This window comes from Dermacentor silvarum, chromosome 8 (genome assembly GCF_013339745.2).
Source record: "Dermacentor silvarum isolate Dsil-2018 chromosome 8, BIME_Dsil_1.4, whole genome shotgun sequence".
Taxonomy (NCBI): domain Eukaryota; kingdom Metazoa; phylum Arthropoda; class Arachnida; order Ixodida; family Ixodidae; genus Dermacentor; species Dermacentor silvarum.
In genome coordinates, this window is record NC_051161.1 from 10,564,293 (window position 1) to 11,141,008 (window position 576,716).

General features: G+C 45.7%; 10 protein-coding genes and 1 long non-coding RNA gene across 34 annotated transcripts in view; 9 read left to right on the top strand and 2 right to left on the bottom strand.

Annotated features, from left to right (window-relative positions):
* The window catches only part of LOC119460615 (MFS-type transporter SLC18B1), a 138,972-nt gene extending 109,466 nt beyond the window's left edge, over positions 1-29,506 (top strand). For all 7 annotated transcript variants that reach the window (XM_049673097.1, XM_049673096.1, XM_037723388.2 and 4 more), the window contains 9 exons: positions 423-491; positions 2,568-2,667; positions 7,082-7,236; positions 12,661-12,759; positions 14,174-14,262; positions 15,043-15,138; positions 15,347-15,421; positions 15,502-15,595; positions 29,375-29,506. In XM_049673097.1, coding sequence (XP_049529054.1) covers positions 423-491; positions 2,568-2,667; positions 7,082-7,236; positions 12,661-12,759; positions 14,174-14,262; positions 15,043-15,138; positions 15,347-15,421; positions 15,502-15,595; positions 29,375-29,458 — 861 coding nt within the window. In that variant the 3' untranslated portion in view covers positions 29,459-29,506. The remainder of the gene's footprint in view (positions 1-422; positions 492-2,567; positions 2,668-7,081; positions 7,237-12,660; positions 12,760-14,173; positions 14,263-15,042; positions 15,139-15,346; positions 15,422-15,501; positions 15,596-29,374) is intronic.
* A 13,625-nt stretch (positions 29,507-43,131) lies between these two features.
* Positions 43,132-69,159, top strand: LOC119460616 (uncharacterized). 2 transcript variants are annotated; one of them, XM_037721638.2, is made up of 13 exons: positions 43,132-43,541; positions 54,717-54,812; positions 55,171-55,244; positions 56,302-56,449; positions 58,570-58,638; positions 59,178-59,271; positions 59,620-59,774; positions 61,666-61,764; positions 62,343-62,431; positions 63,979-64,074; positions 64,688-64,762; positions 65,293-65,387; positions 69,030-69,159. In XM_037721638.2, exons 1-13 carry the CDS (start codon positions 43,353-43,355, stop codon positions 69,077-69,079), a joined length of 1,329 nt encoding a protein of 442 aa, XP_037577566.1. In that variant the 5' UTR covers positions 43,132-43,352; the 3' UTR covers positions 69,080-69,159. The 2 variants fall into 2 exon arrangements, with proteins under 2 accessions (XP_037577566.1, XP_049529063.1); XM_049673106.1 differs by lacking the exon at positions 56,302-56,449 and having other exon boundaries at positions 43,365-43,541.
* A 5,626-nt stretch (positions 69,160-74,785) lies between these two features.
* On the top strand, positions 74,786-116,680 carry LOC119460618 (multidrug resistance protein MdtG). Of its 7 annotated transcripts, XM_037721642.2 has the most exons (15): positions 74,811-74,936; positions 77,866-77,937; positions 85,917-86,330; positions 94,021-94,116; positions 94,207-94,280; positions 99,733-99,880; positions 100,968-101,036; positions 102,635-102,734; positions 103,156-103,316; positions 103,706-103,804; positions 108,644-108,732; positions 109,310-109,405; positions 110,651-110,725; positions 112,748-112,841; positions 116,027-116,680. In XM_037721642.2, the coding sequence occupies exons 3-15, from the start codon at positions 85,989-85,991 to the stop codon at positions 116,237-116,239; spliced, it is 1,656 nt and encodes a 551-aa protein (XP_037577570.1). In that variant the 5' UTR covers positions 74,811-74,936; positions 77,866-77,937; positions 85,917-85,988; the 3' UTR covers positions 116,240-116,680. The 7 variants fall into 7 exon arrangements, with proteins under 7 accessions (XP_037577571.1, XP_037577570.1, XP_049529043.1 ...); XM_037721643.2 differs by lacking the exon at positions 77,866-77,937 and having other exon boundaries at positions 74,786-74,936; XM_049673086.1 differs by lacking the exon at positions 74,811-74,936 and having other exon boundaries at positions 77,581-77,937.
* Positions 116,681-126,308: 9,628 nt separating this feature from the next.
* On the top strand, positions 126,309-140,841 carry LOC119460619 (multidrug resistance protein MdtG-like). Of its 2 annotated transcripts, XM_037721646.2 has the most exons (13): positions 126,314-127,323; positions 128,791-128,886; positions 129,201-129,274; positions 132,114-132,261; positions 132,347-132,415; positions 133,389-133,488; positions 135,332-135,501; positions 135,595-135,693; positions 136,216-136,304; positions 137,097-137,192; positions 138,191-138,265; positions 139,087-139,180; positions 139,505-140,841. In XM_037721646.2, exons 1-13 carry the CDS (start codon positions 127,030-127,032, stop codon positions 139,643-139,645), a joined length of 1,545 nt encoding a protein of 514 aa, XP_037577574.1. In that variant the 5' UTR covers positions 126,314-127,029; the 3' UTR covers positions 139,646-140,841. The 2 variants fall into 2 exon arrangements, with proteins under 2 accessions (XP_049529049.1, XP_037577574.1); XM_049673092.1 differs by lacking the exon at positions 132,347-132,415 and having other exon boundaries at positions 126,309-127,323.
* A 12,975-nt stretch (positions 140,842-153,816) lies between these two features.
* LOC119460620 (uncharacterized) lies at positions 153,817-199,880 on the top strand. Of its 3 annotated transcripts, XM_049673089.1 has the most exons (14): positions 155,017-156,231; positions 156,710-156,981; positions 159,403-159,498; positions 159,610-159,683; positions 161,430-161,577; positions 164,465-164,533; positions 164,736-164,826; positions 165,897-166,084; positions 166,493-166,591; positions 169,638-169,726; positions 183,111-183,206; positions 185,738-185,815; positions 195,665-195,758; positions 199,260-199,879. In XM_049673089.1, the coding sequence occupies exons 1-14, from the start codon at positions 156,198-156,200 to the stop codon at positions 199,395-199,397; spliced, it is 1,566 nt and encodes a 521-aa protein (XP_049529046.1). In that variant the 5' UTR covers positions 155,017-156,197; the 3' UTR covers positions 199,398-199,879. The 3 variants fall into 3 exon arrangements, with proteins under 3 accessions (XP_049529048.1, XP_037577578.2, XP_049529046.1); XM_049673091.1 differs by lacking the exon at positions 164,465-164,533 and having other exon boundaries at positions 153,817-156,231; positions 199,260-199,880; XM_037721650.2 differs by lacking the exon at positions 195,665-195,758 and having other exon boundaries at positions 155,014-156,231; positions 199,260-199,388.
* Positions 199,881-206,019: 6,139 nt separating this feature from the next.
* On the top strand, positions 206,020-255,163 carry LOC119460621 (MFS-type transporter SLC18B1). 4 transcript variants are annotated; one of them, XM_037721652.2, is made up of 14 exons: positions 206,020-206,255; positions 227,557-227,864; positions 232,405-232,500; positions 234,725-234,798; positions 235,819-235,966; positions 240,241-240,309; positions 240,981-241,077; positions 242,132-242,292; positions 246,283-246,381; positions 248,374-248,462; positions 249,791-249,886; positions 253,009-253,086; positions 253,167-253,260; positions 254,400-255,163. In XM_037721652.2, the coding sequence occupies exons 2-14, from the start codon at positions 227,613-227,615 to the stop codon at positions 254,529-254,531; spliced, it is 1,485 nt and encodes a 494-aa protein (XP_037577580.1). In that variant the 5' UTR covers positions 206,020-206,255; positions 227,557-227,612; the 3' UTR covers positions 254,532-255,163. The 4 variants fall into 4 exon arrangements, with proteins under 4 accessions (XP_037577580.1, XP_049529058.1, XP_049529059.1 ...); XM_049673101.1 differs by lacking the exon at positions 206,020-206,255 and adding an exon at positions 221,503-221,603; XM_049673102.1 differs by lacking the exon at positions 206,020-206,255 and adding an exon at positions 227,328-227,493.
* On the top strand, positions 246,437-247,246 carry LOC125947786 (uncharacterized). The gene is made up of 2 exons (XR_007468480.1): positions 246,437-247,128; positions 247,162-247,246. It is a non-coding gene; the product is annotated as an uncharacterized LOC125947786 (long non-coding RNA).
* A 3,745-nt stretch (positions 255,164-258,908) lies between the features above and the next one.
* Positions 258,909-309,532, top strand: LOC119460623 (kynureninase-like). 2 transcript variants are annotated; one of them, XM_049673105.1, is made up of 13 exons: positions 258,909-259,060; positions 276,980-277,137; positions 288,782-288,905; positions 292,383-292,465; positions 295,675-295,736; positions 298,863-298,934; positions 299,032-299,106; positions 299,663-299,809; positions 301,674-301,772; positions 303,618-303,750; positions 305,015-305,100; positions 307,057-307,290; positions 309,330-309,532. In XM_049673105.1, the coding sequence occupies exons 2-13, from the start codon at positions 276,981-276,983 to the stop codon at positions 309,459-309,461; spliced, it is 1,404 nt and encodes a 467-aa protein (XP_049529062.1). In that variant the 5' UTR covers positions 258,909-259,060; position 276,980; the 3' UTR covers positions 309,462-309,532. The 2 variants fall into 2 exon arrangements, with proteins under 2 accessions (XP_049529062.1, XP_049529061.1); XM_049673104.1 differs by lacking the exon at positions 258,909-259,060 and adding an exon at positions 274,515-275,021.
* Positions 309,533-311,888: 2,356 nt separating this feature from the next.
* On the top strand, positions 311,889-384,307 carry LOC119460625 (SR-related and CTD-associated factor 8-like). Of its 4 annotated transcripts, XM_049673085.1 has the most exons (18): positions 311,889-312,045; positions 313,063-313,191; positions 314,439-314,600; positions 315,054-315,159; positions 320,590-320,738; positions 320,837-320,881; positions 324,274-324,456; positions 324,873-325,015; positions 333,445-333,838; positions 335,964-336,238; positions 344,024-344,244; positions 348,032-348,132; positions 350,765-350,872; positions 359,562-359,733; positions 361,644-361,844; positions 367,852-367,899; positions 380,448-381,884; positions 381,945-384,307. In XM_049673085.1, exons 1-18 carry the CDS (start codon positions 312,016-312,018, stop codon positions 383,483-383,485), a joined length of 5,445 nt encoding a protein of 1,814 aa, XP_049529042.1. In that variant the 5' UTR covers positions 311,889-312,015; the 3' UTR covers positions 383,486-384,307. The 4 variants fall into 4 exon arrangements, with proteins under 4 accessions (XP_049529042.1, XP_049529038.1, XP_049529040.1 ...); XM_049673081.1 differs by having other exon boundaries at positions 380,448-384,307; XM_049673083.1 differs by lacking the exon at positions 367,852-367,899 and having other exon boundaries at positions 380,448-384,307.
* Positions 384,308-394,729: 10,422 nt separating this feature from the next.
* LOC119460626 (superoxide dismutase [Cu-Zn]) lies at positions 394,730-413,300 on the bottom strand. The gene is made up of 5 exons (XM_037721659.2): positions 412,861-413,300; positions 397,501-397,597; positions 396,642-396,711; positions 395,722-395,839; positions 394,730-395,012 (listed from the first exon to the last, which is right to left on the bottom strand). Exons 1-5 carry the CDS (start codon positions 413,008-413,010, stop codon positions 394,824-394,826), a joined length of 624 nt encoding a protein of 207 aa, XP_037577587.1. The 5' UTR covers positions 413,011-413,300; the 3' UTR covers positions 394,730-394,823.
* Positions 413,301-525,354: 112,054 nt separating this feature from the next.
* LOC119460628 (superoxide dismutase [Cu-Zn]) lies at positions 525,355-554,199 on the bottom strand. Its single transcript, XM_037721660.2, has 5 exons — positions 553,785-554,199; positions 539,176-539,272; positions 537,184-537,253; positions 535,274-535,391; positions 525,355-525,626 (listed from the first exon to the last, which is right to left on the bottom strand). The coding sequence occupies exons 1-5, from the start codon at positions 553,938-553,940 to the stop codon at positions 525,516-525,518; spliced, it is 552 nt and encodes a 183-aa protein (XP_037577588.1). The 5' UTR covers positions 553,941-554,199; the 3' UTR covers positions 525,355-525,515.
* Between the last annotated feature and the right edge of the window lie 22,517 nt (positions 554,200-576,716).

A 576,716-nucleotide genomic window follows, 5' to 3' on the forward strand; every position in this document is an offset into this window, starting at 1 on the left:
GTCCGACTTGCTGCCCTACACTGGGGGTAAGGGAAAGGGAGAATAGAAAGGGGAAGAGAGTGAAGGCTGTGTGTGCAGCGAAGTGTCGTGACACCAAAGTGAAGTCTCATAGCTGGTGTTGTGCGTTGAAGACATCTCAGATGACCCAAGGGCCAGGGGCCATTGTGCGAATGGCTTCGGGTGAGCCCTTGGGCTTCCTTGAGACTTGCAAATACTGGATTAAGGGCACCCAGCACTTGTGCTGTCCTTCGCGCTGACGAAGTATGCAGCTTGCTTAAGAGCGCTTAAGGAACTGCAGGATATGGTGCAGGTAAAGCTGCTGCGCCTAGAAAAATGCTCGACACGGTCTCGGACTATATACTAGCTAAATCAGGAGATACAATGAACGAACACGAACATTTATCATCACGTTTTCTTTTCAGGGTTTCTTGGAGTTTCTATGGGGTGCAGGAAACATGGCAGGAAGCTACTTGGGAGGATGCCTTATAGACGTAAGCAAGAAAAAAAAAGTTTATATAAGAACTGTTTCATTATGTGGTAGTCACGCTTTCTAGCAGTTCAAATCCAAGTCCTGCATCAACACAATCTAAATATTTTATCCTGCGTTAGTGGGGCCCTGTAACACACTTCGGCATTGCCGGTTGTGCCGCTTAACATAGCTAGCCATATTATGTCCATTTCAAAACAAAATTCGCTCCCAAAGGTCTAGAATCATCCATCTTTTACGTCTCCAGAACTTATACTGTACAAGCTTTCTAAAACTTGCCAATCCGTTAACTGTCTTCCACCCTCGTCTGAGCTTCTGGGCCCTTGAGATTTAATATGTTATTCTGATAGATTATTATGAAAGGTAGAGTTGAATACGTTAGGCGACCGTCTATGCGGCAGTTCAGCCTTTTGTAACTTGTCCGCTCTGTCGTTGAAGGCCCAGAGAGGTGCACCAATAGCATGAAAAAGAAAAGAACATAATCGGGTTTAATTGAATTGCAGAATATGGCATGTTAAGCAAGCACACTACCGAAACTGAACTATAAGGCCAAGCTCCTCGGGCATTGCATACACTACTTCGGTAAGCCTCATGGGCTGTATATTTAGCAGCGACTAGAAGAACAAAATGTTATAATGAAATACAAAATTTACCGCAGCTTTGACGATGGGTGCTACAAGGGCCTATAGCATCGCCAGTATAAACTTTAAATAAAGGCGACCCTTTGATTTTGTCATGATTCTGTCATAGCAAGCATACATAAGAATGTTCAACACTGACACGCGTGTGGATCTGCTGTACACATCACTGTATCTTGATTACAGCTAGGGACATTGAGTTTCAGTGGTTTTAGTTATATATGTAATGAATGAGAGCGACTGACACGAGTAGACAATGAGCCATGAAATTGCGCTTAATTCCGACTGCTGTAGCTGGTGGTACCATGTGACTGATAAACTCGTACGTGTCAGGGTGATTGGGCACGCAGTATTTTCTGTCAGTCTACCTAATATGTAGTTTCAGTAATCAATAAGACAGAGAGGCATGAACTCTTTTCTGTGCCCTCAAAGCCTCAATAACCATTCAGCCGCCACGCCAGAGAAGGATCAGCTACAGTCATGGGCAGAGGGCGGCCAGATCAGTCGTCAGTCGACTAGCAGACTCACTCAAACTCAGAGCCAGTCACGAGTGAGCTTGAGTCTGAGTGAGCCCCAATGAGCAGAAATGTGTGTGCCTCTACGTACGAGTGAGCTAGAATGAGTCGCACGGCACGTGATTCCGACTCTGGGTCAAAGTTACCTCAAGTCTGCGTGAGTCTTAGTGGGAGTGGGCCTCAGGCTCAGTGAGACCATCTCCGTGTGACTGGTAAAATCTCTGCGAGTTCGGCATGAGCTAAAAGACATTTTGTGAGTGAGTCGTATCGACTTGAGTTCATTTTGCTGACCGACGCCAATGGGTGAGCTACGTCATTACTCTCTTCCCCTTTGTTCTTTCAAAGAGGGGATAGGGAAGAAGAGTACAAGCCGACTCAGCTCAGGAAAAAGTTGTTCGAATCAGGCTTCTCGTGTGTAAGATTTCCCACCGGGTTCCCTTAAACACTGGCGGGTATGTCTAGACGACAGTCAGGCCAGCCCGCCTGTGTGATAGAGCTAATTCGCTCAGCCCCAACTGCTCTGCAGGGTACATGCAAAAGGAGCTTTGTACGGCGGGCGCGGTAAGGAGCCAGAAACGAACTGAACATTCTGCTCGTGTGTTCGCTTGTCTCGAGAGAGACAGAAAAATCGACGCAGCTCGCCGCCGGGATCTCTACTTGCCGTAAACTAATTCACATAAATTCCGTTAATGCTCTCGATAAAAACAAATTTTCGCAGCTTTAAATCAACAAACATTTAGCTGTAGTTATTCGTATATGCCGGAAAAGTCACTTGCAAAATTTCGCATGACACTTACTTTAAGAGATTCCGGCAGTCCTAATAGGAAATTGTTACTAGTTTACACATGAGCGAGGTTATTCGTGTGATGTTGTTCTCAGTTTTAATACACAATTACTAATGGTAAAGTGTTTTTTTTTTCTGCTCAGGTTTGGGCTTATCCACTCCCATTCTTCATCCTCGGCGTCATTGCTGTGGCTACCTTTCCAGTCATTGCGAAGCTGCGACGCCAGCTTGAAAAAAATTGTGGTGAATTTGTTTCTTTTCTAAACTTTATGTCATTGTCTTGAGCTGCACAGTGGAGTTTTAGAAGCAAGAAATAACGTAGTCGTCTCATCAGTCCGAGTTCGACACGGCTACTGTCGCATGACCGTGCCTCCGACATGGGAAATTTTCCCGACGTGCTATGTTGCGCCTACATAACCGATGCAACAAGTGTTCTGCTTGTTCCGGCCATCATTCTGCTGCGTCTGTCTTGCGAGACACACGGTTGTTATCACTCGTATTTTTTTTTTTACAGCGTAAGCTTTTATGCGATCATTCCAATAACCGTTTCGGGTCTCGATGATGCCACCGCCGGCGTCCGCCGCGTAACTGCTATCGCCAGAAACGCGAAAGAAGTACCCGATTCGCGCCGGGATCGAAGCCGCGCCCGCTGCGTGGGAGCCGGACACTCTACCACTGAGCCACGCAAGCGCTTGCTATCGGGCCGCGGAAAATACCCTAAACCAAACGCAGGGTGAGACGACTCGAGCCTCCGCTAGTATGGTGGCGTCATCTATAGGTAAGATGCTTGTCTGCTGGTCTGATCGAAGAGGCGGGCATTATTTGCACAAAAAATGGAAATGCGCAATCGACTAATTAACAAACATGTACTAATTAGGTTTTTAACTAATTACCTTATGGCCCATATTGCAATTTGCAAATTCTAGCCTGGAAGTTCGCAAGGTGGATCCACTTGAAATGAATTCTCAGATGACACCAGCTCGTCCTGTGTTCTCGTCCTGTGTGTCCAGTTCGTGCTTTTTAACGTTCTTATGAATTACCAACGTGTCCAAACTGCCACTCTGGTGAAGGGATAAACATATCCCCATTTGACTAAAATGTCACGCAAGGCAAATTATGCAAGTAGGTTTTTCTAACCAACCGCGCAGTGACCTAGTTGTTTCTATATTTTAAAAATGATATTCTGGGTTATTACTTGATCTGATGAAACCATGATCTGATTATGAGGCACGACGTAACGATTCGAGGTTCAGCTGTCTTTTTTTTTTTAAGCGATAGTCTTTCTTGGGCTACCTAAACGCGAAAAACTTAATCTGTTATCTGTCACTTGACTCAACCGCCCGGCCAAAACCAACCAAGCTACTATAGCAATGGTGGTACACACGTCAACATTATACAATGCGAAGGAAACCTCAGGCCTACTTGAGGCAAAATATATACATAATCGTGATCCGCAGCGTTCATTTAATTAATACACATTGGACTGGTTTTTACGTTAGTAAACGAAAAATCAGCGCGTTATAAATGGTGTCGAAGAGACGCTACGCGTTAAAAACAAGCCGACTGAAGCCGCAGCTCTGTAGCTGGCTTTAAGTCAACAGTAATAAAAGGTTCCAACAGTTTTCCTAATAATGCGACCAAAATTAAGCAATATTTAGAATACTGGTCCTACTTTTGCCCACTTTCGCGGGCACCGCGAAAGTGGGCAAAAGTAGGCCCAGTATTCTAAATATTGCTTAATTTCGGTCGCATTATTAGGAAAACCGTGAAAGTGGGCAAAAGTAGGACCAGAATTTTTTCTCGTGCCACCGGAGTGCGACCCGGTTCCCTGGCCCATGCGCGTGGTTATAGTGCGCTTCTTCTTCCTCTGTTCACAACACACTGCCACCCGCGAGAAACGGACGAGATGATTGATGATGACAGGGGCGTCACGTCGTCTTTTAAACTTCTTCGAAGTTGCACCGTTCTTGTTCGCGAAGTTCTCCAGCTGGCGACTGTTGAATTGGCTCACCTCATTGCCACTCGCGTAGTAGCACCCGGGTCAACACCCGGCGGCGGCGGTTGCTGCTCGCGTCCCACCAGGCTGGAACAGAAGCCCAGATTTCACGTGACGGAGGAGTTTCTTTCATTGTCTTCTTGGACCTGCATATGAAGAGCAGGTTGTCCATGACCATCTCGTTCTTGATGTAGGTGCCACGATGGTGTCCGTTGGTATATCGGCGCGGTGGTATAAGGTAGGTCACGACAGTACCGGTGGAGTTGCACACGTTTCGTCGTTTTTGGATGTTGTCAAGCTTGTAGTCGTCAGGCATATCTGGTGGACTCTGCTGTGTAGTTGGCAGGAAATAGCGCGGTCGGTCGATGAATGTGAGCCCTCTGGTGGAAGACGTCGACGCTGTCACGGTGCTGTCACGTAGGATCGGGTCGTTGACGCTGTGCATATGCTGGTCTCGGGGCTACGGTTTCGAACACTGCTTTGCTGTGGTGGTCGGTCTCCACGCTGCGGTGGCGGTCGTGCGAGGAGCAAAAGCGATGGCGATTCGGTTCGATGTTTTGTATTTGATCTACTTTGTCGAAGCTCAACGGCTCCACGTTTCAGTTTTGGGCAGCTTTTCGGGCTGCGTTTCTTTTTAGGGCAGATCGAACTTGTCGGTTCTGGTCGTGATCTGAGGGCTCGTGTAGGCGCTCGCCTTCTCGTTGTTCAGGATGAGCTGGCGCTGTACCCTCCCCTCTGTTGGGAGCTTCGGTTGCTGTATACACAATGTCGGTGGTCTGGCGTTTGCGCTGACGTTCGCTTGCTCACCGGTTGTACAGACTGGATGCACTGTCTGCGGTCTTGGAAAAGGGTTGGCGGCAGTCGGTAGTGATCGGGAATGAAGGCGAAAACGAACCCTGCTGATGGCGTGACGAATCATCTCGTGGTATTCGAGGGACTTAGTGAATTCCGATTCGTATTCGTCATCATCAATCATGAGCTCTTCGATTCTGGCGTTGATTTCAGCGAGGCCATAGTCTTTGTCAGCAAGCTCGTTCAGGAGCCCTTGCAAGACGGTATGCGTCGTTCGGTTTCTTGCAAGGCTTCAGTTGCGGCGGCGATGACCCGGGTAGCGGCGCTTCGAATGGCGTCGCGCTGACGGCGTAGTCGGTCCATGGTCGGTTGTGCGGACGGCAGCCTCCTTCCTGGGTTTCACGGAACCATAATGGAAGGAACGCAACGACTGCGCGTCTGCCAGTTACGTTTGTTCGGTGCGACTACTTTAATGAATCCCGTTTCCCTGGCATGTGCGCTTGGTTATAGTGCGCTTCTTCTTCCTCTGCTCACAACAGGGTGCTACTTATCAGGGCAAGGTAGTGTTGACCAGGGGCGGCAGAAGACTATCGTCCTTCGACGTCATTTGCAGCGAAGCAAGCAATTATGCGTCCATATTTTTTTAAGAGCGAAGCTACTAAGGCCTAGTTCCCCCAGGAACATGTCCGCGTGTAGAAAAGATATCATCATCAGCATTCGCTCGAGCTTCGTCTTCTTCCGCAGCTGGCACGTTGACGCCCATCGCTTTGGTCTCGTGCCGTCAGATGCCGTGCCAAGCGCGAGCGCGTGCTCAAAGAATATGAGGTAATTATAAAGTTAATCATACGAATCTCATCAAAAATAACATTTAATTACCAAATTGGTTAATAGATATGCAGACTATACTTAAAAATTACCTTGAGCAAGTACTGAGGATTTTCAAGGTAGCTTTCAAGCCAATGTTCCCGCGTTCGTCAGCGTCGTCTTCTTCTACAGTTGGCTGCGTTGCCGCTAATCATTCCAGCGTAGAATTTGACTTCTGTCCTCGTAATGGGGAGGCCGCGTTTACGGCGGTATGAGCCATTCATGAGCAACTGACAACGTGTCCTAACGCGTTTGAGCAACGCTGCCGCGAACGCGCTCGGAAAAGGGATCGTCGTTGACGTGCCGATTTTATCGTGAGGGCTTCCGAAGCCCCGGCGAAATGTCAGCGAAGAGCCGCGGACCCCGAGTTGAGGGAGCGCGATGTTGAGGCCAACGTCAGCGTCGTCTTGCCCTCTAGGAACCCGACTATGGTGGTGCACGCCTCGACAACGATAGCGTCAACTTTTCCGGTGCGACAGCCAGGTTTCAACGCGAGTTTCTCAACCGGAACGTTCATGATAGACATGTTCGGTTGGGTGATGCCTAACGACAATACGCCCATTCTCATCGTGGGGGCAATATTCACTACAGCAGACTCACCATAGTCACAGCTTCGCTGACTTCCATCTTCACAGTAGTGGAAGGGCTCTGAATTGTTTAACGGGCATTCTGAATCTAAATACTGAAGAGTTTCTGAATTTCACCGCCATCGAAATGTGGCCGGCGCGGCCGGGACATAACACATGATCTCGACATGAGTGGCCAAACACCATAGCCCCTGAGCTACGCGATGGGTCCCCCTAGTTGATCCTAATGCCATCACACGAGATTTAGAAGGCAATGGCACCTGGTTTTCTGGTTCGACTGAATTGGCATATATTGAGGAACAGACACGTGACATGCGTCATTTATGTATTCATCGACTCTGTCTGTTTAAACAAAGGCATGACATTAGCAGGCGACTTCCCCGCTAGGCGAGTAACTTCATGTAATTCTTTTATTCAGAGAACAAACAACAGGCCCTGAGCGAAGAGGAAGCAAACATCAATTACTTGTGGCTGATCGCCGATCCCGTTTTCTTCTCCGATATGGTCACGCTCACCATGGTGTGGATTATTCTCGGGTTTAACGAGCCCACATTGGAGCCGAGCCTCACAAAGGTACTGATGCGCTTCCGTTCTAATTTTTATTTATTTATTTATTTATTTATTTATTTATTTATTTATTTATTTATTTATTTATTTATTTATTTATTAATACCTCAAGAAAAGGGGAATTCCTCAGCTAATGTCTGGTCTGCTACCCTACAAGGGGGTGAACGGGGGGCGGGTTATCGGGGACTTCACATGAAGGGTATAAGGACATTATATTTTTAAACTGACCACAAAAGCACTGGCAAGGTCACAATAATTAGAGGGACACTCCGCAATGCCTTGGAATATTTAATTACCTGCTCATTTCAAACACTTTGTTACGGTGCAATACAACGCGGAGCAACATGAAATAAGGAAAGAACAGGAAAGATTGCCACTCGCCACTAAGAGCGAGTGACACTCTTTCTTGTCAAATTGCTACTTCATATTGTTTCCGGTCCTATTACATCCTAACCGGTATGAGCCAACTTGTTCAACAAGTAGTGATGCGTTACATTTTAAATATACGCAACCCGCAGACCCTCCCCGATAACGCTGACTGAAATGGCTCACCTGAGGTTAAAACCTAGCGAGAAAGAAAGAAAGAAGAGGAAAGGGGTATTGCTTCAGCTAATGTCTGGTCTGCTACCCTACAAGGGGTGAACGGGGGGCGGGTTTAAGAAAAAATGTTATGGAAAAAGGGAGATAGTGTACACTGCGCAAGCACAGGAAAATGCAGAGCACGATTATACAGGCTGGTCCCTCAAGCAAATGCACTTTAAAAACTGCCATAAGGTGTGAGCGAATTGCTTTTGCACAAACGACAAAAGCTGACCACGATATCATAATCTCCGTGTGAGATATCGTGCACAGATTTAGCACGATGAACATTTTTAAGTTGTACGATTCTCGTGAAAGAATTACATGAATGTATTTTTTTTTCAGCGCGTACAGTTTGTCCTCTAGTAGTGAGGATCCGTAGTTGCAACTTAATTCACGAATAAGGATTCGTGGTTGTGTTGTTGCAATTTCAGGTGGTGGGAATGGCCAAGAGCGTTTTGGAGTAGGTTTTGTAGCAGGAAAAATGACGAATTGGAGCAGGTTTTGTAGCAATAAACAATACGATGATTATGAATGGTTATTGGCAGGACACCATTCCTATGTATCGAAAACTGTTCCAGAGTACCGGCGCATATCATAACAAATATTCTCGAGAAGATAATCCACATACACGGCGACTCACGAACAAATTGCAGCTATATCACGCAGCCACAATGAGTCAACCTGCGCGCTCTAAAATGGAAATACCTCGCGTACCCAGCGGTAAAAGAAGTCACACAAAGGCAGAAAAAACACACACGGCAATACAGTCACGTGGTATGCAGGATGGCCATTGGAGATATTTATTTTAGACTTAAAGTCGTCTAGCTAATAAAATGACCGAGCTACAAGTGCGCTGCGTTACGAGCGCACATAGGTACACGAGACACAGCAAAGCAGCTAACACCATGCAATGGGTAAGTTTCAAGAAATGGTTTTAGGCGCAAAAAATTCGACACAGATGACAGAATAAAAGACACGGACAGGCGCACTTATTCTGTCGTCGGTTTCTAATTTTTTGCTCCTAAAACCGTTTCTAGTCATGTAGCGACTAGCCCGATGAATTCTACAGCATTAATGAAAGGGTAGCAGTCGTCGTAATACAGCTTAATAGGAGGTATAGAATGAAGGTAGTACAAGCCTACGCCCCAACCTCCAGTCACAATGATGAAGAAATAGAACAGTTTTATGAAGGTGTTGAATTAACAATGAGGAAGGTGCAAATTCAGTATACTGTAGTAATGGGCGACTTCAATGCAAAAGTGGAGAAAAAGCAGGCTGGTGAGCAAGCAATTGGCAAATACGGCATCGATTCCGGGAACACCAGGGGAAAGATGTTGGTAGAACTCGCGGAAAGGAATAGGCCCAGAATAATGAATACTTTATTCAGGAAGCGCAGCAACAGGAAGTGGACCTGGAAAAGCCCTAACGGAGAGACAAGGAATGAAATACATTTAATACTCTCTGCCGATCCCAGCATAGTGCATGATGTAGAAGTGTTAGGTAGGATAAAATGCAGTGACCATAGGTTAGTGAGGCCTAACATTTCTCTCGATTTGAAGAGAGAAAGAATAAAATTAGTCAACAAGAAACAGGCTAACCTAGACGCAGTAAGGTTAAAAGCTGACCAATTCAGGCGGGTCCTCTCAAACAAATATACAGCTTAAGAATAGAAAGATGAATACAACATAGAGGTAATGAATGAAACCGTAACTAGGCTGATCTCAGCCTAGTTACGCAACAATTGAAGCAACAATTGAAGTGGGAGGTAAGGCACCAAGGCAACCAGTAGGTAAGCTCTCCCAAGTAACAAAGGACCTAATAAAGAAACGGCAAAACATGAAAGTGCCAAACTCAAAAGATCAGATAGAATTCGCTGAACTTTCGAAACTGATCAAGAAGAAAGTAGGGGATATCCAAAATTATAACATGGAAAAGATTGAGGAAGCGGTAAAATATGGACGCTGCATGAAATCAGTCAGAAGAAAACTTGGCATAGGACAAGGCAAAATGTATGCACTCAAAGATAAGCAGTCTGATATCATCATCAATTTAGATGACACAGTAAAAGCAGCGGAAGAATTCTATACTGGCCTGTACAGTTCCCAGAGCAGCCAAGCTACTTTCATTCGAAGTAGTGATGAACAGGATACAGAGGCCCCTTCTATAACTAGCGATGAAGTTAGAAGGGCCTTGAAAGACATGACCAGGAGAAAAGCTGCTGGAGAAAATACAATAACAGTCGATTTAATCAAAGGTGGAGGAGATACCATGCTTGAAAAGCTTGCGGCCCTTTATACGCAATGCCTCCCGACTTCAAGTGTACCAGAGAGCTGGAAGAACGCCAACAATATACTCATCCATTAGAAAGGAGACGTTAAAGAATTGAAGAATTATAGACCCATTAGCTTGCTTTCTGCAGTATTGTATAAAATATTCACCAAGATAATTTCGAATAGAATAATGGCAACACTTGACTTCAGCCAACTAACAGAACAGGCTGGCTTCAGCAAGGTATATTCTACGATGGATAATATCCATGTCATCAACCAGGTAATAGAGAAATCTGCGGAGTACGATCAACCTCTCTATATGGATTTCATAGATTATGAAAAAGCATTTGATTTAGTAGAGATACCACCTGTCATAGAGGCACTGTGAAATCAAGAAGTACAGGAGGCATACGTGAATATCTTAGCAAACATCTACAAGGATTCCACAGCTACCTTGGTTCCCCACAAGAAAAGTAAAAAGTTACCTATCAAGAAAGGGGTCAGGCAAGGAGACACAATTTCTCCAATGCTATTCACTGCATGCTTAGAAGAATTACTTAACTCTTAGACTGGGAAGGCTTAAGAGTGAGGATCAACGGCGAATATCTCAACAACCTTCGGTTTGCAGATGACATTGTCCTATTCAGCAACAATGGGTACGAATTACAGCTAATGATTGAGGGCCTGAACCGAGAAAGTGTAAGCGTGGGTTTGAAGAGTGTGGTTGAAGATTAACATGCAGAAGACAAAGATAATGTTCAATTGCCTGGCAATGAAACAACAATTCAGGATCGCGAGTCAGCCTCTAGAGTCTGTAAATGAGTACGTTTATCTAGGTCGATTAATCACAGGGGACCCTGATCATAAGAAGGAAATTTACAGAAGAATAAAATTGGGTTAGAGTGCATACGGCAGGCATTGCCAAATCCTGACTGGGAGCTTACCTTTGTCGTTGAAAAGAAAAGTGTACAATCATTGCATTCTACCGGTACTGACATATGAGGCAGAAACTTGGAGGTTGACAAAGAAGCTCGAGACCAAGTTAAGGACCACACAAAGAGCTATGGACCGAAAATGTTAGGCCTAACGTTAAGAGACAGGAAGAGAGCGGTGTGGATCAGAGAACAAGCGGGGATAACCGATATTCTAGTTGACATTAAACGGAAAAATGGAGCTGGGCAGGCCATGTAATGCGTAGGATGGATAACCAGTGGACCATTAGTGTTACAGAATGGATACAAAGAGAAGGGAAGCACAGTAGAGGACAGCAGAAAACTAGGTGTGGTGATGAAGTTAGGAAATTTGCAGGCGCAAGCTGGAATCAGCTAGTGCAAGACTTGGAGTTTACAGGGCCTTCGTCCTGCAGTGGATATATATATATAGGCTGATGATGATGATGATGATGATGATGACCAAGTAGCCCGACAGCATACGTTACTAAGGGTAAGTTCCAGTTTGCTGAGTGCCACGACACAGCCGCCGTGCTGAACACGCACAGTGCGCATCGTTGGTTGAGGAACACCTCTCCCACTAAAGCCACGCCGCCGGTATGAGACATGAATGCGGGACACAGCAATGACGAGGAATGGGCCTAGCGCGCACTACTAGGCCCGAGAGAACTTTCACCCTAAACTACGCGCAATTAACCAGCGAATGTGGCGCATAGAGTTTCCTAATGGCGGACTGCGAACATGCGCTGAGGGCGCACTAGATTGAACTAGCAGTGACCCTTTAGCTCGTTGAGCTTCATGAATGGCAGGAAATGCGACGGCACACTTTGCATTAGGTAGTGGGATCTATCATAAGATTTAAGGTACCTCGACACCGCGTTTCGGCGGGAGGCGGCGCTGGTATTGAGGCGCCATTAGGGACTTTAGGCGCCATAGCATTACGCGGTGGCAACCGTCGCTTGGCGTTTACCACAACTCATCTTCGCCGTGGCCTTCGAGATAGCGCAGCGTGCCTCGTCCTGAAGCAGCTTTGGAGAAGTTTATCTGCTCCAAATGCAGTTTCCTGCTCGGATGGCGACTCGTGTTACGTGACGCCATCGGGCAAAAAAGTATTTTCCACATCTGCCCGCCATGGTCTTGAGTGGCGCTGGCTAACACTCTCAGGGCTAGATCTATAGAACACATAAATACCCAAGATAGTGGATGGATTGATGGCTGTCGCCGTAGCACAATTGGTAGTGCAACGCACGCATAATGCGGAGGTTGTGGGTTCGTCTCCCCCCGACGCGATGTTATCTTTTCTTGCACTTTCATTTTTCGTTTTCCTCATTATTTTCTTCATTTGTATTTCAAGCACAACTAAATACCCCTACGCTTTCCTTGGCTTCACTGCCTATTACCTTTATATGCTCGTGAATAACAAAAAAAAATTTAGCCCGTCTGTATCCCCTCATCTCGTTCATTTGTAGCATGTATGTAGCAGCTTTAACGGAATGTAGCAGATTCGAGTAATTGTAGTCGCATTGCCACCACTGATAAGTTTGTGACATTTAATTGCAGGTGATGATCTCAAGCCAGAAGCGGTCTTCAAATTAGCGAAAACCTGTTTTTACTGCTTTTTTTTTCAGTTTGACCTAAGCTCGTCTGAGACCGGTATTGTTTACACAGTTCAGTATGCCTGCTACGCCTGTGGGTGCATCGTCGCTGGAGTCCTTTCCCATTTTAAGGTAGCTTATATCTTCTTTAAATAAATCTTTTTGACAATGATTTATATTCCTCGTGTCTAAAGAACTGAAGCGCTCCTACATTTCGTTTGCTTTCTTCGTCTTGAACTTGAATGTATAGAGTTCATTGATTTATTTAATTATCATGGAAGTGTTGGGAAACCTTGGTGCTATACCATAAAGTCATTTCATTCTGACTTTGTTCCACTCTCCTGACGTCAAATTTACGAAACCGCCGACGCAAGCACGCGCGAGGGCACGCAATGTTGTTTCAACAGCCTAATCACTTTTCTTTGGTTTCAAAGCGAATACCATTTCCTACCGCGACAGCTCTTCCTTGTACAATTGGCTGATGATAGGCGAGGAGCGCGCAGAAGAGGAGAGAGGTTCGATAAGGCCCAGCTTGCGCAGTGAAAGTAGATAACTGGGCGAGAAGAGTCGTACCGGCGTCTCCGATTGGTCCCCTTCCCCTCGCGTAGATCGCGCTGGCTCGTCGACAATTGCGGCAGCGTGCAACGGGACGTTAGAAAAGCCGCCAAAACGGATACTCACTGAAGAATATTTGGCAGAGCGATGCCGTATACATGTCGAATGGGCTCGGCAACGTTTTACTACCACGCAAAACATTAATGATACGTAACGAAATCAATCCTCGCCGGCAACTCCGAGTACACGTTGATGGAACGGGGCCTCCCGAGTGTCCGGCTATAGCAAAAAAAAAAAAAAAAAAAGTTCAGGGGCCAGATTCACAAAGCTTTTCTTTCGTAAGTTCGTTTTGCCATTGGCTGGCCGTCTTCGCTAATGATATGTCTGGCATCCGCATTGGCTAAAATTGTTTCTTACGAAAACTTCTTGCGTACGAAGTTTTTGTGAATTCGGGCCCAGTTTTGTTCGGCATGAAATGCATCTTAAGTGTGCATACTTAACTTGGAAGAGGTGAGTTTCTATGGTTCTGTGAGGTCACGTGACAGACAGGTGAACTAGGCGGGGCCCGAAACATTTTTTACCAATCGTGGACGGCTAACGGTGACAAAGGCGTAGAATGCGAAAGAAATTATTTTCTTTTGTTCAGCCTAATTATGCATAATCAGTGTGCACGTCATCTTGAGATTGGGAGTTACAGATAGGCGAAGTGGGTGTGGCCCCCAAAATGTTTGACCAATTGTGGAGAGCTAACGAAGGAAATGTAATAGAAACAGGTTGGAATATCTTCATGGTAGAATATCTTCTTAGCGCCGCTAGTTACAAAGTACGGAACCCATAACTTAGAAGCAATGTACCGTCGCAGGCACATCATAAAATATTGTGATTAAAACAGCTGCAGCGAGAATAGCTATCAAAACAGTTCATCCACGAAGTAGTATTTTACGTCGTTAGCAGTGAAAACCCGGTCCAAGAGTTCCTCTTTCTGTTGCAGTGTGACGCTTGGTGCATGGTGCTAGGTCAGTGCATCTGCACCGTTGGATTTCTTGTCATGGCGCCACTGCCATTCATTTCCACAGAAAGGTGCCTGTTTTTTCTATTTTTAAACTTTCCTTCCTTGTGCCGCTCGAAATTCCGCGTTACGTTATATCTAAACGGATGGCAAACAACGCGCATTACAGGGTGCAGGCTGTTTGCACTTGTTGCTTGGCGTTTGTGTTATAATTCTCGACCGCATGTGTACTACGTACTAACTCTGATAAAGCAACCTTTTTGGTAACGATTTTGGTAAAGTTAGGCGCCGGCTTACAATAATTTTGCAACAGTAATTCGTCATAGCATCCTTTCTTCTATGCATTTGTATTTGGCACAGATTAAAGAAAATACATAATCACTCAGTGAAATTATTTTGCTTGCTAAAACTGCATGTTTCTTATAGTGACATTCTTCGTTCTGTATGAACAGGCACGCGAAAAAACTAATTTTGCCTAGGCACATTTTGGAGTCAGTTTTGTTCTCTGCCTTCTCGTTTTCTATATCTTCACCGTGAACACCTGTCTCAGGAGTATCGCATAAACAAAGAACACTCTGAAAAGTCTTTGGTGAGTAATTATTTGCACACAAGTCGGGGCTAACATACAAAACCTAGGAAGATATGCGGACACACATGAACACATGCACTTGGTATAATACGCTAGAAGAAAAACCTGTCACGCCAATAAATATCCGGCCATCGGCATTTTCCTCTGTGTGTCCACGAGCATGCGTGCAGCAAGAACCAACCGAGGTCATGATGTTACAATAAAAATTGTAAATGCAATGTAAGACAACAATCTTGTTTCTCTCTTCATGTGCATATTCCAGAGAGCTTTGGAATGTGTACGCATGCCAAATCCTTGTTGGCATAGGGACATCCTTATTGTTCATCTGTGCTTACAGCCACGTCCTCAGCCACGTTATGTAAGTACATTTCCTGAACTAGTCCAAATGTAAAGCACAAACAGCAACTTGTTGTTGTTGTTGTTGTTGTTGTTGTTGTTGTTGTTGTTGTTGTTGTTGTTGTTGTTGTTGTTGTTGTTGTTGTTGTTGTTGTTGTTGTTGTTGTTGTTGTTGTTGTTGTTGTTGTTGTTGGAAATAATTAAGCCCCGATTATCGTATACATTTCCAGGCACCGCGGATACCCAAACAACTTCCGCACCAATAGCTTTGTGTCCAGCTGTGTATTCTCCTTCCTAGTCATCGGGTGGGTGGCGAAGCGCTGCAACGTACGCTTCTCAGTGTGCGCGACGCTAATTCATCTTCGGCCTTTCTCTTCCTGCGCAGAGCCATTGTTACACCACCTGTTGCCGGATACATTTATGACACGTTTGGTTACGAGAAAGCTTGCCTCTCTCTGAGTTGCTTCCTAGGAGCATGGGTAAGTAAGGCCGCCAGCTTCAACTAACTTTGAATAAATAGCAGTGGCGCTTTATTTTTTTATTCACATGTTTTAGCAAATGCTCAAGAAGAGGCAAAATGAGACTGTCTCCTGACTGGGCCTACTATACAGGGTGTTCATTTTTAAGTGGTACGGAATTTCAGAAATCGCCTGTGGCAGGTAGCATAATTCCTATCATTGAGCTGGTTTATTCGATAAGGCGGACATCCGTAGCACGAGAAATCGAAACACATATTAGACTAATTACCAAAAATTCACTAAATAACTTCTTAGTTGATTGCATTACGACACATATTGAAATTTACGCCGGTGAGCTTTTCAGGCGTTTCCACTTGGAATGAACTTCCATAACGACACCAGTTTGCAGATATGCACCATCAAACTCGCCGTAAAAATGCACCGTTGTTCCACTTTTTTACCAAAATGCTGTTTTACACATTGAAGCGCAAAAGTAACTGGAACGCCCATGTATTTTGTCCCACACTTTGAGAAATAATATCTCAAAACTGGTGTCATCCTGGAAATTCATTTAAAGTGGATGCGTCCTTGCCAACTCACCCACTACAATTCGTAAATTGCAATATCTGTCGTTAAGTATTTAACTAAGAAGTGAATTAGTGAAGTTCTGTTAATTAGCTTAATATGTGTTTCGATGTCTCGAGCTACTAATGTCCGCCTCTTCGAATAACCCAGCTCAACGATAAGAATTATGCTACCTGCCCCAGGTAATTTTTTTTAAATCCGTAAAGCTAAATTTTGAACACCCGGTATAACAGGTGTTTCTGTTAAGACGGTAAACAATTTTTAAAAGATCGCCTGTGGCAGGTAGCACAATTCTAGTGCTTGAGCTGGTCCACTCGAAGAGGCGGACATTACTCGCCCGAAAAATTGAAATATATAACCAACTAATTAACAACAATCGCTAATTATCCTTCTGACTTAATTAATTTGCGGTATATATAGTAATTTGCTCATTGTAGCTAGTGAATCTACAAAGCATATCCACTTGGAGCGCATACTAAGAATGGCACCGGTTTCGAGATCATCATCAGCCTATCTTTATGTCAACTGCGGGACGAAGGCCTCTACCCTGCGACCTCCTATCACCCCTGGCCTGCGCTAGCAGATTCCGACCTTGCGCCTGCAAATTTCCTAACTTCATCACCTCACCTAGTTTTCTGCCATCCTCGACTGCGCTTCCCTTCTCTTTGCACGCATTCTGTAACTCTAATGATCCGCAGGTTATCCATCCTACGCAATACATAGCCTGCCCAGCTCCATTTTTTTTCTCTTAATGTCCATTAGAATATCGGCTATCCACGTTCGTTCTCTGATCCACACCGCTCTCTTCCTGTCTCTAATTGTTAGGCATAACATTTTTCGTTCCGTCGCTCTTTGTGCGGTACTTAACTTGTTCTCGGGCTTCTTCGTTAACCTCCAAGTTTCTGCCTCATATGTTAGTTACGGTAGAATGCGATGATTGTACACTTATCTTTTCAACGACAGTGGTAAGCTCCCAGTCAAGTTCTGGCACAGCCTGCCGTGTGCCCTCCAACCCAATTTGACTCTTCTGTAAATTTTCTTCTAATGATCAGGGTTCCCTATGATTAATTGACCTAGATAAACGTACTCATTTACAGACTCTAGAGGCTGACTGGCGATCATTGAATTCTTGTTCCCTTGCCAGGCAATTGAACATTACCTTTGTCTTCTGGGTGTTAATCTTCAACCCCACTCTTACACTTTCTCGGTTAAGGTCCTCAATCATTTGTTTAGAGATATGCGCAGTCAGACGAAATAAAAATGCACTGTTGTTCCACTTACTCATCATACCGTATTGGTGAAGCAGCGCGCTGACCAGGACAAAGGGGAGAGACGCAAGAATACACGACACTCGCTGCACTCGCAACTATTTTATTTCAGAACGGACACTTCATCTTTATATACCCGCACAGCCTCAGACGCCAAAGAAGTGCAAATCAAGATTAAAAGCACTTTTAAAAAACATATACCCGCCCACCCTCGGGCGTCAAAGATAGCAAACATATCTTACACGCTGTGCAATCCTATACTAATCGTTGTACCCCTAACGCATCGATTTTTAGAAATATTCTAGTGACTTTCCAAAAAGGCGACCTCACCATGGCTCAGAAAAACAGATTGTTGACTTATACAACCCTCTTTTCTCTTGTAAATGTTAAAGGTTTCCACTAATTCCTTGGACAGCTGATCCTTATGGTGCGAAAGAATTGTAGTGTAATCGTAAAGCGGTGAGCACCCATGCTGTACACAATACACAACATCGGTGCTTTGTAGATCAACTTTCACATTTAGTAGAAACCTTTCACATTTATACGAGAAAAGACGGTTGTATAAGTCAACCATCTGTTCTTCTGAGCCATAGTGAGGTCGCCTTTTTTGGAAAGTCACTAGAATAAGTTTGTAAAAATGAATGTGTTGGGTGTACAACGATTAGGATAGGATTGCACAGCGTGTAAGATATGTTGCCTATCTTTGACGCCCGAGGGTGCGCGGGTATATGTTTATTTAAAAGAGCTGTTAATCTTGCCTTGGACATCTTTGACGTCTCAGGCTGCGCGGGTATATAAAGATGAAGTGTCCGTTCTGAAATAAAATAGTTGCGAGTGCAGCGAGTGTCGTGTATTCTTGTGTCTCTCCACTTTGTCCTTGTCAGTGCGCTGCTTCACCAATACGGTATGATGACTAATCACCAACTAGCCCAACTTTCTACATTACTGTTCCACTTACGCTTTATGAAAATGTCATTTTATGCACTGGAGCTCAAAAGTAACTGGGACGCCCATGTATTTCCTCGCCAACTTCGAGAAGAAAGGGAACCGAGGGGCCCGATCTTTATTAATCATATCATAAGAATCCAACAAACAATGACACCAAGGACAGCATAGGGGAAATTACTTGTACTTACTAATTGAATTAAAGAAATGATAAATTAATGTAAATGAAAATGGATGAAAAAACAACTGTCCGCAGGTGGGGAACGAACCCACGTCTTCGCAATACGCGTGCGATGCTCTCACCATTGAGCTACCGCGGTGCCGTTTTCCCGTCCACTTTCTGGGGTATTTATGTTTTACAACTAGAACTAACCCTGGGAGTGTTAGCCAGCGCCACCACTCACAATCCTGGCTAACACTCCCAGGGTTAGGTCTAGTTGTAAAACATAAATTCCCCAGAAAGTGGATGGGAAAACGGCACCGCGGTAGCTCAATGGTGAGAGCATCGCACGCGTATTGCGAAGACGTGGGTTCGTTCCCCACCTGCGGACAGTTGTTTTTTCATCCATTTTCATTTACATTAATTTATCATTTCTTTAAGTCAATTAGTAAGTACAAGTAATTTCCCCTATGTTGTCCTTGGTGTCATTGTTTGTTGGATTCTTATGATATGTCGCCAACTTCGGGAATTCTATAGTCTAAAATCAGGGTGTCATTCTGAAAATTTGTGTCAAGTGGATATGCCTTGCGAACTCACCGTCTACAATTCGTAATTTGCAATATGTGCATGAAGAAATTTCTTTAAAATGTTCATTAATGATTTTTGTAATTTGTCGAATATACATTTAGATTCCTCATGCAAGTAACGTCCGCCTGCTTGAGCAATCCAGCTCAAGAATTAGAAATGTGCTATCGGCCACAGTTTATTTTGAAAAATTGGTGAGTCCGAACACACGGTATATAATTATATACAGGATTTCCTAGTTAACTTGGACCAAGATTTTAAAAAATACCAAGAGCTATAGAGAAATCGTACCGACTGCATAGTAGCGACAGTCGTGTGTAATTACAGGCAGTATTTTTTCATCACGAAGTATTATTTATTTGCTTTTAATTAGTGAACGTTTTAATTATTGCTTGAATCGCAAACATGTAAATTACAAAGTTGTAGGGCACCTCAAAAAACCTCTGAATCAAGCATTTATTTCGTGCTGAAGTGTGCCTGGTTGTTTTTTCGAAGAAAAAACGCCGGCAGATCCCACACCCTGTAGGAATTGATGTTATGCGAAGCAGTGTGCGGGGAGCCTAGAAAGTTAATGAAACGACCCTGAGAGCCCCAAGACGTAGGCGGCTGTTTCATGACCTACAGGACACGCATGTCATAACCTATCATTTATGTCCGAACCCATTTCAGTGGTTTTTGTGTGTTAATGTTTTTTCGCTGAGTCATTGTAATTTTTGCGTAGTCATGCTCATGACTATGACTTCTACCATCGTCCTTTAGTGTTTCCTTCACTTAGTACCCACGTCCGAACCAATCCCAGTTGTTTTTGAGTGTTAATCATTTTCTTTGAGTCATTGTCATTTTGGCGGAGTCATGCTCATGACTATGACTTCTACCATCATCCTTTATTCTTTCCTTCACTTAGTACCCACGTACGCCCCCATTTCAGTGGTTTTTGAGTGTAAATCTTTTTTCGCTGAGTCATCGTCATTTTTTGCTGAGTAATGGTCATCATTGAATCATTATTGTATTCTATCATTATCGTTACTATCTCAACCATACTTGCACCCGTTACCATAATTAATTCTCGATTCTTTGCCACTATGCTTTTTTTACCCATGACAGCACCAAGACGTAGGTGGCTGTTTCATGACCTACATGACACACATGTAATGATATTCATGTCATGACCTATTATGTTCGTCATACACTCTTGTCATACTACGCCAATTTTGGTAAATACCAAGTTAACGATGCGACCATGAGAGCACCTAGACGTAGGCGGCTCTTTCATGACCTACATGACACGCATTCCATGACATGCATGTCATGAGTCTTCAGGATTCCTTTTAACTACACCTAAGAGACCTTAAGGCGAAAGCCTTAGTCATGCTCGTGACTGACTTTTCCTTCACTTAGTACCACGTCCGAACCCATTTCAGTGGTTTTTTAGTGTTAATCTTTTTTCGCTGAGTCATTGTCATTTTTGCTGAGTCATGCTCATGACTATGCCCTACCACCATCCTTTAGTGTTTCCTTCACTTAGTGCCCACGTCCACACCCATTTCAGTGGTTTTTAAGTGTTAATCTTTTTTGCTAGGTCATTGTCATTTTTGCTGAGTCATGCTCATGGCTATGACTTCTACCATCACCCTTTAGTGTCTCCTTCACCTAGTACCCACGTCCGAACCCATTTCAGATGCTTTTGAGTGTTAATTTTTTTTTGCTGAATCATTGACGTTTTTGCTGAGTCATGCTCATGACTATGATTTCTACCATCGTCCTTTAGTGTTTCCTTCATTTAGTACTCACGTCAGAACCCATCTCAGTGGTTTTTGAGTGGTAATCCTTTTTCGCTGAGTCATTGTCCTTTTTGCCGACTCATGGTCAAGACTATGACTTCTACCAGAATTCTTTAGTGCTTCCTCCACTTAGCACCCATGTCCGAATCCAGTTCAGTGGTTTTTGAGTGTAAATCTTTTTTCGCTGAGTCATTGTCATGACCTATCATTTATGTTAGTCATACACTCCTGTCATAATATGTCAAATTTGGTACCTACCAAGTTAACGAAACGACCATGAGAGCACCAAGATGTAGGCGGTTGTTTCATGACCTACATGACATGCATGTCACGACATTCATGTTATGACATATCATTTATGTTCGTCATATACTGTTATCATAGTATGCCAATTTTAGTGCATACGAAGTTAACGAAACGACCATGAGAGCACCAAGTCGTAGGCGGGTAGATAGATAGATAGATAGATAGATAGATAGATAGATAGATAGATAGATAGATAGATAGATAGATAGATAGATAGATAGATAGATAGATAGATAGATTCAAAGTATCAAATGTTCCCCAAGAAATTATTCCCATTTAAAAACAAAAGGCTCGCGAAATACGCGAAATATGAAATAGATGCGCGCTCGCGCGCTGCTACTCAAGCGCCTCTACGCAACATTTGAAAGATATACGGATGCATTCGTTTATCGCCGCATCGTACAAGGCTTCGTCATGTAGGATGGCTCGTGAGGTATCGCGACCTAACTAGCGTGGTGCGATAAGCGTGAGATCTGCGCCGTCCCGGCTTCAAAATCCCCCCCTACGGCTCCGCTGAGCTTATCAATGCATCAACGGCGCGCTCTCATGATGCGGCGAGCATCAAATAGCGTGAAGCCCTGTATCAAGCTGCCGCCGCTAGTAAAGCCGTGTATCCGTGGCTATTCGCTTGGAGGCGCTTGAATAGCGGGGCGTGAGCGCGCATCTATTTCATATTTCGCGGACTTGTGTTTTTTTTTCTTTCAAAAAACAACCACACTTCAGCACAAAATAAATGCTTGATTCGGAGGTTTTTTGACCTGCCCTACGACTTTGTAATTTACATGTTTGTGATTCAAGTAATAATTAAAAAGTTCACTAATTAAAAGCAATCTTTTATTTAATACTTCGTGATGGAAAAAATACTGGCTGTAAGTACACACGACTGTACCTACTATGCAGTCGGTACAATTTCTCTAGAGCTCTTGGTCTTTTTTTTTTTTTTTTTTTAATCTTGGTCCAAGTTAACTGGGACACCCTGTATATCCCTATGACCTTAAGTTTTCAGTTGACGCATGAAATATTCGTCGGTTTTATTCGTTGCATAGCCAATCATGACATTTGAAGCACATTAGCCTTAACGCGCCGGTAATGAGTGCACAAAGCATTTTAATTAGCCAAAGAAAGGCTATTAGCTTAATACGAGAAGGGAGGGTGGAGTAGGGAGTGAATGAATCGGGTTACACTGGGCACAGAGTTGCTTTCAGCTTAGTCGTCTTCACTTTCAAAGCCAGCATGACATGGTGCCCGATTGAAATTGAGAGAAACGAATGGCAGAAATTGCTGTTAACCGCGCTTTCTAAACCAAGAGAATAGTACGGTGGGCTGAAAAACAGTTAATTTTTTACATAGAAAAACTGGAAGGTAGGCCTATTTGAAGTCAATTATCCTTAATACACTAAGCCGTTGAAATTGGTGAGCGCGATGGTTATAGCTCCGCTACAAATCGAACATTGTGGGCCGGCAGTCGCGGTGGTTTTAAAGCGGACAGATAGAGCGTGCAACAATAGTGCGACGATGCCACTCGAAATCAATCGCGTACGAAGAGTTGAACTAAGTGCGTACTCACAGACCCACTCGTGGACGAAGTAAGGACAAGATGCACAGGCCAGAACGGAAAAATCGCTCTCTTCTTAAACGCATTCCAACCGACGAGGGGGACTCAAAAAGAAAGCCTTCTCCGCCTCGTGCAGTCCTTTGTCATATGTCACATTACCTACGTTGATGCGTACCTCAACTGGTACCGGGCTGAGAAAAACAAGCTCGACACCCTTATACGAGGGGTCTACAAGCAAGCACTTGGCCTCCCGCATTACACCAGTACTCAACTCTTCAACCAACTAGGAGTTCACAACACCCTTGCCGAACTCATTGAAGCACAACAACGCTCTCAGCTTGAACGGCTCACCCTTACTGAAACGGGACGCTTTATTCTATCTACGCTTGGCTTCACTTACCATCAGCAGCAGGGCCCCAAACAATCGATCCCGACTGATATCCGTAGCTGGATCCACACAGACCCTATCCCTAGAAATATGCACCCTGAATATAACAGGGCCCGGCGCCAAGCTCGGGCCTGAGCTATCATAAAAACCCTTGCTCATGTACCTGTCGTTACATTTGTTGATGCAGCCCAATATTCTCATGGCACACGATTTGTGGCCGTCGCCACACGCGATGGAGTCCTACACCACGCCTCCAGCGTCACTACCTCCACTGCCGAAACGGCTGAAGAAGTGGCCATCGCCCTGGCCACTCTAGATCCCACCTGTCACACCATCGTGTGTGACTCTCACTCAGCCGTCACTAACTTCAGCAAAGGCCGTATTTCTCCTGAAGCTCTTCGTATCCTCCTCCACTCTAAAGAAAGCATGACCTCCCTGACATGGATCCCGGCCCACGCGGGCCCTGTCCACCCACACCTCCCCAACCTCAACGAGGTCACCCACTCCATTGCGCGAGGCCTAGTCAACCGCGCCGGAGACACTGGAGACGAGTTGGACACCAGGGACAATCTGACTACTTATAACGATCTCGTTAAGGCATTTTACCTTAGTCGCCGAACCTACCCCCCACCTCACCCCAAGTTCAGCCGGGCGCAGGCTACCACCCTGCGTCTGCTAAAAACAAATACGTCCTCTTCACCCGCCCGCCTCCACCTTATATTCCCTGAAGTTTACAGTACCCCCAACTGCCGGTGCTGTGGCACTCACCCGGCTACGCTTCCGCATATGCTGTGGGAGTTTCCAGCACAGTACACACAAATTAACACCACGACCCTGTCGTCGAGGTTGCGTGAGGCTCTGCGGAGCTCCGCCCTCGACGACCAAACCTGGGCGACCCAGCACGCCCGTGAGGCGGCGGCGAGGCAAGCCCTCGACGTCCCCTCATGGGACGCTTCGGCCCGGCCATCTTAAAGTGCTGGTTCCACAATAAAAGTTTATTCCTCCTCCTCCTCGCGAACCGGCAACGCGAGCGCGCGCGCCCACTACGCAAAATAAATACCGCAACAAAAAAATGTTTTCAAAATTGGAGAACGCTTAACCTTCGCCTTTAAGAGTAGAACGCGATAGCATTCAAAGATCTCTGGATACTTGTCAGGCTTCCAAGCATCTGCAGCTTTCTTTTTCTCCACCTTTGCCTCTGCGCGCCGCTGCCGTTTTACGCTGCCGAGGAGGCGAGTGCCATCGGGATGGTGTTTTTGCAAGTAACCTACCCGGGCGCGCCACTGCATGAATGGTAGAAATGCTGGGGGTTTGTGTTTGAGCTTCCTCGTCACATAATTATGTTTTCTCGTATCTTCAAATTACAATCAGACACCCTTATGTCTGTAGGTTGTAGTTAAGTCGAACTTTACGATTTTTCTGACGAATTTTACTTTGATAAATTCAATTAGTTCACCAGCGCTTCGGCGCCACGAGGAGGGCCTGCGTGATCGGGGTGGTTTGGCATGATTTTCTCAGCCGCGGACGCCGACGCCGGATTTTCTGTGACACGGGGCCTTTAACGCTATCGCGTTAAAAACTACAGTTGAGCAGAGTAACCTGTTGGGCTAGTTGGCTGTACATCGTAGAAGGCTACAACGCGGAACCGACGAAGACGAAGACAGGAGAGGCAGAAAAAAAAAAGTGCTGTGTCTGTGGTTTTTTGTGTGCCTCTCCTGTCTTCGTCTTCGTCGGTTCCACGCTGTTGCCTTCTACGATAAAAAGTAAAGCTGACACACGGCGTCAAAACTGCACTCGGAATGGTCAGGTCGCTTCCCGCCACTGTGGCTCAATCACTATGGCATTCTGCTGCAGAGCATGAGGTCGAGGGTTCGATTCCCTGCCGCGGCGGCCTCATTGTTATTGGGGGCGGAATGCAAAACCACTCGTGTACCCTGCTTTGGGTGCACTTTAAAGAACCCCATAAGGTGAAAACTAACACGGAGACTTTGGCTACGGAGTCCCTCACTTCGCAGCTTCGGTATACGTTATACCCCTCATTTGTATATTTACTTAAATTGGGTGCCTGAGACGTAGGCGGCTCTCCTACGATCCCGCGAAGCGGCAGACAGGCGAAGCTGGAGTGGAAGGACCCAATGCCATAGCAGGCGCGCAATAACATGGACACGATGCAAGCGTACTCGCACAGCGGTTTTAACTAGGCAGCGAAAGAAAAATAAGCAGCTGCGCAGAGGCCAGCCGGATATTCCCTCGTGTCGCAGCGACACGAAAATGAACCAAAGTGCTGACATAATCACTTATTTCGAGGGGACAGCTATGATAGGAAATTTCCCGCTGCGTACAGGCAACGCGGATACACCACAAAGATCGCTATGACAACTGGCCTTTTTGCATGTGAATCGTGTTACCGGAAGTGAACCACAAAAGTACAACGGTGAAAGAGAATGGCTGCGCCACAAATTCAGTTGGAAATTTACTATAATAGCTAACGGTACAAAATAAGCGTCACGAAAAGCGTTGCATTGCACGCGGCACCTAAGCGTCGCAATACAATTGTACTAAAACTTTAGAAAAGAGCATTGTTTTGTTTGTTTTTTCGTCCGGAACAACAACGGCGCACGGGTTGCTGTCAGCTCCTGAGCCGCCTTCTGCACACGAGATACCGTTTCGCCAGCCGGCCTGTTCACGATGTTCTAGATTGCAGTGCCCTACACATTTTTTAAGCTTTATAGGCCCACAAGTGTTGGCGGTGATGGTTGGTGGTGGTGTCACGCTGAAAAGTGGGCCGATCCTGGTGATAGTGCAGAAAGGGTCCAAGCTCAATGGCACATACCCCTGTGGGCTCCGGGACCTGTAACGCGCCCTTGAACTACCATTGTCACACGTGGGACCAAGGGACAAAATCGCCAGCCCTTCTCCTGTCGAGAAAATGGGGGTAAGCGAAGCTTGTCGTCCGATTCAAGCGTGAAGGCTTCCGAAGCCCAGGCGAAACGTCAGCGAAGAGCCGCCGACCTCGAGTTTAGGGCAAACGAAGCGGAACGCCTGCGACAGTGTCGTCTTGCCACAAGCTTCGCTTACCCCCATTTTTTCGGCAAGGGAAGGGCTCTGAATTTTTTTAATATGAAGTAAGGCATAAGATACTGACGTATTTTCAACTATTACGCCATTGGTTGATTCGGAACTCACGTCAGTTAAGCATAAAAAGAAATATAAATCAATAAATCATTGTTCACATGTTCAGATGGCATAGGATAATATAACCATCTTTATTTGGAGGAGGTATCAGAGCTGCGCTGAATTTTTCAATAAACAAAATTAGGGGCTCATGATGCAAGCGATCATGACAGTTAACCGATAATTTCTCCCCAGCGATAGCTGTTTACCTCTAGCCTTGTGGTACAAAAATAAGGGTTTCCTAATTAGCATTGGCTGTCATTTATTCGCCCCGAATGAATGAATCATTTCTGTAACATACAAGAAGTTTTATTAATATGTAACACAATTGTATCATAACTGATTACAATGAACGTAAAATATATTCAGCGGCTTTGTTGGAGTGCGTAGTTATGTGCGCAGTAACAAAGAGCAGGGTGCTTAGGCTACGACGATGAATTTTTGCAGAGACAATAAATTTTGCCAATAAATTTTACAGCGAAGCTTTATACGGCTAGGCGAAACAAAAAAGCGTGTGTCCGTCGCCTGTTCACAGAAAACTATCATCATCAGCATTGGCTCGAGCGTAATCGTATTCCGCAGCTGGCTCGTTGGCGCCCCTCAGGTTGCACTCTGACTCGTGCTCGACACGCGCTCGTGCCACTGCTCCCGCGTTCGTCGTCGTCGTCACTTTCGTCCACAGCTGGCTGCGTTGCCGCTAATCATTCCAGTGTAGAATTTCACTTCTCTTCTGTCGTCGTAATGGGGAGGCCGCGTTTACGGCGGTATGAAGCATTGCTTAAGGGGCTATGAGCCATTCATTGTCTTACGTAACGGACAGATTTAATTAGCGGCCCGTAGCGGTCCTCTGCACCAAGAAGGTAAGAATGATACGGCAAAGAAAACCGGCGACACAACAGGCAAGCATGGAGATGGAGATAATGAGAAAGAAAACGTTCAGAAAACGCTGAAGCACCTGGTACCGTAAATGCGCGCGATTCTCTGCGGTGTCGAGAATCCGGCCGCTAAAAGTGCCCTGCAGGTTCTCGCCGTACTGGAGGCACTTATCGCAGCTGTTAACATTTTGTAAAGCTTTTGCTTGGCACCTGTGCTTCTGCCTTAGGAGAAGCCCACACACCAGCTTCGTCTTGACGCCTTTATCTGAAGGTTCGTTTGAACTAGCGAACACAGACAAGGTCTGGAACCCGGTGGTGGCTTCATGAATGACATGTCTGAATGTTTGTCAACAGAACCTTCTTTCTTTCTTCTTCTTTCTGGGGTTTTACGTGCCAAAACCAGTCCTGATTATGAGGCACGCCGTACTGAAGGACTCCGGATTAATTTTGACCACCTGGCGTTCTTTAGCGTGCACTTCTTGTCAACAGAACCTACTTTCACCGTTGTGCATCCCTCTTTCTATGACATCACACCTTTATGTCCTTCCGTTCCCCCTCCCCCTGTGCAGAGCAGTAGGCTAGAGCCTGCTAGCTCAGGCCGACCTCTCAGCCTTGATTCAAATAAATTATTCATTTATTTTTATTTTAGTTATGTACATACTGCAGACCATGGTTAGGTCCAGGCAGGAAGGGCACAGTTATACAAGGGCAAAATCACAGCAAAATAAGATAATATAGTAACAATATAACAACATAGATATATAGCAGTACAGTAATATAACAGATAAGTATACAATATAGTATCATGGAAAGATTGTAACACAAAGGTATGTTACAAAGATTCAATGGGGTAGGCTAGATACGGTTAATGAATTCCAGTCATTTATAATGCGTGGAAAAAAGGAAAATTTGTACGGATCGGACCATGCAAAAAGCGGTGATAGTAAATCTTTGTGATAGAATCGTGTATATTTTGCTGGCATTGGGGAAAGGTACGGTGAAGGGTCCAGTCTGAGTTTATTCTTGCGAAGTAATGAAAGAAAATCTAAACGAGAATTTCGCCTTCTCAACTGAAGATGATGGATGCCATGGGCGCGCATCAAATCTGACGGGGAGTCAGTAGTTAGACATTTCGAATATATAAATCGGACTGCTTTTCTTTGTATGCTTTCGAGCTTCTTTATATTAGATTTGGTATATGGGTCGCAAATTATGCAAGCGTATTCGAGCTTCGGCCTAATTAGAATATTATAGCTTAATAGCTTAACGTTAGCGGGGGCGTTACGAAGCTTATACCTGAGATACCGCAGCTTACGGAACGCGAGTGAACAGATGTTGTCTATGCGAGTGTCCCAAGTGAGGTTATTAGAAATTGTTACACCTAAGTACTTTACGGATGTTCCTTGTTGTAATAGTGATGAGTCGAGTTTGTACGTATACTCTAGTGGGTTTTTCTTGTTAGTTACTCAAAGAAAAACGCCTTTCTCCGTATTCAAAGTCATGTCCCACTGCTTGCACCATTGTCCAATATTGGTAAGGCTGTTTTGTAAGTCACAATGGTCGTTAGCATTAATAATTTCATGGAATATAACACAATCCTCTGCATAGAATCGGATAATTCGTACAATCGCAATTTTGTACAATCGGAAAATTATCTATCTTGAAGCAATTTAATTTGGAAGAATCGCAAGTGGCAATGGCGGGCGAATGCTGCTAACCACGCCGCCGAGCAAACTCGAGACATCGAACGCAAGCGACAACGGCGGACTGCAGGCATACCGTCAGTGACGTCGTTCTCTCCATCGCAGCCGAACGTGTGTGCAACGTCATAATTGAGAAATGCTTTAATGAACCATCGGGATTAACCCAGTGATAAACACCGGGGCCGCACGTTTCAGCTTCGCTGGTTAACCATCTGTACGGAGTGCTTGGACGGTGGTTTTTTCCCAGTAATTTGGTAAACAAAAAAATTATGCAAAAGAATAAAATAGTAGTGACGTGATTATGGGGAAGGACATGTTCACGACGAATCATAAGACAGCGCAAAGTCATGAATCTATTTTCCTCCAATCTGTATCAACTACACCTTGAAAAATGCGCCTTCGTTCGAGGATTAGGCTCAGATCCACTGTACGTTTCGCTCACTGACTTCTTTCTTTTGTCCAAACTCGCGCACAGATTCCCGTCACGCTAGCAGTATGGATTCAGACGGCCTGCAAAGCTTCGGGTTCCACGGCTATCACCACCGCGAAGCAGAGTTGAAAAATAAAAAATAAAAGGTTGTTTTTTTTAAGCGTAAATTTATTATGCTAATAAAGATCACAATAGAAAAGTACCGAGACATTAAATATTCTTCCCAACAGCCTCTCCCTGTATAGGCGTCTTACTCTGCTCTGCCAAAGGGATGCCTATAATGTGTTACATAAAATTTAGTAAACCATAGTGGTTTCTCACGTGCTCTGGATAATTAAAAGCAACAGGATGGATACCTCTGTTAGTTGGTATTTCAGTACTGAAAAGCGAGAACGCAGGAAAGACGAGACACGAAGAATACAACACCAAAGGCCGTTCTTTGACATCTAGTTCGTGTCCCGTCCTTCCTGTGCTCATTTTGTTTTTTATTTTACCCTCAGGGCCAATTGGCATTACAGAGGGGAATGGGCCGGTTGTTATACAAAAAATAGTTGAACAAAATAGCAGTCAGTGCAGTTAATTGATACAAATGAAGCTTGTAATTATAGAATGTACACCGAAATAATAGAACAAGAAAAACAAAAAAGCCGTTAGTACAGTTCGTACAAATAAAGCTCGCAGTTATACAATGTTAGCTAATGCATCATGTAACATGTGACTATCATTAATTGTAACAAGGTCAACGTGAAGTTCGTTCCACTCCTTTGACGTACAAGGCAAAAATGAGTTCAAGAAGGTCTTTGTGTTGCATAACGGAATACCTACTTTGTGAGGATGATCGATGCGGTGGGATATGTACTGTGGGCGAAGGGTCCCATACGGCTGTAGCATATTTCAGTTTAGGGCGTATTAGTGTCTCATAAAGCTGCAACTTTAAGCCACATGGAGCAGTGGAAAAGTTATGACGTAAATAGCCAAGCATACGGTTAGCATTGTTAATAATGTACTCAGTATGTAGCGACCAAGTTAGATTAGTCGTGATGTGAACTCCTAGGTACTTGTAATAGTTAACAGAATCCAAAGGAATGTTATTAAGATAACAAAGAGGTGAGCTAGTGGAAGTTCTAGATACACGCATGACTTTGCACTTTTTAAAATTTAGGTCCATTAACTATTTTGCCCACCAGTTAGGTATGGCGTGAAGGTCAGATTACGATACCTTAATTTCGTCATCGTTAGTAATTTCTCGAAAATTAAGAGTCGTCGGCAAAGAGGTGAATGTTAGATGATATAACTGATGAGAGGTCATTAATATGAAGTCGAGGAAAATGCAGTCGGCAAGCGATGCTTGATCAAGGATCTGATGTAAGTGATTAGTAAAGAATATTGATTGATTAGTAAAGACCGATAGAGAGGCCCCTTCATGTACCCGGTCAGCTAGTGCAGCGAGGCGGTCGAGGAGCATATCTTCCGCAGCAGCCAGGACGACTCGGACGGACAAACTCTGCAGAACAATTGACCTAAATGCGAGTGAACGTTAGTCGCGCCCAAGAGGGGCGCATATTCTGAAGCAAATGCGACGGCCGCCAGTCGCCGAGCTCCTGGCTGGTGAACAGCTGCTGAAGGTGCACACACTCGGACGCCAAGGTGCGGTAAAGAACCTTCTGCTTGAGATACTGGTATGGCATGTCGCCCAGAGGCTCAGCAATGGTATCGATCTAGTCTTCAGCTATCATGTAGTTTCAGATGTGACAGGAAGAAAAAAAAAGTTGTCGCAGTTTCACCTGAAAGGCGAAGCATCAATTGCGATAGCAAATTTGTAGAGAGCTATACGGAGTAAATGATATTAGCTTTATCAGCTGTATAAACTTGGACATGCAGCAGCACCGGCAACACGCAGAACTGTTGTCGACGCCGTCGGCGTTTTGCCCGCGTTCGCTCAAGATGCGTGCGGCGTTGGTGTCTGTTGCCGGAGCCTCTGATATAAATAGGCACTTGGTGCCGCAGCTAAACGTTGCCTCCCTTCCCTCCCCCTGCCCCCCCTCCCTCTCCCCCACGGCCTCTCGCGCGTAGGAGGAAGGCGCGTTTGCTCTACATATATGGTGATTGTAAAGGAGGAAAGAGACGCCAACTTCTGCAGCCCTTAAGCGAGCACGGCGCAGAACGCGCGTTTGTTCTCCGCCGTGCGTTCACTCCCCGTGAAAGCGCGCGCCCCTCGCGCCCTTTCACTCGCACATACAGCGTTCGGCATTGGCGCTGACTTGGCGCTGAGCCGTGCTCCCTCAAGGGCTGCAGAAGATAGCGCCAACCTTTCCCTTTCCCTCAAGAACCACTTATCATATGGCGCTGAGCCGTGCTCCCTCAAGGGCTGCAGAAGATAGCGCCAACCTTTCCCTTTCCCTCAAGAACAACTTATCATCGGCGACGATTTCATCTCCATTGACGTCATACGGAACCTCACGGCGACGGCGACGGCGACGGCGACGCCGACGGCAGAAATCTGCTTTTGAGTGTCCATATAATTGCTATCGCAATAAAAAGTCACAGGCCTGCGCGGCACACGCAGCACAGTCACAGTGTAAGCTGGTGGAGCGGCTCAAGAGTAGCTTCAATTTGGGCACCACGCACAACAGGGTCTTCGCGGCAGTCTGTTCGCCTCGTTTTGACGAGAACGATCCGAACACCACCAACGCTGTGCTTGGTCGAAAACCCGAAACCTTCTTGAATGGGGGTAACATCCTAGTGACGCACACTTTCTGGGGTACATGCATGAATTCATCTTCAAAATTATTTTTTGAAGCGACAAATATCTACAGCATTAAAATAGAACACACGAACCTGAACATAACTTCCGAATAAAGGCAAAATAATACTAAAGCCAGAAGGTCGCAATCCTGCCAGAAGCCGAGCCAGTTCGGAGTTGTAAGTTAGAGGGCTGCAGAGGCCGATCGAGGATGTGCCGCTCTGCCTGACAAAAGACCACGACTGCTTTAGCTTCTTGTTTCCCACTTTTTCCCAATGAATTTCAATGAGCCCTACTTATGCGGCTTATTGTGAAAATTATTTTTTTTCTCTCTAGAAACGGAGAGTGGCGTCTGAAAGGGTTAATAGTTGTACATAAGCGGTAGCAAGAAAAAAGATAGGAGAAAGGGAATTTTCAGGAACAGGAAACAGAAAAAGATTTTCTAGAACATGTGAAATGCCAGATTTCTTGCACTTGCAACGGTGGCTCAATGGTTATGACATTCTGCTGCTACCAGCGTGTGCTTACCTGTCGTCTTTGGAGAACCGAAAGAACCTGGCGGTGCTGCTTTTCCCGAAGACACCACAGAACTGCACAACGAATGTTAGGGCCCGACTTCAACATCGACGTCTGATGCAACGTTTCCTGCCTTTGTGCTTTCAGAGGCATTTCTCGAGTTCTCGTTTGCGCATCTTCAAGCTTTGCAGTGGCTAGTTCCGCATCAACCACGATATCCCACGACGCGCCACGAAACTGACGATCGAGCGCGGCGATCTGATGAGCGGAGATATAAACGATAACCGCTGCGGAAACCGGCAACCATTTGAAGCCGCGGATATAGTCCAGCGTAATGCGGACGCTCGTCACGCGCGGCGCAGTTACGCTACGCCTGCACAAGTGGACATATTAAAGGCCCGTTTACAGTCCTACGTTATCGGCGCGCGGGCGAGCGTCGTTTGCGGCCAGTCACGCTACGCCAGTTGCGCTGCGCCAGCCGAAATGCCATGCGCACGCCAGCAGCAGCTATCTTCGGAGCATGTGCAGAACGATCCCCAACCCGTGCGTCAATTTGAACGGCTGTCTGCGACCATCGGACGAAGTGGGCGCCTTTCTTTGCGCGCAATGGGCATTGTGGGTCGGCGCAGTCGGCGCGACCAATGCGCGGATGGAGCAAGAGTCATCTCGACGTCGGGCACATTGTAGCGCGTTGGCCGCGTCTCGCCAACGTGACGTAGCTTGTGCGGAGTCGCGCGCGCGCGCTTACGCTACATCGCACTATAGACGATTTCGTTCGCGCGATAACAGCAGCGATAGTGCGCTCCCAAGAAACTTCCGGTCACGGGCGTTATCAGTCTACTGTGCCGGATCACAAAGCGCACTCCTGCTTATCTATATCACCGCCACTGCCTTTCTTGCTCGCTATAGTTAAGTCTTAAAGGGCCGTTTATAGTCCGACGTAACGTGAGCTAGCGCGCGCGCGCGCACGCTACGTTACGTTGGCGAAAACGACCCCGTCGGGCGCACTGGCGCAGCCAACGTAACCGGCAGGCTTCCGCGCGCTCGAATGTACCCGGCGCCGAAATGGCTCCTGACCCATTCGCGCGTTGGTCGCGTCGACTGCGCCGACCCACAATGCATTTCGCGCGAAGAAATAAAGGCGCCCACGCCGCTTCGCCCTTGCTTCGCCGACGCTCGCAAACAGCCGTTCAAAGCGGCGCGCGGGCTTCCCATCGTTGTGCGCATGCTCCGAAGATAACAGCCAACGGCGCGCGCGTCGGAGTATAGAGGAGATGGCATTTCGGCTGGCGCAGAGCAACCGGCGTAGCGTGACTGGCCGCAAACGACGCTGGCCCACGCGTCCATAACGTCGGACTATAAACGGGCCTTAGGTTATAGTAGTTATAGCGAAGTTATAGTTAAGTGGACCTGGAAAAGCCCTAATGGAGAAACAAGGAATGAAGTAGATTTCATACCCTCTGCCGATCCCAGCATAGTGCAAGATGTAGAAGTGTTAGGTAGGATAAAGTGCAGTGACCATAGGTTAGTGAGGTCTAGGATTTCTCTCAATTGGAAGAGAGAAAGGGTAAAATTAGTCAAGACGAAACAGGCCAACCTAGACGCAGTAAGGGTAAAAACAGACCAATTCAGGCTGGTGCTCGCAAACAAATATGCAGCTTTAGAACAGGAAGATGAAGATAACATAGAGGTAATGAATGAAACCGTAGCAAGGCTCATTTCTGAAGCAGCAATTGAAGTGGGAAATAAGGCACCAAGGCAACCAGTAGGTAAGCTTTCCCAAGTAAGAAAGGACCTAATAAAAAAAACGACAAAGAATGAAGTAGCAAACTCAAGAGATCAGACAGAATTGGCTGAACTGTCGAAACTGATCAATAAGAAGAAAGTAAGGGAAATCCGAAATTATAACGTGGAAAAGATTGAGGAGGCCGCTAAATAAGGACCCAACATGAAATCAGTGAGAAGAAAACTTGGCATTGGAAAAAGCAAGATGCATGCACTAAAAGATAAGCAGGGTAATATGATCAGCAATTTCGATGACATAGTAAAAGCAGCGCGAGAATTCCATAGTGACCTGTACCCAGAGCAGCCAATCTACTTTCATTCGAAGTAGTGATGAACAGGATACAGAGTTTCCTTCTATAACTAGCGATGAAGTTAGAATTATACTTATCGATAAGAAGGGAGACGTTAAAGATTAGAAGAATTATAGACCCATCAGATTGCTCTCAGTATTGTATAAAATAATCACCAAGATAATTTCCAATAGAATCAGGATAACATTTCACTTCAGTAAACCAAGAAAACAGGGTGTATTCAGGAAGGGATATTCTACGATGAATCATATCCACGTCATTAACCAGGTAATGGAGAAATCTGCGGAGTACAATCAACCTCTCTATATGGCTTTCATAGATTATGAAAATGCATTTGATTCAGTGGAGATAACCAACAGTCATAGAGAAATTGCGGAATCAAGGAGTACAGGAGGCATATACGTTAATATCTTGGCAAATTTCTACAAATATTCCACAGCTACATTTGTTCCCCACAAGAAAAGTAGAAAGTTACCTACTAAGAAAGGGGTGAGGCAAGGATACACAATATCTCCAATGCATGCTTAGAAGAAGTATTCAAGCTCTTAGACTGGGAAGACTTAGGAGTGAGGATGAACGCGACTATCTCAGGAACCTTCGGTTTGCAGATGACATTGTCCTATTTAGCAACAATGGGGATGAATTACAAGAAATGATTGATGACCTTAACCGAGAAAGTGTAAAAGTGGAGTTGAAGATTAATTTGCAGAAGACAAAGATATATTCAATAGTCTGACAAGGGAACAAGAATTCAGGATCGCCAATCAGCCTCTAGAGTCTGTAAAGGAGTATGTTCATCTAGGTCAACTACTCTTAGGGGACCCTGATCATGAGAAGGAAACTTACAGAAGAATAAAATTGGGTAGGAGTGCATACGGCACGCACCGCCATTATTGGTGATATTGGATTGGGAGATTACCACTGTCGTTGAAAAGAAAAGTGTACAAGCATTGCATTCTACCGGTGCTAACATATGGGGCAGAAACTTGGAGGTTAACAAAGAAGCTCGAGAACAAGGACCGCACAAAGAGAAATGGAACGAAAAATGTTGGGCCTAACGTTAAGAGACAGGAAGAGAGCGGCGTGGGTCAGAGAGCAAACGGGGATAGCCGATAACCCGTGTCAACGAGAGCAGCTACGAGTACACCGTCCACTTGAACGTCAATTAAGTTGCGTCTAGTCGGCAAAGTGGTCAGAAGATTTTGCGGGCGAGTTGTCAATGCAGCTTCACCTCCGGGAGCTGCAGCGTCTAGTTTTCCGGAGGCAGGCATGCAGTCGGTGATTGAGGGCAGCGGAATTGTGGGGAGCGAGACGATGGGCGACGAGACAACAGTGAACGGGACTGGTGACCACGCGGAGATGGTGAACGATGGCACGACATGGTTGGAGCGTCATCACCGTTGTCCTGAGAGGACTCGCGATAAGGCTGGAAGTGGTCAAGATCGGTCTGAGGGCGACGGTTAAGAGCATAAGGCGCATGAGGCCACGACCACCGGTTACTGCAATAGCGGACGACATGACCAATCCGACGGCAATTAAAGCAAATGGGCCAGTCGTCAGCAGTCCTCCACTCAGCTGGATTGCGGGGACGCAGCCTCTGGCCTTGGGCATACGAAACTAGAAAACGGTCAGTCAGGCGGGAGGAAGCTACAGCGCACACCGAGTCCAAACCAGCATTCGATAGCACGTGACGAACGATGGCTTGGACAAGTGGTACCATGGTAGAGCTAGACTACAGGGAATGAAGCGTGAACACACAAGGCAGAAAAAAAAAAAAGCTCGGGTTTGAGTAAATGTTGACCGCAGAACTGATTAATCGGGAAGGAAAATGCAATAGGTGACCCGTAAAAGAGCGAGGAATTCTGGGATGCGCCATTTGCTCGCTGTTTCCGGTTCGAGGAAGTGCAGCCGCCGCCACCGCGTCGCCGTTGAAGCCTATTGTTGAGCTTGCAAATACCGCCTCGTAACAGGTGCCTAGAAAAACCATGGTCGGCTGTTCATCCATTGGCTGCTCAAATTCAAGCGTTAAAGGTAAACGCATGTAACTACTGCCTTGCCACGTACAGTGCGACTTATCAGGCGGCGATGAGGTGTGTAAGGGCCGATAAGGAATGATTCCCTAAGATATTTCTTTCTCTAACGTTGCCTCAAGCAACCAGAACTATTTCAGTACTCGCATGCACATATCGAGGGATAAAACATGCTTTTACGGGGCAAACTTAAACGGGACACAGCGAGATACGTACATAATACTCGTAACCAACTAGGCCACCTTAGTTCCTTGAGCACACAAAAAGGTAATGCGCAGCCGTAATTTGTCGGCGATACGGCTATTCCCCCATCTTGTTCACAAAAAAGCGAAAACTTCTAACGTACCACTTCAAATGAACCTCGAGTTCCGACCGAGAAATGCCATTGGCAGTGCGCAAAGGTTTCAAAAATTTTCAGCACTTCGTTTTCTAATTAAGCTAGCAGCGCCGTTACCGACGATTTCGGTTGCAGCGACGATCACAGAGCAGCATTTACCAGACCACTGTAGCCATCGCCTCAGCACCCGATTTTCAAAGTAATGCTTAGATACGCTTGATAAATTATCGGATAAAAATAAATTTCTCGTCTGCCTGACTGACTCGCAGGCAGAGCAGTCAGCGACGGTGCGTCCAAGCAGCGGCAAATGTCGTAGGAGATCAACCTGTCAGAAACAAAAAAGGCTGCCGAACCGAAAACCAAAGTTCGTTTATGAATGAAAGCATATCCTTACCTTTCTTGGCTTGTCATTGTCGTGCCCAGAGTGAGCTGAAATCTAGAAATGAGCTTCATGAATGGTACTACATTGCTGGTCGACAAAGCGAACGGAAAGCTTCGCACGACTGACAGTTGAAACCGCGCCGAAAAACAGGCGCGCCGGGCATGTCGCCCCGTCGGCCGCGTCATCCGTCGAACCAGAAGCTGCTAGCAGACAGCGCGCCCCACAATTCCCTGCGATTGCTCGTTTTACCTGCTGCCTGTTGTCATGTTCTTCTATTCGTTCGCGATCATATCTTACTAGCGAGAGTTGCTGGCGCGTACCTTGCGGCCACCGGAAACCGCAAGCCCGTCCCGCAACCGCAGTAGATTTAAGCGGATTTCGTTTCTTGATCGGTCGTCTGGGAGTGCTGTAATAGTGGCGCTGTCACACACTTGTTTTCGTATTTCTCGGGCTTTCTTTAAAGGCAATTACAAGAAGCTCCATCAATGGTACTTAGTTGCAAACGCTTCAGTCAGCCATCTTTAAATGTGATCTAGAACTTTCGTATTGACACTTTCTTGGTGAAGCCAATATTTAATGAGTTATGCAATTAGTTATACTAATTAACTGACGTTGCAAAACGAAGGAAAAAAATACCGCAGATTAGTACACGCGATCCTGAGCACCACTTAGTTGGTTTGAGCCTTCTAGCACACTCCGTCGTTTTTAAAGCATTGGCTACCTTTAGCTGGGACACCCTGTAAATAGGCAGTGCCCAGTGTTACAGGATTTTAACCAAGAAGAAGACTGGACGAAGGCCATCACAGACCCCAGAGAAGACGTCCAGCTGCGGGCTGTCCAGAGGGCCCGTGAACGAGCGGAGAGGCACGGCCTCTCTGTCCCGACATGAGACTAGCTAATGGCTAGCAGGCCCCCTGCCTAGCTTCTCAGGACCTCAATAAAGTTGTTTACTACTAACCTGTATATAGTCATAATCATAAATCTCAGTAGTAATACGTAGTCATAAGGCATTCCCATACCCCATGTGTACATATACATCATGTCATGCGTTGCAGACAGACGGACGAACAGATTTCTGAGGGAAGCAGTCCTAGAAAGCTTACGCATTTATGGCCTCGCAAGGTTGCCGGTGCATTCAAAAGATTGCTTGGTTCGTGGTAGCGTTTATGCGAGTCATCGTCCTGCACTGTTTCGTCCTATAGTTCCCAACAGATGCTTGTATTTGCTTTAGATTTGAGTAATGAGGCTTCATACACTACAAATTTCCGTTCACCGCTTGAGAGGAAATATACGGAATTACACCTCATACACAAGTTTAGATGCCTGCAACCGGCGGGAATGAATAAGGCACGTGGCAACTTATGATCGCTAAAAGCTGTAACTTGGCTCCTGAAATTTTCTTATGAATAATAAGAAGACAAAAAAATGTCACAGTTTCGCCCTAAGGGCGAAGCAATGAATGCGATAGCAACACAGCAATGTCATACCAAGTAAGGTGAGCGGCTTTGGTAGCAATATGAATTGTAGTAAACATGAGCTGATTAAGTAAGCAGGTGTGCTGCGGCGTAAGTAGACCGACATGAAGAGAGACTCGATGACCACGAGAAGGCGCGTGTGAAACGGTGGTGTTGATGAGAAGCGCTTCCCGTGGGCAGCGCGCGTGCGAAGGGACACACCTGTAGCGCTTCACTGCCGATCCGGGCAGCATTACATGTGTAGCGTGCGTTGGAAAATGTGGCCCGACTATCACTAACTGAATGAACAAGCGTGGTGTGAGCGCGCACAAACAAACATGAATAGATCACACTGAATGACTGCAGACAACGACTGTCAAAATGCTGGCAGCAAGCCCATACGCTGCAGCGGGCGAAGGTACGTGCGGTCTATCGCTTCAACAGAAACTGAGCGGCGAATGCACAGTGCATAAAGGTCAGAGCCGTGTGGAGATAAGAGACGGTGCGGCGAGCGACGAGCGCGGTTGTTGGCAGAGTAGAAATGCGCCCCCCCCCCCCCCCACTCCCTACGGCGCTGGCTTCCCGCTTCCTTGCCTGCGCGTGGGAGAGATAAGAGACGGTGCGGTCGAGCGACGAGCGCGGTTGTTGGCAAAGTGGAAGTGCCCCCCCCCCCCCCACCCCCCCCCCCCCCGCTCCCTCCGGCGCTGGCTTCCCGCTTCGTTGCTTGCGCGTGGGAGATTGAGTGCGTTCGCTCTCCGTGATAGCGCGCGTCCCCGCACGATTCCGCTCGGGCATACGGCGCGCGGTGAAGATTTTATCAATACGGAACCTCACGGCGACGGCGACGCCGACGGCAGAAATCCGGTTGAAGTGTCCATATAATTGCTATCGTAATAAAACCCATTATGCCACCTGCTAACCCTGATTCTAAAGCTCACCTATTCCTCCTTTTCCAGCTCTTACTTTCCCACCCCCTACCATTCAGTATAACATTTTATTCCGAAGCTTCTACGCAGGTTGATATAAAATTTTCAGGAGCTAACTTTCAAAAACTTCCCGGCGCTTTTCCGGTTAGGCCACTAAGCCATTCAATCATATCCTTTAGGTGGCTCCCGCGCTGACCGGCTGACGGGATCATTGTTCTAAAGCCACTAACACGCCGCCTACGACATTTACGGTTTCTATCCAGTGATCTGAATGTTTCCCATTCTCTTCCTCCCCCAACAACACCCTCGCCTCTCTCTCTATCCAATAACTCCTACCGCCTCCTCCCTCCCCCGTTCTCTTCCATCGTCTTCCAACCCCATCCTTCCCGCCACGATGCTTAGAAACACCAAACGACAGCGTTCATTTTATTTTCAGTCTCTTCATTTCCAGCCAGCCGCTACCGACAATGACCTCCCGTGATATGCACCCTACTAACCCGTTAAATCTAACCCCCCCGAGGATGACAAGGACACGTTTGAAAAAGGTACGTCCACCTATCGAAACTTTGGCCGGCCTTTCTGAGGCACGTTATCCCTGTTTATGTAACTTCTATACCACAGTGCGTTAATGAGGAGGCGCACCTGCACAGGTTTATTTTAAAAGAATCGAATTAATTTGTTCAGTCGTTCGTCGAATACTGAGAAACGCGACTTATGCATACCGTGGACACTTTGTTAGATACTTCACTGCAGCAGTGATCATCATGAAGACCTTTATGTCTTTTTATTGTTTCTTTGCCCCTGAAAGGGTTTTTTTATGGGTCGAAAAATTATGAAGAGAAACTGCTGACATTCCTACTCTGCAAATCCCGCAAATTTTCCGTTGTACGACGAAGAGCGTTCACTTGCGACAGCAACAGCAGACGAAAATGTTATGTATGCCTTATAATAGCCCCGTGCAAACCGCGTTACGTGCTTTTGTAGCGGTGTGCGTCGATGGACGTACCAGTCAACAGCCTTCCATTGCTCAGAAACAATTTTGCGCTCAATGGCCCCCCCTCTGAAAGACATTGGATCGCATCGGTCATATTGTCAGTGATAATTTGCCCCAAGTACAAGGCGAACACTTGATCGCTGGTCACAATGCAATCTGTCTCCACTTTTATTGCGATAGCAATTATATGGACACTCCAAGCGTATTTCTGTCGTCGTCGTCGCCGCCGTCGCTGCCGTCGCCGTGTTATTCAGTATAAAGTCCAAGGGCGATAACACCGTCGCCGCGCGCCGTATTCTGTATGTGCGAGTGAAAGCGCGCAAGAGGGAGCCGACGATCACGGCTCAATCTGGTGCGCGCAAAAGAGGGAAGCTGACCGAAAACGCGCCGTCCGCCGTCGCGCGAAAGGCCATGGGGCGATGGGGGGGGGGGGGGGGGGAGAGAGACAGGGGGGGGGGGGCGGCGTTGTTCTCCCACAGCAACTGTGTGTTTCGCGACCGCACGCATGGGGAACCGACGATCGCGGCTCAATCTCGCGCGCGCAGGCAGGGAAGCGGGAGGGAGAGAGGGGGGGCGGCGTTCTACTCCGGTATCAACTGTGTACTCTGCACGGCAGCGCGCGGTCGCACGCGCCTTATCTAGAAAGTGACCTGCAGGTGACTCATACCTTTGTGCGTGGGGTGTTCTCATCGCTCAGTTTACAGCGATACACAGTACGCAGATCACTCCGCTCGCTGCTGCTACCGCGCTTCCTGACGCCAGCGTTTCGACAGCGAGTGTCCGCGATCATCGAGTGTGATGTGCTCATGTCTGCCTGTGCGCGCTGACACCATGGTTGTTATTAACGCGATTGCGTTTAGGGCTCCATGTCGCAGAAAATCTGGCGTCGGCAACCGGCGTATGATCGTGGGTGGCGGAGAAAATAATCCAACCACATCGACAGCGCAGGCCCTCCACGTGGTGTAAGGTTTTAGTGAACAAAAATTGAATTTGTCACAGTGAAATACGTCAGAAAAATGGTAAAGTACGACCTTACCATCCGGCGTCGGATTCGCCATCGGATTGTTTACTAATCGGCGTCGGATTGTAATTTGAATGTACGAGAAAACCTCATTCTGCTTCGAGGAAACTCAAACACAAACCCCTTTTCCAGCATTTCTACCAGACCTGCGCGCGTCCGGACAATAGCACACAATTAATAAAATAATAAATAAAGGTGCTAGGGCCTTCACATTTTAATATGACTACTTATATTGCCCCTGAAAAAACGTCTTTCCAGCAATGCATTTCAGTTTAAAAGTGGTACAGCCGAAGCGGTAGCGGTGTGTGTGTGTGTGTGTGTGTGTGTGTGTGTGTGTGTGTGTGTGTGTGTGTGTGTGTGTGTGTGTGTGTGTGTGTAAGCAGCTCAGGGGCGCGCCGCCATGCGTGCATAACAACACGCACGCACACGCACACACACACACACACACACACACACACACACACACACACACACACACACACACACACGCAACGCACGCACGCACGCACGAACGCACGCACACACACACACACACACACACACACACACACGCACGCACGCACGCACGCCTTCATTACAAAGCCTTCATTATAAAACGCATGTGAATGTTCCGCATATGCGTAGTAACAAGGACTAGGGCTTCCACTGGCTATTTTAGAAATACAGCTTGAGTCAGCAACACACGCAGCGATCACTCTCAGCATGCAGGCTGCCAGCTACAAGTGTGTGTGTGTGTGTGTGTGTGTGTGTGTGTGTGTGTGTGTGTGTGTGTGTGTGTGTGTGTGTGTGTGTGTGTTCGTGTGTGTGTGTGTGTGTGTGTGTGCGTGCGTGCGTGCGTTCGTGCGTGTGTGTGCGTGCGTTCGTGCGTATGTGCGTGCGTGCGTGCGTGTGTGTGTGCGTGTGCGTGTGCGTGTGCGTGTGCGTGCGTGTTGTTATTCAAGCATGGCAGCGCGCCCCTGAGCTACTTATTCAAAATAAAGTAGAAAATATTCTTGCATTGCAAGCTAGTTGCCCTTAACACTACTGCTTGGTTACATCTAATCTCTTGGCATGCATTATTTTCAGCAGTATTTCCATGAAACCAAACGCAGCCTTCATTATAAAACGCATGTGAATGTTCCGCATATGCGTAGTAACAAGGACTAGGGCTTCCACTGGCTATTTTAGAAATACAGCTTGAGTCAGCAACACACGCAGCGATCACTCTCAGCATGCAGGCTGCCAGCTACAAGGTTGACATATTGAAGCGTGTTGGGTACTATTTTTACCTACACTGTAAGCAAGAGCTCAGTGGTACGAACAATTCTCTGCGGAAAGGAACAGGAGAACAGCACGACATGAGCGGTCATTATAAGCTGGTCTTTAACTCGACATACAAGTAATGCCTTCCGTATGTTAGGTTAGAGGGCCCCTCGGCTCTATAAATAGCGTGCGCATCCTGCTACTCATCCGTTATCGTTGTTTTTTTTTTTTTTCGTCCATCCGACGGCACTTTAGTGTCAATGAGACCAGGGCGCTCCACCAATGACAGCTGACAGTGGACCACCGGTGTATTACGGGGCAGTTGAGCCGAAGAAGAAGCCTGAGGTTGAGAAAACCACCAAGGACTCTGAATCAGCCTGGAAACGCTACAATTGGATCGTACCCCTCCTTCACACGGAGATATGGATGTCAGCTCTCCTAGGTGTAATGCAGACGTTCTTTCCGTTGCTGGTAAGTATATATATCAGGAGGAAGCGATCTATCTCCATTATTCACTCACTAGACCAAGTAAACTAGCGATGGGAAGAATTGCAGCTGCATTGCGGCTGCAAGAGCCTTGCACCTAACATACAAAAAAAAAATACAAATACTTACGCGGATGAAGGTGATGCAATACTGTTCGCAGTCACTTTCGCAATACGGCATAATCTTATACTTATTAGGGTTGTGCGAATATTAGACGCTTTCGAATAACGAATCGGACAGGACACTATGCGTAAATGCGAATATTTTTCGAATACTTTTCGAATATTTCAAAACATCAACTGCCCCTATTTAAACATAAAGTTAGAGCAAAAGTACAGTTAATTTTCACCCCCGCGGTTATTGTATAGACACAGAACATAAGAACTTCCGTTATGGAGCAGGCTACGTCGCTTAGGTAGCCATATTTCACTGGCTATACTGCGATCATTCGCACTCTCTGAAGAATCCTGCGCATGCGAATAAACTACCTGTTTGCTCCTAATGCTCCATTTGTGCTTTTATAACGTACTATAACGTACTTTATAGTGTTATAATGTACTTTATAACGCTTCCATCGTAACGTATCATGTAATGACAGCCGGAAGCCCACTTTAAGAATACTAGGATGTGAACATCGTTTTATAATATATCTGATAACGGCTGTCCATTATCATCATCATTTTTGATAATGATGATGATAAACTATTCGAAAACTATTCGATATTCGATGCAATTCACTTCGCTTGTGGTACTAAGGTCCAAAAATCACTGTTCACACATCCCTATTATTTAAAATCAAAGCACCTTGCTAAAATTAATTACCCTTCGTAAATATTGCCTTATTTAGCTTAAATGACAATGGCGTAAAACTTCGTCACGATGAAAAGACCGTGCGCAAAAGTGACAACTTATCCTGTGACCGTATACTAGTCGTACGGCCTTACGTCGCAACGCTAAAGTACTACGTCCTTGCTGCTACCGCACCCTCCTCAATAACGCTGAAAACAAATTCGATCATGTCTTACCTAGCAGATCCATCAATACTACAACAGCTTCGATGATGTTGGCATGTTGGCATTCAAAGAATTTTTCGCAGTCACACTTTCAGCGTGAGGCTGTTAAGTTGAAACAGCGCAGGTTCTCACGATAAACTGACAAGCGACCGCAGTTCTCATGTAGGACCGTTTGATGACGAAAAAATCACAGCATATCCACAGGGTGAATGATGATGAGTGGGCGAAGCTCCGGAGGGAATCATCGGATCTCCCGCTTAAGGGGACGCTAGCACAAACGCGTTAGAGACGTGCAGTACTCTCTAGTAAGGGGGAGCGGCCACAGCGTCTTACGCAGCCATTTACACATGCCGGAACGTGCACCGCGTTTGCCGACGCCATCACATGACTGCTGAGAGAGTATACCCCCCGTATTCATAAACGCTCCTCGACTTGAACTTGACTTGCCACCGCCTTGGGCAGCGCGTTCGAAACGCGTTGAAGGTAAGGCGGAGAGGCCACAGCGTCTTACACCAGCTTCTTACACGGGCCGTAACGCGCTAGCACAAACGCGTAAGAAACGCGCTAGAAACGCAGCCTTTCGTTAATGTTGGGTATTTATTACCATCGTGGTGCTTGTGTCTATGTGTGCTTCGTGGCGTAGTGGGCTAACGCCGCGCGCTCGGAAGCGAGGGGTCCCTGGTTCGATTCCGTGCTACGGACACAACTTCGGAATTTTTTTCTCAGACTGGTTACACACTACTACTACGACGAGGGACGAACGGGTGCCGCCTTAAGGAGCTTCGCCCCTAAAAAGTATCAGGCCTGCGCGGCACACGCAGCACAATCGCAGTGTAAGCTGGTGGAGCGGCTCAAGAGTAGCTCCAATTTCGGCACCACGCACAACAGCGTCTTCGCGGCAGTCTGTTCGCCTCGTTTTGACGAGAACTATCTGAACTGTCCGCAGGCGTCGATGGCAAGCTGCGGCTTGTAATGCTCTCTGCACAGCAGTCTGCTGAGCCCCATGATGCCTGGTTGTAGCCGCGCACGTACGTAGCTCTACGATTCGTTTCTTCAGCAGCGGTTTGTACGTTGCGAGGAGACGCCATAACGTGTACCGAAGAGGTATCCAGAATACGTGGCGTACATTTCACATCCCTTGACCCGTGGCACGGTACGTTGTTGTTGTTCTTGTTGTTGCTGTTGTTGATTATGATGATGATGATTCTTTATTGCAATCTTCAAAATGGGCTAGTGATAAATAGTCGCCTAGCATGTTTGAGTTAACCAGGTCCAGTTACATGCAGCATGCTGCTGCTATATGCAACTTACATGTCGGGCACGCTGCGCTTGCAGGCATCTTAACTAGATGGCGCCACCATACTGGCGGAGGCTCGGGATCGCGTTGATTGCGCGCCTTGTCTGAATCGCATGTCGTCGTCTGAGCCTGCGCGCCTGCCTATACTCCATCTCACCAGCTGTCGAGGCGTACACAGGCAATATCCTTGCACAGCGTTTTATATATATGTGTGTTCGACGGAAGCCCGTCTGGTCGGGATGAAACAAGCTCGCGCCTCTTGTTCATCCTCCTGTTCACAATGGGGTGAAGGAAAATTTGTTGCAGCTTATGTACTCTTGAGCACGTGACGCAAACAGCGCGTGTACGACTGGGGGAGGGTTCCCTCACTTCGATTGACCGTGTGACGTGTTTTTTGTATCTCCAACGACTCTAGATAGAGACGTGATTTCAAGTTTCTTTCTTGGCCGATGATTCTTGACTTTTCCTGTATTATAAGCTTCTCTGTCATAACGGTGCTGCACCTGCGCTTTATGGCTTGCCGAAAGTTCACAAGCCTAATGTCCCCATACGTCCAATCGTTGACTACACCCGCTCCCCTCTCTACAAGTTATCCGGCTACCTGCACCAGATCCTGTCGCCACTCGTCGGAAAGGGCTCCACGCATGTGAGCAACTCCTGCGACTTTATTGAAAAAGTTCGTGACGTGACACTAGACGACGACGAGGTGATGGTTTCTTTCGACGTGGTGTCGCTGTTTACCTCAATTCCGACTGACATGGCTGTGGAAGCATGCACTTCTGCTTTAGAATCTGACAGGACTTTGCCAGACAGGTCACCCGTTGACGTGCCTGACCTCAAGAGGCTCCTCTGCTTTTGCCTTGGAAACACGTACTTCTGCTTCGACAAGGTCTTCTACAGGCAAGTCCACGGTACGGCAATGGGTACCTCCGTCTCAGTGACTGCGGCCAATCTGACGATGGAATGGCTGGAAAATCGTGCGCTCGCTTCCTTCAGTCTCAGGCCAAGAGTTTTTCTGCGCTATGTGGACGACTGTTTCTGCGTGATTCGGCGCAGCGCTTTGACTTCGTTCACTGCGCACCTAAACAGTCAGGAAAAGGCCATCCAATTCACAGTAGAAACGGAGGTCGACAATAGTCTCCCATTTTTGGACGTGCTTGTCAGCAGATGCGATGGAGCGCTTTCGTTTAGCGTATACCGAAAGGAAACTCACACTGGCCGCTACCTAAACTTTCATTCCGTTCATCCGGACGCTCACAAAAGGTCGGTTGTTGCCTCCCTGTTCAACCGTGCGAACCGCATTTGCACCGAAGCAGAGGGCGGTACCACAGACTTGGACCGCGTGCGTGGCAATCTCTCGGCTAGCGGCTATCCCACTTCGTTTTTGAATGCTGTGGAACACCGCCTATCTGATTCCGTCCGACCGGCTAATCCCCGACCAAGAAAACGTGCTGCCATACCCTACGTTCCTGGGATAAGCGAGGCCTTGTCTCGTGTGCTGCGCACTTATGACGTTGAGGTTGCACACGTGCCTGTGTGTAAGCTGAGGCACGCACTCCTGGGCGGTAAGGAGAAGCTTCCGAGAGAATCGTTTCCTGGCTGTGGTCTACAAGATACCCTGCGCATATAGCGACTACGCGTACATCGGTGAATCGGGCAACTTCAAACAGAGACTGCGGCAGCATCAGAACAATGTCGAAAAGAAACGAATAGTTTCGAATGCCCTTGCCGAACATACGGATGCAACAGGCCACAAGATTGACTGGGAAAAGTCAAGAATTATCGGCCAAGAAAGAAACTTGAAATCACGTCTCTATCTAGAGTCGTTGGAGATACAAAAAAACACGTCACACGCTCAATCGAAGTGAGGGAACCCTCCCTCAGTCGTACACGCGCTGTTTGCGTCACGTGCTCAAGAGTACATAAGCTGCAACAAATTTTCCTTCACCCCATTGTGAACAAGGCTTCCGTAGCGAAGCCGAAACGTCTTTTACTCAGTTTTTATTGGTTGTTTAGCTTTTATTTTGGTCGGTGTCCGTCGTTTTGATGCTTCATATATATATAAAACGCTGCGCAAGGATATTGCCTGTGTACGCCTCGACAGTTATATATATATATATATATATATAATATATACATATATATATAGTTCCTGGCGTAACTGGCTTATTATTTTCTACACTAGAGTTTTATTTTTCCTCGCTACATGATCCGGTACAGCGATGCATGACATCTTAGGACCTTTGCGCATGCGCGTCCTATACTGAGAATTACTATGGCAGTTACCACTGGTAACCGTAATATCCACCCTATCCGTGATCACCTAGCGCAACATGACAGCACCCATACAGCGCCGACCACCCGCTTCGATCCGAATTAGCTCTTGTTACTGGCTCTCCACCCTGTCAGCAGGAAACAAGTGGCATCATCCGTCATCGCTAAGTCTCATCTCAAGCTCAGGTCAAAGCATTAGGTATGTTTTGTCGTAATTATTGAGATCGGATATTCAGAGCGCTGCTAGGACTACATACACGGCGCCGACCCTTAAAACTAGTTTGACTTCCAGTCAGCAGATGGCGCCACAGTATCAGCACTGGTGATGCCCTGACGATGCGGAACGCTATCAAGGCCTAATTGTTCACTGCATAGTTAATTTACTAGCCCGCTCTAGCATGGAACTGGATGACAGTAGCTAGCAAATGACAAGTATAGACGCCGAGCAGACACTGTGCCGCAGGTGAGCGTTAATGAGGGCGTTCGTCCTTATTACTTGCAATGGAGGCTGCGAGGTAACTGCAGGGAAAGCGTACAGGTAAAGCGAAGCCCTGCAGGCGCATGCATGTAAACGCAGCTTATGGTAAAGGCGTGAAAACATTTTTTTGCGTTACTCAACCAACCATGGAGCATGCAACTGGATGGCAAGCCGACGCTGAGCAGACGACGCGGCGCGAATGAGCACATCTCGAGGGGCATTCGGCCTTCCTATTGGCTAAGAATTCATGTAGCTTCCGCAGTGCTGACAGCAGCTTGTGAGATGGAGTATAGGGTGCGTTTATAGGGCATTTGTCAGCTGCCTGACAGCAAGCTCTTGCGTGGCTCAGATGTATGAAAGTTATGCACAATGATAAGCAAGATATGGTACGGTATGCAAGTTTTCTGTTGTTCTCGTATAAATGTGCAAAGGATTCACACAGTTTTTGCTGTGTTCATTTGGGCATCAGAATGGGATAGATGTAGCCGTATGAGCTTTTTTAAGCGAGTCAAAGACGTAGGGCCTGTCACATCTTTTTGTGAAACAGCTAGTGAGCAGGTTTACTTTCTTTCGAGAGGTGCGTGACCCCTTTCTGCGAAAAATGTGCCAGTTGCGACTGAGCAAGCATCTGCTGGCTTATGTGGTAAGAAATTTAAGTATGCCTGGTGCTCTTCGAGGGTACCTAAGAGAAGTAGTTGACAGCGTCGTTTATCTGGCCGTACGTTTTTCTAATGATTACCTTTTTCGGTGTTACAGAAGAAATTATACAGGGATACACTTGACATGATCACACCGGTTCCTATGTACAGAGCCATAAAAAGTGGGGGACATGGACCTGAAGTTTTAAAGCGTGTTAAAAAAAATGCAGGTGCAGCCAGGTACAAAATCTGTTTTCTTTAAGTTACATACCGAGACTTTGCCGGTACGGGCCTTAATTTCTACAAGAGAAGGGTTTTTATTTACCTTGGGGAGCAATGTGCCGTATATGTAAACAACTGGAAACAATCTACCACGTTTTTTTTTTTCTTGCATTGTTGGGAAGGGGCTTATTTTTGGGACGTTCTTCAAAGAACACTACAGAAAGAATTGCTCTTAAATTCATTAGGTATTAGATTTTTTAACTATAGAACATGAGGACGGACTGCCTTTGGACCTCATTATGCTAATGGTTTTCCACTGTTTGCGGCGGGCTCGAATGGCAGGTTTTTTTTTTTTTTTTTTTTTTTGGGGGGGGGGGGGGAGCTCGACCGAAGTCCTGCACGACTACTTTTCCGGGAGGGTGTTTCCAAATTCATCGACGTAATTAAAGATCAAGAATGCCCCCCGGATTGGCTGACGACGATTGAGCTCCTCGCAACTTTAAAAGGATTTTAAACATCACATGACAATGCCAGCCAAAATGTGGCTGACCGCAGAACATGTATGCATGCAAGTTTGAAAGTATGTGTATATGCATAATTATGTATTGCTTTATTTGGCAAAAATTGATGCAACTGGTGTTTGAAAAGTGAAAGTTCCGGCAATAAAGAAAAAAATATTGCGTGGCTCAGTGGTAGAGTAACTGACTCCCACGCAGCGGGCGCAGGTTTGATCCCGGCGGGAACTTGGTACTTTTTTTCGCATTTCCGGCGATAGCGGTTACCGACACCGGCGACGGACACCATCGCGAACCGAAACGGCTATTGGAATGAGCCCATAACAGCTTACGTTGCAAAAGAAACATCTCTAGATATTCTTGACGAAGACGCCGGACTATCATGAGAGTCAGGTTAGTTCAGCTGCAGGCTATGACAGCCTGCAGCTGAACTAACCTGACTCGCATGATAGTCCGGCAGAGCACTCTGCAGAGTGCTCTGCTGTCGCGGCGCACAAGCTGGTCGCGGAGCGTCATTTCTTTACTTTCACGCGCTTTTTAATCAGCGCGAAAGACAATAAAAATTAATGGCTGTGCGAAATGTTGAGCCGGAACTAGAACTAAATTTGAGAGGTGTACGGCGACGTTTAGAAACGTTCTCATTTGGACAACCGAAAACATCTGTATTAAAGAAATTTCTTAATTATCATTATCTAACCACCTTGAATACGCAGAATGTAGAAGATATCCTGATATGCGCGCTGTCACTGTGAACAACAATTCTCAAATTTTGCTTCTGTAGAATGCATTGTAAGTTTTCGAAAGTCTGCCTAACGTTAAGTAAGACAAGAGGAGAGAAGAGAAAAAGAAAATTCGGCCGATCCCATGTATATGCAGAAATTCACTTTCTTTAATTCCTACGAAAATGTTAAAGGAAGTCTTATGTAAGCCTAACAGTAATGAAGCAGATGTTTATGCAATATGTTCAACACGCTCCTCGGGACGCATGCCCGCCAAGAAGCATTATTATTCCGCTTCCCGCTTCTGGGTGCAATATTCACCACGTTCTTTGCTGCGCATGGCCGTCAGGCGTCGTAGTTCCTCTTTACAGCCAGCACACGCTCGCGTTCGGCACCACGCTTTGCAGCGTAGCGAATGCGTTCTTGGTCTGATCGACGCTTCTTTCGGGCCTGTGTCTCTTCCGCACTCAATGTACCCTAGGCCTAATTTAATTATTGACAAGCTTTGAAGTGTTGCAAGCGACCTCCACACTCGGATACTTTTGTTGTAGACTTCTTGTTCATTTCTTGCCTGTAATTTCCCCATGCCGCAAGGACCCTAAAGCTGCGACAGTCTTAGGCGCCATCTATGGGGTCATAGTGTCGCCTAAAGCCAGGACTAGAGTAGGCCTAGTGGGTAGTGTGTAGTGGATATAGTGCGGTGGTAGTGCGATAAAGGGTAAGGATCTTGTGTCTACTCGGCCAGGCAGCAGACAGCAGGCAGCAACCAGAACCCCCAATGTCGAGGGAAAATGCTATGAAAGCTTTGCTTTAGAATGAAACATGACGACGCGAGAATCAACCAATCACAAGTCCACCTCATCGTCAGTTCGCCTAATATCCGCAGAAGCAATAACCGCACAGTCATTGCATACATGTAGTTGAAGCTGGCAGGTTTGTATCCTTAACCCTGCCGAATTTCGCAAAAGAGAAAAAAAATACTTTTATTTCTGTACTAAGGCAGGCCACCGCAGAAGCGGTGCCCGCTGAGCGCTTTATGAGCAGGTAATTAAATTAAATTAAATTCTGAAGTTATATACGTGCCCTAACCTCGATATGATTATGAGGCATGCCGTAATGAGGGACCCCGGATTAATTCCGACCACCCGGGGTGATTTAACGTGCACCGAATGCACGGTACACGGGTGTTCTTGCATTTCGCCCCCATCTTAATGTGGCCGCCGCGGCCGGGATTCGATCCCGCGCCCTAGCAGCGCAAGGCCAAATTCACTACGCCACCACGGCTTGTTTGTAGGAACAGTGCAAGTGATCACAAATATGTTGGCAATTGTATGGTATTGAAGTGTGTATTACCCAAATGGGAGACAGACCCAGGCCCGTAAGCCAGTATGTATTTGATCTTTAGAATAAAGACGCTTTCCCCTCCACCCCCATTGAAGATTACTACATTTCGGAGCATCCCGACAAGAGACGCACATCGGACAAATGCCGCCTGGAACCGCAAGCACAGGCGGCGGTAAAACGCGACACAGCGGTACCACCGACTACGTCACTTCAGACACCACAAGGATTTCGCGCAACAACACGTGCGTCTGAAAGCGTTATTATACTTGGCATTCGGGCGACGAACGTGACCGCAACTCAGTAACGTAGGGAGCTCCGTACAGTAACGGGAAAGAAAGCGCGCTTAGCGGAGCAATTCGCAGTACAAAAATAGGGGAAAAGCCAAAGAAATCTAGTCGCTTTTAAATGAAAGAAATAGTCAAAGAACTCTATTCTGTATATACAGGGATGCGCTTGGCATTGTATATTTGTTGCGGTGAATATATTTAGGTAGCTTTTGATGTTTCGTTGTGCGATTCCATAGAGAACACAGCCACTGACTTGCGCATCTGTAGCGATGGTACAGATGACAGACGCGATATGTGTGCGCTTATTGCTGCTGGTGCGTTAGAGGACAATTGCAGTGCTGTAACCACCCTTTCTCGTACATCGAAGTAAATTGGTGCTGATTCAGAGAACACAGCTTCTGACTTGCGCATCTGTAGCGATGGTACAAATGGCAGACGCGATATGTTTGCAAGCGGTTACTTGCTGATTTTGCGTTAAAGGACAATTGCAGTGATGCAGCCACCCTTACTCGTACATCGAAGTAAATTGGGTTGAAATGATTGAGAACACTTGGTGAGCAATGGCACTCACTTTTCGGTGAAGAAATATTATGCAGATCCTGTGGGAATCAGTGTTATGTTACGCGAAGCATTTTGCAGGCAGCTCGCTATCCAGCGCCGTTTCAGGTGCTACAAACCCTTACCAGATGAACCAAAGTTTTTGTAGCGTTAGCTACACTGGCCTAGCCAAGCCCGTTTCGCGCGGCACATCTAGAGCCGTGCTGCGCATGCGCAAGGATCAGTGATGTCACACAGCTTGCGCACCGGAGCCACCGGAGCCGGCACCTCTCGCGCGCTCCGCCGCCGCCGCGCGCGACTCACCGCCGCCGGTCTGCGCATTCCAGAGGAGTGACGTCGTAGCTGTGGTAGACGCACCGGCGCCGGGCGCGCGCTCGCTGCGCAGTCGCCGTCTGACACTGCGCTGGAGCCGCTGCGCTTCTGACTGGCGTTTGCCAGTGTGGTATAGCCAAGCAGAAGGAGAGCGCAAATGCTGCTCAACAGCGCAGAAGAACGGAGAAGCTTGACTCATCGGAGCCCGAAGTAGTTGCCTGGCAATTAGCGGTTGAGCGTAGGAGGAATGAATACATGTGCCACATAATACGTATACCGCGTGTGTGTCATTGGAGCAGCAGTAAGCATGACAATCAAGCTAATCCTTGACAATCTAGACAACCAGGAAAGCTAAGAATAATCAGCTGAACCTTTGCTAACGCTACGTATATCCTGGCATAGCCGAGCTAAGCCACTGCAACTTTTTTTGTGAACGTTAAGCAAGTTTGGCTGTGCAGGGGTCCGCGAAGAATGATTTTTGAGACCGAATCGACTACGAATCGAATAGTGCCAAAAGAGAATTGAATCGAACCGAATATGAATACTTTTCGGATAGTTTTCGAATAATAAATAGCCGTTATCACAATTAATACACTACGATATTGACATTCCAGTACACTGAAAATTAGCAAGTTTCTGTCATTACACAGTGTGCTATGAGCGCTGTGTATTAAATGCACAAATGGAGCATTAGGAGCAAACAAATAGTTTCTTCGCATGCACAGGGCTCTTCAGAGAGAGTGCGAATGATCACCGTACAGCGTGTAAAGTATGGCCAGCTAAGTGGCGTTCCCTGCCACACTACGCAAATTGTCATGTTTTACCTCTATACTATATGCCCTCGGGGGTGAAAATTTACCATACTTCTGCTACAATTTTAGGTTAATTGGGCGCAGCTGACGTTTTGTAATATTCGAAGAATATTCGAGATATATTCGAAAGATATTGGCATTTACGAATAGTGGCTATTCGATTCGAAGACCGAATAGAGTAGGGCACCATTCGATTTTTTATTAGAAATTTTCGAATATTCACACATCCCTATGTGCGTGCGTGCGTGCGTGTGTTTGCGCGCGCGCGTGTGTGTGTGTGTGTGTGTGTGCGTGTGTGTGTGTGTGTGTGTGTGCGTGTGCGTGTGCGTGTGTGTGTGTGTGTGTGTGTGTGTGTGTGTGTGTGTGTGTGTGTGTGTGTGTGTGTGTGTGTGCTTTTCCATCTGATTTGTGTTTCCCTCTGATAAGTACGCCCAATTCAGTCAACTATTAGGAGGTTTCGTTAGTTATCGCACACTAATGCATCAATTTTAGTGAACCGGAGTTGTTTACCCTTGAGAAGTTCTTTACTAAAGTAAGAATACCAATAAATACGGTTTGGCCAGTCGCTTGCCAAGCAGTGAGTACAAATTCAGATGAAAGTCTCGGCACCCGCAAGGTACAGGTGCCGGCTACACATGTAATGCGATGAAAGCAGAATAAGCACTGTTCAGTTCTGTTTTCAACCCGACAGGCAACAGAAAGAGACATACCGGCTTGGAAATGTGGACTGGTCTTTTCAACTTTCAAAGCGGCAATGTTCCTCGCTTCGGTCCTGGGAGACAGAATGGTACGACATCCTTCTTTTTTCCAAGTCACCTCAGATATTGAATAATGATAAAAACGTGATACATTTGATACACGCGATGTGTAATAGTGATACACGTTTACACTGTAAGTTATCCCAGTTTCTGATAGTATAATTCTAAGTTTCTAATTATACTCGAAAACGGACTACCACATTACATTTCTTAAGGGAGACAGACGCAGATCAAACTTAAAAGGTATTAAAAACTATGTGAATTATTGATTGTTAACTACCAACAAGGCCATCTTGCAAGTCTTGAATTGATATGCAAATCACGTAATTATCCAGTTTGTTCCACTTTCGGAAAGTACGTAGACTATGCCATTTTTTTTTTTCACAGCTTCAATGGACGTCTCCACAGACGTGCTATCTAATCGGACAGGCAGGAGCCTTTATTTTTTCCGTTTCAGAAGGGTAAGTCTTCCTTGTCTGATTAACAAAAGGTGTTAACTTCTTCACTACACAAAAATTCGCTGTACGGATGGCCATACCGTTCCCGTGATTTAGATTTGTGAGGAAGTATTTCTTTAACTATCTTGCAGTTTTCAATACACACGTAATACGTATACGCCGATCTCTTTTTTAGCAGACAAACATGTAGTATTGTGTAGGGTTCTTTTTTTTCTTTTTTTGACAGAGCCATACATACAAGCCATTACAGAAACCAGAGCGGGTGTCTCAGGAGCAACATTGAGTCGACTGGGATATTTAGTTCATGAAACATTATTTAGTTCATGAGCATTTTTTTTCATATTGTTCCAACAACGATGCAATGGCTGTGGCCAGTATTCAAATCCTAGGCCTTCGCAGCCGCAGAACGACGTAGCCGTGGAGACACTATGAATGGTAATACTCCAGAAGTATAAGTCCGTGACGTCACTTCCTATCTTCATCTCTCCCCGGGAAAGAACCCAGGAGATATTTTCGGAGCACTGCGAACGGAATAGCATTCGTAGTGAGTAGTGGGAGCAGTCAGCTTTAGTCAGGGATGGTGTGGGGCGTGTGCATTTATGACGCATTTATGATGAATGCGGACATTCAAGAATGTCCGCATTCGACTACAAATCAGCCTGATTGTAAAATAAATAAAATTCCCTCATACGACATCAAATGCAGCGTTGTGGTGGATTAGTCGCCGGCAGTATATGCTGGGCTATATCCAGCTGCAAATATCAACACCCCTCCTCTCTCCTCATATTTTAGCGTACGCGTAAAAGATTGTTTTCGGGATTTAAACTCCAGGATTACGAGTTGATGTTGATCTTGTATATGACAAAAATATACTTCCATTTATACTTTGTTTTGAGCTATAGTCTGCATTGACATTCGTTTCCCAGTCGACCATGTCTTCAAAATGTTGCATTTGATCAACCCTGCTGGTGGTGGTGTTTAAGGACTCCCTGTAGATGGTGGTGTTTAAGGACTCCCTGTAACAATTACCACAAGTAACGTTGTGCGTATATTTGCGCAGCTCTCTATATTGGTCGTCGGGAAGTCAGTCGCTGTTCTTGCTTTCGCTTGCCACGGTCCTTCTGGGAGGCTTCGCTGTCGGACTGTACTTCGTCAGCCTCTTCTCGGTAGTGACACACAAGTTTAGCAAAAATCCTGGACTCATAATCGTAAGTCTTTATGTGTCACCGCCATGTTGCGTGCTGTTGCTTTTGTATATTAGGTGCACTTGAAAAACAAAACTATATGAGGCTGATATGTTTATATCTATAAGTTATAGCCAATTTTATTCGTGGATATGTCTTTATGGACCTGTTTCAAGAAAACAAAGCAAGTATAATAAAAGTTATTTATGACACTGTAGTTGAATAAAGCACTAATGCTAAAGAGTACCGCTGTTAATCGAATGCCTCTAAATAACGATAGTATGTTAAGAGGAACGTTTAACTAGGCAGCTCCTATCTAAACACATGGCAACGGAGAAATAGTTTTTCTTGGCATCCACTGCCCAATCGATATTCATTGGTATTGTTGTATTTAAAAAAAAGGTAAAAATTCAGCAAGTGCAAGATGTTAATTTTTAATTCATGCCATCAAAATCTTAGAAAAACATTTGAAAAATTGCAAAATATCGAGAACGTCACGTATCAAGTTTACAACTCTGTGACTCAGCAATAAATAACAAGTGAAGAATTCTGTAAACTACACCTAATAAAACATTATTACTCTAAAGCTTACAAAATTGGTTTATCATGCACCGCTCTGAAATGTATCACTAATTCGTGAGTAGGACTTTTCGAAACCCTCGTAAACATTTTATCAACTTCAAGTGAACTATAAATTTATATATCACATTTATCCGCTTGAGATCCTCTAAGAGGTCAGCTAATAGCAGTGCGATATCTGTTTTTTGGCGCAAAGTTACGAATTTGTAAACTTCATTTCTGAGGTTAACGTGCCAAAACCAGTCCCGATTATGAGCCACGCCGTAGTGGAGGGCTTCGCATTAATTTTGGCCACCTGGAGTTCTTGAACGTGCACTGCAACGCAAGCACATGGGTGTTCGCGGCTTTATTAAGCATGAAATGCTTTTAGCTTCTGTTGTCGGCGACCATCAAGTGACCTTGAGCCAAAAGCCAGAGCCATTATCCGGGCACTTAAACGAGGTCACCCGCGCATTGTTGCGAGAACATCTGGGCAACCAGTCAAAAGTTAAGGAAATGCGGTCTCTGGCCCCCAACCCTGTGTACAGGATCACATTACATACGCTAGATACTTCCCAAAGAAGTTACAAAAAAAAATATTGCTTACGATTTCTTCCTAATGTTTGTTGACAATATTACTCAAGCTGTAACTTCTAGTACGCTGAAGTTTGATTTGTCATTTCCAACAGCGACGTTCAAAAGGCAGATAGAGAGGTTTCCTGCGCTCTTTTGAACGCCAGCGGTCCGCGAGTCGTGAGCAGTCCGCGACAAGAAGAAAAAGTAGCGACAGACGCTGAGCGCGCTGCACTGTTGGAAGAAGAAAAGCGGTTGGAGGCGGCGGCACCACAGGCAGCAAAAGACGCCATAGGGTATACTCATTTCACGCTTACATCCACTCTCGATTACGGGATGAGCCCGCTTTTCTTTTTAAGCTTACCAATTTCTCGCAATTTTTATAGAAAGTTCAATATTATAAGTCAAAATTCAACTTTCAGAGTTGCTAGAACTTTCACTCTCAACCCGCCGTGGTTGCTCAGTGGCTATGGTGTTGGGCTGCTGAGCACGAGGACGCGGGATCGAATGCCGGTCACGGCGGTCGCATTTCAATGGGGGCGAAATGCGAAAACACCCGTGTACTTAGATTTAGTTGCGCGTTAAAAAACCCCAGGTGGTCCATATTATTCCGGAGTGCCCACTACGGCGTGCCTCATTATCAGATCGTGGTTTTGGCACGCAAAACCCCATTATTTATTTTTTTTATTTTCACTCTGAACTGATACAAATTTTATTCGAATGGGTTTAGCGGTTGTCTCACAAAATTATTTCTGCATTTTACCTGTATTTGCACAGGAATATGCGAGTTGGCCCTGAGCTAAAGCTTCCTCTTAAAGCTGATGTCGGGTACAGTATTCTTGAATAGTCAAGGCAAGGGAAAGCGCTTGTAAATATTACTCGCACTGAATGTGTGATCAAACTTCTACGGTTAAGAAAACCAACAAATGATATGCTTGTCCTTAACAGTGAAGTCGTGTTCAATGTTATCATGACAGCAAACATGTAAGTGCTGATGGATGAAAACCTCGCAGGCGGCGTTAGAAATTTCTTGGGGAACAGGCAACATGATTGGATCCGCCCTTGGAGGAAAGATGATTGACGTAAGTGCTCTTACTTCGGAGCAGAAGGCTTTTCTTTATATCCATCTTGTCTTCTTTTCTTGATATGATGATGATTGATGGAGCCAGCACATATCAAAACGCAGGCATAGCAACAAAAGCTATTTAAACACACTTGGCAAAATGTAAACATGAGAGTACCGACTTGAATGATTTCAAGAACTCGATGCAGGTCTTCAGTGAAACTAAGTATTTCATTAGCGACAAGCAGTTGTTTAAGTTAATTCGATATGCAATGTATTTAGGATCGTCACATGATACGAAATTGCCCCCATTTTGCATTATTTTAGAGTACATTTGTGAACGTGAGGTGAAAATCGCTGCCAGATGCCGCTCGTTGGCGAACGAAAGCAAGGTGAAAATAGAAGAGCTGAAAAAGAATAGGTAAAGTGCATCGGGGGCAAAAAAGTTGAGTTAGTGCATCGATAACATACACTCACTCCTGAAGCATTAAGAAAATATCATCGCAAAAAGCAATTTGATTAATTTCTGTGGTCCTTTCTTTATCACTCCATCTTTAGATCTGGGCCTACCCACTGCCATTTTTCGTCATGTCAGCGATCCTTATGCTTTCTTTTCCCTGGAATACAAAGCTTGCATTAAAAATTAACAGCAGTAAGTATGCTTATGTCTCTTATCTTAATAATCCAGACCGAGTACGCAATACACCGCACAGAAATAAAGTATATTTCTCCGAGTTAAGCGTATTCCAGCTCGCTGTCTGGTAGAAAATAGAGACACGTGTACCCATGCGCATTCGTGGCATTGACGTGCTCACCACTGTAATTTGCGCAACAGATGGGAACTTCCGCAAAGTCTAGTGACAGAGCAGTTTCTATCCAAGCATCATGTCCTGTTTACATTTCGTGCGCAGTATTCGGCATGATAGTATTTCTGTGAGTGTGTGGGTGTGTGTGTGTGTGTTTCAAAGCTTTTTGTGTCTGGTTTTGCTTTGTCCTTTAGTGCCATCTCCAATCGACCAAAAGGTAGAATCTGTGAAACCGAAGTACTCGAATCTAATGCGCGACCCGCTGTATTTAGCTCACATGGTTACGCTCACAACAGTGTGGGTCATATCAGCCTTTAATGAGCCGACATTGCAGCCGAGCCTCGAAGAGGTGAGCGAACGTTCTGCTCTTGATCTCTTGGATGACCGATTCGTCATTCTTCAACACGAACATAGATGGCACTCGTGTTGTAAATTGCAATGTTATGATAATGCGATTTTAGGAAGTGTCTCGCGTTCGTTGTTGATGTCTAGTCTTTCTTTTTCCTCCTGTGTGTATCAGTGTTTGCGCATGCTAAAGTGTGCTTTCATCCTCATACTTTTTCATGTTTTTATGTAAGTAATATTTTTATGTAATTAAAACGAAGTAGCCGAAATCGTACAGGTGATTGATTGATTGATTATTAATTGATTGATTGATTGATTGATTGATTGATTGATTGATTGATTGATTGATTGATTGATTGATTGATTGATTGATTGATTGATTGATAATGCAGACAACAGAAAGGGGGTAGAGAAAGATATATAGTTGACGTGTAGAAGAGGAAAGTGTGTGGCCACGGGCACCGTAACTGCCTCACGACCTTGCGGGCACCTGAACTATACCGCGGCCAAAGTACGGTAAACAGAATAAGTGGCTAGGAATGGGAGTGAAGGTAATTAGGTATGAAAAAAAGAGAGGAGCTTGGACTGTAGACAGGAAAAGAGAGAGTGAGTTCTGGGGATCCGGTGGCCTTGCTTCGTTGGTGGACATTCTGTGCTGTCGCGTGGTCAGGCACAGTATAACGTGAGGCCCTAAGTGATCCCGGCGACATCTAAAGATGTCACTAGACTTTCATGCGCCCGAGCCCAGCATCTGGATGTGCCTGCGGCGAGAAACGGGCTGCAGTTTTGTCAGCCGCGAGCCACAAATTTCAAATAAGCGGTCAGTACTTCTCTGCGCCTCGGTGTGCGATCAGCTGAGGAGCAGATGATCTAATGTCTCCCCCTCACCGCATTCGAAACCTCCTCTTCCAATCTCGCCAGTTAAGCCCGATTTAACCCTACCTACCCTGTGTGTTGTAACATGAACCAACAATCTCCATTGGCGTTCCTTGATTGCTATTCTTATGACTGGTGGTGAGCCTATAGCACGAACTTCAATCACAGAAATTCTTTATTGGACGGACTTATGCCCACAATATGCATGTGCAAATTAACCACAATAGCGGCCACATTGACAGCGCGATCGGTAGTAAGTCGATCAAACGAATCCGTGAACAATCGGGACCAATAGGGCGTGATCGTCACTTTTTCAACAGGCGGTGATCATGGCGACAAATAGAGAACGCGCTACATGTATCTGTAGGTGTGATAATGACGGTGCTATCGCGCTAGTTACAACATCCGTGGCCTGACAGTGATCTCATACGGCTTGCGCGTCTAGTCGGGGGAGAGAATGTGCTTACAAATATGTATATTACATGTAGAAGCAAACAAGAACAAGAGCATCACAACCAAGGTAAATATGGCATTATTCAGTCTGCATGTGTTTTGTGGTCGTGTTTTAGGGAGCAATAATCAGCTGACTATGCGTAATCAGAACATAAGAGAGACAAACAGCGAATTAATGGAAAATGAGCCACATGGATTTGTTTTTCTAACGTGCGCTATTTTGTTTATATGCCGTCTAATGATTGCCATTTTGTGAATGGATTAACAGCTACATGCTGAAATCTAAGTTTTAGTCATCTCCGTGTGTGTGCTTGGAATTGCCCAAATTTTCTTAGTCACAGAACTACAGCGTTGCCGCTGAAGCCTCCGCATCAACGACTACGATTACATGCAACCGGAGTGCCACATTACTACACTAGCATCATAATGGTCGCCTCGGTATAAGGGTAGTTTATTTCTCATGTTAATTCCTTACAGCAACATCCATTATTAAGCGTGCAAGATAAGAACCTATAAATATTTCTTCTCCCTTTTGTGATATTTTTGTACTTACTTTTTTGTTCCAGTTTCAAACAAGTGTGACTGTTAGGGGAACAGTGTTTGCAGTTCAGTTCGCGAGTTACGTCTTTGGCTGCGCACTCGCTGCTACTTTTTGTCACTTACAGGTAAATAACTTCAGTATTCTACGCCTTAGATCAGCGACCCAAATATCTTGTCACGGTCGACAGACATCCATTGGTATATAAATGACATATGTAGAAAGCATATTCACTGTAAGAAATCCTGTTCATACTCAAGAATAAAGCACCTAGTTATGTAAATCATGAATGGAATTTTCAAGCATAGCAGTGGCTGCACATACGAAACCGCGTATGTCAACGAAAAGCAGCCTTTTCATAACACAGTCGACTCAGAAATGCTACCGGCGGCCCACATAGGGTCCGTAATCTTGGCACACAAGATGGCGAGCACAAGAACCTAGAGGAAGCAGCACCGTTCAAAAAACGAAGTGTTTTAGTCACCTACCTGCAGCTTTCAATGTCTTTATTTTTGTTCTATATTTTGTCCCGATGAGAGACTTGAATAATTTGTTTGTCAATGAGAATGTTGTTTACAGCTGACAACCTACGTGAATGGAGATTAACATTTCAGAAAAGACGTCTTAGGAACAGAAGTTTATGAAGGCATCTTTACAGCTTCCTTATTACGTTTTCTTTGTGTTGCTTAATTTTTCTACATTTAGGTCACGGCATTATATGCCTTCCTCGGACACCTACTTACGCTGACTGGATATCTCATCATAGGACCGGTAATATTAATACAGCTGGAACGGTATGGCTTTCTTTAAACCTTTCTTTCTACGAGTCCAGCAGGTCTGCGCTCGACTGAGAATGACATTGAGCGCTTTCGACCGAAGCTCTTAAATAGATAATGAGTTTGAAAGGGTGACCAATGGCTGCCGTCGATAAATATGTCCTGCTTTTGTTATCCATTTTTAGTAAAGAAAAAAATGAATGAATTTTAAACGCGGCCTTAGTGGTAAAAAAGGACAATAGCCTGAATCAATGGAAGGTTTTCAAGCTTGTGTCAGCTTCAAACGTGTTCAAGGAAATATGAACGTTCACTTTTAAAATGAGAGTCAGGCAGACGCTGCCGCTAACAGACCTTTTCAGCATGGTCGGGGGTGATTTCTCCAAGTCGCGAACACTATGATTACCACAAACGGATAACAATTCAATCGATAACACTCTGGGTGCCGGTGACTTAACCCCTCTCTTGGCATACTTTTGTACACAACTGAAATGTGTGCTAACTTTGATGCAAGCTGCTTCATTGATATTTAACAGAAGGCTTCCAAAACCATGGTCATATCATCTTATTGAGTGGTAGCTTATTCATCGTATTGAATACCTGAAACAGTGCGACGAAAACAAGCAAAATGAGAAATAATGGCACAACTTAGGCCAAGCGCTATTAACTGGATATTATCTCAAATAACGATAGCCTGTATTAGTTTCTGTTTAAGGATCACCAAAACAGACCAAGCATTCGAACAAGGTCACACGTGGTGGCACAAAAATGTCATTTTAGAATTTGACGTGCCAAAACCACGATATGATTATGAGGCACACCGCAGTGGTTAACTCTGTATTGATTTCCGCCGCCTGGGTTCTGTATCATGCACCCAATGCAGAGAACTTAAGCGCATTCCGCCCCCATTGGAATGCGGCCGCCGGGATCAAGCCCGCGACGCAACGCCGTAGCCGTTGAGCTACCGCGGCGATTTACTTTCCGAATCGGACACTGCAGAAGATGGTGCACTGCCTTACTTATCACTAGCTTTGCTTAACAAAAGCCCTTCCATGATTTCCTGCTTAGGTTTTGCTTTCCCCAAGAACGCTGAGCCCGTATAGACGAAACTTCTCTTACTCTCTAACGTAAGAGCGCTTTCTCACTAACAGATCACTGGTGCGCCCGCCAGTTGTTATACTATAATAAAACGATTGCCGTGGGGATGGCAAATCGTAGATGGTACTTACGTAAGGGCAATTTTGTGAATGCGGAAGCTGGTCTTTTCAAGCATTTCAATTGGTAAAAACTTCTTTTCACGATGGACAGCAAACTAATTGCCGTACTTGCTCAGGATATCATGGCATGCTGTTGCTATACTGTTTTGCTGACTTGCTGAAGCACTGTCCCGTTTCTCTCTTTATATAAAATTTTCTTTGGCTGAATGGTTCTTCATGAATAACTTATGGCGCACGGGTCATGCATATTTTTGCCTTCTGAAGCAACGTTGCACGCGCCAAGCTTTCAAGAAACTTTGTTGACTCGTTCTACCTTTGTCGTGCAAAACTCACAATTTCTGTTTTACATAGGAACTTAGGACTTGTTTATGCGTCACAAGTGCTGCTAGGAGTGGGCATGTCATCGTTATTTGTGTGCGCATACCACCAAGCCCTCCGGCGAGCCACGTACGTCTTTTAATGTTCACTTATTTGATTATGATTGAAAATCGTGGCATCTATAGTCGCGAGCATCTCAACAACTACAAACGTTTTCTTTTCCTTTAGAAAAAAAGAGGTGAAATAAACGCATCACTGAAATAGAACTTCGAACACACAATATCTAGTACCTTCCGTAAGCCAAAGTGATCAGGAAAACAGAGTGCATTGCACAACACATTCGGGACAGGACACAGAAAATTTGGAACCAACAACTTCAAGTAAACATAAACAGTGGTGCGAGAATCGAATATCTCTAGTGGCGAGTTTCATATACGCTACCAACTTGGCTACCAGGATGACATGACCATATTCAGGTGTTGCGGCTTACACAAACGCTACCTTTTGATTTCCAATTTCATGGCACGTGTTTTATTGAGACACAGTATAAACAAATTATTCACTTTTCACATCCTTTCATGCAGTCTTAAACATTACGAAAGGAACGTTATTCTATATATTACATGTATGCCTTGTAACATGTGGTGTCCGCTAATCTTATGCAACACGTCCTAATGAAATTACCTAACAATATTTTGTTGGTCTACTGTATCATTGAAAACCGTGCCTCTGACGTTTACAGGGAAATGTACTACCCGGATGACATTACTACCCATGGATTTGTGTCAAGCACGGTGTTCACATTCATGGTTTCGGGGTGAGGGAACATTTTCTCCTATAAAAAAACTTGTATCCTTACTTATATTCAAACAAAAAGATTGTTTCTCCCACGAACGTAATGATTATAATAAGACTGCTTCGACCAAACTTAAACACACGTATTTCTTTGAAATAGCAAGTCTGTTAGCTACTCTAATCAAAACTGCCACTCATATAAGCCCTCTGCTATGGCTGATCATCGCTGAATCAACTTCAGTTAGTTCTCATTTTTCTTTCACGCTTAGTTACAGTATCAAACATGTGCCGGCGAACTGTAATTTCTTTCGTATCCTTTAAAGTAGACTACTCCCAATTATTTCTAATAAAGAAGTCGACTATTATTTTCACCAGGATATAATCAAAACATTGTCCAAAGCGATCAGAACTCTTACCAAAGGTCTACTTGAACGTGCGCGAGTGGCTTTTACCACACTAACATACACATATCAGCCCCATTTCGAGTCAACTCTTGAATGCAGCAATGCACCTTCATCAGTTACTACAATGCTATTGCACGTTCATCCACAGCTCCATAGTCACAGATCCCATAGCTGGGAAAGCTAATGGACACCTACGGCTACAGGAAGGCCACGACTTTCATGTTTTTCCTGCTACTCATGTTGGTAAGTCATCAAATTTCATATTGATGAACTAGATACAAACGTTCCGTCTAAAATATCATAAGAAGAAAAAAATGTCGTACTTTCGCCCGAAAGGCAAAGCATCGATACCGATAGCAAATTAGTAGACAGCTATACCAACTAAGAAAATAAAGCTGCTGGAGAAGATGGAATAACAGTCGATTTAATCAAAGATGGAGGAGATATCATGCTTGAAAAGCTTTGGACCCTTTATACGCAATGTCTCACGACTTCGTATGTATATATACCAGATAACTGGAAAAATGCCAACATTATATTATTCCATAAGAACGGAGACGTTAAATAATTGAAGAATTATAGGCCCATGAGCTTGCTTTCAGTATTGTATAAAATATTCAAAAAGATAACTTCCAATAGAATTATGGCAACACTTGACTTCAGTCAACCAAGAGAACAGGCTGGCTTCAGGAAGGGATATTTTATATGCGATGGATCATATCAATGTCATCAACCAGGTAATCGAGAAATCTGCTGAGTACAATCAACCTCTCTATAGTATGGCTTTCACAGATTATGAATAGGCATTTGATTCAGTAGATATACCAGCAGCCATAGAGGCATTGCGCAATCAAGGAGTACAGGAGGTATACGTGAATATTTTGACAAATATCTACAAAGATTCCACAGCTACCTTGGTCCTCCACAATAAAAGTAGAACGTTACCTATCACGAAAGGGGTCAGGCAAAGAGACACAATCTCTTCAATGCTATTCACTGCATGCTTAGAAGAAGTAATCAAGCTCTTAGACTGGGAAGGCTTAGGAATGAGTATCAACACGAATATCTCGGGAACCTTCGGTTTGCAGATGACATTGTTCTATTCAGCAACAATGGAGACGAATTACAACAAATGATTGAGGACCTTAACCAAGAAAATGTAAGAGTGGGGTTGAAGATTATTATGCAGAACACAAAGATAATGTTCAATAGTCTAGTAAGAGAACAAGAATTCAGGATTGCCAGTTAACCTCTAGAGTCTGTAAAGGAGCATGTTTATCTAGGTCAATTACTCAGAGGGTACCCTGATCATGAGAAGGAAGTTTACAGAAGAATAAAATTGGGTTGTAGTGCATACGGCAGGCATTGCCAAATCCTGACTGCGAGCTTACCACTGTCGTTGAAAAGGAAAGGGCGCAATCATTGCATTCTATCATATGGGGCATAAACTTGGAGGTTAGCAAAGACGCTCGGGAACAAGTTAAGGACCACACAAACAGCGATGGAACGAAAAATATTAGGTGTGACGTTAAGAGACAGGAAGAGAGCGGTGTGGATCAGAGAGCAAACGGGAATAGCCGATATTCTAATTGACATAAGGAAAGAAAATGGAATGGGGCAGCTCATGTAATACGTAGGATGGATAACCGGCGGGCTGTTAGAGTTACAAAATGGATACTAAGAGAAGGTAAGCGCAGTCGAGGACGGCAGAAAGCTAGGTGGTGTGATGAAGTTAGGAAATTTGCAGGCGCAAGTTGTAATCAGGTAGCACAAGACAGCGGTAATTAGAGATCGCAGGGAGAGGCCTTCGTCCTGCAGTGGACATAAATATAGGATGATGATGATGATGATGATGATGATGATGATGATGATGATGATGATGATGATACGAACTAAGTACAGTAGTTTTATCGGCCATAGAAACTTGTAAAAATTCGCTTACCAACTCGCTCGATGACTAACCCGCTTACTAACACATCTCGCGCGATGACCGCGAGACACGCTGTCAAAACGCGGCAGTCAGGAAGCGCGGCAGCAGCAGCAAACGAATTGACCTTCGTGCTGTCTCTCACTTCAACGCGAACTAAACTTCGAAAGCACAGCGCATACGAAGCTACCGGCACTAGTGACACTTTGTCCTCATCGCAGATCGCATTGAAGATGAGGTCGGCGCGGCCGCGCCGTACGCAGCAGCCGCCGGAGTGTGCACGGAAGAGTAAAACACATATCTAGCTACATTTAGTCATTTTAAACCTATTTTGTCACAGTGGTACATACCCACCATGGATGACTAGCCCAGGCGGAATACTTATATCAAAGAATATCGAGTAAATCAAACTATCCGTTCAATATAATGCGCTGTTTCATTAGCAGGTTGGGGTGCTTGAGAGATACCTGTAAGTGTACTTTATATGCGTTATGTAGCAATTTATTTATTTTTATTTTTTGTTGTTACGCGTAGCAGAAGTGCGCTTACTGGCACTACCTCGTCGGGCAGCCCCACCCTCCAAACAAGGGTTATATAAACCGGTTCACTGGTATTTGCATTCGGCGCACATGTCAACTTCGTACATCATCATCATCATCAGCCTATATTTATGTCCACTGCAGGACGAAGGCCTCTCCCTGCGATCTCCAATTTCCCCGGTCTTGCGCTAGCTGATTCCAATTTGCGCCTGCAAATTTTCTAACTTCATCACCCCACCTAGTTTTCTGCCGTCCTCGATTGCGCTTCCCTTCTCTTGGTATCCATTCTGTAACTCTAATGGTCCACCGGTTATCCATCCTACGCATTACATGACCTGCCCAGCTCCATTTTTTTTTTCACTTAATGTGAACTAGAATATCGGCTATCCCCGTTTGCTCTCTGATCCACACCACTCTCTTCCTGTCGCTTAACGTTATGGCCTAACATTTTTCATTCCATCGCTCTTTGTGCGGTCCTTAACTTGTTCTCAAGTTTCTTTGTTAATAACCTCTAATACCCCTGTCACACGGGCACTCGAAAGTCTTTTGAGCAAAAAGACTTCTCCCGAAAAAGAGTTTCGCCCGCAGACACACGACAGGGAGCGATCTCTTTTTCAGAAGCGGTCTTTTCTTGAAGAGGAGTTCGCCGATCTCCTTTACGGCCGAAAAGGAGTATCCTCGAAACCAGTGGGCACCAGCAATTATCATATAATAAAGAAAATAATCGAACGCGTAATTTTCTGTCGCCTAGACTCATCAAAAAAAATAAATTTATGTCTCGCAGAAGGTGTAGTAAACCCAGTAATGCTCATTTTCTTCTGTACTCTCGTAAGCAGGTCAAACGGGCTGGGGATGTCACGGATGAAGCTCTTTAAACTACTAAAATAAGTCTTTATATTACCGTTTCTTATGTTAAATTTATTTGAAAAACGTGTAAACGATAAGTTTTCACTTTATATTTCGAGATACATATTTTTTTTGGTCGATATTGGTTCGAATGCTAGCGCCACGCTTTCGGTAGCGTGTCCAGAAGGAAACACTAAAAGGAGATCGTCGGCGCAGTGTGTCTGCTGCGCAACACCTCTTCATTCAAAAGTCTTTCAACGTGGTAAAGTACCGCTTGCGTAAAAGAGTTTTTGCGTGCTCGTGTGGCAGAGGTATAAGCTTCTGCCCATATGTTAGCACCGGTAGAATGCAATGATTGTACACTTTACTTTTCAACGACAGTGGTAATCTCGCAGTCAGGATTTGGTAATGCCTGCCGTATGCACCCCAACCCAATTTCACTCTTCGTACATATATACAAGTGCGCCAAACACAGGAGGATTAGGCAAAGAAGTCTTTGCTTGAGCAGTTATCAACTGCTCAAAGCGGAATAACGTCATAGTGAGACATTTTTTCCTTTTCGTTTTCTTACAGACTCCTGTGACATTCGCCGTGTGGGTCTCCACATTGAAGTCTCATTATGAAAGAAGAAAAGCATGCAAGCACTGAATAAATATTTCCACTTCCCAGCCCGCATTACAGTATTAAATAAACGTAGGGGGACAAGGCGGCAAACCGACAAGGAAGGTGGCAAAAACGTTTGCCTTCTTTCTTATCACATTTTGGTACACTAGTTTTATGCGTTCAAAAACGATAATCGCATGCCACGGAAAAAGCGCATTTGACAATGAACCTCTTTCGAAATCTTCAATATTTGTACACCAGAGACAAAGAAAAGAGAGTAGGTGATGCAGGTAGGTTAACCAGACGTACGTCTGGTTTGCTACCCTGTACTAGGAGGAAAGGGTAACGGATTGAAAAATGAGACAATTGATGCGTTTTCTTCTTCTTTAGCATAGGGCCGCAGACCTAGTCCTACTTATAATACATTTACTGGTAACATGCCCTCATTGCCGACTCAGTGTGGAGAAAACGATTCGGTAATAACATTACATGCAAGGACAAAAGCGCAACTTATGGCTGTATGTTGCAATGTTCATAGAAAATGAATTAAAAAAAAGTGCACTAAGGAAAGAAAATCAGCACACGCAGTGCACCGCCCATAAAATAACAACATTCAGCTAGTAAATTGGTGACTGTGCGCAGTTCCCGGGCGCTATGACTCTTAAAGCTATTTCCAACTTTTCTATTCCATTTCTGCAATCAGTCCTCCGCGATTGGTCATAACGTTTTCCCGACATTGATACCTGACGAAAACCTTACGTTTCTACTGACGACATTGATACGTGACGATCACCTTACTAGTCTTCTTCTTTCTGGGGTTTTACATGCGAAAACCAGTTCTGATTATGAGGCACGCCGTAGTGGAGGGCTCCGGATTAATGTTGACCACCTATGGTTCTTTAACATGCGCTACAACGCAAGCACACAGGAGTTTTTGCATTTCGCCTACATCTAAATGCAGCCGCCGCGGTCTGTCGATGTAGTGGGTAACAGCGACTACAGCTGTCAGTGTAGTCGCTGTTACCCATGCTTTGGCGCATTGATTCCTAGTGCGCGCCGACTGACATATTCTTAATACGTTGGCGACAGAGTGTGCGTAAGTTTGCGTGGCGAGTTGGGGTTGATGTGTAGAGATAACATGCGTGAAACTTACTATGCCACGAAGCGGCGCTACTCCATTTATTATTGTTTAACGAGCGGTACTCACTCTTGCCGACGTTCCGGAGTTGAAGTCTTTGTAGGTTAGCGATACAATGCTGACATGAATTTTAGTGAATTTTTGTTAAAGTGATTTTTTTATCCACCAGGAAAGTCGTACATTGTAAAGGACCGGCAACAGAGGCTGTCCGTATGTAGCAACGGTCCGTGCACTAGGGCACACATATTCATTTCATTCCTTAATATGCCCGTCACTATTTTTGCAGCCAAATACTGCAGACGTCTTCAATCCCCCGCTCCGACATTTTGCAGCATGAATGGAGCACAGTGCGTGAGCGAAAACCCAGTTGCATATCTGACAGCCGATCGCACGGAAACAGGGCAGAAGCGGTAATGGTTTCGTATTCGTGCGCTTTCGCTGAGGCAACGTATGGCGTGCCGCCCAAAGAGCCTATCTCGTTTGTCGAGAAACAAACTGCTCCGCGATAAGGGTCAGTACAGCGTCGCTGTAAAAGACAGGGTAAATGTAGCAGTTTCCTATATAAAGGCCCAGCCACAAGGGAGAAATTTTCTACGGATTTTCGGCGTCGGCGCCAACTGGCGTCACACGGCGGCCGCCGGCGGCATAGAGAACATGCGCCGCCGGTTCACGCTCAATCGGCGCCCCAAGACCGAGCATGCCAGACTGCAGCGCCGACGGCGGAAGTGGCGGTAGAAGCAAGAGGCAAACAAACGATGGCCTCCGAGACGGCCTGACGTGCCATGTGAGCGAGCTCGGAGGCCATTCACGAAGCGAGCTTCCGGCGTTGCCGTCTGCCAGTGCCTCGTCCACGTCCTAAGCAGCCGATCGCTCGGACGTGCTCCTGCCATTGCAACTGATGCAGCTTTGTACAGTATCATAGATAATGATGTTCTCTTTCCAGGCAGGAACATGCAGGGAATGCCGAAGTGCTCACTTATAGCTAGCACGGCAACCGCTGGTGATGCTAATATGTCACATGGTGCTACGTGTTTCAGTACAGACAACAGCAAAATACTGTATATGTTTGCGGTAGAGCTACGGACAAGTTTAAAATCTACAAGAAGTCCTTATGAAGTAAAAACAATTCTTCTGTTAGCGTAACATTTTGCAAAACTGGCCGGCTAAATTCGGGACCATTAAGAAGGGATGGATGGATGTAAAACTTTAATGAACGTCCTGAGGTACGCGACTCAGCGCGCAGCGGGCCGCTCCCACATTGGGACAGTCAGGCCATGCCCGACCGCCGCATCGTGGGCCCTCTGGACAGCCCATAGTTGCGCCCCGGCATCGGGGCTCTTGATAGCGGAGAGCCACTTGTCCTCATTTATTTGTTCCGTGCCTCGTAACGAGGGGCAACGCCAGAGCATATGGTCTAAGCTAGCGAAGTCATTGCAGCGCCTGCAAGAACTACTGGCATAAGTGTCGGGATAAAGCTTGTGTAATAAAGCCGGGCTGATTAAGAAGGGAGGAACTGGCCACATTGCGCCACGCTTGAAAAACGTCGAAGCCGAGAGTCTCTTGTGGTTAAGAGCCGTCAATAAACCTCGTTAAGCGTCGACACCGCGTGCCGCCGGCCGGTGCCGACGCCGAAAATCTGTCGAAAATTGGTTCCTTGTGGTTAGGCCTTAAGTCCATGGCGCGTAGGCGCAGGTTGGTGAAATCTGGTGTTTCTTCGCTTCCTCGGTGTGATGGATCAGCCGCACAACGACATTCCCAATTTGCGAATATGTTCGAGATGAAATCGACTAGAGAGACAAAATTAGTGTTTTGATAGGGCGGTGACAAGGCTCCGTATACTTCGTATAATGATCGTATGCTGTGTGAATTTAAGCCCTCTGACCTAAAGTCTCGATATGATATTTAACACGGGAAACATAGCTTTACTACCAAGTAAGTTTGCCAAGGATTTCGCATATCGCACTCTCAAACTGGGCAAACCACTGTTTTTAAATATTGCTCATTCCGTGACTTTAAACAAGCTGGGGACATGCACTGATGCGCACTTCGTAGTCACGTGGCCATATGTAGCGTCACGACTGAAGGGAAAAACAACCACAGTTTCCAGTTCTTTAAAACGCGACGGGTGTTGTCAGTTCGGAGACAAGGAGATAGAGCACCTGTATCCACGATCCATCACTCAGAACCGCTAGACAATGCCCTCGGGTCAAACGCAGCGGACTGGCTTGACATCGTTACACTGTTACGCATTCCCGAATAATCAGTAAAATTTGCCCTCACAGTACGCCGAGACATTTCTCACTGATACAACCTAACGTGTTATTTTCTGTCAATCACTGGATTACTGTGAAATGAAGTGTCGGCAGCTGCATTTCGATGCGGCGAAATGAAAAAAAAAATCTCGTTTCTTAGACTTAGGCAGCTGGTAAAACTATTTTGGAGCCTTCCACTACGGTTTCCCTCATATACCTATAATTAAACACAATGGATCGCTCAATCAATCAATCAATAAAATGAAGTGTCCCTTACTCTGTACTGCATGCTGCGTGCGGTCGATTTCACAGTGCATTTCTAACTACGTTGCAGTAAAAGAAAGCAAACCCTCGCCAACACGTATAAGTAAAGGACAAAAACCCATTCCGGGGCCCGTACGTACGAGTCCCTTGTTTGCGAAGTGCAACAAAAGCAAATTATGTGCCTAAACTGCAGTCATTTCCAACGCTATTAAAATGGTCGACAAAAAATGTCACGTGAGGTCAGGGCACAGGCTGGAAGCAGAGACAAGGCTTTGATGATGAAAATGCTGCACGCTAACAGACCGTACGCAGTCCACGTTGACCCTTCCGGCTTCGGGTGAACGCTGTAGAGCACACGTGCGCTGATTGTGACGCCGAGCGATGACAAGGGCTTGGCATCACCGTAAGCGTTTTTCCGTTATCTGCGCCATGGCTGCAAAACCTCCCGACGCCCTTAAGCCGCGGCACAAACAGGGTGTATAGTCAAACGTGGTCAACGGCCAACCTTACTATACTGCGGCCAAAGAAAACAGCCATTTGTCAATCTGTTTATCGGTAAACAAGGTAGCGTTTCATGCTTTTGTTTTTGCAAAGAAGCTGACGCAGGCGACTGTGCTCGGTAAACAAGACAAAGTTGACAGCTTTCAGGGGGTCTTACCCGTGACCCCAATCACAAAGGCGGCTAAATTATTGCCAGGCGTATCTGAGCTGGATTCGTGCAAATGGGCTACACGTACACTGCACAGGAGATTACTGTTGGGGCATCTTGCCACTTGCAGCAAGAACAGATAAGTACGTATTCACGGAACAAGCAATATGCCTCATGAGCCTTCATCTCAGTCAGTGTACCCACAGAAGTAGGAGTAATATAGCACATAACAGTGCTGTAACATTGGCTAGCTGAATAAAAATGATGGCTGCTTCAAAACAGACACGGAAGACAAATAAGCGAAATAAAAAAGGGGGTCCCCTTAAGTTCTTTGCCTTCTGCAGGTTTCTTCGTGCCACAAATTACTTACAAATTACAATTACAAATTACTTACAAATTCAAAGTGTTAAAAGTGCGACAATTTGTAAATTCAAATTTGCTGAGCAAAATTGCCGCAGCGGGAAAGCAAGATATACTTAAGCCAGGAACCCATACGTTGCACTGGCGCACAAATCAAAACGTCTATGTTTACTTAACCAATCGCTTGACAAGCGACTGTATGCTGCAAGTCGTCACACCTAATTGGACAAAGGCCTAGATATGGCGACCTCAACTGGCCATTCCAGAATCCAAATGAACGTCGGTGTGACGTTGATAATGATCGGGAAACTTCTATCAGAAAATTACAATAAGGCAAAACAAGTCTGTTTTGCTTGACAGACAACAAGCAAGACCCGAAGTACCTGCCTACCCTTTTCTTTCTAACCTAAGTATACAAAGCTGAAAAAGAAAGAGCTTTACATAGCCTGGGTCAAAGAATAAAAACGTCAAGCTGTGTCAAACTGTTTCAATCAGGTAATCAAGCTATCACCTGGCTTTGTATTCGTCACCAAATAATCAACCGTGATATCTTTCTGAAAACAGTGAAGTCAAGTTCTCCGCAAGCAATCGTTATAAAAAAATTATACCAGCCAACAATAGTGGCTGGTCATTTGCAACAGTGGGAGGCCTAGGCCCAGCCAACTAAACTGCTGGTTTAAATAAAAGTTTGTTCCTCCTCCTCCTACCAGCCAACACATTGCTCCAATGGAAATCTGTTTGTACCCCGTGCGTCATTGAAGCTTACGTACATTTCTTTCCACCATTCTTAACAAACAAAAGAAATAGCAGTTCAGCCGTTGCACATATAATCGTCATTTGAACATGCGTCAGACGCTATCCTTTCTGCCAGAAGGCAACGCGAGAAATTTTCAGAAATGTTCATCAATTCGTGGATTCATTCCCAGCAATCGTGTTGCATACTCAGGCGTCTATATTGCCTACCACGGGCACATATATAAGAGATCCTTTCCACTTCTGTCACCAGGCTGCGCTGTCGGGGCAGACCGTTCATCAGGGCACGAACGCGTGCCAAAATTTGGCCCCCTCTTTCGCTTCGGAAGCGTTGCTATTCAGAGACTCCCGCAGCCTGTACCGCAGCGCTCTCTGCCTGTTCTGCTGCAGCACTGCTTTCCCTCGGTGCTACTACGAACGTCAGGCACGACGCCTCTGAGAGAGCAATGGCGTCACCGCAGGTAAATGTGAAACGATAGCTGATGGCTTATAGGAAGTCGTTGTTAGCCTGTAGTTTTTCAAAAGGACATATTTGCTGCTGGACAGGCGAGCTCGAAAGCAAGAACGCTCATGCCCTTGCTTTTGATTTTGTCTGTCCAGTGGCAATGTAAGAGCTCTTGGCTTTCGTTCGCTCTTTTGGGCTGATTCCCGCGTGCAGTTGATTATTCTGTCCACTGCGCTAACGGGCATAGTGGAAGCAATAAGTGCCGCATGTTTGTCGAAGCTGAGCTATAAGGCTCAATAATTGTGACATTCCGTAAGATGCACCGATCTAAGACCTTAGCGAGCAGTGCTGACGTTTTCATTGTCGTGGAAGACTGCAGCAAGAAATAACTACGAACATAAGGCAGGTTTGGTACTACAGAGGCTCCGATTGGCTTGCTCTTTTACCTTATTGTTTCCGCCGGTAAATGCTGGCGTAACAACTATTTACATTCAATCAATTTAAATGTTCAATTGCTGTTTTTTGTCTATTCCTACCTTAATTTGCCCAACCAAACACTAAATCACCTTTTCCTTTTACTGACATCAAGATCTAGCTGCTTTCTGTGCGTAGCTCGTCTGGGCTTTTCGTTTATATTTCGAGGTAATAACAATAATAACCCCTCTTTGTTTCATAATTTGTTTACTTCAATTAGTGAGTACAAGTAATTTTCTCTATGTTGTCCTTGGTGTCTTTGTTTGGTGGCTTCTTATGATCTGATGTATATATATATATATATATATATATATATATATATATATATATATATATATATATATATATATATATATATATATATATATGTAATCGTCCACGCCCAATCCCAAGTTGTGTACCAGCTTGGACCACTAGGCTCGTGGTCGCGATGCCGTCGTTTCGTTCCATCGTAAACATTCCAGCTTCGCGATCTGACTCTCGTCTTGCCATCGTCGTCACGTCTTACCGACCGAGTGGCATGCGTTGTCTAGTAGCTTGAGTCACTAGGTTCGTGCTCGCAATGGTAATGCCGTCGTGGTCCTTGCATTGTCGTCATTCCAGCTTTGTCATTCGACTCTCGTCCTGCCGTCATCGTCACGGTAGCGTCGTCATACATGCTACGTGATACATTGTGATATGTCATCGTCATTCCAACTTCGTCATTCCGCTCTCGCTATGCCGTCACGCCATCGACGTCAAACAGTCGTCGTAGCGTTCTAGTCATGCCGTCGTCCTCATGCTGTCATTTTACTCATCCCTTCAATACAGTCATCCTATTGTGGCCATGTCGTCGTCATGCCGCCTTCATCGTTCCATCGATGTATATGCTACTTCGTCATTTTACCTTAACCTGTTACCGTCATTGAATTGTGATTATTCCGTCGTTGTCATCATTATGCCATCTTTGTGATTGTGTCGTCATCAAACAGTTGTATTATATAACCGTTGTCATGCCATCGTCGTCATGCCGTCCTGATCGTTACATCGTTTGGTCATCCAACTCTCGTTATGGCTGCGGCGTCTCGCCATCGTCGTCGTACAGGCTTCGTGATGTAGCCGTCATTGCGTCGTCGTCATGAATTCATTATCTTACCTTCGTCGTGATCTGACATCACGTACGTTCCATCGTCCTCATTCCAACTTCTTCATCCGGCTCTCGTCATACCATCGCCGTCACACTGTCCTTTTACCGTCGTCATCGCTTCACTAACATCATCCCGTTGTCATCATGCCTTCGTTGATCCATCGACGTCACTCCTTCTTCGTCATTTTATCTTAATCACGCTGTCGTCCTTCAGTCGACATTATGCGCTGTTGTCATGACATCGTCGTCATCGTCGGACAGTCGCTATTGTGCATCCGTTGTCATCTTCACGCCGTCGTCGTCGCACCATTGGTCGTCATTCCAGCATCGTCATCCGGTTTCCGTTATACAGTCATCGTCCCACACCATCGTCCTCGTACGCTCGTCGAAACCCCGTTATTACCAGGAAGTTGTCGCTCCGCTGTTCTCGTTATACCATCATACCGCCTATGTCGTTCCATTGACGTCATTCTTTCTTCGGCATTCCATCATTGCCATTGCGTCGGCGTCATGCCACCATGCTCATGGGCGACCATGGTGAGTGCTGCAATAGCAAACTTCGACAATACTGGAGTATGTCGCGTATAGCCGAAGGGCCAGAAGTCTCAGAATCACCACTACAAATGTTAAATAAACTTGACCACAAGAAAAAGGTGTGTCCCTCCATTGCTCGAATGCTAATTGTATTTACGTCGATCGACAGCTGCAGTGAAATTTTTGTCATGCACCTCACCAAAAAAAGAACAAGAAGCGCTCCCCTCCGGCAAATCTATAAATTTACCAGGATGATGCACTTCTAGTTTCATTCCTGGTATGGCAACGACTGTTTCTAAGGATGGAATTTTCCTGTCCTGTGAATATTGCAATAAGCGGACAAACTGAAAATAAGGAGGACAGCTCTTTTTTCTCTTTTCTCTGTGTCCACTGTCAGCACACAGCTTGAAGGGAATCCTTTTTGTAAGCCTTTTTTTTTATTTAAGCTTCAACGCACACCTTAGAGCACCATGCCACCGAGCTTAGAAAAAGCCTGACCGTAATTATAGCAGAAAAGCAACACCAAAGCCTGTAAGAATTATCTTTTTCCTTGCGCGTTTGCCCGTCGGCTTAGGTGACCCGGCCTAGCCACAATGTTCTCTTATTTAGCGTTTCGAGGTCACCGGGCAAAGACTCGCGCGAGATGGTGAGGGCTGCGAAAATCGATCCCCTCGCCGCTCAAAACACGTTCTCTAGTTTACGAGGCCGCCTTTAGGTGGAGCTGTGCTCAATGTTGTGACTGCTCTGCGCTTGGCTTGGCGACCGAACCGAAACTCTGTGGTAAATCAAACTGACCAGCGGGTGGTTGCAGGTCTCGACGAGGCGAAGCAAGTCTTACCGGGAAAACTGTACAAGAGAGGAGTGAAGACGATGCATCCTTCAGGTAAGGCAGCGAGCAGAAACGCATGCCGTGTTGCGGCGATATACTGACAGCGTCTGCATGGGCTTTCGGTTTTGAAATACTATATGCGCTTGCTCGCTGGTGGTTTCATCGCACAGACCACCGATGTTTGATTTGCAAGAACTGAAACTAACAAAACAACTTTCCTCAAAGAAACACCTGCTATGTTGTATCTACTATGGTAGCTGGCCGAGTGATATATATCGTATCTTGCGGGGCGCGTCTTGCTCGATAAAACGAATACGTGAGGCATTGGCGGACAACCACTTCGCCCAGCAGAGGCGTGTTCGTGTGGAACGCAAGGTATCTGCCGGCGCTGTCAAAAACTTCCAAGGTATCAAGTCCTGTCGAAACTTCAAAATCTGGTCTTCTTAAGAAATGTCACGCAAAATCCGCCTGTCATGCGCACTAATAACGTTAGTCATAAGAACAAAAATATGCAAGAAATACTAAAGAAGACGGTTTCTAAAAATGAGCCTTCTTGAACCTCAACATGCAAACTGGACAACGTGGAAAGAAAAAACACACTACATTGCTCGACTTTAATTGGATATATATTGATGGCCATGAGATATAGATGTAGCCCAAACAGTGTCAGTCCAGCCCACAACTCTGTGCAACACTAGTCATAAAGCAGTAACAAAGCGGTACGGCCAATATTGGAATTATTTGCCACCGAACAAAAAAAGGGAGAAGTGTGTCAGTGCCGCGTCCATCCCTCTGATAAAGCAAGGAAGATATTTTTATAGCAGGGTTGATGAAGATCGACCACTGAAATATGTATAAGCTTTTCAAATGTCTCAGAGTTTCCTGATGCATAACTCCGGATTATCACTAAATAAATATTCATTTGGCAGTTAGCAATGATGCCCTGCTCTTTTCCTACGTGTTGTCCAATTTATGAGCCAATTCTAGCAAAGCAGAAAGTACTACTTCTACAGCCCACCCACTTTATCAATTTCCCAGGAGCAAAACAGGTACTTATATACGACGCCTGTGTGTTTGTAATGAAGTATTTTGCACCCAATACTTCACAATGCGAACAGCAACGAGAGAGCTAAGGATATGGGTAAACGGGAAAATACTAGGGACTTGTGGCAGTCACAGCCGCAGTATCCAAGCACAAACAGTGGTGCAGCAAGAGGGAGTGTCCGTCTACTTCTAAATGGACAGAATAGGCACAAAGTAGTCAAGTAATCCCTATTATAGACAGCGATTCCCAAAGAAGTTGGACACCACGGCGGTAATAAGGTCAGCGGCATAGCACAACTCCCGGGAAGTCTCCATGTAGCAGATAGTATTTCCAGGAGACGTAATATTCACTAACTAATTGGCCATTGCGCTGCCGTGCACATGGTGTCACCGAGATTAGCCAGACCACCCCGGTATTTGGTCGAAGCGGCTGAGCGAAGGTGTCCATGGTGCAAGCGCCATTCTAACACACTCCTTCGACCTGAAGCTGAATTGCCCTTGAACTGCTTTCAAATGCTGTGATTCTAGGAAGCATGCCCCCCCCCCCCCCCTCCCCCGCCATCGGGGAAGCTTCGAAGCGACTAGGTGAAGACCTTGCACGCATGGGTACGTCTGGCCTAAGAGCGCGCATCTCTGTTTCCCAAGCCTTCTTGCAGATAGATGTAACCCTGCTATGCAGCGGCTCATGTCCAGCTCTCGCGGATTGGCTAACAGCAGGATAGATCAATATAAAATAAGAAATTCAAGAGGAGTCTCCTACGATCCAACTGGCTTGCTGTGGTTTTCCCTCTACCTCACACGTGTCGTCTTTCTTTTTTCTCTTGTCTTCTTTTTTTTTTCTTCAGTCATAGTGTTGCCTCATCGCATAATCGTTTCCCTTTTATTTGCTGTTGGCACTGGAATCTCCGGCACGTTCCCGGCGTCTTCGTCACCTTCGCGCCGATCGGCAGACGCCGCTAACTCTCGCGGATAACACTGTGTCAAAGTTCTTGTTTATAGTGACGGCATCAGGATGAAGCAAGCGGTGAGTCTAGATTGGAACTGCAACACTTTTCAATTGTACGCTTATAGCACAACTCTGTCATAACTACGCCCACTGCCACCAGCATTTAGTTAGCACCGTTTCGCGTCTTTTACGGGTTTATCGTTCACGACTTAAAAACTACAAGGTAGAGTTCACAAAAGAAAAAGAAGCTCGCAAATAGCTTCAAGCAAAAACAGGTAGGGCAACTTTGTAAATGCATCTGCTAGACTGTCTAAAGCAGGACGACATTGTAATATTGCGCCAGTTCTATTTTGTGAATAGATTTTTCAAAAGACACGTAAAGAAATTAAGAACCTATGGGTAAACTACAATTTCTTACAGTAAGTTCATTCGCTCTTTTAGTTCTTTGCACAATTGCAATATCTATTTTTGATCCTAAGTTACAAATTTTTGAACAAGATGCTTGAATTTCTTTTTCGCACATTTCGCGAATGCTTTAAAACCTCTTAGCATAAATAACAATCTGCTCCTAGGACTTTTCATATCATTTATATTTACTTTCCTCAAATGAAACAATTATCTCATTGATCGTTCGAGCATCAACCTAACGAGAGCATTTCTGCGTCTCACGTTTACTTGAAGTGGGACGGCAAGGTTAAATGTCTTCTTTTACGCTAACACCACCTCATTCTTGGCCAACCCACCACGGTGGCCATGTAGCACGCATACCAAGGACCAGATGAGGGAAAAGTGGGTGAAATCAATACAAAAAGGAAAGGCTGTGCTGTCGAAAGGTGGTGCAGGACATTTTCATTTTGCGGCTCTTACCTCGTCTCACTCCATTGCAGACGCCGTTGTATTCACGCGGCGCCTCTGCTGTCCATTGAGTGGGAATGCGGAGGAAATGGGAGACGGGGAGGAATGCAGAAAGACACCTCACATTGGTCTTTAATCAAGAGCTTCATTGGAATGCCTGTATTTCTACGCTACACGTGACGCGCAAACGGTCACAGGCCCCAACACTGTTTACACACTGTACAGACGTCATCAGCGGTAGTAACTTCGTTTCGGTGAGTGGCCTTTGACAACATTTACAGCGCTTTCTCGTGATAACCACGGGCGCTATCGGTGAATGACGTGCATGCGCAATGAAGGCTGAGCTTGGCTAATCACATGCGCAAATTTTCACGCTACTAACGTCATATATGCTAACTTTCGCCAAAGCTTACTCTCGCAAGTAACATCCTCGAGCGCTGCTACTACGCGTAGCAGCTGGGAGAAGCGTGTAGCCGTGCGGGAAACGCATTATGCCAGATGCGCTAGCGATGACTAAAGCGGGCCGCCAAAGTCAACAGAAAGCGAACGAGCCATCAGGACCTAAGATGACCATTCCTTCGAAGCGTTTACAAGCCGCTTATCTGCCTCGTGCCAAGTGCGGCGTCGTTTCACGATGACGTTTGTGCGAGTAAGAAAAGCGCACCGTCAAGGTGCTCCGCACTGAGAAGTACAAACGTCGAGCTATAGCGAGAACGCGTGCGAAAACGATCCTCTGACGAGGCACCACCTGGCCGCACTTGGATGGCAGCGCAGCTTTCAACCAACCAGTGAAAATCCCCGCCAGCGTGATTCATCTGAGCAAGGTTCGTAGAAAACATTGTGCGCCATCATATAAAAATAACTCGTTACCCCCGGAAGTCGTATGCATGCGTAAAGCTTACAGTGCAAAATATGAAAAATAAACAAGAGGAAGAGATATTAAGAGAAAGCGCACGTAAAAACAACCTGACAGCAAGATTGCTGGTGCTTGTTTTTGCCTCGTGAGTTCCGCATTTTCCTTCCTGCAGACGTTGAGGCATTCGTGCCGGCCTGAGCAAGGCTGGAGTGATGACGTATCCTTAGTGGGACTATAACCTGCAGCCGGTGGAATTACAATTCAAAACAAAGACACCAGGAGATCAAAAACAGTAAATAAGGAATCGACAAATTTGCCTTATCTGATTCCGCACGTTAAACGGCCAATCCCAAGGGATCCCATAATTTTGCATTTTATTCTTTCGTAGAAAGTATGTGATCACGTCTCATCGATCTGATACAATATCACACCCCCCTAACCAGGATGGTGTTTTTCTTTTTTTTTTCCATCATCTTCGAAGCTTTCTTTTCTTTCTGAGGCATCCTTATGCGCATTCCTTTGTAGCTTCGTGGTACTTTCGGGTTTCTGCAAGCTTTTCTTATCACCTTCTCATCTTGCACTTTACTCTGCCCCTTCCCCAGTACAGGATAACCAGCCAGGCTCAGCCTGAGTAACCTCCTTTGCTTTCACTTATCACTCTTTCTCTCTATCAATTGACTAGCCATTTCCCTTTAATAAAACTACTCCCACCCTGCGGATTTCTGCAGAACCAAATTGCTTAAGACGGCATTTCTCGCCTTTGCCTTTTCAGTCGGTCTTTCCGGATCTATCGGCAAAGTTGTACTATGTCAACTTTTCCCACATTTTTTAGATTTCTGTAGATGGCACAGATGAACAGAGCCGGTGACGCTGCGCACTCTCTTTGTCAGCAAAATATATCGATGCGCTGGTCTGCAAACACGAACCTTTCAGTAAGTGCGCGAATCAGAAGCCAGAGCCCTCCGCACTGTGTCACGCCATTTTAGTCCACTGCTGCTAGATTGTCGCGCATACTTTCACTTTATTACCTTAAAAGCCCCACTATGGGGTCATTATATAAAGGGTGGATGTACAAAAAAGGATGACACGTGGACCACTCAAGATGAGTTGTGAGTTTACACAGCGTCAATGAAGGCGTGTGGGTTGGTGATGGCCACGATGACGTGGGAAAGGCCGTTTCAGTCTACAGTGGTGCGTTGAAAAAAAGAAGACGAAAAGGTGAGAGTACGGGTTCGGGGGCGAGCAATACTTAGGGAATGTCCTGTCCGAAGTGATGCTCGAGCTGATGGTAAGATGTGAGGTGCCTAATTGAGAAATAGAAACTATGATATATTTTGTGGATTAGGGATAGGCTAGCGGTACGACGTCGACAGGCACCTGACGTATAACTGACGGTCGGGCACTAGTACACGCTACGTCTGTCGATGGTTTCCAGAATATTTCAAAGAAAGTTACTTAGAAATATGAAAAATATTACCCAGGATTTCCACGACCTAAAAAATATTGTTTATATTTTGCGCGCATACTGGAAAGGGGGATCTCTTCATGCGCTTTAAACTGCGGATCAAATTGAATCAAGTTTGGACATAAAGCCCTTAACTGCTGAAAGAAGCCTTCCGAGGCCAGCACGCAATGCAACAGAACCATGCAGTTGATATCGCTTTTGTTTTACATTTGTTAGGCGAAGTCTGTCGGATGCTCCTGCGCTACAACGTTGAATTCGTAAATCCAGATGTAGATGGTCGTTATGCTTAAAACCAAATACGGCCACAAATTGCGCCTGTACGTGACGGCTGACTGCAAAGCGCCGGCAGTTCAGCCATCTGAGTAGGAATTGTCTCGGTTGTCTTGAGTCGTAATTTTTCGGACAGTGAATCCTGTCGATAATTTTCACTCACTGTTTCAATCACACCCGTGTCCACAAAAAAAAAATTACGCTAGAAGGAAACTTACAACGCTGTAACATGACATATGTGCCTCTTCTCTCTCTCTCTCTTTCGCTCTCTCTCTCGCACGTGCGCGCCTGCTTGCTTGCGAGAGCTCTGCCACCTGTCCTGAAAACGGGTAAACAAACAATGACTAGAAAATGGTGGCAATTCTGTTTATCTCATTAAAAAAACGGACTAGCAGTGTAGTACTAGGTAAACAGCCTTCAACGCAATTATGCACGCAGCTGCAATCACGGCGCATAAACTAAACGAACGTTTAACGCGGCACCATTAAGTACCACATTGCATTCATTTTATCCTTATTTTCATTTTTTTTCCCGGTAGGGGCACTCATATGCGGTTGATTTAAATGCTATTAAGCCAGCCAGCGAGTGCAGCGGCAATATCTCTTCGTTCAGCGTGTTCACCGCTCTCATGCGACTGGATCGTGTCTAAATTGGTGAGTTTCTGAGCAATTATATCTGGTTTCTGGCTGGCCTTGAAACTGCAAACGGCGCATGCGTGAAGGCAAGGCGTGAGGTGGAACGCAGCAAGCCACCACAACAGGCGGGCCTTGCGGAAAGGAAAAGTTATCTCGGGAAGTTCCGCCAGTGATATAATTCTCCCTTATTTCGTGCTTCTCAATATATGGCGCCCCATGGACGTTTCACTGGCCATCTGTCGTTATATTATGCTGAGTTTGATGGCCTGTTTCTGCTCTGCAATACAATCAGCCTGAAAATTATTTTGCAGCAACAGAAGAAAGTAATAAATGCGCACCAGTGCAGCAAAAAGAGAAACCAAATACAAGAAAGAGAAGCCATTTAGTTTCATAGTTTGTACATAGCTCTAGTTCCTTGGTGTCAAATGACGCCTTACCACTTCGCCGTTTTTTATATAGTCATCATAAAGCCGGAGTTTCGCTCATGCTGTAAGTAAAACAAGCTCAACCATGCGAATCACTAGTCCTTAAAAAAAGCTGGATGTGAAATTATTTATGGGTTTATGCTTTCCATAGTGATTCCTTCTTCATTAAGCGTCCCTTATGCCGTTGTGTTCTACCAGATGTTGTGGACGCAAAGTAATCATGCCGATTTGACTGGTTTCATTTTTCGTGCGGATCAAACCACTTACAAGATGTTTTGGAAGAAACAATTCAGCCTTGACGTCAAGGCTTGGTGTTTGTTTTTGTAAAGGAAAATAGAAGCACTAAATCTTTTTAACAAGGTAACTTGGTCTTCCACTACGCCTGCTTTCATTTATGATGCTTCTTACGTGCATAAATTGGTGATCTCCAGGCTTGCCTGGCTGAACAAAAAAAAATGGAATTAGTTCCTCAAGAGCAATGAAATAGAACTTTCGAGAGAATAAAAAAAATATTTTTCCCGACTTATAGATTAAAAATAATTTGGTTTCATTAAATCGTACCCGCTATGGGGGCTCAGTGGCTCGCGTTTACTTCCAACCGCTATAAAGCGGCTCCAATTCGCGACGATGGTAGCCGTGCACATTCCGATGAACGTAGAACAAAAATATAACTTTCTAATGGCTTTCCTATGGTGCTTAAAATTGAAGATCTTAAAATTCAGCCTCAAAACTAATCCCGAGAATTCTGCCAAAGCATCTCTCGTAACCCCTGTATTGGTTTAGATACTAAGTCCAATCGATAAATCAACAATTGCCGATAACGAACCGCGGTAGCATAGTTGCTAGGGCGTTGCGCCGTTGAGCTCGAGGTCCCGGGTTCAATCCCTAACTCGGTGGCTATATTTCGTTGGGGACGAAGAGCAAAAACGCCAGTGTACTGACATAGACGCACGTTAAGACACACAAACAGGTGGCCCAGGTTAGTCCGGCGTCCCCGGCTACCGAATATAACATTTTGAACTGTAGTCAACTACTCTAATGCGCTGGGACCTCTGTCGCCTCTGGGGCAGGGACCTCTGCCAAGCCGTACTCACATCGCTTAGTCCCGCCTCCTCCTCTCTCAAAACTCTCTCAAAAGGAAATAAAGCTTGACTTCATTTGATTTGAAATAAATATTGTTATCGGAGGAAAAAGAACAAGCAAGGCCATTTATTCGCAGTGACCAATATTGACAAATTTGAGTAGCACGGTAGATCGACGCCTTTACAAAAGCAGCGCGAAAACAAGGGGTTACTTGCAGAAGTGATTGACCGAGCAACTCGAGTTGTATCAGTCAGAATGCGTGTTCTCGCTTTTCGAAGCTCGGAAGCGACGCTCGGCAGCCCAAGCGGCGCTCAAGCGGTGTGGAAATTTGTCGCGATAATTACCCGCTTATCGCGGAAGTCTATCGGGCCAGGGGCGCGAGTTGATTAGCCCTCGTGTTATTCTTTCTTGCTTTTGGCCAATTTCGCAACCACTGCCCCACCACTGCACGCAGACGGTGACCTCCTCGCAGACCACAGATCGGCAGATACCGACCTGGTTGTGACGCGCTGACCAGAAAGGGGAGATGGCGGCGTCGCTAACGACGAGGAACGGTTTTTCCGGCAGCTTCAGCGGAAATGGCGCCGGCGACGCCTCTACCAACGGAACTGCCTTCGTCAACAGGGCGTTCGAATCGTACGAGCGCTCTGCTAACGGCGGCACCGATGTCGCCAAGACGGTGCACCCCAGCTACGGGTCGGCCATCTGGAAAGATGACTCCGAGGCCGCGAAATCGAACAGCAAGGAGAAAGCGCCGGTGGGCTGCTGGGAAAAGTGCAAGCGGGACGCCTGGTTACTGCCTCTGGTGCACAGCGAGTTCTGGATCTCAGCCGCCTTCTCGCTCATTCAGCCCTTCTACCCAATTCTGGTGAGTGCTCGAAAAGGGGACCATGAGTGTGGTATTTAATTCTCGTAAGAAACTTAGAGCGCAGGAAAGACGAGAGACGAAGAAAGTGAGACACACTCTCTCGTCTTTCGTGTGCCTTAAGTTTCTCACTAGAATGAAGTACCAATTAGCCCACATTTCCATCCTGTATTTACTATCTCAAAAATACAGGCTGCGCTCTGAAGAACCCCTTAATATATAGAAAGCTTCATTTCGTTTCGTGTTCCACAAAAAGCTGAAGGCTATTCGTGGATCGGATACCAACGCGCCACGTGAGCATTGGCCATTTGCAGCTCGTAAAACGAAGGGAAAACTAAATGCAGTGGTACAAACAAAATACCGGCTGCAGATTAATTTAGAATGCCTAGAACGCTTTAACGTGCAAACTATCCTCACTTATGAGGAAGGTTTACTTTCCGTTCTTATCATAAAAAATTTGCCTCCGCCGGGCAATCCAACACAAAACATAGGGCTCGGAAAGAATTAGGCTGGCCTTGTTTTCAAAAATAATACATCCTGGAGTTCATCCTCCAGGACCTAAGCTTCGCATTTCAGTTATTGCTTATAGGACTGCACTAAAAAAAAAAAAAAAAAAAAAAAAAAAAAAAAAAAAAAACAAGTCTATATCTAGCCTCTTCTACATTCGGTAAATTTCCTGTACTTCATTTCGAAACTCTGCAGGGCATATTTGTCACTAGTTCATTTTTCGGCAAGGCGAAGCTGGATCGAGACAATATTTTTAAAACACGTGTTCCAGCATATTACTTGACAAACACTTCGAGACTTTCTCAGATTCAAAACATTCATGTTCACTGTAGCAGCTGATAATCCAATCTTATCTAACTGCTGTTTTATTGGCTTCAACTTGCTATTTGTATTTAGAGTGTAAAACAATGGGAAAAGATCTGGTAACTTCATGCATAACTGGTCTGAAAGAAAATAATCATGACCATATGTAACGAGTAAAAGCTGCTATACACGAGCTTAAAATAGCTATTTCTTGTAGATTTCACTTCATGTAAATGTAATTTCGGAGTGCTTTTGTACAGCTGCCTTTCTATTGGCGCTATGGAATGAAAAACTGCAGTCATAATACAGCTGCTTCATTTCCTCTTAAGTAATGTCAGCTACGTTCACGGCCTAGATGCTCCCTTGCACAAATCAGTCAACGTGCCCAGAGTTTCCATCTTTTGAGCCCCCTGCGTACTTTTCTTCCGGCCACCCGAGCTCTTTATGCTTTGTGAAAATCAATTATCTAGCCCTTCGTAATTTTCAGGAACAACTGCAGACGCGACATGCCATTATGTGAAGAAGCCTTCACCTGCTGACTTGCCATAGGAAGCAATTTCATTAGTATATTGCATATGTATTGATCAATCTACTCATTTTCAACACTCATTTTCTATCACAGCAGCCAGCGGCCTTGCCACAAAGGTTGGCGGGTGCCGTAATAATATCGTTCTTTCCTTGCCTGCTAGTATCTTTGCTTCATTATACAGTTATCACCATTCACTATCACAGAGAAACACTCGAATGAGCGGCCAATGACAGATGTCAGCCTCCCAGGAGATGTCAGTATCATCCCAGATATCCCAGATATCTCAGTATAACCAGGATTGGCCCACAATTTAGAAAGGGTCCAAGCTCAATGGCACATATCCCTGTCATGTGGGTCGATCCTGGTGATAGTGCAGAAAGGGTCCAAGCTCAATGGCACATAACCCTGTGGGCTCGGGGACCTGTAACGCGACCTTGGAACTACCATTGTCATACGTGGGACCCAAAGAGAAAAAATCACATCATCTCACCTTACGGGCAATCATAGTGGGATGCGAAAGCATCGCAGGTGGGTGCGCATCGAGTTTCCGTTTCGTTTCACTTGGCAACACAACCCAATGAAAGTTAGAGTGAGAGAATGTATTGAGAAGAGAGGAGACGTTTGTACGGAGTTGTTGCGTCTTTATTTAGAGATCGTACGTGATTCTTAGCGTCGGTGCGCGCGGTATCTTGAAGACGATGGCTTTGTGGTCGGTGAAGTGTAGCGTCAATTGGTCTTGCTGCAGAGGGTCGAGTTTTAAATTTGTGAAGACGAGGTTTATGCACGTTCCCCTGATGGTGGTGGGTTGCTTGGGATCTTGGGAAATGCATCGCAAAGAGTAGACGTCCTTCATGTGCTGCAGCAGCCAATCGGTTGACAGTATGTCTACGTTGAAGTCCCCTGCGAGTATGAAGGGCGCGTGTCTGTAGGTCTTGGTGTACTCTACCATGCTCCTTGCGAGGTAAAGTTTGACGCTTTCTCTTGAGATGTTGGGTTTGAGATACAGCGTCATGATGACGATGTTGTTGTCATCGTGGAAGGATAGTCGGACGACCGATGTTTACGTTCGGCTTCCCGAGCCTTTCTCTGCTCCGCGGCGGTGGCGCTGCCGCTGCAACCAGCGCCGACGTTGACGTTGCTCATGGCGTTTCGCACATCGTTGCACAGAGAGAGAATGACGGAAGGACAGCGAACGCGCGCTTTGTAATGCGCCGCGACACTTGCGCCGCCAACCGGCGTACTCTTAGAGAGAGAGGGAGAAAGTGAGAGAGAGATAGTTATATGCAATGATTTGCTGCGTCGCACCTGTATCGGAGAGGAGGAGAGGGGAGGAGAGCGCACACCTGCGTAGGAGCGGAGATTGAGGGAGAATTGCGCATGCGCAGTATGGGTGCTGACGCCGCAGAGCGGACACTGCCCCGAGCATAAGATGCTCTCGCATCTAAAAAACAATGCGCCGGAGCGATGAATGCTGTTGCCAAAAGGCTACTCTATGAGGATGCGTGTCGAAACGCCAGTGATGAAACGTAATAGTCTCCCAACCAAAAGTTGGCCGCATATCTGCTTGCTTCGCTGCAAATGACATCGAAAGACGATAGTCTTCTGCCACCCCTGATAAGTAACACCCTCTCTTGTCCACCCTCCCAACCCTCACGCTCTTCCCCTCCCCTCTCACTCCTCCCATGATGGATGCAATGGAGATTTTGCTGAATTCAATTCAAATTTACCGCGTTCGCCCTGCTCTCGGGCCATCTGTTGGAACCTTTTATTACCGTTGACTTAAAGCCGGCTGCAGAGCCGCGGCTTCAGTCGGCTTCTTTTAACGCGTAGCGTTTCCTACACCATTTCTAACGCATTCGACGCCATTTCTAACGAATTTATTTTTCATTTACTAACGCAAAAACCAGTACAATATGTATTCCTAATTAAATGAACGCTACGGATTACGGTTATGTGCCTCAAAACTCTGTACTGCTAAATTAGCCATCCTATACTCCGTTTCATACATCAGCCAGGTGCAACGCTGTAAAAGCTGCGCAAGAAGTACGGCCATTAAAATGTATTACTCCGCGCGTTCCGTCTATGCAGCGGTCTATGCTTCGCTGGGCGCCAGCGGCGTTTGCTCGCGCGAGCTTGCACGTGAGGCTGCAGCGACGGGCTGCAAATAAAACGCGCATAGCATGGCATTTTCAGCGCAGCTCAAGAAACTAGGGTCTTTAGAGTTACGTATCTATGTATTTTCTATTAAAGGAACACACCTCCTAATACTTACCTAGTGATGTTGCGCCTCAGATATGCGTAATATTTACTTTGTGATCGATAACGTTCACAAGTATGAACAGCCGTACCAGTTTAAGTAGTGTGGGCGGTAAGCAAGTGGTCCAATTTTGGCCGGGTGGCTGAATCGGGTGACAGACAGACAGACACCAAATTTTCAGTGTTTTAAGTTCCCCAAGAAAGACTATCGTCTTTAATAGCTGTGTTTCATTCACTCTTGGCATAACCATTTCCCTAGCGCCGTCATCAGTTGCCGCTTGGACTCTGTATGGGTAAGACCAGTGTCGCTCGCTCCGAAGAGGAAGAGCGCGCCTTCAAGGAGCGCTGGCGCGCTCAACAGCGCGAATGGATGCGAAAGCGACGAGAAGCCGAACGCACAGTGACCCAACATTCTGCGGCCTATGGTGCAAGGGCGTGTGAATTAAGTCGACTAAACTCGCTTTCACTTCCACATACAGCATACGGCGCGCAGCGACGCAACGAAGTTTTGTGTTGTCTTTTCAACCATTTAACATAACCACTAAATTAAAAAAAAATTAAATATAATTAAGCAAAACCAACAGCTTCGATGCCACCTAGGCGGGACAATTTGCCCGTCCCACAAACTCGCAGGGCCTTTCAATAAAGTTCTTTGACTGACTGAACAGCTTCAGTGGTCCTTCACATAGTGGATGCTCTCTGCATTTTCTTTCTTTTTGCGCGAGCTATTTCTTTGCTTTTATTAACACGTGCAATAAGTTCGATACCGGAATGCAGATTTTTCTTCTTCCCGAAAACAAACGCCAGTCTGACACGGAACAGGTTATAAATCAACAAACTTGCTGGCTATTACAGACGTGTAGGGAGGAACACTTCAACAAGCTCAGCTCAAAAGAAGAAAAAATATCCCTTATATCCATGATAGACAAACTGAACTTGGTAATTCGATGAGATTTGTTAGCTATTTATCTCAGTCGAGTAAACAAACAGCATGGACATTCTGCGCTGCACTCATTGACGTATCGATATCATTTCGCCTGTCTTATTTTTTCTTAAATTGCAAAAATACAGTGAAAGGTGCAATACAGCTGCTTTCTTCACCGCTTTTTCTTTGTCCAAAATACTCCGCACACGTATTTTTGGCATCAATCTTAACCAAAGTATGTACAAAACTTTCCGGAATTACCCGCAAATATTCTAGCTCTCCAGAAAGAAATTACGGAGCAGGTGTTCCTGCAAAAGTGACTACTAACTGTAGGCTGAATACGCTAGTTTTCTCCACACAGCTACGTTGGCTCTAATCGGCACTGAGTCACAGAATGCAAACGAGACATGTCGCAATGTCTACGTAGCACTCGTCTCCTCACCTTGATAGCGGGCAACGCCCCTCGCATTCGTGCTCGCGCTCAGTGAGATAAACGACTTGCAGCCTATCTCAGGCTCATGCATACCACTCCTGCGCGTGTCCTAAAACCTTAAAACGAAAACCTTTTGTCACGTAGACGGAAGTAAGGAATCCTCAGGAGGTTCTGTATGGTTCGCCCACGATGAGAACCATGATATATTTGGTTTTTGTGTTGTTGCAGACATTCTTTTTATTTGTACTTTTTTTTTCGGAATAAAACCTATAGTGGTGAGTCAGCGTTTGCGCCGTCTTCGATTTCGTTGTCCGCGTCTATTGCGTCTTTTGCGCTTTTTTTTCCCACATCATGAATTAATACCAACTGGCCTATCCTCAGTCTTGATGTAGAAAAATATGCATGTCCTGCCGATCAGGTTACTGTCAACACAGTCCGAACTTTGTGCTTCGAGCGGCTCCTACGTAGAGACGACCACGCCTGCTTTCGCCAGCCCTACGACTGGTTTAAAGCCGTCTTTAGTTTTACTTCATTTATTCGTTAATGTTGCTTACTTTAACAATTCTCTTTCTGTACTGCACTACAACAATAACTGGTGTGGCCGCACACTAGCAGAACCTTTGTGAGCTTTCCAGGGTCACAAAGCGTAAATGAATGGCCCTGCCAAACTTTGCGTTGCCAGTTACCCATTCGTGCATCCGTGGTACGTGTTGTAAAGTTGAAGCTTTTCCTCGACAACTTTATAGCAACAATTACGCTTCGACATGTACGCTCCAAATGGTTCATCTCATTATAAACACAGGATGAGGTTAAGGCGAATAATACGTATAATTAAAAGGAATACGCATAATCAGAAGAACAACTGCAGTAAGGAAAATATATTCCAGCTTGCTGGCCTGCTAGGTCCATGCATGCACCAGATTGAACAAGCAAAATTAAGTACCAGCTAATCAGTCATTTTAGGAGTGTAATAAATTAGGAAGTAGTGCACTTAAGTATTACACAACTTATTATCATCATGGGTGTTCCATAAGTGATCATTGCCTGGGTCGGTATTTTTTAGCGATGCCTTTCCGATGCTAATGCTTTTTCGCGCTTTTCGCGCTCGGTCATTCGTCATAGCGACGGTCCGCTCACGTTATGAACGGTATCAGCCGGGCGTGAGCAGTGAATGATAAACTAGCATAGAATAAAGCATAACGCATCGCTACAAAATACCGGCCCTGAACCATCACTTTTTTTCTCAAAAGCGCAGTCGTTCAGGCCTTTGAGAAAGATCCAGTAGTTTGATCAATATCACTTTCTCTTTCACCATTGCCGATCCAACGCAAGTTATTATTCTACCGCCTCTCGTATATCTCATTTTAATCGTTCAATGTTAGAGACGCGGTGCATGTGTCCGAACCAAGGTGATATGCACGACCGCGATTCTGCGGCTATGTCTACATGTTGGTTGTGTTCCGGCTTGTCTTATCGGTGTTATTATGCTGGCCGTAAAACGCGATCCCTTGCTTGCATGGCTACTGCCTTGTCATCCGCGTTCTTGGTGGTGGGGGTCGTGATGTTGTAAAGTGTCTGTGTGACTACGCTATCTTACGGGTGGTAACGCACACATTCCGCGATATGCTCTCGCTTTCTGACCGTTTCGTGTTGACAGCTTCATTCATTCGCGGCATTTCGAAAGCCTCCAGTTTGTGGAGGACGGAAACACGCCAAAAAAATGCTATGATGTGAAGAACCATTCGGGAACATATAGGCCACTGCAGTGTAAATACATGCGCTTTACCGCCCTGTGATGGTGTTCCTAACGCTCGGCTGGAAATGATAAAAACTTCACTTTGTTGCGAAGAGCGACGTAAGCTGAATGCGCAAGCGACATAGTGACATTTGTAGTAGCTTTCCAGTGCTACCTTACACTTTGTAGACATACTTCCCAAATTGTTCACGATTTCGCGCTCCACTGGGCAATGCATCGATAAGCGGCAAAGCAACATATGTTCCACTAAGAAGCCTACATACACGCGCGACTCCTGGAGTCACGAGCTTATATGCGATCCATTCCATATGCCATATCTTCGTGCTCAACATCGAAAAATTGCAAGTCTCACCTAAACTAACAACGCCTAACGTATCGTTTTATACTCATTTATATACCTCGAAATTCCTATTTTAGCGTGGTAAACATAACGCAAAGCCCATAGCTAGTGTTTTCTTTCTTTTTTTCTTTTCTAGAGCGAGTCATCAGTTGTGGGTAGTTGAGGATACCAATAACTAATTAATTGCTTCCAGTAATAATTATTTGCTAAATTGAAAGTAGCAATTAGAAAGTAGAAATCAGAAGAAATTAATTTTTATACTAATGCATTCCCCATATCCAGGCATAAATGGGAAGAAGTCGTTGTAATATTCCTTGATATAGAATGGTGTTTGAGCTTTCCGGGGTTGAATAAGATCTCTTACACGTGTACTTCATGTACATGCGCTGCATAAGTAGAACATATTGTGACAACGATCCTCTTAGCAAAAGATGTATCAAGCTCAAAAAGAAGAAAACGCACAAGCAGTATATGTGGCTCATCATCATCAGAGCCCGCTAAGGTGGTATGCAGATGAACCCCTTGGTGTCTTATTCGCTAAAGTAGAGTGGTGATCTCTAGCATAGTGATTTCTTTTCAAGTATCCAGCGTAGTTATGGGTTGCATGAAACGCGCTTTACTCGCTCACATTTTATTCCTTGCAGGCTTCTTCAAGAGGCATAGAAGCGTGGAAGTATGGATTTGTGTTTTCCCTTTTCAAAGTATTTATGTTAATTGGATCCATCACCGCAGAAAAAATGGTAAGTGCTGATGGAATGATCATTCCTGTGCGCGTTCCATTTAAGAGTGTATGACGTAATAAAACCTTCATTTCTCGTGGTGTTCTTCAGATTACCAGAATCACACCCACAGCCTGTTATCTGTTCGGGCAAGGAGGGTTCTTCATTTTCACCATACTATTCGGGTGAGTCGGACTTCCTGAGGCCAGTTCAATATATTATTTCTCAAGCCCGGCTTCTGCTTTTGTTTGTGAACAACGGGTGAAATTTTAGGAAACCACGTGACTACAGCAAGAAAATAAGCCAATTGAAAATATCGCACCACTCAGTCAACAACACTTCTGCATGTTTAGCAAAGCCTACTGCAACTGATACAAGTTATTGCTTAGATACTGCTATAATGCAGTTAGTTGCATTACATGTTCTACAAGAGCTTTAACAGAACACACAAGTAAAAATAAAAATAAAACAAATAAAAAAATTATCAACAAAATATACGAGGTGTCAGAAGCAATTTACAATTATACAAACAAGCAATATAATTACACACTGCGAAGTACAATTGGGCGCTAAAGAGAGAAAAGAAAGCACTGGCTATTATTTGAATGAAAACACTGTCTAAAAATCACTATAGGAAACAAAAAACGTGCTGATTGTCTGATATGATGCGACATCAAAAACTATGACAATAAGACATGGCCAATAACATAACATATGTAATACGTAAATAAATAATACAGGGAAGTGATAAGTGAGTGAATTCATTGTACACGTGAACACAACTGTAGATGCATTGGCATGATGTCAAGCGAAACTTCGAGATGAATTGCTAAACATTTTAGTCTTCGTTAAACGTGCATACTTATTCTTGGAATAGTGTGACGTCAGGCTGAGTGGCGATGTGTGGTGGCAGACCATTCAATTCAATGATAGTGTAAGGAATAAATAGCATAGAAACGTGAGATGTATTGTACCTTACGCGTTTGACTTTATAAGGGTGATCTCGACATGGAAACATGGCTGTTGGTTTCTGGAAGAAATCGTGATGCATAATTGGATGGTGATAAAGCTTTTGAAAGAGTGAAAGGCGAGCAATATTGCGGCGACACGATAGTTGAGGCAAGGCAGCGCGTGTTTTAAGAGCAGTGACGCTATTTAAACTTCTGTATTCAGAATAAATAAATCGTACAGCATGGTTTTGTAAGAATTCTATGTTAGCAATACTGTAAGCCTGCTCTAGGTCCCTGATGGCAGATGCGTATTCTACTTTTGGATGGATTAATGAAATATTAGAAAGTTTACGAATGTGTGCAGGAGCGTGTTGGAGGTTGCACTTGAGCAGCCCTAATGAGCGGTTGGCGGATGAAACATATGATCAATGTGGTACTGCCACGATAAGTCGGGCTGCAAGTCCAATCCAAGGTATTTATTCGTCATAGTAAGTTCGCCTGGCTGATTTTTAAGCATGAAATGCTTTTAGCGCAATTGTCAGCAACCTTCAAGTGACCTTGAGCCAAAAGCCATAACTCAAACGAGAACATCCGGGCAGCATTGCGAGAACAAAACGAGATCATCCGGGCAACCAGTCAAAAGTTAAGAAAATGCTGTCTCTGGCCCAAACCCTTTGTGTCTCTTTGTGTCGGTTTCTGGCCCCAACCCCAAATCAAGCCTGCCTCAAGTCGACAGAAGCTGCGCAGTAAATTTTCTGTATATTACAAGATAACAGAAGTGTCACTTACTCACTAATCGCCCGTTTCCTTTATGTAAAATAGTTCTAAAAGCTCACGGGCTATTTTGTTCTTGCTCCTGCCTTGAACAGTGGCTCACATCCGTTGCATACAATGCAATGAGCGGGCAAGTGCTTTCTTTCTTTCCGTCTACTTCATTTTTTTCCCTTCGTTCGTCCTTTCGTTTGCACAACGCTTCCTAACATACGCGTATTGAGGTAACGAAGTCTTGAATGAATCCAGCGAGCTGGTGTTTCGCACGAATATCCTTTGCGAAAGCCGTGCTGATACTTATGGATGACTCCGGGATATTCGAGGTGATTTATTACTTGAGAGTGGATTATATGTTCCATGAGCTTGCAAATGGGACCAGTTAAATAAATTGGCCTATGTTAAGTGTTAAACAACGATCACCAGACTTAAAAACGGGTATTACTTTGGCAGCACCCCGGTCATGAGGAAAGGCGTTAGTTGATAATGATTGTGAAATAAGAGCGGATAGTAATGAGGCAAGGCTGGACGATTAACTTTTTAGTGTCTTCTTATCAAATTCAATATAATCGGAAACAGTAGAAACTCAGTTTATTCAGCATAGAAAGGATACGACTCTGATTAATAACTACCTATCGCGTAGAAGTTTCTGTAAAACATCAAATATCAGAACATGAAGTAGTGCCTTCACTCATGAAGAGAGATATGAAAGCAATATTCACGTGATTTGCGCAGTCTGACTCCGGGATTATATCGCTGCTGTTATTTTTGAGAATGGCATGGGTTTGAGAATGACACGGGTTTATTGCCCACCAGAAAACTTGTGAGTTTAATTTGAGCATGGACGACAAATCATGGCTTAAAATTTACGGCGCGTAGAGCTTAACAATGATTGGTATTCATTATGTGACTTTTAACAGCGGAGCTGTTTAAGCTCTTGGTTGCGCCCGCGTAGTGCTAACAAAAACTGCTCCTGGCAGTGACGTCACCGCGCGTTGCCTAGCAACCACTTCGCGGAGCGGCGTGTGCTTTGCCTCCTCTCCGTGCCCTGCACATGTTGACTTGACACGGGACGTTAAGGAGAGGGAACGAGAGCATGCGCGCGGCGGCCGCTATGCTCTGGAGATAGAAAGAGAAAATCAGAGCGATAGAGGGAAATTGTAGCAGCACCAACGAGGCAACGCGCAGAGCTGTTGCCAACGCCGTCCGCGTTTCCCCGTTTCCCTCCGTTCGCGCCGAACGCGCGCGGTATCCGTGACTGCAGCCGGCGCCTCCGGTGGCTGCTCGGCAGGTTTCGGCCAGCCACGCCCCGGCAAGTGTGGAGGGGCAGCTTGACCGTGACGTCTCCGGGAAGATAAAGCTCGGAGCCGCCGCGATGGCGGCGGAACACTCCTTGACTCACTGGCGAGTACATGCAGCCTTGACATGGGAAGACCAAAGAAGATCCAGACACCCGAAGAAGAAGCCGCTCATCTTGAAGCGCGTCGCGCGGCCAAGCAAGTGTCTGCGCGTCGGCGGCGAGCCGATTCGCAATACCGTGCCTAGCAGCGCTTAGCATTTCCTAGCAAAACTTAGCCAAGCCTAGTAAAACCTGGAAGAAGCTAGGTCGATCACCAGCTCCACTGTTTACTCCAGCCTTGCACCACTAGTGCAAGCTGCCCACGTTTTTTTATACTTGAGCCAGTTCTCCTCAATGGTATTTGAGGGAAAACAATCCTAGAAAGTGCTCATCAAAAATAACGACCTCAGAGTTTAAGGCATCATAGTGCCCTTGCTGTGACATCTTACTGTTGGCAAAAATTAGCCGAGATTGGGGTCTTTGCCGCTCATGCGCTTTGAAAACTCCCTTGCACTAAAAACTTACTCTGTCATGCTGGAGTAAAATGCGCTACATTACATCGTTCTACTACCGCCTCCAAGAAACGTTGTAAAAGGTTGTCATTAGCCGACTTTACGACGTACGGCGTTTTAGATCACGTGTATAGAAATCATCCATAAGGAGTTTAAAGCCACGTGACCTAGCACATTGCTCAAGATGACGTGATAAAATACTACCGTTATACTCTGTAAGCTGTCACAAGATCCGTCCTTTCCAGTTAAGCCTATACTCGGCGAAAGGTACGGCCACGCTATCAAAAAACATGCCGTGGTGGCGCATCGGCTAAAAAATTGCTGTGTTGACTTTACTAGGGGTCGAAGAGAAGTACGTACGGCAGAGCGGATCCCCTACGTGCTTGCTTGGGCACACAACTGAACCATTTATAATTGTCAGTTGGCTGAGTAGTGAAAGCTGTGTACGTAGCATGGCCGTATTTGTTTGTTTACGCGTGCGTGCAAACAGTACGCCTGTTTCACTTCCACCGACTCGAGTTGCCATAGCAAGCTAGCCATCGCAACGTTTTGTCGTCTTAGTTTCCTACGCTACAAGGAAATATGGTTCCAACGATTCAAGATGAGGCGACATATTCTCGAAAACACGACACCTGGCGCCATAACTGGTAATCTCTCAGGAATAACACTCAGGAATAGCCACAAAAACTTCATGAATGGACTAAAAAAATATACCGACTATATCCTCCCCAACAACCTTCACACGGCTGACAAAAACACTCCCGTATTTAAATGCAAAAATACGATCAGCATGGGAGCAAATTTTTAACCCGACTGGTACGTACTATAAAAAAAAAGCTTGCGCTAGGACGCGCAAGGGTTAAGAACAGGGAAGGGATGAACATGTAGTTCTAGTAGTTTTACTAAGTTTGGTATGTTTTGCTAGGTTTTGCTAGGTTTCGTTCCCTTTTTCGATCGGTGTATTCGGGATCTTCGACTCTGCGCCGTCGCTTGGCTAAGGCTTCCTCGGCTCTCTGTGCAGGATCAGCTCGACGCCGGCGATTGTATTCTTGTTTGGCCAAGCGGCGTGATTCCCGGAAAGCGGCCTCTTCCTCGGGAGTGCGGTTCTTCTTCGGTATCCATGGCTGCTACTACTTCCCGCACACTAGCAACCCCGCCTTCGAACCTACTACACGGAACGTTTATGGCAAGCGGAGCAGACGCGCTGCGCGCAGTGTCTAGGCGCGGAGTCTTGCGAACCTATCGCGCAGCTGGTATGGGGTTGCTAGGCAACGCAGTGACGTCATAGCTCGGCGAGGTTTTGCGGCTCGCGGCACAAATTACGGCTGAGTTGTGTTTAGGAAAAATCAAGGCATGCGTGTAGGGACGCGTGTGGTTCAGCGTGAGTAGCTGAAACTAAGAGTGTGGACCGCACTATTTCAGGAAAGTTAAAATCTCCGAAAATTACCATCAATGCATTGGGAAACCTTGAGCATACCATGCTCATTACGCGATTTGTTTATTTGTTTGTTTGCTTGCTTGTTTCTTTTATATACTGCTACACATTTTGCTAAATTTAGACAGGGATTGTACATATAACGGCAAATGATGCGAAGTTTATAAATGCATGTGAAAATGCAGAATTGAAATATGAACGCCAAATATACTAATGCTCTGAAGTATTTGAAAGAAAACAATAATTCTTGGCTGAAATATGACACACAAAAATCAACGTAGTCTCTAAAATCTCTTTATTGACCTTCCAATAATATTAGTAACGTTACTTTATTATCATATACTCTCCTATAGAAAATCAAAAGCATTATAAGAGCACCAAAACATCAAGAGAAGCCTTAAGCTGCTATCGTCGCGTTTAGAGGAATAACGATCATTATTCTGAGCAACAGCATGGCGCATCATGTACAGAAGATCGTCAAATTTTTCTGTTTTGTGTGTGTGTGTATACATATACATTGCGAGCGACGTCGGCGTCGGCCATGAAGTCATAAAAAGACTCATCGCCCATCTTCATCATGGGTTGTATGTGGCAGTACTTAACGCTTTTTGTGCAATTTTACGACATGTGCAGTTGCCTCTACTGGTCCCCCGGAGGCAACGTCCTGCTGGGCCTGTCCATGGCATGCGTCGTTCTCGGAGGCATCACCAACACATTCTACCTTGTCAGCATGTTCGCTGTCTTCACGACGCGCTTCCCGAAATACAGAGGAGCTATAATTGTAAGTGCTTGTAGAGATTCGCGGTATCTTGTCTAAAAAGGGCCTCGAAACTGCAGCCAGGAAGTTCACAGATAATGACGTCATGTTAGCAGCATACGGCGAGCGAAGTGTAGACGGTTTTTACCTACTATCTCTTCGCACGCAAAGAAAACACGAGAGAGAGAGAGAGAGAAAGCAAGCAGAAGAAAAGCAGGGAGGTCAACCAGATGAGCGTCCGGTTTTGCTATCCTACACTGGGGGAACACAAACAAAACGAGCGACACATCTAAGTTCTACACCAGCATTCATTCTGTCCACAGAAGTTGTAAGCACCAAGAGCATCTAGGTGACAAATGAGATCACTGCTTCCACAATGAAGGCAGACCTGGAACTTGCTGTAAAGCATTGCACTTTACTAGGCGCATATCACCGACGACACCAAAGACAGCCACGTTCGCAGTCATTGCAGTAATTCCCAGCATCGCTGCAGCATATTGCCCGCGCTATAATTTAACATTCGAGGCTGTACAGGAATACAACTTGAAAGCAGTGATCATTATAATGATGGGGATGAGGAGGAACTTCAGACTCCTCAACATTTCCGGCAGTCCTACAGGCGTGGAAAAAGGAAAAAAAACTGCCTATTTTTGCCAACATTTTGTATTTCCCTTCTTGCCACCATCTCCAAGTGTAGCGGATTATATGTCATTCATTGCATGGCCTGAGGCCAGACGTAACACTTACTTTTTCAACGCAAACACCCATAAAACCCTACTCTTTTTATCTTGTCGCGGTTATGAAAGCTTCAACCAATGTAATCATTTCAAGACGCATGATGTCCTCAATGAACTGAAAGAGCCGTTTGCCAAGCAAGCATGGTCTCGGCACACAATCCGTAGGCAAAAACATTCACACAGTTTGTTTTTTATGAACACAATTTTCATTTGACATTGAACCGACCAAATAATTTACACGCAAATACTTGAATAGCGTTCGTCCTTTATCTGAGATAATGACTTGTATATTTTGACAAATATTGAATCTGGTACAAAAGTATTCGTGAATTCTTGGAATCGCATAAATCTCAAGCTGCATTTTACTCTTTCAGGCGTTCCTAGAATTCCTCTGGGGATCTGGCAATATGGTGGGATCGGCTATTGGTGGCGCTCTGATTGACGTGAGTCCGCCATTGTTTTGCTTTCAATCGCCTCATACAACAGCTACAAAAACCGCAGCTCGTCAACAAAAGCTAGATAATTATACATTATTTTAATTTTTTTATTGCGTACAGCGCAAATTAAAATCCTGAAGTACATTGAGCATGCTATGTCATTTGCTAGTTTTCTGAACAAGATTTGTCCCCGTACATAATGAAAAGCAAATATGCGCCTTTGGTGAAAACGGTGTGCGAAAGCTTCCTGATTTGCAGTGAGAACCATCTCCAAGAAATTTCAGCGAGACATGGAAGCATAAAAATTATACTGATGGGAATAAAACATCAGTGCAAGCAATGGCGACAAAGCATTTTTTGTTTTTTTATTCATGCTTAACCTGTGTTCATTTTTTAAGAAGCGGAAGTACTAACGTACGTGAAATGTTTTTCACACTAAAACTTGGTGACCTATTGAACGTTTGCATGGTCATCAGTTCCTCAATTAGTTACTTTGTCCTGTTGATTATACTTTATCTCCTCACCTAACCTGTATCTTCTATAATATAACGTGAAATTCGGCAAGTTAATCGTATTATTTCACCATCATTGGCACACTCTCCCTGTGACCGTCAAATGCGACGCCCTTTTAACTCGCATCTGTGTTACTGCATCATGGTGTGGCGTAAAACTACAGCGGTCAATCTAGGCAAGCTGAGCATGCTACGAAAAACGTGATTCGCGTGACCTCGCTCTTTCTTTCTGGAATGCACCACCGCTGTTTTCAACAATTAAGAATATGAATACATCAGACTTATGAACTTACAGGATGCCTTGCGGAGCTGCCGTGGGGGTCGTAGTGGCCTTCGCGTTGCGCTGCTAAGTCCGAGGATGCAGGATCAAATCCCGCCGTGACTGGCCACATTTCGATGGGGGCGAAATGCAATAACGCCCGTGTACCATGCAGTGGGTGCACTTTAATGAACCCCAGGTGGTCAAAATTAATACGGAGTCCCCCACTACGGCCTGCCTCAATATCATACCGAGGTTTTGGCACGTAAAAGGTCATAATTAAATGAATTAATGCTAATGCGGCTATAAGGAGTCAACGCTGAGCACGTCTCCAAATTTTAGCAAATTAGCACAACGATATTTCCTATCATTTCCGACACCAACAGCACTGGCATGTTTCGTTCATTTTCACACGCACAATACGCAAGCTGCGCAAGGAACACATCTTGTCAAAGACGTTAACCTGCAATGACTCATGATGGACAAAAAAAGTGAGAAAGACAGAGATGAGCACTTTTCTTTTGAGAATTTAAACACACTTCGGTCTGTTTTACTCTTCCGCCGCACTCTGCGTTTTGTCAAGTTTGCTAATGTCGTTTCGCACAAAATGTCTACCCTCCGCCGCGCTTAAGACACTTGCAAGCAATACGAATCGCATCGCATTTGTCGTATCACTGACACACATGGGCTTGCAGTGCGTCCAATGCGACAAGAATTTGAGGGGGTATGTACATTTGTTACACGTACCACGTACAACACAGTTGAATGTAGTGTTTATTCTCTCTGTATATGTTATGTTAATTATTGCTGACAATGTGTACTCTCCACTGCAGGCATGGGCCTACCCGCTTCCGTTCTTCGTGTTGGGAGCCATTACAATGCTGTCATTTCCAGTAATCGTCAAATTTAGTTCAAAACTCAACCAGTACTCAGGTAAACCCAATGAAATCACTTATAGAAAACCGCTTCGGAAAGCAAACTGAATAAACGTTCCAGTCAACTGAATAAGCGTTCCTTCCACAACCTTCGTTAAATATACTGTACTGCATGCTCAAAGCTCACAACAAAAATCGCCATTGAAATCCCTAGTGACAGGGGATGACTTGCAGGCTTTTGCCTACCACATACGTTATAACTAGTATTAATGCGCAAGTCTGTTGACCAATTTGCGCTTATTAACAAACCACGTTTAGTGAGGGTGCAATACACGCCGAACGGGAAGGTAAACGCCAAAGCAGCAATCAAGAATATCAAGTATCGTGTGCCGCGAAGCTGCGTACAGTACTGTGTACACGTGAAAACTTTTTTTTCTTTGTTTTCTGTGACCCAATGTAGCGATCGTTATGTTTTTCAGGAGATGAAGAGAGCGATGACGTACCAGGAAAATGCGGCCAGAATAGGAGCTACTACTGGCTTCTCATCGACCCCGTGTTTCTCATCGACATGGTGACACTCATGATGAGCTGGGTCATTCTAGGATTCAACGAGCCTACACTGGAACCCAGCCTAGAGGATGTCAGTATCTAAGAAAGGAGAATAACTAAATCTCTTTTTAAGCGCAGCCGACATAGAGTATTGTGTCGGGCTATATTAAATATACTTATTCTAGTACCTTAGAAGCTCAGGTCGGTTTTTACATGAGGGGGTAAAACACTAAAACAATAAAAAAGGCACAACGAGCAACAACATATTTCAAAGTATGCATATAGTTAAGATATATTACCCGTCACACGAAATTAGCTTTCTCGAAGTTCATGCGTGTGTTCACGTTATCTTTCATTGCACACCGACTGCTAGTCTTACCGCCTTATTATTCAAATACTGCAATGGCGTTCTCCCGGACGCCCATTTAACAGCCTGAAAATCAAAGAAGCTTGCTTTTTTTTGCTTTTTTTATTTTTCAGTTCAACCTCACTGGTACAATCTTGGGCAGTGTGTACACGGTCCAGTTTGCCAGTTATTCTTTGGGAGGCTTCATTGCCGGCGCCTTCTCTCACTATAAGGTAGGTAAACCATAAAACGAAGCGCATACAACATGACGAAGGCGGCAGAGATTACAGAGAGAGTCAGGTGGCACAGCTCAAGTCTAACCAACACATGCAAAAATTGGGTCAAAGGCATTGGTGTGAGTTCTGCCCCTCACTCACTTCTTTTACTCCGCTCCCGAAAGGCCGGCAAATAATCAATGCTTTTGGATTATCTGAACGGGACGTTGCTAATAAATTTTGTGCAATCCTGACGAAAATCGGACAACCTGGCCTGCTTCTGAATACGCTTGCTACTTCTGTTGAGAAGGAGGTCCAAGGTACTTGTGAGCTACCTCATTTTCAACTACACAGTACGCATTCCGTACTATAATTACGTATCGCTATATCGCAAACCCGCGTGATAACAGTGACTGGCCCAGATATGTAGACTGCTACGTCAGATATCTAGACACATTCAATCATATGTGGATGGCAGCATACGTTTCCTTTTGATGGAAGATCGCAAGGCGTCGTTCCACTATTAAATCCAGATAAATCGCCCCTATCCGTGGACTCATTTCACTAGTCAGTATCACTATGGTGCATATCTAGAGTTGCTGTAAAAATTAATTGACATTAGGTTGCAGTGGTGGATTGAGTTCAGTAATAGTCTTCCAGAACAAATGCTGTCTTTTGGAGGCACCTGTTGCTCTATGGACTGAATCCTTGACTTGGTGACGTTTGTGGAAAAACGAGATGAACCATGGAAACATTGCTGCCGCTGTGTTCATAAATATTAGGAAGTCATTCGACTCGGTCACCAACCTGTCTGTTTAGCATAGGCTTGCCTTGCTTGGAGTGCATGGCCGTACTATAAAATGGATAGCAAGCTTTTTGCGAGACAGACAAATCTACATTACAACCAATGATGGTGAAAGCGATACATACAAAGGGAACAAAAAGGTACCCCAAGGAAGCATTACAATGCTTCCTTGCGTTTTCAATGGTGCAATCGCCGGCCTTGGAGAGGTGCTGCCTTATTCATTAGATATATCTATGTACGCAGACGATATATATGCATATGGACATCTCACAAATCGCTTGATAACACCATCTCCAACAAGGGTTAAATGCAGTAAGCGATTACCTCAAGGAGGAAGCATGCGGATTTCTCATGCTAAGTCAGTGGTTCTGCCGTTCACAAGAAATAAAGCGAAGAACTTGAAACTCTTCGTGAACGGCCAAAGCACTGAAGTCGTACGCAAGCATCCTTTTCTTGGTGTGGCTCTTGACTGCCAGGTAAGATGGACCCAACACGTATCTACTCTTGAAGGGCAAATCAACGCCAACATAAATGTTCCCTGTCGTATTACGGGCACGGAAGTGGAGTGGAACATCAGCGTGACTACTCCACGCCCATTGCACCCTCGTTCGCCAGAAGATTGGCTTCTCTGCGCCACTTCTTCACAATATATCGCAGACTTCTCTCCACCAACTTCAGCTGCTATAAACACGCAGCCTGCGTGTATGTCGTGGAGTTCCAAAAGCACAAGAACCACCCTTTAATGTGATCCGGAACGTGGCGACATATCGCCATCTCTTCCAACTAGTCACTCAACGTGTTTCACGCTCAATCGTTTCACGTATTGAGAGTCAAACCGGAACACAGATACATGGTGTGTTCGAACACTAGGTTCCGCTGCTTCGAACGTCGGCTTCCTGGCATCCAGATTTAAACTACCCTCCCTGGCTTTCGGAACTTCCGACAACTGAGACATCAATGGGAGGCCTTCGGAGTAAAAATTAACTACCGAAATACAACCGAAAGTTGATCATCAGCATTTATCATTCTAGAGCTGCGCGAAGAATATGCCTGTCGATTGGGTCATGCTTCCTCTTCAGTGACGTCTGAGCTTGTAGCCATTTATTAGCCATCGGCTTTATAAAAATATCAAAGACAACAAGAAATTGAGTCATCATCATTAATTCCTTGGCGGCTCTTATATGCATTGAAAATGCCACTCCAGGACAAATAGACGCACGTGTAACGGATACGCTCTACTAACAGAACTTGTTCAAGCTACAGCGCTAAAACATGTGGTGTTCCAGTAGGTTCCAAGTCACTGTGGAATCAAAGGAAATGAAATGACGGGTGCGTTGGCAACAGCGGCTCATGAAAATTTGGAAACGCACCTAATTCCGATTGCGCTTGGTGTGTGTTCTTCTTCTCTCACGTCCGTGTCTTCATGTTGCGCAATAATACTGGAGTAATGGATTATCAACTTACCCGGAATGCTGCTCTCATTAAATTCCGATATCCCAGTCCGACACCCGGTGCATCTTACGATGCCTCAAGCGAGCACTGTGCACAAAAGAATCACTCTTATATGCAGTTGACGCACATCTTCAGTACTATCCAGACATTCAGCTTGCACAATGCATCGATACCCTCTTACATCGTCTCCGCCTCGGAATTGCTTACACCAAGAACTCCTTATTCCGAATTAAACGTGCGAGCTCTCCGACTTGTTCGTGCGGTCACGGCGACGAACATGTATACCGCCTACTACTCTACCGTCCCAAGCACACCACCCAGAGACAGCACTTTTAATAAGGATTGCTTTTAATTGACTCGCATCGGCATTTCTCGCTTGCCAAGGTGTTAGGCCGATGGCCTTCAAAAGTTAATCACATAGCTATGAAAACATTTCAATGGTCCTTTGAAGACGCTGGCATTTGTGACAATTATTGACTCTACTGCATTGCAAGTGTCAGATTCGTGCATCAAAATAAGTGCACACGGGCTTACATTGACTTCGCTGCAAATAAAAACTTCTCGAAACAGACATTCCCTCTTTCTGTGTTAAACGTCTCTCTATTTGTAAGCATTACTTAAAATACAAGCATTTATATTTACTTTCATTTTATATCCTATATTATCAATCAAGCGAAATGGGGTAGCCATCGCCAGCAAACGGTGGCAGCAACTTATCTGTTTAATTTTAACTCAAAAAAGAACTGTGGCTCCAATCCACGCTGTGAAGGTGGTTGGACAGCGAAGCTGTAAACGACACCCACAACGATTAGCCATTGTGACGTCACTTGAATTAACACACGTGGCTCTACAAAGAGTGAAACCAGAGACAAGTGAAATGTACTTAACGACACTCTTCATTACTTCACAGCGACATCACATTCACGCTGTTCTTCCGGAGTCTTTACTTTCCGTGGTCTACCCATGGTAGCCTGGAATGAACTGAATGAGTTGCTAGACCGTGGTAACGTCACTACGTGATTTCTATGCTGTTGGGTACTTCTGCATTCGGAGTAGCATACGCAACCGTAATCTTTACCAGGAAAGACACGCGGGAGAAGGAACGTGCGTCGCATTATTCGCAGACGTCATTAGCATACAGTATACGGTTTGCACTTCACACGAGGGTTTTGAATGACGTCAACCCCTTTCGAAGCAGCTGCAAACCTAATCTTTACCGGAACGCATCGGAGGGTGTTCCCATTGTTCACACGCGCCTTATCCATCAGGTGGTTTTGATGCCTGTTTTGTGGTTTTTCTTTTGAAAACGAGTGCTGAGCTGATGCTGTGAAACCATCATTTTTTTCTTTAACTCCCTCAGCCATTTGGTCATTATGGACGCCTTTCTTACTGTTTTAGTTTTTATTGGTTATTACAGTTAGCACGAGTCAAATTGTAGGCCCGGTTTGAGCGGGGAATTAAATTTTATGCGTAAGTGTCAAATGACCCATTGGCTGTATACTAGTCCTGGTGCAACCAAATTAGGCATGCCCACTAAACTTCAACAAAGGCACTCCCTCACCATAACATGAAGTGGCCTCCCTGGGGCAGTATTCGGCCACTACCTTACTCATAAGTGCATTTGTATAAATAATGATAAAGACAACAGTGGATCCCAAGTCACATTGGCATAACGGGAAATGAAGTAGCAGACAGAATAGCTGCTGCGGCGTATGATTCGAACGAACTCACAGGAATACCATTTTCTGTATCCGACGCCAAAACACCGCTTCAGGGACTGAGGCCCAAATTATCACAGACGATGTGGTTCGACGAGTGGACAAAATCATCTCTTGCGTACAAGAGACTCTTAAGCATCTCACCGATCCTCAAGTTATGAAATGTGCTTTGGTCCCACTTTTACATCGTCAAAGTCGCGTACAAACTCCGTTTTCTATGTCGTAAACGGAAATAACCTTTTCAGATCGCGCGCATTGCGCCATCAAGGAAGGTTCCGTAGAACATATCAAATTATAATATATAATTTAATCAACATCGGGAAACACGTTGTAATCGTCTTGGCGCCTTAGATGAACGTCCTTTATTTGTAAGAAGGTTGCTGGGTCCCCTGGCCCAGTCCCTATAGAAAAATACAAGTTGTGGAAGCCTTGCGCGATTCTTATTATCATGACATTTCTTACGTGTTAGTGACTTCTCATGTGCTTTGCTTTCAAATGATCTGTTTCAGCATGAGTAGATGCTGCTCGTGCTTTTCTCGGTTCACGTGCTGGTTCTGCATTACACATTTGTGTAAATTTGCAACTTTATATCGAGTTCTTTGTATATTTGGAGAGTACATGTTACTTACACTCTAAGCAACTGTGGAATCTTCGACTCTTTATCTATATATTTTTTTCTTTTTTACTGTTTTCTTGTGTAATGTTTTTTTTTTTATGTGTGTATGCTTGTTCAGCTACGATGTTGGGATAACAGGCTATTCAGTAGCCGAACTTTCTACACTGTCGCAGTTAACGAACAACACATACATTGCTACGCTGTTATTGCTGTCTGTCTTGTCTTATTTATTTTTATTTGTTTTCTTTTGTTTTTGTTTTTTGCAGTTGGAGGCTTTCTACGCCATGGTGGGCCAGCTGTTTACCATAGTGGCATATCTTGTAATAGGACCTGCACCATTCCTGCCTGTTTCTCGGTAATCAGGGCAAATTATTCGCATACCTTTACGCATTTCATTCGGAATAGAAGACACTCAGTTCTACAGGCTACAATTCAAACAGAAAGATCGCCCGCTTGTCACGCTGAATTTCAAACCAAACATGTACGCATTAGCGTAATGTGACGAGGTGACTAATCGTTGCACAAATGGCAAAGAAAGAAATAGCGGTTCACCCACCAACGGTAAAAGCAAAAAAGACTGATGTCTCTGATTTAGGCACGTATGCACTGACGTATACGTTCAAGCTAATAAAGGTTTCGAGCTAACAAATATCTGGCGCATTGCTTTATATACTGCCTATGCCATGGCCGATATGCCTCATCAAGGTTTTATGAAAACCTAGATAGCTCGTTAAGGCTCCTACTTGTGTTTATCAATAAAACCAAGCTCTATTTACTACATTTTAGGCCAAAATGCCAAACACGCAATGTATTAGCTTTGTTTTCTTTTCTATTAGCTCTGCGTTCCCCGTAACTATAAACCTATCAGCAATGACTTGCTTGTCGATTCGCTTTCCTTAGAAGCCTATTTCTCTCTTCTTTTTTTTTTTCAGGACGCTAGCACTCGTTTATATTTCGCAAGTTTTCACCGGCCTGGGAATGTCAGCGCAGTTTGTCTGCGGATACTGCCATGGACTGAGACGTGCTGTGTAAGTCTCCTCTCGCTAGCAAACAACGCTGGCCTGGAATTACGTTTACCGTTCTTATTAAAAATGCATAAATCAATACTGAGTTCATTAGAGCACCTCCTTGCTTTCAAGTTCAGGGACATTCGCACTTGTTATCAGAAAATATGCAGTCCAACAGGTCACCGTGCAATAACACTGCCTGCTAACGCACGCAGCTTGAGTTTGATGCATGTAGGCATCAGTGGCGCATCGACGGGGGGCGGGGGGGGGGGGGGGGTCTCACCCCCCCCCCCTTCCTGAGGCCGAACTATTTTGTTTTCAACCCCATTTTCCGCTCCACTGTGCCTGTTTAAATACGGAACGACCAAACCCTGCTGTCATTCCACGTCGCCGCCTTCGCGCTGACGACGCGTGAGTGACAGCTTGCAACATACATAATATTATTTTGGTGCTCTATCCACGCTATTACTGACATTCCTGAGTTCCCCCACTCCATCAGTCATAAGTGACCTCCTGAGACACTGCCACCACTCACTGCTGCCCCGACCGTTTAGGTAAGCGCTTCAACGCATGACCACGTGCACTGCTCTGCAGACCGGCTTCGTGGCCCTATCGAGCTCTTTCAAGACTTTGAGTAAAACGCTGAAGAAATAAACATGACATCATTCTTGGTGTCATTATTATAATTATTGGCATTTTATTTGCTGTTGGATTCATCTGGCTAACGCAAGGAAATTGCATATTATGCAAAGTGCTTGCTTACCCCCCCCCCCCCCCCCCACACACACACACACACGAGAATTTAGTCCCCCCCCTCTTTGGCAGAGATACTGGGTGAGCTACTGGTAGGCATCTTCTGTACATAGACTTCCAGCATGCTGGATGTGTGAATGTGTGCAACGCAGATGCTTGGAGGGCTTCGCACAAGCATGGGATCCTATCAATTGTACATACTCAACGACAACTGTGTAGCTTTCGCGTCACCTAGGGCTCACTTAGGTGTGCCTTCGTGCTTTTGTGTGTATTTGGCTTTGATGATATCTCAGGTTTCTGTGTATCATTATAAAACTGTGCGAAAAGTCTTTTTTTTTTCATTTTATCTTCAGTTGTTCAAAGTAATTATCTGTGATGTTATTGTGAACACTCGAATACAGTTTTCAACACACTATACGCCCGACTATGAGGAATCTTATATATATATATATATATATATATATATATATATATATATATATGCTTTGATGTATATATTGAGCTTTTTTTCAGACAACGTGGATACCCCGACAATCTACGCACAAACGGTTTTCTTTCAAGTACAGTGCTCACATTTGCAGTATTCGGGTGAGTATAGGCACATAATTCTGGCTCATTATGCACCAATTGTCCGAACCAGTTGGCTCGACCACCCCTGATTTTCGATGAAAAATAAGATAATTTGTATGACAGGGAAGGCCTTTCAACAAAATATGTAATGTAAGCGAAAATTATACAGTTGAGGGTCGTTTGAATTTTCTCTAATGGCACCAAACCAAGTAGGATAAAAACAAATTGTTGAAAATCGCGTGTTTTTTTATTGTTGTCATTATCACAAAACTTACATTGATTTAAGTTGTTACATTTTATTTTAAAACAATTTAGGCACTGTTTCCTTTCTCTGTAATTTGCCCTTAGAAATGACAATAAGCAATTTACAATAAATGGTCAGATACGAAAGCCCAAAAATACTACTATTTAAATCTTCATAGAACATGAGAAGCATTCTTGAATGGTTACAACATACCAAAATGTACAACCAGGGGTTTAGAATTCATGCGCTCACGAGAAAAGGCTGTCATGTTACTTTTATTGCGATAGCAATTATATGGACAGTCCAAGCGCCTTTCTGTCGTCGCCGTCGTCGTCGCCGTGAGTTTCCGTATAAAGTCCAAGGGTGATGCAATCATCGCCGCGAGCCGTATACTGTGTGTGCGAGTGAAAGCGTGCAAGGGTGTGCCGGCGATCGCGGCTCAATCTCGCGCGCGCCAGGGAGGAAAGTGGAAAGGAAGCACGCCGTCCTCCGTCGAGCGCAACGCTCCGGGGGATGGGTATGGAGTGGGGAGGCGTTCCACTCCGCGTGGCCCGGGCGGCCGCGCGCTGTGTCTTGAAAGCCATTCGGGGACACAGTCCGCCGTGCCGTGTTTCCGCGGCTTCGTTCGCGTTGATGCGAGACGCCGCACGGAGGTCGCTTCGCTCGCTGCTGCTGCCACGCTTCCTCATTCCAGCGTTTCGACAGCCAGTTTCCGCGGTCATCGAGTGAGATGTGTTCATGTTTGCTTGTGAGCGCGTGACACCACGCTTGTTAATTTAGTTAGTATGCCTATGTTTACAAGTTTATACGGCCGATAAAACTACTATCCTTACGTGGTATAGCTGTCTACTAACTTGCTATTGCAATCGATGCTTCGCCTTTCGGCGAAACTGCGGCTTTTCTTTCATTATTTGTTCCAATGTCATAGTCTCTAAATGCGTACGTTGCCAACCTCTGGAGTGAATATCAGCCATGTTCGTGTATTTTAACACTCGTTAGACCTGTTTTCAAGATTATGCAGCATCTTGATGCCTCGTGCACCTATAGGATGCATGTTGATTTTCACTTGTTAACTTTCCCCATAAGAGCCCTCATTAGACGGTTGACAGTGCGAATAAGTTCAATAAATCAATAAATACAAAATAGTAACGAACAAAAGTGGGCCCACACACTTTTCATCAGACATCATTGTTGATCAGTCGAGTGGCCAAATAAGTGTTCAGAATTACTTCATTTTACGTGCCTAATCATTATTCTATATACCATTGTTCAATCACTCGTTTGGTTATTCTGACTGACAATACCTACTGGGGATCCCAGTACTACAACAAACCTGAGAAGAATGCAGCGAAATAACATGCGCTGTATTTTCCGTTTGCATTGTTGATGCAAACAATTAAAACAATAACGCTCAATACCAGGCGTGGCTGAGATTTTAAAAATGATATAAATAATTTCGCATTGGCCAGACGATTGTAACTGCACGCGTTGCGACTAGCATTCATCTTGCACTACACCTTATAGGGCTGTGCATAATGACATCGCCGACGACCACTACACATTATCTCATTCAAACTCGTCAAGGTATAGTTTTGGTACACAACGCTTCAATGAATGAGCCATACTTCTACATCATAGTTACGTAATGACTGCCCTTAGGAGTGATGCGAAACTGTACGAAACTGTCCCCATCAACAGTCACGACCATGTTGCATGTTTCCTTATATACATTGATTGCCGTAAAAAGGAATGCCTCAATTTTTTTATGCTTTTCTTACCAAACACGCCAACACTAGGGCAATGGTGACGCCCCCAATCGCCGGCTACGTCGTCGAGTTGTACGGCTACAGGAAAGGCACCATGCTCATGTTCGGAATTCTGCTTACATGGGTAAGTCTATATGTACTCAATGCGTTTAGGTGGACTCCTCGGCCGGCCACCACTTCGGGCTTGCACTTATTTCCATTCAGAGGCAAGATATGTTTGTTTAAGCACACAGCCGAAAGTTGTACTGATGTATTGGAACTTATAGCTTCGGAGGTCAGTCCAGAACACATCGGGCGTCTCCACTACACCAATGCAGGAATGCTTAGCTCAGGTATGGCATGCCGGCTTCAGGGGTTCTATGCACCCGCCAGGTTAGTCTGCGTACTCGGGCAGCAGCGCAACAAGCTGAAGAAAGATGGCATTGAGGCAACAAATAAGCTGGCAGAAGTAGTAGAAGTGAAGAAAGAGAAGCACGAGACCGCAAAAGGTCATTGTCGATGATCTGTGTCCGTAGGCCATCCTTCATCCTGCTTGATAGCCAATTTTCGCCAAGATCTCAACTCACCTATGCAATCATTAACTGATAATAGAACTTCAACCGTGCTGAACTGCTCGAAAGGCACCAGGAAAGCAGCCATGATTGTGAGTGGCTCCCCATGCGCACTTCTCGCATCATTGCCCGCGCTCTGTCAGACAGCCCACGTGGTCAGGCAAGCGCGCGAACTGCATTCTGCATTCTATAATGCCCGAGAGCGGTGGAGCGAGGTAGTGTGTCTCTGTGCGTTCTATCGCATCGTCAGATCGACACGAACGTTTCACTTCATATCGCACAGGATTCGTTTCGGTTATGCCATACTCGCGTTATGTCGGTGTACATTAGAAGCCTTACAGATTGAATCAGAGGGGGTCATAGCGATAGAAGACATGGACAAGAACGAGACAACAGGACGAGCTCTAACTTTCAACGGCGTATTTATTTCCAGAAACAACCGTATTTAGAGGCCCGCACACCAAAAAAAAAAAAAAATCACCGCACATGAAACCTCTGAAAAAGAACGAAGCGCATACTAACGTATCACACGCTCTAAAGAACTTGCACGAAAGGTTAAAGTAGATGTAGTATTTTCTGCTCCGCAGAAATTGCTCAGCTTATGCAGTGCCACGGATCCGTTTACCAAAAAACGCACAGGATGTAAAAAGAATCATCAGTCCCCTCTTGTGTCATGCGTGAAGAATGTTGTGTATCGCGTTCCGTTATCGTGCGGGAAGGTTTACAGTGGGCAATCTGGGAGTTGCCTGAATGACAGGTTAAGAGAACATAAACAAAAATTTAATCGATACCGGGGTGGTCTGTTTCTGTGGATTGCAGTAATTGTGGGTACAAACCCTTGTTTAAGAAGTGCTCTCTTTTGTATAGAAATGTAGATAAAGTTACGCGAGAAGTTGTTGAAGCCACTTTGATAGCGAGGGTCGCTAATAGCTGCATAAGTTCTCCTTCAGTTGATCTGACTACAAGTGAATTTGCATTCCTGGCCGCAGCCGGTTTTCGTGTGCGATGATTGGGCCTTTTCGGTGTGCGGGCCTACAAATATGGTTGTTTCTGGAAATAAACACACAGTTGAATGTTAGCGCACAGCCTGTTGTCTCGTTCTTGTCCGTGTCATCTGGCGCTATGACGCCCTCTGATGTATCTAACCAACTAGCCCGAAAAGCCATACATTTAAATTGCAGATTAAGTTTTCTTACAAACGCGTGAAATTATCACGTTCACTCGGCAGGATTCATGGGTGCAAAGTCGACGCCCATGCATTCGAAGGTCACTATACTTCACTCTTGTTATAAAATATGTTCCTGAAATGAGAAAGCGTGGTGCGCCTGGACTCGACCTCCGTGTATTTCATTGCAAAACAGCGCGCACCAGAGGCACAGGACATTGAGACGCATATGAAGCGCCTGTTGCGTGCGTCTTTCTTTTCTCTTACCATGTGCGACAGCTGTTTCTGTCTTCGCCATTTGTCAGCCAGTTTTCGCGAATGTTCCCCTACGCAACAGTTCAGCACCAGCTGTGGGCACCAACCGAGACATTGTCGATCGACGCCCTGTGACGCAGCTGCACGCTTCGCGACATTCATTCGTCTGCTTCCGTGTCGTTCGACTGAGGTATTCCCGGATGATCTTGGCTATCAAAATTTGTTTCGCGCCTGGGCGCATTCAAAAGCAGTGCGCGAGCAAGTCGAATGCGTTCTTTTATTAGCTTTACTCGGCTTTACAATTTTGGAAATCGAGTAAACCTAACTCAAGCTGGAAATGTTTGTCATGCGCACGTGCGAAGCTATAATGCACATCCGATCTAATGCAAATTAGAAGCGATAAAATGTTTTCATACTAACTATATATGAATGTGCCTATTATCTACTATTATTATTGTTACATAATGGCTGAGCACTTACATCATTTTCTGTGTTTTAGAAAATCTAGATTTTAATACACCGAGTGCTTTATTTCCTGTCTTCTTTTTTTTTCTTCGAATAGCATGGAACAGGCAGCGCGATTTTGCCTGTGTCTGTGCATAACGTGAAAAGGCGGACATTACTGTGCAACATATATACCGCATTGTCCAGATGCCTAATTAAAAAAAAACACTAGTCAACCTTTTAATCATTCCCATTAAGGTGCATGTCGCAGTCACGAGATTGAAGATGAGCTGTACTGAAGTCACATCCGCTTGGTAGAGATCCCAAGACTAGCGATACTTTCTGGATTAACTAAGCAAACAGGACTTCACAGTGTTCGCGTCGATTTCGCATGTGGAACGTGCACCCTAAAGTGAATAACTAAAAAGACAAATAGTCAATCTTTTTGATTGCCCACGATTACATTGCAATTTTCATTCGGCTCGCCATGGTGGCATAGTGGCTACGGCGTTGCGCTGCTAAGCACGAGATCGCAGAATCAAATCCCGGCCCCGGCGGCCGCATGTCGATGGGGGCGAAATGCAGAAACGTCCCGTGAACCGCCCATTGCGTGCACGTTAAAGAAACCCGGGTGGTCAAAATTAATCCGGAGTCCCCCACTACAGCGAACCTCATAATCAGATCGTGGTTTTGGCACGTAAAACCCCAGAATTTAATTTTTAATTTGCATTGAAGATAACGTTTGCCTATTCCTGAAATTCACCGGAAATGGCGGAATAGCGCTTTCACAGGCGAATGAAAAAACAGTTCGAAACAAAGTTTGTAAAAAATTAGTTGGTACAGGTGGTCCATTGTCTGTGCTGAAATAGTATTTCTTCTTACCTTATCTTGCAGGCGCCTGCCACCGTAGCTCTCTGGCTACACTCCGTCTTCGGTGCGAAGGAAGCAATCATAACGTCGAAAACTCCCTCGGGTCCACTTGAATCAAGCAGGAACGTCGACGACTGGCATATGAGTTGCCTCATAGTTCCATTCGTTGTACACATTTTATTCATTTGTTTCATCTGTATTAATAAATTACTCTTGCATCAACAGACTAGTTCATAAAATACTGCGCCAAAAAGCAATCAATAAAGCTTTTTGTATATATACTACTTGATAATCATTATACTAGAAAAATGGTGACTTTAACGCTACAGTGTCGTCACTGGTCTCGAAAAGTGAGTGTTTGCTCTTACTCGGAGAAGCCTTGAGACATTTCGGATGTTATGTTGGATTGTGAATGCGCACGTAAGAGGAGTGAAGTTATAGCTTTATAGCGTTTTTATATATTTGCTTTCACTGGCCTTTGTTTCAATTATAACTCATTCGTCGCAAAAATAATGTGACGTATCTGTTTTTCCCATTTAAACCGAACACGCTGAATTGATAGTCACAGATCTGTGACTATAAACCGTTGTAAACTTATAATGTCGATAAGGAGAAGAGTTTAAGATCTCTAAATTTCATGCTTTTGTGCCGCTCGAAATAAACGCAACTGCATCTTGGTTTCGTACGTGTGGAATTTCCTTTACCTTTACCCGCCGTGGTAGCCGTAGTGTCTTCGGCGTAGCGCTGCTAAGCCCGAAGGCGCGGGATCAAATCCCTACCACGGCGGCTCTATTTCTCTGAGGGGGAAATGCATTGTTGCGTTACAGGTTACATTAATTCTGAGAAAATAAATCATACCTTTTTTCACAGTGGTGTATTGCCTGCAGTGCACATTGAAAACTTGTGGTCGAGACGAAACTATACAAAATACGTTCCCCGAGGCTGTTATTCCCACGTGCTAGCCTTAACCGGTAGACGCTCGACCGTTCACTGAGCACGAGATCTTGAGGCCTACCGCTGCCGTCAATGCACAAAGCCACTGAAGCCTACCACGGCTCCGTAAGAAAACTGCACTAAAACCGTCACTAAGAGTGCAATGAAGACTTACGTGTGTACGGGTGGACATTCAATCTGAGTTGTCTTCCTTAATGGCCCTTATTTTCAAGGTAGAAAACCTATTTCGACATTACTGTGCCCTTCCTGCCTTTAATTCCTCAATTTATATCTACTTGCAAGCTCCGTTAAAAACTTCGAAGAGTCTGGGTGCAGGCCAGTTGGTGATCCATGATTTGGAAAGGTTTACCGCAACAAACAGTTGTCTCTTTCTTCATCCCGTGTACGTTTTTTTTACGGTAAACCTTCCCAAATCAGTTAAAAAATAAAAAACATGCCGAGTACAAATAATCTACTCTGTTAAAATTACTGTCCATCCTTAGGGGCCGAAATAACAAGGGAGGGGGGGGGGGGGGGTTAATCAACAGCAACTTCCATCCCCGGCCCGACCACTAGACGTGCCGGATCCTTTGTCTAACAGGACAGACAAAAATTCCTACTTTGACATTGAGCTGTGCGACATCATCTTTTTTTTGTGTGTGTGTGTGTGGAAAACGAAACTGTGAAACTAGACATTTGTTTTCGCTGAGAGAAAGAAAAAAACCAACCTTACTTATGTCATTTCGTTGCTTACAAGTCTGTTTTTGCCGTTGATAGTTGCTGCAACAATCCAGCGACACCCGAGAAGTGCCGATTTTTTTCAACAACAGCGAGTTCAACAACATCTAGCCTTTTTTTCTCTTGCCTCCTGATTAAGATAGCCGCACCTCCCTCAACCAATAAATTCCTGTTTCAGGACGAATACGTCGGCATGTTCCTCGACTGAGTGTTGACGTCTACGAGATGCATGACCAGGCCAAGAGCTCACCACTCAGCCCACCTGCCCCACGTCCTTCCTAGTTTGAGCTGCCGGACGCAGTGAAGACTGCAGTGATGCATACTATGCGTGTGCATGCACGCTTGGCCGCGAACTTGAGAAGGGCTCGCATTTCTCGAACTAATATGTCTCTTGCGACAATTCTCCACTTTGCGATGTTGTGTAGTTAAGAATATAAGGTACGTGCATGAGGAAATGTCGCTTGGAGCCTTTTGTGCAAGCCGTCACCCGACAAGCTGAAAAAGGGCCCTCCCTCATTTATTCGGGAGGTGTGACGCGTGACGCTGGTGCAATATTCTAATCACTTTCCGTACGTGTTCTGCTCCCAACCCTTTCTATCCTAACGCACAACACCAGCACACAACGCCAACAGCTATCTCAGTCGTAGGCTACCATTTATTTGGAGTTTTCTGTGTGCATCATCAAATCTATAGAATGATACATAGAACGGCATTATTTAGCCAACGCCTGAGGTAACATTTGTATAAGTGCTGATCCGGACGGTTCAGCTCCATGTCCACGCTACCACTGAGTGTGGACATTTCTCAGCCGACATTGCAGCCATTTCTCAGCTCCGTGTCCACGCTACCACTGAGTGTGGACATTTCTCTGCCGACATTGCAGTCATTTCTCTGCTCCGTGTCCACCCTACCACTGAGTGTGGACATTTCTCTGCCGACATTGCAGCCATTTCTCAGCTCCGTGTCCACGCTACCCCTGAGTGTGGACATTTCTCTGCCGACATTGCAGCCATTCATCTGCTCGGTGTCCACCCTACCACTGAGTGTGGAGATTTCTCAGCCGACATTGCAGCCATTCATCTGCTCGGTGTCCACGCTACCCCGGAGTGTGGACATTTCTCTGCCGACATTGCAGTCATTTCTCTGCTCCGTGTCCACCCTACCACTGAGTGTGGACATTTATCTGCCGACATTGCAGCCATTCATCTGCTCGGTGTCCACGCTACCCCGGAGTGTGGACATTTCTCTGCCGACATTCCAGTCATTTCTCTGCTCCGTGTCCACCCTACCACTGAGTGTGGACATTTCTCTGCCGACATTGCAGTCATTTCTCTGCTCCGTGTCCACCCTACCACTGAGTGTGGACATTTCTCTGCCGACATTGCAGCCATTTCTCTGCTCCGTGTCCACCCTACCACTGAGTGTGGAGATTTCTCAGCCGACATTGCAGCCATTCATCTGCTCGGTGTCCACGCTACCCCGGAGTGTGGACATTTCTCTGCCGACATTGCAGTCATTTCTCTGCTCCGTGTCCACCCTACCACTGAGTGTGGACATTTCTCTGCCGACATTGCAGCCATTTCTCAGCTCCGTGTCCACGCTACCCCTGAGTGTGGACATTTCTCTGCCGACATTGCAGCCATTTCTCTGCTCCGTGTCCACCCTACCACTGAGTGTGGAGATTTCTCAGCCGACATTGCAGCCATTCATCTGCTCGGTGTCCACGCTACCCCGGAGTGTGGACATTTCTCTGCCGACATTGCAGCCATTTCTCAGCTGCGTGTCCACGCTACCACTGAGTGTGGACATTTATCTGCCGACATTGCAGCCATTTCTCAGCTCCGTGTCCACGCTACCCCGGAGTGTGGACATTTCTCTGCCGACATTGCAGCCATTTCTCAGCTCCGTGTCCACGCTACCACTGAGTGTGGACATTTCTCTGCCGACATTGCGGCCATTTCTCAGCTCCGTGTCCACGCTACCACTGAGTGTGGACATTTCTCTGCCGACATTGCAGCCATTTCTCAGCTCCGTGTCCACGCTACCACTGAGTGTGGACATTTCTCAGCCGACATTGCAGCCATTCATCTGCTCTGTGTCCACGCTACCCCGGAGTGTGGACATTCCTCTGCCGACATTGAAGCCATTTCTCAGCTCCGTGTCCACGCTACCACTGAGTGTGGACATTTCTCAGCCGACATTGCAGCCATTCATCTGCTCCGTGTCCACGCTACCACGGAGTGTGGACATTTCTCTGCCGACATTGCAGCCATTCATCTGCTCCGTGTCCACGCTACCACTGAGTGTGGACATTTCTCTGCCGACATTGCAGCCATTTCTCAGCTCCGTGTCCACGCTACCACTGAGTGTGGACATTTCTCAGCCGACAAGGCAGCCATTCATCTGCTCCGTGTCCACGCTACCCCGGAGTGTGGACATTTCTCTGCCGACATTGCAGCCATTTCTCAGCTCCGTGTCCACGCTACAAAGGAGTGTGGACACGCTACAAAGGAGTGTCTTTGTAATTGCTATCGCAATAAAAGTGGGCACATCCAGGATGCAGTGCAGGTGAGCCACGTCGTGGGAGTTCCGCGTCTTTATATTTTTTACCGGGCAGGCACGAAATCGCTACGCTGCAAAACGCGGTGCCGAAGATTAAAAGTGTTGTAGTATTTTTTAACCGCTTCACGAAAGCTTCCCTGGAGATAGGTTCTACTTGTGAATTGGATCTGCATGATTTTTCAGACTTTCCGGGCAGCTAACGAGTACCTTCTTGTTTCTCTCCAAAAATAATTTGTAATTATTCTTAGGTTATGAAATGAACCTAAAGCGGTTTAAACTACTTTGAAACATTGCCATTTCGTTCTGGAGTTGAATTGCAACTAAAGCATTTTTTAACAAGAACGAAAGCTGAAATTAGAATAGTTCCGGTTCGACAATCGCATGCCAAACGAACAAGAATACCGAAGAAACTGCAATGCACTTGAGAAAATCCCTAGCCTTCGGGTTTTCTAAGCACTGAAAAAAAAAGTAATGTCACGATTTTAGAGGCCACTATATATTCCAGTTCAAAAATAGGTTCCGACATGTGGCAAATGTCCATTCAGTAGTCCATACGATATTTATATACTATATGTATATCGCACACTGGCGCACAGACAACTTTTAAAAAAATTATCCGTTTTCGAGTCAATCCCTAAAGTCGCTATGACGAAAATAAACACGAAATCATCTCCAATCTCGGAGGCCACAAACTGCGGATGTCACTTTGATACTATGTCAATAGATGACGCTTGTATCCAGTGGTTTTAGTGTGTGTGTGTGTGTGTGCATTGGTATCAGGAATATTGCTTTGGTAGGACAGTGAGAGCGTAGCCGCGTGTTTGAACACGTGTGAACGCGTGTCACACCTTAGATCTGTGTGGCATTTATTGCCTTTAAAACATTGGTGATAATTAATTTTGCGGCATTTTAGGGATTCAGGTTCTATGCGTATCGCCCTTTGCTTGTAGGTACGTGCTCTGAAAGCTTCCGCGTTTGCGTTAGAAGAAGCTAAGTGCAACACATGGCAAGAAAGACGGAAAAGCATGCAGTGTGCGAGGAGTCGCTCAAGGTATACGAGCGGAAGGATGAGAATGGAGAGGAAATCGAGTCGATCGGCAGGCACTGTGATGTCGATGCTGGACTAAAGAAAATGGAGGATTTCTAGGCTGAGCGTGTGAAACATGTCGAAGAGCTGGGACAGCCTCACCTACCTTGAAGCCGCCACAAACAAAAAAACAAGAACGCAGAGGTCAATGCCCCTTGTGAAATCCGAATCACACGGAAAAGGATGACAAAGCAAAGTAGGGAGAGGCCTCGGCAGTAGGAGAGGGTGAAAGGGTGATTATCACCGGCAACTTAAATCTATCTAGGTGCTTAGAGACAATTGTGAAGAAGGTGACAGGCAACAAAAGAGTGTGAGTAGGGACATTTACAGGGCGGACATTGGGTTCTGTTATGGAGCGAGCAAAAGGAAAGCGCGCGGAAAATGCCGGTGGACGCAACCTTGCAGTAGTAGCAAGTAGGCTAAATGACGTGCCAGACAGACAGGACTACCTCAACGCTTGGCGAAGGGGGTAGACGACTTGCGCGAGATGTCGCATCGGATGTGCACGGTGCAGATTGGGGTGTGCACGGTGCCGGGGGTGCCTTTACGTGACAGTAACGTACAAAGAGCCGTTGTGGCTGCAAATGAGGCTATATGGAGATTGAGCCGAGAAAGAGGTTTCGAGGTTGTAGAAGTAAACAGGGAAGTGAGAAGGTATGGTGGTTTTCAACGAGACGGGATCCACTTCATCCACAGGCTTGGACGAGAAGTGGGCTGGCGCCTTGCTGGTCGCGCAGTTGCTTTTTTGGGGGGGGGCCCACGGGAGCTCAGAGGCCAGGGTAGGTAGTAATGAAGAACGTCCCCTAGGGGAACCTCAGAATAGCATCGCCGTCAATAACAGAAAAAGGAGGAAAACAAGAAAAAGAGGTCACCATGCAATAGGCTACATAAACATGCAGGGCAGCAGAAGAAAGAAAAGTGGGTAGTGATTGAGGAGCAGTTAAATAGAGAACAAATAGGGGTGTATGCGGTTACAGAAACGCACCTTAGAGACTCGGAAGAGCCGCCAATAATTGAGAAATGCTTGGGAAGGGTGCAACAGAACTAAATCGGAAAGAAAGGGAGGGGGAGTCGGAATGCTCATACATCAGGGAGCCAAATGGGAAAGAGTAAATTCAAAATATCAAGAGCATCTTTGGTCATCATTCACAATGAGTGGAAAGAAGACATGGCTGAGCGTAACATATCTGTGTACCAGAAATAATTACAGAGAGAAGAATCAAGAGTTAGTGAAATGCCGAAGTGCTGATATTAGGGGTTTTGGGAATGACGCCGAAATTAGGCGACATGAATGCCAACATACAGGATCTAGATGGCTATACCAACAACAACCGGAAGTCAATGCTAAATCTTTGTGAGCAACATAACCTCGTTATCGTGAATACAGAGCCTAAGTGTGATGGGTAGACCACGTGGAAAGTCTAAAACCAGCAATCAGCCATTGATTACTGTCTGATGTCAGAAGGAATTTATAACCTGAGAGAACTGGTCATTGATGAGGAAGGGTATAGCAGCATAGGGAGTGACCATAAACGCGCCATTCTGAAAATGGGATATGTAGTTGGGAAAGAGAGCAAGGAGCAAAGAATGGTCAGTCCAAATTTGAACACTGAACAAATAACAAATATAGCCACTAGAGTCGAGGAAAAACTTGGCACATGGCCAAGCAAAGAGTGGGAATATAGTAAGCTTATAAGTGTAATTACGACAGAAATACGGAAACAAAAGCAACGTGCTCGTTGGAAACGAAAAAAGAAACCGAAAAGCTGGTTGAACAGGGAGATACGAGAAGCGATCGCCGAACGACAAAAAGCATCACGAGAGCACAGGCAGGCAAAAAAGCGCAATTGCCGCAGGATTAAGTAGCCAGAAAATGGGAAATATACCGTGAGAAAAAATATATGGTTCAAATACTGGTTCAAGCAAAGATGAAAAGTGAAAGTGAACGTTGGTTGTCAAAAATATGTGAGAAAAAGAAGGTCGCACCCAGAATATTTTGGAACAACGTAAACTTATTCGGCAGGAAGTCTGGAACAATACAACAACATATCCTAGACGAAGATGGGATCAAACTGGAAGGGGACGCAGCATTAAATTACATCCAAAAAAAAAAACAGCCAAATCTTTCGAAGGCAATGACGACGTTGTATTTCAGGAAAAAAAGAGCATGAAAAAGAACCATATGGAAAAGGAGCCATGGTGCTGACAAATTTCAACTGGAAGAAAGCCGAAGAGAAAATTCCTAAGCGCACAGCCACAAGGCTAGATGAGCTTCCCATTAGGCTGAGTAATGAACTAGGACCAAAAAGTAAGGAAGCTCTGTTGAAAGCAGTAGAAAAAAAACGTAATAGGTAGACGAATATCACACAGATTATTTATTTATTTATTTATTTATTTATTTATTTATTTATTTATTTATTTATTTATTTATTTATTTATTTATTTATTTATTTATTTATTTATTTATTTATTTATTTATTTATTTATTTATTTATTTATTTATTTATTTTTCATACCCTCAGGCCAGAGGCATTATAGAGGGGAGTGGTACAAAATAAATTGCGGTACATCGGAAGTAAGCATAAACAAAATGCAGCGATTAATATGGATAAAACATAATGCTAGAATACAAGAGAATTCTTTCAATACAGCGTTAGCTGCTGTGCCCCAAAAAAAGAAATTCCTGGTTATACAACGTTAGCTTAAGTTTCGCGAAAAAATCTGTTATCAGTAATATTTACAATATCAGTGGGAAGGTGGTTCCAATCTATACATGTTCGAGGGGAAAGAAGACTGGGGAAAATGCTTTGTGTTACATAGATAGGTCCCGAGTTCATGGCAATGATCGACATGGTGTCATTCATAATGGGGTCTTGTAAAGAATTGCGTGTGCAGTGTAGGATGATGATAAAGCCTATAAAAGAGTGCTAGACGTGCCATTTTACGTCGAACAGACAAGGGAAGACTAAGATTAGATTTCATGGAAGAAATGCTCGCAGTTGTATTATAATTACAAAAGATAAAACGAACTGAATTAGAGCAGCTGGGCTCTGGAGAAAACGGCGGCGAGAGCTAACTATCGAGCGGGGCGGTTAGCACGCGCACTTCTTTCTTCTTGCGCCTCTGCGCTTGACCTGTTCCCACTACTACAGGTGACAATAAGTATGAGCTGCTCCGGTGTGTGTGAAAACGTGTAATGATTCCAGGACTTACATTTCGAAATGCGGCTGTTTGCTTGAAGTCAGGGGTACAATCAGGACTCGATGGCAACCAAAGGTCCATGGGACGCCTCGCATTGGGCGCTCACGGGAAGACTACAAATGAAGATGTGCAGGGTGATATGGGCTGAGCAAGTTTTGAAGTGAGGGAAGCTCATAGTAAAATTGATTATGAAGAACGACTCCGAAATATGGAAGAAAGTAAATAGAGTGTAGAGTGCTTCAGATATTTGTACAGGAAAAACATTGACTCACAGTGGAGGAAAGAACTAGGAAGCTTACCAGCAAGTATGTGACCGGTATGGTGAGCAGCTTGGCAACAAAGAACGTCAAGCGGGAAGTCAGAGAGGATGGGATAATCTCATGGGTGGCGGCAATGGAAAAGAAATCTGCCATTATTGAGGGAAAAACGAAATCAGGAAAGAAACAATTTATAATAACTCAAAGGGAAGCTCTTTAAAGGGAAGCGAGATCAGGATGCCTTAGAACACGCACTTATAAAGCGAGTTACGACAAGGAAGAAGAAGCATGTGCTTGCTGCGGTGAAGCCAGGGAAACGATCGAGCATGTTTTATTATAATGTGAAGATATCTGCCTAGCGGTCGATTTAGGCACCTCTGGCCTCCTTGAAACCCTTCGGGTTCAGCGAGAGCAGGGAGAAAGTAAACATGTCCGCAATAGAGATTTGTAAGAGGCGATTGGAAGATTGGTGGAAGAAAAGTAGGGAAAAAGGGAAGCGTACAAAAACAACGTTCCCAAAAGGGGTGTAGAAAGTTTGGTGAGTGTAATTCTTTTTTTAAAAGATAGGTAGGACATTACGCAATATAATAACAAGAGCTTGGTGTCGCAACCTCGCCGCCCCGTTCCAAAGGGGACGCTCCTATCATCCATCTATCCACCCATCCAAAACAAAGAGCTTGAATCATGACATGTGCCGACACCCCGTTTCAAAGGCATGCCCATATCACCCCTCGACCATCATCCACTAAAACCAGGTTTGAATCTTTACTCAAGATCACTTGGGAGTATTGGGAGTCTTTAATGCTGTGAGAGGAGTCAGGGTTCGCAAGTGTTGTTCGCAATCATTTAATTAAGGTAATAAAAGAGTCAATAAAGAAATATTTTTTTCTTTCGTTTTTTTCGTTTGCTTTTCTTCTTTTTAGATGCTCGCTTTCGTCATTCATAATCATTTAAGTAGATCTCTAGGATCAATAGGAATAAGTCCTATGTCGTTGTAGTAGCGTTTGTCGTGTGGCTATATTACATGAAATTTGTGAAATATGTAGCACCTCTCTCCTATTATAAACGCGACAGCAGTATGAGGCTTAAAAACGCGTCTGCAAGTGTAACGCGTATTTTCAGGTCACCTACTGAACAAAAGTGCCCATGTTCCACCGCACCGAGGCTTGTGACGCTTGCCTGATCACTCCGCCTCTCCAGCTGTGGAGACGTATTTATACTGAGGGCCATGACCGGTTTAAGTGAAAAAGTCCACCGAACGCGGCGCCGAGGCAAAAAACGGTCTCTTGACGCGTTCCTCGCTGAAATGCACCGTATAAGATGGGAGTAAATGTGGCGCCGTGTCACCTTGCGGTGTCTCTTCTCTTTCCTGCTTTGCAAATGCGCTCTGTTTGAGCCTTGCATTTACCATTCGCCTTGGTCGCACGTCAAGTGCCGCTGTAGAAGAATTTGATGCAAGCCATAGGAGATGCTTACATCTATTTTCATACAGATGACTACGGAAAGTATACTAGAGAAACAGCTGCTTTGCTGGTATTATCTGTTGAGTTCACCTCGTGTCATCTTTATTAATTATTAAACAATTTGTTCTTTGGAGAGGTCGGCAATTACGAATTCATTTACATCAATTCATGCATCACATACCACACACAAATGTTTGGGGACGACAGTTCAATCATGCTTGCAGAAATGTTCTGAATACTCTCAGTGTCATTTACAATATCAAGTTCTGCAAATAACAGCGTCGTAATGAAAAGCCACGGTCATTGACCCTTCTTTCAGTGTCATCCGTCATTCAACTATATCTGTGCCTTGCCGATCACACAGCGACTGCACCCACTGTGTCGACACGGGCTTCCTGCCTCGACACGCCAGCCTTGCATTCGAATCCTTCCACAACCGTCTGCTGCAGCAAGCGACAAAACCACACGTTTCCGCTCTCGCAAGTTGATTCCATATACGCAGCTGCGGCGCAGGCTGTTTAGACGCTGTCGGGCATACGTCGCGGCGCCAAAACAATCGCGCGAAGCCTTATTCACCAGCGGACAGCTACGAAACGTGAGCGCTGTTTGTGGCGTTAGTTCCCTCTTCTATCATTATAGGTCTATAATGGTCTATTATAGGTCTGATGGTGCTATCCAACCGAAAAAAGAAGGCAGATGCGTCTGTGCCATACGCTTCCACACTCCTTAAGGCTCTAAACAGACATTCGTCCTCGAGTGTAACCGTTTATCTGCACTGCGTTGGAAATGCCGGACGCCCAGTGTTTAGGTTCCAGTGGACAGCCCATATCCTACGCCCCGATCGTGGTTGATTCCGACGACAGAGAACCTGCAGCGATCATCAAGGATGAGACGACGGAAGCGGATAAATTGTCCCAAAGCTTCGATGTAGTGGACTTCAATACCACATACTCGCCGGTTCCCAAGAAGAAGCGCATTCTGGAAAGGCACAAGAGGAAAATTTGTCTCCTTCCGATGATCCACACTCAGTTCTGGGTGGCTGCAGCGTATTCACTTCTGGCGCCACTTTTTCCAGCTGTGGTGAGGTTTCAGTTTCTGCATGGCACCGCTGATAAAAATGTTCGCGCGCGGTGAACGTAACGAAATTAACCTGCACATACGTATCGCATGGCCTATTGAGCAACTGCTTTAATGCTGGTAATGGATTAACGCGAAAAAGACAATGACAAAGGCTCGCTAAATCATAATGTTAATATAAAATAGAACAAGAGAAAAAAAAAGAACAGAAATTGCGCTTCCCTCAATTAGTGTCGCGATAGTCTCACGTACAAGCGCTTGTTGTGTCGAAACCGTATATACGTAAAGGCATCTTAGATGGCAGTGTTTTATCTAGGTCGCGTGCTTCTAGACTGACGTGGTTGAGGCTGAGAAATTCTGAGGTTTCCCTTTCCAGCTTGTCATGTAACCAGGCACACGCAGGTAAACTTGCTATGACAGTTGGGCGTATCTTTAGCGGATTAGAAATACGACAACCCCATTGCACAATTTTCACCGGCGTTGAGAATAGAATAAATGCGCTGTGGTGACAAAGGTGGGCGCCTGCAACAGATGTGGAAGCCGAATACGATTTCCGTTCTTGTTGCTGCTCGTGCTCGCCCCATTTGACCACTGACCGAACCGCTGCCGTGACGCTGCAGATAACAGCGTGAACACTACGCGATATTCCGCTGCGTTGGCAGCTTCGCTGTTTACTCCTGTAGGAGCATAATTATAATTCATGCCTCTCATATACTTTTATTGGCAATTAGTGCAAGAATGTCGGTTAGGCAACCGACATTCTAAGCACCAACCCTATAATTAAGATTAGAAGTAGGCAAAGCGTATAAATGAATTCGCATTCTCATATCTTTTCTTCTTAACTACGAATACAAGAGTTCTCCAAAAATAAATCTCAACACTTTTACGTGTGACGCAGCAATAAACGAAAATGCAGTGCGGGACTTTAGATGTCGAACTTTGTTTGCCTGCACCGGAATTCGGGATAATGAAACTTTTTTCAAAGGTTCAGCTACACTCGACGTGTTTTTCTGAAAGGCAATATTCTTTACATTTACATACTGAACAAAGTGGTCATTTTGGCGAGTTGAAACTTCAGTCATGTTGACGATCAGCGCGCTACGCAGAACAAGGGACATAAAACCGAGAAGGTAACGAGGACACAATGCTGTCTTCCAACTAAATTTTATTAAACAACACTATGTTAGGTCCGTTTTTGTTATTTATTTTTTGTTTTCGTTTTCCCCTTATATGAACCTGCTGTTGTACAATAAAATTTAGTTGGAAGAAAGCACTGTGCATTCGTTACCTTCTCGGATTTTATTCATTTTCACCGCGTAGTACGCTGATCACCATCACTACTACATATTCAATTGTTCCGATACATTTCTCTTTATCAGCTCAGCAGTACAACATTTCTGAAAACCGGATACACTATCTCAATACAAAAGTGAATGTTATACTTGCATTTTCTTTCCTTGCCATTTTTAGGCTGTTTCGAGGGGTCTTGAGGCCTGGGAATACGGATTTGTGTTCTCTTTGGGAAAGATAACCACATTAATAGGATCAGCATGGGCAAAAAATCTGGTAAGTCGGAATCCTTACAATAAAAAAAAGTGCTTTTGGGAGCATATCATTGCCAGCTTATATTAAAAAGTACGCTAAACCACTTTATATTTATCTTGATGATCACTCATTTTAACTACATTCATTAGTTGTGCTGGTTAATCAACTTGTAAAACTTTTTATCAAGCTTATATTCTTTAGTAGTGCTGCTTGATTACCTTGTTAAACTTTTGATCAAACTTAACTCAAGCTTTCAAAGTTGTGTTATCCTGAAAAGGACTCAGACATATCAGCCGTCACGCCATGCTTTCCGGATTTGTTGTCTGTTTCTTCAGATACAGCAGACATCTCCAAAATGTGTATTTCTCATTGGACAAGTGGGATACTTCCTGGCAAACGCTGTATATGGGTAAGTAACCGTATTGCGAACAACCTGTTCGAGAGGCGCAGTAAAATGATCAAGCTCGTCTCAAAACATCTGTGCAGACTGAATTTGCATGTCTTGAGCGAATGTCTCCAAATTTTTCATATAAATCATGGACGCCTGAAAGATAAATTTCAAGCAAGTACAGAGATAACAAAAATTATATGGAACAAGTTGTACATAGAATGTGTCGCAGCAATCATGCATCATGTTCAAAAATAAGCGAAGTTTTCTATGCGGCGAGGCTAACTGTGAGTTGATAAAACAGCCTGAAAAAGTGTTCAGGATTCTTTGTGTGGTTCATAATTAATTAGTATATAATTATTCATTAACGGGTGTTTAATTATTACATTTCCGGTAGATTCAACCTCCCTATCTTTCCGTCTATTCCTCCTTCCTCCTTGCAGTATACATGTAAACACTACATTATTGAACACACTTAAAAACATCAATTTTAATTGTTTGCGACGCGCTTTCTCTTGCCAAAATATTTTCGGCGCTTAAAATAAAGCCCACGAAGTAATAAAGAAAGCCGATCCGGCTTACCGCTTTCACTCCGCAGCAGTGCTACTCGCAGACGAGCTGCGAACGAACTATTTTCGCCATATAATTGACCGTTTCGGTCATAAATACGAGATGTCGCTTTTCTTCGACGTGGCTGCTGCGTGTATGTTGTGACTCGGGGTCGGGGACGAGAGACTGAGTCTTGAAGCAGGCGAAGAGGAGACGAAAGCTTTATACAATATGTACAAATATGTACAGATATAGCAGAAATAGCAGGTAATTGCTGGTAATAGCTGCCCTAAGCTGGTGATAGCTGGTCCAAGCAGTCATAGCGCACCAGACCGACGGGGTGGCCGGTGGCGACTCTGGCTTAACAATGGGCCGGTTCTTCCTTAAATCCCCTTGGCGGCGGCTCGACGCCAAGGGTCCCGTCTTGGCGTCTCGACGCCAAGACGGGACGGTTGCTGACGTCGCCCGCGCCGTATTGTGTCGTCGCGTCCCCTTGGCGACTCGTCGGGAGGGCCCAGGCGGGGCGGCTGCTGACGCACCCCTGTCGTATTGTGTCGTCGCGTCCCCTTGGCGACTCGTCGACAGGACCCAGAGGGACGGGAGGCGATGATGGCAGGTGCTATGGCACAACAATGTGGAGGTTTGAGTTGGCCTCAGGCGCAAGAGCAAGAATGTGCGCTGTGACTTCGGTAGCTACGCTTTGGCAGGCTCTTGAAGTCGTCGCCAACGGTCCTGCGCTCAGAGGCGAGGGTCGTCGCTAGCAAGAATTTGGCCGCCATACCAAGACAAACATTTTGTGAAAGCGATGCAACCGAGCGCGCTTACTTCCTTGCCAATGTGTTTGAGAGCACATGCGTGCCTTCAACACCTTGTGTTTCCGGAAAGATCTGCTATAGCCCGCAAGAAAGCTTCGCGCCTTCTCACATTTTTAAGAGACACAGAAGTGCTCGACAGATGGTGAATACGCCAGTGACAATGAAAGAGAGACTCATGCTGAGAAATTGCCGGCCTCGATCGCCAGACTAAGCCTGGCTGTAGCTACAACACACCACCGCCACCACACACCACGGGTGCTATTCAGGGCATTGTCGAATTCTGCCATATTGTCAAATTCACCATCCTGTCAGCTCTGATTGGCGCAGAGGGCAGCTACGGCCTCTCTGATTGACTCAAAATACCGCCATTACAAAATTTGACGGCGTCCAGGATAGCATCCTGCAAGCGGGAATCCGGTTGGCTTTTTTACCGCAAAATCTGTTTGACTTCCATTTTATAACATAATGAAAACGACGTCATGGCCCTACAAGGCAGTGCAAAGCCTTTCCGCTTCAGGCCACACGAGTAGTCATTTGTGATCCATTAGCCCCATTCACGGAAAGTGAATGGTGTTGTCGACTTTCGCTACACTTCATCTCACTTCGGCAGCAAAGCTCGGGCGTTATCTTGGCGGTCTCTTTGAGATTGATTTTAAATATTGGGACATGAAGGCCAAGCTTAAGTAACACAGTAAGTTGCTACCGGAGCCGCCAGGAGCTCGGCTCCGGTAGCAACGTCAGATGTTCAACACCTGCTTTGGCTGTGCGCTGGAAAGCGGGCGATCTGACTTAAGATATCAAGAAAGGCTGGATTGAAGACATATGTACCTAAAAACCACACCCGTTGGGTGACGGACCATGCGTTTGCAGAAATATTGCTGCAGTTCCTGCATGACGCAGAGTTACAAGCTTTTATTTGATTTTCTTTTATGCCCCATATGCCTTCCGGCAAATGTTCCCCAAATAAAAACATGTTTAAGTAATATAACATATTAACAAGGACATAAAAATACTAGGGCTTCTATTACTTCCAGGTCTTTTTTATTAGCTTTTTGAGCGGCCACAGAGTATTACCTCTAGTGACTAACAAAATGCACAACAATGACAAAAGTTCCAAAGTTATATCTTTTCCCGCTTATATAAAATAGCTATAGAACGATCATTGCAAAGCTAAATATCATTTGGAGACCTTAAGCTTATGCGTTCGTCAAGTAGAATAGAAACTAAACTGAGTTCGAGGACTGCAGAAGCAACAAATTGCAGTCCTCTGAATAGGGTGAGCAAATTCTGGCACGCCTACTGCGGGACCACAAAGGGCGGCACGTCGTTAGACTCGAATTTTCCCTGCTTAAAAATATAAACTAACGCCCCATTCATTCATGTCGATTAAATATTGAAAAGATACTGCTTTCCAAAGTACATATACCAAGAAAAAATACTAATAAAATTGAAGCGAGCAATCCATGTTACCTTGTTTCTTTCTTTGTCACCCATAGCGCTTTGTACTGGATTCCTGGAGACTACATGATGTTAGGCGTGGCTCTGTTCGGAGGTGCATTAGGTGGATTGAGCGAATCTCTTTACTGCGTCGCTAGTTATGCAACAGCCACTGTTTTACTGGCCGACCACCTTGGCTTTGCTGTCGTGAGTTCATTTACTCAAAGCTGCTTCTTGCGACGTGAGGATTTCGCAATACTCATCCCCTGCTCTCGCTGTCTTAATTTTCCAGGCTGGGATGCAAGTCCTGTGGGGATCAGGCGGAGCAACGGGTGCCGTACTTGGTGGTGCAATTGCTGATGTATGAACTGTTTACTTATTGTTGGCGTTGATGCCACCACTGTTGCTGTTGCTTTCTCACGGTATGGGTGTTCGTTAATTTTTGTTCTCAAATACGGGTACATAACTGTGGAAGGAAAAAAGAAAGCAAAACAAAGAATAACAACGAACGCTGCACACAGTAACACAAGTCACAAGCAACACAAGTATAGTGCCACTCAGGCACCAGCCACTGAATGCATGGTCTAGAATTTGGGACAGTCATCCATAACGTGGGGAGGAGTCCACACAAGTCGAGGCAACATCTGCGCCTGTAATTTGCACCTGCTAGTCCTTTCCACAATGAAAAAAATTCAAGTACATGTGCGGCTCAACCAGATTTATTAGTTTGCTTCTGATAATTACGTAACATCTTTTTTTTTCTTCTGTAATGTTTTTTGTAGGTCTTGGCAGTAAATGAAATAACTAAAGTCATTGTTGCAGTATATCTATGAAACGGGCCTGCATGCTTATATTTAGATCCATTATGGCGTTATGCCGCGTGGCAACCCAAGCTAAAACAAAAGAAAATAACTAAAGTGATGTGCTGATGAGCGAAGGCAGCGTTCCATTGATATTGTGTATCTCACGACTCCCTTGTCACGGCGTCAAGATGCATGCCCCTGTTTTTTCTCTTTCTTGATTTTTGTCTTCCTCTCCAGCACTAGACAACGAGTGTATCGTCGACACCAGTGTTTCTCAGAAAAACTATGAGACACCGGTCCCCCCCCCCCCCCCCCTCAACGAGATACTCTATTTTTCAATTATGTGTTTCGTAGGTGTTAATGTCATGGATTCTGCGCTTATAATTTTTTTACCATCGCCCCATTCACCTGGAGTAGCATGCTAGGTGTGTCGCTGGGGGAATCTGTCCACCTTTCATTAAAGCGAATCTTTAACCTTTTCCAATTAATTACTACAATCCAATCAGCTTTCGCGTTACTTTTCTCTCGTAGGTCTGGGGATATCCGGCGGCATTCTTCGTGACGTCATCGTTGTTTATGCTGTCCTGTCCTTTCATTGCGACGTCACGAATCTTCCGAAGAAACCGAAAACGTGAGACTGGACGTTCATTTTTCGGATACTAATTCGTATTTATGTATATATAAGAGAAAGGCGGGAGAAACGGGACAGTTTTCACGTTTGAATTGCTTACCTAGTTTGTTTGTTACGTAGATGCAAGCTGAGTTGCTCTAGACTTACACTGTTACATTCCGCTACAATAACAATAAAGCTCTGTCTCCGACGGCGTTCGAGAAGCTTTGGAAAAAACATACAAACAACAACTTGTGACCCGCTCCATCCTTTCTATTGGTAGGAAAAATGGCTGGAAAATGGCACACTATACATATGGCCCTAAAATCTGTCTACTCGACCTAATGCGCGGCCAGGTCGACACTGAATACGGTCAAGGACCTCCTTCATTGGTTCCCCCAGCCACGTATGGCTTTGGTAGCTTTGGCACGATGTCCTTGCTTCGTACGGCACATTAGTTCGGAAGAGCAGGAAAGAAGAATATCACTGTTTCTCCTCTTCCTTTCATAACTTTCACAACTGCATTTTTGCCATCACTGCTCTTGATCTTGTCCTTGAAGAAGATGACTAATATCTTGTTTAATAATCACATAAGCGAAAGCGTAAAAACAAATATATTTTTTTAAACTTCACCGTGGCAAAGTATGCTGCTGACAGACTGCGGCTTGTTGTCAGGGGGTCATCGGTTTCTTCCGACGTCAAAGAATAAACTTGTCACTCGATGTGCTAGCTATCTCTTGAACATACCTTTCTTTCCGGCGCATTTCATAGCTTTAATTCCTGGGCAGTTTGTTTGTCCTGCAGTATGCGTGTTTGCTTGTCGTAATTGTGCTTTAAGAAGGATTTAGCTGCAAGGTATAAACGTGCAAGAATAATTAGCTGGTATTGAGAGTAAGCCCGCGATCAAAATTATGACAAAAACATGCCTCGATGTTACAGGAGGTTGGTGTAGCATCCCACTATCTCTATAGTGATGTCGCATTCTTCCCAAGGGCATAGGAGAGAGCAATATAACTTTTCACGAGGAAAAGTCGCGCATTAGGGATAAACGCACGGTGACAGAATACACTTCAAAAATGCGCGTTCTGAAGATTTTTTAATCGGAAACCTAGGCCCTGCTTTGTTTTTCTTTTTTTGGATCCAGAATTGCAACAGCAGAATCGATAGCTAGGTACTTTTAGCAGCCGAAAGCGATTTTCGTTCACACGCAGTCCTGTGCGACGAAGCGGCCACAAACTAGGATGGACATTTTTGTACCCGCCGTGGTTGCTTAGTGGCTGTGGTGTTTGGCTGCTAAGCACGATGTCGCGGGATCAAATCCCGGCCACAGAAGCCGCATTTCTATGAGGCCGAAATGCGAAAGCACCTGTGTAGTTCGATTTAGGTGCACCTTAAAGAACCCCAGGTGGTCCAAATTATTCCGGAGTCCCCCACTACGGCGTGCCTCACAATCAGATCGTGGTTTTGACACGTAAAACCCCATGATTTAATTTACTTTTTTATTTTAATTTGATGTGCAAGGGTGCTAATAATTCTGGCAGGCTTTTTCAACTACGTAGCTCAAGTCGTGTTAAATTATTTGAACTGTTTCACACATCCAACCGTCCTATTCCTCCCACCCCACCCCTGTATAGAATTTATTTATGGATTTATTTATTGCATTTCTGAAGCACTCACCGAAATTAAATCGAGCAAGTATTGTGAGAGCATATTATAATTAATCTAGTATACTCCTTCAGTTCACAGCAATTTCAGTTTCAGATGCTCTGTTTCTTTCGTGTCAGTTTTACGGCCCCCCTTTTCATTTCTCTACAAAACTAGCGCTCATCCCTTTCACTGAAGTGTTCTTTTTATTTTTTCACAGCTGCCGTTGGAGATCCACACGTAAATGGCGAGAATACTGGCGGGGAAACCGATATGAAGCATTATTGGCTGCTTCGCGATGCTAGGTTTATTTCTTATTTGTTCAACTTATTCCTCAATGGTCTAATATTTGGATTCATCGAACCAACATTAGAACCTTATCTAAATCAGGTACGTCAAATATATGTCTTTCTTTTTTAAGTAACACGCTCACATGGCTTTCCGTGCTTTCAAGTACTAACAGTAACTTTCTTTTTCCTGCAGTTTCACAACAGTAGTTCAGGCATTGGCAGCGTATTCAGCGTATACGCCCTTACTTTTTGCGTTGCTTCTGCTATATGTGGTTTTATCTGCCACTGTAAGGTAAGCACGGCCCCGTCATCCCATGTGTTTATATTTTAAACCCCTCTGTCAGTTATCAAAGCAAACAAGATGTCAAATAACATATTCGGTGTTACACACAAGCTCGCCCAAACAAGCAGCGGATACCCTAATAGGCTCTTGCGCGCCTGAAACTAAGGTCGAAATGTTTGATGTATTGTCGCCGGCATATAGCTTTGTCATGTTCTCGCCGACGTCGTTCTGTACTCCAGCTATGCTCCAAATAGTTTAGCTATCTTGACTCTGTTTAATTGAACTGCACAGGCATGAGCGAAGTTAGCTCGTTTAAATTACGATGTATCGATGCCCAGAGCTCGACACTCCAGCACAAGAAATTCAGCTAAAGTTAAAGTGGATGCTATGTAGAGCCATTGACAGACAGTACAAAAACAGGAAGTGAACGCAAGCTTAGGTTCTTCAGCAGTTAAGTTCATAATCATTAGAATGCGTAGTTGAGCAGGCTTTGAATGACCCTGTCTGCCTGTGCTTTTCTTTTTTCCTTAGGCCGAGATCCGTTTCCTGCCACTGGTCCATGTGTTTAACATAACGGGCTTCATCATGATAGGCCCAGCGCCATTCCTGCCATTTGAACCGTGAGAAAAGCTTTTTATGAGAGCGAAATTTGCTAAGCATGGCGTGAGCCTCAATCAAAATTAGCTGTCCCATAAGATCTTCCGATAATTATATTGCCAATAGGAACAACAAAGAAAACAGGAGAGGTAAACGCGTCAAATTGAAATAACTAGACGGTCAGTCACCCCCCCCCCCCCCCATTCCATGCAAGTACAATATAAATCAATAAATAAAATGTCTGCATCGAATGCGACCTCACCTTATGAGATTTATAAGCCGCCAGCAATGCGATTACCACACTCGACTTCACAGTTCTAAGTTTCAGAGTTCATGGCTTCCTTTTCATCCAGCAGTGTGGATTAAACTTATTTGCCCGTATCCAATGCCCTTACGCTTCAAATTGGTGATTTAGTAGGAATCGCCCCGCGATATGCTAGCCCCCTGGTTAGCTGAGATTGTACAGTGACGGACCCAAAAAGGCGTCGGTCCCGGGTTCAATCCCCGGACCAGGACAAACTTTTCTTCAACTGCGAAGCTTTTTGTGTGAGAAATTCGCATGGACTTTCTTCTTTTTATTTTCTTGTAGCTTCGTGTGGCTGCCAGGTGGAGGAAAATGTTCACTTTCATGAAGCTTCCTACAATTTGCGGATTACCGCAGGACTAATTTGTCTATAAGGCAAGCGGACAGGTGCTCCGGGCCTGTGGAGTTCCGCTATCTGGTTTCTGTGTCTGGTGTATAGGATTTATGGTTTTATTCTTCAGTGTGTATCTCGTTTTCTATGATTGCCTGACATTTCTATCTTGTATTACAGCACCATGAGCCTCATTTACGTCTCCCAAGCACTACTGGGTGCAGGAGTCGCATCGATGCACGCGCTTTCATATTCAAGTGCAATCAAACGCGCAATGTGAGTTGATTCTCATTTTAAAAAATATTACGAGCAACTCTGTTGATTTTGTGCTTAACTACACGGTGAGTGGTGTTGGCGCGTACAGTAAAAGACTCATTTTGTCTCAAGAAAAAAAAGATGCTCCAAATGCATTTTTTTTTTCTATTTGCTACATCGGCGTTCCTCGCTGTCGTTTTAAATGGCTCTGATCTTCGGGGAGTTTTACAAGAAAGCAAAGCAGTGACAGTAGTGGAATGTTAAAACTAATTGGCAAAGGAGAATTTTGTGTTATAGATAACTGGTTAGCGTTTTATTCGCAGCAGTAGCTGCTGTTGATAATAAAACTATGTAGGTCAATGTGGAAAAGGCACTTTTCTCAATATTATCGTAACCGTTTGGTCAATTCTAAAGTTTAACCTTGAGTATTTTATAAGCTTTCAAGAAACGAATTTTACATGCGCATATCAAGTCTAGCTTGACGTGAAATGTACTGTAAGCAACTGAATTAAACTCTGGCGTTTCACGTGCCAGAACCACGATCTGATTATCAGGCATGCCGAAGGGGGAGTCTGCGGATCAATTTGGTCAGCTGGAGTTCTTCACGTGCACTTAAATCTAAGTACACGAGCGCTTTTGCATTTCGCCACTTTCTAAACGCGGTCGCCATGGCCACAATCAAAACCTCGATATCGAGCTAGGCAGTGAGATGTCATTCATGCACAGCCACTAAGCTACCATGGCGGGTGTGAAGTGTACCTTTCCCGAGGTATACTTGTACCCCGTAACTCAAGCGAGCACACCGTTAACCGAAGTGTGCTGGATCACAACTCAACCACGCTTGCGTCTGAAAGAAACACACCGATTAATCAGCACTATTCACAACATAGTGATCTGCTGGAACATGATAAGGCGTACGCAAACTGCTGTGGTAGATGATAATACGAGACAGTGACTACTATCACAAGAATAAAAAACTGTGATGATGCATGATCTTTTCTTACACTTTTTCTTCGCAGCGCTAAAGGTTACAAAGAAGACATTGACACAAGTAGCTTCGTGTGTGGTGCAATATTTGCGGCATACGTCGTTGGGTAAGTTCGTGTTAGCCCGAAGAAACCAGAAAAAGTGTTTTTTTTTTCTAACATCGGCATATAATTCTTCACGAGTATGTTTAAGCTAGCCTCAATTATAATATGAATAGAGAAATGAATGCCTCTTCCTTTTCGTTGTTGTTACAGACAGATATTTTGTGTGACCTGAGGTTGACAGTTAAGCGAGTCACTCAGACTGAATCAAAACAACTCTACAAGAAAAATTCAACTCAAGCTCCATCGCAACGCCTGTGTATAAAATTTATTAGCTCACTGTAGCTAATATTTATATAAGAACCTGATTGTAAGCAAATCCATGATAATATGACATGTCAGTTTAGTCGCAACCACATGAATAAAACAGACGAAGAAGAAACACAGAAGCAGGCACATGCCAGCAACAACAGCAACAGCATGCAACCTCTCCTTCTCTTCAGCTTGATATATTCTTGCTGAACCTTTCCATACGCAGTCTTATAATTTCGCGTTTTTCACAGTGTTTTTACGGAATATGAAGCATACAGACAATGAAGCCAGAGAAAACATATGAGAAATTACCTGGTTATGAACAGTGAAAATTGAGCTAGTCTGTGTGATACTCTTCTAGCTCATATACTTCAGTGATTCTGAATTCCCCTCTCTGTAGCTAAAGAAAAACGCCTTGTTATGATGCTCAGGCTGTCGCGTAAAACGCGCCATGAGTGCGTGGAATATCAATACGAATGTTCAGTTTTACTTCAGCAACGCAAGGAACAGTGTGTTTTAGTACTCCTTCACGAAAATTCAGTATGCATAAACTGATTTTCTGTTCCTCTTATCAGGGCAACTCTGAGTCCACCTATCAGTGGCTATGTCGTTGAAGCGTTGGGATTCCGAGCCGGCTCCATGATAATTTTCGGAGCGCTGGTTGCTTGGGTAAGTGTAATTAGAGAAATTAAATGGGAAATATGTACCATATTTATTCTTTCTAATTGTCTACATAATAAAAATTTATCAAATATGCGTGATTGCCTTTCTTGGTCTTAACTAAGAGGATTTGTACACATCAAGAGCATCTCCAGACATGCAATTCTGACCAGCAGCTTTTGCAAAGCTAGATCCGTCTGCAGCAACACTCATTCTCCTCCCAGATACTCAGATCAGTCAATTGAAATATATGTTGTAGGTCAATCATATCATATCCCCGTTGTAATGACCATGTTTTTATTGTGAATGATTCGTGAATTTCTTTTATTCCAGATGCCAGCACTGCTGCTGCTGCCAAAAGAATTCAAGGATTGCACACTGACCTCGCTGGCCCGTATCGGACTGGCCAGAACACATAAAATACGATATGTCGCTGCTAAGAAATATTTGTCATTGGTAAATAGACCGAACTGAGAAAAACGCTTCATTTTATAACTGCAGAAAAAGAACAATACCATAATCAGCTCTAGCAGAAATTTGACGATTGTATGTGTTCTTATTTGATAGAAAAGTTAACGCTATATGGCAATAGTTTGCCAATAAACAGCGAGGAGTGGCAAAAATACGCATGCTACTTATTCCTGCTTGGAGCAAGTCAACCATCTTAATGTCCACGAATTTATATTAAGGCAAGCGGTTGCTAAATATAGTATGCAGATATTTTCCCAATATTTCTTCTTTCTTTCTTGAGAATGAAAATCTTTTTGAGGTTTCCCTGTTAGGGATTCTATTGCACGCGCAAGCTCCGCAACACGAAACAAACACACGCAAATAAGTCCACAGAATGGGTAGTACTGCAGACCTAATGTTTATAATAATGTAAAATGGAAATATACTCGAGTTAAAATAGCCACACACCCACACAGAAAACATTTAAAGGCACCCCGAGCTGGCAGTAGGAGCGAAATAAATAAATAAAAACCTTGCACTCGGCCGCGCAACGCTTGAAACAGCGAAGCTGGGCGATCGTAGCCCAACATTTTCCGGAAGTGCGTGGGAACTTTTCATCTTATTACTCATGATGCTAATTTATTTTCGTGCGTCTCGGACTTACGGCCGTCACTGCGCGTTCCATAGCGCAGCTTGCAACACCTGACACCGCGTTCCAGGAGACCCGTTCCGTGAATGCGTCTCTCTCTCTCTCTCTCTCTCGCTCTCATAGCGCGCAAAACCTCTTCACCTCGCAGGACACGAGCGTGCGAACGGGCCAGCTGTGGATGAAGACGACGACGCTCGAACGCAATCATATGGTTCACATAAATGCATGTTTAGAACGCGTGAAATTACATCGTGTTTTTGCTGTTTTTGTCTGGGGATCCACGTGGGAAAGAACTAAACGAACAAGTATTTTTAGACGTGTCCGCCTAGGAGGAGTTGGTCTGTCACATCTGTATCTTAGACAGCTGGTGAATCGTTTTATGTTGTTTCGCAATGCTACTGACCCCTTTTTACGAACTATGTGCCAAGTGAGGTTAGGTAGACATCTGCCAAACTTAGTTGTGTGGTCAGAATGTATGCCAGGTAGCATTTCTGGGTATATGAGAGAAGTGTACCTTTCGTGTCGTATTTTACAAAATCATTTCTCCCTCGAATACCTCTGTGGCGTGTCTCAGGAAAAAAACTGTACAAAGACGTGTGTGATGTATTTCTTCCCACTCCGCTGTAGAGAACCCAATACAATGATGGTCCAGGTCTCGCAGGTTAAGACATCTTAAAAGGGTAAAAAACATGCCTTTTAGGGGAGGTGTCAAAAGCTTTCTTCTTCACACTGCATACTAATACGCTAAAAGTAAATACATATATGGAAGAGAAAGGAATGTTCGTACTTTGGGGCACTCACTGTTTTATTTGTAGGAAACCTGAGACAAGTGAACACGTTTTTCTAGATTGTTGCGGAGGTTACTTCTTTTGGGACATTCTTCAAAGAACTTTAAAAAAGGCTTACCAATAGATAGCTACGGCATTAGATTTTTACTGGTCAATAACGAAGAAGGCATTCCATTCGACATGATAATGCTCCTGGGCCTACATAGTATTTGGTTGTCAAGAATGGCTGATCGTCGTGCAGATCTTGACGCGAGGCCAATAAGGAGTTACTTTCGCGAATCTGTAAGCAGAATGGTTCAAGTGTATAAACTTCAAGAACCCGAACCAGACTGGCTTCCTAGGTTAGAAGGCTGATGTACATGTCCCGAGTTTTGATTGTTTCCCTTTTCAGCCCTTGATGGGCTGGTATGATTGTACACTGTATTTCTGTGTGAATTGAATAATGGCAATAAAGAAAGAAAGAAAAGGCCGTATAGCCTAGTGCTTACGACGCTCGCCTTGAGACCGGGAGTATGCGTGTTCGAATCCCGTCTCGGCATGAACGTTTATTTTCTTTTCATTTCTTGATAGTTTATTGATACGAACCACGAACCACAAATCACGGCTGCCTTAAACTGTTTCGCTGTTAAAAACAATCTAGGATGAAAGTGCATTGAAAGCAAGAACATATCCAACGGTAAAAAAAAAACTTGTTTCTTGCAAACACAGAATTCGAGCAAGCTTTCGAACAGCTAACCGAAGCGTTAATTCCACTTGCACAATTCCCCCGTCATCTTATAGAACCTCCGCTACCGATCGCCATCATTCACCTGCCTTTCAGCGTCTGTTCCGGCAAAATTTGAGACAAGATCCTTCAGCGATCCAAACCAGTGGCAAAGGTCAATCGCCCCCTGTCTTTTAAGCTATCGTCGCATTTTAAGCAAATAAAGTGTTTGGTTGGTGCCCTTCTGCTGTTATGGAGCTTCGACGTGGCGGAAATGGCGCGACTACATGGAGAGAATGTAGTTTTTCAGCAAGCGTGGGGACCCGGCCTCCCCTCCATTTTTAAATGCGAAGCATTTCTTGGTTAACATTTGCCACTTTGACAGTATCTATCTATCTATCTATCTATCTATCTATCTATCTATCTATCTATCTATCTATCTATCTATCTATCTATCTATCTATCTAGCCGCCTACGTCTTGGTGCTCTTATGGTCGTATCGTTAACTTGATATTTACCAAAATTGGCGTAGTATGACAAGAGTGTATGACGAACATAAATGATAGGTCATGACATGAACATCATTACATGTGTGTCATGTAGGTCATGAAACAGCCGCCTACGTCTTGGTGCTCTCATGGGTAAAAAAAAAACATAGTGGCAAAGAATCGAGAATTAATTATGGTAACGGGTGCAAGTATATGGTTAAGATAGTAACGATAATGATAGTAGAATACAATAATGACTCAATAATGAACGTTATTCAGCAAAAAATGACGACTCACAGAAGATTTACACTCAAAAGAGAAGAAAAAAGGATTTACACTCAAGAACCACTGTAATGGTTTCGGATGTGGGCACTAAGTGAAAGAAATACTAAAGGATTATGGTAGAAGTCATAGTCATGAGCATGACTCAGCAAAAATGACAATGACTGAAAGAAAAAAAGATTAACACACCAAATCCGCTGAAATGGGTTCGGACATAAATGATAGGTCATGACATGCGTGTCATGTAGGTCATGAAACAGCCGCCAACGTCATTGGGCTCTCAGGGTCGTTTCGTTAACTTTCTAGGCTCCCCGCACACTGCTTCGCATAACATCGATTCCCACAGGGCGTGGGATCTGCCTGTCTTTTCTTTTTCTACTGCATTGTCTTCCTTTTTTTTTTTCATTCTTCCTATCTATCCGGACAGACTCGTCAGCACACCAAAATAACAGTAGGATGCCGGTGCTGTTACTGCATGCACACATAACGCCGTCAAGCGGTGTCGTCGTTACATCGTGCTAAGTTTCTTGTTTTGATCGAGCTGCAATGAAATGTTAACGAAAATGTGCAGCATGCCAAGTGGCATGATGATGGACGCGACAATGTGGACGCGACGCTCAACCAGCTCAAAAGTTGTGACTGAGATAAAACACCTAGCACGCTACGCAATATTGGAGTGATACTTGCATTGATTGGGTTCGTTTCAGTTTACTTGATCGAAGACACGACAAAGCTAGCAGCGAAAACCGCTAAGAAGGAAGTTCGTGTTGACCTCCACTAAAGGTGAGCATCAAGCACTCAGGCAACGACTCGGGTACACCAGGCCCATTTCAACGACACAGAAATTATGAAACACCTCTTACTGCTTAGTCCACGCAAATTATCAGCGCGTCCATTGCGGCTCTAACGCGTGCGGCTTTTAGCTTTCAAATCTCGACGCTCTTTTCTTGTTTGTATTTTACTTGCCGCAGATGGCGTGCGGCTTGAATCAGAGTTACGCCTTCGCTAATCTGGGCCCGAATTTTGCAATGTTAAATTTCATTTCACGCGGCGCACCTAGTTGCTGATCGGCAGCGTCCGAGCCACGTACCAGACAATGATGAACAGCTAAAAAATAAACGAAAATCAAAATGGGTTGTTTAAACTTATAGCCCCTCAGTCACTTTCTGCAGTTAAAATCTAAAGTTCTAGATTAAAATGCAATATTTATATCGGACGATTATGTATTCACAAATGCGATTCGCGTAAGGATTTCTGTAAAAATGTCTTAAGCGGCGCGACCTTATCTCGGCGATCGAATGAAGGAGCGAAACTGTGCTTTATTTTCACCCAGAACTATCGTTGGCCGACGCTGCAGTCACTGCACGCCTGTTCGGCTTGGAAACCTAAGCTGCGCAGAGCCGCACACTTTCCCACGCGTTCCAAGTGTAACTCTGGTTACGTTCTGGTCGCTCTCCGAGCACAGCGCTGTCTCCAACCATGCACGCCGGTTATCGTGTCTTGTATCAGACGCGAAAGGCCGCGAGACACGACGTCTATGTTTTGTCTCGTTTATACCGTGCAGCATTGTAGAGGCGAAAATTTGCGTCCACTTATGTTTCTGGAACGTCCGAAACTGTTTGCAAAAACAAATTAATAAATAAATAGTAACGATGTGTTATTCACCCATTATTATTATGTTCCTAGAAGTCTGTGATCGACTATAATTGAAGCCGTTACTAGTGAACAGATTCGTGGCTGACGTACGTGCGTCTTAATAACCCAGCGCCAGCTTCGGATTTCAGAACACTGCACAGATTTAGTGGAAAGTAGTGCAGGCGGTCGAACTTCGTTCGGCGTCTGTCATTTCACCACGGACTTTGTCAAGTGCGACTCGCAGCGGGCATGCTATGCCGCACAGAACCCGCGGCAGCACGCACGTGACTGCGCTTTTTTTTTCTTTTTTTTTTATCGACTGGTTGATCTGTCACGTCCCACCACGAAAGCTTACGTCTAGCGCATCGCCTTTCGACTTTGAACGCTTGAAGATCGTTTTGAAGAGGCGCTTAGCTGCACTTCGTGGATACTTGCAGAAGCACTGATCGTCCCCTAACCTGCTTGCCTCAAGTCGACCGGAAATATGGAAGGCAAGTATTGGAATTTGCGAGTTATCGTCGTCTCCATTTGATCGTAAACCCTTTTTGTCCGTGCTCGGAAAAAAAGGCCGTGCCTCAGAAAGGACAGCACGGTTTCGCGTTGTGGCCTCACTAATTACGTTTTATGTTGTTGAACAGCGGGGCACAATACAGGTGGGGACAAAATTTTGCGGGACTTGTGAGTGCGTGGCGAAGCGAGTGGCTGACAGCATTTTTGCGTCCCTGACGAACCTGGTATTGCGTAATGGCAGCACACATGCACGAGAAGACTCGCATGCGCAATGCAATGTCTCGACATCAGGTGCTTGCTTCAATCAGAGGGTGCAAAAATGCAGTTGGGCACGCGCTCGCAGATCCCGCGAGATTTAGTGCCTGTCTGTACACGTGTTGTGACCCACAGTACACAACGTGCGCGCCTCTTACGAGTCTGATCCTATGAAGCTGTCAACAGCAGTTGTAATTTTTCATTTGATATCGTCTGCAAGTTGCAGACGATAAGAGATCCACGATAGATCCCATGAGTTGTTGTAAACTGCAACAACTCATGGGATCTTGCAGGTGTGTGGCTGGGCGTATTGTGTGTGTGATAAAGTGCTCACACTGTTATGCAGTATTGTGCGCCACTTGCCAGAGTTATTGGATTGAGGAGCATTGGATCTGAGGAGTGACCTGCAAGAATGTATAATGTTGAACTAATTTGTATAATCCGGACTACGCGGTGATTATGAATACACTTTAGAATGCCAGCACGCAGTTAAGATATTACTTGTAAATTTGGACACTTATCGGCCTGGGAATCCCCACACCTATCAGAACTCTACAGCCGCTAAGCGACTGCAGTGGGACAGATGCATGCTGCTTTTAAGGAAGCACAGTTCTGCTGTTCACGCAGTTACCTTATGAAGGTTTGTGACCGCGCATTGCCAAATCACGTCACGGATAACCGGCAGTCATGTCACCCAACAACACCGAAATACGCCCGACACAAAATAAGGGTGCGACAGACTACCTGGTGACCGAACCATTTGGTGCCGCTGAGCCACGTGAATGCCGGTCAAAGTCGGCGGTTCGTTGCATCATGCGAAAGCACTTCAGCCTGCTGATACAGAGTACTTCCAATTTAACAAAATGTACAGACCGGTGATCCTCACTGGCGAAGCATGCATTTCGCGCCATTTGAACTGGTCTAGAAAATACCGAGTAGTGAGTATACTCCGTTGCAGACATCAGGCGCAACACTGTGGAAGCTGCGCAAGTAGTTCGGTGATGAAAGTGTATCACTCCGCGCGGTCCGTCCATGCTTCGCTGCGCGCCAACAGCGTTTGCTCGCGCGTCGTGGCAGCCAGTGGCGTAGCCAGAAATTTTGTTCGGGGGGGGCTCAGGTTGCAGCGCGGCCTCCTCCTTTTAGAATTTGTCGAGGGATCAAATGCATGAATAATAACTGCATTGTCAATTCCGTTGTATATTAGATGCTGCAAACGAATTATTGAACGCTATGCACTGTCCATTAAAATATGTATGTTGTCATAAAAGAATAAATTCATATGCCCCAAAAATTGTGGCACTAATATCTGATATCAATGCTTCCGCGTTTTTTTTTTGTCTAATTAATAAGTAAAGAAAACATCACATGAACTTTAGAACTATTGACCCTTTTCGGGGAGCAGTGTGTTTTAGAGAAACGAGATGGCGCTCACGGCGGCGCGCCATACCTCTCCTCAGCGACCGCGCACGAATACGAAACCATTACCGCTTCTACCTTGCTTCTGTGCGATCAGTTGTCGGAAATGCAACTGAGTTTTCGCTAACACACTGTGCTCCAATCATGCTAGATTGAATAATGTGGATTGAAGACGTGTGCAGTAGTTGGCTGCAAAAATAGTGACTGGCATGTTAAGGAATAGAATGAATCTGTGTGGCGAAGTTCGCGGACCGCTGCTGCAACTGTCCGAAAGTGTACCGGCACTTCGAGATGTACGGCTTTCCTCGAGGATACAGAAATTTGCTCATCCGCCAGCCTTGTATCGCTAACCTTCAAAGAAAGGGCTTCATCCCCATAACGTCGGCAAGAATGAGTACCACTCGTTAAACAATGACAAAGGGAGTAGCACCGCTTCCTGTCATATTAAGTTTCGCGCACGTTATCTATACACATCTGTCCAAATGGCAGGAAAACTTACGCCCACTTTATCGCCGACGTATCAAGAATAAGTGAATACTCACACTTGAATATATGTGCACTGTATACACGCAATAAATGACGGACTACACCTATAGCGCACTAATGGTCGAAGGTGAATGTTTCGTGGTGGTCCACAAGAGTAAACAAGTTACTAGCTGTAATATATATTTGCTACAAGGTATTACAATGTACAAAACCGCTACGTTTGAAGCCTTGTGCGCAGAAAGAACAAATCTATCGGATCCGGAACTGAGCACACCCGCGAGTGATTAGGCAGAAAATAATCAGATAGGAACTTCACTGAGTCAGAAACTGACAAGCCACTGCTTCAAAATATTTGCCTAATAAAGAACAAAGAGCAAAGCACACTAATCCTGACTGAATATATAATCGGACAGCTTGGAATTCATATTTAGCCCCGCTTTTAGAACAAGCACCATATACGCTGCTTATGCCATTATGTTGTCATATAAGCATTATGTTGCCTAACCTAATCAGCTCCGAAAGCGCTCTTGCATGTTCTCTGAAGCTGTGATCAAAGCTTCGTGTCGTCCATCTAGTCACCGTCCATGATATCTCCGAAAACAGATGTTTTCTAAGCCGCGCCGGCGTCATACACTTCCATTGTAAACAAGGAGGCAATGGAGGCAGTTGAGGCAAGCAATGGACGCGTCACCACGTGATCAAATATGGCAGCACCCACGGGATTGCCGCGAAAAGGGTCAATATCAGTTCGAAACCAGCAAAGCAGTGCATGCAGCTTATATGAAAAACGTAAAGGCCATGAAATGAATAAGTTGAGGACAAACATTTTGATGAATCTTTGTCATTCAATAACCTTGTTTACATTTTTCTACATATGCAACGGCCAGGAAGAAACCTCAATGACGCTATCCCTCGTTGCAATCGATAGCGCACTAGCAGCTGTAATTCGTCGTGTATTGTAATTACACCGAGATAATACTCGCAGCAGTGAGTACAAATAAGAAGTGGGAGTTCTGCAAAATATATATTAGAAATTGCGAAGATAGAATGGAATATTCAAATGCGAAGATACAAGTCGCTAAAGGGCAAAAAAGAGTCGCTGGAAACAAAGTTCACTGCTTGTATACACAAAACCAATAAGATATTTAAAAATACGTATGAGTCTCCAATAAATCTACGTATTTAAGCAAACGTTAGTGTATATAATTCGTCAAATAAGACAAATAAATATGTTGCGCAGTCACAGATAGTAAACTTTGCGCACAGAAAGACAGATGATCTAGGCAAGAACATAACTATGATCGCAGAAATCGTGATATGTACTTGGGCCATGCAGCGGTCGCGACAGCGCCATGTGGGTAGAATAATAGAGGAATAATGCATAAATCAGTACGAAAATGTTTAATTTAACTGTCTGCACAACGCCAACAATTATTCTGCACCCAAAATTAAAGGAGGGTATTCCTTCGTTTCAAAAAAGAAATAAAAGCAGGTAGCTGAAAATGAAAGAATAGGACAAGCGAAGGCCACAGATGATGCGGCAAGTTGAACTACCCAATATCCGAGTGTGTTTTTGGCGAACGCCGCGTGGGCCGGGCTTTCAATGAGCAAGGTCGGTCATAATTGGTTATTGGTATTCTCGTAATTTTTGTATTCGCGTGATAATTGTGATCATGATGCTCACTGCTAGAATAAACGGCGAAAATTTCTGCGGTTTTAAAAGCTAATGAACGGTCACACGTTTTCATAATTAAGAACTTATGGACCTGAAGGAACAGTGCTTTTTACTTGCATTGATTTTTGCTGCTTCGCTATCTAAAGGACAAACTTCTCTCGGCGGGAAAGTTGAGCGAAGCGGTCAATGACTTCAGACACGTTGATGCCGACGTCTCTGTCGCTGTATAGAAGCGCCAGCCTAACCATGCGTTCCACAGACACTGTAGAGCGCAAATAGTTTTTTAGTAAACTCTTGCTAAAAAATATTCTCTCTGCGCTGGCAGTGGTCACTGGAAGGGTGACTAGAAGCTGCAGCAGTATTCACACATTTACATAGAACCTGCTGTCGCAATGAGAGATGGGCATCTATTCCGGTGCTAAATCCTAAAACAATCCCTTGATGTCGTTGGCATACTTGTTTAGGTACCTTGCAGAAACAGTAGGCTGTTCGATTCCAGCGATGTCCGTCGTTTCTTCAGGAAGTATGGAGAAGCAGCCTGCTTTTGAATCTAGGCTTTCTTTGATAATGTCACCATAAATTTCTATAACTTGGTTTTGTGCGTCCGGGCTTAAATACGAGGCATTACTGGCGCAACTTTTCCAAATGGTTCTTCAGATATGTATCTCCACAATCAGCTCGCATGCGAAGAAGCACTCTGAAAATGCCTGTATTTTCAGCAGGGTCATTGCTTATATCCATAGGGCCCCTGTCCCTGTGGCCACGGAGAGCCAGACCTTGTCGCCCGCAAAAAAAAAAAAAAAAAAAAAAAAAAAATCGCAATAGTAGGCCATTTACTTTCTTCTGTTTTCTCATAATTTACTTTGCCTACCCTGGTCCAGCTGATCAATCACATTGGGCACGCTTCCTGAAAATGTTTGGAGAAAATTATCAGCTGCTAGCTGACGGTCACGGGGATATTAAGTATTTTCGTGTGTGTGGGAGATTGCAAGCGCGCGCTTCCATTTATGGAACGGCTTGGACACGAGCGTTTTGGTGCGCGCATGTTGGCCCAAGTTTATAAGAACATTAACCCCATAAAGTTCTAGAATTGAAAATCTTTTAAAGCATGCCTTTGGAAATGTCAGCGCACCTTTCGCGTCAAAAGTTTATGAGAACTTTATACCCATAAAGTTCCGTAATTGAAATCCATGCGCTCCGTATATTCCGCGGCCGCTGCGAGGTGCCGCAACGCGCCCGCTCGCTATCGAAAAGCCGATGAAAGCTTGTGCTCGGATGGGGCTCCTTGCGTTACGTGACTCCAGGTGCAAGGACGTTGTCACGAAATCCAGCCCGAGTTCGCAATGTTCGTGCCGAAATGTCTTTTCGAGCCTGAAAAAGACATTGTAGACAAAATCCAGAATGATTGCAGGCGTCGGTGGTAGTTTTGGTCGGTGGTGCATGCCCGCACGAAAAAATTTCGGGGGGGGGCTGAAGCCCCATCAGCCCCCCCCCCCCCCCCCCCCCCCTGGCTACGCGCCTGGTGGCAGCCTCATAATAAACCCAAAAAGAAAGGTAACGAAAAGCAAATTGATCTAAAACAACGCGTTGGATAGCCATATACCGCACTTTGTTTGTTTCTAAGGATTAAAACTTTTTTTCATTCAATACTGAGCCTACATAAAGAACAGTTTTCCACAATTCCTATCAAGAACATCGAACTATTTCTAAGTACGGATACAGCCACTGCAACAAAATATATCTAGCCTCCACAGCGTTGCACCTGATGTCTGAAACAGAGTATAGATTACGGCCCAACGATATCGGCAGCTTGCTTTAGCTTTGACATGGCACTGGGGCACACAGAGTGCTTCTGAAATTCCACCCCCCACTTCCAAACGCAAAGTCAACCTGATTTGCTTCTGCCACTTAGTGTTTAATCTGTGGCATAGCACACGTTTCTGCTCGAACTCCACCTGCTATGTATAGTGCCGCTATAGGCGTTCTTCAGAACAAAAACAGGGCTGCGATGCGGCGATGTCTTAAGAGGAAGCTTTAGCTCTTGACCAACTCCAACGCGGCCTATTCAAGTACATTTAAAACGCAGAAATACTTTTCTGAGATAACCCCCAGGCCCAATTTTAATGAAATTTGTTGCATTTGAGAGAGAAAGTTAAATTCTAGTGACTGTTAGAAGTGGAATATCGATTTAGGGCCTGAGTGTTTTAAAAAGAATTTTCAAAAATTCAAAAGCTCGAAAAAAATAGAAGCACGAAGTTTACAAATCAATAGCCCGGCATCAAGAACAGATATCGCGGTTCTGTAAACAACACCTATTAGATCATTCAAAGCGGACAAATTCGATATGTCAATTTATATCTCACGTGAATTCGTTTTTCCATATTACTGTATTTCCATATTATTTATTTTTTTAGATTCATGTGTAACATATCAATTTTGTCCGCTTTAGATGTACTATTCGACACAATTCACAGAATTTGATATCATTTTTCATTTCTAAGTTAGAGAGTTTTAAACCTGATGGTTTCGTTTTCTGAAAACTTGCCATTTTTGCCAATTTTTAATAAACAATTGACGACCTAAATCAGACATTCAAAACCATCAGTCACTAGATTTCAAACTTTTCTTTTAAATTCAACAAAGCCTCGTCAAATTTGGTGCAGTGGTTGCCGTGGAAAACGAATTCTCATTTTACATGTATTTAGATAGGAGCACCCGAGCTAAAGCTACCTCTTAAACTGCGATGCTATTTCTTTTCGCGCCTTGCGCGCTTCATCAGTGGTCAGAGCGCCCCGCCGCCCGCGTTATCAATGGGATCAGCGGGTCATGGAAGATGGGTGATAAGAGTGGCATAAAATCGAGCGGAGAGTATCGCGATGAAATTGTGGCCCAGTTGTATATTTTCCCGAAGTGGGACCGTATGGAAAAGACTTATCTCGGGCTACGTCACGGCAAGACAGTCGCGTGATCTTCCGGTACACGCGGGAGTGTTTGGTGGGCCTAAAGCACGCCACACGTTCATTGACACACGCTGACAGCTTCATGTATCGCTGGTATTCTTTCCTTTTTTTTGCGTATTTCGAGCGCGACCACCGAGCGAATTCGTCATGCCAGTGAGTTGCGCAGTTGGATGCTTAAATCGCATAAAAATAGGCAGTGGAAACGGGCTTTTTCTGTTTCCCAAGAGACATGAAGCGATGACAAATGCCCGTGCTGGCAATGCACCACGACAAATGGCAGGCGTCAGACACTGACAGAATCCGTGAAATTCACTGGCGCTTTTCTCGAGAATTCAAGATAATTGGCTTCTGCCTTGGCAGTGCCCTGCTGCATTCACGCTGGAGCTTGCTAATTTAGAGTGCGAACACAGGAGGCAAACGTCAGGACAAATGCAGTCATGTCGTTCGCGTTTACGTAATAAAAAGAGCACACGACACGTAGCCAGCTCTGCCCTTTACATATTGTAATAGGTTAGTGTGAACTATGCGAACAGCAGTTTGCTACTGTAGCGAACAAGCATTTAGACCTCCTGCCGCATCGATTGCTGCCCCTGTCACAGGGGAATTTTTTATCTCGGCCGAGCAAGATCCGGATAGAATGCCGCTACACGGGCATTTCCGATCGCGATTTTGCTGGATCCGGATCCATTTAATCGGGATCGAGCTTCTTCATCGCGATCATATATACCCATCGTCTTCAACGTCAACGTTCAGTGAGCTCAACCAAATGTCTGTACATGTCCCTCCATAGCAAAGTCGCGTACGCCTTGAGCGAGCAGTACAATTTCGTTTCTTCCGTCGTGTATGGTTAAAATTCTTGAATTTTACGTGCCAAAGCAACCATTTGATTATGAGGTACGTCGTAGTTGTGAATATCGAAATTATTTTGACCACCTGGTATTATTTAACGTGCACCTAGTGTACGGTACAAGTGCGTTTTTGCGTTTTCCTTCCATAGAAATGCGGTCACCGCGGCCGGGATTTGACATCGTTTTTAACAGCGCGACTCCATAGCCCCTGAGGTGTCGTAACACGGCCGGTAGGTCCAGGCGTGTTCACAAGGTAAACATATATGTGGCGAATGGCAGGTTGGGCCAACACATTGGATCGTTTTTCCAGCCGTATATTAGGAAAGGGTGAAGGTGCTGCTCGCCGCAGGCGAACAGCTTCTACAAGTACTGCTGACCGGCTGCTTCTGGCTGGGAACTGAAGTATACGGAAAAAAATCATCGCAGTGGATTGCTATGATAGCCGTGGTGCGAAGAAAATGTTTTGCCCACCAGCTATTTGCACACGTCTCGCACTTCGTTTTGCGGATAGCCCATGACGTCACGCTGTTTACGAAAGGGAGAGGTCCATAGGATACAGATGCATGAATGTAAAGCTTTTGGCTTGCTTTCTCATATGTTAATGACGACGTGAAGTTGCTGGTACACCCAAACATCGATTATCAATCAAAGTTGAAGCCAAGAAATCACCATACTGGGTTCTTATCTATGCGAGTGCTTCGAGGAAATTGGTGTCTGCTGCTAAGTGGTACCGAATGCGCACGTACCAGATCTAGCCTGTCAGGCAGGTCAATGATCTCGTGCCGATGTGAAGAGAAAGACGGACGAAATAACATCACTGGAACCGCTTCGCTCGATAACCTTTCACGCATGGTCTCATAGAGCAAGGTATCATGATTACACGAATCTTCGAGAGATGGACAATAATACATGCGCTATCGTTACTGCACTCTACTTGCGTTTAGCGGAATTTTGTATTTCTGATAAATTCGACGGAAGTTTTGCGTATTTAGCCTCTTTTCTCGTTAATCCGGTGTTTAGCTAAGGTTGCGTTGCTAAGTCTGTGATTATCTTAATTTTTGAGTTTCATTTTGTTGTCTGGACTACGTGTGAAGTCATACAAGGACTTCACACATATGAGTATTTTCTACAAAAAGTATTAAATACTCAACTCTACCTTAGTCACGTACAATACTTACACAGAACATAGCCACACGGTTTTACAGAGCCTCGTCACGTCTACATGTAACGTCTTAAGATTGTATTTATTTGCAGCGAGTCTTGCAACTTGTAATCATTTCGTTCGTGCTTCACAATGCTCGTGTGTTGATGATGGCAACCAATGCCTTCAGGTGAATGACTTTTAGAACCAAAAACAGATTTTTGACGTTGTAGGTAAATAAACAGAAAAACTAGAGGTCAATGCACCATGGGAAACAACTCGCCGTAGATAAATTCAAGTCGTGAGAAGAAGAAGATTTTCTCCCGAACGTGAAGAACATGTAAGTTTCTCGGAAGTAGCGCAAGTAAACGTCGCGCATTCTCACACTTCTGAGAGAGAGAGTGGGCTGATGGACTCAGAATGACATATTTGACGCTGAAAGAGACGCTCAGGCTGAGTAAGGTCTGCCAGGCTAATCCCGCCTTTAGCAACATCACCACCCCAAGTCCCGTTCCGACAAATGCCAGCAAATTTCTCCTTTGCGTGACTGGGTCTCGCACTTTCTCAAGTTAAACCTATCTCTCGCTCTCTCTGTTGGCCTGTAAAGTTATTACTAAAGCGTCGAATACCTTGTGTGTCAACCAACATTATAGCTGTCAAACAAACGAGACAGAAGAAGCTGCACAAGGAGCAGTTCACGCTTTGTGCCAAAATTATTCACTTGCGCACATTGAACAAAACGCTGTCTATTAAAGGGGTCTTCCGCAGGTGCCCACCCCTTTCCCATCGATCTACTGCAGCCGTTTGAGTACATGTAGCCTTTCTTCTCCGGTACCTTGTAAAAGGCTGTCATGTTCGCGCTAAACCTATGCACTTTTCCAACGTTTTCTGATAAGTGCGAAAAGCTATTCCGAATCCGAATACATTTCTCATTCTCTGTCTCTCGTCAGTGTAGCTATAAAGATTTGCGCGGTTCAAGCTAATGCGAATTTTTAGTAATTCTATCATTAAATCGATCGGGGAGTAGATTCGGCCTTGCTGGCGTGACATTATGTACTAAAACGTACTCAGGTACGTGGAAAAGAAAGTACTGTAAATACATTTTTGAACATTCATAGGACAAAAACGCGACAATGGGCCCGGGGAACCCAGCACAAGCGCTCGAGTTGTGTCCTGCGAGACTCAGTGGTTTCGCGTATATGGAACGACCTCTACCACTGAACGTTTTCTGGGTTTTTCTGGCATTTAACCCTAAGACACGAACTTCTAGTTAAACGCTTAAAAGGAAATAAACTGCACTGACTTCGGAGGATAGAACTCGCGTCTCTTGTTCATCTCGGGATTATAAGTTCAACCAAGAGACAAAAAAAAAAAATACGTGGTCTTCTCCCAAGGCATATTTCATTCAGTTCTCCGATTTTGCTATGTTTATTATTCATTCTTTTCGTCGGAAGAAGTAGATGAAAATTTTGGTGTCCTTGAGATTTGCTGCATTGATTCGCTGATATAAGGCGCTCTTCTAATAAGCAGGTGGTCGTGCGACCTAACCCTGGTATACAGAGGACGGAGGTAGAGCAAGAATTAGTGTTGGCTACAGGTCAACAAACGAGATATATCCCTTGCCATGAAACGTCCCCGATTTCCCCGCCTGAGCCAGCTAAGACAATAATGCAGAAATGTCTATGACATTTTCTGTGCACTTGAAGAACACCACGCAGCCAAAATATTCGAGATCGCTAAATAATTTCCAGCCAACACACTTATGTAGCCTTGTGACGCTAAGCTCCATCAATACATCAAAATACTCCAGTAACATATTTCTAGTTATCATCAGCACGTGGCGACGTTGTGCTCGTACATACGTCGAAGCTCTCGTTTTAAATATTTCGCATGGTGATGTTTTCTGGGCGTTGAAAATGCTGACGACCAGCCGATGACTGCGGCTTCGTATCTAGCTTGCGCATTATAAATATGGCAGCTGCTTTGATAGAGGAGCACTGCTTTTATTTTACGATATTTCTGCGAGGGATAGTCAAAAAAGCATCCTCTATAGGAAGCAAATTGGCTTTGCTGTGAAACCAGTTAGGTCTCATGGATAGCTGCAGCATTTGTGTAAGATATACACATGCTGCAGGACTCGCGATTCCCCACCACCTTTGAAGAAGGTGTAAATAGAATCTTTTTAAGAAAAATCAGCATGAATAAACAAGCGGAAACTCGTCAATTGCGAACGCGCCGCGCCCTGCGTTAATCTCTCACCCTGTCGGCGTAGTGAAAGTGCAGTAATGGTTTTATGGCAACACGGCGGCGCGAAGATTAGGAGTCATAAACAAGTGGAAGCGTGATAACTTGACCGGGCTATTGAAAGAAATAAGCCTGTTGATACGCCGACTCGGGTGGAGGAGGCAACGTCTCCAAAACTGAGCGACAAGTCTACGCGCCTGGAGTGGCGATGACTTTCTTGTTTAAATCGATTTACATCGTACTTTGCGCGTACGAGGTGATTTGGAATAGGTTGCCCTCTAACAAGCAAGCAGTTATCATCCCAACAGACTGGTTAACTGACTGAACCCGAGAGCCATTCAGCGCGGACTGGCGTATTACAGAAGCATAGAAAAAACGCTTATAAAAGCAATGGTGGAGCGACAACGTCACGCCTGAGTCTGTTCGAAAGCTAGTATAACTGTGATCTTCACGGGACCCGGCCGACGAAGTGCGGAAGTCCTTGGAGTGGTGAATAATGATATCGACAGCTGCCGGCATTACCGGGGAAGGTGAGGGCAAGTGCATTTCATGCTTTGTGTGTTTTAAGCTATCTCGTACACGCTCAGGACACGATTTCTTAACCTGCGCGAGCATTACAATGGACAAAGTCGAACAAATCACGTAATATTGCCACTCGTTGCTCGCTGTCTGCTCATTTCGTAAAGTAGCTCGAAGAACTCTTATTAAGCTATAATCGCTGTAGTAACAGCCAGTAACGACGTGACCATATTCACAAAGCTTCTCGTTCGTAAGTGCTCTTTTCCATTGCTCATCCGCCTTCGCCAACGATATGTTCAGCGTTGGGATTGGCGGACTTGATCTTGCAAACAATCCTACCGCAAGAACTTTCGAGAACGCGCGAGCCCACCGCGCTAAAGTGCAGCTGTCTGTAATGGATGGCGCATTCATGTGTTGTTACCACCGATACTGTTCCTGTCGTGGTTCTGGTGGCATGTCCTTCCAGCGGTTATTTCAATCACATTTCAGAGGATGAAGAGGAGCGAGCGCCGTTACTGCGTGAGCAGTTTCCACGCTCCCGGCGAGCTACCTGCGGCTCGGAAAACGAACGAGAACGAGACAACGACGAATCCGAGGACGCCCTTCTCCACTTCGTCAGACTCGAGCAAAGCACGATAGGACGTCAGTTGATGGCCACCTTCGTGCGCATTAAGAAACAGTCGTGGTGCGTGCCGTACTTGATCGGGATGTTTTGGTTCTTTGCGCTCTTAGCCGTGTCGACCGCGTTCTTCGCTAAAGCGGTGAGTGCAGCCGTATATATCTCGTATACTTCCCGAGGTGAGTAAAGAAACCCTTCCCACGTGCTTAAAAAGTGAATGCTTCTGACAATTGACTTTTTCTAGGATGATATTTTGCTAGTGACACTGACAAATAATTATGCAGAACACATCCCTGATGTCTGTCTGCTCTTGTAAGCGAGCTTTCTTATTTTTGGAGAACGGTGCATTGAAACACAACGCATGGTATGCACAATGTACAAGTGGAAGAGATGAACGAGAGACGCGCCGAGATTTTCGGCGACGAACACGTCCTGTAACTTCTATCTTCATCACCAGCTATAAGATGCGTGCGCTTACATTACCTAATTAAATTGTTGCTATGCGATGTGGCTAAGGAGCCAAGCGTCTCAAAGCGCTGGCTTGCACGAAGTAAATTCATAAGATTGTTTTATTGCGCCTTTTTAGGCATGCGTAAAGGTTAGAGCATCCGGCTTTTGTGCTGGGAGGACCGCATTCGAAATGAAGCATCAGACATGTAATTTCTTTTTATATACATAAAGGACTGTACTATATATCTTGCGGTACGATTTCCTTAAGTTAAAGGTGAGCGGCGCTTTGACGTCATTGTGTGCCTGTGCAGTCGAAAACAGAAACGAACACCAAAATGCGGCAGTGATGATTTGTTTTAAAGGACAATGAACCCGCTTTCAGGGAGCCGCGCATTCGTATGCAGGAGGTTCTTAAAATGGCTGGAGGCAGTCATGCACCTATTTTTACACAGATCTAGACAGGGGTAACGTAACAATTCCATTTATTTATTTTCCTTTTCGCGCTTTGGTAGTGGTATACAAACGGCGCACCGCTGAACCTTGGGCGCGATCAGAGATCTTTGTTCGAAACTCGTTCTGTTCAGTTGCTGCAACGTCACAAAGTGGCGGGATGCGAAATGTGGGAGAACGGGAGGGAGAGAGCAGCCAATCGGCAAGCGGTGCCGCAGCCGCCGTTTGGATCCAATCCAATCCCCCAGACGTGCCATGCGAAGCCGGTCTCGTAGCGAGCGGATGACCGCTCCAACTCTATCGCTCGAACTCCACATCTCTCGTCGCCTTCTGCTCCTAGCAGACGACGTGCTCGTAATCAAAATGAGTGACAGGAGCGTGTCTTCATTTTGATGTCACCAAAAGCGACGAACTCCCCGGACGCATAGCCGGACGTTTGTCGCCTGGGGAGTTCACCGCTTGCCGATTGGCTGCTCTCTCGCTTCCGTTGTCTCAAATTTTGCAAACAGCCACTTTGTGACGTGGCAGCAACTGAACAGAACGCGAAACGAACAAAGATCTCCGATCGCACCCTGAGGTCACTAGCGAGCGGCGGACGATAAGAAATGAACAAAAAAGAAAGGCGTGTCAAAAAAAAAAAAAGTCGACGCAAAAAAATATGAGTTCCAAATTGCCTCAAGCGGCCAGTCTCGCGGGAATTTTGCGTGTATTCGCGGGCTTCTTAACGCTCGGAAAAACACTTTTATGTCGCACATATTGAGCAACAGAAAGCTATATCGGGAGTTTTTCATGTTCGCTGTGCAATTTTCTCATTGACACCTCTCATCTAATTATAATATTTGAGATGTTGAATAAATAACTAAGACTAACTTTGTAATTAGGCGGAATGCAAGAAATAATCTGAATATCTCAAAGCGACGGCAAACCACATTACCTTGGTTCTGTTCAGCTAGGTGGCATTTGCATATTTTTAAATCTTGGGTGCATAATATTTGGGACACCCTGTATATGTACTGAAAATAAGAGCGGGGGGAACATTTAATATGATGCAATAATATTTTTTGCATTATTCGCAATATTTTCTTCGTCCCGTTGTCAGACCTCACATTTTTTTCCGAAAGCTTTGTTTCTTTATTCATGACGATTTTTTTATTCGCTTTTTTCACGCACATGTACGTCGACGTTGTCATTCTTCGCGTCGAGTTTGCTGGCAAGCCATTCCTTTTTTTTTCCTTTTTTTTTTTAAGAGGCCAGTTGGTCCCATCCCGGAGATAGTGCACTAATGTGGTGCTATCGGGCAATGTGGTTAATTTTCGACTATATTGGCGCCCGTACTGTTAATTTTTCCTAGTCTGCGCCCATTCCTCGCTTCTTGTTTCGTTGACACCTACATTCCGTATTCATTTGCGACTCGCTACGACGCTCTGGAGACGCGAAAGATCAATTTATTTATTTAGAGGCCAGATAGATACCCAGATCTCACGTACGCCAAACATGTCAATTTGCCAAAGATGACGTCTTCAAAAAGAGTAAAGGAAATAGCTACATTAGGGCAAACCTTTATTTTTTGCATAACGGAGGAATGCAAAAAAAATTCTGCTAGAGCTTTAATGCAAGAAAGGGGTACATATACATCAAGGGAGTACCACTTGCATACTTCCAGGCGTCTGAAAAAGGACTGCAGCCGTGGGAGGACGGACTGGTTTTTTCAGTGCGCAAAGTAGGCGGCCTGCTCGCACCAGCTGCATCATTAGCTGTGGTACGTTTGTGCTTCAAACAAAATTGATTGATTGATTGATTGATTGATTGATTGATTGATTGATTGATTGATTGATTGATTGATTAATAAATTGTGCTACATATTGTGCAGATATCCTACCTGTCCCCAAAATGGGGTGTCGTCATTAGCCAGACAGCGTTTGGAATTCAAGGAATCTTGTTTGGGTATGCTTTGTTCATCTTTTCGTATGTATACATTGTGCTGTTATATCAGAGGGGGCTGAATCATTCCTTTTTGTTATTGAGAGTAAATGTAAGCTTACTTCCTAAATACAATCTCGATCTGCCGTTAACTATTTTGCGATAGGCTTTCCTACCAAATAAGGCCATTTCCTTACTCCTGACACTTAAAATAAACTGAAGAAAATAATACTTTATGTCAATCTCTTATTACGACATTACATATCCTGTGCCTCATGAAACTAAATTGTGAGCAATTATGCACCACCTTTAAAGAGAAACTATGCGTACCGATCCTTTCGGGTTTGGCGTGGTGGCCCCGGCACAGCGGTCATATATATATATGCGCATTATATACCCGTGAGCGCACCCCCCCCCCCCTTTGCTCTGCGTAATAACATAATAACTTCCTGCAAAAACCTACACACATACTTTCGAATCGCATAGGTACTTCTAAAGCACGCGTACCTTTTAGCAGATTAGCGCAATTTATGCGACTGATTCTTTATTCACATGATTTTCTTTGAGATAGCCATACGTTATGTGCCACTGGGCGCGTGCGCATTCTTGGCCAACACTCCAAATTGGGTGCGTGCCACTGTGACACAAGTTGTACAAAATACTTAAATGCAGCTAAGTGTACGGCGTACTTCTCTATGCATACACCTGTCGTCGCCCTTCTTCCCTCGACAAGCATCATACACCGCATTCATCCTCGTGGCATCGCTGCGTATATGGCTCACATCCTGCATCCTGTTTTCAATTCGGCATAGCTTGTTGTCGTTGTAGTGCTTAAACATAAATATTGCATTCGATTAATGTTGTGACATTTGTGGTTGATAAACACAAACATTTCATAAGATATCACGCGTTGCATAGGATGAATGTCAACAAAATTACATGTGTGCATGGCCGTTAGATGCGGATGCATACGCTAAATCTTACTTTTATTGCGACCGTATGGACACTCCAAGCGCATTTCTGCCTTTTCCGTCGCCGTGATATTCCGTACAAAGTCCAAACCCGATAACATCGTCGCCGCGCGCCGTACGCTGTACGTGCGAGTGCAAAGAGTTTGCGAGGGTCAGCCGACGATCTTGGCTCAATCTCGCGCGCGCGAAGGAGAAAGACAGCACGCCGTCTTCTGTCGCGCGCGAGGCGGGGGGGGGGGGGGGGGGGGGGGGGGTTGAGACGAGGGAAGGGCGGGGCGCGGGGCGTTCTACTCCGGGGGCTGCCGTATCTTGACAGCGATCTGCGACGTAGGCGAAGTGCGCGCCCGCGCGGGCCTCATCTTCAAAGCGATCTGCGATGTCGGCAAGGTACGCCCAGTGTCAGTTGCTTCGTATGCGCTGTGCTTTCAATGTTTAGTTCACTTTGAAGCGAAACACCGCACGAAGGTCAATTCTCTCGCTGCTGCTGCCACGCTTCCTGACTTCAGGGTTTTGACAGCAAGTTTCCGCGGTCATAAGCGAGATGCGTTCATGTGCGTGACACCGTGCTTGTTAATTTAGTTAGTGAGCAAATGTTTGCAAGTTTGTACAGCCGATAAAACTAATGTTCTTACTTCGTAGAGTTGTCTACTAATTTGTTATCCTAATCGATGCTTCGCCTTTCGGGCAAAACTGCTATTTTTTTTTTTTTTTACATCTCATTCAAAGTCTCACTCTGGGTGCATCCATTCTGCACAGGAACCGTAGGTTCTCCACAAAGCTTGCCTCTCTGTTGACACAGGCTATCGATTTTGCTGACAGACAAGGATGTCTACCTCGGGGTCTCAATTGTCGGGTTTGTCATTGTGGAGTATTCATTGGTTTGCTCGGGCATCTGCATCGAGACAATCCTTGCCTCAACCCTTCAAGAGAACGGAAACCTATTTCTTGTGAGTGTTTTCTATCATTCCGCATGCTGGGATTATTCTTTTTTTTTTTCGAAAGGTTGAGCTTCAACTAGATACGAGGCTCACGAACGTGGGCTGGAATTCTTGTCAACTACGGGGCTCGGCTCTCGTCTGCCTCATATACTCTCTGTGTGATGTTACCTGTTGTTTGCGCCTTTCTCATGTATTTCTTTTGTATTTTGTTCCTTTCTCTTTTTTTCCCTTCTCTTCGCTCTTTGTTTCAGACAACCATTGTTAGCCGGCTTCACTGTACGCATGCATGGTGTTCGATATGTTTACATGAATAATAATGACACTAAAGGGAAACTATTATAGCCCTAATATAGCAGAGGAACTCTTTGAAACGTGCTTCATAAGCTGATGGGTTTCATTCCTGGAGCTTGTTTCATTTCATTTCTTTTATTTCTTAACGTGCCCAAGAACAGCTCTACGCCTTAGTATCGGTGCACTTGTGTTACACAAAGAACAGAAAATAAAAACAATAAACAAAACAGACAAAAACAGTGGTAAAATGCAACAAAAGAATAAACATATGTGACATAAACATGTTTGGCTTCAACTTAGTGACTTCGTAAACATTGTGTAAAAAGTAATAAAACTCATGCTGCTACCGCATGTGCTCATGCTGCTACCGCAGCTCATGCTGCTACTCATGCTGCTACCGCAAAGGCCGAGCCTCCCTTCGGTTGTTCATGCGATAGCATGAACAACCGAAGGGAGGCTCGGCTTTTGTCAGCTGTTGCAAAACACCTTTAGCCCAATATTCCTCGGTCTGCAGTGTATACTGTGAACCGAAATAAAAAGTTTGTTGTTGTTAAATACATCAATCACCGAAGTCGGATAATAAGCAAATGCAAGAGCTGAAAATATCAAGATCATAACGTAAGGTATTTTGTTGTGTCACAAGACGTGTTATAGTGTTAGAAGTGAAAGAGGAGTTTACGTAGAAAATGCTGGGATTACGCAAGTTTGGGCGAGGCACGCAGAAAGTTACAGCCGACAGTAACCGCGGGCAGGAAAAGTGGATATGAATTAGTGTATACAAGAATAAGTAATCACGAAATTTTCACCTTATTTCTATGGGTTTAATATTAAACATACGCAGTACAAGCTCATACTTATAAAAAACATGGCGCCCCAGAAATTGATCGTACAGGATACGAATTAAACGTCGCTGAACACATTCAATTTTAGCCACATTAGTCATATTAATACAGTCCCTTATGGAATCGGGTGGCGGCGATATAGCGCTATTAAGCTTCACTATTTCCAGCTTCTATGTTCCTAATATTTGATGCTATAAGTGCTTTATCCAAGAACGCCGTTTTGGTCGCGCGCGTGCGTGTGCGTGTGGGCGGGCACGAAAAAAAAAATTCTTCCTCTTCTTCTTTCTGGGGTTTTACGTGCCAAAACCAGTTCTGATTATGAGGCACGCCGTAGTGGAGGGCTCCGGATTCATTTTGACCACCTGGGGTTCTTTAACGTGCACTACAACGCAAGCACACGGGTGTTTTTGCATTTCGCCTCTATCGAATGCGGCCGCCGCGGCCGGGATTTGATCCCGTGACCTAGTGCTCAGCAGCGCAACGCCTTAGCTAAAAAAAAAAAAAAATTCGTATGACAGCTAAGCGCACTCTTTCTTATTAGTGATTTTGTTAACATTAGGGGGTAAAGGTGTTTTCTAATGGCTCTTTACTTATAACTGCTAACTTGTTTCCCCTGTAATATCAAATAAGCACGAAATAATTATTATCACTCATAACTTGTTTTTATATATCGGTTGAGCAGGCCCAGAAAGTGTGGTCGGTGCAGTGCCACAGTCATACATAACATATGTAGTAAATAATGTAGCACTTAACTGCATTCTCATTCTTCTAGTTATCACGTCACTAAGAGCGCTTGTCGCCTCATTTGAACATTTGTCCGGTTGTTCGGTCGGCATATACGAGTACGACGGTCGCGTACGTCGCATGGCGGTACCTCCTCAACCTCATCATCTTTTGCACTCTCTATATACTATGTACTGCTATTTCACATCCATAAAATCTACTTGAAGAAGTTATGGCACAGCAATGTAAGCGAAATGCTTCAGAAATCGTCAAGAAAAGGGTATAGCTTTATGTGAACGACTAAAAAGAATAATTCTATTCGGGAGTTTTCAATCTGATTATGAGGCACGCCGTAGCGGGGTAGTCTAGATCAATTTTGACAAGCTGGGGTTCTTGAGCGCGAATATGAACCTAAGTGCACGAGTGCTTTTGCATTTCGCCCCCATCAAAATGCGACCGCCGCAACCTCGGGCTTAGCAGCCGCGATAAAAGAGAAAAAAAAAACAGATATAGTGTAGCGTGAAAAAAAAAAAAAGAATATTCGGAAAACAAGAAACACACTAAAATTCATTCTTTGGTTCAACAGCGAAAAAAAGTACGTAGAATTTCAGAAAAGTTAAACCACGCGCAAGTAAACCGACGTTTAGGAACCCTTGCCCAAATTAAGTTCATTTCTATACGTTTCACTTTTTACACTCGAGGTATATGCAAGAGAGAGAGAAAGATGTTTAATAAATAAAAAAATTGAAAATTATACATGAATGAAAAGGCAACTCCAGTGGTCTTTCTGGTGAGGTGCCTAGATTAGGTCAATGGTTTTGCTTCGTATAAGACAGACGAGCAAGCTGTCATATATAGCTTTGCGGTGTTGAGGGGTCCCTCTTGGAAGGATCCAGTCATTGAGTGTGACGACTGAGCTCTGCAGCCCAGCAAGTCAGATTCTTCGCAGTGAGGATAGGCCAGGACATGTCCATAGCTTGCTATGGTAAAGAAGTCGCCAAAGATTAAACCTATCAGCAGGTATACGTTTACCAATGCAGGGTGCTGCACGAAGCCTCTCGGAATTCGGGATGATGCTCGGATCGATTGTGGCTGGAGCCCTTGTCGATGTGAGTATAGCACGGTGTCAAAAAATGTTTGTGTTCCAAAGCACTGCAATGCGCCTATACATGTATAGTTTATGTGCCACTGTGTGTAATATACATATCTTACATTACCCTCTCTCCCTGTAATGTGCGAGGAGAGAGGCGGACATGAGCACGCTTCCAGTGTTCAATGAAACTCGCGTCTTCTGGCGCTTTTCTACTCCAGATATCGGACATATCTGTGCCCTACTACGTCTTCGGTTTCGCATTGCTGGTCTTCACACCTCTGGTCATCAGAAGCAAGCACGAAACAAGAGGTATATTATTTATTTGTTTGTTTGTTTGTTTGTTTGTTTGTTTGTTTGTTTGTTTGTTTGTTTGTTTGTTTGTTTGTTTGTTTGTTTGTTTGTTTGTTTGTTTGTTTGTTTGTTGAATGGCTGATGCGGCATTTTCGCATCATCGTGCGTGCGTGCGTGTGTGTGTTTGCGTGCGAGTGTGTGTGTGTGTGTGTGTGTGTGTGTGTGTGTGTGTGTGTGTGTGTGTGTGTGCGTGTGCGTGTGCGTGTGCGTGTGCGTGTGCGTGTGTGCGTGCGTGTGTGTGTGTGTGCGTGTGGAGCCTAGTCCCTGAAATAACGCAGCAGCTTGCTACCGCTTACACAATGGAGTTTGCGTATAATCTCAGTTTCAGTAATCGGCCGAGTATTACAATCTATAGCTATTATCTATCATAAGCAAAAAATAAAGCGATGACAACCTCGACAATGCGGCTGTGTAGCGAGCGGGTTCAAAGATTTTGCCAACCACTCATTCTGCAGAAGACAGCTCAGAATCTGCTGAGCGAAAGCGTTTTAGCTGTAGAGCAACAAACATTTGTTTTCAGAAGCTATGCAAGGAAGTTTCGTGCTTAAATAGGTGATCTAGTTATTTTTAATAATCCAGTCTTTGGTGCTTAGTCAAACTAATTCTGGAGTTATAAAACGTTGTCGGACATGAGAAACTGAGCTTACCTCGATCCTTCGTTGACTTCCTAAAGGCAAATCGATCCATCTATTCGGAAAGGAAGACAGGAACACGCAATATTAATAAATCCTGTTGATTTAACTGCTGTTTGAGACATCACATCATTCATAATTTTGGGCAGGTAGGGTTTTTTCAAAGACGTCGAGACCTGTGAAGTCACTTGCTAGGTCTGGCATGCCTGAATTTATTATAAAATGCAGTTAACTTGCCGCCCTTCGCCAGGTCCATAGCCATTTTACTCAGCAGTTTGGTTTAATTTCTAACCAAACAGAAGTTTGGTTAGATACGCCTCCCTTACACGAAAGTTCGGTTTTGGGTCGTTCTAACAGTTGAGTTTTACGTTATCTGCACTTGTCATGTTTATTCAGATAGCGATCCTCAATCTTTGACAAGCGACACTGACGATAACCTCGAACCGAATGAGCAAAGTGAACAGCGAAAGAGTCCCTGGAGCCTTCTTCTGAACCCTTTCTTCATGGTCGACGTCTTCAGCCGAGCACTGTGTTGGGTTACCACATCGTTCAACTACGCTACTCTGGAGCCACACATAGCGGAGGTGCGTCCATTTCCTCAAAGGCCGCTCCAAATCTGTCTATGCTCATTCTAAACAATTACATGGAGAACTTCGGAACGGTTGCACCAATAGGCTGCTGTTCGCTTTCAATAAATAACCTTCACGGTTTCTTGTCTCATGTTCACGGCGACAATACTTAGAAAATGTTTTTTTTTTTTTTCATTTGGAACAATTAGATGTTTTTCTGTGAAGCAACGGTTCCTGAATTGTAGTTCCACCAGTTACAGCATGTTTTATTTTTATGTAGTTTGAAAAGTTCGAAAATCTGGCAATAATTATATTCGTGAGTCGCGTTTGTATTTAAAAAAAGAGGGAACGTGATCAGAATGCATGTTAATCATTACACAATCAATTGCCGCATTTTCTTCCTTTGTTTGCTTTTCTTTCTAGTTGCAGCAATCGAACACATGCATCGGTGCCGTTTTCATGATCAACAACTTAGCTTCCTTCTTTGCATACGCTGCAACGTGCTCATCGTATTCACGAAAGGCAAGCAAGTTTTATTTTTCTTCTTTTTTTTCTTTTTTTTTGTAATGCGTAAGGAAGACGGGAACAGGCAAGATTAATTGTGTTCATTTAGCTAATGTATGAGACATCACGTCAAAAACAGTTTTCTGCAAATAGGATTTGTTCGATGAAGTCGAGACCTCTGAGATCTGTCTTTTGGTCTGGTTGGCTAGATTTACGTATGCTTCCTCAGGACATACACGCTTGCAGACAGTGCTAGATTCCTTCAGCTGTACAAAAAATTATTATTTTCTATCTAAATCTGCAGGCACTATCGAGAATAAGCTTAATCAACGAATAAAAAAATATTTTCTGGAAATTTTTTAGCATCAAGGAGGGAAACCACAGGCAGAAAACGAAGATGATCTTCACCCCAAGCCGCCGAAGGTTTTGTTTGGAATGTGTACAAAGAACTCTCGTCATATGTGAACCTAGGTGTACATTTCATTTGCTTTACATCGCGTGTGTGAAACCACTACTGCCCGAGATCTTGGATTGGTCTGTCTCCTCTGAGCATGCTTGCTGGCTTGCTTGTTCCTTATTTGTGGCGCTTACCCACTACAGGGGATGGGCCAAGAAGCCGGTGGGAAAAGGTTAAAGGGTAGGGGGAGAGAGAAAAACCTTAACGAAAAAGTAAATAAGGGTGACGTATAATGCTTATAATAATTAGGAAATATATTTATCTGGTAGGTATAGAAATAAAAATAACTGTAATCATTGATAAACATGCTTTCAAAAGAAAGCGAGTCGCGTGCCAAACTTCTTCTTCTTCCTCGTTCTGCGTTCATTCTCTAAACAAACAAATGACACTTGCTGCCTGTCATCCAGTGTTGGCCAAATACACTTAGCCGAAATTTCGTACTCAATACCATACCTCAGCATGGAAAAAGTTTTTTTTTCTGGTGTGTTGGCTGTAGACAACACTTGTCATTAAAGGGTTTTAACAAGAGCTATACCTTATAAATTTCCTGAGTAGCAGAAGTGGCATACAGCGGGCTCCCATTAAGACGAACACGAAGACACCGAGAAAATCTGTTAAGTCCGTCCTAATAGTGCGTCTAAATATTAAGTGCGCCTTAATATAATTGATTTCCACGGCTAATCTGCTGTAAAAGCAGCGCACAGAAGACTGACAGAGAATACAGAAACAAGCGCCTGCGTCCGTATCTTCTGTGAGTCTTCCGTCCGCGGGTGCGCTGCTTTTCCAGTGGACTACCAGCAAGCCCGGTCGCACACCTTGCATTAATATACTATTCCAGATGCAGTCAAATATTCACGACTCAAAAGAATAGGAGAAATATTGTAATATCACCAGGCACATGAGAAGAGAGATATTGCATCATACAATGTATTGCTATATGCACTTTTGTTTAACTCATTGGGCAGTTATTGCTTGCGTACACGCTCAGCAAACATGCACTGTCACAGAGACAGCAATACAGAGAGATGGAAGGAAAGGCAGGGAGGCTAACCCGTCGCCAGTCCGGTTTGCTACCCTGCACTGGGGGAAGGGGTAACGGGTTAATTCATCACCTAGCCTGCCCAAAAGTTCTTCAGAGCCGTTACGTTATTAAAAGAAGTGCACTAAAGTATTCGGCACTTTAACAGCCGCATCACATATGAGCAACAGTGATTCTCGTGAACACTGATTCTGCAGAGGCACATCGAGGACCTTCTCAGCTGGCTCGTTAGGTGGTGAGTTCAGCACCACCAGTGGCACTTGTGACCAAGGTTGACCTAGTCCTCCCTTGATTAAAGCGCATAATCCTGGGCACAAATTCTGCAAAGCGTTTTAGGGATGCGGTTCTCAATTATTGTTTCTATGAAGTCAGCAGTGCAAGTTTCCACGCCGTCGTCGACGTTGGCGTAGTTCCTTATGTCGACAGAAACACCGCTTGCTTACCGTGTAGCCAGCAGAGTTACCTCCGCAGCCCACTAGCGGTCACGTCAGTGGCGGCTGCATAAGCTCGGCCCAGTCCGAATTTTCGGTTTGTGTTAAACAGATGTGTCTTTTTTAATCTTTTTTATCTTTTTTTTAATTGGTACCATTGGAAACTAACCACATATTCACATATTGTTCCCCGTATATATAAAAATACCGCTTAACGGGGTTTGTCTTGAAGGAAGTCTACTGCATTTGGAAGACCAAGGCTTAGTGCAGCAATTAAGGGAGCCTCATTCTGGGGCTTGTGTCCTCTCCCTTCTCCGATCCCTGCCTATGCGGGAGGCATTTGTTTTTTGAGCGATGAGAGAGATAATTGATGCTTGTCAAATCTATAATCTGTTAAGTCGGAAAATTAGTGTAACAGATAGTGCATGGTCTCATTTTCACCCAAACGCAAGTGCTTTGCAGTTGCGAATTGTTTTCTTTGGCAATGCAACGTATTTCTTGTGTAAGTAAGACAGATGAAGAGGTCGATGGTGAAAGCCGTGTTTCAAGTGCGAGTTTAAAACACAAAATGTTCGTAAGCTGAATTCCTGCCACAAAATTCGTTCCGCTTTGGTCATGTTGCCCTACCTAAAATCAAATTCGGAAATCCATGTTTTATCATTATTCTACGAAAACATAGCAAGCTAAACCTGAAGTGCGAGGGCATTGCCCAACTTTTAAGTACTTCCAGGAATTGAGGAAGTCCAGCGACGGTTTTATAAGAACCCAGCGTTTCGTACTTGTCTCTCGCGGCTGATAAGACCTGACCAGATGCCTACGACTTTTAAAACCCGCGTCTCGCTGAATTTTGCTTTTAGGTGCATTTATAATTATTTCTAATCAGGTAGGTTTCCACTGCGTTTCTATGAAATCAGCCACTGTTGATATCAGACATTTTGCCCAACCACGAAATATTCTCCCGAAGAGACTAAATTATTTCTCCGGCGTTAATAACAGTGCAATACGGCCTTTTTTATCTTACCATTTGGCTAACGAGAAAGCCAGTAACGTTCTTCTAGTTAGTTCATGCACTTAAGAGGTTTTAGAGGCCCGTAAACTTCAGAAGTACGATGAAACTGTTTTCAATATCTTTTTCAGTATGAAAATCTCTGGATTTTCATTGGATTTTTACACGTGGCGGCCTCGTACCTCATCATTGGACCAGCACCCTTCATACAAGTGCAACCGTAAGCAAGCAAGCTTGAACTGCTTTCACCACCTTAATCTAATCTACCCTATAGCTTCCCGTGCCGACATGATAGTGGATTAACAAGTCAAAATAACGAGAGTTGACGTTTGTTAATTATGCTTGGTTATAAATGTTTCTAGTGGATATTCGCTGTCCTTGCGCATAGAATTTGCAGGACGTGCGCGGCCTGACTTTATTCGCTTGTCCTGAGGCGCACGTGGGGCCTCAGGTCTCCCCCGTCGTTCCCAACGCCAACGAGCTGGCCCACGCCCGCGCGCACGAACTCACCCACCGCGCCGGGGAAACACCGCTTGAGGGCGCGGACGCGGGGCTCCACAAGGACTCGCTCCACACGTTTAACGAGATTTCAAAGCGCTATCAGCTCGGCAGGAGGGTCTATCCCCCGCCCCACGCCAAGCTCTCCAGGCCTCAGTCTTCCACCCTTCGCATGCTGCAGACCGGGTCCTATCTCAGCCTAGCCAGGGTCAGCAGGTACGCGGACTCGTTCGAGCCCGATCATCCGAATTGCGGCGATTCCTTCGGCACTTTAGAACACATGATCTGGCGGTGTCCCTCGTTACGGGACCATCGAAGAAGAGTGGGTGGAGGCGCTCAAGAGCTCCGACCTCGCCGCTCAGTTACGGGCTGTCCAGAGGGCCTGCGATGCGGCGGTCAGGCACGGCCTGCCCGTCCCGACGCGGGAGCGGCCCGCGGTGGCTCCTCCCCCGTAAGGGGTTCTCGGACTCGCTCCTCAGGACCTAAAATAAAGTTCATTGCCTGCCTGCCGCCAGGTACACTACGTAGTCAGTCACTGAACTAAAGGAAAGATATTGTTACCAAGCGCTGCTCGAGACGAAGCTGAGCACAGTATGGAAGACGACGATGCTCTCTGATTTCGCGCGGATCCGTTTCCATCTTGTATGCTCTGTATGCCAGTGGCCACATTGTTAATATCCTGTAAATATATTAGAAACCTATTTCCGCGTAACATTTTGTAGGAATGTGCGGGTTCTCCAAGATGCACAACGGATTCACGCAGCGGGCGCTCCTTGGCTGCATTGGTAATGCCAGCTCAAGGCGAGAATGCTTCGGTCCAGGGATTTATACACTCCCCCCCCCCCCCTAACATCCCCCAAAAAATTATTCCGGACCAAGCCCCCCCCCCCCCCCTCCCCTCTACAGACAGGAACTCATCCTGGAAAAAAATTATGCTGAACCCATGCCCTATGGTAATCGCTTTAATAAATATTTACTCTGTGCCGAGGTGGACACTACGTGACCTTAATTTTGAAGGCCCAATTTTGATTTTCAGCGCGCCGACGACAGTGCTACACTGCGACCTGCAGGGAGCGGAGAATCCTTGAGGTCGCGGTAAACGCTTACGCGTGAATGAGATGCGAGATTTACGTTTGATCTTTCTGATTTTCCATTTTTTAGTCAACGTACACGTATGCACAATACGTACAGTATGAGCACTACCCCTGTGCTTAGTCGTAAAATTTACAATGTGGCAAATTGCTCTCGTTATCGGCTCCGAACGACAAGACTGGGGAATGAGTAGAATTTACAGATGGTATCCTGGAGAGCTGGCTTCACAGCAAGCACTGCTCATGCTTGCGTGCGAGGTCGAGAGAAAAAGAATGTTCCCTACTTTGTCGTCAGCTGCAATGAAGATACTGCTTCTTCCCGTAGGAGTTGCTGCCGTTGAAAGAAGCTTTTCCACCATGAACAGGCTCTTAACATCAGATAGATGTCACATGACGTCGGCCCATGTCAACGTGCTGATGAAAATTTCTATCGAAGCTCCAAGTATCCCCAATATTAGGAACGCAAACAAACGAAGAAAAGGATGAATATTTGCAGTTTGTGGACCAAGTCTACGTGAAAACAAAAATATTAACTTCAATTTTAAGGATAATATACGTCATTAAAATTGATATTAATGGTTAGAATTCATTTCATATCTCATTCTTAAATAAGAAAATCCTATTTAAGTATTCTTCCCTTTTCTACCCAGTGTCGCCCGATTCATGGCCAATCCCCAGTAATGGGTTGCACTATACATATATGCATGAAACCAAACCAAACCTATATGATGTGAACCAAGAAACCATGTCGGGTATTGTATTTACGTGCGGGGTCACACGGTGCAATTGTGTAGTTTGTGTAGTCACAGCTTTTTTTTTAATTATTATTTTGTGAATATGGCCACCACAGTTGGCCTAGTAGTTTCTTTGGATATTGTATGTACCGGATTGTAGCGGACATGATGCGCATATATACTTTTTAATGCGAATCATTTCTTGGCGATCATATACCACTTTGAGAGTGTCTGTCTGTCTGTCTATCTATCTATCTATCTATCTATCTATCCGCCGACGTCTTGGTGCTCTCATGGTCGTTTCGTTAACTTGGTATGACAAGAGTGTATGACGAACATACTCGTAAATGATAGGTCATGACAGGCGTGTCATGTAAGTCATGAAACAGCCGCCTACGTCTTGGTGCTCTCATGGTCGTTTCGTTAACTTTCGTTAACACTGCTTCGCATAACATCGATTCCCGCAGGGCGGGGGATCTGCCGGCTTTTTTTTTTTCTTAGTTGTTATATATACTAATTGTATTGTTTAAGGCATATGGCTTCTCCGTGCCTATTGTGTTTGGTATTTTTTTTCTCTCGTGCAAAGTGACATTGTACTTAGTTTTGAAGATGTCTGCACTTTGTTCTTTCAATAAAACTTGTAGATTAAGAACTTGCTTTACTTTGTTCTACATAGAAAAAAAAAAAGAATAAACTTCGTGCAATCAAATGAAAACTCTAAATGCTGTCCCTTATGTTCTAGCAATTTTTAAACGTGGTGACAGAATGCCATGGGTGTTTAAATATAGTACTGAATTTATAATCCTGAAAAACTAGGCACACATTTTGGCCTTCTATACAGCGCTCGTTCATGCCTGCCTGTCTCCACCTTCGTTGTAGTATTGTTTGTGCAACATCAGCTCCACATGCATGCACCAACACGGACGAACTTCCTTGTAAGACGTGGTTTAATGTACTGGCTTAAAAGGTCAATTAGTGTACTTCTACTAATTAGCAGCTTTTCGGTCACCATTTGTTGAAAAAAGCGTCAAGCCTTAATTAGACAAAACAACGTGGTGAAAAGAGCTCTATCCCCTTGAACCCCCCCGTTGTTTCGCTCAACAAAAAGATAAGCAATGCTTCGTACACACCCCCTCCCTCTCGCGTTCGGGCAACACCCCCCCCCCCCCCCCCCAAAGTCGAAATTCCGGATAAACCCCTGCTTCGGGCACGTCGCCAACTGCGCCCACAGTCATCCTGGCACAACCACGCGGCCCTGGCACCGTTTCCGGCACAGACAACACCGACGTTGAAGACTGGCTTCAACTGTATACGAACGGGAGAGCGCGATCAATCACTGCGACCACAACGTCATGCTCGCTAACCTGATATTTTGCCTCGCGGGAACGGCACGCGTCTGGTTCTAGATCCACGAAGAGGAACTCACCAGCTGGGACTTGTGAAAACAAAAGCTCACTGATTTGCTTGGCAAGCCTGTTGGTCACCGTGGCGTGCCCTGCAGAAAGACCTTGCGTGCCGAGCTCAGACGTGCAGTGAGTCCTATACGACATATATGCAGGACATGATTGCTCTTTGTCGCAAGGTGGACGAGAAGATGCCGGAAGCGGAAAAGGTCGCGCGCATCCTCAAAGGAATCGCGGACGACGTGTTTACGCTCCTCGTTTTCAAGAACTTGTGGCGGCCTCACGGTCGCACAGCAGCAGCCAGACACCCTTTCCCATCTTTGACTCGGTAAAATCTTATCGCGTCGTGTACGGGAAAGGGAAGGGGTGCGAGGGTGCGCAACCGAGCCGCAGAGACTGTACGATCACAAAATAAAAAGTTAGTTTTTGCTTGTTCTTCAGGCACGCACTACTCGCTTCTATCTGTTGATTTCCAGCCACGCTCGTGTCCCACACAACAAACTTATCATCGACAGTGCAGGACATCATTGCTGAATGCCGCCGCTTCGAAGAAGCCAAGAGCCGACGTATTACTCACAACTTTTTTCGCCTTCCGAATACTGCTGCAACATCTACCTGCCAGGACCTCCGTCTCCCACCTATGCCGCCTGCATCCGACAGTATTGTGCGCATCGTCCACCGGGAGATTGAGGCTGCATCTTCTGTTCCTACCCAGGTTCGCGCCCCATACCATTCCCAGGCAACAATATCCCTCATCCAGGCCGCTGCATGGCGAGTTGGCCTTTGGGAAAAGTTGATATCGCCTTACTCTGGCCCCTAGCGGGTCTTGCGCCAAGTGACCGACGTCACATGTGAAATCACGCCCCTTGATTCCACTACGTCTTGACCTTCCATCGATGTCGTACACGTCACCCGCCTCAAGCGATACCACTCGGACGATCTAGCAAGCACCTGGACGGCGCCTTCGTCGCCAGGGGTCATGTTACTAAGCGCTGCTCGAGAATAAGCTGAGAACAGTACGAAAGACGACGACGCTCTTTGATGTCACGCTGATTGGTTTCCATCTTGTATGCTTTGTATGCCAGTGGCCGCATTGGAAATATTCTGTAAATATATTTTATACCTCTTTCCCCTAACAATATATTCGAAGAATTACTATCACATCTTCAAATAAAAACACGTGGTTTGCAACAAATGTTAGCTGGTGCAATAATAATAAGAAAAAAATGCACTCAAAGGCAAAGCATTCGACCTCTGTCGACGACTGGGAATGCTATCTCGAAAAAGCAAGACTATGCAAAGCAGAAATTGAAGCAGCGAAGGAAATTTTTTACAACTACGACTTATCACAAATGTTAAAAAACAACTAAAAAATTTTGAGAAGTAGTAAATCCGAAACCATCGTCATCCCTCGTGTTGATAACAAAAGACGGTGAGCCTCTTCTGCAATCCGATGTTGCGGACGAATTAAATACTTTTTTTTTCTGTTCGGTTTTCACATCAGAACAACCAGTGCCACCAGATCTGAACTTCCGCTTAAACACTTCAATGAATGGCCTCATAAGCACTCGCGAAGGTGTAGAAGCCGCTATAGATCGTCTTCGAGTTGATTCGGCACCCGGACCCGGTGACATCTGCACAAAATTGCTAAAGCTAACAAAACCAGCTATATCATGTATCTTGGTTGCTATTTTCCAGCAGTCAGTTGATACTGGATGCGTGCCTGACTCCTGGAGTACTGCAGGCGTGATTCCCAGTTTTACATCTGGTGATCTCACCTTAGACTCAAATTACAGGCCCATTTCACTAACAAGCATATGTTTTAAATTAGTAGAGCACATCCTATCATCCACCGTCATGAAATTTCTAACAGATCACAATTTCTTATCTAGCAATCAGCATGGTTTCCTTCATGGTCGTTCCTGTAAAACTCAACTATTCGAATTGGTAACTTATCTCCACGAAGCCTTTTATGGTGCATTAAAAATAGATGCTATAGTTATTGATTTTGCACAAGCATTTGACAAAGTTCCGCCCATCCGCTTAATATGAAACTAACGAATCTTAACATAAACAGTACGATTATAAACTGGATAGCTAATTTTTTAACCAACCGAAGCAAGCAGTCTACGTGAACGGGTACTCATCTTCACTTTCGCATGTAAAATCCGGCGTACCACAGGGTTCGGCCCTGGGTCCAATCTTGTTTCTGATCTATATTAACGACATGGGAAACACTTTATTTTCTGCTACCAGGTTATTCGCAGACGACTGTATCATCTACAGACGAATTAGTAACACTGAATACAAGAACTCATTACAGTTAGACCTCCATAAACTCGCAGAAGAATAAAATTGGGATGGAGTGCATACGGCAGGCATTACCAAATCCTGACTGGGAGCTTACCACTGTCGTTGAAAAGAAAAGTGTACAATCATTGCATTCTACCGGTGCTAACATATGGGGCAGAAACTTGGAGGATAACAAAGAAGCTCGAGAACAAGTTAAGGACCGCACAAAGAGCGATGGAACGAAAAATCTTAGGACTAACCTTAAGAGACAGGAAGAGAGCGGGGTGGATCAGAGAACAAACGGGGATAGCCGATATTCTAGTTGACATTAAGCGGAAGAAATGGAGCTGGGAAGGCCATGTAATGCGTATAGGATGGATAACCGGTGGACCATTAGGGTTACAGAATGGATACCAAGAGAAGGGAAGCGCAGTCGAGGTCGGCAGAAAACAAGATGGGATGATGAAGTTAGGAAATTTGCAGGCGCAAGTTGGAATACGCTAGCGCAAGACAGGGGTAATTGGAGATCGCAGGGAGAGGCCTTCGTCCTGCAGTGGACATAAAATATAGGCTGGTGATGATGATGATGATGATGATGATGATGAAACTCGCATTTTGGTGTCGCCAGTGGCAAATGTGAATTAACATTTCTAAAACTAAGGCCATGATGTTCACGAGCGCACATAACCCGGAATTGAGCTACTACAGAATTCAGGGAATCCCGGTTGTGAAAGTATCCACATTTAAATATCTCAGAGTTCATTTATCCTCTGGGATCTAGGAAAGAGCACATTAATACCATAACCAGTAAGGTATCCCAAACACTCGGCTTCAGTAAACGTAACTTGGTGAACTCTGCTACTAAATTATTAGCATACACTACGCTTGTTCATTCAAAGGTAGAATACGCATCTATTACTTTGAATCCACCTCAAACCTATCTGATTGATCAACTCGAAGCAAAACAAAATAAAACAGCAAGATTTATCACAAAGAAATACTTGCGCAACTACAGTGTTACGGATATCAAGGAATCACTTTCATTGCCCTCTCTTCAAAACGGCTGACTAATAATGTTGTTATCACATTTTCACGCGGTTTATCATAGTAAATCCCTGTTCCGCAAATCTCACATCAATGCAGCGCATAGTATTTTTCAGCGTTTGGATCTTCCATTTAGAGTGCAACCCTTTTTTGCTCGCACTAATCTGTATCGTCATTCACCATTACTTTTGGCAATATATCATTGGAATAAACTACCGAGGGACATTGTATCCACCATTAGCCATGATGCTTTACAGCGAAGCTGTTAAGGGCTCACCTTTCGATCGTCGCATCCGGCAATAGAAAAAAAAAAAAAAAAAAAAAAACTCGTTGGCCGTATGCTGTATATGCGAGTGAAAGCGCGCGAGGGCGAGGGACGCTCGCTTTTACGGGGAGCGAACGCACGGCAGAGAGCAAACGCGAGTCCCCAGTGGAAGGGGAGTGGTGGGCGAGGAGGGCATCGAGGCACCCTAGAATGTGCGTGTGCGTGCCCGCTCTCCCACTGCGGCGCATGCACGCAGCCCTGCCGGCCTCTGCCGCCGACTCTCTCTGGACTCTGCCCGCCTCTCCCCAAAGAGTGTCGACAATGGCGTTTAGCCGTTCGTCACGTAGCCAGCGTTTTGACAGCGGTTGTGTGCGGTCACACAAACAACGCGCACAACTGTTGTCGACGGCGGCGGCGTTTTTCCCGCGGTCGCACCGAACGCGCACGGCGTTAATGACGTGTTTAAGAACGTGTCAACCTTTACCGTACACCCTATGGCGGTGTACCGTAGCGACCATAAGGCCATGGTCCCTGTGGTCACTAAATACATGAAACCACCGGATCTTATATATTTCTCATTCTTTAATAGTTCAAATAACCAATTACATCATCACATCTTAATAGCCATCATTGGAAATACGTAATTCCCACCATAGTACAGCTTCGCTGGTCTTCCATCTACACCCCAGTGGAAGGGCTGAGAGTGTTTTTTTTTTTTTTTTTTTTTTTTTGCGAGTTGAAGATTTTCCTAAATGTGTGATTATTTCTGTGTTGAGTGCTTACTTGGTTATGCTGTTCTTTCTGTATATAATTATATTGGCACAGGACGTAGAGCGTGTGATTGCCTATGCGAGCCGAACGTTATCCGCTGCCGAGAAAAACTACTCCACCACCGAAAAAGAATGCTTAGCCGTTGTCTGGGCCATAACAAAGTTTCGGCCATACTTGTACGGTCGCCAGTTCAGAGTAGTCAGCGAGCACCATTCGCTTTGCTGGCTCGCGAATCTCAAAGATCCCTCAGGTCGCCTGGCGCGATGGAGCCTTCGACTGCAAGAATTTGACGTCACCATCGTTCACAAGTCAGGACGCAAACACACCGACGCTGACTGTCTCTCACGTGCACCAGTCGGAAGTGCCCCCGCTGACCTTGAAGAGGACGACAGTTTTCTTTGTGCCGTATCTATAACAGACATGGCTCAACAACAGCGCGACGACTTGGAGCTCAGCCCTCTCATTGACTACCTGGAAGGGCGCACGTCAAATCTTCCTCGAAGTTTCCCACGCGCGCTAGCCTCCTTTTGTTTCCGGGATGGCGTCCTTTATAAGAAGAACTTTGACCATACACAAGCTACATACCCGCTAGTTGCGCCAACCTCGCTTCGTGACGATATTTTACGTGTCTGTCACGACGAACCATCGTCCGGACACCTGGGGTGCACACGCACGTTGGAACGAATTCGCCGCTCTTACTACTGGCCACGTCTCGCAAAGACTGTGAAGCAGTACGTTCGCACATGTCGCGACTGCCAACGACGTAAGACTCCACCTGTGCGGCCAGCAGGACTGCTACAACCAATAGCAATACCGCAGAGGCCATTTCATCAGATTGGTATGGACTTGCTGGGATCATTCCCCACGTCTTCGTCCGGCAATCGGTGGATTGTGGTCGCTACCGATTACCTAACACGGTACTGCGAAACAAAGGCACTCCCAAAAGCTACCGCACCAAACATCGCCCATTTTTTCGTGCACAGCATTGTCCTCCGTCACGGAGCACCAGCGGTCGTCATTACCGATCGTGGGACAGCTTTCACCGCCGAGATGTTACAGGAAGTCTTGAGGCTAAGTGGCACTGCACATCGTGAAACGACGGCTCATCACCCCCAAACAAATGCACTGACTGAACGCCTGAACAAGACAATCGCGGATATGCTGTCAATGTATGTGGCCATTGACCACAAGAACTGGGACGATATCCTTCCTTACGTCACTTTTGCGTACAATACCGCAATTCAAGAAAGTACAGGCTTCACACCTTTTCGCTTAGTGCACGGTCGAGAGGTCACCACGATGCTCGACGCCATGCTCCTTCCCGACAACTTGCGAATGTTTCACACGGATGCGGCCATGATCGCCCAGCGCGCCGAGGAGGCCCATCAACTCGCCCGATGCCGTATTCAGTGTCGCCAAACCGCAGACGCACGGCGCTACAACCTTCGCCACCGAGAGGTTGCCTACAATCCTGGCGATGAAGTGTGGCTTTGGACCCCCAGCAGACAGCGGGGCCGGTCAGAAAAGTTGCTGTGTCGCTACTGCGGTCCCTACAAGATTGTACGGCGAATCAGTGACGTTACCTACGAGGCTCTCCCAGAAGGCACCCCGAGAAACTCCCGTCGGCTTCCTCAAACTGAAGTAATTCATGTTTCAAGACTGAAACCATATTTTTCGCGCCGTGACTCGACCGTCAAGTGACTATACTACATTGACGACTTAGCGTCGTTCTTTTTCTTTCTTTTTTCGTTTTCGATGTGTTCTGTGTTTTTTAACTTTTGTCCCTTCTTTCAGAGCAGCAGATTGTTATGTCGCGTTACGACACATTTCTTTCGTTTATATTATCACCCTCATTTTTATATTTTTTTACCCTCATTTACAGCATCGAGACGCATTTATAGCGTCGAGACGATGTTTCTTTAGGAAAGGGGGTAATGGCACATGCCGTCACATATGAGCCATCTGCTGTGGCACGTACACGCTTGGGGGTTGGAAGAAGAAGAGAACGTTCTTCTTTTTTTTTTGGTCTGGTTCCGGTAAAGACGTGGACTCCTGGCTGGCTCTGTTGTTTCGCCCGCGACAATATCACTGTATCTTACCAATGTTCTGTTTGGCACGTTTGTAACTGTAACTGACCCCCCCCCCCTATGTAATGCCCGAATGGGCCTTTAGGGTAAATAAATAAATAAATAAATTAATAAATTAATTAAATGTCGCAGTTTCGCCCGAAAGGCGATAAATTAGTGGAGAGCTATTCGGAGTAGGGATAGCAGTTTTATCGGCTGCATAAACTTGGACACATTCGCTTACTAACTGAATTAACAAGCGTGGTGTCAGCGCGCACAAGCAAACATGCATAGATCACACTCAATGACCGCAGACAACCACTCTCAAAACGCTGGCAGCAAGCACAGCCGCCGCAGCGGGCGAAGGTTCGTGCGGTCTATCGCTTCAACGGAAACTGAGCGGCGAATGCACAGCGCATACAAAGGTCAGAGCCGTGTGGAGATCGCTTTTAAGAGACGGTGCGGGCGACCGCCGCAGCCAGGCAAAGTACAATCGCATTGGAGATTGTTGTTGAAAGGGGTGAAAAGTTGGGTTAAGTGCAACGCGATAACTGTCTCTCAATAGAAGACAACTCAACCGCGTTGCATAGGGGGGATGGGGGCTGAAAGATAGAAGAGAGGAGAGAGAGATCGTAAGCGCAGCAGCAGTGGTACCCGGCGCGCCGCAGGCGCGCAAAAGGGGTGGGTCAAGCTTTAGACTCGATCAGGCAGGCCGGTGTCGTCAGCGAAGCTCAGTAGTACACTAGTAGAAGCGCCCCCCCCCCCCTCCCTCCCGCGCTGCCTTCCCGCTTTCCTGCTTTCGCGTGGGAGATTTAGTGGCCAGTTCCCCTTGCGCCTGGATGCAAGATACGCATTTGGTGCCGCAGCACAGCATCGCGCCGCCTCCCTCCCTCCCATACCCCTACGGCCTTTCGCGTGCGTTCGCGCTCCGTGATAGCGCGCGTCCCCCGCGCGCTTTCACTCGCGCATACGGCGCGCGGCGACGATTTTATCGCTATTGGACTTTATACGAAACCTCACGGCGACGGCGACGGCAGAAATCCGCTTGAAGTGTCCATATAATTGCTATCACAGTAATAAATAATCACGCTAAGTTTTCTTTGCAAACCCTCCCAGAATTTCCGACCTTGGCTGCGGCTGCTTCTGCTGTCTTTTCAAAGCACGTGCGCGCGACAGCACTTGTACGCAAAAGCACACGCGCGCTTGCCGGTTGCCATTATGCCGAAGACGATGGAATGAAACTGGAGAAATAGTCAGCCTTGCCACTGTCTTACGCGTCGTGCTTCTCGCCGCCTCACGCCTCTCCTCCCCATCCTGTATTCAGCTAACTGCTGTCTGCATTTCGGCGTAGCTTGACAACGGCCGTGTAGAGCATAAATATAAACATTGCATAACGTCAAAGTTGTGAGCTGTGCGGTGCATAAATATTAACGTCACATGAGATTACACGTTGCTGAAGATGGAAATAAAGATAACCGTGTGCATCGCATTCAGTTTTATAACGTCTATATAACCGCTTCCTGAAAGAAATTGAAAGTGCGTTTTTTTTTTTTTTGCATTAATGTAGTTGCTGCAGTTCACTCGAAACTACGGTTATCTCCACAGTTCCAAATTTCCGTTGTAGAAAGCTAGCTGCAAAGATTGCTTATATTTCCAAATCATGCAGGCGAGTCAGTGCACGCCTGTTATCACAGTGTACCAGCAGCACTTCCGGAAAAGATTTGAGGTGTGCTGGTATGCGATATGAATTATGCTGGTATGCAAAAACAATCTCGTTGGGGGGGGGGGGGGGGGGGGGGGGTTAGATGAGTTGATGTGTTCTGCTGTTTTAAAACAGGCTATGTTTTCCGGTCAGAAGCAAGTTTCACGTATATCCTGAATCAAGAAGGGAGCCGACAGATGGAGTAGCACACTGTTGTATAATAAAGCCCTTTATGGTATAAAAGTTACAAACAGGGATAAGGTGCTTCAGAAAGGCTGGCCTACGTTTCGAAAGGTGGGCCTGCCCTGATATGCCCACCTATCGAAACGTATGGCAACCTTCCTGAGCCACCTTATCCCTGTTTGTAACTTTTATACCTGACGGCATATATGGACAACGCACCTCCGCGGTTGAACGAAAACTTTGGTGTGGAAAAAAATGACAGCAGATCCACGAGGTGAATGATGATGAGTGGGCGAAGCTCCGGAGGGAATCATCGGATCTCCCGCTTAAGGGGACGCTAGCACAAACGCGTTAGAAACGTGCAGTACTCTCTAGTAAGGGGGAGCGGCCACAGCGTCTTACGCAACCATTTACACATGCCGGAACGTGCACCGCGTTTGCCGACGCCATCACATGACTGCTGAGAGAGTATACCCCCCGTATTCATAAACGCTCCTCGACTTGAACTTGACTTGCCACCGCTTTGGGCAGCGCGTTCGAAACGCGTTGAAGGTAAGGTGGAGAGGCCACAGCGTCTTACACCAGCTTCTTACACGGGCCGTAACGCGCTAGCACAAACGCGTTAGAAACGCGCTAAAAACGCGGCCTTTCGTTAATGTTGGGTATTTATAGCCATCGTGGTGCGTTTGTCCATGTCCGCTTCGTGGCGTAGTGGGCTAACGCCGCGCGCTCGGAAGCGAGGGGTCCCTGGTTCGATTCCGCGCTACGGACACAACTTCGGAATTTTTTTCTCATTTTTCTCAGACTGGTTACACACTACTACTACTACTACGACGGGGACGGAACGGGTGCCGCTATAAGGAGCTTCGCCCCTAAAAAAAATTTCGCAGTTTCACCCAAAAGGCGAAGCATCAATTGCGATAGCAACTTAGTATAGAGCTATACGGAGTAAGGATGGTAGTTTTATCAGCTGTATAAACTTGGACATGTAGCAGCACCTGCAACGCGCAGAACGGTTGTCGACGCTGTCGCCGTTTTGCCCGCGTTTGCACCGAACGCGCGCGGCGTTGGTGACTGTTGCCGGTGCCTCTTACGGCGGCTCGGAGGTTTTCCACGAGATCAGAACGGGACACTCATCGAGCCAACGTTCTTAGACGTTGCGTCGAGCAGCGTCGGAAGTCTTTACCACCTTCTCGCCTCGCAGCGTTTTTATATCGATACGCATTTGGTGCCGCAGCTAAACGTCGCCTCCCCTCCCCTCCCCTCCCTCCCGTCCCCCCACCGCCTTTCACGCGACCTAAGAAGTCGTGTTTGCTCTTTGCCATGCGTTCGCTCCCGGTGAAAGCGCGCGTCTCTCGCGAGCTTTCACTCGCACATACAGGACACGGCGCGCGGCGACGATTTAATTGCCGTTGGACTTCATACGGAACCTCACGGCGACGGCGACGACGACGACAGAAATCCGCTTGGAGTGTCCCTATAATTGCTATCGCAATAAATATACAACTGGAATTTGCTTTTTTCTTGACTACCTCCTTTTTCCTTCGGTTCACAGGAGCTTCGCTCTGATATGCACGTCACAAGCCCTAAGAGGAGTCGGGATTGGTTTCATCATCGTCTGCGCCTGGAGTCACGCCATGCGCATCGCAGTGTAAGTACCCGGTGCCTATTACACAAGCCGTGGCGCGCGCCACTGTGTTTCTAGATTGTCACCTTCATGTTGCAATGTAAGCGACACAGAACGAAATTTTACTCTCTAGGTCTTCTTCATTATTAGCTGTGAAATATGGGAACTTTTTTGACCACGCAAAGGGCCGGCTGCGTCGAAATCCTAGCTAAGAAAATAACATAAAACGAAAATGAAATTACAAAACAATGTCATTACACGTCTATAACGAAATAGTAAAACACTAACCTAGCAATTCCATCGATCAGGGAGAAAATAGAGATATAGAAAAAGAATATAGAATGCAAGAACAACACGATGACGAGGTAATGGAAACGGAGAAAATAAAAAATGCAATTATACTGCTGTTCACAGAGGGTTAATCAGCTTTATTGTAACTGGTACCTTTACAACTTCACAATTTGTAAGCTTTATTCTAACATTTATGACAATGCGAGAAAGAGAACGAATACCGACGCACCGGAGCATATTCAACGTCCTCCCTGAACGTTACAAGTAGGCAACACTGGAAAGCAGGGAACACGGACAAACCGATGAACACCTGTATCGGAAGTGGTGAAATTAGTGTTGGCGACTATAGAAGAGAAACATTTTAGTGAATATACAGGAAAGACGTTTAAAAAATGCGTCCGTGTATTTTATAATAAATCGTTGGGCTGTAGTGACGATTATGTGATTAAATCTAAGCGTCTAAATTGTGTGAACGCCCATTGCAAGCGTATTCCATGCATACAATTCCATTTGCAGGTTTAGCAAGCGCACACCTTATAGGCAGGACAAAGGAAGTAGACACAAGACATAGGTTTGTACAGTCTAAGGTGTATGCTTGTTAAACCTACAAGTATGAGCCATCTTGCCCAGCAACGCGTTGTATTACCCGCCGCGGTGACAATTAGCGGCGATAGTGTTGCGCTGCTAAGCACGAGGTCGCGGGTTCAAATCCCGATCGCGGCGGCCGCATTTCGATGGGGGCGAAATGCGAAAACACCCGTGTACTTAGATTTAGGTGCACGTTAAAGAACCCCAGGTGGTCCAAATTTCCTGAGTCCTCCACTACGGCGTACCTCATAATCAGATCGTGGTTTTTGGCACGTAAAACCCCATATTGATTTGCAATGGGGGCACGTTAAAGATCCCCTGGTGGTCAAAATTAATCCCAAGTGCCGGCCTTGCCGGCCGTACGAACAGACGGCCTTGTAGACGAGCATCCGTCGCGGCTGTGGGAGGCAAGTACATGCCGCCGGGTACCTACCAGTAAAATAGGTACAAGCGCGCTCCCGGCCTGGTGCTCGGCCATTATGGGACCTGAACGCTTGGAAAGGGGTGTTTGACCTATACCCGAAGGTGCCCCCACCTCAATAGGTGCTTGGGGCGCCACGTGGGAAATGACCGCCATGGGAGCGGCCCAGACACCACTTTTTTTCCGTGTTCACGTTGGTTTCGACGGGAATTCAGGGCGCAGGCTCCTTTCCCAAGCGTATCACCCCTGAAGGAAGCCGAACGCCAGGCCGGGGTACGCTTGTACCCTTTTGAGCCAGTGGGTGCCCGGCGGCGGTGGGAATCGAACCCACAGCCCCCCGCAGCCGAGGCGTGCCTCATAATCAAATCGTGACTGTGGTACGTAAAACACCAAAATTCATTCATTCATTGCGTTGTATTATGCAGTTTTATGTGTATTCTCTCGCGGCTACAGGACAGGCCCTATGCTGAGATTACAAAAGAAATTAGGCAATCAATTTAATTAGCATGGTACTATTAATTACAAAGCAAATCCCTGCACGCGTTACAGTACACGAATAGAAACAAGACCGAAGTTCACGGGAAGCTGAAGACTCGAAGCGATCAACAGTGGTCGAACAAGGAATGTCGATGGAACCAACGCTTCGAAAAGGGGACTGCGTCAGGACGAGCACTAGTCCCTTTTTCGAAACGTTAATTGGCTCCAGCGACATTCCTTGTTCGACCACTGTTCGTCATCACTTGAATAGAGTGAATTTATATTTGTATGAATTTGGGAACGTTTGCATGTATTTTGTTGTGGTTTCTCTGAAAACTATGCGTAGATCGTTTGATGATTAATGAGTGATAATGTGAGGTGAAATGATTATGATATCAGCAATAAAGCTGTTTTCACAAACATATATGGACAGTTGATTCATACCTCGAGCACCACTTCGAATGCCTACGTTATTTAACGTTACTGATATTAACTCAAATACGCACTGAATGTCTGTTCATTTCGAACAAAAAAAGGTAACCATTGCTCTTGCTGCTTCCCTTCATGACTAATGACGTCAGTATCCTAATTCAGTACATATTTCAAACAAAGTGTGAAGTATAGTTCCTTATTGTCAGAACGTATAAATAGACGCTGCACGTAGACTGACCGGCTAAATGTTCTCCAAAGGCAGCGTCAGAACATTCGCTTTTGCGTACACACCTGGATCCACATTATTGCAACTCTACCCTTGACAGACACTTTTCTTTTTTTTCAGCGAGGAAGCCAACCATCCTGATGACGTAAAAACGAGGAGCTTCGTCTGTAGCACCGTTGCGTTCTTCTCCAACGTAATGTATGTAACAATGAAATCCATCACTCGTAATGTATTTATATGATATTGTATGTATAGCAGATTACAAATATATATATATATATATATATATACCACAAAAACATACAGTATTGTACCGAAGCTCAAAATTGTTGCACCATATAACTTATCTTTTACACGGCGTGAACTTGCGCACACGAACGTCCAGCACTCCAACCGAGGCGAACTGTGGTCCGGTCTATGAAAATATTAATTGCGAGATTTCGCGTGCTGAAAGGAGCAAGACGATAGCATATGCCCATGAATGCATCATCTATAAAACAAAACAATAGAAAACTGATTAGTAGTACAGACCGTCAAGTTTGCCATGGATTACCATATATATATATATATATATATATACAGGGTGTTTCAGAGAACACTTTCAAAATTTATTTAAGGTTGCCTCTGGCAGATAGCCCAATTCTAGTTAATGAGCTGGTCTACTCGAAGAGGCGGACATTACTTGCACAAGAAATTGAAATGCATAATCGAATGATTAACAAAAATTCACTAATTAAGTTTTTAACTAATTACCTAATGGCCCATATTGCAATTTACAAATTGTAGCCGCGGAGTTAGCAAGGCGGATCGACTTGGAACGAATTCTCGGGATGACACCAGTTTCTGGATATTAATTCCTGAACTTTGCGGAAAAATGCATTGACGTTCCAGTTAAGTTTGTGCGTCAATGGAGAAAGCGACGTTTTGTTAAGAAACTAACTGGAACGCCAATGCATTTCTCCGCAAAGTTCGGGAATTAATATCTCGAAACTGGTGTCATCCCGAGAATTCGTTCCAAGTCGATCCGCCTTGCTAACTCCGCGGCTACAATTTGTAAATTGCAATATGGGCCATTAGGTAATTAGTTAAAAACTTAATTAGTGAATGTTTGTTAACAATTCCATTATACATTTCAACTTCTTGTGCAAGTAATGTCCGCATCTTCGAGTAGACCAGCTCGTGAACTAGAATTGGGCTATCTGCAACAGGCAACCTTTAAGGATTTTTGAAAGTGTTCGCTGAAACACCCTGTATGTTCCACCATACACCTTGAATGTGCGCATGTTTCAGAGGCCTTTCTGTGTGCCCGTTTAACTTACTTATTGGTGCTTAATTTGCGCGAGTGTGCCGCGAATGGTTGGTGAACACACGGAAATTGGCTTTCTCTCTTTTTTACCGTTTTGTTTTCTTCTTTCTTTTTTAGCTTACAGAGTTTTCCCAAAATCACACTGTGGCAGATAGCGCAGTTCTAATCCTTGAGATGGATTGGTCGAAGAGGGGGGCATTACTTGCACGAAAAAGCGAAATGCATAACCGACAAAATACCAAAGTTTCACTAATGAACTTTATCATTATTTATTTATGGTACATATTGCTATCTACGAATTGAAGCCCGTAAGTTCTAAGGTACATAGATATGAAACGAACTTTTGAAACGAGTGCCTGTTTTGAGACAGGCGCCATCAAAGTTGAAGGTAAAATGCACTGATGTACAGTTCCCAGCAGTTCAACGCGACAATCGGCCCGCATGGTGGCCGGCGCTTCTTGCGCTACCGCTAAGGGCTGTATAATATTTATGATGGATTAGCGCAAATTGAGACACGGATACAAAAGAACAAAGTGGACAATGACGGGCGCTAGTCACCTAGAGGAGTGCTGGGTGATCGCTGTGGGGCTAAATGCAGTCACAAGGCGTCAGAAAAGCCGGGTTTACATGAATGCGACAACTTTCGCATCGCATCGCATCAATTTTATAGCCCATCGCATCCATAAACGGAGGTAATACACTAGGAATGCGGGGCACATCAATTGGGCCAGACAGAGTCGGCTTTCGCAGTGCTGTAAATGCGATTGCTACATGTAGACCCTGGTGCATCGCATTACTCATGAGGCGCTAGGAAATGTTATGCGCTATTGTCGCATTCTTTCGCACTCATGTAAACGCGGCTATTGAGCGAAAAAGCCGGCGTCTGTCGTCTGCGCAAGCGAAATGGCACCTAAATTCCCAGTGGCTGCGACGCTTCGCGTCACGAGCGCGCCTCGGCGGAGCATAGCGGGCTTAAAGGAACACCTGTGCAGTAGCGCGCTAGGTGTTGTGTGAGGAGAGTCGCCATCGCTCTCGCTTTCAGAAGCCTGTGTCATCCGTGCGTTCCTTGTGCGAGCAAGGTCTCGCCTGCGTTCTAACTGCGCCTTGGTAAGGCCAAATCAAAACGCGCCAAGCGACTCAACGGGCTCCCTTTCCCGCGAGGAGTTCATAACTCGACGGACCGCTCAGCGGCGTTCACTTGGACATTAATGCCTTCGCATTCACAACTCATAAGCAGTGCTCAGGTGTCCTCGGATTTCTGTATACCACGATGCATCAGCTCGGTGTCCCCAGCGCCGACCGGTCTCGCAAACAGCACTTACAGCCACGCGGGCCTATTATCAAGTTTGAATAGCCGAGCACTGTACTTTCCATTTACATTTTTAACAAAATGACTTTTTATGAATCGGAGGACGGAAATAACTGGAACACCAATGCATTTAGTTGCGTACTTCGGAAACGAATACCTCGAAAGAGACGTCATCCTCAGAATTCGTTCGAAGTGAATTGTGGGGATGTGCGACTCTCACGCGTCCCCTGATGAGACCCCACAGAATATGCCTTGCGAACTCACCAGGCACAAGTCGTAAATTACAATATATTCCCTAAATTCTATAGTCAGAATGTTAATTAGTGATAATTTGCAAATTATTCGACTACATCTAGACTTTTCATGCAAATAGTGTCCTCTTCTTCAAGTAATTCAGCTCCAGAAGTAGCAAGGTTAGCATTTGGGCGAGTAGGCGGTACAAATCCATCGTGAAATGAGAGTGCGCAAAAAACAAGGACGAAGGAGAATAGAAACTAATCGCCTTCTAATTCCATCCGCATCTTGGCCATTCTCCCATAGTGGGTATGCGCCAATAAAGAGAGCAAACAAACTGACCATGTGACGTGGGCACTGGACTTTAGCCATGGGGATGTGCTTGACGCTATATGTAAATTAATTCAAGCAACAAAACGTATATCACGCTAACTCTTACTTTCCTTACTATTCATATAGTAAATTTTCTAAATTCTTTCAATTCTAAATTGTGGAATTTGCCAGTTAAATTGTTGAATTGTTAAATTGCCAGGGCTGAAAGGGTTGAAATGTCTTTGCCCATTATCTGGTCTCACTTTTCAATTACACACTACTTTTATTCGCACTCCTACCTTTTCAAATTCTTTTAACGGCGAAGATGTGTAAGCTATCCGTAAAACCATGCTCGTCGACCGAAAAAACATCGCTGAGTGATGAGTCACCTGGGTTGCCTAGCAACCTACCTCGCGGAGTGGCGTGTGCTTCGCCTCCTCTCCGTGCCGTGCACATGTGGCCTTGGTTTTTTGCCTTGAGATTGGAGGTTAAGGAGAGGGAAGTAGAGCATGCACGCGGCGCGCGCAATGCTCGGGAGAGGGCAAGAGAAAATGAGAGCGAAGAACGAGAAAGAAATTGTAGCAGCACCAACGAGGCAACGCGCAGAGCTGCTGCCGACGCCGTATGCGTTTTCCCGTTACCCCGCGTTCGCGCCGAACGCGCGCGGTGTCCGTGACTGCTGCCGGCGCCTCTGGCGGCGTCTCGGCAGGTTTCGACCAGCCACGCCCCGGCAAGTGTGGAGGCGCAGCTTGGTGACGTCGCCGGGGAGATAAAGCTCGGAGCCGCCGCGACGGCGACATAACTCTCGCTGACTCTGGCGAGTACATGTAGCCTTGACATGGGACAACCAAAGAAGATCCGGACACCCGAAGAAGAAGCCGCTCATCTTGAACCGCGTCGGCGGCGAGCCGATTCGGAATACCGTGCCCAGTAGCACTTAGCATTTCCTAGCAAAACTTAGTCAAGCCTAGTAAAACCTGCAATATGCTAGGTCGATCACCAGCTCCGCTGTTTACTCCAGCGTTGCACCACTAGTGCATGCAAGCTGCTCACGTTTTTTTTTTCTTTAGATTTATTAACTGGGCGTACAACCACCCAATTCTTCGCCCATCCCTCACGTGGTGGGTACAAGCCATGTTCTAAACGCGCATCGTCATCATCATCATCATCATCATCATCACCACGCTGTTCGTCCGATTCGATCATTTCTTATCATCCGTCCCCCTCAGTGACCAATCACAGTGATAGCGGTCGCATGGCTTTGAGCGAACCAATGACGAAAGGCAGACAGAATGGAAAGCGAAAAGAATTGTTACATAACACGGGCCAAGGCCACTGATAAGCTAATAGCAACGGGTGTTTCGGATCCGTGCCTTTGACGCTCTCACTACAATTCAGTCGAACTGAATTGGGCTTTTCCTGTGCGCTTGCGCTCGTGCGCAGCCCGTCTCGTTCGTCTGAGGACGCGCGGCAACATCGCAGTGCACCAAAAGGACGGCCTTCGAGATTACGGTGCAATGCGCCGTTTCGACAGTAGTGGCAGAGATAGAAATTCACCAAGAGGGGACACTCGGCGAAAACTGGCAACAGGAAATACGTCACGCTAGTATTCACATCAGTCAATAGCTGCCGGGAGCATCGAAATAAAAATGATGTTAAATGAAGCTAATATACAGGGTGTTTCAGCAAACACTTTCAAAAGTTCTTAAAGGTTGCCTGTGGCAGATAGCACAATTCTAGTTCATGAGCTGGTCTACTCGAAGAGGCGGACATTACTTGCACAAGAAATTGAAATGCATAATCGAATAATTAACAAAAATTCACTAATTAAGTTTTCAACTAATTACCTGATGGCCCATATTGTAATTTACAAATTGTAGCCGTGGAGCTCGCTAGGCATATTCACTTGGAACGAATTCTCGGGATGACACCAGTTTCGAGATATTAATTCCCAAACTTTGCGGAGACATGCATTGGCGTTCCAGTTAGTTTCTTAACGAAACGTCCCTTTAGGCATTGATGCACAAAATTAACTGGAACGCCAATGCATTTCTCCGCAAAGTTCGGGAATTATTATCTCGAAACTGGTGTCATCCCGAGAATTCGTTCCAAGTGAGGATCGCCTTGCGAACTCCACAGCTACAATTGGTAAATTGCAATATGGGCCATCAGGTAATTAGTTAAAAACTGAATTAGTGAATTTTTGTTCATTAGTGCACTGTGCATTTCAATTTCTTGTGCATGTACTGTCCACCTCTGCGAGTAGACCAGCTCATTAACTAGAATGGGGCTATCTGCCACAGGCAACCTTAAATAAAATTTGAAAGTGTTCGCCGAAATACCCTGAATATATATATATATATATATATATATATATATATATATATATATATAGTCATATGAAGCCAACAAACAATGACACCAAGGACAACGTAGGGAAAATCACTTGTACTTACTAATTCTATTAAAGAAAATGATAAACTAACAGAAATTATAGTGGATGCAAAAGCAACTATCCGCAGGTGGGCAACGAACTCACGTCTTCGCATTACGCGTGCGATACTCTCACCATTCAGCTACCGCGGAGCCGTTTTTCCATCCAATTTCTGGGGTATTTATGTTTTACAACTATAATTAGTTGTAAACATAAATGGGAGTGTTAGCCAGCGCCACCACTCACAAACTATATATATATATATATATATATATATATATTATTCTTTCCCGCTAAAACTAAAAAGTTCTGCGTACAAATTAACTTCACACTTCACGACTTTTTTTTTTTTTTGCTTGCGTTACCTAGCGACAGGCCAATGACAAGCCAGACGCGCCAGATGCATGCGTCATGTGTCAGACACGCCACCAAAGCGATCGAGGCCTGCTGCGCATGTGAGCGTTCGCCTGTTCGGCGACCCGTCCGTCTTTTTCTCTTTTTCTTTCTTTTTCTCTCTTTTTTTTTTGGGGGGGGGGGGGGGGGGGGGCGTGTAGCCTAGTTCGTTGGGCTCCCGACGTATTCTTGTGTTCCTTCTCCACTTCGACACGGCACCACTGCACTATTGGACTGCAGCAAGGTGAGGAATTTTCTTTGACAGTCTGCGACGCATTTTGAGCATTTAGGCTTATGACACGCAGCAGTGTGTTGTGACGCAGTTAGTGAAAATCAGCTCGGCCGTCCTGGCGCAGATAATTTGAGTTAATGAATCGTACTGGGACATGTTTGCGAGCTTTCTGTGGGCCCCAACATTATTGTAACTTATTTCAGTAGGTTTTTTTTGGCGCACTCGCCGTACCGGCTTTCTGACGCAGGCGCACATGTACTGAATCTTACTGGGAGAAGTTCGTCACACTTTCTCTGACCCCCCACATTATTGTAATTATTTCGTTACTTTTATGGGATAATATTGAGGCACGCTCACTGCCCCTGGCGTTGCGACAGAGCTAGCGAAAAGCAGCTCGGCTCTGGTGACAAAGTTAGTTTGGCGTGTACTGAATCTTAGTGGGACAAACTTGTGACGCTTTTTATAGCCCCGCAACAACATATGCCTTCTTTCACGCTTGTCGAAAACGCGACGAGCGATTGCCAGGAGTGATAACATGGGAGTGTATTGCTTGCGCCGACAGAACGAGCAAAATATAACGCCGAGGAGCTCAAATACAAGGAACTTGTAACTCGACCATTACGTCTTCTGAACGACTGAAAACAGGCTTTGCACCCACGCATTTGTCTTGAGTGCGAGTTGAAGGAATTCTGCGAGCGTCTAGCATGTAGCTGGCTCTAGATCCTGTGTTTTGGCCACCACTGTGTACGCAGCGTGCCATCGCATCGGCTGAGGTACAAGTTGTGTCGAAAACATGCAGTCGCCCGCGTACTTGTGCTCTTAAAGTGCAGGAAATAATACCCGGGAATTGAGGAATGCTTGAAAATCAGATATTTTCTTCATATTTTATGGTATTGTTTGGAATGAGTCGGGTATTTTCCACGCCATGTATGTAAAAGCGAATTTAGTTTGTTTGCAATGCCACCCGTTCACCACTTTCGCATGGTTGACCTCTACACGCAGTATTCCTATAAGGTCTAAATGCCAAAATTACATGCTTGTAATTTACTTCTTTTCAGCTGATGGCGTCCGGTCGAGCTTCGTACGGGAACTACTGCTGCTTATCTGGTGCCACAACACTGGATGAATGCACAAAAAGCCCGAACCAAGCATTTATATACAGCAAAATAAACATTTCCTCATTTCACAAGGCGTCTTGCATCTACTTTATGAAATTGCACGTTACACACATTCGATGGAGGCTTGTAAAGATCGTTCGCAATCATTTTTACTAAATAATGAAATGATTCTGCAGCAAGACGGCACGCGGTTGAGCAGCGGAAGCGAAAACCAATTGCCGCGGCGATCAGCGCAGCCGGCGTAACGCGTACCAGCTAGCGTTCAAAACGCGCGCGCCCAAAAACGAAACTGGAAGTAAGGTTCAGGTTTTCACATCAGCCGCTTGATACGCTACATTCACTTCGCCTCTATGGGGTCTATGGCTCTATGGGGTGTCCGCTCATGTGGAATTTCTTTCTCTATGACTGTGGAACGTCCACCATGTAGAGGGCAATGCAGAACCTGACGCGCACTCAGGACTTTGTTGCTACGCTATGAACTTCAAGAGCGCTCAAAAATTGATTGCTTCGAGATCACTTCCCTAAATAATATGTCATTTGGTTCGAGCAAGCCATGGTGCCAATGTAGATATGTGCCCAACATTTATTTATTTATTATTTCGCTGCTACATTCTATTGGTTTCCGTTACTCTGAGGAAACCGTCCATATAAAAACAAAGGGGGAGAGTAGCTAAGGGGGCCCAAGTTCACCCCGCATATTTATTCAAGGGGTAAGTATTCTTAGTATATAAGTATTAAATATTATTATTTTATTACTATTATGAGTATTGTCCAGGCAGTCAATTTCAGGTTATGTCATTGTCCCCATGTCTTCCTTCATGTTTTCCGTGTAATATTTGTTCACTCCAAGTTTTTGTACTGCTTTTAACTTTACTGAGATTGTGTCAAGCCTATATGTATTGCTAAACAAATACGGACCACATTCATGTAAAACCTTCTTGTATTTTCATTGCCCTCTGTATGTTTTCTACTCGCGACTGAATATGTTTGAAGCTGCCAACGCGGGACCTAATGGCCTTGTCAAGCAGTCGAACCGACAGCTTTTTCTGCTGGGCTCCAGCATCATGCGCCTTCTACAATGATGCGAATAAACATTATAATTATTATTAGTAGTAGTAGTGGTAGTAGTAGTAGTAGTAGTAGTAGTAGTAGTAGTAGTAGTAGTAGTAGTAGTAGAAGTAGTAGTATAACAAATATCTGACTTATTCCAGGTAATGCTCCTATAGGAATGAAGGGCCTGCTTTTGATACGCAGAGCTCCGGAAAAAGTTGCCTTACCATTCAGCCGACAATAGACAGTTTTAGCAGAGTGCCGCTTACGCTCCGCTCCGTTCAGATTTCACGCTCCGAGATACTGCAGGGAACTGCGTAGATTTCGCATTTGATAAGCGCGTCTTGCCGAGACGCGAGCGACGCGCTATCAACTCGGCTGCAAAACGACGAAGAGGCCAAGTAGACACGCTGTCTCCGCTCAGTCGTCTTTGTAGCGGAGCGAGGGATGCGGTCTTCGTTCCGCTGCTAGCATGAGCGTTGTGCGCAAGCGCAATCGCGTTCCCGCTAAGCGGTTGTGTGGCATTCGCTAGCATACGCCGATCTGAGCGGAGCGGACAGCAAGCGCTCAGCTAAAACACTCCAATCGATCGCAGCCCGAGGGGATGTTACAGCCATTAAATGGATGACAAGTAAGGAGAGTTGTAAAGACCGGCTGACCATTCCGTACTTGGTTGAGGGGATAACAGAATTGAGAGATATGAGAGGGAGGGACGACTTAAAAGGAAACAAACTACGCATTTTCACCTTCCAAAGTGAAGCTAGAAATTTTACCGCCTCTCTCCCTCTCCCTTTGTATGGCCGCTATCTTGTTTCACTGACGCAAAGCTGCCGCCCAGTTTAACGACGAGAAGACCGGCTGTCCTTCAAAGCCCGGAAGTTTGTCTCAGAGAAGGCAGAGGGCTTGGTGCATACGGGAAAGGAGGGGAGGAAAAGACCGAAGGGTCTCCCACTTTCCCCTCCCCGTTGGCGATGAGCCGTGCTCCCTCAAGGGCTACAGAAGATAGCGCCAACCTTTCCTTTCCCAAATGAAATGAACCACTTAGTAGATGATTCGCTGTTTCTGGGATGGAAACTCAAGTTGTCTCACCTGTGAGAGAGGAATCGAAGCGAAAGTTGCCCTTTGGCACTTTCGAGTTTGGCTGGCTCCTGCCACAAACATTGAGAGTGTTTATTTTCGTTCGTACAATAAACAAAGTTGAACGAAGACATTGAGATATTTATACGCAACAGAGAAGTTGCACAGATGGACTTTTTTTTTTTCGATCAAGAACAGATACATTTTTAGCATCTCAGCTACATGCTTTCAACCCTTTTTGATTCTACTTCTTCTAAATTATCGTTTGACCTGTGGTTTCTTGTTGTGCTTATTAAATGTGTGAAATTTGGGTCGTGATGCGCTTTTCTTTTCGTCATTTACTTCATACGGCTATGTAACGCGCTTAGCTAAACATGTCCTTTTTTTTTTTTGAGGACCAATTTTCTGCCTGTGATCAAAATTGCATGACGAAAAGCGCTTATATCAGATTATTATTGCCTCAAAAATTGCGCAAACCAACTGTGAGGGATAGTCCCAAAATCGAGTGGTATGACGAGAACAAAAATATGAGTTTGCCTTTGTCATCGCCGTCGTCTTATCGAATCTTAATGTTCCTTGCAGAACTATTCCCCTAGCACCGCTTTCAGGTTTCCTGGTGTCCACATTTGGCTACCGGGCCGCCTCCATGTGGATATTCGGACTGATCTCAGTATGGGTAAGGCGCTCGAAGAAATGCTCTGCAAGCAACGGTATCGCGAATTTCAATGGCCATTAATTACTCAAGTACCGCTTTTGCGAAGGCTCCGCCGTTTGTTGGCATTGTCTCAAAGGCCAGCACGAGCCATAGTTATGACTGGCTTTTGAGCAAGTATGAGTGCTCCTTTGCGGCCAGTGTAATTTGCTAGTTATCACTTTCAGGGTTTTCCTTACTGCATTATTTTTTACGATGTTTAAAAAAAAGGGACGAGATGACAGACTGTGTAGTAACTATCATGATAATTACTGCAATGATAAGGCGTTCAAAAATATGCAGATCTTACGCATATGTTAGGACTTATGTGATGCGAAGCTTTGGTAAAGCGGTAAATAAATGCTTTACAGCTAACGGCAAGGTGTAAAATTTTGTTTACTTTCGTCCAATGCAATGCGTAACCTCATGGAATGTGTATGTTTATCCACAGCAAAGGTGACTACATTATTGTCGTGCAATTTTTATGTTTATGCACTACATCGTTCACGAGATGAGCCGTAATGCAAACTCCTAATCGGGCGGATGCACAGTGTGAGACGTATTGACCCTTTTCGCAGAGCATTTTGTTCTAGAGAAACGAGATGGCGCTTTCGGCGCTGCGCCGCACGTGACCTCAACGACAGCGCACGAATACGAAACCATTACCCCTTCTACCATGCTTCTGTGCGATCAGCTGTCGGAAATGCAACTGAGTTTTCGCTAACGCACTGTGCCCCAATGACGCTGGATTGAATAATGTGGATTGAAGGCGTGTGCAGTAGTTGGCTGCAAAAATAGTGACTGACATGTTAAGGAATGGAATGAATTTGCGTGGCCAAGTTCGTGGACCGCTGCTGCAACTGTCCGTACGTGTTACCGGCACTTCGAGATGTATGGTTCTCCTCGAGGTTACAGAAATTTGCTCATCCGCCAGCGTTGTATCGCTAACCTTCAAAGAAAGGTATTCAGCCCCGGAACGTCGGCAAGAGTGAGTACCGCTCGTTAAACAATGAAAAAGGAAGTAGCGCCGATTCCTGTCAGTACGTTTCGCGCGCAGTATATACACTCATCTACCCCAACTGGCACGGAAACTTACGTTCACTCTATCGCCAATGTGTCAAGAATAAGTGAATGGGCGCACACTCGAATATATGCGCGCTATATACGCACAATAAATGACGGACTACACCGATAGAGCATAAATATAGTCGAAGCCGAATGTTTCGTGACGGTCCATAAGAGTAAACGAGTTACTAACGATAATACATCTTTGATACAAGGTATTACACTGTACAAAACAGGTATACATTTCAAGCCTTGTGCGCAGCAAGAACAAATATATTGGAACTCAGCACAACCGCGATCGATTAGGCAGGATATATTAAGATAGTGACCCCACCGAGGAACTCTACCGAGTCCGAAACTTGACAAGCCGTTGCTTCAAGATATTTGCCAAATAAAGAACGAAGGGCAGAAAAGACTAATCCTGATTCAATTCATGAGCTGAAAGTCTGGATAGCTTGGAATACACTTTTAGCCTTGCTTTTAGGACAAGCACCATATACGCTGCTCGCGCCGTTTTCACAAAGCTTAATGAGCTCCGAAAGCGCTTTTACATGTCCTCTGAAGCTGTGACCAAAGCTTCGTGTCGTCCACGCAATCAGCGTCCGCGATATCTCCCAAAACAGAGGTTTGCTAAGCCGCACCGACGTCATAAACATCCAAAACACGGAGGCAACGGAGGCAGTTGAGGCAAGCAATGGACGCGTCACCACGTGATCAAACATGGGAGCGCCCACACGAAAATGATCAATAAGCAGCGATGTCACAAGGTCGAAGACGATGTATACTGCTTGTCGATGGAAGAATGGTGATGACAGGTGTAGGTGCACGAATGTACTACACGTATCAAGTAACATTTAAGGATTCTGTGACTCTTGAGTCCCAGTGAGACATACCCATTTTGGAGGATTGCCACGAACTGGCACACACCCAGTGGCACATACCAAATGACTAAATAAAAAAAACTAAATCAATGAATCCGTAAAGTACATTCACCATTCTATTATCTGTCTAATTGGTGTACTGTGAGCCGACAATAAATCTTCTGGTTTTAAGTAGAAATCATAGCAGGGCATGCCCATTCTGACAGATTGGCCAAGAACGGGCACACACCCAGTGGCACACACTGAGTGCCTAAATTTATTTATACATACTGCAGTCTCAATGAGGCTATTGCAGGAGTGGGATGAACAAACATATGAACATTCATGAAATAGAGAGAATAAAGTAAATGAAATAATCCCTTAAATATAATACGCCATTGCATCGCTGTGCATTAGAGTGATGCCTGTGAGCCGACATTATGTGTTCAAGTTTCATGTAGGGAGTTATTTTTTATTTCTTTTTTTGTTTTGTTGAGCCGAACAGAGGCGCTGCGCACATACAAGGGTTGTATAAGCCAGTTCACTGGCACTTTCATTCGGCGCACATATAACCTTTGTATACATATATATATATGTATGTATATATATATATATATATGTGTGTGTGTGTGTGTGTGTGTGTGTGTGTGTGTGTGTGTGTGTGTGTGTGTGTGTGTGTGTGTGTGTGTGTGTGTGTGTGTGTGTGTGTGTGTGTGTGTGTGTGTGTGTGTGTGTGTGTGTGTGTGTGTGTGTGTGTGTGTGTGTGTGTGTGTGTGTTGTATATGTATCCACCGAGCTAGCGACTGGCCCAACTGCAGTCAGGCAGCCAAGTTAAACTCGGGAAAGTAGGCAAAGAAAGCTTTTCTTTATTAACTAGGAATTGGAGATGAGTTGGTAGGGCTTTCTGTTCGCGTGACCAATCAAAATACGGCACACTGAAACGTCACTCGCGCCAATGCATTTCTCCGCTTTCAGTTACTTTCGTGCTTCAATGCATAAAGCGACGTTTTGTTAAGCAATGAACTGGAACGCCAATGCATTTCTCCGCAAAGTTTGGGAATTAACATCTCGAAACTGGTGTCATCCCGAGAATTCGTTCCAAGTGGATCCACCTTGCGAACTCCATGGCTACAATTTGTAAATTGCAATATGGGCCATCAGGTAATTAGTTCAAAACTGAATCTGATAAAAACTGAATCTTGAATTGAAGTTCAATTAGTGAATCTTTGTTAATTAGTCGATTATGCATTTCAATTTCTTGTGCAACTTTTCGTCCGCCTCTTCGTGTAGACCAGCTCAATAACCAGAACTCTGCTATCTGCCACGGGAAACCTTTAAAAAATTTTGAAAGTGTTCGCTGAAACACCCTGTATATAAAGCGGCACGTCGAGTGGATGATTACAGAAACAACGGCGGCGCGGCAGCTTGCGAATCATATGTCCAAGTAGTCCGAGCCAATGACGAAGGGCGAAAATAATTAAAAATGAAATGCAACATTAGAATTAAGTACGGCCCCAGCAAGACATGTCGTATTGAAGTTGTTTTGTGTACTTTTCTTCAGGCTTCCGTAACTGGATTCGTCTGGCTTCGATGTGGATGTCGGCAAGAAAGGAAGTCCATTCCTCCATCACCTAGTGACGAGCGGCCATATAACGAACTGCAGGGATGCTTGTGCCTACCCAATCATCGATTCATCTGAACCACTCTAGAGTATTAAAAACGTGACAAGACCCCACTGTGATTTAAAGCTGTGTAGGAAGTGTGCCGTACAGTCAAAGCAGACTTGATAAATGGAAAAAGAAATTAATGCAAGATCCAGAAATCACAAACTGACCGGACTGATTAACAGCCAAAATAAGCAAATGTTTAAGGGGATGTTTAGCAGCCTTCGAAATCGGCGAAGATCACACAACATTAAAATAAACGCAAGTGCGTGAAGCTTACACGAAACACGGGCGCGTTTAGTTGCATAACATATTGTATTAGCTTCATCGCTGTAAAAGTTCTCGGGAAAGCACATCATGTAACATCGAAGACGAGTGTAAATAAAACATCTGACATGCACGTTCACTGGGCATTAAGTTGTCTTTGCGTGTTACACTAACAAAAGAAAAGAACTGTGTATATGTAACCATGAATAAAAAGACCGCTGCATGATTTTGCGGTGCTGTGTATTGATGTGTTTTCATCATCAAATAACACAGGCGAGAAATGAGAACAAAACGTTCTCATCTTTCTTCGGTAAAGTTGATGTTTACAGAACGCGGAATTTTGTCGCTTTGCAAGAACGATCATTTTAAGTTACAAACGTACGTATCGTTGAATCACAACTGTACCATCGACAGTGATACCACACTGCTTTTTTTGTATTTGCCAAACTACGTCGAACCCTTAACTTTCCTATCGTCAGTCCGCCATCCTGTCATAGAGGTTGAAAAGAAGTCCACCAACAAGCTATAGAACAAGTCGTAGCATGCCCGTCATTGTGCGCAAACTGAAGCCATTATTGATTACCGTGTGTGATCCTATCTTTTTTTTTTTTCTTGGCCAAACTGCACAGACACCAGAAAAATAGAATTTATGAGGCCTAACTGATGGCGTTCTTGCTTTTTTTCTTATCTAAATAAGTAGCAGTAAATGGCGTGAGAGTGTTCGCGTAATTCTTTCCGATAACGTATCGTAGGAGACCATCCATGGCTCTCCTACGATAACGTATCGTAGGAGAGCCACGAACACTGCATATCAATGAAGGCTGCTTACACACAACGGTTGCAGTCTCCTCTCTTGTCGAAACTTTCGGCCGTCTGAGGGTTCTCCGAGTTTCTGTGCCATGTTATGGGGGAAATGACAGCGTGTCTTCAAGATCAAAAATCTGCAAAGACGTATAACTTGTTTGCCGCGATCGGTTCGCACTTTCACTAAAATTATGACATTCCTAACATTTCTTTCTGCAAATCATGTCATCTTAGCATTATGAAGGTACGCGTACACTTTAGCCATAAGAGTTCTTGGAACCTGGTGACTTGTGAACATAAAAATTCCCAGGTTATATTTAACAAAGTATGTTATATTTTAAATGTTTATTTGATGGTGCCGTGCGAACTAAATCTTACTACTCGGGCCATCTGTCTTTGAATCACTTTCATTAACATCTAACTACGACATAGGTAATACGCGAACCAATAAATGCATATTGCAGTAACATTCAACCAACTAGCCGAAGTGCCGGTTCTATTGCATAAGTGTTAGAAGTGGAAAGATTGGACGAGCTTAATTCAAAGTAAGTATATGCATGCCCAACATTTTATTTAAGCTATATTATAATTAAACGATATTACAATGGTCTCTGCTCTAAAACTCCGCTTTCGGTGCGGCGTTTGCCACGTAAATATTTCTCGTTGGGGGAGTTTTGCAGCCGTGCTTTCGAACCTCTGTCAAACGAATCTCGTCTAAATCAGTCCAAAATGCAAACGATGATTATGTTAATGATGATGATGATATGTCCTTTGAAACGGGGTGGCGACAAATATCATCTGGCCTACTTGGCATAATCAGGTTCGACTACTGCAATCACAGTCTAGCATTTTGCCTATCTGTCTGTCCTTGATCTTTTCTGTCTTCATATTATAAACTCCATTACTGTATTCTACCTATGCCTGCAACGACTCCGGTTCTGCCGATCTTCCCCGCTTTTTTCTTTTTTTTTTTACACCAATACTCTAAACGCTTCTTGATTATTTCAACTGCTCACCAGTTAATGCCTTCATCCGCTTTGAATCCTAGAGCTTCTGTAAGGCGGATGTTTCCTAAGGTTTTATTGTATGAATATCTTGGCATTCCGTTACGATCTATTAAGTTGTCATTTGGCTGAGCCCGAGAATGTGGAATCAAATCCCAGCCAAGGCGGCCGTATTTCTGTCGGGATGAAATGAAAAAACGCCCGTGTACTCTGCGTTGGGTGCACGCCCGGTCCCCCACTACGTCGTGCCTCATGATCATACCGTATTTTGCATGTAAAACCCAGGAATTTTTTGTAAGTGATCATTTTTACGTTTCCTGTAGCTAAATACGATCATCTTGTTTTTTTCCTTTATTTCCTGCTTTTTTTTTCATCGGGCAGCCAGCTCGGCCCTTAAATAGCAAGGTATACTGCCCTTTCTGCTATTGTAAAGATTTTATCGCCTGATTTCTTTCTTGTCGTATTTGTAAATCTCAATGCAATTTTCTGTTTCTACCGTTTGCCTCCGCCTTACGGCCTCTATTTCTGTCACTTTCATTTTGATGACTATGAATTGCCTCTTCGCAGTTCCAATTACTTATTACTTGGTTGTCAACATTATTTACCTATTCTCCTCCATTCCGTGTCCACGCTTTTGAGGCACTTGTATTTTTCACTTTGTTCGCCCATTTATTTCATCCATATACCTGAGTATTTCTTGTCTGTCATGTCTCCCTTCCCTGTCTCATTTGTGGCTTTACCTTGGCAGCCCCCCCCCCCCCAGATTACTAAGGCTAATTAAAATTAATTAATATTAAATTACTTAACCGTAATTCAAATAATTACGATTACTTCAATTTCGCCCAATAAGATTAATTATGACTAATTTTGTTCGACAATTAGATCATTGCAACATGTCCTTGTAATACTTGTACCACAATGCGTCATCCTGAACTCAGTGAGTTGCGGTGTGCGTAACTCGGCCACTCAATCAATTGTTCGTTGCATGAGTGCAAGATGGGCGACTGGAAATAATTCTCACGCACTATCTGACGAGTCCCACTAGGGAGTTTCTGCCATAATTTACTATAAGATTAGGTAATTAATTAACCATAATCGAGCAGCTTTTAAAATAATGATATAAACACAAAATGTAGAAGTTGTAGAGCTTGTTGAGAAATGCCCAAATATTTTTTTTTTCGTCATGATAGCTTCTGTGGTAATTTTTCCGGACTGTAAGGAAAGCGCGCGAGATTTGAAAAAGTATCGAGTGAGTGAGTGAGTGAGTAAACTCTTATTGGTTCCAGCAAAACGCGATAAAACGCGCACCCGGCTAATCCCACAACGGGACCGACAGGTCTAACCTGCCGGCACGACCACGGGCGCGCTGGACGGCCAGGATTTGGTCTTCAAAGACGGAACTTCGCAGGAGCGCGTCCCACTCTTCCTTGGTGAACTTCGGGCCCAACGAACCGCACTCCCAGAGCATGTGAGCCAAAGTAGCAGCCTCACCACAGGCCGCGCAAGAATAATTCGGGTAAATGTCAGGATATATTCTGTTAAGGGACACCGGATTTGGGTTGGAGTCGTGACTGCCTGCGGACTGCTTAGCTTAGAATGAGGCGGCGGGAAGCTCTTGAGCCTCGGCTATTTCCTCCATGGTGTTGTGTATGCCGAGCTGGAGGAGGTCCTCGGTATGCGTTCTGACGGGCAGCCCGAGGGCTTTCTTGACAATTTTTCTAATCAGGGCATTGTGCTTGTCCCGCTCGGCTCTGAGCCAGTTGTGCATGGCCACCATGTAAGTGAAGTGACACAGCACAAAGGCGTTGATGAGCCGAAGCAGGTTGTCCTCCTTGAGGCCACGACGTCTGTTCGTGACCCTTCGCACGAGGTGAAAAGCGTTGTCGGTCTTCGCAATGATTTTGCGCAACGCAGTACCGTTGCCGCCACCCGATTCGATGAACATACCCAGAACTCTGATGGTGTCGACCCTGGGTATCAGGTCCCCGCTCCGATAGAGCAGGTGAATGTCACTTTCGGAGACCGGTTTCCAGCACTTGGGTCTGCCCCCTCCATCTTTTCTGTAAAGCAGAAGCTCGGATTTTGTAGGAGAACACCTGAATGCGCGCTTACACGCCGTGACATTAGCACCCTCAAACATTCCACTAACGAATGATTGATGCTGACGCAGACCGAAAGCACGAACATGCCTTGAGCAACTGAGATAGATCGAATACAATGGTCTTATCCACCGTGGTCATGGCTTCAAAGTTTTGCCGATATATCTAGTCGGCTGGGAAGTGATGAGATATGCGATATAAGCACATGACAGCACATCACAGATATGCGAAGGACTGTTTGCTGTTGGCGGTCTGCGTAAAGGGAGAGGAGGTTTTGGCGGTGGATGGCAATGCATCGGAGACGAGGAGTGTGGCCATGGCCTATCATTTTTTCTTGCGGCCTATTCATGCCTTCGGTCTGCGTGCAGCGTCGATCCTTCATTGGTATACTCGTATACTCGCGGACAACTTTCTGTAGTAATTAAGGGAAAGCTACAGAGGCAAAGCGCGCAAAACAGGGAGCGCGTCTGAAAAGAGTGCCACATTTTCAACCATGTTAGTTTAAGCTGGGTACAGTACGCCAGAAGCTGGGGAAGAGAAAACATAAACACCTTATGTACAACAGCTAAATAAGGCAAAACGAACCACTGAGTGATGAAGTTGACTTATTTCGCGGCTTTCCCTTCCGCGTCTCCTGGTTGCGCTAAACCCTCCTCTCCGCTTTTTTTCTCGAGTCTTTCATCCCCCGCTGCGATCCGCGTTCGCTTTCATCTTTCGCTGTGCTCGTTCGCTCGGTTACGCCACCGTCGCTGACGCTAACATGAACTATCTCACTGCAGCGTCAGGAATGTAGCCTGCAGGTTTGATGTAAAGGTTGTTTTGTTTTTTCTGCCCCTAAGAAGATGAGCAAAGTTTGGGGAAAGATTCACAGGAAGTTGGCACAGGCTGCTTTCACTTTCAGTAAGAAAGGCTGCACGGCTAAGTACGCGTCCCCGTTCGTGCTTTGTAGAATTGGAGTTGTTTGCCAGCTTCCCTTTTCCTGCGGTCACGTCTATATCGGCCAAAACCAGTCGCTGCCTGAACATAACATTGTCAAAGCATAAGCGCTCGCTAGTAGGTAATGCGTATACTCACGTGTCGCGCGGCATTGTTCTTAACATGGGTGTGCTCCTATCTTTAGAGATACCACAATTCTTTCCGCACATAGCAGTCAGACCACGAGGGAGATTATGAGGCCTACCATATCAAGAAAAAAAAGGAACATTCATTAAATTTGCATGACAGTGAATTCTCATTTTTAAACCGCTTCATAGGATAGCATTAGATTACAGGTGTTTGCCTGTGCATTGATAATGACGCCATTGATTGAAGAGCACGTGGGTATCAGTGGTAGTACTTAAGTATGTGTGTGCTTTCTAATAAAGTTAGTTGCGAGTTCAGCGCTGTCCATGTATCTTTCCTGCCTTTTGTCTATGTCAGCTTTGCGCTGACCCTTCAATGATGTTCACTCAGTACCAACTCGCCCAAATGTCGATTCTTCTGCAGGCACCTATTGTGGGACTGTCCCAGCCTCGCGATAGTAAGAGAGAAACGCAAGGGACGTGGCATTACGACACTGGAGGCATGGACCACGCCACCCCCGTCAGGCTGACGCCCGGCGAACTATCGACTCTTTATAGGAGTTTGTGCGCGAGGCCGGCTTGACCGGCAGGTTATGAACGTGTAGGTTCTTCTCTTTTATATTTATGTGCTTAAATTATGATCCCCACCGGTGATCCTCACCCTGCTTAGGCCGCTGAGCCATGCTTTTATTAAAGTTCATTCTCTTCTCTTGAAGGACGCTGCCCGTAGCTTTTCCTTCATTGCCACAGAAAGTTGTCCGCGAGTATAGAATGTTTGAAGGCACTAATACTGCTGCGCGTAAGCGCGTAGTCACGTATTTTTCTTTTCAAATGTCGCGGGCTTTCTTTGCAGCACGGAAAAATTAAATCCAAAGCAGCTATCAGCACGAAAATAAATTGTTTGCAGATTTCTCAATAGGCTCTACAACTTCTACATTCAAGATTTTGCTTTTAAATCAATGCTTTAAAAGTGGTTAAATAATTATTCTAAATAATAACCTATAGGCTCATAGCAAAAACTACATTGAGTTGCTCAAGAGCACAGGGATTACTAAGTTGGTTGCATTCTCGTAACTCACTCGTGTATTTTTTTAAAGCTTGGTCCGACTTAATTGTAACAATCGGTAATATCGCTTCACTGCCACACTGCATTCGTAAGTCTCTGTAATTCCCCTGCATTGTCCGCTAGTAGCATTACGCCGTACGCCTCAGCTCGGGGACCATCTGCTGCAAACATTTTCCACCGCTCGCGCTCTCTACTGACGACACCTTCGTGGAAACCAGGAACTCGTGGCGGCGCACGTGACCGTCGTATCACAGCTGTCGCCACGCGCGAAACATACGCGAAATGCAGCGAGCCTCGACAGAACAGCGAGCCGGTGAGCTCACGTGACGTTTGGGAAAGGGAGGCAATGATGGAGGCCGTCCGATGGAAATGGCAAGACGGCGAGAGAAAGCCGCACGCGCTTTTGATAACGGGAAATGCCGAGGGGCTGTTGGCTTTTGTGGACAGCGACGCGCGCTCGCTCGCACCAGCCGAGATACTTTGGCAGCGTAATGGCTGCTGCCAGTGAGGCCGACCGAGACGCGCGTGCAGAATAGCGAAAGCGCCGCTCGGCAGCTGCGACGCCCTCGCGCGCACAACGGAGAAGCAAAATGTACGTACAACATTGTGAGCTTGCTACATTTGTAATCCCACCTAAACTAGTTGCATGCGGAGGGCCTGAATAACTAATGACGTGCATTACGGCGCGCCGCAATGCCTCGCTTGCGCTCGTACATTGCAGCGGCCGCGACCTTGGCGGATTTGTTGCTACACACGCCGCGCTCAAGATGTCAACGCCAGCCACGCTGGTGTGAGGAAAACAGTGACCTTGTGTTTAGAGCGTGGCTTGGCGTTTACTCGTGGCCATTCAGTGTAGCACGAATCACGCCTGCGATTGAAGGCAGCTTGGTTGACACAGAACTTGGTTGCCAACGGCTGGGTTCTATTTATGTTGGAGTGTGTAGTTATGAGCAGAGTCGCGCTTGCGTGTTCGAGCTGAACGTGGCGACAGCGAGATGTAGAACTGCGGTTAGCAGCTTCGCTTGAATGAATGGCACGGCCGGCACGGCTATACCATGCAATCACCATTTGTTGACCGCCAAGCACCTCACGCACAAATATTACAAAGCGGACGTCTAGGCATGGAGGAAAGAAAGAGACGAAGAAGCAAGCACCTGAAGGTTACACACGTGCAAAAAGAGAGAAAATTTGAAAGAAAGCGATAGAGCTAAGCAAAAAGGCATCTCATACGTACATTATGATTTTTTTATTCAGGTACCCTAAAGGTCCTATAGAGCTTTATAATATATAGGGGGAACAATACAAAAGCATTGTGTCATTCATAGAAACACCTGAACAAAAAAGAAAAGGGAGAACCAACAGATTTGGATTCTGTAAATTGTACGTAAATACAGTGGTATAAAGGAAGTTTAATGACACATTCAGAATGTTATTCTTAATTAAAGCAGGCGCAGCGAGAGACAACATTATACAATTCTAAATGCTCATAAACAACAACGAACACAAAATAAAAGATAAACACTGATATGAGTCCCGGAAAGGGTATATGGTATGATAAAACTTTATTACGGTCCCTCGGAAAGCGCGTCAGCACGTAGCGGGCCGCTCCCTGAGTTTGTATGGGTGTTCTGTGCCGCTCCCACGTCGGTACAGAAAGGCCGAGCCTCTCTGCTGCATGCAGTATTATAATATGAAGGTCGAATGACACATTCAAATGTAGACGAATAAAAACAGCAAGAAAGAAAAGAAAGGTTACACAATTTTAAGAAACGCTTAAACATAACAATGGCCGTTATTCACGGAGAACGTGTTCCAGAAATTCCCTTTGAAAAATAGCCGCTTCAGTGCAAGTTCATAATACCGTGAACTAAAAGCACTCGAGTACCTACCTGAATATCACATTATTTACGTAAACGTGTGGCAAACCGATGTCTCCACTACTGCGAATGGAAATGCCAAGGAATTTGCGAAATTGTGCACTGATAAGGGCAGAAAACGCTAGCAGCAAAAGCGTGGTGTGCCTCTTATGTCAGCGGTTCGCATTTTTGCAATCAGGTAAGAACCACCGCCAGAATTTTCGCCTATAATTTTAAAAGCGCATTTAGTTCGAGCTCATTGTTACCTTGATCGAAGCTGAGAGGATACACATGTAAGAAATGGCTTGTGGCAGCCACCCGGTTGGTAATATCGTTTCGCAAATACAAAGAGGTGGCGAGGTCTTTTCGGCACAGAGAAAGCGCAAACTATGACGGTTTCGACGCACGCGAACCGACAAGAGAGCCATCAATTCACACACGAGTATATATCAGGCAGCATGTCTTTACGGGCGTTTTGACTGCATGCATTCACAGCACGTTCTGTTCGTTTGGTGTAGTAGACATGAAGTTGAAGATGAAACTCGAAAACCAAAGCTTACGTTAAAACATTTTATGAGACCACTTGTGGCTTTCGTCGCCAAAAACGGTGCGGCACACTCGTCTGACCTTCACCCCTGCGAAAGTTAAAACATCTCATCCTCTCAACACCTTCCAGGGAGAATGCGATTTGTGTACCGTAGCGAAGACGTTCGCAGAGAACGTGCTTTACGATTTCTTCCAATCCACTACATTCCTTCATGGATCTATCGGCCGCCGCAACAAGTATAAATTTATCGAGACTACTCAGAACTGTTTGTGCTGAATTCTCAATTCGAGCGTCGAATTGAGGAACTTTCGGTCCTTCAGTCGTTAAATTCTCATTCTGAAATAGTTTTAGTTCACTACTGAGTATGTCTGCACGCGATACTTTCAGTGAAGTATGCATACTCTTGAGAGTGAGATGAGTGATCAGATTCAATGCTATACCGCGGATGTACATGCCAGTTAAACTTATGTAATACCGAAACAATCGGGGGTACTTGATTTATGAACCGAACTTGGTGACCTCAGAAGCTTAGGCGGCTGAGCGCTGCAGGAATGATACGAAAATAATAACGCAAAGTTAACATGTAGCACGTGGTTAGCGATAGCATTCGCGCAGTCACGGCGTTTGTCACTCGTTTCAAAGGCCCATCGCGTGCACTTTCTGTGGCGGTGTTACCTATTGCCGTTGATGCAGCGCTTCCTCACGACCCCTCTGTTGCCTCACGCGCCGTACTGGCTTAGTGGCTATGGCGTTGAGCTGCTAAGCACGAGGTCGCGGCATCAAACCCCGCCAGCGGTAGCCGCATTTTGATGGGGGTGAAATGCAAAAACGCTCGCGTGCCGTGTATGTTACGGCCATCAGGTGGCCGAAATGAACCGGGAGTCCTCCACTACGGTGTGCCTCGTAATCATATCGTGGTTTTGGCACCTGAAACTCCAGAATTACTTATGGCGCGTCGTCGTGAAATACCGCTAAACCAGGTGCCGCTCTGCTGCTTAAAAATAAAAATCAGAACAAAAACTGTCTTTCTACCTCCCACAACACAAGGTAGCCAGCCGGTACTTACACTGGCTAACGTCCTTCCTTGTCTGTCCCACCCTTTTTCAAGCGAAGCTGTTTATGACTAGGCTTCCGTTCATTTTTCGTGTGCGTGCGCAAATATTTAGACCGATCCTGATGATGTGCAAAAAGGGTCCAAGCGCAATGGCACATACCCCTGTGAACTCCGGATGGTGGGCTCCGGGACCTATAACGCGCCCTTGAACTACGCTTGTCACACCTGGGACCCAGACACGTCCCAGAGGTAAGGGTAACACCAGAGGGTTTTATTCACATGTTCATAAAAAACAGGAAGGGTAAGTAACACTAAGAAAATGCATGAAGGCAGTGAATAGTGAGTGAGAGTACATTGATGGTAAAAACGTCCACAGGATCTTATCCCAAAAGGCCGACCCGCGTCGGCCATGTCTACGTTCGCGCCGCCCTCTCTTTGTCGGCGTTCCAACCGCTTGCGTGCTTAGTTTCCCGCCGCTCTCCCGGGGCGGCTGCATCGTCGCGCGTGCATGTGAGACAAGGTGCTATTCACCATTTTGAATTTTACTTCTTTTCTCTCGTCGTAATGGTGTGGCCGCGTGTAGTGAGCAATCCCGGTGACAATCGTATTCTCGTCTCCGTTCCTGCCGTCGCTCTTCGTAGGCGCGTTGCACCTCGGTCGTCCACACTACATGTGGTTTTCCCATTCTGTGTCACCTCTGGGTCGTGTGCTAAACAGCTTCGCTGGTCATCCACCTTCACAGAGTGAAATGGCTCATGGTTTTTTTTTTTTCATCGAGGAGCTAGCTGCCGCGAACAGAGAGCATACGCTGCCTGAAGCCACGCCAGTTCAAGACAGTGGCAATGGCGAGCCGCCTGCTGGCCCTAAACCGCCTGTGTGTTACCAATAGACTGACCTTCTTCCCTCGATATCGAGAACCAATCTCAAGAATACCACCGGGGTAACGCCCGAACTTTGCTGCCGAAGTGAGATGAATGGTAGCGAAAGTTTAGAACAGCATTCGCATCCCGTGAAGAGTGCAACTGAGAAGTGGCTGCCCATTCGGCCATGTCCGGTGATGACTTAGTTCCCGTGGAACGGAATTCTGCGCGAGACATTTTCACAAACAGCTTCTGCGGTAAAATCAGCGACAGCAGTAGTGTGCTCACTAAATTGTGTAGAGACAGTAACTGGTGAAATGTTGGCGTCGTTCCATAAGGTACGTTTAATTAGTCATCGAAGTCTTTTATGTGGCTTAAATGAAGGTTCGCTAAAAGAAAGTCGCTTGATTTCTGTGGCGGATAATAAGCTTTTCCTTTTCTTTATGAACAAATATTTGTTAATGAACATATTAAACAGCACATCCTCGTGAGATTAAGATATCTATCGCAAATGTGCAGGCTCCGGCGAATTACTTTTAAATATAGAATTCCATCATAGTATTTGACGAAGTTGCGATTGCGGCTTCTGATCGCTTACGAAGGCGGCACTAGAGACTCACTCTCTTCCATTGCGTATGGTTAACCTCACTGCTTTTCCCTCTCTCTCTCTCTCTCTCTTGATTGAACAAGGCACGTGGCCTGAAGCTTTGGGCATTGCACAGTCCACGACCGCCTTAGAGAGGTGAGCTTATGCCACCTCGTTCGACCATCTCTACACGTGTAGTTTTACCTTTGACAGAAACTCGTTCAATAAAATAAGCATGAGCGGTCGGCGTCTGCAGGTACGGTCCGCACCTGCTACCTCTGCTGGCTAATCTGTGCGTGTTGTGACCCTGCTGTTGGTATGAAATGTTTCCGGGAAAATTCTACATAGCAAATGTGTCCGCAGCAGTTATCTCCACATACGTACCGTACCAGACAGCACGCACATAGCGCGGGCGCATTTTAAAAAAATAGCAAGGACCCTGACAACGAGGATGTGCACACTAGGGAAGGGGCACTGACCTAGTCAAGCCGAATTTGTGGCTTTTTGTCTGTTCCCCTGCCATCAGTACGTTGTAATGATATGAAATAAAGATCAAAGTTCAGGTAGGCACAGAAAGTGACGATGGTGCGCAGTAACTGACATGACCCTAGTGAGCATCATCGTGCCTGAACACAAGGACACTTACGCGTTCGAAGGGTGTCGCACGCGGGCATGGCGAATACACTGCATTCAGAGACAGTGGAAAATACTTTCAACGTTGCGAAAACGACTAACGTAGCCACCATTGAGTTAACGACGTGAAGTAAAGTTCAGGTCCTATAGAGAAGCCCTGAGCACTCATGTTAGCTTTATCCGGCACGTAAGCTTCTACACCTTCATAATCTTTCATGCACACGTTTGCGCCAGGAGGCCCCCAGTTACATCACAGAATATAAGAGACGTCATTGGCTCATTCTCTCAAGCAGGATAGCATAAACAGCTACGCAGCGTCTTAGCGTGTTCCACTGCAAATGACGCACGCGTGTGCGCAAATGCGGTTGCGATGACGCAATGATGCCGTGCCAATAAGACGAAAAACCAGGTGAGCTGATTCTTACTGAGGCGTAAAGGAGCATCCAGAAGAGGTAATACGGTCGACAACGTGGGCTTCACTCATGTAACCATATAAAAACAATTTCTCTTTCAATCAAGAAATTTAATTGTCGCTGAAGCATGCTTTCTTTTTCCCGATGTAAGGCATCGACCTTTTCGCGAGCGGTTCGAACCTTGCGCCAAAACAAAGTGGGGATGTTCTGAACTTTGGTCGGCGTCCGATCCGCACGTCTGATAGTGTACACATCCCCTTATTACTCGTCATATTCTTTATTTTCATCGTTTTGATGCGCTTTCAGTGGAACGTAAGCACACCTGCCAGTTTTGCGGGTATATTAGGTGTGCATTGCTGGTATGACAACGACACCTTATAGTTGAATTTTAAATTGAATTGAATTTCTTCTTCTTCTTCTTCTTCTTCTTCTTCTTCTGCTTTTTCTTCTTCTTTCTGGGGTTTTACATGCGAAAACCAGTTCTGATTATGAGGCACGCCGTAGTGAAGGGCTCCGGATTAATTTTCACGCGATAGCGTTAAGGGCCCCGTGTCGCAGAAAATCTGGCGTCGGTGTCGGCTTTGGCGCCCGCGGCCGAGAAATCTATCCCGAACCACGCAGGCCCTCCAAACATATTTAGGAATGCCCTACCATTCTATCATTAATGTTGCTCATACCTTGTCTTGCATTCTTGGCAAAGCTATTCCTCGGAATTTTGAGAATGACAATCCACAAACAAATGTCATGTAACCAAACACCCACAGTGCATGCCTTTTATGTTAAATCTTCTCATACTGAAATGTTAAAAGTACGAAACAAAAACGGAAACCTGAAAATTATGCTTTTTTTTTTTTTTTTTTTTTTTTGGCGCGGCTGTGTAATATCTCCGGGATCGCCCCACGCAAGAGGCCGCGTTTCTACCAGAAAGCTCGCCTTCGTGCATAGTGTTCGCCGCCAGTGTTTCCCGGTAACCATTACGCTTGCTTAAGCTACATTTGTCGGGAAGCGTGAGAAGCAGTCAGGGATCTTTGAATGCTATCGCGTTCCACTCTTAAAAGCGAAGCTTAAGCGCCCTCCCACATTTTTACTACCTGGGGTTCTTTAACGTGCGCTACAACGCAAGCACACGGGTGTTTTTGCATTTCGCATCCATCGAAATGCGGCCGCCTGCGGCCGGGATTCGATCCCGCGACCTCGTGCTCAGCAGCGCAATGCCTTAGCTAACTGATCCACCACGGCGGGTGAATTCATTTCCATGTTCAATGGAGGAACGCCGGAACTAAAAGTGAAAATTAATTCTCTTGACATATGTTCGGGACTCTTTATAATGCATACAGTTATAATACATACGGCACCCGCCGCTGTGGCTTAGCGGCTATGGTGTTGCGCATCTAAGCATGAGGTGGCGGGATCAAAGCCCTGCCGCGGCCGCCGCATTTCAATGAAGGCGAAAAGCAAGAACAGCCGTCTACTGTGCAATGGGTGCACGTTAAAAGGACCCCAGGTGGTCAAAATTACCGCGGAGTCCCCCACTACGGCGTGTCTCATAATTAGATCGTGGTTTCGGCACGTAAAATCACAGAATTTCATTTTCATTAGGAACCAGAAATATATCTACTGACATTATAATCATTATGTGAATACTGAAAACGTTAAAACATACCAGGTTACGTTTCACTATCTTAAAGGAAGACACGAACTATTATTTCAGACATTCTAGCTCTGTCGGATAATAGTTAACTGCCTGCGCAGTCTACAGTCTGTGACTTATGCTTAAATTCGCACCCGCTGCGTGTCCTGACATAACTGCGCCGCACTCTCTTCCGCGATAAAGAGAATACGCGCTGCCTTCTGGCTCAAAGAAAGGGCACAAATGAGGCGAGTGTGCTCTTTTGTTTTAGGTTTCTTTTTCTCTTTTGTTTTCTTTCATTTTATCGTTTAAATGTGCATAATTAAGTTTCATGTTTCATACATTAGGCCATTGTTCTAATTGAATACTTCGCTCGTTGCGCTACACATGTGCGCAAAGAACCCTTACACTCACGTTGTAGAGAATTTTACCTACGCCGCTACGTTTTCTTTCATGAAAATGTATTCGAACGGCCCCTTCTGTTCATTCGTACGTGGCACATTAGCCCAGAACGTAAGCCTGTCGCGAACATTGCTAAAAGCACGGAAGCCATCATCACTCAAGAAATTATTTCGCTTCGCGCATATTTACAAGCAATGCAAGCAGGTACCATGTATATATATATATATATATATATATATATATATATATATATATATATATATATATACGGGAGAAGAAGTGAAACCGATGGGCTTGATTTTATGTACAGGGGGACACAACTATCCTGCGTCAAGATTTAAACATATGCAAATGCCACGTAGCCGGGCAGAACCAGGTGTTGTTGTTTGCCGTTGCGTGTAGCCTTATGAAGTAACTAGTCTTAATTAATAATCTTCTCACATATAATTATATGAAAAGTGTCAATGAGAAAGTTGGAGAGCAACATGAAAAAAAAAAATCACCGCATATCCACGGGGTGAATGATGATGAGTGGGCGAAGCTCCGGAGGGAATCATCGGTAAACCGTGAATCTTCCGTGTAATTCGCCCAGTCTCGCCGCACTAAATCGAACGATTGACTTCCACCAATGACACGCGCCATATGTGACGTCATTCCTATAACAGCGCCCTTCATTATAATTGCACCATCTCCCGCTTAAGGGGACGCTAGCACAAACGCGTTAGAAACGTGCAGTACTCTCTAGTAAGGGGGAGAGGCCACAGCGTCTTACGCAGCCGTTTACACATGCCGGAACGTGCACCGCGTTTGCCGACGCCATCACATGACTGCTGAGAGAGTATAACTCCCGTATTCATAAACGCTCCTCGACTTGAACTTGACTTGCCACCGCCTTCAACGCGTTTCGAACGCGCTGCCCAAGGCGGTGGCAAGTCAAGTTCAAGTCGATGAGCGTTTATGAATACGGGGGTAAGGCGGAGAGGCCACAGCGTCTTACACCAGCTTCTTGCACGGGCCGTAACGCGCTAGCACAAACGCGTTAGAAACGCGGTCTTTCGTTAATGTTGGGTATTTATTGTCATCGTGGTGCGTGTGTCCATGTGCGCTTCGTGGCGTAGTGGTTAGCGCCACGCGTTCGGAAGCGAGGGGTCCCTGGTTGGATTCCGCGCTATGGACACAACTTTCGGAATTTTTTTTTCATAATAGTAGACGTGGCTACCTACTACTACTACATACTACAGATGAGGGACAGACCCACACCCTAAGGAGCTTCGCCCCTAAAAACACCGCCCAAGCACTCCGTACAGATGGTTAACCAGCAAAGCTGAAACTTGCGGCCCTGGTGTTTAGCAGTGGGTTCATTCTGACGCTGTATTGAAGCGTTTCTCAATTATTGGTTACATGTTTCTGTTTCTAGTGGAACGCAAGCGCCAATGGCGGGCGGATGCTGCTAAACACGACGCCGAGCTAACTCGAGATATCGAACGCATGCGACAACGGCGAGCCGAGGAGGCGGCGTTGCGGGCAGAGCAGCGTCAACGTGGCAATGGCGGGAACGCGTTCGCCGGGGTCAACGCCCGCTTTCGGCGGGAGTTTCTCGAGCGGCACTTTGGCTTCGGCTGCGACGAAACGTCCACGTTGAAATCGCGAAGTGGAACGCAAGCGCCAAGGCGGGCGGATGCTGCTAACCACGACGCCGAGCTTACTCGAGATATCGAACGCATGCGACAACGGCGAGCCGAGGAGGAGGCGTTGCAGGCAGAGCAGCGTTCGCTAACGACGTCACTAATGGGGTTGCCAATGGCGCACGCGCTTTGGTGCGACGTAGAGAATGACGTAACTGACGGCGCAGCCAATGGAGACGTTTAGCGAAACATAGGACGAACGGTTTTTCGTTTCGCCTAGCCATATACAGCTTTCGCTGTAAAACTCCCGATACAGCTTGCTGTAGCTCAATCATCATCAGCCTATATTTATGTCGACTGCAGGACGAAGGACTCTCCCTGCGACCTCCAATTACCCCTGTCTTGCGCTAGCTGATTCCAACTTGCGCCTGCAAATTTCCTAACTTCATCACCCCACATAGTTTTCTGCCCTCTTCGACTGCGCTTAATTCCCTTCTCTTGGTATCCATTCTGTAACTCTATAATGGTCCACCGGTTATCCATCGTACGCATTACATGGCCTGCCCAGCTCCATTTTTTACTCCTAATGTCAACTAGAATATCGGATATCCCTGTTTGCTCTCTGATCCACACCGCCCTCTTCCTGTCTCTTAACGTTAGGCCTAACATTTTTCGTTCCATCGCTCTGTGTGCGGTTCTTATCTTGTTCTCGTGCTTCTTCGTTAGCCTGCAAGTTTCTGCCGCATATGTTAGCACCGGTAGAATGCACTGATTGTACACTTTTCTTTTCAATGACAGTGGTAAGCGCCCAGTCACAATTTGGCAATGCCTGCCGTATACATGCACTCAAACCTAATTTTATTCTTCTGTGAATTTCATTATCATGATCAGGGTCCCCTGTGAGTAATTGACCTCGATAAACGTACTCCTTTACAAACTCTAGAGCCTGACTGGCGATCCTGAATTCTTGTTCCCTTTCCAGGCTATTGAACATTACCTTTGTCTTCTGCATATTAATCTTCAACCCCACTGTTCAATCTTCAATTAAGCTTCAACGCCACTGGAAACTGAACCTGGCAACGTTCAACACGCGCACCCTCTCGAGTGAGGCTAGCCTAGCAGGGATGTTTGAGGAATTATCACGAATTGACGGTGACAAGAACTTTATTGCTCCTGAAAAACTGGCCAGGGCGAGCCGAAGGCTCCCTCAGGTCAAGTCGGTGGCTCCGCCCACGATGGCACCGGGAGGCGAAATCCCGTTGCGATGTCGTGGGCCCTCTGGACTGCCTGGAGTTGGATGTGGTGGTGGTCGCTTCTTACGAACTCCTCCCACTGTTCCTTTGTGGCAAGTATAGAGTTTTCTATGGCTGGGCACAGCCAGAGCATATGATCGAAAGAGCACGAATCGGCTCCGCCTTTGGGGCACGACTGCGGGAAGGGTGGGTCTATCCTGGTAAGGGACTGCGGAGTGGTGTACGTGCGGGTTTGTAACATTCTGAGCGTGCTAGCTTGTGGTTTATTTAGTTTTGGGTGAGGAGGAGAGAACCACCTCCTTTCCAAGCGGTAGTGTGAGACGATTTCGTGAAAGGTGCACAATGGGTCTTTCTGGATGCAAGCCTCGTTACGAGGAGGACCGTTGACGGCTGCGCGGGTCATGAAATCACGCGCCAGCCGGTGAGCCCGTTCGTTGGGGCTGCAGCCGTGTACAGTGCTGACTAACGACCACGTCCTCTGCTACAGAGGTCTTCCAGATAAGAGGGAATTCGGAGTAGGATTTGTAGTCCATAAGGACAAAGCGGGCAACATTGATGAATTCTACAGCATTAATGAGAGGGTAGCAGTCGTCGTAATAAAGCTAAATATCACGCATTTCCCGGGATATTATTGGCCTTAGTGAGGTTAGAAGGACTGGTGAGGCATATATAGTGCTGACTAACGACCACGTCCTCTGCTACAGAGGTCTTCCAGATAAGAGAGAATTTGGAGTAAGGAAGGAAGGAAGCAAGAGAAAGGCAGAAGGCAGGGAGGTTAACCAGAATAACGTCTGGTTGGCTACCCTACACCGGGGGAATGGGAAGAGGGAACACAAAGATGACAGGGAGAGAGAGGAGGGAAGGAAAGAAGGGAAATGAGCGGTTAGTTCGCTGACGCGTGTGTTAGTGCACTAATAGTCACAGACTTTGACACAAGCCCGTCGTCCTCAAGAAGCACAGAAGTGCCTTCACCGCTTTATGGGCCGACGAGTGATGGGGGCGGTGTTTCAGCAGCACCCGCACGGAAAGCGTCCGATTGTCCAGTTTTTTTAGCGCGTTAGCAAGTTCTTGTCTTTCTTGGGTATATCGTGGACAGTGGCACAGCAGGTGGTCAATAGTTTCGTCGGTGCCGCAGACCTCGCATGCTGCACTGTCGGTCACTCCAATTAATGTAGAGTATGCCTTTGTTAAGGCAACTCCTAACCAAAGGCGACAGAGAAGCGAAGCTTCACGTCGAGGAAGTCGGAATGGAGGTCGGAGTTGCAGTGAGGGGTTTAATTGATGCAGTCGTGTAAGTCGTAAGTTTGGAGAGTTCCACTCGGTCAGTGAGAGACTGCGTGCCAGGTGTCGAAGCTGCCTTGCGGCGTCTGTCCGCGAAAGTGGAATTGGAACGCTGAGCTCTTCTTGGTGGGATGTGAGAGCAGCGTTATCTGCGGAATCATTGCCACTGATTCCACAATGACCAGGTACCCATTGAAATACAACCTCGTGGCCTTTTTGTTAGACGTGATGGTGAAGTTTCACGGTTTCGTATGTCAACTGTTCATGACAGCCGCGTCGGAGAACTGACTGCATGCACTGTAATGCCGGTTTTGAGTCTGAAAACACAGCCCATTTTGTAGGTCTTTCAGAATCAATGAATTCAAGTGCACGACGCAGAGCCGTTAGTTCTGCCGCCGTTGAGGTCGTGACATGCGATGTCTTGAACCGCAGTGTTATTCCTCGCGTTGGTATAACCACCGCACCACCAGAACTAGACGACGTAGTCGATCCATCGGTATAGATGTGCACGTGGTTGCTGTACTTTTCATGTAAGCTCAGTTGTTTTAGAGCAGGGGCCGGTACATCTGACTTCTTCTGTAGTCCTGGAATCGTTATATGTACTTGTGGACGGCTCAAACACCACGGAGGAAGCACTGGCTTGGCCGCAGGTGCGTATGCTGAAGTAAACGATGCACGATGTGCACTGACAGTAGCGCTAAATGTCGAGCAGGTCCTTTCAGCAGTGAGTCTCGCCAGGTGGTGGGAAGGGGTCCTAGCATAGTGTCTGAGATGCGTACGCATTGTCTCAACGGTAATGTGCGTCGTGATTGGGTAATCCTGGGCAATGGCAATGGTTTCAGCCATTGACGCACTGCGTGGTAGGTCAAGAGATATCTTAAGGGCTTGGGCTTGAATGCTTTGAATCGTACGGAGGTTAGTCTTGCAGGTGTTGGATATTGCAGGTAGGCTGTACCGCAGGAATCCAACGACCAACACCATGTACAGCTGTAACATACCGTGTATGGATACTCCCCAACTTTTTCCTGCAAGGAACCTGAACAGGTGACAGATAGCAGACAGCCGCTTTTTCACGTAATTCACGTGCGGAGTTCAAGACAGGTCTCTGTCAATTACGACTCCCAGGAACCTGTGACTTCTGCTGTATGGTATAAATTGTCTGTTAATTGATATCCCGTAAGCAGCCATTGGCTTTCTGGTGAATGCCACCATTGCGCGCTTTCCACATGAAATTTCAAGTCAGAATTCGGAGTAGGATTTCTAGTCCATAAGGACATAGCGGGCAACATTGATGAATTCTACAGCATTAATGAGAGGGTAGCAGTCGTCGTAATAAAGCTGAATAGGAGGTATAGAATGAATGTTGTACGAGCCTACGCCCCAACCTCCAGTCACGATGATGAAGAAATAGAACAGTTTTATGAAGATGTTGAATTAGCAATGAGAAAGGTGCAAACTCAGTATGCTGTAGTCATGGGCGACTTCAATGCAAAAGTGGGTAAAAAGCAAGCTGGTGAGCAAGCAGTTGGCAACTACGGCATCGATTCTAGGAACGCTAGAGGAGAGATGATGGTAGAATTCGCGGAAAGGGATAGGCTGCGAATAATGAATACATTCTTCAGGAAGCGCAGCAACAGGAAGTGGACCTGGAAAAGCCCTAATGGAGAAACAAGGAATGAAATAGATTTCATACTCTGCCAATCCCAGCATAGTGCAGGATGTAGAAGTGTTAGGTAGGGTAAAGTGCAGTGACCATAGGCCAGTGAGGTCTAGAATTTCTCTCAATTTGAAGAGAGAATGAGTAAAATTAGTGAAGAAGAAACAGGCCAACCTAGACGCAGTAAGGGCAAAAGCAGACCAATTCAGGCTGGTGCTCGCAAACAAATATGCAGCTTTATAACAGAAAGATGAAGATAGCATAGAGGTAATGAATGAAACCGTAACTAGGCTGATCTCAGAAGCAGCAATTGCAGTGGGATGTAAGGCACCAAGGCAACCAGTAGGTAAGCTCTCCCAAGTAACAAATGTCCCAATAAAGAAACAACTAAGCATGAAAGTGTCAACATCAAGAGATCAGATAGAATTCGCTGAACTTTCAAAACTGATCAACAAGAAGAAAGTAAGAGATATTTGAAATTTAGGAAGCAGTAAAATATGGACGAAGCATGAAATGGGTGAGGAGAAAACTTGGCATAGGACAAAGCAAGAGAGAGAGAGAGAGAGATAAATGAGATGGGAAATGCAGGGAGGTTAACCGGAAGGTAGATATTCAGTTTGCTACCCTGCACTGGGGAAGGGGTAAGGGGAGACAGAAAGATAAAGAAAAATGCATACACATAGAAAGAGAGGGAGATCAGAAAAACACACACACCCACGCACACGCACGCACACACGCACGCACGCACGCACACACACACACACACACACACACACACACACACACACACACACACACACACACACACACACACACACACACACACACACACACACACACACACACACACACACACACACACACACACACACACACACACACACACACACACACACACACACACACACACACACACACACACACACACACACACACACACACACACACACACACACACACACACACACACACACTTGTCCGCTTGTCCGGAGGAACCTCAGCAGCGCGCCTCACAAGGCAAGATGTATGCACTGAAAGATAGGCAGGGAAATATCAGCAATTTCGATGACATAGTAAAAGCAGCGGAAGAACATTATACCGACCTGTACAGTTCCCAGAGCAGCCAAGCTACTTTCATTCTAAGTATGAACAGGTTACAGAGGTTCCTTCTATAACTAGCGATGAAGTTAGAAGGGCCTTACAAGACAAGGCCCGGGGAGAAGCGGCTGGAGAAGATGGACTAACAGGCGATTTAATAAAAGACGGAAGAGATATCATGCTTGAAAAGATTGCGGCCCTTCATACGCAATGTCTCACGGCTTCATGTATACCAGAGAACTGGAAGAATGCCAACATATAATAATCCATAAGAAGGGAAACGTTAGAGAATTTGAAATATTATTAGGCTTGAATATCTCGGGAAATATCTACAAAGACTCCACAGCTACATTGGTGCTCCACAAGAAAAATAGAAAGTAACCTATCAAGAAAGGAGTCAGGCAAAGAGACACAATCTCTCCGATGCTATTCACTGCATGCTTAGAAGAAGTGTTCAAGCTCTTAGACTGGGAAGGCTCAGGAGTGAGGGTCAACGGTAAATATCTCAGCAACCTTCGGTTTGCAGATGACATTGTCCTGTTCAGCAACAATAGGGACGAATGCATCGCATGTACAAAAGGAGTTTTGTATGTCATTCCTCTGTAATGAATATGTTGGACAAACGACGGCTGCGTTAATGTTCGGCTTAGCATGGGTCATCTGTACAAAGTGTTACGCCGCTACATCTTCCTGTACATTGCAAATCATGTGGCTGTGGTCCTATCTTTACTTCGATTATCTTCAAACACGCAAGCCAGATGGAAAGAGAAATAGCAGAAGCATACAAGCATAAATAATAGGAGAGGGGGGGGGGAGATTGTTAAAAAATTGCAAGGGTGTACATACGATTCGTCGCGTACATGGGATGAACATATAGAGACAGGTTCCGCTGACATTTGCTGAAAATAGTATTTTTTACCAATGTGACAGACAGACAGACAGACAGAAACTTTATTTCGTCCTAAGGACTACTTTGTCGTAGTCGCGGGCCGCACCCGCACCGGGGGTGGAAGACCGGGATCTTTCTTTTGTTTTACCTCAATTGGTAAGTTGTTGCGCATTTTATGCCGATAAATTCCTCTAACCTCTGGCCATATATATTTCTTGTCGGCGATATATTGAAGTTGGCAAAAGTTTTATTTCGTGTTGGATGAGCTGGCATACGTAATGCTGATACATGAAACGGATGATTGTCTGGTATTATGTTATTAACGCATTCGACCATATTTATTTTTCCATGTCTTTTATTGTGTGTGTGAGAGAGAGCGAGAGAGACACTTGGTCACGTTCTAGAACGTATCTATGATAAGTTCAAGCGCGTGATAAGCGCATGATAGCTGTTGGCAGTGTTGCACTGACGGCCGTAATAGGGGTTCCCCGCTTCCCCCGAATAATAAACCCTCGTAAAGAGGCTGTACAGTTATGCGGTCTGTACTGGTCTCGACCGCACTGCTCCTCCTGGACGGAGTATATGATATTAAATCTCGAATATGAATCATCATCATCATCATCATCATCATCAGCCTATATTTATGTCCACTGCAGGACGAAGGCCTCACCCTGCGATCTCCAATTACCCCTGTCTTGCGCTTGCGTATTCCAACTTGCGCCTGCGAATTTCCTAACCTCATCATCCCACCTGACTTTCTGCCGTCCTCGACTGCGCTTCCCTTCTCTTGGTATCCATTCTGTAACCCTAATGGTCCACCGGTTATCCATCCTACGCATTACATGGCCTGCCCAGCTCCATTTCTTCCGCTTAATGTCAACTAGAATATCGTCTACCCCCGTTTGTTCTCTGATCCACACCGCTCTCTTCCTGTCTCTTAACGTTACTCCTAAGATTTTTCGTTCCATTGCTCTTTGTGCGGTCCTTAACTTGTTCTCGAGCTTCTTTGTTAACCTCCAAGTTTCTGCCCCGTATATTAGCACCGGTAGAATGCAATGATTGTACACTTTTCTTTTCAACGACAGTGGTAAGCTCCCAGTCAGGATTTGGCAATGCCTGCCGTATGCACTCCAACCCAATTTTATTCTTCTGTAAATTTCTTTCTCATGATCAGGGTCCCCTGTGAGTAATTGACCTAGATAAACATATTCCTTTACAGACTCTAGAGGCTGACTGGCGATCCTGAATTCTTGTTCCCTTGCCAGGCTATTGAACATTATCTTTGTCTTCTGCATATTCATCTTCAACCCAATTGAATATGAATAGGCACGCGCAAACAAGATACCTAATGATATCATGGCATTTCTGGCGGAACAATTGCAGAGAAACTAAACCGTGATAACGGTCAGTAACTCCTAGATAGCAAGACTAGCGACTCGCCAGTTTGTGGGAATTATTATTATTTGATTTGTAAACATATACACAGGAAAGAGAAAGCGAGGAGCAATGCTGGCAACTGCCACCAGAAGGGGTACAACACCTGCCTGCTCTTCAGAAAGGAGAAGACAAATATAGAAATGAAAGATAGGAAGGAGGGGAGGAAAGAGGAAAGAAAGAGCGAGATGACGAATCTCAAAGAATAAACTACAACATACAGTGGGGCCCGTCCCTGCAGGTCAAGCCACTAAAGAATGTGAAATAAATGTTGCTGGGTTACAAACGTGCCCCTAAGTTCGTTGCTTCTAGAAAAGTAAGGAGAGCGCGATGAGCTTGATCACGTCGGGACGCACAAAGACTGGGATATAAACATTCGTCTAGTGTCGCACACCGCATGCCAAGGCGATGATAGTCCCTCACTAGCGATACACGTTGCGCACTGAAAGCGGGACACTCCAATATCAGGTGCTGAAGTGTCTCGCAGCCACCGCAAGACGTACACAATGGACTAATCACACGTCCTTGTCTGTATAAACGTTCGCGCACGTTCACACAGCCAACCCTAGCTTAGCTTGAGTAGTTGCGCTCTAGCGTGATGAGGCAAGTCCTCGACGTCGAACACATCGGCGGGAACGTTCCATTTGCGACGCGCTGGTCTGGATGTTGCTAGAGTAGGTGGCGACGAATCAGCAGACGAGCGTCATCAAGCTTGCACAAAATTTCAGGGCAAGCACAGTCGTTATGAGTGCAAGTTGAAGCCAGCCGATCAGCCTCTTCATTTCCGGCGATCCCCACGTGCGAAGGTATCGATTGAGCAACGAGAGATACCCCACGTGATAAAATTTTGTTGGCAGAGTCAGTAATGCTGCGCCCAATTGGGCAATCAACCTGACTGCGTTGTAATCTGCTAAGTGCAGTGCGGGAGTTCGTAAATATGACAATCTTCGGTGTGGTTAACTCCTCCTGCACATATTTGAGTGCAACATTAATTGCTGCTAGCTCCGCAGTTGCTGACGAAGCTGGATGGGGTATATGAAATATTCGTCGTACTTGAGTCGAAGGGCAGAAAAAAACTGCAGAGGCGCCTTGACCGTCGCTGTGTACAGGTGCATCTTTAAAAAGTTGAAGGTAGTCTGGAAATCTGTCGAGCATGTGCGACTGAGTCAATTGGAATTGTGGGAAGCAGGGCTTCGGAGACAATGCTAGCGAGGTTAGGACCGAGTTCATCGCTAATCGAATGCACAGGCTGTTCTGTGCTTCAATAATGGATCTTCGGTGCCGGAGCGCTCATGGTGCCATAGCCGTATATAATCGTTGTTGACAACATGTACACATATATAGGGCCGCACATGAATAGCGCAACGATATAAATTTGCAGATAGCGATGTAGTATTGTTGCATGACAATAACATTGCTGATAGTTTATCAGTGGCACTGTAGTCAGCGTTTCCGCGTCGCTTCAATACCCTAATCGGCGGTCTTTATCGCTCCCTCATAGGATTTTTTTCGTTTAATAATTGTTGTTGAATCATATTATCCCACTTAGTCACTATATTCCCGATCTTCCGCGGCAGTTGATTGGCTATCACGCTTTGCTGTTTAGCACGAGGACGCGTTATCGATTCCCAGCCATGACTGCCGCATTGTGATAGCAGCTGAATGCAAAAATTTAACGGTTGTGTATACCGGGTTTTAGTCAATCTCAAACCCTTCGCAACGCCATCTTTCACATATTCTGTATTGCTTTGGGACACTGAGCACCGTAACTGTTCAGTTTATATAACGTATCCGTATATTTTCGCTGAACGCACGGGGACCTGTGTTTCTTGAAGCACCATCCATATAAACGAGGAGGCAGGGGGTTGGACATGCATAAATGAAGCCTGAGAATATATGCCACGCATTTTATCACAGTCGTTCACTTATGCATACTGCAACAGTGTTTAGAGTTTCAGAAAAACACAGATAGAGGCCTTTGGTTTGAAATGCGTAAGCATTTCTATGCTTACCCAACGAGAAAACACGTCCGTCCCGTAAGACGAATCGCTAGAAATAAATGAATGTATTAAACAAAATGCAATAATATATAAAACAAAATGTAAAATGTTTTAATGTATGCCCTTACCATTGCATATATATATATATATATATATATATATATATATATATATATATATATATATATATATATATATATACAGGGTGTTTCAGCGAACACTTTCCAAATTTATTTAAGGTTGCCTGTGGCAGATAGCTCAATTCTAGTTAATTCGCTGGTCTACTCGAAGAGGCGGACATCACTTGCACAAAAATTGAAATGCATAATCGACTCATTAACATAATTTCACTAATTAAGTTTTTAAATAATTACCTGATGGCGCATATTGCAATTTACAAATTGTAGCCATAGAGTTCGCGAGGCTGATCCACTTAGAATTAATTCTTAGGATGACACCAGTTTCAAGATATCAATACCCGAACTTTGCGGAGAAATGCATTGGCGTTCCAGTTAATTTTGAGCTTCAATGCATGAAGGGACGTTTTGTTAAGAACCTAACTGGAACCGTTAAGAACCGAGCCCCCCACCCCGGGAAAACTCCGGAGGGGGCTCGAGCTCCGGAGCCCCCCGTAGTCGGCGCCTATGGCCCGTAATATTCTGCGCAGCTGGTGGAAACAAATTGATTCCAAGCGAGCGCGTTGAGGCCACCGCAGGAAGAACGGGTGGGTTGAGGCGTATCTATCTCGTTCTTCTTGTCTGAAGAGACTTTGGCTTGGGAAAGCTGCCAATGAACTGTTCATGCATGCGCTAAAGTGAAGTCAATGTGACCGTTTCAAACGCAATCGCTGTAATAGACTTAGCGCCGTTCATTTCTACCCATGTGTTATGGCGCGGATGGTCGTGAGTTTTGTGATTGATAGAAAACAATGTGTAACGAGTTGGTCAAGAAAGAGAGAAAAAAAAAGAAGTTTATTCCTGACAATATAGAATACGTCATTAGGCGCTATACGAAATATGCTAGAATATGACAGCGTTGCGTTTCGATGGGGGCGAAATACAAGAACGCTCGTGTACTTGGATTCAGATGCACATAAAAGAACCCCAGGTGGTCAAAATTAATGCGGAGTTCCCTACTACGACGTGCCTCGTATTAAGATCGTGGTTTTGCCACTTGAAACGCCAGAATTTAGTTAGGGTATAACCAGTCCACCGTTCGTTTCTACTTCTTCATTCATCGCTTGTGACCAGCCCATCGGGGTCATACCGTATACAGAGCGGCGCTCGGACCACAGACGATGCGCGAAAGGAAGTTGAAGATATTGTTACATTTTCGTTGCCCGTATTTCCCTTTATTATGCTTGTATGAAGGCATATACCTTTAGAGCCTCTCGAAAATAAGCAACGACTTGGTCTAAGAGATTACGCTCATTCATTTTAGTAAGATCCCGCTACCGCGGCGAAAATACACAAGCTCTCCAACAATCCGCTGCCTCACTTTAAATGGTGCTCAAAGTATCGGACACGTTATCACTAGCAGTTTTAGCGTCTATATTCAGCCGATGCAAAACTCCTGTCTCATATTTTTGTCTCGCCGAGGCCGGATCTTCGGAGGCAGCCTGCGCCATTTGCGCTCTTCCATTGTGATTCTTAAGCACCTGTGTCTAGACGGCTCCTTGTCAGCTGCAATATCTCGCTCTCAACAGCTGTTTCTCGGCGTATTACTGAAGAACGCGAGCGTGTATGCGTTTTTAATGTGGGGAAGCAACATAAGAATGCCTCCACGAAAATGCAGGTAACATGGCTCAACCGTTCTAGTGCTCTATCACAGCAAATTATTTTGAAGTACGCCTCAATTTATGCTTGGAAATTTTTTTCGATACGGGGAGATGTTACACGACCGACTCCTGTTGTCCACAGTGAATGCTCTCCGTCAACTCTAGAAATGTTCTCGCACAATCCAAGATTACATCTACATACAGAACAAGCACTGCATAATTAAGGGAAAATAATTAGAGTAAAAAATGGCACGCACATGAAATGCTGTAGCCTCTTCCATTAGAGCCGTAGTATGAACCATTAACAAATCGTTTCGTTTACACAATCCTCTTGCTGAGAAAAATTCTCGTGACGCGTTTCAGTATAGAAACGCGTCGTGCTCCTTGTCGGTGTTAAACGGCTCCTTTGTGATCTGGACGTCAAGTGCCCCTATCTATTTTACTCTCTTAAGCGTCTTTGACATGCTCTGATCTCGCAAACCGACTAGGTGGGTTGTATGGTCTGGCGCGGCTGAACGCGACAGATTTCAGATACTCCGACTTGGAGGAGGGCTGCTCAAGTCAGTAGCAAGGGCATGCTGCGAATAACAATCGCGCAGCATGTGCTTCAGATGCTTATGTTTCGCTATTGTCTGTCCAACATAGCGCCTTTTCGAAAGATTTATAGCTAGTCCCAATCTCGCCGCGACCGTCACATCTGCCGTGCGAGACCAGTTCTGCTATTACTTTGGCGGGGAATCGCAGACATTTCACAGCTCGCAACACGGGCTTTCAATCGCACCCAAGTGTGCAATGAAGTCGATATAAAGAAGGCGTGATTCTTGTTTCGCACGAGGTACAGACTCCTACGGCACAAGTTCGTGGCGCAGCTTGTCAAAAGGTATTTATGCAACCGCAGAGCCACCGTTGTCGCCACTTCTGGGGCTCCGGCCCGCCTGACACCCGCTTGCGGCCATGTCCCTCGAGCGAGGAGTTGACGCCTTCGGGTCGACCAACAGCGACATCCGGTGGGACTACGAAAGCGGCGCTGCGCTGTCGGATAGCGGCGACGCAGGTGAGCCTCTCATTCAAGGAAGCGACGGCGGCGCCATGCGTCGCTCTCTGTGGGTCCGTCTCAGGAAGCGCGCCTGGATCGTGCCGGTGATTTACACGCACTTCTGGGCGGCGGCCGTCATGTCGCTCGTGGCACCTTTCTTTCCGCCGCTCGTGAGTATGCCAACATGCTCTTCTATAGCGCCGGCGAAGTGATGGCTTACAATGTCGGTACGTGCATGTTCGTTGTGCGACAACACAGCCAGGAAAGGTCGATGCTGCTGTTAGCCGCCGTTCACGTGCAAGTAAGGCACGTTGGGCTCTAACCATGCAGAGCTCTGGTGGTGCCACGGTAATAAGGCGGGCAACGTGGTCAGTGTTGAAGCGGCAGTGAAATAGAAGAGAGACATTACAACTAAATATGGCGAGTAGCTAAAGTAATGCCAATTTTCGTACCACGCACCCGCTCTATCCTCTAAACTCTAGACCCATTTAATTGACTTGCACCTTCTCCAAGCTCCTTGAACACGTCATACGCACCCAGATCATTAATTATCTCGGAGTTCACAACATCATATTTAAATATCAGCACGGTTTTAGCAAGGGGTTTCCTTGTGACACTTAGCTTGCTGGAATTACTAACGACTTATTTAATTTAATAGACGCCGGGAATTCAAGTCGACGCTTTGTTTCTCAATTTTTCCAAGGCGTTTTTTTTTTTTTTTTTGATCGGACCCCCTACCATAGACTACTACTCAAGTTATCTCATATCAATATTCCCCGTCAGGTTTTAGCATAGATTAAAGACTTCCTCTTACCTCACGTTGAGTTCACCTCTGTTAATGGTTCTAACTCTTCAATGGCTCAAGTCATATCTGGTGTACCCCAGGGGAGCGTGCGTGGTCCCCTGCTCTTTCTAATATTAATAATAATTTACCTAATTGTGTATCTTCCCAAATTAGACAGTTCGCTGACGGCTGTGTTTTGTACCGAGACATTAAAAGTGACACTGACCACCCATCCTTACAAACTAACCTCGATTCAATTAACCCTTGATGTTCATCGTAGATAATGACCCTAAACCACTCTAAGACAAAGCTCTTCTTTACAATAATTTTTTTTTTTTTGCCGCATCCCAACCACATAGACTCTTAGTGACATAACAGTTGAGACAGCTTCCACTTACAAATATTTAGGAGTTCACCTTCAGTCCGTCTTAAACTGGAACTATCACATTGATTTGATTCTAGCAGCTGCTAACCATTCTCTTGTCCTCTTAAGACGTATCCTTCAACATGATACTGCGCAGGTGCGTAAACTTGCTTATATTACCTTAATCCGATCGAAAATCGAGTAGGCTTCAGCCATATGATCATAGATAACATCGAATCCCTGCAGAACCAGGCTGCTCGTTTCGTGTTTGTTTTTTTAACTCACGTTTTACTAGTGTCACGGCGTTAAAAGCTCGTGCAGGTCTTGATAACCTTTCCCATCGTGGAAAACTTGCTCGCTTAACTTTTTTTCACAAAGTTCACCATCGTCCCTTGCTTCATGACGATTTTTTTCACTCACCCTCAGCCGTCTTTTCACGTCATGACCATCCTTTCAAGATGAAATGCATCACATGCCGCACTTCAACTTTTGTGAAATCGTTCATTACAATTTCATGTCTCCTACAATAGCAACTGAAATGAATGCGACAAATTTTCATGAACTTCTAAAAAAAAAGAAGAAAGTGAAGCACAGTTTTCTATTCTAGTTCTGCTTCGTTCACCGCAATGTGTTTGATTTTTTTCCGCACCGTTTATTATGTTGCGTTTTTTTCATTATGTTTCCTTGAGTGTTTTTGTTCCGCCACATTCTGATTCTTGTTGCGCATTCATTTATTGCGCTTGTCTTGTTTGCCATGTAATATTTGCCTCCTCCCTATGTAATATCCTCGTTGTGAGGGCCATTAGGGGTTGGCTGGCTGGCTCTCCCGTAATCGAGAGTAGATGTAAGCATGAAATGGCTACCCTATGGCGTCTTTTGCTGCCTGTGGTGCCGCCGCCTCCAACCGCTTTTCTTCTTCCAACAGTGCAGCGCGCTCAGCGTCTGTCGCTACTTTTTCTTCTTGCCGCGGACTGCTCACGACTCGCGGACCGCTGGCGTTCAAAAGAGCGCAGGCAACCTCTCTACCTGCCTTTTGAACGTCGCTGTTGGAAATGACAAATAAAACTTCAGCGTACTAGAAGTTACAGCTTGAGTAATATTGTCAACAAACATTAGGAAGAAATCGGACGCAATATTTTTTTTACCTTGTTTAGGAAGTACCTAGCGTATGTAATGCGGTCCTGTACTAAGGATTGAGGGCCAGAGACCGCATTTTCCTAACTTTTGACTGGTTGCCCGGCTAATCTCGTTTTGTTCTCGCAGCGATGCGCGGATGTTCTCCTTTGAGTGCCCGGGTGCATGTTCTCGTTTGTGTTCCCAGATAACTTCTCTGGCTTGTGGCTTAAGGCCACTTGAAGATCGCTGACAACGGGAGCTAAACGCATTTTAGGCTTAGAAATGTAAAGTTTTCGCGCTTGTGATACACGATTGTCTGCGAGGGTGCTGTCTTCATACAGCGCACAGTCGATCATTCTCCCAGCCGATCATAGTCACAGTTGATTTACTTGACGCGGAGCAACCGCTGACATTCCGCCTCTTCGCTTTCTAGCGTGTAACAGTCTCGATGCCTTCGTCTTCGCAAGTGGCGTCGCTCTATAGGGCGACTATACAGCTTGGTGTGATCGCTATCAGCTTGACTCCAAGAGCTGTTACTCTTCCTTGGCATGACTGCCGCAGACGCTGGCAGGTCTGGACGGCGCCTGACTGATTTCATTTCCATCGCCGAAGAAAGTAGCAGCGTCTCCCTGAAACAAATAGAGAAATTTTTTTAAGATTGCTAAGAGGCAAAACAGTGACGTTTATCAACAGCCACTTCATCGTCTTATCGTCTTCTCCATCGCCTATTAGGATACACATATCAAGCATCTGGTATCAATGCATGCATAAGCGATCTTCTTTTAAATTTCAGAATGTTAAGAAAGAAACGGCGAGAGTGGAATGTACAGAAAGTATAGAATGATGTACAGTACCATTGATAGTGAAAGATAACATTTAAATGTAGCGAATATTTTTTTCTGTGCGTGGTAATGCATGGATATTATTGGTGCTTTTCAACATACTTGCTTATGCGCAAACTTTTGGATATTCGAATTTCTCACCACCATTAATATGTGCGCTCTACCGCCGCTGTCTTCGGAACTGAATATAAAAATTTGCTTTCGTTCTTAGTTAAGATACAAGGCAGCTACGGTGATAGCTGCGCGTTGCGATAATCTGAACTAGGTCCTTGCGAAACTAAGTGGTCTATTTTGTTATTTTGGTAAACGATTTAACTAATGTTTTTGAGCGGATGTTCCTCCCCCTCCACCTTTAAATTTTTTCACCGCGAAATCTGAAGCCACAGCTATATGCAGCGCACTTATGTGCTTTATTTAAACGTTAGGCAGCGTGACTATCAAATTTGAGTTTGGTTGGACACGCCTTTCAGCTTTTCTTTTGGTAATCATTCCAAGAAAGTTCCATGATCGCTCTCATTTTCTCCATAATTAGAGTCTCAACCATTTTTACACTTAATATTGCGGCTACTGATGTGGTCGACAATGTCCTCTCCAAATATCGATGAAAATGCACTTTATTTAATTAATTAATTATGGGGTTTTACGTGCCAAATCCACGATCTGATTATGAGGCACGCCGTAGTGGGGTACTCCGGAAATTTGGACCACCTGGGGTTCTTTAACGTGCACCTAAATCTAAGTACACGGGTGTTTTCGCATTTCGCCCCCATCGAAATGCAGCCGCCGTGGCCGGGATTCGATCCCGCGACCTCGTGCTTAGCAGCCAAACACCATAGCCACTGAGCAACCACGGCGGGTGAAAATGCACTGAGAGAAATACAATGTAATTTCAGGGGATACTGTGCATGACAAAAGTGAAGTATGGGCAAAATTTAAGTTGTATGGGGTAATTATGGTCATTGCGGGAAATTACCGCAGTTATGTCCATTGCACTTTGGAGCTCTCAACATTACATCATTGCGAACCTGTGGGGCGTGTCGGTATGAAAACTGGTCGGAATAAATTGTGTCTTCGGAGAAACATACAGAACATTTGTTGAAGTTGTGGATGCTCTGGGTGTACCGTATAAAATCTGGCTAATTCTGGTTCGTCTTGATCCTGTCACGAGGGATTAAAACGCTTGCCATTTGCGAGTACTTCGAGTATCGGGGCAAAACTCCGTGGGAATAAATTATGATGGGAGCAACGTGCTAGCAAAATTAAAAAGTTGTGGGGGCCTTGCAGGCACCGTATCAAATTTTCAAATTGGCCCTCCTGTCTACTTCCTCCGTTTATCTGCCCGTCGCGGAGATTAAGTAGCTACGACATTTTGCATCTCGCCACCAGACCGCGGACTCAATCACTGGCTGAGGCCACTGCACTTCTATGAAACCAGAATGCAAAGATGTCTGTGTGTTGAAGAGCATTAGATGGACAAAGTTTATCTGGAGCCACCACTTCGGGGTCTTAGTCCAGGTGTAGCACAAGGATATGAAACCCTTTTGTATCCATTAAGCGCCGATCGAAGGGGAAGAAATAGTACTGTTGTCCGTTTCATTTTGCAGGCGGACTCCAGAGGTATACCAGCGTGGAAATATGGCTTTTTTTTCTCAACCATGAAACTTACGATGCTTCCAGGAGCTGTGATAGCCGAAAAATTGGTGAGTTCATTCATTCATTCATTCATTCATTCATTCATTCATTCATTCATTCATTCATTCATTCATCCCTCCATTCATCCATCCATTCACGTGTTCAGAAACACCCCTGTACCTGCATTATTCCAACGTATTTGCTGGTCACAAAGCAAAAGCAATAGTCGTCTCATAATGAAACCACAAATGAGTACACATCACGAATAAATGAGTACACATCACTTTCTACTCCGGCGGCGGCTGCTGCTTACGGCGCGTACGCGCGGCCGCCGTATCTTGGCAGCGATCTGCGACGTGCACAAAGTGCGCCCAGTGCCGGTAGCTTTATATACGCTGTGCTTCCGACGTTTATTTCACGTTGAAGCGAAACACAGCACGAAGGTCAATTCGCTCGTTGCTTCTGCCGCGCTTCCTGGCTGCAGCGTTTTTACAGCGAGTTTCCGCGGTCATCAAGCGAGATGTGTTCATGTTCACCTGTGCGCGCATGACACCGTGCTTGTTAATTTAGTTAGTAATCGAATGTTTGCAAGTTTATAAGGACGATAAGACTAATATCCTTACTTAGTATAGCTGTCTACTAATTTACTATCGCAATCGATGCTTCGCCTTTCGGACGAAACTGCGACGTTTCCTATTAAATGCGAAGCATTTCTTGGCGAACATTGGCAACTTTGACAGTATCTATCTATATATCGATCTATCTATCGATCTATATATATATAGCCGCCTACGCCTTCTTGCTTTCATGGTCGTCTCGTTAATTTGGTATTTACCAAAATTGGCATACTATGATAAGAGTGTATGACAAACATAAATTATAGGTCATGACATGTGTGCCATGTAGGTAATGAAACAGCTCCCTACGTCTTGGTGCTCTCATGGTTGTATCGTTAACTTGGTAGGTACCAAAATTGGCATAGCATGATGAATATAAATGATAGGTCATGACATGAATGTCATGAGATGCGTGTCTTGTAGGTCATAAAACATCCGCTTAAAATCACAATGACCTAGCGAAAAAACGTTAACACTCAAAAACCACTGAAATGGGTTCGAACGTGGATACTAAGTGAAGGAAACACTAAAGGATGACGCCAGAAGTCAAGCCATCAGCATAACTCAGCAAAAATGGCAATGACTCAGCGAAAAACATTTAACACTCGAAAGCCAATAGAATGGGTTCTGACGTGGGTACTAAGTGAAGGAAACACTAAAGGATAGTGGTAGAAGTCATGTTCATGAGCATGAGCATGACTCAGCAGAAATGACAATGCCTCAACAAAAGAAAATAACACTCAAAAACCACTGAATTGTGTTTGGACGTGAGTACTAAGTGAAGGAAACACTAAAGGATAGTGGTAGAAGCCATAGCCATGAGCATGACTCATCAGAAATGACGACTCAGCGAAAAAAGATTAACACTTAAAAACCAATGGAATGGGTTCGGGAGTGGTAGTAAGTGAAGGAAAAGGCTAAAGGTTAACGGTTGCAGTCATGGTCATGAGCATGACTAAGGCTTTCGCCTTAAGGTCTCTTAGGTGTAGCTAAAAGGACTCCTGAGGACTCATGACATGCGTGTCATGTAGGTCATGAAACAGCCGCCTTGCGTCTTGGCGCTCTCATGGTCGTTTCGCCAACTTGGTAGGCTCCCCCCCGCACACTGCTTCGCATAACATCGATTCCTACAGGGTGTGGGATCTGCCGGCTTTTTTTCATCAATAAATGTTTATTCCTCCTCCTCCAGCGAGACGCGCACCGAACGAGCGACCGACAGCCGCCCCTCTTCCTCCCTCCTCTTCCTCTCCACCACTCGCTTGCCCGATAGCACGTGCCCTTTCTGTCGCCTTCCCGCGACGAACGAATGAGCAAGCTAACGAGTGACAGTGCGCCCCACCTCCTTCCCTCCCCGACACGCGGTTACGTGAGATCTCACGCACGACGTCATCCCCCTATCCACTCCTCCCCCCGCCCCCCTTCGCAACTAGGTTGCCCGAGAGCACGCGCCCTTTCTTTCTGACCACTTCCTCGCCTTCCCTACTCTGAGTTCTACCAACGCGTTGGTCCGACGACCGTCGTACCACCGATCCACCACGAAAAAGGCCGAAAGAACCAAAGAAAGCTATTCGCTTTAACGTTTCGGTCATCAAACAACACCCAATAAAACAGAATCATAGACTTCTGGCTGCCTGCCCTCCCCGTCTGATTTTTTTTTTTTTTTTTTTTGACACAGATCTCGGGTGTCTCCGCCAGGGCTGGCTACCTAGGTGGACAAGTAACCACATCATTATTCTGTATCATATGCGGGTAAGACAACCAATTATTTTTACTTACTTTTATCTACGTAGTATTTCTTACCGCTATCATAAAGATGGAAAGGGAAGGGCAACACGCCCAAGAAAATGGTGTATTCAATAAAACTCGCTTGGTGCGTCGTGGCAGTGGGTGGGGGATAATTAATTGAAAGGTCCCAATTTAAGGAATTATATCTACGTATAGTATGCAGTCGGTTGAATATCGGCTGGTCTTTAGCAATTACTTGTGAGAGCGGTGGCAAGGTGAAAACGCGTGGATTTTATTGTATGGTAATAAGAAAATTCACGCAGAACCTCCGCAGAACATTGATGCCTTCAGGTAGCGTGTGTGGGTTTATTGACCAGTTGCCATCACCCAAAAAGATCACGTACTCGTGACGCCTGCGGCAGAAAGGATGTTCCACATCCGCCGCTAAGGTTTGTGAGTGGTGGCACTGGCTAACACTCCCAGGGTTACTTCTAGTTGTAAAACATAAGTACCCGGAAAGCGGATGGGAAAGCGGCGCCGCGGTAGCTCAATGGTGAGAGCATCGCACGCGTAATACGAAGACGTGGGATCGTTCCCCACCTGCGGCAAGTGGTTTTTTCATCCACTTTCATTTCCATTAATTTATCATTTCTTTAATTCAATTAGTAAGTACAAGTAATTTCCCCTATGTTATCCTTGGTATCTATGTTTGTTGGCTTCCTTTGATGTCTTTGTAACGTGTAATACAAGACTGACCCGCTACGACGGTATGTGTGAAGTCACCAGTAACACCCATTGCTTGCGAGTAAAAGTAAGAGTAAGAGTCACGTTATTTTAGTAGATGTCCTCTATCCCTGTTCGCTGTTCTCATAGCACCAACGAACTGGTTGTTGTGGCACAGCAATGTTTCTCTCTTTAAAGCACTACCCTAAAATTTAAGTAGAGTGGATGTGCTTCCGCGAGCGACGCTGGATACAGCCGAAGCACGGCTGTATTCCAAGCCAAGTACGAGGGCCCAACTCTTACAGAGCAGTTTCCACGCAGCCTTCTCTACTGGATAAAGAGTGGCAACCTACTGTTGGGCGTCTCTCTGCTCATGGCAGCTTTCGGCGGCTGCTGTAACACAGTCTACAGCGTTTGCTTGTACACTCTACTTACCTCAAGATTTCAAGACGACGGCGGTATGCTCATCGTGAGTACGCTTTCCTTTCCTAGCCTGCGAGAGATACGCGAAGGTCGAGATTCCGCCGCATAATCTATTGGCCTACATCAGTTAATCACGATAGATGCATTCTGCCTTGTTCGAACAAACTTTCACTTCTGAAAGAGAGGCATGGTAGGGAGGTTAACTGTAGTGTATTCTTTTTGCTTCCCTCTGATGTGGTCAAGAGAACTGGAAAGCAACGGAAAGAAGGAAGACACTGGCAATGGGCACTCACATATACCCGGCAATCACAGTAGTAGTTTCAGAACCTTGTGAGCTTATGAGCGACAAGGTCAGTGTTCATATATGATCTTAGATAGTAGTAGTCGTCTAAATGTCTTAAGAAAGCGAAAAGCGATAGTGTCTGTACATTAATCAGGCACAGTTTTATAGCTGGCCGATGATCTCCTTGCAACCGCAAACGCCGCGGGCAGCGCTATAAGTCATTCAGATGAAATTATAGTAGGCATATATAGCGTACTCAAGAGTCATGAGGGAGGAAGTCGCCGAATACTGCACTAGGGAGGCGAATTCCTGTTCTGGTGAGGGAGTGCCTTTGTTGAAGCTTCCTAATTTGGTTGCAGCTGGATTAGTATAGCCCCACTAGCTCTCGGCATTTTTTTTTTCTTTTTGCCGGTGTCAGGCACCACTCCATGCCTGAAGATGTGGTGGTCTAGAGGAGGATTCGAACTTACGACCTTCATATTAGAAGCCCGGTGTTCTACATCGCTCCACGCCACCACCATTTGACATTAAGAGAAAAAAAATGGAGCTGGGACGACCAACTCTGGGCTACCCAGCAGGCCTACGAAGCGGCGAAGAGGCAAGGCCTAGGCGTCCCATCGTGGGAGGCCTAGGCCCAGCCGACTAAACTGCTGGTTCTAAATAAAGTTCTCTCTCTCTCTCTCTCTCTCTCTCTCTCTCTCTCTGGGCAGGTCATGTAATGCGTAGGGTAGAAAACTGATGGACTATTAGAGTAACAGAATGGTTGCCAAGAGAAGGGAAGCGCAGTCGAGGATGGCAGAAAACTAGGTGGGGTGGTGAAATTAGGAAATTTGCAGGTAGAAATTGGAATCAGCTAGCGCAAGACAGGGGTAACTGGAGACCGCAAGGAGAGGCCTTCGTCCTGCACTAGAGTGGACATAAAAATTAGGCTGATGATGATGATGATAGCTCACTGATGGCTCGTGCACAAGGACACGAATACTGCTATTGCCTGACACCTTGTAGAGCTAGAGCTTCTGAGACACTAACATTGTTTGTTCACGGCTACTTAATTTCTTGACAAATAGATGAAATTAAGGATCCGAGTGACAACGTTTGACACTTCGGCGAAATGACTATTTCATTTAGTAGATGGTAGCACCTCGTTGTTGGTGGGTGTTCAGCATTTTATTTTATTGCGATATCAATTATATGGACACTCAAAGAGGATTTCTGCCGTCACCGTGATGTTCCGTATGACGTCAACGGCGATGAAATCGTCGCCGATGATGATAAGTGGTTCTTGAGGGAAAGGGAAAGGTTGGCGCTATCTTCTGCATCGTCGCCGCACGCCGGACGCTGTATGTGCGAGTGAAAGAGCGCGAGGGACGCGCGCTTTCACGGGGAGCGAACGCACGGCGGAGAACAAACACGCGTTCTGAGCCGTGCTCTCTGAAGGGCTGCAGAATTAAGCGTCTCTTTCCTCCTTTACAATTACTATATATATATATATATATATATATATATATATATATATATAGAGAGAGAGAGAGAGAGAGAGAGAGAGAGAGCACAAACGCGACTTCTTCCGTCACGCGAAACGCCCAGGGAGGGAGGGAGGGAGGGGAGGGGAGGCGACGTTTAGCTGCGGCACCAAATGCGTATTTATGTAAAAACGTTGCGAGGCGAGAAGGTGGGAAAGACTTCCGACGCTGCTCGACGAGTTTCCCGTTCTGATCTCATCGAAAACCTCTGAGCCGCCCCCAGAGGCCCTGGCAACAGTCACCAACGCGACCAAAACGGCAATGGCGTCGACAACAGTTTTGCGTGTTGCTGGTGCTGCTGTAGGTCCAAGTTTACGCAGCTGATAAAACTATTATCCTTACTCCGTATAGCTCTCTACTAAGTTGCTATCGCATTTGATGCTTCGCCTTTCGGGTGAAACTGCGACTTGCACTCGTTAAGAAAAATTGTCACAACAATGCATTCAATTCCTGTAATATCAGGCAGCCTAGCAACACTCAATGTTTCTTGGAAGAGAATTGCAACGCCGCCATCACGGGAATCCCTGTCATGTCTGTAAATAGGTTCTTAGGAAATCAACAAAAAAAAAATTCAAAGTGTAGCGCTTACATGAGATGATCAGGAGAGCTAAAATCCCATATATTTGTAGCCAGTTCCGTCTTGGGACTTGCTTTTGTCTGATTTTGCTCGCGTGGCAACTCGAATTTTTTGTATCCGTTTGTGGCCTTGGAGCGGGGAGGGCCAGTAGAATTGGCCAGCGCCAGCAAACCTAACTTACCGGCGCCGAGTAAACACCTGCTTCCTGAAGAGTGTGTTCGCCTTCTTAAAACCTCCGGCCCTGTACAGAATGAACGCACTTCCGGGTTCTCCTTTCAGATTTTATTATTGTTTTCTTTCTCGTGTGTGAGGTGCGGGCGGAAAGGGGGAGAAGGGAAGGGGGGAATATGTGAAAGCGTGCGATCGCTCGCGCGCGTCAGGCAGTGGCCGCGGCAAAATTTGGCAGCGCCTTCACCCTGGAAATTATCGAAGACGGTGATGCGATTAGCATTATATGATGTCTGTGTAATGGTGATGATACTTTGTATATCTAATGATGATTATTATGATTATTCTGAGATTCTGTCACACAGATGTTGCAGTCCTGTGAATTGGAAACACTAGAAACACGAAGGAAAAGGAATCGGCTCAAAGTGTTTTTCAGGATACTACATGGTCACTTGAAAATTAACAAAGATGAGTACGTGCAACTCCCAGGGAAACGAAGCAGTCGTGTCAATCACCAATATGTTTTGAGACCATACTTTGCTCACACTGATGTGTTCCGCTATTCTTTTTTCCCCGCCGTGATTGAACTTTGGAATGCGTTACCAAGCTTTGTGGCAAATGCCAGTGATGTTTGTGAATTTGAAAAATCGTTAAACACGTATTTCTGTGATTTCGCTTCTACTTGATGTACCTGTATATATATGATTTGTCTGTATTTAAAACCCTCCCTGTAAGAACCCTCAACAGAGGGTTGACAGTATGATTAAAATAAATTACTTTATTCCAATGCCATAACCCCATGCCATCGTGAAACTTTGACCATATCAGCAGACACACGAGGTGGAAAACTCGCTGCCAACCACAGTGCCGAATGATACCCCGGCACAGTATGTATTTCTGTAATCACTGCACCACAGTTGAAACTTTGTAGCAACCCCCACTATCCCTAGTATCCGGGCTGCAACTTCGTTGCAATGACTCTCTCTCAAGTGGCCGCGCTCGACAATGAGGTGTCTGTTACGTATAGGTCTCTATCGCTTAAATATATTTGAGGCTACATACCCCTTGAGCCACCTTGCATGTCCATTCTGGGGACAAATGTCCTTCGTTAGCATTCCTACCTTTCCCTATTTGTTTGTCTTCCTTGTCATTCCGAGGGATTGGCCATGAATGGGCCCTTACCAATATCGCATACGTAGTGCCTAAGTTGTCTGTTCGGCCGCATGCCCATGGCACAAACTTAATGACCCAAGTGGCCAGGCAGCAGCCAGCACGCAAGTTGTCTATTCGGGCACATACGTGGTCGCCCAAGGTAGGTATGTTGGGTCGCTGGGTACGTGGAATACATACCGCAAACTGAGTGAAGTTCCCTAAGAATGCTTATCGCATTAATTGCAGCATTTACTGGTAAACGCATGTCTAAGCACAATTTGGTAAACCGCGAGCTTTTGTACCACTGTTTTTTTTTTTTTCTTCTACTCGAATGAGTGCAAAGATGGCAACGGGAGGCGACACACATGGCGCTATTCGTCGTACAAATGTGACAGAAGGAATAACCACGTGGACAATAAAGTTCAGCAACATGGGATCGTTAGCACCACGTTTATTTGTTTCTTTTTTTTTTTCGTGCATCGCTTGTCAAGTACGCATTGCGTGATCGAACATAATATTTCACCGCTGTTAACACCTAAAAGATTGAAGCTAGTGAACGGTCTCTAAAATCCGCGATAGCAAGATCAGAAGCCTTGTTCAGCGGGTTATAATTTCAGGGCCTGATGGAATGCCTCTGGGGAGCAGGCACGTTGGTTGGATCGTCCATCGGCGGGGCTCTCATTGACGTAAGTATTACCACAGAGACGCATCGGTCAAAGGCTCAGCAAGGAACAGTTCAAGATATCGGGAGGAAATGTCGGGAGCGTAACCAGCTGTAAAAAGAGGTTAAGCGGAATTCTTTGCTCAACTTATCTGATTGTTAATCTTCTATATCTTGAAAAGTAGTAGAAGTATGATCGCACAAGAATCAGCCGAGGAATTGTTCAAAATAAGTAAAGGTGAACAATGCGTCAGCCTACTGTAACACTACCAGAGTGAATATAAATTTTCGAGCTGTCATTTTTACACCTGCTGTTATGATACTGAATCCAAGGTGGTGTGCGCATATCCTGTTATAAATGTACGCTCTGTTTAAATAAAGATGTAGTAGAGGGGCTAAGATACAAACCATTCAAGATGCTATCTCACCGAGCGCTGAGCTTTCAGAATTCAAGGGAATCCGAAATCGACTTTCTGCTAACACTATGCCAGGTTATCCCAGTCCACCTTTTGCCGAAAGTTTCCGTGCTCATGCAGGTGTTTTCCTTGAAAGGATAATATGTTTGCGCTCTTATGCGTTCGCTTGCCTTATAAGCATAGTCAGTAAAAATTACCTTTACCTTCCGAGCTAAGAACAGTCGATGAATGCAACTGCTGACTCTTACCTCTTATTCTTGTTCTTCTTTTATTGTGACAGCTTTGGGCGTTTCCTCTCCCTTTCTTCGTCATCGGAGGTGTTCTACTTCTGTCATTACCCTTCATGGCACTAATAAATCCCAAGAGCTCCAAACATGGTAAAAAAATTTCTTCAAATTCGCAATCGGGTTTCCTCGTGGGCTGATTTCTGTCTTTTACACTTTCTATATAGATTGGCTAAGTTTACGACCTAATAATTATGGTGACATGTCCTCGCTAAATCTTACTCTGTTATGTTGAAGCTACACGTAGAGAGCCAGCTTTGCTTATTGGTCATCGCTGTCCTGCTTCGGTGTAGTTGACGTGGCAGCCACTACATGTTCTGCATGCGATGCTGTGCGCGACCCCAAACGTGCCGTGCCATGACTTGTTAGTTGAGCAATGCTAGAGATTGGTCTAGGTGGCTCTCCATGTTCACGCATTTGAAGATTAAGATACACCAGCACGGTAAAAAAAACGAACTTTCTGGCATGGCGTTACCATCCCGTTTCAAAGGGAGTGTGAGTATCTCCATCATCAACACCACTTGCTCAGCAAGCTAGTTCTTTGGGCAGAGTAAAGGGACCTCGAGCAACGTAGGCAGTATTCCGAATGGCGAATTACACTTTGCTGCAAGCCACGCTACTTATACTTACGCAAATTGGTTGCGTCGAGTCTACCCAGCACCTTCACAAATGTTGCGGGGATGAATATTTACAAACTATATTTACAGATACAACTCCTACCACTGTGAGATTGCGTTCAGAGCTGCTATGAGTATAAGTGCAAAAGCGTTGCCGGCGTCATTCTATCGTCTTCTGTGTCCAGTGTCTGTTTACCTCGGCACATCGGCACAACACTACAGAAAAGCAATTTCGACATTGTTCTTACGCTTGTACTCATAGCAGCCCTGACTGAAATCTCACAATGGTACGCGTTGTATATGTAAATGCATTTTGTAAATGTTCATTCCTGTAGCATTTGTCGGAGATGCTGGGTAGACTCGGCTACAACCTGCTACGTAACAATATAATACCTCTATTCAAAAACACAGGCATGAAAACCTATCTTTCTTTCGCCGGTAGACGCTTTCTAAATAATGAAGTGCTTGAGCGTTTTCGTTTTTTATGGAGTTTGCATGTGTGGTGAAAGTTGTTCTCTCTTGATCTACAGACAGCCCAACAAACGATAGGGTGCTGCAACACCAAGGTGCGGAGAAGAAATACTGGCACCTCATTTTTGATTTTATATTTATAGTTAATCTTTTCACCGTCATGATAAGTTGGGCTATGACCAGCTTCAACGAACCAACATTGGAACCACATCTACGTCAGGTGAGCCCAGCACGTATAGTCACATAATGACGCCATTCCAGATAGACCGAAGTCGCAAATTTTAGGAACGTTACGGCGCTGTGTAAAGAAGTCTGTAAAGATCACCGCATCTCAATAATTTTAATGCCACCCTGCAACTTGTTTTTTTTTTTCGCCTGGGTTGCCACGGGGCATAATGTAGGAATTACGTGGAAGCATGAAGGCCAGTTTCACGCAGATACTGCAACAGCCTTTTATGAAGTATATTGTCTATGAGCCATCGTTCGTAGTCTTCAGACTGGTTACATTTTAACTTCACATCCCTAAGCACATTTTCTCAGACTGTCTTTGTCCCAAGGCACGTCCAACGTAGATGGCGAGGATGTGCTGCAGATGCAGGAGCGGAGCACTTCGCACACTGAACATTGTCTTCATATGACTGACCCAAGGTACAAGTGATAGCTGGTGAAAGGACCATCCAGGCCGGAAGTCTCCTGGGAACGGCTTCCTCCACCCATTAAAGATTGTGAGGAAGGGAGCAGAGACGCAGGTAGATGAGGCCACGCATGTCCGGCCAGTGGCAATATGTTCCGGTAATGAGGAGCCCTGTAACTGCGACGCCTTCTTTCGCCATTTTGTATCTTCTTTCGTATGTGCGCCCGTGGACGTGCACGTGCTGTGCACTCGTGTTCAGAAAACCAGGAAAAAGTAATGATTTTAATTGCAAAGCATTCTTCCGAGTGTAGCCCGCTCTTCCTGCCATTTGTCTGACCGTTTCCCGAAGCAACTAGTGTTATAAAACGCCCATATAGTGCCCGAAGTGCCGGTGAAACAGTCTACAATCACTTATCGCTTGACGCGTCCGCTCTCGGCTTCTCGGAGAAGCGCGCCGGGGTTCGTTCACCAATGGTGATTGTCGATGTTGAGTTAGCAGTCTATATGACGATTGACGCTAGGCACCTAAGCGCATGCAAGTGACGTCAAGACTCTCCATAAAAGAGAGGCTCGCTCCTTCCCGCTTCACTACGCCGTGGGAGCTGCGTCACTCCACAGAACCCCGCCAAAATTCCTCGCCCTAAGAGGCTTCGCACTCTAGGCGAGTTCGAGGAACGTAAGCATACCATTTCACGCCGAGGCTGCTCGTCGTCGTTACGTGGCTCAGGCGCCTGAAGCCCGCGCTGCCCTACTGGAACGAAAGCGAATCGCCGAACGTGAACGCTACAAATCAGTGAAACGTCTGAACCAATAGACATCGAATAACTTAATGTCAAACTAATATACGTAAGTTTCATAATGTAATATAATGTACATAATCATCTTTAACACTTCGATGTAATAAAACATTCCATCTTCAACAACCACTTCGTAATTCCCGCTGCATATAGTTCGCATGCACGTTACAACTGCGGTTGCCGTATCGCCCCGAAAATTCACACGATTTGTGAGAACCTTTCTTCTAACCAAACAATGCTTCGCATCACGTCGCGCTCAACTACGGCTGTGGCTGTAGGAATTTGTATTTCCTAAGACACAATTGTAAAAATCTTGGCTAGAAATTATCCGTGGATCTGTATAATTTGTCGCGCTGTGTAAACCTCCGGTGGCACAAACCTATATACCCAGCGGAGTAGCCCAAATATAAGAAAGCGTAGAAGGTATTGAATATCATGCCCCTTTTTTTCATTAAGAGGTCCGTGTGCTTTGGAGATACCTATGAACCGACATTATGTGTACAGGATTTATGTCGTGATTTATCATTTCATAAGTTGCGCTCACTGGCACCACTTAATCAGTTAGAAATAAGTCATACTACGTGACCCGACATAAGAAAGACCTTGTAGATTCATCCCAATAATGCTTCGCATTAATAAAAATTTCCGCTTGCTAAAGCACTATATTGTAATCATCGTGGCGCGAAAGTGAGCACGAAATATTGTGAAAGGCTATATTCACAAATGTGCATTGACTTGAAGGTCCTCCTCAATTCCGCTGAGCAAAGGACAGCGGAGCACTTAGACTAACATGGTCACGGCACTTCAGTAATGCTATATGGCGACTGATTACTATATTTTGTTAATCAGGCACTCTCAGTAGTCTGCGCGGAATCAGTGGAGCAAAATGTTATTTTTGAAGCAACCCGTCATCGTAAAGCGCAGTCGAGCGGCGTCAATTTCGGTCATCTAAGTACAACCAACGGGTTGATCATGATATAGCAGACTACTATTGCCCTCCATCAGACGTAAGCTTCATCACGACCGCGGTCGAAAACAAGCTTGCAGTCCAGGTGTTTGAAGAAACAAGCTTGCAGTCCAGTGTGCAGAAACAAACAAAAAAATTGTAAGGATACCTTACAGTGAAGTGAGATGAAGACAACTTGCAATCGCCAGATGGCGCTGCAAGTGTTTCACTTTCTTGCCGGAGTTGCTGCCGGAGTCAGAGAAGCGCAGCGCAAAATTAGTTTTGAAGAAAGACTTAGAAACATGGATCAAAATAAACGGGCGCCTAAAGCGCACAAGTATCTGTACCTGAAAAGTGTGTACACAGAATGGAGGAAGAGGTCGAGACAATGGGCTTCCAGGTACACGGTAATTGAAAGTATTAATAGACAACCATTAGTCATCAAAAAGAAAGGGAAAGAGACAGAACAAAGACAGTAAATTGGATGCAAAGAATCGAAACAAAAAAGACCATGGAGATTTACAAGAATGGGAAGAAATTAGAAGATCTGTACGATAACACAAAGGGCAGTGCTTTGCTATTGAGACCCAAGCTGGTTGCCTAACGACAAAAACATACCGGAGGAATGACCTCGGGGAAATATTCGCAACAAGATGAGGCATGTGTATGCTGCAGCAAAAATCCGAAGACCTCTCAGCACATCCTATTGGAATGCGAAGGCATTCACCCAGTGAGACCCGTAGGTAACAGTCAGCAGTCTAGCATCAACCATCAGCATCAACCGGTCAGGAGTGTAGATAAGCAAAAGACGTTTGTACTATAGGGGGGGGGGGGGGGGGGGGGGGGGCAGGCCTGCGATTGATATGACCAGATCCGTTACAGGCATAGGTAGCGGAACAAGGTAAATGTAGAAGTATTGCGAAAGATAAAAAAAGATTAAGGAGATGTATACAAAAAAGCTAGAATGAAAAGCATCTATAACATACCTCAAGCTGACCATTTATCGTCGCCCATTTCCGAAGGGAATGCCAATAAATCACAGTCATTTCTTACCGGAGTTGCTGACGCCAACCACTTGGGTAGGGCACATGCATTTGCACACTTGCATAACACGGGCACTCTTGTCCCATGATGCAGTCATGGCCAATGGTATGTGTGCCTTAAATTTTGCGTCCTGCGCCCGCCGGGTGGTGTGTTCTGGCGCTGGTATCTCGGTGAAAAACTTCCCGCAGGGTTTCTACACATGCAAAAAAATTCTATAAATTCTATCAATTTCTATTATGCGACCACAACGAGATAATATTCGCGTTGTTGCGTCTGCAGTATCGTCACCTTAATAATCGTCGCACACAAACAAACTGTCACATAATAGCTTTCATGTACAGTCCACCACATTTTGCGGACTATGGGATCTGAAAGGCTGAATATCTCCGCAGTCTCACAACGTAGCCTGCTATTCGCATTTCCAGCCTCTACTATATGCGAACAACATTGTGATGTACGGTTTTACTGGCTACTTTCAAAGGCTGCTCGGAAATTCAACATTTCCTGAGATCCCGTGGTGTGTAAACTTTTGTGATTTACTGCCTATAATTTTTTCTTGTATCGGCGAACTTAAGTATACATGCGTCATTAAACGGCCGACAATAAATATCATCCTGCGGAAAAAAATAAACAGGTGACATCTTAGCGGGCTGCTGTAAATGTGCGAGGACGCGCATTAATGTTCCTTTAGTAAGTATTCATCTGATACACAGTCAGTGACGTAACATTCGAGTTGCCATAGTTTTCATTCACGAGACTAACACGGAGAGTACATCTTTCCCTTTTCAGTTTAAGATGTCAAGCACAGAAGTAGGAACTGTATTCACAGTTCAGTTCATTGGATACTCCATTGGTGCTTTACTTGGAGGTCTCTTCGCCAAGTTCAAGGTGAGAAAAAATACTCTCTTTAGACCTTACTTAGTAAATGCATTTACTAATTAGCGTGGTCTTTTTTTTTATCAGTGAACAGCCAGCACTGTAGATGTGATAGAGAAGGCTCCCACAAAACAAGGCTGTTTCCACTGTCTCGATAAGTTACGAGTATATTATGTAGCACGAATCTTTCTTCGAAAGGAGTCGATAGGGCCTTCAATTTATGTCACTAGGTGCACTTTCAGCTCGTTTCTGTCCATAGGCGTATTTACTAGGAGGAGGAGGGGGGAGGGGGAGGGGCACTCGCCCTGTGTGACATGTGAAGTGCGCGAGGCGATGCGAGCATGGTACGTCGGATGGCCGGGAGCAATAGACGATGACAAAGACGAAGGGCTGCGTGAGTTTGGCACCAGCGCGCCAAGCGTCACAACGAAAAAACAGACTTGCACCAATTGGTGAAGTACACGGGGTGCAAACGCAGAAGGCTAAGAAGAAAGGTGAGAGGAGAGAAGGCAGCGAGAGCGGAGAAGACACGTCGGCGGTTGGAACAGATGAAGGCGGCTAGGATGAGAGGTGTGATCTTGAACGAGTGCTTGGACCCGGGCTCACGAAGGCTCTACCTGGCCATATCTGCACTTGCCGACGACCTGGCGTGTTCGCGCAGCAGGCCGTGGTTTGTACGACAATGAGCGTCCTCCGGAAGCTGGACGACGAGGCGCGAAAGAGTGGGGTGCAAGGCGACTGAGCCTGGATCGCCTATAGGTCTTCTACTCGATCACAATGGGACTGCTGGAGAAGCTCGAGACATCACGATCTGACCACTTCCCAAGCTTTTATTAACACCCACCAAAACAATGCCCCCCCCCCCCCCCCCAACCCCGCCCCAATCGCTGTGTCTAAAACCAAAAGCCTCACGGAGGCCGACGGTGTATGCATTCGCGTCACGATGAATACATCGACACTGTGACGAGCATTTACTTAATTACTCCTGTGTTAATATTGCAGTCTAAACACATGCATGCACAAACACTCTCACGCACGCACGCACATAGCCCACGCTCACACAACACACACGCACGCACGTGTGTGTGTGTGTGTGTGTGTGTGTGTGTGTGTGTGTGTGTGTGTGTGTGTGTGTGTGTGTGTGTGTGTGTGTGTGTGTGTGTGTGTGTGTGTGTGTGTGTGATGTGATGTGATGTGTAGTGAGTGAGTGAGTGAGTGAGTGAGTGAGTGAGTGAGTGAGTGAGTGAGTGAGTGAGTGAGTGAGTGAGTGAGTGAGTGAGTGAGTGAGTGAGTGAGTGAGTGAGTGAGTGAGTGAGTGAGTGAGTGAGTGAGTGAGTGAGTGAGTGAGTGAGTGAAATAACCTTTATTCGAGGTCAGGCGAGGACGCTAACTCGTCAAGCACCCGGCTAGCCCCCCGTGTCGGGACCGACAGGTCTAGCCCATGCACCGCCCCGGTCGCGGGCACGCCGGACAGCCAGGATTTGCTTGTCTAGAGCGGGGCTACACAGAAGCGAGTCCCACTGATCCTTGCTGAACTTGGGGTATCTCGACCCGCACTCTCAGAGCATGTGTGCTAGAGTGGAGGTCTGCCCGCAGGACGGGCAGGCGTCGTCGCGATATACGTCTGGGTAAACTTCGTGCAGAACGGCCAAATACGGATATGTGCCGGTCTGTAAAAGTCTGAGCGAAACAGCTTGCGCCCTATTCAGGTTGGTGTGACTGGTGGAAAGACCCTTCTAGACATGTAGAAGAATTTCGTAACCTCGTTGTGAGTAGCGGGAGCATCCCTGTGGCCGTAGGGTGAGGGGTGTCGGCTCTCCTTACAGAGCCGCACGTGTGTGTGTCGCCCGATTACGGAGCAAAAAATTTATGAAACCTATAGCCTTGGTTGTTCCCCCCCCCCCCCCCCAAGTGCTTTTTTTTTTTTACTTTGATTAGTTCAGGTGGTGCTTTTCATTTAAAATATGCAAGCTTTTTTTTTCGTATTCTTTTTTCTCTTCACAGGTGGAACCATTCATGAACTTTTTCGGGACGTTGCTGTCCACGATAGGGTACATCATACTCGGCCCGATTCCGATCATACCAATTCCGCCGTAAGAAAAAGTACCTCAGCACTTTATTCATCGTATACGTATAAGCCTGCAAGGCGTCAGTGCCAAACAAAGGCGCTTACGACTAAGCTGGTTCACCACGCTACAGAAAACGTATGTAGCCCTCATAGGCTCAGAACTCGTATAAATTGTCTTGTGATAGCTGTCTGCGAGCAGCAAAATGTTGTTTGAGCAGCGAAGTAACGAGATATACTTTAAAACGATCTTTGCATCCCACTAAGAGAGCGTAGGCTGAACTTTTCAAGCGGCACATTTCCCCACTGTGTCACACGGGCATGTCGGAAACCTTTGAATCGAGAACCTGCTGACTAAACTGTAAAGTGGCCGCTGTGTTACATCCTTTTCGAGAAGTGTCATTGAGTCGACAGTCTATCAAGTCAGCGGAGGAGCACTTCACCTCGACCGAAACCTGGAAGGCCATAAACAGGCATAAGCACGCATTCCCGTGCATCTTGGTCACTCTCAAGTGTCGCAAAAAAAAAAACTTGCAATTATATAGCACAAAATTTATTTACTACAAAAAGAAACTCTTATAAAAGAACGGTGCAAAAAACGCGGCAACCTGTAGTCTGTAGTGACTGTGCCATTAACCTCACACATAAAAAAATTTAACATCACACATTCAACTTATTTGCTTGTAAAACAGCGAGCATTAAAACAATCTATAACAAGACTAAGTCTGTCTTGCCTAAATCGCTTAGATTTCTGGTACAATCCTACTACTGGGAGGGAACGGTGACGTCACAAACGCCTGGCGTCAAAATACATAAACATCGCTAATTCTATCACCTCTCTCACTCAAAGGTGATGCAACTCCCCGCGTTCGATGAAGTCTGAAAATATTGAAGGGTATTGACTGGAGCGCCACATGAATATACCGTGTCATACAGATGTTAGCAATGTGCATGCAGTGTGTGAGCCTCGCATTTCATCATTCCAAACCCGCTACACGCTTCAGAACTTGCGTTCGGTTAAATGATACGGTACCCTGCAGTACTTCTGCTTCTTCGAGCGTCTAAAGCCATATATTGCGTAGCCGCCTAAATAGTTCGGAAATAGTATCTCTTGCGTCTGACAACACGGCTTCAATGCCGCTTACCATTCTTGCTTACTTGTTCCTAATAACCAGATACAGCCTGAAAAGTGCACGTCTCATAAAAAACAAGAAGGGCTGGTACTCTGTTATTTTGTTTGCTGCTCCTGTCTTCTGGAACTGCTATATTTCTTCCTAAAATATTATCAATCGCGCAAATGACTGTTTCACATAATTTGCTGAGCATCTGTGTCATGTGCTCTTTTGCGTGTTTCAGGAACGTTTTCTTCGTATACATCTCCCAGGTGTTCATTGGCGTCGGCATGGCAGCCACATATGTCAGCCCCTACATGCATGCCCTCAGACATGCCATGTAAGCAGCAAGTTATCTTTTTTGTCACTAACGGAGCAAAACAGAAAGTCTATTAATAAACAGCGGAGCTGTTTAAGCCGGCCGTTAGTCCGTCCGTCGCGGACAAAAAATGTGGGCCGATCCTGGCGGTAGTGCAGAAAGGGTCCAAGCACAATAGGCACATACCCCTGTGAACTAGCGAAGCTCAGCCTGGCTAAGTCTAGTTAAGCATGGTTGGGACTACTTAAGCTTAGTCAGTCATCGATAGCCAATCGATAGCAAATCAATAACTAATCGATAATCGATCAATTATCAATAAATTCCGGAAATGCTGGGGATGACTTGGTAGTGCTTAGCCTAGCCCAAAAGTCAGGACTAGCTAGGTGCCCATCAGCTCTGCTGTCTCTTTAGCATTGCGCCGCCAGTGCAAGCTACGCTAATTCTTTTAGAGGCTAGATCGCGACAGTGGGCGCGTGATTGCCTTACGCGCACGGTTTTCCCACTTTATAAACTATAAAAATGGTCTCGTGTTACAATGTGAATTGCCAGCATTTTAGTGCTGTTCATGTGCTTGATTTATCCATGTGTTAAATTGGAGCTACGTTCTATTCCTGAGGGAACACATTGCAGTCGAACCTCCTTATAACGAAGTCGCATTCGACAGAACAATACCTTCATTATATCCGATAATCATTGTAAGACATATTTAATTTATTATATCCTATCATTTCTGTCGTTCAGTCGAGGTACGACTGTAATTCCCTTTATTGGTTGTTATTTTAAATTTCACATCCTGATGGCAGGATGGCTTGGTGACAATAAAACAAGAAGAAAGAATGTACACATTGGAAACAATGGTTTATACATAATGACACATCTGAAACTACATATGTGTGTAAAGGTCAACTCGCTAGTCATATTTAGTAGCCTCATGATGTGACCTTGCTATCATCATCATCATCATCATCATCATCATCATCATCCTATATTTATGTCCACTGCAGGACAAAGGTCCTCTTCCTGCGATCTCCAATTACCCCTGTCTTGCGCTAGCTGATTCCCAACTTGCGCCTGCAAATTTCCTAATTTCATCACCCCACCTAGTTTTCTGCCGTCCTTGACTGCGTCTTTTCCCTGCAAGTTCGTCCTGTACGGTATAGTAGAATGTCGCAGCAGTTAGCCTTTATGTGCGTGTTTTAAAAGATATCCGCAAGTCCTGCCTCAGGTGGCCGGTGATGACTCATCGTCATGTGAACGATTATCATCGAACAACTTAAGAATGACAGTTTTTAGTGATTCCAAGGCAGCTCTTCAGTGCATACAAAGCCCAATGTGCCACGGACCCAATGAACAACTGGCCTCAGAAATACGAGAGATATGTCATAGCAGCCATGACAAGGGACACAACATAATCTTTCAATGGCTTCCAGACATTGCAACATCAGCGGAAATGAATGAATGAATGACCACGCCGACGAGGCCGCTCGATCTGCACATGAAAGTGGTCAATGTGTCTTCATTCCACTTTCCCGAACAGACGCTGCGGCTGGACTGCGATTGATGTCCCGTGAATGTGCTTTGCCCCTGTGGGACTCAAACACTTTCACCATGTGTCGTTTGCGTTCGTTGTCTCCAGATATACAGATGCATCTACCGTCTGGATAACCACGACGTGAACAGACCATGCTGTATCGTCTGTGGCTAGGCGTTGCATTTACGAACTCATGTGCCTTCCATATTGGAATGGCCAACAACCCCACGTGCGACATTTGCAACAGTGATGAGACGCTCGCACACATTATGAATGTCTGCCCGAGCTATAGTGCCGAAATACAAGTGTTGTGCAGAGTGTTGGACCAATTGGACAATCGTCCACTAACGCAACTAAAAGCTTTAGGTCAGTGCTCTGACAGAACATCCGCGCTGAAGGCCTTACTCGCGTTACTAAGGTTCCTGCAGTCTACAGGCGTTCACGATAGACTTTAACAAGGCCGCCCCTTACCGCTCTATAGTGTACGCGGTTTGTTTATGCTCGTCACTCTTTCTCTCTATCCCCCCTTCCACTTTCTATGTCTCTTTTATCCCCCTATTTATTCCCCCCATGCAGGGCAGCCAACCGGAACTACCTCTGGTTAACCTCACTGCCTTTCTATGCACTATCTCTCTCTCTCTCTCTATGTTAGCGACAGATGCAGAAAAGAAGGTGGTCGAACAAGATCGTTGATATATATATATATATATATATATATATATATATATATATATATATATATATATATATATATATATATATATATATTAAAGGCACGGGCAAAGCGTGTTGCGCATATACAGGTTGTCCCAACTATCATGCACCAAGATTTTAAAATATGCAAATGCCACGTCGCTGGACAGAACCAAAGTACTGTTGTTTGCCGTCGCTTGGAGATACACAGATATTTTTTTTGATTCCGCCTAATGATATAGTAAGTCCTAATTAATTAACTTATAAAATAATAAAATTAGATGAAAAGTGTCAATGTCAAAAGAGTCAATGAGTTAACTCGCCCCCCCCCCCCCCCCCTTTCCACCACGCGTCCAGCCCCGCCAGCCCAACGTGTACCATCAGTCATGGTCATTAAATTCAGGAGGAGGCTTGAGGTCGAATTTTTCTGATTAACAAAAATACTCTATCACTGTCTTGTGCTTATTCATTCAACCTTAAATTACTTTGAGTAAAACGCTGAAGAAATAAACATCGTCATCATCCTTGGTGTCATTAAATTATTATACTTATTAAGCATTTTATTTGCTGTTGGATTCCTCTGGCTAAAACAAGAGAATTGCATATTATGTAAAGTGCTTGCTTCCTCCCTCCCCCCCCCCCCCCCACCATAAAAATGCAACCCCTCCCCCCCGGCAGAGATCCTGGGTGCGCTACTGCCTCAAGCACGAAGTCGTGGGTTCGACACCTGGTTGCAGCGGCCTCATTCCGACGGAGGCGGAATTCAAAAACGCTCCTGTACGAAGCACTGGGCACAATTAAGAGCCCCAAGTTGTGAAATTTAATCAGGCACCGCCTATTTGCGGTGTCTCTCACAGTCAAATTGTGGCTTTTGAGACTCAAATATCCGTAATCTAACTGTATTCCTTTTGTTTGTTAGTGAAAACGCAGGTTACCCCGACAATGAGAAAACCCACGGAGTAGTCACAAGTGCCACTTACCAGTTCATGGTCTTCGGGTAAGCGAAATAAACGTCAACATTCAATAGCGCAGTTCCATGGATCGCTGACCCGTTTATCTTTGCCACCTTTGCTCTAGCGCCGTCGTAACTTCTCCCTTGGCGGGCTTTGTGACCCAGAGGCTGGGCTTTCCATTTTCTTCCATGATTTTCGCCGGTTTTCTGGCTTTTTGGGTAAGTTTGATAATGCTTTGGCAGACAAAGTGCATTTAAATGAAAGAAAAGAGTTTTCGCTTGTTTATTTTAATCCGTTAGCATAAGGAGTGTCAAATGCAAAAAAAAAAAAAAAAACTATGGGTGTGAAGTGTCGGAAGCCGGTCCCGTGGTACAGAGAGAGAGGGGATGGAAGAGCTTAGAAGATTATATATATATATATATATATATATATATATATATATATATTGAAAGAAGTACAGGTGCACGTACAAAACAAAAATAAACATTTAATTTCGTCGTTCCGGCCGGGGTCCGGCCTTCATCAAGAGTGCGACTATAATTACCCAGAGTTCAATTTATTCATTTTCTCTGTAGGGGTGAAAGCGTGCTTTTAAAAAAAAGAAAAAAACAGTACGGCGTCATGAATATCAACACGCGTACATTAACTCAAGTAAAAAGAAAGAAAAAAGTGTAGGTAGCCTATGAATACAAACACGCGAGCATTCAATAGCGTCCACAAGGGAGGGGCGTGAGAAATATGCGTTGGACAGACGCAGCCAGTGGAATGCAGGGGTCACATGTTAGCATAGAGCATGCGAGGGATCGCAGCTGCCAGAAGAGTGCTTCTCTTGTTCTTCGTTTGAAGTAACTACACACCGGGTGTTTCAGAGAACACATTCAAAAACATTTAAAGGTTGCCTGTGGCAGGATAGTACAATTCTAGTTCATGATCTGGTCTACTCGAAGACGCGGACATTACTTGCACAAAAATTGAAATGCATAATCGATTAATTAACAAAAATGCACTAATTACGTTTTCAACTAATACCTTATGAGCCATATTGCAACTTACAAATTATAGCCATGCAGTTCGCAAGGAGGATCACTTGGAACGATTTCTCAGGATGACACCAGTTTCGAGATTCCTGAACTTCGCGGAGAAATGGATCGGTGTTCGAGTTACTTTTGTGCTTCGATGCATAAAACGATGTTTTGTTAAGGAAGTAATTTAAGAGGCGCGCTTATTTACGAGATTAGAAGATGTGCTCTATTAAAGCTTCCAACTTTGGATAACGATGAGAGGATGACTGATTGAATGACCTACGGTCGCCGACTTTTTTTCTTTCTTTTTTATTGTCCCTTGCTTTATTTTGCAGACCATCGTGACGGGTCTTGTGTGGTTGCACCTAGATTACTCACTTTTCGGCAAGCAGCGACCACCGGACTTCCAAAAACAGCCTGTGATGGAGGATGAAGACAAGGCGCAGACGGCGCCCAACTCTTCGTGATCTTACTGAAAAGTATCAGTCATTCGCGGAGTACATCTCATCTAGAAGTGTATACAGTGCTCTAGTTGTGTAAATAAGCAAAACTGGACACGTGAAACCTTATCTGTGATTTTACGCGGAAGCGATTGTGGTTGTGCGTGCGTAGCACGCGCTGAAGCGACGCGGACAAGCCAGAGACGTTCGCATAATTTTGGTCGCGCTTAGGTAACAGTTCCTTTTTTTTTCTATCTCTCAGCAGAATTGATGCAAAGAAAGCGTGAAAGTATCGTATTAAATGTTAAGTAAAAACCTTGAAAGAAGGGTTGTCCAAACTGAGTCATTTTTGGCCAACTTATTGAAAGAGGCCATGAACGTTTTAAGAAGGCAACAGATGCCTTGTTAACCAACTAGGCCTAAATGAGCACCGCACTCGCGTTGAGAACTCTGCTCTGAAGGCTTCGCGTGCTCCTGACGCGAATGACTTTTCCGGTGCGAATTACTTGTGGAAGTATATTTTGTATAACTATAGATGAACGCGGTAAAATGAGATAAAATTGTGCTTAAATCGGAAGCACCAACTATGCAGTAAAGTCTTCGGCGACTCAGTGAAAGGATGGAAAGGTGAACCAATTAATAGATTCTATTCGATTCACTTGACTCAGTTCATTGTTTGCTTCCTGCCAAAAATGTCAGCAAACAAAATGACGTTCCCTGAATTCTTTCTCTGTCTATTTTTACCTGCCTGTCTATGCGAATACCGACGCAGTTTAGTATGCGTCTGCCGTTCATCTGACAGGCACCTTCATACCTTGCTTCTTGATAAGAACAATTGTGCTGAGAAGCTCCGTAACTCCCTCCGTGTTACACTCTATAGCTAGAGCTATATTGAAAATATTTCTGCGGGCGTACTGGCCGAAAACGTTCCTATGACAATGATGAGCGCTTCTGCAATTAAATAATTACGGCGCATCAGTTGGGATCGGACATGGGTGCTCTCGATTCTAAGACTAACGTATAGCTGACTGCATCATCGTGCGCAGGTGTTAGAAACGTAATCTTCACGTCGCATAGAAAACGCTGATGTTGACAGTAACGTCCAAGAGTAGAAATGTTTAAAATATCGTACACTGTTAGCACAAAACGTTGTCGAACGTTACGCGAGAAATCTCGGGCATGTCGAAAGAATTCCGAAAGCAGTCGACTTACAGGGGTTCACATCAGCTTGGAACATCTAAATCACGTTCAAATGTCCATGCGCCACATCGGAAGCAAATAGTACATCCGCCGGGTGTTTACCAGCAGATCTAGAACCGTGGTCAGCAGCGCACATCTCATTTAAACTGTCTACACTTGCATGTATAGCCTGATATCAGCAGTTTGACGGATAGAAAAAAAGAACTATGTATCACCGAAGCAACGGCTGCTACAAGCTTCATGACGGGAATGACTACTTGCGACGGCACCCAGCTTTTCTAATTGTCACGATCTTGCTATCCTGTACAGCAATTCGGCAAGTGCGCAAATAACACGCGGCTCATTTTAACTGTCCGCGCACTCAATTATTTGCTGTGTAGCTGGTCTATTAGGTCACTTTTCTTTAGTGCTTTTCTTGAGCGCTTAGTTCAATATGAAACAAACAAATTAACCCTGAATTATCATGAGAGATGTAAATATAAACACGAGTTGCGAAGACACAAGGCTACTGGAGATACATAATCTCTTAAAATCCCATCCCTTTATGAACTACACAGAACTACCTACCAGAATAACGGCGGCTTCTAGCACCTTGATAGATGTGCGTTTGTTAAATTTAAATGAAAATAACATGAGATTAGGTGCCTTGACTGCTGACGTAGGCGAACACTTGCATGTTGTCTGCGTCACAAATACGGTGTTTCAGAAAGAGAAAGAAGGCCATGGAGCCCGCATTTGCCGTGAAATAAATGATCACACATTAGAGCAGTTCAGGTACTTACTTTCAGGCGAAGAGTGGTGGGCTGTATATCACAAAAGTGGTGTCGGGAAGGCATGCAGTGCCATTTAAGAGCGCATGAGTTAATATGCGCCATTTTCATTGCATCGAGAAATTTAACCGCATAGATAAAAATGCACAGAAATCTTGGACGGTTAAAACTGTACGAACGTATAAAACATTAAATAAAAGCAATCGGAAGAAGAAGAGGAACCGAGGGGCTCGATTTTGTTAATCGTAACCACATAAAGCCAACAGACAATGAAGCCAAGGAAAGCATCGAGGAAATTGAGTGGTTGTAATTCGAATGTAGAAAATAATGAAGAAAAGGGAAATGAAAGTGGACGAAAAGATAGCTTGTCGCCGGCGGGAGCCGAGCCCGTAACCTCCGCATTACGTGTTCTATGCACTACCAATTGTGCTACGGCGACGGCCATCAATTCGTCCTCTAACTTGGGTATTTACTAGATCTAACCCTAGGTGTGTTAGCCAGCGCCACTCAGAGCCATGATGGGCGGATGTGGAAATCCTTTTTAGCCCGATGGCGTCACTTAACACATGACGCCATCGGGCGCACGTCGCACACGTAAATAAAAACAATGTACCATAACTTTAGCGCAACGCTAATTATGATTTTATTTTATGATCTAATTTCATTTCTAATCATGAATAAGCTAAAAGGTGACTTTAAAAAGTCTAAAGAGGCCCACCTCAAGATGCACTTCTTTTCCCAACTGCGCAATTCAAAAAATAAAGAATTAGGAGGCAGGGAACCACGTAACAAGCAGGAAACAAAACAACAAATTCCGCACAAGGGACGATAACCGGAGTCATGCTGTTGTCCGACGCTATGTGAAGAGGCATTTCGTAGAAGCAGGTGCACACCCGGTCGGGTTATACAAAATATAGCAGAAAGGACACAGAAGTTAAAATGGAGGTTAGTGGCACTATCTTCTTGCCAGTGAAGTGATGACACCGAAATAGCAAAACAAGTAGAAAAACTAACACTAATTGTACAGTCATTGTCAAAAGCATACAAACTACGCGGCATGCGACGGTGAGGCTAACTACAGGCTGTTTAAGGGAGTTCTTGTGGTACGTCGCACGTTCTAACACCCTAGGGAATGAAAATAAATTTCGTACTCATCATCCAGAGGTCGGAATTGTCAGGAGCTCTGCGAGAACCACGCCGCACAGCTGAGAGGCACATATGGTGAAGGCACGGAGTTAAAGATTATGGGGCGTTTATCCCCGTGCATTCACCACATGTGCTTTTCAGCTGTGCGGCGTGGTTACCGCAGAGCTCCTGACAATTCCAACCTCTGGATGAGAGTCATTGTCAAAAGTATACGAACTACGTTGCATGCAACCGTGAGGCTAACTACAGGCTGTTTACGGGTGTTCTTGTGGTACGTCGCATGTTCTAACACCCTAGGGAATATAAAGAAATTTCGTACTCATCATCCAGAGGTCGGAATTGTCAGGAGCTCTGCTAGAACCGCGCCGCACAGCTTTTTCAGGAAATAAAGTGATGTGATGTGATTTCAAAACTGCAATTGACGGAACAGTTATGATGGCGAAGTCTGAAAATAAAATTCGTAAAAAACTAGCTGCGGCCGTATGTAACGCTTGCCGCCTTATGCTGTGTCCACACGCGTTCGTATCGAACGCGACAAGACTTCCTTTTTTCAGAAGTTTGTCCATCGCCGCAAATGAATAAATGTTCAAATCCCAGGTGGGTTTCAACATTATAGGCGCGGTGGATGTCCAGGGAGCCATGAATCGTAATCCTAGGTACTATTCTAGGCACTCAAATTCCGCCATATATTGTCAAATTTTCCATCTTGTCGGCTCTGATTGGCTCACAGGACTGCTACGGCCCCTCTGATTGACTTAAAATGCCGCCAGCATATATCACTCCCGGAGGTCCTGTGGGGTGATGACCCACCGTATGCAGATATATCTGCGCCGAGTCCGGTTGAGGACAGAGCAAGTCTGCAATAGGTGCTAGACGGCAGCTGTCGATGTAGTCATCCGTATCCTGCAAATGTGATCGCCAGGAAGTTCCGGATTTTATGCGTTGACAGTGATTAATTCTTCAGATATGCATAAATACCGGACCAAGTTGGCACTGAGATCGGTCAGTATTCGGTAACGAGAACACCCCAATCGCGGCGCGCCCAGTGCTCATGGCTCCTCCAGCCACCGGATAGCTAAACTGTGCCTTCCTCGAGCGAGGCAGTTACGATGTTCCCGATAAAGGCACAGCTCCATCTCTCAGTAATCATTAATTAATTAAATTCTGAGACCTGACTGAGGCACTACGAAAAGGCCGCGAGACGAATACTGGCGAAAGCAGACGACGCTCGCAGAACGAGTCACGTGAACAGAGCGCATCTAGATCGCAGCGCCGCCGCTTCTTGGGCGACAGCCAGGAACCACGTTGCTGCTGAGGCGAGCCCGAGCAGCTTCCCAACTGCCCTTATCTACCACTGCTGAATGCGGCGCTAGCCTCTGTAATACTGCACATTAATTATAGCGCTCGAACGGGGCACGCTCGATTGGACACCGCCTGTGGGTAAGTGGCTATCGGCTGAAGCTGCAGAGATTCAACCATGCAGCTTTTATGACCTTTATTATACTGTGAGCCCTTCCAAGACGCTTCATATCCATTTAAAAGCCTGACGATGTCATTGGTTTAAAAAAAAAACAGCAACAGCAGGCGCCACAAGTTTCTTCCATGTGGTGTTCGCTCTTGCAGGCACCCATGCACTGACCGGGAGTTTATAATAACCTCCTTGGCCAACACTACTGGCATGACCTCGTTGCAAAGCCATGTCTTCTTCACTGTAAGGTATATATATATATATATATATATATATATATATATATATATATATATATATATATATACCTTTGGCGGGCGTACGCATATAGTTTCGTACAATATAATTACGACATTTTTTTCACACAAGTATGCTGCATGACCGATAGGTGTCGCAGCTGCCTCAAAACCTACCAACGCAGCCGGCAGTAGAGCGCGACTTTTGAAGCACTTGAAGCGCTGCAGTCGGGTCTGGCGCATTGCCGGTTTTCGGTGGCGCTGCCGAGTAGACTGAAGGTCCATTCAAGCGCATATGGCAAGCGGGAAACCTCTCATTAGGCAACCGCTGAATCAATGATAAGTTCTCCTAGGCACTTAAAAGAAAACGTTATTTCCGCGTACACATTAAAGCGTAATTTTGATCTACGACCTACGTCGTGCTTGGAATTTTAGCAAGTGCGCTACAAGAAGCGTGTAGCAAACCTACAAAGTTCATCTCACAAAGCGTTTAAGGCAGATAAAATAGACAATCCTACATGTTTACGTGAAAACATTGCGTCAAATGTTTGAGTTTTGCAACTCGCAGTGATGTGGTGTATACCATAAAGTCGCCTAAGTTGCCTTTGTCTGTTTGCTATCTAACAGAAACGCATACTTAAAAAAAAATGTGTTTTGTTAAAGTGCTACGTGGTTGCAAACTTCTTCCCTCATTCATACCCCTTTTGTACTAGCCGCACAAAGGAAAGAACTCAGACATATGCAAAACGCCAAAAAGGTAAAACGAATATCAGTTCAATGCACCAATGTGTTATTTATTTATTTATTTATTTATTTATTTATTTATTTATTTATTTATTTATTTATTTATTTATTTATTTATTTATTTATTTATTTATTTGTCAATACTGTCAGTCCCGTCAGGGACCGTAACGGGAAGGGTACATTCCAGTTATAATCAATGTGTACAGGCGATATACTAATTGTAAAACAAAAATAAAATAAGATAAATAAAATTTACCCAATATGCAACTTGAGACAAGCCACATAAGTATACGGTAAACAGGTTGCGTTAGTGAAGGGCAAGAACAGTCGGAAAACTAAATACTAATGATTTCACGCAAATAAGAAAAATGCATGTAGAGTATACAAACACTATAGCTCAATATATGTAGCTTATGCTCGAAAGCTCTATAGTAACATACCTTGTCTAAATAGAACAAAACATTATTTATTCAGTACAACCTTGGACATATTATCGGTAGGAACATTAAACAATAATTTGTTGAGAGAAAAGTGTAATAAGAAAAAATATAACACTTACTGTTTACAGTTGTGATGTATACAACCCATGCGCAAGAAGCGACATGAAAGCTTCTAATGTCGTACTACAAGTGATATTATAGCTAAACCTGTTCCAATCGCGGATTGTCTGTGGAAAAATTTTGATTTTACAACAGCTCGTGTGGAATGGTAATTTCGATAAAGTTAGCGAATGCCTATGACGTTTTTGATATAAGGGCCAATTTTTTATATATTTAAGTATTCTGAAGTGTTTGTGTTTAATTGATTAGATAAATGTTGGTACAGCATTTTGAGGCGTGCTAGCTTGGGTCTGTTTTGCAGGGCAAGAATTCGGGCCTGGTGTAATAATTCCGGGGGGTAATCTGTTGATCTGTGCTTATTTTACATGCACCTCAACGCTTTTCTCTGCACACCGTCTACTTTCTTGATCAATCGCTTAGTGTACGGAAACCAAACTGCTTTAGCGCATTCCAGAGTAGACCAGACGAATGCTATTTATGCTGAAGGTTTGTTTGAAGAGTGCCTGCCTAAGACGTCTGTTTATGAAGAAGAGCTGGTTTCCTTTTTTTTTTTTTTTTTTTTTTTTTGTGCGCTGCCGCTGCTTTCTGCGCACGATTAGAGAAATTATAGTTTCTTAAATAGAAACCGGCTTTTACTTTTACGGAGAGGCCATTTCTCATTTTTAAGTGCGGATAAAACGCGTTCACAGCTGCGCTGTTAAAATACTGCTAATACGCTGCTCGTTGATCGCTTGTATGTTTTGACGTGGGCCCTCATATAACGCGGATTTTTGTTCTGGGACAGATATACCCGAAGTGGTTCTAGTCACAGGATTTCTGTGCTAACTGAAAGCGTTTTCGGCGATCATCATCATCAGCAGCAGCCTGTATTTATGTCCACTGCAGGCGAAGGCCTCTCCTTGAGATCTCCAATTACCCGTCTTGTGCGAACTGATTCTAACTTGCACCTGCAAATTTCCCACCCTCATCACACCACCTATAGTTTTCTGTCGTCCTCGACTGCGCTTCCCTTCTCTTGGTACCCATTCTGTAACTCTGATGGTCCGCCAGTTATCCACCGTACGCATTAAATAGCCTGCTCACCTCCATTTTCTTTTTTCTCGTAATGTCAATTACAATATCGGCTATTCCCATCTGCTCTCTGATCCACATTGCTGCCGAACATGTTTCGTTCCATCGTTCTTTGTGCGGTCCTTAACTTGTTCTCGAGCTTCTTTGTTAACCTCCAAGTTCCTGCCCCATATCTAGGTCAATTACTTACAGAGACCCTGATCATGAGAAAGAAATTTTCAGAAGAATAAAATTGGGTTAGAGTGCATATGGCAGGCATCGCCAAAGCTGGGCAGGCGTGTGCAGACCGGCCGCCTTACACAGCGCTTGCACCGCGATTGCACGGAGTTTTCTTGTTCTCTTGCCTGCGTCCCAATCGCACTTCGGCAACTTTCCTTGACTGCCGAAGCAAGTTCTCTTGTTCCCAGTGCGTTTGAGTTATAAATGAATAAATTAAGGCCGTATCTAATTTACTCCTGATAAAAATATTCTTTGTTTGATATCTTCAATACTTACCTGGTGCCGAGATGACCACGATCACCTCCTTGATATCTTCATATTACTAACACCCGTAGATTGCAATGATTGCACACTTTTCTTTTCAACGACAGTGGTAAGCTCCCAATCAGGATTTTGCAATGCCTGCGGTATGCACTCCAACTGAATAACATCCTTCTGTAAATTTTCTTCTCATGATCAGGGTCTCCTGTGAGTAATTGACCTAGATAAACGTACTCCTTTACAGACTCTAGAGGCTGACTGGCGATCCTGAATTCTTGTTCCCTTGCCAGGCTATTGAACATTATCTTTGTCTTCGGCATGTTAGTTTTCAACCCCACTCTTACACTTTCTCGGTTAAGGCCCTCAATCATTTGTTGTAATTCGTCCCCATTGTTGCTGAATAGGACAGTGTCATCTGTAAACCGAAGGTTGCTGAGATATTCGCCGTTAATCCTCACTCCTAAGCCTGCCCAGTCTAAGAGCTTAAATACTTCTTTTCGGCAATAATCGGCTTCAATTTCGCAATTACAATAGTGAGTCAATTAGTGAACTTCAGTTCAATAAGCTAATGACAGCTCTCTGAACCTGAGCTGGTGTAAAGCAGCTTGCTTAACCGGAGATCGCAATGGTTAACGCTACGTGTCATAGCAGTGCACCGAGTCCGAGCACGAGTGTCATGGTTTTGTACTAAGTGCTTATGAGCCGTTTTTATCCTATACTACAGTTATACCACTGGAAACGAACAGGAGAGCCTTGGTGACCTAAGAGCATGTAAAGTATAGGCCTTGGATCTCTGGACATGTAGAGCGTACGCATCGAGACACCGTAAGGACATTAAGTGCAGAAGCCTTATGAATATATTGGACACCCACACTTCTCGGTACCCCTGCCGAGCATATCCGAAGTCGGCACTATGGATCGACTTCGGAAACTGTTTTGAAGAAAGGCCAAGCGGCGTTGGAAGGGATTCACGCAGCCTGCTGGAAAGTAGACGCGCAAATTTGGTCGGCACAGCTGTTGTTTTAATCTGCCTTGCAGCTGAAGGAGCTGACGCACACTCGGGTGGCTCTGCAAGTTAGGATATGGAAGAATGGCGTCGATAGTATAGGAGGGGTGGCGTCCATACAGCAGGAAAAGGGGTGAGAAGCCAACACCAGCCGACCGACGAAACCCCGCGTTACCGCCTATCCCAAACCCTCCCCATCCCAATGAGAGGTCGTGCTGCTTAGCTCGACCCTGGATGACCAGTGACAGCTGGTGGACCGGAGCCCGCTCGGCTAGCTGCCAAGGCCACAGGAGCCCTGGAATAAGGCACCCCTTTGCCAGAAGCCTCTCATGGCACGCAGGTCGCGGGCGTCGATAACTGCGTGTGCACACTAGAGCACTTCACGGGCTCGGGCTTACCCGAAAGCCCGGGCCGGGTAGAGCAGTTTTTTTACGGGCTCGGGCCGGGCTCGGGCACGGCGTGTGCTTTTTGACCCGAGCCCGGGCCGGGCTCGGGTTTTTTGACGCGGGCCCGGGCCGGGCTCGGGCTTTCTGCGAGTTATTCTCGGGCTTCTCAACTCTGAAAAACATGTATTTTTCGGTCTCGGGCCGGGTTCGGGCCGGTTTCGAGCCGGGCTCGGGCCGGGCTCGGGCTTAAGGTAAAGGGATGGCGGGCCGGGCCGGGCGGGTAACGTAGATTATTTCCGGGCCCGGGCCGGGCCCGGGTCTCGCCATAAAAGTTTTCATCGGGCTCGGGCGGGCCGCCCAATGTAAAAACGGGGCCGGGCCGGGCCCGGGCCGCAAAAATCGGCCCGTGCAGTGCTCTGGACTGCACACGCGCAAAATGAGTGGAAGCGGGAGGGGATGGAGAGAGAAAAACGGGCCTCGGGCGGTCCCTACGCTGAAAACTGTTTGAAATAAAGTTTTTCTCTCTAAAAGTTTGTTAACGGTCGGTCGGTGGGTGTCTCGCCTGATAGTATGACGTCATTGCAAACTGGCTTATATAGTTGACTAGAATGTACTTTGACCATGACTAAACGACACTGTAAAAGCCAATTATCGCGAAAACTGTACGACACTCGAAAATAAAATCACAGTGACCATCTAAGACTCCCGGAAATACAATCATAGCGACAGCCATGCATAACACAATTGAAATACATAATGACATTCATAAGACACTACAAATACAAACATAGCGATAATCGTAGACACTCTAAAGGACACCCATGTTGACCAACCATATAGCGACAATTAATTCATCACATACCATTTAACGAACAGTTCGCTTATACATATAGATTCCAACATTTGAATTGGATCTGTATTTATTTTTTTTTTCAGTTGTCTTGTGCATTTCTTGCGCTACTATACACCAAATTAACTATAGCTCGCCCAGCAAAAAGTTTTACGGAACTGTAAGAAGGTCGGATCACTTAGTGTCGAAACATGTCGTCGACCTGCTAATTTATAACACGATCGCTCTGTCATATATGCACATAAAGGCGTTCCCATAGTGGCGGATGGGAGCAAGCCTCGTGATGTGCTGCACTGCAGTTGACCTGCGTCCCAGAAAAGGCAGCGTGACGTCGGAATAAGAATGAAATTATTGTAGGAGGTGGAAAAGCTGGCAATGCCAAACCGGAAGAAAATAATCAGCGTCATCCAACACGTCGATAACTATGGCATCAACGACTTCAACATTTTTTCATTAATTCCCTTTGCAGCAGTATCACGGTTTGTGGGACAAGGTGAATTAAAAACAAATGCGCTGGAGCTTCGTGTTATGTCGATAGCCGCGAAAAGCAGCAGATTAGCTTTCTAAGTGAAGATGCCGGATGGGCGTAATAGTGCGGTTGCGTTGGAGAGGCTGCTGTGCAAGCAGAAGGGCTAAGGTGCCCGGAAGAGTGTGTCGGTGGTATCTTCTTTGACGACCCTTTTAGAAGAAAGCGGAGCAGCGTAAGCCAGACAAAATTATCTTCTATTTCTTCTTTATTTTTATCTTTATAGCGGTCGTAGCTGAAACAGCCCGAGTGCTAGAGGGACGCTGCAGCACATTGTGTGGAAGTGTATACCACGGTGTAAGAAATATACTTACACCGTGGTGTACGTATACCTACGTCCTGCTGAGTGCCGGACATCAGTGGTGGTTGACATGGCGACATGTCTTGAAGACAACACCGCATTCCATGTCAACTTTCAAGGCCTCTTGTGTCAGCGATGTTATGATGAGCCAAAGTTGCCCTTCGCCAACGTCGAGGCTTTCTATATCTTATCATCCCTACAGCACTCTAAAAGCCGCGATGCTGTGACGGCGATGCCCCGCCCGTGGGCCATTACACCATACGGCGCGTTTTTACTTCTTCCCTGTGCTGACATATGTCGCAGGCCGAGGTTGCGCAGAGCGAAAGACGCGCCAGTACCTTGCACTACCGGTAGCATTCTTTAACGTTCCGACAATGCGTGTCTTGCGGAACACGCCATTTCGGTCGCTCACGTCGGGCTTTCTTGTATGGCCAGGCGATGGAGTTAAAAGAGAACTAATTAGTTCAGGAACGGAACGAGCTGAGCAGCATGGTGAAAGCGTAATTCCGTACTGCCGTTCGGCGTTTCCACGAGGCCGAATGCTCTGTCGGGAGCGCTCCGTGTCGCGCAGCTAGCTCACGCCTGCTATAGTTAACCAAAAGGCATCTCACTATGACGTCGTGTAAATAACCCAATGATTCGATTGAAAACCATGCCTTAGAAGAAAGATTACTCCACCAGGCATCGCCCGCGGTCCGCGTTGAATTGTATGGGCTCTCCTGCCTTCCTGCGTGACGTAAACGCACCAACTTCGTGTTGGGTTCGGGTCGCCTTATTGCCCGTCGAGGTCAGTTACGTGTGCCCAGCGTGAGGTGACCGGCCTTACGCACGTCGCCATGCTGCGATTCACAGAAGCCCGCTGCCACAAACGTCGATAGAGTGTAGGGATCGTGGCGCGCCCCGTTGTTCGCGAAGTTGCTTCCGCTCGGGTGTTTGCCTATTCTTCCGCCTCCCACACCGGGACGGACCGGGTGACGATTGCGACGGCTAGGCGGTCACTCAGCTTCCGCCTCTGAAGTCGGAATGTCTCGTTGCCTGTTTCCATTGAGCCATTGCTGACGGGTGTCGAATCCTCGTTATTCCGGTTAGGTGCATGCTGAGCCGTCGTCCCATGAAGGTAGCAGAAAGTAGCGCCGATTCTCCTTCTGAACCAAAATTAATATTATGGGGGCGCATGGCTCGACGCACTACTTTAGAGTGCCACAAATTCCATTTAAACTTTACACGCTAATACTAAACGTACAGAATCGCACAAAATATGCAACCGCACATCGCATCCGTCGTGAGAGAGCTGACTCGCCCCGCGACGCCGCAATAATCCATTACCCACTTATGATCCTGCGTGCCGAGGCGTGCTATTGGAACGCACGTAAGTGCCGCTTCGCGCGTTGCATGGCATGTGTCTCGTGTAGCTATCGTGGGCTGTAGTACTTGGTCACCTTGCGACGCGGTGCTGCTACGTTCGCGCAGAGTGACAGCTCGTGTCCATGGGAATCAGTGCACCTCGCTTCGCTGTACTAGATGGGCTCCCGTGCACCAAGATGGTCCAGTGGTGCCCTTAAACATGTGCATGCGCCGACGCCTACTCAGCCGGACCGTTCTGGTGGATACGACGGGCAACTCCGACTGGAAGAGGCGACTTTGTCAACTCTTGCCGGTCTCACCAGGGCTTGGGGTTACGTATTGTCAGTCTTCGCACCTCGCTCCACATCTCGTGTGCAATCTGTGAGCGAGTGGACAAGGCACAATGCCGACGGTACACGCGTCATTAGACGCACGCGCCTTATCACCCCAGCGTGCGTCCGTGCCCTTGCGAGGTCTCGGTTATCGGCGCCGACGTCTGCGCAGGATGACACCCCGCCATAAAGACGTCGTCGACCCTATTTCGTGGAGCCTTGCTTCAAGTGGTCTTTCCCCGTCCACACCGCGCGTAGCCAGCTCAGGCACCCGCCCGACGACTTCGCCGAATCGCCTGCCACCAGACGCGGTGAGGACGCTGTGTCACGCTTCCTAGTCTATAGTCTTTGGTAATCTCAGTATAAAAAGCGGATTAATAAATTCAGAGCTATAGGGAGACAGCATTGGCTCCGATTCGCTTAACTAAATAGAAAGAACGTACCTGTAAAGACAGCGGCCTCCTCGCAGCTCCTGAACATAATTTAGGTCACTCAAAGGCGGCGTCGGATGCCACGCTTTCTCATCTGTCGCCTTCGAAGGTGGCACCAACTGAAGACAGTAAAAGGGTGTTAGTATGAATGAATTAAGTTCTTCCCCTGAATTCTGATAGCCGATGCCTGGGGTCACAGCCCCACATCACTGCATACAACTCTGCCACCGTTTTTGGGCAAGCCCAGTTTCTACCTGTAGCACGATTGAACGAGAACTCTTCGAAGCCTTCATTGCATCTAGGAGGTCAGTCGGCCTGCTTAATGGATGCTATGGGCAACCACATGAATCGTACTCGCTGGGAGGGGGAATGCGAGGCTTTCTTCGTGCTTGCCCATGAGATTTCTACAAACTGGAAGGCTTATTCGAAGCCTGAATTAACGACTTGTGAGCTGCCCCGCATGTCCATAGAAATAATATTTCATATTTGGCAATAGTGCAGTTCCTGTCGCAGCTGTCATTATATTCGGCGCGGACGATATTCCTAAATTCCTTACATGTAGAGGGGGGGGGGTTAAGTTTCACAAAAGTACTCCACCTCCAATTATTTCAGCAGACGCCCAGGACGATTGCGCTCTGATCTGCAGCGGATTTATAGACTTACGAGTGAGGCGGCGATGGTCGAAACGCCACATTTAAGGCTATATATCGCGGCCTGTCCGTCGAAAATGCTGCCAGCACATTAGCGCAGTTTTTATGCCGACATGAAGGCACTTGAAGGCTGTTGAGCAACTATGCAGTGATGCAATGTATGTATACTTGGGGAAGACGCCGCTTTGGACAGCAGATCTCGGGTAACTTCAGGAGCGAAAAGCTTTTATACATGTATGCTACTACGGAGCGAGACCGTATTGACGAATATGGATTTACACATATAAAACCAGGCACTCATTTCTGACCAGCTACACTGTTATCATGGTCCGACCCTTCGAAGTTCGACTTAGAGGTCTACAGCAACGGAACCAACAAATAGGGAAGCGATAATTCAACGGCAGAGACAAATGAAAGAAATTGAGCGTACACGTGTAAAACAAAAGGGCGTAAAATATCAGCTCATAAAGAAACTGAAAGAAAAAGACTTTAATGTACAGATACAGTGTAAAAGCGACTGCTAGACTTTATAAAGGCTCCCTTCCCGTTCTCCCGCTCGTTCTCTCTCACACACTCGCACGCACACTAACAGCGACACACACACATCGCTACACTCCAACCTTTCTCTTTCAAAGTCTTCCCACCACTAGGAAGTTCACAGCGGCAAAAGGCTTCTCATATGCAAAAAATCCTGTGCTTGTGTAGTTCAAATTCAGCGCTAATGCAGCTCCACTAACGTGAAACCTGGGGAAGTGCGAATCAGTGATGCGCCGGTGCTGGAGTGTTTGAGCGTGGTCACGACAGATCACGCGCGACGGACGCCGATGCCAACAGCCCTGGCCCCTAAAGTGCTTCGCACTTAAAACTTTGCAGGCACACCTAGACGGTGCACACGAGCCTATTACAGCTGTATAAAATGCTGCTGACACGCCAACATTAGCCACTACTTACATATGAGGCTGGAGATGGTACCGTTCGTTTTCCTACAAGTAGAGGCATGCGAACAGTAAAATGTCAGACGTCTCTACTTTATGGCAGTTTCAGTCATAGGGCGTCGCCCTCATCGTAGAGGAATAGAGCTACTGTTATGGACGAAGGAAATAAGGTTTTTTCCTGCCTCCATGGTCACTGTGTATCCTCCTGCAGGAAGCCACGTACAGTAACTGTATATAGAGGAGGAGGAGGAAAAAAGAAGAAAGGAAAGGCATTGCGGTTAACCAGACGAACGTCCGGTTTGCTACCCTACATGGGGAAAGGGGTTTAAAGGAAATACAAAATCAAGAAGGGGGCTGACAGATGGAGTAGCACACTGGTATAAAGGTTATAAACAGGGATAAGGAAGGCCGGCCAACGTTTCAATAAGAGGACCTATCTAGGGACTATTACTTCCGGCACTGCTCGAGCGCTTGGTTTCGATAACCGTTAAATTGCGCCACGTAATTTAGACGTTTCATAAATTAAAACCTTTAGAGTTCCCCATGAATTATGTTCCGCGATTACCCGCTGCAGTTTAACGTTTTTGGTCTTGATTTTTCTTGTTTTCATATTGATAAAATCAATATCAAAACAAGAAGAAAAATAAAGATCAAAAACGTTAAGCCTGTGGTGTGACCTTGTATAGGTTGCATTCTAGACTGTGCTCCGTTGAAATACAAGTTAACTGCAAGTGACTGCTCTATAATCTGAAATGGTATTACTTCTGAAATGGTATTAATGTGAACTCTGCGTTGCCGCTTTCGGACCTGTATTTACCTTATATGTTACTTTATCGCGTTTGTATATCTGTCTTAGCTGGCCTTTCTTTGTTATGTACTGTCTCCGTCTTTTTTAATCGTTCGTTTCTTTGAGCCGGCCTATTTTTTTTATATATATGTATACTGTTTGACTAAGAGAGAAGTAACAAAGGGCACCACTGCTGATGCCAACCTCTACTACATACGTATTTAATCATTTAAAAATATAATAATAAGGAGGGCTCTCGAAACAGCCATGCTGAAACGAATACATGAATAACAGCGACCATGGCTCACACTACGTGGAGTGCTTTGGATCATATTGTCGCGAAATATTGACGCGAGATAGGCTGACACTCGGAGAGCGCGCGCTTCAGAACACACTTCGTCGTTCTCGTTGCAGCGGTCGGCGGCCGCCGGTGCCAGCCTATCTCGCGTCAATATTTTAGGTGGGGACAAAATATTTTATTTTTATTTTTATTTGTGTGCGTTGATTTTAGCAAACAAGGAATCATTGCGATAAACATGGTGGTGCAACCTGTGACAGACGCCACTAAAACTTGAAGTTTCCTTAAAAGCTATTCCTTTAGAAGAAAAATAGGTAACCCGCCGTGGTGGCGTAGTGGCTTTGGCGTTGCTAAGCCCGAGGTCGCAGGATCAAGTCCCGGCGGCAGCACTTCATTGGGGCGAAGTGCAAGAACGCCACTGTACATGCATTGCGTGCATGCACGTTAAAGAACCCCAGGCGGTAAAATTAATCCGGAGTTCCCTTCTACGGCGTGCCTCGTAATCAGATCGCGCTTTTGGCACGGAAAACCGCGGAATTAAATTTTTCTTTAATAGGGTATCCTTAGAAATGACAATGCTAAAATACAAAATAACAATGTCTGCCTTGAAACCGACGATTTAAAAGTTAGTTAATGAATATATTTTTTATTGCGATAGCAATTATATGGACACTTCCACCGGATTTCTGCCGTCGGCGTCGCCGTGAGGTTCCGTATAGATAAAATCTTCGCCGCGCGCCGTATGCCCGAGCGGAAGCGTGCGGGGATGCACGCTGTCACGGAGAGCGAACGCACTCAATCTTCCACGCGCAAGCAAGGAAGCGGGAAGCGAGCGCCGGAGGGAGCGGGGGGGGGGGGGGGGGGGGGGCGCATTTCTACTTTGCCAACAACCGCGCTCGTCGCTCGCTCGCACCGTCTCTTATCTCCACACGGCTCTGACCTTTATGCGCTGTGCATTCGCCGCTCAGTTTCCGTTGAAGCGATAGACCGCACGTACCTTCGCCCGCTGCGGCGTATATGCGCTTGCTGCCAGCGTTTTGACAGTCGTTTCTGCAGTCATTCAGTGTGATCTATTCATGTTTGTTTGTGCGCGCTCACACCACAGTTAGTAATAGTCGGGCCACATTTTCCAACGCACGCTACACATGCAATGCTGCCCGGGTCGGCAGTGCAGCGCTACAGGTGTGTCCCTTCGCACGCGCTGCCCACGGGCAGCGCTTCTCATCAACACCACCGTTTCACACGCGCCTTCTCGTGGTTATCGAGTCTCTCTTCATGTCGGTCTACTTACGCCGCAGCACACCTGCTTACTTAATCAGCTCATGTTTACTACAATTCATATTGCTACCAAAGCCGCTCACCTTACTTCGTATAACATTGCTGTGTTGCTATCGCATGCATTGCTTCGATCTTAGGGCGAAACTGTGACATTTTTTAACACGAAAGTGTTTTATGCCGGGGTCCACCAAGACTTCACTGACGTATTTCCGTCACGGAAATACGTCATAGAACATAATACAAAGAAAGAAACCAGAAGAAAAAGTTCCACAAACATGCAAAATTTGGAAATCGAACCCACGACCTCTCGGTCCGCGACGATAGATCGCCGAGCGTTTAACCCATTGCGCCACAAACGCATTCGCAGAGAGCTACACAGACGCGCCTTATATATCTAAAGCCCAGACCACACGTACGCTTGCAAACGCGCGCAAGCTCGCGTCCGCGCGCCCACGCATGCGCAGATGGTGCGGCACGGCTCGTACGCGTCGAAATGCGGCGCGATCTCGGTGATCAGCTCCTCTCAGTTATCGCGCGCCTGGGCTGCCTCGCGTCGGCGCGCCTGGCTACGCAGCGACGGCGCGGTACATTCAACTCTCAGTTAAGCAGAATTATATCATGCAAGAAAGTGCTTCTTCTTCACTTTTTGTGCTGATATAACAGCTCCAAAAAGATAACAATTACGTTTATAGATATCGAAGCATTTTGAAGCACTGCCAACAACGGAATACGAAGTGGCGTCTGCCAAGGTGTAAACAAGTGAGGCCAGTGAGCGCGCGCTGTCGCGCGTATTTGTGGATGCAAACCGCCATTCCTCGCTAGGCGCGGCAACCGCAAGGCGCGTAGACGCGAGCTTACGCGCGTCCGCAAGCGTACGTGTGGTCTGGGCTTAACACTCCTCCGTGTACCCGCGCTCTTGCTCGGGGCGGTGCCGCCGCCTACGAGCAGAAAAGAGAAGTACTGCATTATGACACTAACGCGCACCGACAGTGAACGCTTCGGTGGTCTCAGCACTACGACGCCTCGATGCCAGCATTCGAAGGGACGCTGGCATCAAGAAGCACTACCAACGCCACCTAGGTGGCGTTCACCGTACTCAGCACAGCGGAGCGTGGCCTCCGCAATTAGCTCTGAAAATGTTTCTGAAGTTGATCGCGGAGGCTGCAATTACGACGCGCTGTACGCGCTGATTTGACTCGGTGACGATTCAGTTAGGTGCTTTGTCTTGCGCGTTGTATTAGTGTGTCAGTTACGTGCTTCGTCTTTCGCGTTGTGCTAGCGTGTGCAGCGTAGTGCAGCTTCCATATGCACGACGGTTGCTCATGGTCATCGACGTTGGTAGTCGTGATGGAGGAGACGTGCCACCAGGCGTCAGCGTGGGTGCATCAACGCCTAAGGGCGCTTTAGCCACAAAACACCAATAGACATTATATATCAATGTGCAATAAACATTACACTACTTCTGTGAAGACACGTTTCACTTTCGTGTTCTATACCGATTCCTATATAAGAGGGATCAACCACATTTTTTTTAATTACCCACGTTACTTGTTAGCGGCATACAGCTAGTGTTCATCTTCAAGAACGCCAATTTTGTTTCTCTTACAGCGTTTTTATAATAATTAGGCACTGAAAAAAAAGAGAGCTGCTCTGCATTGCGGACTGTCGCATTTATTCGCTTATCATCTTTCCATTTGCTTTCTGTTGCGCACATAATTGGCGGGACATCCTTGAGCGTTTAAGCCATCTAGACACCCATTAAACTCAAGGATTTCCGTTCCTAAATCTCTTCGCCATCACTAAGCGTTATTTTCTACATTTATTAATATCATTGATAACGACCTCGCTATGACCAGACTGCAGTAGCGCTGCTTAGAAGGCGTACACTTTCGCAGCTATAGGCACAATATTGCAACTCCTTAATGATGGAAAGCTGTATGGCGATTTCTTCCGATGTCAGTCCTGTTTTAATCTGATTATTCTGCTCTTTCGTCACTGACTCGCGCGCTGTCCTGCCATAATGACCACCCGAACCGACCGGCAGCGAATAACTTAAATCCGGATTAAAGCTGCCTTTATTTTGGCCCAGTCGTCGATAGATAAAATGAGCATGTTGCTCATTTCCTCGCGTTCAGTAAGAGAATGTGGCCGGGTTAAATACAGGGGCCTTATTTTGTAACTTTACATTTCATTTTATCATTCTTTATTTCTGATCACGCGTCGCTCCGAGTGGCGATGACAGCGATAACAGCGGCGTGGTGGCGCCCGTATTACATCAGAACCAATGGCGAAAGGCGAAAACAATGAATATTAAAATTGATTGCTAGGAAATATGGCCCCTGTTGTTTCTAAATTACCGGGTGAGAGTGAGAGTAGAGAGAGATAAGATAAAATACGGAACCAAATTCAGGTGAACGCAGGAGCGAAGGGCTAATATAGGTCTTTTTATTTTTATTTTACTTTTTTTGCGCAGAACCGAAAACAGAGGTGGAAAAGTTTAAACTTGGAAACGAAAAAATAAAATAGGCCTTGTGTGTATATATCGGTCCATGCATTATCGTGTAGGACGTATAGATTTGTCAGAATGAGGAAATGCAGTGTCCTCGAGACATGAGATGTAGGTGGTCCTTCACATGAAGAAATGAGCCAAAGGTCAAGTCTGTTCGTGTATTTTTGACATGCTTTGTATTATTCCTAAGGGGAGCCACCTTTCGAAATTGAAAAAAAAAAAAAAAACACTCAGCCAAAGGTGCCACGAAAAAACCTGCGTGGCTGACTGTATTCAGGTGAAACGTGCAGGCGCGGACTTGTCCTTTACTGCGGATGCCGAGCGCCTTCGGGAAAAATTCAGTGGGGAAAATGGGCCTGTATATTGTGGAACCTTTGCGGTTCGCTGCTCCTTTTGTTGTTTCCTTTTCAGCGTTGATACATTCGTTAGAGTATAACGGGGAGCTTAACCTACCTATTAGATCCACGTGTTCATTGCTCTGATATATATATATATATATATATATATATATATATATATATATATATATATATATATATATATATATATATATATATATTGTGCGTGCCGGCGTGCGTGCGTGAATGTTTTGCTGCAAGCGCATGCAGTGGCGATTGCCTCGTGCATTCCTTGTTCTCTTGTGTAAGCGTGTGCTTCCTTTCCTCGTGGTCCTGTCTGCTTGATAAACTCATAGAAATTGGCCCTGCGCATATTGTTGTTGACTGCTGCCGCCACCTACTATGAGATTACGCCCATTTCGGGAATTACCTTTTTTTTTTTTTTGCCAGTTTGTAGTGTGGAAAGCAAACACTCTCGCCTCGTCGACTCTAGCGTTCGATCGGTAGGCACGTGACGCGCCCGTCTGGCACACTGGGCGAGGTGAGTGTAACGCCCCCAAGGACGCGCTACTTCTCGTGGTGAGGACGGCCGGTTTTGATGCAGTCGCACGTCTCTGCTCGCCACGACCAGGTAGCCGGAAAGTGGCTCGCGAGGCGGCACGACGTCGGCAGCTTCGGCCACCGAGCGGCATGACTGCATAGCTGCCTTGCCGTTTTTTGCGCTCGCAGGCGTCCGCGTATACCGTCGTCGTGTGACGTGCACACAGCTGGAGGTGACACATTTCCGCGACGGTGAAAACTGCTGGCGCGTAGGGAGAACTAGTCCCGCAGAGAGGACGCCGCTGTGAAGGTTCGTGGCGACGCCGGGCAGGTGAGTGACTGTACACGCGTCGCCCTTGTGGCAAGGAGGACGCTTAAGAAAACTGCTGTGTGTGTTTGCGACCCAATTGGCGTGCTGGCCGTCTCTAACTTTACGCGAGCTTTTTATTGCGAAGACGGCATTGCGGCGTGCGCAGGGCGCATTGAAACGTTCTCTCGTGAGCAAATATACATATATTTATGCAGATCCACCGCTCATGTTGGAATTTGTGTACGGCGAAGCTTTCGTGAAGTGGGTAATTACATGCCATACAAATAATTACAATACATATACAGTTACCTTTATAAATTTAAACCCCCGCAACGTGTAATCTCATGCAATGTCTATATGTTTTTATGTATATGCACTACACCTTCCACAATGCAAACACCAATTCAGGCGGTTGCACACTGCGAGACGTCGAGGCTGTGATGTTACGATGACGAAGGTGACACAGTGCTCAGCGATTGAAACGCGATACTCAGAGCGCGTGGCTGCCGGCGCTTTTCGCGCCACCGTTGAGCGCTGCGGACTCCAAGTTGATTAATTGTGGTATACGATGACGCCTTTGTAGTACGTGACGCATTGTGACTGCATTTGGTCCCCCAGCGCTCTACGGTGCCGAGTATCGCGTTTCAATCTCTGAGCACTACATACCTAGAGACCCTCCAGTGGCACATACCAATGGCCGAAGAGTGGGTCACATAATCGTTTGAATATCATGCGCTATTTCATTAAGAAGTCTAGATGCTATAGGTACCCATCATCCGACGTTATATGTATAAGTTAGTATTGCGTAGAACACAGGTAGGCTCACTGGCATTATTTTATTGGTCAATTATGTGCTGCGTAAGCCGTTTTGCTTAGTCCTGTCAGGCCACGCACCGATCGACTGACGCAACGCAATTTTCAACAGTGCTGTTGCGTTCGAGCGCTTGTGTTAGTATATGTATATATATATATATATATATATATATATATATATATATTCAAACCCACGCACTTCAAACTTTGTCCGCACGTCAGCTATAACGTGCCCCCCATTACTTCCAAATTTATTAGTTATTTCTCCCAGGTTACCGGGAAAAGCATGCATGTAAGACCTTCGAGCACTTCTGTGAGCAGTTTCGCTGTAAAAGCAGTAATTGCATGTAACGACCACCTTAAAGGTTACGCTTAAATAGCCGAAAACATACGAAAAATCACGGAAAATGTTATTTTGTTATTTTTATAATAACTGCCACAAAATATAAAATGTTCTTGTCATTGTTGTACGTTGCCTCGACACATGTCACATATGCAGTTTGAAAGCATCTATACAACTGCAATTGGCCACACAGCATAGAAGTCGGCAAGAACGGACAGCGAGAGTGAGACACTAAGGTCACACAATGAGTATACATAATGTGATTTCATAGCACAAAGGAATACAAAGGAAGCACAAGCGCAGCAAGGTCGGTGTTTACGTCAGCATCCCACGCGCCAGTATTTCCCAAGGATCAACATCTACAGCATCCCGAGCAGCGCAGTTTTCCGGATGCGTGAATAAAGTTATGGAGACTCGGACGTCACGTGGCCGATACTCAACTGAAACACACCAAACGACTTACAGTTGTCTTGACAGACATCAAAAAAAAAAAAAAAAAACATTCAGCGTAGGCAGGAAAGGCGATGGCAGGAGAGCGGAGCTTTCAATCAATTCTGTCATATTATTTACAAAAGAGGTTAGTCGACAGACCAGGTCGACCAGCTTGTGTAGCCACAAAACGAGCTGCTATCCCCGTCTTCCTTTTCTAAGCCACTGGGGTTAAACGTTTTCGTAGTGTAGTGCAAATCGACGGCATGCACATACGATAGAACACTTTAACGATGCCAAACCTGTCCGGAAGCAAAATGGCACCGGTTTTGGCACGAAGATGGCATCCGTGTATTCACATCGCCTCTTTTCTGCATCACAACTGCGCGGGCAGCATGAAGAACACGCCGAGACAAGAACTGCTGTCGCTGGCCAAGCAATGGGGGTTGAAACCCAACACCATCGAGTTTGCACGGCGCCTGGACAGCGAGGACCCGCTGCGGGCATTCCGAGAGCGGTTTGACATTCCCAAGATGGCCGACGTGTCTGTGGGTAAGTGTGACAGTGCAATCGTTCGAGCGAGCCCCTACAGGCCGCTGCTAGCTCTCAGTAATTTTCAATGATAGGCAGGTCACGTACGCCTACGGCAAATCGTATAATAACCGCAGATATCCACGGGACATCCGCTGGAGGTCCTGTTTAATTCTGTGATCGAGCTCATGAATTTTCACCCTGCGTATGTGCGGAATTCAGATCGCGCTGCCGAAATGTCACGTCTCGCTTGTCCTGGCGTTAACTACGGGCGATGTAGCCAGCTTGGTACGGCGGACTCGCGCCGCATTGCATAATCCGAGAATATCTTCTTTTACGTGCATCCCGAATGATGCGGCTTTCCATTAGAATGTACCGGGTGTCCCAGTTAACTTGGACCAAGATTTAAAAAAAAAAACATCTCTAGAGAAATCGCACCGACTGCATAGTAGCGACAGTCGTGTGTACTTACAGCCAGTATTTTTTTAATCACGAAGCATTAATTAATAAATAATTTTCATTAGTCACTTTTTTAATTATTGCTTGAATGGCAAACATATCATGTACAGAGTTGTAGGGCACCTCAAATAACCTCCGAATCGGGCATTTATTTCGTGCTGAAGTGTGCCTGCATGGTTGTTTTTTTTTTTTTTTTTTTTTTTTTTTTTTTTTTTTTTTTCAAAGAAACGCAGAAGCCCGCGAAATATGAAATAGATGCGCGCCCGCGCGCCGCTTCAAGCGCCTCCAAGCAACCTTTGAAAGATATACGGCTGCATTCGTTTATCGCCGCATCGTACAAGGCTTCGTCACGTAGGATGGCTCGAGAGGTTTCGCGACCTAACTAGCGTGGTGCAGACGCAAGAATGTTGTGTCAATCATGAGGCACTCGGGATAGCTTAAACATTAGCGTATCACGAAACAAAACTACAAAAGAAATTCAACCCATGTTTAAAAAAAAAAAACTGTGCGCAAGAGAGCACGAAAAAAAAAAAAAAAAGCAGCTCTCGGAAGAACAGTTTATTTCAATAAAAAATAAACCAAAAGCACGTAAGGCGTCTCAGCCGCCCAAAAAGAAACATCCAAAGGTGCAACTGGTTTAGTCATTTACCCTTTCTGTCTCTTGAACTCCGGAAGAGAGGCAAAACAGAGCAGTTTTTTTACCTGTTTCTATCTTTGTCGCAAGCTTCTTTTTTTTTTTTTTTTTTTGTATGTAAGGTAGGGTGACATCATGAAGGTGCGTTAAACAGCCACGTTTTACACCAGTTTTGAGCGGTTATTTTCCACTGCCACTTGTAGCACGTGCTCAAACAGGTTACCGTCTGAAGCAATATAGTATACTTGCTTCTTTCCAACACGTTGCAGCTTTGACCAACGACCTTGGAATCTCGCGGCAGACTGCTTATTTTTGCCTTTAGGGCGTCCGGTGTGGCAGTTTCGCTGCTATACACGCGATCTTTCACTTAGCCCCACAAGAAGTCCAGCAGCGGTTTCATGTCCGGCGACCTTGCAGGTCAGGGGCGGAATCTTATAACGGTTCCGAATGCGAACCGTTCGCTTGCCCTCACGTGATTGGTCAGAATTGTGGTTGCGTCAGTGGCCGTCAGAGACAGCGCGGAAGTACCGCAAATTTTGGACACGTCACGCATCTGTCAACCATTTTCAAAGCCAACCCGTCGTCGGCCATGACTGAAACCGGCGAAGAGGTAGTCCGCTTTGGGTTCCGTTGCTGTGGCTTGGCTGTTTGCTTGCGCCCTTGGCCGTGCCGCCTCGGAGACTCGCGGGCGGTGCGCGCGCGTGTTGGTTATCTTAAAGTACGACTACATACACATGAAAATATGGCGGCGTCCCTCATTCTTTGCCTCAGGTTGCTCTCCCAGACCCGTCAACGACTGGAGGTGCTACACGCGTTTTCAGAGCTGACAGATGAGGAGTTTCGGCGTCATTATCGTCTGTCAAAGGGAACCGTTCGATGGCTGCGCGACGACATCATAGAATAAAGAACCAACTTTCAAAATTTCCGCACAACTGATGGGGATGTGGTTATTAGGGGCGAAGCTCCTTATAGCGGCACCCGTTCCGTCCCCGTCGTCGTAGTAGTAGTGTGTAACCAGTAGTGTGTAACCAGTCTGAGAAAAATGAGAAAAAAAAATTCCGAAGTTGTGTCCGTAGCGCGGAATCGAACCAGGGACCCCTCGCTTCCGAGCGCGCGGCGTTAGCCCACTACGCCACGAAGCGGACATGGACACACGCACCACGATGGCAATAAATACCCAACATTAACGAAAGGCCGCGTTTCTAGCGCGTTTCTAACGCGTTTGTGCTAACGCGTTTGTGCTAGCGCGTTACGGCCCGTGTAAGAAGCTGGTGTAAGACGCTGTGGCCTCTCCGCCTTACCTTCAACGCGTTTCGAACGCGCTGCCCAAAGCGGTGGAAAGTCAAGTTCAAGTCGAGGAGCGTTTATGAATACGCGGGTATACTCTCTCAGCAGTCATGTGATGGCGTCGGCAAACGCGGTGCACGTTCCGGCATGTGTAAATGGCTGCGTAAGACGCTGTGGCCGCTCCCCCTTACTAGAGAGTACTGCACGTTTCTAACGCGTTTGTGCTACCCTCCCCTTAAGCGGGAGATCCGATGATTCCCTCCGGAGCTTCGCCCACTCATCATCATTCACCCCGTGGATATGCTGTGATTTTTTTGCTTTGATTAGTGTGTTTACAATTTTTAACGCGTGCATTACCACCTGGCGACGAACAGTTAAACAAATTGTAATATTATATTGCCTAATGTATACAATAAAGGAATACGTCAACACGCGACGATACTTGAAAACTTTCAGGACAATATTTCAATAATAGTTCATATTGAGCAAGAAGAAACATTCCGCAATTCCTCGATTAACTCGTCATATGATGAAGTAGACTTCAGACACGGCACCCTCTCGTTTATTGGTCGCGTCCTCCCCGTCTTCTACCTCCGGCTTGGGAGGGACCTATTTAGCGACGTAAGCGGCGAAGCGAACCGGTTCGCATTCGGAACCGGAATAAGATTCCGCCCAACGGTACAGGTCCGTGCTGGCCAACCCACTGTCCCGGAAAAATCTTGTCGAGTGCTCCTGCGCATAGACTGACTATTATGCGCAGAAGCACCATCGTGTTGAAACCAGATGTTCTGAAGGTGCGCAAGTGGTACTTTGCAACAGACGTCGTTCGCGGGGCCCTCGAGGATATCGTTGACGTAGCGTTGTGTCTTTAGTGTGTTGTCAAAAAAGATGGGTCCGATATGATGTTGCCAACAAAATACCGCACCACAGATTAACGACCACTGGTATTGGTCTCGTGTTTGTGCCAGCCAGTGGGGACGCTGATTACTCCAGTAGTGTGCATTGCGAAGATTATCTTGTGCATTTCTGGAGAAATTAGCCTCATCCGTCCAAAGCACGCGAGTGAGAAAGTCCGGTTCTTATTCACATTTCGTGAAAATCCAATTGGCAAGTCAAGTCTGTTTTCAAAATCTAGGTATTCAAGTCGTTGATGAAGATGTAGATGGTACGGGTGCATTTGACGTTTTTTTTTTTTTTTTTTTTTTTAAGTCCTCCATACTGATGGCCTTGATGTTCCGGCCTCTGCACTGGCGTCGCGCACACTACCGTTAGGGTTAGCAGCAAAGAATGCCAAAACATGCGTTTCCGCTTCTTAAACTACCGTCGCAGTCCTGTGTAGCTTTCTTGTGAAGCTACCCGTCTCGCAAAGGACTTCGTACGTTCTAAGTATTGTTGACGGACTAGGGCGTTCTCCATAATGCAACATACGAATAGTTTGGCTGCCTTAATTCCTCTTGTCACCGTGCGCCGCCCCCCAGAGCCAGGATCATTTTAGCCTTCTGATCATCCGGGAAGGACATGATTGTCTTCTTAAAGAGCTGGTCACTGGCGTAGTACCGTTGTGATCTCCCGTTACGCACTGACACGTCAAGCAAAAATGATTTACCTAATCGACAACAGCATATGCTGGCCGTACAGATCCGCCAAAACGCATTAGATGGACATAGCCTGCTCAAAGTTTGTTTCTATTACTAAAGGGAACAAAAAGGGGGAACATAACGTTCCGGGCGCGCCTATCTACAGAACAAGATGAGTGCGCAAAATTAGTCCCAAGTGCGCCGTCACGGTGTCCCGGCTTCGAAATCCCCCCCTACGGTTCCGCTATGCTTATCAATGCGTCAGCGGCGTTTTCTCATGATGCCGCGACCATTACACAGCGTGAAGCCCTGTATCGAACTGCCGCCCAAGGAGGTTAGAGAAAAACTTTTTATTTGACCTCCATGCTGCCGCCGCTAGTAAAGCCGTGTATCCGTGGCTATTCGCTTGGGAGCGATAGAGTAGCGGCGCGCGAGCGCGTATTTATTTCGTATTTTGGATGTTTCGCGCGCTTTTGTTTTTTCTCGGAAAAACCAACGAGGCAAAGCTGAGCACGAAACAAATACTTGATTCGGAGTTTATTTCAGGTGCCCTACAACTTTGTACATGATATGTTTGCGACTCAAGCAATAATTAAATAAGTTCACTAATTAAAATTAATTAATACTGCGCAATGAAAAAAATACTGGCTATAAGTACGTACACAACACTACGGCTACTATGCAGTCGGGACACCCGGTATACCAGTACTGATGTCATGGTTTCATCAGAAGCTTTATACAGACGTCTACTAGTGTATGTCAGTGTCATATATGGTCGGTATCACGTCCTGCTTTATCATAAGACATAGCTGGTGAGAACAATGGGCTAGTTGGTCCATTTTTGAAGGTTAGTACAAAATTAAGCGCACTATATTACAGAAACGACGGTTTGTTTCTTCTTTTATTGCGCTTAACTTTGCATCATCCTTGACAGACAACGTTAGTTTTGAACGGACGTCCTACAAATATACGGGGTATTTTATTTCATCATTTTTTAATCACCCGTGACATATATGTAGCACAATTCTACTGATTGAACTAGATTACTCTTAAAGGCAGACATTATTTGTATAAGAAATTAAAGGGAATATTCGACTAATTAACATTTTGTTAAATTTGTTCATTAACATTCAAACTTATTACTTTATGCCGCATATTGTAATTTAAGAATTGTAGCCGGTGACGTTTAATGTCATATTCATTTGGAATGAATTCTTATAGGTGACACATGTTTGTGACGAAATGCGTTGGTGTTCCAGTAACTTTTGAGCTTCGATGCATAAAAATACGTTTTGTCAGGGGCGTAGCCAGAAATTTTTTTCGGGGGGGGTTCATCGGCCCGACCGGGGGGGGGGGGGGGGGGGGCAAGCGTCTGCTTTCCACTACGTGACGTGATCGATAATAAGTATCGGTAGTTTAAGCACACTCTATGCATGTATATCACAGACATGGGACCCCCCCCCCCCCCCTCGCGTGTGTGTGTGGCACTGTGTGCTTGTGAAGAAATTAAGTAAAAAGTAATGTAAGCTCAGTAAAATACAGTAAGTACGACAGGTACAGTGGGCGTTTGGAGCAACCGTCTCTCATCGCGCCACTGAATGGACCAGTCTTCGAAAACGCATCATTGAGACGACCCGCCCGATCGGAGAAGACATCATTAATTGTTTATCTCCGTTAAGCGTAGATGGCGTCGTCCTCGTCGGGGCGAAGTACGTTTCACAGGTCAAGGATGGCTATACATGTGAAAATGCACGTGTTACCAGGCTATACCTACTCCCATAGCAATAGCTTGTTCGCTGCGTCTTTGCGCTAGAAAACTTAAATACGCGCAAAAACGAGTAATGCTTTTTTTTACGAAGCTTTCGTCGCCTTGCATTTCCTGCGGCAAGTGCATGGGCCGCTGTGTCTTCCGCTGTGTGCGAGCGTGCAGCCGTCATTTGCCTTTACGTCAACAGATTCGGAGTTGTACAGAATATTTCACCGCACTGCATAGTTATGGCATGTGTACGCATTTTAAGTAGTGCGTGCGAGTCATTTCTGCTTCACTTAGGCCGGTGCAAACAGGAAGTGGCCTTGTACCTCACAGAATCTCGACTGATTGGTGTACTAGTGATGCAGGAATGAACTCCGGTCTTGTTCAGTGCATAGTGCACATAATCGATTTCTCAGGACGCGTGAACTCCGACGAGAACTGTCAGCGCCTGCAACAACAGTTTACTTACGCTGTACTGCGCACAGCAGTAATCCATGCTTGTCGGCTGTCTGTTTCGTGCATTCTGTTGCGAGTCGGTGGACTTTCACTGCTGGCATCAACCCTTTCGTGTGTACATTGCTGGTTTGGGATTCCACAACACAACAGCAACTACCAGCCTTTCATAATTGCTGGTTTGGGATTCAGCAACACAACAGTAACTACCAGCCTTCCGTAGGGGCGCAATCGCAAACGAAAGACGTTTTGCGCTGCAGACTATGGCTACGTTCACATTTGGGAAGCGGCCAGCGGGTGGATAGGCCAAAGCGGCCGGAAAATCTTTTCCGCGCATGTCCAAGTTCACATTTGTTTTGCTACCACCGCGGCCGCCGTTGCCGTTGTCGTCCAGATCCATCTAGTCTGCGTACGTTTGTCGGCGTGGTGGCGCTCATTATCGCATTATTTCGAGCGGTATGTCCATTCTTTGACCCACGTACCGTCATCAAAAGTGATCATTTTACGCAACTTCGCGTGTCATCTGCGACCTTCGGTAAATTCCTCGTTGGCGTTCCGTAATTCTCCGTACACGGGCGCGGTAGCGCTGAGTCACAGGTTGGTGCCTAGGCGTGATATTTCTTTAATAGCTTTTATTTACAAGTTGTAAGAACATTTCATCATTTCGTATTGTCGGCGCCTCCAGGACACCAAAGGGGCAACGGGAACACCACAGCTAAAACCTGGGCTGGCCCTTGTGTTGGGGCTCGCCAAAGCCTGCGCGTCCTACGTGAGACCTACGCTCCCAATCTATCGTCGCGACGAGAAAAGGACCCCGCGACTTCTGCAACATACCGTACACGTGCGAGGAGAATTATGGAGCGCCAACGAGGAATCTGCCTAACCATTGTCTGCCATGGAAGTGGAAGAAGAAATGGCTTTTATACTTCTACCTACTTGTTTTCTAGAAATGGACAATGAATAAACGGAAGACGCGGACACCTCGGAAACGGCGGTGGTGGGTTCGCCTGGCTTTGCAAAAGCGCGAGAAGTTGGGTCACGCCAAGGCTTCATTGCCGCACCTCCGGTCGCGCGACGTTGAATACTATCGCGAGTATTGCTGACAGTACGTTTTAGTGCCACTCTTGTCGTAGAGCAAGAGCTGGTTCTTGATCGCGTCGATCAGCATTACAGCTTACACTTTTGGTGCCAGGGTTTTGGTGCCCGGTGCCATTTTACGACCGGTTGTTTACATGCTAGTGTAGCTTCCAGTGAAGCAGAACGACTTTCCGCCGCGTTTCCGCTTCGCCATGGCGAAAAAATCGGCCCGAGACCGATTTGGCTCGCAGCCTGTTTTTCTGCCTGTTTTGCCGCCTAGGCGAGATTTTGCCGCTTCCTACAGCTTCGAGACCAAGTGTGAACGTAGCCTAAAATCCTGCGAGAGCGCGGCCTAATCGGCACCTGAAGGGAAGAGGCGGAAATGAATACCGGAGATTTCGACCACCTGGGGTCTTTAACGTGCAACCTAAATCTAAGTAAACGGGCGTCGAGCGTTTTTGCCATCATCTAAAATGCGGCTGCCGCATTTGTTGCTTCATTTGTTGCGGATTTGTTGCTTCAGAATACGGCCGCCATATTCTCGCCCAAAACTTCACAGAGTTTGCAAGCCTTGACAAATACCGTGACAGTTTTTTCCATATGCAGACATGATTCGCTGTAAATTACCAACCCAAACGGAAGCGCCCAGGAATGAAAGTGTGAAAGTAGCACCGGTTTCTTGAAATATGTCAGCGCGAAGCGACGAGAGAAAAGGGTGGGTTAGTGGGGGGGGGGGGGGGGGGTGCAAAAAATTTGGGGGGGGGTTTGAACCCCCCGACCCCCCCCCCCCTTGGCTACGCCACTGCGTTTTGTTAAAAGAAAAGTAAGCGGAAAAACAATGCACTTTTACATCAAGTTTCACTGCACTTATATCAAAACTGGTGCTAGTTTGAAAATTTATTTCAAGTGAATGTACCTTATGAAATCAATGGCTTCAATTTGTGTATTACAATATGTACGCTAACATAATATAAATAACAAATTAGTAAAATTTCCTTAGTTAGTCAATTATGTGTATTGTTTTCAGTGTAAGTAATGTACACCTATTCGAGTATTCCAGCTCGATAAGCACATTTGTGCTAAATACCACGGGCGATCTTTCAATCGTATGTTAACATTAAAATAAAACACCCGGTATATGTTAAAACGGGGTGAAGATTATTCAGGACCTAAATAAATGTTACCACCACCCACCCACCCGATATATGTTTGTTCAGAGAAGTTAATTCCTGCAGCAGGAGCATAATCTAGATATAGCGCACTGCGCAACATCTATACATGTCGGATGTTTGTTGCTACGTGCTCTGCAGTCAGATCGAATTTCTTCTTGGGGCGACTGAGTGCTCAGCGTTCTAACGCCGAGTTGTTCGTGATATAAGCGTTATGATCATGACACGAAGGAAACAAACGTCCCCGTTGAACGCGCTACAGTGCAACGTCGAGAGATGGGGTGGCTATACAGTTTCGTTTTTTTTTTTTTTTTTAATTTTGAGAAATATTAATCTCTGTGACGTTGTCACTATTCGAGTGTCCAGATTGGCACCCTCTGAATAAGCAGTAATTTGTGCAGCAATGTTCGCATAATAAACGAAGTTTACCTAACTCTTTATTTATTGATCTTATGTGGCTAAAGCCAGCGAGCGTTTAGAGCCCATCCTCGACATTATCTATCCGAGCGAAGACATTTTCATTAAACAAACTCTTGTAAGAGCTACGCGAACGAATATTTCGCATTCGAAGGCTCTCTGGAAGGCGCTGTCGGAAATTTGCTATACACTGCAAATTGTGAAAGGCGCTCTGCTGCAAGAACGTTTTTCTAAATAGCGGAGATAGCTCATTGGAAGGACATTGCAAAGAAGGTTTCCAGCAGAAAAACACCGACATATGAACAGAATGGAAGAAGAGACACACCAGTGATGTGGCGTCTCTTCCTCCCTTCTGTCCACCTGTCTGCTGGAAACCTTTTTTAAGGCTTAAATGTCTTATGAGACGGTGGCCTTGAAAAAGCGGCGTCCGGTACAGAAAGTCATGTGAGCTCTCCTCGCGCAGAGACGCGCTCGTGCCACTGCTCGCGCGTTCGTCGTCCTCTTCCACAGCTGGCTCCGATGCCGCTCATCATGCCAAAAAAGGCACTGTTAATTAATATAGAGTTAATTAAGGCACTCGAACCCACGACCTTTGGTGGGAGAAAACAAGTAATAAGAAGTAACGACGCATTCTAATGAGAATGTGAAGTAATTTAATCCATGTCTCTTGAGCGCGCAGGCTTACGCCTTCATCCTCTTTGTCGGATGCTAAAGTGACTCAGTTTTTTTTTTTTTTTTTTTGTCACATTCCTCTCCTGTCTTCTCATATCGAAGCGGAGTGCCTATATCACATTTACGTCACGACCCCCAGCCGTGTTTTTTTTTTTTTTTTTTTTTTTTCGTTTCTTGTTTCTAGGCGCATTTTCCGGGGGCGGTTTTGTGTGCTCTGCGCGGGGATTCTGTCTCTGCTGCTGACTATTGCTGCGATGCAGGCTTACTACGACTGTGACGTCATCTCTGCTGTTAGGCAAAATGGCTCCTCCAAAAAAAAAAAAAAAAAAAAAAAAACGCGCGGGCTTTCGTTTCAGCTGTTATCGTTGCCTATTATACATGGAGGAAGCAAATATATTACGATCGGTGTAATACTATGAAGACACGGTCGTCACCGCGTGATCTGCGCACCGCGCCTGTCTGGTGTCAGAGAAGTGCGCGCGTTTCAGATTTCTATATGTGCCTCACGTGCAACGTAGTTCAATTTGTGCTCAAGCAAATGAAATATATATATTTAGACAGATACCAACACTGGTCTGGGCAGCCAACTCTGTGAAGTCAGTCTTGACAGAGCAGGTAAACCAAACCATGGGGGCAAACGCTGTGCTGAGAAGCAGAAAACATACAACAGAGTATCCGAGTATTGTACACGTTCAAATACAGCGAATTCTAAACGTTCTTGCTCCGTGCGACTCTTGCCGGAAAAATAAACATTGCTTTATGGAGTTCACGTTGCTGCCGAAATAAACCTTCGATCAACCGCACTGATGCGCTCCGGACATCCTCGATGAGCGGGGCGCACGCACTAGTAGTTTTTCATGGAGTTATTCGTTGCCCCTGAGCGCACCAAAAATATCGGCGGTACGCCGATCGAAGTGCAAGTCTGCATGGTACAGCATTGCGAAGCGCGCCACGCGGAAACGAGCATTCTAGCTGTGATCGCTGCAATAGATAGGCTTTTTCTCCAGCTCGTCGATCGCGGACGGATTGATTATCGGCACAATTCGAAAAACCGGGGGCAGGAGAGTGACCTAAAAGGGACGCTGAAAAGACAAAGAATGATTTTATTTGTATTAGGTTACCCTTCCACAAGAGCAAGAAAGCCACCATTCCGTGCGAGCCAACGTATCCGCCGTAACGAAAGGTGGGTGGCGAGGCCGCTTTGAAGTTCCCGCGCCATCTCGCCGTGACGACATGAATTTCGACGGCACCTGCTCGGGCCTAGCTAATTTTCTATCGGTAAAGATGAACGACATTTTATTCTAAAAGTGCGAAGTCTGAACTATTACTCAGCCACAATGACCTGAATACGGATGTCAAAATACTTTGACATCCGTGACGTCACACTACCAGTAACGGCGCGAGGGATTCGAGCGCGAAATTCGAGAAATAGACCTTTGACCTTAATTCCCTCTACTAATAACCAGCGTATTGGCATGAAATAAAGAATTAAGAGTTTCTAAGGAATAGCTTGTCAGTCTGAACTGAGTGTTTCTCTTTAGCATCCCTTAAGGTCAGCATGTTCATGGAAGCAATAGTCAGGAGGTATACATTTCTATATCTACTAAATTCAGCATGGTTGTAACAGGTGATGTCTGTGTTGTCCGATGCTGCTCTTTGAAGTCTGCTGCCTGCCTACTCTTTAAAATCAAATTTAAATGTTCTAACCTCTCTTTTCCATTGTACTTGGTTGATTGCATATATGGTATTGAGCTACATAGGTAAACTTGTACATTAGGCACACCATGTAAATATTAAAGGCGACCAGCATTTCACTTTTGAAATCTTGTATTGAGTGCACCTTTAAGTACAGTAAAGTCTTCTGCGTCAGTAGTATGTGCATCTGTTATCACAATGACAGGCAAACCAACTGCCTACATAATTTATCTCAAGCAATTTCTGTTGAGGGTGAGCAACTATATATACTGTATACTATACTGTGTACTATATGTACGCCTGTAACCAACATTGTATGGCCCACAGGTTCAATGAAGTTACTGAATTTATTTGCAACTCAGACCATGACAAGTTTGGACTTCAGTCCTTGATTTCAAGTTACATGCATAGGAAGCGACGATAATCGGTTTGATTGTCGAATCCCTGGTGCATATACTTTTGCGCAATGCAGTTGACCCAAAGTTCATCAAGGTGCCTGGACAGGAATGCATCTACCTGTGTGGCCACTCATTAGGTCTCAAGCCAAAAGCTGCTGATGGCCATGTACAGAAGGTTCTTGACAATTGGGGTAAAACGTAAGCAACAGTTCATTTTTATTTATTTATTATTTATTTATTTATTATATAATACTGCAGGTATCATTGGCCCAGGCAGGAGAGGGGGAAAATGCATAGAATCTACAATACAATATAAAATACAATATACCTAAGCACATATAACAAATGGAAACCACACTAGAACTTAGACATAGATAATGCAATAAACCCATCAATAATGAATATTTATGTGTGTTTCTGGGGAAGACTTTGGACTTTGGGAAGGTAATTAAGGAGGTCATGTATGAGCAAGTTTATTGCAATATCATTCTCTTACTCTTTTGCATGGTCTATCTGCCCAAATGTCCCTCTGATTGATGTGCCACTCATGTGATCATGTCAGTCAACTACACTATCACGTTCTTCAATTTTTGGTGCTTTGTGTCACTTGTGGCGATTAAAAATAGTAGTAAGGCTGGTGCTCTGACACAGGACTGATCTGGACGATTCAGTTCTCAACTGTGATGGCCACATTTTAATCAGGGCAAAATGTGAAAACATCCAGTTGCTGAAATTTGAGTGCAATATAAATGAACACCAGAAGGTAATCTGGAGCCCCTACACTCTAAAAAAAGTTTACACCCTTTGGGTTAATATCTTGTCCCCAAACAATAATCGTCATCTGCCTTGCTTGCGTTTCCTTTCTTGAAAACCTAGTGCTTGCTACTTTCCTGCCGAGAATGCTGTGTCATGCTGATAACGTGCAAGCCATTCGTGACTAGGAAGTACCGGGGTCGCAGCATTCAAGAAAGGAAATGCGGACAAGACAGACGACGATTACTGCTTGGGGACAAGATACGACCCAAAGGGTGTAAACTATTTTTAGAGTGTAGATACATCCCTCTGTGCCCAGTTGCATAGCCAGATGACTGCACTACTTCTTTTACATTGTGCTTATGTGTATGTCTTTTTGTTACAAAAGGACAAGTTATATCTCCTTGAGTTGTAATTGGTGATTTTCCCACCAAAGAATGTTAATATTTTTAGATTTGTGGCAAACAAATAGAATGCCATGAGAGTTGTCAGTTGCTTGTACTCTGCTTATACCACTCATAACTTCTTTACGGTTTCATTTGTAGTGGATAAAGCGGCGCAAAAAAAAGGTAAGTTATTGAATAGCAGGATTTTGCCAGTGTGTGAGGTGCCTGCCGTTTATGCTGTGACAACAAGCTCTGGCAAATTACCTTTAAGGACCTTAAATGATTGTTTCAAACCTTTTAATATTAGTGTCACATATATGTGCAAAGCATATGAACACTGCATAAAGGGGTTGAGACATTAAATTTGTGGCTTGCACATTCTTTGTTTCAAGCATTTCTTATTGCTCCAGGAAGCATGATACACGCTCGAAGATTCATATATTCTCGGTAAATAATTTAATATGGCATTATTTAGGTGAACGATTTTCGGCTTCGGTTTCTGGGCGCCGAGCAGGACAGTGACGTCACTGTCTAGGAAGCTTGGTCACGTGGGCCCACAAAACTGTAACGCACGCATTGCTGCATCGTCTGCTCTCGCACACACGTTCTGTACCAGCGTTGGCAAACAAAACCACGCCGACAGTTGCCATGGCCAGATGCGGCAGCTCCCATTCAGACTCTACGTCTGTGTCCAATGTGACTCACTGCACTCGAGGCTCTCTAGGCTTGTCTGGTGCTGTGGGTCACTGTACATCACTCTAATGTGGTATGACGTCACTAAAACTTCGTCGGTGTCAATCGCGCTAGCAATGGGTCTCGATCGCAAGAACTAGCATTTAGGCACTCTTTGGAATCGAATTAAAATATTTTTTAAACATTTGCTGTGTCCAACACTTCAGGTTGAGTGTCCTTGCATACAGAGGAAGCCTGCAGCAGACTTTTTATAGCCTCAAATTGTTGGTGTCTCAACCACTTTAAAAAATAAAAACTGAGCTTCAGATACACAGTACTGCAAGTGATACATCCTTAATTGCATGTCAATTGGCTGTTCACTTGCTCATATGAATGCAACCATATTGTACATGCTCTAAGCAAATGAAACGGCTACAGAAAGAATCGTGCAATGATGTTGTCCTGCCCAGTAACATGTCTTTCATAATGCTGCCAGATTAGCAAACTTACAAAGAACCAGCTTCTTGCCTGCCTGCAGGGTGGGTAAGGCAATTAATGACTTGTGTGGGGAATATCAATTTACATAAATTGGTGTGGTTACAATTTGCAACTGATATTCTGCATATTGCAGCAACACCAAAATGGTTTTCACAAAAAGAAAACAGCGGTTTATTGCAGGTTCAAATTACATTGAATTAGCAGCTTCCAACATTGCATTATACTGTTCTTTCTATGCAATCACAATAAAAAATTAAAGCAATATTTTATTGTAGGACCTTTATCAATGTTCGAGTGTTCTTATTAAGGCCTCCAAATTTATATTTTCTGTAAATACAGTACGAACTTTGCCAAAAGAATTTCAAGAATGGATTACAAATATTGATCTTTTACAAATGATGCATTATATCATGAAAACAATTGAAATATTTGTTGCAAGTAGATGCGCTGGCTGTTATTGAGTTAAGGGCCTTCCGATGCAAGAAAGGACACTAATTAACGGCAGTGATACAGAGCAAAACTTCAAACTTTTCTTGCCAAATCTTCATTGTATCGGTATATTGTAATATGGTATCAGTGTACCATGGTTTGTATCTCTAAAGTGACATATTGTTTCTGGCTAGCCGGGGGTTACGTTTACATTCAACGCTATGTTCAAGGTATTTTTATCTTGTCAGCACTAGTCAGACCATTAAAAAATAAGCTGCATCGTCATATGGCAACTGAAAGGGCAAAAAAAAAAACAATCAAATCAGACACTGTAAAGCACTTCTGTGAGCTGCCTTGCTGAGAAAAGAAGAGAAAAACCTAAGAATAAAGGCTGAGGGATTACTGTGAAGCTGGTAGCATATTCTGTAAACCAGTAATTTTGTGCAGGTTTGTCAGCCAAACTGACTTGTATCCCTTCTACAAGCTTGCATAGTGTTTAAAGAGCGTAACACACAGCCTAAAAAAGTGAAGAAAAGCAGGCACATATACCTAACAGGGCATGAGGCATACATCTGTGTGGCTAGTCAGTAAAGGGCACATTTTTAAGCATGTTTATTCGCTATGAGGACATTTTTAAATTGAACATTTGCAATGGTTGTTTAACCATACACTCCTATACAATGACTTTGATCTTTGAAGCATTTCTTTCAGTGTTGTAGGGCCAAAAGTGATGTAAACGTTGATTATTGCATACACAACTTTCTTTTTACTGCCAGAGCTTCTTAGAGCAGGAGGGGCTATACTGAGTGCATATATATACATTGTAGTATAAGCCAGACATAAGCAACAATGATGGGTCGGGCTGCATTCCTAGCCATTGTATGTTTTCTGATTTCTCAGTGTTTTAGAATTGCTACTTCTAAAATAACCTTTGCAGTGGTGCAGAGTGCCATGTGCACGGGTATCTGCCAGCAGCCACGTGTGATCTCTACCCGAGGAAGCTCATGGCAGACATCGTAGGTGCGACCTAACTTTGTACAGTACTTTCCCTTTGGTTGATATAACTTGTAGTTGCTCACCTACTGGACAATATATTTAAATTGGAGGCTGCATTCGTTGAACTGTAGACTTTGCAGCTTTGCCCAAAGCAATGATAATGGTTGCAATGCAACATATCTTTGGCTCATCGTGACTGCCCAACCAGATATTGGTTCTTTCAGCATAGCAGAGGACAGTGTGCATCCAAAAGATCCTGAGCAGCTAAATGTAAAGTGGCACTTTACAGACTTAGATGGGCTAGTTGGTTGCTGGCTTGATGAAACATGGTTAAACTGGCGCGTCTAAGGAGGGGCAAAGAAAGAATGCTCTGAGGACAATTGCCGAACTTCAACTTGAACTCAAGTTGAAGTTCGGTGATTGTCCTGCGTGCATTCTTTCTTTGTCCCATTTGACGCTTCAATTTAGCCATGTTTTGTAGAGTGGCACATATATGCATCTTGTGTTAAAAAGACACTGGCTTTCTCAGCTGCCCAAATTGCACTAGGGCCAACGTTGGACTAACATTTCTGTAATGTATGGCCGTGTTGGTCGAATATATGTCCGATGTAATCGGACATATGTCCAATTTAAGGCCAATGTGGTCCAATGTTAAATCTATTTGGCCTTTCTTCCTTTACTGCTAGGGTATAGTACATATAGTTGCGAGTTTAGGCCTGCTGTCGGCATGACTCAAGTGGAGCAAGTGCAAGAAGTAGGTGTGCAAGGTGAAGACTACTTGAAACTATGCTGTCAATTAATTGCACATATTCAAAGTGCACATATTTAAGTGTTTTGCATTATTGTTAACTAATTGCATAAGCAGGACAAAGGACAACGCAACAGTGCAGAAGTTCCCTCATTGTCATGCGTTAATCATAATTATTCTTGCAATGTTCCCTGAAATGCTCTGTCTATTTATTGAAGAGAAATGTTTCACCTAATGGGTGCGAAGTAAAGCAAGATTATGTGGACTGGTGTGAATCCATTTCGTGCCTTCATTAATTAATGATAAACAAAGAATGTGACTATGCCATTTTAACATGTACTATAGCTTTCAATCAGCACGTTTTCTTTTTTTCTAACGGGTTGCACAAAAAGGGATCTCATTTTGTAAGTGCAGTTTTGACCTCTTCCGGCCTCTTAAAAAAAATCGTAAACCTGCAACATGTCGATCAGTGTATTGAAAGCACAAGTTTATTTAAGAATACTGAGAACAGACGACATGAGGTACATACTGAGCTAGTGTTTCTAGATTTTACCTGTATGCAATTTCAATTTTTTTTTTTTTTTTGCTGCATTTGGATGTTACCTGAATGTTGAAATGCCATATGCTGTCATCCATTGTGTGCAATGCTTGAAAGATAGTAGCCAGTCCGCATGGCTTTTTTATGCTCCATATTGTAAAATTTATGGTATGTTGTTTAGCGCAAATGTCCAACAATGCATTCATAATCAATTATACATTTAGAGCTTTTTTTGTGTGTGTGTGTACGTGCGTGTGCGCATGTGTGTTGTTGCTGTTAGTAGCAGTAGTAGTAGTAGTAGCAGTAATAACGAGACCAGGACTACACCTTTTGCAAGGCAACAAATATGATTTCTAGGGGTGGGCGAATATTCGATGTTCAAGTACGAATATGAATAGTGAGTGTGTAATATTCGATTCCTATTCAAAAATGAACTATTTTAGTATATTCAAAATACTCAGAACCAACCAAATATTTTGCAACAAACGACTGTTTAAGCCTAGTTGGCATTTTTCATCTGCTAAACAAGGGATCGCTAATGATCAGAAGTGTGACAATGATAAAAATTTTCAAAGAAATGCAGTAATAAAATGGGCAATACAAGCTTTGTTTACGGTTTCGCGGTGGAGGCCTACATGACAACTTGCGATTTCTGCTTGCCCTCTGTCATTTAGTAGTGTTTTTGGAAGTCTGTGTAGCAGTTTTTCTTTTACAATACAACCAGTGTTTTCCTTGCAATGGGCCTTTTTACTTGTGTCTGCAGTAGACAAGTCCTTCAGTAACTTTTCTTTATTGTGCTGCAATTTTTAATCTTTTTTGGCAACCATTTATATAGTCTTTTTGGAAAGCTAGTCATACACGAGTCACTTTTTCTTGCAGGGCTTGTTTGCAACCAGGCTCTAATGTTTTGAAAGGCTACTCATGCAGTTTTTCTGATGACATTGGTGATCTTGTGTTTAAAACTGATCCTTTGTTTCTGATATGGTCAGCTGTCCTTCATGTATAAGTCAGTACAGGCATGGTACATAAGTATTTAAGGTAAATATTGCTGCTATAAATATGTGTTTGCGTCTGATTATTCGGCATTCGATTCAATATCCAATGCTTACTATTCGTATACAATAAAAATGATATTCACCCACTTCTAATGAGTTCGCAAGTACTCAATGCTTTGAGGCGCATATTCGTCACAGAAGCACATCATTGTAACTAAACATAATTTAAGTACATTGCATTGATGCACTGTAGGAGTTTACAATGCAGCCATGAAAAATTGCTAGGAAAAAGAAAACAGTAGTGCGAGCAAGGAAGCTGCTGAAAATTGAAAGCTTGCATCATGTTTATAGAGTTCGTTTTGGTGCTTGATAATGGCAGGTATTGTATAGTCCCCTAGATACTGGTGGCAATAAAATTCAGGGCATCCCCACTTAATAAGAAAAAAATGCCACAACCAACTACACTTAGGCACATATTTCTGCAACTGCTGACACTGACCATAGTCACCATCATGTCACACATCACCCTTCTTTCAAGCAAAATTTCAAGCAGAAGGATTGTGGGCATATACGCTTGTGAAATTTAGCACTATGCTCATCTGATTTCCTTTGCTTAGCACACAATGTCCTCTATTACTAAATTTTGGCATATATACCTAGAAAATTGCAACATTTAGATACTATATTAATTATAGTATTTGCATAACAGCAGGCCTATAGAGGGCTAGATGACACAAGGGTTTTAGTTGGCTTACTTGTGATTTCTTTGAATGAAGATAACATTATAATGCTCACAAGCATTTTTTAAACCAAAATTGAAGTGCTACTTGCTCTTGAGCTGTGCTTGTGAATATTGTGGGCAGTATGTCATTACTTCACCAAGAGGCACACTTTAGTGGTTGCACATTTATTCTTGCGAAGAGTCTGACAACTGGCTTTGTCTCCTTTATAGGGGCTGATCCGGATGAGATAGTTTTCATGAATGGTCTCACTGTAAACTTGCACTTGCTTATGGTAAGTAAATGCTTGAAAGGATACATGTTTTGCACAAAAGATTTTTGTAACATGGAGACTTCGGGTGCTTGACAGTCACCAGTCCAACTTCTCTTTTTTTTTTTTGTTGGATTAGATAGTCATTTTCAAATGAAGCATCTCCTAATTCGCACAGGCACAAAACTTCAAACAAATTGTGAGTGATCCTGCCACAAATAATAAAAAATCATGCTGATCAGTCACAACAGAAATTTAAGACAGATTTGCCACAAACAATGTTCTGTGCGAAACAAACAATGGTCTCTGCCACTGCCCCATTTTCCCGGTTCCCCTTCACCGATAGCAATTATGTGGACACTCCAGGCGCATTGTCCGGCGACGGCTGTGTACTGGCGCAGCCGCCCGGGCCCTATCTTGAAAGCGATCTGCGATGGGGACAGAGTGCGCCGAGTGCTGATAGCTTCGTGTGCGCTGTGTCCTTGCCGCTTAGTTCGCGTTGAAGCGAGAGGTAGCACGAAGGTCAATTCGCTAGCTGCTGCTGCTGTACTTACTCATTCCAGCGTTTTGACAGCGATCAGTGTACTCGGTCATCGAGTGAGATGTGTTCATGTTGGCTTGTGTGTGCGTGTGTGCGTGACACCATGCTTGTTAATTTATATAGTAAGTGGATATTTACAAGTTCAAACGGACGATAAAACTACTATCCTTACTTCGTATAGCTGTCTACTAATTTGCTATCGCAATCGATGCTTTGCCTTTCGGGCGAAACTGACTTTTTTGAAGTGCTTTATTCCATGCAAATAACCATTAAAGACCACTGTCTGATATCTCAGATGTCATTCAACAGAATGTCAGTGAGATCAGCACAATTTCTTTTTTCATTCAAATTTGTTTTGAATGTCACCCCCTCCCCCTGCCTTTTTTTTGTGCCACGGACCTTTACTTTCCCATATGCACAAAGAGGGAGGAAGAAAGGGGGGGAGGGAAAGCTGGCCAACATGAGCCATTTCTTCTGTGCTCATTAGGTGACATGAATTCTCATGCTCTTGCTTATATAATGCTGCAATAAAGAGTCGCGGAACACTAAAGAACCAGTTGCTTTGCATCGCTTATCCTCATGCTTGCTTTGCGTATCCTTTAATTTATCATCGCATTCACCCGGAGTAGCATGCTAGGCGTGCTGCCAGGGCGTGCATCTCCAGTTTTCACTAAAGAGCCTCGCTCTCTCTCTCTGATTTGCTTTATATAAGAGTGTGACGGAGAGCATCAATATGAAAGAAGAGCATAAAGCACAGTGTGCATGGGTTTTTGTAGCAGTATTCTCCTACTGTAATTGTTTGTGGTGGGTTGGAGCAGGAAGGTTTAGCCTAACATGCTTGGCTGGCAGTTGTTCCACTTGAGCATCTCTTAAGTTGGCAAGGGTGCATCACCAAATGTTGATCATCTCCTTTGTCTCAAAGAAAAGCAATTAACAGTTACTTAACTCCCTTCATGATTATTGTTGGCCCTTCGGAGAACACTGTCTTCTAAGTTCACATGTGAAAGACCTCTCTTCTGTAAGTTGGGAAGCAACACCTTTCTTTCTGCATCAAATTGTGGGCATATTCAGATGAAGTGTTCCACATCCCTGATTTCAGGCACATAATGCACAAAGCGGGGAAGTGGAACATCCACTCTTAAATAAGCATGCTTATGTGTAACTGGAGCTAGTTCTAATGCAGCATAGGAAGGTAGCCTCTGCACGATTAAGTCCTTGGATCACATAGGGCTGATGTTCCTAGAGTAAGCTTATTATAGTTGCTACAATAGAACATCCGATATAGTGACTAGTGCAATGCTCTTTCATTTTTAGTTGTCACTGGGTCCTCCGTTATTTTCCGCATCCAATCCCTTGTATTGTTTGCTAATGTTAAAGTATAAATTGCATTCACGCGATCTTGCGCGCGACAAGCGACAAGCGACGCGATGGAGATGGCTGTCGCGTTCGCTCGTCGCCTACAAGTCGTACCGCATGCAAGCGACGAGACGAGCGACGACTTTGAGCGACGTCTCCCCAGTGTTGCCGGTATGAAGGCAGCAAATACTCGCCGAAACTGGTGTGACGCTTGCTTTATTAATTTAAGTTGATGTGTTTTAGTGTAAAGAGCAGCATAAATATTTCTAAAGGTCTTGCAGTACGTTATTATCCTTGCACGTATCAAAATCTAGTCGTTTGCTCGTTCCGTGCGACAATCGGTAGTACTTGACTGATGTATATCCAGTTCCGGCTTCGTGCTATTGGCTAGTCGCTCATAGCACTTCCGGGCGACGAGCGACGAATTCTAGATTTCTAGAACCGAGCGATTGAGCGAAAAGACCAAGCGATCTGTTCGCGCGACGGCCCGTTTCGTCGCTCGAAGCCGTCGCTCGTCGCTGTCGCGCACAAAATCGCGTGAATGCGGTTTGGGCTTAAGCGTCCTTTTAACTTGGAAGCATTGGGCATTATCAGTTGCAGGACTCCTGCATGTAACATATAATGAGGCAAGTCACTTGTAATTAATAATTTTCCTTGAGCATGGGGCTTGAGCTACCCTCACATTCATTGAGCAGATGTCTTTCTTTGTGACAAGAGATGCAGTTGTCAGTTTTGTAAAAGAGACATACTTCAACTGAGTAATTAAATGTTTATGCATTTTTCTTGAAATTCTAAATAAATTCATAGTTGTGGACTCCTTATTTGGGCTTGTCATTTCTTCATTTCTACTTTACTAAACAATGCCCATTTGCTTCTATATAACGTGGTATCCTGGGCAATCAGTTCTGTTAAACAGAACTCCTGATAAGCTGAACAAACTTTCAGGGTATTCTCATTCAAAAAGGAGACCCATGTAACCATTTGAATACCAACTCACCCATTATATTGTTCTTTTAAAAACTCCTCCAATTCAGACACTATAAGCACTGTATTGAAGTGTAACAAGAATTATGTGTGGCACCAAGTTGCCACTGGTTAGTTGTTACACCTGTGTTTGCAGCTAGAAGCACCAATGATTCTAGGAGTTGTATTGTCTCTTTTGTTTACAAAATCTGGCTAATGCTGTCTCAGCCCACAGTTATAGTCTATACCAGATGTTGTTAGTAAGATATTACATATAACCCTTCTTTCAGATGACATACTACAGGCCACAAGGAAAACGATGCAAGATGGTCATCGAGTCATATGCCTTTCCATCAGACATGGTCAGTAAGCAAAATCGTAAAACTGTGAACTGTGCACTTTGAGAAAAAGAAGTTTATGACAGTGCCTCTACGTTTGTCCTCTTCATGACACTCACAGTATGCTGCGCAGTCCCAAGTAGCCCACCATGGCCTTGATGTTGCATCTAATCTTCTCATCCTAAAGCCAAGACAGGTATGCAGTGTCCATATCTAGCTTCAGCTGCAACGTAAGTTTTGCCTGTCGAAGGTCGTGGAAATCGGAGCTACTTTGGGAGTTATCTTCCCTTCATTCATGTGCCCAATGAATTGCCACAAAGTTTTCTTGGGCAAGTTAGTTCTACATAATAAGAACTTAATGAAGGCACACAGAAGGCACCTTGTGCGTGGTCATTACGTCCTATGTTTTGATTAGGTTTTACTTTCACGTCCCATTAGCGCCAAGAAGTTTTGATGCAAAGCAAGAATGATGATAGTTAGGACAATACTGAACTCCTATTAAAAATGTAATTCTTGATCATGCCACTTGAACATTCATAACGCATAAAGGAAACTAAGCACATTCAGTATATAAAGATCAGTGGAGGTCTGTTAAGGCGAAACCAACCAGAAATCTAAGAGAGACTTGAAATCTTAATTTCCAAGGTCAATTTCATTCCCTTGTGCGGAGTTTAATGTATCCTCAATTTTATAGACAATAATTTGTGCCATGTCGCATGATTACTACCCTTATTTTTGCACTTTTCATGTAGGGTGAACAACTACTTAGAGAGGAGGACATCTACGACCTTATCGAGAAGGAAGGCGACAGTATTGCTCTTTTGCTCCTTCCTGGAGTCCAGTACTACACTGGGCAGGTGTTGGATGTGCCTGGCATCACAAATGCAGCACGAAAAAAGGTACGTTGGATAACTAAACTGCAGCAGGTATAGACAACAGTTCACATGCCACTGCATGTCACTTACCCTTATGAAAATAGTCTAAAAGGTGGCAAATGATCCACTAAAGTGCCAATGTAGATTGTAAAAGCAAGTGGAGACATATCTTATTGAATCAAAATAGTGTGAAAGCCACCGTACGATGTAGTACAATCATGAATGGGGTAAGTTGACGGTACAACATCTTAGATGCACACCGAGCACGACTAGAAGAGGAACACGAAGACAAAAAGACACTAACCGTATAACCCAGGAAGTGCTTCCTGTGTAGCAGTTTTTCGTCTTTGCATTTGCCTTCATATCACTAGCAGTGCACACCTATGCTGTGATGTAATGTGTCACTATTTTGAATAGGCTAGATGTTACAAATTCATCCAAAATTCTCACTCCGATTTCCTGGAATCCAATTACTAAGTGCAAACAACTCTTCAGCAACTACATTTCTTCATGTGTGAAAAACTGCTCCAATATGTTGCTTTAACTCATGATTTCTCTCAATAAGAAAGCAAACTTTTACTTATTAGTAGCGGAGATCAACCACGTCAGTAGCTGCACGCATTGATCTGCTACCTGATGCAAAAACCTTGATGGCCACTAGTTTGCCCCTGCATCGTCTTTTGCTGGATTACGAATGCATAGTCTATGTAACTAGTGCTTGCTGTAACTGCTTTCTAAATTGTCAAGGTTGTATTTGCAGCTCACAAAACTTGGCAGGTGCTGTGCCAATATTGCTTAATTTTGCCATATAAACCTGGCACTGGTGTGGCTGAGACAAACTGGCAGAACTTGCTGAATATAGAAACTAGCCTGAACTTGATTATGTTTCAGGAAATGTCTGCTTTTGATTTTCTATATAGTTCCTTCACTGTAATGCACTTGACCATAGAAACACTTGGACTTTAATTGTGTGTGTAGTTGCAGAGAACATGGCTCAGTGTATGATGTTTAATAATGAGTAGTGCTTTAGACAGCTGACTTTCTGCTGAGCACAAGGTCACGGTTTTATTTGCTAGCAGCTATGGCTACATTGCAGTGAAGACAAAATGCAGGCACTCAGGTTCTTAACTTTAGCTGTGGAACTGCATGTGGCCAAATTTGGGAAGGTGAACTTCATTAATTAGTATTAGTACTATAGATACAACTGAGCTAGAACATAATGCAGAAAATTTTATACTAGTCACATAACTTGTCCAGTGCATCACTTATTTTTTGCCTGGCTGCAGAGGTTTGCATGTATATTTTGAAAAGATAACCTACAGTGTGCAAAAAGATAGCAGTGCATTAGACATCGGGGAGCCAGAAAATAGCAATGTCTTCTTTCTTTGTAGCAATCATGACATGTGTTTCATCACATTTTTCTTTTAAAAATTGGTAACGCCTTAAAAAAAGTTCATGCCAGCGTGGTGCCCACTTAATTCATAGACGAGGCGGACGAGGCATTACACATAGCAGCGTTGAGCGACAGTGCATGCCCAACATCAAATTGTGCACTGAGAACTGTGCCCATATGCACGATACTGTCTCTCTGTGTGCATGTGTGTTTCATGTAAGCGGAAGGTTCTCTGTCTGAGTGTTTATTCACTTAACTTGTTCTCTTAAATATGTACAGTCATGTCCCTTTGTTTTCACTAAGTATATCTGATTTTCTTTACAATATCTATTTTTACTAACTTTCCTCTCCTCTTTCTCTAGTCCTTTACCTTGTATCTTTTTCTCTTCCCCCCCCCCTCCCCCCCTTTTTATCCATATCTGCAAGTACAATTAAGCTGAAGCACCTAGGCCCAATGGGCTTCTTAGTTTTTCCTAATTTACACTTGTTGTCTAGGGTTGCATCATCCTCTGGGACATGGCTCATGCTGTATGCAACATGGAACTCAAATTAAACGAATGGGATGTGGACATTGCAGCCTGGTGCACATACAAGGTGAGCCATTTACTACACAACAGATCCAAAGGGTTGAGTTAAATCTATGAGAAAAGCCTACTGTTTGCAAAACATCGAAACAAAGTGTTCGTAGGGCCAAATCTCATACTATTGCGCTCTCCACTATGGTGCTTTTTCTTGCTGACTGTTTCTTTATTAGTACTAACTGCAAACCCTTTGAACTTTTGCTCGTCATTTGAATCAGACTATGGTCCAAATTGTTTGCCTTTTTGAGCATACCTTATAAGAAACGAAGCTCCATAAGGCAGCATATTTACATTCCCCTTCCCTAGTATGTGCTCATTCCTACGATGTCGGTAATCTGCAGCATGTTGTTTTCTCTGTCTGCCATGCCTATGTAAAAATTTTTGTTGAACCTGATGGCCACAGGTAAATATTAATTTAAGCTAAAGTGATAGATTAATGCTTCAGTGTCGAATAAGGCCCCACACTTTTGCTGAGAACAGAGCTTTTGTGAGATGACAAACATAGGGCAATATTAGTGCCATTTTCGTTAAGATGCAGTACAAACTCCCATTGCATGTAATGTCAAATTTATAATTGGTATATGATTGACCACTGATAAATGAAAAGGAGTATTATAATTCCATTCCACCTCACCATGAAGAAATATGCAGTTTGGCTGATCTTACTGGAATTTTCTTAGACCTCTACCATGCTGCCTCTTTGCATCACTCTGTCAGTATTATTTGTGGGAGTGTGGCAACCACCAAATGTGAGCCCATGTCTGAAAGAAAACAACACTGCTTAGCAAAGCATGGCCTCTGAAATTGCTGCCACAGCTTGATTTGTATTGTGTTTACTTGGTATACTGTAGATGAGTTGAATTCTAGAAAGATTGAGCTGCCTCGAATCATTGTTTCAGTAGCGCACCCAGGATCTCTGCCAGGGGGGGGGGTTGACAGTTTGCCAATACCATCTAAACAGCACTAATTTCGATTTCTTCACGGGGAAATTGTCAAAAAAATTCGCTTTTTGCGAGTGTGCAGACGATTGCGCGTTTTACATCTTAGTTGCAGCACTCAAATGCGTAAGGAAAGAAAAGGGGTTAAACAAAAGGGGGGGGGGGGAGTTAAGTCGGCCTCAGGGGGGGGTTACAACACCCGAATCCCCCCCCCCCCCCGTCGGTGCGCCACTGCATTGTTTTATCTGTAACTAAATAATCTATTAGCTCAACCAATGCAAAGTTTCTAGAACAATAGTCTAATAATCTTTTAACTCACTGATTGTATTCAGTGGGCCCTTTATGTGTGTATTACTTAAAACTCTTAGAAGCCTTTTTTGCAATGAATCATGTAACTTTGCTTGCTACTTTAATTAGGCTGCTTATACAGCATTCTCCACTATTTCATGTCTTTCCAATTTTAACCTTGTGTGTAGTAACTTGTACTTCAACACCTTCTGTACTGGCAACAATGCTTAAAGTAACACTGCTGCAACTGACTTTTCATACACTGCTTTCCCTATCACAAGTAAAAGGCAACAGAAAGCTAACAGACATGCAAAATTCCACTATGTGGAACATTTGTTACCGTATGTTTTAAGTAAGCATAACTATACATACAATTAAGCTGATGAGTCTGCCAATGGTTCTCCATGAGATGTATTTTATTGCAAGATCAGCTGAGCTTGCCAACAGTAGTATATAGGTACAAGTTGCCAGGACAAATAGCTAGGAGTTGCCCATGCATGGTACTGAAAAACGTTTTTCACCTTGCTCTCCTGTGCATAAGAAGCTAATTTAATCTTATTTAGTCTTATGTGCTTGAGCTTCAAGCATGTGTTAGCTCTTAAAACTCTCTCCGTCATATCCCCTGTCTGCAGTACATGAACTCTGGTCCCGGCAGCATTGGAGTTGCATATATAAGCCACAAATTCCGAAAAGCCTGTGAGCGGCTTCCAGAGCTGAGAGGCTGGTGGGGCAACAACATTGAAACCAAGTTCCTTATGAGACCTGGTACGTCCTGCCAGCAGTAATCTTTGTTATATTTTCTGTGTGCTAAATCTAGTCCTTATTGCTTTGCAAGTGCCCGTGCAGAGTGGTCACATCAACAAACTTGCACAAAAACCTCAAACACTTTTGCCAGTAGTATCTATAGTGACCAGCACTGGCAGTTATCACTGGGAGAACAGCAAAAACAAGCGGTCGTGCGATATCTCCAGCAGTGCTGTTGGTGTGGCATGGGTGCCCACACACTTAATGGTACATTCGTGCATTAGGTAAAACGTGAGTTTTTGTATCTCCTACGAACATGTATGAAAGATATCGCAGAAACATGTGAAGCATCATGCTTTGGACGCCACAAGGTGCTGTTGTGGCAGCTACGTTTTACTCTTTAGAGCTAACTAGTCGCAAGTTTTACGAGATCAATGTTAACATCGCCACTTTACTTGCAAGGTAATAATCTAGTGATGCCCAACAGTAATAGATCATTTTGTTTAATATGAACTATTAAGCGTAGTTATCTAGCCTGACCAAGAGATCTTATAAAGAGATCAGATTAAAAAAAATGGTGATTTATCAGTTTTATATTGTGGCAGTAGCATATGTTGGCTTTCTTGCTAAAAACCGCTTTTATAAGTAATATAGTCGATGCATGGCAACATTTTTCAAGCTTCTTTAGATTACCGACTGCATATGTTAAGCTGCGAGAGTATCTACAAGCCGAATTCGTGCAACCGAAATGCTGTGTGGAGCCACAAAGCCCAAATTGATTGCACTGAGGAGGCCAAGCATTCAAATGGTAGCATAACAAAGCTGCAGATATGGATGTGTTAAGTGATTAGGCAGTATATAGTTTGCTAAGTCCTTACATCCACGGAACATTTAAGGCCATGGACATTGCAGCAAACAACCAGGAGGAAAAACATAGGAAGAGAACTTGTATATCTAGCATTCGCTCTGGATCTCTTGAACTCACATTTGCACCCATGTGGACTCACTGTGGCTCACTCACCCAACATTGGATCCACATGTTGAATTACATCTGTGGTCTTGCACTAAGCACCAAATGTGACTAATTTCGTTCTTGCCTCCTGGCTTAGATGAAGCCTGGGGCTTACTACACCTAACACCTTTAGGTATGCACCTGCGTGCGAATACGTGGTCATTGTGGTAGAGTAGCAGACCAGATAAAGCTATAGCTCAGGCCGACCTCTCTGCCTTTCTGTAAATAAAATTTTCTCTTCCCTATCTCATCGCCATTGTGGTTTCGTTCCAGAATTTGATCCATGTTTGTCAGCAGATGTCTTCAAGCTCTCCAATGGACCACCTCTTCTAATTGCAACAGTAATGGCAAGCCTGGAGGTAACCTGAAAGTGGAAGAAGCCACATATAGACGTATTATCTAGTGATTATATTAGAAGAAAAATGGATTTGAACACATTTTTGTTTTTTCATCCATAAATATATAGTTTTTATACTTAGCTTACATCTGAAAAGCCTGTAGGCAACATATTGCTACGATACGGGAGGACGCTTGAAAGTGAAGGAAGACGACGTGAGTTCGGACTGTGACATCATCGGTCCCTAGGCCTCTCGCATCCATCATTTCCATTAATAAACGCATCTCACCGTAACAGTATAATGGGATCCAACAAAATCATTCATTCTGGTATTTGTGTGTATGGTCAGAAAATCACTGAAAACAATTATGAATGCACAAACTGCATTTAAAGCAAATGCAGTGCATGCACCACACATGCACAAATCATAGAATTGTTGACAAAACTAGGCAAATAATTATTTTGCTGAATTCCATTACATTCTGCATTGCCTACAAGCACTGCATGCAATGTGTAAAGCTTGTTGCCATCTATATGCTCGAAGAAACATACTCAATTTTTGGATGAGATACATTAAAGCACAGCGTACGGTGTGATCATTTTTAAGTTTTATGCAATTTTTAAGAATCGCCTGTTGTAGATATCATAATTCTAGTCCTTCAGCTGGATTGATCAGAGAGGCAGACATTAATTGTATGAAAAATCTAAACACATATTCAACTAATTAACAAAAAATTTATAATTAACTTCCAAATTAATTACATTATGGCACATATTACAATTTACGAATTATAGCTGATGAGATTGTCAGGTGCACCCACTTGGAATGAATTTTCAGAATGACTCCAGTTTGGAGATATGCGTCAAACTAGCCATAAAAATACACTGTTCGTCCACTTACTTTTTTAACAAAATGCTATTTTATGCATGGCGGCACAAAAGTAACTGGAACACCCATGTTTTTCGTCTCACACTTTGGAAAATATCTCGAAACTGGTGTAATCCTGGAAATTAATTTCAAGTGAATGTGTCTTGCTAGCTCACAGGCTACAATTCATAAGTTGTAATATATGCCATGAAGTAATTAACTAAGAAGTTCATTAGTCAATTTTTGCTAATTAGTTGAATATGTGTTTCGATTTTGCGAGATAGTAATGTCCACCTCTTCGAATAATCCAGCTCAGCGACAAGAATTACGCTATCTATCACCGGAAATTTTTAAAAATTCCATAAGACTTAAAATTGATCACCCTGTATGTCACATGTTCAAACGGCTTCAATTTTAAAATAACATCCTTTCCTAATGTAGGTAAACTGGTTTCTATTATATATGAGCATGCTTCACTCAGAGCTCCCATAAAAACTGCAGCATAATTACTTTGAATAAGTAAACTACTTACCTGGTTCTCTTTCTGAATATACTAATGCTGAATGCACGAAAGCAAGCTGATGCTGAAATGAGCCAAATAGATTAACAGTTAACCTGGTTCGCTAATAGCTGCTCAGTATGCTCAACTTTGACATGCAGTTGTCGTATCGCTGAGAACCCATGACACCACAGCAATGTGATCAAAGTTGAGCAGTCCTTTTTGTCCCCGTCTCAAACCTTTAGGCATGAAGGTGCCCTTTGCTACAGAGCGGACACAGTCAAACCAGCAGGTCGCTACTTGCTAGGCATGTCCTAGTAGCTGTCTAGAGTGACAAAAGTGCATGAAAAAAACTTAACAGCTGATTTCTTTTATTGTAGGACAGTAATAAAACATTAGCTAGCTGATAGTATATTCTAGAGGTTGTTGATTTTTACATAAAATATAGTTGTTTCTCACAGTAAATTCACCAGGAGCAGCACAAGAAATTCGTACTGTGACAGAACTTAAGAAAATGGCTGGGATAATTATCTAGCTGGAAGAACGAACTTGATGAGTAATTGCCGTGTCTCTTCCCCATCCCCTTTTTGTATTTTTTTAATGTTCAACAGATGTTTGCAGAAGTCAAGGAGTCTGACCGCCTGCACAAGCAATTTCTGCTCACTGGTTACTTTGAGCTTCTCATGATTGATGACCTGGGTGCCAGCCACGACATTACAGACAGCACACGGCCATTTCACATTCTCACACCGTCTGACACAACAAAAAGGGGTTCCCAGCTCAGCATACATCTTGCTGAAGAGCCCAAGTTCACGCACCAAGAGCTACAGTGCAGAGGAATTCTTGTAAGTGCCTCTGTCGCAAATCTTATCTGCACACTGTTTTTTGACAAATCAGCTTCTGGCACATCGTCACATCTTGCGCACACATACCCGTGTCATAAGTCCTGTGGTTGCTTGCCAGCACCCAGGAGGTGGACATTCCGTAATGTCAATAATTGGGCTAGTTGGCATCTGATAATATTGTAAAGGAGGGGGGTCAACATACAAAAGCACAACACAAAGATAAGTGGTCGGCACAAATGCTGCAAACACCGCAGCATTTGCAGTGTCCACTCTCTTCTTTGTATTTTGTTTTTGTGTGCTGCCCCCCTTCTTTTCGAGGTGGAGGTTAAATGCAGTGCTGGCAAGCCACTAAATCGCAGGTGCACTCACTTGGAAGCATTGTGGTAATCTGTCTCGGGCGATCATGCTAACCTATAGTGTTTTTTAATGCGAGCGGATCTTTACTTGTTGCCTCTGGACATGTGGTTTAAAGGGCCCTTCACAAGGTCCCAGTGGATATTTTTGCTAGGTTGTTATACACTGGAAGTTAAGTGCCATCCCAAGGAGCATTCTACTGCAAAAAAATAAAAAAAATAATTATAGTGCACATAAAAGCAAATGGCATGTCGCATGATGATGGTGTGAGGAAGCAACCTACTCTCTCCATGGCTGGAGGCTCTCGCCAATCGTCTCGACTAGTGTCAATCAACATGCCTTCTTTGCCTTCTCCAATATCGAACCAGAGGGCCCACATCACATTTACGTCACGAGTCCTACTTCCTTTTTCCTTCCTTATCCTTCCTCGCCACCGCCTTTTTTTTAATGCGAGACCATTTCTTGGCTCATTGTGTGACCCCACTGTCATCAGAAAGTCATGGCAGAAAAACAGCACACAAATTACGTCATCTTCACCTAACTAAAAAAAAAATGAAGTGGCCACGGTGAGGATTCGATACCCTGCCCCACCGCCACTGCTACCGCTCTGTAGCTGAGCGTACTAACCACTTTACCACTGTTGCAACAGGCTACAGTCGGGAATATCTTCGAGCCTGTTGACGTGGCTGGGCTCTGCCTGATGGGCGGTTCACTTAGATGGCAGAGCGAGCAGCTGCAGCTGCTCGCTCTGCCTTTTGCATTGTTGGGGGCCCGCAGACACCATCGCCAGAGTCCATGGACAATGACGACGACGAATAAAATGCAACGCGCTTCAGGTACCCGTTGGACGATTACTACGACATCCCCCCAGAGTATGAGGTCACCTACGAACCCGATGAAAAAATGTAGTGTGAACATCACGATGCCACTCGGGAAAGTACTGTCATCGTGCTGAAAAGTGGTATCATTGAGAAGGAATACTCAATTCAATGTGCATGGAACACTACTTTAATGAGAACTCTGCAAATAAAACTCAGCTGAGAGATCGCAATATGGCCGGTTTGTCGTCGTGCATTGTTGTGACCTCATAAGCAGCAGCATTACACTCGGAAACAAGTAATGCTCTCGCATTTACACATAAGAGTTGCTTAGGTGACCCCATAGTTTCTTTTTTTCTGTCTAATAGAATAAATGTCTTTATTTCAGCACTGAATAAACAGAAACAAGAAATCTTAAGAAGACATGTGTGGTTCATTTTTGTATACGCTTATTGCACACTGCATTTCACAGGAATCCCCAGGTCGTTCACATTGCTCCTGGCTATTTGTGTGCCTCAAATTATATATGCAATGCGGAGGTGAGCTGAGGCATCGTCTCTACTGGTGGGGAGAGACTGCTTTCAGAACAGGGGTGCATGGGCTTTCGTTTGAATTTTCGGCTGTTGCGATGTGCATATGTGTAATATCGTGCAGACATGTCGCCACATGATCTACACACCAGACTTATTTGTTTACAATGCCCAAACCTAGTCAGGGGTCCTTTGTGGTTTTACCAAAACTGGCATTGCACATAAATGTTTCTGCTGTTTTAATTACTGCTGTTATTCAAACAAAGAGTAAGTACAGTGCTTTGTTCCTTAAGTCAGTAATGTCTCTGTAGGTACTTATGTGCTTTGTTTATTTCAGTGCGACCTGAGAATGCCCTCAGTTGTCCGGCTCGCTCCCATGCCTATGTACAACACTTATGAAGACGTCTACAACTGCATCCAAGCATTGAGAGAGATCTGTGCCAACTTTCCTTTGAAAAAAACCTCTTGATCATAGCTCTCGGCATGGACCATAGTTTTTTCATAAAGTTCTTGCGAGAAAAATGAATTCTGACAGAAGGATGTTTCATTTTGACCTTTTCTTAAAAAACTTGTGGTGCTCTTAAGTGAATTGAATGAAAGTGACAGTATAGGCAGTGTGGTACAGTGGTTCATTTGTGTCCACTGAGGATCCTAAAGACGCACTGATCTGCACAAGCAACTCGGTGCTTGATTGGGCTTTGAGTCTTCTAAAAACCATGAAAGTAATAGGTGCTAAGGTTATGCCAAGTGGAAAAATAAATACTAATTAACACGTGCTGCATTTGAATAAAACTGGCTGCAAATAAACTTGCTGTACTTTTGTTTGTCTTTCGACAGAGTTTAAGAACTTCACTTGTGAAAAGAACTGTGTTGCAGTCACTCCCCGCTATTTTCCTTAGCGAAAAGCATTTCAGATATTAAAACTAGGATCTATATGCAGCGAACACAAATTGTACATGCAATTGTACATGTACAAATGAATGTGCTGATGACAACAGCTAGAAAGCACGCTGACAGAATGCAGTGCACTAAAACCTCAATTATACAGTTGAGGAAAGAAATATAACACAAAAAATACATTTTAAAATGTGTATTCTTGACTGTATGCACTTCTGCCTCCCACAACAGGTGCAGGAGGATTAAAACTGGCTGCAGTGTCTGGGTTTCACTACCTGTTAACATGCTTCAGGGAAAGTGCTACAGCACACTGCCTTTTCTGAGAATGGCAGAATTACTTTCACTAGAAGGGTCTGCCTATAAAGCTGCCAAGGCTCTTAAGCAGAGCCCCTCTACATATTACTCAAGCCCCTACTAGACATGGGCCACTTTCTCATTGACATCTCCAAGTTCACTAACACTTTATTGTGACTCCCAAGTCTTTTTTACCTGTCAGCTGCATGCCCCATGTGAGACCAGGATGAAATGCGTCAAGATGCAATAAATTTGCTTTCCTCCAAACCCAGTTTGGGCTAGGAGGGCACCATATTGCTCCTTTGTGTGTATGCATATGTGTTGTTTATCTGCAGGAGTTAGCAGGAATAAGGTATGTTTGAGCATGATATTTTAATGTTGGAGCGGCACAGATCGCAAGCACAGCACGATGGGTGTTCACTTTCGAACAAGGTTTATTGTGCATGCTCACAATATGTGCCCCAGGAAGACCATACATACGGAGGTGTGTGTTTAACTAGCTGGCAACATATCTAAGCACACAAATTTTAATGTTAAAAGTGGGAATATCGCAAACAATATCCACCAACATAGATGAGTTCGTGAGAAAAACTTTAAATATTGCCACTATAATTTGCAGGTGAGAAAAGTAACATTGAAAAATATCAAATTCTCTTGAAAGGACTTAATGACTCTAATTTTCTCATAAGAGAACTTATCTCAGTTACACATATAGTTGTTAAATTTATGGCTTTTAGAATGTGTAAAGTTTAGAAGCTTAATATTTACGTCTTATTTTGATACTCCTTGTCATGTTTCGCAGTGCCACAGAACATATGTATGGCTTATTTTCGCTTTTACATTAACAACAACAACAACAAAAAAGTGGTCGAAGATGGAGATGCAGGTGTGGATTAGGGCGTGAGAATTTAAATGAAGTGTTTATGCGCGGTGCAGAGGCATTAACTGAACAATGTAAACAATAAAAACTGAGCGGGTCCTCACTTAGTCAGATAAAGCCGAGTATTGAGAACAGAACAGAAATGTGATAAATGTACTTGCCCAGCATATGTCCTCACATTTAGACACGATCGAGAGATGTTTAAAAGAGCATTATAAAGAAATGCCAACTAGATTATTGCTCTAAACACATTTGTAAACTTAAAGCGCGCCTGACACGAGCGAAAGAACTGCCAGTTAGTTTCACTCGCGTATTAACAACACTGACTGTCTTTCGATGCGGTATCTATGCGAAATTCGACGTTTGTTTTCCCAACGTTACCGAACTTTCTGCTGCGACTCTCCAGCGAACGACATGCAAGCACACTCACCGACACGCAACTTCATGGAGGAATACATGACGAAAAAAAGCGCGAAATTGAAGATGCGCTTGGAGGAAAATTCTTCCTCCAAGCGCATCTTCAATTTCGCGGTTTTTCTGCTGGCCCGTAGCTGGCCCATCTACCGGACAATTTAAAACTGACTCTTTGCCGCGTGAATATAATGCAAGTAACTCTCAACAAATACAATCAAAGCTTTTAAATTTTTTTTGTTTAAAGTGGTGATTGTAATTGATGATGAAATAATTGTCACTTACCTTCGATTAAATACTGAACGAACAAGTGCACAAAGTCACCACGACGCGGCAATAAAGCGTTTTTGTGACGTATTATTATTCTGTCTTTCGATTGGTTATTTTTTTAGATATTGACCAATGAGGCGTCGGGTTAGGCTTTGCTGCGAAAGACACGATTCTGAATGTCGCTCGCCATCTTGGATGCTGGCGAGGATTTTAAAAGGTAGTGAGTGTGAAAAATACTAATCAAGATAGACAGTTTCACGCGATTTCCGACATGGAGGTCGTCAAAGCCTTCAACAGCGAGGTAGGCAATTTGTATAAATTTTTTTTAGCGTTTCTCAAGCGCCTATTTTGTCGTACTCTTGATGTATCGCGTATGAGGCCTAACCGGCATGTTTCTACCACTTTTTAAGGATTTAGAGGGAAATAAACGTTATCGCTTTACGAAGACATGCTTATTTGACGGCTCTGACAGTTTGAGTGCAGCCTCTGATTTATGTGCATGCCCGGTGTATGAGGAAACATCGATCGCGCGGTTAATGATTGCCGTGGTCGCTGTGCTTAAGTACATTTGAGTGTGTGTTCGCGCGCGTGCATGTTTGTGCGCAGGGATAGTGACGGCCCCTATCTTTTCCGACTTTTTTTCTAATGTCTGCTTACAAAGATCGCGCCGAACACGCGGCATTTGTTGAGATCTTGCGCAAACTGCTTTGCGATCGGTCGGTTCTGTTAACTGCGTATCGCACACCCCGTGGTTATACCATCGTGCCGAGCACTGCGCGGTTTTCTCGCTACTCAAGTTTCACGAGGATGCAGTTCTGTGCTGCTGTGGTTCCTAAAGGGTTTGGATATATTTTTGAATGTGCGATCGCGCATTTCATCCTTTGCATGTACTGTAGTTTTCCTTGTTCAAACGAGCGCAGCTTGTTACAGCGGTCTTGTGACTGACTTGTTTGCTAGGCGAATCAAATAACGTAGTGCTCTTGGGAAAATTTTCTAGGGAGCCCACTTTTCTATGTCCTGATTTTAACCGCCAGCTTTACATCTCTTAAGTATGCCGTGTAATATGCTGTCGGTTTCCTTTTCAGTTGTAACCTCCGTGGTTTCCGACGTTGAATTACGGGTTATTGTGCAGCTTGCAGTGATGTGTAAACAGTAGGCATGCTTATTGCTTAGAAGTGTAACGCCTCCGTGTGTACTGAAATAAGTGTGACTAATTGAAATTTTAATATGTGGGACACTAAAAATGTGTTGTAATGTTTATGTCGAGTCTCTTTTGTCATCTCAATTATTAATTTATTTATTTATTTTCCCTGAGCAGCTTACCTCGCTGTATGAAGGCAAACCTCCGATCTCTAAAGCCAAGATGACAGCGATCACAAAATCAGCAATCAAAGCAATCAAATTCTACAAGCACATTGTGCAGAGTGTCGAGAAGTTTGTTCAAAAGGTCTGTACTGGTTCTCTTTTGTTCTTTTCTGCATGCTCATTTGATGCTGTCACCACACCTCTAAACTAAGTTGACAGTGCTGTATGCATTCGTGAAGGTTGGATTGAGTGTTATAATGAGGCAAGTTCTATGTATACCCAGTTGACAGGTGTCTCGTTTTACCTTTTTCTCACTGGCACTTCTGTCTTTGTACTGCATAGGGAGCCAAGTGGTGTCACATTTTAGAGTGATAATGTTAAGGGCCCTGTGTCACAGAAAATCAGGTGTCGGTGTCTGGCGTTGTTGCTGGCGTTGGTGTCCTGTGAGCTAAAATTGCAGTATATGTTTAGGTATGTGTATATGACATGCGGGTTATATTGCCACACCATTCTATCACAGAGGTTGCTTGTACCTTGTCTTGCATTATTGACAAAGTTATTGCTGAGAATTTTGAGAATGACAGCCCACAAACAAATGTCATTAAACAAAACACCCACAGTGCATGCCTTTTACGTTAAATCTTCTCAGACTTAATATTTAAAAGTGCGAAACAACAACAGAAACCTGAAAATGATGTAATTTTTTTGGTGCGCCTGTGCACTATCTTAGTGATTGGGCCATGCAAGAGACCGTGTTTCTACCAGAAAGGTTGCCTTTGTGCATAACATTCGCCGCCAGCGTTTTCTGGTAAACATTACAGGTACATAAGCTGCAGTTACCGGGAAGCGTGAGAAGCAGTCTGGCGTCCTTGAATGCTAACGCGTTCCACTCTTAAATGTGAAGCTTAAGCGTCCTCCAAATTTTTATGATCATGGAGCAAGATAAATGATAAGGGAAACCTATAATTCCTGAGCCATCCTAAATGGTTCAGTTTGGTCTGTGCAAAGGCACCGCAGACCTTCGATTGAAACTGTGGAGTTTCACTTTGATTTAAACATATATGCGTGACCAAATTAAAGTTTTTCGCAGTGCTGTCTTTTTAAAGAAAACAACAAATGTCGACCATTGTTCACCGGTTTGTTTCTGTGTGCCCGCATTCTGACAGGCATTTAGGTCTTGATAAACTCTAGTGTGAGAGGCAGGAAGTTCAATGTACTATGTGCATTTTCGCAGTCTTACATTAACTAGCTCTTCATTGCATGCACCTTCGCTTTGTAATCATGATTTTGCAAACAATTTATAGAGCGATGTGGATGCAGATGATGCACCTTTTTCTTTTGACTGCTAATTTCTTATGCTGATTTGTAGTGTTTCCATTCCCATTGTAGTGTCGGCCAGAGTACAAGGTGCCAGGTCTGTATGTTGTGGACTCTATTGTGCGCCAATCACGGCATCAGTTTGGGCAGGACAAGGATGTATTCGCACCACGGTTCACCAAGAACATCCACAACACATTTCAACACCTTTTCAAGTGTCCAGTTGAGGATAGGGTAAGCATTGCTAGGCATATAAATGTCACTCTTAACTGCTTTGTGAGGGAATTTGTTGGGAAAAATAATAATTTTGAAGGAAAAAATGAAAAATAAGTTGATGTCATATTGTGCACATTCAGCAATGTATTTCAGAGGTCATGTTTTATAACAGCAATTTCATTTTTCTATTCTTAAACTATAATTCATTGTGCCAAGCGGCTGCAAAAAAAAAGAACATGAAATGGATACCTATACATCTGCATTTGTGCGCACTGCCACTGATTACTGTCATGAATGAGCACATAATTTTATTAATTGCAGTACAGCTTGAAGGGGATAATTTTCTTTAGAACATCCAGCAATATTATTTTTTATTTGGAGCAAGAAGGATTTAATTTCTGCAGTTCTCATCAGTGGTCCCAGTTGTGTAGTTAGTTAGATCACAGTTCATCTTGTCTTACTTGCATGCAGCCGAAGATTGTTCGAGTACTTAACTTGTGGCAGAAGAACCAAGTGTTCCCGCCTGATGTCATCCAGCCGCTCTTGGATATGGCCAGTCCAGCCGCTGTCCCAGGAGGTGAGTTCTGTTCCCTACGCTGCGTTTTTGTTGTATAGACACAACAGCTCCATCGTGTTCAGTCTCTCACTTTCTTTTGCGTTCACGGCTAATGCAAATGCTTTTGCAACATTTTACCCTTGTGCACTGATTTGACCACAAGGCCTGATGATTCCATACACCGAAAATTATGAATAGTGAAGAAGTTGGCTGGGGGGAGACCGTGTCGCTATTTAATATATCAAGAAACAAACGCTAGACTTGGCTACGATAGTTTGGCTACAGTCAGCAACTGCTGGATTTACTAGGCTTCGCTAGTTTTGGTTCGAGCAGGTGCTGGAGGTATGGCCGGTGATTGTGCTGGCAACAAATTAGAACAAAGGTTTAATTAGTACACGGTTGTGCAAATGAAGTCAGGATCATCTAATGGTGCGCTGAAAAGTGTTTGAAATTTTGGTTGTCCTTTTACATTAAGTGTATGGAGGCAGTGCCGTGAAGCTGTTCGAATGATTGAGCACATCCAAATCGGAGTTCTCCCCAGAAAATTTTGAGAGGTGGACATTTGAGGGCCAGGGGGGGGGGGGGGGGGGGCAAGCGCGCGCGGCCACTCTCGGCTCTTGTTACTGCTGTTGGAATGGCCAGGGCGGCTGTATATAGAGTGTACTGGAATACGGTTGATTGGGCCGAGAGGCGTGGTGCTCCCTAGCTGAGGTGCAAAACAACGAAAAGTAGGCTGAGGGCACTGCGAGCGAACTAGATATTATAGGGAGGCGTGCGCTGCAGTGGGTTCAGTGGGCGGCCGTCTCTATCCACAGGGCCAGTATACCGTAAAAATATTCCGATCTGTTTTTATGCCTTTGTGGGCGAGGCCTGAGCCATTTTGAAACATCACGAAGGGCTAATGGCAGATTTGAAATAAAAAGTCGCAGTTTTGCCTGAAAGGCAAAGCATCTATTGTGATAGCGCATCAGTAGACAGCTATACGAAGTAAGGATAGTAGTTTTATCGGCTGTATGAACTTGCAAACATTGGCTTACTAAATTAACCAGCATGGTGTCACGCGCACAGGAGCAAACTGCGTAACGCGAACACATCTCACTCAATGGCCGCGGAAACTCGCTGTCTAAACGCTGGAGGGAGGAAGCGCAGCAGCAGCAGCGAGCGAATTTACCTTCGTGCTGCCTCTCGCCGTGTGCTGTATGCTCTATGTGCGAGGGTGAACCGGTGATCGTGCCTCAATTGTGTGCACGCAAGGGTGGGAAGTGGGAAGGAGGCGCGCCCGTCTTCCAGTTGCGCACAACGTTCCGGAGGCAGGGGGGTTCTCTGTGCGGCCCGAGTGACTGCCCGCGCAGGCCGGGCTACTGTTATCTTGAAAGCCATCTGCGGCGGGGGCAGTCTTTCCAAGCCGCTGTGTTTTTGCGGCTTAATTAGCGTTGATGCGAGTGGCGGGACGACGGTCAATTCACTTGCTGCTGCTGCGCTTACTCACTACAGCATGGGTTCTCAAAGTGGGTTCCATGGAACTCGGGGGGGGGGGGGTTCCGCCGGCCACTGATAGATTTTCCGAGGTTTCACGCTAGCCAAGTGGCTAAGATGGCGAATGCGAGGCGCGCTTGATCCAAAGAACCTCCATTACCCATTCCTGAGTGTCAAACAACACATCACAGTGCGTAACAGAAACGCGCGAGCTGCCCAATAAATTCACCAGCAGCTTGTAGCCATCCAGCCTCCGAAAACAGGCAACACGCCTAAGCTCTTGCACTTAAATCTCGGAGGCCGTAACTTACCACCATGCGCATTTCTCCTGTTTGTAGATCAGGGCCAATAGCGTGTGCGCTGATGTATACGTCGCAAAAGAGCAAGAATGACGCTAGCGTCCAACCGAAACGAAGTGGGGGAGTCCGCTTCGTTTCGCCTTCAGTGGAAATCGTACATGAAACGTGTCTGACAGCAACGCCGAAACGCTTTGTGCCTAATTGTGCCCTTAAAGCCTTTATTCTTGTGTTTATCGCTGCGCATAACACCGCGTTGGCGCCTGGCCGCATTCTTTGATAAGTGCATAGTCACCATCCATGATCGCGTCGAAGCGACCGCGGTTTCGTCCGCACTTGTTGCAGCAAATAGTAGTTTCATTTTGACTTGGTGCGTGAGTCGGCCGCAAGCCTTTAGAGCCGCAAGGTCGCCGTCCATGTCACGTCGATAGCTGCCGCGGTTTCGTCTGCGGTAAACAGTAATTTTGCTTTGATTCAGTGCAAAGCGGTCGAAGATGAAGCGCAGCGGCTACATCGCGATGGATGGACGATTTGTTGGCGACCAGCTCACAGGCGACAAAATAATCGGGATGTCCGCGTGGTAATGAAAAGCATCTCAGATGAAGACGTGCACTGCGGTCTCGCTGCGAGCGCTATATAATCAGTCATCAGATCAGAATTGCAGCTTCTGCACTGCTCTTGTGCAAAATAGAAAGATGATTTGCTGATTCATTCAGTAAATAAAAGCGTGTTGATGTTGTAAGCATCTTTATTGTTTTCTTGGTACCCTCGATATTTCGACATTCGGTTAATTCGGACTTTTTTTCGGTTCCGTTAAATCTGAATTAACGAGGTTTTTCTGTACTCAAAGTAGAGTCGGCACTAATTCTAAGACCTCTTGTGATGAAATGTTATACAGTAGCCGACGGATTTTTCGGACTTCAAAAATTCGGACTTGTTGGTTATTCCGGACTTCATAGATGTACCGGCAGGATTCCCATAGAGCTAGTGCATTTTCGCGACCGATTTTTCGGATGAATCTAGGTGCCAATGTTCGATTTTCCGGACTAAATCGCTCGCTCCGAGCCACGCTACCCGATCTTGGAGGCCGCCATGTTGGATTTTCCGCTGGCTTGGCCGGGCTTGGCTTCCAGTGCCCCCCTGTATAGCCTTCAAGATTAGTAGATGCACGATATCCTCTCGTCTCCGAGGCATGCCCGCTCTTCCTTGGCCGACAAAACCTTCCTAAAAGTGGCACTTGCGTTTTTTTTTTTTTTTTAGTTTCGGTTGCGCCGGACGCTGTGTGCGGGTGAAAGCTTGCGAGGGCTCCCTCCGGCGCGGCTGGAGGCGCGCGCGGACTTCGTTTGCTCATGGGGCACGGGGAGAAGGCGGCGGAGACGGTGGGGAGTTAGTTGCATTCAGGGGCCGTATTCTGAAACGTTCGCCTAGGCGAAATTTCGCCTAGGCAAAATCAGCGTGCGCACTGATTGGCTGGTTGAGCAAAATTGAATGACGTCGGGCTCAACCACCCAATCAGCTCATCCAATTTTGCTAAAACAGCCAATCAGCGCACGCCTGAAAGCGAAAAAAGAAATTTCGCCTAGGGGCGAACGTTTCAGAATACGGCCCCAGCTCTTGCGGCTGCTGCTGACGGAGCTGCCGCGCAGGCACCGTATCTTGAAAGCGATCTGCTATGTGGCCCGCGATCTGCGATGGGTACAAAGGGCGTGCGCCGAGTGCCAGTAACTTCGTATGCACCGTTTTTTTTTTTTTTTTTTTTTTGACGTTCGCGTTGAAGCGAGAGAATAGACAGCGCGAAAGTCAATGTGCCCGCGGTCATCGAGCGAGATGTGTTCATATGTAACCTGTGCACGCGTGACACCGTGCTTATTTAGTTAGTAAGCGCATGTTTACAACTTTATACGGCCAATAAAACTAACATCCTTACTTCGTATCGCTGTCTATTAATTTGCTATTCGCAATCGATGCTCCGCCTTTTGGGCGAAACTGCGACATTTTTCTTAAGCCGCTCTAAGCCTCAATTTTTTTCTCTTGGGGGAGGGGGGGGGGGGGGGCGAGTTTTTCAGACTGTTTGGTTTTTCGGACTGCTAGATTTTTCGGACTATTTTTCAGCCCCCGTGAAGTCCGGAAGATCGGTCGGCTAGTGTAATTAAGTGTCCCCTGCGATAAGCACTGAAAACTGTCATTCTTTCTTTCTTGGCGTATTCTTGGCATATGTCTTCATTGTGATGCTGTCTGGTCTTTGCTTATAAAGATTGCACCAATTTTGGACCACGTGTGTTGCACGTTGCCGTCAAAGTAGCCAGCCAACCCCACTGTTGGCCCCAAAGATGTTGCGCGCTAAGCCTAGCCTATTAGAGGGGGGAGGGTTCCTTGGCACTTCATGGAGCTTAGCAGGGTTCCCTGGGACCAACATGCTTGAGAACCCCTGCACTACAGTGTTTTGAAAGCGACTTTCCGCGGTCATCTAGTGAGATGCGTTCATGTTTGCTTGTGCACGTGGGACACCATGCTTGTTAATTTAGGTTTTTTTGCTTATGTTTACAAGTTTATACGGCCTATAAAACTACTATCCTTACTTCATATAGCTGTGCACGAGTTTGCTATCGCATTCAATGCTTCGCCTTTCGAGCGAAACTGCGACTTTTCTTGCTTATTTAAAAAAAATTCTATTGCAGAGGCGACGACACATCGAGTTTTTCTCTTCTTTCTGTGCACGCACGCTTCTTTCTTTCGCACTTCTTTCCGCGGCCGTACTAGCCACGTGCGCAAAGAAATGCAACTTCTGTGCTCTCGGGGATGCCACATGGTCGCATTTCGATGGAGGCGAAATGCAAAAACGCCCATGTGCTTGCGTTGTAGTGCACATTAAACAACTTCAGGTGGTCAAAATTAATCCGGAGCCCTCCACTATGGCGTGCCTTATAATCAGAACTGGTTTCGGCGCGTAGTAGTAGTAGTACCGCGATCTAGAGGTGTAGCTCCGTGATCGTTCGCATTTACCGCCTTTGTTTCCGACTTGTGAGTGTGTGCGGCTACTTCCCGCCAGCGTCCGTGCTTGCCCGTAATGGCGCGCTTGTGGAAGCCGGCCCCTCGCGCTCGTAGCTTCCACTGCATGGGCACAGAAAGTTGTCCAATTACAGCAAACTTGAAGCGGAGAGGTGTGCGAATGGCCATAGAGGCGGGTGGTCGGCGGGAGTGGTGGGCGGCAAAACCACCGCCACTCACCGTTGGGAGAACCCGGGTACAAATTATCAGTTGGCGACTGTACTTTGTGGCAAAATGTGCTCGGGTAATATTTAGATGCAATGCTTATCATGTGCATCTGAGTCACTATTATGAATATATTACTATTGCTGCTATATCAAAGCATTGCTTATTCACAGTTCTAGAAAGGCTGAGAAAAATTATACCCCTTTTGCTACTGTGATAGGTGACGCCAAGGCACAGTCCCTTTATTAGCCCCACTTCATTATAGTTTGTGTGCATAAATGCCCACATCTTTTGCATTTAGTTTAAACGAAGTATGCCACAGTGTGGTGCCCCTTGATCTTTTTACTTTCATCTGCTACAGTATGTTGGTGGTCTAGAGCTCATCAGTCTGACCCATCTTTGATGTTCAAACATCCAGCCTCCACGTTACTACACAATCACATCTTGCCTCTCTTTTTGGTTGTAGGGGACTCTGCTCAGAGCTCTGACGTGGTGGCCGATACCAAGGCGAACAAGAATTCCACTGAAAATTGGAAGAGCTGGAATCATGGCAACAGCATCCAGGATTCAATGTCTGGAACTGGCCAAGAGACCAAGACTTACGCCCTCACTCAGGTATGCTTGGCCTGCCAGCATTTTCTGAAAGTGGAAATGCTACATTTTGCTCATTTTGTTGCCTGCCACCGAGGTGCTCTTTTTCGCACGCTTTTCAGTGGCTCAACCAGAGTGAAATGCCTGTGCCCAGCAAGGCATCAGAAGTGAGCGCGCTGTCTTTGTTTCTACATTTTGTAAAAAATCTGAGGTGAAAGCTGCTCCTTAAGGGGGGAGGGGGGATGAGCAATAACTTTTTTGTTTCTTGGTAGAAAGGGCTGAAATTTGGCACACACACTTTACATTGCAATAAAGGGACTAATCTAAAGTTTCATTAAGATATCTTCATTAGTTCTTGTTTTATTAGAATTTATAAGTTCCTTGCTTGTGGAAAACCTGGCACAGTAACGAAACATGCTACGGAACTGGGAATACTTTGTATGTTTGCCCAAATGTCTAATCTACATCAAGACAGTGTTAGATTTTTTTGGTGCCCTCATAATTTGTTGCTCAACATGACATGCATGTGAGTGTTTCACTGCATAGAGCCATGTAGTTATTGTGAAATAATAAAATAATGGAAAGATAAAGGAACATTTCAAGACTGTCTTGAAGTACAGCGCAGTTTGTGAATCACAGCAAAACAAACTGGATCAAAATCGGTCCAGCAATTGTTGTGCTATGCTTTCCAAGAGCGAGGTGACCAACAAAAAACAACAAACACAATTGAAAAAACTGGCTGCAAAGTTTTGCAAGCAGTGCAGATTTATTATAGACCGCATCAGGGCTGTAATATTTGGCATCATTGCTGTCAGGCATCTTCTTGCACCTTTGTGTCTTCGTTTGCTGGGCTTTGAAAATTTCATAGCCTTGCTGGTCTATCAAATTGAACTTCCGTTCAGCTGCGGACACTGCGCAAAGGGAATCGTGATGCTCGCGCTTCTGCCGTCACCGCTGACACGAAATGCAGCTTGAGGCACGTCTGAATGGTGCGATGGTTAGGGCGACTACTTGTCCGGTGAATCTTCGGTTATCACACTGTAGCTCGGAGGCAGCGTGTCCGTGTCGCACGATGCATCACAAACTGAGTACACTGTTTTGCTGGTGATGGTACGCCGAGGCGTGGGAGCCTCCGTTGGCACCTCTTCAGTCGACTTAGTTATCAGTGCCGATGGCACAGGGCGATAGTCGGTTTCGTTGCTGGAGTCGCATGGTGCAAGATTGCGCGGCACGTAATCCAAGGTGCAAGTTAGCGCGGCGCGTTCAGTCGGGTGCTCCTCCACTTCTCCCGCTAATTGTCGTATTTTTCTTGCCGTAGGAGGCTTGTGCTTCCGTATTCCGAACGTGTGCTTCGCCCAAAATTTCTTCTTGAATGAGTGACGATCCATCACTAACCTGCGAGCTCTCAGAAATCGGAATTCTGCGTGTCAAGTGAAGACACTGGTGTAGTTTGCAAAGCAGAAAACTGCAGTTCCCATCTTGCCCCCCTGTCACAGCAGCAACCAATGAGGAGACTCCTTTCAGCATGGCAGCCAATCGGAGGCCCACTTTCATTGGAGGGCCCGTGTGACTACCTCCAGCAGACCCAGGCTTCTTTTGTGTTTGTGCATTTGTTACAGGATGGCGATGACCAAAGAATTGAGAAGTGGAACGGGCGAAACTTTGAGCTTACGAATGATACCAAGATGGCGGCGCTCGGTGGCGGGAAATATGAGAGATGGCTCCATGAACTGCGGTGATTTTGCGCAATTTAAAGCTGTTTGCTCACCCTGCGCACTGACAAATTAATTTTTTTCCGGCACTTTTAGTGCATTTTCAGCCAAACCATTTTGATACAGCATAGATTAGGCGTTGCAGATGCTGAAACGCGTGGTTTCCAAAAATAGATTTTTCTTGCGATTTTCGCGATCTGATCCCTGCGTCCCCCCTTAAAGGTCACCAGTTCAGGGGCTCTGCACTGCCCCATGGGCTTGGTGAAAAAACACATTCTGCGGATAGCATCGCTGCTGTGAACTTCTCAGCCAAATTTTGTACTTGTGCATTGGTGCATGGGGTTCACACGTGGAACACGAAGTCACCCTTTTCTCAATCACTCTCTCTTCAATAGAAGCCACATGTTTCAGGGGTTGCGGGGATGCCTCTCGCTGCGAGAAACACAACCGCACATAGCTATCTGGCATGAGGCACCTGTGGAGGTATCATGAACTCAACCATAAGTTGAGGGATAGCCTCTGAGTTTGTCGCATCGTAAGGGCCAAAATCGGAAGTTGTGGCATCTATGGGAACATCCAAAATTAAATTTGATCTATGTGCCACAGTGACGTTCAGTAGGCAGAGCGTTGTGGCCACGCCCTGCTTCGCCTTAGCCTTCATTGTGCAAGGCAATGGAAAACGAGCGGGGGCACCAAAAAGGGGATCATAGGCGATCTGTGCTTGCCAATAACTCTTCTGCTGAACGCATTGAAGTACTTTTTGCTGCAAAGTATTTCTGAAATAGTCTACTTTAACTTTAAATGCACTGGACTTCAATAAAATGTGGTTTGGGGCCCCTTTAAGAGGAAACTACAAATAAACTCAGTAGTTGAGTATTCCGCCTGCATTTTCTCTTGAGGTGGCTGTGGCCAACCTTGAATCCTGCCTCATAATGCTGTGCCATTGGTTTCAGCACTGAGAGCTGGTGCCTGAATTCTGGTGGTTGGGAGACTTGAAAGGCTGTATGGCAAAAACAGAAATGGGGGCCCGAGAGAACCTCTGTAATATAAGACTCGGACATACTGTAATTACTCAGTCCCGACATGCCTGCAAATGCAACGCGCACCTGATTTTCAGGGCCAGAAAAAGAGAAAAATCGAACACTCTTGATTGTACTGTTTGCAACATCCTTGTTGTCAGAAAAGCGTAAAATGCAACTTGCGTAATTTGCACACACATCCTATGACTTGCACTCAAATAATATCTTTCTGCAGGGAAAAGTCGTGCAGAAGTGTAGCAAAGATTATCATGCCAGCCTGTGTGCCTTGTAGGGGTGACATTTGTTGAAACCACTACAAATAAATTAAGCAATGCATGATGTGCATGCATTCAGGGCTACATACCAATTGGTTTTGTAAGCTGTCCAGGTAATTCAGATCCAATTTGATGCTGTGCCTGTTATGGCCATTCTACCATGGCTGCTTCTGCACTTTGTCATGGCAAAGAGACACACATAGAAGGATGTGCACAAGTAAGAACTTGGAGCATATTATCGCTTCACTTGTTTGGATGCTTACCTGGTGTGACTGCATGTGCTCCTAGTTAACAAAGCTACTTTGATTGTCAAAGTGTGAGGGAACTTGACCATGGCACAGAACAACAGAGCCTGTGTTTTAAATTGTTCACACATGCTGCTGTATTTAGCATTATGCAACAGTCTGACATTTTATCTTTCCTTCTGTCCCTCCTAACAGGTTGAACAGTGTGTAAGAAATCTCAGATACTTTCCCCTTGTCTTTAGGGGCGCTTGTTTGCTCTACATATCGTGTTTTACAGTTTGCTTGTTGGTGGTGTGCCCTCTCTGCAGGAGAATTTGAACTTGGCCATGGCAGCTGAGGCAGAAAACGCAGCGCCTCCTGATCCAGAACTTTTAGTAAAGCTTCAGAGCCTTGCATCTCAGCTGCTGACCAACAGGCCTGGGAGTTCGTCAGCTGCTGAAGACAAGCCACCAAGTCACCAGCCAGCAGCCCCTACTGTGAAGTTCAACAAGGCAAGTTGCTGGCCAGCTTGACGCGTATCAGCGTCTTGTGCCTCGTGCTGCAGCGATTCACACAATGCTTCGCTTTATGTAGATGTCAACAACGGTTGAGTGTCAGATTGTTTAGTTAATTCGGATCGTACGTTTTCCTGGTTAGTGTATTTTTTCTCGACTTTTTTTTGCAAAACGTATGAATGAAATTCTACTGTATTGCCACGTTCTAGAGTGTTCGTTGCAGCTTTGCAGTTTAAATTTCAAGAAAAGCAAAGGTCACGAAAGTGTGCACTGCACCAAGTGGCCCCATGCAGCTATGCCACTTTGTTTCAAATAATCCTGTCTAATATGGGCACTTGGAACAAGAAAAGACTTTGGATAAAGCGGTTGAATTATAACGGGTGTTTATTGTATTCACGTTTTCCCACTTGCAGAAACTGCTAGACTTTGACTATGGGGATGAAGAAGAGGAGGAAGAAGAAGAATCTTTTGAAGAAACTAAGCCTGCTGATTTCGTTGAGCCACCTTTGGAAGACTCTGGTGGCCAGTCATCTGAGCCCAACGCCATTGCACTAAGGTCAGTGCTAGGACAGAGCATTTAGTTGCCTGCATGATACAGATATGCGCTAATTGTGAAATCCTTTTAAGTTTACATGTTTTGTGACAGTATCGGCAAAAAACGACGTTCTACATCCCCCATCATGGTCGGGGGTTGTGGTGCAGGTTAATACTCCCAAGCCTAGGTCTAGTACGGTCAGTGTTCAATTTTTCAGGCTGCCTAGAGAGTGCAAAAAGTTAGGCAGTCAAAAAAAAAAAAAATGAATGCATGCAGCCCTTAACGGCTCAAATCGCCACAACCACATACAAAATAGGTTTAAAGGCTTGCCTGTATAATTGTGTCCGTGCTTGTACTGTGACAAGTGATGGCGGGTGTGTGCGTGTGTGCAGGTGAAACCACTTATGACGATAATATTGGTGTTAACAATATATCAGATAAGCAGCCAATGTACCGTCAACTTTTGTACAGTATAGACCACTTATAACGTAACCGCTTATAGTGCGGTCTTTTCAGACTCCCGTTAATTTTCCCATAGCACTCCATGTAAACACGTATTGCTTATAGTGCAGTTGCGGGAAACGAAATACCTGTTACAGTGCAGCTGCCTGGGAGTATGGAAGTAAGCGGAGACGGCGAACGCTCCCCTCAAACGGGCGCCCCAAGGAGTGCTCAAGGAAGAGAGAGAGACGAAGTGGAGGAGAAGGGCGCGTGGTGCGAACGAACAGCCAGTGAGGCTGAAACCAGAATCTTGAGTGCGAGTCGTGAAATATCATGGCGCGCATAGCGAGCCACGAAACTGCCAACGCCATCCAACGCTCGCTTCACGATAACGGCAGTAAACGAAACTTCAGGGAGAGGGCGGCGCCGGCACAGCACGGCGAAGGGCGCACGCGGAGACCGTGGAATGTGAGGGAGGAGGGCGGCGGGGAAGCGGATTTCGCCTCGGCAACACCACCGCTTCAGTGGCTCCCCTCGCCCTCCCTCGTAGCTCCCTCACTTTCGACTTTCACCAGCACCCGCCGCCGTGCAGGCGCCGCTGCTCCAGCCAGCCCGGCGCCAGCTCCCCGAAGTTTCGTTTTCTGCCGCTATCGGGAAGCGGGCGTTTGCCGGCGTGGGCAGTTTCGTTGGCCGGCCTGGGACAGCGCCGCTGCTTCCCTCTGCGCTTTACCTCTGCGCCGTAGCCGCAGCGTGCAAGGTCAAAACGTGACTAGAAAGTAGAGGAAGCATAAAGGAGAAAGAAGGGTTCACTTCCATTTTCTACGCGTGGCTACGGTAGAGTGGCTGAGACGTCGGCACGTACACGCATGTTCTGGCGCAACGCAGAATCGTCGGCGACCTTGCCATTTGAGAGAGGGTGAAATTTCCGCCGCGTTTTTTTTTTTTTTTTTTTTTTTTTTTTTTTTTTTTGTTCGCGCGCGACATTGAGGGGGGTCTCCTAAGCTCTTACTCTATGGCGGTGCCGGAGCAATGCTGGTCGGAGGCGCCGCCGCGTGATTTGGTTTGAATTAACGAGATTCGACTGTAAATTGAATGCAAACGTTGTAGCCGCATTCCTCGACTGTCGCATACGCATGGCGGCTCGGTGCACATGTTTTGCATATGTGCGGGCCTTGAAAATTGTTGCTTTGGTTATAGTGCGGATATTCGCGACTCTGGCGACTTACGTTATAAGCGGTCTACACTGTATTTGTTACTATGGTAAAATAAACCACTTACTGCAATGCTCCCATGTAGTATTATTGGTTATAACAATTAAATATGGCTATTGGGTGTGTATGCCAAAAGGAAAAAGAACACAAAGTCCTCTTGGGTGGGGCGGGGAAACGTGAGCTGCTTTGTCACACCTGCATTTGTGCTGCTGCCCTTCCCTCCCCCCCTTCCGCACACCAAGCCTTTGTCACATTGACTCAACACCCCCAGCCGCTTTGACAAAGCCAGCAGCCTTTGTGCCGCGCACATCTTATCAGCTGCGCCCCTCTCCTGTGTCCCTTCCACCCCTCCAACATTGCGGAAAGGGTGGAAGGGAGATACATGAGGGGTGGGCACAAAGGCAGGTGGGGCCAAGCAGCTGTTCTTTTTTTTTTTTTTTCTTTTTAATTTCTCATTCCTCTTTGTTTTAGCACAGACACCCAGTACTCAGATGTACAGTAAAACCTCGATAAGTCGAAGGCTGCCAGACCACGAAATTCTTCAAATTAAGAGGATTTTCGAATTAGGCGAAATGAAGAAGAAAAAAGAAAACAAGGAAGAATTTGCCGCAAAAATAAATCGCCTTATTTCCATGTTCGAGAAAGATTACTTGAAGTAAGCACTAATGCGGAATTCCTTGGCACGGTAGTTCGCCGCCCCAAGTGCCATGTTCCCCAGCTGGCTCACAACACGTAGCATATAAAAATCACCACCGCTGCACTCAACAAAGCTGCGGATGATGGTCACGGAATTGATAGCTGCTGCTGAAGTGGGCGCGCTGGTGCTCGACACCAAAAATTGGGACTTGATGGATATTCCGGACTTCATAAATGCACCGTCAGGGAGACCCATAGAGCTAATGCATTTTCCCGACATCTTGGGGCGAATTCAGGCCCTAAAGTACGATATTCAGAACTAAATCACTCGTTCCAAGCCGCGGTATTCGACCTTAGAGGCCACCATGTCGAATTTTCCACTGGCTTGGCTTTCAGTGGCCTGCTTTATAGCCTCCAAGACTGGGAGGCGGATGCTATCAGAGAGCGGTGCGGGATCCTCCAGTCTCGGAGGCCATGCCCGCTCTTCCTTGGCTAACAAAACACTCCAAGGGATGTCACTTTTTTTTTTTTTCCGGTCAGCACTATCTTCATAGTCACTTGTAATGCGGTATCTGTACTTTTTTTTTTTTTTTTCGAAAGTTTCGGTTGCTATTTTGCACATGTGTCTCGGAGACGTCGCATCTAGGTGGGTGTTTGTGTGGCTTCGCATTTGTGTGATAAGTGCCACATGCTACTGGCAAGAGCCAACTGGCGCGAAGCTCGGTTCTTCTATCTCCATGGCGAACTCCGTTGGCGGAGATCGCCAGCGCGGTGACGCTGTTGTCGACTTTATACGGACACGACCTCACGCTTGCGCAAATCCAAGCGAGTCTGATCGCCTCCAAGTGTAGTATGAAGCAGGGCTTCATACTACACATACTGCGGCGGCTGCTTACGGAGTTGCACTGTATCTTGAAAGTGATCTGCGATGCGGACGAAGTGTGTGCCCGTGGGGCCCTCATCTTCAAAGCGATCTGCGATGGGGACAAAGTGCATGTGCCGCGTGCCAGTACAGTTGCCGACCGTTTATTCGGCAGCTGAAAATTCGGACATGCTCGTTTATTCAGACACCCTCACGGCACCACCACTCGTCCCATTAAAGTAATGTATAACCACGACCGATAGTTCGGACGCCCTACAGCGTGCCGTTCGATTTTTCGGACTCCAGCGGCCTGGTCAGATGCTACGTTGAATGCCACGATACGGTCGTGACAAGCTGGCAGCGATGTTTACATTTTGCTAGGTTGTCAGCACTGAAAGGGCGCGCTTGCTTTGGTTGGATTGCTGGTGTCTAAAGCCATGCAGCACCTACAAGTTACAGTTGCCGATCTCGAAGGCTATACTTTTGTTGGCTGCTAGAATTGGTTGCTGTGTTTCGGATTTAGCCAGTCCAGTATCCATTGACTGTATACCGCGGCGAAACAGCAGGCCAAGCCAGTGTGCTTGGAAGTCTGTGCTCGGCCTTGTCAACAGCTACCTTTCAAGTCTCACTCTTTTGCTTTGTGTGCTAGGCCTAATTTGCTTGTTCGATCTCGTCCAGTCGTCGTGTAGTGCGAAATGGCTCCGACGCCACCCGTGCCATCTGCGCCGACGAGACGCGGCAATTACAAGACTGTGACGATGGCGAAGAAAGCAGCCATTATTCGTCGGGTGGAAAGCGGCTGACCTCAATGCGAAGTTGCTCAGGAGTTCTCCATTTCAAAGCAAACCGTCTCTGACTACTTTAACCACAATCCGCAACTGCTTTCGCCATGCAGGATTTGCCCTTGATGATGAGGACAGTGCCACAGGCCACGACCCCACTTCAGACCCCTTAGCTCAGCTGTCATTGCAGCCATAATGTCCTCTCTTGTCTGAAATGGCGCTCCTTTCAATGGCCTCTTGATGTTGGGAAACAGCCAGAAGTCGCAGGAGGCCATATGAGGAGAGTAAGAAGCCTGTTGAACTACAGGAGTCTGTTTTTTTTTTTTTTGCCAAAAAAAGTCTGAATCAACTGCGAGGAATGTGCAGGAGCATTGTCGTGATTGATGCGCCAATTTTCTGTAGACCACAACTCCGGTCTCTTGCAGGACAACCCTGCAGTACCGTATTTTCCGGTCTATAAGTCGCACCTTTGAATAAGATGCACTCCCCTCAAAACAGCAGTTTTTCCGGAAGAAAGCATATATAAGTCGCACCAGTGTATAAAACGCAACTGTTCCTTGGGTAAGCGATTTAAAAAAAAGTGACGTTTCACTCCGTGAACTGCGGGTCCCACGCAAGCGTATGGGTGCCATATATTTCCACTCCAGGCACATTTCTGTAGTCGTGGCTGCCGCGATGTACCGTATAAATTTGTGCAAGGGCGTTCACATCGTTCCCGCACGCCATATGCTGTATGTGCGAGTGAAAGCGTGCGACGCTGAGCGCACAAGAGAGGAAAGCAGTGCGGAAGGAGGGGGGGGGGGGGAGCTTGTACTCTGGTAGCAATGCGCAGGTTGCACAGCGGCGCGCGCCGTATTTTGACAGCGATCTGCAGAAGTGACGACTTTGGGGTCGGTCGACCTGTCGCCGCTTGCGTTACTGCTCCATCCTTATCGCACGGCGCTCGGGAACTCGATAAGAGAAGAACCCAGCACCTCGATAGTGTGCACAGAACCTGTAGCAATTAAGTCAACCAGCACGCTTCGCGTGGCTATAACAGATTCCTGTTTTGACGGCAGTTTCCCTGAAAAAAAAAAAAACGCACATACAGTAAAACCTCGATAATTCGAAGGTCGCCGGACCGCGAAAATTCTTCGAATTAAGCGGATTTTCGAATTAACCGAAATGAATAATAAAAAAAAGAAAACAAGCAAGAACTTGCAGCAAAAAGAAATCACCTTTATTTTCCATGTCCGAGAAAAATTACTCAATGTAATTACCGATGCGGGATTACTTGGCGCGCTGGTTCGCCGCCCCTAGTGCCATGCTCTCCAGCTGGCTCAAAAAACGTAGCATACAAATATCACCCGCACTGCACTCAACAAAGTTGCGGACGATGTTCACGGAATCGATAACTGCCGCGAAAGCGGGCGTGGTGGTGCTTGACTCCAAAAATTTGGACTTGCTGGATATTCCGGACTTCAAAAATGCACCGTCACCCTTCCCATTGAGTTCATGCATTTTCGCACCCAATTTTTCGGACGAATTGAGACCCCAAAGTTTGATTTTGCGGACTAAATCGCTCTTTCCGAGCCGCGCTACCCAATCTTGGAGGCCGCCATGTTGGATTTTGCACTGGCTTGGATTCCAGTGGCTCGCTGTGTAGCCTCCAAGATTGGAACGCGCGCTATCAATAGGAGAGAGCTAGCGCAATCCTCCAGTCTCGGAGGCCATGCCCGCTCTTCCTTGGCTGACAAAACGCTCCAGAGTACTGCTCTTTTTCTTTTTTCTTAGTAATGCGCTCAGCACTATCGTTGTAACCATTTATTGTGGGATGTTTTTTTATTGCGACACCAATTATATGGACACTTCAAGCGGATTTTCGCCGTCGGCATCGCCGCCCTGGGGTTCCATACAAAGTCCAAGGGCGATAAAATCAGCGCCGCGCGCCCGCCCTATGTGCTCTTCTAACTGCGCACTTAGTGCCGGAGCGGTTTCTTGCGCGCACCGTATCTTGAAAGCGATCTCCAGACGGCTCTGACCCTTTGTATGCGATGTGCTCTCGCCGCTCAGTTTCCGTTGAAGCGATAGACCGCACGAAACTTCGCGGCCGCGCTCGTTCGTGCGCGCTGACACCACACTTGTTAATTCAGTGAGTTTTTTTTTTTTCTCAAGTTTCGGTTGCTATTTTGAACGTGGCGTGTACACTGAGCAGGTGTCTCGGAGACCCACGTCTCAGTGATCGGCGCTACTTCCTGTACCTTCGCGAGAGCTTAGCGGTGCGAAGCTCGTTTCTTGGATCTTCGTGGCGAACTCCGTTGGCGGAGATCGCCAACGTGGTGACGTTCGTGTCGACTGTACACGGAGACGACGTCATTGCTGTGCAAATCCAAGCAGGTCGATCCCCTCCAAGCGTAGTATGAGGCAGGGCATTATTAGAGATTTTTTTAAGCCGCACTAATAACTTTTTTCTTTTCGGCCGAACGAGTTTTCCGGACTATTTTTCAGTCCCCTCGAGCTCGGAAAATCGGTTGGCGACTGTACGGAGCGCCCTCACCTAACCGCCGCACGTTGCTACTAGCCGGAAACTTCGAATTATCCGAATAGAGCCGCGCGGGCCATTCAAATTATCCGGTAGAATTTGCATTGAAAATGACGGGACCGCTCAAATTCTTCGAATTAACCGAAATTTTGAATTAACCGAGTTCGAATTATCGAGGTTTTACTGTAGGTAAGTCGCACGATTCTATAAGACACACCGACGAAAAATTCAGAAAGATACGTGTCTTATACACCGAAAAATACAATACTCTTTGGTGATTGTTTGACCCTGCGATGCGTACTCGTGGTGTACCACACTGCGGGAGTCAAAGAAAGCAGTCAGCATCACTTTGACGTTGCTGCACACTTGGCGGGCCGGGCCTTCTTTGCTGCTAGTGACGTGAAATGCTTCCACTGTGATGACTGGGATTTGGTTTCCGGGTCGTACCCGTACACCCAAGGCTCGTCACCAGTGATTATGGTGTTCATGAAGTCACCCGGGGTCACTGTTTATGGAATCCAGCATGTCCTGTGAAACTTAACACGAACTTGCTTTTGCTCCACTGTGAGCAGCTTCAGCACGAAATTCGCCGCAACTCTATTCATGGCCAAATCTTCGGTCATAATGGAATGTGCAAAAAACGTGTTGATGCCCACCTCTTCCGCAATTTCTCGGATAGTCACACAACGGTCCCGCATCACCACAGCATTCACTTCGGCAATGACCTGGTCATTTCGGCATGTTGATGGCAGACTGAAGCGTGGCTCGCTCTCCATCGATGTGCAGCCATCTTTAAACCGGTTGTACCACTCCTTAATCTGTGTGCTGCTCATAGCATCGTCACCGAAAGCCGTCTGAATCTTCCAAATGGTTTCCACTTGGCTGTCGCCCAGTTTCAGGCAAAATCTGATGCAGTAGCGCTGCTCCAGTCGCTCCGTTATTTTCCTTGCAATAAATAAACCAACGAGAGCACTGCACACTACCTCACTCAAACGCTGCGTCCCAGCGACTTACGCGATCGGCAGGCGGGAAAAAATTTGCACATGCACACGAAGGTTCAAGGTCAGCTGATTCAAGAGCGCTTGTTTCATATTCATTAGGTGTTCGCAAAAAAAAATAATAATAAGGTCGGATACTTTTCTAACAGACCTCATATAAAGTTGTAAATATTCAATTACTAAATAAACAAGCATGGTGTCACGCGCACATAGGTAAATGGGAACACATCTCGCTCGATGACAGCGGAAACTCGTGAAAACGCTGGAGTGGGAAAGCGTGCCAGCGGTAGTGAGCAAATTGACTTTTTCCCTGGCTCTCGCTTCAACGCGAACTAAACATCGAAAGCACAGCGCATACGAAGCTACAGTCGCCGACCGTTTATTCGGACTCGACGGGAACCGCCGAAAAGTCCAAATAATCGAGTCCGAAAAAAAGGATTCAGCAGAACAAAGTGCCTTTATAGTCCCAGTGGACAGAAAAAATTGTCAATGCCCGACTGTACAGATGCACGCTTACGCGCGATCAGGTCAGCCTGTATATCCAACTGGCTATGTATATCCGACTGGCAGGTCTGGCTATCGCTATAGGCAGAGAAGAGCGTTTTTCAAGGCCTGCACCAAGTCCGCACTCAATGGCTGTGGTGTGGGCGGTGTGTTGTCATCAGTCGCTGTCCACTTGCGGTGGCTCCAGAACCTGACGGACGATCTCCTCATCATCCCACTCGGCACAGGGCAGGACGGCACTGTCCAAGTTAGCAAACTGTTCAAACGTAACAGCGGGGATATCGACCCCACTGGCACGGAGGTGTTTATGGTTTGTTATGAAGGGCAATTTTTGGCACACAGTTATGCCCTGGTGTATGTCATAGCTTTTAGTCAACTGTTATTTCGTCTGCTTTGTCATCATTGTGTTGTATTCAGTGTACATGTTTTGAGACGATCATCTACTAATTCACTCAACTGTCGACTCTGCTGAACTTTCTGTTTTTGGGATTGCAGCATGGCACAGAATCTGCTCAACAACCCTGAACTGCTGAAGCAGCTGCAGCAGATGCAGCAGACGTTGCAGCAGCAGTCATCCGAGGCGCTGAGGGCACAGGAGGCTGCCTCATCCACACCAACGGCTTCGGCTTCAGCCCCGGCTGGTAGTGGTGCTGCTGCTCCTGCGCACTCCCTGCCTTCTGGCCCCTTTACTAACCCTGATGGGAGCAGCAGCCAGCAGCTATCACCTGACTTGCCGCCGCTGCCCCAAACACCCCAGCCACAGACGCCCAACGGCAGCCACGCTGCTTTACAGCAGACCACCCAGCTGGCCAATGCACCCGCCCTTGTCACGCCTGGTTATGCCGGCACACCAGGGGCCCCTGTGCTTCCCCAGGTTTTCCAGGACACTGTGAGTGAAGTGAACCAAGCTTTGCTTTCTGTTGGGTGGTAGGGCTCTCGGACCTCTCAGTATTGCTAGGCATTGGGCTGCATCGTGTTTGTGTCTCTAGAGATGTCTTGAATAAAGGGCGACGCAATCTCCCACACGAAAGGAGCAAAGCGGGAAGGCAGCGCGGGAGGGAGAGGGGGGGGGGGGGGGCGGCTTCTAATCTGCCAACAAATGCGTTCTTGTACTTTGTGCATATCTTGAAAGCGATCTGCACACGGCTCTGACCTTTGTACGCGCTGTGCTTACGCTGCTCAGTTCGTTCGCTGCGGTGGCCGTGCTTCCTCACGCCTGCGTGGGGAAAAGCACAAAAGGAAAAGCAACAAAAGCGCCACTGCTTCAAACTCAATCTTCGCATCTTCACGCCCAGTCGCGGGCTCCGCGCTGTCCGGCGCCGCGTCCACGCCTCCGTACCAAAAGGGAAAGGGAGAAAGCGCGTGACTGCGCGCTGTTCTCTTTCGCGGCCGTCGGTAGGGCGGCGTTTATTCGTATCAACCGACACTGGTCGAAAATCGATTCGTAACAAGCGTTCTCTAGCACGTTGCAAAGTAATGGGGCTCGGCCGGGACCACTGAAAAATTCTTATTATCCGGAAATTCGTATTAGCCGTGATCGTATCATTGAGATTCCACTGTACTGTGCCCAGGAAGTTTCTGGCATTGTCATTGACAATGAATACTAGAATATCTTGAAGCAGTCCCCATTCCTTTGCCAAGTCAAGGAGAATGCGCTTTAAGTTGTCAGATGTTTGGCCTTCTGGCATGTGCCGGCATGCAAGGTGATAATTGTGAAGCTGGAACTCATCACCGAGGTGGCATGTAAATGAGACATAGCTATCCCTCGGTCTCGACGTCCACCCGTTGGTTGTCACCGATTAGCATGGGGTTCCGTGGTTAAACTGATTGCACACTCACTTTTGATCCGTTCTTTTCCTTTGGCGTGAAGTTCTGCCATGTCACTCTGAGGAAAACTTAGTCTTTGATGGTACCGTGTACGAGCACTGCGGTGTGCATAAAATACAAAAAGCCTGGCTCCTCAACAATAGAATGCGAGTGCAAGCGAGTGGCCAGGAAATGCGCAACCTTCGTTAGCATTTTTGCACGCTGACTGTCAACTTTCAACATTGGCTTGAAGTAGCTACAGCTAACAGCACTTCCGTCCGCCTTGTTGGTGCCTGTCGTCTTTCTCGGGCCTGCAGGCTTTCTTTAGCTTTCAGCAGCACGAAGCTTCTTAAACTGCTTGAATCAGGGTTACGCCTTAAGTGATTGATGACGGTGGTTGTAGTGCCCGTGGGCATTTTAAGGTGCATCTTGCACGTGCGGCACCTTGCGTCACTGGCTCTGCGCTTGGAGAAACTCCCAGATAGCACTCTGGAACACCTGTTGCACCAATTCATCCATGGTTTGGCTACTACGTGCGTGTGTGCAATCGAGCAGAAAGGACTACCAAAGCGTCACCAAAGTTGAGAACTTGAAGCGACAGAAACATTTGCCGAACATTTTTGCAAGTGCAAGCCTAAAAGGCTCTAGAAAGCACATGGTTGTCTGACCAAAGACCTTTATTGCTTATTCTCTTTTTTTAGATTAGCCAATGTTACGATGATTTATATCATATCTTACAATTGCAAGGTATAATATAAATAAATACCACCTACAGATATTGCAATGACGTTACATTTAGTGCCTAAAAATGCAATAGTAAGCATTTTCTTTAAAAATTGAGAAATGCCATCGCCATAGTTATAAATATTATTTACGTTCGTGAATTCGTATGCTTGGTCAACAAAGTGACATGAAGGCACTGTACCCAGGGTAAATGTAGATACATAACGCTTGTATTCGAAAATTTTGAATATTCGCACAACCCTAAATATTTAATGTCACTGCCCCCAGTATGTTTTGGTTGTTATGAAGAAAAAGAAGAGCTTGCATGCAAGCATTGTAATAGTGCATCCTTTTGAGGACGTATTGACTGCCGTTTAATCTGTTTCTGTGAAATCTGACCAGATTGGGACTTTTGGGATGAATGAAACAGATTATTTGTTTTTCTATTGTATGCCAAATGTATGATTCATTTTTATGTTGCCCAGGCGGCCCTGTACCCTCCGGTGGCACCCATGGGTGGCATTGGCTTTGTTGGCGGTGGTGAGCCACCTGGTGGATTTGCGCCCCTAGCGGCAGGCCCTACATCTGCTGACGAACCCCCCATATCGGCATCCATGGAAAGTGGGGGGGCCGCTACATTACCTTCATACATGAGTGGTGGGGACTTGGACGAACGGTGTGGAGTCGTCTTGGGCCCTGGCGGCCGTGACATGGACCTCCGTACAGCAGCAGGAGGCCTGCCCTCTCCAGGGCGTGAGAGGTACGCTGACTTGCTTATTTTGAAACCAAATACAGTAGAACCCCGCTGATACATTTTTCACGGGACCGTAAAGAAAAACGTAAGAGCCGGGAAACGCAAGAGCCGAGAAACAGGAAAAATTGAGAAATGAGAGTAGTGCTGAACTGAACACAATATTATTTTAATTCTTACGTGTGAAAAAATCGTAGCTGGACCCGAAAACTGAAGCATCGATTGTGATAACAAATTAGTAGACAGCTTTACAAAGTAAGGATGGTAGTTTTATTGTCCGTATAAACTTCTAAACATTTGCTTATTAACAATATTAACGAGCACGGTTTCAGCGCCCACAGTTTTGTGGGCTATTTTGCTATTAATGCTATTTTGGAGGTAATCTGCTGCATGTGCAAAGACTGAGCGAGTGAAGATGGTTTGGCATCATGCATGGTCCTTGTGTGCTTACTGCTGGAGGTTGCATAATCTTGAGTTTTGGAGCCGCGTTTTAAAGGGAGACACAGACAAATCATTCGCTTCCCACTGCCGGCACATTTTATATCGTCACACTGTGGGCGACACTCAGCCGCGGGGGCAGAGAGGACGCGAAAGCGTTGCTGGCTTCGCTTATTACTGCCGATGTGAAGATATCATCCACATTGCATGAAACCGTATCATTGTCATCAACTCTAAAATTCAACGAAATAATTCTTTTTCTAATTCAAATTAGCTTTTTCTGATTGCCCATAATTTGGAAAATTTTGCGACTCCTTCCATGTAAGAAAATTCAATCGGCGACTGTACAAATATATTTGCATAATAGATTGAATTTTAATATAATGAAATTTCAATTTAACGGAGAAAATTAACGATTTTACCCACTTCTTTACATTGAGGTTTAACTGTACTGCTTTCCAAGGAAAATTAAGTGTTGCTTAGTTGCTTCTTTTAAGACAACTGGTGCACTTAACTTGGTTGGTGCTACTATGGGATTCCTGTTGTGAAATAATGCTGTTACTAGGGCTAAAAAGGAGACTGGTGACTTTTGTGGAAATTCTTCTTGTGCAGATTTCAATTTGGAAAAACTTGAAGACAGTTTGTTGTTGGTAATAAACGAAGACTGAAGACCATTATACAGTGAAACCTCGTTACTACGAACACCACATTAACAAACTTTTCATAAATCCCTTACTGGCTGCTTATACAGTAAAACCTCGATAATTCGAAGGTCACCGGACATCGAAAATTCTTCGAATTAAGCATATTTTCGAATTAACCGAAATGAATTTAAAAAAAAGACAAGCAAGAACTTGCTGCAAAAAGAAATCACCTTTATTTTCTATGTCCCAGAAAGATTACTCGCAGTAATCACTGATGCGGGTTTACTTGGCGCGGTAGTTCGCCTCCCCTAGTGCCATGCTCTCCAGCTGGCTCACAACACGTAGCATACAATATCACCCGCACTGCACTCAACGAAGTTGCAAACGATGTTCACGGAATCTATAACTGCCGCGAAAGCGGGCATGGGGGTGCTTGACTCAAATTTGGACTTGCTGGATATTCCAGACTTCAAAAATGCACTCTCAGGGTTCCTATTGAGTTCATGCATTTTCGCACACAATTTTTAGGACGAATTGAGACCCCAAAGTTCGATTTTCCGGACTAAATCGCTCTTTCCGAGCCATGCTACTTAGAGGCCGCCATGTTGGATTTTGCACTGGCTTGGATTCCAGTGGCTTGCTGTATAGCCTTCAAGATTGAAAGGCACGTGCTATCAATAGAGAGCTCGCGCCATCCTCCAGTCCTGGAGGCCATGCCCGCTCTTCCTTGGCTGACAAAACGCTCCAGAGTAGTGCACTTTTTCTTTTTTCTTTCTAGTATATGTGCTCAGCATTATCGTAACCATTTATTGTGGGATGTTTTTTTATTGCAATAGCAACTATATGGACACTTCAAATGGATTTATGCCATCGGCGTCGCCGCCGCCGCCGTGAGGTTCCATATAAAATCCAAGGGCGATAAAATCATCGCCGCGCGCCGTATGTGCGAGTGAGAGCGAACGCATGGGAGCGACATTTTCATGAGAGCGAACGCATGGCAGAGCGCAAATGCGACTCCCTCCGTCGCGCGAAAGGCCGTGGGGGTATGGGAGGGGGGGAGGGCGTCGCTGTGCTGTGGCACCAAATGCGTAACTTGCAACCAGGCACAAGGGGAATTGGCGATGAATCTCCCAGGCGAAGGGAGGGGGGGAGACTCTTCTAACAACTGCGTACTTAGCGCCGGATCGGGTTCTCGAGCGCACCGAATCTTGAAAGCGATCTCCAGACGGCTCTGACCTTTGTATACGCTGTGCTTTTGCTGCTCAGTTTCCGTTGAAGCGATAGACCGCACAAACCTTTGCTCGCTGCGGCAGCCGGGCTCGTTCGCGCCAGAGTTTTGACAGTGGTTGTCTGCGGTCATCGAGTGTGATCTATTTATGTTTGCTTGTGCGCGTTGACACCACGCTTGTTAATTCAGTGAGTGTTTTTTTTTTTTTTTTTTTCCTCTAGTTTCGGTTGCTATTTTGAATGTGGCGTGTACACTGAGCAGGTGTCTCAGAGACCCTTGTCTCAGTGATCAGCGCTACCTGCTGTGCCTTCGCGAGAGCTAAGCGGTGCGAAGCTCGTTTCTTCGATCTCCATGGCAAACTCCGTTGGCGGAGATCGCCAACACGGTGAGGTTCGTGTCGACTGTACACGGAGATGACATCATTGCTGCGCAAATCCAAGCAAGTTGATCCCCTTCAACCGTAGTATGAGGCAGGGCATTATTAGAGATTTAAGGGGGGAGGAGGGGATGAAAAATAACTTTTTTGTTTCTTGGCAGAAAGGGCTGAAATTTGGCACACGCGCTGTACATTGCAATAGAGGGACAAATCCAAAATTTCATTAAGATATCTTCATTAGTTTTTGTTTTATAAGAATTTACAAAAGTTTACAAGTTCCTTGCTCGTGGAAAGCCTGGCACAGTAACGAAACATGGTACGGAACTGGGAATACTTTGTATGTTTGCCCAGATGCCTAATCTATATCAAGACAGTGTTAGATTTTTTTTTTTAGTGCCCTTATAATTTTTTACTCAACATGACATGCATGTAACTTGTGTTTGACTGCATAGAGCCATGCAGTAATTGTGAAGTAATTAAATAATGGAAAAATAAATGAACATTTCAAGACTGTCTTGATGTGCAGCACAGTTCATGGATCACAGCAAAACAAACTGGATCAAAATCGGTCCAGCCATTGTTGTGCTATGCTTTCCACAAGCGAGGTGACCGACCAAAAAAACACTATTGAGAAAACGAGCTGCAAAGTTTTGCAAGCAGTGCAGGTTTATTAGAACGCATCAGGGCGGTAATTTTTGGCATCAGTGCTGTCAAGCATCTTCTTGCACCTTTGCCTCTTCGTTTGGTGGGCTTTGAAAATTTAATAGCCTGGCTAGTACATCAAATTGAACTTCCGTTCAGTTGCGGACATCGCGCGAAGGGAGTCGCGCACGCTGCATGCTCGCGATTCTGCCGTCACCGCTGACGCGAAACGCGGCTCGAGGCGCGTCTGAATGGTGCGCCGTTCGGGGGACTATTTGTCCGGTGAATTTTCGGTTATTACACTGTAGCTCGTCGACGGTTGGGGCTCGCTCAGAGGCGGCGTGTTCATGTCGCACGATGCATCAAACTAAGTACACCGTCTTCGCCGGCGATGGTGACCTTCGACCCGCGTCGATACGATCTCGGCTGGTTCGCGCGGCCGTACGCCGAGGCGCGGGAGCTTCCGTTGGCGCGTCTTCCGTCGACTGCGTTATCGGTACCGATGGCACAGGGCGATTGTCGGTTTCGCTGCTTGAGTCACACGGTGCAAGATAGCGCGGCACGTAATCCACGGTGCAAGGTAGCGCGGCACGTTCAGTCGGGTGCTCCTCCGCTAATCGCCGTACTTTTCTCGCCGTAGGAGGCTTGCGCTTCCGTATTCCGAAGACGTGCTTCGTCCAAACTTTCTTCTCCAACAAGCAACGATCCTTAACTAAACTGGGCGCTCTCAGAAATCCGAATTCTGCGTGTCAAGTGAAGACGCCGGCATGGTTTGCGAAGCGAACAACTGCGGTAGCCATCTTGCCCGCTGCCGCAGCAGTAACCAATGGGAAGACGCCATTCAGCACGGCAGCCAATCGCAGGCCCGCTTTCATCGGAGGGCCCGTGTGACTACCTCTAGCAGACCCGCGATTCTTTTGTGTTTGTGCGTTTGTTACAAGATGGCGAAGACCGACGAATTGAGAAGCGGAACGGCGAAACTTTGAGCTTTCGAACGATACCAAGATGGCGGCGCTCGGTGGCGGGAAATACGAGATATGGCTCCGTGAACTGCGGTGATTTTGCGCGATTTAAAGCTGTTTTTTCGCCCTGCGCACTGACAAATTAATTTTTTTCGGGCACTTTTAGTGCGTTTCCAGCCAAATCATTTTGATACAGCGTAGATTAGGCGTTGCAGATACCGAAATGCGGGGTTTCCAAAAACCTATTTTTCTCGTGATTTTCGCGATCTGATCCCCGCGTCCCCCCTTAAGCCGCACTAATAATTTTTTTCTTTCTGCTGAGCGAGTTTCTGCTGAACGAGAAAATCAGTTGGCAATTGTACAGATCGCCCTAACCTACCAGCCGGAAACTTCGAATTAACCGAGTTCGGAATTATCGAGGTTTTACTGTAGCTTCAATGAAAATATTTCAGTACTGTATTTACTCGATTCTAACGCACCCTCGATTGTAACACGCACCCGTTTTCTCTGACAAAAAAAAAAAAACAACCTTTGCAGTGCGGCGCACCTAATGCTTTCATTCAGAAATGCAACTGTCTCTCATTTGGAAAAACAAAGGTTTACTCCCGATGCACTAAAGTTGCGATGAATGAAAAAAGTAACAGTTTCACCCGAAAAGCTCAGCATCGATTACGATAGCAAATTAGTAGACCGCTATACAAAGTAAGGATATCAGTTTTATCGGCCGTATAAACTTACAAACATTCGATTACTAAATAAATTCACACGCGCACAAGCAAACATCAACACATCTCACTGATTGACCGCGGAAAGTCGCTGTCAAAACGCTGGAGTGACTAAGCGCGGGGAGTGAATTGACCTTCGTGCTAGCATGCCTCTCGCTTCAACACGACCTATGAGCGGCAAAAACACAGTGCGCGGCGGACTCTTCTCGTCGCAGATCGCTTTCAAGATAGAGCCAAGGCGATCATAATCATTGCAGAATACATTCCGCTTTGGTGCACTGAAATCCTTCTGCATTGCTTTACTGGCAAAAATCCTCTCCTTTTGTTTGCGCCAGCCCCACACGCAAGTTTCGGATTCTCCGAGCGCCCGTGATGCAGCCCGATTTCCGTCCGTCTCTGCACACATGATCACTTTCCTTTTAAATGCGGCATCATGATGAACTCGGCACTTCATGCTCATAGAGCAGACGCAGAAAACAGGAAGACAGACAGTAGACTACAGTGGAATCTCGATGATACGATCACGGCTAATACGAATTTCCGGATGATGCAAATTTTTCTGGGGTCCCGGCTGAGCCCCACTACTTTGCAACGTGCTAGAAAATGGTTGTTACGAATCGATTTTTGACCCGCGTCGGTTGATACGAATAAACGCCGCCACACCGACGGCCGCGAAAGAGAACAGCGAGCAGTCACGCGCGTTTTCCCATTCTGTTTTGGTGCGGAGGCGCGGACGCGGCGCCGGACAGCGCGGTAGCCACGACTGGGCGTGAAGAGTTTGAAGCGGTGGCGCTTTTGTTGCTTTTGTGCTTTTCCTTTTGTCTCTTCGCTCGCTGCGGCGGCCGCTTTTTTACTCTGCCAACAAATGCGTTCTTCTATTTTGCGCCTGTGCCGGCTGTCGGTGTTGTCGCGTGCACCGTATCTTGAAAGCGATCTCCACAAGGCTCTGACGTTTGTATGTGCCGTGCTTACGCCGCTCAGTTTCCGTTGAAGCGATAGACCGCACGAGCTTTCGCTTGGTGTGGCGGCCGCTCTTCCCTGCGGCCGCCAAACTGTTTTGCAAAACTGTTTTAATTGCCGTATTTATCTGATTCTAGTGCCCACCCAATTATCGCATACTTCATGAAAGGCATGCATTCGATTTTTCGGACGTTGACTGTATTGGAAAATCTGGGGATTCTTAAATTTCCGTGTATTCTTTATGGCAGCCGGAACAGCAGGCTAGCAGACAAGGCTCATAAAGCGGATGTCATGGCACATCAGTTGGGAAAACTTAAGATGGCGCAGGAGGAAAAAAAATGCCAGGATGCGACTTTATTTTTTCTTATTCTTTTTTTTTTTCCGCCCTATTGCGGAGGTAACGACGCATCAGGTTTTGTGAGCACACGCTCCGCACAGACAAGTGTCACCTAGCAACGGAGGCATGTTCCTTTCTTTTTTCGTCCTTTCTGCACATGCCTCTGTTTCTGATTAATACGGCGTTTCTGTCTTAAAGTGGCGGTACCAGCTAGCACACAGAAATTGTAACCTCCTTGCTTGCGGGTCGGGTCGCACTGTCCGTATAGTGTCATTTACAAGCACTTATACTTTGGAATAGTTCAGGTTCAGGAATAGTTCAGGAGCGAGGCAGTTACGGTGTCCATGGCAACGAATGTGAAAAACAAACAAGCAAAAGGAAACATTACGCTTTATAGGCAACATGGAGCTTCTTTGTCAGTGGTTTTCTCAGTGTCAGCGTCTCTTTTGCCCGCACCACTCTATATACTATGGTGCTGCGTGGTGACGGAATCTATGGAAAATAGCAACAGCGACATTTTCATAGGTAGCTCCTATGGTGACAACTGATAAACTGATGTGTTGATGGGCAAAAGGGCTTATTTTGGGGCTTTCACTATAATGACCTTTCAGAATAACAATTTGCCGCATTCTCCTGAAGTTTTTTTTATTGAGATTTCACTGTAGTAGCTCGGTTTCCGAAATGTAAAACTGTTTTAATTACCGTATTTATCTGGTTCTAGTGCCCACCCAATTATCGCATACTTAAGTAAGAATATCTAAGTGCTCCGAATGTCTGGCGTCTCACTGCCACTTCAATCGGGATCAAGCCCGATCCAGATTGAAATTCTCGACCGCAGTTCGATGCCAGTTGCGATCAAAAGTGCGCCGGGGTGCCACCCGTATAACATGCCTCCAATTCACACACACAAAAAAAATAACATGCCCCCCTACGTTCACAATCAGAAAGAAAATGAGACGAGCAGAATTTACCTTCGCATTCGAGAATTATTTTTGATTGCCTTTTGATGTAAAAGTGGCATGTTGTCGTTGCCGTTTGGGAGTCATTGGCTGCAGGTATCAAGCACACAGGGGCGGTATTCTTGAGCATTCACTTTAGATACTGCTATTGCTTCCGCAAGACACTGCATTGGACTTGCTGAAGTAAGTGGCCGACAACGAGCTTGACACAGCACCAGAAATGGTGTCATCCGATTACGCTGATGCATTCGGTGCCATGTCGCGTGAAATCGTGTGAAAGTGATAGTATTTCCGAAAGTTATTGGCCGAAAATACTGCTCTAGATCGTAGTCGAGCACAAAATGAACCAACAGCAACGTTTGCAAAAATGCGATCTGTCCCCACTTTGTGAGGGCTATGATGCGCTGCGTCTGATGGCTCTAGTGGTATGAATCTAACCACAGCATGTATGGCATGTGGTTGGGTCTGTTTACTATGTTGAGAGAAAGTTCTTATGCTCCTTACCTTGTACTCGCTACTGCAGGGACAGGCGAAGGCACAGTCGGTCACGGTCTCCGAGGCGGCGGGGCCGCTCTCGTTCCCGATCACCGTCTCGTGCTTCTGGTAATCGGTATGTCAGCACAACCAAGGGGGACCGCTCAAGGGAGCGGGAGACCAGAGAAAGTGCCCGAGAGAAAGAGCGTGAACGTGAGAGAGAGCGTCGTCGGAAAGGCTTCCCACCTGTGAAGAAGAATTGCCTCAGCGGTGAGGGTGTATTGCTTCTTTATTTATACTTATTTGCAAAACTAATGAGATACAGTCAAACTTGCATCTAGTCAAACCCACTTATAACAACAACGGCTTTAACAATATAGTCGAACACACGTATAAAATCGTCGACTGATCTTTCATACTCAACAGGGATCGCCAGAAAGTCAGAATAAAAAGGAGTCTGAAATACCGGATTCACTCTGAAATAAGTGAGCTTATTTCTCAAGTTGCCAAAAAAGGTGTGCTTTATTCTCGGAACACCACATTCGGTGATATCTTCAATTCCGCATGACGAGTGCAAGACAGATTGGTGTTTGCGAGTGACGGCATTCATGACACAGTGCCAAGCACACCATATTTCGTGTGACCAGCGCAAGATACATCAGCCTCTAGGAGCGACAGCATTTTTAAAAGGCTCAGTGCCAAGCGTGCTATCTATTCACAGTGGGAAATACAGCTGCCAGTTGATGTGCCCGCTGCTAGTCAGGTGTCGTGAATATGGAAGGACAGTAGACTCCCTTTAAGAGGAACTCGAAGGGACCGTAGAAACTTGTTCGTCTTATCAGAAGTTGGGCTTATCCCGAGTGCCTCATAAAAAGTGCCCAGATAAAAAAAGTGGCAACATGTTATGGACTCCATGAACACTGCCAGAAAGTCCGTACAATCATTTGCAATACTAGATTTGTCAGAAAATAAGAGACTTCGTTCCACAAGTGGCCAAAAAAGGTGTGCTGTGTTCTCGGAATCATCACTGTCAGGGCAGGGATGCCTTCAATTTCGCGTGACTAGCGCAAGACGCATTGGCTACAAGCGAAGTCATTCTTGGCACAATGCAAAGACTCCTTTTTTATCACACTGCAGGAGCGCTGCTACCCATTGACGGGTCTGGAAGCCTGAGAACAAGTTAAGGACTGCGCAAAGAGCGAGGGAACGAAAAATGTTAAGCGTAACGTTAAGAGACGGGCTGAGAGCAATGTCGATCAGAGAGCAAACGGGGCTAGCCGATGTTCTAGTTGACATTAAGTGAAAAAAATTCAGTTGGGCAGGCCATGTAATGCATTGGGTAGAAAACTGGTGGACCATTACTGTTACAGTATCGGTGCCAAGAGAAGGGAAATTTTCTGCCATCGAGAGGACGGCAAAAAATTAGGTGGGGTTATGAAATTACCCGGAGCTGCTTGAAGTTAGAAAATTTGCAGGCGCAAGTTAGAATCCGCTAGCGCAAGACAGGGTTAATTGGAGATGGCTGGGAGAGGCATTCGTCCTGCAGTGGACATAAAAATAGGCTGACGATAATTATGATAATGGGGTGTGTGCTCCAAAAGGAAAAAGATCACAAAATCCTCGGGTGGGAGCGGGGGGACCGTGAGCCCCTTTGTCACACCCACCTTTGCCTCCCCACTGCTCCCGCGCGTGCCTGCACACCTTCGTCACATTGCCTCTTGAAAAAAAAAAAAAAATGTAGGAGCCACTTTGTCGCACCCTCCTCTTTGTGCTGCGTACCCCGCACGGCACTCCTTCGTTGCACCGCTCTCCTGTCTCTCTTCCACCCTCTTGCCAACATCGGAGAGCTAGAAGGAAGACAGGCCGTGTGGGATGGTGCGGCACAAAGGTGAGGATAGTGAAGCAGCTCAGGGAAGCACCCAGTAGCCAGATTTATCTTTTATAGCCAATAATGCAGCATGGGAACATTATAGTAAGTAGTTTATTCTACCATAGCACAAAAAGTTCAGGGTGGGGCAGCTGATCATTGTTACATTTGAGTATTGTTAAAACCGGTTATGCTATAAGTGGGTTCTACTCTGCTTCTTTTTGTCTAAATAAAATGTTTGTCCCCCTCTGCTTTATTTATTTTTTTTTTTTGCAACCCGGTATAACAATTATTGGTGATAACAATGGGATTTTCTTGGGACTTGAATACAGTAAAAGCTCGTTAATTCACAACTCGTTAATTTGAAATTTCTGATAACTCGAAGTAGCCGCCCCGGTCCGTCCAACAATGTATTGAAAGCAATGTGTAACGCATCCCACTAATTCACACTAAAATTCGCACTGCCACCTATAATTCGAACTCCGTGCCATTGTGAATTGGGAAAGTGCTAGTGCGCAGGGGAGCACATTGGCCACGCTGGTGTCGCTGCGCGGGCCACGCAGCTTTGCTCTTTCGAGCGGCGGCGTGCGCGTGCGCCCGTGACACGCCAACGCTGCTTTGCCGATGGTCGCAGAGAGCAGTTCCAAGCGGCGCGCGGGTTAGGGATCGTTCTGCGCATGCTCCGAAGGGAGTAGCCGACGGCGCACGCGTCGGAAGTGTAGAGGGGACAGCATTTTGGTTGGCGCAGTGCAAGAGGCGTAGCGTGAGTGGCCGCAAGCGACGCCCACCCACGCGCCGTAAGCATCGTAAAACGCGCCTCGAACACGTCGAACCGCATTCGCTGTGTCCAGTTACGTTGGCTGTGCCACTACGTCGAACTACAGTAAAACCACGTTAATTCGGAAAATCTGACAATACGAACTCGTCCTCTGTTCCCGGCTGCCGTAAGCATTATTCAGTGCAATCAAATTCTCATTGATTCGGATGTACTTGGCCGCACATCGGTTAATTCGGACAACTTTCGGAGCTCGGCGAGCGAGGAGCACCACAGTCATCAGCTAAAATCGTACGTGAATGACCGGGACACCGGAACGCTTCGTGCCTATTTGTTCCTTTAGCCTTTATTCTTGTGTTTACCGCCGCCCATAGCACCGCGTTGGCCGCGTTCCTTCATGACTGCGGTCGCCATCCATGATCATGTCGATAGCGGCCGCGGTACCGTCCCCAGCGGTTGCGGCAGTAGTTCCACTTTGACTCTGTGCGCACGTCGGCCACGTGCCTTCATAACTGAATCCACGATTGCGTCGATAGCGGTCGCGCTAACAGTAGTTTCGTTCTGACTTACTTCGTGCATTGTGCGCGCGCCTTCAGAACCGCAAGGTCGCTGTCCATGATCGCGTCGACAGCGGTCGCGGTTTCGTCCGCAGCAGTTGCGGCAAACAGTAGTTCCGTTTTTACTGAGTGCAAAGCTTTCAAGGATGAAGAGCACAGTCTACTACATCGCGATGGGTGGCGACCTGGCAACACTGCCAAAGCAATACATAATTGGGATGTGCGTGCGGTAGTGAAAAGCGTCTCAGATGGGCGCCGCGGCCGCGTTGTGAATGAAGTCGCGAGGCCTTCGCCGCTGCAAGCGTTAATTAGTCATGAGATGATGCGCATTGCAGCGTCCGCACTGTTTTTGCGCAATATAAAAACAGGATTTGCCGATTCGTTCAGTAAATAAAAACCTGTTTACGTACGTAAGCATTTGTTTGTTTTCTTGATACCCTTGATAGTTCAACATTTGGTTAACTCGGACATTTTTTTTTTTTTTTTTTGGTCCCGTGAAATTAGAATTAACGAGGTTTTACTATAGACGTTCCTGCTAACGTGAAGTAGTATGTGCACGCACACGCGCTTACGCTGCGTTGGACTATATATGCTCCTTAAAAGAGTGATTTTTTATCTGACTTTCATTCGTTGAAATTTTCTATAATTCAAATTTTCGTAGCATCCCTGAGGAATTCGTATTAACAAACATTTACTTTATTGTTATCAGGGGGTTCGACTGTATTTTGCCCACGCACTGGCGAATCCAGAAGGGTGGCCCCCAGGGCTTCCCCCCTTCCTTTGTGGACGCTACCCTGGATCTGTCTGCGTGCTCACGTGTTAAATATGCTAAATATTGATTTGCTTGTTTTTGCACAGTTTGCAGTGCTACGCTATGGCTTGGACATGTTCCAAAGTCTGTATCGGAAATGGACTTGCACGACACCTTTGGTGAATTTGGCGCCATAGTCAGGATAGATGTGAGTATGATGTCAGTGCCCTGATTACTTAACTTCTCTTGACTTTTCGAAAGATAAGTGTTCTGAAAAATGTTTTTAAAAGAGAGTATCAATTGCTACCTGCATTATGTGGCCCTTGTCAAAACCTCTTTAAGTGAGAGTTTGGCAGAATTCCAGGAACTTTATGGCGAACTTCCAGGAGATTTATGGAGAGATGTAGCGAGATGGCCCAATTTTCACTATGGTTTTTTTTGTGTCTGTAGTACTTCAACTGCTGTATCCAAAGACAGGAATTTTTCTTTAACTACTAACTAGGTGATACCACTAAAAAAATGACGATTTTGGTGTAACTAAACAGTGGCGTCATCTGTCACCGCTATGATGGAATGTGCATTCTACAATAGGGGTGACAAATGGCACCACCAAAATAGTAATTTTTTTAGTGCCGTTGCTGCAAAAAACGTGCACTTAGACTTCATTGTGAATAAAACTGGCAATTTATGCTTGCAAACGGGATAGTTAAGGGGGGACCTGGGTCTTGGACTAAAAATTTTGTAGAATCTTTATTCTTTGACCTATAGTGCTGAAAACTTGTACATATATGTAATGTTATCTGTTTATTTCCAATATAAGGTCCGTTTTCGTATATGTCCTTTGGTTTCGAATTTTATGCAAGCTTCCTTTAACTATCTTCCGGAAAGATTTGCCAATTATGTGTTCCTGAGATATCACTAAACAGGGTATTAATGGTTTCTGTATGATTCAAGGAGTGCAACAAAATGAATCTTATTGCTCTAAGGCAGTATTTCAGCGCTTAGTAAGGACGAGGACAAAGGAGACTTACGAACACACAGGCGCTTATTGCTCTGCCTTACCTAGAACAAGAGCTGAGAGACTTTAAAGCTTGAAACTCGAAAAAGTTTTTCTGGTGACTAATTCAATACCTAGTAACGCGTGTTCTAGGTGCGGCAAACCAATAAGGTTGGTTTTGTTACACTCCTTGAATCATACAGAAGCCACTGATAACCTATTTAGTGATATCGAAAAAACTCATAATTGGCAAATCTTTCCGGAAGATAATTAAAGGAAATGCATGAAACTTGAACCAAAAGAGATAAACGAAAATTGACCTTATATTCGTAATAAGCACATAACATTACATACATGTACAAGTTTTCAGCACTATACGTCAAAGAATAAAGATTCTACAAAATTTTTAGTCCAAGACCCAGGTCCCCCCTTAACTGAACCCACTGAAAAATGATTGCTTTGTGTGAAACTTGAGCAAAAATGAGCCATCAGTTTAGTTTGAAGATTCATGTGTGCCTGGCACTCCTATTTATGCAATGCTCAGTATTCAAACTGTGAAAAAATTGTAGCACTACAGTCACCGGTGGACTTCATGGATTCCAAAAATTCGGACTTGTTGGATATTTCGGACTTGCACCATCAGGGTTTCCCATAGAACTAATGCATATTCGCGACCGATTTTTTCGGACAAATTTCGGCCCCAAAGTTAGATTTTCCAGACTAAGTCGCTCGTTCTGAGCCATGCTGCCCATTCTTGGAGGCTGCCATGTTGGATTATTCGCCGGCTTGCCCAAGCTTGGCTTCCAGTGGCCCGCTCTATAGCCTCCAAGATTAGGAAACGTACGTGCGCCCCCCATCCCCCTGTCTCGGGGGCCATGTCCGCTCTTCCTTAGCTCACAGAATGCTCTAGGGGACGACACTTTTTCTTTTCTTCTTTCTTTTTTCGGTCAGCACTATCGTCATAATCCCTTTGTGAAATCCGGCTTTTATTACAATTTATTTTTTTAAAGTTCAGTTGCTACTTTGCACACCACGTGGTGTATGCGCGTCGGAGACGTATGCACCTTCGCATTTATCGCATTTGTGTGATCGGCGCCACCTCCTGTGCCTTCGCGAGAGCCAAATGGTACAAAACGTGGCCTCCGCAATCAGCTCCGGCAGCGCGCTCTCACTGAACCGTTAGGGAGTTGGCAAGATTTCTCCGTTGGGCTACGTGCTGAATGGGACAGCCGGAGCGAACGGTGCGCTGCCGGAGCTGATTGCGGAGACTACATGCGAAGTAATGGGGCTCGTTTCTTAGATCTCCATAATGACCTCCGCTAACAGAGATTGCCATTGCGGTGACGCTCTTATTGACTGTATGCAAAAACGTCAGTCTTCCGCAAATCCAAGCAAATCTGATCGCCTCCAAGCGTAGCATGAGGCAGGGCATCATTAAAGATTTTTTTTTTTACGCCACTCTAAGCCTAATAAATTATCTTATTTAGGGTGAACGAGTTTTTCGGACTGTTCGATTTTCCAGACTATTTTTCGGTCCCTGCGAAGTCCGGAAAATCAGTCGGCGACTGTACACGCACCCGTATCATCTTCTTTCTCTTAACATTGCACTTACTATTTCATCACTAGTTGCACAGTTCTTTCTTCTCAGGATTCTTAATTCTGAATGTTCAAGCCCAATGCGTTAGTACTGGTAGAATGCATTGTATGATGAAGTTTTAAAATGTAAATGATAGAGCATTTTAAACTAGTATGAGAACACTTGGACGTCGCCTTGCATCTTGGTGTGATGATGACTTCTCTCTCTCACTTTGTTGGTTTCCTCTCTTTTTTTTTTTTTTTTCAGATGATTCCTCCTCGTGGTTGTGCCTATGTGTGTATGGACCGCAGGCAAGATGCTTTTCGGGCGTTGCAAAAACTGAAAAATCTGAAGTTGCAGGGAAGCCTCATCAAGGTGTGTGTCTGTTTGCTCTTGTGTGAATGTGGGTGATACTTACGATTGAACTTAGAAAAATGGACTTTGAGCATTATAAAATTTTTTTATTAATAAAACTAAATTAAGTTAGGCTGTACAGCCTACTCCTGTTACTCCGACTCCAATTAGACTTTTCGATAAATTCGATCCGGCTGGCGCCTATGCATTTCTATAGACCCTAACATTCATAATTTTCGATCCTAAAATTGACCTTCACCAGATAATTCCAACTTAAGGGAGGAGGGGGGGATGAAAACTAACTTTCTTGTTTCTTGGCAGAAAGGGCTGAAATTTGGCACACACACTGTACATAGCAATACAGAGGCAAATCTAAAATTTCATTAAGATATCCTCATTAGTTTTTGTTTTATAAGAACTTACAAAAGTTTACACGTTCCTTGCTCGTGGAAAGCCTGGCACAGTAACGAAACATGGTATGGAACTGGGAATACACTGTAGATCGCTTATAACGTAAGTCGCCGGAGTCGCGAATATCTTTACTATAAGCGGTACTGAACTATAACCAAAACAACGAATTTCAAGCCCTGCACGTATGCAAAACATGTAGACCAAGCATGTAGACACGCTTTGTACTATCGCGATGTAGCTGGTGCTCTTTAAGTTCGACAGCTTTGCACCGAGTCAAAACGAAACAACAGTTTGCCGCAACCGCTGCGGAAAAAACCGTGACCGGTATCGACTCGATTATGAATGGCGACGTTGCGGTGCTGAAGGCACGCACCCGACACATGCACCAAGTCTGGAGGAATTAACTACCGTTCGCTGCAACTGCAGTCGAAACCGCGGTCGCTATCTATGCGATCATCGATGGCAACTACACAGGTTTTTTTTTTTTTTTTTTTTTTGGCACGCGGCCGATGCGCGTACCGAGTAAAAACGAAACTACAGTTCGCTGCAACGGCTGCGGAGAAAACCGCGGCTGCTATCGACGCGATCGTGGATGACGACTACGCAGTTACGAAAGTCCGCGGCCAACGCAGTGTTATGCGCAGCGGTAAACGCAAGAATACAGGCTTTAAAGACGCAAATAGGCTCAAAGCGTACCGGCGTTGCTGTCATTCACGTACATTATCAACTGATGGCCGTGGTGATGCGGACTCCGCCGCTTCGTTTCGGTTGGACTCTAGCGCCATTCTTGCTCTTTTGCGGCGCTCCTCAAGCTCCGAAAATAGTCCGAATTAACCGATGTGCGGCCAAATAAGTACGAATTAACGAGAGTTTGATTGCATTGAATAATGTACACGTCGGCTGAGAGCACGCACCTTGTTGAGAAGCGTGTTCGCTGCCGCCCTTGTCGGCGAGATTTTTCCGCGGAAGCCGCATTATAACCGGTATTTCGTCTCACATGGTTGCACTGTAAGCAGTATGCGTATACATGGAGTGCTATGGGAAAATTAATGGGAGTCTGAAAAGACCGTACTATATCCGGTCCTGCACTCTAAACGGTTACGTTATAAGTGGTCTATACTGTACTTTGTATGTTTGCCCAAATGTCTAAGCTATATCAAGACAGTGTTAGATTTTTTTTTTCGTGCTCTCATAATTTTTTACGCAACATGACATGCATGTGACTTGTGTTTCACTGCATAGAGCTATGTAATTATTCTGTAATAATTAAATAGTGGAAAGATTAATGAACATTTCAAGACTGTCTTGATGTGCAGCACAGTTTATGGATCACAGCAAAACAAACTGGATCAAAATCGGTCCAGGCATTGTCGTGCTATGCTTTCCACAAACAAGGTGACCAACAAAAAAAAACACAATTAAGAAAACAAGCTGCAAAGTTTTGCAAGCAGTGCAGGTTTATTAGAACGCATCAAGCCGGTAATTTTTGGCATCATTGCTGTCAGGCATCTTCTTGCACCTTTGCCTCTTCGTTTGGTGGGCTTTGAAGATTTCATAGCCTGGTTAGTCCATCAAATTGAACTTCCGTTCAGTTGTGGACACCGCGCGAAGGTAGTCGCCAACGTTGCATGCTCGTGCTTCTGCCGTCACCGCTGACACGAAACGTGGCTCAAGGCGCAGCTGAATGGTGCGCCGTTCGGGCAGCTATTTGTCCGGTGAATCTTCGGCTATCACACTGTAAATCGTCGGCAGTTGGGGCTTGCTTGGAGGCGGCGTGTCCGTGACGCACGATGCATCAGAAACTGAGTGCGCCGTCTTTGCCGGCGATGGTGACCTTCAACCCGCGTCGATACGATCTCGGCTGATTGGCGTGGCTGTACGCCGAGGCGCGGGAGCCTCCGTTGACGCGTCTTCTGTCGCCTGCGTTATCGGTGCCGATGGCACAGGGCGATTGTCGGTTTCGCTGCTGGAGTCACTCGGTGCAAGGTAGCGCGGCACGTTCAGTTGGGTGCTCCTCCGCTTCTTCCACTAGTCGCCGTATGTTTCTCGCCGTAGGAGGCTTCCGTATTCCGAAGTCGTGCTTCGTCCAAAATTTCTTCTCGAATGAGCCACAATCCATCACTTATCTGGGAGCTCCCAGAAATCCGAATTCTGCGTGTCAAGTGAAGACGCCGGCGTAGTTTGCGAAGCAGACAACTGCGGTCGCCATCTTGCCCGCTGCCGCAGCAGTAACCAGTGCGGAGACGCCTTTCAGCACAGCAGCCAATCGGAGGCCCGCTTTCATCGGAGGGTCTATGTGACTACCTCCAGCAGACCCGCGCTTCTTTTGTGTGTGTGCGTTTGTTACAAGATGGCGACGTCCGACGAATTGAGAAGCGGAACGGCGAAACTTTGAGCTTTCTAACGATACCAAGATGGCGGCGCTCGGTGGTGGGAAATACAAGATATGGCTCCGTGAATTGCGGTGATCTTGCGCGATTTAAAGCTGTTTTCTCGCCCTGCGCACTGACATATTAATTTTTTTCGGGCACTTTTAGTGCGTTTTCAGCCAAACCATTTTGATACAGCGTAGATTAGGCGTTGCAGATACCGAAACGCGTGGTTTCCAAAAATAGATTTTTCTTGCGATTTTTGCGATCTGATCCCCGCGTCCCCCCTTAACAAATCAGAAAGCACAAGCCTGACCTCTATCGGGACCCCAATAATAGCGGCCCCTTTGGTGGCCGCGTCTTACTCGGCGATGCTTAGAGGACAGTGAATGCATCGAGCACATCTCATCTCCCGTCGAAAACGGAAATTTTCGGCCTGCCCTAAAAAGATGTTCAAGCAATAACCATAGCTCTGATAACGGTATTTACCAGATTTAACATGCACACTTTTTTCCGAGAAAATTGGGCCAAAAATTCCCTCCATGGTGCAATCAGATACGAAACCAAAACTGCCTTAGCGGCCTTTGTATGCTTTAATGTATAACACAAGTGTACTGTGATGAAGGTGACATTAAAAAGCGTATGGCAAAGCTGACTTTAAAAAAACCAACCACCATTGTGCAATGCATTGTTTCTTTCAATTCCGGGGTTTTACATGCCAAAACCATAATACGATTATGAAGGACGCCATAGTTGGGGACTCCGGATTAACTTTGACCACTTGGGGTTTTTTAACGTTCACTCAAAGCACAGTACACAGGCGTTATTGCATTTTGCCCCCATCGAAATCTGGTTGCGGCGGCGGGGATTTGATCCCGTGACCTCGTGCTTAGCAGCACCACGCCATAGCCATAGTCAACACAGCGGGTAATGCATGTTAGACCCTTACCCATTTTAATGCTAAAAAGTCAGTTGTCTATTTGTTTAGGGGCTTTCATGTCACTTCTATGTTATTTTTTTACTTTGCATGCAGAAAGTGGGCCGGAATTTGGTTCGGGGGCGTGTTAGAATCGGGCAAATACACTGTAGACTGCTTATAACGTAAGTCCCCGGAGTCGCGAATATCCGCACTATAACCAAAGCAAAAAGTTTCGAGGCCCGCACATATGCAAAACATGTGCACCGAGCCGCCACGCGTATTCAACAGTCGAGGAATGCGGCTAGAACGTTTGCATTCAATTTACAGTTGAATCTCGTTAATTCGAAGCAAATGACGCGGCGGCGCCTCCGACCGGCATTGCTCCGGCACCGCCATAGAGTAAAAGCTGAGGAAAGACCCCTCAATGTCACGTGCGAACAAAACAAAAAAGAAAGAAAGAAAACGCGGCGGAAATTTCACCCTCTCTCAAATGGCAAGGTCGCCGATTCTGCGTTGCGCCGGAACATGAGTGTACGACGTCTCAACCACGCTACCGTAGCCATGCATAGAAAATGGAAGTGAACCCTTCTTTCTCCTTTATGCATCCTCTACTTTCTAGTCCGTGTTGGCCTTGCACGCTGCGGCTACGGCGCACAAGGAAGCAGTGGCGCTGTCCCAGGCCGGCCAACGAAACTGCCCACGCCGGCAAACGCCCGCTTCCCCATAACAGCAGAAAACGAAACTTCAGGGACCTGGTGCCGGGCCAGCTAGAGTGGCGGCGCCTGCACGACGGCAGGTGCGCACGGTGATAGTCGAAAGTGAGGGAGCTACGAGGGAGGGCGAGGGGAGCCACCGAAGCGGCGGAGTTGCCGAGGCCAAATCCGCTTCCATGCCGCCCTCCTCCCTCACATTCCACGGTCTCCGCGTGCACCCTTTGCCGTACTGTGCCGGCGCCGCCTGCTCCCTGAAGTTTCGTTTACTGCCGTTATCTTGAAGCAGCGTTGGCCAGCTTTGGCAGTTTCGTGGCCCTCGCTCGCTATGCGCGCTGTGATATTTCACGACTCGCACTCAAGATTCTGGTTTCAGCCTCACTGGCTGTTCGTTCGCACCACGTGCCCTTCTCCTCCACTTCGTCTCTCTTGCTTCCTCGAGCACTCCTTGGGGCGCCCATTTTTGGGGAGCGTTCGCCGTCTCCGCTGACTTCCGTAGTCCCAGGCAGCCGCACTGTAACCGATATTTCGTTTCCCGCAACTGCACTATAAGTGATACGTGTATACATGGAGTGCTATGAGAAAATTAACGGGAGTCTGAAAAGACCGCACTATATCCGGTTCTGCACTATAAGCGGTTGCGTTATAAGTGGTCTATACTGTACTGCCAAATTAATCAATATTGTGTTCTGGCGCTTTTTCCACATCTTGTTTATTAGATCCGCTGGATAATTCGACTAATTTTGTTGCTCCCGTCAGGTTAAAATTTACGGAATTCGACTGTATTAGAAAATTAGACTTGTGTAATAGCATAATGGCCTACTCATACCCCAAGAAAATGCTTGGTAAGCCAGGAAATGTTAGCGGCGCTGCTGGCCTGAAGTTTCCACACCATCTCTCCGTAATGTCATGGATTTTGACGGCATCTGCTTGGGTCTGGTGTTCTTGACTTGACGAAGCAAACTTGAATAACTTCTGCACTAAAACAATCAAAATGTGTCAAAATATTTTGAAATTGGCGACATGGCACTGTGGTTTCAGCTCAGAATTCAGGCCTGTGTAATTTTATCTTCCTTTTGTCCAACATAATTTTCCACTGAGTGAAGGAAATTGTTTTTTAAAGTCAGTTCGAATTGGACAATGTAGTAGTGCAGTTTTGTGATCTTGTGGACTTAGCTGAATTTTGATATGCAATGTGTTGTTTTCTTCAGTTGCAGGAAGACTGCATTTATATTTTGTTTCATTATATAAATAGTGCAGTATTACCTCTTGCTTTGTCATACACCTGCTTATGTGTCAGTCTAACCTCAACCCTCTCCTGGAAGTACCACATTACTGCTGTCTCTGCTAAACCATTTAAAACACTTCGTTATTTTTTTGAATTGTTGCAAGTCTAGGCTATTTGTGTTGTAACTTTCGTCATTCTAACACCCATAAGTCGGCCAATATTAGCTTCTGTTTGTCTGCAGCTAGAATTCTCTTCAACAGCCTTGTCTACTCACCAAGAGTACATTGTTTACGTGATAGAATGGATTCAAAACAGATCCACGTGTTTTTTATGTTATGTAACTGCGACCACAATTCCAGTGCTACTTCATTGTTGCCCCGTCGCTTTATTGCTGTTTTGTGCCTACTACACGTCTCGACGTTACATAACTGCTTTCCAGAAACTTTGGAACAATGTACCAGCTGCCATTGTCTTCATCTCTGGCCGTAACCAGTTCTGTGATCATTTGAACAAATATTTCGATTTTGTATAATGTTACATTTGTATCTGTATTGCATTGCATATTGCATACGAAGTGGCAGTATCATCGACGTGGCTCTCAGTTGTGTTGAGCGGCGCAAGGCATTCACAACTACCGCTATTGCAGGGAATAAAAAAATACGAGTCCACTCTAGTGATTAGCGGGCTTAGGTCGTTGCATTCTTGTGCTCCACGCATATAGGCTTGTGCTATAGATATAGAGTAAAACCTTTATTCGGATTTCAATGGAGTAAAAAAAAAAATGCTCGAATTATCTGAATGTTGAATTATCGAGGGTATCAGAAAAACAATATACAAATGCTTACTATGTCAACACTCTTTCATTTGCTGAATGAATGAGCAAATCTTGTTTCGAATTTGCGCAATAGCAGTTTGAAAGCTGCACTTCTCGTCATCTCGTGACTGACTCATCTGTGACTGTTTCATCGCGATATAGCTGGTGCCTCTTCATCCTCGACAGCTTTGCATCTACTCAAAACGAAACTACCGTTTGCCGCATCCGCTGTGGACGTAACTGCGGTCGCTATCAACGCAGTCATGGATGGCGACTGCACAGTTAAGAAGGCACGCGACCGACGCGTGTATTGAGTTGAAACGGAACTACCGTTTGCTGCAACCGTCACTGACGAAACCGCGGTCGCTATCGACATGATTATGGATCGGCATCGTCCCTGGCTCGTATTCAGTCAGAATTAACCGGCGCGCGTGCCGTTTTGCACCGAATTAATGAAGGTTTGCTGCCATGGGGCTACGTACAATTATCTGGAGCCGAATGGACAAGGTTTTACTGTATATTGATGAGATTCTTGTGCTTTGGTCAAGTTGTCTGCTTACCTACGTTTCCTTTCTTGTTTTGTGCCGATGTTACTAAATGCTCCTTTGGGCACTCTGTCATGTACCCTAAATAAACAAATAAGTGATACTATCAAAAACGTTAAGCCAGCTTTCGTATAGGGTGGTTTGCCTTGGACGTTGCCACAGTGCTGCCATATGCTCTACATTGCCAGTGTGCATCAGCACAAAATCACGCCTCACACTTCAAAAACAGTTTAATGTACTGCCTAAAACCAAACATTAGGGGAGTCATTTGCTAAAAACGATCTTTGTCAAATTTTGTAGTGCTTGTACCTAGAGGAAAAACTTATTTGAATAGAATCCCAGCTGCTTTCTTATTAATCCAGTGGAGAACTAAGTATTAAGGAGGGATGGGCGAATATTCGGTATTGTCGAAGATTCGATCGAATAATTCTATATTTGTTATTCGTTTCGATTCAAATTCAGGTATTCGATATCTTCAAATTATTTAGCGCTCCTGAATAGACAGCCAGAAGCCACGGACGGCCGGTACACATGTTGGAGGCTATGCTTCACATCGTGGCTGCCATACATCAACCATAAATCTCGAAGGCTATACGTTTTTGCATTAAAGAGCCGGAAATATGCGACGCAAAAGAGCAGAAACGGCACTAGCGTACAAGCAAAACGAAGTGGCCGAGTCCGCCTCCCCATAGTCCACGGAAATCGTACGTGAACGACAGCAACGACGGAACGCTTCGTGTCTATTTGTGCCTTTGTTGCATTTACCGCCGCGTATAACAACGTGTTGGCCGCGGGATTTTATAGTCACCATCCATGATCGCGTTGATAGCTGCCGCGGTTTCTTCCGCAGCGATTGCGGCAAAAAGTAGTTTCGTTTCCACTCAATACGCACGTCGGCCGCGTGCCTAAAAAGCTGCGTAGTGGCCATCCATGATCGCATAGATAGTGATCGCGATTTCGACTGCAGTTGTTGCAGCGAACGGTAGTTTCGTTCTGACTTTGTACGTGTGTCGGCCGCGTGCCTTCAGCACCGCAATGTCGCCGTTCATAATCGCGTCGATAGCGGCCGCGGTTGTGACAAACAGTTGTTTTGGTTTGACTCGGTGCAAAGCTGTCGAGGATGAAGAGCACCGGCTACATCGCGATGGACAAGCGATCTGTTGGCGGTCAGCTTACTGGCGAAAAAATAATCGGGATGTGCGCGCGATAGTGCAAAGTGTGTTGCAAATGATGGCGCACGCCGCGGCCGTGCTGTGAAGGAAGTCGCGAGGCTTCGAGCGCCACTGCGAGAGCCAATCAGTCACGAGATGACGAGAATTGCAGCTTCCGCACTGCTTTTGTGCAAAATGACAAAAGGATTTGCTCATCCATTACACTAATAAAATTGTGCTGTCGTATAAGCATTTGCTTATTGTTCTCTGGATACCCTGATAATTCGGCATTCGGTTAATTCGGACATTTTTTTTTGCCCGTGAAATTCGAATTAATGATGTTTTACTGTAATATGTGATATATACTATTCGAACTATTCGATTCGAAATTATTCAACCAAATCACTATTTGCTTCGAACCTCAAATTCACTATTCGCCCATCCCTACTAAGTATGATTTTGAAATGTTAAATTATTCTAATTCTGTATAGTGTCAATGTCTGTCAAACAAGTACAAGTAAATAAGGAATAACTAAGTGGAGAGCTGGCACTTTTTTGTGCAGATGGCGTGGGCACCGGGCAAAGGTGTGAAGGGCAAAGAACTGAAAGACTTCTGGGAGGTGGACCTGGGTGTGAGCTACATTCCACTCGACAAGCTACCTGCAGATGTGAATTTGCTGGCTTTGGAAGAAGGGGGTGTGATCGACAAGGATTCTCTCTCTGACAACCTAAAAGGTGACATTTTCTTGGAATTCTTATTTACTAGCAGGGCAGCATGAAACAGAACAATGCATGTGCAGGGTGTCCCACTATCATGCACCAAGATTTAAAAATGCAAATGCCACGTAGCTGCACAGAACCAAGGTAATGGTGCTTGCTGTTGCTTGGAGATACACATTATTTCTTGCATTCTGCCTAATTACGTAATTAGTCTTTACTAACTTCTCAAATATTATAATTCATTATTATATTAATTAAACACTATTGTAACATAGTGTTTTTCCAAGCATGAAAGAAGCCAGCGGATGCATGCAAAATTGCCGCGCGACTGGCCGGTCGAGGCACTTTGAGTGTATTCGCGTGCTTCTTTCACGCTCGGAAAAACTTTTATGTAGCACGTACTGATCAACGGAAAGCTGTATCGGGAGATTTTCATGTTGCTCTACCATTTTCTTTTAGTTGAAATTTTAGGTGTGAAATAACAAGGTTTTACTGTATTTTGAGGCACCTGCAAACAAATTTTTTTTGTTGTTGTTGTAACCGACACCGAGTTGGATACTTTATATTCAATTTTGTTTTAGCAGTAGAGCACTCCATTGAAATAAAGCATGGTCAACCAAATTTAGTATTTTCTTTGTTATATCCGATAATTGGTTACATCCATGTTACTTATACAGTAGAACCCCGTTGATACGTTTTTCATGGGACTGTAAAAAAACAAAAAAACAAGAGCCGGGAAACAGGAAAAATTGAGAAATGGGAGTAGTGTTGAACTGCACACAATATTATTTTAACTGTAACTATGAAAAAAAGTCATAGTTTCGCCCAACAGCCGAAGTATCGATTGCGATAGCAAATTAGTAGACAGCTATACAAAGTAAGAATAGTAGTTTTATCGTCCTTATAAACTTGTAAACATTTGCTTATTAACTATATTAACAAACATGGTGTCAGCGCCCACAGGTAAACATGAATACATCACACTCGATGAGCGCGGACACGCGCTGTCAAACGCTGGGGTGAGGAATTTAAGTGCCGCTGCAGAAGCGAGCGAAGTGACCTTCGTGCTGTTGTCTATCACTTATACGCGAACTGAGCGTCGAGAACACACAGCCTGCACAAAGCTGCGAGCCGCCGATGCACCTACACTGCATAAACTCTGCCCCCAACGTAGATTGCTTTCAAGATACGCCCCGCGCGCCGCCGCGCAGTACGCAGTTGATGCCAGAGTACAGTACAACGCTGCCCGCTATCCCTACCCCCTACCCTACCCCCCCCTCACCGGTGCCTCGAGCGCAACAGAAAAAGACACGCTTCCTCCCTGCTTTTCTTTCTTTCGTGCGCGAGATTTAGATGCGGTCATCGGCTCCCCTCACACGCTTTCACTCTCACATACGGCGCGCGGCGACGGCGTTATCGCCCTTGGACTTTGTACGGAACATCTATGAGCCAAAACCAATTTTAGGGCCGCAACGCGTCATAGATACCATCTTTAGATAGCAAATACGGATCTCAAGGGCCATACTTATGCTGGCGGAAACGGAACATACGTCGTAAGTGTCGCCCCCGGCACTTTGGGTGGTCAATGCCATCGTCAAGCAACCAAGCCAAGCGACGTGAAAAGTCAAAATGGCCGCTCGGACCGGTGCGGGGTGGCATTTCGCAACGTACCATGCTGGAACGGTCCCACAGTTGCGACGTAACAGCAGGGTTACCAATGCATTGGGTTCTATGGGAGCTGTGCCGGGACCGGCCAAAAACGATGTAACAGCCGGGAAAACGCAGCACCTGGGAATGTAACAGCGGGGTTCTACTGTACTACACCAACTAGCGAAATTGTCTGCAGCCCTAAGCACCTTCTTGTTTTGCACTCTTTGCATCATGATGGGTGACTGATGTAGCATTTCTTTGTGGTTGTCCTGCAGAGAAATATGCCGGACAGGAACGGCAGCGTGGCATGGGTGAGCCTCTTGCGCCCATGATGCTTGACTTGGTACAGCAACAGCAGCAGGCAGCATCAGCAGAAGCCATGATGGCAGTAGCTTTCCCACCAGCGCCAGTGCCCCCCACAGCTGTGGCCATGGTGCCCCCACCCGTGCCCCAGTTCAGCATCCCACTGCCACCAGGTGAGCTGTCCCTGCTGCGTTCGCTTGTTCGAGATGATCAGAACCACACACGAACAGTCCCATTGATGAATAATGCCCCAGCAGACGTCGTGTGCAAGAAGGCACGATTCAAAACTTCTCCAGGCTAATAATGAAATCTCAACTCACATGAAAATAGCTTCATTAAAGGGGTTAAGACAGCAAATTTTGAGGCTATAGAAAGCCTGCTGTAGGCTTCCTCTGTACGCAAGGACACTCAACATGAAGTGTTGGACACAGAAAATGTTTAAAATATATTTTAATTAGCTCGCTCTCAAAATCGCGACCCATCGCTAGCGCGATTAACACCGACGTTATTGTGTCGGAAGCGTAACAAAAGTTTGTAACATACAATGAGCGGTGACCCACAGCACCGGGCAAGCCTAGAGAGCCTCGAGTCTATAGTGTAGTGAGCCGCATCGGAGCTGCCGCAGCTAGCTATGACAACGGTCGGCGTAGTTTTGTTTGCCAGCGCTGGTACAGAGCGTTTCTACGAGAGCTGACGATGCAGACGAGAGCAGACTTGCATCACAGCTTTGTGGGCCCACGGGACCAAGCTTCCTAGACAGTGACGTCACTGTCCAACTTGGCGCACAGAAACCAAAACCGAAAATCGTTCAAATAAATAATGCAATATGAAGTTACTTACCAAGAACATATGAATCTTTGAGCGTGTATCATGCTTCCTGGAGCAATAAGAAATGTTTGAAACAAAGAATGCGCAAGCCACAGATTGATGTCTCAACCCCTTTAAGTCGTAATATTTGTTCTAGGCACATATAGTACACTTTATTCCAGCTAATTATATTTTTCGGTTGACTCGATTCCTACAGAAGGTTTCATACATCTCTATGGGCCAGAACTTTTGCAGTTTTGATCTTGAAATTGGCCCTTGTCAAATAATTCAAGCTTGACTGGAGTGCGCAAATGTGCCTAACCCCAGTTGTGTCCCCATTTACCCCAGTGGCTGCAGTGTGTCATCCTTGGCAGCACTAGGACACAGTGAATGCGTAGAGCACACGTCACCTTCCCCCGAAAATACTTATTTTCGGGCTGCCCTGGGAACGTTTTCAAGAGAAAATAGTAGCTCACAATGAATGATTACTGTACTCACCTGATCCCAATGCGCAGCTTTTTCTTTCTTTTTTTTATTTCAAAGAAAAGCAATATGAAAATTGCCTGCACTGTGCAATCGGATACGAAACGAAAACTGTGTTTGCGGCATTCTCAACAACCCACCGTCAGAGCTAGCCTAACCAGCATCATCGTCATTGCGATCGCAAGATGGCAATAGAACAGGTTCTCGCGTAACAGCACAACTTGCCACTTTCTGTCTGTGATTATGAAATCTGATGCAAAAGATGTTACAGTAAAACCTCGTTAACCCTTTCACTGCCGGGTTTTTTTCTGACTGCTCCTCACCCCCTGCCGGGTATTTTTTTCATTTGGTTCAGTGGAAATTTCATGCTAGTAGTGCACCATGATACTCCACAAGACATGTAAAGATGTTTCGTCAGAATTCATCAGCAGTTCATGAATTTCTTCGTCCGTCAAAGAGCGTACGCACGTGGCATGCTGACTTGCCATGGCTGCTGCGCTCTGCTGAGACGAAGCGACACGGGTGTAAACACGTGCGCTCTATCTGTTGTCTAAAATTTAATTTACAAGTTATGTGTGTTTAGGTGACCTCTCCATAGATGGTGGGACATGACGCTATTTTTTTTTTTTTTTTTTTGCACGAGTTGTCTCGGGAGTGGCAGGAAGTGAGTTTAAAAAGCAACACAAGTATACTTGGGAGTAGCAGGGGGTGTGCGTGTGTGGTTTCACCATTTATCTCGGTAGTGGCAGTTAGAGTTAATTCGTATTTCACGGGGCCGAAAAAATGTGTGAATTCACCGAATGTCAAATTATCGAGGGTATCAAGAAAACAATAAACAAATGCTTACTACATCAACACGCTCTTATTTACTGTATGAATCAGCAAATTCTCTTTCTATTTTGCACAAATGCAATGTGGAAGCTGCAATTCTCGTCATCTTGTGACTGATTAGCGCTAGGCGAAGGTCTCGCGACTTCCCTCACAGTGCGGCCGCGGTGCGCGTCTTCAGCTGAGACATGCTTTTCAATACCGCACGCATATACCGATTATTTTTCGCCAATGTTGCCAGGTCGCCGCACATCGCGATGTAGACGGTGCTCTTCATCCTCGACAACTTTGCACTGAGTAAAAACGAAGCGATTGTTTGCCGCAACCACGGCCGCTGTCAACGCGATCATGCACGGCGATCTTGCGGTTCTGAAGGCGCACGCACTGAGCCAAAATGAAACTACTTTTTGCCGCAACCACACGGCACCGCACGCCCCGCTCCAGTCCAACCGCGATGGTGATAACGGCTTTCAAGATGAGCCAGTGACCGCTTCGCGTAGATTGCGGAAGCTGCGCAGAAGGTCACGCATTAGGATGGGAACAAACCTAGGATGGGATGAAGTGAGTACGACAGACAAGGCTCGCCTCCAGGGTGGAGGTGTGCCGCATAACAGCATGGCATGGGTCGTGCGCCAGTGCGATATCGGATTCCATGATGGTGTCACTCTAGTTTTTACATGCTGCACTCTCGTTTTTACGTGCCGCACGATGTGCATTACGGTTGTTTCCACGATTTGGAATGACCATCTATGTCTTTCCACCACGGGAACAACGGCTGCATCATGGGCTTCCGCCATGCAACATGTTCCAAAGGGCCGGCATGGGTCAGCGGTTACTACGCCATTATCAGGAGATCACGGTTTGACGGTCCTTCGATTATGCATTGCCTATTGCTGATAACGGTTTGCGGTGACGTTTTACCTTTCGAACATCGCATTGTTAAAAAAAATTTTTTTCGCTGAAAGCGTCATAGGTAACATAGTTTTATGGTTCTTGTGTGGCTGACGCAGTCGTAATGCCGAGACCATGATGTCCATGAAATTCGCTGAATGGCGGCAAGCTGCAGTAGTTTCAGAAGTTTACAGTTCTGAGCAACTAGAACGCTTTGCTCTAGATTGCACAATATAGTTATGTCTCACTGGTAGTAAAAGATATCACAAGCTTTCGAATAAAAAAATGGCGGCTGCGCTTGTGGTTTTGAAATGACAGGTGGACGGAACCGGGCCACGTTACGAAAGAGCTAAATGACACCGCATTTCGTTCTTTAGATGGATGAAGTTTCTAACGAAGGTTTGCAGCTAGGTGCGGGAACGTAATGCGAACAAAAATCACCCTGAAAGTCGCGTTTTCGGATCAAGCGGCTGCTGAATTGCAACTGCAGATGTCAGCTTCAGTATGGTTAATTCTTGAGCATTTTTGAGGGAGAGTCCATATGCTATAACGAACTAATGCTATAGCGACCACTTTTTGCGGAACTGTCCAGTCTGTTATAAACGGGTTCGACTATATTATATTATCGATATTCGCTTAGGCTCAAGTTTCGGTATTATAAATTTTCAAACTGTTTGAAACAAACTACCGTATTTATTTGAATATAAGGCGAGGCTTTTTTTCCCCCACAATTTCTAGCCTCGAAGTCACTCCCCGCCATATCATAGCAGCGCAACTTTTGCCTTATAATGAGGCTTTATGGTAGCGCATGCCGCGATGTCGTAAAGCTACACTATAAGGCAATATGTATATTTTTTTTCTTGGGTCCTCTAACTGGCACCCTCGCCTTATAATCGTGACCGCCTTATAATCGAATAAATGCGGTAAAGTAAATTTTTTATGTGCTCTGGTGAGCATATCTGAATACACCACCGCTTCGTCGTAGTCCATAGTGAGGACTGCGAAGAAGGGGGGGGGGGGGGGTCATTTTTCATAAGCTTGCTCTGGAAGTATATTTTACTGCTCCAAAATGCTGTTTTGGTGGCTTCTTGGCACATTAGCAGTTAGGTCTATCAGTTTTATTGTGATTGAGTGGAAGATGTGTGGTGTGATAAATGTCATGGAAGCCATCAGGAAATACCATGAAAAGCGTTTTGACTGTTGGTCGTGCCATCTCGAATGTCTTGCAATGGACAATTACTTGCTCCAAGGAAGGACATGCATTTGGTATTAAACAGCACGTCCATATTGTCACGTGGTTGGACGACAAGGTGAACAAGATGACAAGGTGGTTTAGTCCTGGCTCAAAACCGTCCAGTCGGATCCTCTACTTCCTCATCTTCTCTCTGTGCTTTCTCCCCAACACGCTAGGTGGCATTAGTCCCCCCCTTCTGAAAGCATCGACTCGATGCCACACCAGCACAAGAGCTACTGTGTGAAGTACGGCTTAAGCCGTACGAAGCTCGGTGGCAAGTAGTGTCGAGAAGGTCACGCTGCGCTCACGAAGATTTATAATTGCGCCGTACTCGCAAAGAAAGTCCATACCGAGGATGGGTTGACGCGAACACTCTTGGAGGACGAGGCAGGTGACTACAAACGTCGACTCACAAATTTTAACTCTTGCAGTATAGCGGCCCAGCGGAATAACGTGACCTCCAGCGGTGCGAATGCGCGTTCCATTCCAAGGGGTCATAACTTTCTTAAGAATCTTTGCCAATTTCCGGCTAATAATTGAATAATCTGCACCTGTGTCCACCAATGCGCTGACCTGTAGACCGTCTATCAGCACAGGTATGTCAAGCGAGACTCGGTCACCAAGTTAAGATGGGGTAACCAGCGATTCTTTGCCACTGCACTCATACGGTGATGTGACCGATGCGTTGTCTTCTCAAGCGAAGAACTTACCGTTTTCAGTGAATCTGCGACATTCCGTACAAGCGTCAATGAGAGGTCTTCCGCACTTTGAGTTCCAGCGACCTTACCCCCAAACGCTGCTGCCTTCAGTTTTCCCGACAAGGGCTTGGCCCTGTGCCGTTGCCCCGAAACGTGGACGAATGGGTGAGGGTCGCCTTTGAGATGGTGACCGCGATTGATGTCGTCGCCGTCGTACCCAGCACCTTCACCACTTTTGTCACGCGGTTGGACGACAAGGTGAACAAGATGACAAGGTGGTTTAGTCCTGGCTCAAAACCGTCCAGTCGGATCCTCTACTTTCTCGTCTTCTCTGTGTGCTTTCTCCCCAAAACACTAGGTGGCAATGTGAACGAGCAAACCATGGCAGCAGAACTACTGCACTGAGAGAGAGTGACAAGGCCCCAATCTTCTAAAGAAATTTTGTACAGATTCAGCTGAGAAGTTGCAAGCACTTATCACACAAGACGATGAGAATTGTAGTTTTTGCACAGGTGTACAAAATACAAGTAATGGTAACATTCTTATTCACTAAGTAAGCACGTGCTGATGTAGTAAGCACTTGTTTGTTTTCTTAACCTGTATGATAATGCAACATTTGGATAATTTCAACATTTTCGTGCAACATTTAGTATTTGAAGACATTTCTGCTTTTGTGGACACGTTTTTAGAAGTTGCACAATAACTTTCAGTAAGCTTGCCTAGATCTGCATTTTGCTTTACATTTTGCATGGCTTGGTGATGCAGTGCTTGTGCTGTCTTTAGTTGCATGGTCTTTGCTCGAGTGACTGACGCAACACCTTAGTGCGCTTTGGTGGTGGTGAGCTAATACTGGAAAGCATACTTGGTGATTCAAAGTCTGAACAGTGCGAGGGACGTTCTTACTTTTTTTTCCCATCCTTCCTGCTGTTTAAACTTTGATATATACCAGCTAGCCCATGTCAACGCTCTGGTTCAGTAAGTTTTGCAGGTATGGCATGAATTCAGCAAGATATTTTTGTTAGCCTGAAGGAAGTGTTTACTCCACCTATTAAAATTTAAGGTATTCTGGCATTTGAGTTCAGGCTAATTTTGTGTAATCGGAAAAGTGGGGCCTATTCTGCATCGCTATTGATATAATTCTTTTCTTGCTTTTTTAAAATTTAGCTTTGCTTGCTTAGGTAGACATGCTTGTGCTTTTTCACTGTTTTATTGCTGATCTTGCTTGTTTATAATTTTCAGTGGGCCAAGGGTCTGTTAAGACGAACGAAGCACAAATTAAAAGTGCATGTGAGTCCCAACTCTTGATTAAAAAATCCTTTGGTTTGCATTTGCCTGTCTGTATCGTATCGTCCTCTAGGATAAGCATGTTTGTTTGCAATATCTCGTGTGTTTCAAGAAAATATCACTGGGTACGTGGCAAATCTGTGTTGTTTTTCACCCACCCATTCTGTAGGTACACCCTGTCACAAAATGTGTTAAACACCATAATGCACTGTTGCCAGCAACGACTGGCTGGCTGGCTGGCCCACATGGACACTCGTGCTTGCTCTTGTGCTTTTTAACTAGTGGAAAAACAACAGTGGTGAAATAAGAGCAATGTTAAAAGTGATGCTACTACATCTGGTTGCTATACTGGGGGAAAAAAAAAAATGAAGTAACGTTGCTGCTATGCATTACGCCAAGTTCTGTGTGTGCCATTCTACTTTGACAGTTAGATGCTATATTGCTGTGTGAATTGGGGTTAAGATAAAGAGTAATGATTAATTTATTAACAACATTTAGGCATTCAGCTGTATGTAGGTGGTAAGCACAGGGATAAAGGCTGCATTTACAGCAGCTTGACTAGCCCCACTTCGAGGCTTACAATGCCCGTGTTAAAGCAATGGAAATATGCATATTTTGCAAAATGGTGTACTATAAAAAAACTACAAAACTGCAGGATAGTATTTCTTTTTCAGCAAGGTAAACCAATAATAAATCAAGTGACAAAAATGGTACGTTCATTGCAGCATGTTCAGTAAAGAGTCCCTAAATAATGTGCTTAGGCCTAACTCTTATTATTAAGCCAGGACTTATTAGTTGTTTTCGTCAAATGACAGGTTAACATTTGAAATATGTAGTTCGAGGGAGAAGAGGGATTATGGTTATTTTAAATTAGCTACACTATGCTTACAGTCAAACCCAGTTATAATTAACAGGCTTATGCCCCAACAATATAGTTCAATATATTGGATAATTCAATGTACCAAAACTCTCCTCTAACGAACTTGGGTAAAATTTTCTGAGGCGTTCGTGATATATGGATTTGTTATCTTGAGCAGAGAAAAGATGCAAGCAAGACATCTGTTTACGGAAATCAGAATTATGCATAGTAGGCAGTAGTATTGTTAGGGTCTTGAAACTGTTGCTAAGCACCAATGAGAATGGCATTCTCAATATGGTAATTGGCACAGTACCAGCATGCACCACATCCTCCGCTGAAGGTGCTGTTGCAAATAAGAAGGTTTGCTGAGCACGAGCAATGGCTACAGGTGCTGGCTTGCTCAGTTGCTGCCAGATGACAAACGAGTCAGATGTCCGGGTCGTTGTTTAGCTACATTTCAAGTGGTGCCAGAACCAGCGAACGAACCAGTGCTGAAGCATCGGGTTAAGGCAAACATCCATGAAGCGGAAAAGCTTGGTGGTGGCGGCCCGTCGCTAGACATCCAACAACTGGCTGTTCGCCGCTGATCTCCTCTCTACGGATACACGCCGCCTAGCGAACACCGCCACCGGAAGTGGTCGCATGCAGTGGGAACGCGGACCAATGAGGTCGTAGCACAGCCATTGGCTTCCGTTGGTCACCCGAGTCGAGCTTGTCTGGCCACTGACTCCTCGTGGGCTGCGTTGTCGGCACGGTCGGCAGCATTCACCCGCTCTTGCTTGCATGGAGTTTGAGGTGACGAATACGCGAAGGCGCTTCACGCTTGATTTCCTGCTGCATAAAATTTGTTGCGGAAGTTCGCTCTATGGAGGTTTAGACGGCTTCTTGCATTCAAAGGCAGTGGATGCACCGAATTCGATGTATCCAATGCCCAGTTCATTATGAGTGAGCTATTTTACATGAGCATTTGTGATTAAGTTTCACATGCTCAATAAAGAAAATAATTCGTTTTAGCTGGGATCTTCATATTCGTGTTTGACTGTATAAGTGCCATTTGCCATGATTTCAGATCTAAAAGATAGCAGTATGTAGTCAATGGAAGGTTAACTTTTAATACCTTAAACTTTACAAACCGTGTAGAGGTATGAGAATTGTAAGACATACCTGCAATTGAATAAAGAACATTTTCATTTTGCAAAAGAAGTAAATCATTAAACATTTAGTATTCATTGCTTAGTTTAATTACCTCAAATTAAGGGACAATTACTCAAGTGTGTAGTAAAAACTGCATTTCACAATTACTTGTGTGACTCTCATGCTCCTCAAAATATTTAGTTTGCTTAATTTGCTATGCAAAAAAATTAGATGTTGGACCCATTTCACATATTCGTGAAAGATAGTCTGAAGTCTTTGCAGTGGAAGAAAGCGCAATTTAGCTTTTTGTTGAATATTAGAAAACAAGGAAATTCCCAGAACGTAAAACTAGCGTGGAAGAGAACAGTTCTTGTTTTGGATTTTTAAGCGTCCTAGTGTTATTTAGGGCAGGAAATGTATGCCTGCCTGTGCTCCTGAATATTTTGAGATGTGAATATATTTTGAATCTGAGCTCATTCTACAATTTTGCAAGTGCTGGGTGAAGTTTTCCGAAAATGGAAATTCTGGTCACTGTAAAGTTTCAAGCAAATTTAAAAAATTTGGGGCAAGGCAAAATTATGTGGTACCTGCACGAGGCAGTGTTGCAACAGCGCAAAATGTCGTTTGCCCGAGGGGTGCCTTCTTTGAACAAGTTTATACAGGCAAGATCCTGAAGCAGGCCAAGTCAGCAACAGTGGAGTCGTTATAAAAGTCGCTGTGATTTAAAAACAATGTGTCATGTCAATCTGCTGTTCCAAGTTTGCTGCTGCTTGTGTGCTGCGTTTAAAGGTAAATCATCGTTAATAAAGTGTGTTTGTATCTGAAAAAAGGTGTGTACTCAAGGCAAACATTTTAAAAATGCATGCTATTCCCCCTCTCCCCTTGTGTCTGTAGGCTTTTAACGAATTCATGTTCTCAGGTTAGCAGGTATGTAAATGATGTGAGCTGTTCAGAGATCAAATCAGTTGCTCTTGAAAAATTCTGGTAGTACTGGTGTTGCTTGCAAGCAAACTGGAAGTGGTATTGCATAATTCACAGCAGTTTAGCTGCAGAAAAGAGTAATACTGGATTTTGTTATTGCTGCAACAAGAGAAAATGAAATTTTATAAGTTGGAATTGTGAGACCTCCAAAGATTGGCATAACTTGGACTGACAAAGCAAGGTGAATTTAGCCATGGTTTAACGACAGCATTTGCATTAGAAGGAAAAAGAGAAATTTATTGTCTTCAGTGATGCTATCAAGGGATTTGACAAAAGAAAATTAAGCTGCAGAAGGACATGTTGTTGGGCTAGTGGGTCTTACTTAATTACATGATGAAGCGCAAGTGCACGACCACAGAGACAGAACACATCACAGTGCCTGTGACGTGTTCTGTGTGTCTCTTTGTGGTCGTGTTATTGCGCTACATCACGTCATCAAAAACATTTAAGCTGCGCAATGTACCAACGGAAGTAGTTAGGCACAGTAGTGCAAGGTAATGTGTTAGTAGAAAGGCGGATTTGCTATAATTTACATGGCCTGTTTTTAAGGGATTCTCACATGATGTTGGTACGCAACAGTGGCACAATGTGGTCTTTGTGCTCTGCTGGTGCATATGTTCAACTGAATAAAAGCTGTGGCAGGTGCGGAACAGCTGCACCAAGAGCAGTCTTCTGTGCCATCCTGCTCCAAAACAGCACAGTAGAACCCCGCTGATACTTCTTTCTTGGGACCACAGCCGAAGCATCGATTGCGATAGAAAATTAGCTATGCAAAGTAACAATTGTAATTTTACCGACACTATAAACTTCTAAACATTCGCTTATTAACTATATTAACAAGCACGGTGTCAGCGCGCACAGGTAAACATGAACACATCGCACTCGATGAGCGTCGACACTCACTATCGTAACGCTGGCGTGAGGAAGCGCCGCAGCAGCAGCGCGCGATGTGTCCTTCGCGCTGTCCATCGCTTCAGTGCAAACTGAGCGCTGAGAACACACAGCATGCACAAAGCTACTAGCCGCCGACGCACCTGCACTGCCTAGACTCTGCCCCCAGAGCAGATAGCTTTCAAGATAGGGCCTGTGCGCGGAGGTGCAGTACGCAGTTGATGCCAGAGTACAGCGCCGCGCAGGCGCGCACTTTTTCCACGTCGCAGATCGCTTTCAAGATACGGCGCCGGAGTAACCCCCCTTCCCTCCTCCTGTGCCTTGCGAGCAACAGAAGAAGCACGCTTCCGCCCTTCCTTTCTGCTTCACGCGTGCCAGATTGAGCCGCAATCATCGACTGACCCTGGCACACCTTCACTCGCACATACAGCATACGGCTTCGCGTTATTGCCCTTGGACTTTATATGAAACAGCTATGTGCCAAAACCAGTTTTAGGGCCCCAACGCGTCATAGACACCATCTTTATATAGCAAATACAGATCTCAAAGGCCATGCTTTTGCTAGTGGAAAGCGAAAATGCGTCATAGGTGTTGCCCCCGGCACCTTGGGCGGCCAATCCCATCTTCAAGCCACCAACCCAAGCGGCATGAAAAGTCAAAATGACCGCTCGAGCCGCAGTTCGCAATGCATGACGTGGGAATGGTCCCCGACGCAACAGCGGGGTTCCCAATGCATTTGCTCCTATGGGAGCTATGCCGAGACTGGCCGAAAACGATGTAACAGCCGGGAAAACGTCGCATCCGGGAACGTAACAGCGGGGTTCTACTGTATTAGGAGGAAATTGGTCCGAGCCTGCACCAAGGGAGCATAAGAACAAAACCCTTGTTTCGTTCATGCGTCCTTGCTGGTAAAACTGAAACTTAAAGCCCGCATCGTCATCATCCGAGAAGTCATTGGAAAGGCCATAGCCTTGGATATAGCTGATGCTGAAGGTCTTTCATTTGCCGTTTTCACTCTTTAGTTGCAATTGAGACCACCTGATGTATAGGCGTATGTTTGACACTGTCAAAAGTGCTTGTCGCTGTGCCTTATATGCTTTTTGCCTGCGCCAGGATCTGCGCCAAAAGGTCAAATAACTGCTACACCACTGCTATGTCTTCATATGCCTTCTCTGGGAAACCATTTGGTGGTTTATTATCTACATGTAGCAGTTACTTCTGTTGAAAGGGGCAGGAAGCGTGAATACAAAGCGTTTGTGAATGCATAAAAGGTTGGTAGGAGTGCTCTGTATGAGCAAGCATTGGTTCATGTTCTATTATGAATGTTGCCATTTTATGTTAAGCCTTCAATTTTCTGATGAGAAGCAGTAGCAAGTGGAAAACGGCATGTTTGCTAGCTTTGATTCAGGTTCAAGCATTTTATGGTGGTGGGTTGAATAAAAGGCTCATTTGGATCTGGCACTTGTTCCAGCTAGCATCTGTGAAATCCAATAACTATTGCTTTTACACATTTTGTACCAATTTTGAAACTTGTGTACATCCTCCACGGGTGCATAAATACAAGCAGCTGCATAACTTTTGCTTGCTTTCTGCCGGCTTCATTTGGTTGATGGGATGGAATCCTGTTAAAGGGGCCCTGAACCACCCCTCGGGCTTGGTGAAATGGCATTGTTCCCAGGTAGCATACGCTGCTGTGAACATCTCAGCCAAGTTTTGCTGTCGTACGCGGTGCGGGGAGCTCGCAAGCAGAGCGCAGTCACCTTTCTTTCAAACGCTCTTTTCAACAGAAACCATGAGCCTCACTCTTTTCTGGACGATTTATTTCGTAATAAAGCGCATTCCAATACACGGCTTCTATTGGGAGCTGCGGTTGGCTATGTAGCTTAGATACCGCAGCCGCCGAGGGGTGCCGTCACGAGTCCACTGGCTAAGTGCACTGCAGCTCGCTGAGGACAACCGCGTTTGGCTTACGTTTAGTGCGTCGTAGGCACCAAAATTGGAAGTCGGGGTGTCTACGTGAACATCCAAAGTGAAATTTAAACTACGCTCCACAGTGACATTGAAAAGGCGGAGCGCTGTCGTAGCCTTCGCAGTGCCAGGCATTGAAGAATGAACGGGAGCACAGCAGATGCAGTGTTTAATTGCCAATAACTCCACTTCTATTGAACGCATTGAAGTAATATTTTGGATAAGTGTTTCTGCAATAGCCTATTTGCACTTCAAATGCCTTTCTCCACTTCGATAAAAGGTGATTCAGGGCCCCTTTAAAAACGAGTCCAAATGTCATTCTGTTTCATGCAAGGCCTATGACTGAGTCACTGAAGCTGTGCAGTCCATCTGCATTTGTACTGTATATTCTCGTGCATGGACTACTTATTATTATTATTATATTATTAGTATTTATATAGCTCATTTAACCCAATATTTCAGTTGCAGTCTATACATGGGTAAAAAGTGCACAAGTGTATCATCTTTGAAAACAGACGTGCCTGTCACCAAATGTAATGACCTTAATTCTTCATATATTGTGGCCAATATATAACTACGGAGCTGGAGCTGGTGGGTTCTGGTTTACTGGAAATAGACTTTTAAAACGTAAAGCCATCCTTTGACGTGGGCTTGGAAGCTGTTCTGCTTGTAAGATTGCTCAGTGTGAAAGTGAGCAAAATGTTATCTTTGGTAGTTCCCACCTACATCTCGGGCAATGCAGGAGTGCTGAGAGCTTCCTGCACTAAACTTCATGTGTAGTTCATGAAAACAATTTGTGCGATGTGCATGAGATGTGCACGTGCTTGGGAGTACACAGCAGCAGGTGTTGCCTACAAGAAGTCTGAAAGTACAAGCTGTAGGGCACTGTGATGCTTAGTTGACAACCATCCACACAACACAGCTTCAACTGTAGAAGCAACAAACCGACTGAGGAGCCTGACATGTGGTGCACTACGTACTGCCCTAATATGTACGTTTAGGTATGGTAGATGCAGCCAGTGCATGGATAACATTTGGAATATTCCTTTATTTATTTATACTTAAATTTAGTGGTGTGGCCCTTGCACAAGAATGTATGGTGTGTGCCATAAGAGCACGTAATGTAGATTCCTCTAACCCTCCTGGATTGTTACACGTATCCTTGAATGTTTAGTAATCTTTTTTTCAATCTTTCGATCAAATAGCTGGCTGTTAGAATTGTTACATTTTTATTAAGAAATATGCACACCAGTGGGCAAATTATCAAAAAGTTATGTTGAAACAGTCATTAACATCCAAGTAACTGTAAGAAGCAAAAGTGAAAATATCATACGTTTTCCAAAATTTAACGAATTCAACATGTCATTGAATTGCATGGCTAGAATGTGTTGCTGCTGGGTTCTTCGACGTCACTACCACGTGACTGTATGATGGTTAAGTGTAATCCACAATGGCACCACTTCTAGCCCACTATGCTTGCTTTATTTATATCACTGCATTAATCTTTAGCCATAAAAAATGTCTAGGGTGACCATCACACATCACCCTGAGAGGATATACTGCTGAAATTGCTGGAAAAGCAAATTTTCGCTTAAACACTGAGAAAGTCTGGCACACCCTCATGTGAGAAGTGCCTGAAAAAACTGGCAAGGCTTGAGCCAGAAGAGTATTGTGAAGACAATAAAAACTGGAAGCACTTTAGTACAGGCACCTCATGCGAATTGCTCGAAGCACAGGCTCCTTGTCTTTTTCAGTCACTGCAAACGGTGACATCACTGCAGCTGAGTTTTATTTTTATATCTACTTTTATGCGTTACTAGCCTGGTCCCACTGACATTGGCCACAGTGGTAGCTGAAGAACCCCAAAATGGGCGCCTTGGGGCCATCTGTTGCCAATCAAGATTAGCTTTTAAAGGCCACAAGTTAGAGTAAGTGAGGTCAGGCTGGCAAGTCTGCAGAAGATTTTGAGATTACAGGATACCTTCATTCAAACTTGATAGCTACATCACTAAATTGAACTGCTATGTGGTTTCAACGCTAATGTTCTCCAAGCCTACAGGGGTAGCGGGCTTCGCCTAGTGTGAGGAATGGACTGGTAAATGCTCGGTAATCTGGACTTGTACATTGCTCCTCCACCAGCTATGCAGCCATTCATACCTCTCAAAGCCCTTGCCCACTGATTGACACAGGAAGCTGGCATTTCGACAATGTTACAGCTTTGGCTAGAGACGACACCACCACCACCAGCCATGGCCTCCCTGTTTGGCCGTCACAGTGTGTGGCTTTACTTTCATAGGCCATAAGTCTCAGAGGTTTAATGGGGAGTGGTTGGAGAGCAACCTCGTTTTGGTAGCGCACCAGCGCTGTGTTTATACACTGTCTCTGCAGTGGTAGGTATTGTGCAAGTGCGTGCATCACTTGCAAGTTTTGATTTTTAAAATTTAGGCTGGGCTCCTTTGGCAAGTACTTCATGTTAACATGTTATGCACATGCCCTTCTTTAAGCACGTGAAATAGACAGTGTCTGGCTGGTCATCATAGAAGTGGCTGCTTGAATATCTTTATTTCAGTGCAATAAGCAAACAGCCAGGATACCATTAGAGATTATGTAATAACAGTACTGCAGAGAAGAAGCCATAGGAAAGTAGAAACGGCGTGCACTTACTCTCAACTAAATCTTTATTAAAAGAAATGCTAGCATATATACAATGAAAAAGGTATGTGTAAAAATTATTACGGCACTACCATTGCAACTGCGGGACTTGTGGTACTCTTGAGATGTTCAAACCTAGCCTTCTAGCGGGAAAAAAGAAAAGAGAAAAAAACCAAGGACAGTACAAGAGGTTAAAAATGCGCTACACCGCTAAAATGAAATATCAGTATGCCCAAACTTGCATTCTTTTAAAGGGGCCCTGAACCACTTCTTATCGAAGTGGAGAAACGCATTTGAAGTGAAAATAGGCTATTTCAGAAATACTTTGTCGCAAGAAGTACTTCAATTCGTTCAGTAGGAGCGAATACTGGCAATCAAACACGGCTTCAATGCCTTGCACTGCGAAGGCTACAGCGGAGTGGGGCGGGGCAGCAACGCTCCGCCTTTGAAATGTTACCGTGGCGCGCAGTTCAAATTTGGTTTTGGATGTTAACGTAGACGCCACGACTTCAGATTTTGGTGCCTACAACATGCTGAACATAACCAAACCCGATAGTCCTCAGCAAGTCGCAATAGGCCTAGCCAGTGGACTTGTGGCGGCACCCCGCGGCGGCCACGGTGTGCTTTATTACAAAATAAAGCATCCAGAAAAGAGTGAGGATCATAGCTTTTGTTGAAACGAGAGCGTTTGAGAGAAAGGTGAATACGAGCTCTGCTTGCGAGCTTTATGCACCGCGTACGACAGCAGAACTTGGCTGAGATGTTCACAGCAGGATATGCTAGCCGCGGACTATGTTATTTTGCCAAGCCTGAGGGGTGGTTCAGGGCCCCTTATGAGGTATTCAAATTCTTTGTCACTGAAAGTAATGGATGCTTGACTTACTCAGTTGGCAATGTTTGGCAAATGACCTGCAAGGAATGGTGTCGGTATGCTTGTCACAGGCAAGCTGCTGTTCATAAGAGGATAAAATGATCATGTCGCAATAGACGGGTACACCCACACATATGGCAATGCGTGGCAAGATAGGAAAGCCTTGACGCAGAGTGTGAGCACTCTTGCCCTTGCAGTCCTTGTGTCCACACATCTTTTACTTTGGTCAATGTGTTCTGCCACACATTAATGGCTATTGATACACGATTCTAGTTTTGTCACCAGTGCAGAACCACAGCTGCATAACAAGCCTGAGCTTTCCTTTAATATATTTGCATTAACCATTTTTGCCCTGAATTATTGTTTTATTTTTCCTGTAGATTTTAACATATTTAATGAAGAGAGCTTTCACAGAAACACCGTATAAAAAAATAGTGACGCAGTGGGCTTGATCACTTGTTAATTACTAATATATGAAGTAAGAAAAGCCAGAGATAGCATAGGCGATATTGATTGTTTAATTACAATGGAAAATAAGAAAAATAAGGAAAAGAGAAATAAAAGTGGATAAAAAAACAACTTGTTGAAGGTGTGAGCTGAACCCTCATCTTCTGCAGTACTTGTGTCGTGCTTCATCATTAGACTACTGTGACAACTGTCCTTTCATCAACTTTCTTGGGTATTTGTGTGTTTACCAGACTAGCCCTCAGAATTTTAGTCAGTGCTCCTCACAACCTGGCAGTGCATGTGGAACATCCTTTCAATTACGGGCATCGCTTGGTATGTGTGCTTGACAGTCTAAGCTCTTGCTTTCCAATCAGTGAAAAGCATCTTGCAAACATTTTTTTGTTTCTGCTGCTGTTCAGCACACTTTCATTGCAAAATAAAATGAGCTAACTGCATGCGTGGTGCTGTTTGACGCTGGCAATAAACTCACTTTTAACTGTGTCAGTGGTATTTTTGATAGTCATAGGTTTTTGACAGAACACAGCACTTGTCTCATTTGAAACCACTTTCTGGCAGTTGAATTTAAACTAAGTTTTGTAGTTAAAGTATGTTTTTGTTTCTATTTCTTTCTGATATCTTGTGTTACCTTTTCCATAATGGCATCAATCGATTCCTCCAGGTCTGAGAGGGTGAATGTTTCATCACATATGGCAAGGATGGGAGAAAAAAAAATGGTGATGGAAATGTATAATAGAAGGCAGCAGATAGTGAACGCATGCAGTCTCATCGTTTCTTTTAAGTTGCTTATACAGCAGTAACTATTAGATGACCACTACTTGCATGCTCGGAAGACTGCAGCTAGCAATCAACTTTGGCAGCAGCACCATAATTTCCTAGGGTTCTTGCATTCGTAAAACAATGGTCGTAACACAAATTGGCTTATAATTGGTAAGGCCCTTTTAGCGGCATTTGTGTTTGTAGTGGCATTTGGAATGTAAAGTTATGTAAAAGCTAATATTTTGCTATACTTTGAATTTTTCCGTCTCAACAAATAACAATTAGAACAATAAGCAGAACTGTTGGCATACGTCTGCATTGCATAATGCACTTGCAGTTTAAGTATAGTGTCCGAATTACTTAAACATGGAAGTCTCTGCATAACCTGGCTTTTGGTTGACATCTACATCAATAACAATTTGAAGCTGTTTTTGCAGTGTCCATTATGGTGAGGAGAGGCAGTAAATATGTAGAACTTTATTGAACGGTTTGCCATTTTCAACTACAACAAAATAATGACACCATATGTGTGGGCGACTTGTTAACACATCAGTGTGTAAACAACACAAGGCCAATTCATTAGCTCTAGCAGGAGTGGCATATATCGATTTAAAGAAACATACAAAATATCACACAAATGAAGATAAACATTAATCATTTTGTTACATAGTTAATTGTTCATTTCTTCCACTAACTGAGGAAAGATCCTAGCTCTTGCAGAAAATTATTAGATTTAAACACACTGGATGGTAATTCATTACGATCTTTCACACTTCTAGGGAAAAAAACAGTTCTCATAGAAATGCGCTTGTCTCGTGTGTCAATGTCTTCTCTTGTCCTCTCTTGAAACTGCGCTAACTTATATTAATTTATTCATGGAAATTGGCTCTTGCGAAAATTGGTGTCAGTGAATGTTCAGTTGTATGTCTTTTCACGATGCGGTGGAATGTCTCAGACAATCCGGAAGATTTAATACAGTTTTGCCTGAATGTGGCAATATTGTTTATCCTTATGAGTTGTGAGGGGGGATCTAATCTTTTATATTTTCTGGAAATAAACCTTACAGAATTCCGTTGTACACGCTCGAGTTACAAAATCAATTTTTGTGTTTGTGGGTCCCACAAGCTTGATGCATATTCTAACTTATTTCTGATGCGAGAATTATACGGTAAAATCTTAGTGCTTACTGGAGCATTCCTGAGCTTTTTTTTTAAAAAAACATCATGCAAATAAAGGCAATGCCAAGTAGAAACTCAAATGATCCCATATTCAATCTGCCATCTTATTCTTTTTGATTTAAAAACGTTAACAGGATTTCAGTGCAATTTATTTTGGTATATTTAATGAACTTGGTTGTAGTGTGACCCAACTGTTTCTTTTCATTGTTTGTGACTCATTGTTTTGTCAGTAGCGCACGTAAATGACAACCTTTGCAACAGCTTATTTGGCACATGCACCTTGTGCTTGGCGTCTTCACAAACCAAAACCATATTACTTTTCTCTTTAGGCAAATTATATCTGTGTAGATTTTACTTTGGTGTTGTAAATGATTGGGCCATTTGGTATCCGTTCATCTTGAATAAGAGGGGGCAGCACACAAAAACACAATGCAAGGAAGAGAGTCGACATTAGTGTCGACCACTCTTTTTGTTGCCCTCCTACTCAAGGTAATCAATGACTGTAAAGGCTCACAATATAGAAAGCTGTGCCCAGAGCAGGTCTTGCTTTGTGATGTTTGGAACTGTGTATTTATCTCCTTAGCCAATAGAACTATTTAAAAATCTTAAAATGTAGCAGCGAGCTGCCGATGTAGCTCCCAATGGACATTTTTAGCAATGGTGGTCACCCTTTAAGTGCTGCACCCCGAAAGTTGTTGCCACTTTTCCCAGCATCCCCATGGCATTTATGAGAAGATAATTTCTTTGTGCTTTGGAGTTTCTAACTGGTTTTGTTTGTGTGCATGCATTGCAGGTATGCTGCCCTCCCAGAGCCTGGTGATGCCTCAAATCCAACTGCCAATGGGTGTGCCTCCTCCACCTAACCACATGCTGATGGTACCACCGAACACATCTCAAACGCTGTTGGGACCTAGTGCACTGGGGCTGATTCCACCACCCTTAAGCTTGCCTGGGAATGCTCTTGGCATGCCCCTTCACCCCCCTATGAGTCTCCCAGTTACCTCCCAAGCAGCAGTGATGCCCATTGTCACCACAGCAAGCCCTGCTGCATCCAGTGCACCTGCAGCAACTGTGACCCAGCCACCTGCTGCTGTAGCAGCACCTATTGCAACACCTTCTGCTACACCTGTCACAGAAAGTGAGACTACTGATGTACCCATGGCCATTGACGGTGATGCCACGCCCACCGATGAAGACGGCACGAGTGAAGCAAGTCGCCTCGGTATGATCCCACCCGCTTCTGGTGAATCGGCAGTGGGCAGCAACAAGGAACCTGCTGAGAGTGTTAAACCTGCTGGAAATGAGTTCGGAACGGCACATCCCCCAGGAGGATATGTGCCACTGTCAGCACCACCTGGCATGCCAGGCCAATTTGGGAACCGTGGTCTGCTGGCAGAGGAAAAGGTTAATGCAGGGGCAGCAAAGGAAGCAAAATCTCCAGTGGCTGCATCTAGTCATGAAGCATCCAGCACTGATCCTAAGGCCACACAATCTGAGAAAACAGATCCCGAAAACATGCAGATGGATGAATCTAGTTCAGGGCAGCAGGCTGCCGAGCCAGGACAGGAAGCTTGTACCTTTGACGTACCTCCAGTTAGCTCAGCAATCCCAATGCCTGTTGGACTGCCTGGAATGCCTTCACTGCCTGTTCCACCCAGAGCATTTGGAAGTGCACCTATACGTTTCAGGGGGCCACCCATGTTTCCCTTTGAGAACCCAGCCGATGGGAGACCTGGCATGGAATTCCCTGGCCCTCGAATGATGGGCCCAGATCCAAGAATGATAGTTCCCCCAGCAGGCGATTTCCGTCCTCCCAATCCACATAACCAGGCCATCATGGGTGGACCAGGGGAACAGAGGATGATGGGTGGCCCTTTGGAACAGCATATGCTTGATGGACCTCCAGAAGCAAGGATGATGGGTGGCCCCATGGAACACAGAATGCACAGAGGTCCCGAACCAAGGATGATGGGTGGTCCACCAGAGCCGCAAATGATTGGTGGCCCTATGGAACCGAGAATGATGGGCGGACCGCCTGAGCCAAGGATGATGGGTGGCCCAGAGGAACTCCGGATGCTAGGTGGCCCTCCAGAGCATCGAATGATGGGTGGTCCGCGGGACCATAGAATGATCGGTGGTCCTATGCCAGAGCCCAGGATGATGGGAGGACCTCCCGACCATAGGATGATGGGAGGCCCGCCTCCAGACCACCGGATGATGGGAGGCCCACCTCCAGACCACCGGATGATGGGAGGCCCTCCTTTAGACCACAGAATGATGGGAGGCCCACCTCCAGACCACCGGATGATGGGAGGCCCGCCTCCAGATCACAGAATGATGGGAGGCCCGCCTCCCGACCACAGAATGATGGGAGGCCCTCCTCCCGGCCACAGAATGATGGGAGGCCCGCCTCCAGATCATAGGATGATGGGCGGACCACCAGACCACAGAATGATGGGAGGTCCTCCAGATCATCGGATGATGGGCGGACCACCGGACCACAGAATATTGCCAGGGCCGCCGGACCATAGGATGCTCAGGCCACCCGACTTTAGATTAGGCGGTCCCCCGCCAGATTTGAGAAAGCTGGGGCCCCCAGAACCGCGAATGTTGGCGCCCGGTCTCCGCATGCCGGCCCCTAACATGCCTCCACTGATTGGGCCTGGTGTCACGGACGTGAAGCCAATTGAGGGAAAAGGACCAGAAAGCCAAGGAGAGAAAAGCGTGCAAGAGAAGCTGGTCGAGTTGGCTGACCAGAACAGAAGCGAAAACGGAGAAGCGCCGAAGGAATGGAAACCGCCGGCTGGCGCACCGGAGCCACTTAGAGGACCGAACGGGCCAGCAGCTGAAGAGCGGCAGGACAATGGTGAGCAGCCATGGAAACAGCCTGGTGGTTTCGGTTTCTTCGGGCCTTCTCGGTCGAGGTTTAATGAGTCGAGCTCCGGAAGAGACGGCGATGAAGGCGGATTCGGCGGCGAGAGGGGCAACCGGCGTGTCTTCACAAGTGTGTACGGCGAGTCTTCCGAACGGCGACGAAGCAGCGGCCGCGAGCGAAGAAGCCGCTGGTCGCGAGGGGAGGAGGAAGAGCGTGACTCCCGGTCACGGTCAGAGCGCAGCGAGCGAGACCGCAGCGACCGGGACCGCAGCGACCGCAGAGACCGGGACCGCAGCAAAGATCGGGACCGCAGCAAAGACCGGGATCGCAGCAAAGACCGGGATCGCAGCAAAGACCGGGATCGCAGCAAAGACCGGGACCGCAGCAAGGACCGAGACCGCAGCAAGGACCGAGACCGCAGCAAGGACCGCAGCGACAGGGATCGCGACAGGGACCGTGATCGCGACCGTGATCGGGGCGAGCGCGAGAAGGACCGCAGCGATCGCAGTGACAGGGACAGGAGCGACAAGGATCGGGACCGCAGCGATCGCGATCGGGACAGAGACCGAAGCGAGCGCAGCGATAGGGACCGCGACAGGGATCGGGACAGAGATCGGGACCGGGATCGTGACAGGAGTGACCGCGACCGAGGGGAAAAGGATCGGAGCGACAAGGACAGGAGTGATCGAAGCAGAGGGGACCACAGCCGAAGTCGAGACCGTGAGCGAAGCTCCTGCCGAAGCCACAGCTCGCCGGAGCAAACTGCAGCGGGCGCTGCAACTGCGACCGCAGAGACAAACGGCGAGGTGAGCAGCAGCAGCAGCAGCAAGTCGAACGGGGGGAGCAGTAGCGCTGCGGATGTGCCTTTGCCGAAAGACGTGGAATCCAAGGGCCCCGCCGAGTCGGAAGCACCCAAGGAAGCTGCGGAACACGCAAAGCCAGAGGTGAAAGCGTGATCTCTGCGTGGCTCGCTTCTTCTCGGCGTGATGGCTGAGTGAAGACTACTTTGTGTGCGTGAGTGTGTGATTGTGGGAGCGTTGTGTACATAACAAAAGAGACAGCTCGGCAACATGGGACGAAGCAGGGCTTTGCCCGGGCCTGAGAAAAAAAAAATAATACAGAGCTGGGGCTTGACGGACTGCCCGCGTGCAGCAAGAGTCGCCCACCGACCCGGCAGGTCGCAAAACCAAATAAAACGAAAATAGCGCGGTGCTTGTTTCTGTTGCACGAAACATGCTTTGCCTTTTTTGGTTTGCCCGCACCTACGCTGGGTGTGCCTCTGAAGAAGCAAGATACGATCAATGTTACTACTCGGGCTTTTTCTTCGAGAGAAGCTGCCTGCGATGCACCGTCAGCAGCCGCAGGGTAAGTGGCACCTGATTGACACGACGACTCCTGCAGCGGCCTCTTCCCCTGCCCGCCGGACTGTGAAGTGTTGATCGGCCACGGACGCTCGGCGCAAAGGTAGACGCTTCCACCACGGCGCGATTTCGCGATCCAGTTGTAGCTGCTGCTTTAAAAAGAACCAGACTGCCCACCGTTTTGATCCGGGAAAGCAGACAGTGAGGCATTGCCGTCTTTTAAGCTTTTCCCATTTCCCCCTCGTTTATGTGTAATTTCGGGCGATCGCATTATGAGGGGTTTTTTTTTTCTTTCTTTCTCTCTTTCTTCTTCTTTTTTTTTTTAACGTATGGAATAAGACGGGAACGTTGAGTCTAAATGCAGTCGTGTGTAGTGTACGCTTTCTCGGCAGAAATAAATATTACTGCTTGTCCGCAGCGTTCTTCTAATCTGGTACGCGATAAGAGAGCGGCACGTTTCAGTGATCGAAGTTGTTACTGTTTGTGGGTAAAGAGCTTTACAGAACGCTTAAAACGCTTCGTCTACACCAGGCGTGGCCAAACCAAGACCAGCTACTTCGTCAGGCAGCAATACATCAGGTGCAGCCAGGGCTGGCTGGCTGCACATGATGTATTGCGCACCAATATTGGTCGCCGCCCGGTTAGCGTTTAGCACTGCTCTCTTGTCCTGATCTTGTCCTGATGTACGCAACCATTGCTGTTGCGTTTGTGCCACTGCCTGTTGAGAAATGAACGTAACAAAGACCCGTCCTCCAGTTCTTCACTTGCAATGCTGCTTCGTGTGTCTCTCTTTTTTCGCAATATTAATCGCGCGAAATGAGCATAGTGTGTTGGAATTCACGCTACGAGTAGTTACGTTGCTTGTAGAAAGGCGAGCAGAATATTCTGGTGCACCGAAATGACTCCGCTAGTGCAAAAAATGTGTCGAGCGCTGAGAGGGGAATTGCAAAAATTGGCCACATATTACATGGCGGACGTAGAGGTTTCGCGCTTGGGGTGCTATTCTGTACATTGTCGAATTCGCCATCTTATCAACTTTGATTGGCAGAGCTTTACTGCGGCCTCTCTGATTGGCTCAAATTGCCGCCATTGCAGAATTTGACGATATGATGGGATTTGTCAATGCGCACAATAGCTCCATTGGTGTGCGATTCGAGTTTTTGTAGAACTGAACTTGTGAATCTGGCTGCACGGCAGCGAGTTAGGTGTTTAACTTAGGTGTTTAACCCATACCGTTTCCTACAAAAATTACCCGAAAGAATTTGCTGCGGAAAGTTGCTGTGGTGCTAGTGTCTGGCAGCTGCAAGCGTGGCGGTTCAGTCAGGATGTGAATGTGTGGTGGCTAGGAGGCACGAAAAAAATTCGGGGAGAGCATCGCGTAACACGAGTGATGCCAAACAAATCGGCCCAACACGTAATCATCACGTCACAGTGCGCGGTAGGTTTTAGTGTTCCTGTATGCAGGCAGAGCTACGGCAGGTTGGCCGAACAAGTGCACAACGATTAAAAACTATATTCCCGGCCGATACGCCGAGTTGACATGGACGCGTGCTGCGCCGAAACCGCGAGGGGAAAAAAACAAAAACGAAGGGACTTAATAGCTTCTCGGGCAGTTCTTCCAAGGCTGCGTGTCGTGATGCTCTCTCTAGTTTAATCTGCCTTCATGTATGATGGTTATTTCCCTGAACAACAGCCCCACGTGCGACACATGCAGCAGTTAATATCAGACGCTCGCACACGTGTGTGCCTGTGCTATAGATGTGCCACGGCCGCTGGATAATTTTTTTTTTTTTTTTTCAGCGGCCGTGGATGTACAGAGTGCTGAACCAATTGGACAATGGTCCACTATCAATGAAAGCTTTAGGCCAGTGCTCCCAAAGAACATCTGCGCTGAAGGTCTTATTCGCGTAACTAAGATTCCTGCGGTCTACGGGCCTTCACAATACCTTTAAGAATGCCGCGTACGCGATTTGTGCTCGTCTCCCTCCCTCGCTCCATTCCGCTTTCTGTTTACCCCCTGCTCCCCCCCCCCCCCCGTGCAGGGTAGCCAACCGGAACTACCTCTGGTTAACCTCCCTGCCGTTCTATCTATCCTATAACTTGTCTTGGCTTGAAATGGCTTTGTAACTTCATAAACTGTTCATTTCCAACAAAATATTGCGTTGTAAATGCAACTACCGCAGCCATTATGCATGTTCGCAGTTTTATTACCTTCTGCGCTAAAAAATATAAAAAAAAAGGATTGCTTCGAAATTTATGCCAGTAAAGGCAAAGCGTAGTAAATAAAGCCAGAAGAGCACCTGAAGCCACAAGCTAAAGATTAGACAAATCCCTGTACTATTTCCAGCATTCCGAAGGCAGCGCTTGAGCTCTAGTAATTTTACGAAGAATCCCTGCTCTGCTTCAGTAGTTCCGTGCAGCAGAACCAAGACTACGCGACCCGCGAGCGCAGATTCTTGCGCAACGAGATATATTTCCGCAGTTCTGGAACCGTCGGACGACCACATGGCTTTGACAAGTGGTCCTGTCGGGAGGTGTTTACGTGGAAGCTTCTCTGCAGATCGCAGGGTGGTTTATTTCGCGATTTTGTTTCGTTCTTTAATATATGATATATTAAGGCTCTATGATACTCAAAATAGAGTTCTCCAGTTTTTCGAATGAAAACGTGCGGAGAACAAAGAAATGAATGAAACGCTGCCGTACAGACATTATTTGCATTTAAATAGTACAAACGATTGAGTTCACAGTGGCTAAATTGGTACGTCGGCGCAGCCACAACACCGCGGAGGACACTCCTGTGTGTGCTTCGTCCTTGAACGAAAATGGCGTCCGCAGACTTGCTTAGTGCATATCGTACCAAGCTTACGCGAAAGGAACGAATGAGTTGGCGTTGAACATGTTTGGAACTGTGCGGTAGCATGTGGTAAATGTGCACGAATTGTAATTAAGAATGCGGCAGCACTTGTGAATGTCAACGAGCGCACCGTGTGCAAGTAGATGTTACAAGAGGGATCAAAAGATGGCGCCAGAACCCCGTGCGACACGCTGGCTGAGTGCTCCTTCTGAACACTCCTCCCCCTCCCTTCTCTGTACCTCGAAATAGCTTCACGCATGTCTTGCTATTAGAGCGAATATGGAACGAATTTTCTACAGCTGATCTAGCTGCGCAGTTGCAGTCTTGGTAGACATCGCCGCCGTCTGCGCTGCGGCGCTCGCCGCTACCAGGCTAGAGGGCGCGGAAGGACGTTTTTAAGATGTGCTCGCATCCCTGATTGGTCGAAGAAGCCTGTAGTTTCCACAGTGCTGCACATATCTACTGAAACACTATGTGCATTGTACAAAAATTATCATTGTCTGTGTTTGAGGAATGATACGTATTTCTCTTATTTGAAAACGCTGAAAAGGGCATCAAGGCGCTTCTTTACTAACATAGGACATGTGACCGAAAGTTCCTTGGGGCGCAGGCTCAGTGCTGCCACGACGTTCGTAAAACCCTATGTAGATCGTGGCCCCCGTTGGAACGGCATACTGAGAAACTGGTAAGGTTTATCTTGGGAAACACCCCTTTGAAGAAAAAAAAATATCACAGTTTCGCCCTAAGGGCGAAGCGATGAATGCGATAGCAACACAGCAATGTCATACGAAGTAAGGTGAGCGGCTTTGGTAGCAATATGAATTGTAGTAAACATGAGCTGATTAAGTAAGCAGGTGTGCTGCGGCGTAAGTAGACCGACATGAAGAGAGACTCGATGACCACGAGAAGGCGCGTGTGAAACGGTGGTGTTGATAAGAAGCGCTTCCCGTGGGCAGCGCGTGCGAAGGGACACACCTGTAGCGCTGCACTGCCGACCCGGGCAGCATTGCATGTGTAGCGTGCGTTGGAAAATGTGGCCCGACTATTACTAACTGATTGAAGAAGCGTGGTGTGAGCGCGCACAAACAAACATGAATAGATCACACTGAATGACTGCAGACAACGACCGCCAAAACGCTGGCAGCGAGCGGATATATACGCCGCAGGAGCGGGCGAAGGTACGTGCGGTCTATCGCTTCAACGGAAACTGAGCGGCGAATGCGCATAAAGGTCAGAGCCGTGTGGAGATAAGAGACGGTGCGGTCGAACGAACGACGAGCGCGGTTGTTGGCAGCGTAGAAGTGCGCCCCCCCCCCCCCCCCCCCCCCCCCCCCCGCTCCTTCCGGCGCTGGCTTCCCGCTTCCTTGCTTGCGCGTGGGAGAGATAAGAGACTGTGCGGACGAGCGACGAGCGCGGTTGTCGGCAGAGAAGTGCCGGCGCTGGCTTTCCGCTTCCTTGCTTGCGCGTGGGAGATTGAGTGCGTTCGCTCTCCGTGATAGCGCGCGTCCCCGCACGCTGCCTCTGGGGCATACGGCGCGCGGCGAAGATTTTATCTATACGGAACCTCACGGCGACGCCGACGGCAGAAATCTGGTTGAAGTGTCCATATAATTGCTATCGCAATAATAAAGTCGAGGCGTTGCGAGACTCGTGAGGGACATCCGAGCTGATATCGGTTGCGCTTTACCTTTCTCGTGTATGCAGAGGGCGCTTGCGCAGAAGTTCCTTGCAGGATCTTGCCTTTCGTGGAGAACGAACCGTGCAAAAGGTGGTGCAAGGTATCCGCGCAGAATCGGCCTTTTAGTGAGGGCTCGCGTTCCCGCCGCTTTGGTAGTGAACAATGCCACGTGAATTATAGAACGGCACAGCAGTCAGATATAATTTTGCGCTCACGGTGTGCAGTGAGGTGTGATCATACTTGTCAGGTGAGATTGTAAACAGTTATGCAAGCTTCTCTCGTGGCATTGGCGTCGTCGCTTGGCAGTCATTTGAACAGCAAGAGGTGTTTCCCAGCAGGGTTCACAACAGCCGATTGTGCTGTGTCACCTTATTTTCCATCTGCATGGTGGGATTTTTTAACCTCGTGGCTTACGCGCCGCTTACTTGTTTTAAATGGGCCTGTTCGTTGGCTGTCACACTTTGGCTGCATTTTAGCGTGCAACCGCTCGGTGTTTGGCATGGTGTCTGGATACTCCCTGTCAAACGCTTGTATAACGGAACTCACACCGGCGCATGCGCATATTCGAATACCTAGCTGCTTTTACATCGCATATTTGAATTAACGAGCGGCTCACCAGCAGCAGGTTCGTTAACATGAATAAGAAACCCAATGGTCTAATCTTCGATGTTCCATGGACAACGAATGACTATGGCATTCCCATGACAGCTGTAGGGAGCAGTACGTCGTGCAGCCTATATGTGCTTTTCACAGTAGCCAAAAACAATCTAGGCGTGTTAGTAGCCATGTCGCATAAAAAAATGGTCGCAGTTTCACCTGAAAGGCGAAGCATCAATTGCGATAGCAAACTTGTAGAGAGCTATACGGAGTAATGATATTAGCTTTATCAGCTGTATAAACTTGGACATGCAGCAGCATCGCCAACACGCAGAACTGTTGTCGACGCCATCGGCGTTTTGCCCGCGTTCGCTCAAAATGCGTGCGGCGTTGGTGACTGTTGCCGGAGCCTCTGATATAAATAGGCACTGCGTGCCGCAGCTAAACGTCGCCTCCCTTCCCTCCCCCTCCCCCACGGCTTCTCGCGCGTCGGAAGAAGGTGCGTTTGCTCTACATATATGGTGATTGTAAAGGAGAAAAGAGACGCCTACTTCTGCAGCCCTTAAGCGAGCACGGCGCGGAACGCGCGTTTGTTCTCCGCCGTGCGTTCACTCCCCGTGAAAGACGCGCCCCTCGCGCCCTTTCACTCGCACATACAGCGTTCGGCGCGCGGCGACGATTTCTTCTCCAAATGACGTCATACGGAACCTCACGGCGACGGCGACGCCGACGGCAGAAATCTGCTTTTGAGTGTCCATATAATTGCTATCGCAATAAAAGGGTGTTACGGAGCTATAATGTTTCGTCAGGAACTGTCAGTGATATTTGCAGTAAACACTACCGGTAAGAAACTGCCGCCGACTAGCACAATGTTTCGCGCTGCTGCCCGATGTACGTACAATGGAGTCAGTACTGAGCCAACGACTCATTGGAACGAGGATGCTTGAGTACTGCAGCTGATGAGGGCTGAATACCATGGCCACTCAACTCATTTCAGGGCAAGTGGCCGCGCCCTCCCACTCATTATACCCGCACTGTTTGTCCCTTCTCACCGTGAAGCACCTCACACGCCTCTGAATACGTGAAGTCCAGGCGTTTCGCTGACTATACGTAGAAGACCGAAGATGGGTGCATAATACCATATAGCTATAGTGTGTCAGGAATCGCCGGCAAGATTGATTTGTTGCGAGTGCTCAAGAGATTCCGTTCAGAACAGGAAAAAAAAAAGACATTTACTTTGGACGCTTCGTTGTTGGCGTTCCTGCATGATGTAAACGTGTTACATAAATGTACTCAATGAAAAAAGTATTACGTGGCCTTATATAAAACTTCAAATACTGGCAAAATGTGATTGTCGAGTGGTCAAGAAGGGACTTTTTTGTACCGATAATGAATTGTCATAGCACATTCGTAAAATGTTGCTGTAGTTATTACATCTGGAGCTTAAGCCATGGGTCACGGTGTTATAAGTATTGCCCGGGCTGTCGTCGTCGTAGTCACGGTAAGCAAGCGGCTCGTGCCACTGCTCCCGCGTTCGTCGTCGTCTTACACAGCTGGCTGCGTTGCCACTCATCATTCCAGCGTAGAAATTCAATTGTGTTCTGTCGTCGTAATGGGGAGGCCGCGTTTACGGGGGTATGAGCCATTCCTTAAGGGTGTATGAGCCCATTAGCGGTGCATCACTGCATGCTTCGCAGCTCCCCAGGTTTCACGTGTGGAGCTGCATTTCGCTCAATGGGTCATTTGACACGCATAAAATTTAATTCGCCGCTCAAACCGAGCCTACGACTTAACTCGTGCTAACTGTGATAACTAATAAAAACTAAAACAGTAAGAAAGGCGTCCATAATGGTCGAATTGTTGAGGGAGTTAAAGAAAACAATGATGGTTTCGCTAATACTTCACCATAAAAGACATCAAGCTTGTCCTAAAATAATACTACTGAAGGTTTTTCTTTAGGACGTCCCAGAAGTTCACCCCTTCCCAGCAATGCAAGAACACATGATCTACTGTTCCAGGTTGCTTGCAAATCAATTCGTGCCCCATGGCACAAAGAAGCCACGTTCGACCATGAATGTCTTCACTGAAAGTGTTCCTGTGTGCAGTTTAAAAACATGTTTATGTTTTCAAATCAAATAATATTTCCGAACGCAGTTATATGCCAAACATACAATGGCCGAAAGAATATTGTAATGCGACACTCGCCGAGTATTTTCGCCACACTATTCGGCTAGGCTTGCGTTCTTTAACGATCTAAGGGCGTTCATTGACTGATGCTTTACTAGGCATGTGACCCATGGAATACTTCCAACACCATGGCCCGGGCGCATAAGGTGCTTTGCACCTAAAAGCCGAGCGACATTACGTTTTGTCGTTGGCACCATTGTGGCATTTGCTAGCGTGCGCGAATCTTGCGCCCGAGCTCTAGGCATTCCGGAATGACGACGCCTCTCCAAAGCTGCATTTACCTAATAAAGATGTTTATTCTCTCTCTCGGAGGAACAAATTGGCGACTGTTCGTATCCCTTTTGGACGTGGTGAAAAGTTTGTCCAATATCCTAGACCAGCTATTCGGTTTCGGGGCGCATTGTACTTTGTGTGCTCTTAAAGGTTGCATACTGCTTGCAAAAGACTGCGGAGGTATGCAGGTTTCTGGCGTGAATTCCCCTGGATCAGACGTTTGTGTGCGGTTAAGGCGGTGGTCCCACTCCGGCGGCACGAGCCCCCCGTTTTCAGTACTTTTGGAGTAACCGTGGCGGCTCTTTTACTTAGGATATAAAGTTGTGGTATATACCATAAAAAGCTTAATTCTTGTAGATTCCAACTATATATAATATAAGGAAATTGATTAATGTGATTTAGAAATAAATGCTCAAGAACAAGCATGAGATACATGGTTTTTGCGAACTGTGTCTCAGTTGTGACCATATTTAGAAGAAACTACCGCACTTCAGTGGCGCACCGACGGGGGGGGGGGGGGGGGGGATTCGGGGGTTGGAACCCCCCCCTGAGGCCGACTTAACCCCCCCTTTTGTTTAACCCCCCCCCCCTTTTTTTTTTCTTAAGCATTTGAGTATTGCAACTAAGATGTAAGACGCGCAATCGTCTGCACACTCGCAAAAAGCGCATTTTTTTGACAATTTCCCGTGAAGAAATCGAAATTAGTGCTGTTTAGATGGTACTGGCAAACTGTCAACCCCCCCCCCCCCCCCCCCCCCCCCCCCTGGCAGAGATCCTGGGTTTTAAAGCGCAGCTTTATTACCTTCCCGCAAAACTGGGCAAAAATAAAACCAGAATTCTAAATATTGCTTATTTTCGGCCGCATTATTAGGAAAACTAATAAAGTTACACGAATGAAATTTTGTGTTCTAAATGGAAATTCTTTGAGCTCTACTTTATCCAAAATTTAGCTTCCTTGAGCATGTAGTTGCCGGGCTGTTTACAACAGAAGATTGCAATATTTGGCAATTTTCAAAAGCAAATTAGCCAAAAAGTAAAAATTTAAAATTAATTTACTACGTCTAGGAACTAGATAAATATGTCCTAAAGCTACAGAGCAAGCCGCAATGCAATAAGTGCGGTAGTTTCTTCTAAATATGGTCACAACTGAGACACAGTTCGCAAAAACCATGTATCTCATGCTTGTTCTTGAACATTTATTTCTAAATCACACCGATCAATTTCTTTATATTACATATAGTTGGAATCTACAAGAATTACGCTTTTTTTGGTTTATACGACAACTTCATATCTTAAGTAGAAGAGCCGCCACGGTTGCTCCAAAAGTACTGACAACGGGGGGCTCGTGACGGCTCGGTTTCTATGGAGTTCTGCTGCTGGGCACGGGGTCGACTAGCGGCTGTAGCATTCTGAAGAGGGCGGGATGGAAAAACGCTAGTGTGCCGAACATTCATTGCGCAGCGAACAACCCCCACGCGGTGAAAAATAACCCGGTGCCCTAATAACCAGCTCGTGTGTTGCTTTGAAAGGTTAAACCCTCATCAACCAACGAAAAAGTGTTTTCGTTGATGGAATGTTGCCGTGCGTCCTTAATTTGTTTCTTGCCGTACAGCACTATGCGCCGTCTCTTGCTCAAATGCAATTATCACTGCCACGTGTTTCGCGCCATTAGAGCGCAATATTGCACTCGCGAGCAAGAGCTTTCGAGACCAATGGTGTCGAAAAACAATTGATTCGCAGCCACAGTACGCAGGCTGAAATCAAGTGCTACAACCTACGTGTGCGTGTCCGACCAATGCAGTGAATTGAAGCAATTCCGCGTTGCAGAGCTGCGCTAGAAGAAATTGTAATTTTTAGCAAATGCCGCGGTCACAAAACTTGTTCGTGAATGTAGTACGCAGCAAGCGCTATTATTGCTTTCGTTTTGAGCATATGACACTACAATGAACGCCTGGGACTGAGTGTCTGCTGGCACCAAACCTAACTTCTTTAAAGCCCCATGTGCACATGCTGAGCCGCGAGGTGAACTTGTGGATACACAAATAAACAAACCAAGTGTTTGTCATTCATTTTATCTTGCGCTGCCTTGAAGCACTCCAATGTCAAATGAAGAATGAACCAGCCCCGCTACGTACCGTAATAATGCAGCTGATTTCATCGCCCGAAAGAAATCCACGAAAAAAAAAAAAAAAAACGGCTATTAGCACTTCGGACGTTGCTTCCCAGCGTCAGCTGCTATGACCCAATATATAGGGGGGAGGGGGGGAACGTGAAAAGATACGCAGACGACGCAATTTTTGTATCCGTCTCCTCATGTACCACCTCGCCCAACATACACGTATGCTCTTTCAGCATGATCTGCCCTGCCACTTTATTCGTGTGTTAAAATGTCACGTAATGCACCGTCTTGCTGCTCGTATGGGTTTGTCATCTGTTAAAAGATCATTTACGCTCGTTCTCCGGGTCTACGAAGTTCTCGTGTGAGTGGACGATCTTCAATCATCGCTGCAGAATGCAAAGAGGAGAAATACAGAGGTGAAGCCTTGCAGAAACCGGCTAGACTTTGTGTAGATACTGGCGAGAGCCCAAACATGGGAATGGTAAAATGCTAAAGTTCGGCAATAATTAGCCAACTAGCCTTTGTACAATGGGCAGACGTCACAGCAGCCAACCAATAGCCATCTGGCCGTTTCCAATGAATAAAAATGTTTATTCGCAGAAATTTAGCAACGAAGTATTTGTAGTATGGGAGCATACAGTCAGTCAGCACTGATATCTAACGCCCGAGAACTACATCTGCGTTTGTTACGTGCATGAATGGGTGCGACCGAAAAAGTTATTGCATTTGATTTCAGTCATGACTGAGTGAGGAAATGGAAATAGTCGCCCTTTGTTTTGGACGTTTAACGATTTAAATTCACTACGTCGGCGCTGTACCATTGTCGCGTATCGTAAAAATGTTCCCAATTACACAGCCGGCGCACGGCGGTTGCCCATGATCGCGACGGCACAAACAACTGTGTTATGTTTTTGTCATGGCGATAATTTTACACCAATAAAATGGGAAAAGGACCCGTCGCATATCACCATAACGTGAAAGGAACGGTGTGGCCGGAAGTTACCGAAACAAAGATGCTTGAATAAACAACAAAGACGAATATTTGAGTGAAGAACGGAGAACGCTGCACCCTGGCTGCTTGGTCGTGTATAGATGTATACAAGCGCTTGTAGATGCACCCAGAAGCCAGTGTTACAACAAGTAGCTAAACCAGCTTTATTTAACAAGCCGTAAACAAAGAAAGGCTATGTACAGATACATGAAAGACAACGCATAAACCACAGCTTCATACGCCGTGCCTGAAGAGGCCGATGACAAAGGCAAGCGTGGCGAACAGAAGGCGCAAGTCGGGCCTAGTCCATCCAGAGCCGGAAACGAAGCCGATGACGCAGCACGCCAAGCGGGCACCAGCGCTGCCAGACGCCTTGCTTTCGTTCGTGCCGCCTTTTCCCAAGTCATCGGGGTTGGCGTGCACCTGCGATAAAGCGCGTTCAGGACACCTACGTGGCTTTTGAACGATACGAATGTGTGCACTCGTAAAAGTAGAATAGGCAATTTCTGCGTATCACACGTAAGCGAGCGTGGCATTTTGACCACATCCAAGAAGTACCGTAGCAACAAAGGACTGCGGCGCATGCGATTGAGTTGGCCGCAGCGTGCATACCGTTGCACGATGATTGGGGCGTGGAAATCATTTGTGTCGGCATATAACCCTAAAGCTCAGAATTTCGCGACCGAAACCCGCAGTGCGTACTAGACAAATGCCTCGCCAGTATAGGTGAAATTGGCTTGCTAGGTATGCGTCGACAAAGCGGTCAAATTTACTAAGTTACGACTTTGACAGAGGGAACTGGAACGATAACGGAAGTTGTGCAAGTAAGCATGTAAGAAACAGGCGTCCGTTGCGAGCCGTTTAGCTATACACCGACATTTCAGTGGGCTGTGATGGAGCTTTGCACGCTTTTCTCGCGATATGTTCGAGTTGCATCTTGAACGCCAGTTAGCTATCGGACTATGCACCCGTTATACAAGTGTGACGATCAGCTGTTTAGCTGCTTTGTGGCTGAGGTAGGCGACTGTAGCGAACCATTTGTCGCACACACGCACAACAAAGTACACGGATAGTTAACAGGGTTTCATCGCCAAGCAACTGCGCAAGTAGTGATGTCCAACAAGACACTGACCACCATAGCGCGACCGAGTATGTTGTGGTGTCCAACGAGGGAGATCATGCTGTCCGTGATGTACACGCGGGCCTTGCCATCAGCCTCGGCCTTGATGTTGCCCAGGTCACCTACGTGCCTGCGGAGAATAATAAAATTTCTGGGCTGCAGTATAAGAACACAAGTGTTATCGCTGCGAGACAGGGATGTACCGCGTGTGCAGCTGTTCGTATATGCAGTGGCGCTGCTTTTGACAACATACAGGCAGGCAAGGCTGCCTACTTGGGCTTGGTAAGACAAAGTAACTGAAGAATACAGAGGGAGTGGCACTGCTAACTGAAGTGGTTTACACAGCGACCGCTTCATCTGTACAATGTGCTTGTATACGTACAAGCGAAGCAGTTTACTTCAGGGAGTGCACTATACCAGGACGGTAAGTACGCGCTCCTGTAGCACTACAGACAATTTCAGCCGCGAAACAGTCGTGCCTGCAGGTTTAATGAATTTCATGGCATTTGTATCAATGGAGCTATATATATATATATATGGACCAAATGGTCGTGAGCATGGGTATAATGCAGTTTTGAAGCTTCCTTCAGTAAATTCGCTGCCGTCCCCCAAGTAACATCTGCCGTCAGACTTAATGACTTCAGAGACGACCTTTAGGGGTATTTCTGAATTGGATTGTCGGAAATACAATGCCCGTGACCATTTCATATATAGATCAATCTCATATTAAGCACGTCTGTCCTCGGCCTTGCATTGTTGCGAAGGTTTTGAATTACCTAAACAAACATTTCAAACTAGAGGGACTGAAAACTGAAGTTACTTATGTATGCCTGTATGCGCGAGGACAATGTACCGTAACCGTGTCTGAATCTGAATTGACGAACAGTGCTATGCGGGGATGAAAGCGACAATACTCGGCAGTGGAGCCTTACCGCTCGCGGTCTTCCGGAGCACCATGGTCTTTGTGCATGGGATTGAAGTGGCCTTTGGTGGAATTGCAGCCTGCAAGGAATGCACGGCGTAACGGAACTGGCTTTTCGTATCTGCTGTACCGCAGAATTTCACTGCATGCAAGGGCTGCAGCAAGCGTGCACGAAACTAGGCGACAATGTATGCAGAAACATGGTCGTAAGAAGCGAAGCACGTTTATGTTCGTGGCTTATGCGCGTTACTTCGCCACCTATGAGAACATTTTAGTTCATCAAAGTTCTGGAAGTGGAGGCCGGTTAGGACTTCAGAGCAAATAAGCGTTGTTGCGCTTCTGGTTAATATGAAATCGTGTTTTTTTTTTTTTTTTTTTTCTCCTTGCTCTATGAGCACTCATCCTAACGTCCATCCACATGCCAAGTTCGGGTGACGAAACGAGAACGAAAAGCATGCCGTAAATCGACAAAGGAAACGCGCCTTGTCGAAAATGACGTATGAGCGATAATACTGCGCACAATGACTTGCACATGCAAATACTAGTCCTTATGCTGAGATAAGATGTACATCAAACTACAAACTTAGCCACATGTTCTTCCTCGGAGACGTCTTCGATCAGATGCTTGTGACGCGGATGTTACTTTCGGTACAGCCAGGTACCAAAGCCTGCCAGTACACAGAGTCGATGTCCTATTAAATGCCGTTCAGGCGTGATCAGTTAACGAAAGCGAGCGTCGATGTTGGGTCGCTTTTCTATTTGGCACAACGGTGATTTTTTTCTTCTCTCTCATGGGGAACGCTTCGAACGTTGTTTGCGCTAGCAACTTTCACGGGGCGCATTGAAACGCGTAGATGGGGGTAACGCACCGTTGGTGAGATCTCCGTAGGCGTGCACGTGAAGACCATGGGCTCCTGGCTGGAGGCCGGTTATCTCGCCCGTGATCACGACAGAATGTTCAACGCTCTGTATGGAAGGAAATTTCAGCATTAAACGCATTTTCTCAAACAGGAAAAAAAAGCGTCTTTACAGGTGATGCAGCCCGGACACTGCAAGTGTTGCAAATTTGCAAAAGTGCAGAACACTGTTAACGGTATTCCTTTGTATTTCACTCAAACTTCTGAGCCAGAAAGCTTGCCAGCATGTGAAGTGGTTTTTAACACCTGTATCATAGCTATGTGACGACAGTGAGCTAACTTTTGTCCGCCTTGCACAATGCTTGAGCAAATGAACTAACGCAGCGAAAGGCCCATCACACGAGACGTTCTTAGCCAAAGCAGGAAGTTTTAGTTGAGAGAGGATATGAATGCGATCTGAACTTCCGCCGTCGAAGTGAGCAGGCGCAAAGCTGTACGCGCGCTTAGCGTGCGACGCTCAAGCCCGTCGCGTCAGTGTCGAGAAGCATCTCACGCGAAGTGGCGTGTCACCGTCGCGCTGTTCGTGGTCCCGTGCGCATATACATATACTGGAGTGCTAGATTAAGGTTTATCGTCGCGATTGCACCGCGCAGGTCAGCTGCAAATGAACAGCGTGAGGTGCGGCTGCTGTAAGCGGATGAAGTGGTGAAGGAGCGGGTGTGTGCGTGTTTATTTTATTTATTTTTTTTTTCGTTGGAAGCTTTTTGATGGTGTTGACCAGAAAGGGCTGGCTGAAGTTGCGAAACAAGCGGACGGTTGAACACCAGCACCGAAGTGGAGGTAAGTGGAATAAGCAGTACAGAGAGCGTCAGAGCACGTTACAGCAAATTAGCTCGTTGTGCAGTGTTTCATTTTGGGAAGGGGCCTACGCTATAGTGTAGCTGCTCGCACTGTCAGCCGCACGCCGAGTACGCCTCAGCTACGGCTAACTGGACCCGCTGCGCGGAAGGCGAGCATCACGATGTGGTCAATCCGGCAGCTCAAAAAGCGTCGCGCAAATTCGCACAACCATGCAGCTCCGACATCGCTTCCGATACCTTCGGAGCAGGGTGCGCACCAGACATGCCCGTTCGGGTGAGAGTTGTGCCGCGGCACATGCATGGGTGAAGGCTGAGCAGAAAGGCGCTGAGGAAGCAGCTGAAAGCCGTCAAGATTTCAGTGAATAGAAACGGAAGCATTAGGAAGGCAATGCACAATGGAATAAGAATGTACACCATTCGCTGTCAAATAAGCAGTTTTATAAAATTGTGAGCATTTGAATTTATAAACCAGATAACGGTATGAAGTGTATAGGATAAGGCAGCGAGTGCCGCTAATTGCAAGGACGACGACCATAGCTGCTATATACGCAACCTATTGCGCAGAACAGGCCACACCGTATAAGGCAAGTTGAAAAGTATGCCAATAAGGGAAAAATGTTAGACATTCTTGGACACTTCGGACAGCCTGCGAAGGCACATGCAGGAACGACCAGACAAGTTTAACGCGTTGCTAGCCACGGAAATTGCTGTGCGGACGAATACGTTGTGAAAGCCCGTAGTTACGGGTTGAAAGGAAATTACTTGCGAAACAGCAATAGTTGGTGTCCCAAACTAGTAGACTGGACTCCCGACTTCCTTTCGCTCTATTTTACGGAGCGCTGGGCCGCGATTTTGTAGCGATGACTTATGACTTATTCTCACGGTGTAAGATATATACTCTTCTTACACCGTGCTTATTCTATACTAGTCTTATCGACCGCTCACGGCCGGCTGATCCCGTTGATAACGGCATCGGACCGTCGCTGTGGCCACTGACGAAGAGCGAAAAGGGAAATGAATTGCAATATACAGGGCGTTTCATTTTAGCTGCACCAAATGTTGAAAAATTGCCTGTGGCAGACAGTACAGTTATGATCCTTGATCTAAACTACTCGATGAGGCGGGCATTACTTCCACGAGGAATCAAAAAGCCTAATGGAATAATTAACAATTAGGCAAACTTTTTATTTTACGGCAAATCTTTCAATCTACGAATTAAAACAGTGAGTTCGCAAGGCGTATCCAATTATCAGGACTGAACCAGTTTCGAGATATTGATTTTCAGTGTCCGACGAAATGCATGGGCGTTCCAGTCAAGTTTGTGCTTCAATGCATAAAACAGCGTTTTCCTCAAAAAGTTAACTGGAACGCCCATGCATTTCGTCGGACACTGAAAATCAATATCTCGAAACTGGTTCAGTCCTGATAATTGGTTCCAAGTGAATACGCCTTTTGCGAACTCAGCGGCTATAATTCGTAGACTTAAAGATGTGCTGTAAATAATTAAGTTAGAGTAATGATGTATGACCTGTATGACTTATGTTACGTGGCTTTATTTGATAACTTCCAAGGGGAGAACGAGTACATGACATCGAATGTGCTGGGAAACGTATATCAAGCACATTGAGCAATAACGGTGTTTCTGCCCTCAGTTAACGAACTTTCCCTGACGCATCGGCGGGACGTCCCCGCATCTTTTTACGGAGCTCTATTTTTTTTTTACTTACTCTTTTTAAAGCACAACTAGTAGCGTAATGGAAAGAAAGAGGGAGGCAACAAGCAGCGGCAGTTACCGGTTCCTCGGAAAGTGGCGGACGAAAGTTTCCATTCTAGAGTGCGCAGGAATAGTACTGAAAGGAGAGCGCTGTTGCCGGAACTGAGGTTCACTACTGGGGTACCAGACGGAGCGGAGGTGTTGTCCTCTGCGGTGCAATATTGCAACGGATGAAAAGTATAAGTGGTAAAAATGTGTCGAGTTCGAGAAGACACTGAGAAGCAGGATTTGGGTGAGGGCAGTACGAACATTGATGGAAGAAGCAGAGGTCAAGGACAACTGGCGAGAATGAAAGAGTGTGCCTGTATTGTTCATCCTTAATCATTTGCCGCCATGATCCAGGGGCAACGAGCTATCGTGAAGCACCGTTTTCCCTGTACTACATGTGTACACTACATGCGACATATTTGCGAAATCATGCTCAAGCACACCAGCCAAACATATTTGGTGCACTATGTTATAAATTGCTTGGTTTAGAAAAGTCCCGCAGATGTACCCGCAGACGCAGAAGTTGACAGACCACTGTATAAGCAACGATTGTAGCACAGCCGTCGAATGAGGAATTGTGACAGCGCATTGCAGATGTCAAACATGCACACGTGGGATGTATCATTTGATGTCAGTGTGCATGCCTAGGTTGGGAAGAAACATTTCTACCCCCCCCCCCCCCCTCCCCCATCGTCATCCGATTTTTCAGCTTTTGCTCGCGACTATGTATTATCGCACTGAGTATGAGCTAGAACGCGAAGGCGGGTGGCAAAGCGCTTGTGCGTTGCAGCTCATACTGAGCGCGATAGTAGTCTCGTGCAAAAATCAGCCTCCCCATCATGCACAATTGAACTCATTGGAAAAAAAAAAAGAGGGGGGGGGGGAAACCTATGCCCACAATGCATGTCTTCTTCAGCCTATCCTTCAGTGCGCAAGCCCATTTAACTAGCGCACGTGCGAGTCTAATGGCACACTCCACTTGTTCACATGTACCACGCTTCCACTCGGTTTGCAACGAAGCAAAGTCCTCTCGAGATTGGAGCCAGAGAAAGCTCGGCCGAGCCGAATGTTCAGCTGCTCCCGAGCAATTGGAGCAGCCACGTGACTGGAATTCTGTCAACTCTCGGCCATGCTCGAAGGAGAGCGCGCGCTTCGAGATGGAGCGTGGCGCTCTGAACGAACCCGGCGAACGTGCTTTGAGCGGTCGATTTTCACCAGCCGAGTATAGGGCGCGCCGCGAGAGCGCGCCTTAAACTCGCGCCTATGCAAAAGCTATCAGTGAAATAATGTCGGGAACTCGCAGAACGTGCTTTCTGCGGATCGCATGCGAAATTTCTCAACAGGCTTTTAGCCAATTCACAAACTTCACCGGATTCGAACGCTTTTTGAATGTACTGAGGAATCCTGGATATACCAAGGCTCACTTGTACTAACAGCACTGGCTTATACTTGCTAGTCGGGTGCTCTCGTGCACAGCGCGCAAAATCGCGCGCTGCGGGAAACAAGACAAACGCAACCGCTCGAGGCCGGCCGCCGTCACCGGAAGTGCGCCACGCGGCAAGAAAGCGACAACAAAAAGTCAGTCATTCCACTCTGAAGGTAGATGACCAGCGGAGCTGTATGTGAGGTCGATACACGACCGCTGACGCGTTGTCGGCACACTGATGTTTGTAACATTGAATGCCGAGCCTTTCCAAGAGAAACGCCACGAACCACTTTCCGTCTGGCCGAGACACGCCTATGTTGAAACCGCCCACAATTACGATGAGAGTGGAGTCGGTAGGGGTGAACCAACGAAAGGTACATACGCTTGAATTGTGTGGCACGATCTTCGTGTGTATTACGTGCCGCCCGCCATCGCCCAGCACATTCCCGCTTCTGTTCACGACGGTGTTCTCCATAGGCGCGCTGTTCTTCAGCAGTCCTCAACGCACGCAGCCTACCTATTGCACGGGTGGAAGGGAACCGAGATAAGGCTACGCGGTTTGCCTATAGAGCCCGTGACGTCAAACCACAATTCATACTAAACAGCGTCTATTCCGGTTTTACTTTTTGACACTTCTTGCGATTGAACGCTGCTGAGGGATACCCGACGATAGGCATTTATCACCGTTTTTATCACCGAGATCGGCCCGCCGTGAGCTCTGGGGTGGCCGCCATCTTTTTGCCTACGCAAAAAAACCGCCAGAACCTAGCGTATAATGCCACGTACACACTAGCGGCAAAACGCGCGCGGCGCGCCGCCGGCGGCAAGACGCGCGCCGCGAAACGGGTTTTTCTTGCCGCGGAATGGATCGCTCCTGGACCGATTTTTTGCGGTTTGCCGCGTGCCGCGGATGAAGGAGACCAATGAGAGCGGCCCGCTTCCGTGACGTGCGCGCGGGAAACTGGTGGCATTAAAGCCCCTATATAAAAAAAGTAGGGTCACGCTTTGAAGAATGCCGCCGCCTCCTCGCACACCCTGTCCGAGGCCGACGCCGCGTCGGTATTGGCATCACGTGGACCGTCGAGCCCCCGGGCGCTGGCTGCGTTTGTTTACGATCACGCTCCATCGCCATTTTCGCCCGAGAAGCGTCTACCGACTGGCGAGAAGCACAACGATAGCGGCGAACAGTCGGCGATCGTCGAATCTGATCAGCGGCGAAAGATAAACAAGTGCACGTGTTTCGAGCGGTGTAGGCGGCGCAACGGTCGAAAAAGAAGCGCGAAAGAGAGGAGAAACGAGGAGGAGGAGAGTGTCGCTACTTTTATATAGGGACTGTAGGTGCCATGCGGACCCGCCCGACCGCTTGTTTCTAGTTTCGCACTATCATCTGCACGCGTCAGCTCCCGGATAGTTCGAGAAGGGGAGAGGAGTCTAGTCTGTCACGTGATTGCCGCAGCGGCGCGCCACCGGTTGGTGTGGCCTAAAACCCCTATATTTATAAAAGTAGCGCCATTCTTAGATCTTGCCGCCACCGCACTCACCCCGGCGCTTCCTCCTCGCCCTCTCTTAGCCGCCTCCTGTCGCCCCAGCCTCCTCCGCTCCCCCATTGGCCAATCCGTGTCACGTGGAAGTTCGCGTCGTGCTTTTGTATATTTTTTTCTTTCCAGCGCGCTCCGACTGCCATTCTCGGGCCTGTGCGACGAAAGTGCTGTACGCACAAACGGATCAAACGTGTTAGGGACAAGAACGTCGTTGTGATGGCATGCTGCTGCGCCTTAAGTTGCAACCGAGAAGGCGAGGGCAAAAGGCTTTTTTTGTTTACCATCCGGCGTGCGCAAACGCTTGCTGCACACTTGATATTTGCGCCGTCTCGCATCGTCGCGTTGCTACTTCCAAAACGGCATTATTAAGACCAGTTACTGACTGACGAAGCAAAATCGCGCCTCAAAAACGTCTCCGCAGGGCGCGATCGAAGTTTTCCTCGGATTTCCTCTGGTAGCGCGTTAGCTGTCGTCTGCCACGGCAGGCCCGACGCAGGCGGCGCCACTGTTGATATCGCGCCTCGATCGCGCTGGTCGCGCAGAGCGCGATAGTGGAACGGAGGAGGCGGGAAGTGGATGGCGCTACTTTTATAAATATAGGGGTTTTAGTGTGGCCGCCCTACCGCTGCTGCGTTTTGCCGCCGGCGGCGCGCCGCGCGCGTTTTGCCGCTAGTGTGTACGTGTCATTCCAGCCCTGCTGTGTAAAAAAAAAAAAAAAAAAAAAGCAACATGGTCAGTGGTATAACCGTGTATGGCTATCATTTTATTTGGGGCGTATTTTTGCCACAGAACAATAATCGTCATCTGACTTGCGCGGCTTTCCTTTCTTTAACGCTGTGCGCCCGGCACTTCTCGGTCACGAACGACAAGAGCGTTATCAGCGTGACACAGCGTTCTCGACAGGAAAGTAGCAAGTGCAGAGTTTTCAAGATAGGAAACGCAAGCAAGACAGATGACGATTATGTGGCAAAAATGCACCCGAAAGGGTGCAACTGTTTTTAGAGTGCAGATCCGGAACGCAAGTTCGCAGTCACGACAGCGTCCACTTGCGCCTTACATCCTTCCCTGACTGCTGTATTTCGGAGAGCTTGCGCGTACAATCGTGGAAGGCAGTGGAACGTACAATCAGTACAATCGTGGAACGCGGGCAGTCACCTTGGTAACGTAGGCGCGCTGTACTGCGATCGTAATAGTGGAAAGGTGAGAGCACAAGTTTTCACGCTGCTTCTGATCCTTTGCGTTTTATACGCGACAGTGCCGGTCAAGATTGAACAAGCCTTGTATGTGACAGGCTTGTCGCGCATTATGCAAATTCAACTCAATAAACATGCGCCACTTCACGGACGCTTCAGCGCCCGTATATGTAGAAAATCGAAACTGGGTGTGCGGCAGGTGTGTGATAAAGTGTGGTGTTGCAATGGGACGATTTGGGGATTCGCTGAAATAACAGTCTCACGGGGAACGGCATATAGCGAGGAGAGAACACGCGACACATGACTCCGCACGCTGACTGTAAAGGGCCGCTCACCAGGTCTGGCCATTTCGAACTGACAAGTGCAGTGACAATGCGCACTAACGATCGTGCCTGCGAAGTATTACACCGCTACACGCTGCGAAAAGAGCTGGAAGTTCAAACCACACGTCCTGCACCGTTCTCGCAGGCGCTGCGCTAGCTCCCAACCGATAGTCAACGTCAATCGCGCAAGTGCGCCTACGTAGTTCGCCGTGCTGTGACGTCACTCAGTGGTACTTGAGGGAATCATCCAAGGCAACAGCAGTTTGATCTCCTGAAATATTTCTATATCGGCTATTAATGAACAAATTCGACAACTTCTAGCGGCAGAACGCACTCTAGAGGGCACGTAACACCTTCCAGCGTAGGGCCAGAACTTGCTGTGTGGCCCCTCACCAGGCCACACACACAAAAAAAAAAAAAAAAGCGCAGGCAATGTGATTTAAGTTCTATAGGCAAGCCATGATCATCTTCCGTATAAAATTGTTCGTTGCGAGCCACTAAAGCTGTTCTTCGCGTATATAGCGCGAGAGCCTAGTCAGTACAGCATGACTTAAACGCCCGCGCCAGATGCATACGAGCCTCGCTGTAGTCAAATGAAGTATAGGAGAAAAGCCTTGTCTAGTATGATAGCAACGACGAGAGCAACATTCGGGAGCGTGCGTCGCATGACGATGCCGCGCGCGGTGAATTCGTCGCCCGCGCTCACGGCGGGGTGGGCGTGGCGACATGGCTTGCATCGACAATGAGAGCGCGTTCTACGCATACAGTGGTGCCCGGCCATCGCATCCGCTAGTTTTCATCGCGTTCAGGAGGAAAGCAAAGGTTGCACGGCGCTTGTGATGCGAATGCCGTCCTCCGCGAATGCACGCTTTCGCGAACGCTGTACTTACCACTGCGATTAAATAACTGCCTAGAAACAAAGGTAGGAATGGCAAGTCTCCTGGTTAAACGAAGCGTTTAGAAGGAAAGGTGGTGCTTTAGAAACTCAAGTGCCCGCTGAACCTACCACAAAATATTTTACTTGGGCGATATGCATAAGATAAGCAAGTACAGCGTAGGACGCAGGAAGCTGAAAACCCGATTGCTGTGAATGAGCAAATTGCTAGTCACCACCACTTCAGCAGCAGTGACAGCTGTACGGCACTAAAACAGGCGTGTCAAGTTTCAAAGCTGGGAAGGAGCAGATTTCGATAGTTCCAGGAGTAATTTTTATAATTTATATTGCTTGTCTAGTGAATTAAAGAAAATCCAAGCGCCGCAAGCGTACGAGGCGGGCAAGCGTAAAGCGCTGCTCAAAACGCGTCGCCGATCACGTTGTTGAGTATGAAGGTCGCTAATGCGCATTCGGCTGTGAAGCGGCTGCGTAGCAGTAGTTCACTCATGCACGGACGACGGGTGCATGTAGTTGATAATGTGCCGCTCCTATGGTAACCACAGCAGGAGCCGTGTGGCCCCACGAGTGCGCACGATCATGCCGCATCTTCTCGGCATAGCAGCGGTTCATCAAACGCCTACTCTGTGGCGTACAGGGGAAGTGAATCGAACTAGTCCTCCAAGTGTGCACGGACCTACATTGATAGCAAATGAGTCATACGTGCGTTGGCTTTAAGCTCTGAAGAAAAAAAAAAAAAGGGGGGGGGGGGGATTTCGTAAATCCCGGAAATGTCAAGCTTCCCACAGGCAAAGGTAACCGACAAAAGGTAACCGACATCTGAAAACTTTCTGAAGGAATTCAATGGGACGCACATTCACTTTTTCCAGCATTGATATGTGTTCGAAAAGGCAAGATTTCGAGTCAGTGCTGTATCGCTAAACAACAAGCGACTGCAAGGTAAAGAGTAGCCCTTTTTTTTCAATAACAGAAAATGTTTGTTGGCAGAATAGAGCCTTTCAGTGCTTACAAAGGGGGCGTCGGACGTCCCAGCCTGCTCCTCTGCAACAGCCCCCTAAATTGTACACGGGTTAAGACTATAGAACAACATACCGAATTATATTCTGCTAGCAGGAGCCTTGCCGGTGGCCGCCAATTTTTCTTCCCAGCTATTTGCAAGCTTCTACGAAGTACTTACATCCACTGAAAATGCGGGTGCTTGAGGCGTGTTTATTGATTTTAAAGGCAACATTTTCTGAAGTGCTTAAATACAGCAGAATACGTTTTCTCGACAAGTCGACAAGTGACCGGAAGGTTTTTGGGGTCGTAAGAACGGTGGTGCCAAGGAGTGTACAAAAGGGCCCATATTTTTACACCCTCAGCGGTTTCTGCACGGGGCTGTTATTGCTCTGTAGATATAAAGCACCGGCGCATTTGACGGTGGAAATGGACGTGGAGCCCGATGTGCACAGCCTACAGGGATTCGAAATGGCCACATGCGGGAACGGACGAGTAATCTCTACTTAACCTGGATGCTGCAAACTCCTGTGGTAAGGACATAGATATGACTTCGCTGCTGACGTCGGTATGCCGTTGGCAGGCCATGCAGAGGAAACAAAGCCGCAAAGAAAGTAGAGCGTTGATACACATGCAGCTATGTGGGCTCAGAGTGCCAACAACGCGGTTTCTTTGGAAACCAGAGTTTATCAGTTTGTCCAAATAAAAACCGAATATCATGATGCTTTCGATACAGAAAACAACCGTGCAAAACGGAAGTACGAACGATGTATGTTACGAGCGGTTTTCCACGTTCCTCGTGCGCGGCAGTTACAGCGATCCGGGAAACGTGAATCCGTAAACCGCGAAGGAATGAATTCGCGGCTGGTGTTTCGGCTTGCCCACCAGCCCAATGAGAACTTAATGCTTTCTGAGCCTGCATTGGCATATACCAAGGTGGACAATCGGTCACAGCAAGCATGGACGATTCGATCCGGTGCGAGTGAAGGATGCGCTGGAAGCAGTCGGTCAGGAGGAACCATGGACGATGACGAGCAGCTAGGGGCAGCACAGGCCACATTGAGCGTCCCGGGCGCAACGAGCAATGCCTCTACAGCGCGGTAATCTGAATCGAAGGTTATTTGCCGGAAGAGCTTAATGGAAGTGCAACGAGAAAGACAAAGCCCTAACGCGGAAGAGCGGCCACGGCGGTGCGTATGGATCGAAAGACGGCACGGAACTATAAATATACGCGGCAGACCACGTTTACTCTAGGGGTCCTTCGCGAGCTATATTCAAGCAGGCGTCCGTTGATTGCACCGCTGCAAGTTATTTCTTTTTTGAAGACATCTTTCCTGTGTGTGTGTGTGAATACGGAGCCTCGCAGCCGCCAGGGCGGAACGCCTGCGGACGATTATCGTGATTGCGGCGAGAACCAGGGCAAGTGGGCCATATAGCGTTACGGTAGCCATAGAAACAGGCAGCTGGGGTAGTCCAAAGCGGGTGCGAAAAATGTGTTGGGACTGCTCGTGTAGGACACATGCGCAACACCTGCAGACTGTTTGCTTGCGAGGTCGACGTCCGTTCTGTTTACGCCCGGCATACACATCGTGCACGTGTTAACGATCGGTACTTATTCCTCCAAAAAGTAAGAAAATGCGCAGCAGCATTGTGCATGCACAATTGAGCAGAGGACATTTTTGCTTTATTCATTTAAAGCTTACGCACGACTAGTGATAAGGTTGAGCCGACATTGCGCACTTTGTCCTGCATAGATGGGAACCGCGTGCTGAGGTGGTCGCGCGGCGCTGGAATGGTAGACAGTCTTAAAGAAAACCTAGAACATCAGTGTGAGTGAGCTGCCAGCTTATGGAATGCATACTAAGAAACAAATCCGACTCTGCAATCGCTAAATATGAATATTTAGAGATTTTCCGGAATTCTCACAATGGTTGCGGCACTGATTTTCTGAAATTTGTGGGGCTCCGTTAAAACCCATAAGGGCTCTCAGTTTTTGTGGCCTAATTCTGTTGATTGTTAATTTCGCAGCGTGCATTTAGACCAGTTCAGTGTCGAATTCAGAATGAATTCAACGTTATCAAGCACAATTTAGACTACTTAACTGAATGTAGGTATATTTAGGCATCGATAACCATGAAATGGATATTCTGAATAATTTTTTAAAGTCTCGAAAACAGTCGAATACAATAAGGTACAATAGGTTCGCGATGACGAATTAGCTCTAAGGATGTCACCTGGCGCCAAAAGAGCGAAGTCTAAACAAATATATTTCGCACAGAGACACTAATTGCCGGTGATACTGCGGGAATTTTCATCACGAAATTGTCGAAATCCGACCAGCGTGTCAGTGAGGTGGCCTAGGCTTGAAGAGAGACTACAAGCAAAAGTAAGCTGCATTAAATTTTACTTAAAACGCATTAAGGGGTCCTTGCATGTTAAGTCATTAGAAATGTGGCCTGGAATGATACGCCGAGTGTAGCGTATACAATGCGGAGAACACCGCAGTGGGAAGAACTGTCCCGACGTGCAGTTCACTGCATTCAGTCGACCGTTACAGGTATCAGGATACAAGGCTATTGACCCTTTTCGCGGCGATCCCACGGGCGCTGCCATGTTTAATCACGTGGTGACGCGTCCATTGCTTGCCTCAACTGCCTCCGTTGCCTCCTTGTTTACAATGCAAGTGTATGACGCCGGCGCGGCCTAGAAAACCTCTGTTTTGGAAGATATCGTAGACAGTGACTGCAGGTGGAGGACACGAAGCTTTGATCACAGCTTCAGAGAACATGCAAAAGCGCTTTCGGAAGTGATTAAGCTATGTCCAAATGGCGCAAGCGGCGTATATGGTGCTTGTTCTAAAAGCGGGGCTAAGTATGTGTTCCAAGCTATCCAAACATTCCGCTCATGAATTGAATCAGGATTAGTGTGTCATGCTTCTTGTTCTTTATTTGGCAAATATTTTGAAGCAGCAGCTTGTCAATTTCCGACTCGTGAAGTTCCTCGGTGCGGCCACTATCTGATTATTTTCTCCCTAATCGCTCGTGGGTGTGCCCAGTTCCGATAGATTTGTTCTTGCTGCGCACAAGGCTTGAAACGTAGCTGTTTTGTACATTGTAATACCTTGTAGCAAATAATATTTTGCCGCTAGTAACTCGCTTACTCTTGTGGACCATCACGAAACGTTCAGCTGCGACCATGCGTGCGCCATCGGTGTAGTCCGTCATTTATTGTGCGTATGTAGTGCGCATATATTCAAGTGTGCGCCTGTTCACTTATTCTTGATACGTCGGCGATAGAGTGGGCATAAGTTTTCCTGCCATTTGGGATATAGATGTGTATAGATAACGTGCGTGAAACTAACTGACAGGAAGCGGCGCTACTCCCGTTGTCAGTTTAACGAGTGGTACTCACCCTTGCCGACGTTCTGAGGATGAAGCCCTTTCTTTCAAGGTTAGCGATACAAGGCTGGCGTATGAGAAAATTTCTGCATCCTCGAGGTAAGCCGTACATCTCGAAGTGCCGGTAACACGTTCGGACAGTTGCAGCCGCGGTCCGCGAACTTGGCCACACATATTCATTCCATTCCTCAACATGCCAGTCACCATTTTTCCCAGCCAACTACTGCACACGTCTTGAATCCACATGATTCAATCTAGCATGATTGGAGCACATTGCGTTAGCGAAAACTCAGTGGCATTTCCGACAGCTGATCGCTCAGAAGCAAGGTAGAAGCGGTAATGGTTTCGTATTCGTGCGCGGTCGCTGAGGAGACGTATGGCGTGCCGCCGTAAGCGCCATCTGGTTTCTCTAGAACAAACTACTCCGCGAAAAGGGTCAATGCCTAGCACTTCGCGTGCCATTACAAAGAAAAATACCATAGTGACAAGGAATTTAAGAGGATGAACTACGCAGGGAAACAGATTCGGTGTCAGGGCAATAACGAATTCATTGCTTTGTTTTTCTTTTTTTTTTTGAGCCACATCTTCGAATTAATGTCCAGAGCACAGCTTCGCGTCGAATTACCCGCATTTATCGAGAGTGCGGTACAGTTTGTACGATTCACTCGTCACCACGCAGTGTAAAGCAATAGCAATTCAGACCGTGTGACCTCTCCAGCATAGCGATTATGCAAATTTTGTAATATCGGACTAAGGTGAACTGCGTTTTTATAAACCGCTCTGCACAATAGCTGGCACGTTTAACATGCTCGGATGGCGGGCATTCGAATCGCAAATGAAAGAACGAGACATTTAATCTAACGGAAAATTGCGCCACGAGCCAGCGGTTGCAATTTCAAAGGAAGTGTGTATGGCAAGCATACAAGCGGTCTTACTATTTGTGATAAAGCGAAGCGACGTGCCACACGTTGCCTGCGGCTCAGATGCAGCGGATGAAAAAAAAAGTTCGGTCAAAGCGGGAATGCATCAATACGCAGACATTAAGTAGCAAATCAACAATGACACTTGCCGGCCGAAGCGACGGCTAAGGCAAATGAAAAAAAAAAAGAAAGGAGTTAAAGCGTAGCTTAAGTTTGACTGCGGTCAGCTGGTCTGCCTTAAAGGAAGACGCGGGAAACAAATATTGGATAATTGGATTACGATACAGATGCATGCCGAAGCTGCAACTGGTAAACACTATAGACGCGAAGGGCGCCGAACTCGTGTCAAGAAGTTGAGACTAATCGGCAAACGGGTGGTTGCAATTACCGTCACCATCGGAATCCGTGCACCATCGCAGAAAGTCGAGCTTATAGCCGCATTCTCAGTGGCGAAGAAGTGTTCGGTCGTCGCTGAAGGTGATCACCAATGGTGAAACTCGCCTCTCGTGATATACAAGGATGTGTCATGCAGATGACACATCCTCGGTAGAGCTGTGCGACGTTGTGTCACGGAGCAGGCGACGATCAACGCGTACAAATGGGACAAAAGCGGGACTGCAGCATGACGCTTAACTTAAAATTTGTCTAACAAGCGCCCGAAGCATTGCATTGTTTTCGATACAATTAATGGAAGTTCAGCAGCAGTTCTACCCTTACGAGGGGGGGGGGGGGGGGGGGGGGGTAGACAAGTCCACAAGCGTTGCATTTCGACATTAACCAGCTCGCCGAACACCAAGTATTGTCACTGTGCTAAAACAGAAGTGAAGCATGCGAATGTGTGCCAAAACTAAGCGATCCTGAACTGATCAAAATTTCACAATGACGCTATCAATGGGAATACGAACAGAAGTTATCACGTGTATATGCCTTGATCATGTTTGCAAAACCGAAATTGTACCGGGATCTCAAGAAAAATAGCTCGAAAGGCTTTCGACAAAGGACACGGATATTACGGAACGACACGAAAGCTACATGCTGGGCTGTCTGTGTCCTTAATATTCATGTAGGCGCATGCAAGGAAACTGCCTGTGCTAATAAAAATTCGTGAAAGAAAATTCAAGCTTTTCGACGCAGAGAGGCACTTTCCTGGCAAAAACAGTCACTTTGCCGACTGAGTGTTTGCAGGTATAATCGTCATGCTACAGGGAGAGCATTTCAGGCTCAGTGAGCACTGCATAAAACAATGGCCCATAGTGAAGCGCGCTGGGCAGCCACCGAGAGGAGGGAGAAAATGACCTTGCAAGTGCCATTTACCATATAGCCGACATGTATATGAAAGCGAAGTGGGTTTGCGAGCTACTGCGCGATGAAGATGCATTTGATCGGACAGGCGCAACCAATTTGCGCGAGCGTTTACCGGTCGAGTAGACCGTCCAACGAAGGTCACACATTTTTGCTGCCGTAAATAGTGGCGATCACCGAGAGCACTTGAATGTAAAACGCCAGAAAGTTAAAGGGGGGCAATGCGAAGTAGTGCGACGAGGTGTTCTGGATGACAGGCATTGCGCTGAAGTAAGCAACGCTTCTGGACAATTCCGTCACAAGGCATGGCAGCCCGTGATCTAGTTATGCAAGCGGTAAGGTGTCAGCCATTTCCACATGGAAAGCCGGTCTGTTGGATATGTAATGGATGACTTTCAGAAACTAGAGCGTTTTCAGATGTACTGACGGGCAAGATAAATTGTGTGACATTAACATTGGTGTTATAAGTCGAGTAGCTATATAGTCAACGTTAATTGTCTCGACGCTTGCTCTCAACCAGAATAGCTATACGCACCACATATGCATTCACGACGTTTGCAGTTGGTAAGTGGCAATTGGCGGAAAAAAACGCTTCTCCACACTTGTGGTTCGGCGTCACGCCCACAAATGCTGTGGGTTACACTCCCCCAACATTGTGAAATAGCAGAAATTAGCTCCAAAACAGACAACCCTCGCTTTGTACCCGTAATTAAAAGAATCGATCTCAAAAATAAGAGCTTATGTTGGTGCGGCGCTTACCTCCTGTACGAAGAACAGCTGCATGAAGACCGAGCCTGGCGCGTAGCACACAGCACGGCGCTCCACGGTCCGTGCGACAGGCAACACACACAATAGCATTAGCAGCAGCAGTGACCAGACCAGCCATCGACATGCGACTCCGGAGTGCATGGCGTCTGTTTTGCTCCTTTCGACACCAACACCGTGCAACAAACACCGCAGGTCACGCCCACCGCTGCGTCGTCACTCTTGCTGCTGTTGTCGTAGCAGGGGCAAACGCTTTCGGGCGACCCGAAAACGCCCGCCGCGATTTCCACCACGGAGCGCCGACGTCGTCGCTGTCTAGCTGTCACGCCGCCAAGTCGTCGCGTCGCGCCAACGCCGCCGCCACCACCACCGCGACCACCACGGCACCAGTGTCGTCGTTCCGTAGCGCCGGCCTTCTTTCTCCGCTGCCTTTCGGGGACGCGGCCATATTTAAAGCCTCGCCCGCGCCCTCTTTTTCTCATTTGTGAGCGTCACATCGGGCGAGGCCGGGAGGAAAGGGCACGCAACCCTCCTCCGTTCCAGAACAGCCTCCTCTACCGCGTTTGCATTTTTCTCTTCGTTTTTCGCGTGGTGCTCCGTTTGCTCTGCTTTTTTATATCTACGCTGGCCCACGGAAGAAGAGGCTATCTCTTCTTTCACCAATTTTTCTTTTTAAACATTGATGCTTAGCACGGCGGTCCTCTGCAAGCTTTATCTCCCAGTCTGAAACGAAATCGAAGTAACCTTTACTAGTTAATAATAATAATAATAATAATAATAATAATAATAATAATAATAATAATAATAATAATAATAATAATTATTATTATTATTATTATTATTATTATTATTATTATTATTATTATTATTATTATATGTAAAAGGTGCAGCTGGGTAGCAATTTCTGCTACCGCCGGTGCGCAAACCTTTGCTTTCCCTTTGATGTCGATGACATTAGAGCGATTGGGAACTGTCCCCTCGGAGGGATTGGATAACAATTGGGCGGATTTTAGAAATTAGCCAGGGGTGTAAGTTTAGTAATCTTTAATTGTTAAAATGAGTGAGAGCAATTAGATACAGAGATAATTTCGTAACCAGTTATTATGATACAAGACAGAAAAAGAAAGAAAAGATACGATGAGTGAAGAACCACATGAGCGATGCGAATAACAATGAAATCGTTTGGATTCACAAATCATCATAATTTGGGATCAATACCTTGATCATCGTCCTCGTTCTTAAGCAATGGCGCTCACCCACTATGGATGATTGGCAAGGAAGTAGGCGGTTTTAGTATTTTTTTTATTTAGTGAACGACATCTTAACAATGTTATTTCGCTTCACGTCTCCTCGCACGCCACTTGACGCCTCTTTTTCCCTTCGGTTTTTCTTAATGGCCATTCCCGTTCTCTCAGACTAGAAGCCCGCGCGTGGCGGTGACTCGGGAGACTCGCTCTGCCACTGATCATGAAGTCGCCGCAGTTTCGATTCACTGCCTCTGCGGCAGCATTCCGGTGCCCGCTGAAAAAAAAAAAAAAAAAAAAAAAGAAAAAATTCCGATTATGTTTATCAAAACCGTAGCTTCAGCTCGAAGCGGTAGCAAAGGCTGCTGCTGCCTTTCTTGTACGTCGATTCATCATTGGTATAGATGGCGAAGAAGTTGGCTGGACTGTATTTGCTGCTTAGTTGTGCGTGGTTCAGTGAGCCTAGCCGTCTAGAAACGAATTTAGCTCGAACGTGCAGTCGTTTTCAGCGTGAATATGGGAAGAGGGAAGGCTTTCTGCACACTATCCGCGCAGCGTAGCGGCTCCTCATTATTTAAGTGCGCATGCGCTGCTTTCGTGATGCGAGCGCAGCTTCCCCATGCGAGCGCTCACGTCATCAGACCGCTCGCATGTCGTCTGGTATAGGCGTTTCTTTCTTTATATTTTTTTTCTTCTTTTTTTGTTCACTGGAGGTCGCAGTTAGCTCACCAGCGACGCTGCGCAGCTGCAAGACCAGCTGCAAGTTCCTGGCCAGTTATGTCTAGGCTAAAAAATATGGAGTATAATTTTTCGCTGTCATTTCTGCCCGCAATTGTATTCACACCGCAATTAAAAAGACAGGTTGTGCAAAGAAAGCGGCAGTAAATTTACTTCATTTTGTTGAAGTAAATGTTTAAAACAAATATTTGAGGTATCACTAGAGACCTCAATAGCTGTTGCTGCGATTAACCGTTGCTAAGACTTATTTTATTTTATTTATTACATACTGCAGACCCTTGGGTCCAAGAAGGTGGGCAGTTTCGAAATTACAGACATAATACAAAAAGCAACAAGGAAAATTTTTTGATACTAGTGTAATAACAGAAATAATAAAATGCAAAATAACAAAATAGAATCTATTTCAAGGTTAGCGTAATAAGACATATTACACTACAAAAGAATGCAAAACAACAACGGGACCTGTTTCTAGATTAGTGCAATAACAGCATTACGATAACAGAGTTGTGAAGTTGTGCAACAGGGATACGTTGGTGTGGTAATAGAGACTAAGAAGATGCCTGGATTAATTTGTTACAATCCGAAACCGTGCCCGGAAAATAAGAATACTATCAGACAACGTTTAGGCCGTCAGACTCTTCTTTATTCTCCCGAACGAGAGCCTGACCACCAGGCCCAAAACGGTGATGTTGAGTATGTACAGATGACAATATGAAGTGTAAGAATAATGCTTACAATACTTATAATTGTCATTTATAGCAAAATGAAGTGTTAGAGAGTTATCTGGATGGTGCCTTGTGGGTCTGGTTAGTAAGAGTAATAGTACGGTGATAGGCCTATGGCAAGTTCGTGGTTAAAAAGCAATGAATGGAAGTCGATTCTGAACTGTTTTCAACGCGTTTTAAGAAGGGGAATGTCATTGGCTTTCATTCTTTCCGACGGAGTCAGATCGTGAGAACTTCTTGTAAATAAACCGGACTGTACTGGCGTATTCTAATTTAGGTATGATTAATGAACAATAGAATAGTAGTTGGACATTGCTCGGAGTTGTTTTTAGTGTGTTTCAATTTAAATTTTAAGTATCAATACTTGATGATACACCCTTGTGCCGCAACCACAGATGTCATTCTAGACGGGAGTCAACTGTCCGGAGCAGGCCCAAAGTTTACGTCTGCTATCAGTTTTTCCCACTCTTCGCAAAAATATGCCCATCGCTCGTTTGCAATGGCAGAGTAAATTGACGTTTCAAAATGGCTCCTTTAGGGCGCCCCCACCTACTTTCTCCAGACATTAATGAGCCATTGGCCAGACATGATAACATGGAGTAGCATACAATGCGTGCGGTGAAACAACGTCATGCGCGCACGACGAAATAGTATCTCTCTTTTTTTTTCTTTTCTTACAGTGCATGCACCGAGCATGATCAAGACTTTTCGTAGCCACCATTAGGCAGCGCTGATAATACTGAATATCATGCGCGCCTGTGTTCACACACGAAAAGATGAAGATAGTACTCATGATTTCCTGTCGCCAGGCATTCTACTTGTTTTTTACGTGATATGAAGGAAAGAATAGTTCACCGGCTTCCAACACACCAATAAGTCCCGTTTCAATACCTTGCGAACTTCACGCAAATACGCATATAAACGTGGCCAAAGGTCAGGCTTGAACGCGGGTGCGCACACAATCTAACATGAGCCGATGCATTCGTCTCACTTCTTCTTTCTGGAGTTTTACGTGCTAGAACCAGTTGTGATTATGAGGCACGCCGTAGTGGATGGCTCCGGATTAATTTTGACCACCTGGGGTTCTTTAACGTGCACTATAGCGCAAGCACACGGGCGTTTTTGCATTTCGCCTCCATCGAAATTCGGCCGCCGCGGCCGGGATTCGATCCCGCTGCCTCGTGCTGAGCAGCGCAACGCCTTAGCTGTCTGAGCCACCCCGGCGGGTCATTCGTCTCACGTCAGGCGGGTATTCAAGTAAAATTAAAGGGGACCTGTGGACTAATAATTATGGCTCTGATGATCAGATACATGTGTGGCAAGATGTGACAGAGTCCGTTCGACGCGCCATTCGTTTTCTTAACGCTGACGGATTCTGACGTTGTTGTGAGCAGAGCTGAAATTTTAGTAACAAGAATTTATTTTCCTATTGCCCCAAACCACAAAAACTAATGAGAGTTGATATGCCATATTTATTTAAATATAGACCGAACTTTTTTTTTCTTGGGGGGGGGGGGGGGATGTTAACCAAAAATAAGCTATTCGTGACGCAAGAATGTCGATCTATACTATTGAACAGCAAAAGTATGGGTGTTCCTCCTCGCGCCCGCCGTAAAGCCAGTCTGGAGATTATTCGCTCCCTCTCTAAGCAACGCTGCATATCCAACGCACTCAACGGCACCGACGACGACGTCGTTGACGGTGCCGAGGGCGCTTGCGAAGCATCCGACGAGGATGCAGCTTGTGGCATTGGCTAGCGAGATTTAGTAGCCGGGCTTACAGTAAATAAAGGTGTGTCATGTTCAAAATGCTTCCTTTTTCTGAACAGTTATGGGTCGAACTATATTAGAATTACTTTTTTTCATATTTCTCGGTGAGTTCAATATATCGGGGTCGACCTAGATTTATGTTCGATTCGTGTAAATACGGTTCTTTCTTAGCTGACTGTACACATGTCACTGCACGTGGTGGCCCCCTGCGTGCTCAATGAGTTAAATTAAATTATGGAGTTTTACGTGCCAAAACCACGATCTGATTATGAGGCACGCCGTAGTGGGGGACTCCGGAAATTTGGACCACCTGGGGTTCTTTAACGTGCACCTAAATCTAAGCACACGGGTGTTTTCGCATTTTCCCCCCATCGAAATGCGGCCGCCGTGGCCAGGATTCGATCCCGCGACCTCGTGCTCAGCAGCCCAACACCATAGCCACTGAGCAACCACGGCGGGTGTGCTCAATGAGTATAGAATTAGGTAACCTTAGCCTGACCACTTCATGGACGGTGCCATCGATGTACAGATTTGAGTCCCGTTTTTTGTTTCTTTTTTTTTTAGCTCGCTTCAGCACAGCAACTGGCTTTGCAACATATTGCTGCATACTGTATTTTGTTCACAGTCAATCGATATTACATGCATGAGGATATTTTGTCCTCGCTGCCGCAGTGACAAGGACAGCTGTGAATGTATTCCGGGAACTTTTATATGTGCAAATTTTGGTACTGTATTTCCTGGTTTCACATTTTAAATTTAATGTCTCCGTTTATCCTTGGTTTCCCTGCAAGCTTCCCTGTGTTTATTTCCAAGCTCACACCCGCGAGGCACTCTTGACTTTAAGACTCCGTTATGTGTGGGATGCATTTGTTCCGTCGCCTTTTTTTCTATCCTCTTCCGCGCTGTTGGCCAACCGTACGCCTGTCTTGTTAACCACCCTGCTTTGGCTTTTATATTTTTGCCTCTATGTCAGGCGCTATCAGAGTTCTTACTGTAGGTTGCTTTTCACTGTTAGATCTCCAAAGCTGCGGAAAAAGAACGATTGGTTGATCGATTGAGCAAGCAGAATGAACAGCGATTTCAGAATGAAAGTATATGAAGCCCGACGCTGCACGCTATAAATAAGCACTTCCAGTACAACTTGTGATACAAAAGCTGCGCGACGATTGAAGTTCGTGCCATCAGTGGCGCAAAGCTTCGCTGAAGATTTTAATGGGGAATTAGAGAGGTGCCTAGAGGGGAAATAATCGCAAAGAAAGATGCGGCGGAAGAAAAACATTGATGCATCGCTAGTGGAGCCCGGAGCTATACCGAGAGAAGGAGCCAGGCTCTGCAACGATACATTCTCACTTGCGTTTCCTTCCTCTCCAGCTGCAATAAGGAGCAGACGCCTTAACGCGCTGCATTCCTGCCTGTCGGACGCCGTGCACACAGGCTTGCACACAGCGGAAGCAGCGAGCGGGCCGATTTGTCACTCTGCTCTCGGACGCACTCGTGAGTCACCAGCGGGGGGCCGCGCAGCTGCATTGCTGACGGCGCTGACAGGCGATTTGTAGCACGCACGCGCCTCCGTACGCTGTGATTCCTGAGCCGGCCGGGCCCGCAGACCGCCCCTCACGCCGAGGAATGGGAGCGGCAGGTCCGCGCTGCACGACATTGCGGAATGCCTATCAATATTCAAAGACCGTGAGAACAACGCGGAGAACCAGCACGACGTAACTGCGGAGAAACGCTTTGTGGGCGTGTACGATCGTCCGAGCCAAGCAAAACATATTAGTGACAAGCAATATGTGGTATTATTGGAGACTATCGCATATGACCAATGCATTATCCACAAAGAATGAACATCGCTCCCGAAACGTACATAAACACTTGACTTGGTCAATGACCGCAATCAGCGCTACTAAAAACCTACAACTTGACCGGACGCACCTTCTCCTGTCTCGACTACAAAACGATTGCATTTAATTTAATTAAAGGAGCCAATAATTAGGACCATCATTGTGGAATAGGTTCGGAAGTTGTTACCTTAAACAATCTGTTTTGTTTTTTTCGGAGATACCATGTTCGGATTTATAGCTCACTTGGCCACGCAAGACGTATTACTGCAGATCAAGGAACAAGTGATAGACAAACTGGACACGCACAGCAAGAAAGCCATCCTCGCACTAGGCGTGAAAGGGGCTTTCGACAACGTGTCACACGAAGCCACACTGCAACACCTCAACGTCTATAACTGCGGATAAAAGGTATATAATCAAATCAGAGCGGTTTTGAAAGAAAGGACAGTCAAACTAAGAATAGGCAACTGACGGTCTAAGAAGTACGAAATACCGCGGAAGGGAACGATACAAGGGTCATTCATTTCGCCGATGCTATTCAGACTGGCAATGAGCTCACTACCCCCGCCCCCCCCCCCCCCCCTCCACCCCCAAAAAAACTGAAACAAATATAGGAGATTGGTCACGCAATATATACTGACGACCTCACCATCTGGACTACGGGAGGGTCGACAGGCAAACAGCAAGACGCTCTGTAAGAAGCAGTTGACAAAATGGAAAACGATCTGGAAGCATTTAGACTGACGTGCGCACCAGAAAAGTCGGAGGTTTTGGTGCCAAGAATGCGAACAAGAGGCCGACAACCACAGCAGATGCCAGACCCAGAAGTCAAGGAGGAAGCATCATGATTCCGCAGGTTACGACGCTTCGCATCTTCGGACTCCTCGTTCAAATGGACGCAGCCGGGGGAGCAGAGTTGGCAAAGCTTCAGAGAACAATGCAACAAGTAGCCCACCCTATCAAAAGGGTGACGAGCAAAATTCACGGGCTCAAGGAAGAAGACTGCACAAGAATGATAAAAGCGCTGATCACGAGCATCGTCACGTACGGGACCCCATACGTTGGCATGAAGAACAGTCAACGAGACAAAATCAATACCCTCATCAGAAAAGCCCCCAAAATTGCTATGGGCCTGTCGCCCTCCACGTTCACAGCGAAACTACTCAAAATGGGAGGGCACAACGAGCGGCCGTGGCACAACACATGGGAAGACCTCGTGGAAGCGCACAACGTTAACCCGCTGGAGAGAATAAAGCTGACAAAGACGGGAAGGGCCCTGCTCCAAGATCTGGGCTACCAAGTCGAGGATGAGAGCCACCTACCTCAGCGTATCCCGGTCAGATATCAGAGACAAGCTAAACGTCAGTAACATACCCAGAAACATGCATCCCGAGTATACCACAAGGGAAGGATACATGCGAGGCGAGAATACACGTGCTTCAGCAAGTACTCCAACGCACCAACAACAAGGAAAACATGAGGTAGACGGACGCAGGGCGTACAGAACAAACGACCGATTTGCAATCAGAGTGGTCGACGAGAAGGATGAAGAACTGACATTCCCGTCCATATGTGCCAAGAACGCGAGCACAGCGGAAGAGCTGGAACCTACCCGCACGTAACACTGCTGCACGCCATGTATTCGTGGACCTACGGGTGGGACTGCAAGTTCTGCCCGCCGGACACAAATAATCCGGACGTGCCACCGTCATTACCATCGCCAGGCGATAACGAGCAGAAAGAAGCGGGACCAGAGGAAGAATCGGAAGACCAGTGGGAGGCTCTGATGGGGACGCAAGACCCTGAAAACCAACTATACGGTAGGTGAACATGCAGGGCTCGAGCGGCGGCAGCGAGCCATGGCTACCTGAACTGAGGAGGACACCCACCTTTGGGCTCAAGTCAAAGAAGCTTGGTCAAACAATAAAGTTTATTTCTCCCTCTCGGAGACAAGACAGGTTGAACTGCCACTGCTGAAAATTACGCTTGAATGTCGGACCTCTGTCACACCTGCGTTTTCAAAGGTCATTAAGCGCTTTCAGATTCAAAATCATCGTTTCTCGTCCGCGTTGAATAATAGTTTCAGTAGCATGCATCCAGATGTTGCATTCTTGTCGTTAGGTTGTTATCCATGAATATTCTCTTCTGGTGTCAAGAAGGGCATATTTTTATATTCGCTAATGAGCTCGACCATTTCTATACGCGAGTGCATTGGGACACGCGCGTTGAACTTCGCTGCAGCGATGACGACATAACGAGGATTTCGTTGCTTTTTCTATACCAAGATATTGAAAAAAAGTAGCCAGGTTAAACTTTATTTTCTTGAACGGTGCAAGATAAACTAGCCTGGGTTGGTAGTTAACAATATGTGGTTACGTTGCCGAAAGCTGGCTTTTGAAATTCTTAGGCGACTTCGCCATCTGTTCTTTTATCTGCTCTTCGCCATCTGTTAATATGTTCCTTTATGTATTGATTAAGACTACAGCTATATGAAAGAAGCACTGTGGAGGCCTCGGGACTAATTTTGACCACCCGGAATTCTTTAAGAAATGATTTGAACCTGAGTACAGTGTGAATCTCACTTGCCTAAAGTGGTCACTCGGCTGACTGACTACTCTAGACAACCGACGCCGCAAGAAACCACTTGGTAGATGCTGCAGACGATCACGCAGTCCGCAGCCGGCTACTCGACCCTTTCATTGCTTACAAACACAGACCCTGGACGACTTCCGGGTTTGCCCACTGACGTAGCCTACTAAACGTAGCGAGCAAGAAAGGCATTGGCCGCAATATAGACTAGCAAGAGTGCGTAAAAACAAAAGCCCACAGAATTTCAACACTTTCCCTCTGTACATAATGACAGTTTACATGTCAAGATTGCCGTAAGTTATACAAAAAATTTTAGGTATCAGCCTAGAGGCGTAATGCGCGTGTCTTTTATCTCAAAATTTAAAAATAGACTTTCCGCACATTAAAACAACTTAAAAGCACGCTTTGTGTTCCGACCTAGCAGACTGATGACGCACGTGACAGGAAGCTTCTTGGGGTCGCACACTCGCTGCTGTTATCGCGGGCGTGAAACAAGTGTGATTCACACTGTACATGATCACTTTTGCATTGAGCCCCCATTGAAATGCGGCCTAGATTCGGACCTGCGACATCGTTTTCAGTAGCAGAACACCATATTCATTGAGTCACAGCGACAGGTCTTCTTCGCTGATACTGTACCGCTGCTGTCGGTATAAGAGCGACGTATTTGTTTCTTAATAAGTGTCATCTACATAGGAAGTTCGTCTTTATATTTTATTCTTGCGCCTTGAAAGAGAAACACAGAGTGTATGGTCTCACCTTATGACAGTGTTTGTATGACAGTGTTCAAGTGCGCCGTGAACCCTATAAAGTGCCTAAACTTCATGCAAATTAATTCTTGACAATTCAAATAGCGGAGCGCGCTATCACGTCAGAGAAAGTACCTCGTGTTTCGTAACGCATGTCCAGAAATTCTGGACGTTGATGGGGGCGAATTACAGAAACAGCCATGTACGTGCATTGGGTGCACGCCAAGGGATCCTGAGTGGTCAAAATTAATCCGGGGACCCCCACTACCGCATGTCTCATAATGAGTTCGTGGTTTTCGCACGTAAAACCCCTAAAATTATATGAATTCTGGGCACAGCCCTTTCGGCCATTTATCAAACTTCACCGAAATGCACCAACTTAACTTGATGGCCAGCATATTAAAAATGATATTAAAAAGAACTGGCCCTAATTTCAACAACTTTCAGTTAGCAACATCGAGAGGGTATACCCCCCTCCTAATATACTCATGTATACGGCACTTAGTCCTAACTTCACTGTTGCGTTATCGCAATGTCTTGGTAGACTTCCTGAAATATAATTTCTTGAATGTGCCGCTCACTTAGTTACGCTGGCACATTGCTCTGAAGTTTGACAGGAGGAAGAATAAATTAAGAGATGCAAATATATAGCGATGAATGATGGTAAGGAGAAGGGAAGCAGTGAACGCACTTGTACATGATACGCAACCCCCAACTTGTGGCAGGTTTTATGCATATGCTAAACGCGCCTGCGGCAAAACGTTAACGATGCCATCCTTGCTTCGCTATCAAATTCATTCTTCAAGTTTGCGAGGTAGATTTCCATCGTGGCATTGCAAACACGGGCACAAGTAGAAACGAAAACACAACCACCGTCTTTTCGTCCTACTTATGTCCGTGTTTGCCAGCCCGCTTATCAGTACCATGAATCCTTGCCAACTTGCTGATCTTTCAGTCGTTCTAAACTTCTATCGTGTAGTTTGACGGCCGCATTTTATTTACGCAAACGCTGCACTTGTATACAGATGTCACATGCGTATACAGTAACATCCTCAGTGAATCAATTGGCTAGCCGCGGCAGCGGCCGAGCGCCTTCCATTTTGTAAATACTGTTTGGTTTTCGAGCTTTGCATAGCGTAGCGAGAAAACTCCCTAGATAGGTTCATATTCATATATGAAAAATCGTGCTTCATGTTGCGGCGTCTGGCAACGACGTACGTTCTACATCTGGGAAGGAGGCGCGTGGTGAAGCATGTTGCCTTAATTGCACGTCGAGCGCACGCGGGCAATTCGATAGCACGTTATCGTTTCATTTTTCAAGGTTCTGGTGCTGAAAGCGAGTAGCCTGCCCTCGCTACTTTCCTTACGCAGTGCGTCAGGCTAGCTTTGCGTGGACTGTCTTTTAGGGGCGAAGCTCCTTAAGGCGGCACCCGTTCGTCCCTCGTCGTAGTAGTAGTGTGTAACCAGTCTGAGAAAAATGAGAAAAAAAATTCCGAAGTTGTGTCCGTAGCGCGGAATCGAACCAGGGACCCCTCGCTTCCGAGCGCGTGGCGTTAGCCCACTACGCCACGAAGCACACATAGACACAAGCACCACGATGGCAATAAATAAAGGCCGCGTTTCTAGCGCGTTTCTAACGCGTTTGTGCTAGCGCGTTACGGCCCGTGTAAGAAGCTGGTGTAAGACGCTGTGGCCTCTCCACCTTACCTTCAACGCGTTTCGAACGCGCTGCCCAAGGCGGTGGCAAGTCAAGTTCAAGTCGAGGAGCGTTTATGAATACGGGGTGTATACTCTCTCAGCAGTCATGTGATGGCGTCGGCAAACGCGGTGCACGTTCCGGCATGTGTAAATGGCGGCGTAAGACGCTGTGGCCGCTCCCCCTTACTAGAGAGTACTGCACGTCTCTAACGCGTTTGTGCTAGCGTCCCCTTAAGCGGGAGATCCGATGATTCCCTCCGGAGCTTCGCCCACTCATCATCATTCACCCCGTGGATATGCTGTGATTTTTATTTTGAACACATGAACTTTTTTTTTTTTTTTTTTTTTGGCGGTGTCCAGAAAGTAACTACGTGAGTATACGATTGAAACGAATTCTTACGGCCTCCTCGTGTTGTTTCAAAGATTTCCAATCAGGTTTGTGCAGCAGTAACAGAGAAATTAATATGTCCAGTTCCATTTGCATCCTACTTTTCTCATATTTGTGAATGATTACCATATAAACTGCGCTTCTGTATACGTTTTGTACCGAGGACGTAAAAAAAAAAATGACACACCCTCCTCTACCATATATCGACATTTAGTTATGCACGTGTAACATTCAAGAGCTAGAATTCTGAAAACGCTTTCTTTCTCATGTTTCTCCCGGAGAAGGCCTGACATGTGAAACTGCTTTTGCGGACGGTGAGGGTGTCTGCGCATAAGAGTGTCACGACAGTGTTAAACGCGTGCTGACAGTTCCTGGTCATACCTGCACCTCTGAACAACAGTTGAAGTGGCCCCTTTCATCTCAAAGTACGATGAAAGTGGTTCTTTATGCAGCTTCCAAAGCGTGTCATTCCTAAAACAGTGAGTAACACGAGAACAAGGTGAGAGCAGGAGCCAACGTTTCGACAAGTGGACTTGTCTTCTTCAACGCCTTGAAGAAGACAAGTCCACTTGTCGAAACGTTGGCTCCTGCTCTCACCTTGTTCTCGTGTTACTCATAGTCTTGAATCGCCATCTCCCGCATTCCCCATGTATTCCTAAAACAGAATATACATGAATGGACTACTGAAATGAGCATGACAATTGGTGTCAGCAATCAAAGCAATTTTCATGACATTGATTATAATCAATATTGCACTGCCACTGCTGTAATCAATGTTGCGCCGCCAGAAGAGAAAAATTAGGTCAACGAGCTTCGTAGCTCAGAGCAGCTGATTTTGTATTCTTGTCTTGATATGAGGCTCAGACAACTCAACTCGCAAATTACGGAGGCATATTATACAGGACAAAAGAACGTGCGCGAAACGCATGTCCTATTAATTACGTATTTTGAGTATTTCTTAAACTTACACGGGGGCTCAAGTAACTTTCTTACTTTCTTTCCTCAATAACTCGCTTGGTGGCATTGGGATGGAGGGTGCGTAACTACACAAGTGCCTCGTGGAACTGATTACCCGTGAGTAAACCGCACGCAGCCTAAGTTAGGCTAGTCTCTCTCCATTCCGACACCTCTTAGCTCTTTCTCTCTTTTCCTATGGTCATTGTCACTGGACACAGACAGCAGATCGTGAGCATCCGCTGCAGACGCGGCGGCGGAGCACGTTGGACAGTTCGCATGGTTCGAGATATAAAGTAATAATGTAATCTTTCCTTCTTTCTAATAAGTAATCTTTATTTCTTGCAAGTAAAAAAAAAAGAAAAAAAAAGCGATCCGCAGATGGAACGCAATGTTGGGATTTAAGTGACGGGAAGCTTGTATCAGTTGTGACAGCGATGCGTCGTGTGTGGTCTTCCGTGTCCAGTTTTTAGTGATATTTGTTGCCAACCGATGTACATACTAGCTCACCTAGTCGCGTTCTTCTTGTTGTTGATTTTGCTGTGGCCTGTCCTCCAATAATCGCTCATACAAGCGAGGGGCATTGGCCAAACTGAAGTTAATCAAGTGTACGCAAATAAATAAATGAAAAAAAAAGAAAAAGAACACCACCGATCCAAAAGGGAACGTTGTATGACATAAGAACAGCAAAATTTTGATGCGAAAAAAACAACAACAACATATATGACGTCTAACGCACATGTTGGAATCTGTGGGAAGGGATGCTTTAGTGGAGCCAGTAATTTTCAATGCTACATCTAACAGTGATGAAACGAAGAAAACTTCAGAAGGCTGGTGAAACGAAGAAAGCTTCGTTTTAAAAGAGGAAGGTAAACGTGACTCGTATAATTCAGTGCAACAATTACAAGAAAGATATGTTAAGCAGGACTGTGAACTGCGATACTTGACCTTTATTTCAGTTTTTTGCATCTGTTGTTTAAATTATACCAATACTCTTTCCTTTATCTTTGTTTTTTTTTCTTTTGGTTACGTTTGAGTAATTGAAAACTGTATATTATGCCTGTTTACATGCTATGTTTTTTTATTGGAAGTCAGGTCTTGTTCTGAGTTTGTTTCAGTGCACTTGATCTTCTCGTGCGGCAAAAAAAAAAGAAACATAATTCATTAAAACCCTTCTGTCAGTGTGCATCAAGATTGTTCACTGATATAACACTTTAATAATGTTATGAATTCATATTATGCGTCTTCCATTTCCTTTTTAGCTCTATCTTATGAGCCGTTAGGTGACCTATACTCCTAAATAAAGAAAACAAAATAAATAAACGTTTATCTACTCGTCTAAATGGCGGGTCACATCCAGGTGAACGCTGAGCCACGCCCAGAGGTGCCACAACCGGATCAAAGTAGAGCAACGTAGACGAAAAGGAAAGCGGTCGATATCTTTTTTAACGTCCTTCCCTCGATCGCGGCTTCCAGGACGGGTGTGCCCCGAAGTGTGGCGAACGACCATGTTTCATCTTGTGCAGCTCAACGCATCGTTTTCCGACAGCTTTCGCCGTTCCACCATTCGCCTTGCTTTCGCGCTGAGATCCTGTCGCTACCGTTCGCTAGGTATGAATCATGCGTTCGCCAAAGGGGTCGACATGATTCACCTGGAGTAAGAGCTTAGGATATACGTATAGCAAGCGTTGAAGACGGGGTACCGAGTTTTTATTGCTTAAATATAGAATGAACTTAGGCTACGTACGTAACGCTCTGAAATTTCGTAAGAAACGTAAGCACAAACGCGAGCACCGTTATTTCGTTTAGGCTGCATAGTCGTATATTGGGTGTAACGGGTGCAACAACTGCAACAGACGCGAACGTATTCGTTGGTTAGGCCTCTATACATTTACGACAGTTAAGTTTCTTCTCTAAGGACTTCCAGACAGACGATTCTTCAAAGCGTCTTCGTCACCGTCCGGTGATACTTTGCACGCAGGGAGGCCAACTTAGGAATACATATATTTATTAGAAAAAAAGTAGGATACATTGAATAGCGGCTGCCGATTATCGTCTCGCTCGCCTCTCCCTTCTCTTGTCAACTTGCTCTTTTAAATGGCCTTGCGAATTGGGGCGGCACCCTTATTTTACATCTCCTCGCTCAAGTTCTACCAATCGGTTCTTGTACATGACACGTCTTTTCAAGGAAGGGGGGACAATCAACAATCCACACTGTGACCGCGCCCCCTTTTCTAGACCGGTTTTTGGAACCCACAGTCCAACACTTAAAGGAACGCCACATGGCTTTCTTGCTCGAATTTCGCACACCTCGGTGCAGCTGGCCCGACGCAATGGCATGCCCTGCGACCACTGAAATCGCCCCGCGAGCCACCAACCCCGGAAATGCCGCAGAATCGTACTCGCGCGCGACGTTGTCGCCAGGTCTCCAGTTAAATACGTATGCTTGCTCTGCGGCGTAAACTCTGCATCTCCCACACCGCAACGGGAATGTCCCCACCATCGGCAGTGCCTGTTCTTGTATTAGCCCACAAGAACGTGCTTGTATGTAACTGACCGACATGCCCGCTATCAGGCGGCTGCTTTGCTTCTCGTTATATACGCTTGTCCGTAAAGTGTCCGTATCTTGGGTACCGCTGTGGAAGGTCGCCATACCCAGTGGTCCCTGCCTCGAAGAGCAGCGCATATCTAGGAACACAAATGACCTGCCTTCGGCTGCAGAAGAATAAACAACCTGTGCGAGTGTCATGCATGTGGTCTCCGGTTTCTGAAGCATTTGCGTTCAGTGCATGCGAGGCTGATTATGTCAGCGAACGTAACTATGTCTGATCCAAGTATGAGCGTTTAGACGTGGCCAATTAGCACCGCAGTGTAGGTTTTAATCTTCCGACATCCCACGTTAGGGCAGCGGCTTTCTAGTTGTATATTTAATTATTGTTATTTTTCTGGCTTCTAAGCGAGACAGCGAAATTCACTACATCGGCCGCGAGAATGTTGGCACAACTCCCAAGGTACGTCATGCATGAACACGCGTTCAGTGGTTACGGCCAATTATAGATATCTATATATTGGTACCGCTGCCCTTGTATTTTGATTAGTTAGGCGCGATTTCGCCATCAGCAGAACTTTCGCATTTTCTTGAGAAGATTCAGCTGAATTAACAGCGCTAGAAGCCAGATAAATCCCGCAATAAAAAAAAATTCGTATGGCTGCAGTTCGTTTCAGTGACCATCCCCCCCCCCCCCCCCTCCCCCTGCTCTTCATATTCAATAAACAACGCTCTTGATATTCAATTCCCGTCACAGAGCGTATATTCTTTATCTTTGTCCTTCTCTACACACATACTAGCACAGAGGAGACAAATCTGGTTAACCTCTCTCTCGTGTCCCACATCCCCCACTCTCCTTCTTGTTATTTCAATCAATGGTATATAGCTAAAAAGGACGGCGCGTTAAAACCACCTGCGCTGGCGCATATGCGTCGCGTGTCGAACAAATTGGTTCTGCACACAGGCAGAAGTCCAAGGGAGGAAGGCGTCGCTCCGGAGTGTCGCCTTTGCTGCTGGCGTTCTTCGCCACTATGAAGAGACTGCAACAGGGGAGAAAAAAAGAAAAAGAAAGGGTGGTCGAGAATGTAAGAACGGGGTGAGAAGGAAACGTTGTCAGCGCATTCGCGCCGCGAGATCCCTTGTGCAAAACTGAATTCGCTTTTGAAAAGCCGTGCAAAGAAGGCGTTTACACGTCGTCATTCCTTGTGTTTCCTTCCTTTTTTTTGCGATATGCCGTGGACTGCTGAACGAGAATCCTAGCTGTCTCAGAGTATTGTGCCTTGTCGGCACAACAACGCGTGAGGAGTATTGAAACAGCTCATTCCGCGCCTTCTGGTGATGATAGCGTTTTCACTGCAGCAAGTCGCATTGTTGCATTTTTGTTGCTTGTGCTGAGAAACATGGTCAAAACTGCAGGTACTTCGTCGCGTTTTTTGCCTCACTTTGTCTGTCGCGCTACTGCCCTGTTTGCTTGAACCAGTACAACAGAAACGCAATTGCAGTAGTTGTACCCACTTGTGTGCCACAATAGCAGTTTTCCTAGTGATACAAGCAGTCGCCTGTACCATTATGTAGGGGCGGCAGCTCCTTACGCACGTTTACACTTGAAAACGCTCATGTTCCGTATAGCGAACAGGCAAATGAAAGCACCCAGGTGTTTTTTTTTTGTAGCGATAACAATTATATCGACACTCCAAGCGCATTTATACCGTCGCCGTGATGTTCCGTATAAAGTCCAAACATGATAACATCGCCGTCGCGCGCCGTACACAGTATGTGAGAGTGAAAGCACGCGAGGGGAGCCGACGGTCGCGGCTCAAAGCGGAGAGCTAACGCTCGTCTTCATCAAAGGCCGTGAGGGGATGGGAGTGAGGGAGGGGCGGTCGCGTTGTGCTTGGGCAGCAACTGTGTATTAGAGCGAAAGCTCCAATACGCCATGTCTCGCGAGGTTATTCATCGCGTCGCAATGACCTTGAGCCGCCGGAGCGCAAGTGTGGCAGGTGTGAAGTCACGCCACGCATGGAGCAGCCTTTGGTAATTCGTTCAACTTACATTTGAGGGCACTATAAAAGCGTGGTGCGTTAGCCGGCAGGCACGTGGTATTTTTTAGATTGCGCGCACTTTAAAGATAGGCTGGAAAAAAATTAAACAGGGCAGTTATCTTAGCATTGACGAAACAATCCGTTGTTTCTGAACAAGCGCTACAACTTTTGTATCGAACATATTTCCCTAGAGACTAATTAAAAAGTTAATTAAGCAACGTTAGTTCATTACCCAGCTTGGATGATTGGAAAAAATATCGTGACGTGCTCCATACGGCTCAGAACAACACTGCGCCAATACGACACGCGTAGCGACTTAGTTTTTAAAAAAATACTTGGCCCAAGTTAGCTGAACCACCCTGTATGTTTATGTCTATTTGTGTTATTATCTAACCGCGTTACCGCCAACCTGGGTCACTGTGTAGTCCATCGTCGAATGGTTAGAGCATATGATCAGGCTGCTTTGCTGAGAGAAGAGGGTTCGAAACCCACCGTTGGACCAGCTTGAGTCACTGAGGATGTGGCAATGTGCGGCTCTTCAACGAGCCTTTCTTCCGCCGACATGGGTCCGTGTAGATGTGGCACCAACTATGTACCGCTCCCCAATGAAACTCTTTGAAACTCTGGGCGTGTGCCACTCGGTCTGTGCTGGTCTCCAATGCAATCTCTTTGATGTCCACTTGGGTCACTGCAGGTATGTGCCACTAGGGGGAATGTGCCGCTATACAATGACGAAAAAGATCCTTTGAATTTTCCGATGCAGGGCGGAATCGCACCCACGTCACACGGGATCCTCAAGGATGGCAACTCGACGCTTTATCAGGCTGAGCCACAAGAGCAGTAAGTATGTGCCGCTTTTCAATGAACGTCTTTCACACAGAATAGAGGAACTCCTCTGAATGGATTGCAGATTTTCCTGTTATAGACACGTCCCGTTATTACTCTATATTAATCAACTCATGCAATCGCTCAGTGCTTTTTGCGAAAGCACCAACACAGCTCTATAGGGAGCCCCCAAACTGCAAGCGCTCGGACATTGCCATATACGTCCATCACGATGTCTTTGGCGCCAAGCAGAACACAACAAGAAGAGGACGGATGGCTGTTGTCCGTACTATTCTTATTTTGTTCTGCTTGGCGGCCGAAGACATCCTAATAAATCTATACCAACTATCCCGAATTCCAGTTCTTATTCATGAACCGCACTCGACACGTTTGTGAGAAATCATATGCACGCACGCCGATAAATGCATGTAAATGATATTGTGCTCCTTCTTACATATAGAACAACATTTCAATTACGATGCTCCACAGAGCAGGGGATTGGAAGTACATACACAAGTCCGATGCGAGACCGATACATATAATCTCTTTCCCAGACGGCGGTGCTTGCGACATCTGTTTTGGAAGCGCGTAGACACGATGTGCTTTCGTCATTCACTTTCGGGCACTTTTCTCTTCCTCCCTCTTCTGCTAGTTCTTTCGATCGAACGACGACTTTCACTGGTGCGAGTTGGTGAGAGATAAACGGGGTTAAATCGAGAGATCGAGACTGCAGCACGATATTCGTACTATACGCTTTTGCATCGGCGGCGGATTCTCGAAACGACGCCAAGAAATCGATGCTTATTAGCTATATAGAAGCAAAATTCAAATGACGTTACAGAGTCGCAACGCGGTTTCAGCGGAGTTCTGCGCGGATGACGCTATTTGCGACGCAGTGCGCGCCTTTATTGCCGCCTTTCGCAAGCGTCCGAGTATTGCGGTGCAGCTTGTTTACGAGCGTGGCAGCTGCGAACAGGATTATTCCTGCTGAAAATTTTTTCATGCTGCGTTTTAAAAGCAGCTGCATAGTGGAAAGCCCTACTCTGGCTTCATGCGTGTCAACTGACTATTCTCCGCCCATGCAGACTCCCCCGGGAGGCGCTTGTACTTCCGACGCATCTACCACTCGCTAGCGAGGTTGACTTTATGACGCAAGCGACCACGGTGATTTAGCGTGCACTGGCGCACATCGTTTTGGTGATCTTTAGCCGTGGGAGCGCGGCCCACGTCTGAGCATTATGACAGCTCTATAAGTTGCTTAGTCACCAGCTTGATCTGTTTACTTTATTCGATTTACTCTCTCGTTCCGAGCGCAGAAGTGTGTGCCCATGGAGTTGATATAGAAAAATGATTTATATATATAAAAAAAGAAAACTTTGCCTGAATTGTACGTAAGCACTTTGTAGTTCGTTCTCTTTCTTCTTTTATTTTAATTTAAAATGTATTTTGATGCAACAACTCGGCGCGTATTGCTTGCTAAACTATTTAAAAATTATTTACCGTTGTCCACTCAAAAACTAAGATCTCTTACACATATAGCCAGCAACAACAACGGATGTATCCACCAGAACGTTTCGCAAGTGTCATACAAGTAAAAAATCCGCTTAAGTATTACAAGCATTAGTCACGTTGCATGGAATATTTCACGTTTCTTTCGATAGACGATGAACATTTCGAGAGATTGATTTATTTGAATGTGATTATAAGCGTAGCCAACTATTTTGTGGCCGGCTTCTCCACAAAATTTGAATTATTAACTGAACGTTTCGAAGTTCGCCAACGTTCAGTTAAATTGGTACAATTTGTTTTATTGTCCTCTTTCTTGATTTAATGACCACCGACAAAGAAAATCAGAGATACCGAGGTACAGTGCGGTCCCCTGTTAAAGGAAACACTAAAGTGTGCGGCTATCACTTTGCTGGCGCCATATGTGCAAGTGGCTGTGGGAGCGTAGTCAGTGCACTGAACGTGTTTGTCGGAAGGAGTCGGAGCTACCAGCCACTAGTTATCTGCGGCAAATCTAGGCGATTGTACGCTTACGAGAGAGCAAAATACGGACTTGCTTTTCACTCAAGTCTTCCTTTCTACAAGGGACTGCTCTGTACATGGATCCAATTTCAAGAACATAATTTCAGAAAGGATCCTCTGTGCATCAATGTACCTTTTCGTTAAGTGTTTTTTTTATTTCCTTTTTTTATGCGACTACTAGTTGCAGCAATGTCTGTAGGTCATGCCTCAATGGTATAAAATAACAATGGTGTGTTTTTCAACGTGGAGAGAGAGAGAAAGAGAGAGAGAGAAACGAAGAGGGAAAGGTAGCGAGGCTAACCAAGGACGTACCTGGTTGGCTACCCTACACTTGGGGAGGGGGAAAGGGGCAAATAGAAAAGGAGAGAAAAGAAACATAATAGAGTCAATCATTCGCTGAGTCAGTCCCAGAGGAATCTCCGCTGTCACAAGCGTTCGTGCAATCCACTATCCTTCACGAAGTGCAGAAGGGCTTTTGTGCCCTTTTGCATGCAAGAATGCATAGGTGGACTTACTCAAATACAGATGCTGCTGCCAGGAACGTTTATCTTTGAGAGACACAGGTGGGTTACACACGTACTACGTGCCCGCATGCACGACGCCCAAGTGCTACGTGTCGTACGCACAGTTTATCACATGCTCTATTGGTACTTGAACGCAAATACTCTATACAAAGAACCTCTCTCTCTGACACCTAAAAAAAGAAAGAAAGAAAGAAAGAAAGAAAGAAAGAAAGAAAGAAAGAAAGAAAGAAAGAAAGAAAGAAGGCTGGGGTAAGGAGAAAACGTGCGAATTCGACTCTTCCGCCTCTGAAAGCAAGCAACAAGTGGCGTACCGAAGCCGTGTTCTCGACTCCGCGCCAAGCTAATCCCCTCTAACAGAGTCGTCGCAAACAGGGCGCACGTAACAACTTCGGGCAACGTTTGGCAGCCCAGGATCTCGCCACGGCCGCATCTCGTGCTCCGGACTTCTCACGATCGATCGCAACAAGCGAACGAGCCCAGTGCGAGGCCGAGATGGCTGGGAGGAGGTAGAGGGGGGAAGGGGCGGCACGATCCGAGTTGGCTGCGGCGACACGATAGAAGCAAGGCCGAACATCGGGCGCCAGGCGGGCAGAATCGATGCGACCCGGCGCCGGCCGTCCTTGTTGCGGGAGAAGAACAAGTCTCCCGCTCCTTCTTCCCCCATTCGCGTTCCCCATTTGTCCCTCGATCCGCGCGCAGCATCCGGACGCAGGGCCAAAGGGCTCGCGACGTGTACCGCGCGGTGTTCTTGTTGATCGGTGCGTGCGCGATGGAATGCGTGCGACTCGGACGCGGGGATCTCCGCCAGCCTTCGCCTCCGCCGCTTCCTTCTCTTCCTTTCTCTCTTTCGCGTGGTGCATTAAGCTTTGAAACGGAGCAGGGAGGTGTTGGTGGAAGTCTACTAGCGTGAAGTGTGTGATATCGGACATTAAAGGGCTGACTGTATCAAAAGCTTAGCTTACAGAAAACAGACTCGCGTTGCGGCTCCCAAATCCAGACCACCACGTCCCAGCCGTGGCCTACAGCATTCTTCGTCTTTCATTGTGCTCACGGTGCCCCTGAGGTTGTGCTTTCTTGCAGTTCATAGTGCCGATTTTTTATACAAAGAAGAAAATAGAGAAAGAAGTTGAAAAAAAAAACAATATAGAAAGAAAGGAGAAAGAAAGAGAGAAGAAAACAAAGAAAGAAAAAAAAAAGGGTAAGGAAACGAGGCATAATGGACGAGACGCGCTGGCTTGCGCTAGTAAAAGAAAGATAGGAAATTGAATAGATCCCGCACCCCTACTTCCCATTATGACCCAGAATGCTCTCCATATTTAATACAAAAATTTAAAGTCATATTTGTGTGCCACTACTGCAAATTTTTATATGCTCAACATAGCCATAGAAAACGCCAATCTATAAAAATTACCAAAGACTGGTGTCGGTGTCTAAATAAAGTGAATGGAAGTCATTTATTGCTGGCATCTTGCTGGTGTTAGCCGGTGTTGGGACCTTGAAAATCGGTCTCACGGTATTTTACGCTTTGAAATGTCGTCGCCGTTCGATGTTATTTTTAGTTGAACGCTACACGTCATGCCTCTCTAATGGATTTTTTGATGTTGCCCTTATTATTAAGAGGCACGAACTACAGTTTTATGGGCGAATTTTTACGTATCCTTATTGTTTCTCTCTTTATGTCGGTTTTTCGGAAGCCTATCAACACGGTAACCACGCCAGTTAAGCTACGTAGCGCTCAAGCATCGTAAACAATGAACTCTGGCGTATTTCTCAGCACGGAGTTCCCGTTTCAAAAACCGCGTGACCTGACAACCCTCGCCGTGTTTTACTGTTATAAATTCTCTCCCATTCTCTCTTGTGACTTAGAAGTGACAATAGCAACCAAGAGGAACCGTGTTTTCACCTCTCCAACAAAAAACGCTCTCAACCATATCAGGAAACCAAGCGAGTCGTTTTAAACAGTTTCTCTGCAATGTTTTCTGCTTCCTAGGAAAAATAAAATGTTATTGAGTCACGTAGAAAAAATAAAGTTATATGGTAAACAGCCTATGTGACCTGAGCAGGTCAGTCCTCTTCCGGAAACTCGCTCCCCCGTTGTAGGGTAGCCAACCAGACGTTATTCTGGTTAACCTTTCTTTCTTTCTTTCTTTCTTTCTTTCTTTCTTTCTTTCTTTCTTTCTTTCTTTCTTTCTTTCTTTCTTTCTTCTCCCCTCCCTCCGTAGAGAGACTTTCGCGTCGCTCTAGCTCTCTCTCTCTCTCTCTATATATATATATATATATATATATATATATATAATTTTGAGAACATGACCCGCCGTTTTGTCTTTGGCGTTGCGCTGGTAAGCCCGAGGGCACGGCATCAAATTCCGGCCGCGGCGGCCGCATTTTAATGGGGGCGAAATACAAGAAAGCCCGTGTACTGTGCATTGGGTGCACTTCAAGGAACCCCAGGTGGTCAAAGTTAATCCGGAAACTCCTACTACGGCGTGCCTCATAATCATATCGTGGTTTTTGGTACGTACTTGGTTAACCTCCCTTCCCTATCTTTCCCACTTCGTTTATTTTTTTTCTCTCTCTCTCTTGGCACTAAAAACCCCAGATTATATTTTTTCAGGAAACCTGTGCAGTAGCAAGATCACTGCTAAGTGAAAAATTGAAAGCAGATTTTTTTCTGAGTGCTTATATAGGGGGTCCCAGCTAATGTTACCCAAGCTGTTCTTTGTTTATATTGTTTAATTTAGCTTCTAATTACTCAAGTAATTAGTACACAAAGATTTATGTTGTTGGCGGAAGAAGACAGAAGGACGTACACCGTATAGGCCTAATAACCGTAAATTGTACCAGTCCTTTTTTTTTTAAAAAAAGCTTGGCTAACGTTAGCTGGGACACTCCGTATTCTCTCAGACAGAGATGACGCGAAGTGCGCAGATGCGCTCTGAGGCTGGACGTGCTCAGAAGCTAGAGAGGCTTGACTTTTAGAAATGAGAAATTCGGTAATTTTCCGCGAGTCGTACGTCAAAAACGAGCACTTCTTTATTCACAACCCACGTGTACACGTTGTGTCTATGAACGCATTCAATCACGTGCGTTCGTTCTGTTGCGTTGTAAATACTGTTGTGAAAGACTGAGATAGAAAGTATCTCGGCTAAATATTTGTATGTGCTATACAGAAAGACGCTAAGAAATTAGAAAATTGAATAAAAGAAAAGAATCGGCTGTCAGAACGCGTAGGTGTATGAATAATAAAAAAGTCTAATTTATCGCAGATACAGCATTGCTTTATTTTGGAGAGGACTGATCTGCAAAAAGTAAAATTAAAAAATTAAAAATCACCAGCCCTTCCCCTGTCGAGAAAAGGGGGGTAAGCGAAGCTTGTCGTGTGTGTATCTGACCTTCGTGGTGATTTTATTTCTTTCTCTCTTTCTCTCTATTTTTCTATATTTCTCTCTATCTCTCTCTCTCTATTTCTTTCTTTCTTTCTTTCTTTTGTCCCTGGCATGTGCCATTGAGCTTGAACCCTTTCTGCACTATCACCAGGGTCGGCCCACTTTTGAGCGTGACACCACCACCACCACCACCACCGACACTTGTGAGCCTCTAAAGCTTTGCTGAAAAAACAAAGAAACGAGAGCAAGGAACAGGAAACATAAGAGAAAAAGAAAGCTAATCAAGGACAACAATACAGGAGCGGGCTGCAAAAGAAGCCCGAAAATGTCACGCCACGTTTCAGCGGTATCGCGCTTGATTTGCGAAAATTACGCATATCTTTGAAGGACCTGAGCACTTGCTCCGATAAAGAGGGAACCACGTGCAAGCACTGTCGTTTCAGATTACTTATCTCGCGAGACGTGCCGTAATTGGATTATCCGTGACGGTGGCGGATGATACAGTATCATGTAGATTTATTCAGCTGTCTCGGTTGACAGGCTTCTCCCAAGCGTGTCACGGTGTGCGTAAATTCGATTAGGTGGTAGAACCATAACTTGTCCACCTTGAACGGCCGCTTGTCAGGCTTCTGGGCGGGGGAGGATGAGGTACGGATTCACTTGATGCTGCACACGGACGGAACGTTGGTTTGTTGCTACGATGCTGCCATTACACTCGATATTGGCGTAGCGTACCTTGAAGTACCATGATCATAACTATATCTGTTTGTCGTTTGTTTGGGTTTTTAGTTTCCACTGAACAGTTTCCGAACACCACTGCAGCCATCTACTTTTCTCTCTCGACAAGCTGCCGCATTGAGGCTCGCGCTTTCCACCACCTATTACGGACAAACACAACAGAAACCAATAAAGACCTCAGTTGAACCCTATAGGAAATGGCGCCACTGAGGTAAGGGCGTAACAGCTAGTATTCTGGGTGAACTTGCTATCGGGCTAAAGGAGCGCGTCAAGCGAAACGGCACTAGCTTTCGTCCACTGCAAGTCTGCAATGGCAAATCTTAAGTATCACCTCTTAAAATTGAACCGCTGCTGTACGTTCCTACCGTAGCTAAGACCTTGGATTATGTCTAGTACAGCATATGAAGCGCCCACGATACTTACCGCGAGTTTCACGAAATGCTTTCGAAGTTTCTTAAATATAGGGAAGATGCTCTAATTAAGCGAGTTTCTGGCAATTGATTCTACCACGGAAGCGTAGATTAATTATAATAATATCGTGAGAGAAATTAGGCAGATAGTTTTCCAAGTTAGACTAGCCATAGGATTTATCCCTATCTTGAAGCGCGCCTTCCGAGGAGCTCATCACCGTTTCCAGAAATGCAAGAAGTTGACAGTGATGATTTTTCAAGCGTAATGAATTCCGGTTAGTTTCACACAGAAAATTGAAACTCAACTGCCGAGGAGCGCAACTGTCACGTCTTCAGTGGACTCCCATCAGTGATGTGAGTGCCTACGTATCACCGTCAAGCGAGCTTGAAGTGAGTGAGGTAGCGGCTCCACAAGGACGCTCGTTTATTAAGGCGAAAGCCTTATATGTCTCATCGTTCAGTCGATCTTCAAAGTCCTTGAGCGTAAACACGTCGACGACGCGAAAGGTACAAAAACTATCATCATCAATGACGTCGTAAGTCTTACCTATATGCAAACGCTCACGCAACAATTTTGATGGTGTGCGGGTCACCGTCGTCATCGTCTTCTATAAGTAAGCGAATTAAGAGGATGAGTAAGGGGGACGACTAAGAGAATTAAGGGGGTCAGTCTTTATTACATCGGCACTTGGACTTTGGCCTTGAAGTCGTCTTAGGGATGGCATAAGAGACCCTGTGAATATTTGCTCGCCCAACGGCGAGGCGCCACCACTTGCCTCACTCATGGGAGTCTAATGACAGTTGCGCTGTTCGACACTTAATTTTTGCTTTTCTGTGTGAAAATAACCACGGAATCCATTACGCTGTAAAATTAGCAGCGACTGCTACTGTTTTGCATCTAGGGAAACGATAAGAGCTCCTCGAATGGCAGGATTCCGGTTTGCAATTACAGTCCATTGTCTGGCTCTTTCAGCAAAAAGAAAAAAAAAAGGTTTTTCAGTCTAATTTGTGAAGTTACTTATGTATTTCCTACCACGACTCACTTTGGAAAAATTCAAATGGGTTAAATTCTTTGGTTTTATGTACCAAAACCACGATATGATTATGAGGCAAGCCGCAGTGGGAGACTCCGAAATAGTTTTAACCACCTGGGGTTCTTTAAGTGCACCTAAATTTAAGTTCACGAGTGTTCTTGCATTTCGCCTCAATCCAAATGTGGTCGCCGGGGTCGAACCCGCGACATCGAGCTCAGGAACGTAACGCTATAGCCCCTGGGCTACCGCAGCGGGTCGACCTACTTTCAATTCTATGCCTCTGTGGTAAAAGCAATCCAGAGGAAATCACTTGATTGTCTTGTCTTCTCAATTAAGATTTGATGCGCTTTTTTGAAACGCTCTGTGAATGGTAATCATTCTCATCTTGGAAAGCGGTTCGTGGGGAAGTGCAGACGTAAAAACGTTTGTTAAAGCGTGCTTTTCCGCAATAAAAGACCTTATGGGGATCAAAATATCGAATTCATCCTCTCTAGAGGTGGCCGAATATCAAATTTTCGAATCGAATTCGAATATCGAATCGAATAGTCAAACGAAGATGCCTATATTTACGGAAGCAAACATTATTTCGGTTTAATTGGACGCTACGTCTGTACTGAATAGTGCAAAAAAGACAGTAACTACCAGGGACGGAAGATCAGTGGCAAACACAAGATGATTAAGTGTCGTTAAAAGACTGCACGAATAGCCTCTCAACAACTTTACAGCTTTGTTGCAAACAACTCTTCCAAGAATGAATTACTGCTGTGTGACTAGTAGTTTCTCAAAAACGTTAAATAAATGGGTGTCGCAAGAAGATCAAAAGTTGTGGGAAAAGAAAGCAAGAAGCTGTAGACGGACTTGTATGCGGTAGGGACATGAAAAAGAGCCCGTTACAAAGAAAATATGTTGGTTGTAGCGTGAAAGATAAAACTGCTACACGACTAGAGTGCCAGAAACACTATAGAACAGACTACAACCAAAAGTCACAGGCTTTCTATGTAGGTTTCTGCCGCAAAACCCTAAACAGAGCTTGCATTACCCATTTTATTTCGGAATAGCTTCGAAAACTATAGTCGTTGTTTCACTCCTGATAATCTGCGATACTTTGTTTAGTTCACAGAAAACAGTAGACTTTAACGGTTCGTTGTCGCGAAATATTTGGTTAGCTTTCAATATTCCAGCATACCAAATAGTTCCTTTTTGAGCAGAAACTGAAAATTACACACTAACTATTCGTATTCGTATTCGAAACTTCGAATGTTCTCCCACCCCTAATTCCCTCTGTTTTAGATTTGGAATCATCGGAGCTTGCGTATAACTGAGAACGTTAGTATTATAGCGCTCAGCGCCGTTGTAAGTAAGGTTAAGTACGTTCATGCAAACAGAGACTCCGCTAGCGCTTTTTTTTAATTGAGAGAAGAGCAATTAGTCTTCACTAGGATTAGAGCAGGCGCCTGCACCCGCAATGTGGCAGAAAACGCAATGTGCGTATCGCATGATGAAGGCCGCTGCATTCATTAGCGTGATCATCACGCGTCTGAATGCGTGCCATCGCTTACACGTGAACCGCCCGTAATGGCACAATTGCGGGCTACGGCAACGGGACCTAATTTACAAAGCTGTTAGTTAGTAGAAATTGTGTCTGAAAGAGCTTTCGCCATTTCTAACAATATCTGATCCATGGCCTGTTATCAGCAACTCCGGTGTATAGAACTGCCTTGTGAGTACAAGCTCCGATTTTCTACGTTCTTCACTCGCGTCCCTAATCCTCCCTTCTTTAAATAATAGGCAAGAAAAATAAATATGTATTTAACAGCTTTTGGTCTTCAAAGACGGAGGCGTGCGTTATGGCACACGTACGAAATGTTGCGGAGGGTCGAAGCGTTAGAAAACAACAGAGGGATACTGCAGGACATCCTTAAATTCTATGCTAGCTAGTTGATGATGCTGCGGATGATGATTATATATGGTGGTTTGTGGGTATTATGGCACAGATGTCAATCATGGCCATTTCTTCACCGACATCACAGGGATCGGAAATAGGCGTATAACTGTGTTAACGTGACTCTAACGGCGCCCTCCACAAGTGACGGAATTATAACGCGCGGATGCGTTTATGTGTCAGTCTTTTGTTAGCGGCATCTAACCAGAAACCTTCTACGTTGAGCTAACTGCACTAAGTGGCTGCTCTTTAAATGACAGGTCGATATAGCACAAGTAAAAACGTGCTAGTGGCCGTCTTCAGCCGGTTGTAAAGCGTGAGGGTCCTCTCTTCTTTGAGGACTAAATCGAGCTTGACAGGAACAAGTAACCTAGCATGCCAGATAATTGAAGCTGAAAAATGGCTCGCTGAGGGGACATATGCGTCGACGTCCCTGCGACCCTGGTCGAAAAGAAGCTGCGCTATTTTGGAGTGATTGCAGTGATACCGTGATTAAGTAAACTAATGCGACAGTAGTGAGCTGATGGGAAGATCGTAGATGATCGCGAGTATGTTAACCTGTGCAGATGCCCTTGTGAACACACTGCACCAACATGAAAGGGAACAGTTAGAGGAGGAGTGAGAAGCAATCTACGGGTGGATCTAGCCTTGCAAAGGCATGCTGGAACAGTTAGTTTGCGTTCGAACATATAGGTTTCTGCAAATGAATATGTCAGAACCATACTCGTTGCTGTTTGCTGTATAGTTCTCACGTTAAGGAATACAGATCCCTTATGTATTTTTCGTTATTTCAACGCAGGGACAAGAAAAATTACTGTCGTTAAACGAAAATTCGTTGTGTTGTTTTGTATTAGTGCACCGTGTACACGAGCTTTGCTGTGTTCACAAATCACGCTCAGTCCGAAAGAAGATTAGAGGAATTACGTTGGCACAACTGGGTTCAGAATCTGGTTTCTCTTGGTTTGGAATCCAGTGCCCCCACCACTGGGTAACGCTGTATAGACGTACTGTTTCTTATTGCATGAGAAGACCTTCGCTTTTAAAGCCCGGGCACTACAAACAGCGCGTCTTTCTGTGGGTTGAAGCTATGCGAAAGGACATACTCGAACACCCCGATCACCTAGTCACGTCAGATGAGTTCGGCGTTGCTAGCGGCCTGGCGCGCGTGGTTTAGTGGAGTGAACAGCTACCAATTTTGCGCCAGATCCTTCATAACCAACTCCTATAGCACTTTGTTATTATAAAATTCTAGAGTAGATGTGCAAAATTTTTCCTGGGACGAAGTATCCTGGGATGCTGGCCCTTTTATGTGTGTAACCAAATTCGCCAATGAAAACTCGGCTGACTTTTTTTTCTTCATTGCTTTTCTGTTCTAACAGAAATAATTGAACTCAGTAGCATGTCGCTCAGGCACTGTGAGTGGTTCGACATATGGTGTTGCATGACAGCAAATATGCGTCTGTGATGTTCGAGTTGGAACACGATCACTTCGTGCTAACAGGACGCGGCATATGTGCTACGCAAGTGTTAGCGCGACGTGAATAGAGTTGAATGAACTCCAGTTTTTATTTCGTAGTGATTTATAGATACAGCACATTATAAACTGTCCCCGCAGGGGCGTCTGCGCAAGCAGGCGTTTGGTGAGTTGCGCCACCACGGACCCGAGCACATGAGGGTTGGACCCTCCCGCGTGTAGCCGTGCGCGGCTGAGCCGTGTCTGGGGAAAGGGGGATCCTGGGGGTTGAGCGGATGCCGGGTGTTCGGACCTTTCAGGCCCCCCGGCGAAGGCAACACACCTCTTTGGCCTCTGCTTCACATAGACGGCACCCCCGGACTGACCCACCCGGGGGAAATCGGTAGTTGCCTTTTCCTGTCCTCCTCTTCAATCTTCGTCTTTCTCTCTCACTTTCAATCTATCCTGTCCTCTTCTCACTTCATTTTACTTCCAATTTCCCAGGCAGCTAGGGTTAACCTTGTGTGGGTAGCCAACCTTGGATATTCCATATCTGGTTATAGTGGCGGCGTACAGCTGGCGTTTGCAGGACCTATGTTTTCCAGGTCCTGCAGCGTCCCCTCGTTGGGCTCCATGGTGGGTGGCTGGCGCTGCTGCCGAAACATTCACCTATACTTATGGAAAGTTCTTTCCCCCAACTCCCTGATCGCCGTCTGAAACGAGGGCGCACCGAAGAAGTTTTCAAGTTTTTTGGACGAAATACTGAGAATTTTCCTCGATTTCATGTGATTCATTCTGAGAAAAAAGAAAAGGCAGCGAAAATGATCTCACCTTTTCTGGTTGCAAAAACACTGACTGAAGTTTTTGGTCCAGGTTATAAAGTTTCCAGGCTGGCAAGCGGTGATCTCCTTCTGGAACTCCGCGAAAAGAAACAACACGAAAAACTGTCACATCTATTGTCATTCGGGGATCTCCCAGTGACAGTCACACCACACCGCACTATGAACACAATTCGTGGAGTCGTTTCCGATGCTGATCTTATGGAACTCTCTGAAGCTGAACTACTAGAAGGCTGGAGTGACCAAAATGTGATCAATGTCAAGAGAATTAAGATGAGGCGCGATGGAAAAGAGATCGAAACAAAGCACCTAATTCTAACTTTCGGAACAAGCACGCTGCCCGAGACCATTGAGACTGGGTACCTAAAGATGCGGGTCAGACCGTACATCTCCAATCCTCTCCGATGCTTTAATTGCCAAAGATTTGGCCACAGTTCACAGAACTGCCGAGGCCGCAAGACTTGCGCTAAATGTAGTGCCCTAGAACACCCTTCTGAAAATTGTGAGAGTACTCCACACTGCGTGAACTGTGATGGGGAGCACCCCGCATACTCGCGATCATGCCCATCCTGGAGAAAAGAAAAAGAAATCGTGACAATCAAAGTAAAGGAAAATATATCGTTCAAAGAGGCACGCAGGCGGGTAGTGTACCTGCCAAAGAACACCTTTGCCGACGTGGCGCGTCAGGGGGCAGCGCCACAACGGCCTCCGGCGACTGTTTGGCCCACACAACGTGAGCCGGCGGTGACGCCATCCGCCCCCTTGGCGGCTGCAGCTAGCGCTGCTCCGCCATCTCAGAACAAGGGGCCATCGACCTCCGGGCTGGTGGCCTCCAGGGCCTCGTCCCTCGAGACGAGGCCTTCACGTCAAACTAACCGCTCGCAAGAGCGCGTGTCCAGCGCCTCGCAAGAGGACATGGACACAACACCAAGCGTGAGGGCGCAGCCAGCGCCTAAGGAGCGGCGCGATTCCATCGACCGCTCCAAAAAAGAAAAATCTCGTGTCACGGCGCCTGGAAAGGGCCCGTGAGCTAACTTTGTATTCTTGAACGCACAGCACAAAAACACATTCAAAATGGACACACAAATTTTACAGTGGAATGTCCGAGGACTCCTCCACAACCTCGATGACATCAAAGAACTCCTACATAAATATAATCCAAAGGTGCTGTGTGTTCAAGAAACACACCTGAAACACACGCAAACAAACTTCCTCCGAAAATATGCTATTTATCGTAAAGACCGCGATGACACGGCCGTGTCATCCGGTGGTGTGGCTATCGCAGTGGACAGAGTTGTTGCCTGCCGAGAACTAAAACTCCGTACGCCCCTAGAGGCAGTTGCTGTTCGCGCGGTGTTGTTTAATAAACTAATTACTATTAGCTCTATATACATCCCGCCGAATTATAAACTCCGGAAAACCGAATTTCAAAACTACATTGATGAACTTCCGGAGCCATACATAGTTGTCGGGGATTTAAACGCGCATAACACTTTGTGGGGAGACAGCCGTTGTGACGGAAGAGGGCGTTTAATAGAAAATTTTCTTTTTTCCTCGGATGCATGTTTACTCAATAAGAAGGAGCCGACGTATTATAGCGTTGCGCACAAAACCTACTCCTCAATAGACTTGAGCATAGTATCCAGTACACTAATACCTTACCTTAATTGGAACATTATTAAGAACCCTTACGGAAGTGACCACTTTCCAATAGTCATAAATGTAACAAAACAGACTGAATGCTCTCCACATGTTCCCCGATGGAAAATTGAATCAGCAAACTGGGTTCTCTTCAGAGAAATAACATATTTAGCTCAGGGTGACATTGCAGGTTTTAACATAGACGATGCTGTGGCCTACTTTACAGGCTTCATAATAGAGGCTGCCACAAAATCCATCCAACAAACTAACGGGCTACCCAAAAAGCGTCGCATCCCATGGTGGAACGACGATTGTAGAAAGGCGCGGAAACAACAAAACAAGGCTTGGAGATTGCTTCGCGACTCTCCAACTGCCGAAAACCTCATAAATTTCAAACAGACAAAATCCCAAGGCAGAAGAACACGTCGACGTGCTAAGAGAGATAGTTGGGAGCACTATCTTTGCAGTATAAATTCCTATACAGACGAGAGAAAAGTGTGGAACAGAGTAAACACATTAAAAGGACGTCACACAAAATCACTCCCCTTGGTAAACACAGAAGGTGATAGCCTGGAAGATCAGGCTGACTTCCTGGGTGAACATTTTGAACGCATCTCCAGTGCATCCCACTACACAGAACACTTCTTGAAGTTCAAAGAACGCGCAGAGCGACAGCCCCTCGAACGTAAATGTACGCAAAATGATACATACAATCGACCATTTTCGCTCGCTGAACTTAAGGCATCTCTAAACTGTTGCAATAATTCCGCACCAGGTGGCGATCGTATCATGTACGAAATGCTTAAGCACCTGCACCCTGAAACCCTAAAAACACTATTAAGTCTTTTCAATGCCATGTACGCAGCGGGTTACATTCCATCTTCGTGGAAGGAAAGTGTCATCATCCCTATACATAAACAAGGCAAGGACCCATCCTTAGCCATTAGTTATAGACCAATAGCATTGACAAGCTGTATTTGCAAGTTATTTGAAAAAATGATAAACCGGCGCTTGATTTGTGTGCTTGAAAGTGGCAAAATCTTAGACCCCTTCCAATGTGGTTTCAGGGAAGGTATGTCTACAACAGACCACCTTGTTCGTATTGAGTCTTATATTAGAGATGCCTTTATACACAAGCAGTTTTGTCTCTCAGTATTTCTGGACCTAGAAAAGGCTTACGATACGACATGGCGCTACGGAATCCTCCGAGATCTTTCGGCGATGGGTGTCCGTGGCAACATGTTGAACACTATCGAAAGTTATCTCTCTAATCGTACATTCCGTGTAAGAGTGGGTAACGCCCTGTCTAGGGCCTTCACCCAAGAGACCGGTGTACCGCAAGGGGGCGTGCTTAGCTGCACACTATTTATTGTAAAAATGAACTGCCTGCATATAGTCATTCCACGAACAATGTTTTATTCCGTTTATGTCGACGATGTGCAAATAGCCTTCAAGTCATGCAATATTGCCATCTGTGAAAGACAAGTGCAGCTTGTAATAAACAAATTGTCCAAATGGGCAGATGAAAATGGTTTTAAAGTAAATGCCCAGAAGAGCACTTGCGTACTCTTTACTAACAAGAGAGGCGTAACGCCAGTTCCAAGCATTGCAATCAAAGGAGATGCGCTCTCCGTGAGCAGCGAGCACAAGTTTTTAGGATTGATTTTAGATTTTAAACTTACGTTTATTCCTCACCTTAAGTATCTGAGGGCAAAATGCCTGAAGACAATGAACCTTTTAAAGCTTCTCTCGCGTACGACTTGGGGTAGTGATCGAAAGTGTTTGCTTAACTTGTATAAATGTCTTATCCTCTCACGCCTTGATTACGGGTCTATAATTTATAATTCAGCAACGCCAAGTGCATTAAAAATCCTAGACCCCGTCCACCACCTGGGTATCCGTCTCGCGACCGGTGCTTTCAGGACAAGTCCAATCCAGAGCCTGTACGTAGAGTCGAATCAGTGGTCGCTTCATCTGCAGCGGTCATACAACAGTTTCACGTATTTTCTGAAAGTACAAGCAAACACTGAACATCCTTGTTATTCAACTATAAATGACGTGACCGCTGCCACACTCTTCCATAATCGACCTGCAGCGAGAAAGCCGTTCTCTTTGCGTGTGAGGAATCTTAGTGAGGAAATGGGTTTTCCGCTGCTTGAACAATGTCCTATGGCTCCAGCGAAACTGTTGCCGCCGTGGCACTGGCAACTCATAGAGTGTGACACATCGTTCGTAGAGGTCACTAAACACGCACCAGAGGCACACATTAGAATGCATTTCTTAGAACTCCAATCTAAATACTCGTGTACAGAGTTTTATACAGATGCTTCCAAGTCACATGCCGGGGTATCTTATGCAGCCATCGGTCCATCGTTTTCGGAATCCGGTGTACTGCACCCGCAGACAAGTATCTTTACGGCTGAGGCCTATGCAATGTTATCGGCTGTAAAGTTTATAATGAAATCTAAACTCAAAAAGACTATCATATTTACAGACTCGCAAAGTGTTGCGAAAGCATTGCAATCACTCTGTAAACACAAAAACCCTGTACTTAATGAGCTCTATTCCATTCTGTGTAAAGCGTATATATCTAACCAGCATGTCATTATATGCTGGGTGCCGGGCCATAGAGGCATTGAGGGTAATGTTCGAGCAGACCAAATGGCCACATCAGTTGCATCTCAGGCATTACATCTCCCTACAGCTGCTGTTCCTGCAACAGATTTGAAACCTTTCCTGCGAAATAAACTGCGCAGCTACTGGCAACGCTTGTGGGATGCGGAAAAAAATAATAAGCTTCACTTTATAAAACCACAGTTAGGTTTCTGGCCCCCCGTAACAAAAACACGACGAACTGATGTCCTGTTCTGTCGTCTAAGAATAGGACATACATATGGCACCCACAATTTTTTGCTTACTGGTGATGAACCACCAACCTGTGGTAGATGTGGTGAGAGGCTGACCGTCCTCCATGTCCTCGTGGAGTGTCGGGAAGCTGAAACAGAGAGAAGGAAATATTTTCCTCAAGCGTACCGATATCATGTCCCGCTTCACCCCATTATGTTTCTTGGCGAAGAACCGATTTTTAATGTCAAAGCAGTCGTAGATTTTTTTAACCATGTGGTCCTGCATGTTATTAGCCCAACTAGTTCGTAGCGCATCCTCTCTCCAGAGGATGCCGCTGTGATAATTTTTTATAGCACATGCCTCCAGGCCCTTGTGGTTCAAGGGCTCTGTCTAGGCAGTAGTGCTTCTTGCCAATTACTGCATCTTAAATATTTTAAATATCGTGTCATTCTTTCTCAGTGCATTCTTCATTGCATAGTACACCTCAATAGTCATTGCCATGATTTTAGTACATGTATATTTTACGCACTATACAGCGATTATTTTTAGGCCCCTTTACAGCCACGCTTCATCTACTTCTCAGAATTCATCGCTCCACTGCACACTCACAAACACTGGCATGGCGCTCTTTGGCCATAACTGGCCCTTGCGCCACAAAACACCACACATCATCATCATCATTATAAACTGTGGCAGACAACTCAGAATCCCTCCATGGTAGCTTACTGGTTATGGCGTTGCGCTGCTATGCTCGAGGTCGTGGATTCGCTCCCGGTCACGGCCACAGCGTTTCGATGTGGACGCAATGCACAAAAGACTCGGGTACTTAGATGCACGAGGTGATCAAAAATAATCCGGAGCCCCGCATTATATGGAGTGCCTCATAGTCAGAGCATGGTTCTGACAGGTGAAAGCCCAGAATTTAATTTAGAATACCACTCAGAAATTCAGCTATGTGGCGACAAAATCAAACACAACCTACACGACTGACACAGTAGGGTTGCACAAGTTTACTCCCTGCAAGAGGCGTATTGCGTGCGCCTCTGGTGTCAGCGACACGGTCAATGAACTGTCTTCCTCTCATGCGCACATGCAGAAAACCTGTGTACCTTTGAAAACAAATTACGCAGCTTAAATCAGTCCCATGAAGCAGGTGAGGAATGTGCGCAGTAGGAAGGATAGCACAAAAAATCGCATGAGTTTATTTCTATACGTTTAAGCACTCGTCTATGTCCTAACCACGGTTTTTTTTAAAAAATAATTTAGGTGTTGACACTCCGCCCCATAGAGAAAGACTTTATTGAACCGTCGGGATTAACCCAGTGATAAACACCGGGGACGCACGTTTCAGCTTCGCTGGTTAACCAAATGTACGAAATGCTTGGGTGCTGATTTTTTTTCTCTTAATGCCAATTAGAAAAAAAAATCAAAGCCCTTTTCTTAAAGAAAGATGGTTGAACGCGAAGCTGTCTCCCATGCAAACTGAAACATAGTCCAAAACCAACGACCACGCAACGAACCCAAGAAATGCTGAGCGACCTGATGCGATGCATATCTGATTTGATTGCTTGTTTAGGATTGTATTTTTTGAACGCTGACGTTGAATGGAGAAACATTTCGTCCAGTTGCATAGCCTTTATTTTAGATCCTGTAGCCGTTGATCGCACGCACACACTCACACTTTCACGGACGACTCTACCCGTGCACAGTATTGCCTTGTGATCGCTGTGGTAGACGGTCAGATCGAGGCTCTGCCGTTGCCGATACACGGGATCGGCCATGGGCACGATCGCGCTCGCGCTTACGTTCGCGTACAGCAGCCTCTTCTGCCGTGCACTGCACCCGTGGCCTACCCTTAGTGACGGCGGTGAATGCATTGCCTGATGCGCGGAATGTAATGCAGGTATATACAGTTCGTCTGGGTAGCGTGGTGTTGCAGTTCCCATTGTTCTTATCGGTACAACTGCGAAGGTAAACTGTAGTGTTTTACGATACATATATATGTCGTGCGCCGTTGTTCTATTGTGTGCGCGGATGCGCAGATAGTTCTATTGTCTAAGTTGGTTTTTCTGCAGTGGGTTTTCGGCGCTCACGGATGAATCAGTGAGACATATGGCATATTCGAGTGGTCATTTCAGAGTGCCGTGCTACAAAACTGGTGAAAAACAACTTTAAAGCTGTATTACGACAGTAACCGTGTATGGAAGGGATGATCCTGCTTCGTTATCATCGGAGGAACCCGTTTATGCAAACGGTAACGCTTAGTAACTGTTTTACATAACCTTTGTAGCGCTACCAGAGCGCCCTAACACGACTACCCGAATATGCCAATAGAAAGCTTCGCTTTAAGATCGGCTATCTCAGTTTGCTCTCTGATCCACACCGCTCCAGCTCTTCCTGTCTCTTAACGTTAGGCCTAACATTTTTCGTTCCATCGTTCTTTGTGCGGTCCTCAACTTGTTCTCGAGCTTCTTTGTTAACCTCCAAGTTTCTGTCCCGTATGTTAGCACCGGTAGAATGCAATGATTGTACACTTTTCTTTTCAACGACAGTGGTAAGCTTCCAGTCAGGATTTGGCAATGCCTGCCGTTATTCGAGATATTCATCATCAAATTCCAAAGCTCAATCGAGGCATTATCGAGACAGAGAGCGCTTGCCAGGCGAAGCGTGTCGTATCAGTAGCTGCCACGACTGGCCGACACGTTCGGTTCCCAACTTTGCGCTTGTCGTCACGGGGCGTTTCGGTCTGATATGATAGCGGGGCCACCTTTTCTGCGCTCCCGCGGCGCTGGGTTTCGATATGGCCGTGATTTACCGTTGAAATTCGATGATAATTATCTCGAATTAGGTGCGACTCAAGATTTAAGAAAATGAGGGTGCATTATAGAATGTGACTGCCTTCAAATTCGCTCTTTAACCAACTGCTGCAAGGCATTAACAAAAATAACAAAAAAAAGTTTTAATGCATTTTTGGTAGTTAGTCTTCTGGAGCTCATGTTATTAGCGACAAAGTATTGTTGCCTCGCCTATGAACTCGCCTGAAGGAACTGTTCGCTGCGCTTATAGCCTTTTTTATAAAAAATCTGTACTATCTAAAAAAAAAAAAGCCATCCTGTATAGTACGCATGTATATATGTCCGCTTGGCAGATACTTTTAGGAATAGTTAGTGGACGCATGCGGCTTCGGGCTCTAAAGCACACTAGCCCGTTGCGTTTGTTGTAAGCGGATTTGGGATGCTGATTCTGTCTGAGTTGCTTCTGAAAATTTCGTGTAACGCGCCATGGTTTTCTTTTTTCTTGTTTGACTCGATATCTCCTTGAAAAAGATAGCAATTTCATTTGTATTATTGCTTTTTAGCCTATTAAGATTTGTGACGGCCTGAAGTGGCTACTTCAAATACTTCAAATACTACTATGGAATTCAAGTGCCTTCAATTGCCGATTGTATAAGTTGGACCCCTTGCTACGTCTACAACTGCCATCTAGCCTTTCCCGCGGCGAAGCAACCTTGCTGTGCCGCTTGTGGCTGGGAGTGGCGTTCACGAACGCTTACTCACATCGTATGGGAATGGCCGAGAGCCCCATGCGCGACTACTGTATGTGCGAGGAAACCATCGAGCACCTCTTGTGTACCTGTCCTCGCTCCGACGTACAACGCCTCTCTCTGAACAACTTTAAACCGGTTGGACTCGAGACCGTTCTCTGAGTCAAATATACTCGGACCGTGGCTACACCCGTCACTGGCACAAAAAGCGTCGCGTGCATTAGTACAGTATTTAAAGTGCACCGGCTTAAGAGACCGCCTATAGTGTCCCTGTGCATCGTCCCACGTGTACTCAGTGCTCATTCTCTCTCTATTTCTCTCTTTCTATTTCTCCCTTCCCTTACCCCTAGTGCAGGGTAGCAAACCGGATGCTCTTCTGGTTGACCTCCCTGCCTTTCCTCTCCTTGCTCTCTCTCTGAAGTGGCTATCACAAAATTTAACTTAGATGCCCACTTGCCATGGCAAAGGAAAATGTAAAATGAAAAGCCATAATTATCGCTCACCGCAAGCTTGGCGTGAACCCTTGTAGTGCTGTAATGAATAATTGCGGCGGGGACCTCTGGCGGGCTTTTACTGGATTTTATAGAGGCTCAGCCAACCTCCAATCCAAGTTATTTTGAAAGAAATACTCCGCTTGGCTCGGAATCTTTGAAAACAATGTCACAGTTTCGCCCTACGGGCGAAGCAATGAATGCGATAGAAACACAGCAATGTCATACGAAGTAAGGTGAGCGGCTTTGGTAGCAATATGAATTGTAGTAAACATGAGCTGATTAAGTAAGCAGGTGTGCTGCGGCATAAGTAGACCGACATGAAGAGAGACTCGATGACCACGAGAAGGCGCGTGTGAAACGGTGGTGTTGATGAGAAGCGCTTCCCGTGGGCAGCGCGTGCGAAGGGACGCACCTGTAGCGCTGCACTGCCGATCCGGGCAGCATTACATGTGTAGCGTGCGTTGGAAAATGTGGCCCGACTATTACTAACTGAACGAACAAGCGTGGTGTGAGCGCGCACAAACAAACATGAATAGATCACACTGAATGACTGCAGACAACGACTGTCAAAACGCTGGCAGCTAGCCCATACGCTGCAGCGGGCGAAGGTACGTGCGGTCTATCGCTTCAACAGAAACTGAGCGGCGAATGCACAGTGCATAAAGGTCAGAGCCGTGTGGAGATAAGAGACGGTGCGGTCGAACGAATGACGAGCGCGGTTGTTGGCAGCGTAGAAGTGCCCCCCCCCCCCCCCCCCCCCCCCCGCTCCCTCCGGCGCTGGCTTCCCGCTTCCTTGCTTGCGCGTGGGAGAGATAACAGACTGTGCGGACGAGCGACGAGCGCGGTTGTTGGCAGAAAAGCGCCCCACCCCCCCCACCCCCCTGCTCCCTCCGGCGCTGGCTTCCCGCTTCCTTTCTTGCGCGTGGGAGAGATAAGAGACGGTGCGGTCGAGCGACGAGCGCGGTTGTTGGCAGAGTAAAAGTGCCCCCCCCCCTCGCTCCCTCCGGCGCTGGCTTCCCACTTCGTTGCTTGCGCGTGGGAGATTGAGTGCGTTCGCTCTCCGTGACAGCGCGCGTCCCCGCACGCTTCCGCTCGGGCATACGGCGTGCGGTGAAGATTTTATCTATACGGCACCTCACGGCGACGGCTACGGCGACGGCCTCGCCGACGGCAGAAATCCGGTTGAAGTGTCCATATAATTGCTATCGCAATAAAAGTAAGCGGACCTTACTTTACTAACTCTCGTTTGCTTGTGCAAAAGAGACGTACGTAGCTGGTTTCACTCCCGATGCCACCGCCTCAAACACGTACGCTAGTTTTCTTTCTCTTCTAAAAATACGTGTTCGTTTACTTTGTAGCTTCATGCTAGTGCCAGGTAGATGACAATTTTCGCTTTAATAAAACCTGTTCCACCTCGCCGGTTTCTGTTGAACCGGTTTGCCGACTTCCATGCATGATTGATCGTTAAAAGAAGAACTCGTGCGGCTTATTGGGACTCGTGTTGAGCGGGGTCTATCTGGCGTGTAGATACGGATTCCCCTCAGCCAGTGACGCCGGAAGTATATCTTAAGGGGGGGGGGGGGGCGAAGTTAAGTTCCTTTCCGTCGTTTTTTTTTCTGCTTTTTTATGATAATTTTTAAGGCTATAATTGCTCTCCGACTTTCGTCTGAGAGAGAACACTATCCTTGCCGGTTAATTTTTACCTTTCACTACGTCGTGTGCGGCGATTTCTGTATTCTCTGTGCCAAAATAACTATCACGCAGCGTTTCCAATTACTAACTACTGCATATCCAAAAGCTTCGCAAGCAGAAATATCATTAGCAAGGAACAGTATGGAGTCAGTTGCCATTGAACTTTTGTTTACTCGTATTGGCGCTCTACAAATATGGATATTTAGGAAATCTAGTATTCTTTATGCTTTTTATATACAATGCGAAAAACGAATTTACCTGTGAGCCACAAGTGAAACATCACGATAGAAACATACTATAATACGCGTATGCAATTCCTTGTAACTTACATTTCCTCTCACTTTAGCGTTTACTAGCTTTAGCATAATCTTGCATTGGTTACTTTTCTAAAACTTGGACGATTATCAACTGGACATAATACAATCATTCGGACGAAAATCCAGCATTTCGTTTAACAAGGCCCCTAGGTGCGGAAATCACGCAAACAAGCAAACACAGTTGTTAATTGAAACACACATTGTCATGACGACCGTAGCACATACTGATTCATAGTGTACACGCAATAGTACGGATTCAACCAAAATCGCTCACTGTGGACCTTCCGGAGACTTTTGGTAGCAGCAACTAGTCGAAAATACGTTGGAAGAAGATTCACCAAGGCCGAGGTTTAAGCAGGCGCGGGACAGATGATGCTGGTCATAGGCGGAAAGTTCTCATTCTTCCGGGGGGGGGGGGGGGGGGGAAGAGGGGGGGGCTGGGGCCCAACCAGCTTTCTGAAACCTACCCGTATATATATATATATATATATATATATATATATATATATATCCTTTGCTAACAATTTTTTATTTCTCGCTTTATGGCGAAAGCAATTATATCGACACTCCAGGCAAATTTTCGCTGTCGTCGTCGCCGTGATGTTCCGTATTAAATCCAAAAGCCATATAAATGAGCGACCCATACACTGTGGGTGCGGGAAAAAGCACGTAACAGTGATCCGAAAAGGATGGCGGCTTGATGGACATTATCGTCCCACGCGCTCAATATTCGGTCACGTAATCCAACGCGAAAGGGAAAGGAGAGCACGCGTCTTCTCCTCTAGCCCGGCCGTAGCTGTGAATGACTGTGCGCGGCTGACGCTTAAGCGGCTCGCGTGCCATATCTAATTGTTGGTAATCATTGGTGGGTGCAATGATAAAGGGCGACCAGGGATGGCTGATAACTTCATGCGTGCTGTCTTCCTTGCCGGGCTTTCTTTCCGCCCCCCTATAGTGTTGCAGAGTTAAGAAACAGAGGTCATTGCAGATCACTGACAGAGGTCGTTTGTAGTGGACATAAAAATAGGCAGATAACGATGAATCTAATTTTCGGAGTTGCGGTGAATCGCGTGGCTGTACGAACCATTCGCCTCCCGGCGTTCTTCATAATGCTTGCGTTGTGAAAGCGAGTGCTAGATGTCATCCAGTGAGGTATTTACAGGTTTACATGGTCCATGCATTACACTATGCTTGATATTTTAATTTTAGGTGAATGTTTACTGCAATTTATATGGCCCCTATAACTATCGTATAGACTCGTGTAAGGGCCGTACTTTTCTGTTGCGATGTTGACGGGCCTTTCATGGGACCGGGCCATTTGACCTCATTTTTCCTACTACGATTATGAAATCCGTCGTAAACCTCCGCGATCGCCTCCTATCGACATCCAGTAGCTACGCGCGAAAGTACGCTGCGCGCGACAATTCGCTGTTGAGCCCGATCAGAATCAGCGCCTCAGCAGTCTTGCCCATACTATAATTCTAAGAAAATGGAATACACCAGAGTTTACCAACCGGCGCCTATATGCCATGGACCCACAGATGGAATTACAACTTTTAGCCGGTTTTAAACGACATGAAGAAACTTTGCTGTGCCGCCTGCGATTAGGAGTTTCTTTTACGAACTCCTATTCATTCCTTATTGGAATGGCGGACAGTGCCAACTTCAGCACATGTGGTGTTGAGGAAACCACCAGACATCTCTTATGTGATTGCCCTAGATACGAAGAAGAGAGGATTTTCCTTCGGACTGCCTTGGGACACTTAGACGACAGGCCTTTTACGGAGGAGATCTTGGGCCCGTGGCCTCGTGCGTCTTCCATGTAAAGGGCTACAAAGGCGCTGCTGCGCTTTTTGAAGTGCACAAGCCTGTACGACCGCCTGTGAGGAAACTCAGCGATGAACGCTTGACTGTAAATGTGCAAGGTGTGAACTGTGAACTTCTCTCTTCCTTCTCCTCTTTCAATCCCTTCTCCCCCTTCCCCAGTGCAGGGTAGCCTACCGGGCTCAGCCTGGTTAACCTCCCTGCCTTTCCATTATGACTTTTCTCTCTCTCTCTCTTTGTCAACCCAACCAGGTTTCCAGTGCGAGTTCTTTCGCGTGTTATCACTCCCGATACGCACAAACATATTTATACACTTCGCTACTTTGCGTTCGTATTTTCATGTTAAGCATCTTATTTTTATGGCTAATGACAAATACGTGCCATTTTGTTGTTAAACTATGTAGTAATTTAAGTGCAGCAGGACTTAGCGACTCTTTCTTCTACAAATCAGGTAGTGTTTTATTTAAGCGTGGGAGATTAAAAGCTATGTTTTTCAGTTTTCTTTTTATGACTTCGTCGTTATTTAAATAAATGTGGAACGCGCGGTGATATTGTGCTGTCTTTCAGCTGCTGTATTTTTTCACAGAGGGGACGAAGGACCTCTCAAACCTTCATTTCAACTTATTCCTCCGTCTCCTGTTACACTATACTATTACGAATAAATAAATAAATAAATAAATAAATAAATAAATAAATAAATAAATAAATAATAAATAAATAATAAATAAATAAATAAATAAATAAATAAATCATGTTGCTACCATCGCGTGGCCAAAAACTTTGCGGCGAGGCCCCTATTACTCCGCAGTTGCAATGCGGCAACTCTCGCATTAGAGTAAGATTATATGAAAGGGACTTCCCGCCTTTTTAACCCCTTATGACCACCTTAGTGCTAGTATCTGGAGCAGCAGGTGAGAAAAAAAAATAGTATTCGAGAAAACCGGCAACATTCTTACAACAGGGACAATTTAAGTGACTTTAAACCTGATATCCTTGAACTGAAATACGACTTGTGCGCGGCTATACAGTGTTCTTCGCAAGCGACGCGCGCATACCATTGGAAGCATTCGCATTTACATTTTACGCGTATACGTAGTCGCGCCGCCGTAAGCGGAACAACCACACACAAATAAAATAAAACATCGAACTAGTATTAACTGTTACCTCATGAAAAGTAGTTTAAATGAACTAATGCGTTTCCTGACGCCGGTTGACCAACCCAGCAGAGCGCGTTTGGTTTAGTTTGGTCTACCGCCGGCTCTGCGGCTGACAGGTATTATATGATAGATCGTGAACCTGCGTTGACGTACCGCGGCAGAAGTATGAACATATGCAATGAGTTAAATGATGATGAGGTGTCCCATTTTAAGTATCCGGCAAAACACGAACACGTGTTCACGGGCGTGCTAATACGGTCGCGCATGCAGCGGAACGCAGGCTGATATGATTTGATACTCGACGAATATACAGCGATTCCCGATATGCTTAACAAAATCCAGGCTTCTTTCATAGCTGCTACTTCCCTCTAAAACTGTCCTGAACAACGAACCCCTCGTGGTCGCGCTCGGTGTTTTGTAGCTTCTCGGGCGCATTCCGAGGCATTCTTACGGTTCGGCGCAGCAAGTCGCAAATGTGTCGAAACTTAGCGCAATTGACGCAGCTCTACCACTCCTGTTATAGCTTTTATTTCTAATTTCATGAAATATTATGCAGCCAACCATTCTCCTGGGCTGTCTCATTTATCAAGAAGCAGGAAACACAAACTTAACATTTATGATCAGTATTAAAGATAGGGATCTCGTTAAGAGAGTAAACGTAGTGCATGTGTGAGCGAACATATATAACAGGGAATGAAAGTTGACGGGGCGCATAGGTTTCTATATGCGAGATGTTTAAAAAAAAAAGGTAGCCGAGAAAAGAAATGGAGAAGGAGGGGGGCAGAGCCCCCTCATAAATATATATATATATATATATATATATATATATATATATATATATATATATATATATTGGGGGGGGGCTGCCACCCTGGTTCCGACGTCCCTGCCCTCGGCCACGCTCTAAAGGGTGCTTGGAGTGCCGAGGACAAGTTTGGCGGCACGGCGATTGTGCTGGAGACCGCTGCCTCTGTGCCCGCCATTGTTGAAAGTTGCGCGCCTCCGTACGTTCCAAAGCTGTCACCGTAGCCACGTTCAGCGCGGACCCGGCGAGCGGGAAAGTGAGCGTCGCGGAAGTCGCGCCTTTGCCGAAGGAAGCGTTGTACGATGGTGCCGCCCTCTGCGAAGAGACTACCAACACGAGAGATCGGGGGATCGACCAAGCCGATTTTGCAAACCTGACAAGGCGCGCCCTCGGTGCGAGTTGTCGACTCTGCAGCTTCTCGTTTTCGTTGTGTCAGAATAGATGGCGCCACTATCCTGGATCGCTCTATCGAATAATAGTGCGACCTTTAAAGAAGCGCGAAAACAGACAAGAGGCCGCCGCAGGGTGTCTCTGGCCTGCACTGTAGTCCAGAGCATGGCGAAAGGGGAGAGAGATGAGCTGTTTAATGAATCCTGGAGAGGTGCTTCGTGGTACGCCAAGCAAGAACACTCCAGATAGGAACGATAAGAAATTAAATTATATTTACAGGGCACGTTACGGAAACGCAACGCACATAACACACACCACGACACCCGACATACAAACTAATTAAAGTACCTGTAAGGCGGGGAAGGGGTGCACACAAGAACGTAAAGGAGGATTTGTAAAATTCGGTCTCACTTAAAATGGTTGACTTGGCAATTTACATCTGAGCAAATAACCTTAACGAACCAACCAATTCCCCATGGGTTCGTAAAATGCCTTCATTGTTTTGCAGTGCCTTCAATTTTCGTTTGCCCTGTGACGATGAGTATCCCGCGTCACTGAAAAAGGCCAAGTTCCCGTCTAAATTCCCATCACAAAAAAAGTTAATGAAAGATGAATAAAAATGAAACTAACAGTGACCCATTCATTTAGTGCCTAACGCAGAATATGCTGAATTAAGGACATGACCTTTTATTTTCTATTACGGACACATCGCACTATAGCATCAAGGGCGACACATCGCCCTTGATGCTATGCATTTCATTTAATATGCGTCTCAGATTGCGCAACATTTCTACTGGACAAACACTGGTAATATAATACTTAGGTTTCGTTAATTTTGGTCTTGCTTAATATGGTTAAATTAACACTTCACTTCAGCGCAAATAGTGTTCTCACGAAAAATACTTCGTGATTTCTGCACCTTTGGCGCGTGCGAAAGCAAGTTCCTCTGCAGTGAAAATATCTCGTTCGTCTAAACAAGGTTCACGTTAGAAACATGGCCGGAAGCGGTCTTCGTATATATGGCCACTGCAGTACGAACGCCTCCCGCAGCCATCTCCCATAGCCCCATGATCTTACGTCATCAGATTCCGTCCTATGACCGAACATTTCCCGATGTCACCACACCATTTGCCGTCCTCAATTGCGTTTCCGTCCCATATGGAACTCATCAAAGTATACCGGCTTCACGCCCATTACGACATCTGACAAACTTCACTTTTTCTTTCTCTCTTAATCTTCAGTTAGGACATTAGCTGCACGCGTTTCCTCTCTAATCCATACTGCCAAATTTTGTCTCTTGACAGTAAATGGCTTTTATGATATAAGCTGGCATTAACGCAGTGATTGCTGTGATGAAATAAATAAATAAATAAATAAATAAATAAATAAATAAATAAATAAATAAATAAATAAATAAATAAATAAATAAATAAATAAATAAATAAGGTGCGCCCTCTTGCTGTTACCAAAACTAGTGCATACTGGGTGGGACAAGAATTTATTCTGGCGCACATTTAGGCATTCTACGTCCCTTGCTTTCCCGGCCATCTTTCATTACTCTGTAGTGCTGTCCGTGCACGTCTCTCTCCCCCCATTCTTTCTCTTCCCCTTCCCCCAGCGTAGGGTAGCCAACCGGACTCCTAACTAGCTAACATCCCTGCCTTCCTTTTATCTCTCTCTCTCTCTCTCTCTTTGCATTACTAGTCGAGTGTTTCTTTTTAATTTTTTGAATGAGTATTGCTTGAGTAACTTCTTTCGAGTTAATGATAAGCTTCGTCCTTTCCTTATAGAATTTCATAATGCGAAATTTCGGTTCTTTTCTGTCCTATATGTCATGCAGTGTAAATAGTTTCTTTTGAAGTTTATTTTTTTTAAATAGTTTGTTTTTATTTTCTTTTCTTTTTTAACTATCCAATTTTCATGCCGTCAACTCCTGAAGAGAGCTTATTGCTCATTTAGATTATGTCCCCATCTCATCAAGGTTCACTGACTTATTGCTAGTCGAGAACATGCCGCAATCTATAGTAACTCTTCTGCTTACCTTCATGAAGGAACTCCGAGAAACAAAATCGCACACTTTGCATTTGCTTCTGTTATCAAACTGTCAGTTGTTATATTTTTTGATATTTCGCAAGTATTCGTAAGTCATTAGGTGTACCCTGCGATATTAGAATAACTCTTACTTCATATCCAGAAACGCTGCTCCATACTCCATAGTACATACTGCACTCACACTAGCACATTTCGGATATAGCGCACGGCCAACGACTGATTATATATATCCCATGGTCAGTTATTCCATGTCACTTATTTCTACACTCTACTTTACTGTCGTGAGTCTTCGCAACCGCTTATCCAACTTCTATGTGAAAGTCTTGCGCGTTAGACACTAGAGTACATGGTTATTCAATCTGAACGAGCGAGAACAGCGCATTCGTTATATAGAACTTGCAAATTTTTGAAATCAAGATACTGTTCAAAATAATTCTGTTCGTCTCATTATTTCTATCTATAATAGAACAGCAAGCGTAAGCACTATGCAAAGTAACCTGAACTTACCGCCATTAGGTTCTCGCCGAAAAATATCCGGTCTATCTCTGTTTCATAAATTATACAATCCCCATGTGCTACGAAATGATTTAATTACTCAACCACTGTATGTTTCTCATTGCATTGATCATTATCTCAAAGTAGGGATTGTATCAGTGCTACACAAGTCTTTTTCTGTCCTCCGCGAACATCTCGGGAACGGAGAGAGAGAAACAACTTTATTGAAATAAAGATCGTGCTTGGCTACTGCGGGTGGAGCCTCTCTTCGCGGGCGACACTGGCCATTGCGGCGCGCCGGACCTTGTCGAGGGTCGCCAATTGGCTTCCCAAGTCCAGTTCAGAGAGTCGCGCCTCCCACGACCAATTGATGAGTGTCGTTAAGTCGCGACGAGACGGCGTCTGCCGGACGCTGCGTGCATTGGTAAGTGATGTGTTCTAGTGTCGGGGTGGAGTCGCACCACGGACATCTGTCGCTGTGTTTGTCGGGAAACATTTTGCGGAGTCTATGTAAGTGTGGGTAGGTGTTTGCATTCGGCGCCAGTCCCTTGCCTGTCGCCTGTTGAGCTTGGGGTGAGGTGGAGCTTTGGTTCGTCTTTCTAGTCGTTGTGCCTCAAGTATGTCTCTCGGTGTGCTGCTGCTATTATACAATGTTAGCTAAAGTACAAATGAAATGAACATAAAGTCAGGTCAGGGAAATTTGACAGTAACAATGCTTCGGGAGTACAAAATAGCTTCTTATTATACAATATTAGCTACTGCTAGCTTAAAGGCATTGTTATCAGTAATAGTAACGATGTCTGGAGGAAGGTGATTCCATTCCCGAGAGAGAACGGACGCCTCTGACACATCAAAAACCTTTGAAACCCATGTGGTCATTACAATGGGCGTTATAGTAAATCAAGAATAATTACAATACATAATTCAAACAGATATTGCTTGTTAAAATAATTACACATTCAAGCAGACACTGCGCGATAAAATGAAACCAGAACAGAACTAGAAAAACAACAACAGCAGTACATGTTACTGGGTGCTAACCTAAAACAAAGCCATTGCACAAGGAATATCAAAATATGGTGAAAGAATTTAAACAACAAATTGAGCACAATAACTCACTGACATCTTCGATGAATTAACAAAGGAATCATAGATGTGTATGTTAAAAGTTGTTTTAGATTATCTAGGAATTCGTGATTTTATGTGGTAACATATTCCAGTGATATACCGCGAGAAAGAGGGGCGAGTGACTCTAGAAGTTAGTGCACGTATAAGAACAGGCTGCACTTCAAAGTGATGATCCAGGCGCGGGAAGATACGATGGGCGGGCCAGATGTGGCATGCACTGAAGGACGACCTACAGTGATAAAGCCTGTGAAAATGCGAAACAAGTTCTATCAGTCTTCGCTTTTTTAATTAATGAGGGGAGATTGGTAGATATCTTACAGTTAGTGATGCTAGACGTTCGAGAATAATTTTTCGTAATGAAGCGGGCTGCCTTGTTTTGAACTGACTCGAGTTTGTCTATGAGGTACGACTGATGCCACTTCCAAATTAAGGACGCGCACTTAATTTTTGAACGTACCAGGATAGTATAGGCTAATAATTTAGTAGACTCGTTCGCTGAGTAAAGGTTACACTTGATGTAGTCAAGAGTTTTGCACGCGCTGCCTAATAATAACATCGATGTGTTGATTCCATCAAACGTTTTAAATAAAAGATTTCCCAAGTATTTTATTGTGTGAGCGCTTGCAATAATAATGCCGTTCATACAGTAATGGTAAGGTTGTGGTTTAGTAACATTTCTAAAAACTGTAGCCTTAGCTCTTGAAACATTTATTTCCCCTTGCCACTGTTTACACCAGTCGGCAATTCTTGCGAGGTTAGATGGCAAAGTGTCAATGTCGGAAAGGTTAATTATTCGTCTATAAATTGCGCATTCGTCAAATAGTCTAACTGTACATGTGATCTTATTGCTGATGCCATTGACGTATAGTAGAAATAAGAGAGAGAGAGAGAGAGAGAGAGAGAGAGAGAGAGAAATAGAAGAGAGTAGTAGAAATAAAATCGGTTCCAATACAGGGACTTGCGGCACCCCGGACTTTACTAGTGATAGTGGAGATGAAAATTCATTAGCAGTTAGAGATTGGTATCCGTTAGTTAAAAAGTTAGATATCCAGTTCGTAATCCTATTATTTATATTACAACACCGAAGTTTAATTAATAAACAATTATGAGGGACCTAGTCAAAAGCCTTCGCGAAATCAATAAAAATGGTGCCTATTTTTGATGAGTCATTAATAGTTTGGTGTAGGTCGGTGACTGGCTTAATGGCTGCGGCTTGCATGAGCAACCCTGTTCGACCCTGTTATTGCAATGAGTACGCAGATCATGCGTTGTGGCAATACCCTGAGGCCGCTCACTATTAGTCACTAGAAGCCTACTCACTGCTAGTTATTGCCGTGTAATCGAAGGCAGATGAGGGGATAATATGGAGTAATGGTCAGAATCAGCGCACGCCGATAAAGGTAGGCACAGTTGGGGTGGTACAGCATTGATAGGACACGTGTGGGAGGCGTTCTCTGTTGACCATAGTTTACTCTTTGTTTGCTTGCTTTTTTTTCTTTTTTTCCCTCTGTACTGATTGGTTAGTGTCCTTCTCCTTCTCCTTCAGCCTTAGTTCTGTTAGACTGCATGCGGGTTCTGTTCGTCCGGATCGCAGTTTACCGTTTCTTGTCAGGCGCGGCATTGCCCGACGGTATAGAGGCAGAATATTGATTTGCATAAAGACGGAAAGTATTATATATAAATCTACAATTCTACAATTACGGAGCAGGAGCCTCTGTCAGGCCTTGATGCCTTTTGCTCCTGTCACCGTTTTTGTAAAGTTACAGAAAAAATAAAGACTTTGTTCTTGTTCTTGTTAAAATATATGATTAAACGCTATCAACTCATACGTAGAGACCGGGTTATAGGCAAATGCGCATTTGCACGACATGTTGACCGCTAATCAAGGACAGATACAGAGAAAGAGAAACACAAAACGACGACGCGGGCGGTAACTTGCAACTGATTTATTCACGGAAACACGTAGACATATATAGACAAATATGACATGCGCAGAACGCAACACTAAGTCCACTCATTAGCCTAGCGGGGCAACCACTTATCCAAAAAAAAAAAAAAAAACCTATCTCTGATTCAAACAGCTTAATGGAGGTATCGCTGACACAGTCTTGCATATTTGTTCCCGCGCACCAGGGTTCCACTTTTTGGTGTATGAGCACGAATTATGGGTAAGAAGTGGCTCAGCACTGGCTTCATAGTGGTTATCAATGCCTATTCCGGTCGTTTGTGCCTATTTTTGCTTTAACATTTGAAAATGTTTTTTGGGGGGCGCATTTTTATTGCGAAGTAATTATACGGACACTCCAGGCAAATTTTCGCCTTCATCGTCGCCGTGAGTGACGTCGATGAAGTCCAAGTGCAATAAGATCGCGACCGCGTGCCGCATGCTCTAGGTTACAGTGTACTAGAAGGGGGTACACTGTATCTAGGTGTCAGGGAGAGCGTGCGAGGGTGAGCCAATAATGATGGTGGCTTGATGCACGCTTTCTCGTGCGTTAAAGAGGGAAGAGCTTGCGCCTTCTCTTAGCCCAGTCGCGGCTGTGCATGACGCAGTTAAGCGCGGGCGCGCGCCCTATGTTGGAGGTATTTGCAGTGGGTGGAAGGCTAGGTGAGCTGAGATGGCTGGTGGCTTCGTACACGCTGTGTTATCGCGCGCTGAAGCGAGAGGCAGCTCGAAGGAAAAATCACTCGCCACTGCTGTCTCTCTTTGTCGTGCAAGCGTTGTGACAGCGAGGGTCCGTGGTCGCTGAGTGAGATCTGTTCCTGTTCGTGTGTGCGTGCCTGACACTATGCTTGTTAATTTAATGAGCAAGCTAATGTTTACGGAAGACGAAGACGTTCGTGCGTTCGGCTGGTGGTTCCTTTTGATGCTGAAGTTTTTTCTATTTTTTTGTGTTTAATCGTGCATCAGCAACGCCGCCTCCTCGGCTCGACGTCGCATGCGTTCGATATCTCGAGTTAGCTCGGCGTCGTGGTTAGCAGCATTCGCCCGCTATTGGCGCTTGCGTTCCCCGTTCGTGATTTCAACGTGTACGTTTCGTCGCAGCCGAAGCCAAAGATCTCCGTACAGATGGTTAACCAGCGAAGCTGAAACGTGCGGCCCCTGGTGTTTAGCAGTGGGTTAATCCCGACGCTGTATTGAAGCGTTTTTCAATTATTGGTTACATGTTTGTGTTTCTAGTGGAACGCAAGCGCCAATGGCGGGTGGATGCTGCTAACCCCGACGCCGAGCTAACTCGAGATATAGAACGCATGCGACAACGGCGAGCAGAGGAGGCGGCGCTGCGGGCAGAGCAGCGTCAACGTGGCAATGGCGGGAACGCGCTCGCCGGGGTCAACGCCCGCTTTCGGTGGGAGTTTCTCGAGCGGCACTTTGGCTTCGGCTGCGACGAAACGTCCACGTTGAAATGGCGAAGTGGAACGCAAGCGCCAATGGCGGGCGGATGCTGCTAACAACGACGCCGAGCTAACTCGAGATATCGAACGCATGCGACAACGGCGAGCCGAGGAGGCGGCGTTGCGGGCAGAGCAGGCGCGCGTGCTTGGGTACGACGCAGAGAACGACGTCACTAACGGCGCTGCCAATGGCGCGCGCGCTTGGGTGCAACGTAGAGCACGACGTAACTGACGGCACAGCCAATGGAGACGCTTAACGAAACATGGGATGAACGGTTTTTCGTTTCGCCTAGCCATATACAGCTTTCGCTGTAAAAACAGCTTAAGAAAGAGATCTTGTAAACAGTTAAGTAGGCATCACATGATTGGGCAGCAGCTGTCGGAAAGGTTCACGCAAAGGTGCAGTCTACTTAAAAGTGAGCACTCAGGAGTACCAGAGTGCATGAAGTTGTCAAATATACGAAAATACAGAAACGTTCCATTGGACTCGGTCGATGTTGCGCGCTCGTTCTCAGCCAGCGAGCTTATTTAGTTTAAGAAGATGCACGATCTTGAGCCCCAGAACCTGAGGTGATAATTATATGTTACTGTTCTTATAACTTAAAAACATTTGTAAACGTACACTTTTCAACGCTTGGTTTCTTACTGAAACATTTGTTGACTTCAATCCATAAGGAATGGATTTTATCTTTTCTCATTAATCATTCAGCCGCTTTACTATCGTATTCTGGATTTTTTTCTGAGAGAGAAAAGACTTTAATCTAGGTCAGACTAAGACCTATAGATATTCCTCCGCCAGGAGGACCATGGCCAGCTGATCTGCGAAGGCCGCCGACGCCAACCACACCCGCCAGTGGGGAGGGGGTTAGGGTAGCGAGGAGATTGTAGGGCTGCGGGGCAAGAGAAAAAGGATGTGCTCTACATTTGCGTACGTAAAGGGGCAGTTGGGACATGAGGGGTCTGAGCGGTAACGATAAATGTATAGGCGTGCTGGAGTGATCAAGGTGTTGAGCTGGATGGCCCTGAGGGTGCGTACTTGGGCAGTGGAGAGACGAGGATGTGGTGGCGGAAGCGTCTGCAATGAATGCCGGAGGTGTTTGTAGTGCTGCTTCAGAGTTTTCGTACTCGCTCCACTTTATACCCCAGTGTAAGCAAGGAAGTATGGCTGTTTAATATACACTATTACCTGCTCATAGTGTCCGAACAAATGTATTAAGCGTGTTGGCTGCAGTAGGCGGATTGGCATAAAAAGCGGCCTCTCGATTACAGATAAAGGCCCTGTAAAACGACAGTTTGCACGATACGACTTCTGCCTTTCTAGTCTCGCAAGTGAACGCTATACGTCAGTTTTTTTCCATAAAAGTGGGCTACATACATTCGGTACGATAAACAGGTCATGGTTCGCGAACATTTTAGAATTTTTGTTTTGGCGCCTATCGTGCCTAAAACGCGGCTTTAAGTGCCTGTTTTAGGCACCTAAAACCCACCTTGACAGAAATCCGGCCTGTACTCATAAGGGGCCCTGCAATGGCGAAAACTAATTAAGACATTTGCAATAGATGGTTAATACCCTACAAAAGAAATGATGTAGACATTTGTATAAAGAGCAACTGCAAATATAGTTACAATAACGCACCAATACAAGAAATCAGTTTTTTTCGAAGTAATACGTATCCAGAACTTTTTTTTTTTAATCTAACAAACGACATCACCTGGCTGTTCGGAACTTTGGGTATAATATCGCCTGTGACGTCTTTAATGCGCGTTTTTGTGAAGGGTGTAATGGTAAAAACTACTCTCTCCGCAGATTTCTTCCAATGTCACCGTGCAGGCGGCAACCATTACATTAAGAACGTTACAGTACCACTTCAGAATTAAACAGGGTATCAACATCAGGAAGTGTTAGATAATAAACAGAAACTGCAGGAAAGCAGTTGGGAGCAAATAAACATTTTAAGCAACGTTTCTAAGCATACTTTAAAAATTTAATTATTTTGCTTTCCAAAGAAAGAAAGAAAAAAAAAAAGAGCACACAGTACCGTAACTTACGTCAAAGGAGTAATTATTGCAAATGTTTCTTTTTTTTCACTCTAAAGCAGCAATATATCTCGAGTGGTAAAACGTGCGATGATAAAGCGTGCAAGGGACTGCACGAATTTTTGTACAGATAGACGCCACCTGCAAGCCCCAAGACAAGTCCACGCCAAAGTAGGAAGCCAAGTATTTGACGCGACAATGCTGCACCATAGAGTTTCCTACCAAACTTAGTACGGGGAACTCTGGGGCTGCGATTGTTCGCCTACCATGGGAATGTGTACATGGGATTGGTCTAAGCTTCCTGGTTGTGCAAGAAGCTTAGACCTTATTGGATTAGAGACTTAAAACGGTATTGTGGTGTTGTTCATTACAGTTTTCTTTTTTAAATTTCTAAGCAAGCATACTTTTGTAAACGCATTATGGTTTTACTAACGTGAATAATCATTGTGAATTCTTGCCGTTATGAAGGAAATCAATATTTTGTTCAAGGTGACCTTGCGAAGCCGTACAGCTGTTCCAATCCAAAAGGGCGAAGTTTAGGCAAATTCGCGTACTGTACCCATCATTCATACCATGCTGACTGAACCGCCATACTCTCAGCTCCCATAGAAGCAAGCACCAGATTTTCCTGTAGCAATTTTGTAGCAAACACGATGGTCCCACGGGCATGCAAGTTCCGTGAAAACGAATATTTGAGTGAAAATAGACCGGTACTGCAGTGTCAATCATTTGAGTTCAGGTTACGTCTAAGCCGCTAGCTGTTTCGGTGCCGCGCATGTGTATTGTGAGCGTGGCGCATTTTGCAGGGAAGAATGAATGCGTTCAACGGCACAAGTGAACGAGCTCATTGGTCTCCTCGATTGCGCTCGAGCGTCAGAAGATTGAAACGTGAGAGGGGCGTCAAGTGTCGCAAAACCTTGTAGACGGGCAAAACAGGTGTCAGTGGCCAGTCTTGTTGCGCGCATCTGTAGCAGGAGTGCTGGCCCTTCTTTTACACAGGGGAATGCGCTCGCATTAGGAAAGGTACATAGAACGTACCTCCACTCGATAGTCAACCTCTGCCATATATTATGATTAGGATGACGAATCATGACTGTGAGTGGAATTTCTTTAGAAACGTGGTGGCGAAATTGGGGTTACGTGCCAACAAAATCCAGCATACTACTCAAGTTCCAGTGCAACTTTAATATCAATATAATATTTCAATCTCTCCTTCTCATTGTGTATAATAAGCTCACGGTGGATGGCCGCGCCACTATTTGAATTTAGGGGTAATTTTACCGTCGCGTTTCAATGACACTACACGGCGGTTTCTGTTTGCTATCATAATTATCATAATCATAAGATAATTTTCCTATCAGGTGCTCTCCGGTGTCTGCTCGAATACACTGGAGTGAATGTGTCTTTTCGATTGGATGGATAGGTGAGCTAGTCTAGTTGGTATTGCATAATTTGAAAACTTAGAGCGCAGGACACTGGGCGAAGAAAAAGAACACACACCACACGTGCTCACTCACAACTGGCCTTTACTGCACGTTTGGAAACATATACATACCAACATAACAACATATCCCCTCTTCGAAAACACCCTAACCGAACCACACGAGAAATCTCGGAAGCCAAACATATCACCAAGAACGCCGCACTGTGCAGAAGCAAACCATCGTTATCACTGCATGGCAGAAAATTCAATTTCATTAATCGATGTTGAACACATGCCTTAGATGTATGTTTGCTTTATCTCATCTTGACGCATCTCGATGCGTCCATTTTTGATATGCATATATGTTTCCATACGTGCAGTAAAGATCACTTGTGAGTGAGAGCGTGGGGTGTGTGTTCCCTTTTTTCGTCCAGTGTCTTTCTTGAGCTCTAAGGTTTCGAACATGCGTTTCTCATAAGCAACTCCTCGTCGTAGTGACCACCAAGATGCTTTATTGAAGTGCACCAGGCCCATAGACAAAGGGGGGGGGGGGGGGGAGGGGGGGGCAAACTTTTGACGGGGGGTGTTCTCCAGCAGGGCTCCCGCCACCCCACTGGGCAAAGAAACTTGTCCACAGCTGCTCACCATGTGCAAGACTGAGCAGATCTTTCCGTGCCCATGTCCTACGGCGCTGAGTACATCGGCCCGCCGCGTAAACTGGAGCTTCACAAAAGAGCAGAGGACGCCGCAACTCACAGTTACCTATCAATAAAATAGTAATTACAAAGTCACATAATTTACATACTACGATGTTTACCGAAAATAATTGCTGAAAAATAGATGCTTTCCTCAACTAGTCAAGGCCTTCAGCAAGTGGGCACCCTGCGAAAAAATTTCCTGCCTATGGACCTGAAGCGCACTATCATGTTCAGTGACACTTGTGACTGCGGGAGTTTGTGTTCTCGGCTACACAGGATGGCAGAACTGTTCACAAGGCAAATTAGCCATAACTAAGCAGACATTAAAGTGCCGTAGAGTCTGCGTTGGTTGTAAAAGAGCCTACCTGAGCTTCAATTATTCGCTCCGGCTCCACGGACTCCCTCACGCGAATGGCCTCTAGCGTGGTGGTTTCGTTACCTCAGTGGGAAATAGCTCGTTGCTGTCCTATGGGGGTGGTGGGGGCGGCAACAGTAGTGTTGTTGGCCGAAGAGGTGGCAACCTTGCAGTCAGTGCCGGCAATTACTCCCCCTGGGCGCCGCTGTCCACAACGCAGTGCGTGCTACCAGTCGTCCATTAAATCACAGTCGAGTGAAAACGCGAGAAGGCGCGACACCTCCATTCGCACGATGCCTTTCCGTGTTCATTCCGGGAACACCAGATCTTGCGCACACGCACGAGGAAATACTCTTACCTTTAATTAGCCGATTCATCTCTTCCTCTCGGCATTGAAGCATCGGCAATTCTCGATGTATAGTGTGCTACATCACCTGCTTCATTGCATTTTTGCAGAGGGGCTAATTAGCGCGCCCTGTCTGAAAGCCCCCACTTGAGCAAAGGTTCGCCGTGCATTTCCCCCCATTATTCGGCCACAGCGTACCGCGCATTTAATTCGACTTCCTTATCATTTGGCATGTGCGCATTGTTCTGCGCAACTCGGTACTTCCATTTCGACTTCGAGTTTCGGTGGCGCAGCTTTTGCAACTTATGCGCATGGACGGATGGACAGGCAGAACAGGACACACGACCCCATTTTCTAGCTCTTCACTGCTATTGTAGTAAAGGAGTGCTAAATTACTTCACTGCATAACCAAAAGTGGGTCAACGCTGAAGATATGTGCCCACTGATAACATATATAAGACAGCTCGTAATAATGCTGTTATGTCAGAGAGACGAACAATTCAAATATATGAGCCAATGATGACGTAGTTCAGTTACAGATTCCTGTGGGAAGTTAACAGGATGCTCAGACAGAGCACGCTTACGCGATAAAGAAAAAAAAAAGTGCCTCGGTCATTGCTGCCCAATGGCGCAGCAGCGTTTGGGAGGTGCGAAGCATAAGACTGCTTCGGCGCAGTTTACTTGTTTATTTCACAGTTGCCCAAAATAACACTGCAAGAAGTCTGCAGGTCGGCGTTGCATAATACTTCTTGCCCCGCACAGGCGTAGCGGCGCAACCATGGCTTCTCAGCGCAATCTCAAGGTTAATTCGAGAGTTGGAGCGGCCTTTGCAAGCGAAATTGTTGCGTTATACCAGGAGGGTGAAAAGAAAACCACATGGGGCAACAGGTCTAAGCTGTGAATCATTCCATTTTCTGGACAAGTTGCGTGGCATAGGTGGCGTTTTAGTGCATTTTGCCTCAACGCAGCCGATTCTAGCTGCACAAAGGCTTTAGAGGAGTTGCGAGGCATAATTATGCCTCGACGGCAACAAGTGGAACGCTATGAGGGGCTATTAACAGTACCTCGCCCCGTAATTTATAAGCGCGTTTTTCAATGTTCCAATTGGTTTGCGGTATTTCTTGCTACATGCAGCTCTCATTTATCCTGTAATGTCGGCAACTATCGTAAAGAGTAAATAACAGGTATCGTTCTATACAAATCGTTACGTTAGCAGATAATTTTAATCACGTGTCTGTTGTACCGCCATGGCTACACTGTTGATTTTTCATATGCATTCTTTCTTCGCGTTTGTAAATCCCCTCCTCCTCCTCCGCCCCCATCCCTTCGTTTCGCGGAAGAGGATGGTGCTAGCCACAGGCGGATACATAGCCTTGAAAAGACATGCTGGAAATTGTGCCGCCTGAGCGTCTGATTTTAACTTGTGCGGGGTAATTATGTCAGAGCTACATGTGGCGTAAGCATGTCACTTATCACTAACACTATTAACGTGAAATGACAGGATGCCTACATTCCATTAAGTCCAGTCGTATGCTAGACCAAGTGAATGGAGGACATAGCGACTACTGGCCAACTTCATTGCTGGCTGGACAAATGGTTACCTAAGGAACTTCAGTAGAAGGTGGAACACCTTTCACATTATTCAATGTCCCCGCGGGAAGACTAAGTCCTCCATGGTCGCACGCGGAATCGCTTTATACGTTTCAACAGTTCACGGAGAGTGTTTCGCTCTTCTACGAACTCTGGACAGTCTTAAAAAAATAATGTTATACGGCCCCATGATCTTGACGAAACGAATACAATGGCGGCGTTAACAAGCGTACCTTGTGTCGTCACTCCGATGTTCGCGCTGATAGCATACGTGTACGGTGCAGTAGTGTTGCTTCCGATCGGCTGAGTACCTTGGTTACACAAGGCTAGTAATGTAGAGACTACAGAGATCGAAAATGATTCAAAATAACTCTTCTGAAAAATTTCCCCCTTGGCTTTCCCCGTTGGCCTATACCGTATGTCAGTGCTTGGCGCGCTAGACTGTCCGCAGCTTCGTTTACAGACACGATGATGTGCGAGGCAAGCCACTGAAAATCCAGTTCGAACCGTAGCTGCTTCAGGTTGCACTATGACCGCTATTAGACTGCGAGTCAGCACTGCCGGCACTGCAACGGGAATTCCCACAAGATAAAACCTCAAATTTTCTGCCATCGCTGGCTTCCCTTCATTCTTATAATGCGGTACAGGTACGAGGCGTACGAAATTAATGGGGAAATTCGCGGAATAAACCCTGCAGAAGAGAATCAATGAAAGATACTAAAGTGAGCTGAAACATGTGAATACCAATAATTTTTCACCATTCAGCATGGAAGAAGAAGAAGACGGCTGCGAGTCGAGACGCGTTCGCTTCGGTTCCTGCATTTTCCAACTTTTTCTAGTATTTAATCGTCGCGTGTCCATGTTTATTTGTGCAAATATTTTCAGTGAAGTTATAAGGGCCCCGAGGATACCCTCTTTTGCCACAGTGAGTGACTTTTCACCAATTTACGGACATTCCTGTGCTTCCGGAGACCACGCCCTTGCTTAGCTCATCTAGGCCACCCAGGCGGCCTCCGGGGCGGCTTGGCACCACTCGTCCGCTACCATGATGCAATATCAAGTAGAGGGAGAAAATATTCTCCCGGAGGAAGTTACTCAAGACCAGGGATGGCAAACTGCGGGCGCCAGAAGAGCTGGCGCCAAATCGCGGGCAGCTAACCCGAACGCCGTGGCAACACCTTCGGCTCCCCGTAGCAACAAGTCTAGTGGCGCGGCGCTGAAGTCCAAGATTATTAGGGCAAGCCGAATGCCGATTCTTCCCAAAGAAGACATGAAGATTGTTATTAGACCAAGAGGTGGACTGGATATTTCCAAAATTGGAGCGGCTACGGTGGCTGACGCAATACTTGCAGCCGCCGGCCTCAGCCAGGATGAGCTCTCACAAGACACTCTGTGCCCGAACTTACAGCAAAACATCATGGTGGCCAGCACTCCTAGACGGGAGAATGCCGACCGATACGGCCATATCAAGCAAATCCTCATCTCAGGCAAGGTCCACGAACTCTGCGCGTACGAGACAGCCCCGCACTCCACGTGCAAGGGGGTAATACGTGGTATACCGTTACAAGACAACCCTGCGACGATAGATGGCAAGATTGTTAACCAGAAGAACCCTCTAGCACTGGCAGCCAAGAGAATCGCTCAGACCGGGACCGTCATCATCGCCTTTGACGGGCACCGGGTACCGAATTTTGTCAGGTACGGAACGCTCTTGATGAAATGTTCCCTATATGTAAAGCAAGTGGACGTATGCCACGCCTGCGGAAGACTCGGGCATCGCGCCGATGTCTGTCCAACACCGAGCGACGTCGTCTGCCGGGGATGCGGAATGCCAAACCCCGATGAGCAGCACCAATGCACCCCAAAATGCAAGATCTGCGGCGGTCCGCACCTTACAGCGGGTAAAGAATGTGCGCATAGATTTAAGACGCCGTACATCGTTCGTCGACGACGCTTCGAGCGTGCCAGACAGCAAGAGCAGCTCCCAACGCCATCGATTGTTCGATCCTCCGATCCGCGGGCCTCATCCAGTCCCAGCATTAGGGGCAGAAGACGCTCGCGCTCGAGAGGCCGATCCACAAGCCGACGGGTCTCCAGAAGTCGCTCTGCCTCAAGATCGCGACCCGTGTCGCATTCTCCAGCGCGCTCCAGCTCTAGAGGCCGCTCCAAGTCCGGCACCGGGAGCGACTCGTCCAACAGGCCACGATCCAAGACCCCCACCGGCGGTAAAGGCAAGTCCTCTCTAACGTGGGCCGATAGGGCCCGTGGCAACCAAACGCAGGCGTCCAACTCCCAGGACTCGCATGACCCGCGTCTCACGAACGAGCTCGAAGAGCTTAGGCGTGTCAATGATAGTCTTAGGAAAGAAAACGCTCAGTTCAAGCGTGAAATCAGTCGGCTAGCCGCCGAGATGGCCGAAATACGAAGATTGGCGCTAACACCGCCACCCCCTCAGCCCGCCGCTATGGACACGGCGGAGGCCCCGCCCAAGACAGTTGCAGTGAAGCGTCGCGCCCTGGATGACTCGAGGGGAGACGAGACGGTAGAACTCCTTTCGGAGCTCAAGAATGCCATCTCCAACATACAGACAGGTCTCTCTCACGTACAAGAAATGATCGCGCACCCCCAGCTAGGCCTGGTCGCCCTCAGCACGAGAATACTTAGGCTGGAGGGGACAAGCCACGGATTTTTGCCAAGCACATCGACAGCACAAGTCTCAAACTTGCACAGCGTTATCGCCCCACCGACGGAGGGTGCCATCCTGGAGGCGGCACTTTCGCAATCCATCCCCAAGCCCAATCATGGATAACGGAACTAACGTCATAACAATGTGGCAGTGGAATTGCGCAGGGTTTGTCAGCAAACGGGCGACCCTGCGGCAATACCTAAAAAGCGTAAAGGACAAACCCCAAATAATCGCCTTGCAAGAAACCATCACATCATCACCCATCAAGCTCCCCAGTTTCCCAACGGTGGCTTCCACTGAAGGGGGAAGGGGGGTCGCTACTCTGGTCAGTAAAAAGTTCACGTGCATTCAGCGAGACCTCGGTCCTGTGGACAATGGGGTCGAGTACGTCATGACCGAACTCCTTGTCAACCCCCCTAAGCGGCGCTTAAGAAGAAATAGTATCTTCATACTCAATGTTTACTGCAGACCTAGCGTTCACAGAGCCAGGGTTGGTGGTATTCTTAAGAAGGCTGTTCATTTTGCCGGCTGTCAACCTCTAGTTGTCATGGGGGATTTCAATGCTCAGCATCAGGCGTGGGGCTATCGCACCAATACGAAGAAGGGTAGAGACATATGGCATACGGCAACGGAGGAAGATCTTACGCTGGTAACCGATAAAGACTTTCCGACAAGGAGAGGGAACTCGGTGTGCCGAGATACGACTCCGGATCTCACCTTTGTCAAGAACCTGGAAAACGTCAAATGGACCAACACAGCCATGGACCTCGGTAGCGATCATTGCATCATTGAAGTGGTCATCAAGGTTGCCCGTAACAAGACGAGGACCTTTAAGTTCACTGACTGGGACTTGTTCCGAGCCAACCGCTCCGAGCGCGTCCTCACCCAGGATACGGACCTAGACTCTTGGTGCGACGGGATAAAAGAGGATGTGGCTAGAGCCGCCAAGGAGGTGACAACCGATCTGGAGGTGGACACGATGGACAGTAGGCTCGCGCATCTGTTGGAAGCCAAGCAGGCACTGCTCGCGCGATGGAAGACTCAGCGCCATAACAGAAGACTACGCAAGAAAATTTCCGAAATCACCAGTACGATAGAGGCTCATTGCAAGGTGCTATGCAAGCAGCAATGGGACGAGCTGTGCGACTCGATGGAGGGCCACCTCAAGACGGGTAAAAGCTGGCGACTCCTCAGGCACCTACTGCCCGATGGCAACACCAAGTCCAATCAGAAGAGAGCTTTGGTGAAAGCTGTCCATTTGGCCACCGACTCGACTCCAGATGAGGCGGTCACGGAGCAGCTCATAGACAAATACCTGGCGGCCACGGACGATCCAATGCCCCCCCAATTTCCCGAGTACGAAGGGCGCGACGCGCCATCGATGGACGAGGATTTTACCGTGGCTGAGGTCAAGCGGGTTCTCGCATCCCTCAACGGCAGATCTGCCCCTGGGCCCGACGGGGTAACCAACAAAATGCTGAAGCATCTCGACGACGACTCAATCGAGTTTCTTACAGACAGGATGAATGAAATCTGGCGCAGCGGCCACATTCCCAAGAGCTGGAAAGCAGCCTACACAGTACTGATACCCAAGCCAGGCAAGGCGCCCAGCATCGACAATCTAAGGCCCATCTCCCTGACGTCATGTGTAGGGAAGATGGCCGAGCACGTCATGCGAGCGCGTCATGACCACCTCGAGTCTAACGAATGCTATACTAACAACATGATTGGCTTTCGGTCGGGGCTCTCGACTCAGGACGCCATGAGGCTGATCAAGCATCAGATCATTGACTCCACCTCCGCGGACACTAAGGCAATTCTCGGCTTGGATTTAGAAAAGGCCTTTGACAACATATCGCACGCCTTTATTCTCAAGAGCCTGACAGAGCTTGACGTCGGCAAGCGGACGTACAATTTCGTGCGCTCCTTCCTTTCCTCGAGGTCCACTAGACTCAGGATTGACGAGTTTTTGACCCACGAAATTCAGCTTGGGCCAAAGGGAACACCTCAAGGAGCGGTGATCTCCCCGACGCTGTTCAACATCTCCATGATCAACCTGTCGAAGGCCTTGAACAAGATCCCTAACATTAACCACACGATCTACGCGGACGACATCACCATCTGGTGTCCCAGCGGATGTGAGGGTCAGATCGAGGGTGCTTTGCAAGAGGCCATCGATGTGACGGAGCGGTATCTCATTCCCACTGGCCTAAGGTGCTCGCCCACCAAATCCGAGCTCTTACTCTACAAGAAGAGGCCCAGAGGTGGTTCTCACCGGTCCTGGAAGCCAGCAACGGAGAGCCACATTACGTTATTCACTGGTAACGGCTCCCCAGTTCCGCGGGTGGACACTATCAGGATCCTAGGAATGTTTATCGAGTCTAACGGGGCCAATGGAGCCGCTGTCAAACGCATTTGTTCCAAGACCGAAAGCGCCCTCGGACTGATCCGAAGAATCGCCAACAGGTACCGCGGAATCAGGGAGGACAATCTGATCCGGATTATCCACGCATTTGTGCTATGTCACCTCGCTTATTCGGCGGCTATGCACAACTGGCTGGTGTCGGAGCGCAACAAGATCAATGCCCTAATCAGAAGAGTATTCAAGCTTGCCCTTGGCCTTCCCGTCCGAACGCACACAGAAGACCTCCTCAAGTTGGGCATCCACAACACGTTCGAAGAAATTGTTGAAGCCCAAGAGTTTTCTCAGTTTGTCAGACTGTCCGGCACCCCAGCGGGCCGAGCCATACTTGGCATGCTGGGACGTAACCCCACGGTTGTTGGTCCCGACGCTGTGAAGCTGCCCAACGACATAAGATCCAAGATTTCCATACACCGGATGCCACGCAATATGCATCCGACCTACAACGAAGGACGAAGACGAGCCAGGGGTAAAGCTTTGCTCGCCAGTGCCCGCTTGGACAAGGATCGAACATGCTTCGTAGACGCTGCTTCGTACGCTCAAGAACAAGCCTTCTCCTCAGTGGTCATCAACTGTGATTCGAAAATCATCAGCTGTGCTACCATCCGCACTTCTAGTTCCAGCGTTGCAGAACAGGTTGCCATCGCTCTTGCATTGACGGACGATATACATGACACAATTTATTCAGACTCCAAGACCGCTATCAGGGCCTTTCAGATGGGAATGGTGGCTCCCCAGGCCCTACGTATCATCCAAAACGCCAAAGACCTCAAAGATCACTCATTGGCCTGGTTCCCTGCGCACCTTGGAAACATTGAAGGTGCCTCGCTCAACCCCAACGAGGAGGCACACTCGGCTGCACGAGGTTTGACTGACCGTGCGCCGGGTAATGCGTCCTCTCTAGGGCGACCCGAGCCTCTCTGCTCATACAACGAGATATGCAAACACAATTACCTATCAAGAAGACTTCTGCCTCTGCCGCACTCCTCACTGTGCAGGGCCCAGGCAGTGACTCTCAGACTTCTACAAACCAGCACTTACCCAAGCCCTGCAGCACTGCACACAATGTACCCCGAACGGTTCCCAAGCCCGGACTGCCCCCTGTGTGGTGGTTATGCGGACTTCGAGCATGTCCTGTGGGGCTGCGCATTTGCCGGTCCCCCTTTCACCCAAGAAGAAATGATGATGCTTATTAAGGCCCAGGATCAGACCTCTCAAATCCTGGCAGTCCAGAGGGCCCGTGAGAGGGCCATCAGGTTTGACCTGATGGTCCCCGAGTGGGCCTAGCCAGGTGACGTCGAGTTTACTCGCGTCTATTGTGGACCCAAAAAAGTTCACTCACTCACTCACTCACTCACCATTCAGCATCTCAATACACTATTGCCATTGCAACACTGCTTGAATTCATACACAACAAAGATCTTATATCACATATATAATGCACACCAAATATTATGCATTAAGGAAAGTTCTCATCACCAAAAAAAAAAAAAAAACATTCACCGGCGATTACAATACTCCCTAATGTGAAATTGGAGCCCAACTCTATAGACGGTTTCAATGTTTACAAACAAACCTCGCTTGCCGCTGATTGGTTGCCCCATCGGAACTTCTAGCAGGAGTGCTAGAAGCACTTCCGGCTATGTTGTTTGAAGGCATGCGCGACGTGAGGCCGGCGTGCACTGCTTGGTGGAATCTGTGGTGAGCTGATTCTACATCGGGAATATTGTCGAGATGACGAGCGACTACTTTAGGGTGCTTAGCACCGAAGCAAAAGATCGGTATCGCCAAAAGCTGATGTTTAGAGGCAGAGAGCTGCCCGATCCGCTGGACGATGATGTCGTGCGATTTTCGTTTTCGCCGGGCTCCAAACACCTTCCCTCAGTTACAACCCCGGAGCAACAAGCGGAGCATCTTAGTGAAGACATGCAATGAACGCAGCAGACTGTTGTCTTCAAGGCAGGTAATGGGACTGCCGCAAACTAGAAAAACTTTAATGACAATTTCTTCTTATTTCTGGGGTTTTACGTCCCAAAACCAGTTCTGATTATGAGGCTCGCCGTAGTGGAGGGTTCCGGATTAATTTTGACCACCTGGGGTTCTTTAACGTGCCCTACAACACAATCACATGGGTGTTTTTGAATTTCACAATGACACTTTTATTGCTGCAAAATGGATGATGAAGTGGTAAGCTGTGCATGTGTACATGCACATGTTTGCTGCTTCATATGCCTTGTTTCTGCTTTTCAATATGCATTCACAAATAACTGTGCATTCTCAAAAGTCAGTTTGTGCAAGAAGCCTAGGTCGACTGAAATGGGTCAAACTTAAATGCTCACGAATATACCACACTTCTAACAAAATGAAACCTGTAGTGTTGGGCACGAGATTGCAATCCATAATTGGCCTCCGTTAATTCGTAAATGCTTTTAGAATGTGGCCGAAACTTCCTACATGCATGCACGGAAATCACTACCTTTTCTGCGATTCTGCTCTGCGATACCGATACGAATGCTCACATGCCGCCGCGGTGGCTCAGTGGCTACGGTGTCCGGTTGCTGACCCGAAAGACGCCGTTTGGGCCGTCGCATTTCGATCGAGGCGAAATGCTAGACGTCCCCGTACTGTGCGATGTCAGTGCACGTTAAAGAACCACAGGTGGTCGAAATTATCTGGAGCCCTCCAGTGCGGCGTCCGTCATAGCCCGAGTCGCTTTGGGACGTTAAACATGATAAACCAATGCGCACATGTACCTAGGCTAGTAGAGCTGCAGAAGTGCACTTGTGCCCCGGATACGAAAAACATTAAAATAAAACGGCGGCAGCATGACAGCCGCTAATTAATAATTTTAACTCATGTTCGTAGCATGGCGATTCACGCCGAGGCAAGAAACTGGACGAGCGGGCAAACTCGGGGCGAGAGTCGCTGTTCTCGCGTGAGTTACACGACATACGGCCAGAACAATCGCGCAGTAGCACTTTTATTATTCAGCATTATAGCAGTCCGGCTACTCCACGTAGTAACGTACCTTGGATGAAGGGAGCAGAACAAATCTGGGAGCTCTTGGTAGGCTCCCAGATTTGAAAAACACCGTTGACGAGTAAACGTAATGAAAACAGTCGATGCTCCAAGAGCTACTCGCCGTCACGCAACACACTAAATGCCACAAGTCACACTTATATTGATATACCCGAAAAATAACACCGAATATGCGCAGGACGAGCGCGCGAGCGAACAAATACCAGCAAAAACGAACAAAAGGAACGGCTACCGGAAGCTTCCTAGGGGCGCCGGATGCCGGCGCACAGCGTTGCCAGAGCGCGGTGGCGCTGTATGAAACCGTCTATACTCATTTTCATGTCGCGATATATTGGCTGGCGCGGACAATCTGTCTCGTGCGGCACGTTGCAAACGGAGCGAAGTGTGGCGCGACAGCCTCGTTAATCGGGAGATCGCGAGAGGCAGCGCGTCGCGTGGGCGCGATTCACAGCAGCCGCCGTAGACGGGCCTCCGCCCATGCAGCACTTTGTTTCCATATACGGTATCGGTGGACGCGCTCGCCGCATGCCTTGTCACTGGCGTCATCGGTGAAGAGACGACGCACGCTACTCTGGCGCCATCGCGTAGCCATCGTCCCGAAGCGGCACTGCGCTTTTATTCTCACGCTTTCGCCATAGCCTCCTCCCCCGCTTTCGCCGTCTTTCATCTCCCGCTGGAGTCTGTGTTTGCTCTTTCATCCTTCGCAGTCAGCGTTCGCTCGGTTACGAGGGACGCCGACGCTCGCCACAGGAACGGGCGCCTAAGCTGCGCTATAAAACGAAGCATGCGGTGCTTAAAAGCCTAACAGAGCACATCGAAGCCACAAACTAAGGCAGTGGAACCACATCGCTGTCTTGATTTTGGGCCGTGGTTCCAATATATCCACGGGTAAATTATAACTTCCCCTCGTACTGAAAATGCACGCCCCGCAATAAACGGCGTTGGGCTTCATGCTTCAGCAGAAGTGCTGAGCTAGCGCACCGCAGCGCGTGTGGGCTCAAAGGTACATGACGATCAATGGTTAGGAGCACCTAGTTAGACGCGAGTTTGGTATGCTACGGCGATTACAGGTTGCGAAGAGGGAATTAGAGAAAGATGGAAAGGCAAGGAGGTTAACCAAGAACGTGCCGGTTGGTTGCCCTAAACTTGGGGAAGCAGAAAATGGGAATATAGATAAAGAAAGGAAAGACAAGAAAAATGATGAAGAGGTTGTCAGTGTGAGCACACTCGCAGTCCGCTAAGAGTCACAAGCACGGTTACCCCGCCTCATTCGTCGCGTCCGTTCAGCGACAACTGGCTCCTCCATGCTTACTCTTCTACAACATAATTTGAAACGGGCGGCTGTTGCTTATGTTCCAGGCACCATCAAGACTCTCGCACGTGTCATGCGTCAGTATGATGTGTAGGGTGCCCATGTGCCATCATGTAAGCTCAGGACGCCCTCGTGAATGTTAAGGACCGACTTCCATGTGAGGAGTTCCCTGGCATCGTCTGTGCTACCCCGCGCGCGCAATGCGACTACAAGTACATCGTAGAAAGCAACAATTTTCAAAGAAGATTCAAGGAGCATCGAAACTACGTGAACAAGCACCGCGTGGCCACCAGTGCTCTTGCGCACGTGTCCTCACAAGTGAAAGAAATCTGAGTGAGCGCATTTATCTTGAGTCGCTACTTATCTTTTGAATCAAAATACTTTATGCTTTATACTTTGAATCAAAAAGACGAAAATCTTAACCGGATCTACGCACGCTACCCTACGGCATGTACTCAAACGCATATAACCTCGCCACCTTCCTTCTTAGCCTTTGATTGTGAACAAGGTTCACGTGTGGGGGCCCAAAATTTTTCACCTCGGTCGGCGTACAGCAGACCGAATGACCCACCGAGCAACCGACCGATCGACTGGCGGACGGACGCGTAGGCGGACACATAGGCGGATAGACAGATAGACGGATAAATAATAAAGGGAAATGAAGGGAATTTAGCCAGACTGGAAACGCGAGGAAGCGAGACGTCGCAAGAGACAAAGGCAATTCGTTTCGGTGGTGATGCTAATGGTGGCCGTTCGATATAAGCGATTAATTTGATGTTGACGATACTCCTATATACAGGAGCGGTTCGATATGGAGCGCTATTCTCTGTACCTGGAGTTCTTTATGTTCCATACATAGTGTACACAAACGTAATGACTCACGTGTTCACTTGTACGTTCACTCGACGGAGATCATCACGCTACATGTAGCTCGCTAGGCAGGGACAGGTCACCGCGTGGACAAAGTGACCGGATGTTTCGTCAGTTCGGACTTGACGAGAGCGCACACGGAGTCGTGTCATTCCGAGCCTCCTGCGTGTAGCGCATTATTCTCCTCGATCGCCGGTCCATAGCTCTCTCCTCTTTTTCGTGTCTTCGGCTTTTGTTGCCAAGGGTCTCAGAGCATACGCGATCGTCGCGGATTCGGAAAATAGTATCGGCCAGACATCGGCGACGCGCAGATCCATTTAGGCCGCCGAGCTAAATGGCAGACACGATGAACAAGATGCGGCGAAAGAACGAAACACGAAATACGGGGTACGTCGGCGACTAAAAGCGTACGATTGCCCCGTTTTCTTGCGCGGCGGTAATGGAGAGTTTAGCCCACTGGGGAAGGAAATTGCGACACTGCGGCGCAGCTCCGGCGTGCGGACGGCCAATTTGTCAGCGCGCTTGCCGCAAGCCGCGCACCGATGTCGTCTTCGCGTGTGCAAATAGCCGACGACGCCGCGCAGTGCGCGCCCATTTCTCCGCGGCGTCCGGATAAATTGCTTTCTCGACGGATTTCGCTGGAGGCTCGACATTCCCGTCTACGGGCTCATTCGCGCGATGGTGGTTGAAAGCGGCGAGGTTCTTGTCTCGGAGACAAAAGACTATTGCTCGTATACCGTGCAGCAGCGCTGCGCCGCTGCTTTTGAAGAGTCGTCGCTTTCTTGTACGATCAAGGGGCGCTCCGCCGTCAGGTGCGCCTGTTCAGCTAGACGGGGACCGCAGTCATTCGCTGGGCGGCGCAAATCATGTTTTTAATGTATGTGAGAGCCGTCCTCAAATGTTTTGCAGTTTTGATAACGCTTCTAACGTCTAAACGAGAAACGTTCATGTCGAAAAAAACTGCAGCGGGCTCCGTTTTAAGGCTAAGTCTTAGTGTTCTACATGGGCTGAAGCACAAGCTACCTCTATGCCTTATACTTGAAATCATGTGCTCGTGCGACGTAGCACGTGGGATCCACCGGCTTAGTTTTGCTCCAGAAGTTTTGCAGCAGAAAAGAAGAAAACACAACGGCCTGCACGAGCTACTGAGGAACGGGGGTTAACCTTCGCGACACAAATACGCGTGGCTATAGTGGTGTCTGTGGCCACGCATCGCTGGCAGCTTTGTATATTTGATAAGGGTCATTTGGGTGGAATCAGCAGTACGAGTATTTGCAAGGCTACGTTCACCTTGCAACGCCTCATTCGCTTCCAGGGCCAGAGCGTTTCGCACTGCACTGAGTGGTTCGAATCTCAGAGCTAACGAATATTTGGCCCATTTCTACAACTTCACATCGTTGCAATTAACTAAGAAAGTACACAGGTCAAAGAGCTGGGCGAGTGGGTGCACTGTCAAGCACACAAAATCATCGGAAGAAAAAGAGAGAGATAATAAACGTTTAATGATTTGAACCAGTGAGAAACGTTGCTTCTTTCTTCACCCAAGACAGGTGGCTGCCTCAGTCCAGGTAGCCATTGGCCTTTGCTGCTTCCATAGCCTGGTTCACCAGCTTGCGCTTGTAAAACTGTCATAAAAAAAAAGGGGGGGGGGGGGGTAACTGCCCTGTCTTCGTTTTTCTTTCGCGGTCGGGTATCCAGTACTCGGTGCCCTTAAGCGATATCTTGCATCATTTCACGGATTAGGAAGGTGGTGTGTGGAGCTGTCTTCTAATTTCTTGTTGTCTTTGGCTATGTCATCGCTCCGTCCGCGGTGTTCGATGAAGCCGAATGGATCGCCACAACCTAATGAGTAGTATTTGCAGTCTACACACCCCATAGAGGAGCACAAGGTCTTGTATTATGCAGACGTCCGCCGAGATCTGAAACACAGCGTGCTACACGTTCTCAGAGTCGGCCCAGAGAGGGATGCACGGGGCACCAAATGCTGGAGGCGGGCCCAAAGGAGGCGGAGCACAGCCACAATAGCAGAGTGCTCGTGGCGACAATGGCCACTGGCACTAAATTATTTGCACGAGGCTAAAGAATAAAGAAGGGGACGACGGACAAGGCATATTTTAGGAAGAGTCTATTGTTTTGCAAAAAGCTTTTATTGCAGTCGCGGTAGATTTAGCTTTTCATTTTGTAGCTGAACGCCACAACCATTGTTATTGTTGTTAAGTGCGACAGTATGGGAAGTTTGCCTACTGAAGAGCTCGCTATATTGAAATCATAGCTAAATACAAAACAAAAAGAAAACCTAAACAAGAGAACAATAAATATAGAAAAAAAACATAATTGAAACATTTCGTGAGAAACCCACATCGCATACTAATAGTGTCACATAAAGTAGCAAATATATGCAGATGATGCATGATGCTGATTCAACGCAAGGCCTGTGATTACAGGCCACCCATGCTTAAATGCTGATATTTAAAGCTATAGTCGATGCTCGTTGAATAATAAAAAAAAAAACTAAAGAAAAAGAAAACTAAATAAAAGTGATGCATAGCCTTCAATTTCGGCGCAACGAGTTGATAACCGCGATGGGACTTGGACATACTCAGTGCACTTTCGAAACAAGGCGAGTGCCGATGCAAAGCGGTGCGGGCCGGGCCATTAATTTGCCTTTAGATTCAACGACTTAAGATTGGAACTTGCACGACGTATCTGATAAAGGAGGTTGCTTGTGTATGCAGCATTGCCTTGTCGCAAACTCGGTCACTTATGGGGAAATGTTGAGCACGTTCATGGGAATTGCCTCCGTTATGAATCGTCAAAGACTGCTTTGATCGTCATTACATGCCTCCGAGAAATCAGCGACCACAAAGTAATCCATGCCAATTTTAACTTCTCACCTGCATTAAAACAAACTTCCCAGAAATCTATTAGGCTCTACGATAAGGGAAACTACGAAGCAATCAACACTGAAATAACGACCTATCTTTCCAGTAGTGTAAATGAGAACCGGACCCTTTTCAAACATAAAATTATCGAACTAACAAATAAATACATCCCGTCATGAAGTTTACGAAAGAGTAATCAGAAACCCTGGTTCACAAAGACACTAAAAAGGCTCGAAAACAAGAAAAAACGCGCATTTCGTACAGCTAAATGCCACGCAAACCCCCACGCATGGGAAAAGTATTATGAAGCTGATAACGCATACTTGGCGGCGATTGGAAGTGCTAAGCGCTCATTTTACGAAGTAGTGCTACCAAAAATGATAGTCGATAACCCAAGAAATTCTGGAAGGTGATAAACCGAAGGAAGCGCGCGCTATCACCCTCACTAACAATGCTGGTGAAATCATGACTGATACCGACTGTGCAGACAACTTTAACACTGCATTTTCATCTGTTTTTACCGACGAATCCGAAGCACCATGTTTTACATTACCACTTATTATTATTACACCCATGGAAGCCATAACGTTCAGCAGTAGTGGAATTTCGTGCATAATAGATAAAATAAAAAATTCATCTGCCGCTGGCATATAGATGACATCAATTCAAAAACTTTGAAAAACGCTAACCTAGCCTGTTCCAGTAATTTATGTTTATTGTTTTCACAATCACTCTCCGAAGGAACCATTCCAGACGACCGGAAAGTGGGGAAGGTCGTTCCCGTGCACAAAACAGGTAATACTGCTTCATCTCTTAATTATCGGCCCATTTAATTAACAAGTATACCCTGCGAAATCATGGAACATGTCATTTACTCTCAAATCATGCAATTCTTAGATTCCAATAACTTCTTCAATCCGCGACAGCATGGTTTTCGTAAGGTTTTTTTTTGTGCTAGACTCAACTAGCCATTTTTCTTCATCACATTCACGCCAACCTTGATATTAATCTACAAACTGACGCCATCTTCCTAGACTTCGCTAAGGCATTCGATAAAGTACCTCATCAACGCTTGCTTCTTAAACTTTCCCATTTGAACTTACATCCAAACATCATTGCGTGGATTAACGAATTCCTCACGCATCGCTCTCAGTCTGTCTTCATTAATAACCAATCCTCCAACCCGCTCCCAGTCACCTCCGGCGTCCCGCAGGGTTCCGTCCTCGGGCCTTTGGTATTCCTCATTTACATTAACTACTTAGCCTAGCGCATATCTTGTCATATCCGCTTGTTCGCTGATGATTGCGTTATCGTTCAGTAACTAACCCTTATTACCAAGAATCCCTTCAGGCAAAGCCGAAACCACGTGCTCGCAGTAGGATGATGACACTCAACCCCTAACAAATGTAAGTACATGTCTTTTCGCCGCCGTCGCAACCCTTTTGTTTTTGAATATACCGTTTCTAACTCCCCTGTTGACCTCGTCCAGTCTTACAAATACTTAGTATCACCATTTCTGATGATTTATCTTGGGAGCGGGGGTGGTGCTCCGGGGCTCGAGTCCCCTCCAGAGTTTTCCCAGGGGGGCAGAGCCCCCCCCCCCCCCCCCCCCCCCTGGTATCCGTAGCTTGCGTGTCTCAATCGCTGTTTCTCATTATTTATTATCTTTCCAGTACGCAATGCTAACGACTGGCGACAAAAAAATGCTCTTCTAATTATTTACAACATTTACGCATTAGGGATGGAAACATCGCCTCTTGCATGCAGAGGCCATAAATACGGGGTGTTTCAGCAAACACTTTCAAAAAATTTTTAAAGGTTGCATGTGGCAGATAGCACAATTCTAGTTCATCAGCTGGTCTACTCGAAGAGGCGGACATTACTTGAGAAAAAAAATTGAAATGCATAATCGACTAATTAACAAAAATTCACAAGTTAGGTTTTTCACATATTAATTTATGGCCCATGTTGCAATTTACAAATTATAGCCGTGGAGTTGACAGGGCGGATGCACTAGGAACTAATTCTCAAGATGGCACCAGTTTCGAGATATTACTTGCCGAACATTATGGAGAAATACGTTTGCATTCAAGTTATTTTTGTGCTTACCTGCCGTGGTTGCTTCGTGGCTATGGTAAGCATGACTGCTAAGCATGACTGCTAAGCATGACATCGCGGGATCAAATCATGGCCACGGCAGTTGCATTTCAATGGGGGCGAAATGCTAGAACACCCGTATACTTAGATTTAGGTGCACGTTAAAGAACCCTAGGTAGTCTAATTTATTCCATAGTCCTCCACTACGGCGTGCCTGATAATCAGATCGTGGTTTTGGCCCTTAAAACCCCATAATTTATATATCTATTCATACTTTTGTGCTTCGATGCATAAAACGACGTTTTCTTAAGTGACTGGCACGCCAATGCATTTCTCCGCAAAGTTAGACAATTAATATCTCGACACTGGTGTCAGCCTGAAAATTAGTTCCAAGTGCACCCGAACTCTACGGCTAGAATTTGTAAATTGCAACATGGGCTATAAGGTATTAGCTAAAACGTAATTGGTTAGTTTTGTTAATTAGTCGAATATGCGTTTCCATTTTTTGTGCAAGTAATGTCCGCCTCTTCGAGTAGACGAGCTCATGAACTAGAATTGTGCTATCTGCCACAGGCAACCTTTAAAAAATTTTAAAAGTGTTCGCTGAAACACTTTGTATATAGAATTCACTCAGTAATCGAAATGATACCAAGCCGGATTCACTTGAAATCAGAATAAATAGAAGTTTAAAAGTCATGTGCAGCAGCGCTTATACTCGGAATCAAAGTACTGAAAAAAAAAGAAAAAAGTGCAGTTTGGCCGGGAAGGCGAAGCAGTATTAGTGATAGTGAAGTAGAAGACAATTTACACGAAGGAAGATTCTTACCGTGTAAATCCGTGTAAGGATCGCACCCGTGTAAGGGCCGCACCCCCAACTTGACAGTCAATATTAAAAAAAAAAGAAGACATCCAACCGAGGAGCAATCGCATTCCGTGCGCTGATTCTGATCGGGCTTAACAGCGAATTGTCGCGCGTCGCTACTGGATGTCGAGAGGAGTATGGCGGATTTCATACTCGTAGTTAGAAAAATGAGGTCAAATGGCCCAGTCCTATGAAAGGCCCGTCAAAATCGTGACAGAAAAGTGTGGCCCTTACACGAATCTACACGTTAGTTATATTGGTCAAATAAAGTGTAATAAACATTCACCTAAAATTAAAATAGTAAGCATAGTGTAATGCACGGACCATGTAAACCTGTAAATACCTCACTGGATGGCCTCCAGCACTCGCTTTCACAACGCAAGCATTATGAAGAATGCCGGCAGTGGAGGCGAACGGTTCGTACAGCCGCGCGAATCACCGCAACTCTGAAAATTAGATTCATCATCATTATCTGCCTATTTTATGTCCACTATACTGACGGCCTCTGTCAGTGATCTGCAATGACCTCTGTCTCTTAACTCTGCAACACTATAGGGGGGCGGAAAGAAAGCCCGGCAAGGAAGACAGCGCGCATGAAGTTAGCCGCCATCCCTGGTCGCCCTTTATCATTGCCCCTACCAATAATTACCAACAATTAGATATGGCACGCGGGCCGCATAAGCGTCAGCCGCGCACAGCCATTCACAGCTACGGCGGGGCTAGAGGAGAAGACGCGTGCTCTCCTTTCTTCTTCGCGTTTGATTACGTGACCTATAGAACTAGCCCGAATATTGAGCGCGTGGGAAGATAATGCCAATCAAGCCTCCACCCTTTTCGGATCACTGTTACGTGCTTTTTCCCGCACCCACAGTGTATGGGTCGCTCATTTATATGACTTTTGGATTTAATACGGAACATCACGGCGACGACAACAGCGAAAATTTGCCTGGAGTGTCGATATAATAGCTGTTGCCATAAAGCGAGAAATAGAAAATTGTTAGCGCACGGAATTCATGTATACATGGGTAGGTTTCGGAAAGCCGGTCGGGTCCCCCCCCCTCCGGAGAAATGAAAACTTTCCGCCTATGCATCTGCACACCCCCACCACGCAGATCCCATCGCCTCGGGCACCCTCTGCAACTTTTGCGTCCACGAGCTCGTACTACTACCTTCGTGAACTCATTTTTTTCCCCGAACAGCAACTCACTGGAACGGCCTTCCCCACCATATCGCTACCAGAACCTGTCCATCGACATTTACGACTTCTGTAAACGCCTGCATTTTCTAAACCCCACACCTTATGTAACACCTCAAAAGGGGTCTTTAAGGAAAATAAAGTGATGTGTTGTGATGTGATGACGAATGTGAGGAAAACTGCGTGCTCGTGCAAAAGCACATTTACCATCTCTTTTGTGCAGATTTCGGTTATGAACGTTCCAAACATTCTTAAAGATGTATGAATTTTCTAATAAAATTACAAATCATTTTTATTTTTCAGCCTGCTATATATTTTGTCAATCTTCCTGGCCTCGGTTCCACACTCCTCAAGTCGTCTTCGTACAGGCACTTGTTGGTCCCTTAGATGTACGATTGTGCGATATCCCCCCTGTTGGCAGTGAGAGACAGAATCGCCAGATTATTTCTGACGATATATATGAAAAAACGCGAAACGCATTTCTTACAATATAACAAATGGGCTATTATAAAATCACTTATTGAAGCTCAAAATAAACGCCGTCATAGCGAAAAATGCATCGCAAACGGAAGAAAAATCGGGAATTATAATTTTCTCGTCTGAGTTTGGCTGGTCGTTCTCTTTAAGACTTCCTGACTACGTACCAGTATTTTTAGCTGAATTTCTGGCGGTTACATTAGCTCTATGAAAACTGCACTCATTAATCGCGGAATAGTAACGGATTCTTTATCTTTATGTTCAGCTCTCACTGCAAATAGTGGCTTCATATTTCACGTACATTTCATTGTCTAATACCCTTCCACTTATTACTAATTAGATTGGCATGGGTGCCTGGTCACAAAGGATTAGCTATGAATGAATTAGCAGGCAGCTTGGGCGAGAGCAGCCCTTAGTGGTCCAATTTTCCGGATCCTTCCTGTATCAGCTTTCTTAACTGCTTCTATAGGTTCAGGAGACGGGAAGTCGTGCAAGACTCCTGGAACCTGTTTCTGCTCAAAGAAAATAGGAGGTGTCGGTAATCAGTTTGTTGATTATATATTTAACTGATTACCGTCAACTCCTATTTTCTTGGAACAGAAACTTCTGCCGTAATAGAAAAATTGAAGTCCTGTCCACCAAATTCTGATGTCGAATACCTACATTAAACATTTATCTGCATCGATCTGGTCTGGCGCCCTCCTCCTTGTGTTTATACTGTGGTGAAGACGAAACAATAGAACAGTTCTTCCTGTCATGCCGCCGCTTTTCCTCATTAAGAAAACGCACTTTATAAATAAAAATTCATAGCGTTGGATTGAATATAACGATTCCCGATATTCTATCATTGGGAGCCTCTTTTGGCTTTTATCATAGGGATGTTGGTGCAGCTGTTGGGAGGTATATTATTGAATCAGGGCGATTTCGTTGCTAAATTCTTAAATGTTACCTGATTTGGTTCCCATAGTCATTTAAAATTCCTCAGTTTTAGACTCGGATAGTCTTTTTCTTAAATCACCCCAAATGGCTAATCCCCCATAGTGGGTGTGAGCCAGTTTCGGAAGCAAAGCAAAGCCTATGGAGCGTTTCACTGCTGTGACGAAATGTGCATGTATATTGGTTGTGTATAATGTGCCTGACATCTGACACACTGGGTGACTTGCATTTGTCTTTATGGCGCAGAAGGAAAGAAGCACTTACTCTACGTGAAATGCCATTCTGAAGTCAGAAACGCCGATATAGACGAAAGAAAAATTATTGCACTTTAAAAATAAAGTTCTAGACTGCACAATCTAACCGCTTCCTCGTTTACGCGCGTAACCACACTCACACATTCTTCTTTCTGGGGTTTTACGTGCCAAAACCAGTGTTCTGATCACAAGGCACGCCATAGAGGAGGGCACCGGATTAATTTTGAACGCAAGCACATGGGCTTTCTTTGCATTTGCGGCCACCGCGGCCGGGATTCAATCCCGCGATCTCGTGCTCAGCTGCGCAACGCTTAAGCGGACTGAGCCACCGCGGCGGGTCGCACACACCAGTGTATATATATATATATATATATATATATATATATATATATATATATATATATATATATATAATAGGAACCCGCAGAAACGCTCTGTGTACCCTCCACACACCGGCTATCTCTAGCTATCATTCATTTTTAACGCGATAGCGTTAAGGGCCCCGTCTCACAGAAAATCCGGCGTCGGTGTCGGTGTGGATGTCGGCGTCAGTGGCGGAGAAAATTATCCCGAACCACCCCGACCGCGCAGGCCCTCCGCGTGGTGCGCAGGGCGTTAGTGAACACAAATCAAATTTTCACAGCAAAATCCGTCAGAAAAATGGTAAAGTACGACTTAACCACAACCTACAGACATGGTGACGTCGGACTGTTATTTGAATGTACGAGAAAACATAAATCTGTTCAGAGAAAACTCACACAAACCCCTTTTGCCAGCATTTCTACCATACCAACAGCGGCTCGCTCGGGTAGGCTAGTTGCGAAAATGTTATCCAGATGGCGGTCGCATCCTCGGCAGGTCCAATTGGGACTTGGCCCGTCTAATGCGTTTTGGACACGCGCGCGCGTTGCAGTAATAGCAAACAATTAAAAATCATATAAAAAGGTCCTAGGACGTTCACGTTTTCATATAAGACGACTTATATTGCCCCTGGAAAAACGTCTTCCCAGCAATGCATTTCTGTTTAAAAGTGAAGCCGACTATAAGGGGATCGGTGTAAGCTTGGTCTTTGTAAGCTGGCTTTCCCGCGTTCTGTGTTGCAGTGAAACCTGGGCCGCGATTTTGTAGTGATGCTTATGACGTATTTTGGAATAGTCTTATCATCCACCGCTCACGGCCGGCTGATCCCGTTGATAACGCGAGCGAACCGTCGCTCTGGGGTGCGATCTTGTACGCGTTCCAAAATGGAACGGAGGCGGTCCGTTCCATCGAGCCGCACACGACTGGTCAATTTGATCGTCACGGTTCAAATTGACCAGTCGTGTGCGGCTCGATGGAACGGACCGCCTCCGTTCCATTTTGGAACGCGTACAAGATCGCACCCCAGAGCGACGGTTCGCTCGCGTTATCAACGGGATCAGCCGGCCGTGAGCGGTGGATGATAAGACTATTCCAAAATACGTCATAAGGCATCACTACAAAATCGCGGCCCAGGTTTCACTGCAACACAGAACGCGGGAAAGCCAGCTTAACGGACCGCCTCCGTTCCATTTTGGAACGCGTACAAGATTGCGCCCCCGACCACTGACAAAGCGCGATAAGCGCGAAAAGGCATTATTACTTTAAAGGCATCGCTACAAAATACCGGCCCTAGTCAAAGAAAAATGCGATGCGAACGGGTACCGATAACGCTATCGCGTTCCACTCTTAAAGGCGAAGCTTAAGCGCCCTCTATTTTTTTCTTCTCCGGCGCACCGACTTTAGAGCTTATCGATGATACTGCTGCGAAAGCAAAAATTATGGTAAGCGAAATAAAAGACACCGCAGCATTATGCTTGGGGAAGAGGATGCAAAGCCGATGAGCTGTGGAAGGATGATGATGCTGTACTCCTCATAACGCCATCCTTTTCTTCTTGTTTCACATTCTTCAACCAAGAAGGATGGCATGCTGCGTTCGCAAATATTCCTTTTTTCTCTGTTTTCCTTCTGCCCGCCGTTTTTCAGTGAGGAGTCTTGACGAAGATGCCGTGAAAGCAATCCGCGTCAGAGCTTTCTGAAGTGGCGGCGGGTCTTTGAAGAGAGTTTGTCGCCACGTGCGCTCGTCTCGCATCGACGACTAAAGAAACACCGCACGTGTTGTGACTTCGATAATGTTTGACTTAGTTTCTTTCTGTCTGCGTTGCTTTTTTTCTTTCTTTCTTACGGCGCCGAACTTGTCAAAGCGGTTGCCCGTGAGCCGACGCGAGCGCTTGGCAACCACGATTCAGGTCATTGCTTTTGAGAACAAGAAGGGAGTTTGGACTTTTCAACCCCGGGCGACCGTTCTTCTCTCTGGCTGAATAGCGCGCAGCGTTACGGTGACCACGCGGCGTGCTCGAATGGCAGTGAGCACGCAGCAGAAAGGAACGTCTCAGCGAAGCTTATGGGCTGCAAGTACGAATACCTCAACTCGTACATATGCATACGGTACGCTAATTGAAAACGCGGTACTAGATTTAGCCGCTACATTTCTTTGTGCCTGCGCTGAAATTAAAGAAACATTTCAATGGGGGGTTTGAAATTATATAGAACGGTTTAGTGGTCCTGAGACTGCACAGTAGGTAATGAACGACGCCGATAGTGGAGGGCTCCAAATTATTTGTGACCACGTTGTTTTTTTTTTTTTTTAACGTGCATTCAAAGCACGGTATACCAGTGTTTTGTGCAATCAGCCTCCGCCGAAATGCTGCTGCGAGTGGAACCCATGACCTCGTGCTGAATAGCGCAGCGCCTTAGTCGCTCAGCCAACACGGCGGGTCCGTGAGTGAGATAGATAGATAGATAGATAGATAGATAGATAGATAGATAGATAGATAGATAGATAGATAGATAGATAGATAGATAGATAGATTTTATTGATAGGAAAGACAGAGAGATCGACCTGAGCTAGTCTGCCCTATAGTCTGCTACTCTGTACTGGGGAAGAGGGAAGGGGAGTGAAAGTACTGGGATGGATGATGATGATAAGTGGAGTGCTGAGAGCTTATGTACATTAGACGGTGGCCCTACTAGAGCAGCTCGTCTAGCTTCGTGTCCTGCAAGAACTTAAACAGCGATTTAGTTGCCCGCATTGAAGTGTTTGTCAAGCCGAAGAAATTTCGGCTTTTTTTCCTGTTCTCCTTTTTTCACCTTGCGTATCCAGTGGTGAAAATAAAAATCATGATGATGAAGTTGCAGTGTCAAGCCATGGGCCGAGGATAGCGTCGTTCAACACGACAACTAGGTAGAAAATAACAGTGAGTGAAGTATTGACTTACACGTTTGCATAAATCGCTATTTAAACAAAGATTAAGGGTTCCCTTTGATACTCCTGCGAAGTGTAGTACCTACACGAAGCCCGAAATAATGTGTTACACTACACGTCTACGTTTTCTACCAATGCAGTGCACTGACAAAATTACATGTTTCACGGGTGTGTGTGTGTGTGTGTGTGTGTGTGTGTGTGTGTGTGTGTGTACACCCGTAAGCAAAAGTATACGGACCACAGGGTAGCCGAAAAAATTGAATATCTTCTTAATTAACACGCGTAAACTGAAATTGGCGCGTACCCTGCAAAGTTCGCAATGCCAAGTTTGGACTGCACTCCTCAATTTCATGTTTCATTCGCAGGCTGTTGAAAAAATCGTTTTTTTTTTTTTGTGCAATCCCTGGTCCGTATACTTTCGCTCACGGCTGTACATGTAATAGTTTCACACATGATGCCGAGAAGAGACGGGGTAGCTGGCGCAGTGTGACGCGCAGTCTGTTTTGTCTGGTAATGGTTCAAGTAAACCTTCAAAGACGTGCACGAGCATTCTGCTTTCGAGAACAAAGCTTTCTTCAATGTCGACTCTAGTACACGTCGTCTTCCTTTGTTCATGATTTCGCTCCCTAGTGGCAAACGAGGGCAAAAACATGATTTCTTTTATTTTCTTACAGTTGCCTTCGTCTAAGTTGTTCCTACTCAGCGCTCATTGCAGCAGAAGCGTGGCGTCAGCCAGTCATTGCTCTCCACTTGCATTGTTCCTTTGTGTCGTAGCAAGAAGAAGAACGTAAACTTTATTACCAAATCGATAAGAATTGTGTCGTAGCAAAGTTCTGCGCAAATAAGTTTTGTGCAGGTCCGCGCGACATTGGTTTGAGTAAGCATTCGTAGATCTGCGAGGAGTAATGTTCTGTCTAGAAGAAGAAAATTTGATTCATTGCGAAGGTAGTGTTCCCCAGCGGTGAAAAGGAGAGACACTTCCTCCTCTTTTATATGCAGCTACGCCACACGCTTGTCAACTTAAAAGTCAGCTTAGAATATGCAAATTTCTCAGGTGTTGTTTACAGAATTTTCTGCATAGATGGCGGCTACAGATACATCGGTGAAACCGGCAAGTTCTGGCGACGACTGAAAGAGCACAGACGTGACGTCCATAAGAGCAATCATCTGGCCAACGCACTGGTGTAGCGTGCGAACCAGTGCAACCATGCCAGACAACGCAACGCATCAGTGATCACCAAAGAAACAAACGTTACGAGGACGTTGTTATTGGAAACTTTACTGATACAGTCGGCACCCGATACCATAAACTGGACAGATGGCACTTTGCCCCAAGTTTCTACCGAATAATTACGTCACGTGCTGAATACTTACACTAATTACGTCATTATGTATACTAAAATGCCCTCTGGAGCTCTATGGGCGTCGCCCCATTACCTTCTTGACGGCTGTAATTACCCATGACCCCCCGCCAAAGTATTGCAGAAACTGCAGCGCTTATATATGTACTATCGACCAAAAAAAGTTTACGGACCACGGGATCTCAGAAAACGCTAAGTATCCTAGCAGATTTTAATGTAGCCATTAAAACCGTACATCAAAATGTTGTTCGCATATACCAGTAGAGGCTGGAAATGGGAATACCAGGCTGCGTTTTGAGGTTGCGGAGATATTCAGCTTTTTGTCAGATCCCTTGGTCCGTAAACATTTTTGCTCGATAGTACGTACTAACAATCAACAGTCCAGAGGGGAGGTAGATAGAACGGTAGGGAGAGGAGGCAGATAATGGGTAGAACCGACGCCGTCACGAAACGAGGGAATTCCAGCCTTGCCGCTATTCGCTCGCAGCTTCCATTCATGGGGGTAGGGTGGGAGAGCGAAAAGGCGAAATGAAAACGCAAACTAACAGACACGACAGCCGTTGCGGAGAAATGAATAAATTTAAGTTCAAGGTACAGTACGGTACGTTTCAGCCATTTCTAAAAAAATAACCACCACGCAAATTTGGCAAGCGAACAATTGAAGCAGGCCTTGTAGCCGCGGAGCCGCATTAAAGCACCGTAGAGTCTACGCGACACTACGGAAGCGGCTGCACGTGAAATCAACAGTTCTGTGCGCGCCGCTGTAGTTTTGCGGCTATGGCGTTGCTCGAGGTCGCCGGTTCAATTCCGACAGCGGCAGCCACATTTAGACGGGGGCGAAATACAAGAACGCTCGTGTACTTGACGGGTGCACGCTGACGAACCACAAGGGGTCAAAATTTTTCCAGAGTCTGCCACTATGGTGTGCCTCATAATCCAACTGTTACTTTGGCCAACGTACAGCCTCACAATTCAATGAAAGTTTAACGCTTCTCCCACGATCAGATGTGCCGTGCGAGTCACTGACAATGCTAACCTTCTCGGAAGTTATGAACAATGGCGCAGAACGACGCCTCAAGTAAACACGTCTCGTTGGGTGTTCTGTGCACTACACAGACAAATGGCAGTGGTGTACGCAAAGTAACGTTTAACATCAACTCACCACTTTCGTACTGCACTAAACGCTGAGGTAATTAACGATTCACTGTCAACATCACTGCTAATTATCGTCAATCAAAGCAAACGGAAAGCTTACGTCGATTCCCACGGCACGTGGGATCCACATGATGTTTTTTTGTCTGATTATGATGCGTTGTCTGACTATATATGATGCTTGGCGACCACATCAGCATGGCTGAATTCATGTGCACAGCCGCGGTCCTCTCAGTGGAAGGCAGTATTTGACTGGCCACAATCGACACGTGTAGAGGACTTGTACTCACTTAATCTTATATTGACACGACGTCCGATCTGTCCTATATATAGGCAGAGCCACACGAAAGAGGGAGATTGTATATACACCATTTTGCGAATAAGCTTGAGTTGACAGTCGGCGCTTGTATTCTTACTGTCATTCCGTACTAGTGTCTTTCTGTGGCGCCGTTTCGAAGAAATCAGATATAACAGGCAGAGCGCATAACAATATATGGTCTCCTACCCTGCTGTCAGAGATAGCTGGTTGAAAGAGATGAACTTACATCACACACAACAGGCAGTTAACACAGGACACTGTGACGGCCTGTATCTCGCGTCGTGCGTGGTCGTAGGTGGACATAAAACAAAATATTTTATTCTCGAGGCAGTACGGTGATGTAAGCAAGAGTGCTAAATGAGAGCTCAGAAAATCAACTCGCAAGCTTTTTTACACGCATCTTGTACAGAAAAAGCATCAAATCCCATTACATTTTTACTTGCATAACTTGTAGGCAAAAGCAAATCCAGCGGCTGGCTGACGTCACGTTGTTGTGAAAGCGATACAACTTTGAGAATATTGCCTTTGCGGGGCACAGCGCATGCGTGGTCTGTGTGATCATCGCATCACTTTATGCGAACGGCGCCGGCATTGTCGGACAGCATAGCGTAAAACGTGAATATGCGCGTGCTGCGCGCTCGCTTCTCTTTTATGTCAGGAATAAATAACCTGAAGTTCTCCTAAACACGAGACAGCATCTGGGATTATTATAACCTGCGTTACGGCTATCAAAGGAACGAACGGCGCCCACACTTTCGCGCCATTTCACCCCAAAGATGGCTCGTAGGAAGTAGATGACAACTCCTTTGCGAATCACTTCTCAGGAACTGGCAGAAGAAGCGAGGCTATCAGTAGCGCATATGAAACCTTCGCAAAAAAAAAAAAAGACAGTTCCCGATGGCTCGTTCTCACGTTTCAGGAGCGACAATGCTTCCCATCCCCATGTGCACGTTTGTTAAATTTTTATTGCGACTAGCACGACTGTTCGAAGTCAAAAGACGGATTTCAACGACTGAAACGAGCGCAGTTAATTTTTTTTCGCTCCCACACGAATACCTTGGTGGCAATGATAGTGCGTGTGATAAAATATCGTATGGTATGCATACACATGGAGTGGCGCACTAGGAGATAATTCTGTCCTACGTGTTGCTGGAGTGCCCTCTATACATGCAATAATTACGCTACAAACATAAGGCTGTGGGGCAATCATCCGCTGTCACCTGGGATGATAAGTCGACCATGGCCAGCTACTGACTCTGAAAGGAGAGCGTCTACGGCAGTGAAAACACTTTTTTATCTGTATAAACGTGCGCTCATAATACTATAAGGCCGACTTTATGCAGCGACTCGCGTTCATTGTTGATTCGCTTTCTTTTTTCTTTCCTCTTGTATGGGATTGCGTTTGCGTTTGCTAAAGTGTCTGTTTTATTATTTACGTATGTTTTCTTTTTAAGTTCTTCATTTTAGAGCAATTGTTGTTCTTTCATACAAGTGATTGGAGTTGCCAGAGGCGTGGCTGCTTACAACTTCTCTGGTTAGAGCCTGTGCTTAAAGTCAGGAGGCCCCCTCTCCATTTTCTTAAGGAGGGGCTATCCCCCCCCCCCCCCCCCCCCCCTCCTCGGCAGGTCAACCGTGGCACCCTTTCGACAGGCGCTGGAAGTGATTTTATTATCAGTGGTCCCTTGTGCGGGGCAATTATAGCTCTCCAATTTTTCAATACATAATTTAAGCGTAATTAATCGGTTGATGTGGCCTCCATGGAGTGAAGGTTGGTCCCGGCCGAAATGTCATTCAAATCGTGGTATATTTCCTGCGTGCTTCTATTCTTTGACCTGTTTCACTGCCGGATCCTTTGAGTCAATGCTTCACTGATGTATATAGACGAGGTCGCGGGAGGGAATCCCGGCCACACGGCAGCCGCACTTCGATGGGGGCGAAATGTGAAAACACCCGTGTACTTAGATTAAGGTCACGTTAAAGAACCCAGTATATATATATATATATATATATATATATATATGATCGTGTGTGCTATGAGACGCACCCCCCCTCCCCCCCCCTCCCCCCCCCTCCACTGAAGAGAGACTTTAAGCTCTGGTTAGGCCCTACATTCGTACCTTACCTGTACCTACCCTGAACATACAGCCGTCGTGCACGGCTAGCATATTTCTCTAATATTTATTGAGAGATTCCATTTTGACCTGACGATTTCATAGGTGTGTACGTTCTTTCCTTTACAGTCGCTTATGACATATATCAGTATCATGTGAGTACTGGTCCGTTCTGTTTCGAATGATCCTGCGAATGAGCGGAAATGCTAACGCACTGATATTTATTTTAATTCAACTGAGTCTCTTTAATTCATCATAAACAGTTCGTACGTGTCATAAAGGGCCACGAAGAGGACACCTCGGTGTTTGATTTTGCTGTAGCTTGACACTTGATTGTCGCATCGCCTCCTCAGGGGAACCGCAGTGAGCCCTTCATTTAGATTCAATAGGAATGTGGACAGAGGCTTCTGTGTCTTGAACGCCTCTCGTAAGCGCGTAAATTGTTCTTGAAAATATTATTGGTGTATATGTACCACGCATAAGCATGCGCGGTATAGAAATGCATAATCTCCCGATTCAGCGTCGTTTCTTAAGAGCAGTACACGACGTGGGGTGCGGATGCAAAAGATCCCCAGGAGCATTTGTTTGGTCTCCTGAGCCTCTGCTTAAGCGCGAAGAGGTTGAACGCTGCCCTGCACCACTCGGGCATTACGCACGCCCTTTCGCCGAATGGCCGAGCTCTCCGCGAGCCACGCGAAACGTTGGCCAAGAATAGGGAGAGCTCGACGACCCGTCCCGACAGCCGCCTCTGTGGCGCACCATTAATTCAGCGGCTACAGGAAGCTGGCGCACAGCGGAACTCTGTCTAATACCATGCGCAGGTTTGGCCGTGGGAGGTGCTTGCGTCCACCCCTGCATAGAGCGGCCGTCGCGACGTCGTGGCGAAAGACCGGAGAGGCTGCATGAGAAAGGAGCCTCGCGTGGGAGGGGGCGTATGTGTGCGGCGGGCTCGGTGGTATTCCAAGTGGGGCTCAGCTGCACTGTGCGGAAGAGCGAGCTGTCGTTGATATAGCAGAGCAAACTGACGCTCTGCAGCCAGCCTTGACAGCCGTCAGATGTACTACTTCCACTTTCCACCCGGCGGCAACCTGAGGTGCTTGGGTAAACGTCCAACGGCTGCCTATGGGACATCGGATGTCTCGGTGTTACCTACAAGCAATGAACAAATAAAAAAAAAGCAAAATGCACTCCTACATGCATTCATACGTAATAGCGATCTTTTATGAATATCTAAATTATCTATTATGCAATTTTCTGCCACCCGCCTATACGTTGAATAAACCCGTGTGCGCATTGAATAAACCCCCACATTCAATAAGTCGAGAACATCCTACGAGAGGCTATTGATTTATTGATCCATTCACAGCGTTTACCGTCCCAAGGCAACAGTGGGGCTTTGAGAGATGCTGTTGTGGAGGGCTACGGATTCACTTTGTCCACCGGGGGTTCTTAACGTGCACCCTCAAGTACACGAGCGCTTTGTGCATTGCGCCCCCTTCAAGATGGTGCTCAGCAGCGGAACGCCACAGCGACTGATCCACCGCGCTGGGTTATGTGGTGTATTACATACAATTCGTACGATCATAGAATGCTATTCTACATGGGTGGTACGATGCATATGGCTTTCTTCCACAGGGGTGGCAAACATTGTCTTTGAAAACGGGTTGCTGGGCTAATTGGTACGTGTCCTATCTATGCATGTATTCCCTTTGTGATTGTTACGCGCCAGTGTCTACTTACCTACTACAGCACTAACAGATTTGCGATGCATTTGAATAATACTTCAAGATCAATTTTTTGGGGCACAATTTTTAATGCATACACCGCTGAAATTTAAGCTGGAGAGGAGTCTTTCCGAGAGATTTGCGCCTCATGTTGCTGTGAAAATTTATAAATGCGCTATCACAAGCTTATGCAACGAAGGGCCACCGTTATTCTGGCAGAAAGGCGTTGGAAGAGTACTAATACACGGCAGTCTGCCTCAATGCGAGCCTCGAAAAGGCTTCATCATTTTCTCCATAATGTTCTTTTCATTGAAAGCAAAGGGAAAAATAAGGAAAGTAACAAATGCGGTAGCAATCTTGTGATCTCGTCTTTTCTGTAATGATTGAAATAACGACCTGTTTTAAAGCTCTTTTTTCTAACCTCTCAGTCGAAAGATAGAATTGAAATCGGGGTGGAACTATGTGCAGCAAGTCTGCCGCAAGCAATTATCATCTGCGCACAACTATAACGATATATAAGCCGCGTGATATAATGTACAGTGCTCGGCGATTGAAACGCGATCTCGGACAATATGGCGGTCGGAGGGCGCTGATGACATGGAGATGATGCATTTTGTGTCATAAGAAAGCGAGAAGCTTTTTCATGCATCGTAACTGCATTCAGCCCCCTCAGCGATCACCAAGCGATCACCAGTGGCGCAACAAGCGGCAGCCGCCATGCTATCTGAGATCGCGTTTCAATAGCCGAGTACTGTACTTGCGCGTAGGCACATATATATTGCGCCGTGAGGTTCCGTATATAGGCCAAGTGCAATGAAATCGTCGCCGCGCGCCGTATGCTGTATGTGCGAGTGAAAGGCGCGCGAGGGTGAGCCGGAGATCGCGGGCTCAATTGCGCCGTGAGGTTCCGTATATAGGCCAAGTGCAATGAAATCGTCGCCGCGCGCCGTATGCTGTATGTGCGAGTGAAAGGCGCGCGAGGGTGAGCCGGAGATCGCGGCTCAATCTCACCCGCACGAAAGGTAGAAAAGTGGGCAGGAAGTGCGTGCGCTGTCTTCCGTCGCGCGCGAGGCACTGCACATTGCGAGACACTGGGGGGAAAGGGGGGTAGGGGGGGGGGGGGCAGCGTTTTACTGCGGCTGCAACTACGTATGTGTCCGCTGCGCGCTGGCCCGCGGCCGTCTGGGGCTGACGCGCTGGAGTTTTGAAAGTACTTTGGCGCAGCCTGGTGGCGTGCAACGAAGTTGGCTGGTTAGGTTAAGATGGACGGCGTCCCTTGAGTTACAGAGGTATCGCTCGCTTTGTGCGTTGTTTTGAATTCTGTGAGTAGTTTTCAGACTCGAAAAGTGCTTGAAACGTATACGCACGACTTTGTGCGCTACCGCCTGCATCGTGGAACATGGAAAGCGAGCGCTCTCTGTTTCGACAAACCGCGTCGAAAGCAGGGGGACCTGACGATTACGCTGAGCAGCGTGCGGTCCAGAAGGGCGGTAGCCGCCGTTATTGTTGCTTGGTAAATTGTCATGAACATGAGGGTCGTAATCCTGATGCGTGGTTCTATAGGTTCCCCGAAAGCCGTACGAAGCGGAGCGACGGAAGCGCTGGATACGTACTGTTCGACGCGTGAAGTAAGTACGCAAGGGAAACTCTGTCTGCTACGTATACGTGTAAGGTATTTACAACCTATACATGTAGGGTAAGCAACGCGGCTCCTTCACCTGCCGAGCACCCCGATCGAATTAATGAGGTTAACCAGGCAAGGTTAACGAAGGGACCCGTCAAGGCCAGCGAATATCAACCCAAAGTAGTTTCGGAGCCTGCAGCCAACAGGGGGCAGATTGCAAAACCACGGCTGTCAGCATGCGAATTTGCGAACTGCCACGGCGCACATACACAATTTGAAGAATTTTGTCGAGACAAATGTTGAAAATTACGCGTTACTGCCGTACATGCTGCAAAAGTGCTTGCGCGATTGACTGTGCAGCAAAAACGGCATAGACGCACGGCGGCCTGAATTCGTGTCGCTGACGGCCGCGGCAAGCAGTCGTCGGTGGACCTTTCATGATTTCGTTTCGTCATTTATTGCAGATCATTCTCAATTTCTTAAGAGCAATCTCTTCGTCCATTCATTCTCGCTAATCGCGTGAACATGCCTCATAGAACTTTCCTGTATTGCAATGCCATATGCCATTCGCTGAACTTGTGAGTGACAGCGGGCCGAAATAGTCCCTGTGATCTCCTGCACATCTTAAACGTACGGGGTGTTGAACAGCTTCCTGCCTTTTCGACGAGTGCTTGGCCTGAAGAATTCTTGTACGCCTGAAATTCGCCGATATCCAAACCGCAGCAAAAGCGAAAGCGGCGGCTCCATTGCGCTCCTGAGCTTTGAGCAGCATACGGCAACCTTTCTCCCTACTCGAAACCAACGAACTCGCCGTTGGGGGCGCTGTTTAGCGGCGCTGGATAAACGAAGGTGATAGATATCTGGAGACACAGGAGAAAACAACAACAGCAAAAGGGAAGAGAAATGCGGCCATAATGAAACACAGGGCTCTATGGCGATACAATAGGTACGAGGTGCTCCGGGGCATGTGGAAAGGTGTAATGGTACCAGGGCTTACATTTAGAAATGCGGTTATTTGCTTGAAGTCAGGAGTACAATCAGGACTCGATGACAACCAAAGGTCAGTGGGACGCCTCGCGTTGGGCGCCCACGGGACGACTACTAATGAAGCTGTGCATGGTGACATGGGCTGGACAAATTTTGAAGTAAGGGAAGCTGAGAGTAAAATTGATTTTGAAGAACGACTGAGTAAAATGGAAGAAAGCAGATGGGGGGCAAGAGTATTCAGGTATTTGTGCAGGTAAAACATTGACTCACAGTTGAGGAAAAGAACTAGGAAGCTTACCAGCAAATATGCGACCGGTATGGCCAGCAACATGGCAACAAAGAACGCCAAACGCAAAGTGAGAGAGGCTGAGACAAGGCTATGGGTTTCGGCAATGGAAAAGAAACCTGCTATGACTAACTACCTCAAAGGAAAAGGGGAAATCAGGAAAGAAACAATTTAGGATAACTCAAAGGGAAGCCCCTTACTTTTTCGAAGCGAGATCAGGATGCCTTAGGACGTGCAGTTATAAAGCGAAGTACACCAAGGACGAAGCCGCATGTGCTTGCTGTGGTAAAGCTAGAGAAACGGTGGAACATGTTTTATTGGAATGTGAAGAAATCTACCCAGCTGCAAGTCTAGGCTCCTCTGAGCTCCTTGAAGTCCTTGGTTTCAGGGATAGCATCGGGCAAAGTAAAACATGTCAGCTGTAGAGATTAGTAAGCGGCAGTTGGAGGTTTGGTGGCAGAAAAGTAGGGAGACCACAAACAACGGAGACGTACAGAAACAGAGTTCCCAGTAATGGTTCAAAAAGGTTGATGCCTGGCATTCTTTGTATTTGTGTGTTTCTCAAAAATAAAGGTAGGACATTAGGCAAAATAGTAACAAGAGCTTGGTGGCGCAACCCACCACCCCGTTTCAAAGGGGATGCTCATAGCATCCATCCATCCATTCCATCCATTTGCAGCGCCACCTGGGCAGCGACTCTTTTCCGATCAGCGTTGAGGGCAGAGTATAGGTGTCCCTGCCGGCTCGTAGCTTTGTGCGTGCTGTGTGTTCTTGGCGATTGGTTTGTGTTGAAGCGGTAGACCGCACGAAGGTCACTTCGCTCGCTGCTGCTACCGCATTTCCTCACGCCAGCGTTTTGACAGCGAGTGTCCGAGGTCATCCAGTGTGATGATGTGTTTATGTTTGCTGTGCGCGCTGGCACCATGCTTGTTAATTTAGTTAGCAAGCGAATGTTTACTGGTTGATACGGCCGATAAAAGTACTATCCGTACTTCGTATGGCTCTCTGATAATTTGCTATCGCATTTGATGCTTCGCCTTTCGGGCGAAACGACGACTTTTGAAAAAAATGTCACAGTTTCGCCCTAAAGGCGAAGCAATGAATGCGATAGCAACACAGCAATGTCATGCGAAGTAAGGTGAGCGGCTTTGGTAGCAATATGAATTGTAGTAAACATGAGCTGATTAAGTAAGCAGGTGTGCTGCGGCGTAAGTAGACCGACATGAAGAGAGACTCGATGACCACGAGAAGGCGCGTGTGAAACGGTGGTGTTGATGAGAAGCGCTTCCCGTGGGCAGCGCGCGTGCGAAGGGACACACCTGTAGCGCTGCACTGCCGATCCGGGCAGCATTGCGTGTGTAGCGTGCGTTGGAAAATGTGGCCCGACTATTACGAACTGAATGAACAAGCGTGGTGTGAGCGCGCACAAACACGAAGAGATCACACTGAATGACAGCAGACAACGACTGTCAAAACGCTGGCAGCAAGCATACGCCGCAGCGGGCGAAGGTACGTGCGGTCTATCGCTTCAACGGAAACTGAATGCGCCGGCGCTTAAAGGTCAGAGCCGTGTGGAGATAAGAGACGGTGCGGACGAGCGACGAGCGCGGTTGTTGGCAGAGAAGTGCGCCCCCCCCCCCCCCCCCCTTGCTCCCTCCGGCGCTGGCTTCCTGCTTCCTTGCTTGCGCGTGGGAGATTGAGTGCGTTCGCTCTCCGTGATAGCGCGCGTCCCCGCACGCTTCCTCTCGGGCATACGGCGCGCGGCGAAGATTTTATCTATAGAGAACCTCACGGCGACGGCGACGGCGACGACGACGACGACGACGACGACGGCGACGCCGACGGCAGAAATCCGGTTCAAGTGTCCATATAATTGCTATCGCAATAAAATAACAATCTTGAAAAGTGTACATACATGTAACCGAAGGCGCAAAATGCATACATAAATAAAATGGAGAAGGGAAGTTGAACAATATGTGAAACTAAGACACAATTAAACAACGGAAAGCTCAGAGCAGAACAAAGAGATAGAGTTGAGAAAAATATCAGCAGGGGACAATATCAGCAAATACAACAGGGGAATATCATTAAAAAAAACAATGAATAAAAAATTAACAATCTTGAAAAGAAAAGTGTACATACATGCAACCAAAGGCGCAAAATGCATACATAATAAAAAGGAGGAGAAGGGAAGTTGAACAATATGTGAAACTAAGACACAACAACGGAAAGCTGAGAGCAGAACAAAGACAAAGAGTTGTGAAAAATATCAAGGTCATGAAAGTGGGCGTTATAGAGACTCTGTATTCTATGGACGGTTGAGTGTTGGTGGTGACAGGCAGCAACATGGAAAGGTCTGTGTTCTCTGGTGATTTTGCGCGGAATACGAAATGTGATACAACTGAGGAGTTCGGGGCACATGAGGATACCGTGAAGGAGTTTGAAAAGGAAAAGCAGGTCAGCACGATTACGTCGGCAGCGAAGTAAGGGCAATGGCAATAATCCAACAGTGCTATATAATAATAATAATAATAATAATAATAATAATAATAATAATAATAATAATAATAATAATAATAATAATAATAATAATAATAATAATAATAATAATCAATCAATCAATCAATCAATCAATCATGTTTATTTAACGTGCCCAGGAACAACCCTAAGGTCTGAGTGCTGGCGCACGCATACATTACAAAGCAAAAACAAGACACTCAGGGAAAAATCATTAAAAAATAAATGAATAAAAATAAAAATTCTGAAAAGAAGAGAGTACGAACAACAAAGCGCAAAGTAAATACAAAAGAAAAAGGAGGAGAAGGGCGCTTGAAGCTAATAATAATAATAATAATAATAATAATAATAATAATAATAATAATAATAATAATAATAATAATAATAATAATAATAATAATAATAATAATAATCACTTTTGGTCGGTATGTTGTCAAGATGTGTACACGTGCATTTATTGCTTTAATTTGTTTCCCATTTTTAGCTTTCATTTTGATATTTGGATTGTGTGGGTGCCACATATCCATTGCGGCCCCCTTTTTTGTCGGAATGCGCACACGCCTATTCGATCTGTCACACGTTTTTTTCTTGAGATATCAGCTGCGGCATTTACTTACATTTTTTTTTCTACGCGTGCATTTCGTGTTGTCGCACATTCTTGTCATATCACGTGCCCCGTTTTCATATATGTTTTTATCAATTCGTTTTTAAGCCAGCAACAGTGCTGTGATACGTACAATGATACATCATTGTTACCTTATATATCTGCTACCGTTGCCTGTTTGCATCACTCCGAGGAAGGCCGGTCCTGCGGCCTTAAGTAAAGTGGCGTTATTTTTTTCCTACGTGCTTCTATTCTTTGAACTAGTATATATAACACCAAGCACTCCCACCAAAATGCCGCGAGGCAGAACTTAGCGAAGCGTAGGTGTATTTGCAAGTATATACAAGTGGCAGCAACACTACGTACACAAGATGGTTGCCCGAACCAGCCGCGCGATCTTCTTGCCCAAATCGTCTTCTTTGTTTAAAGGCACACCATCTCCCACTGCTCCGTAAGAATATCATCATAACCACTTAGCAGGATCCCTGCACGTTCCCGTGTACCAACTTTTGCTGGAGTAACAAGAGAAGGAGCGGCGTACGCTTCGGACCCGGCGCTAAATTGCACGGGGATAGCATGCTGCCCTGCACCAACCCAGCGTTGCGTGCGCCTCGGCGCACGACTCAAGAGTGCCCGAGAACTTTGGCGCGTAACGACCACCGCCAAAGGGTAAAAGCTGCCTTGCGGCCCCTCCACTTTCCTCTAAGCTACATCGTCCGGCTGCCGAGCCGATGGCCTCCGTATTCGTGGGCGCAAGCTTCCTTCCGCTCTTTAGTGCGGCGCGTGGCACGCCCCTGCCAAGATGGCCGGAAATGAAGGCGGACGGGTCGCGGGCTTTACTTTGAGCCCGGCCGTCACGTCTTAGGCTTCGCACTTTAGGGCCGTCCGGTCCGTCGGTCACCACCCGCTAGTGCGACCACCTTACGTTGGTCTCGTCTCGTGTTATTGAGAACAACATTGCATCAGCGCTTGCGTTCGCTCCCAAAGGATGCACTGACCGCAGTCGGGGCCACCGGGAGCACTATATAGCATCTCCGCTTGCGATGATTCCTTCCGGAGCCAAGATTCCGCCGCGCTCGTCCCCGTCTTACTGCCTACGGATTCAGTCATTTTTGGGTGCAACGTGCCTCAAAGTTTATGACTCAGTGGCATGGCAACATGCAAACACCTTTTGAACTGGTTTAGAATATATACAGCGCACGCTTACCAACCCGAGCGACCTTCTCCAGACAACCCGACGTCTATTAAAGCATTATAGAGCCTGTTATTTGTGTTTTTTTTTCATTATTTGTGTTTCTGAATCCAGATTAGCGAAAAATTTAATTCTGGGGTATTACTACCCAAAAGTACGATATGATTGTGAGGCATGCCGTAGTGGGGGACTCCGGATCAATGTTGACCACCCCGCGTGTTCCTTAATGTGCACCTAAATCGAAGTACGCGAGCGCTTTTGAATTTCGCCCCCATTGAAATGCGGCCGCCGCGGCCGGGGTCGATCCCGCTACCTGAAGCTCGGCAGCGCAACGCCGTAGCCGTCATTAAGCCACCACGCGTCCTAATTGCATTATATCCGTGATTACTTTGTTTCATAAGCTATAATTTTCGCTAGTGATTTGAGCAACCGAATATTTGTTCACAATCATCGCTTGTATCACATTGCGCCTGAATCGCCCTTCGATGAGTTTCAGAGAGAGAGAGTTCTTTCCTTGAAAAAAAAAAAAAACTGTGCTTAGCCAGCGTATTTTTGCCTACATGCTAATCTGCAGGGAATGAGACGAAGGAGAAGAAAGGCCCTAGAGGAAGGTGATCAGAAGAAAAAAAAAAGGGAAAACAAAAACAAAATGCAGGTCTTGTGAGGTTATCGGCAGTAGAATAAATGTCGACACTGTGTCATCATCATCATCATCATCATCATCATCATCATCATCATCATCATCATCATCATCATCATCATCATCATCACCGCCACCCTATATTTATGTCCACTGCAGGACGCAGGCCTCTCCCTGCGATCTCCAGTTACCCCTGTCATTAAGCCACCACGCGGCCTACTAGGAGGTGGGAGCCAACCGGAGATAAGCTCTGGTTAACCTCCCTGTCTTTCCTTTGCCTTTCTTCCTCTCTCTCTTTCTCTTCTAGGCGATTTATTCTTGGTAAAATTCGACGGTTAATGCAAAATAAAATAAAATCACAGTCTTGATGAGACGGCGTGCGTGGGTCATAGCTTAGAGAGCAAATTTGTTGACTCAATATATAAAAACAAAAAGCCCAGGACTTCGCGCTGTTTTCATGGACAAGGCCAGAGACCCAGCATCCGTGTCAATGTCGAGGGGTCTTAGTCGAGCTTTTCCATGTTCGTCGATGAGTTTTTTTTTTTCGAAGAGATTGAGAAAAATTTTGAACGTTTGAGCCTAGCTACGTAGTGGTACGCTATTGTCACTATTTGTTCCCGCGATCGAGAGAGGTCAGGCTGAGGGATGAACCTTTCTTGTAAAACGAGTCGCTCTTACGAAGAGGACGCTAGGTGCCTTGGCTAAATGTAAAAAAAAAAGAAGTTCCGCAGAATCGGTCAGCACTTGTACGCAGGACCGTGGGGGCATTATCAGATACGCTGTCTAAGCTATGCTCAGTTTCCCGTTTTTTTTTTTTTTTTTTGTAAGGATCAGTACAACTTAACGTTTGCCAATTTCAAATTCACGCTATTGACCTCAAATGCGTTCGTTTAGTTGTCCGTGCACGCATTATAGTCTCGGAAATCAGCTGTCGTGAGCAGCTTCGGTGTCACCGGGGGTCGCCATCTCTAATAGATGTATGTCGCGGAATCGTTATATGTGATTTTAATCTGGAGTCAGAGAGAAACGTTAATGCCTCAATTTCTGAAATTTTCGGTAATGTTTACAAAGAAATTGATTGCCTATATTGAAAATGTGCCTCTAAAATTTGCTCGACTCCAACAATTTCAATTAAATCTAGCATGTTTCATCCACATCTGTTCTGCAGTGGTCAAGCGAGAACGATTTTGCGTTTCAAGTTTATTCGTATATGCAGGGCCTGAGCCAAAGCTTCATCTTAAGCAAAAGACACACAGGAAGCTTGTCAACTATTGTTTGTGAATATGACGCAAACGAAAAATTAAATTAAGACGCGACTACGAACATACGCTGGAAATACGTTACTTACATGTAGTTGCGAAGCTTGCTGGTGATGCATGCGTCATGACGAGTTGTGGTCGTGTCTCCGGCAATATTCAATGCTGCTCTACGCGCTAGCTGAACTTGTACGCGACTTGACCTTGGCTCTGGAAGGGTGTAAATATTAAATCCAGCAGTTACAGTGGCTCAGCGGTGACATCGCTCTGTTCCCGGCCGCGCTTCGATGGGAGCAAGAACACTCATTTACTTAAAAAATATTAAAAAAAGTCTAGATGGTCAAAAACTAATACGGCGTCCTTCATAGCCACTGCCCAGTTTCGGGAAGATGAACCCCGCAATTTAATTTTTCCAGCGAAGCTGTATGTGGCCAGCCGATTCGTCCGTCAGTCGCCTGTACGCCGTAAACTTTCATGATCAGCTAGGGATCGAGCGCCGTCGTCTTCTTCCATAGCTGGCTCCGTTGCCGCTCATCATTCCAGCGTACAATTTCACTTCTCTTCTGGGGAGGCCGCGTTTACGGGGGCCATTGCTTAATATGAGCCATTCATTGTCTTACGTGATGGGCAGATTTAATTTTGAAGCAATTTAATTTTGAACAATCGCAAGTGGCAACGCGACAATGGTGAACGGCGGGCATATGCCATCAGTGACGTCGTTCTCTCTGTCGCAGCCGAATGTGTGTGTAACCTCATTAAGAAACACAAAGACGTAACCAATAATTGAGAAAGACTTTAATGAACCGTCGGGATTAACCCAGTGATAAACACCGGGGCCGCATGCTTCAGCTTCGCTGGCACTTCATGGTGGCGAGTATCATAGCGAATAATACATTTAATAGCTTAGTTCAATCACGTTTTGGGCAGTTGAACTTGCTAGAGTGAAAATTCAGGTGACGGCACAAATACTATTAGGTGATCTTGTGTAGTAAAGACACTTATCTATATCTGTTCAGACCAGCTCACGATAACTGAGTTATACTGCATTAAATTGACCCGCAGCGACAAATAAAAGAAGAAGAAGAAGAAGAAGACGAAAAGAGGAAATAAAAATTAAATTAAACACGACAAATGTCAGAAAAGAAGCCTTCAAGGTATTAGCGTGCCTCATCTTTTGCGGAGTGGAAGGGGGGGGGGGGGGGATGACGAGGATGCGCGGTCTTAACGGCACTGGCCACGAGGTGTGTGCGTGGACACTGAAAGCAGTGTGTTTTGTGGCGCCAAAGCGACCGCTTCACTTTATCACGCAGCCAGGGGCATAGGCCACGTTTCGTGGAAGCGGTGATCCAGGTACTCGCATTTCGGGAGAAGCCCTGTCTTTTACAGCCGCCCCTGCATCCCGAGCGTCCGCTGTCGCCGCTGTTTCTGCGGCTGCGAATGAGCTTTCGGTGGCAGATTTTTCATTTGCCCTTTTTTTTTTGACAGGTTTCTCGTCTCTCCTGAGCACTGCGTGGGCGGACACAGGCATCAATTGAAAAGGTCGTACCTTCGAGCATCCCGGCACGAATGTTCAGGAGGAGGAAGAGAAAGCGGGGAGGTAAGGGAGAACGTCGTGGCAGAACAGAAACTCGCTGCCTTATATCCGTTGTGTTAGCAGTGCGACCTTTTACGTAGGAAATGAGTTCCGCTAGACGTGTATGACGGTCATTTGCCGTCCCGTTTGTTTTGTGCTAAGTACATTGAAGGTGTTCATTATGAAGAGAGCAGCCAAGTGCAAATGTGTGACGTGAAGGAACAGCGTGAAGACGGCAACATAGAACGTATACGAGGAATATGAGATGCTGGGGGGTCTGCCTTTAGGGCGGTGCTGCTTGTCGTCTAGAGAAAGGACGCGCATGCGCAGTCTACTGAGCAGGAGTACAGTTGAACACCAGAAATGGATTAAAACAAAAGTTAATATATTGGAGGACGCTTAAGTGTCGAATGCGATAGCGTTATCGGGCTCCGTTCGCATTACATTTTCATTTATAAGTAGGCTTCACTGCAACACAGAACGTGGGAAAGCCAGCTTATAAAGACCAAGCTTACACTGATCCCCTTAATGTCGGCTTCACTTTTAAACACAAATGCATTGCTGGGAAGACATTTTTATAGGAACAATTTAAGCCGTCTTATATCAAAATGTTAAGGCCCTAGGACATTTTTGCTGTTGCGCGAGGCGCGCGCGTGTGGAAAATTTAGAACGACTCGATTTTCAACATTCCACTCAATGTTGCCTAGAACCAAAGTACAGCGAAACACGATCAGAATTGGAGGGAGCTTGGAAGAGTGGAACGCGATAGCATTCGAAGATCCCTGGCTGCTTATCAGGCTTTTTTCTCGCATATTCAAGTTACAATCCGACGCTATCAAGGATGTAGGTTTTGGTTAAGTCGTACTTTACAATTTTTCTGACGGATTTTATTTTGAGAAATTCAATTTTTGTTCACTAACGCCTTGCGCCACGCGGAGGGCCTATGTGGTCGCGGTGGTTCGGGATGATGTGGTTCGGCATGATTATTTCCGCCAGACGCCGATGCTTAACGCCGACGCCGGATTTTCTGCGACACGGGGCCCTTGACGCTATCGCGTTAATATGGGGTTTTACATGCCAAAACCACCATCTGATTATGATGCATGCCGTAGTCGGGGACTCCGGGATAATTTTGACCAGCTGGGGTTCTTTAACGTGCACCTTAATTAAAGTACACGTGTGGTGTTTTCGCACATCGAAATGCGGCCGCCGTGGCCGGGATTCGATCCCGCGACCTCGTGCAGCTATAGAACCCCCCCCCCCCCCCAAAAAAAAAAAAAAAAAAAAAAAAAAAAAAAAAAACCATAGCCGCTAAACCTTCGAAAGGGACAGACAGTCCGCGCGGTGAGATCTTTGCGGGCCGCGCGTGGCCCGTGGACGCCGTGTTCGAATCCCCTGGAATGGACCACACACTTTCTCAGCAGCGCCAACAGGGGCCCGAAGGAGGTATCTGTGCTTGCCAAGCGCGCGCTGCACGCTGAGGGACACAGTTGTATGACTGAGCAAAAAGTGGGTAGCATCATATTTATCCTAACACAGTGCTTTTGAGTGCCATGTGTACGTCGTCAATAACGGGACAAATACAAAAAATAAAATAAAATTTAGAGACGCAACCGGCTGCATAGGCTCATGCTGTCTGCGGTCTGTCGAGAAGCCGGCAACCGAACCGTGGCAGAGACTGTTTCGTGCTTCTACGAAGAAGTATCTCAGACATGCTCTCGGTGTGAACTTTGTGCGCATGCGCTTTTTCTTGCTGATCAAGTCGGTTCACGAAGCTAAAGGCGCGGACATATGGCGCCGGTCAGCGCTTGTGCGGTACTGTAAAGGAATGGGAAGACTGTACAATGGCTTGGACAGCACTTTATAAAAAGATAATACACGGCTTATGACAATACGGGTACAACCCCTAAAAAAGTCATTGCCAAGTTGCGCTGCATAGTGCTAACGAAACGTACAAGAAAGGAACACGATCACACGCAAGAGAGGATCCTCTGTAAATGTGTTTCGTTCTGCTGTGTTTCTTTAGAGCTATGCACCACAACTTGGCATCTACGTTCAAGAGCCAACTAACCTACGCACAACTGTTTACACTAAAAAAAAAAAAAAGAATTGCAGACCCCGAGCGCAGAAAAAAAAAAAGGAGAACATATTTGAGCTAGAGCTGCGAATTTAAAAGCGCAGTGAGAACTTCGGTGTGCGAGCGCCGATTTGCAGCCGCTCATTTTAGGCTGCGCACTTAAGGCACCAGGGCACTCAGCGAGGACCCATCGTCTTTTGTACTCGGGTACACGACTGCTCGCCGCGCGACACTCAGTACAACGCGTTCAGCAAGCTCCCTTACTCCTATCGAAACGCAGGAATCAAGACTAAGTGCAGAGCCACCCACACTGTTTCGGCCATGCGAACTGTCGCTTCACGCACAAATGCACGAAAAATGCCATGTCCTGCATTTATTATAGCTGCGAAACGTTTGAAGCAGCTCGGCGTGACATTTGTGGACACGTTCATGCTTATTTCGGATACTATGCGTATACATCAACGGGCAGCAAACCTATCGCTAGGACGAGATAGATTATTTAAATGTTGGCTCTGCATGGAGTTAAGCGTCTACGATGGTCCAGTTCTAGGTGAATAATAGAGGAGGCCACTATCATTAAAGCATGACTTAGTGTGTAGTGTGTGTCATCTTTTGAATTCATCGCAAGGCAGCGTGAGGAGCGAAATGAACGAAAATAAAGCTCAGAAAGTCTAAGTTTACCACTAAGTACCCTCTCATTGTGACGCACGGGCATTAAGCCGCATAAGCACTGCCATTCATGAGGTTGTGGCAAGGACTGTATTCCTTCTACTGCCTCTAGTTGGGCTTAGGCCTCTACGCCGGAAATCTGGCTCGGAAACAGCCCGAACTGATGCTCTTCATTTAAAGTGTGTGAGATGCGGGTAAAGAGAAAGAAGGGGCAAAAGAGCGAGAAGATAGAGAAGAGACGCGAAGGAAAATGAATCTCAGCCGGCTCCCTTCAATTAAGCAGGGCCGTAATGGACTTTCAAGGCTGTCGCATATATTGCGCGCTGTCTCGGAATATAAGAATTACTGGGCGGCCAAACGTTAAGGAAAACGAGAGAGGGCGGAAGGGCCGGAGATACTTGTAAATGCGAGACTCCGCAGGGCCACGTTTCGGTCGACACCCGTGGTGGTGCCTTCTTCTTAAGACCTCAATTAAAGCGATGATGCAAATGGCCTCTGACACAAACCGATCTTATTAAAATAACAAACGGCGACGGAGAATAGGAAAAGGCGCCTCGAACGAAGGTAAGCTCCCCGGATAAAAAGCGTGTGGGGGTGGGACTTGTTTATGTATTCTCAGTGAGGGTTCGTGTGCGTAGCATAATTCGTGGTCCGGATGTGTATACTCTGACATCGAGACTGCAAAAAAAAAAGAAGAAAAAAAGTGCAGGGAAAAGAGGTCAATGAATACAAAAGTCTAGCCCCGTTCGCTTTCCATTTCCTTCGCTGTCACCCACATGCATGTGCTGTCTTCTTATATTTGCGTGCAGTGGAATGCAAGCTCAAGCTTGGGTCCTATACCCAGCCTGTTTTAGAAGCGAACAGACTTGAGAACTCATCTAGAAATGCTAGGCGCCTACTCACTTTGGGTTAGCGTACGTTTCATCCACGATCTGTAGCAGTTGCTTAACGACACACCGTGAGCACATATCTGTCGATAGAGCATGAAGAATCCCACCGACTCGTAAATAGGAGTCGAATATTAGTCTACAGTTTGTCGCATGGCATGCTCTAACTTGCTCGCAATCGACGCTCTTGTGTGTACTGCGCACAACTGAGTAAAAAGCGAGTGGAAACCAGTTCTTCTCATTCGCCTGTTTCGGATGCTTATCCTGTTCTCTTTCACCGGTCTTGGCTTTTATTTCCCGGTGTCGATTGTTGCCGTTGGGTCGTAAAATGTGACGAAGAAAAAATACAAAGGAGACGGGATCGAACACGAAGAAAGGAAACAGGATCGCGGGAATGCAAATGCGGCCCACGGCTCGGGACCGAGAACTACTCCCGAGGCGATCTGGAAATAGCTTACTTAAACTGCGCCTTGGCTCTGGGTGCACCGCGATGCTTCTTCGCAAGGTCTGGAAATTGAGGCGAGCTACACCGCATAGGACGACCCAAGGAAGGACAGAGTGGAGAGAGGGGGGGGGGGGGGGGGTTGCCTAAGTGCCCGCCTGGAACTAGCCGAGCTGGTGATGGTATTTGATGCCTTTCGTCCTACGACTCGTGCCCCGAGGCCCCCCGCTGTCGCCTTCACCTTCCGTTCCCGCTCCAGCGAAAACAGCTTTGCGCAAAACAGTGATCCCCATAAAACCCGTTAAAAGGCGTCGCTTCATTTCTTCGATCAATAACAACGCAATACTTCCTTACTGGAGGGTTTGTTGACGCTCAGCGCAGCTTTTGTAAGAGGGGGACCTTACGTGTGTTTACCCGGAAAAGTATCGAGATGCGGAATACGGCGTCCTCCCACTCGGCTTTAGAGAGTCGACAATGGGGAAAAGGAGTCATTGTATGATATTGCAGGAAATGCACCTGGATACCGTTATGCAGTCCGCGAGAAAAGCAAGTGCGGCCGCGGCGTCGTGCGATAACGCGTACAACGTGAGTCGCTACAAGATGTGAAAATGCAAACAGCTGGATTACGTTTGGCCGGCTGTGGTCCTTTGTACCATGAAATCAACATGACAGCCACTCATCACTGCATGCATTCATGCGTGCCACTACTTGATACATGCATTATTTCCACAGTCCTCGGACCGTGTATAGAATGCATGGATAGCCTGTGATTTATATCCTATTCCATTATCTGTAGACTGTAGCTGTACGTTGAATAAAATATGTATTAGTTTTTTGTCGAACGAAATAAATAACGTTTTGTGTAATAAACTTCAAACAGTTATCATTTCTAGCACAGTGTTTATTAATCTTCGAATCATCTCATATTCGAGTTTTATTTGAGGTTCTGACATGCATCGGACATTCTCTCTAGTCTAATATTCGGTGTTGTATATTGTCTCTCAGTACGGTATTCAGTAGGGTTTCAAGTCCTGTTTACGCGAATTTATCAGCGGGCTTGAGGTGGTTGGAATGTTGTGCTGTTTGTGTGGTCAAAATCAGCGTGGGCGCAAGAATTTGGAAGGCAATTTTGTGAGCTCCCTTTTAGATAACGTTGGGTAATTTTCAATATTTAAAGAAAGAAAGAAAAAGTAAGCACACTAAAGGTCGCTTGTTTGCAGTTACTTGCGCACAAGAAAATAATATTTTATTGTTACGAAAGCTATTTTTGCAGCGTCCTTCTCAAGTAAAAGCTTTATGCTAAATAATTGTCAGAAATAAGAAAGAATAAAAAAAGAAAAATCTGGCAAGAATAAGTAACAAAAAAAAAGAAAAAAAAATAACAAGGCTTAGGAAAGTGAAATGAGTACTTTGTCAGTGAAACAAATTGTAATGCCACAAGTTCCCGGTCACCAAACTTATACTTACTGTATATGTGTAAGTTTAGTGAGTATTAGCAGAAACGATTGAGCATATTGACAGTGCAAAGGAGCGGTCAACATGTAAAGCGACATTGTAGACACCTTTGTGGACAACGTTGTAGCCAACGTCATTTCCGTTACTTACCTGTGCCGTACGTGACAAACCACGCCTCGCTGCTGTGATAAATGTGGTTGTTTAGAGACCATGAAACTTAATTTACCTAAGCGCCTCGGGCATCGCGACTAAAGTTCTAGTTTTGAGGCCCGAATGATCACAATTTTTTTATGCTCCTTTGATGTTCGGTGGTATTTCAAATGCCATATCTTGCCCTTCGATTTCATATTTTCCGTACTTTGTAATTTATGAAATTGGCTTTCATGAAAATCTACAGCCGTAGTTCGTTTCGTGTTATAGAAACACCTAAATTTTTTCGCCATTGCTTCACACGTCAATAATATTATCACGTTTGACTCTCTTTTTACTTTAGCGTTCTTGCGTTTTTTTTTTCAGACTCGCCACACTTTCACGGTTAGTGTGATTTCCTTGCTATTGCTGAAACGTCATATACCAATACACTCAACCCAATATTCCTTGATATTGTCCCTATAATTCTAGTTGATTACCATGGCTTGCAAACCCCGCCATTCGTGGAACAGGCCGGACAAAGAAGACACCAGGACAGCGAGGACGAGCCATTGGTTTTTTGGTGCGTGGCGTGTACAGAGAACATCGTACACAGAGGAGAGAGCATCCTCATCTCTCCTCTGTTCTACGTGTTCTGTGGCGCCGCTTCCAACTTTCGCGTAATTACGGGGAGCACCAAAACGTTTTGTGGCGTATCCTGTGGATTTTATATCTTAGAGCAAATGCAACTGCCACAATAAAATATTAAATTAAGGAGTTTTAAGTGCCAAAACCACAATCTGATTAAGAGACACGCTGTAGTGGGTAACTCTGGAATAATTTGAATCACCTGGGGTTCTTTAACGTGCACCCACATATAAGTACACGGGGGTTTTCGGATTTTGCCCCAATCAAGATGCGGCCACCGTGGCCCGGAATTGATCCCGCGACCTCGTCTTTAGCAGCTCAACACAATAACCACTAATAAACCACGGCGGGCATTACCAGGATTTCCAGTCAGCGGGCATTCTCGAAGCGTGAACCTCGGCGCCGTTTCTCTCAATACACGTAATTCTCTCGCCTCTACAATGTGCGAAAAGTTAATCGGCGAGCTCTAGCTGACTGGTTTGCAAATGAAGATGTATTGTGTGCCTCCCGACGTCTGATGCCGTTACTAATGCATTCCGCGGTAAGAGGAATCCCAGGACGCATCATATTGCACGATTACACGTAACTGATAAAAGCAATACGAGTACCTTACAAACGATGTGATTAAAGCGAGTTCAATCTTGAAAGGTATAGTAAGCATATGTTAACTCAGGTCAAGCCAGCATTGTATGGCTTTGTGCGTTCTGCAGCCTGCTGTAAACAGAAGGAACAGAAACAATTCCTACTGTTCTGTATTCACTCTTTGCTTTCATTCTTCCAACTTTAATTTCTGTTTCTATCCCGTTCCTTATAAAGAGTACACATGCATTGTGTCTCTTTCGATCGCAGGTGTCAACTTGCTTCTACCCTTATTTCCCTCTCTGTGCACTGTATCAATCAGTCAATCAACCAATCAATCAATCAATAAATGAATGAATGAATGAATGAATGAATGAATGAATGAATGAATGAATGAATCAATCAATCAAAACCACATTTTCTTGTTTTTGAACTGACTGCTTAGTAACGCTCAGCCTCGTTCAATATTGTTTGACGTGAAGTATTTTTGTCTGCGTCACTGTAAAGTATCGATCGGGCCGCCATGCAAAGGAGCAAGGTTTGCTTCGCCCTGAAGCGGCGTCAGCGTGGCGATGTAAACGATGAAAGCAGGCAGCTTAGTGGACTGTGATATGTCCACCCAATTTAAATTGTGTCGCATGCACGTGGCTGGAGTGCATGACAGCGTATTTGCGACAAAATAAAAACAAACAAACGAACAAAAAAACAGACAAACAAAATGGTATGTAAATAATCTCAGCATGTGGCTACAATAACACGTTGATTTGACAGGCCGTCTGAAATTACGCATCGCTAGTCGCGCACGTAACATACTGCGTACAGTTCGTAACTACGTATACGCACAGCACGGGCTGGACGCAGTCTCCGGTTGTTTGTTTTACGTGTACATTTACGTACTTCACTGTTTTTCCCCTTTTACGTTACGCTGTTGTTTGCTCTCGAGTGTGACATGCTATGCACAGACGTCCTTCCTCAAAGCGAATACAATGAAATGTGCTTTCTGAGAGCTCTTCTCGTGCTGGTCAGACCCATCGCGTGTTTTGCTGAGTAAATTATTCGAGTGGGTGCATGCGTGCATGTTACATTCGCAAATGTTATTGAGCCGGACGCGTATCTCGGGAATGGCTGAAAAGAAAAAGAAAAGGAAAACGTATTCAGCCGTCTGTAACTTAATTACGACGCTTCTTTCAGCGATTTCCCAAGAACCAATGCTACATTTGCTACAGCGGAATGAGCTGCTCCCCTCTTTGTTCGGGTTGGTGGGCTGATTCCGTAATATGGGGACATTTATGCTGCGCCCAACTAATCTGGTAATTAGCGTACTCCGAAACAACAGTTCATTTCTATTGTCGGTCGTTCGTTTGATAGTCATTCGGTATTAGTGCGGTCAGTGATCCCTGGGCAGGTTCCTAATCACTTTACGTGGCGATTACAATATCTTTGACGGCCTTGTCGAGTGTTCGTACATAAAAATAGATGTCGGAAAACGACGATGTCAAGCTTTTTACGACATGGTTGCTGTCGCTTATATATACCGTCGGAAAGCTTTTTTGAGTCAGATTGGTATCGGCATATTAATTCAGTAAATCATATTGCGTGCCATTGAGAAAAAATACGGCTGATTTTGAACTGAAAAAGAAATCGAAAGGAAAGGAAAGAAAACTACCCCACCGACGTATTCTAAACCAAGGCTGCGTAGTTAAATTAGAGGCATCATGCAACCTTAACCGCTATAACAGAATTATTATGACGAACCCGTTATTGCTAGGCTGTGACGTATGTGATTAGATATCACGACACAACTATACAGACAGACCGAATACGTATTAATTTCAGCATGACTATACGAGCATACATAATTCGTGCGATGGGTGGTGATTACTACTTGCATAAGGGTGTTCAGTCTTTGTTCCTGCAAAGGACCGCGTTTTTTAAACAACAGCGTTAAACAGCGCGACACAGGACACAGCAAAATAACCGCAGGACACAGCGCTGACTAGCAGCCAAATGTTTTATTTCCAGGAGATCCAAAATCAAAAAAGATGGCCGACCTATGGAGCAGCACACGTGGAATAAGGATCATAACCAGGGACAAGGTGCCTCAGAAAGGCTGGCCTTTCTGAGGCACCTTGTCCCTGTTTATGATCCTTATTCCTTATTTCCAGGAGTGGTACATGAAGCCACGAGGAACGAATACACATGAAAAAAAAAAAGAGGAGCAATCAGTACGACAGATAATCTATTTCTTTGGTTGATAGGGGGAGTGACGGAGAATTGACGCATGCGTCGCCGCATGTGAATATTGCGAAGACTTCAAAGATCTCGCGTGCGCGCTGTTCGCGGAATTTCATGACTATTTTGTATTTTTCGAAGATAGGGGAGCGCCCGCACTTCTGACAATGGGTGACCAGAGGACTACCTTTAGGTGAAGTGCATGTTCACGTAGGCGGTGATTAACACATGTTTCCATTTGACCGCTGTAACGGCGGTAGCACGTGAGCGGAATCTCGTAGACAACCGCCGAGCGACACTCAACAAGGCGACAACTCAACAAACTTCGAGCAAGGCTGTTTTGCGTTTTGTTCTTGATTTACTGTTCTACACAATGCGGTGCGTGTTTTCGAGTGCGATGGGTGTGCCTAACGTTTGTTTTGTTGCACCTTGACTCGTGAGCCTCATTGGTACTCAGCAGATTTTTCTACGAAATCTGGCGCCACTCCAGGTCCTGGTCTATGTAACTATCAGAAGAAGATTTGAAACCATGTTCTTGAGTACAGAAACCATGTGCTCTAATTCGTGCCTATATGCTTCAAATGTTCTCAGAGATAGTAATCATATACTGACTGGTTGGTGAATCTTGTGCGCCGTCTTTTTTAGCCCCGGCCTCGACGTTTACGTGTTACAAAAGCCCAAATCGGGAATTTCTTTCACTGCTAGCTGAAAGGAAAGAAATGCGCTGCGTTATTGGATATACCTTGTTAGTGTTTCACCGCTTTGCTCCCCTATATCTGCATCATGGGGCGCACTGACTCAATTAAGCGCCGATTTATGGCGTTCCTTGATTGTTTTTCCAACCATTCCAGTTCCCTGCTTATCAGTACGACTGAGTCGCAGAGCAAGAAACGCTGCTTTGGATACTTACCGTTTCGAGTTGGCGTATATTCCATTCGCTGACCGCAGAAGGAAGTAACATGAAAACGATTTATCGTGGGCCAGTTTAATTGTTTCCAACTATAGTTATAGCATGCAACTGCTATTGCTGCAATGGTGCTTTGATGTTCCACTTACTGACTTAAAAGGTGTTGTATCAGTCTTCCTCTCGGGAAAAAGGTATCTCAAACGCTGCACCCGCGTTTCAGGAATTACAGAAATAGTAATCACACTCGTAGCTGCATCTTGACTCATCCTAAGTAAATTTAACCTGCTTTCATTCAAATTCATGTGAGTTCGCCGATGGGTTTTCGGAATGTTTTATTACTATTTTTCTGTGAATTTGTTTCTAAAAACAAATTTTTCACCACTGCCTTAACAGTATGGCAGATATAATTGTTTCCAAGTTTTAAAAACGAGCCCTGCTTTCTTTTAGGGAGTAATCAGCAGCAATGGCAACGAGAAGTGATATTTTTGAAAAGAGCTTTTCCTGTAAAAAAATAAAAATAAACAACAGCATTACTATATGACGGCATACTACCGAGTTGGCGGGCAAAATGAAAAGCAACTAAGAAAGCAACTAACTACCAAATTACCGACGCTATTCTCATTACCTAAAGCGACGTGGATTCACGTATCGTTTGACCTTGATGCTAAAGGCGTTTCTATTGTCATGCTATCATAAAAACCACCTACGTTATTTCAGATTCTGTTCTTGGAGCCAAGCCTCAAGGGTGCCCGGGTCGATGGTTGCGTTGGCTGTTGCAATGCAGTATTATGCTTTATGAATAGCGCTTCCCCTACCGTGTTTGCCTATTGCCGTTTCGGCTCCTTTGTGCAATCTGGGCCCTTACACTTGCCAGATGGCGCCACGTACGAAAGAAGCGCACACACGCAAAGCAGCCAAGCGTGTTTATTTACTGTCGCTCCTTGTTAGGTTCGGTGACACAAGCCAGCCAGGTAGCCGAACTCGGAAAGCACAACCGCCACACTGTTCCTGTTTACTAAGAGTACAGTGCTCATGTTCAGACAGGTGCGCACGTTAACCTAACCTTGTTAGCGCGTGCGAGAAAGTATCAGACGTTCTGGCTGCCTCGAATGTGCGTGGCTCTTTTTCTGTTCACCTCATTCAGAAGAAAGATTGCGGTTATGCCTTTTAAGAAGATGTAAACGAAGCGATGTGGAACCTGAGCCCTCGAGTCAAGCCGAGATACATGGAACTTAACGCTGTATGCATCATATGGAGTCGTTATGCTGGCTGGAGGCACTAAAAGACACCGCTCATGTGAAAAAAAAAAGAAAAAAAAGAAAGGAAAAAACATTGAGCGTGCCAAAACAAAAAGATGACAGCTTTTCGTAGGGGAACCAGCGCTGGCCAGGAAGCTCTACGACTGTGTGCTACTACAGTATGCTACTGCAATATGCTGAGACCATCCAATAAGGGTGCCACGCAAATGGCACGATGTTTTGAACTATAACAGACGTGCCTGTATCAACGTTTGCGTTAGCGCGGTGCGTCCTGCCAAGCACTGTCCACGGCCATCCCCTTTGCTAGGAACGCATCTGCTCCTATGCAAACGTTCTAGTATGCCGAGCCAGGCCTTAAGCTGGACAAATACTATGCCTAATGGTGAGCGGTAACGTCGCCAACGCAAAATCGCACCACGAGCTACCTACTGTAACCTATTTCGTCCGTTTGCTAGGGTGGGCGTTACGGCGCTAATGAGCGGTGAGCTCGCTAATGCGAAATCGGAGCACGTGCTACTTACCATAAACTGTTTCGACCTTTGCTAGGTTGTGCGTTACAGCGCTGCTGTTAGAGCGTAAAGTTTCACCGCTGGTCCCCGTGCATATGGCCGGTCAGATCTGTAATAAACTGGTGGTTGTCGATGGGTTCTTATGGCATGGCGGTGCATAAAACAATTTCGAGTCTTTTCAATGACGAATCGTCAGGCTACCTTGGAACGGAATATTTGTTTTCGCCACCTGTTTTCTGTGGCATCACGAGCGGTAGGTGTAGTTGTCTGGTTCCTCCACTAGCTGTAATCGCTGGGACCAACATTTTCTGAAGGTCTGAAACACGGCCGTTGTTATTCTTGCGAACGCCTGTCGAATTTCGCATGGGACGTCGGAGGTTCCCCGTACGTACGCGTGACACATTAGTGCGCGTGCGCCGTTACATTCTCACAGCAGCTGTAGAGGAGCACGTAAGGCTGAGCACAGGTTAAGATGAAGATAAAGCTGACACTGGACAGGACTGTTAGCCTTGTCTTTATTTGCGGTCAACCATGTCTTTATTTGCGGTCAGCCATGCATAGTTCTATATCCTCTAATTTACCCAACAATTTACGTGGCCGTAGAGATTTAGATGTCTTTTCAGAGCTGCTCTGGTGGCACTGACAAAGGTTGCTGCGGTGTCAGGTGTCGTTAACACGGTGACTACACATCTGAATAGTCATCGGGGTTTCTTGTTTATCTTCGTTTCGGAAAACACCGCTCGTCATGATTGCAGATATGTGTCACGTTGTGTCTCCTATAGTGAAGTACAGGTTCACAAAACCCAGAATGAAGACGGTCTCTTCTCCACTACCGCGGAGCAGTAATACTACGGGCGTCTGATAGGAACCCACGCATCCACTGCACCAGGGGAGTAGCCAGAGAGAGAGAGAGAGACAGAAGAAAGGGAAAAGGCAGGGAGGTTAACCAGATGGGAAGATCCGGTTTGCTACCCTAGGCTAGGGAGAGAGGGGAGGGGGAGGAAAAGTGACAGCAAAGTAAAGATAAAGAAAGTAAGAAGCACAGACACAATCACAATCAGTCACAGGTGGCACAGCAAAGTAGCACTTGCAGCACTATCAACATCTGTCCAGGCTACAGTCGCTTGTCCAAGTCTGTTGCCCTTGAAAACTGCAACAGTGCCCTCGTCGCCCTCCGCTGCGATGGCTTGTGATGTCGGCATTCTAAAATAAGTTCCTCTGTTAGATGTCTTTAATTTTTATTGGGGGTGGGGGGGGGGGGGGTCACCACGTACTTGACCGACAGGGAGGGGGAGGAGTTACTGGGCAGGCGCCAGACTAACACAACAATTTCGAGAGAAAAGGGGGGGGGGGGGGGCACCAATCCCTGGCTGCACCACTGCACTACACTACACGACGCCATGCACTTCGCTCCACTATATAGCTGGTAGTCGCTTTAGGCTACACGATGTCTAGGCGTACACCTCTAACCTGCTGTACTTCAACAGCTTGTTGGCGCTAATCAATTGAAGTCAACAGAGAGTGAAGCCAGGAGAAGCCTAAATTAATTGTTATTTAATTAAAATGTTGAAATAAAAAGTAAAAATATCTTAAAGCGGGTAAAAAGATAACTTGACGCAGGTGGGAGCCGAATCCACTTGTTACACATTACGCGTGCAGTGCTTTACCATTGACTTACCGCCGGTGACCTCAAGTACACTTTTATGGCCATTCATCTATGCGTTTTACATCATACTAGAAATATTTTAACTGCGCTACGAACAGGGACAAAGGAGGACGAAAAAGACAACACGTGCGCAGGTGTTGTCTTTTTCGTCCTCCTTTGTCCCTGTTCATAGCCCAGTTAAAATCTTTCTAATATGAACTTCAACCAACTAGCCCAACTTGGTGCACTACTGCTTTACATCATACCTTGGGAGTGTTAGCCTGCGCCTGGATTCCCTGACTTTTCCTGGCTTGATTTTCTGTTGACTTCTGTGGTTGTAACTAAGATAAATAGATTCTCTCAGTCCCGCTTATTCTTCCCGCTGATTTCAGCTGTTTGTTGAATTACTTGTTGAAGATTGTTGAACAGCAGGCCGCCACGGGTGCACGATGCGTGCACGAAGTGTTTCTCACTAGAGGAGTAGCCAGAACTTTCCGAACCAGCACCTCAAATGAGGGGATGGCTCTAGTATGTCGCCTATACATCCAATGCCAACCTGTTAATTGCGAATCGATAAAAGGGAGACTTACGTTCAAGGCACCCTCTCCCTCGCCGCTTCTATTGCGCACCATTCAACAGCCCCTTTGTTGCCGGGTTGCTGTTGGCAGTTGTCAGTCGCTTCGAGTTTTATGGCTCATTTTAATGATTTTGTCTTTATTAAACAAAGCAAGCAGTGGAAGTGAACACGAGAAATTGCGTGACTGGACGACGATTTGCCTTTTGACGAAAGAAGGCCCATCTGGCGCAAGTCGAGCGAGGTTCCGTGCAGTGGTGAGGGTGGAGCTGCCACTGCCGTCAGTAGGGAGCGATGCCGATGACTCCGCAGCCGAGCCGGCCGCCCGCGTTGCCCGTCAAGAGGCTCTCGGGGTGCGTGGTTCGTCCCAGGTCGTCTTCGCGCTCGTGCACCTGTATGACGGTGCAGTTTCGTACGAAACGAAGAAGACAGAACATAGAAACCTTTGTAAGTTTTTGCAGTTTGGAAGTTTCCGGTTGCTTGTATAGGACGATGGAGCAAATGTAGCTTTCATGAGAATGAAAATAAATATGCAATGCACCTAGCATTAATATATTTGCAGTGACTCCTAGTGAGCATATAGTAAAACGAGCGGAAATAATATTTACAAGTTATCGTGCCTGATAATAAAAATTTCATGGTTCAATTAAATGAGGCATCTCAATAAAGTTTTTCCCAAACGGATTCTTTTAACCACGATCAGACTTTCCTGTAAAGAGGCCTTTTTGCATTTCATGTGCAAAGAATCGGCCGCCATGACCGACAGTCGCGCACGCGACATTGCGCTCAGCAAAAGAACACCACTACTGTTGAACCATTCCGGCGTGTTTTAGAAAGGCTATACTGTGACCCATACAAAGAATGCTTTCCTGAACACGGGATAAATTGTTTACGATGAGGAAATAGAAAACTGGTTGGTATTGTTCTATTGCTAACAGCAGCATACTAAAAACGAAGACGAAGGCAAGCGACACATCAGAGCGCTTGAGCTTGAGTTGTTATTTCCTCTTCACATGTGGCAATGCTCATCAGGGGGGATCGGCCAAGGATTGCGCGTTTAGAAGTTTAGAAAATAAAAACTGTCTTACTGGGACAAGTCATGTTAATACATGGTGTTCAGAGTGGAACGGTCATCACACAGGAGTGAATCGAACAGTGATTGAAAAGAATAATAATAATAATTTATTTTTAAGAAATGTAGACGATGCGAGTCAAGAATAAAATACTTCATCGCATTGCAAACATTCCAATGGCCGCACTCCAACGTGAAAGCACCAAACGAAAGGCAAGATGGCGACATTCATACTGAGGCCAAGGTTGCTAATAAGGACCTCGAGTGAATCTCTGACAAGCAAGCAGAAAGTGGTCTGTTGTTTCCGGTTAACTGCACTGTATACGCAAAGGAGATACCGCCAAACCAGACCTGTGCAGATAGGAATTTTGAAGCGAGGCGCGGCAGCCTAACTTCGTTAATGTAAGTTCCAATTTGCGTGTTTGACAGAATTTGCGGCTACTGGGGAATAGTAGGTGGTGGTCGTTAGAATGTGAGGCCAGGCTAGATTTATAAAACTCGTTCAGCATCATTAATATCCGAAATCTTGCCGCAGTGAAACTGACTGTCGGGGAGAGTACAGAAATTAAAGGGTAACCCAGGGAAGCCTTTGCGACTGAGTACTGATCTAGCAAGTCATTGAGCATTTGTTAAGGTAGAAGCTTAGTATTGTTTAGATAAATATCATCAAAAATAATTTCGAAAAATAGTATCATGAGCTGGTGTTACCTCATAAATGTTTACTCTCAATGAATCGAGTAGCGTCTGCGCAAGAACCACCTATCGTGTACAAAAACGGGGCCAATGGACATTAAAAGTCAGCTGCCTTATAAAAGCCGTCTGGTGTCTTGTGGAATGAGATTCGTGCAGTTGCAGAGTGGTATGGACTGTTAACAATCATCGAAATCTTGCCATTAACGAAGGCACTCGTGCTTCCAGGTACAGTACAGCGTTTTCTACGAACTTGGGGAGCGTGAGCTATATCACGTTCGAGTAAAACGTGGGGAGGAATTTTCGTGAAAGCATGGAATGTTCACAGGTGGCGTCATTACTGTCATTTCCGCAGGTCCTTGCTTAGGGTGATTGCTTAGCGTGCCAAGACCTGAGGCGCACATTGCCTGAGCGCTTGGACCCACGACGTGAAATAAGTGGAACGACTTCTCCATGACATGATGAAAGTATGAACGGGATACGTGGCAAGTTTCCATGTAATGGTATAGGTACTGCCTGTCAGCTGCATGCGGCAACACCCATGTACTTAGATTTAGGTGCACGTTAAAGAACCCCAGGTGGTCCAAATTTCCGGAGTCTCCCGCTACGGCGTGCCTCATAATTAGATCGTGGTTTCGGCACGTAAAACCCCATAATTTAATTTTAATTAAATTAATTTGCATGCGGCAACGGCTGAGAGTGTAAATCTCTTGCATGTACAAGCAACCCTTGGCGCCGTGTTGTTGTGAATTGTCAATACGAACAGTCGCAAGAAAGTGCTCGTGGTGTGATTTATCTGTCCAGCTTCTGCCACAACGAGACATTTCTCACTATCGTAAGCAATAAGGTTGCTGTCGGCAAAGGTGTTACTAACATACTTAACGTTTTGCATACAGACAAGGTTACTAGATATTGATAACGCGATGACACGCAATGCACAAATATTCGAGTGACATTCAGTATGTTCAAGTGTTTGAGGAAAGTGTCATCAAAAGCGAAGCTCACGGGACAAGCTTTTGCATCAATCAAATAGCAGCAACACCATGTGGGGGGAGGGGGGGGGGAGGAGAAGATGAAAGGAATTGAAAATAAAAGGAAAAGAAACACAACCAAACTAGAAAGATGGCTTGGGGCCCACATGATTAAATCTGTGTCATGCAAGCCTTTCTAAATTGCATCTCCACTGCACATATATTTAAAATAATGCCTGTATTTCTTCTTTGCATGTGCTACACCCATCGTTATGCTATTTATAACTTCAAGTATGTACTCACTCGGTTCTTGAAAAGGGTTACGAAAGAGCCCCCGTAATTTTATGCGCGCGTCAGGAAATCGTTCACGGAAACAAGCAGCTGTTGCAACGAAGGGCAGCCCCAAACGACCGACGTGTGCTGTAGCCACGTTATACATACGAAAATGAGTTACGTAAGTGGACGCTGTTGCACACAGAAAAAAAAAAAGCACGGGGACCAACGCTTCTGCAGACTGCCGCTCTTAATATGGTCGGTCAGTGGCGATCGTGCACTCCAAACATAGCACTGTCCTTGAGAAGCGTGGACTGTTACGAAAGTCTGTCTCTCCGAACAATTGAAATCTCGTTGGTGCACGGCAAATTACGGGAGTGTTAATCTTCTAAAGACTGTGAATGGAAGGCATTGCATGGGCTGGCTGTTTTGCAACAGTCTGCGCTTTTTGCTTCGAGCGCCTTAAGCTATTGTCGAAGGTGGGGACTATTTTTGTAAGAAGATGCAGCTCCAAAGCTTTGTCTTAATTATCCTTACAACGCTTAGGTTGTTGATTAATCTAATAAGGGGGTTAGTACGTCGGCTATAGGCTTCTTGGGGGCGGTATTTGTGTGCGCTTTCAAGATTGGAGAACGACTCGACGCAGTAGGGAAGGAGCACACAGCAGTGACAATGGTAAGGAACGAGGGTAAAGACGGGGATAAATGGTGCACACGTTATCCTATTTATAGGACATGGTCTCTCGAAGTTTCTATGGGAAGGGCACGTGCCTAACGGGAACAGTTCTAACATGTTGTTGGTAGCTGTGGAATACGGAGTTACCATTTCGTTATGTCGTCACGAAGGAAAGAAACTGGCTTGAGAAGACTAATGACAGAAACAAAGAGCAGTAAGACTATAGCTATGGTGTGATGGAATAAAACAGTGTGTCTTCCGGCCGCAAAAGTGTGGCTCGTCACTGTTGCCTCGTCAACAGCCTCGTCGCTGTTGCCGAGTGCAGCCATATAGGCGCAAGACAGCCTCCGGGATGAACGATTGCAGTTGGTGGGGAGGCCATGTTTGTTACGCATAGCTGGTCGGCTGCGTGCAGCTGTTTTTTTCTGCCGTGCTCGGACATTTTGGTATGTGCATGGTACGCACATTTATTACTGGCGACAATTATGTATCGCATTTTTTTGTCATGGCTACTTCAGAACAATGAGTACAATTCCAATCTTCTTCAGACTGGACCCATCGGGCATTTCGGTTGTATTCCTGCTTTTTGGCCTCCATTTGTGGAGAGATATTCGCGTCCATTTGTGGAGCTAGGTAAAATTCATCATACCTACGCATTACATTTTCTCTAGAGATTACTGCTTTTCTAGCTTATGCAGGGGAAAAGGATGTTTGTGCAGCCCACGTGGCACAGTGCAGGTTTTCTTGTGGGCGGCCGCCAACTCTGTGTGTCGTCGTATAGTTAGAAAAAAAAATATTTGATAACTATAACATTCATGCATGCATCAAACGAATGCCGCCATAGCAAAAATGACCCCGGTACTGCCATTATTTTGCTGCGCGAGCAACACACTGCTCTATTCCAGTACACCATTTACCATCTCCATTCCAGCTCATTTACAAGCGTCATTGCTGTCTATTTGGCTGTTGGAATTGTATTTAAAATTTGAACACTGGTCATTCTTAATTTTTCACAAGGCTCGTTTTGCCCGCGATTTATTTGGGCTCCGAGCCGCTCAGCCCACCTTCTGCTTAGTTCACAGCCAGCCGTGTTCGAACTTCGTTTAATTCTTCGCCGCAGTGGCCGCTTCGTAAACATCGGCTCGTTCGCCGCGACCGCGAACGCGGATTACTGCGCTTCCGGCTAAGCGCGCGGGTGGATAAAGCGACGCAAAATTAGCGCAGCGACGCCCAGATTAGTTGAACGACGGGTTCAGGACGACAAATATAATTTACTCCCCGTCCTTATTATCTTTCCAAGGTATTAAACGCTGTACTGAGAGCCTAAAGTAAGGCGACGTACGCGCGAGCGGATTACTTTTCGAGGCTCATTAAACCGTGCAGGAGGGGATCGAGTCCGATGTGCTGATGTGTGTTCAGAGGGCGTGGACGGCTGGGGGGCGGGGAGTCGAGTTTCAATTAGCTGCCCGCACGCCACATGGCGCGGACTAGAGCTTGTGCGCTCTTGTTTGCACGGCCGCTTCATACGATACGGTGTTGCGGTCAGGCCTGGTACCCACACGGGCGTCACGCGATAAGTGTCGTGCACGCGCACTGCCCAAAAGAGACGTAATTTTGACCCCCTTTAGCAAGGAGCAGCCGTCCGACGAACCAAGGGAAAAGAAAGGGGTGGAATCACAAGAAAAACAGAAAATCTACAGTGATAAATTAAGACTTTAACGATCTACAGCCCTGAATGTCGACCTGGCAAGAAGCTTACGGCATGGTGCCCAAAATGGGATCTGTGAAAAATGAAATGATAACGGGACGGCCGAGCGCGAACGGGCACACGCACGGCCAGACACGTGCATCAAAGGGGCAGTTCGCGAATTCCGGTTCAAACCGGAGCCTGATTTGGCGAAGTGAGGCGACTCAGTGCAGGGAGGTTGCTCGCGGATGCGCACTGTCGGACCTCAGACAGTGCAGAGAAAGCGCCACACGGAAGGCTCATGCAACTTGGCAAGCATGGCTAGCAGGGGGTGAACTGGCTCGCCGTGTTCTTTTGACAGGTGCATGCGTACGCGATCTGCTATCTTATAAAATCAACAATCTAACGAATGCCACTGTCGTAGCAATTTGTGAAGAATAAGTGAGAGAATTTTCCGGACTGTGACCATTCTTGTCAGCCGGTAAACACGCGTTGGTCTTTTTGATAGGCGAAGCACGCTGCTTTGTCAATATATAGCATTGCCGATGCAACTGCAGCGGTTTGGCTGACACTGAAGTATAACGTGGGGCCTGTCAATTCAATAGAGAGTGACGGTGTGTGTGTTCGTCTAATTTCAGACGCCCACTTCTCGTAAGCCTACACGAAGCAGGAGAAACTGAACTTTTTAGGGCTCCGTTAAAGTCGCAGAATATTGGCAGACTTCGCAGTTGGCATAATTGATTGCGCAAATGGGGATTTCTATCTGAAAATAATCCAAAACTTATTTTTAAGTTACCACGCATGCCATTCTAATGACGAAGATTTTACAAAACGAATGCATCTGTAGTATAATTTTACGCATCTTGAATGAGAGCAGCGCTTACTGGTTTTTCAGGCTTCAGCTAAATGTTTGGAGCTTACAATGACTGAATGCGAATGCACTACATTATCACCTGAACGGGCTTGTTTGACAAACTGTGCAACTGGAGGTATTGTTAAAACCATGACGGGTTATAAGGAATCATTTTTTCCCCACTTTTGGAAGTGTTCGCCTGAAAAACAGCTTGCGTTCCTTGTGGCCTACAGAATCGGTAGCTGCAATTTGAACATACAATGTGATAATTTTTAAGTTCTATTGAATTTTTAAAAATCACCTGTGGCAGATATACACAATTTTTGTTCTTGAGCTACATTATTCGAAGAGGTGGACAACACTATCACGAGAATTCGAAACACATATTCAACTAATTAACTTCTTAATTAATTACATAACGGCACACCTTGTAGTTTACGAACTGCAAGCGGCGAGTTTGCTAGGCGTATAGGCGTATAGGAATTAATTTCTAGAATGATAACAGTTTGGAGATAAGTTCCATCAAACTCGCCGTAAACATGCGCTGTTGTTCCCCTTACTTTTTAACACAACGATCTTTTATACATTAAAGCACAAAAGTAACTAGAACGCCAATATATTTCGTTCTAAACGTTGGGACATAATATCCCCAAACGGGTGTCATCCTGGAAATTCATTTCAAGTGGATTAAAGTAAAGAAGTTGCAGAGTATATCCATAAGCATATTCTGATGAGATGAGAACGCGAAAGCATTTCTTTCGGCTAGGCTGTTGTTACGGAGGGATGCTGCAAAGTAGGGTTGCCGAGTTATGTTATAAAGACAGAGGCTATGTGAGAGGCCAAATTGTGTATATTTACATGATTTGGTGCAGTAAAAATGGTGTCCGCACCACTTTACATGTCCTCTTGTAAGGGAGGAGAGGTCGGTATGGAGCCGACCTCTCCTCCCTTCTTTTCATTAAAATCTACTCTCTCTCTCTCTCTCTCTCGTATTTCGTCGTCGAGGCAGTATACGCATCACAGATCACTGGTATATCGAAGTAGTAGCACCGCTACGGCGTTTTGGGCGGCGTCATTTAACAGTCTCTGGTGTCGTCATCATCTTGTCGTTTCAGTGACGGCTTACTTTCGTCGGGGTACCGCGGCTGCAGGTGGTTGCTGCGGCGGAGTGGAGTGCGCGCCGAGTGTTGCTGCGGCAGATGTTGGCGTCAGTTCCGGCGAGAGAGGTCACGTGCTTTCCGGCACGGCTTTTGCTGACGCGTTTTGCGAACGCGAGCTGGGTGCGCGCTTTCGCCAACCTAGCCAAGAAACGCTTTCGCGTTAATAATATAAAAGTGAATTATTGAATTTTTGTCAAGTAGTTGGCTATGTATTTCAATTTCTCGTGCTGGCAATGTCCGCCTCTTCGAATAATCCAGCTCAAGGTCAAGAATTATGTTATCTGCAACAATCCATCTTTTAAGAAATCCACGAAACTTAAAATGAACAACATGTATACAAAAAATCAATTTAGATTCATAATTTATCAATCCTGTACTAGTGCGCTCGGCTTAAAATGCATTCATTTTTTCTCACATGACTGTACTCGGTTCTCCATACGCCTTAATATTTTGATTGATAAGTCGTGATATTATAGATTAATTGCGTGCTTTGCCTTTAGATATTTGACAAACCATTCGTTTGTGAAATACTTACGCCAGCGCAGTGCTTATATTCCATTGAGCAAGATTTGTTCTGGACTGTGATATATATATATATATATATATATATATATATATATATATATATATATATATATATATATATACTCGCGTTAACTCGCTGCAAGTATGTAGCTGCTGGTTACACCAGAGTCATTACATGCCTTAATAACCATTGTTCAGATAGCTCTGAGAACAACAGAACACGTCCAAATATTTTGCAAAAGATTACAATAATGATGTATTTGTCATGCAACCTAGTAGCTGTCGAGTGTATCAGCTACAAACATTGCTACTGCTTTCTGATTAGTGGTGCTGTTCTCGAAATCAATCTCTCGCTAATCCTTCCGCACACCTCCACAGGATCGTGAACAAAATAAACTTTTTCTTTTTCATTATCAGTATCACCATTTTGCAGAATGATTCGTTACCAGCTTGAGTTGGCACAGATTAAGGGAAGAGGTGAATGTGCAGCTAGAGGCTGGTAGAAGCAGCTAATGATCAACGACAACTTGAAATTAAATGCACTTCTGTGACGATGTGGGATATTGGAGAAGAATGCGTGGAGACAGCATCAGCCCAGCACACAAGGGCGTCACCAGCTAGTTAAGCTGCGTAGCAAAAAGTAATGACGTTATTCATTGCGGCATAAGTTCAAAATTTTATTTTCCTGGAGATTGTGACAGCTCGTGATAGCAGATTCTCCCATTCCCTCTAGGTTGAAATTGCAGAGTTTTAATATTCTGTAGCAGGGCTGGTGGTGCACGCATTCTCAAGGTGGCCTATAGAATTTCCTAACGTTGTGTCCCGTGTGCTTCTTGTTGTCGTCCCACGTAATTTTTTCGCTAGTTAATGATCTCTCAAGTCTCCTCAAGGTATTTGTGGTGGAACCTCGTCCTAATGAAAACTTCACTCATAGAGTTTGTTTAGCCTGACTTGAAATAGTGCATCGCATTATATATTTAACTATTCAGTAAGGCACGCCGTCGTGCGACGTGAATAAATGAATGCTAATTGTGTTATAACAGCGTACCAGCTCATAAGTCCTATTATTCTCGTATTAGGATCTGTCAGGCATATTCATGTCCTGTGGTCATTATTGTTACCCAGACGGCTAGAACATGACATTAAAATATTGCTGCCACACCTGCTAGCATTTCTTTAAAGCAAAATATGTTAACTTGTGAACTCACTTTGATTTGCGAGTGCGTTCTTGAGCATGACGACCTCTTGACTAAAATGTAAAATTATTAGTACTTTGCCTAATAGTTTTTCTTACAGCATTAGCGCAGCATCTGTCCACAGAATACTCACGAGCAGAAGACAATTGAAATATTTCTTTGCATCGTCAATGTTTTAATCTAGGAGAGCATGTAAATGTGTACCCTTGTGTGGGATGTTTGCGAAAGAATAAATGGCACGAACTAAGATGAAGGCAAAAAAAAAGGGAAGAAACACATAGAAACAAAATACTTTTGTCCGCGTATAAATTTGCGTTATCTCTTCTTTCGCCCATGTGAGCCAGACTAGCCGAACGACACGCATTGTTGAGGGAGAATCATAAGTACTTCTCCAAAGGGGAAGTTCGTAGAGAAAAGTTTCATTGAGCTGTTGTTGTTTCTTAGATTGGTAATAATATTAGGAAGTAAAGTTGGCGGAAACATGTAATGCTTAGAGCTGGTAACTGGTGGTCCGTTAGAGCAAGGACGCATCAACGACAGGAAACGGTGTCGAAATATTAGGTGGAGCATTTAGAATTTTGCGGGTAAAGAGAGAGAGACAGCGGATAGAGTGAGAGAAAGAGAGATAGAATTATACGAGAAAAGCTGCTGAGAACATCTAGCCAGTTACTCAGCGTTGGGAGTAAGGGGGAAGGTGAGCAAAATAAGAGAAAGAAGGTAACGATGATGGTGATAAAGATAGAAAAGTAGATGTGGATTATAAAAAAAAAAATGTGGGGTTTCGGATGGGTTTGGTTAGCGCAGAGAAGTAGTCGCAGTTAAAGATGTCTGGGAAAGGCTTTTATCCCTCAACGATCAAGCTGCTGCTGATGACTTGATGATGATGAAAATGAATTGAAAAGAGCAGCCTGTTTATTAAAAAGTGCGAGAAACTCACGACGACTGCTCTTCCAACGATGTTTTGCGGACCCTCCAGCGCCAGCAAGCGGTCGTAGAAGCTGAAGAGCGCGACGCCGTTCATGTCAGCCTCGATGTTTCCCAGGTCGCCTATGTGCCTGTTCGCGCGTTGAAAAACATGAAACCGCAAAGCTGAGTTGATTGACCGGGATCCTTACACTCAAGTGCAATTCTGCAGTTCACTGCGCGAAATGTACACGGCGATCTGCTGAAAAAGAGGTAGTTGGTGGTCTACGCTCTTTCATCTCGTGTCTTTCCTTTTCCCCCGCACCTAGCGGAGTACATTTCGCGCAGTACACTGCAGACTTCACTATGAACCAACTACCTTGCAAGAAAGTACTTCTTTGACAACTGCAAGCCCACCCATGCTAGATTTGGGGCCAAAAGAGTTGTTTGTCACCAAGCTTGGTGCTCACAGTGCTGTTGCAAAAGGGGCTTTGGCGGGCTACGGCGGGCTGCGGCAGGTTGCACTGGATCTGCTGTCACGGATTTCGTGCCGAGTGGTCACCGTGAACAGTTTGATATTCTTCTTAACTACACTCTTTTGAAGACTGCTGCACTGTTCAACGTAAGCATTTACCCGTCACCTAAGGCCCCTAACTGTGTGGCTAGATTGTAGCATCATTTCTTTTTAATACGGGTACCGGCCACCGCCTTTAGGTGAATGTTCCTGCGCGTTAACTATCCGCAGTTATTTTGGCTTCAACATCATGTGTATAATTCGTTATTGTAGAATGAGTGAAAGCAAGACTAGCTTATAGTTGCTTAGTTTTTGGGGATGTTCCTAAATGGACAAGAAAAAGAAACGTGCACTGACTGATTACTCTTTAAAAGATATTTGCCATAAATCTCAATAAAATAGAGCTTCTTACGAAGAAAAAAAGCCCAGCTTTATTTAATGTTTCGCGCAGAACGCGCAGTGCCAATTATGTAATTGTGACATGTTGTTTTGCTAAATAACGCGATCCTAGGAAAATAGGACACCGAAGGGGCAGCTATCTTCTCATAAAAGTAAAAAAATAAACTACAGCGACTAAGGAAAGTGAAAGCAAAAAGACAATGACAATAACGAAACCGGATCGACGGAGTAAAACATCATATAAGTTAAGCATAGCCTGACTTGTTCTGCGCATCGTCAGAGAGCGCGATATGTTCATGTTAGGTTTTGTTTAGGCTCAAATTTAAGGCGTTGTATTTTTTATTACTAGCCAGTTTTATAGCCCCGAGTTGCCCACATCTACCCACCGCAGTAGCTAATGGCTGGCATTGCGCTGCTGAGCTTGAAGTCACAGGTCCTATCCTGGCTGCGGTGGTCCCATTTCGATGGGGGCAGAATGCAAGGACGCTCATGTGCTTCGATTTGAGTTCGCGTTAGAGATCTCCAGGTGGTCAAAATTAATCTTATAAACTTATTGAGGTTCTTGCTCGTGAAACCCCAGAATTTATTTCGGTTTAGTTGCCAGCGTTTCTTGGGTCACGTCGGGCAGGTACGGGAACTTGAAGATGGCTTTAGGACCCATCCTTCGCTTTTGTGTCCTCTTCAGTGTGCCCGACCTCCACCCTTGATGAGAATGACCTATGTGCTATATAGAAAGCGCAATGCACCAGTTTAACTTAACTTCGTGTTTATTTTTAATCTCTTTGCAAGTTAGGTGGAATGTACCCATATAGAATAGGGTTGTCCGTCAATTTGGAGAGGGGGGGGGGGGGGGGGGGAGGGGAGTGTGTAGTCTGAACGTGTGGCGGGAAAGCAGAGACATACTGAGAAGCAGTACCTGAGTCCAAACAATATTCATCCAGGTTATCGGATAATAGAAAGAGGACACGTAGCCTGCATATAAAGTGTATGTTTTCGTTATGCACCTAATTGAGCAAAGCGTCGAAGTTCACCTGATATCGTCAGTAGGTGCTCCGTGGTCAGCATTGGCTGGATTGTAGTGGGCGGCGGCACTCTTGCAGCCTGCGTTGAAGCGAAACGACGGCGAAAGCTAAAATGACGCCCGTTCTGTGAACAAGTAATGTAATAACATTAGAAGAAAGGCCTACTTTGTGAAGTTATGGGCTGTACAGCTTCATCGCTTTTAATGCATCTCATTTTCCCAGGGAAGTGTCTTTCCCGCATTTTTGTCGTCCATGCTTCTTGTTTTGTATCAGTGTTGTTTTGCTAGAAAAAAGGGAGGCGTTTGTTTTTGTTTGGGGCATTGTTTAACTATATGTTGCTAGTTATGTCAATAGAATTAATGTTGCTTGCGTACAACTTTTGTGGTAAGAAACACGTACCACAGTCGGTCCTAAAATGGGAAGGCTTTAGCATGTGTGCCTAACAGGCCATAGTCAATGTCAAATAAAAGATAATTTATGTTATTGATATATGTGGGTGTGCTTTTGGGGTGAATAACCTAAGAATACTACACAACGATTATGTGAGCCTCATCGAACACAGGAGGCAAACAGTAATGTACCTGCTTTTAAACAGGTTCTCTTCTTTAAAACAACAACAGAGGCTAAAATGAAGCAACAGAGCATCTCTGAAAGCTTGTGCAAACGTGGACGGTCTGAACGAGCCGGAAGAGCCATTTATTTTGTCAATCTTACCAGTAGATCGGTAACTCGGTTGCTCAAAAGGCCGTCTTGTACCTTGGGTGACAGAGCAGAATAAAGCCTAATTCCGTTTAAATTAGGGGACTGTTGATGTTGCACATAGCTGCAATTCAGTTTCTCGGCTGTTATGATACAGAAGCTGGAAGTTTTATGCTAAAACTATTTTTTACATGCGTTAAGTTTTAGCCGGTGCAGGCATCGTCGGATTGACACAGGACATTAACATATACACGTAATGATACAGCGCTCTCTTAAGCCTCAAATTTCCTAGGTTACGCAATATGTTAGAATATCTGTCGGCTGCTACCGCGCTCTTCTCTTTCTGCAAATGCGCGTTAGTAATCTCAAGAGAATAACAGCTACCCGTTCTACGTGTCACATGTCCTGCTTAAGCTCACTCTCACTTTAAGCTGCAGTATCACAACTCGCGCTTGTTTTCCTCTCTGCGCTGCTCTTTTTCTATATACTGCTGACCTTGCATAATGGTTTTTCTTTCTGTGCCTCCTTCCACTGTACAATTTTTTTCTTTCAATCCCATAAGCCAGCCTGTAGCTTCGGTGCCGTGAGGGAGTGAAAGAGCGAATGCGCTGTGAACGTCCTTTTGTGGGTGTATGACGTGACATAGGGAGAGATCTTCACCACGGTTACTTCCGTTCGGGTGGCACACAGTTCGGCTCAGTCTCACGGGTCGTCACCGAGCATGCGCGGTACTGTCTGCCCTACCTCCCGTGCGCGTACCACTCGGCCCGCCACCGCGGACAGGAAAGTAGAGACTGAGCAGTTAGAGTTCGCGACCAAAATTACCGGAGATAATTGTGGTGCTGCGAGCGCTCAGCTACTACGGGAATGGTGGCTAACGCAAGTTCTTGTGGCATTGCTTATTACGCTCCTGACCTTCTCTCTTTCGATAATCCTCCTTATTACGCGTTATGTATCTAAATTTTCAAGTACTCGTAGCTTTCTGAACACAGGAAGGCAATTAGTCCGCAAACATGAGTGTTGTTGCATCTATAATGCAATATGTTGTTAAACGCGATCAATTTGCGAAGACAAAAAGAAGAAGAAGAACCCCATCCCGTTTGAAGCCAGAAAGACAAAGTTTCGGCCAGATTCACTATAGTGCACATCATTCTCACGCTAAACCAAACCGCTATACTTGCAGCTCCTGTAGACACTATAGTACCAGTGTGCCCTGTAGCAATATTTGGAGGAACATTTATTCCTGAGCAACGCCAAAGGGCTCAGGGCGACAAACACGGTGCCCGCCGTTCACTCACTCACCTCCGGTGAGGTCGCCGAACCGGTGCACATGGAAGCCGTGTCTGCCGGGGTTCAGTCCGGTCACGTTCCCATGCACCTGCACCTGCGCATAGGGGTTCTGCGCGAACGCGCGGCAGCTGTGTGAGTCTGTGTATGCAAAGCAGCTCGAACGCACCAGCGTGTCGGGAGAGCGACCGTGCCCTCCGAGAGGATGCGCAGGTTGTAGCTGAACTCAGTTTCTAAGTTGTTATATATATAAAAAAAGGAGCCCACAGAGGCATAAAAAGAGCGATGCATAGCAGGGATCTCTTCACGTAGTGGCGGCGCACACCGGGACTTTAAGGGAGAACTACGGTTGCTACTTGTGCACGTGATATTCATCTTTCATGAGGGTTTGGTGTTCGGCGGAATTCTATTGCACCGACTCTTGATTTAATCTATCATTGTTTCTTTTATAGCACTGAATGTTGCCAGCGCTCGCCCTCCGCACGTTCCCTTCGAACACCATAACGTGTTTGCCTTTGAACTCTAACCCAACAAGGCCTCCAAGTGGCCTGTCCCTGTTTTCTTGTTAACTCAAGCAGAAGTCTGGAGTTTCGGAACAGTGTGCCGATTTGCACATGGTCCAATTGTTCAATTGGCACACAGTGTGCAAATTAATTTGCACAGCTAAAATTCAATATATATGTCTTTCCTGGCTTGTGGTATTAGAATATTGGTAAAACATCGCATTTTTTTAGTGTAAGAACACTCATATTCATTTACTAGGCTTTGCTTCACTCGTACATTAATTATTGCATATCGTCAAGGGGCCCCCAACACGTATTCCACATATTCATTCCCACTGCAACGTACTCCAAATCCGGCAATTCGCACTATGACACGTAGGAGCTACACGTCAGACGCATGTCTATTGCTCAGATCTCACGGCATTTTACCTGTCCAAAAACTAAAGAAATATTCCCTCGGATTACTTGTACATAAATCTGCTTGAGGAAGGCTTCCATTTCCTCGAATTGTTAACAGCCCGTTTCCTCACTCCATGCCCACACGATTCGCATCTAACAGCTACTTATTACTAAAACTTAGAGCTAAGTATGACAAATATAGGTTGATGATGATGATAATGGCAAATTGACTACCATTTTTTTAGCCACTTAACTATGGAATTCATTACCAGCTCATATTAAGGCACCATCTGACTTTTGCAGATTCAAATTAGGCCTTCGTAAAATTTTGTATTTAATTTCACCGATTACTGTTTTTTACAATTGTGTTCTGTTAATAAGAAGTTTTCTTCATTGTGTGTGTTAGCTACTGACGTTAACCAGACTTTGTTTCTGTTTTATTCATGTAAAGTTGCTGCATGTGTTTAAGTTTTCTGGTTACAACTAACGGGATGTCCCCTCTGCAGTCTGTTGACTCTGGGACCTCCCACTGTATGTACGATGATCCACATTGGTAACCTTATTTTTGTGTGATACTAAAAATAAATAAAAATGGTTGGCACGTATTGTCGTTCTTGTTCTTGGATATACTGGTTTAAGGCAGAGGCTTGTTGTCTTGCTTTCTTGGTTAGGTACTAATATACGAAGCACTCGAAACTCTCCGCACACTGTGAGCCTAAAAGAAAAAAAAAAAAGAAACGTAGCGCATAGTACTTTTTATTGCATGTTTCTTTTTAGAAAAGAGTTATTGCGCGATGATCTAGCAGTCAGTCACCAGCCGAATCTCTGCAATTAGTTTATTGCAAATCCATGACATAAATAGAGTCCGAAAGAAAAGAAAGCTGTTTAGTTCAGACGTTAGCATATAACAGAATTTCAAGGTTCCTCGAAAAAAGAAAGACCTTCCAGGTCGGTCACATATAAAACTCGATATAAATTACAAACGACCTGTTGCATTGTTTACAGTATCTTTGAAAGTCGAATTCGTCAGGTTTTATATGACGACCGTATGTGCCATCTGCATAAATTGAAACGCTGACAAGAAGGAGACTAATGAGAACCTCTAAGCGTAATTACGCAGGCCTCAGACGTGCAAACACTCAGTAGCCGCTTTCTTAGCATGGCGTAATTCCAGCCTAAATTTAGCGACGTTTACAAACGCAGGAGAACATGGAAACGCAACAATTCACTCTAGTCGTTCTTGATTTGTTCGCGTATAAATGTATGCAGACAGTACTTCAACATGTTTGGCCGACAATACAAAGCCACAGCCACCGCTAACCGCAGGAGACCGTGTTGTTCTGCATAAAACGGTCACTCTGTCCCGAGTTTTCGTCGCGCAATGCCGAGCCGCAACGCTCAACACTCGCCCCATCCTCTACCGCTGCGCGTAAGCGGCGCATGTTGTCATATGACGGAGGTCATTATCTCGGACTTCGCGAAAAACTTGTTTCGGGAGCGCATCGAGAAGGCCGACGAGTCCTCGTAACGACGCCGAGGTACATTTTCGCACTCGGGAAGGTGTCCAGGGAAAATGCGTGCCAAAACAAGCAGCCTCGTAAGCGTTGTGCGTACAAATGGGGTCCGCGCTGGCGCGTGTTCTCAAGGTCTCATATCCAAGGCTGTGGCACACTGGTTCTTTGCCTTCTCGATTGAAAGCCCGCAATGAAAGTAAAGCTCGAAGAAACTGTAGATCTCCAGAATATTCAGTTGCGAATCGACCCACAATATTCAAAATTCATTTGTGTGAACGGTATTTATCGTATCAATATAATTAACACCTTTAAAGGTGTAGCATTCGTGGTATACATATCGCGCGTTATTTGTGTAACAAGTAATTTTAGACACAGAGCTGTGACTTAGTAAAGCGAAACTTTGTTAGCCTAGGCGACCATAGTTTCACGTCTGTCAGTCCATATCTCGCAGGATATATATATATATATATATATATATATATATATATATATATGCTTAATTTTTTTACTCTTGATGAAGGCCGGACCCCGGCCAAAACGTCAGCAAAGTCCTGTTATGTTTTCCCTACGTTCTTCTATTTTTTGAACTATATACTCGTATATCCGACTATGCAGATTATTTATAGAAGGTCTATGAGCGTAACGAGCGCGTCGTTTCGCAGAGTTGTTCCTAGGTAAAGTGGACATACCTTGCCGTTAATTATGTGAGTTTCAGAAGCTATTTACCAAACCTCGTTAATTGTCTTTTTGTTGTACTTTCGGGGCAGTTGTTTATATGTCAAGCTTGGAGGCATTCACATTTTAATACACCCCCATCTTTAAAAAAGAAATCTCGAAAATCACACCCAATTCCAAGTATTCATCGTCAAATTTCAACACTCAATCCAGGCAATAACGAAACCGAGCGCGCCGGGAGCTTATAAAAGGCAGTCCCGCTAATGTATCAGATGTAAACGCCACATGACTAAAAACGCGACAAAGTTTGAAACTGAATGTCACGGCCAGTCGCGGCAGATGCTTGCCAGGCAAAATATGCCATACGAGTATTTGCCCTGGCGTGCTGTGTCCCTATTTGCGGCGACGTGCCATCATTCAAACTTCGTCGCGGGGCGTTTTTATCTGACGTAGCAGCGGGGGGCCACTCAGTTTCGATATTGTCTGGTTTGAGCGTTGGAAATGAATATCTAGAATTAGGCGGTATTTTCAAGGTTTAAAATAACGGAGTTGCATTGAAATTTGACTGCCACCAAATTTTCCATACAGACAACTGCCCTCAATGCTTAAAAAAAGGGTAATTGACGAACTACCCAAAATGCCCCACATTTATAGCCTGTCTATAAAAAAAAAATATGTGTAATGACACCCTGTATATTAGTAACAACTTGATGAGGGCTAGTTGGTTCATAGTTGAGCGAAGGTATGAAGTAACAGCGCGTAATGAACAAGGACGAGAAAGGAACGAAGACCACAGGACAAGCGCTGACTGCCAACTGAATGTTTATTACAAGAAAACCAGCCTTTTTATACATACTCAAAATACATGCGCACATCAAAAACTCGCTAATCATAATGCCAATCGTTCTTTCAGGAAGTTTATTTCTTTCTCCGATAGTAGAAGAGAAGGCGAACTGACACAATTGGAGAAATTGGAGAAGGAAAGAGAAATTTTAGAGGCCTTTTGGATCAGCATCGAAGGTGACAATTGTGTCAGTTCGCCTTCTCTTCTACTATCGGAGAAAGAAATAAACTTCCTGAAAGATTGGCATTGTGATTAGCGAGTGTTTGATGTGCGCATGTATTTTGAGTATGTATAAAAAGGCTGGTTTTCTTGTAATAAACATTCAGTTGGCAGTCAGCGCTTGCCCTGTGGTCTTCGTTCCTTTCTCGTTTTTGTTCATTACGCGCTGTTACTTCATACCTTCGCTCAACCTGTATATTAGCACCAGATTATAACCACAGCATGTCAACCGACAAGGTAGAGGGAGTGAGCGCGCCTCTGCTCTGAATAATCGAAGAATATATCGCGATATAAAACCTGTACATATAATGTATATCTTTATAGATATCTCTAAAGCAGACATACCTCCTAATAAAATAGCGTATGTTACAAGCTACTTAGTTTGGGCTTTGCTATCATTAAAAACTGTGTATATATTATATCGCATGCTCCGACTTATGTATCACTTAATTTTGAGCACGAAATTAGTTCCCGTGAGCTCACCTACGTTCTGCATTTTCAAACAATAAATGGCTACATAAAACCAAATCTCCATGCATAACCATGCATAACGTCTACTCAAAGGTGTCTATAAAGTACACATACCTCTTATAAAATAGCGTATCTATTGCATCGTCTTCTTTGATTTTTGTATATATTTGGTTCCCCCAATTCTGGGGCCACGGGGTATGTGCCACTGTGACCCAAGACAATATGGAAGCTTTGAATGTGTTCACATATGTTTTGCACTTATCTCTGCTGATGCCCCTCCTGACCATTATTCCATCGACAAATAAACATCGAATATCGCATTCGTCCTCGTCACATTTCTCCGTCGACGTCTCACATCGTGCGTCCGCATTAGCAGCTATTTACATTTCGGCATATTTTGCGAACGGTGTAGTGCTTAAACGTAAGCGTTACATGACAATAAAGTTGGTACTTGTGCGTTGCGAAAACATACATACTGCATGAGATTACACGCTACGCTTAATAAAAATAAAGACAGCAGTACAAATCGAATTAAGTCACATAACATTGAACTAACTGGTTTACGAACGCTTCGCTTCACACAGATTGCAACATGTGCGTTGTATTGGCATAATATACATGCATCGTGTGCTCATTTCCATAGAAGTCAATTTAAACGTGTCAAGAAAGCTTCTGACTGAACGTAGATTCCAACAAGCGTGTTGGAACTGCCATATTTTTTCTTATATCCTCGTGCGTTGTTTACTTTATCTGTAGCACTTTTTTTTTCTTTAACACTATCTTCTCGCTCTGGCAGCGAAAAGCCAGATCATCGAAGGTTAACGCAGCTGTGGAGCGGGAAGGTGGAATGTTTCGTTACTACAAGCTTGCGTTCATACCAACTCTCGTGCTGCCCATTTCGTTTTTTTTCTTCGTCTGTTTGTTGTGTTCAGGGTCCAAATATAAATAAATGCGAAGCTACCATTAGCTCAATATTATGTGACCATGCACCGTGTGGCTATAGCAGCGAGGCAACGACGTTACGTAGACAGAGTTAGCGCTTCATGTGTGCCAAGTCTGCTCAATTTGTTGATGATGTCGTTACCATGCTTACACTTTTTACATAGTACAGTGGTACACACGTGCGCTTCAAGACAAAGTAGTGTCGCGAAGTGGACTCTGAATTGCAGACGTTTTACGTTACACGTGTCTGGCAGCATAATTTGAAAGCATGCAATGTGCTGACAGTGAGCCGAGTGTTCGTACAAAGCCGAGTCAAGCAAGCGAACGGTAACTATTATAGAGGAAACATGAATTATGCGGATCCAACGCACAAGTTGGAATATATTTGAAGTGAAGCTTTGGCGAAGCAATTAATTAAACACCGTGCAACTAAATGCAATGCTACAATTGCATTCATTCAGTGCAACGTGTAATCTCGTGTAACGTTTATGTAAAGCACAGGTCACAGCTTTAATGCGAATCAGTCTTTATTGTGGTGGTGAAAAAAGTTTTTATTTACAGTGATGACTTCGATGCCTGTAAAGTGATTGGGGAAAGTATCACACGTGCCCGTATTAAAATGTGTGCAGTATGTCCCTGCACGGCAATGAAGTTTGTGGGAGACGCCATATAGTCAAGGGCTCCGAATTAATTTTGACTAACCGAGATTCATTGGGGTGCACCGAAGTCTGGGTGCATGTGCGTTTTTAGCATTTTGCCTCCATCAAATTGCACCTGCCGTGGCCGCGAATCAAACCCACAACCTCCCACTGAGCCACAGAATGCCGCAGTTACCGAGCTGCCGCGGCAAGGCACACGCCTCGTATCGTACCATCTCGTATGGTTGTTTATGTACTACGCCGGTCACAACAAGCTTCAAGGAAATGCAATCAGCCATTCAGGTAGATGCACAGGAGGGCAGGAGCGTAGGCAAAGTAGGGAGGTCGGCAAAGTAAGCTTCACTCTAAAACGGCGGATGAAAGAGGAACGAAGCGCTGTCTGAGCGTCAACGTTAGGACAGGTCAAGAATGCGACACCAAGTGCCCCTCAAATGCGACTCGCCGGCGAATTACCTTGTCCCAGCCTCCATATTTTTTGTCTTGCTTTGTATCCATGTGCCCGACTTCTCTTTGTTCGGGCACTTCCTTGCCCTGCAACTCCTCTTTCTGCGGTTCGGCCTTTTGTGTTGCATCTCGGTGGGGTCGCGCATCCACACGTAGATGAGATGTGTGCACGAGATGGGGTACAGGAGGTCTGTGAAATCGTTCTGATAATCTTCTTATTCAAGGACTTGTTCTTTGCTGTGAGCTGGATTCTTCGTCCCCGCACTTGTCGATTTTGAATGTTTGTGCATGTGACCGAGTAGTGCAAATTGTTGCTGAACAACTAGATCTCCCCACTACATTCACCCTCACCCACCACTTTTCGTGCCCGGTGGCATTTGTAAGGGCTACTATTTCTTCATGCGCCGATCGGTGGAGGAGGCAAACGCATTGAACGTTTTTGAGGAGGTCACGGACTATGCCCACTTGAAATGTGGGTCGAGTGGCGGTCGCGTGCAGCCTAACTCTTGTTCCGTGACAGCCAACGCAAGCACGGAACAAGCGCTAACCGCAGACGAACGTTTGCTCACGACACCCGCGCTTCGGCGCATTGCGGCGCGACGAGGGAAGAGAGAAGAATAGAAGGAAAGGAAATAAACAGCAGTGACAAAATATGTCCCTTCGGCTGCCGTGGTAGTATGTGCAGAGAGCAGAATAAGTGTGAATAGGCGCTTGCATATGTCGAGCAGGGCTGGAACCTATGGACGTTAGGTGGAAAGACAGCTTTATAAACAAACGTGCTTGTTATTGTCCTAGTCGATACATAGCTTGCGTTAAGAATACAACGCGAAAGATTGACGCAAATATTTTTTATATCTCCCTGTGGTTTTCTTTTCACGCTCGATTGTTTACACACGTTTTGCAGAGCTTATTCACGGCCTGGCGTTGTCTTACTTTTGCCATTTCAGAGTACTTTGGATATTTCGTATTTTGCATTTGTGTGAGTTACCTTCGGAGCATTCATACCGTTTACATGCTTTGGCATTGATGCAAAGACTTTTACTGTGGCTTGTATAGAAGAATTTTAGGACTGCTTCGGAATTTACACAACTGTTGTACGGTCTAAACTAGACCACGATGGTTAAGAAATGGGATTTTCAGTGGCAAGTCCCAGCTGCAACAGACGACGCGCTAGAGCGGAGCCAAGACTTGACTGCAATCTAACGAATGTTACATAAATAGGGACACCAGGTATACGCATAACCTCCGGCTAAACCGTTGGCTCATTCCCAGTCAAATATTTCAGATAAATAAGATTTGACGGTGGAAGCAGTCTTATACCATGTCTGAATGAGTTAGTTGTCTGTTTCTTCCAAGATAAATTATACGTCTGTGGCAGCGCAAGAAAAAAAAAAAGAGAAAAAAAGTTATGCGAAATCAACTCACATGTTGGAATCATTGTGAAGCGAAGGTTAGAGAAGCCATTCATTAAATTCTAGACAACTAAATTTGGTGCGTCAAAGTGTGTGTATTTCCATCGTGTACAACAAGCGTTCTAGTGGAATGTTTACGTTTGAGCAGTTACCGTTCACGAGCTATGCCAAATGCAGACACCAAGTCAGGCGGATGGCCAGTGTGAGACGTCGACCCAACGAACGCGATTTGTGATACTTGCGGAGGGAAGTATGGTGATGAGAGCTGTACGCGCAGAGAAGTTCGACACCTACATAATTACATTGAAGAATTATGTACCCCTTATGCCACAGTGGCATAGCAAAGCGAGTCGATGCCGAAAACAGTGAGGGGAGCATATAGGGGAAGCAATGGAAATCTCAGAATGACCACTTAACATTATAAAGGTGTCTTCAACAATATGCTGTGCCGCTATATACGTGGCTTCTGCTGCATTTTTTAAAGTTTACTGTATTTGGGCTAGCTCATTTTTGGGCCATTGGGTAACTGGGTAAGTGACACTACGTACAGTCGACCGCAATATTTCGCGGACCACAGAATCTCAGAAAACGTAGAATATCTGAGCGGCCTGCAAGAGTAGCCAGTAAAACTGTGCATCACAATGTTGTTCTCATATGCTACTAGCTAAGTTAGGGGCTGCTAAGTTAGGGGCTGTAGATGGGAATAGCAGGTTGCGTTGTGAGGCTGCAGAGATATTCAGCTTTTTCTGATATCTCGCGGTCCATAAAATTTTGTGTTTGACTGTACGGGCCTCTTCAAGTCCAATTCTTTATACTGAGTATGTGCCACTGCGGCATAAGGGGTTTAGAATTATTCAATGTTATTAGGTAGAGGTCGGCTTTCTCTGTGCATACACGTTTGAAAATTCTCTATCGGGGCGTTGTAGGGCCCTTTAATGGCCACAGCAGGCAAGTTGCGTGGTTAGACAAACGCACGCACAAAAAGAATTTAATCAGTTTTTTGCTCACTGACTTCACAGGTACTTGAAGGCCAGTTCGGCCAGTCTGTATTCCACTTCGAAAACGTGGGACAGTTTTGTGAAAATTATTTCCCACTGGTAAATCCGGCGTGTCTTTGGTAAATGTAAGTAAGTAAACACGCAGCACTAGCTTGCGTATTTGTTACCCTTCCCCTTTTTCCCCTCTCCATAGGTGCAGGGTGCAAAACGATAGCTAGACCGCATAGTCCTGCGCACTCCCGGTACATGTCCTCTGTCGCTCTGCTAATTCCGGCCCTATTAGGCGGGCCTAAAGGTGTTAAGACAATCTAGAAGTGGAGGATTAGTACACTAGTTTGATGGTATTTTTGTTTTCTTGACAAGATGTGACAAAATTGGGAGTCCCTACGAAGCTAAGTTTGCTCACTTTTTTAAACATTATTTTAGTTGTATTCGCTTCTAAAGGACACAGAAGCGCCTGATCTCACCACGTTACAGAGTAATGGAATTTGGTACACGTGCTGCACAGCGTCGGCTGCAATCAGCGAAAGACGACGCCCTTTAAAAACATTACCATCGCTATATGGGTGGCCGCTGCTAGAAATTGAGGCCTGTTTTGGGTCAGATGGAAATTTCCGAAGCGCTTTCGACTCCTGCGCTGCTGGCATTGAGGAGACTTCACCTTGTTTATACTTCAATTGTGAGGGTATCTCGCTGCAGGGCCGCTGGGTCTTGGTGGCTGAGCTCGCAGCAACTAGCAAACTAGGAAACTAGCACGTCTCTCCTTATCTCAGAAGATATGATACCATAACCCTCGTCTTACCAAAGAATTACTTTCAGTCATATCATCTCGTATCAACCATGTTCATAAAGTGTTTGTTCCTCGATCGTTGTCACACTAACCAACACTTTCATTCTTTCGTTCCTCAAACTTGTAACGATTGGAACCACTAGCCCATCTTCACTGTATCTGTTGCGGATCCCAGTGACTTTATTAATGCCCTTGAATGTGTTACATAATATTTGCATGGTGTTTGTTTTTTGTATTTATTGTTACCACTCCCTTCTGTAACGCCCTACGGGCTCTGAAGGTGCTGAAATAAATAAGCTGCGCTTTGTCACTGTATATCTTAGAGAGCAGGATGAACCGCGGTCCTCGCCAGACGTGTAAGTGAGCGCCTTGAACGAGAATTTTCGCAACTGGCGTGACGCTGAATTACAACGTTTAAGAACCGCGCGCCGTCTTGTTCGACAGCTCTCGCCCTCTGACCTCAACGTCCGCAGTACCCGTTAAACGTTCTATTGAGAATGCTGTAAGCGGAAATGGTATTTGACAATTTCCAGTGTGCGTACGCCTCACATAGGATTCGAACAGTCAGGCTCACGAAGTAGCGAGGAGCCTTCGTGGCGCCTCTTGCAGCAAAAATTAAGTTCGCCATGCTCTTCTGTACCAGCATATAAACCAAAGGCATGGTTTCTCCAGCTGTGTCTCGGCTATGCGAGAATGAAAAAGGAGAACAAGCAGAATCATTATCCCAACATTTCGTTTAACTTTCGTTTAATTTCAGCATTTTTCAAATCTCTCAACCATACTCTAACGTCGTACGTGTGAATCTTAGTTCTAGCATTATTTATAAGAAAACACACACACGCACATGCACGCACACACACACACACACACACGCACGCACACACTGGTAAATCCACCTGCCTCTTGGCCGTTCCACCGTTGTTGGTAAGAGCCATTATTTGGAAAGAAGGACAAACTTCAGTTTTAACAGCGAAGCTGTTTAAGCCAGCCGTAATTTGTGGTGCGTAGCAGAGAGAGAGATTGTGGTTATGAAGAGGAAGAGGCGCTATTTTCTCTTTCTCTGCTACGTAGCAAGAAACAACCAAGAAAGAAAAGAAAAGAAACTTTCTTGCCGAGGCGGGATTCGAGCCCGCGTACCCCCGGGGTCCCACTGGGCTATACAGCCACGCCTGCAGAGCATGCATTTATGCGAACCATATGATTGCGTTCGAGCGTCGTCGTCTTCGTCCACAGCTGGGGCGTTCTTACGCTCGTGCTCTGCGAGATGAAGAGGTTCTGCGAGCTATGAGAGCGAGAGAGACGCATTCACGGAGTGGGTCTCCCGGAACGCGGTGTCGGCATTTTAACTCGGTGTCGGTGTTGCAAGCTGCGCTATGCAACGCGCAGAGACGGCCGTAAGTCCGACACGCGCGAAAAGAAATTATCATCATCATGAGTAATAAGATGAAAAGTTCGCGCGCACTTCCGGAAAATGCTAGGCCACGATCGCCCAGCTTCGCTGTTTCAAGTGTTGCGCTGCCGAGTGCTAGGTCAGAGTTTTTGCCTTCGGCTCTGAACATAATTACTTCTACAGCAGCATTATTTCTCTGTGGAGACCGCCATATTATGATGACAATACTTAGGACTCTCAGCTATTGCACGGCGGTGGGAGGAAAGGCAAGACAAATTATTAAGGCGAAAGACTTAGATGGTTCATCACGTCACGATTAACGATAATAAAATCCCGTGTGGCGCATACCCGCAAGACAGGGACAAGAAAGAGGGAAGGAAGGAAATAAAGAGGGAAAGAAAGAAGGAAGGAAGGTAAGAAAGAAATCACGTGAGGATCATACCCGCGTTGGATATGTGGGTATGAGCCGCCAAGAGTAGGAGCGGGAGAGATCTCACAGGAACCTGAAGCTGCCGTGCAGTGTGCCGCGGCTATGAACACTGTGGCGCATACGCTAGTCTATGACGATGGGGCGGACTTGGCGCAGCAAACGCACTACTCGGCCATCGCGCCGGGCGAAAACAAGACGCCCGTGTCCTTGCTTTTTGACGAACATGCCGAAGACGCTCAATATAATCAATAATGATGATATATAAATTTGTTAAAGAAATATTCACTACAGCAGACCCACCATAGTCAAAGCTGCGTTCGCAGTAGTGGAAGGGCTCTGAATTTTTCTTTAGCCACTTAGCCTACCTTGGATGTAAGTCGGCCGAAATAAAAACATGGAGGAGAGTAAAGAACAGAGAAAGACAATTTGGGTAACTGGGTATGTGCAACTGGGCGTATGCCACAGGGTATGTGGTCATCATTGGCCCGCAGGTGACGTCATGCACTAAGGAAGGAGGAGGGGAGGAGGGTGCGCGCCAGCTATAATATATATTTATATACATTTCAATTAAGTTGCAGCCAGGATGTTAGACATAGTGCTAGTTGCTGCGGAGATTCAAATGGGGTGCTTTCATTGCAAGGTACATTGTGTCGAGGTATCATTTGGAATTACGGTTGGAAAGCGAGATTGTCCACGTTGCTGATGAGATTGAGATTGCTAATGGTGCCCATAAGGCTTAGTGATTCATGGATGGCATGGAGATATGCAACAAGGTACATAATATATCGCTGACTGAAAATCATGTTCAATGTTTGCTGCCACGAATTTTTCCTTCGAGGCGGTCGATTCTTTAAAATTGAATTCTGGAGTTTTACGTGCCCAAAACCACGATTTGATTATGAGGCACGCCATAGTGAGGTACGCCGAATTAATTTTGACCACCAAGGGATCTTTAACCTGCCCCCACTGCACGGGACACGGGCGTTTTCGTATTTCGCCCTCATCAAAATCTGGCCGCCGCGGCCGAGATTTGATCTCGCAACCTCCTGCTTAGCAGCGCAAAAGCCGCTAAGGCACAGTTCCTGTTTTTAAAGCAGACATTTTTCGCCTAACATGTTCTCTGTGGAACACGTCCGCCCACCATGAATTTGAGTGGTGCTGGCTAACACTCGAAGGGCTAATATAGTAAACATAAATACCCAAGCTAGGGGACGGATTATTAGCCATCGCCGTAGCACAATTGTGGTAGTGCAAGGTACGTGTAGTACGTGTTGAGGTTGTGGGTTCGGCTCCCACCGGCGACAAGTTATCTTTTCGTCCACTTTCATTTCGCTTTTCTTTATTATTTTCAACATTTTCATTTGAACCACACTTAACTTCCCCGATGCTTTACTTGGCATCATTGTCTGTTGGCTATACTGTATATGGGCATTATTAAACACCGAGCCCCTCGGCTGCGCTTCTCTCGTTTATATAGTATATATAAACGAGATATATATGTAATAAATTGACGGGACTTATCAGTGGCCCAAACATATTTAGAAGGATGAAAAGCACAACTTCGCAGTTATCTTCGGTTTATTAATCCAGCACGTTTGGTCGTTGGCGTAAACCTTATTCAAATATATATATATATATATATATATACAGCTCGAAAGTGAGTAGTTCCCTCTCCAAAAGCTGCGCCTCGATTTCCGATTGGTGGTCCATTGATTGAGTGGCCGGGCGAAGGGGCAACGCCCTGCCTCTCGCTCAAATGGGGAATAACCTCGTATTTCGTCCTGTTGACACCTGCGCCAGAAGCGTGCAATGTGTCCACGTAGGCCACAATAATAACACACAGGACGAGGCTGCCGTCAGGGTGTGTATAGTAAGTGGGAACTGGTGGACTGACGTCTAGCGGAGCAACATAATATGACACTGAGCGTCGAGAGGACACGGTAGAGACGCGACGTTAGGATTCTCCCGGGTGCTGCTATCTCGTGCGCGCAGATGCGCCGTCGCGTGGTATTTGTCATACTTCGCGGACATTCCCTGTTCGCCGAAAAAAAAATAAACATGCAATGTTTACCTTGCTGGAAGCGCATAATTTTGACGTATCTTACGATTCTCTACAACCTCGTAGTTAACATCTTTACACTTAGAACAAATAAAAAGCTAGCATAATACTTTTAATTACCTGATTGGATACCAAGTACTAAAAATATTACTGGCAGTTTCTCAACAAGACTCTACAAAAACATGCCCTTTGTTTTATTCACGTAGGCTAATCCGCCGCCCTTCAAAATTGCGTGCATGATGGCTGCTACACTCTGTTGTATATGGATGCAAGAATATATATTCGACGCCACTAAGTGGAAGGAAAGCTTGAACTTGTTGAGTATTAAGAACAATGGGCTGACCTCCCGTATGTGGACGGAACTTGGTTACATAGTGCGGTCATGTTTAATGTAATACTTTCACGCGGTTATCTTTGAGTTGTTAGTGCGGTGCCCCAATGACGTCGTCAGTATAACTAAAGCTTTTTTTTTTCGTGATTCATGGATGGTATGAATCGCCTGTCCTGTGTCTGACCTTCCTTTTGTGCCTTGTCTCTTGCTGGCGCTTTAAAAAGTTTATCAAGTATACACCAGCTAGACCCACAGAAAGTTCTTATAACTAAAGCTATCGTTCCCATTATTAAAAGACCACCTTGAGAAGTGTGGCGGAAAATCTGCACGCTCTGACTATCAATGTGTCGCAAAATACGTCGAGAGCGATAGGTCTGTGTGGCGTTTGTTTGCGCATACCTTGTGCCGTAGTATTATGAAAAGAAAACAGGAAGAATAATGCGTTCGTCTGTCGAGATGTTCGCCAGCACTTGCAGGAATAGTTAATCCGACCAGGGTGAACGCGTCAGCTGTTACGGTAAACCGCGAGCACACGTGCACTTACCTCCTTAATGAACTGGACGGTGCCCTTTATGGTTCCTGTGGTGAGGAGGGCCACCGCCCTGAGCACCGGCGGGTCTGGTGTAGGGTAGTGAGCTTGACACTTAATCGTCGCGAACGTCACCGCCGCCACCAGTGAAGAGAGCACCAGGTGATGCATGGCGTCAAGTTGCCGCGACTGGCTTGCGCCCGCGTGCACTAGAGACTTTCACCGACGGGAGCCTGCTCTGTGGAAACTGGCCGCGGAGGTCACAAAGCGCACGGCGTCGATGGTTGGGCGAATACCTGTTTTGAGTGGCGCAGCCCTAACGCAGCCACCGACGACGACTGGGTCGCTCGCTGTCTGGCCGCTATCGCCTTTCCGCCGCGCTGGTCTCGGATTGCGCGCGCGGCGCGTCGGCTAGCCGCCGCTGGGCGTGCCGGCGTCGCACGCGTTTCCTTGGCGCGTGGTGTACGGGTGCGTGTTTGGGCGTCAGAGAAGCGGCGAGACGCATTTCGCTGCCTTGAAGAACGTGCCAAGCATGCAGCTGCGAGAATAATTTGTTTTTGTTCCTTTTCTCCTGTTTTGCTGCCAGAAAACTACGAAGAAAGGTAGGATGCGGTCCACTGCTCAGTTACAATGGTTTAGCGATGGAGGAAGGAATGGAGATTAGGCGACGAACAGAACGTGAACACAATGCAAGATTACCATACAGCATCTCAGGAATAATCGTTAGAGAGAATTCTCTACTCCGAATGAGCGCCGATTTTCTTCGAAAACACAGCTTAAATTGACGCATAGACAACTAACACTCCAAGTGTGTGGTCACAGGGCCTGAAATACCTAACGAGGTGCTGCTATAGCCTTTAGTTAAGAAGGAGGGCGGTACCATAGTATGGTCACTACATGAGTAGCTTTCACTATTTGTGTCCCTCGTATACTCTCTTCGTGTTCGTAAAAGTATTTTTCTTTAATTTCAACTCTTCTGAGTGTCGGACCATTCAAAATTCGTTTTTGGAATCGAGCGAAACTGTCAAATTAGTGAAGGCGATTAGTCGTTTTACATTCGGGGTAAGCCAGTGGGACAGGATACTGCACTCTTGTAAACCGCTGATGCGCGCTTTAATGCTCCGAGTTACCGGCTCAGGCCATACCGCAATCTGCAGCGGCTTCTGTTAGTTTCTCAGAGGTTTAACTGGATCTGTACAGTAATAGTTAGTGCTTGTAAGGGATAAAACTAGCTGAACTATAACGTACACCTGTGGTTAGTGTGAGCTCGAGGATGCAGTTGGAACATAAAAGCCAACGCTCTTCCGCACTCCACGGCTCAGGCTTCACTGCAGGACTCATGTTCCTTTTTTCGGACGTGCGCTATATTATAAGTTTTTAATCATTGCTTCCAAACATTATTTTACTAGCTCTAGGGCTTTCTAGCAAACTTGTTCTCGCCGCCGTCCTCCTTTGCTGTCGTCAGGAATAAATTATAACTACGACAGCTGTTCAGCTGGTGGGGTTATTTCATTATGTGCCAATGTTTCACACACGTTCATACTGATTACGACATCATGAAGGTAATCTGGATTCGTTGTGTGTTTGTCTTGAATCAACCTAACTTGTTTCTCTACATTTGAGCTGCCTCGAACACGTAACCGGTGTAGGCACCGGCTGCGTTGCCTTTCAACGAGTGGAATGCAGTGATTTCATAAATAAATTTGCGCTGCGCAAGCATGTGATGTGGCGAAAGGTCCATATTCACAATAGGTATCAAGGTATAGCTTGTTGTGCTGTATCTCTTGTTAATTTTTTTTCTAAGCACTACTAATATATGCTTATAATATAAATAGCTCTCCCTGAATAACTCACCCCTGAATAAAAAATTCAGGGGTGAGTCAGCGTATGCCCGGTCCACTTCTTTCCTTTTGTCCGTGTCCTGTCGCGCTTCCCAGTTTCCCGCAGGAACACGCACCAACGTGGCCACCTATCAGTTCTTCGGCTGCAGTGAAGAGGTGCACATATGGTCCGCACGTAAAGTGCAGAAGGCAGCTCTTAATTGCAGGGTGAATGCGCAAGGCGTGAAACATTTGAGCTCGTCCATAGTTTAGGCACTCTGACAAGCAGAACTGATAGTTGGGCGAGTTGGTACAAATTCATAGGGAAATATTTAGCGCGCACAATCGACAAGGACACAGTGAAGGGGGACACACTGGTGTCCCCCTTGTGTCACTGTGTCCTTGTCGATTGTGCGCGCTAAATATTTCCCTATGAATTCTGACAAGGTTTGCATGCTAGGTGTACGCTTCTCGCAATGTTTATGTGTGCGTACATGTGGTGACCATTCCGCCTGACATTGCATCTTTGTGCGTACTTTCGCTTGTACATCGAGGTGTTCATGTTACATACTTAGAAAACTGTGATTCAGTGAAACTTACATGTCTTCTGAATTGGTATAATAATCTGTGGAAGCGTATATACGTATTTGTATTGTACGGCTCTCCGTGCTCAGTACTAACATCGCCAACGCCTCAATAGAGTCCGCATCTTTTTCTATGTTTTGGCTACATTTCTTTGTTCCCTACAAGACAAGGATTAGACGGCGTCAAAGCACCTACTTCAAATAAACATTAATGGAAATAAAACAAAAAAATCGATCGCCGTTTAGTGGACGCTAGCTGGAGCTTCGCAGCAAGGCTTTTGATTCTCGTTACGCACGTAACAAACAAGAAACGAAAGGGCTATATGCTCACTGTGTTTTCTTCATTTTTTTGCATGAACACTCACATGCACAATGTATCTAGTGTTTCGCAATGCCCGCTACATAGCTCATTGATGAAATCGCGTTGACGCTACTTACTGGTATTTATGTGTATGAATCTGTATATGTAGCTTCACTTGCTATTTTCCCCATGTAATTTCTGTATATTCAATATACATCCGAATGTTGTGGAAAATCCGGTGCCGAAACGTGCCACTAATATCATAAACCAAACCAATCAATCGCTCACGTGCGCCGCGTCCTGTCATTGCAAAGACTATGAAAGTATTCCACAGCGACACGGTATCATGCTCTTGCGAGAGCCTGCAAAAAACGTTCTTTATTCAGACTGTGAACAATCCTCCCGACTCTCATCTAGTTTTTCCTTATCACTGTGACACTGCCTTTACACAAGCACCGGTAAAGAAAAGCAAGGGGTATATTCGACTCGCAGTTTCGACCCACCACATGCTGTTGTCCTAAAAGGCTCAACATTCATGTCCACCATCATTTATAGCTGCGTGTGGTCGCCTTTCGCCCGCTATTAGGTGGCGCTAATTGAATTATCTACAGTATGCTGGCTGGTTTATTGCATTATCTTGGCGTCGTGGTACTCTAGCACCGGAAGTGGCGCAGCGAAGGCAGAGTTACGCCTCGTAGTAAGGGCTATAGATCCTCTTGTCGTTGTGATCCATTACAATAGGCGATGCGAATTCGTTATGGGTAAGTCCGTTGCTATGCTCTGGTTGTTGATTTTTATGGACGGATAACGTGGCAGTGAGTTCTGGTCGTATTTAGTCGTGGCGTCTGCATGTGGAGGCTCAACATTTTGCGTTGTTTGGCCCAGTAACAGCAAAGGAACAGCTTGAATTGACGGGTCAAATTGCGGCGCCCTTTAAACCAACAAAGTATTAACTAATACAATATATTATAAGAAAATGACCGCGCTGTAGAAATATGGAATATGGTGAATAGATCAGAATGGTATTCATACATATTTAAAAAATCATAATTCAGCGTATGGACCTCCCATTTCGTGTCTCCCCTTCGTCTTCGTCTATTTCGCTGTAGTATATATATATATATGAAAGCCATCTAGCGATGTTGATTGTATACTAGCCAGATTCCTCCATTACATGGTTGATGATATGGATGTGATACACTTTAGAATGTTCCTGCCTAAAGCCAGCCTGTTTGCTTGGTTGATTGAAGTCAAGTGTTTCCCTCATTCTATTGGATACCATCTTGGTGAATATTCCATACAATACCGAAAGAAAGCTAATGTGCTTACAATCCTTTGAATTCTCTAACGTCTCCATTCTAATGGATTAGTATAATGTTGGCATTGTTCCAGCTCTCTGGTACATTTGCAATCATGAGGCATTGCGTGTAAAGCGCCGCAAGCTTTTCAAGCATGATATCGCCTCCATCTTTGATTAAATCGACTGTTATTCTACCTTCTCCTGTCGCTTTCTCCTGGTCATATCTTGCAAGGTCCTTCTAACTTCATCCCTGGTTATAGAAGGAGCCTCTGTATCATGTTCAGCACAACCTTGAATGAAGATAGCGTGGCTGCTCTGGGTAGTGTACAGGTCAATATAGAACTATTCTGCTGCTTTTAGTATGTCATCGAAATTGCTGACGATATTAGATTACCTTTCAGTGCATACATCTTGCCTGGTCCTTTGCCAAGTTTTCGTCTCACTGATTTCATGCTGCGTCCATATTTTACGGCTTCCTCAATCTTTTCCACGTTATAATTTCGGATTTCCCTTACTTTCTTATTGATCAGTTTCGACAGTTCAGCGAATTCTGTCCAATCTCTTGAGTTTGCTACTTTCATTCTTTGTCGTTTTTTATTAGGTCCTTTGTTACTTGGGAAAGCTTACCTACTGGTTGCCTTGGTGCCTTATTTCCACTTCAATTGCTGCTTCCGAAATGAGCCTTGCTACGGTTTCATTCATTACCTCTATGTTATCTTCATCTTCCTGTTCTAAAGCTGCATATTTGTTTGCGAGCACCAGCCTGAATTCGGCTGCTTTTACCCTGACTGCGTCTAGGTTGGCTTGTTCTTGACTAATGTTGCTCTTTCTGTCATCAAATTGAGAGCAATCCTAGACGTCACTAACCTATGGTCACAGCCCTTTACTCTATCTAACACTTCTACATCCTGCACTATGCCGGGATCGGCAGAGAGTATGAAATCTATTTAATTTCCTTTATATCCCTTATGGCTTTTCCAGGTTCAATTCCTGTTACTGCACTTCCTGAAGAAGGTATTCATTATTCGGAGTCTATTCCTTTCTGCGAACTCTACGAACATCTCTACTCTAGTGTTCCTAGAATCGATGCCGTAGTGGCCAATTGCTTGTTCCCGAGCCTGCTTTTCCCTCACTTTTGCATTGAAGTCGCCCATGACTACAGCATACTGAGTTTGTGCTTTTGTCATTGCTAACTCAACGTTTTCATGAAACTGTCCTATTTCTTCATCATCATGACAAGAGGTTGGGGCGTAGGCTTGTACTACCTTCATTCTATACCTCCTATTCAGCTTTATTATGACGGCTGCTTCCCTCTCATTTATGCTGTAGAATTCATCATTGTTGCCCTTTATGTCCTTATGGATTAGAAATCCTACCCAGTATTCTCTCTTATCTGGAAGACCTCTGTAGTAAAGCACGTGATCGTTAGTCAGCACTGTATAAACCTAACCAGTTCTTCACCCCACTTAAGTCAATAATATCCTATGCAATGCTTGATAATTCTTCAGAGTCCATCTACACTAGCCTCACTCGAGAGAGTTCGTGTGTTAAAGTTTGCCAGGTTCAGTTTCCAGTGGCGACCTGTCTGGATCCAGAAATTCTTTGCATACTCTGCCGCGTCGCAGGTCTGAACACCGCCATGGTCAGGTGTTCCACAGCCGCTGGGGACCGAATGCCATGGGTTATTGCAAGAGTCTTGAGGGACGTAGTGGCCGAATACTGCACCAGGGAGGCCAATTCCTGTTATGGTGAGACAGTGTCTTTGTTGAAGGTTAGTAGGCCTCTCTAATTCGGTTGTCCTGGACTGGTATATGCCACGGGCTTTCGGCATTTTCTTTCTTTTTTTGCCGTTGTCAGGCGCCACTTCAAGACTGAAAATATAGTGGACTGGAGGAAGATTCGAACTTATGACCTCCAGATTAAAAGCCCGGGGCTCTACCTCTGGTCCACGCCACCACTTCGATGTATAAAAGTGAGTAAACAATTTGAATACTAAAAAAAAGAAAAAAAGAAGTTGTGACAGCACAACACACGTATTATTAGAAACGCCATAGTGTGAGATTCTAGATATATACCGACTATACCCGGAGTTCTATGATGTGCACCAACAGCGCTACACACTCACACGTTGTTTACATTAGGGCACCAACCCATGACCTCCTACTCAGATGTAGAATGCTATAGGCACTGAACCACCGTGGCTGGGAAAACGTGATAGCCTGTTGCTGCTGATCGTCCGCGCCCTTTGTGAGAGGAGGTACTGAGTAGTGCACCCCACGAGAGCAAGATTGCACAAAGGTCCGCCATTTTGTGCTCTAGATGATCTGTCGTTTTTTTGAAAGAGCCACTCGAGTCTCGAGAAAGCACAATGAAACCTACTTGAGTAATATTAGTAGCCCGCGTACTTCGAGAGTATGTAGGGGCACTCTGAATGATCGCGGCGGCTTACCACGTTAATTCCCAGATATATCCCACACCCATTCATTATGAGTTGGCGCTGCATATTGCGCTCATCGAGCCAGTGCATGCTCTCCAGTGTCAGCGTTACCAGTGAACTTTTCTTTCGTAACGCAATATCTGGATCAGCGCAAGAAAAAGCATACACTACCGGACGAAACATATCCGTTCTCTTGGCTCTTGAATAAACGACTGAGTACCAACTAGAGCATAAAACGAGAATTCGCTAACGATTTGCTGATAATATGACGTCATTTGAACTATTTAACGGCAAGCCTGGAATTGTATATTCATACCATCGAATCGTTTATTCCCAATTATCTGCATATTGTTGCACAGAATATGAACCGTATAAAACAAATGGCCGATAATTACCAAAATTCATATGTATCTTATAGGCAGTGACTTAAGGCAACAATATCAAGCAGCCGCAATGGCGTTGCTTTGTTGTATAAGCCTAAGCCGCGACTGAGTTTATTCTGACCACGAATTCCAACCAGCAGGTCTCATCATGCCAGCAAAAGACGATGTTGGCGAGAAGTTTGGCACATCAGATGTCCATGTAAGTTCAAGGTACCTTACGAGAAAAACTTCCGATTGCATCAGTTCCTGCACAGCATGCGTTTCTGTCCGTAATCACTATGCTTCAGATTTCAAAGCCCTCGATGGTGGTGGTGAAAGCGTAACTTGGCATTTGGCCACTGCCACTCTTGTCACCAATGTTTACAAGGACAGCTCCAAAATGGCGAGGACGCACGGATGGAGTAAAGAACAGGCACAGTGTCAGTCGATGCACTGTGCGTTTACTGCGATTACATTGCTTTATTTTTGCCGTATATTTCCGTGAACATCATTATGGGCCAGCGATTTCATTCCCGGGAACATCTTGACAGCTGTCATGCACGCCTGAAAAGAAGGGAACGCTCTACGCAGGGCTAAATAACGTGTCTAAACAGGAACCCGCACTTCTGTCTCGCAAGAAAAAAAAAAAAAGAGGTTAACAGAGCATGAGACAACCGGCTGCAGTAATTGGCAACAGGCTGCACACATGTTATTGTACATTGCACAGTGCGCGGTTTAAAAGACACAATGACGGTAATAACAACGGACAGCAAGGCTTAAATTTTACTAATTGGTCTCCTCAAAGAGGTCTGAATATCAAAGATGACGGGCCTAGTCGAACACCCACACGCCGTTTGTTTCAGGCGGCCGCAGAAAGCGACCCAGCGCGCATTGAAATGCTGCAGAGAAAGCGAAAGAACGAAAAGGCCGCACAACACGCCGACGCGTTTCAAACGACTGCCCACCAAGACAGGTGAACATCCGCGCAGCTGACAGCTGGCTTTTCAGGTCCCCCCATCTGTCACGCGTTTCTTTTTTCTTTTTCTTTTGTTGTTGCCCCTCCTCGCTTTATTCTACTTCCAATACACCGTAGCAGTGCGGAAAGAACAGCAAAACAGAGTTCCCACTACTTAAATTTTATTATATATATATATTTGTGTTATGGACATTTAGAAAAATGACAAAATTTAACGTAATAAGGGTTCAGATGTGTACAACGGCTGCATGCATGTGGTATCATGATCGAAATTCTTATTTGTCGTTTAGTTTCCACTGTTGGGAGTAAACAGGCCTCGCACAGCGCATTCAAACTATAGCACAGCTTGGTACTTGTCAATCGTACGGGCAAAGAAAGCAAGCTGTGCAAGAGCCATTGCTAAAGCGACATAAGGTTTTAAAACCATGTCATTTCCTAGCAAATTAATTCTTAGAACCCTAAATATCGCCGTTTTCCCGTGAGACTCGATATAGATTAGTGTAGAAAAACGAACGAAAAGCTACCTCTTTATGTCGTTTGTTTTTCAGTGGTCGTATAATACAAGCCTGTAAGGCCGCTACTTGACAAAGGGCAGTCAGCGATTCAGCAAAGGAACTTGAAAATGCGTACAAATACCGGCTTCTGGTTAATTTTCCTTGTGTCACAGAGACAATACAAGACGATGTATTCGCTGCGAACAAAAGTTCGGTTCCTTTTTCTTTGCTTTTACTGCACGTGTCTCTGGTGACCACAGTTCTTTTAAATGCAAAGCATTTCTTGGCGAACATTTGCTACTTTGACAGTATCTATCTATCTATCTATCTATCTATCTATCTATCTATCTATCTATCTATTATCTATCTATCTATCTATCTATCTATCTATCTATCTATCTATCTATCTATCTATCTATCTATCTATCTATCTATCTATCTATCTATCTATCTATCTATCTATCTATCTATCTATCTATCTATCTATCTATCTATCTATCTATCTATCTATCTATCTATCTATCTATCTATCTATCTGAAACCACCACGCACATGGAGCCAAACGACCGCCCAAATAGACCCGAAATGCTGATGACGATAGTTTTTTTCTACACGCGGACACAAACCTGGGGGAACTAGCCCTTAACAGCTTGGCTGTAAAAGTGCGACAGAAGATCAGGGATGATGATTATATACAGATGGAAACGATGAGGCGCACTAAAAGCACATCAGCATATATATATATATATATATATATATATATATATATATATATATATATATGACCTTTTATTTATACCGCTCTTGTTTTGTCAAATGACGATAACAAAAGAAAACACTCGTTCAGAAGCCCCGAAATAATGACTGCGGTAAGCAGCTGCACTGTAGCTTAGTGCTTTACGTGACCTAGCAATACCAGTAATACAAACCAACCGTTGTCTACACGAGCAATAGTCAAGATTGATTTTTCACTTGAATACCACTCTGCACTGCTCAGTAACTGATGCCACATTGTGCCCCGGCAAGCGGGCGAACTTAAGGGGCTGTGTTGTCATAGGGATACCCCGATACCTACTGCTCATAATTGCTTCGCGCAGTAAAGTGCTCAGTCACTTTCAATAGATTCCACACGGTTCTCTCGCGTTTGGTTGGTTCAGTTATTTCAATCATGTGCTAGAGAAACAAATGAACGAACAAAAAGGTTATGAGCGAAAACAGAGAGAGGAGCTGCCGACACTGTGGGCAGTCTGCCTGGCTTTGTGCAGTTTGATGTTATGCATGGCGTGCGTATACCGCAGCACAATCTACGCTTCCCTCTCTAGACGCACATCGTGACGCACATCGGCGTATAACAAACCCAGATGTTTACGCAGGTTTCGAATTTAGCGCAGGCGGTGCAGATTTTTGTTTTGAGGTGTAAGTTATCGGATATTTCCGGTTGGTAATATTTGCCAGAACGTTTTCGCTTATTCTTATTTTTTTTTTCCGGCAGAGCTGACAACATAGTCGACTTTCATAACAACATGCTCAGCTTCAATAACCAAAGACGAGGGAATTATTCCTGATAACTAAGTTTTTTGTTTCCGTAACCGTTCATCTTGTGCAGAACAATCACCGTGCTGCATATATAGGCTCTGTTTATGTAAGATGCTTCGAGGGCACCTGCTTCCGCTTAGTCAAGAATAAAATTTTCCTGGGTTAAGTGCATATGTGTCCACAGACCTTATCTGTAACAGAATTGACGAAAGCATTGCCTCATTTTTCCTTGACTGAGGAGCATGGTAGTAGGGAGCTCCTTCCAAGGAGCCATGCGCCCATAGAGATGCGCTCCTATAATCTCATCAACGCTGGAGGGCCAGCCAAGTTCTAATTATTTGTCATGTCTTGAATCACACACATCTTCGCGGCTTCTTTATTTCTGGCTGGTGAACTTTGTCTCCTGCTCGCCTGTAACGGAAGTGACGCCATTGCTGGCGTCAATTTCGTTACAGGCGTCACATTAAAACCACCGATTCATCGTACCACTGCGGTGACGGTGACCTCGTTTCGACAAGAAAAGCTAAGAAAAGCACATAATATCGCTACTTTTAAGCTTTTTTCGTCTGCGGCCATATGAAAAACACAACGTATAGCTTACATTAGGCGCCTAAGAAAGCGTGACTGCGTTTTCCGGTGCGCAGATGACTTTCCCGTCGAGCTTCCAATTTGGCATTCTTTTCAGTCGCCACCTTTTGTGGAGAGAAAAGTAGTCTGCATCGTTTTTGACGTCGATGCTGTCTTCGCGAAGCTGTCCTTTTGCCGGCGTCGTCAGAATTAGAACGAGGCTTAAGATGTCCGCTATCGGTATGACTGTCAACTCAGACGTCTACGGTGAATATTGGAACATAGCCTTGTCTTACTTACATAGTCTTATTTTACAGCGTAACCTGTTATGTGCTCATTCCAATAGCCGTTTCTGGTCGCGATGATGCCGTCGCCGCCGCCCCGTAACCTCTATCGTGGGAAATGCGAAAAAAAGTACACGCTCTCCACCGGGATAGAGCCCAGGCCCGCTGCGTGGGAGTCGGATACTTTACCACTGAGCCACGCAAGCGCTTGCTATCAGGCAGAAGAAATATTCCCTTTATACGCGCCCTGCGCCTCTGCGCCGGAGCGCCTGGGCAGGCGCGCAGGCGCAGACGACCCGAGCCTCCGACACTATGGTGGCGCCATCTAGTTAACGTGCCTGCAACCGCTGCGTGCGACGAGATGCGATTCAGACGCGATGTGATTCATACGAGGCGCGCAATCAACGCTATCCCAATGTTAGATGTGCGCCACGTATTCTGGATACCTATTCGGTACAACCAGGCATCATCGGCTCAGCAGACTGCTGTGCAGAGAGTATTACAACCGCAGCTCGCCGTCGCAGGGCGGACAGTTCAGATCGTTCTCGTCAAAATCGAGGCGAAGCCACTTTCCCGCGAAGACCGTGTTGTGCATGGTCCCGAAATTGGAGCTACTGTTGCGCCGCTCAACCAGCTTACGCTGTGACTGTGCTGCGTGTGCCGCGCAGGCCTGTAACTTTTTTTGAAAGAGGTGTACGAACTGTGGTGGTACGTCTGAGTCTTGTCCCCTGCAAAATATTACTGGTTACATATGGTACCGTGAAGAAGGAAGAGGAAGAGCGTTGCAGCGAGGCGGAGATTGAGGTCACATTACAACACGCAGTGAGGGAAGTCGAGAGCTATGCTACAGAGAGGGGACTTAACTGTTCCCCGCAGAAGTCTGAGCTACTGCTCGTGTACCCTACCACAAAAAAAAAGAAAAAAAAAAAAGTACGGAGGACAACCCAACATAACACTCACGGCAAACGGGAGCCCGATACCCGTAGTGGAGCAACTCAAAGTACTCGGACTCCGGGTGCATGCGGAGGGGAGGAATGCGGAGACCCTCAAAAAATCTAGGGATCAGCACACATCGAACAATACGATTAATTAAGAGAATAGCCAATAGACGGTATAGCATGAGGGAGGCCAACCTGATTCGCCTGGTGCAGGCCTTCGTCATTATACCGTATCGTCTATGTGGCACCTATACCTAACATTTGGAGCCGCAGAAAAGAAGAAGCTTGAAGTGCTCATTAGGAGGGCATATAAGCCAGCGATCGGCGTGCCCCTCACTACACCAACTGATAAACTGTTAGAGCTAGGAATACATAACACTTTAGACGAATTAATAGAGGTGTAAACAATATCTCAGTATAACAGGCTGACACTAAGTCCAACGGGACGACACATACTTAGCAAACTACACATACACTATGAAGAACAGCATGGAACTAAGAAAGACATCCCAAAGCAAATAAGGAAGGATCTCCGTGTCTCCCCAATACCAAAAAACATGCACCCGGAGCATCACAGAGAGCGCCGGGAGGCTAGGGCTCGTTATGTTGAGCACAAGTATCAGGCCGTGGAGGACGTGGTCTATGTGGACGCTGCAGAATATAGGGATCAGGTGGGTATGTATGTGGTGGTGGTAGACACGGAAGGGGAGCCCCTCGTCAGCGGGACCGTCACCACAAACAACCCTGAAAAAGCAGAGGAGGCAGCGATCGTATTGGCAATTGCATCGACAAAATGAAAATTTATTATCAGTGACTCAAAGATCGCTGTCTTCAACTTCGCCAGGGGCTGCATCTCCATGGAGGCGCTCAAAATTTTAAATCATATGGTGACCAGCTGACGGCGCAGGACGATCCATGTCATTTGGACACCCGCGCACTGCTCGCTTCCTGGTAACGAGGTGGCTCACACAGTAGCTCGAGGACTTACTCGCCGAGCAAGTGAGCCAGCCTAGCCAGGGTCCAGAGGAGATCGAATGGTCACATATAAAGAAATTACTGATCACTATCGGCTGGGCCGTGGCCGGTATCCCCCGGCTCACCCTAAATTAACTAAGAAACAGGCAGTTGTGCGGAGTCTCCGTCCAGACCAACATGTATCCGAACCCAGTGTCCTGCAGCCGGTTTTATTCCGGAAATTATACAGAATTATGTAAAATGTGTAATAATAGAGCGCACCTGCCACACATCTTGTGGGCATGTCCCCAGGCAGAACCATTCGAGGGCCGCCAAATAAATGACCAAGGGAAATGGGCAGCCCTGCTGCTCAGCTCAGACCACCACGAGCACGATTGGGCGACCCGACTGGCCGAGAGAGCCGCCGAGATACAATATATCTCAGCCGTTTCCTAGGTGACGAGGGCAGGAGCGTCTTCGACCCCGCCCCCTCTTCTGTAAAACGGGTCAAATAAAGTTGTTTTCTCTTCTCTGCAGTCGGACCTAGCCTTGGTAAAGCTGCCGGGCAGCTTCTCCGCCCGAGCGCAACTTATCACCTTTACAACATGTACGGTACCACAAGGACCCGCCGTGGTTGCTCAGTGGCTATGGTGTTGGGCTGCCGAGCACGAGGTCGCGGGATCGAATCCCGGCCACGGCGGCCGCATTTCGATGGGGGCGAAATGCGAAAACACCCGTGTGCTTAGATTTAGGTGCACGTTAAAGAACCCCAGGTGGTCCAAATTCCTGGAGTCCCCCACTACGGCATGCCTCATAATCAGAACTGGTTTTGGCATGTAAAACCCCATAATTTAATTTTTAATTTTCTTACGGTACCACAAGGACACCAGGTATACAAGGGAAGACGAATGGCGTGGGCAGATTGGAGCCGGGGCGCCACGAACGGTGCGCCATTCACTCCACGTCTCCTACCAAGCACATGGTCCACCATTCACACTCCAGCTCAGTATCATGGAGGAACTTGAGGAGCAGCAGAAGCACCTCCCTCCTAAATATCTAGTATCCTCGCGCAAACAATGTCACTAGCATGATTGTACTATAAGCCTGTTTCTGCGGATGGGTGGACGGATTATCTCACGCGCATTATGCTTTTTGTCTAGTATGCTTTTATTTTAAAGGGAAGAATTTTTTACCTCCTCACACTTTTCGGGTACTGCCTGCAGCTGTCCTGCCGATTATCCGCTGGGTATTTGCCACTGGGTATGCACCGCTGGGTGTGCGTCGGGTGCTGGCTGCGTGTTGCTGTCCTGCACGATTGCCGTTCCTGGTACAGTGCAAACCAATACCGGCTATAGTGCAAAGGCAGGCGGCCAGAGGCGGCATATGAGCTACTCAAGCAAAGACGTGAGCTCCACCACAAGCACACTTTCGTCGTCGTCGTCGTTGCTTCGTTCCCCAGGTATAGTGCATACCGTATTTATGTATAGTGCAAAACGAGGGGACCCGATGTGGCAGATGATCTGCGCAAACGCAGACGCACACTTTCATCGTCAAGTATCCGTCAATATTCCATCGTTGTCCAGTTATAGTGAAGGCCAGTACTGTTTATAGTGTAAAGCGAGGCGGCCCGAGGCGGCACATTATCTACGCAAGCGCAGACGTGAACTCCAACATACACTTTCGTCTTCACATCGCCGCATTCATTAAAAAAATTGAATTATGGGGTTTTACGTGCCAAAACCACGATATGATTATGAGGCACGCTGTAGTGGGGGACTCCGGAAAATTTGGACCACCTGAGGTTCTTTAACGTGTACCTAAATCTAACTACACGGGTGTTTTCGCATTTCGCCCCCATCGAAATCCGGCCGCCGTGGCCGGGATTCGATCCCGCGACCTCGTGCTTAGCAGCCCAACACCATAGCCACTATAAGCAACCACGGGAGGTGCCGCAGTCATTCCTTCCTCGTCAATTAGTCACCTTCACTTTCACCATTGTTACTCCGTTGTCGTCATGTCGTGGACGTCAGTACCGCCTTCGTCGCGCTTGTTGAAACGCCCGTTCCAAGTATAGTGGTAGCGTTGTCTGCTACACGGTGCGGCGCATAGAAGCCGACGAGAAAGAGGTTTGAAGGAGTGCGCGTGGCACGCGGAATTGTGTGCATGGACACAAAAAGAAGAAATGAAACCCTGAAGACGAGCTGACGCATTGTCTCTTGGTCTCAAGGCTTGTCCGTCCCCGACGACGAAGCCTGCTCTTTCCTTCGAAAAGGCTTTCGCCTTTACAACGCTGTCATCGTCATATCAGTGTGGTCATCATTTTACCATCGTCATGCTGTCGCCATCATTCCAGCTTCGTCCTCAGGCCGTCGTCGTCATACCATCGTAATTGTTGCGGCATCGTCATGTCGTCATCGCCACGTCATATTTTCACCGTCACTCCATCTCATTATCGTCATGCTGGGGTCGTCGCTTTGCCATTGTGTTTGCGTTGCCCTCATACAGTCGTCGTCATCATGACGTCGTGGTCGCTCCACCATCGTCATTTTGCCATAGTTATTTGAGTGTCGTCATGGCATTGTGATCACGTCGTCTTCATTGCGTCGCTCTCATAGTTATCGTTATGCCTTCATGCTCGTTCCTTCATCGTCAGTTAGTAGTAGTGTTTCCAGCGCCGTCATGCCATTGGTGTCATTGTGTCGGCGTCATTACATCATCGTCATTGTACCGTCATCATACAGTCGTCGTCATGCGAGGTGGCTCGCGTGAAAATGTGTCCAACTTGTTTGTGTGCTCTATACTTGCAAATGGTTGCTAAAAAAATTAAAAGGAAAAGCAGGATTCTCCGCAAACACCAATGAAAGCTTTGTTTAAATTAATTTTCCCAGTGCGTGGGATACACATATCTTTTTTTTTTCGCATAGACCACACTGTTGCCTTGAAAGGATCTCACTTCGCGACGTTCACATTGGTTTTGGTGAATAATGAAGGAGCTCTTTCGAAAACTGTAGAGCGCCGACAGCTCTAAGTGCGAACGATTGAGGGCACGGGTAGAGCAGCACGCTACAAAACGGTCAGCAATGAGGTGACGTTTGCTTAAAGGTGAAAGACAAGAAACAAAATCTGTATCGCTCACTTTTAAATGACCCGAAAAGGTATGACCCGAAAAGGGCATGAAAGTACCATTCGCTTGGCGGGAGAAAGAATGAACGCCTGTAAATCAATGCGTATATAGAAGGAAGGTGAAATAAGATATTTTGTTAGCTTTATGTCTATTAAGTCTTGTGGGGCTTCTTGGATAGGAGGCACACGCTAGCGTGCAAGATCACCAAGAAATAAACGAATGGCATCAATTACAAACAGACTTCTACGCTTAATTACGCACATTAACGAAGCGGCACTTAGCACCGGGCGGCGGAATACATTTGAACAAACGATGCACAAAGGAACAGCACGCAGGACGCATTATCCGATTAAAAATGCTTTGCCCAATTAGAATATAGGATCGAAAAAGCCTTTTAGGCTAATGTAAAAAACGAATTGCGCTCACAAGGATATTTCTGGTCTTTGGTGTTCCCTGAACAGAAATTAAATCGAAGATCGCATACCTGCGTATGCCTACGTTACTCGTGATATTGAAGTCAGCTTTTAAGAAATTAAACGCATCCCCAACAAACACAGACACGCACATACACTTTCTACCTCTGAAATAGGCGTTATGAAAATGCTCGAAGTTCGCAGTTATTTAATCTGTTCCCGTGCTGTGCGTATGCTGCCCGCACATATTCAATTTCTGAATTAACTGCGCTATAGGTTACCTTCGCTCTGTAAGCGGTGCTGTGATGTCGACTCGACACGTTCAGCGCATTCGATGGGATCGAGCCCAGCTGCAGGTGGCGGCTGTGTCGTGGCCGTCGGCGGGATCACCCTAACCGGGCCACCTCGCTGTCGTCGGTGCGCGCGATCAAGACCCGGATATACGTTGGCCCGAATTCGCAGATCCGGCTCTATGGTGGCGGTGTCCTGACAGGTTTCGAATGGAGGTGATTAAGCCGGTTCTCTTATCCCCTCAGTTGAGGTTTATCTCGGAGTCGGCGGCGTGTGACTTAGTTGGGCTGTTAGTGCCTCGTACGACAACGACGAGAAAGAACAGCGTTCCAACATCTCCGCTGAATCAGGAGGTCAAACTGCAACTTTGTTCACATGCCTGCTCGGTCGCCATTTAACGTAGCGCCTTACAAAAAATGGGTGCGCCGAAATAGACAGCGCGAACGCGTACTTAGTAACTCAAACCCATAGCCGCTAATCCACCACTGCGGGAGATTGCGGTGAGTATATTTAGGTAGCGTTTGTACTTTCATTTTGTAATTACGTGCAGAACAGAGCAATTTTGCTTCTCTATATTTGAGCTTTGTACTTTTACAGAGCGCGTTATATCCGACGCACGTTCCTTTATTCTGCGCTGGCTCTACCGCACCGGCATCGGACGGCGTGTTCCAACGGCCTCGTAAGGTTACGTTGGTGGCTGTTTTACAAGCGAAGCTTGCTTATGTCAAGCCTCAATGTCCATGTATGTTCGCAGAAACTATCATCATTAGCAAGCAATGGCTCGACCGTCGTCGTCTTCTTCCACAGTTGGCACGTTTCCGCTCATCATTCCAGCGTAGAATTTCACTTCTCTTCTGTCGTCGTAATGGGGAGGCCGCGTTTACGGGGGCATGAGCCATTTATTAAGAGGGTATGAGGCATTCATTGTTTTGCGTGATGGACAGATTTAATTTTGAAGCAACTTCATTTTGAAGAATCGCAAGCAGCAATGGCGGGCGGATGCTGCTAACCACGCCACGAGCAAACTCGAGACATCGAACGCAAGCGTTTGTGGTTCGCCAACAACTTGTCCCTCATCAGTGTGATCCACTCCGGCGAACAGCCACACAATGCCTTGAAAGTACTGAATGAACATTACACTACTAGTGGAGAAGACCTTGGGGAATTTAGAGTTTGAGATACGTGTAAGAAATTTTTTTATCAAGGGAAAACTACCTGCGTTCAGCACTGTGAACGGGTACGTATGCCCGCCATTTGTTATGATGGTGATAAGCGAACCCATCTTCACGGAGTGGAAGGGCCGACGAATTTTGTAGTAATGATTATTCACAGACCACGGCTGCGCGTTCGAAGCGACAATTTGTTCATACGGCTGATTTGCTGGCTGCTCAGGAGAATTTGTTTGCATCCCGTCACATATTTTCAGTTTACATGCTCGTAATTGTTTGCTGACATTTTATCAACATTACGTAATTATATACGATTCCTTAGAGCACTATATGACATTGCTACACCAAGAGAAGTTTATTGTCATCTCTACATTTTTACAATTCACTGGTGTAACACCATTCATTTTTCTTGATATACTGGTATCTGTTTACACACTATTACACACAATTATACACTAGGCATTTGTAACATAAAATTTGATCAGTTTCGAACAGTTATACAATGTTTAGGCTATTCCATTGTAGTTTCGTTCAGCCTTGCACAGTTATACAATGTTTAGTTTGACTCACAATACATTTGAAAATGCACTTGCAAATGGATCAGCCTTGTATTTTTATACAATGTTTAGGCTGCCCCTTATTTCTCACAAAATTATTATTCTTTAAATGTTGTTGGGGTCACATAATTCCATTTTTCCCCTAAAGTTCAAAGACTTAAAGGCGTGTTAATATGGAATAATTGGGATTTCAACTGTGTTTTCTTTTACTATCCAAAATTTCGTATGCCATTTTTTAAGGAAATTGTCTATTCCATTTTTTTCTAGCTCTTTATTTAATATTTTGCACATCATGATTCTGGTGCTTTTTAATACCGGATATACCGCTTTTTGGGGCTTTTTTAAAATTTCAGCAAGCCCTCTTCTTTTCCACAAATTATACATTATTACTATGGTCAGTAATCTTTCAAAGAGGCTTTTCTTCTTCTCTTCTTTGGCTAGATTTGTTTTGAACTTGGTATTGGCTATCTTCCAAACAACTTTTGCTGAAGGGCATTCTTTGAATGCATGTCTTTGCGATTCAGGTTGTTTGCAGTTAGGACATTCCTCTGATGGTGTGATCCTGAACCGTGCAAGTCTTTTTTTGTCGGGAGAACTCCCCACCGTCGTTTACATTCAAAGTCTTTCACTTCCTTCGGTAATTGCGCTTGTTTCCAAAATTTCCACTTATGTGGTAGACTTTTTGGTACATCTTCCATATTCAACTCCTTCAGAGCCATTCTAGCGCTTATTTCGGCGGTCTTAATGTCTGCTAGTGGGGTTTCTGGACAGAGTTCCTCGATCGCTTTTTTTTGTGTTCACTGCTTCTTTGTAAAATTGAAGCGGGATTTTGGCTCTTGGGCCTTTCCAGATCTCTGTTGTGACAAAGCGATCAAGAGTGCTAATCCAATATCTCAGTAAAGGTTTTCCAAACAAGTTATTCTCGTTAATTAATGAGCTTACTGTTTTTGCTGCCAGAGTTCATGCTGTTAGAGAAACGTTTGGTATCCCTAAACCCCCTCGTGATGAGGGTATTCTAGTAACTGTTTTTGTAACTGGTGCTGGTTTCTTTCCCCAAAGGAAGCTCCCTATGAGGGTAGTCAATCTGTTTGCAACCAGTCGAGGCATTTTTGCAATTCTTGCTACATAGAAGGCAGGTGAACATAGTTTTGTTTTCACTACTTCCGCCTTCTCTATTAGGCCTAAATCTTGATGGCGTGGGTTTTCGGCCACTTGGGCAGCTTTTTTTAGGGGTTCGTCCCAAATTTTTGGCGAAATGTCTCCTGGTTGAAACCACAATCCGAGAACTTTTGCAGCTTGCACAAATTGCACTTCACCAAGTGATTCTTCTCTAATATCCCCAAATCGCAGTGCTTTGCTTTTTTTTTGGATTAATTCTTGCTCCAGATATTATAGCATACTCTTCGAAGATTTGCAGAAATGTCTGGTAACTGCATTCATCTTTAATAAATAAAGATATATCATCCGCAAAGGCTGAAATTTTATTTCCCCCAATCCTGGCAAAGGGAAACCTCTCATTCTTTTTTCTTGGTCGACTCTTCTCAGTAGCGGATCCAAAGTCAATACAAAGAGTCCTGGTGAGAGTGAACAACCTTGTCGCACCCCTCTCGTAACCGAGAAACAATCTGTGAGCGTGTTGTTAATATATGACATTGCTCTTTGATTGATATTTATATATGACATTGCTCTTTGATTGATATTTGACACTGAACACCGTGTTAGCTTTCGCCACCGCAGCCATACAAGCTCTTAGCTGACCACCAACGTGGAGCCGGTAAAATGGGATGTGAAAAATAAAAATAACTGGCTAATGGCTAAAAAGCACAGAGCAAAGAGGTTGCTGTCTATTCGAGTGAGGCCTGTGAAGGCAACTTTTGTTTTATAGTCATTGAAAATTACATTTTAAAGCAAAAATTTGGGATTACGACGCAGGTTGTGTTGCTGGCTGTTCTTTGATTGACATTTGATACCTAGCACGCCGTCGCGTGCTGCTCTTCACCGGTGCAAGAAAACCGTTGTGGAACTAGCCTTAACAGCTTCGCTGCAGAAAAGCACATGTCCATGTCACTCACGACCGCACCAAAAGCTGCTCGACTGCCCCACGCCAATAATCAGCGGCAGATGTGTTTTGCCAACCACGCGCAACACGGCCCGTACGCCGACGATGTCACACTGTGACGTAACCGGTGTTGTGTGACGTGCCGAGGTTGCAATATGCGGCTTCTCAACATTCCCAAAGAAAACAGAAAACATTCCGACCAAGGTGGAGAAATGATTAAATACTTGAGGTTTTGGTCCCTTCAGGGGAGCTTTGTTCGAGTTGTGGACAAGGTTCCACTTTGTGGGCCGGAACGTAAATATTTATCATTAACTCTTTTGTTGGTGTCTGTTCTGATTTATTGACGATTCTTCAATACCAGACAATATTTTGTCAGACTCTCGACTTGTCAACATTTCGTTGGGGATTCCGTACGATAGTTTTACGTTGAACCTGCTTTTAGGTAAAAGTTCAAAGCATACGACGGCCGACCGCAAGAAATAAGAAGGGGATGTTGCACTTCAGCATAAATTGCGAACACTAGCAGCGAGAGTTAGAGCTCAAATGTTTGTTTGACGCCCGTAGCGTCAAGCACTCCACATGCTGTTGTGGACGACATGGTGTTTCCTCGTAAGCATTCAGGAAGGAAGGGTCCCGACTCCTCGCGAAGTGATGTGGACTGAGCCAATGATTGGCAACGCTTGGCAGATTCATTTCAGGGTGTCCGTGGGTGGGCCGTCCGGTGGGGCACCGTGCGCGGGATGGATGCTGCGTTCTCCTGTTCGACTTCGCTGGGCGCGTCGTCTTTTTCACCCGTCTCGTGCTGCGCCTCTGAACAGTGACGAACTTTCCTGAACAAAGGCGCTCGGGCGGAACTATGCCTTGCAAGGCTAAACATCCTCCTCGTCCTCATCTGCCGCATCGCGGCGTGCGGCAAGAATGTTTCGCGCTGCCTCGGCTGAAAAACAGTACTCCCATCGACTCCCATACAACACAGTTGGTAAAGCTTTTCTTTTTATTTATGGGCATTATAAAAATGAGATATTAAGTGCGAATACAGTGTCATATATCTTAAGCTTCCGCTCTTCTACATGTCCCATCTTTCAATACTCTTCGCTGGTGTCACTCATTTTTTCTCGCCGCTGTGTTGGATTATTGTCCCGCGCAGCCGCATCACAGCCTACGCGTTAATTTACAAGCTTACCAACTTCCAGTTGAACAGGAACGCTCAATATGAAACGAATATGAAACGAGCATTGTTGTTCACACTGTCTACTCAACTCGTGTCAGAAAAAAACGCAGCTATGCATACAAGCCGAACGCATGGGCGCGACGCATAGGATTGGGATGGAGGAAAATCCCTTCTTGTTTTCTTTGTTGCGCACAGGAGAAAGCAGTGAATGCAGGAGACCAAGCCAAGGATAAAGAAATGGCTTGTATAGACCCGTTGTTGTCGCTTAAAGTCAAGTTTCTCGAGAAAAATTACTGGATTAGGGCGTCGGGAGATTTGTGTTTCACACTTTATTTAAGGTACCTGAACGTCTTATGAAGCAGGAGAAACTCGCAGTTTCGCCCGAAAGGCAAAGCATCGATTGCGATAGCAAATTAATAAATAGCTATACAAAGTAATGATAGTAGCTTTATCGGCCGTATAAATTTGCAAACATTAACTTACTAAGTTAACAGGCATGGTGCCAAAGCGCACAGGCAAACATGTGCACATCACACTCGATGAGCGCGGACACTCGCTGACAAAACGCTACGTAAGGAAGCCCGGCAGCAGCAGCGAGCGAAGCGACCTTCGTGCTGCTGTCTGTCGCTTCAACGCAAACTGAGCGGCGGCGTGAACGCAGCACGCACAAAGTATGAGCCGTCGAATCGCCTAGACTCTGCTATCAACGCAGATTGCTTTCAAGAAATACGCAGTTGCTGCGGGAGTACACGCCTCCCCCCTCCCCCACACCCCCGGAACCTAGCTTGCGATGGAAGACGGTGCGCTTCCTTCCCGCTCCCCCCCCCCCCCCCCCCCTCCTTTCGTGGTCGAGATTGAGCCACGATCGTCGGCTCCCCTCACACGATTTCACTCGCACATACAGTATACGGCGCGCGCCGACGGTGTTGTCGCCCTTGCACTTTATACGGAACATCACGGTGACGCCGACGGCAAGACTGCGCCTGGAGTGTCCATATAATTGCTATCGCAATAAAACAAACTCATCACGCGACAGCATGTGCCGGCAGGCCCTGCTATTCGCTTACACGCACGCCTCTGTAACAGATGATGTTACGGAAGCATGTCTGTAACAGAGCCGTGTTCTACCCTTCGCATTGTAGCCCATTTACTATTTTTACAACATCCGGAACAGCCTTGCATCTTTAATAAATTTGGCTAAATATTAATTTTACCATTAGAAATCTGTGCCTAGAACTAATAAGTTTGTCAGAACTGCGTTGGCATCGAATGCTCTTTTAATATGGTATACTTAATATTAGCGTTCGGCGACAAGCTCATCCCGCAACTCCGTTGCGCAAGAGCATGCTCCATTCGAAGCGACGCCTTTATATCGGCAGTGAAAGTTGAACCACCGACCACCAGGCACCGACGACGAAAACGGGCATAGGAGCTAAGTTGTTCGCTTAAAAAAAATTTGCCTAGACAGTTGACGACGATAGTAAATGTAAAAGCGTTTGGCTATCGCGGGTCATTTTATAACGCTTATGAAAGCAAATTTCAAAATATTGCACGATTTGCTTTATATATGCATGTATAAAAGCAATGAAAGGCTAGCGAAGCGAATAGTG

What these genes read in the sequence shown, in the direction of transcription:
- LOC119460616 (XM_037721638.2), top strand. Translation starts at nt 43,353, where the DNA reads ATGACAGCTGACAGTGGACCACCGGTGTATTACGGGGCAGTTGAGCCG. An exon ending in AGACGTTCTTTCCGTTGCTG is followed by an intron (nt 43,542 to 54,716) that starts GTAAGTATATAT and finishes TCAACCCGACAG; the next exon opens with GCAACAGAAAGAGACATACC. An exon ending in CAAGCCCTCCGGCGAGCCAC is followed by an intron (nt 64,075 to 64,687) that starts GTACGTCTTTTA and finishes TGACGTTTACAG; the next exon opens with GGAAATGTACTACCCGGATG.
- LOC119460618 (XM_037721643.2), top strand. Translation starts at nt 85,989, where the DNA reads ATGGCGGCGTCGCTAACGACGAGGAACGGTTTTTCCGGCAGCTTCAGC. An exon ending in AATACAGAGGAGCTATAATT is followed by an intron (nt 99,881 to 100,967) that starts GTAAGTGCTTGT and finishes TTACTCTTTCAG; the next exon opens with GCGTTCCTAGAATTCCTCTG. An exon ending in CTCACATTTGCAGTATTCGG is followed by an intron (nt 110,726 to 112,747) that starts GTGAGTATAGGC and finishes CGCCAACACTAG; the next exon opens with GGCAATGGTGACGCCCCCAA.
- LOC119460619 (XM_037721646.2), top strand. Translation starts at nt 127,030, where the DNA reads ATGCCGGACGCCCAGTGTTTAGGTTCCAGTGGACAGCCCATATCCTAC. An exon ending in CTTCCGAAGAAACCGAAAAC is followed by an intron (nt 133,489 to 135,331) that starts GTGAGACTGGAC and finishes ATTTTTTCACAG; the next exon opens with CTGCCGTTGGAGATCCACAC. An exon ending in TTTGCGGCATACGTCGTTGG is followed by an intron (nt 138,266 to 139,086) that starts GTAAGTTCGTGT and finishes TCCTCTTATCAG; the next exon opens with GGCAACTCTGAGTCCACCTA.
- LOC119460620 (XM_049673089.1), top strand. Translation starts at nt 156,198, where the DNA reads ATGATATCGACAGCTGCCGGCATTACCGGGGAAG. An exon ending in CAGCTGCATCATTAGCTGTG is followed by an intron (nt 159,499 to 159,609) that starts GTACGTTTGTGC and finishes CATATTGTGCAG; the next exon opens with ATATCCTACCTGTCCCCAAA. An exon ending in AGAACGGAAACCTATTTCTT is followed by an intron (nt 161,578 to 164,464) that starts GTGAGTGTTTTC and finishes TTACCAATGCAG; the next exon opens with GGTGCTGCACGAAGCCTCTC.
- LOC119460621 (XM_037721652.2), top strand. Translation starts at nt 227,613, where the DNA reads ATGTCCCTCGAGCGAGGAGTTGACGCCTTCGGGTCGACCAACAGCGAC. An exon ending in CACCTTTCTTTCCGCCGCTC is followed by an intron (nt 227,865 to 232,404) that starts GTGAGTATGCCA and finishes TTCATTTTGCAG; the next exon opens with GCGGACTCCAGAGGTATACC. An exon ending in ACGACGGCGGTATGCTCATC is followed by an intron (nt 235,967 to 240,240) that starts GTGAGTACGCTT and finishes TTATAATTTCAG; the next exon opens with GGCCTGATGGAATGCCTCTG.
- LOC119460623 (XM_049673105.1), top strand. Translation starts at nt 276,981, where the DNA reads ATGAAGAACACGCCGAGACAAGAACTGCTGTCGCTGGCCAAGCAATGG. An exon ending in GCTCATGGCAGACATCGTAG is followed by an intron (nt 292,466 to 295,674) that starts GTGCGACCTAAC and finishes TCTCCTTTATAG; the next exon opens with GGGCTGATCCGGATGAGATA. An exon ending in ATGCCTTTCCATCAGACATG is followed by an intron (nt 298,935 to 299,031) that starts GTCAGTAAGCAA and finishes TGACACTCACAG; the next exon opens with TATGCTGCGCAGTCCCAAGT.
- LOC119460625 (XM_049673081.1), top strand. Translation starts at nt 312,016, where the DNA reads ATGGAGGTCGTCAAAGCCTTCAACAGCGAG. An exon ending in TCTCTCTGACAACCTAAAAG is followed by an intron (nt 359,734 to 361,643) that starts GTGACATTTTCT and finishes GTTGTCCTGCAG; the next exon opens with AGAAATATGCCGGACAGGAA. An exon ending in AGCACAAATTAAAAGTGCAT is followed by an intron (nt 367,900 to 380,447) that starts GTGAGTCCCAAC and finishes CATGCATTGCAG; the next exon opens with GTATGCTGCCCTCCCAGAGC.
- LOC119460626 (XM_037721659.2), bottom strand. Translation starts at nt 413,010, where the DNA reads ATGCACTCCGGAGTCGCATGTCGATGGCTGGTCTGGTCACTGCTGCTG. An exon ending in CTACGGAGATCTCACCAACG is followed by an intron (nt 396,712 to 397,500) that starts GTGCGTTACCCC and finishes CATTCCTTGCAG; the next exon opens with GCTGCAATTCCACCAAAGGC. An exon ending in TACTCGGTCGCGCTATGGTG is followed by an intron (nt 395,013 to 395,721) that starts GTCAGTGTCTTG and finishes GCTTTATCGCAG; the next exon opens with GTGCACGCCAACCCCGATGA.
- LOC119460628 (XM_037721660.2), bottom strand. Translation starts at nt 553,940, where the DNA reads ATGCATCACCTGGTGCTCTCTTCACTGGTGGCGGCGGTGACGTTCGCG. An exon ending in CCGTCCAGTTCATTAAGGAG is followed by an intron (nt 539,273 to 553,784) that starts GTAAGTGCACGT and finishes GCGTTCGCGCAG; the next exon opens with AACCCCTATGCGCAGGTGCA. An exon ending in GCACCTACTGACGATATCAG is followed by an intron (nt 535,392 to 537,183) that starts GTGAACTTCGAC and finishes ACGCGCGAACAG; the next exon opens with GCACATAGGCGACCTGGGAA.